General features: G+C 33.6%; 10 protein-coding genes across 14 annotated transcripts; 3 read left to right on the forward strand and 7 right to left on the reverse strand.

The window, feature by feature from the left end:
• Positions 1 to 1,252: 1,252 nt before the first annotated feature.
• Positions 1,253 to 16,122, reverse strand: LOC129227960 (glutamine-dependent NAD(+) synthetase-like). The gene is made up of 2 exons (XM_054862586.1): positions 15,985 to 16,122; positions 1,253 to 3,945 (listed from the first exon to the last, which is right to left on the reverse strand). The coding sequence occupies exon 2, from the start codon at positions 3,814 to 3,816 to the stop codon at positions 1,456 to 1,458; it is 2,361 nt and encodes a 786-aa protein (XP_054718561.1). The 5' UTR covers positions 3,817 to 3,945; positions 15,985 to 16,122; the 3' UTR covers positions 1,253 to 1,455.
• Positions 16,123 to 16,383: 261 nt separating this feature from the next.
• LOC129227975 (2-oxoglutarate and iron-dependent oxygenase domain-containing protein 2-like) lies at positions 16,384 to 38,122 on the forward strand. 4 transcript variants are annotated; one of them, XM_054862619.1, is made up of 9 exons: positions 16,384 to 16,573; positions 18,702 to 18,758; positions 20,060 to 20,170; positions 20,259 to 20,355; positions 28,215 to 28,339; positions 31,799 to 31,984; positions 32,815 to 32,980; positions 34,219 to 34,307; positions 37,897 to 38,122. In XM_054862619.1, the coding sequence occupies exons 1-9, from the start codon at positions 16,451 to 16,453 to the stop codon at positions 37,921 to 37,923; spliced, it is 981 nt and encodes a 326-aa protein (XP_054718594.1). In that variant the 5' UTR covers positions 16,384 to 16,450; the 3' UTR covers positions 37,924 to 38,122. The 4 variants fall into 4 exon arrangements, with proteins under 4 accessions (XP_054718594.1, XP_054718579.1, XP_054718602.1 ...); XM_054862604.1 differs by lacking the exon at positions 37,897 to 38,122 and having other exon boundaries at positions 34,219 to 35,072; XM_054862627.1 differs by lacking the exons at positions 31,799 to 31,984; positions 37,897 to 38,122 and having other exon boundaries at positions 34,219 to 35,072.
• On the reverse strand, positions 35,206 to 51,931 carry LOC129227969 (clathrin heavy chain 1-like). The gene is made up of 10 exons (XM_054862597.1): positions 51,837 to 51,931; positions 47,783 to 47,875; positions 46,433 to 46,524; positions 46,203 to 46,330; positions 44,745 to 44,897; positions 43,112 to 43,230; positions 42,099 to 42,263; positions 40,294 to 40,410; positions 37,990 to 38,163; positions 35,206 to 36,200 (listed from the first exon to the last, which is right to left on the reverse strand). The coding sequence occupies exons 2-10, from the start codon at positions 47,843 to 47,845 to the stop codon at positions 36,093 to 36,095; spliced, it is 1,119 nt and encodes a 372-aa protein (XP_054718572.1). The 5' UTR covers positions 47,846 to 47,875; positions 51,837 to 51,931; the 3' UTR covers positions 35,206 to 36,092.
• A 277-nt stretch (positions 51,932 to 52,208) lies between these two features.
• On the forward strand, positions 52,209 to 68,569 carry LOC129234425 (cell cycle checkpoint protein RAD1-like). The gene is made up of 8 exons (XM_054868424.1): positions 52,209 to 52,328; positions 56,343 to 56,498; positions 56,590 to 56,684; positions 60,244 to 60,355; positions 61,990 to 62,112; positions 64,999 to 65,063; positions 65,858 to 66,002; positions 68,435 to 68,569. Exons 1-8 carry the CDS (start codon positions 52,209 to 52,211, stop codon positions 68,465 to 68,467), a joined length of 849 nt encoding a protein of 282 aa, XP_054724399.1. The 3' UTR covers positions 68,468 to 68,569.
• Positions 68,570 to 93,870: 25,301 nt separating this feature from the next.
• Positions 93,871 to 114,506, reverse strand: LOC129234426 (solute carrier family 46 member 3-like). The gene is made up of 6 exons (XM_054868425.1): positions 114,395 to 114,506; positions 110,672 to 111,738; positions 100,921 to 101,157; positions 98,120 to 98,203; positions 96,340 to 96,496; positions 93,871 to 94,379 (listed from the first exon to the last, which is right to left on the reverse strand). The coding sequence occupies exons 2-6, from the start codon at positions 111,642 to 111,644 to the stop codon at positions 94,292 to 94,294; spliced, it is 1,539 nt and encodes a 512-aa protein (XP_054724400.1). The 5' UTR covers positions 111,645 to 111,738; positions 114,395 to 114,506; the 3' UTR covers positions 93,871 to 94,291.
• A 12,233-nt stretch (positions 114,507 to 126,739) lies between these two features.
• LOC129234296 (matrix metalloproteinase-25-like) lies at positions 126,740 to 165,203 on the reverse strand. Its single transcript, XM_054868291.1, has 9 exons — positions 164,933 to 165,203; positions 158,701 to 158,960; positions 156,130 to 156,419; positions 153,901 to 154,068; positions 143,470 to 143,790; positions 135,931 to 136,076; positions 133,901 to 134,048; positions 129,925 to 130,185; positions 126,740 to 127,252 (listed from the first exon to the last, which is right to left on the reverse strand). Exons 1-9 carry the CDS (start codon positions 165,017 to 165,019, stop codon positions 127,137 to 127,139), a joined length of 1,797 nt encoding a protein of 598 aa, XP_054724266.1. The 5' UTR covers positions 165,020 to 165,203; the 3' UTR covers positions 126,740 to 127,136.
• Positions 165,204 to 194,226: 29,023 nt separating this feature from the next.
• On the reverse strand, positions 194,227 to 197,027 carry LOC129234427 (cullin-1-like). Its single transcript, XM_054868426.1, has one exon. It carries the CDS (start codon positions 196,815 to 196,817, stop codon positions 194,598 to 194,600), a length of 2,220 nt encoding a protein of 739 aa, XP_054724401.1. The 5' UTR covers positions 196,818 to 197,027; the 3' UTR covers positions 194,227 to 194,597.
• Positions 197,028 to 197,367: 340 nt separating this feature from the next.
• LOC129228006 (bromodomain-containing protein 8-like) lies at positions 197,368 to 309,796 on the forward strand. The gene is made up of 26 exons (XM_054862636.1): positions 197,368 to 197,784; positions 207,088 to 207,169; positions 208,796 to 208,865; positions 214,856 to 214,905; positions 220,057 to 220,176; positions 220,738 to 220,818; positions 222,876 to 223,089; positions 227,183 to 227,413; positions 233,523 to 233,735; positions 242,936 to 243,119; positions 246,155 to 246,643; positions 259,825 to 260,120; positions 261,022 to 261,213; positions 266,028 to 266,172; positions 267,173 to 267,357; positions 268,284 to 268,392; positions 277,945 to 278,084; positions 285,292 to 285,397; positions 288,723 to 288,841; positions 289,214 to 289,461; positions 292,560 to 292,655; positions 298,325 to 298,402; positions 298,502 to 298,570; positions 301,745 to 301,922; positions 309,329 to 309,423; positions 309,499 to 309,796. The coding sequence occupies exons 1-26, from the start codon at positions 197,712 to 197,714 to the stop codon at positions 309,527 to 309,529; spliced, it is 3,894 nt and encodes a 1,297-aa protein (XP_054718611.1). The 5' UTR covers positions 197,368 to 197,711; the 3' UTR covers positions 309,530 to 309,796.
• A 41-nt stretch (positions 309,797 to 309,837) lies between these two features.
• On the reverse strand, positions 309,838 to 393,371 carry LOC129228017 (ubiquitin carboxyl-terminal hydrolase 32-like). Its single transcript, XM_054862647.1, has 34 exons — positions 392,976 to 393,371; positions 387,235 to 387,362; positions 386,868 to 386,973; positions 384,176 to 384,297; positions 382,435 to 382,594; positions 381,631 to 381,762; positions 381,169 to 381,276; positions 379,702 to 379,826; positions 377,789 to 377,857; positions 375,632 to 375,715; positions 371,299 to 371,360; positions 370,421 to 370,526; positions 366,838 to 367,122; positions 365,732 to 365,854; positions 363,171 to 363,311; positions 361,520 to 361,661; positions 357,320 to 357,489; positions 355,470 to 355,551; positions 355,312 to 355,386; positions 355,082 to 355,220; positions 354,777 to 354,882; positions 348,437 to 348,540; positions 347,510 to 347,754; positions 346,611 to 346,762; positions 342,948 to 343,104; positions 340,007 to 340,179; positions 338,274 to 338,438; positions 335,587 to 335,777; positions 333,873 to 333,959; positions 333,647 to 333,767; positions 325,377 to 325,568; positions 322,816 to 323,289; positions 314,313 to 314,405; positions 309,838 to 312,203 (listed from the first exon to the last, which is right to left on the reverse strand). Exons 1-34 carry the CDS (start codon positions 393,031 to 393,033, stop codon positions 312,033 to 312,035), a joined length of 4,848 nt encoding a protein of 1,615 aa, XP_054718622.1. The 5' UTR covers positions 393,034 to 393,371; the 3' UTR covers positions 309,838 to 312,032.
• Positions 393,372 to 411,925: 18,554 nt separating this feature from the next.
• LOC129234428 (chondroitin proteoglycan 2-like) lies at positions 411,926 to 465,421 on the reverse strand. 2 transcript variants are annotated; one of them, XM_054868427.1, is made up of 9 exons: positions 465,361 to 465,421; positions 451,067 to 451,151; positions 439,710 to 439,928; positions 435,711 to 435,920; positions 429,088 to 429,312; positions 421,678 to 421,899; positions 417,620 to 417,829; positions 415,550 to 415,756; positions 411,926 to 412,036 (listed from the first exon to the last, which is right to left on the reverse strand). In XM_054868427.1, the coding sequence occupies exons 1-9, from the start codon at positions 465,406 to 465,408 to the stop codon at positions 412,020 to 412,022; spliced, it is 1,443 nt and encodes a 480-aa protein (XP_054724402.1). In that variant the 5' UTR covers positions 465,409 to 465,421; the 3' UTR covers positions 411,926 to 412,019. The 2 variants fall into 2 exon arrangements, with proteins under 2 accessions (XP_054724402.1, XP_054724403.1); XM_054868428.1 differs by lacking the exon at positions 421,678 to 421,899.
• Between the last annotated feature and the right edge of the window lie 70,842 nt (positions 465,422 to 536,263).

Here is a 536,263-nt window from a genome sequence, read left to right on the forward strand (position 1 = left end):
GTAGATGTCTTTTCCCATTATTTTGCAACAAAATTCATGTTCCAGATGAATACAAATACAAAAGCGACGACCAGCAACAGGCTCTGGGCCCAGCTAGACTGGTCCTAGTCTATTTACAATCCCCAGTGAAGATCAATGGCCCTCTTAAAACTATCTACTTCCTTGCTCATTACCACCTCTCCCGGTAAACTGTTCCAAGGTTCCACTACCCTGCTATAATAATAATTTTTCCTAATATCCATGTTAGCCTGAGATTTAAATAGCTTAAAACAATGACCCCTTGTCCTGTTTTCGGTGCTTAACTTTAGCCCTGTAACATCTTTCATTTTAATAAATTTAAACAACTGAATCATGTCCCCTCGGTCTCTTCTTTGCTTAAGACTGTACATTTTTAACCTTCTAAGCCTGGAATCATAGTCTAAGTGAGAAAGTCCATTTATTAGCCTTGTAGCTCGCCTTTGAACCCTTTCCAATACATTAATGTCTTTCTTAAGATAAGGAGACCAAAACTGAACAGCATACTCCAAATGAGGTCTTATTTGAAGGTAATTCAAACTCGGTTCTTTTACAAGCAATAGTATTAAATTTTATAGATTGTTTGATCAGATATTTAAGAAAAAAAAATTAAACAACTTTTCTCTATAATTTTGCCGAGAGCTTTATGACACCAACTGTGATGATAATTCAAAGAATATTTTTCAACTTTTAATCCTAATTAAATTAAAAGGCATCTAGCACTCTTATACAGTTCTGGGGCAGGTACACAACAGTACTTACAAGTTTATCGTTTAGTACTTTTGCCTTCGATCTTACTTCATCTTCATAGTACACTTGTTTTTTTTTCGTTTTCGCTGTAAAGACAGCATGAAAAGAATGCCAGATTCCAGCATTTTACTAGTGTTTCTGGGGAATCAAAAACTCATTGTTGTATATAGTGTTGTCTACCTGCCCATGGCAGTCTATAATAATGTCATGTTTGAAAAAAGATGATTTTATCAGCTAAAGATTTTAAGCCAAAAACAAATTTAAACAACACATTCAACAAACAATTTTGTGGTGTAAATAGGGAGGAAATATTAGATTGCATTATTTTAAGTGCAATGTAATCAGTAAGTAGTTAAAAATATACCTATGTACAATGTACATATGATTTAATAAAAGTAAATGCAAATACAAATAAATTAAATACCAATATGATCACAAAATACATGTTTTAATAATAATGAATGATCTCACAATGATACATATAAACACAATATGTACAGGCAATATATTATCATATTATTTTATTCAGAAATATATAAGGACAACAAGAGTTAAACTGGAATAGTTATTAGAAAGTTAATTTAAAAAAACAATTACTTTGTTCATTGATGGAATTGAACATTAAAAGCATAGAATTAAGTGTAAATGACAAACACTACAAAAGATTTAAACTGACTGATAATATTCTCATTAGAATGATAAAACATCTGAACTAAGAGTAGAATTAAGAGTTCTTCGAAATGGTATAGTATTAGTTTTAGGAGCAAAGCTAAAATCATCTTTGGAAAATTTCGGTAAGGTATCCGAAACAACAATTCCTAATCTGCTTTTCCCAGATAAACTTTCATGTAAAGATGCTCCACTTATGTCTGAAAGATTTTTATCAGACAAACTGTCTTTTATTCGATGTTGGATTTTGCTAGTGTGACCTAATCTAGTAAAGTCATAGTTATGATCTTCTTTGATTCTTTTAATTTTTTTCAAAGCCACATCAATGGCTTGAAACTGCCATTCCCATTTGGCATTATAAAGAAATTGCCGCTGATCAAATCTATTGTCATCGGGACTATAGCACTCGGCATGATAAGAAGGAGTAAGCACTGTCATTTTGTGGCGATTTATAGAGTATCTTCTAAAAAAGTGTTTCACTTTGTCGGCGACATCTTCAGGACGAAGAACGTTTGACCATACATTAACTAGTTTGCAAAACATGGAGTATGGACCACATCCTCCCGGCTTCCTGAGATTTCCGTAGATACTCAGCTCATCGTATGTCATACCCATGTCTTCTTCATCCGTTTGAGCAATTTTTCCTTCCTTGAGAGGTTCCAACTCTGCTGTCGGTGGTGCATTCAGTATTTCTCCCAAAGCTGGTAAGTTAAACTGAAATAAAGCATATTTCAAAAAAGATTTCAAGTCTCTTTTACTAACAGAACCTATAGGGTTCACGTCAGCACTTGAGCAGTCATACTTGGTTAAATAACCAGCAAGTCCTTCATCAACATTCCCGGAACCCAGCACAAGCAGGCCACCAGATCGATTTCTAGTCCATAAAACGAGTTGAGCAAGGAGGTATGCCATGACCATCCTTATCCGAGCTTGAATATTTTGCAGCGCCACGTTCTCCCTGGTACTCCCTCCATGAATACGGAATTTCGGAGTGATGCCGGTGACGAGCGTGAAAACTGTCAGTATGGCATCAATTATGATGTCAATTTTGATTTTCATGTGATAACTTCCTATCTGAGAAGCCAAATCTTTAGCTTGAAAACAAGTTTCCTCAGATGAGTTTTTAGTACCCATGTAACAAGTAACTAGAATTTGATTACAGAGTTCTCTCGGGTTCTGAGGGTAGTATTTTTGATCTCCCATAATTTTCCTTAAATCATCTAAAACTCCACTCTCTCCATCACTGATTGCCTTGCAAACTAGATTACACATGGAGTATACGATCACGGCACAGCTACTGCTATCCACTCCGCCACTCAAAGGCAGGAAAAAGCCACCTTGTCCGCTACGTCTTAAATAATCCCACAGCCAGCAGGCTGGGCCTAGAGAAATTTCTTCTTCGGCAGTGTGATAGCTCCACTCTTTTGGCTGAAATGTGGGCAAAAATAAATCACTAGAAGATAAAGCAAAATCTACCTGTACACGAGGGTAGCTGGGTGAAGAGGATGCGACCAAATTCCTGCTTCTTATGCTGTTGCGGTAAACTCGAACGTCTTCGAGATCTAAAGTAGCAGTGATGACCTCAACATCTTGGAGAGAAAATTGCTTACCAATGCTCACCATGTGACCATTGATGGCAATATGAGAACAGCCTTGGAAATAAGTTCTTTCACCGTCGCAGCCACGTAAATTGGAAAAAAGATATATCCCTCCGCATTTGGCAGTAGCAGATTTTACCAAATCCACAACTACATATGCTTTTCGTAATTCGTGGTAACAGCCACTTCCATTAGCTATGATCTCGACTCCATCCAAGCTTTGGAAAATATGAGAGCTATGTGGATTCCAAAGTTCTTCGCAAATTTCAAAACCAATACAAGTGTCTAAAGTAGCAATGACTGCATCACCAAATAAGACTGTCTTTTGACCAGTTATATCTTGTATCATTCGGGGCAAGTAATAAGTTTCGGTTTCTCTTATCTTTGTCCAAGAAGTAAACCAACGAGTTTCTCTATAATTTCCATCATCACATAATATCAATTTTGGCCGAATCAGGAGTATTTTCTTATTCAAAAAAATCACTCTGCAATTATATGTCACATTTTTATGCATGACAGGCATCCCAATATCTATTAAGATATCCTTGCAAATGGGATCCTGCAAAATTTTAGACAACACTTCCCAAGAATGAAGCAACGTATCGCTCTCGTAAAAGTGATCTCCACAACTATACCCCGTAACTTCCAATTCTGGCCCACATCGGTATGTGGCACCTTTATCCTTTGCTTGTTTGATGCTTTCAATGATTCGTTCATAGTTGCCTTTGAAATCCATAGCCCATTGGTTTAAAGTACATGTTGCAAGAATAACTTTTCGACCCATAATTGCTTAGTATAATTTGTAAAGCAATAACAAAGAGAAAAATTTACTTTCTCGTAGAAAATGTTTAGACCAACATTAAAGGATTATATGCTAGCAATTTTATCCAGTTGAGCAAGGTACACCACCCACCTGGAAAAAAAAAATACATAATTTTACTTTAAATGTAGCTTTACTCTAAGCTTAATATACAGAAGATGCATTTTATATTATGTTTAGTATAAATTTATGTCTTATAAAAACCGAAGAAAAGCATCTTCAAAATCAATATGAACGTATCTTTCTAAAAATGAAAAAAATTATAAAGGAACATACCTTCAACTACATTTTAGTTGAACAGGATGTAGTTTAGAAATTTGAATAAAAAATTTTCAGCAATATCTGGAATAAAAGATTGGTTTAATTGGATTTTAAGCCTGATAATAGTTGCAGGATTCCTACAGAATCTGCAAAATGAATTTCTCTGGCCAACTTTTCTACCTCAGGGTACCTTTTAGTGTGAAGTTTTAGGTTGTACCACACGAGGCCCCCTGTATTGCTGGGTTCAGGGGAAGACTTCTCTGACCAACTGACCAAAATTTCACAGATTGTACCAATCTTTTCTTGAATAATACAATTCTTAAAATAGTCTCCACCATTTACACAGCCTTCCCTTCTCTCTTCCTTAATTTTAAGTAGGGAAATTGCACGGTGACGAACATAAGTCGGAACAAATTTTTTAGTATAATCTTCCTGCTGTTCAGCAATTTACTGCCATACATTATCAAGATTGAAATTTCTCATCTCAATTTTTTCTATTTTTCATAACTATATTAAGAAGATAGGCAGTACAAATGGAATAGCTTAGGATATTTTCAACTGCCACATTATTATCAATGAACAGAAAAATCTAAGAATTTCGAAAAAACAAAATTTAGATAGCCATAGTCTTTTCACACACTTTTAAAACATTGAGTATATCTTCTGCTCATTATCACACCAAAGAAAATGTATTTTTAAGCCTATTTTACAACAAAACCGCTGCTTTCAGCAAAATCGTTATTTTTGAACTTATTTTGTTTTAGGCATTGATAAACTTTTTCAGAACAACTGAGCGCACTAAAGACACAATATTTAGTTAATAATTTGTTTTAAAAAATTTTTGATCCACAAACCTATGTGATGCTAACCCAGTGCTTTAACTGATGACCCAAAAAACTTGATGTCTCAGGGACAAAGTTGGATAATGAGCTCTCTTAGCTTACGGTCACAGTAGGTAGTTAGTTACCTTATTCTTATGGGAAGAGTTGGGCCTTACACAAGATGATGTTGTGCTGTTAAGTAGAATTAGATCCCTTTTATGTACATACGCCAAATTAACTGCAAGCCTTTAGATAGTAATCATGAATGAATACTCCTTAAATCATGTCCAATTCAAAAATTTCTTAAGCTAAGGATATTTAAACGAATAAATTTAGAATATGTTTTCCATTTCATTTAGTCGGCTACAAAAATAAAGAATTCCTTGTTTTATATTAATTCTTTAAAGTTTCTTTTTATACTTTTTGACTGCAAGGCTGCCAACCTTTTTCAGATCGTATTGTGCCGTAAAAATGAAAAAAAAAAGTCTTCTAGCTAGCATGGTTTATTTACCCCAACTGTTGCCTTAACCCTCTACAACTATGAGGGAGGAGGAAGAATTACAGCTCTGATTTTATGCTTAAAACAACACACCTTGCCTATTTAGATGAAATGTAGTAAAAATACAACATGAAATATTTACAGAAAAATATGATTTTATTCATTTTAAAATTAGTAATGGAAAATTATAACATTCAGTATTCAATCCCTGCTATCCTCCCTAATATCAATAAAGGTAACTAAAAATTGCATTTTTAGAATTTTGATTTCGAAAATTTACGGGAGGACAGAGGTCTCTTACCCGTCCCTTATTCTTTCGTACCAAACATAATCAAAAATCATATTTCTTGAACTTTGATTGCAAACAATTTTCAATAGGGAATCTCTTTCCCATGTCTAACATTGCCAAAAGAGAAGGTAAAGAGGTACCTACTGAACTTTAGACTGTGTTTTGAGAAGAGAAAACTCCCAAATTTCCATCTCCATCCTGTAAACTTACCCAAAGAAAATGTGTAATGGGGCATTTTGATGAAGTAACTTTAAGTCTTGATAATTCAGTAAAATTACCGTTCAAAGGGGAAAAAAAAACAACCAATAATACTGCCTGCTCCTTTTCCCATCTTATTTCTTAAATTTTTTCATTTTTTTTCTGTTTTGCCACCCCCCCCCTGCCCTCCATTGCCATATGACTACCAATGTGCAATACGCTTCGAAAATCATAGCAACAGATGACTTTATCATCTTTTTGTCAAAAATTTATGACCTGCTCTGAAACAAAATCCTGGTTACAGCCAGGGGGTCAAAGGGTATATACTCAACACAAATTATACCGAAAAACAACCAAAACCACTTCCACTTTTATGTAAAATACACTAATTTCTTAATACTAGGGAGGGGAGTTGATTACCTTCTCCCGACCCCGTAAGTGAGGGACTTAAGGTCTAGTTGCATCAATGGATAACTTTTTCATTGTCTCCATGAACACAAAACTAACTAGTATATTGTGGCCATCACGAAACTTTCTTCTATATCTTTCAAAAATTATGATCCCTCCCCATGCTTGACGAGGTATCAATATTCCCAACAAAAACAAAATTACGCAGGCCAAAACTTAACAACCATTCCAATTCCCGATTTATCTCAAAAGCAAAGCAAAGAATGAATATTAAAAATTATTTTAAAAGCCTTGCTTAAAATAATTACAAACATTTATTTGTTAACAAACACAAGATGGCAACAGTTAAAAAGTTTATATCATCGCGATTTTCTTGTCATTTTCCAAAATTAAAATCACATAAATTACGCAGATGACAGTTTATAATGATTTATTTTCTTATTGTTGCAATTATAAAGCTAATTTTATACACCGGAAAAAAAAAATCAGCTTCCCATGGAGCGATTGGCGCCAAAATTGAACCAACACCTGTTTATGTGTGGTGTGACATTTATTACAAATATCGTCCAGAATGTAGCATTACTTCTTGAGATATGGCACTCACAATGGAAAAAAAAGAACGTTTGATTGCGCCACCCCCTTTTTAGCTACTGACGCTAAAATTGAATCGGCTCTTACACCCTCTAAGGGCTACTTGTTGATAAATTTTTGTTTGATTTCGTTCACTATTTCTTGAGATACAGCAGTCACAATTGATGACAAAAAACGTCCTACAGCTCAACTCCCGTTTGAGCTATTGACACCAAAATTGAATCAGCACCTGCTCCTGTTAGGGGCAACATATGGACCAAATTTGTTTGATCCTGTCAGTTATTTTCTGGGGAATAGCAGGCCCGCATAACTCAAGAAGTGTCCCATTGCTCCACCCCCCTTGGAGGAATTTGCGCCAAAAACCAATGGGCACAAGTTCACATAGGGGCACATATGTGTACCAAATTTCGTTCAATTTCATGCGGTAGTTTTTGCTGTAGAGGGGCCACAAAAAACTGGTCATACACATACCTGATACACACACACAGTGGCGGATTGGTTAAAGAAATTGGCCCTGGCATAAAGGGATGTCGCGGCCCCATAGTTTCTATAGATACTATTTTTTATAAATATGATTGGGAAATGATATCACTTAAATATGAGGAAACTATTCAAAAAAATTGAATACTTTCTTTTAAACAAAATTCAACAAGTAGGATTCTTTTCTGTGTTCTAATGGTGAACAATTGATACAAGATAAGCTAACCCTTTGTTTGTAAAAAAAAAAAAGGTGATTGTAATAATCTATTTAAGTATTTTTAAGTTGCCTGGTGCTGTATTGATTATTCCCGTAATGATATCTTCTAACATTACTTCAGTTAGAATATGGACGTTATTAGGGAGGCGAGGGGTGTCTGTGTGCAATCCCTTAATTTTTTCAAACACATGTATCAATGATAGTATCAGAGATAGGGAGTAGATTGATTTTCTTGCATCAGCAATTAAATATTAGCATTAGAAACCTAATTGTAAGTTTAACATTGAGTCAGAAATATAAGGTCCTGGGGTCTTTCCCCCGAAAAATTTTCAAATTGTAGTTCTAAAAATGCAATTTTAGATGATCTCTGGTGATGTTAGGGAGAGCAGAGGCTCGAAGGTCCTCTTCCGGCATTTTTTTGGAAGTGAAACTCCGAACTTCCATTTATATATTATCTTCAATTATGTTAGGAAGATGGGGTCCCAGAAAATTTCAAAATATTAGCTCTGAAAATGCAGTTTTAAAAGAGTTTGGGTGATGCTAGGGAAAGGAGAGATTCGAGCAACATCCACCAAGAATTTTTTTGAAATTGAAATCTTAGAAAGGTAATTATAAGCTTTTTTTTTTGATAAAAACTAGGACATAGACAGTTATTCAAAAGTTAAGTTCCAAAAATGAAACTTTTATCGACCTTCGATAATTTTAGGAGGAAGAGTTAATGGCGAGGCTCTCTTGGAATTTTTTTTGAAACTGAAGCATTAAAAACGAGATTTCCGACTTGCTTCACTGATGATGATGAAGAAGGGGGAGAGGGGGGGACTTTCTTTGAAATTTTTTTCGATGCTGTAGATACGAAAACAGAGTTATAAACGAAGAAAGGATCGAGGACTTTCACCAGGTAAATAATCGAAACTTTGGAAAGAGTAATTAGAGGGGTAATATTTAATGCGGAAAGATGAGGTTAATGGACAGTGGAAGATATAAAGGTCTGGCATACCTGTGAGTTCATGACACCATGACATGGACTTTTACATGATGCAGAATCTGAAAGTGAGAAACGAAGTAGATCGATAGGGAAAGGACAAAAATTTCTTGGTGTGTGGTGTTTAGATTTAAATTTGAGGTTTTCATTTAATTTTTGGGAATAGGTCAAAAAATCTTCTGTCATGATGTTATGGGAAAAGTGGGGATTTGTTTTTTTTTTTTTTTTTTTTGAAGACCAAAAAAGGTAATTTTAGACGATCTTCGATGATATTATGGGAAGGAGATGCTTAAGGGGCCTCCGAAATTTTTTCGACACTGATTTATGACGCTCTGTAGTGATGGGGTGGGGACGTTTCTAGGTCGATTGCGGTCGAAATACTCTCCTCGAAGTTTTTCGAAGCTGAAATCCCAAATATGCTGTTGTAGGCCATCTTTAGTAATGTTAAACTAAGGAATGAGGTTCGGGAGTTTTTCCCCAGGAATTTCTTGAAAAGCTAAGTTTCAAAAGTGCACTTTAGTTAAGCTTTGGTAACTAAAAAGGAAGATATAAGCTTTTTAATCCCTCTCTTCCCCTTTTTGGCTACGTACCAATCTTCTTTTATTAATTTTATTGATAAAAATATGAAACACCCTCCAACAGTGTTCTCCTTCAAAACCATTTACATTTAGATTTTCCATAATAAAATTTTCAATTTCCAGCCTAGTATTTTTATTTGCTTGAAAGGCAAGTCATCTGCGGCCCCAGTAAAAAACTTTTCTTGAACTGATCTGGTGCTTTGGTGACTTTAAATAACCTTAATGATCTTTGATCTTTTTTTTTCACTCTACTTAATTTTAAATATCATTCCTTCTTCACTTCTTGATAAACTGTTTTGTTTCAATTTTCAATTCATACACAATTTTTACATTCAAACACTTAGAACTACTTCTGTAACTATTAATTTTAATATTTTCAATCTCTCTCGCTATATTTTAATTTTTCTCCTATTTAAACCATATTTCTGGGGTCTGTGTATTTTTCTATGTACATAATAGTCGGGGGGCTACGGGGGAAGAAACTGCATTTTGTGATAAAATTTTGAAACTTGGCATGTTTGTAGACATTGTAGATAGAAATATTTTAGGAAGGGGAGGCATTTCAAAATCCCCCCTAAACCCCCCTAGCTGCCATTTTTGGTCCAAAACCAAAAATGACGATAAGAAAAGAAAAAAATATATTATAATTTTTTAAATCATTGGTTGTATCACTCCATAGATGTTAATTATATTTTTAACCGTTTACAGCTCCATTAAACGTCTAATTTGAGAAATAACTTCACAAAAAGTGTTTTTTTTTTAATCGATATTTTTAAATTATAAATTATCAGACCTGAATTTTTCACCCTCATAACATAATTACTGGTTTCTGAATTTAAAGATACATTTAATTAGGGTTGTGTTAAAGTAGGGTTCCTTTTATCCGAACTCTAATTTCCCGAACTGTCCAATTATCCGGCCATGATGCACCTCGTTTTTTATGACTGAGCACGCATAATCGAAACTATTTCCAAAGGATATAAGAGAATGAGGACTTGAAGAAAAATGCGTGAAATTAATGTCAATACAACATATTTCTAATAGAAAGAAATTTAAAGTTTGAATTTTATATTTCTTCTTCTTATTACTATCATTACTATTGTTGCTGTTGTTAATTCTCCGTTACCCGATTGATCTTTAGTAAGCTTTTACTCATTTTATGAGAGAAAAACATACTTGAAGTGTATAATAAAATGTATCTAACTACTTCTTACAAACAGATTCACATCGATGCAATGTTGACACTTTTGACAGAGAAGTTTTTATAATTTAAAATTCCTGAGAAAGAAAGTTACAACCCCAAAGTTTAAATTTTGGTGCACCGTATTAAAGCTGGGGTTTTTAGTGTTAATGTTGAATAGATTACAGCTTTCAACGAACTTTATTACTGATACATTGAAGGAGTTGATTCTGTGTTCTTTTCGCATTTTATCGCTATATTAAAAGATGTATGTATACTTTTTAGTAACTATGCTCAATGGTAACCAGTTTTTGTAATAGATCTTCTTTAGTACACTAACTTTCTAGGCGTACACAAAGGCATCGAAGAAGGAATGTTTGTTGTAAAAAAGACAATGAACGAGTTACAACAAATTCATAGAGGAAAGAATTGTGACTCAAAAGTTACTTCCTATTCACGGGTAGAAAAAAAAACCTTTTTACTCTTTCATTTTTACAGAAAAACCAGTAAGTCTGTTTAATGAAAAGATTAAAATTTGATGCAGATTCATTTTCAGAGCTTTTCATTATTTGTAATATTGTACATTTAAACCTGGATGAATTTCTCCTCTATGAAAATCAATCTCACCCTCCAGCGATTTCAATAAATTGAGCTCTTTGAACGGGAAATAAGTCTAGTCATTAACATTCCTGCTCAATGAATTAAGTAATAGTATTCCTACTGATGAAGACTACTCGAGAGAAGACGAAAATGAGTTGAGAAGGGTTGCTGAAGATGAAAATGATGAATGCCAATTTTTTTTAGAATAAGTTCAGAGATACATTGTGATGCTATTGTCTATGATGGTTCTTTATTGTTCACATGAAACGACCTAGGACCGAAATTTTTTTGTTGGAGTATCTGAAGTGTATTCAGGATACAGATGCAAGACATATAAGAGGAATAGGAGAAAGATATCATTTTGGAGAAAATGGTTTGCTTCCTGAGAACTGGATCAGTTTCCTCCGGAATGCAGATAAGAAGACAAAGTTGTTTTTCATGATTGTACTGCCTATACCATCTTGTTTTGCTCTTAATGATTTGACAGTGATTTTCATTGAATACAACAGCTCTAGCTCCATCAAATCACGAGGAAGCTGATTGTAGGATCTTTGTACATGTTGCAGAAAGATGATACAGAAGCATATTCGAGTAAGAACTGTTGGCCCCCCCGCTGTCATGTTAGGCATATCATAATTCCATGAGCGGTACAAAAAAGGGAGAAAGAAGATGGAGCTTAAATTTGTAGCTGGAAAACACTTTTGACGAATACTAGTCCAAGATTTTGCTTACAAATTCGGTCAGCAAAAAGCAGTTGCTCAAAGAGGGTTCCACTCATTCTCAGGATGTGACATGACCTCTTTTTTTGCAAGTCGGGGAAAAGTGACGATGTGGAAAAGATGGAAAGTCTATCTTGATTGGGTGCATTTTTATACCTATCCCAACCTAAAAAAAAAAAGCATTAAAAATTTCAAATATATGAGCGAATCTTTGCCACTCGTCTTCATGTAACTTCCGTCTGTAAATGAAGCTAGAAAATATTTTTCCACCAGCAAACAAAGATGAATGAATGAATGATGAAGTTATCACCCACAGCTGAAGCCCTTAGGCAACTTATATTTAGTGCTTATCAAGGTAGATATCAAGGAGGCAGTATGCTTAAAAATTAAGCCTGAACTTAAATTCATGATTGGATTTACAGTAATTGATGAGAAGCACGTTCTTGTTTGTTTGAGTTTCCCGCAGTTTCAAGTGCTTAAAGCGAATTTATGTCATGCAAGTGCAAAAAACAACTGCTCTCAAATAACTTGTGGGTGCTTCAAAAATAAACTTATCTGCACATCGATGTGTAAATACTGCAATGGAAAATGCTATGTATCTGTGTAAATTACTAGTAAATTCAATCGTTTTAAATTACCTTCTGTACGATCGTTGTACGTATCACTTAGTTAGATCTTTTGTAGTTTTAATTGTAGTTTTTGTAGTAAGTTATATTTCAATAAATAATAATTTTATTAATAATAACAATATTGTTAGCTTTATTAACATAGCACCCAACTTCTTATCGCAGTAATTAATGTTATCCTCTTACATCGTTTAACTTAAAATTTGTTTTAAAGCTTTTAATAATTAAGTTTTGGAGTTCTATAAACAAAATATCCGTGCCCCCCCCCCTCATTTTGCTAGTCCAAATGTGATTTATAAAACAGCAGAATGTGAGTGAAACTTCCAAAAAATTGCGAAAAAATTGTTTGAAGTTCTCTTTTTTTTTTTTTTTTTGCCGATAATGAAAATTGTTTTTGTTTTAACTAATCAAGGTATTTTATTCATTCTTAAATAACAATTCAAATGTTTGTTTAAAGTTTTGAAAAAATTACTAGCTTTGTTTATGATTTTTATTTCTAGTTTTATTTTTAGCTTTGTAATCAGTTTTTATCAGTAATTTTTAAAACGTATGTTCGGATTTTCTAATGTTTCGGATTTCGGGGGTTCGGATTATTGGATTCCACTATAAATGAATTGATTTTCTTTAACATAGTGCTTTAAAATGCATAAAAAACATTTCTCAAACAACCCCTCCAGAAATGTTAAAGACTTTAGTTAGTTAAAGTTTCGTTTAAAAAAAAATCAAAGTTTTGAAATTATTATAAAAATTAGGAGGGTAAGACATTTTGATGGCTTTTCTTTCTTTAGTAAGCATAATAGAACTCACAAAAGAAGATACAGTGGGTGTTTTTCTAAAAATAAAAAGTATAAATGTTGTTTTGTATTTTTGACCAAAAATGGCCGCCAGGGGGGGGGGGTTTGGGGTGGATTTTGAAATGCCTCCCCTTCTAAAAATGCTTGTAAGGACATTGTCTACATGCATGCCAAGTTTCATGCTTTTATCACAAAATGCAGTTTCTGGCTATATTTTCTACCATAGCCCCTCTCAGCGCCGTGTCCAAGGGGAGGGTTTTAGGGGTTAAACCCCTCCCTTGGGGAAAAAATAAGCAAAATGAAGAAAGACTTAAATTTACTTTAATGAGAAAGTTTGAGTTCAGCGTTTTTATTTTATTTTAATTTTCTCTCTGAAGTTTTTTGCGATTTACAACTGCTAAAGCCTTACAAACTGATGTAATATTTCGGAAAAAGTATGGCGGACGAACCGCTGAATGATCTACCAATGCAAAGAAAGAATATTGCTTATTGTAAGGAGCATATGGTGAATTTGGCATATGTTACATCTATGAAGATGCATTAGTGATTGTGCTTGGCTATGTAATTTGCATCTGCAAAGAGCTCTTTCTTGTTTAGTTTATTAAGCATTATTTCAGAACATAACAACCTGATATACATTTTACTTAATAAAAGAATTTGTGAAGAGTTTTTAATACTCATTGCAATATACTACATAGTAAACAGATTTAATTAAAAAGAAGCAAGCAAAGTTTGATTAAAGCGAATCTGTGAAACGAAGGAATACTTTGGTAACTTGTACAGCTAGAGGTATCTTTCAAGAATACAGCAGTCCTTACATGTGAATAAACGCCATACTGGGATCGGCAATTTGTCGTAAAACTAAAAGCTGTAAGGGGGTTGAATTCTCCCCCCCCCCACTGGTAAGATTAAAACCCCTCCCTTTATGAAAATCTGGACACGAGCCTGGCCCTTCTACTATAACTCTGATTTTCAAGACGATATTTTTCATTAAAAAAAAAAAAAAAATAGGAGAAGTAAATGGTAGAAAAGGTCAGTGTGTCGGCGGCCCCTGAGAACCAGTTTTTATATAATCAATTTTAAATTGAAGGGTTTGTTTGCAAGGCCCAATATAGGCTGATTTTGCTACCGTTTTTCGGTACCTTCACAAAAATCTTGTTTTGAAATCGGTACTTTCACAAAAATCAAGTAATAAAATCGGTAACTTCACAAAAATTAACATTTAAAAAAATATAAAATTTGTTTCTCTGTTTAAAACAAAATTTACTCATAAAATAAAATCTAAGCAGGTTTATATGAACAATCGCTTAAATAGAAACCTTTTTGTAGTATTTTAACTAATTTTTAGCTGTTTCTCGCCTAAGTGTATTTATGCAATATTATCGCAATCTTTCAACATCTGTTTTGGAAAACCATTTTTCTCATAATTTCCTATATTGTACACAGTACATAGCCCATTAAGCTGAAATTACAATGATATTTTTCATACTACTTAGGTTTTTAGCTCCCCTCCCCCTCCCTAAGAAACGAAATCTGTTAAAAGTAATACTAGATGACATTTACACTTTTCGAACTAAAATTTCACTTGTTCTACTTCTCTTTTACAAAAATTAGGATGCCTCTAAAATTTCACAAAAACAATGCTGATAAAAAAAAAACTTTCACAAAAATAGAATGATGCAATACTTTCACAAAAATAGGTAGCGAGAAAAAAATCCTGGATTGGCCCCTGGTTTGAGCCCTTCGAGGGACATTAATGGGAGAGAAACTGAATATTTTATTTTTCGCAAAAAAAAAAAAAAAGTTAGAAACGCACATTTAGGAGGTCTTTACTTAAATAATCTTCATAGTACAGGATTTTGGATGCTCCAAATTGTGTTTTAAGAATTAAGATTGCATTTTCTGTTAAAGCTTTATTGAAAAACAACTTTTCGTCATTTTCATTGCAATTGTTATGAACTACAGTTCATAAAAATTGTGAATTGCCATTCATAAGTAAAGTACATGTGAATTGCAATTCATACATGAAATTGAAAAATGGACAAAAGTATATTAACTTTTAAATACTGCCCTTGTTTTTCTGTTTTTAATTGCATTACTGAAATGAAATTGGTGGCCCCATCTCTGAAAAACTGAGCCATGTAGCACCTCCACGGCCCCCTTAGCGACGGCCTTACACTCTCCATCCGCGGGCTTGAGCCCATGCATTAAGAGGGACTGAAGCTAGAGAATTCACGTAGCGGTATTTACATTTTACTATTTGTAGACAGGGCAACTGATCGGCCCAAAACATGACTGGCCCACCAGGCAAATGCCCGGTTGCCCTCTGGGTGTATCCGCCACTGCACACACACAGACAGACATTTTCCAAAAAAGGTCAAAATGGACTTAGCACAGCTCAAAATGTTCAAATCCGTCAAAATTCGAAAATTTGCACCAATCCAATACTTTCTACCATATATTAGATACAGAAGAAAGTAACAACAGTGATCAAACTGCAGGTATACATTTTACCTGAAAGTTTTCCTTCATTTTTGATCCAATTTTTTTCATGCTAGCATTCAGTGTTATTTTTCCAGTCATTACTAGCTGTTGATAAAATTGCCGTTTCTGTTCTGGAAAAATATGAGAAATACAAGTGATTTCGGCTAAAAGGGGGAATTTATGACTAGATAAGTTATAATTTACGATGTGTTTTTCAAATTATCTGCACCTTTAATCAATAAAATGAACATGAAAAACTCTTTGCAGAAACGTATTTTAAACTAGAAGAATGCTTTAATTTACCTTGGAAGGAAATTCAATGAGAAAACTGTATAAGATCATCATTTCAAATGAATTTTTATTATTTAACTCAAAAACTGACAAGAATAAAATACTAAATATTACCTTTTAAATTCTTTCACGAAAAGAAGCGCTTCATTTATTAAAACGGTATCTTTTGCGAAATATTATCATGTTTTTTTTTAATCTTAGACTTTGGAATGACCTCCAACCCCTTTAATGAATGATGAACATGAACAAAATACTTTTTGTCGGTAACTATGCAACATAAATACAGTGAAAGTTACGAGTTTTCAATTAGCCAAAATAACTTGATGGATTTAAAAGAGATTTTTCCGATAGTTTACAATTCATTCTTACATTGATAAAGATCGAAGAATTCGCATATATTCAAATGATTTCTAGTCATAAAAAAAATAAATGATAGTGCAATCAAGAAGACTTTCTTTAACTGTTGCACGATTTAACCGTTTAGTTTGTTTGTTTACATTCATGTGTCTCGAGAGTTCTGTCAAAAGAGATACTGAAAAGAAATGTTTTGTTTATACTATTAAATTACTACCTGCTCTTAATGAATCTTCAAAAGCGATTTCATTATTGCCATTGCTATTTTTCAAAAAACATCTATATTAAAAAATATAATTCGCATTTTAATTTTGAAAGCGAAAGTCATTTTCTCAAAGCGTATGAAAATGTAAATGAATGAAACACTTGTCCTCAGAGTCTCCCAATTCAGTTCTCTTCTTGAATATTTATTTACCGTTAAGAATGGTCTTTAAATTATGCTATAAAATATTTCTTGCGAGTGAAAGTAATATTTCAAAAATATTGCTTCGTTTAGGTTAAGTTTCCTTCTTAATTGAAAAACGCGAAAAAATGATCTTTAAGATACCTCATATGATAGATACAACAAAACTGTGGAAGTTATTTATCAATCATTATCAAGGAGTTTTGCTAAAATTAACATTTTTTGATTTTAAAATTTTTTTAACTTTAATATTATAAAAACATTTTGCAGCATTAGCTATACTTAAACAATTTTAGATAACCTTTAACATATGAATTCACATATGTAGACTGGTAGATTCAATTTCTAAGACAAACTTTATTAAAACCTGCTGATAAAAATCAAAATGTCCTGCTGAACTAATCTGAGCTAGGAATCCAAAAAAAAAAAAAAAAAAAAAAAATGAAGTAAATTTTAATTGGTTGAAGAAAAAAGAAATGTAGGGAACATTGGAGTGGGTGTCCTTATCTCCCTCTAAAAAGAAGAATTAGTAGGGTAACCTAATTTTAGGCCCAAATTCCAGCAGTATGATTCCTTGATTATGTTTTGCTGGGATGCTCTTGGCTAATTTAATTTCTTATACAAATACAAATACAAAAGTGACGACCAGCAACAGGCTCTGGGCCCAGCTAGATTGGTCCTAGTCAATTTACAATCCCCAGTGAAGATCAATGGCCCTCTTAAAACTGTCTACTCCTTTGCTCATTACCACCTCTTCCGGTAAGCTGTTCCAAGGTTCCACTACCCTGCTAAAATAATAATTTTTCCTAATATCCATGTTAGCCTGACATTTAAATAGCTTAAAACAATGACCCCTTGTCCTGTTTTCAGTGCTAAACTTTAGCTCCGTAACATCTTTCGTTTTAATAAATTTAAACAGCTGAATCATGTCCCCTCGGTCTCTTCTTTGCTCAAGACTGTACATTTTTAGCCTTCTAAGCCTGGAATCATAATCTAAGTGGGAAAGTCCACTAATTAGCCTTGTAGCCCGCCTTTGAACCCTTTCCAATACATTAATGTCTATCTTAAGATAAGGAGACCAAAACTGAACAGCATACTCCAAATGGGGTCTTACCAAACTTCTATATAAGGGCAGAAGAACTTCTTTAGATTTGTTTGAAATAGATCTATTGATAAACCCAAGCATCTTATTGGCCTTATTACTAGCAATGCTGCACTGTTGGCTAAACTTTAAATCCTGACATGCGGTACCTTATCGAAAGCTTTTTGAAAATCAATGTAAACAACACCTACAGGCTTCTTATTGTCTAAAGCCATGGTAACTTTGTCATAGAAATGTAATAAATTAGTTGCACAAGATTTACCTTTCCTAAAACCGTACTGAAAACTAGTCAATAGATTATTAGTCTCTAGAAAATTTACTATCTTAATTTTCATCAATGTTTCAAAAATTTTGCAAACCACCGAAGTTAGACTCACAGGTCTATAATTTCCCGCACTCCCTTTAGACCCTTTCTTGAAGAGCGGTGTAATGTTAGCCAGTTTCCAGTCCTCTGGCACTGTCCCTGAATTATAAGAAGCATTGAAAATGTTTGCGATTACATCTGCTAATTCCTCTGCACATTCAACTAAAATTTTCGGATAAATATTATCTGGCCCCGGAGCCTTAGTCTCTTTAATTTTTTTCAAATGAAGTAAAATGTCATCCCTGGAAAATACAAAGTCCTCAAGCTGTACTATAGCTTGTGTCTTGTTGGTGCCAACTGTTGAGATACAGTTATCGTTAAAAACACTCGAAAAAAGTTATTAAGAACATTAGCAATATCACTATCGTCCTGAATTAAAATTCCGTGCTCATCAACCAGTGGCCCAATATGACTATTTCGAACTTTCCCCGAATTAGCGTATGCAAAAAACCTCTTGGGATTCCTGTTTATGTTATCTGCCAGTCTTTGCTCCAACTCTCTTTTCTGAATCCGTACAATTTTCTTGATAAAAGCTCGGGTACCTCACAGGTTTTGGTCTTTCACAGTAACATATGCAGGCCAGTAATGAGAATTTGATTTTTTCCTAGGTTCTTCCTGGTAAAGGTTGTGATACAGAAGCTAAAAAGAATATTTTAATTCAAGAGGTAAGAACATAAATTTGTGAAAAATGCCTTTAATTAAGACTTATTGCACATATAGGCTGAGACAACAAAAACTGAAGTCTTAGAAGCCAAAAAAATTTTTTTGATGTCGGACAAGTTATTTCTCAGAGCTTATAGAACTTCGAACAGGGCCGGATTTAGGGGAGGGCAAGCGGGGTTACTGCCCCTGGCCTCCACAACAAAAGGGCCCTTACAATAAATTTTTTACAAAATATCCTAACTTTCACAGGTCAAAAAAATCGAAAATATCAGATATATACATATATATATAAAACTATTTGGATGTATATCAAATTATGGGGTATTTTCGAAAATATGATGATCTTTTTGAGTCCTGATTAGGGGCCTCCACTCCTTCGTTGCCCTGGGGCTTTCGCAGTTCCAAATCCAGCCCTGACTTCGAAAATTAGATTATGATTCTGGGCTTCGAGAGCTTAATATGTGTAATCTCAAACAGAAGAGAATAAGTGGGGGTTGGATTTCATGGCCAATGAGATGCCATATCAGTCTAATCAGAAACTAGAGGCCAACCCCTTGAAGGGACCTGGCTCACAATCGTAGTATAGGTTTAATGGAAAAGGAAGCAATCAAACTGAAAAAGAACCTGCCTGCCTTGGCTCCTGGAAACCCTGCTTGATTCAGTTATTTAAATCTATTAAAATGGAGGATGTTGATGTTCTAAAGTACTGATGGCAAAAACCAGGGTCACTGTTTTAAGCTTTTCAAATCCCAAGCTAATCTTGAAACCAGAAAAAATGACTACTTGAACAGGCTGTTGGAATTTGGAATAGTTTACCAGAAGCAGCACTTAGTCCTTACTTATATTGGTGTGAATAGTTTTAAGAGGGCACTTGAATTTTACTGAGAATTGATAAATTGACTTAACAAGGATGCCCATATGGGAAGGGGGGGGGGCAAATGGGGGATCAAGCCCCCCCCCCCCTTTGAAATTAGAATTTCCTTGCTTTTATTACTTTTACCTTGCAAAAATGAAAAAACATTTCTACTCCAGCAATTAATGAAGAAGTTATTTAAAAAGTCAAATTTTAATACAGTTAATCTGTACTGAAATCGGTTTCTATGTGGGAAATATCCTGCTAAACCATGGGGGAAAATATCTGAGCACCCCCCCCCTCAAAATTTTGCGTATGGGTGCCCTTGTGACTAAGACTAGCCTAACTGAGCCCTGAACACGATGCTGCTTGTAACTTTTGTATTTGTACAATATGTTTCAAAAATCTTCACTAGGGTTGAAAATAATTTATTCACATTTTAAAATGCAGATCACTGAAGAAATAAATAGGAGACGTGAGCTGAATAAAAGGGCTTCTGAAAGGAAAAAAATAATTTCTGAAAATTACATTCCTTTGCATCATGAAGTGTATAAAATACAGGTACTTTTCAATTAGTTATACTTTTCCAAGTGATTGTTACAAATGTTAAGAGAACACTCGTATTTCATTTATTTATTTATTTTATTAGGAATCTTTTTTTGATGAATCTTTCCTAAATCTTGTTCTCACAGCAAAAACTGGTGATTATCAAGAAGTTTTAAAATTATTGGATGTTATTTCTAAAGGTAAATAAAATAATGTTTTGGGAATTTTTTGAACTAATTTATATTCAATCAAGACTTAATTTTCAAGAGTTAAAAGCAATGTATTGTGGTTATTAATAATACTTTAACCATATTGAACTAATCTTTTTAGTAGTTTCAATGTTCAAGATTCTTTTGAATCTTTCATTATTATTTCTTTTAAAATGGAAAACTGATTTTTAGTAATTATTGCAGTAACTAGGTTAACAAAGTGATTACCGTTCAAATCTGTTCTGATGTAAAAAAAAACATTAAAAGTATTTTAACTCTCATGTTGTGCAATACTAAACCATAAAAAGATATAATTTATTGTTACTTCCATTTCCAATTTTAAAACATCATTTGCTAGCTAATACTGAAAGCTCACTCTCAGTATTAGCTTGCCAATCCAGAGAATGCAGTTTATAATCTGTGAAAAAGAAAAAATATTTTGTTCAATTCAGAGTATTCACTCAAATGTTAATACAATAGACATGTTTGAATTAAAGGGTAAGCATGATAGCTAAAGTTGTTCTTAATTTTCTGTTTCATAAGGAAAGACTTTTATCCTCATGTGTGATTCTTATGATCTGATGAAAATAGGTAAAAATGAAACAATTTGCTATGTTCGAAAATTTTATGACTAAACAAACTTTTTTTTTTAAATTCATGGTACACATTTAAAATTTTTAATAAGAATTCATAATTGAGACTGTTAAATTTTTATACTTTCTTTTTCCATTTTATATATGGATACATACAATGTAATAACATGTTTCATATGACACTTCTCTCCACCCCATACCATTTGGTGTAGTGCTTTAAGATTGCCTTAGTGTTTTTATTGAAAAGGATGAGTGATGGATTAAGTGACTGTTACTAACTACAGTAAGGTGGTTGTTACTAATTAGAGTAAGGTGGTTTTAAAGTCAATTCGGCACTAGCTACCAACTAAAAGTTTGAATTTGTAAGTCTTCTGTCGTTCACCATTGCTATGACAAATCAACTGTTACAAGGGCATATATAAGGGAGGGGCTGAGGGGGGCCGGCCCCCCTCCAAAATCTGGATTTTTATTGCTAAAGGTAGTTATTTTTGGCTTTAGTTGCTCACAAATAATATCCAAACTTTTAGCTACAAATAAAAGAAGAAGAAAAAAAAATGAATAACTATGATAGTAATAAAAACATTATAAATAGTTAGATTAGAGATTTCCGATTTGGGTGCCGCAGGAAGAGGTGAGGGGTGCCACAAAGGGTCCATGGTATCAATAATATATATAAAACCAGACTAGGATGCTGTGAGAAAATTCTAATTCTTCAAAGGGTGCCGTGAATCATCAAAGTTTGGGAACCCTGCGTTAGCTGGGCTGGTACTAGACAGTGGTGTTCAGAAGGGGTCAGGGGATCCGTAACCCTTACTCATGAAAAGAACGTGTCTTGGGAAAACGAGGTTATTTCAACAAAAAGAAAAGCAAATTATTTCGGGGAAAAAATCTCAATTCTTATAAAAAGAAATCTTTAAATTTAATTTTTTTTTAAACAGATGCAGCTTATTGCTTAGCAAATTAAGTTCTGCCCCCCCCCCCCCGCCGCTTTTTTTCTTCTTCCTAGTCGGTCTGAAAAGAAGGGTCTTCAAAATGTTTCTCACTTTAACTCGCTTCCCCTGCAAGAAATTAAAAATAATTTTTAGTTGTTCGGTTGGATTAATGATGGAAATTGATGTCCTAAAGACGCATTTATTTAGGTGTTTTTCAGGCATCAATTTCAAAACATTTCCGGAGGAGGGTCCCTAAACCAACACCCCTTCTCTAAGGTTACTGCCAAAAATAGTCTGATATTGTGCCTTTAAGATTTCAATTTTGAAAATTTTTGTAAGAAAATCCCAGAAACCTCTCCTTTCCTCTAAGCGCCTGAAACTGTGTTTTACCTTTCAGAGAATTCTCGAATTATGCCTTTCCAAAGAGGCCTAATGTTGTGGGAAAAGTTTAAATTGCTTTTGAAAAGAACCGTAAAATAAAAATTTTAAAACGTTACTGACTATGTATCAGGTTATTTCTTCCACAGGGTGGCGACAGATCAGAGAGATCAGGGAAAAGTCAGGGAACTTTATTAATCAGGGAAAAATCAGAGAAATATCAGGGAATTTTGAAAAAAATTACAAAAAATCAGGGAAAATTGATTTTATGAAGAAAAAAAATTTTTTTTTGCTTTACAAAATTAAATATTCTAATTCCCTATGCATTTTCTGCCAATTAACTGTTCAAAAAAAAGTAAAATTAATGAGGTGCGATTATACACTGCCGCATATTTGTGCATCTTTTTTTCCTCAGCGTCAAAGTATTGAATCTTACTTATTAACCACAGGATGAACTTATTAAGATTGCTTCTGTGTCTGTTAGGTTGTTTATTTTACCTAGCTTGAAATTTCCTTTTACGCTTTCAATGCTACATAAAATAAACAACCATACAGGCAAAGAGGAAGCCTTCATTATTGCCTTAGCTCCGTTGCCTTTATTCCATTGTCTCGAAGTAATTAAGTACTGTAATCACGATTTCAAGAAATCTTTGGTTTTTGAATTAATACTATAAAAGCTTAAAAGTTATTACTTCCTTGGGCTTTTAATTTAATTGCTAAAATAGAACTTTCAATTAAAAAAAACTTTGTTTTTTGCCGTTATACTATTTGTTGTCACCGCAGATTATAAAGGTTTTCTTTTCTTCAGACTTAAGTAATTTTTTAATTTTATAACCAAGTTGTATTCTTTTATATATTTTGATATTAACTAATTGCTTTTTTTTTTTTGTCTTGCATTCAAAGTTGTTTGTTACAAAAGCAATCTAAGATTTTTTTTCGTTACATACTGAAATCATTTGAAATAGAGTTAACTTGTGAACTTAAGTAAATATTTTTATTTTTTTATTGTTAAAATGCTGTATTCATTCATTAAAACCTATATTCTAGATTAGAGAAAAGCTCCCTATGAATGGATGTCAAATGGTTTCATCTGTTTTGCATAAATATGTCAATTAGTTAGATAAGAACAACTACATTACTTCTATTCTTACACTATTACTTGTTATTCTTGCAACAATTATTACTGTTTGAAAACTTAGTTCAAAATAATTTCAATTACTTGTTAGTTCTATCATAAATACACATATGTTTTTAAGAGTAATTTTAATAGTTTCTTAAATTTCTTATGCTAAGTGGTTTCTGGAAGTTTTTTTTTTTTTTTTTTTTGAATTTTCTTTAATCTTTCCATGTATAAAAATTTAATATACTGTTTTGTTGGTTTTTCTTTCCTTCCAAAAAAATTGTCTTGTTTTTTTTTTTTTTTTTAACCATTTTATTAAAAAAGTTGCATCTTTTAAAAATATATCTTTAGTTCAACAACTTTACACAACTTAAAACGTTTAAAATACTGCATTTAATACAAACGTACAATGGATTTCATGTAGAGCAAAGAAAGAAAACCATTATCATTGGTAATGTATATCAGGGAAATTTGGTGAACTTAATCAGGGAAAAGTCAGGGAACTTTTTTTCACAGTTCCTGTCGCCACCCTGTTCCAATCCCTCATATTTCTTTTGTCTTCCCCCTCGCCCTATTTTTATTTATTTTTTATTTTTCCTAGTCGGTCTAAAAATACGAAAGTCTTCAAAATGCTACACTTTGCAAGCCCCCTTCACTCATTAAAACCATTAAAGTGCTTCTCAAACCTCGTTTTCTGGGCATCAGTGTCAAAAAATTTTCAGGGGAGAATACCAAACGCTTTGCCTTTTGAAAGCATCGAAAATCGTTTAAGATTGCTTTTATGGAGCTTCAATTTTGAAAAATAGCCGAACCTCCGTAATGTTACCAAATATGGTTCACAGTCGCGGTTTTAAGACTTCATTTACGAAACAATTTCGAACGGAGGGTCTGACTGTTCCCGTATGAAATCTGAAAGCGAAATATATTAGTTTCGAAAAATTTAAAATGGAGAGCGTTTAAATCCCTCCACCTAGTATCGCAGAATCTCTTTAAAACTTCGTTTTTTAGGACTTTAATTTCAAAATAGATTTTAGGAAGAGCCCCAGAACCGCACTGGCCGTAACATCAATGAAGTTATTCCAAAACGGCATTTTTAGAACTTCAATTTCGAAAAGTTGGGCAGAGGGGTGATGGGTTTCACTCTATTTTTTTAAAAAATCAATCGAGGACAACTTCAAAAAGCCCCATTCCATTCATTACACTAACATCAACAAATATAGCCCATAACGGTGTTTTAAAAATTTCAATTTCTAAAAATTTCCGCAGAAGGCCCCCGGAGTTTTTCCTCCCCGTAGCATTATCAAAAACCGTCTAAAACTGCGTTCTTAGAACTATAATTCCAAAATGATTTTCAGGTAAGAACTCCCGGACTACTCTCCACTCCTACCCACCGAAAGCGAGAATTTTTTAAGAGTACTCTCCTAACACTATTTTTTTGTTGCACTATTGGGTGGCAGTATGAAGTCCTTGCCTCGCCTCGAAAAAAATAAGGCCAGGTACTGTTCCTCCCCCCCCCCCTCCTCAAAAAATTAAAATTATAAAAAAAATTTGGGGAAGGGGGTTAATCTTGGTTATATGGGCCCCCTCCAAAATAAAAACATATATACACCACTGAACTGTTACATCATACCACATGCAGTTATTCACAGTCAAATGATTTTATCACAAACAAGCGTGCCTTTGCGTTTCAATAGGAATTGGGAGATGTACACAATAATTGCATGACTAGTACAAAAAAAGTGAATCAGAAGTTTGAAATAGTCTGCAGTACGACTTTCTCTTTTCCAGCAAAAACGAGCTGATGAAAACATCACAACTTCCTTTTACTCCAATTTAATGTCATTTCCCCATTACTGGTAATTTTAATATGATTCCATAGTTTACTCTAAATATCACCAATACTGCCGTGCTAAGCACAGATGTGGTATTTGCAATAATGAGCTTTATTGCAGAACCACATCTTAATGATTATGCAGAACCACAAATTAAATGAGAAATTGATGATTAAAGTTTTACAACTCGTTTCTTTGATTTACGACTTAATTAAATACTCAACGTGCGGTAGTTGTTTCATAAATAACTTATTCAAAAACCGTAAGAGAGTATTTTTGTAAAAATCTTAATTTAAAATTAATAAATGTAGTTATGACAAATTTTTTTTCAGAACCTTTTTATATACTAAGTTATTTTCACCATAAGTGACTTTTACTAGGCATTTTTAGGGGTATCAGCACAGATACGACAAAAATAGCTTAGTAAAACGTGCTCAATGCATCATTAAGTAATACTGAAAATATCTGCTTTCTTTGGACTTAGCTGTTTCGCTTTATTTTGTTGATACAAATCTAACAGAATCTATCTACCTTCTGAAAGATTCCATTTTCAAAACGCCGGACAGTTGAAACTGTAATCCATAACAATTTTATATTTTTTATAGTCAAAGAATGCGTTTTTTATAATGTTTTATTTTTTAATTCATTTTTACCGAGCATGAAGATAATTTTGACAGCAGACGATACTTAAATAAAAATATTACTGGCCGTAGAATGAAATGCGTTTTTTTTTTTTTTGCATGAAAGAATTAGATATGAATATTTTACATGCATTTCATTTTTAGAATTTGCATTTTAAACATACATTTAAATAGAAAAAGCTGAATATTTACTTTAACAGTTATGCAAAGTTGAATTAGTTTTTATTATCAACCTGTATCAACTTCTTTCAACAGTAAACTAATTTTAATATTCTGTGTTACAATAAACTGCTACATTATTAAATATGCTGCTTTACTAAGGTATAAAAATCGTATCTACAAATTACTAAGGAAAAAAGTGGTAACTGCGCAGATACCACTTTAAAGGCTTAGTATTTGTCACTTAAGTTCAAATTGCCTTAGCAAACTCCGCAAACTGTGCAGTTACGACTTTTTTCTTAAAACTTTTTTTAATATTTCGCGTTCACAAATCGCCAAAAAACTTGAGGTTTAGGTAAATTAAATTACTAATGACCACCTGGTGACAATACCTCAATTTTGATAAAATGTGCAGATACCACATCTGTGCTTAGCACGGCAGAATAGTGACCAAATTGAAACAGATTTTTAAAATTTTTTTTAAAAATCGCCAAATTTGTAGCCAAAATGGCGACAAAACTTGCCGACCAAAAGACTGGCAATATATCGCCAACTGTCTGCCACATTGTAACACCACTTGAGTTTACATCGAAATTAACAATGATTTCCTCCAAAAAGGGGCAAAAGACCCCTTTAGAAACACTCGAATGCAACCATACGGGGAGGTGCACAACTAGACCCCACTAAGAGTCTACGTACCAAATTTCAACTTTGTAGGACATACCGTTCTTGAGTTACGTGACATACATACGCACATCCGCACATGCATACATATGTACATACAGACACCACGAGAAAATTCATTGTAATTAACTCGGGAATCGTCATTACGAATATTTTGCGTGTCTATACATTCTTAGGCACTTATCCACGTCTAATGGAGTCGAAAAAAACTCAATATTCATTCGGGAGTGAGTAAGATGGAAATTAAGGTCAATTTTTGAGTGAAATTTTTTTCGCGAGTACAATGCTTCCTTTTACAAAAAAGAAGTATTGTTTTCCCCAAAAAAATTTCACTCAAAGATCAGCTTTAATTTCCATTTTTCTCACCCCCGAATGAATGTTGAGATTTTTTTCGACCTGACCACACATGGATATGTGCCTAGGAAACTACAGACACCCAAAATATCCATTTCGACGACCCCCCGAGTTAATTACAACGAATTTTCTCATGACGTCCGTATGTATGTGTGTATATATCTCTCATAACTCAAAAACGGTACGTCCTAGAAGGTTGAAATTTGGTACCTAGACTCCTAGTGGGGGCCTAATTGTGCACCTTCCCTTTTGGTTGCATTCGGATGTTCCTAAGAAGGTCTTTTGCCCCTTTTTTGGGGGAAACCATTGTTAATTTCTATGTAAACTCAAGTGGTGTTATAATTTGGCGGACACTTGGCGATATATCGCCAGTCTTTTGGTCGCCAAATTTTGTCTCCAACTTGGCAACAAATTTGGCGATCTTTTTTTAAAATTTTAAATTTGGTTTCAATTTGGCCACTGTTGGTGATATTTAGAGAGTAAACGATTGAATCACATTAAAATTGCCAATAATGGGGAAATGACATTAAATTGGAGTAAAAGGAAGTCATGTGATACACACATCAGCTCGTTGTAAGAGGAAGTAAAAAGGGGAAAATGATGAAAATTTTAGGATTTTTAGGACAGTGTAAAATATTAAGAATTTTAGAACAGTTTTCAAAATATTAGGATAACTCCTATTCCTGTAAGTGGGATGGAAAGCCAAGTGCTTAATTTCAGATATAGAAATATACTTGCAAGCTATATTTTACAGGATCCATCATTTGCAAAACAGACACAGATTTTAGATTTACGTCACAAATTCACACTTAAAAGACTTAATATTACATGGTAGTCTTAAGCAATGGAGAATCAGAGGGAATGTAAGTCAATTGAATTTATTGAAATGGAAGATGGGAGTGGACTACATTTATGCACAGGAGGAAAAACCAGAAGTCACCAGGAGAAATTATAACACTTTTGGAATAGTTTCTTGGGAAAATATAATACACAAATCGTTCCTTTAAACATTCAGATCATTATTTTTTCTGTTTAGAGAGGATGACTATGAACTAATAAGCATAAAATAAAAATAATAAGATGCTCAGTGCCATAGACTTTAGATTACGTATGTTTTATTCTCCATTTTCTTTTCTAACTTTTTTTTTCTATTTTAGAAAAAAGGCTTTATGGTTTTAAGGTGTTAAAAGAAGATTTTTGTTTAAAGCTTTTGGAAGAATTAAACAATTATGAAAATTCAGATTTACCAAAAGAAAGGCCAAATACTATGAATAAATATGGGGTAATATTTCTTCAATAATGAAACTACATGTTTTACTGTAAAAAAACTTAACACATATTTTTTTAAAAATGAAATCTGTATTTGTATTTTGATTACAACATATCTTTTTAATATTCAGTTATTAAGAAAACTATTGTTGATATTTTTACAGCCCTATATGAGAAAACAACTAAATACATATTTTGCTTAACTAAAAATATTAAGCTCCCAACCATAGTAGGTACAGGGTTCCTGTGCCATGCTACTATGTGCTTAAGTTCGTATTTTGAAAGCCCTGTGGCAGAAAGCTGCGGACACGATGACGGAGTTTGTGCAGAAAGAGATTTTGCACTAATGGGGGAAAAAAGTCAGCAATAAAACCATTCTGCAGAAAAATACCTAAGGATAGCTGTTTTGTGGTAAAAAATATAACTCGACTACAAATTAAGGAAAAGGACGGATTTTCTGTGAAAAATAAAATAATTGCAATATTATTTTACAACAAAAAAAAAAACTTTGACGAGCGCCAAATCGAGCGATCATAGATGACCATGGTAGTCTGCAACATCGAAGATCGGCGGAAACGGCTTGGATAAAAACAGGTTCTAACTAGAACTTCTCCTCACATGGAATGATTTTGAAGCAACCTTGTGCTGATCAAAGTACAGTGGTTTTGCAACGCACATGTTTGTGTGAAAGACATGTGCCAACTTATTTCAAGCTTTTTTTCACCTCTGTTGAAAAAATAATTTAAGCCCTTAAAAAATGGCTTTTTTGCGGTGTTGTAGGTTGCAGCAACAGATGGAACACTTGATAAATTGTGTGGTATTTTGGGCTGACCAATCGTTATTCAGATAGAGGTACTTATATGAATGAAAATCTTTTCTTTTCAGAAGAGCTATAGATTTTTTTTCTAAATGCATATTCCAATTATATTTTTTTCTTCGTTTGGAATGGGAACTCTTGTTTGCTTCAGTACGTGATTTAAATTCTTTTTCTCACATGATTGAGAGGGCAGGGTGGGATTTCTTTTCTGCTTCGAATGCATAATGAGTATTTATTTTAATAAATCCTATTTTCTTCTGGGAGGGGGTAATTTTTGATTTGTTTCAAGTAAAATGTATATTTTAATTAAATTTATTTTCCTTTTGGGAGGAAGGGGATACTTTGTTTATAATATTGTGCTTCGCATATATTAAATTTATTTTTTTTATGGGAGGGTGACCTTTAATCATTTTTTCCCCCAAGTCACATGCATGTTTTAGTTTGTTTTTTTTTCCCAAACTGTAATGCATATTTTAATGAAATTCATTCTACTTTTGGGGGGAGGGAGATACTTCGTCATATTTGTGTAATGCATATTTTAATTTAGTTTTTTATGGGAGGAGGAAGGGGGTGATCCTTAATTTATTTTTTCAAATCACATGCATGTTTTAGTTTTTTTTTAATGAAGGGCTTTTCCCCCCAAACAGTAATGCATATTTTTTAAAAAAATTTCCTCAGATCTTACTTAGAATATTAAATGGATGTTGCATCTATATTTTTCTGGTATTAAAAACTACTGATAAGTGCTAAGAGATTAAGACTGAAAACTTAAATATGAGAGTGGCATCTCTGTTTTAGCAATCACCCCCTACTATAATCTAATAATTTACATTAGCATTACATAAATTAGCATAATAATTTACATTGCTTTTGGTTAGATTTGGTTTTTTTCTCCACTTTCCAATTGCTGTTACCATAGTGTTAATATTTTTAACCATATCCATTTAGCTCAAGGTCCCTTTTTCTTTAGCTAAAACTGAAAACCCTTTGGAAGCCCTGATACTGAGCTTTAATGCTTTTTGCTCAATAAAGCTTCCTTGTTAAGTAAATTCATTGTTTTTGTCTTCATGAATTTACTTAAACAAGAAGTTGTGCAAAATTTATTAAATAAATTTTTCACTTTTGAAATGAATTGCACTTAAGTTTATTTAGTTCATTTTTCACTTCACAGAGCATTCTTGCAGAAAGAAATTAGGTCCAAAAAATTTGTCGCAGAAAGTAAAATAAAATACTGCCACAGGGCTCGAAAATATGGCTCAAAACTAAGTATTCTGGAAGCAGCCAAGTTATTGATTGAATGATTTGGGGGGGGGGGGGGTCTAGTCAAATGGTTAAAAATTCTTTTCAAAATGTAATTCTTAGGATGGTCTTTTTATGAGAAACACATTAAATATTAGTCTCTATATATTTACTGTAACCAATACCACTGAATTAAGTGTTGATGGATTCAACCCACCAATTTTTTTTTTTGTGATAAGTTCAGCTGTAAATAGAGGATCAAACATAATTTAAACAAAAAGTATTTCATTGTTTTCTCACTTTGGTATAATTGTATTTTACTAACTTATATGAAATTCAGTTTTTCCTGGTATTGCACAGTCTACCTCGAAAAAGTGATGCATGTTCAGCAGCCTTGAATAAAAGAAAAAAAAAAGCATAAAATTTTCTGTCAACTTGCAGAAAGAGCAATATTTTGACTCAAATTGTAAATTTAGACCTCTTTGGATTTTTCAAAATTCCAAAAACCTTCCTATGTGCATCAAAAGATCCCTATGCTAAATGTTCAAAGATTCAACTTAAACTAATTATTTTTTCCACAATATAAACTTTCAAAACTGGTTAATATAAGGCAGCTGGTGCAGTATGACTCAAAATTTAAATTTAGAACTTTTTGGATTTGTTTGAAAAATCCCCCCCCCCCCAAAAAAAAAAAAAAACATTTGTGAGCAGCAATGAGTCCCTGTGCCAAATTTCGCAACAATCATCCTGCGTAAACTGCTGGATTTGTATAGGCTGGGGTTCTCAAGGTTGGGGCTGCAAAATGTCCATGGTATCAATATATATAAATTAGAAAGTTGCCTGTCAAGGTATGATGGGTGAAAATTGCTTCTATATTTGAAAGAAGCCATTGCCTGTTTGGTGATATTTTGATAGTTGAAATTGTAACCCTAACTCCAGTACGTAGCGTTCATTGTTGACCATTTTTTCGTTTCTTCATTCCCCTGAAATGACAGTCTTACCAGTAAAACAGTTAAGTGACCGGATTGAGTTCAGCCTTGTCACAATAAAGCCTTTTGCTGCCCATTATTAAACATTACCAAAACATATTATCATGCCGTGGCACGAGTTTCATTGCTGAAACACGCAAGTTACTCGATCATCGGCTATTATATACAAGAGGATATAAAAAAGATAGGCTAGGATTCCATGAGAAAGTTCCAGTCCTTCAAAGGGTGCAGTGAATTGAAAAAGTTAGGGAACGCCTGGTGTAAGGAACATCAGAGCAACACTAAGACATCTAATCCCAGGAATAACACTAAGATATCCTACTGTTGCTCTGAGGCGATGATATACAAACATACAGCCATTTTTATATGTATAGACATTTCTGTGTACACAAAAAACAAAGCATATAAATGTCTTTTCTGAATTTAGATTCTCTTAGATGATCTTGGTTTCCACAATTTTTCAAAAGTTTTAAGAACAAATTACTTGGATCCTCTGGCTAAAAGTTTATTTCCTGAATGGAGAGGAGAAGAATTAGACTCCCATAAAATATTTACAGTCACTTATCAACTTGATCAAGATCTAGATCTGGGCGCACATTATGATAACAGTGAAGTAAGGATTAGTGATTTCAATTTTATTAACCTTAATGAGAATTTTTCATATCTATGTGATAACTGTTTGAAAAATAGATATGTCGTGTTCTCCCCCTAATTTTACAAGTCACTGTAGAACCACTACAATTGAATGTAATCAAGTATTTTTAAGAACACACTAATAATTATTTATTTATTTTTTGCTCTCATATTTTGGGATATCCTGAAACTATTTTATTTGCCAGCAAATGGCAACAAATCTTTTATCTTCAAAAATATTTACCGAAAAATTAGAATAGCATTAGACAATATAAAAAAAAAGTTATTTTTAGATATTACAGCTGTAAAAAAAATATTAGTTGGCTATAAGTCACAAAATATTTCCTGTTGCTACTATATTTATTAATTATTGTTGTGAAAAGCTCTGCTTCTATTCTGCCATGGGCAGAAAAAGGCAGTAACTGCAAATTTTTTTTTTTTTTTTCATATTTCTAATCTATTGTACGTTAACTTTATTGTATAAACTTGCTTATTTGGATTCAGTTTCAAAAAACATCTAATTCCAACAATTTCCTATTGTTGGTATGGAATTCAAAACATGTGTCTTCAAATATCTCAGTTTAAAAAAACATCTAATTCTAACAATTTCCTATTGTTGGTATGGAATTCAAAACATGTATCTTCAAATATCTCAAAAACTCATTTTTGCAGATACTGTGCTTTACATGTCCACAGCAGTATTTTACTTGCAAGGTTTTTGAAACCATTCCTTTCAATAATTCCTTGCTTAGTGCATAGTTTTTTCCTAAAAAATTTAAGACTATTAATCCTGATTTTTTATGCCTTTAGGTTACCTTAAATGTCTGTTTAGGCAAATGTTTTGAAGGTGGCGAGTTATATTTTGGTGATATGAGGCAAGAGGAGCTGTCCACTTACACTGAATATACTCACAAAATTGGATATGGCATTTTGCACCGTGGTCAACAAATACATGGGGCCTTGCCAATTACGTCAGGTGAGAGATGTAACCTAATTATTTGGATGAGAGCTTCAAGTGTACGGAATGCAAAATGCCCTATGTGTGATGCAAAACCCAATTTGTGTCCCGCAGACGATTATGGCGATGGTTTTACAGAAACAAAAGAGGCCCAAACATGTTGTCTAAATTGATATATTTTTAAATATTTAGACTAAATAAATTGGATATGTTATTTAGCAAGTATTAAATTATTCAAATTCTCAAAGTATGATGATTAGAATTGGGAAGATTTAAATTTATAAACACAGAAAAATCTTTATAAGGCTAAAAGCTTCTTGCTAAAATGTTTTTGTAGTACTATAAAATTTGCGGAAATGAAACCAAACGTCTCCGGAAAGGAACTTTGTGTAAGAGATTTTGCTTCATATATCTTAGGAGCATGATTTAAATTGTGAAGTCGAACTTGTTGAAGTTTATAAAAGAAATAAGTAAAGTACGATAAACAAACATTAAAAATAAAAAGCACCTGTAATGCTTGCAACTTAACTTAGCAGGGATATTTGGCATTCATCCATACTTTTTCCATGATAAAAGAAATATTAAAATTTATTTGTAGAATTGTATTAAGTAGTTGAAAGAGCATATTGTATAGTACAGTGAAATCCTGTCTTCAAGGGACCACAAAATTTTCACCACATTTATTGTTGTTTTGGTATTTGTTGTAACAGGATTTCACTATATTATTATTAAAAGAATGACACAAAGAATATTTTCTATTGTTACTTAAAATATTGAATGACTATACAACTGTTGCTTTTGCATAGATTTTATTATCACATCTAAATTCAAGAGTTTCATTAGTAATAGAAATCTGTCATGAATTCAGTTTTTGTTTTTAACATATTAGGCAGCTCTTTCCACCTCTTAACATAAAAAAGTGCCTTATTTTATTGCTCAGTTAAAATCTGACCTGTGTATTTTCTTCAATTTTAACCAGGGCTTTCACAAACATGTTAATACACATCAAATCCTTTGAAGTTGAAGAATAAAACATAAAAAACATTGAAGCTAACCTGCCTCACTAATTTGATCTCCAGAATAATCCTCATTGTACTTTTTTTAAAATTATAATCAGTCAGAGGAAGTGATTACTCAGTACTTTACTATTAAGTGTGTATTGAGGATCACAAAGTTACATTTAACGCTACATTTTCGTAATGTTCATAAGTGTTTATCATTTTTTATAATTTTTGGAACTCTTTTCCCCCCGAAAGCACCCAGACTTGCAAGGATATGCATGTCTTTGGAACCAGGGTTGAATGAGACTCAGTGGCAACTCTGGCCAGTAACATCTATTTATGTGGTAATTATTTTTACTTTTGAATCTCAATTTGTATTATTAATCAAGACAGCAAAATTGAGTCAGATAGAATTTCTTGTGCATACTTAAAATTTTTGTTTCTTTAAAACCAGTGACAAAATATTATCCCTTCTATTTTAAAGCAAGTTTAGAAGTAAACTTGACAAACTTGGTCCCCCTTGCCTATATCAGAGGTTTATTGGTTGGTAGGGGGTCTTGATGACAGCTCAGTCATTTTAATCCAGACCAGCATCCCCAGAGGTAATGACGTACAAAATATTTTATTTAGAAATATTAATTAAAAATTTGTAAACATTTATATACAATGAAGCATTTTAGTGACATTAACTCATTAAAAAGAAAACTGTAATGGTTGCAGCATTTAGATTGGTACCAGAAAGAAGAAAAAGGTTTCGCTGCTCACTCAAGGGGGTGACAAGTAAATTAGCAGCATTTTGTCAAATAAGAATAACAAAGCATCAAAACTTTTAACATAAAAGTACAGAACTGTGGAAAAGAAGGAGTTCGGGGACTAAATTCTAAAAGATGTAAGTGAAAAAAAAAAAAAAAAAAAAAAAAAAAGGAAATGAGTGCAAAAGATGGAAGGAAAAAAAACTGTTTTTAAAGAAAACATATTAGCTATTTAGCCTAATTTAAAAAGGGAATGAAAAGAAAGCTTCCATGAAGTAACTGTTATGGTATTTTTTTCAAAGAGCAAGGAAAAAACATATTTATTATGAAAGGTAAGTCATTTAAAAATAAAAGAAAGCTCACCTGGCAAAAAAAAAAAAAAAAAAAAAAACTTAACCAATTATCAAATTCATTTCTTTTTGTAATATTTGATTCTATGAAAAAGCTCTACAGCTACAGATATTAAGAACACATTTTTTAATATAATGAAGTTTAAACCAGTCTATCCACTTTGCTTTTAAATAAATAGTTTTTAGACTTCTTGTAAGTATGTGTATGTGCACTTTTGGCTTTTTGCTATTTTTTTCTACTTTTTTTTTATAACGACAGCAATTTTGATTGTGACCAAAAACCAGTTATTTTCGTTCACTAAAATTAGTAACTTACCTAACCATTAATAACATACACTACAAACGTTTTTGATACTAAATGTAATATGCCTACAAATAAATTTTGCTCAAAGTATATAATGTTTCAATGAACAATTCACTGGAAAAAAAAACATACACATGAAAACAATGTACATTACATATACATGTATATTGCACTTTTACAACTTGTAATCAATTCATAATTCAAACATTAATTTGTACTGCTCTTTCATTTATGTACAATTGTTGCAATTAGACGCTCTTTAAACACTAATAAATTTTAGTTTGGTACAAATTCAAACATAACTTGATTATAAAATTTTAGTAGTTTTAAATTAAAAAAATATTAATGTAAAAATCTTCATTGCAATAAAAATAGCTTGCATATCAAAAATTTCCAAATGCAATGGGAATTAAATATTAAAAAGTACTAGAGCAACATCTTTTTTGTGACACAATTATATAAACATTTATCTTGATGTTTTACAGGAAGCATGTATTTTTTCCAAAGTAATAAAAAATAAATAAAACAATATAATAAAATAAATATAATAAAAAATATAAAATAAATATAATAAAAAATATGATAAAATAAATAAATTAACATAATGTATAGTAAAATAAAATAATGTATAATAAATAATATGTTAAATTAATAAAATACATAAATAAGATTGAAAGTTTTCATTAGTTTGAAGTACAGAAGCTGGAACATGCAAATGGAAATTCAACCATCTTTAAGAACTGACGATAAGCGTTCAGCAATGTGCCATCTTTTAGACACTTCCCATACATATTTTACTAGTTGTTCTCTCTTTAGATCTACGGCAAGTACCTGTAATATAGAATGAATATTAAGTTTTACAAATAAGAAAAATATTTTAAGTATAAACTGATTATGAAGTAAATTTTGATTTTTATAATAAGCTGCACAAATCATATAAGAAAGTTGGAACTTTAATAATAGCAACTACACCCAAACCTGTTTTTATGAGGTAGATAGGGACCCTGTAAAAAATTGCATTAAAAAAAATTGTTTTAAACTTCTTCACGAGTAGCTTTAAAAAGTTGTTTTTGCAACACAGTTAAAAAATATGTTTTTAAGCGGTGGGTAGGGACCGCATAAAAAAGTCTCACATAGAAAATAATCCAAAAACTTACAAAATTGTAATCTTTAAAGAAATCAAAATAAACCAAGTAATGATAATTTTTGCTGAGTAGTCGGACAAAATATCCTGAATAAGTAAAATTTTGGGAGGTCACAGTGGGAGGCTCCCATCAGGGTGCTTATGTCGTCACTTGAAGATACTACCTCGTACTTGTTTTAAAAATAATTTCGTCAATTTAATCCCAATCTGATTGAAATTTTGATATACTGCACAAAAAATAAATAAATAAATAAATAAATAAAATTAAAAAAAAATAAATAAATAAATTAAAAAAAAACGCATATAAACAGGTTTGGGTGTATTTATTTACACCCAATAAAAAAGTGAAACATACCACCAAGGTCATCAGCATGACCTTGGTGCAGCAAAGTCTCCTTCAGTGTAGTCTAGCATTGCGTACAACCTGTTTCCAATGATGTGGAAGTCAGTCGTTGAAGACCTGGTAGCAGCGACTGTTCGGTTGATAGTTGGAATGGTGTGGTCTAAGAATCCTCGGCACAGTTCTAAAGAGAATGCCATGAGGTGGCTCCTTGAACTTAGGAATTAAGTCAAAGTCACAAGCACTTATGTCTTTGTGATAATGAAACCACTTTGTGGCATTCTCTTCAGAACAGTTATAGGGATTTTTAGACTGCACCATTCCAACTATCTACAGAATAGGGGCTGAAACATGTGTCATATGACTTCCACATAATTTCCCCAAATAATAGAATGTTTGTGCTTACAATTAAACTATTATTTTGACAGCAAGTTAAATTTAACGAGGGAAAAGTGTATTTCATAATTTTTTACATTTTTAATTGAAATTTTTTACTGATGGTGTATGTACCTGTTTCATTTAGATAAATCAGTTTTTCAAATCAGTCATTTACTTCTTCAAAATATCAGGAGTTAAAATTGTAATCTTATTTAAAAGAAAAAAAAACATGCACATTACTTTCTACCAAACCTAGCATGCTTTTGAAAACCAGAAGACCTTGGTCTGGTTTTTAGTTGGTGCCCAATTTACCAAACCTAGGACTATTTGCTGGACGGTCAACACAACTTGGTTGGTAGCTAAAAAATTGCAATTTTTTCCTCTTTTTTTTTGGGGGGGGGGGGGTATTTACAGATTGATTTGTCAGCCGGTCAAGTCGTTTCGACCATGCCAAAGCACAACCCCTAAATTTTTCGTATTTAAAAACAACAAAAACTTTTAATAATCTGATTCAGATCTCTTCATAAGCCCCTGTAATAAAAGTTCTGATATATAGCAATATTTATAAAGGAGAGTTTAGCATGTTTAATATATTTTTGCTTTCTTCTTTGATTTATATAAAATTAAAATTTTATTGCAAATTTTAATGAAAATGTATGTTTTAGAGATCATCCCAGTTCAGGCTTTACTGATTGGCAATGAACCATCTCTGCTTTTCTAAAGAGAGAGGTGATAGGAGAGAGAATAATAAGACTTACTTGGCCATTCCTAGCAATTGCAATTATTCCTTCCGTTTCGTTATTGAATGCAGTGCTGAAAATGACATCTGTGCATAGATTAACACTACATAATGTTGTACAAGTCTCCAGATCACATAAGTGCAAAGCACCATATTTGGTTACTATGTATACAAGGCCAAGTTTAGAGCTAACCTGTAAAATAAAATATTAAATTATTTTTATTCTCTGAAGATAAAAACTGACATGTATTTTGTGAATGTACAAGATTAGTTAATCAACAATTTTAATACTATAAAACAAATACTAGTTTTCCTACATTTATATCTGATGTAACTTTTTGCATGCTTTTTAAGAGGCGGTTCATAATATTAATAAGCAATTTGTTTGCAAGCAAATTAATATTTTTGCACAATAGTTCTTTTTTGATAGCTCAGAACTGCCCGACGTTTTTTGCCCAGAGGGCCAAACCCCAAACCTCATTGCAAGATGAATCATAAAGTTTTTCAACATAATATGTTAAACATGGAAAAATACAAAACAAGAATTGTTATCAATACTGCATGCTTATTTCATTAATGAAAAATTTCCATATGTTTTTTAGAATCCAATTTTTGGCTATTTAGCTCCAAGCTCGCAACAATTATTCTTCATACCAAATGAAAATGATCAGATATTTTGGAAAGTTCTAAAACCTAGTTTGTGATTATTAACACTGAACAAAACAAGGAGTCAAAGAAATAATTTTGCAAGCCCCATATGCCACTACTGCAATAGGTTAACTAAGTGGAATATTAGACCTTTTCTTTCTTTCTTTTTTTTTGCCTACTGTAGTGCTAACATGCCTAAAAGCATAACATCATACTTCAGAAAATACATTTTGATTCCTTTTGTATCCAAAGTGTATTAGAAACTACAAGATTATTAAACCTTTTAAATTTCAATGAATTTACATGCTTCCAGAGGTTTTCACCATGTCTGTTTGTATGTTGGTGAACACTTTTTTAGTGAACACTCCAACTCAAGTAATATATAAAGAATGGATCAAAATTCAGTAAATGAATAAGCTTAATGGGAACTTGTGCTAATTAGTTTTGGAGAAAATCGGTTCAAGGGTATGGCGTTTCTTTGACAGCATGAATGCTGTATTTCAAAAAGCAGGGCTCGATCAGGGACCACAAAAATATCCATTGGCCTATGAGACCAACAAAGATTAATTCCTTCTAAAAATTTTAAGCTTCAAATTTGTTTCGAATCGATCGAAAGTTAAGCGTCTTTATTTGCAATGTTTATTTTCTTTGTGAGAAATTCCTACACAATTATAACATAAATTTTTTATTTCTAGTTTTTGTCTGTTGAAAATTGCAAAACGTATCATGTTACTTTATCTTGTTTTCTTCAATTTTCATTAATGAAAACCAGGATGCGAGACTAGACCACTACAAGTTTGTCAGACCTGGCGACCAGAGCTACCGCCCAGTGCGTCAGATTTTAGGGGCTGTAAATTTCATGATGGCTAAATGTAAGGAGGCAAAAAAAAAGAGAAAAAACTCAAATTTGTTCCTTAGTTCTTTTTTTTTTTTGCAGCTAAAATTGCAGCAATACGTGAGAGTATGATTGTGGATTTAAAAAATGTGGAGACACTATTAAAATGAGGGGCGCCACTTGTAAACATCATCTGGGGCTGAAAATTACTAGAGTCGGCCCTGAGTTTGTACAGAACAGTGAATTTTTGTAGTTATTCGTAAATTGGACCAGTGTCATAGTTTTCTAAATTTCCACCCCTGAATAGTTATGTAAGGATTTACATAAATATTAATGTACAGGTGAATCCTAGTTTGAACTTATAGTTGTGCTTATTAAGTTTTGCATACATTTTCTTACCTAACTGTATAACTGTACATGCAGAAAAGGATTTGAACAAAAACATTTTTTTAAATAACATAAATGATCTTGAAAGTCACTGGCAAAACATCATTATCACTTTTGGCAAAATTAAAGTGCTTTTTGAGGTTAGTTTTATGTATTAAGACTGTATTCAAGACATAATTCAGAATTCTAGATATTTTAAAGTTCTAGATACAAACAATTTTATAAACTTAAAACTATCAACATAAATTAAGCTATAAAAAGGTTTTAAGAATTTTGGTTTGCAGTTTAAGAGACATTTTTAGACTGCAATTTCATAATGAAATGATAGTAAGCAAAAGTTTTGTCTTGTGATAAATGAGGGACTTTTTTTCAATTAAGGGAAAGATTTTGAGAGCCAATATTTCTCTGCTAAACATATAAAATAACAGCTTGAAGAAATATTTAAAAAGTTACCTGTATTGAAGAAGGAAAATCATAGCGATACCATTCATCAGAAAACTGAACTGTTCCTGTATGTGATGTATATGCTAAATTTCCCGTAATGTGAGGACCAAGTTCCACAACATGCAACTGATAAAAAAAAATTGAATACATCAAATAATATTAACGATCCCAGAAACAGAACATTTTTAGGTTTCGGAAGCATGTATGGATCGTTTGGGGTAGTGAGAAGCAAAGGGATGTTAGTAGCAAAATTACGAATTTGGAGATAACCAGTACAAATGGTAAGTGAACCTCTCCTCTGTCTTGGGGCAAGAGATTGTACTAGTAGCCTTGGTAGGTGCTGCTGTACAGCATAATTTAGAAAAAAAATTTCAATGAAAAACTACCTAGGATCTGATCTTTAAACGCGTTTTATTCGAAACTTAAAATAGTTCACTTGCATCCCTTTGCTTCTCACTGCCTCATTTAAAATAGTCACAAAGCGCAAAAAATCTTTCACAATTTCAGTGCTTTTTAAATCAAATTCAGGAATAAAATATTCAACTAAACAAGACTGTCACATGAATTTTGATTTTATGTTGAAACAAAAGTGAAAAAAAAAATTGAATTTTGAAATCTTGAATTCAAGCTATGTTTTTCGCAGTCACGAGTGTGTGTATGTAGGCGTGTAGGGGTATGTGTTTTTGTGTGTAGGGGTATGTGTATATGTGTGTAGGCATGTGTTCTTGTGTCTGTGTGCAGGCATAATTGTGTAGGTAGTTGTGTGTATGAATGTGTGTGTAGGCATATGTGTTTGTGTCTGTGTGCAGGCATGAATGTGTGGTTAGTTGTGTGTATGTGTAGGTGTCAGTATGCGTGTGTGTGTAAGACAAGGATGCAACCTGGAAATGGCTTTCGCTAGAGGAGCAGCATCGTGAGGAGCCGGTCGATGGTAATGCAGCAGAGGGTGGCGGTGGGAAAATAAAATCATAGGAACATCAAAACAGTCAAATATAAGCAATAAGCAATCGTGATTGCTCAAAAAAAGATGGCATTGTGTTGTGTATATTTGAATGGTTTATTTTAAAAGGGTAGCAACTGTTAAAAAGAAAAAAAAAATGATTAACGAAATCTTGGATAATTTAATTGGTTTGATCTTTTACTACAGGGGTGCCCCCTCCCCTAAGAGCAAGGGTGCACCCCTTGCTAAATATTGCAAAGCCCCCCCTCCCCTCCTAAAAATGAGAAAAATATCCTGCAAACCTCTCCTAAAAATTTCAATGCGCCTTCTATGTCATGACCCCTTTCAGGTGGACATCCCTGTTTACTATTTTACTTTGATTGATAGTAGCAATATAGAGTATTTTGTTTAATTCAAGCTATTTTTTATTGATTTAGCAATTGAAAAAAAAATAATTAGAACTGAAAGTTATCTTTTTTCAAAAATGAAAGATGAGAACAAAAATAAAGATAGTATCTTTTTGTAGCAAAGAATTCACTTGAGTGCATTTTAAATGCAAATATTTGTAACACTACAGTGAAATCCCATTATAACAAACTTCAAGGGGCCACAAATTTTGTTTAGTGCAACAGGAATTTTGTTGTAGTGGAACAAAGTTATGGAAATGGGACCGAAATGTATTTTGTTGAACAGATTTATTAGGTTGTACTAGTATTCCTTGTAATGGGATTTCCCTGCACTTTTCAACTGCAGAGAAATAGTTTCCCATTAAGAGATTTGCAAATATTATCTTTCAAAAATTTTTTGATATGAGCAAAAATTACAAAATTAGTTACACAAACAGTAGTTTATAGAACACAAGTAGAAAAAATACCTTGCCATGTGCTTCAACTCCTCTTGATGCTGCAATTAAAACACAAGACGCTTGTGCATTTCCTTTAAACTGATAGGATGTGAAACATACACAGTGAGCATCAATATTTTGACTTAGGTTTTGATCAACAGAAAATATTTGGGTGATGCCAAGGACATGATTTTCCTACATGAAGAAAATTTAATATTTAACTACGTAGTAACATTAATTCCTTTCTAAAAACATTGACACAAGTTATGAAAATTCTCAGGTACCCTGATTTAAAATGAAAAAATTTTAAGACTAAAGTAACTTTTTTTTAATAAGGCACATACTATTTCACAAAACAGAAAATTTCATATCTTTCTTAGAGTTAAAGGGCACTGAAGTATAAATATATCATTTCTAATATCAAATAAATTACTCGAACATAACTTAAACTCTGCCACGGAATTTATTCAGGGTAAAGCAGTTTAAGAATTAAAAATTATTGAACATGTCTTCTTTAAAGTTTCTTCTACTGAAAATAGTTTATAATATTACATTCATTTGAAACAATGAACTTTAAAAAATGCAATGCATGCCGAATTTGAATGAACAGAGCAAACATTCATTAAGTCTTTTAATTCATGAAAACCAACTACAATAAAAGTTACATTTTGTTTTTTTAGTTTTTGATTGTATAGAGTTCAGTGCAAAGTCAAGCATCTGCTTTAAAATGCTCGACAAATTCTTTATATAAGTTTATTTTGCAAACTTGTAGTACACATATTTCGGTAACTTAAAAATTATTTTACAAAATATGCATTAAAAAAAAAAAAAAAAAGAAAAGAAAAAAAAAGTGAGCTACTACAAATCATTCATATATATATATATATATATATATATATATATATATATATATATATATATATATATATATATATATATATATATATTCCAAGCTTATGAGAAAATACAGCATCTTTACAAGATTTACATTTAAGAAATAATTCAAAAAACTTATAACTCAAACAAAAGAGAAATCATCTTACTTCAGCTAGTAGGCCAGTTAAGGCAAGCCACTTCATATTTAAATCAGATGCATAATGAACTAATTGTGCATTTTTCAACTTGGCATCCCGACAAAATATTTTGATTGGTATAGGACTATCTAAAACACACATAAAGAGAGAGAGAGAGAGAAAAAAAAAAGACTGTTCAATAACTATAACTATATAAAGAACAACTAGAGTTAACTTCATCGTTAGTTGAAAACATATTTTTGTTAAATTTAATACCATGCAGAAAAAACAAGATACAATAAATGAATTTTTAATGTAGCAATCTGGTACAGTATATTGCTGTACAATATAAAAACTTTTTGAAAAACGATGCTGATAATAAGAATCTTTCTAGTAAGTTCATAAATAATGTAAGAAAAAAAAGCAAAGTAAATTAAAAACAATAAACAATGTGAGTGAAATATATAAGCTTTACTATACATTGAACCAATTTGTAAGTCATGAAATATTCTTCACATAATCAATGTCTAAATTTAAAGTTTAGGCTTTTTTAACAAAAAAAAAAAAAAAAAAAAAAAAAACATTTCATGAATGCTTAGTGAGTATATTCAAGACTTGGTTAAGAGAAAATATCTTTTTTACACTGGTTTTTAATTCCTGAATGCTCACACATTTTCATATAATTAATTTCTCGCAATGCTGACTTTAGCAAAGAGATTTAATTTAAAGGTATCAAAATATTTGTTTTATTTTTACTTATTTTCAAGTAGCTCAAGTAATAATATTCGCATATGGGTATAAATAGTGGGTATAAATAATGGATATAAATCACATCACTAATTAGAAAGATTATATTACTAATGAGCTCAAAAACTCAACCATAAAAGCAAGACTCTCATTAATCTGGACCCAATTAAACCAGACATGCATTAATCTAGACAGCCATTTTGATGTACACACTACTTTAATAAAAGATGAGTTACAGCAATAATGAACTTTTTGTTGGCCCTATGTGGCAGTGGCGTAGCGAGAAAAAATCCTTGGGGGGGGGGGGGGGTAATTTTTTCTGAAGTTTAAAGTAAAGCCATGCCTTCAAGTTTACACACACACACACACACACACACACATATATATATATATATACACTCTTTATCAATTAAACAATAAAGGACATTATAAATGAATTTCTTCTTTGAAAATACCTTGATCAATACTGCCGTCATAAGAAAGAAGGCCCTGTCTCCAAGAGAAAAAATGTTGTGCAAAACAGGAAGACATAAGCTTTTTACCGTCATAAAAACTATTATATTAAGTAAAAATCTTTTAGCTCATAAACAGAACCCTTCAGGTTCGACTGAAAAATGATTTTTTGGAGGCTCATGGGGGGGGGGGGGTCTGACACCCTATCCCACTTTCATGGCTACGCCACTGCTATGTGGTATTTATGTAATTTCTCTCATGCAGTTTTGTATTTCATTCTCTTGAATTCAAAATACATTTTTTTCTGGGTGCAGTTGTTTATGTACCTTGGTTCAATTAATAGGTTATTTTGTTTAATCTGTACTTTCATTAATTCGGACCACCCAAATCCCCTATTAGTGCAGATTACTGAGATTCTATAATACTTCAATAATAAAAATTCAAAATATTATAATGAACATACCTCCATTTATGTACCAATGATATACAGCAGTTTCAGAAACAATAACAATAGTAACTGCATCAATCCAAGTCCAAAAATGAATGCTGTATGTTAACGAACATCTATGTAAACATTTCCTAGTTCTTAGATCATATACTTGGAAGGTTGAGCCAGCTGCAAAAACGAAAGCATTCTTATTATGCTTTGAAAATAAAATAGACAACAACAACAACAACAAAAAATACTATAAAATATATTTGAAATAGTATAATTTTAATAATAGTAACTTTGTAATTCAAAAATTGTATTTGTAACCACAAATTTCTACGAGCTGAACTTTGCTTTATTCCACTTAATCGGCCAACCTGGATTAGCTTGCTCATTTTAGCTGGGTTTAAGGTCAAAAACATAAATATTTTCACATAGGAAACACTCAAATCGTATAATCTTCTGGGGAAAAAATTGCAGTGATTAATTTTAATTGACCAAGCAATGGTTTACTAAATTGAATAGATTGCTTGAGCTATGTGTGTGTAAAACGGTTGGTAGCGCATAATTGACAGCACAATTCTGTGGTTTAATTTACATCAACTAGATTTACAGTTGTAGAATAATTTTTCTAGCATTGTATCTTAGAAAAATTAGCATTATATTTTTCATATAGATAATATAACTGTATGTACAAAAAATATTGCATGAATCTCACTATATTACATCATACAATCCAGTGGTAAAGCTGTTAGAAACTTTTTGTAAAGAAACAATAGCAAAAAGGAATCATGAAAGTAGTTTAAATTAACCGTTTTTAAAAATATAAGAAAAAAAAGTGCACCTGGGCAAAATGTAAAATTAATATGAAACCTGAATAGACAAATACAAAGGAAACAATATAAACATTTGATTCCTTTCGCAATAATGAGTATTATGTGACATTTATTAGCAATGGGATTGCTTTAGGTCAAATATCCAGAAAAATGCAAAATTAAGCCTCAATATATTTAATATATATTTCACCAATCATGTCTTGAAACCAACTTTTTATCACAACCCAACAGCCAATAGTCCAATAATTTTTTTTAAAAAAGTCTCATTTGGGTGTCAGCAAGTATAGAAATAAAAAATTAAATCTAAATGTCACATTGACCAAGGTTATATTTAGTAAATCATTTTTACAATGACTTAAAAAAATATATATTTTGAATAGAAAATATACAGTGCACAATAATGTATACTTTAAAAAGATGAAACAGAAGGAACATTTTTCTATTCTTACATGTCTGTTGTTATACAATATATACATATATATATTGCAATCAAAAGTTTTAATTCTAACAAAAGCTTTAGGCATCAAATCTTCCACGTAAATTAAAAATCTGGACACAAAAATGAAATATTTACATTTGACCATTATTTTCTAACATTGGGGTTATTAATATTGATTCATTAGCATTTTTCAGTCATAAGTTCAATTTCATGCACCTTTTACAGCAATGATTGGGTTTATCGGATTCATCTGTGCACAGTCTGCAACAGCTCGCCAAGTCTGAGGCAAAGAATTGTGAAGATTGAGTACAGTGATAGCAGTGCTGTTTTCGGAATTGGAAGTTCTAAATTAAAAAATAGTTATTACTAATTAAAAACCAGCAAAATATTTTCAAAGAATTTACAAAGTATTAATGAAGCAGTCATGGAGCAAAACCGATACTTACATTAATGAATGTCTTAGACATATCCATTGATCGGAAGTCATGATCACACGGGGCCATGTTATATGTTCCAAGGGTATTCTCAGGTGTGTTAACTTCATTATACATGAAAAAGAAAAACATATTACGACAATGCTTAAAAAATAAGTAAAAGAAACATTTATCTAAAGATAATGCACTTCAAACAATATTTATTTCACAATATTAAGAGTTTCTGCAAAGAACAGCTTTTTGAGAACTATTTCATAAATTAGTCCTCAAACCATAATTTGACCGAAGGAATTTTATGTTTGACAAAAGAAGGCAAAGTTAACGTTAAAAGAAATGCTTTTTATTTTAACTTTATGCATTAACTTGATAGATTGTGAACATTTCCTCAATCATTTGAGTGAAATTTTAGTTTTCTCATAGTATTCCTAAAATACACAAATAGGTATCAGGTTTTTTTTTTTTTTTTTTAACCACAATTTTTTATCTTAATGCTTAAATTCCATTTTTTTAAAAATGATTATCTTTATTTATGGAAAAGTTAAGCCATTAATAGACAAGCACAAGAATATGTCAAAACAAAATTACAACTTTGCAAAATTATTCATCACAATTTTAAACGCGGTGCAACAAAAGAGAGAAAATCAAACTTAGTTTTTATTTCATAAAACATGAAAAATTGTTATCATTAAATTGTGAAATAATCAATAAAATGTCGAACAATTCACCACATAGCCACCTATTCCTGAATATCTGAAGCAAATATAAAGGCAAGTTTTGCTTTCTTTTTATGCAAAATACATAAAGCTTTTATCTATTTATCAGTTAACATTATTTACTTAATTTTTATATTTAAAAAAGGGATGACTTCAAAAAATACTTTAAATGCCAAACACAATTTGTTCCACTAGCTTACAGAAATGCATCTACACAAGAGAGAAGGAATAATATGTTTACTTTTTTAGTTTACTGACAAAATGTTCCTCTCTAGTACAATTAATTCTATTTTCTTATTTTTTTTTCACAATTTGAGTACAATGCTTTTACTTGCTTTTTATTTTTCTTTAAGACAATACATTTACATTACTTTGACCTCATTTGGAAAATCCATGTATTGCTTTCCCATTAAATTTCTGCAAAAATTTTAAATGAACAAATGATGCACAGTATATTTTTAAGGCCAAAAGGAATCTCTCTACCCCCAAACATAAAGTTATTGTGCATAGCATCATTATAAAAATATGAAATCATAAAATGCATATTGCACAATGAGATCAAAAACTAAATTCCTTAGTTTTCATCATTTGCATATTTTGTTTCATATTTCTGCAATAAAAATATAGAAAGAGGAAAACATCTCCTTACTTGAAGTAGTTCTGTGATGCGTAGGGGTGGTCTCAAAATCTGATCTTTTGATCTTAGCATCATAGATGCTAAAAAAGCATTTATATTGAGTATCTATAAAATAAGAAAATAAATACACATTACTAGAGATCACACTTAAAAGCATGATTATTAAAATTAATAAAAAATTGCAATTAGACTGAATGTGCAGAAAAGCATAGCAGGTCCATTATTTTTCCTAAACATATTCTTATTAAAAAAAGTGTAATTTCACACTATTTGTTACCCCCCTTCCTTCTCATCTCACTAATTCATGAACGCCCCTCTTCCTTCAAAATTGGCATCATTTGTGGGCAGCCCTAATGACTAACAAATTATTTTCGTTCAACAACAATCACTTTTTTTCTAACTTAATTTATTTGGCTAAATTAAGTTAAAAAAATTTATACAAGTAATAACCTACAAAGCAATTTAAAAACCAGATGCAAGATACACTTGGTGATTAAAAAAAATATAAAAACAAATTAAAATAAATTACTCAGACAAAATCAAATGCAATTTAATTGTAATTATTGCACACATGTGAAGAGAGTTAGGGGTACAATAGCACATGATTGGAAAAAATAGTTTTTTTGAAAAAAAAAACAAAAAAATTTTTTTTTGGTTTAAACACTATTTATAAGAAAAATGATTTTATATTTGAAAATTCATGAAAATTTAATGATTTAATTGTTAATGAATGTTTAATATTCACATTCGTACTTATACAAATACAAAAGTGACAACCAGCAACAGGCTCTGGGCCCAGCTAGACTGGTCCTAGTCAATTTACAATCTCCAGTGAAGATCAATTGCCCTCTTAAAACTATCTACTCCCTTGCTCATTACCACCTCTTCCGGTAAACTGTTCCAAGGTTCCACTACCTTGCTAAAATAATAATTTTTCCTAACATCCATGTTAGCCTGAGATTTAAATAGCTTAAAACAATGACCCCTTGTCCTGTTTTCAGTGCTAAACTTCAGCCCCGTAACATCTTTCATTTTAATAAATTTAAACAACTGAATCATGTCCCCTCGGTCTCTTCTTTGCTCAAGACTGTACATTTTTAGCCTTCTAAGCCTGGAATCATAGTCTAAGTGAGAAAGTCCATTTATTAGCCTTGTAGCCAGCCTTTGAACCCTTTCCAATACATTAATGTCTTTCTTAAGATAAGGAGACCAAAACTGAACAGCATACTCCAAATGAGGTCTTACCAAACTTCTATATGAGGGCAGAAGAACTTTTTTAGATTTGTTATTTGATGATTGATTAAATAATTAAGAGTAAAATTTCATAATTTCATTTCATCATAAGCAACGCTTTCTATAAGAGAAATGTTGTTGGAAAATCGTTAACTTCTAAAAAAGTACCATAAATTTAGTAAATAGACCTTGGCACAAATGAGTAATAAAAGAAATAATTTACTGTAAGAGTTAAGACGTAATTGGGTGATTTTCAAATGCACTGACACATTAGGTTCAACACAATTTGAAAATGTTTGTTGTTATAAAAATTAAACTGTCCTAGGTATAAATTCCTTCCAATTTACAGCTTTCTAACTAGGTGATTACACTATATGACCAAAAGTATTGGGACACTTCCCAAAATTCATTTTTAAGGATTTCTCGAGAAATAAGGGAGCAGCCGCTTTGTAACTTTTGTCACATAAAAGAAATGTTTCAGCTTTCATTTTTCATTGAAAGTTATATCCCCCATGCATTTAGGGGATCAGCAACAAATTGAGGAAAACATAAATGTTTTTTGATCATCGTTAATCGTAAATAGCTGAGAATAAGCTGTAAACTTCAGAAGTTAGTTCACTTACTATGTACAATTAGTTTACATACTTTCGAGAAAGTATCACTGTTATTCACAAAGATATAAGCATTTATTACAAAAGTATAAATTTTATTTAAAGGTTTTTGGCTAATAACACACTAAGTTTTCCATCAAAGCTTACCAAACTTTCAGAAACCTTGACAGCATACAAGAGAAGTATAATACTGAAATTTGAGGTTAAAATGTTGAAAATTTTATGAAATATGAACTTTTAAAACAATTTTCCTCTGCACATGTGCGAAAGATAGCAATTTATAACTTTCATGTTCTAAATCACAACTAGCTTTTTTACTAATCATTTTTTCATCTCATCAAAAAATTTAATGAACACTTCAATTTTTTACAATAAGTTTCACTAAACACTTCTCAACACCACAGATTTTTTTGGAAATGTTGAATTGATAAAATTTTTTTACATTGATTTTTTGACAGGACCTTGTAAAGTGGATCAACGTGCCTCACGGGTTAAGTACGTTGGTCCGCCTGGTGGGACATGTTGGTCCTCATAACTAAAGCAACATTTGCTATAATTTTAGTGATATATACAATCAAATATTACAACTAACTTATCCTCTTTAGTGTGTAGAATGAAAAATATACAGTTTAAAGATCAATATAACATTTTAAATTGATTTTAATTGATAAATCATCTTTAATTGAAAACAGTTATAAGCATTCTCCATTAGTACACACTTATATTTAAAAAAAAAATCAATTATTAAATATTCATGAGATAATATTGAAGTTATAACTAAAGATGTGTTAAATAATATGTGGGAATGTAAAAGTGCTGCTTTTAGAGCTTTGGAAGTAGCACTTTTATTGGACTGGGTTTTGGAAGGATAAGTCATATGTTACTTTTTGCATTAAACAACTCCAAAAAGAAAAGAATCCTGTTACACTAATACTATATATTTCAAAGAAAAAGTACAATAAAATTGACACCTTTAAGTTAGCATATCTTTATGTTTTAAAATCAAATATAAAAAATAAAATTAGATAATCTTTAGTAAAAGTATACTTTTTTATTCCTTTAATCAATTATTTGTTTAATTTTGTTTCCATGTAGAATGCTTGTTGAGCAAACAAATTTGTTTAACACAGGAACTTTATTATAGCATGTATTGCATATTTTACTCTTAGAAAACAATTGTTTGGAAAAATTTCGAAGTATATTTGAAAATATGAATAGTAAAAAAGTGCAGATATGAAATGAATCTTGGTAAAATTAATTTAGTATAACTTTTGTTAAATAATTATCTTTGTTTTTTTTTTGCCCTAAGTTATTTTTGTTATTATTTTGAAACATGTGTAACATGAATAAAAATGAATGTATAATATACAAACACTTAAATTATTGTTATGATTATTGAGATTTAAGAGAAAAAGAGGTTTTTAAATTATGTGGGGTAGTTTGGTCCGGTCCAACTTGCCTCATCTTCTTGTTCTGAAAAAGTGATGTCATATATTTTTTTTCTTTTTGATAAAAAAAGAAAAAATACATAAAGGAAGGAGTTCAATTCGTTTCGACAAAAATCACCAAAAAAAAAAAAAGTTTTTCGAAAATTACTCAGGACTATTGAAATAACACTTTCAGGAAAAAAAAATGTGTTTTAACTGTACCATGTGATTTCGTTCTAGGATTTGTAGGACTAAGTGCTATTTGTTGGTCATAAAATAATAATTAAAAAAAATTATTAATTAATAGTACTAAAATAATTGAGACCGGTCTAACGTATCCCACCTCCCCCAATGAGAGGATACTTTAAACTTCAGGAAAAATTGATTCTCAAGAAAATTATTCAAAAACTGTCTTATGTCTATTTTGTGAATTTATTTTTGTCTTTTCAGGGAAGAAAATGTTTAAATCTTCATCAGCTTTAAGTTTTCAAATTTCATGATTTCAAAATAACTTTTTATGAGAATGATGACCCATATTTGAGCTCAAGATGTTAAAAAATATGTTTTGAAACGAAAGCGTACATGCATGAAATATGCAGCTTAAAATACAAAGATGAAAAAAATAGTTGAAATCCTCATCTTTTCTATCTCTTATTTCTTCAAATTTTACATAAAATCTTGTGTAGTGGTAGTATTCAAAACAACTTATAGGTCTTCAATTTTAGACTTTTCCATTTTTGAAAAATAATACAAAGATAATAAAGTTAGAGGCATTATTTTGATGAAATTAATTACCTTCTAAAAGAGGAAATGTCATCATCATGAAAAACTAAAAGGAGAAAATACTGAAAATAAACAAGAAATTCTTGAAAAAAATTTCTCCATGTCCACTCAACCATTCGGAGCGGATCGATGACAGCCGGTTACGGCTGTAGTTAAATGTAAGAAAAAACTTTAGAAAATTTCGACAGATTTGTAGTGTCATAGTTATTGTCGAACTATCGGTATAAAAGGCTAAAACTTATTGATTAGTGTGTGAGGGGGATTTTAATTGATTCCTTAACATATATATGCTACCTCAAGTGGAGAGGAAGCATCGTCTGCTACGATGTTCATGCATATTCAAAACTTGTTTGGCGCGAGCTTTGTTTATGTTTCGATAGTATGATGACATATTTACATAGTCAGGCATCTGTTAATAACGACGAAAGTCAGTATGTATTAGAAGCTTCTGTTGATAATACACGAAACTTATCCTTGCTTTTAAAAGCAATTCATTTCAGAGACGTAAGTAATACTTCTTTAGTTTCATTCATCATAGGCTGGGTAGTATAATCATCCCAATGCAATTTTCTTTACATTATTCGTTATTTTACGGAACGATAGATCAGATAAAGAATGTATTGAATATACCTAAAGCCATCACCATACTTTTTTGTAGTTATAAACTCTATGGAAAATTAGTCTTGACTTATTTAAAATTTTTCATGTGGTTCAAAAACTTCTTATTCAAGAAAATCCATACAATTAGGAATGTTATGTGCTAAAAATTCTTCTAGGTGCAAATTTTCTTTTCTTTTTTGTCGATTGCTCAGTGGCACAAGTAATAGTCATGTATCTTTTGAGCAAGACCAACACTGTGCAGATAACTCTTGAATATTTTTTGTGAAATAGCGATGAAGTTTTAGTAAACTTCTTTATAGTGTCAGAAGAAAATACAGACGAAATGTTCGTTCAGTATGAAAGTATTATAAAGTAGTGTAATAATGAGATTTACAGACTTATGCAGATTGCTTTTATGCAAATGCAGTGGCAGGCCCGTGTCCAGATTTTCATAAAGGGAGGGGTTTTAATCTTACCTGGGGGGGGGGGGGGCGAATTCAATCCCTCACAACCTGTAGTTTTACTACAAATTATCGATCCCAGTATGTCGTTTATGCACCTGTAAATACTGCTGTACCCCCCTATTCTTCCCCTAGAAGAAGAATTCTGGCTGCTCAAGTGACCAAAGTATTCCTTCATTTTACAGGTTCACTTTTATCAAACCTTGTTTGTTTCTTTTTAATTAAATCTGTTAACTATGCGGTTTATTGCAACAAGTATTAAAAACTCTCCATAAATTCTTTTTACGTAAGAGAATGCATATCAGATTTTATGTTCTGAAATAATGCTTACAACGAGCGTATTGTAGATGCAAATGTCATTACTAAACACAATCACTAATACATCTTCATAGCTGCAACATATGCCAAATTCATCATTACCTCCTTACAATAAGCAATATTAATGCTTTGTATTGGTGGATAATTGAACGGTTCTACCACCACAGTTTTTCCAAACTATTACTTCAGTCGGCAAATCTTTAACAGTTGTAAATTATTGGACATTTGAATGTTATGCAAAATTTTTTAAGTTATAAGAGAAAGAAATGCAAGCGTTTAGGTCCAACTGAGTTGAATTAGATGGAAAAAAATACAGAATTACAGAGTTAAAATTACAGAAGAACTTCAGAGAGAAGGGGGGGGGGGGGGGAACGTTAAACGCAGGCTTTCACATTAAAGTTAATTTAAGTCGATCGTTTTCTTCATTTGACGTACTTTTTTTTTTCAATGAGAGGGGTTTAACCCCTAAAACCCTCCCCTTGGACACGGCTCTGTGCAGTGGTGACTCAAGTCCTTGCAGGGCCCTTGTATACAGCAGTGGCAATAGCCTTGTATTTTTAGAAGTTGCCAGGGGGTCCTGTGTTGTCCCTCAGTTTGTACATGGCTAGTGCTGTCACTGTGCATAAAGTAGGTATTAATAACTCTGTGAGTCTTTTTTTCTTGGCAATCACGACTTTTGTGAAGGAAGGGTCCTTTTTGTGAACCTAAGCAGAATTCTGCCTATGATTAGACCTCTCATTTAAAAAAATTCTAGGGCAGGGGGCAAAGAGTGTTCAATGTGTTTTATAGGGAAAACACAATTGAATAACGTACAAAGATGCCTAATTTCATAGTGTTCTTGGTTTTTCAATTTGGTTTCTCTTTAAACAAAAATTATCATGATTCTGTTCTTAGATCTAAATTTTTCACTATACTTAGCATGTTTGTCACAAAATTATGAGGCTTGCTTTTGCTTTTGTCTCAGCAAATAAACAACTTAGAGACTTCGGGATTTCACTAAAAAAATGATTTGTTTAATCGTAAGGTTCAACTTAACGTTAAAAAACTAAATTCTAAAATAAAATTATTATTTCCGTTAGGATGGAAAACAGTAAATTTCACTTTTTTCTCCATTAAATGATTAAACATAAAACCCATGCTCCAAAATTCATTGCTTTACAACAGTAATATTAATAATAATCATAATGAAAATTTTCATGAAGACTTCTCTAAATCAATTTATATATTATCATTGTTCTTGTATGGTTTTTATCCTCATCTATGCCAATAATAGATAACGCTGCTAAGTAAAGAGACATAGGATCTTTATCACGAGTAACTTGTATGTTGTGAAACATTAATTAGTTTGGGAAATCTTTAATACAGTATACTCTCGATATCTCAAAAACCTTAATGTGACAAAAAATTATTTTTCCCCTTGATTTTTGATGATCATATTTATCTAACATTATTTTACATTCTAATATTCAAAAATTTTAAATCAAAACCTTGTTATATCGAATATTTTTCAAAGTCAAACATATTTTTTTCAAAAAAAAAAACCGCAGTTTATTACTTGAAGCAACTCGAGGAGTGTTTCCAAAAATTATTCACACCCTTCATTATTTCTCTCAGGTGTTAGGAATTATTCAGAGAAGCTTATCTACCGGCATTTTCATTCTAAAGCCGGAGGGTGTCAGAATTCAACTCAAAAGAAGCCCAAAAAACCTACCTAAAACTTTCGCTCCCTTCTGGCGACATTTCGTTGGACCTTTTGACCCTATTTCCACCTCCGTAAAAAGGGGAAATGAACGGAAAATCTCTATAGAGACATGGAATGGTGCAATCCCTGTCCAACTTCTTTTGCTCCAGAGAGCTCAAAATTCGTCTGAAACCGTTCTGCAACTTTGGTAAACCAAATCTTTGATAAGTTTAGTCGTGGTAAATCACTACATTTTGCTGCTTCACTAGAACATTCTTTTTTCTCGATTACTTTTGGCTCATTTCAAAAATTAAAATTTCTGTTATTGTATTAAGACTTTTTTTCAACTTTCATTACATGTTTCCACTTATTTCTAACTGTTGTGATTAATTTTTAGAATGTTATTTTATTATGATTATGACCTTTTATCGCAAAAACTTGATATCTCGAATTTTTTTACCATCCCTTCGACTTCATGATATCGAGAGTATATTATATGTAAATGGTTTTAATTAAATTAGCACACAAATAAATTTCAGAATTACAAAGATTAATTTTAGCACCAATTGCTTAAAATTTTAGGCACATATATAAGTTTTTTTTCTTTTGAGCATTTATATGAAAAAATAAGGTCAAGTTTCATGATGGTAACATTATACTATTTCTAAAATACATTTACATTTCAAAGAATAAAATAACAGATTTTTTTAAAAAAAATACTACACACTTTTCATAATGCACTCAAAGGGACAGAATAACTTTACTGGGTTAGTAACGACAATTTAAGTATTCCTGTAGTTTTCAATTTACTCCAAGAAAATGACACTACAAACGAGGAAAAGTGAGGCTCAAGTCACATAAAGAATTTCTTATTATTATCCAGCTTTCAATCATAAATTTGAATGTTGAAATATGCATATATTTCTTAATGAGAAATTTTGGTTTAAAATGACTTAAGAAGCCGCACTTTTCTTCGTTGGTGTCATTTTCTTGGAAGAATTGAAAACTACTCTAATACTTAAACTGTTGTTTCTGACCCAGCAAAGTTATTTTGTCCTTTTGAGTGCATTATGAAAAGTGCCGAGTATATTTTTAAAAATCTGTTCTTTTTCTTTTTTAGAGGTTATTAGTTTCAATGTTTGGTGACTTGATGATGATTTACAGTGGCATATTCACATATTTGAGGTCATGTCACAATGCATTTTTGACTTTTGCAGTTGCTTTATTAACAGCAACATTTTTTCATGCGTCACTTTAGATCCTTAGGTTTTGGGGTCTTTAAACTCATGGTGTCCCTTTTAGTAGTGACATTTGTATCCTGGTAAATCCATCAATGATGATGTATATGTACCCTTTATATTGAAAAATATAGAATGGTTTTCAAGTGAGCTGATAGTTTTTCTCTTTAAACTTTTGAAGTAATGAAATAGATTACTCATTACCCATGTAATTTTTTAGGTTGCTACTGTATGTGCAACGTCAGATGGCCTTAAAGTGACTGTTGAAGATACAAAATCTGTGCAAGGCAATGTTTACATACAAGCATCATTGTTTCATGAATATGTGATAAAAGAGCAAACTGTGGTTTTTAAAGTTAATTTAAGTGTCTTATTAGTAAGTATTTGGTGCAAGTTTTTTTTACTTATTTTGTTGAAATTTTTTCTCCCTAGTGTATTTGTTAAACATTCATTTTCATTTTTTTTAGGAGTGTTTAAATGTGTTTGGAAATAAGAACAATCCAAATTTTATCACCACTGTAAAAATTTGTTATGGAGGTTATGGATCACCTTTAGTTTTACTGTAAGAATATTACAATCTATTATTTTATATGCTTTTATTTCTATTTTAAAATTATTTCTAAGGTAGTTTTAATCATTGACATTTTTGTTTTCAGATTGCTTTCATTGATATAGCCAGGGTAAAATTTCGGAGGGGGATGTGTTTTATTTTTTTGAGGGTGGGGGGATAAGGCTAATTCTAGCTGTTTTCTGTGGTCTAAAAAGCAGAACTGCGAAATTGGAAGGAAAAAATGGCCGACTCCGACTCCTGGATTTTGAAACTTCCGACTCCAACTCCTACTCCAGTTTATTTATTTATTCATTTATTTATTTTAATTTTCCTCCTCAAGTGAAGGGGGAAAAACACCTAAGCAGAAATTTAAATATTAATTCCTTATTGTGAAATTTTGGCGCTGTATTTTATTGTAAACCTAACATGCATACAAAGTTGGAAATTCCATTTGAAAAGCAAATTTTCCAATAGTTGCGATTTTTAAAGCATGAGATTACTTAAAAATAACTTTTTTTTAATTGAAAAGGATTAATTTGCTTCCCTTTTAATGTTTAACAAATAGATGTTGATCAAATTATTTGTTTTCAATTGAAAGCTGTATCTTGAGAGAGCTTTTTTGCTAGGTCAAAAAACTTTCTTGGGATGGGACGGTCCACCCTGGTGGACATCCCTTTGATGAGTGTCACCCCAAGTTAATTTCAGAGTTTATAAAGAATCTAAATACGTTAACTTAGAAAAATTTCCACAATAAATCTTAAATTATATTTCATCTATCAAATTTCAACTAAAACAGGGCAATAGATTGCAGGGAGAGGCCAGGTATATGCACATCTGGAGCAAATTTTACATGAAATGTGGCAGTATACAGCTTTGTACGATTAGCTTTTACTATACCTATATTTTTTTCTTTGCTCAATTTTTAATTTAAAATGTATTACTTGCTTTAGAATTAACCTTAATATGAAGGTTTTAAGATTAATTGCAATTATTGAGTGTTGTAACCAAAAAATTATATACTTGTTTTGTTTCATACTTTCTAGTGAGCACCAAGCTTATAGAAAATTTTTATCGGATCTTTTGGATTCCTACTTTCGCGCTAAAATTCCTTTGAATTTGCCAAACACCTTCAGAAGTTTTCACCCAAGCTATGGGCCCCAACTTGCTCAAGAGATACATTCTATTTACTATTTTATAACTGAGATCGAAGTAAACTAGTATGTTGTGGCCATCACGAAACTTTCTTCTATATTTTTCCTTTTTCTGATCCCTCCCCATGCTTGACGAGGAAGCAATATTCCTAACAAAAACAAAATTACATATGCAAAAACTTGACGACCATCCCAATGTCTGAATTATTGTAAAAACAAAAAAAAGAGCGAAAATTGAAAGTTACTTTAAAAGCCTTACTTGAATTAATTACAAATATTTTATTTATTAACAAACATAAGATGGCAACAGTTAAAAATTTTAAATCATTGAGATAATATTTCCGATCATTTTCATACAATTAAAATCACGAGAAATATGCAGACGACAATCTATTACGATTTATCTTTCTTATTGTTGCATTAATAAAACTATTTTTATTCGCAAAAAAAAAAAAAAAAAAATCAACCCCTCTTGGAACGATTGGAGTCAAAATTGAACCAAAGCCTGTTTACGTATGGATTCACATATATTCCAAATTTCAACCAGAACGTAGCATTACTTCTTGAGATAGGGCACTCACAATGGAAAAAAAGAACGGGCGATTGCACTACCCCCTTTTTAGCTGTTGACACCAAAATAAAATCAACTCTTATACCCACTAAGGGCTACTTGTCAAAAAATTTTTGTTTGATTCCGTTCGTTATTTCTTGAGATACAGCAGTCACAATTGACGACAAAAAACGTTCTATAACTCAACCCCCGTTTGAGCTATTGACACCAAAATTGAATCAGCACCTGCTCCTGTTAGGGGCAACATATGGACCAAATTTTGTTTGATTCCGCCAGTTACTTCCTGAGGAATAGCAAGCATGCGTAACTCAAAAAACGTCCCATTGCTCCACCCCCCTTGGAGGAATTCGCGCCAAAAACCAATGGGCACAAGTTCACATAGGGGCACATATGTGTACCAAATTTCGTTCAATTTCATGCGGTAGTTTTTGCTGTAGAGCGGCCACAAAAAACTGGCCACACACAGAAGTGACACACATACACACACACAGACAGACAGACATTGTCCAAAAATAGTCGAAATGGACTCAGCACATTTCAAAACCTTCGAATTCGTCAAAATTCGAAATTCGAAAATTTGCACTAATCCAATACTTTCTTCTATATATTAGATATAGAAGAAAGTAAAAATACATTACTATTTTTATTTGAAAGTGACTACTTGAAAATGTTAGACAACAAAACCATTTGAGGACAGTTGCTATTAGTTAAAGAAAGTTATAAAACAAGCAAACTAGAGGGCGGCTACAGAAAGTTTGATAAACAATCAAGCCAGCTTGTTGCCAATGGCAGTTATTTTCTTATTAGTAGACCTTTATACACGTGATCGAACGAACTGGTAGTCAGTTTCTTAAAAAATGCAAGGAGAGTTAGTGAAAATTGACGAAAAAAAGATCAGAGCCGGGAGTCGACATGTTTTCTAACAACTCCGACTCCTTTACCTCTAAATCAATCCGACTCCAACTCCTCAGTTCTGCTAAAAGAGAATTTCTTTGTTTCTGGTGGGGATATATTTCTAAATTCCCTTCTCCCTTGAATATCCCACAGGTTGCTTTGTCTATTCCTTTTTAGATTTCCAGAGTAGCCTGAGGTTTGAAAAGCTTAAAACAATAACCCCTCCTCCTCAGAGACAAATTAAGATATTTTTGGGCCCTAGCCAAAGGCTTTTTGGAGCCCTTTTGCAGTTAAACCTCACAATTTTAGCTATTAGCTAAAACAGTTTTAGCCATTTGGGGGCCCTTGGCCACAGCCTAGTTGGCCTATTCAGTAATCCAAGCCCTGCTCGTTCTGCTTTCTGTGCAAATATTTAACCCGTTAACTATTAACATCTTTCATTTTGATAAATTAAAACTACTGAATCATGTCCCCTCTGATTCTCTTTTGTTCCAAACTATACATATTAAAACTTTTAAGTCTGGTATCATAATCTAAATCTAAAAGTCCCCTTACTAGTCTAGTTACCCTTCTTTGAACCCTTTCAAATAAAGAAATATCAGGTAAGGAGACCAAAACTGAACAGCATGCACCAAATGAGGTCTTACCAAACTTCTATATAAAAAAGGCAGAGGAACCTTCTTAGATTTGTTTGAAATAGATTAGCTGATAAACCCAAGAATTTTGTGGGCTTTGTACCTACACTGCTGCACTGTTGACTAAACTTTGAAGTCCTAATTTATTGAGGCACCCAGATCAATAACATTTTCTGCCTGACTAATGACTGAACCCTGTAAATAATAACTTGTGCTCTTATTTCCATGACCTAAGTATAACCAAGATAGATTGTCAATTGCTTTTATTTCTACCAATATCACTTTACAATATTTGTATATGTTTTGCTCCTTAATGGTAGGTTAGAAGAAAATGGCGCTTTAACAGACTGCAAGTTACAAACAATGGAACCAGATGACATATTAGACTTTGAATTTACTCCTTCCAAAGTTGTAAACAAAGTAATTATGCAGGTATGCATGAAATTTTTAAAAAGGCTTCATATTATTTGTGCTTATGATACATGCTTCTTTATTGAGATTTCAAATAAATTTCAGTTTATGTGTTTTTCAGTCCCTCTTTCCTGTCTATTCATGTAATGGCTTTTTGAGAAACTAATTTTATAAATTAGGTCTCTAAACTGCATACAATCTCATCATGTTATTAGATTTTTAATAATTGCTCTGCTACTTTCTTAACACTAGACAGACTGAAAATTGCCTTACACCTAGAAGGGCTGAAGGGGCCCCTTCCTGATTTTTCAGAGAATTCTTTATATATTTCTACTTGAGTCGACATGCATTTTCTCCAATGATTAAATAAAAACTGAATGCATAATAATTTCAGTAATGTTATCTCTAAACATCAAAATGTAAAGTGGTAGTTTTTCTTTCGAAGAGCGATGCCCACATTTTGACCGGTGAGCAGTCTGCAGTATTTTGCTTTTGGAATTCCATCCAACTGCAAAAGTAAGAAGGTAAAGGTGAAACTATAATGAATAGCACCATTTTGACCTACAACAAGTAGAACAAATGAAAAATTTCCCTTTTTTATTGTATATTACCTAAGAGATCACGGTGGCTCGCCCCATATTTCTAGGTATAAGGTTCAATATTTCTTCCCTGCTATGAGGTTAATAATTACTAAATGATTAAATATGCACTCAAATTTGCTCATATTAGGAAAAGTCGGAAAGTTTCGTTATTTTCAGGTAATTATTTTTCATTTTATTGAACAGTAAACTTCCCCAAGGGGTCATGCAGGTCATCTCTGTCTTTGTAATGTTAAACTATGTTTTTTGAGTACAGAGTGTTCCAAAAGTAAGGATTCATTTCAAAGTAAATGCTAATATATTAATTTATTTTACAGGTATTTGAGGAAATACTGCTCTTAGAAGAAAGAATACACATCGTTTCCTGGAAGCTGGGTGGTAAAACAGGTGAATCTGTACAGATTCGGATCTGTACAGTGGAAATACGGAAAACAGCCGCCAACAAGAGCCAATATCTCGCTACTTGTGAACAAAGTCACACAAACCAGTATCGTCAAAGGTTGTTGGTGATCTAGAACATTTTTCATCTTCCACGCTACTGGTTTGTGTGAATTATGTTCACAGTTAGCTTGATATTGGCTCTTGTTGGTAGCTGTTTTCCAATTTTTATTGGTACAGCTGAAGCACCCCTTCATATGTTTTATACCCCGTTCCCAGGAAGCAATGGTGATTCTTTCTTCTAAGAACAGTATTTCTTCATATACCTACAAAAGAAATCCACACATTTGTGTTTTCTGTTGCGCTATCTGACAGTGGTGAACTCCCCACCACCCCTCCTCTTATATTTTTTCCATTACTATCTTATTGCTGTTGAATATATCCACTTGTTGCGATCGATGGTAAAATCTACCATACCTAACTAAATTTAGCCATTTAATGAACCTTTCCAAATTTAATTTGGACATGCTCCAATTTTTTCATATGAAAAAAAAATTTTGAGTCAGAAGAATACATAAAATATTTGCATACTGACTTATTTTGATGATATTGCTGATTATTCTTGCATGTATCTTTCAGAATATATCATTCAAATTCAGTTTTTTATTGTTTATCTAGTCAGAAATTTTGAAAGAAGCTTGGGCTGATTTAGACATGAATAGTGAATTTTTAGAAATTTTGTTGTCGCCTGAAGAACCTTACTTTCAACTCACTACTAAAGGAACCCTCGCCACCATACATGTAAGTCTTTAATTGAATTATTAATTTCAAAAACTAGTCAGGCGACAAAATTGCTAATTTTTGAAAAACATCAATCACCATATTAAATTATTCAATGATGATTGCAACATTGCTTATTGAAAGAAATATACCTAAATATGTATCCCTTTTAGTTTAAAACGTTTTAATCCCAATAGAAGAATTTGAATACGAAGGTAGAAGTTGCTTTTTCGAAATTTTATATCGTTTGACCAGTTTTTGAAATGAAAGATTCAATTATGATTCGATTCACTATTATTTACAATTGATGCATGCTATACCAAAAAAAGGGACCCATACAATGCTTCTACCCTTTGTCTAAGGTGAATTCCAGCGGTAAGGGAAGGACAGTTTTACAAAAAAATTGATGCATTTCTGTCTGTGAGCGTATCAAAGTACATATTTCTTCAAAAACTGATGCATATACTTTTATACACATCATAGTAAGTTGCTAAAAAACCCAAAGCTGAGAATTTTTTGTTGGTAACTTTTTTTTAAAATCAAATTTAAAAAATGATAACGGAAGGACATTTTTGCGACTTGATTTTCACGCTATCATGTTCTCCCTAAAAGTTCAGCTGAACTATAAAAGGGAAAATTCTATAAAAATTAGAGCACATACAGGAGTGTTCAGTCATTACAATTCCACCTCTAGTTTAAAAAAAAAGAATAATTATTTTAAGCATATAAATTATGTATTTGTTAAGGGTAACGTAAGGACAGTAACGGAAGGACAAGAAGTATAAAAATAAATAACTTGGAAAATTTCAACTTACAAACATTTATTCAGCTAATACAGCAGTCTGAAACAATGATATCTAACGCCTGAGCCATCTGTTACATTTCTGAATTCTTTAAATATTCAATAATTTTATCATAATTCATAGAACATTTTTTCTTTTTTTTCTCAGGGAATGCAAAGATCATTCCCACATTATTATGCATTCTCAAACAAGTTATTTCTATTCCTTCATCTTCTATATGAAGTACCTGTCCAACCTTGCTCTTTGTTAATTTCTTTTCCTTCCATCCAACTAACAAAACTTGTCCAAACGTTAATGAATCCTTTGGCATATTCATGTTTGGTGTTTTTGATTCAGCAGTATCTTTATTTTTAACCTTATTTATAACTGAGAGTCTGTTGACTTTGAAGTGAAATCTTGTTCGATTTGTTGAAGTATTTACTATATTTAATAACATAACTTGTTACAGGATTCAAATAGTGCATATTTTGTGTGTCAGGATGAGGAATGGATCTTTTTGGATCCTTTTTTCTAAATCTTTTTCAAAGTTGATCTGTGAATTTACTGATCTCTTGGCAGTGCGTTTAACGGTTAAATCATTGCTCTCAACAGTCCTTTCCTGTGACTTTTGGCAACAAATCTGAAAGCAGTTTCAATATTGTACTGTGCCAATATAAATTTCAAGTTTTTAAGCACATGTTTCTGCTTGAATTGGCTTGTCATATTACAAATGATGAAAAATGATTTTCACATGCTTAGGAGTTTTTAAGTGTAGTTTTCACAAGAGAGATTTTCATCACATACAATAGAAGAAATAAAATCACGAAACGTTTTTAAAAATAAATTTCATAAAAGTTTTTTTTTTAAACAAAAGCACATAATTTTTGTACAAATATTACTTATATATGTTTTAAATGTGACTACTAACTTTAAACAATAGTTGTTTTATACTAGCATTCTAAAATTTTACCCTGTATCAGCTAAGAGTTAAATGTCCTTCCGTTACTGTATTTCTTTGTCCTTCCGTTACCATTAAAAACTATATAGATTAATTATCCATTAAAATTATAACTATGCCTCCTTGACGAGGAGCATAATTCTGCTTTGCATAAAAAAACATTAGTTTCTATACCTAATAGGTTCTTCGTGAACTAACTGAGATGTAGTATTTTGGTAATGGAAAGACATCATATTGTCACCTTAGTAGTGAACCTATTTCATAGTTGAATAAAAAGAATTTTTAAATTATTTATCAAAAAGTTTAACTAGACATTCAAAAGATAAAAGTTAACCTAAATATTACATGCTGATAACAAGTTTATTGAAATTAGAGTATGTAACAAAAAAAAAAAGAGATTTTTTTTTTTTTGCTTTGTAAAAACACAAAGAGAAAACTTGATTTGCCCTTGATTTTCTGGAAGTCATCAAACTATTTGGGAAAAACAGGTTAAGATTCAAGAAGTTCGTTTATTTCTGAAGAGAATGGTATATTTCAAGTGACAGAATATTAAGTTTTAAAAGTGTCATGTCGCCTTTTTCCTGGAATTCACCCTAATCAATGTTCCAAAAAACTGAAACTGTGTGACAATTAAAGAGTGACCACTGAGTTCATAATTAGTTTGCAACTACAGGTACACCCTTTTGTAAATTAGTAATGGCGACATAGGTATAAATCAACTTTTTTATAATGTAACGTGTAATTGAAAAAAAATTTTTTTTCATTGTCTGCAAAAGATGTATAGAATCATTAAGCATCCAGATGCATTTTTAGTTGATCTAAAAATACAGCCGTGAAGGGAAACTTTTCCTCATTTTAACTAAAAATTACTTCATTCAAATTTTAGCATTGATTGTCCTAATTAAAATACTTGACTACAGCATAGTGTGAGTTTTAATACACGATATGAAAAAGAAAATGTTGCTATAACATTAAATATTTGTATAAAAAAGTCTGTGTATGTATGAATTTTATTTGAAGAGCGATAAAGTATGCAAGAAAAGATTTTTTGCAAGAGATTTCATCTGTTTTAAATGGCTAACTAAATTTAGTTTTCATGTGTTTAAAATTGTATAAGTTTTTCAAATATTGAAGTGGTATATAATGAACTAATGTTTTTAATTTCAGATCAATTTTACAAAAGATTCAGATATGATTGAATCATTCGAATGTACCACCACACTCCGAAACAGGTATGCTTTTCAAGTTTTTCTCCTCCCAACATTTGCTTGTGTACGTATATACTCGCGTTTAAGTCGACGCCCCCCCCCCCCCCGTACTTTTAGGAGGAAAATCGGGAAGAAATCGAAAACCAACGTATAAGTCGAGCCCATACTTTCAGAAAAAATTAGGAATGTTTTGCCGCTAATTTTAACAATAAACATTGTAAAACAGAGGAAAATGAAATGCAATAAACTATTTATGTTAAAAAAACATCCAATTATTATTCTTTTGCACAAAAATGGTTCACTTTTGTGATTGCGATTTTCGTAAAGAATTTGATTTTGTTGTTACAATTTTTGTTACTTGTTGCTTTTATTTTGAATAAAGATCAATAAAATTCTGTGCTGTAGCCATATTATACATTATATTTTAAAAAATGAGCAATGATTCGCGATTATCGGGGAAAATGGCAATGCCTGCAATTTTCGCGTTGTCGGAAATTTGCTGTAATCATTTAGTTTTTATTTCACAGTCAGACCAAATAAAATTATAGCAGAATGTGCAAATATTTACTCCTATAACTTCTACTCAAAAGGATTGGACTAAAATCGGGAAATTGTTCTTGTTTTTGGGTGTTTTTTCCAAGAACTGCTGGGGAAAAATGTTCGGAATTTCTGCCCCTCGTATAAGTCAACCCCCAAACTTTCAACCTCCTTTTTTATGCAAAATTTCTCAAGTATATATGGTATTTTGTTTTTTAATAATGCAAAGCTCTGAGCAAAAGTTTAACTATTAGTATATTGTTGATGCTTTTAAATAATAGGTACCAGATACTTCTCATAAAACGTTCTCTGCGAGCTCTCATACAATCTCAAAAAGTTTCAATACGTACTGATGACAGAGGGTTTTTGTGCATGCAATATATGATAAAAGTGGAAGGTTCTCAATGCTGTTTTGTAGAGTACCTGGTATGTATCAATTTCTTATGACTACTAAGATTAGCAAATAATGTCTAATAGATGCATAATATACCTGCTGTATAAGCTTTCACAATTGAAGTTTATATGTTTAAAATTTTTAGATTTCTAAACTAGCACTTTTAAAATTGCTCATAGTACCATTTTACTGCTAATTTAAGTAATATGGAGCTCTTTGCATGCTACCTTTATTTATGTTTTAAGTATTATACAGTAGTACCTCCTTTAAGGGACACCTCTATTTAAGGGACACTTTTTCTGGTCCCAGTCCCTTTGAATAGGCACCTCGATGTATTTACCTCTCATTAAGGACACTCTATTTAAGGGACAGTCACAGAGAAAAATAACAAAAAAGTAGTATGCATAAATGCATTACAAATATCAAAATTATTGGAATTCAAGTTTTACTTTTTGTCCAAAAACTAGCCGGTAAAAGTTTGTCTTTACATAAATATGCAAATAAGCAAATATGTATTCTAAAATTTTTACTGAGACTAACATTCATGCTTTTCTCTTTCATCAACTTCTTTATATGGGATCACCTCGATAGATAATGTGCCGCCTTGACAAGCTTGCTATAGAAAACTTGAAATGTGATTACATCGTCTTTTGCATTTCAAAATACATGATAAAAAAAAAAAACGTAATGGATTAATTAAAAATGGCAATTAATGAAAATCAGTTACAATACTTTGTTGCAACAAAATGTTTGATAGAATTTTAATTTTTTTTCCCAGTTTGAGTAATTCAGAATTTTATTCAACTTATATGATACATTTTCAGTATTTAATCTTAAATGCTATTAGTTTGCGTTCATAATGAAATTATTGTGAGTTAAGTACACAGCATGCATGAATTCATCTACCTCCGAAGAAGGGACACCTCTATTTAAGGGACAAGTTGTCTGGCCCCCTTAGTGTCCCTTATTGAGAGGTTCTACTGTAGTAAAGATTTCATAATGTTGTGCTTAAACTCAAAATTTTGCAAATTTTTCTGAGTCCTGTACTTTTGTGTAAAATCATGAATTGTCATCCACCGCAGGTGAAAATTGATGATTTTAATGCTTGATGACTTTTTGGCGAGCAAATGGCACAGGGGCAGGCCCCCCTAGTTTATTATAACTTTTTGATGCATAATCTAATTGTATGCTCTCAATTTTATCAATGTATTTTTGTGTAAAATGGAATGATTTTAAAACGGCCCAAAGCTTGATAGGTTAATTTATGTTTTACTTCATACGACTTTTGTTCTTGCAAAAGTTGAAACTTTCCACTGTAGTAAAAAAAAAAATAGTAGTGTCTTTCAGTCAAGCTTGGAAATGAATCATTGAAAATTTCTTAACATTTCCCATGCTTCAAGAGCAGATATTCAAAAATATAGAAATTATTTTAGAAACAAATGTCAGTTAAATTGATTGAATAAATATTAGCCCATCGACTGTTCGGAGGCGCCATTTGAAGCCTGTTGGCCGATTAAGAAACAGCTTCTGATGAAGAAAAAGCAATACTTTTGGGAGTCAAAATAGAAGAATTGGACTGCTGAATACTGGAGGAAATTACTATTTAGCAACAAAAGTAATTTCACTGTCCAAGACCAAAGAACTCAACAAGTGCAGAGATCTCCACGTGAAAGAACATGAACCAATTTGTAAAACGCTCTCAAAAGAATATGTTTTGGTTATGATGGGGTTGGTTCTTTGCAGCCTGTTTAGGGTATGATGCGTTCTGGGCAATATATTACCATTCTGAAAAAAAGGTTTTACCAGAGTTGAAAAAAAAAACCCAAATGGAACAGTTATTTTCCAGCAGGATTTAGATTGCTTCCAGTCTTCCAAAATGATCTAGAAATTCATGCCTGAGAACCATATTGAGACATTGGAATGGTCTAAGAACTTGCCTGATATCAAGCCAATTGAAAATCCTTGGGATATATGCAAGAATCGTCGATTGCATACAAACTGTTCAACTATGGAGAAGCCAAAAACTGCTCTAATTCATGTTTGGGACAAGGACCAAAAAATTTTAAATGATTGTAAAAAAGGGTGGATTCCATGTCAAATCATGTCCAAATGTTAGTAAGAATTCCTGGACATCATATTATGCACTAAAAACTTTTGATTTTATATAAATTTAAACAAAATACTATTTCTTCTTAGTTTTATCAATTTTTCGAGTTCGTTTCAATTAATTTGCACAAGGGTGTGTTTAGATGAGTGAAGTAAGTTTAGTAAGTCTGTTAAATTTTTTTAATTGATAGATTTACTCAAAATTCTGAACTTTACTTATGCTCTAAGCAGTTATGATTAAATTTTCTATTGATATTAACAAATATTATTTGACCTTTGAACTTTTTCTTATTTCATATACTTTTATATTTTAATCTAATCCTACTAAATATAGTTGTAATTTTCTTTTTATATGTAGTGTTCCCCAAGTATTTCAGAAGAGGACACTTAGTGTTATAGAGTATCTCTTTTGCAATTTTGTTGATGTATCGTGTTAATCAATCATGTAAATATGTATTTTTGAAGCAATGTGTATATAAAATTATTACTTCTGTCTTTTTTATACACCATTTCTTGGAATGTGATTTAACTATTCTATGAGATTAAAAAGGTGTGCTTTAATCTTTACTGTGGCTTATTATAATGGGAGAAAGCTGTGCCTATTGGATCATTAAATTAACGTAAAGCAAAGGTAAAACTTTTCTGAACTTAGCTTCAGAATTTCTGTATTTTTTATTTATTTATTTTTTTACTGATTAATTCCGGAATTCCATTAACAGAACATTGATTTACATTATGATATAGTTTAAAACTTTAAATCATGCACTATACGCCATGGTCCCTGGTGCCTACCACTACATGTAATTTTACCAATTATATACGGCATGCTCTGTTTTTTAACACGCTTTTATTAGCTTCACATGTATGTATGTATGTATTTATCTTGTAACGGAATCTTGCAGCTCAAATTTCCCCCACTTCCTGCTATCGAATTCTTTTGAAATTTGTCACGCGACCTCAGACCCAATGACAATGAAATATTCTATAATCAAATTAATGAATTAACTGTTTTATTTGTTAGTTTCCTCCAATTTCAATCAATATTTTGGCATAAGTCCAACAATGTGAAAAAGGAAAAATCGAAAAAGATACATTAAAAAATGCTCGCAAAAATTATTTAAAATAATCTACAAAAATCTTTAATTTTTCTGCATCAGACAAAATTTGCTCCAATGTTCCAAGGTAATTAGAACATGAAATATAATTGTTTTTAACTAATTTCATGCCAAAATTTCTGTGAGCCTTCAATTGGAGATTCATTGCTGATTAGACCATTGTTGAACAAAACTTTTATTCAAATGTATCTCAAATTTTCAAAGTAATGTAGATATGATTTCCGCACACATACATTGATGACTGAGATGGATTAGTGGATTAGACAGTTACTCCACAGGCAATTTATCAGTGAAGTTGAATGTTTTTAGAGCTCGGTTATTACACTTTGAAGAATACTGTTACTCTTTTTGGAGTTCGAGAGACCACGTTTCGAATGCCACCTGAGACCTTTAGTCGCTTTTTTTGGGCAAATTTCATGAGTATAAAAGATTTTGAACAATGTTGAAATGAATATTTTTTCGTAAAACAAGTTAAACTAAAAAGAAGAAAATAAAATAATAGTTTAACGCTTTCGTAGCAAAATGAACTAAAAAGTGAAAATTAATCTTTGGAGGATAGTAGTTGACCAATCACTTAATTTTAATGTAATACAAAAAAGCGTGGGGGGCTTCTTATCAGTTGTCTTGAATTTCTCTCATTTGTTGTCCATGCAAAAATGTAAATAGACAGCACCCCACAGTTTTCTGTATTACATTAAAATTAAGTGATTGGTCAACTATTATCATCCAAAGATTATTTTTCACTTTTTAGTTCATTTTGCTACGAAAGCGTGTTTTTTAGTTTTTCAAACTATTATTTTTTCTCTTTTATCCAGTCCAGAAGACAAGCGTCTGATCTAGCACCTTCAGAGGTAACTTTAAATCATGCAGCAGAGTAATACAAGAGTAAATAGTACTTACCCATTTTTCTTGCACAGGTAATAAACTCACCAAGCAGGATACAACTGACAACAAGCAGAATATTTTCACTGGTAACCTTACTTAGATTTTTTTTTTTTAATTAACATTTTTTTCGTGGGTGAACTGTATGTGATTGTTAATGAGGTTTTGCATGGCAAGATTTCCACAGACAAGATCAACAAGCACAGAGTAATCTATTCCTAATTCAACATAGTGCAAGCTGGCCTAATTTATGTGGTATGTAAACAAGCATAAATAAAGCACTCAGATCGCTAATATTGAGTATGTGTTTTTTTTTAATAGAAGAAAAGATGTATAATCTATATATATAAAAATGAATGTTTGTATGTATGTCATCCATGAACTCAAAAACTACCCGGCAGATTTGGCTGAAACTTTCACCGTTTGTTATTTTTGGTACTGGGAATGTTTTTAGACCAGTTCGAAAAAAATCCAATCGATAGTTCCTTTTTTATTCCAATTTAAGTCACAATCCATTGGATAAATACAAATAAAATTATCGGCTGCAGAAATTAATTCGCGTGAAAGATCTCATTGATAAGGAACGAAGTTAGCTGTTGCCATTTTTCTTGAGTTTGAACAAATAAATTCTTTCTTTATTGTTTTATGGCTTTTCATGCAACGGGGGATTTTCTATTTGATATTTTTAGCGATTGATTGATCTTGCAAACTGCGTAAGTACAAAATTTGAGTATAGTCACGGCTTCACTTGATACCTGGACCGATTATTATGAAAATGGCTATATATATGTATTTTTCCACGGAGAAGGTGCATAATATGCTCATTGAAGCCACTCGCCACCAGGTGGCACTGCAGAGTAGCAACTTCTGCCCTGTTCAACCGATTGTCATGAAAATCAGTATAATGATGTATTTTTTTGTTGGCGTAGCAATGGGCGTCGGGTACGGCTAGTACTGAATAAAACTTAAGAATAAAATAAGATGAATGGGAGAGAAGGGGCACCAAGAAACCAAGTTAAAACATGCTTCTTTACTGCAACATAAGACACTATATTTTAGTTTTACATATTGACTACTTCACAGTTCAAATGTTCTAACATTATATAAGTATTAAAATTTGATTTTTAAACCCACATTTATTGATTTTTTGCTTCTAAGTTAGCAAATTTGAAAAATATTCAATTGTTCTGATTTGGATATTTTCGTTTCATCACTGTGCATAGCGCATTAGAGCTATCGTGCTCAAATTTAAAGACAAAATATTTCAATTCTTTTAAAAAATAAATTTGCAGTAAAATGCATTTGAAATGCTTGAAGAATTGATTTTTTGAACTCAGAAACGTGGAATAAAATGGACCTGTAAGTAGGTAAATGGTTAGCTCTGTTTTACATATAAATAAGTAAAAAAAGTAAACTGCTTAAGTTTCAAGTATTTTTCTTTATTTAAATTTTGTATAAAGGTGATTGCTGACTTCATAGCTGAATTTTCTGAAAGAATACATTTCCGTTGTCTTTAATACTTCAGAAGAATTTTCCATAAGAATGCACTTTAACAATGCTTTAACAGTGAGGCAACAAAACTTCATTTCATACAAAAAGTACTTTGCGTTTCTTGTGAATTTTAGATACAGTCTCCTTTTCAATGTAATATTGCCTGTACAGGAGAACGCTGAAAACCGATATAACTGGAAAGAGCATCACTAAACAAATGTTCATCAGCATGACAGGCCAGTCGAATTGCCACAAATAGTAGAAGTTGTTGAGGCAAAGCGATGTTCCGTTGACAGTTGCTTGTGTCATATTTTTATGTTGATTAAGTTCTCCTGAAATATTGGGGGGGAAAAACTTATTGAGAAGCTAATGGCAAAATGGTATTAAATGTGCTGTAAGTAAATTTTAGAGAAAATTAATTAGATTAGTAATACTATGAGATCTAAGTGTTTTCAGAAAATTCTGGAGAAACTGAGAGTTTTACTAATCTATCTAACTGATTAATTAGCGGAGATTTAAAAAAAAAATCTTACTGTTATACCCAGAGGTACGATGAGATTTTTTCTTCCTAATGTTTAACCATCTCCTCCTAAACTCTTGGGTGTGAGGACGTGGGGAAAAAATCCGTAATCTTACTTGTATAATGCTCTGGTAGATAAACTTGAGACAAAAGAGAAATGGGTATGAAAATGAAAACTGCGTGGGGTCACAGACTAAGCAGCAAACGGTATTAGTAAAGCATTTTCAACATGATTTTATACAAAAAGATTCTTAGAACGTATACAGAAATCACTAAAACGGGTTCATTCCATACGAGGTGCATATTGCTCAAATGTTCGTCTTTACAAAGAAAACAAAACTCTTACAGCAAACAAACACAAAAAGCTAATGTGTAATGCAAAGCAAACCAGGGCACAGCCAGCTCTGAAACAGCTGATGCAGCAAGTTATCTGTCTAGTGGTGGCACTAGGAAATTCCCGACAGGGGGACACAGACAAATTATACTTTACAGGATTAATAATCTCCCTTTCCCAAATTTCTATAATAATAAAGCAATCTTGCGTAAATCTTGCGTCTAACACCATGAATATCAATTTTGTATTTGTAGCCTACTTCCCCATAAAAATTAAAAGTAAAAATAATAATTTAAACTAAATAAAATGATAAAAATGTACATATGGAAGCTCTATTTCCAGTAAGAATATCAGAGGTACACAAAGCTAAATCATGTTTAAAAAATCAAGTTAAAAATGAAAAACATGAAACTAGGCTTTTGCAAAGAAAAGATCGCGAGTTCAAAAGAATATGGGAATTATTGAGGATTTGATGAGAAATCTAAATATGACGGAGAACCTGGAGAAATGTGTGCTGTACAGAACCAATATTTAGGGACCAGCAAATAGCTGAAATTGCTTGTGTTTATTCTATGGCTAAGGTTGTTTCAGCCAAAGGCTGAAGTTATACAGTTTGAATTCAGAGGGCCCCCAAAAAAAGTATTTGGCCTATGGCCTTTCGATATCTTAATCGGCCTTTTGTAACATTTCCGTTTCCCCCCCCCCCTTTAAGCATTTAAAAGTACTGTTGTCACTTAACATCACAATCTCTTACTCTCTAAATACACTATATGACCGAAAGTATTGGGACACTTTCAAAAATTAGCGTTTTTACGGATTTCTCGAGAAATAAAAGACCAATTGCTCTGTAATTTTTTTCACATAAAAGGTATACATCAGCCTCCATTTTCCAACAAAAATTAAGTCTGCTTTTCATTTAGGGGACGAACAACAAATTGAGAAAACAAAAAAAGGTTTTTGATCATTTTTCATTGTAAACAGCTGGGAATAAGGTCTAAATTTCAGATATTAGTTTAAAACCTATCTAGAATTTATTTTTATATTTTCGTGAAACTATCTCTTGTACCCACGGAGATATAAGCATTTCTTTCAAACCTCACTGTCCCATTTGTTTTAAACTGACTCCACAAATTCGAAACCATGCTTCGAACTACACCCAATTCCCTAGCAACCTGAGCTTAGGACCGTCCTGCCTCAAGTCTACCCATAATTCTCCACCTCAAACCTTCGTCTAAACGATGGTGTTCACTCATTTCACCCCAAAACCAACAAAAAACAATAAGATTATTCAAGAAACACAATACAAATCGCTACTGTATGGTGTGGAGTGTTATGAGCTGAGCAGCTGGCCGCAGACTTATACCTGCTACTGCCTTAGCAACGCCGACAAGAATACATAAACTCATTTGAGCGACACCAGCACCATAGTGCCATAATATGGCAACCAGCTGTCCAGGTTTTATGGATATTTTTTGAGAAATGTGTGAAAATACTTTCCATCTCTTAATTTTGTCCACCAGTGTATGTATAGAAGTTCTACATCACAGGGAAGAATGTCATCATAAGCCATAAGGATAATTTTTTTTCAAAACTAAAATAGCAATTTAAATCTCTAGCAAAGTACATGAAGGTCGAAATCAAGATAACAGTAAGACTACTTTGTCCAATTGACATCCTCCCTAGGTTTCCCTAAAAAGGTTTTGTGCAGCGCTGGAAGGGCTGAATGACCATGATCTCCTTCTATTTTTTATTAAGACCATTTTAACCCTCTTATTATGCTACTCACTAGGAGTGTTCATAACAAATTATTACTTGTACGTTTAAGAGCTGGAAAGTAATTTGATCACAATACCTGATAAGTTAAAGTCTATTCCCTTTGGAAAAGTTTAAATATTGTGTTTTTTTTTTCATTTATTAGGTCAAATTTGTTTTAATGTGTCGAAGCTCTCGGAGGGGGTGTTTTGATAGACCGCCATGCTCCTCCACGTAACCTTCCATTAACTCGATTCCTTCAGTTACTTCTGCTTCAAATTCAGACGGAAGAAGAGAGGGTGAAAACATAAGCCGTACTAAAAAAGGACCTTATTTTGCAGAGGCGACAAAAACATAGCCTTGGAAAAAGAAGAACCGAGGGTAGGATTTAGCAAAGTGTCAACTTTTGTACTAACGTGTTTTCCTTCGGGCGGTCGAAACGTCCTTGATAATTTATGCTTTAATTATAATCTCCACTAATAATTATAGTGGTAGAAAAACGGAAACTGCTTAAACATGATGTCTGAAAAATTACGAATCTATCGATACTTGGTTCGATGCTCAGTTTTATGTTGTTCACCAGGAGTAATGATGATATAGATAGATAGATACATAGGTACCGCAACTTTTAATAATATTAGATAAAATGAAATAAAATAAAAGAACAATAAAATTAAAAAAAAAATCTAGAACAATGTAAGATCTCGCCTAAATATTTGTAACAAAATGACTCTACTTTTACATAAAAAATATTTTTATACCAATGAATTTCGATATTTACCCATCTTGATCTCTTTTGTGGTGTGCGAAGCAGTAGAATTCGCGACACCTCTCATAGCAGGATGAACGATGTTTGCATCAAACGGATTCCTCGTGCGTCTCTGCTTCTGCTTGCTCTTCTGATTATCTGTGGGCAATGTTTTTTGAAGTGGTGGCGGCGGTGCATCCGTTCCGGGAGGGTTAAACCTTCTTCCTCGCTCATTTCTGTCAAGTAATGAATCCCAGAAATCATCATGGAACATAAATTCAGGCGGTGGAGGCAGAGGAAAAAAATATCGCCTCAGCAAAGGTTTTTCCTTCTCATTCACGGACGCAGCTGGAAGGTGAGAAAATGATGCTTTTAAAACAGTTCTTGGTGTGTTGCTTATTTAATTTTGGACTTTTATTTTTTTTACCATTAGTAAGTCCCTTGCTTTTAAGTTGCAACCGACATTCATTTTTCATCCTTCGATTCCTTTTTACAAAAACTTGCAAAAAGGGTGATGTGCCAGTAATTGAGCACTCGAACAGAAAAATGTAGAAAACGAGAATAAATGTGTACATGGTCTTTATTTGATTGCTAGAACAAATTTTTAGCCTCACATAAAATGCTCTGTCATGATTTATCGACTTATCTAAAGTTTAGATTGGACGTTAGGGCGTAACACGAACCCTTTGTCCTGCATGTGACACTTCATGTATTTCATTAAAAAGTAATAATTTTAAAGCAGTGGTGGATCCAGCCGATTGTTTAGAGAGGGGCATCTGAAATTTTTGAATAAACGACGAACTCCCCAGAAATTTTATTAAAATGAAGTTTTAAAAACTCAATTTTCGGGGTATCGAGACATTAGGTGAAGGGGTGAATTTTGAAATCTCCCTCAAAATTGTTTCAAAATTTAAATTTCCGAGTAATTTTTGAAAATTAGGAAACTAAAAACGCATTTTGTCTATTTTTGATGATGTACGGAGAAAGGTCAGGGCGCTGGCCCAAAAATACTTTTTGAAAATAAAGCTTAGAAACCAAAATATTCTGTCATTATTCATTGAGAATTTACAAGAGGAGGGGTGGTCTTCTCTAGCTCTTCAGCTGTCCTGCCTATAAATGCACCTTTAGGTAATGTTTGCTTACATTAAAGAAAGTGTGAAGGTGCTTAGAATCCTTCCCTCCTGGAAATATTTTGCCTTTGGGGCTCTAAAAATTCGATTTTTAACTATATTTATACATATTTTAGAAAGAGATGGAAGATTCGTTAGCTCCTCCAAAAACCTCCTTTTAAAGCTATCATCACGATATAAACTAGGGAGGGAGGGGGTTCTATCAAAAATCGTTCGTAATTGAAGTCCCAAAAAATTTCATTTAAGTTGCTTTAAAGCAAGTTAAGTAATAAGGGCTGGATAAGCTAGTTTCCGTTAACATTTTTCTCCAAATAAAAGACTTAAAATGCAATTTTTTACTACATATCAAGTCATTTGTGAAAGGGCATGGGAAAAGTGGGTTCTCCCCCTAGTTTCGAAATTAAAGCCATAAAAACGAAAATTTAGGCTCTCTTTGGTCTTGTGAACAATAGGTATACTCCGAGAACAGCAGCATTTAGAGATCGTCTAAGTGTCTGTAGTTGGAATCAAGAAATGATGTAAAAGACGGAGGAAAATTTTGGACGGAGAAAAAGTTTTGTTTTGAGGAAAGGGATATAATTTATCTCCCAACTAAGGCCTATACTTCTTTGCAGTAAAACACATGTGTTAAATTCTGTTGTCTTCTCATAATATTTTTTTCTTTTTTTTCTTAAATTCCTACAATCACAAGACTTTGGGAGGGGCCATGGCCCCCATGCCCCCCCCCTCTGGATCTAGATTGGTAATTGCCAAAAAAGGGGGGGGGGGGGAGGGATTTAATTGAGAGTAAAGGACACAAAACTTATATAATTTTAAGAGTTTAGCCGAATTAAACTCATAAACGAAGTTTTAAATTTCGAAGTTTTAAATAGGGATATAATTTATCTCCCAACTAAGGCCTATACTTCTTTGCAGTAAAACACATGTGTTAAATTACAAATAGAAATACAAATGTGACGACCAGCAACAGGCTCTGGGCCCAGCTAGGCTGGTCCTAGTCAATTAATTAGTCTCCAATGAAGATCAATGGCCCTCTTAAAGCTATCCACTCCCTTGCTCATTACCGCCTCTTCCGGTAAGCTATTCCAAGTGCCCACAACCCTGCTAAAGTAGTAGTTTTTCCTGATTTCCAAGTTAGCCTGAGATTTAAATAGCTTAAAACAATGACCCCTTGTCCTGCTTTCCCCGCAAAAATTTAATCCATTTACATCTTTCATTTTGATAAATTTAAATAACTGAATCATGTCCCCTCTGACTCTCCTTTGCTCCAGGCTATACATGTTAAGCCTATTAAGTCTGGTATCATAATCTAAATCTGAGAGTCCCCTTACTAATTTAGTTACCCTTCTTTGAACCCTTTCCAATACGAAAATATCTTTCTTCAGATAAGGCGACCAAAACTGAACAGCATACTCCAAATGAGGTCTTACTAAACTCCTATATAAAGGCAGAAGAACTTTCTTAGATTTGTTTGAAATAGATCTCTTGATGACCCCAAGCATTTTGTTGGCTTTGTTACTAGCAATACTGCACTGTTGACTAAACTTGAAGTCCTGATTTATAAAGACACCCAGATCCATAACATTTTCTGCCTGATTTATGACTGAACCCTGTAAATGATATCTCATACGCTAATTTCCATGACCTAAGTGTAGCACTTGACATTTCCCTACATGCCATACCCCATTTATCTGCCCACTTAGTAATATGATCTAAATCCTCTTGCAGCTGTTTTACTTGTTCTTCATTTTCGACAATCCCCATAACTTTTACATCGTCAGCAAAACAATTCATGCTTCCAGAAATATTTTCATTGATGTCATTCATAAATATAATAAACAAAAGAGGCCCTAAAACTGATCCCTGAGGAACCCCACTTAAAACATCACTCCAATTAGAATGATTTCCTCTCACAACTACTCTTTGCTTCCTACCAGTAAGCCAATTTCTAACCCAAAGTAAAGTTTTTCCTCCTATTCCAATGTCAGCTAACTTGCTGAGAAGAGCAACATGCGGTACCTTGTCAAAAGCTTTTTGAAAGTCAATATAAACAACATCCACACATTTTTTGTTATCTAAAGCTGAGGTAACCTTGTCGTAGAAATGCAATAAATTAGTAGTACAGGATTTACCTTTCCTGAAACCATACTGCAAACTAGTCAACAGACTATTAGTCTCTAAGAACATCATGATCTTAATTTTGATCAAAGTTTCGAAAGTCTTACAAATCACCGAAGTCAAACTTACAGGTCTATAATTCCCAGCAAGACCTTTAGACCCCTTCTTGAAGAGTGGCGTTATGTTAGCCAGCTTCCAGTCCTCTGGCACCGTCCCCGAGTTATAAGAAGCATTGAAAATATTCAAAATAACATCCACTAATTCCTCTGCACATTCAACTAAAATTTTTGGATAAATATTATCTGGTCCCGGAGCTTTAGTTGCTTTAATCTTTTTCAAATGAAATAAAACCTCCTCCCTGGAAAATACAAAATCCTCAAGCTGTATAATAGCTTGTGTCTTGTTAGTGTCAACTGTTGAGATACAGTTATCGTTAAACACACTGGAAAAAAAGTTATTCAGAACATTTGCAATATCCCTATCGTTTTGGATTAAATTTCCATACTCATCAACCAAAGGCCCAACTTGACTGTTTCGAGCTTTCCCAGAATTAGCGTAAGCAAAAAACCTCTTAAGGTTCCCATCAATGTCATCTGCCAGCCTTTGCTCCAATTCCCTTTTCTGAATCCGTACCAAATACTTAAAATTTCGCCTTGCCTTACCATACTGGAGCCTCTCCGCACTCTGACCAGTTTCTTTAAACTTACGAAAAGTGGCTTGCTTATAATTAAGAGCTTCTTTAGTCTCCCTGGAGAACCACATGGGCCAAATTTTGGTATTAACACCTTTTCTCCTAAATGGAACATAGTCCCCAACGGTTTTAGCAAGTTTGTCCTTAAATTCCGTCCACTGCTGATCTACGTCGCTATTTTCCAACCCTGACGAAAAAACCTCTTTCAAGCTCTGCCTAAGTGCAACAAAATCAGTGAAAATCAGTGAAATTCTGTTGTCTTCTCATAATATTTTTTTCTTTTTTTTCTTAAATTCCTACAATCACAAGACTTTGGGAGGGGCCATGGCCCCCATGCCCCCCCCCTCTAGATCCGCCCCTGTTTTAAAGGGTAACGACGAAATCTTTTGCGTAAGAAATCAGATATAGGGGAAGGTGACCCAAAGCGGTTAGGCCTTCGTATGGCCCCCATGGTTGGTTGGTTGTATTGATTTTACTGCACAAGAACCTTAATAGGCTATTCTGCGTCAAACAATTGTCGATAAATAGAAAAATTGCCAAAAAAAGGGGGGGAGGGATTTAATTGAGAGTAAAGGACACAAAACTTATATAATTTTAAGAGTTTAGCCGAATTAAACTCATAAACGAAGTTTTAAATTTCGAATAACAAGCCGAACGGGAAAGCAGAAGAATAACTTTGAGCAACTGTAAAACATTTAAAACAGAACAAAGATCAGACGAAAACAAGGACAAAAGGACGAACACTAAATTACAGAATGAAATCCAATCTCCTGAAGAAAAGGGAACAATTTTGGAGGAGGGGAACCCCCATGGTATGTGAGCGGCGATGCATATGTATGTCGTGTTTACAATCAACACCCTTGAGTTTTAATCAGTCCCAGCGAAGCGGCATGGCGCAACTTGGCTTAAAATTAAAAAAAAAAAAAAAAGATACATTTCTAAAAAAAAAAGAAATTTTGTAACATGTGATTAGTTGAAGACCAGCTTATTTTTTTACTGTCAATAATATTACGTTATTCTGACACCATCCACCTTCAAACTACGAGAGTCATTTCCTTTTGTTTTTTTCAACACGTTTTTATTAGCTTCACCTGTATGAATGTGTGTATGTATGTATGTATGTATCTTGTAACGGAATCTTGCAGCTCAAATATCGCCCACTTCCTGCGATCGGATTCTTTTGAAATTTGGCACGCGACCGCAGACCCGACGACAATGCAATATTCTATAATCAAATTAATTAACTCTTTTAATTGTTAGTTTCCTCCAATTTTAATCCATATTTTGGCATAAATCCAACAATGTAAACTAGTATGTTGTGGCCATCACGAAACTTTCTTCTATATTTTTCTTTTTTTTTTTCTGATCCCTCCCCATGCTTGACGAGGAAGCAATATTCCCAACAAAAACAAAATGACACATGCAAAAACTTGACGACTATCCCAATGTCTGAATTATTGCGAAAGCAAAGCAAAGAGCGAAAATTGAAAGTTATTTTAAAAGCCTTGCTTGAATGAATTACAAATATTTTATTTGTTAACAAACATAAGATGACAACAGTTAAAAATTTTAAATCATTGCGATAATATTTCCTATCATTTCCATACAATTAAAATCACGAGAAATACGCAGACGACAATCTATTACGATTTATCTTTCTTATTGTTGCATTAATAAAAATATTTTTATTCGCCAAAAAAAAAAAAAAATCAACACCTCTTGGAGCGATCGGCGTCAAAATAGAACCAAAGCCTGTTTACATATGGATTCACATATATTCCAAATTTCAACCAGAACGTAGCATTACTTCTTGAGATAGGGCACTCAAAATGGAAAAAAAGAACGGGTGATTGCGCTACCCCCTTTTTAGCTGTTGACACAAAAATAAAATCAGTTCTTATACCCACTAAGGGCTACTTGCCGATAAATTTTTCTTTCATTCCGTTCATTATTTCTTGAGATACAGCAGTCACAATTGACGACAAAAAACGTTCTATAGCTCAACCCCCGTTTGAGTTATTGACACCAAAATTGAATCAGCACCTGTTCCTGTTAATACCAACATATGGATCAAATTTTGTTTGATTCCGCCAGTTACTTCCTGAGGAATAGCAAGCACGCGTAACTCGAAAAACGTCCCATTGCTCCACCCCCCTTGGAGGAATTCGCGCCAAAAACTAATGGGCACACGTTCACATAGGGGCACATATGTGTACCAAATTTCGTTCGATTTCATGCGGTAGTTTTTGTTGTAGAGCGGCCACAAAAAACTGGTCACACACAGACGTGACACACATACACACACACATACAGACAGACAGACATTTTCCAAAAATGATCGAAATGGACTCAGCACACCTCAAAACGTTCGAATCCGTCAAAATTCGAAATTCGAAAATTTGCACGAATCCAATACTTTCTTCTATATATTAGATATAGAAGAAAGTAAAAAGGAAAATTTTTTAAAAATACATTAAAAAATGCTCTCAAAAATTATTTAAAAATATCTACAAAAACCTTTAATTTTTCTGCATCAGACAAAATTTGTTCCAATGTTCCAAGGCAATTAGAACATGAAATATAATTGTTTTTAACTAATTTCATGCCAAAATTTAGGTGAGCCTTTTAGACCATTCTTGAACAAAACTTTTATTTAAATGCATCTCAAATTTTCAAAGTAATGTAGATATGATTTCCGCACACATACATCGATGACTGAGATGGATTAGCTTTTTTTGGGGAAATTTCATGAATATTAAAGATTTTGAACAATGTTGAAATGAATTTTTTTTCGTAAAACAAGTTAAGCTAAAAAGAAGAAAATAAAATAATAGTTTAAAAACTAAACTAGTATGTTGTGGCCATCACGAAACTTTCTTCTATATTTTTCTTTTTTTTTTTCTGATCCCTCCCCATGCTTGACGAGGAAGCAATATTCCCAACAAAAACAAAATGACACATGCAAAAACTTGACGACTATCCCAATGTCTGAATTATTGCAAAAGCAAAGCAAAGAGCGAAAATTGAAAGTTATTTTAAAAGCCTTGCTTGAATGAATTACAAATATTTTATTTGTTAACAAACATAAGATGGCAACAGTTCAAAATTTTAAATCATTGAGATAATATTTCCTATCATTTCCATACAATTAAAATCACGAGAAATACGCAGACGACAATCTATTACGATTTATCTTTCTTATTGTTGCATTAATAAAAATATTTTTATTCGCCAAAAAAAAAAAAAAAAAAAATCAACACCTCTTGGAGCGATCGGCGTCAAAATAGAACCAAAGCCTGTTTACATATGGATTCACATAGATTCCAAATTTCAACCAGAACGTAGCATTACTTCTTGAGATACGGCACTCAAAATGGAAAAAAAGAACGGGTGATTGCGCTACCCCCCTTTTAGCTGTTGACACAAAAATAAAATCAGTTCTTATACCCACTAAGGGCTACTTGCCGATAAATTTTTCTTTCATTCCGTTCATTATTTCTTGAGATACAGCAGTCACAATTGATGACAAAAAACGTTCTACAGCTCAACCCCCGTTTGAGTTATTGACACCAAAATTGAATCAGCACCTGTTCCTGTTAATACCAACATATGGACCAAATTTTGTTTGATTCCGCCAGTAACTTCCTGAGGAATAGCAAGCACGCGTAACTCGAAAAACGTCCCATTGCTCCACCCCCCTTGGAGGAATTCGCGCCAAAAACTAATGGGCACAAGTTCACATAGGGGCACATATGTGTACTAAATTTCGTTCGATTTCATGCGGTAGTTTTTGTTGTAGAGCGGCCACAAAAAACTGGTCACACACAGACGTGACACACATACATACACACACACACACACACACATACATACATACACACACACACAGACAGACAGACATTTTCCAAAAATGGTCGAAATGGACTCAGCACACCTCAAAACGTTCGAATCCGTCAAAATTCGAAATTCGAAAATTTGCACGAATCCAATACTTTCTTCTATATATTAGATATAGAAGAAAGTAAAAAACACGCTTTCGTTGCAAAATGAACTAAAAAGTGAAAAATAATCTTTGGATGATACTAGTTGACCAATCACTTAATTTTAATGTAATACAAAAAAGCGTGGGGGGCTTCTTATCAGATGTCTTGAATTTCTTCCATTTGTTGTCCATGCAAAAATGTTATTATGCAATGTAAATGTAGCATGGGGGTGTGCACCTCGAAGCGATTTTTTGAAAATTCGATGTGGTTCTTCTATTCCAATTTTAAGAACAAAATTATCGTAAGATAGACGAGTAAATTACAAAATTATCATAACGTGGAACTGTAACATGGGCACAAAAGCCAATTGGCGAGAAAATTCACCATTCATTATTTGTAAATATACAGGCGAACCAAAAGACCTTTTAATTTTCTATTACGGGCAAAGCCGTGCGGGTTCCACTAGTTTTTTTTTTTTATAAAACTCTTTTCTAACAGCGGTTGCTGCACTTTTGCCTGTTGAAAACATACTGCTTGATAACGCTTTAGGGGCGAGGGGGCTGTCTTGACCCTTCCCCCACCTAAAGCGACGAAATATTGCTAAAAGCTGCATTTTGGGAAACCTATATTTAAAAAAAATCTCCCCGGATCCCCTATTCGAGCATAAATTTGCATTTCCTAACCAATGATGCCCTCCTCCGAAACCAGAAGCTGTATTCGCCGCTATTTTGATGACGATAAAATTACGATCTAGGGAATTTTTGCATTCCTTCATTTAAAAATGGCTGGTTCTCCTTATTGGTCACATAACTTCATTTTGCACTCCCACCTTATTTAAAGATTAAGCTTATTTTTATTTCAAAGGTTTTGTAAAAATCATCAAATGCACGCGGGGTTGAGTGAAATAGTTCATTTCGTTAATTACTTAATTACGAGCACTTTAGTATTGGTTAATTAATTAGTTTGCATTTCTTCATTTAATAACTCACTTTGATTTAATCCTTCATTATTTCATTTTCTATACCTTTATTGATTAATTATTCTATTTACTCATTGATTCGATAGAAAATATATTTAATAATAATAAAAAATATTTCGTCATAAATATATTTTTATTCCTTCACTTTTCACCATGGAAAAAAGTGAAAATTTTCCACCCCCCCCCGTTTTTTGTTTGTTCAAATTAAAAAATATTGCTTCAATACACGTATTGTTACAAAATACATTGTTTTTTCTTTATGTATATGTACTAAAATTTTCAAAGCAAATTTTCAGTTTGTTCGTTTTGTAAAAGGTCGTTTCGTATCTTAACTATTTCACTTCCATTATTAAAATAATCTGTGGTCGTCAACATAAATTTAACGTATTCACTCCTGGAAAATCTGATACATTAAAAATAAAGCTTACTAGTTTTGTTCATCATCATGCAAAATGCAGTCATACACAACAGTATCCCGAGACTCAGCATCGTTCGACTTGCAGTAGTTTTCTTAGTTTCTGTTCAGTATCTGGAAAATGGGCCTTTCGACTTATTCGTTGAAATAAATTGGTTAGTTTTTTTTTTTAAAACTTCAACGATATGAGTAAAAGACCTTGATAGCTGAGAAACTTGAAAATCCCCCCCCCCCCGGCCGCTGGAAGCCATATCTTGTTCTTTTTTGTGACTTTTTGCTTGTTTTCGTCCAAAGCTTACCCTAAGCCAGGGCTGTCCAACTGGCGGCCCGCCAACACATATTGTGAGGCCCGCCAACTTCTTATTCAGCATATTTGCCCTAGTAAAGAAGGCGGATCGGCCTCAGTTTTCCCATTAAAATGTTAGCAAATTGTTTTATAATCCTTACGTTTTATAATCTTCTATAATTAATAATTCAACTATATTTTGTTATGGTATAAGAGGTAAGAGGTTATTGTTCAACTTTTTCAAAATGCGCCCCGCCAGGTGATCAGTGATCGAAATTCCGGCCCGTGGGCTCTTTGCAGTTGAACCAGCCCTGCCCTAAGCATAAGCCGATAATCCTCGAAACTCCGCAAAATATCCGAGACAACATGGCAAAGAAATCAGCTGTGTTCGATATGAATGGGTGTATAACGGACATTCACTCATTGCAGAGATAATGGTGAAAATAAAAAGGGGGTCGCCCACTTTCAGATCATTTAGTACATGTATGTTTCGTTGGTCAAAAGGTTTTTGTCGTACACTTGGAATGTTAAAATTTTATAGTCCGGAGTTGCTTATGCTTCAAGTATTTCCTTTCGATTGATTGTTTTAAAAGAACACTTTACTCGTTTTTTGTATGAAGTTCAAAATAGTCTCAAGTTGTTTCTTGTAAGCTGTTTTTTACCGAAGATATCTCTCTCCATCCATCTTCAGAAGTCAAAAGTATGCAGAATTAAATTTTTTTCAAACTTTCGTTGGCAGTGGCGGACACAGGAATTTCTCACGATTTTCGGCACAAAATATATATATAGTATATATTAAATAACTAATTAGCATTATAGTTAATGAGATAAATTTATTAATATCAAATACTTAATTAAAATACCAGATGGCTCAAGAATGAATCTATTTACATTTCTCATAGTTAAAAATAAAAACAGCGAAGGAAAATTATTATTCTAGAAAAATTTATGTTCACATACAGTTCGAATTTGTTGGAGAAGTAAAGATAGAAAAAAAATTTTTTTTTTCATTTATTAAATCTGTAATTATTGTTACCTTTGCTTGGAATTAGTTTACGTACTACATACACCGGATTATGCTCAATTAAAAAACTCAAGGGCCATGTGAGGGGTCCGGAACTCCCTGGACCCTCTCCTTGTGTGCGCCACTGTTTGATATCCTTGAACTGAGACTAAAGTACAAGGCTTGGAACTTGAATTGTGGCATTTTTATACCCAATAAAAAAGTGATACATGCCACCAAAATTTACTGTCCTTCGCTATAGTCATCCAACTATGGAAGTCGTTGGAGACCTGTAACAGCGCCTGTTCTGTCGCTAGTTCGTATGGAGTAGTATACAAATATACTACTTCAGAAATCTTAGGAAACTGTTCTGATGCGAATACCACGTCGCGGTTCCATCATCTAAGGAATTTACTCGAAGTCACAAAGACATATGCCCCAGTAACTTTGAACCAATTCTTAAGACAAAGGAATCACTCCTGGAATTCGCTTCAGAACTGTTCCAGAGATTTTTGCGGCAGTAGACCGCTTCATTTGAACCATCAACAGAACAAGTCGCTGCTGCAGATGTCTTAGAACTTCCACATCATTAAAAGCTAACTGTAAACACAATGCTAGTGACTATTGAAGGACAGTAACATGGGTCACTTGGTGACATGCAGGGCCGTCCCAAGGGGGAGGGGCGAGCGGGGCAATCGCCCAGGGCGCCACGAAATGAGGGGGCTCCACAAGACGCTTCTCACCGTTTAAAGTATCCCGATCGTGTAGAATTAAGGGCGCCTTGCAGCGCCCCCCTCATTTTGTGTATCATAGATACACAGTCATAGACACACAAAATAGAGAATCATTGCAATGATTTTCTATTTTTCCTGGGGCACGAAAATATTCCTCTGCCTTAGTCTTCGAAACATTCGTTTCCTTTGTATCATTGAAGCAGATACAATTTCTAAGAATATAACTGTTTAGAATCAAACAAAAGGCACGTCTCCTTTGTCTAGTTCTCACCAAAGCTTGAATTCTGCCCCTGCGTGCAGTGACGTAACCATAAAAAAGTTTAAAGGGGGCACATTGAAAAAACAAAAAAAAATATTTTTTTTTTGATCGGATATGAAAAAAGGTCAAAAGCTATCCGGTCAAAAGTTTCAAACTTTTAGTTTTAAAAATGCAATTTTAGCCTTAAAAACGCCATTATATACAGGCCATGTTTATTGACGTTAGGGTAAGGGAGGAAGCTCAGAGACTGTTTCCGATCGATTATTTTTTTAGACAAATTTAAATCAATTCTTCTCCCCCTGCAAGTTTTCGATATTGAAGTTTCAAAAATGCAACTTTAGACAAACTTTTATGGATTTTATGGATAGGAGGATCTGGAGCATTTCCCAAGAAAATTGTTCAAAATTATGGTTCTAAAAATTTAAGCAATGTTTTACATTCAGGGGCTATTCCACTTCAATTTTTTGTGTCGTTTAAAAAACCCATTGCTTGTGATACTAAAGAAAGGTGGCATGGGGACCCTTGCACGAATATTTTCTTAAACTCAAGTCTTGAAATGCAGTTTGTAAGGCCATATTTTGTAGTACAGTAGAGTCTCGAAAGTTCGAGGTTCCGTTTAGTTCGAGGTGCTTACTTTATTATTTTATGTGTTTAGTTACATTTTTTAGTTCAAAAAAAAATAAATAAATACATTTTCATTGAAATCTGAAACGAGAACTTTTCACTGCTGTCTAACTTATTTAATTACGCAGTAAATAATAAAAAGATGCATTGAGAGGTTCGTTGCAACAACACTCCTTAAGTGGCACGAAATGTTCATCGACTATTAAAAAATATGGATTAAGAGATGACTTGGAAATAATAATTTTGACATTGATTAACCACAAAGAACGTAACTTGTCTTTTGGAATACCCGATTGGACTAAAAATAGAGGATTCACAACTTCTATATTATACGAAATCTATATTATACGAATCATACATGCGAAATTTTAAAGCTTTTATAACTAACCTTTTTTGTGTTATGCGACATATATACAAGCATAATTATAGATGTAATGACAAAACTTATCGAAATGGATGCGGGTCAAAAACGACTGTCAAAATGCATCCTTGGTTGCATTCAAACCTGAACACATAAATACGTGCACAGACTTCGTGAAGAAAAAGTTAAAAAATCCTTTAGAGGTGATTAAAAGCGAAATTTATGCTGAAATTTCAGTGATAATATTTTTCTTGAAGACTAACAATGCTTCCTCTTCTTTGTACAGGTAAGTAAAAGGTGCGCCTCCTTACGTCATTGAAAGGTGTAAAATTTTAATCTAGGAGGATTTTCCGGATAATCCGAGTTTTCAGTAATCCGAAGTGGCGTGAGCTCCAATTGCATCGGATTTTCGAGACTCTACTGTATTAGGACCAGTGATTTTTCGAAGTTAGAGCTCTAAAAACTCAATTCTGAGCGATTTTCGATGTTGTTGAGTATTTGTGGGCTTCTCCCTAAAACTTACGAATATTTGATACAAAAGAATAACATCTTTGTTTATAACATATATGAAAGCTGGTATTGAGTTGGTACAAGTAAAACCAAAAAGCTCTTGAAAAGCGAATCATAGGACGAGAACAGATCGAAATTTAATTTTGATGTAATTTACTTCTCGATAAATACACTATTTATAATCAGCAAATTATTTCTCCGTATTCTTAGTTTGATCAATATGAATAATCAATTCAGTTTTAACTGTTTGTTTTTTTTATCTAGAGCGATAATATTTTACTAGATAAATATTTGGACTTAACATTTCCATTTTTCAAAAAGTTTTTGTTGCATTAATGTTTTACAAATATTAGAAACTGCGTGTGTTTTAATTTGTATTATGCATAGCCTCCTGGGTGTTCTGTTCATTCATGTGTAAAAAAATTAAGTACGAGGGGGGACGCAAAAATAACCGGATTTTTGTTCTAAAATATTATTAGATCAGTTTATTTATAAAATTTCTTTAGTCTCCTTCAAAGTATTCACCATTAGATGCAGTACACCTGTTAATTCTTTTTTCCACTATTAGAAGCTCCAATGAAACTCTTTAACTTTGACCATGTCCAGCGCTCGTTGCGAAGTAGTTTTTACAGCCTCTACATCATCAAAAATATTATATATATATATATATATATATATATATATATATATTCATCCTCGGGAACAGAAAAAAAATCACAGGGGGCTATGTTTGGCGAATACGAGGGGTGGAGAACGACTAGCTCCCCTGAGAGGCCAAGTAGAGCTTAATAGTGAAGGCTGAGGGTGCGAGAGCAGCATTATCATGGTGAAGGAACCATTTTTCCCATCCCCTGCGCGAGCTCCAACTTCCTCCTGTTTCTTCTGAAATTTCGTCAATCGTAAAACGATGACTCTCATTGATTTTTTGGTGGATTTTTTCAACGTTTTCATCATTTCGAGACGGTGAAGGGCGCTCAGAACGAGCATGACCTTCAGCACACATGCTACCACGTTTAAAGCGCCCAAACCACTCGAAAACTTGAGTACCGCTCATAGCATCGTTCTTGAAAGCTTGTTGAAGCATTTGGTAAGCTATTCCGTTGCTGACTTTTCAAGCAGGAAGCAAAATTTCAAGCTTATATACTTTGATCTTTTCAATGTGCTATAATGAGTTCGCAGACGGAAAGCAATAACACCTGAGAACACCAACACTATATACGATCAGACGTTATCAACTACACTGATGCCACTTTCACAGCTGATCTGTGAAGGTCTCTACTTGAGCCATCTAGTTGGAGGAGACGTTGCTACATCTAGGATTGGCAGCGCACCATTAGTCCGGTTTCTTTTGGGTCCCCCCTCGTATGTATTATGCACTGATGTTATAACTAACTTGATTTGGAACTACTTTGGTATACCCCCCCCCAAATCGGAAGTTTGGCTACTTTTTTTATCGCCAAGCAAAATACCTGTTTTTGGCGTTGACGCAAAATACTTGGTTTTCAACAACACTATATACAGTAGGCATATTAAAAGCTAAAAGATAAAAATAATTAGGGTGATTCCTGGAATCGCCCACTAATTCACCAAATGGCGATAGTGCGCCAAATCTAGTGAGGCGTGTGATTGGTTGAAATCGCGCCAACTCGTCACGCGCCAGCGTGAGGAGTTGGCGATTTTTGGAAATTGCGCCAAGCAGGGGGTGATTCCAGACTCGCACCAATAATTAATAGAAAAAAAATATAATTGGAAAATACAACCAGATTTGCATCAAAATACAGCAAGTCAGAAATCTGCTTAATCACTTCACAAAGAAATGGCGAATGAAAGAAATGACGCTAAAACAAATATGAAATCCAAAAATTGTTGCCAAACTTTCAAAAAAAAAAAAAAAACTCAAAAAATGGTACAAAATACAAGAAAATACTAAATTTGGCAACAGCAAAAACCTAATAGCTGAAAAAAACCTAAATTGGCAACACCAAAATAAGAAACAGCAACCCTAAAAAGTCCGTAGGGAGTGCCAGATTTGGCGCGTAATTTTTTTGGGGGGGGAGGGGGGCATATCAAAGTTATACCCTTGATTTTTCTGTGTATAAAAGGGGGGGGGCGCCGTCAACTCTTCGGACGCCCCTGGTGACATGTATCACTTTCGTACAGAGTGTAAATAAATAATTGCCACTATTAAAGCCTCCACCCTCGTAATTTTTCGTTTTTTTGCAGTCAGACCCATAACATTACTGTTGCCGGTACTCGTCCGTTATTGGTTAGGTACTGCATTTTTAATCTTAAAAATTATTTTTCATTTTATTTATTGTCGCCATGTTTGCTGGACAAAGTTTCATAGAAATTGATTGATTGGCGATGTGTTTGGTTGTATGGTTTAAGACAGAACTAAAAGCTCAATTAAAGTAAATATAATCAACCAATTAATTAAATTAAGCCATTAAGAAATAAAAAAACTAAATGATCAGCCAGATAAAAGAAACAAACCATCGAATAACATGAGAAGTTTCGGGGGAATTATCACAACGTGAAACAAGCGAAATTGGCGAAAAAGAAAATTTTATTACTGGAATAGCTATTGCCTTTTGCACTCCCCATACTTTAATTTTGCATTTTAATGGAACTTTTCATGTTAGTTTATGACTTGATTTTTAAAAATTTGTCAGACAGTTTTATGTTTTAATGGTTATTTATAAACATTTGCAGGATTTTGGTTCTTAAAAATATAACTTTTAGTCTTGTTCTTAATGGCTTGTTTTTTTTTTTTTTTTGAGCAATCACGATTGCTTATTGTTCTCATTTGACAGTCCTTGACGTTGGGATTATTTTTCAGCTTGGACCAGCAGCACCACCGCCCACCGGCGCGGCGGCGGCACGGCTGCTCTGTTCCTGAGCACTGTCCCCCGGAATCCACTTCTGCTGGGTGGTGGCGTCCATGTCCTTCACACACATGCTCATACACACTCGCCAACGCGTGAGCGCCTTTACACACATACAAAGGCCTACGTGCACACACTTAAGCCTGCACACACACAACTATACACACATAACCACCCAGGAGGAGGGACATGCTTGGGGGGGGGGAGCCATTTCTAGAAACAATAACTCTAATGAGTAGGGTCTTGTCGCAACTCGTGATTGCGAAAAACATAATTTGAATTCAAAGATTCAGAATTCAAATTAGATTTTTTTTTTTTTTTTTTTTGAGTAATCCGAATGGGGTTGTTTTCTTCAGTCAAAAGTACTACTTTTGATCACAGAAATTGATAGAATAAGCAAAAACACAGGGGATATTTCGATAACTGGGAATCTGGCTCGGTCGTCTTATTTTTGGCGTAGATAATTTTATTTTGGTAACCCTGATGATTTATAGTAACCCTATGTGAATAGATGTTTCCGATCTCTTTGTTTTGATTTGCAAAGAAAAATACCTCTGGTGCAGGCGTTGGAGCCAAAAATTGAAGCCAATGAAGAAAGATCGCCAGATTCCCAATTATCGAAATATCCCCCTCATTAATAATCTGAGAGGCCAATTCTTTTAATTTATCGAAAAATCACTATAACTTAGAAAAATAGAAAAGAATGTATATCTACTAGTAAATTTCAAACCTAATGTTAAAGTATTTTTCTCATAATTGCAAGCAATACTTACCACTGTAAAATCAAGTTCACAATTTAGAGTTAACAGCAGCTGGAACAGCTCATGTCGTATGAACGTGACATTGAAGATCATATCGTGTGTGACGCACGTTCTCTAGCAACATCTGCAAACGCGTCGAAACCTTGCTCATGTGATAAATTTCTGCTAAACTTTTTATAACATTCTTTAACGTGCTAGATACTTTAATTTTTTTTTAATCTAAAAGACAAGAAAATACTTCAGAATTCAAACGGTTAATTAAATGTACACAGTATATCTTTACCAAACAACTAGACTCGCAGCCCCTTTAAAGAATATATGAATTTAGAGAAATTTTTAATTTTATCAAGACAAGAAGGCAAAGACAAAAACATTCTTCAGAATTCAAACGGTTTATTAAATGTACACAGTATATCCTTACCAAACAACTAGATTCGACTCGACGTTAAATCCCGGTTATCACAAATTTGCCATTTCAACTGCGCTTGCGCACGGACTTAGCTGATTTCAAAAATCTTGCTAAAATTAATTAAACATTTTAAATTTGGTAATAAATATGAGATAGCAACAGATAAAAATTAGAAATCACAAAGTTTTCTCTGATTTAGTTTTTAGGCCTCGGTAAAGATTGAATTTTGCGTCTTAATTATTAATGGATTCGGTGTCTGATTTGTGTGTCCTCTTTCAGGACCAAATTTTTAACCTCAGAAGAGCGTACTAGAATCGCAGTATCACTTTTAATACAAAGCCGAGCCTTCAACACAAATAACTAGTATGTTGTGGCCATCACGAAACTTTCTTCTATTTTTTTCCTTTTTCTGATCCCTCCCCATGCTTGATGAGGAAGCAATATTTCCAACAAAAGCAAAATTTCACATGAAAAAACTTGACGACCATTCCAATGTCTGAATTATTGCAAAAGCAAAGCAAAAAGCGAAAAATGAAAGTTATTTTAAAAGCCTTGCTTAAATTAATTACAAATATTTTATTTATTAACAAACATAAGATGGCAACAGTTAAAAATTTTAAATCATTGAGATAATATTTCCGATCATTTCCATACAATTAAAATCACGAGAAATACGCAGACGACAATCTATTACGATTTATTTTTCTTATTGTTGCATTAATAAAGCTATTTTTATTCGCAAAAAATAAATAAATAAATAAATAAATAAATAAATCAACACCTCTTGGAGCGATTGGCGTCCAAATTGAACCAAAGCCTGTTTACATATGGATTCACATATATTCCAAATTTCAACCAGAACGCAGCATTACTTCTTGAGATAGGGCACTCACAATGGAAAAAAAGAATGGGTGATTGCGCTACCCCCTTTTTAGCTGTTGACACCAAAATAAAATCAACTCTTATACCCACTAAGGGCTACTTGTCGATAAATTTTTCATTCATTCCGTTCATTATTTCTTGAGATACAGCAGTCACAATTGACGCCAAAAAAACGTTCTATAGCTCAACCCCCCTTTGAGTTATTGACACCAAAATTGAATCAGCACCTGCTCCTGTTAATGGCAACATATGGACCAAATTTTGTTTGATTCCGCCAGTTACTTCCTGAGGAATAGCAAGCACGTGTAACTCAAAAAACGTCCCATTGCTCCACCCCCCTTGGAGGAATTCGCGCCAAAAACCAATGGGCACAAGTTCACATAGGGGCACATATGTGTACCAAATTTCGTTCGATTTCATGCGGTAGTTTTTGCTGTAGAGCGGCCACAAAAAACTGGTCACACACAGACGTGACACACACACATACACACACACATACACACACACATACATACACACACACACACACAGACAGACAGACATTTTCCAAAAATAGTCGAAATGGACTCAGCACACCTCAAAACGTTCGAATCCGTCAAAATTCGAAATTCGAAAATTTGCACGAATCCAATACTTTCTTCTATATATTAGATATAGAAGAAAGTAAAAATGTAATACTAAGTTGTTTACGCCTAAGGTAAAATATCCGCAAAAGACGGATTTCTGTGCTAATATTCCAATCATTTTTGAAGTACACAACGTGTTTTACATTTATGTGAAATAAATATTTCCAAACTAATAAATATTATTGAAGTGTCATTTTTCTTTTAAGATTATCAGTTATTCATATCCGTAGTTTCATATAATGTATCACGAAATCGCTGTGAAAATATTCTAATCGCATTCATTAATTTGGTGGGACTCCCGCTCATCCTAAATATAAACAAGCAACACGAAATCTTAAAACAGAAAGCCCAAAAGGCCAAGTCCGCGCGCAAGCGCAGTTCAAATGGCAAATTTGTGATAACCGGGATTTAACGTCTAGTCTAGATTCGCAGCTCCTTTCAAAAATATATGAATTTAGAGAATTTTTTAATTTTATCAAGACAATGAGACAAAGACAAGAAAATTCTTCAGAATTCAAACGGTTTATTAAATGTACTGTAAGAAACTTATCAGTGGCTGTCTTATATATCAGTTATTACTTTGGGTACAAGGGGTTCACCAACTTCGTACAGATTTTGGAAGGAGTTCACATGAGAAGAAATGATCGGAACCTTCAAATGAAGTCCTAAATACATTGCGAGAGTTCATGACTATCACTGGATACGAGTTTTGTAGAGTTATTTTCCTTCCGAGCTGGAGAAGTTTTCATCCGGACGGCTGGCTTTGATCTCAGCCCAAGTAAGTTTTTGCAGACGTGTCATCCATCTGAAATAACGAAGTTATAATAGAGTGTATTTAATATTTTAAGGCAGCATGAAACAATCTATTGTTTTTGGTTTTGTTTTGAATGTGGTATTAAAACCAACGTCTCCTTAATACCTGGTCACGATACCTGGCGGCAATACAAGGACGGCGTTGATGGATACAAACAATTTAAATCAAATTGTTAATTGGTAAATTTCAAGATTTGAATTTAGAAGTTAACGAATTGTATTCTGCGTTATTAATTTCTAATACCTTCGACCTTCACAGATGGCAACAGCAGTTGCACCGAAATTTACTTATTGTGATCACTTTCGCTCTATATTAAAGAGAGAAAGCAACTGGTTAAAACAGACAGTTTAGAAATTATTTCTTGCCCTTGAAAAATGTAAAACTATTTGGCAACTTAGTAATTTTACCTGAATGGACTAATAAATTAGTAAATTTTAAAAAGATCCATGACAGCGTTTCGTCAGGTGGTTCGAATGTCTGAAAAAAGGCGGTCAAAGAAAATACAATTGAATATTTTTAACGGATTTTCCTAGAACTTTGTCCACTAAAGATTAAACATGCATGTCTTTCAATTTTCCAAGTTTTTACACATTTTGATGCAATATGAAGTGAAAGAACAATGACTTTTTTTTCGGGTGATTAAAACCTTTTTTCAAAAATAAATTCTGTAGTGATGTCCAAAAAAAAAAAAAAAAATACTGTTAATAAATATAATAATGAAAGCGACAACAACAGTAATAATTAAAAAAAAAAAAAAAAAAAAAGCAACAGCTGCATTGCGGCATACATATTTTGTAATTTTTTTATGATACATCTTTGGAAAAGTATCCCATTGAAATGGAATGTACAAAGGTTTAAATTTAATTTTTCAAAAAAATAATAATAAAATAAAATAAAAAAATAAATAAATTTTTGTGCAAACAATACATAAAGTATTATTGAAAATAATGTTAAATAAATAACACAAAAAGGACTTAATCCTTTACAGGTTACACTTTAAAAAACGTTTCATTAAATGAAATTTTATAAAAATGTGTTTTAAAATAAAAAAATCTAACATTTTTTCCGGTAATTTTTCCCTTCTAAAACTATAATTTGTTTTAAGTTCTTTGTTTAATCTCTCGCTCGTAAAAGTGCTAACAAATTATAAAGGTTTTGTATCAGATTCGGTGTAAGTATCTTTGAACTAAAACGAATTTTGCAGTAATTTTGATTCGAGTTTTCTGAAAAGATTTTAATTTAGAAATCTCGTATAAAATTTGTAAAATATTTCAAAATTTAGTCATCAACAAAAAGATTTTCCATTATGTTTAGAATTCGCAACTCCAGAGCTAAGCTCGAATACGCTACTTTGCGGTGATTAACAATACTAAAGAAAAAGGTAAAACATTCCATTACACGTGTTTTCTTTCGAGTAAATTGCAGGCTTTAGACAGTTTTTGATGTAATGTAATTTCTGAAGAATAGAAAAGAAAGCTTCTCACAAACACGACGAAAAATTACTGTCACTCACAAAGCGTCAAAGCAAGTTATAAGTTACGGTATTTGTTTGTTTTACCTTTGTTTTGCCATTATTAGACAGTGGCTGCAGCGCCCCTATAGTTTATTGGAGTTGCCAATTAAATTTGCCCTAACAAATTCGTAATTTTGTCAAAAATAAAAAATAAAATAATAATAATAATATTTAATTTAAAAAAAAATTAAAAAAAAATACATAAAGCACGCTGATGCAACAAGTTTGGATTCTGTGGCTTAAAATTTATTAAAAATACATCGCATGAAAAACTTTTTAAAAAGATCAATTTATTGAAAATCTGGCCCGAGGTGCACAACGTCAAAACTGCAACTGTATCCCATCTTACTAGCTCCTTATCGTTTTTCCTGTTCAAGCGCCACAAAAAACATCATAAGAAACATTTCATCGCTTATGACATGTACAAATAATACTTACATGAATACTGCCATTGGCAGTACGAGGAATAAAGCTACAACTGCATAAGACATTCCAGGGAAAAAGTCGAGAGAGCTACGGAATATTTGGGCTAACATCACTGAGGCGAGTATTGGACTCAGAGATTCAGCGGTAGAGACGAAAGAGAATATTTTACCTAGAATGGAAATATTTCATAACAGTAGAGCTTTAGAATGTATATATTATTAAAACAGCAATTTCCAAAATGACGTAAAAGTGCTCAAATTTGAACAAATCGCAGAGTCAAAATGGCTCCGACTATGTGATATTTAAATTTGAAACATGCAAATGCTCATTAAATACTCAAATAAACATGTACCCATTTTTGAGGTACAGTAGCGTCCCGAAAATCCGAGGTAATTGGGGCTCGTCCCACCTCGGATTACTGAAAACTCGGATTATCCGAAAAATTCTTTGATACATAAGGACGTGCCAAAGGACACGCGCTGTTTACTTCCTTACGCTATGAAAAGGAAATATTGTCTACTCTAAAAATTTATCACTGAAATATCAACATAAATTTTAGTTTTAATTAACCCTAAACAAGTTTTGATTAATTTTTTTTCTTGATGTCTCCACGTGCTTGTGTGTAAACTTGCAGGCAACCAAAAACTGCACTTTTATCGTCCTCGAATAAGTTTTGATGAGTTTTGTCATGACATTTGCTGCTATGTGTGAGCGTACGTATGTACCTCACATAATAAAAAACGTTAGTCATAAAAGGATAAAATTTCATCTATAGTACAGCGTCAAGTTTTGCACTTTCCTTATAAATTGCAATCCGATATTCCAAAAGAGCTGCTTGTTCGTCTTTTGGGGCAAAACAATGTTTTAATTTAAAGTTTTGTATCAATCTACTTTCTACTTTCTCCTAGGCATTTCTTAATCCATCTCTAACAGTCAAAGAATATTTCATGTCACTTTGCAAGTATTATTGACATAAACCTTTCAATTTCTTTTTATTACCTTATCGTATATTGTTAGGGAAGTTCGGGAAGTTTTACATAGAGCAAAATATTTTAATTTTCAGATTAAAACATTTTTTGTCTATAAAATGTATACCTTAAAAATATTAACAAAGCACCTCGGATTAAGCAGAACCTCGGACTTTTGAGACTCGGATTTTCGAGACTCTACTGTATTTATACTTATTTTCGAATACATAATAGTTTCAAAATTGAGTATTGACCGAGTTATATACTCATTTTTGAGTATGGAATAATTCAGCACGCTATTTGAAAACATGGGCACTCATGTTTGAAACAAAAGGTTTCAAGAAAATTTGAAAGTATGAATGTACTCATTTTTGAAAACTTCATTTTTCTCAGTGTACAAGTGCGATGTAATGACATTCAAAGACGATAAACAAATGATCAACATGCAATATGCTGACAGCGCGGTTGTGACATCCGGAGACTGCAGTTTTTTCCTTGTTATGGACTCATCAGTCTGGAATGGTTATTACCCGAGCTGAAGGTAGATGCCATCTCATTGAAGCTGAGAGTGCCAAAAAACTGGTAGCCAAAATTAATTCAGCACACCAGTGAGAGTCCGCAAGCAATGGCGCGGTTCAACTCGTAAAATAAAGGTAAAAGTTTAAGTATAAATGAACAAATTGTATGAAAATTTCACAAAGCATATTTCAAAATAAAATTCAAATTTCCTAGAATACTTAACATTTTTTTCGCTAAAACATAATGATATTCCATCACATGAGATAATAATGCTAAACACAGAGAATTGAATTTTTTGTTCATACCTAAATCTTCATTGCAAACAAGCTTCGATATTCTTGACTGACAAGCTAATAAGGCACAATAGTTCAGAAGTCCAGCAATGTTTGCTGCAGATAAAGCAAAAAATATTTTTAAAGATTTATAATATTCTTAAAACATCCATAGTGAATTGACACCAGATTTCAACTTAAATCCGAATAGGGCTTCGTTTTGATATTCTCCGTTATTAATGCTTCTCATCACTTGCAGGAAAATTTTAAAGGCATTTTAAGACTTTTATGGGGTTTATATAATACATTAATGTCCGATGTACTGTACTGTGTGTTTACAAAGTCTTGCACATATAAAGAATATTTATTTAAAAAAAAAAACACTATTAGAATGTTTTACGCATTTCCATTTCTATTTCAATCCTTACCGCATCAAGTCCTCCATCGGTACAGCATTAGTTAATGCGTTGTTTGTGGCGTGAACATCGAAACTTAAAATGGTGTTTATCAAAAAAAAAAAAAAAAAACCTCAGTGCATACTTTTCCCTCTGGGGTTTCGTCTTGTCTGTGACAAAGTGCTTGCGCACTAATCCTCAATATTGATGCATTAAAGGAAATGCTAATGGATGCGGTATCATGGGTTACAATAAATATGCTATCGTGCGTAATACCTGGCACCAGGTGCGAGTGGAGGTTAAGGGTCAACCCACCAGAACCCTTGGTTTTAACACATTTTGCTAATCCTAATATGACAGTTCATATCCATGTGAGGGCTGTGATGATCAAATCCTCATCCCCCAGAGGGTAAATTCAGGTTGCTCTCAGTGGTGGACTTGCAGGTTTGGAGGCCCGTCGCAATACATTTTTGGCGGCCCTTTTGAGATGAACTTACATTGTAAAAAAATTCAGACACGTTATTGAGTATTTCCGTGTAGCGTTTCGGGATTTTAATGGTTTTCATCCACTTCCTGGAAATATCAACTATCATTGTCAAGAAGTTTCCTGAATGCCTGCAAGTTGCAGGAATGCAGACTTTTCTCTGTTGTAAAAAATATTTATAGCTCCCAGTTTAAAGATTAACTGAGAGTACTTATAAGGTTGTATCCACTATGATTCAGTTACGCCTCGTCCTGACTGATTAAGCTCCTAAAAGGAGCGAATTAGTCTTTGAACTACTGAGCTTTGCAAGAATTGCAATCATGACTTGCAATTCTGGCTTAGTTTTAGCCTTGATTGCAATACTGCTTCTGGAGCTGTTATGTTATTTCTGTCTCAGATTCCTTTGAAGTTCTAGAGACACATCTGGCTTTAAACGTAAAGGTTTCCGGATTTTTCAGGATAATTTCAAGAAAGTTACTGAGTTTAAGGCGAAAACTTTCCTGCTTCTTGCGAGATATGTTACTGGCTGAAAATTGGCACACCAGCTGCCCTTTATTTTCCAAGTACTTTTCTGAATCGTTTTTACAGTGTAGCGACATAAAGTATTTTTCATGTGCCTTTTCGTATCCCTTGCAATTGCGGCAGTTGCGATCTGATAAATCCGCCACTGGCTGCGCTATTACTAAGCACGAAGTTGAAAATCATCTAAATCTTCTTAGATCTGCGGAAAGTGCAATCATAAAAGGGTATCAGCTTTGTGAAAAAAAACTGTTTTAGGTAAGTGTCGAAATAAATAAAGAATTATGTTTGCATCTGAAGTACTTTTCTTTTTCTTTAATCAATTTTCTTTATTAGTGCAAGACATGAGCGATATTGTTGAGGTATGTCCCACGAAGCCTTAAAACTGCACCTGGAGCGGGATAAGAAACATTACTTCTGGATCTCAATTTCGGAAAAACCTTAATTATTTGCCTTTTGATCGGACAAACTTGATATTTTACCTTACAAGCGTATGATGCTAGTCAGAAATTTTGTGCATTATTATAAGGAGAATGGTCATAATTTAAGTCATTCTGTAAAATTTCAGTTTTTAAAATATCAAGCATTGCTTAACACTTCTCAGTTGTGGATTCTGAGGGAAAATGACCCACTCCGACTCTCGGAGTCGACTCTCTTCGACTCCGGGCTCAGACTCCTTTACCTAAAAATTAGTTCGACTCCGAAGCTCTGGTAGTGCTCTAAATGTGACTCATATGGGGCCCGCGGAGCTTACCCGCGTGGCCGGTTAGATTTAGTGTTAAAAATCGAACATCATGTTCAGTAACCTTTTAAAAAACAGTCCACCCTTCCGAGACACTACGGCAGCAGCTTCCGCTGATCAAATCCTTTCTCCAAGGCGGCTGAATTTCCTTTTTCTAATATTCTTTTTTAGTTTTCTAGATGTAGGCAAATAATTACAAATTTAAAGCACAATATTCAGAAATTTGTGCCTGGAAAGGACAAATTTTGCATTTATAAAATAAGTAACAAGCAATTCTTGGTTTGTATATTTTTCGTGTTATTTCGGAAAAAATTAAATATTTACATTTTTATATAAGTTCTGGCCCGTGAAATCTGTCTTGAAGTGTGATGCGAACCTTGGGTGTAAAACGTTTGGCCCCACTGATAATATTATCATTGTACCATTGTCTTAGCATAATACTGTCGTGGGAAGGTAAAGCGCAGAATCTGCAAATTTTTCTTTTTTCTTTTTTTGCATTTTTTCGAGAAAAAAAACGTCAAATTTCCAACATTTTTCAATTGTTAATAAGGAATCCAAAACACTTTTCGTCAAATATCTCAAAACCTCATTTCTGTAAGTACTGTGTTTTTCCTTCCCACTGCAGAATATATCCAATATTGAGAGTTAGAAGTTCTTTTTAAGGATGAATTAACATTTTTGAAATATTCCTCACCTAAGTGATATATTCCGGATTTATACGCAATTGCAATGCCAACATTTAGCGCCAAAGTGGAAGTTGTTCCTATCAGGCCCAAGACTGGATCACCAGCTTTAAAATACTTCAAAGTAGGTAAGACGATAATATACATGAGGATTCCAATAGCAGTATAAACAGATTTTACTGTGGAAAATTTTGTATTGCTCCAACCAAACTGATGATGGACGAATAAGTAATCGATATCGTCAGTACCTGAAAGATATTAAATGATTTATTACATTTCACATACCATAACAAAAACGTACCACAAAGTATGACGTTGTAATAGGGGAGAGTACTTTACCTTGGGAAACTGCTAATTTCTAAGAACCTATTTTTAGCAGTCAAGTTTTTGTAATCAATAATAGTAACCTTTACCATTAAATGGTGCCGTAGTAAAAATCAGCATCAAATGCGTAAAATTGACGATTTTCTGAGAGAAAGAAAATTTTATAACTCCAATGTTAATATTTTCTTCATTTTTATTTTATTTTCTGTCTTTGAATTTGTAAATTTAATCAACTGAATTTTATTTTGTTATAAAAGAGAAGTACTTTAAATAATTTGCTTATGAGAAAATAATGATAAGGCATCTAGATTGACCATCATTTTGGTTTTTCTTAAACCACGTGGTGATTGTACCTTGGGACAGTCAAACACTTTGTACCGTAGGATACGTTCCAAGGTACAACATATAATTGGTTCTTAATAATTAAGATATGTTTATTATCAAGGAACAGTGTTCTAATCTTATGTAGTCTTTTAAACACATTTAATGTTAGATAGTAATTCATAGTTAATGTATTCATTATTCATGATTTAATTCATTACCATGATTTTTTTGAGCAATCTATTGCTTATTGCTCTCACTTGACCGTCCTTGGCGTTGTGGTTCTTTTTTCAGCTTGGACCAGAGGCCTCTGCAGCACCACCACCCACCGGCCTCTGCAGGCGCGTCGGAATCCGCTTTTCCTGGTGGGAGGCGTCCATGTCCTGCATACACACATGCTCACACACAGGCACACTCACAAATACACACAGGTCTACGCACACACATGCATGCACGCGCGCCTGCACACACACACACACAAAACTATACACACGTAGCCGCCCAGGAGGAGGGGCAAGCTTGGGGGGACAGGAGCCGTTTCTAGAAACAATAACACCAATGAGCAGTGTCCTGTCGCAACTCGTGATTGTGAAATACATAATATGAATTCAAAATGTCACAATTCAAATTAATTATTATTTTTTTTTGGTTTGTTTTGTTTTTTTGGTGCAAAATTGTCTCAAGTATATGGTTATTTCCTGAAACATGAAGACTTTCCCATATTACAGCAGGAGCTGTCCCAAGGTACAATAGGATGTTGTACCTTGGGACAGCTTGGAAAACTTACTTTAAATGGCTGGCAATGTTTTATTTTCAAACTGCCTGATTTGTAAAAAAAATATATTGCATAGAAATATGTTGGGGTATTTTAATGTGACTTTTAGATTTTTAATTTGATTCAAATAATTGGTGTCAAAAATTAAAACATGAAAAATGTCCCAAGGTAGAACACTCTTTCTTACAACTAAGTGATGTAAAACAGTGGTTCCTAACCGATGCGCAGGGGTGGTCTGCGGGAGGGTCTAGTGACCACTTATGAAAAAGATATATTTTCCGCGTGATTAACAAAATTACGACTTTCGTTTAACAAGATTATGTTGAATTTGTCCTGATGAATATCAAATATGTATTGCATTATCTTTAACATATTAATTACTAGCAGTACCCTCACGGCGATGCTCGTGCTAAGAATTTAAAAGAAGTCCGTTGAATAAAAAAATGCACGATCCCTTCCATCCCTTCTGATGTGAAATGATCATTTTTTTTTTCCAACTAAAATGCGTACATACGTTTTCAAAAACCTATTAGACTATCTTTGGAATTTAAAACTATTCGCCAAAACACATAAAAAAATTAACAGTAGCCTTCAACAAAATCCTTTCAAAATCCTTCAACTGTATAGTTCATCGCTTAACGCGCTAAGCAACCGCACTACCGTAACCCTGCCCTTTAGCGAGTAAAGTGGGGTTTATTCTGCAATTTAAAATGTTTCGCCAAATAAATACTACTATAATAAAAACGTTAGAAAGAACAATCACAATTGAATAATACGACAAATGCAATTATTTACTTAGATAAATAACTATCTTCAATGATAAGAACAAAAACAAACGTTGTAGAAATAAGGAAAACAAAACCCAATAGAAAAATCCTACAAAACCAAATTATGTACCTGAATATCGAGGAAAAAGAAAACGAATTCAAAAATCAGTTCGCTGACCACAACAGTCCCACAAAAGTGTAGCTATCGACACTGTCGGCCAGCACCCTCTCTAGTTAACTTACCCCGCCATTTCTTAGGAATTCATAGAACTAAACAATTAATTAAACATTTAATTTTCAATTACAAATATTTCGGGAACGCGGTCGAGCGGGATAAAAAGTATCCTATGTTTGTCTCAGCTACCTCCCCAATCATTTTTCAGCCAAATCGGTTCAGCAGTTCTTGAGTTATAAATTGTGTAACTAACACGACTTACTTTTATGTATACAGATTATATGTTTTCTTTTCGAGTATAAAAAAATATTTTTGATCAGATGAATCAGTAAATAAAAGGTTGAAGGAATAAATGAAAATATAATGAAACACTAAAGGAACAATTAAGTAAAATAATTAATTAAGATATGAAGAAAAATAAATGAGTAAATAAAAGAGTGAGTGAATAAGAAAATAAGTGAATGAATGAATAAACTAATACTAAATGAAGGAATTAATCAATGAATCCTACGTAAGGAATTTCGTACATGATTGAGTAAGTATAAACGAGATAAACTTTTTCACTTTGCCCGTATGAACTTCACTAATTGTACAAAATATTTAAAATACAAATAAGCTAAATATTAACTTAACTGCACCGATTATTAAGAGCCATTATTTTGAAATTCAGACAAAAAACGGAAATTTTGGCAGTGACCATTTTTGATTTTCCTAATTTTTTTATATGTCAAAGTAGGCCATAAAAAGTAAACATTCTGAAATTTTTAGCGTTCCAAAAATTTTTTTCGCTCGTTAAAAATTCCCAAAGTTTGACGTTTTGTAGCGCTTTTTTAGAAAAATTCTAAAAGTCGCATTTCAGTGCGCTTTAGCTCTTTACAGAAACACCACCTCACCGTTATGTTTATATTAGTTGGTTGTACTGTATCTAGTGATGATGACTCCATAGTTATTTTGGTTGGGGATTGTTGCTTTCTTCGGATAAGGGGTCACAAAGTATGGATTTTATCAGTTTTCGCGCAAGTTGAACCTGCGTTATTTCCCCCAAAAAGCCACCCCCCGAAAAAAATGTAACATATACTGAAAGTTTATACCATGAAGAGAGTAAATGGCTCAAAATTTATTTGAGGTTTAATCTTTTTTTAGGAGAAAAATACCCTGATATTTTTCAAATTTTCAAAAATTGTGCTTTTTTGATCGCAATTAACTCAAAACAGCATCACTAGGGAAAAAAACTTTTTATATATTATGGTACCTGGGTATGTGTAAAATATCATGAAAAACAAAACAGCATGGGATCTCTTCTTGTTTTCCAGAAAATAATTCTTTTGTAGCTCATTTTATGCGTTTTCTCGTACGTAAAACGTGTGTCCAGTATGCATATTAGATCTGCTAAAACTAAAGGATATAGTAAGAATGTATATATGTGTGTATAGAGAAAGAGAAAAAGACTAGCAATACTTTATTTTTCTGATTTTTACAAATTGATGGTATTTTAATTGCAGGTAAATCGATATCATATATATATATATATATATATATATATATATATATATATATATATATATATATATATATATATATATATATATATATATATATATATATATATATATATATATATATATATATATATATATATATATATATATATATATATATATATATAGATGGATAGATTTATCGTATCAATCCCAAAATAATTCTTTCTTATTTATGTCTATAGCAATGAAAGACATTCCATGAACAACATCTGCTTCACTTTCCTCTAAATGTCTATTTTCTATGTCATCTTCAAATACCTCTAAAAGGCTGTCGGTTCTTGATAAATCAGTATTATTCGCTTTTTCTTGCTTGGGATATCAGCTAAAAACAGCTTGAATTTGACTTTTTGTCAGATATTCGTTCGGTTGGGATATTTTTATGTCTTCAATCATCTTTGTTCTCATTGCGTGTTCTACTTGGTCGGACGTCTGTTTTCTGCCGGTTTTTTTACCATAAAGGAACTTTTCACAAAGAAATTCTATTTGTTTCAATGAAAATCGTGTACTTTTACGAGTTGGGAGAGCCCACCCCTCACATGAGATTTCCAAAATGTTTTCTTCTTTGTTTTCTCTTTTGTTGCAGAACATGCAATGAGAACAGAGATGATTGAAGACATAGAAATATTCCAACCGAACGAATATCTGACAAAAAGTCAAATTCAAGCTGCTTTTAGCCGATATACAAAGGAAAAAAAAAAACGGATAATACTGATTTATCAAGAGCCGACAGTCTTTTAGAGGTATTTGAAGATGACATAGAAAATAGACATTTAGAGGAAAGTGAAGCAGATATTGGTCAAGATATTTCTTCCATTGCTACGGACATAAATAAGAAAGAATTATTTTGGGATTGATACGATAAATCAATATATATATATATATATATATATGATACCGATTTATCGTTTTCTGAATTACCTGCAATTAAAATACCATCAATTTGTAAAAATCAGAAAAATAAAGTACTACTAGCCTTTTTCTTTCTCAATACACACATATATACATTCTTACTACACTGTAAAAAAAATCCGGAAACGTTTCTGAGTATATCGTGCAGCTGTGGTTCATGAAAGTTTCAAAAACGTTTCCGAGTATTTCGGAATCCTCTTTCTGTAATGTCCAGAAACGTGTCTGAGTATTTCGGAATCCTCTTTCTGTAATTTTCAGAAACGTTTCTGAGTATTTCGGAATCCTCTTTCTGTAATGTCCAGAAACGTGTCTGAGTATTTCGGAATCCTCTTTCTGTAATTTTCAGAAACGATTCTGAGCATTTCGGAATCCTCTTTCCGTAATTTCCAGAAATGTTTCTGAGTATTCTGTGCAGTTGTGGTTCATGAAAGTTTCGAAAACGTTTCCGAGTATTTCGGAATTCTCCAAACAATTTTCAAAAACGTTTCCGAGAATTTCGGAATCCTTTTTCCGTGATTTTTTCTAAAATATAATTCTTTATTATAGTATTGCATACCATATCATTTTCAATTCTTTCATATCTAAGAGCAATAATACAAGCAATTTTAGAATCATTCGTGGATTTTTTTTTTGGAATTTCTAATGACAAATAGCATGGTTAACAGCATAACATATGCACAGTTATAAATTTTTGAAAAATTATGAAACAATCTAGTAGTTTCATTCCTAATCACAAAATCGTCGGGGAATTGGAGGGGGGGGGGGGAGGTACCTTCTGAAAAGTGGGGATTGTTTGTTAAACAATCTTAAACTTCAGTTTTTCTCTCAATATTTTCAAGACAAAACTATCAACATATTGTATTTTTAATGCAGAACTTAAAAACATATCTTGTATCAAACTTGATAGCTTTTATCTTCGGATAAAATTTGACAGGACTTACCTACCCTTCGCGTTCCGGAATTCGTTCACCTCAAGTCAATTTCTCTGACGAACAAAGTGTACCGAAAAGTACCAACAGAGAAATTGATGAGTTTAAATATGACACCAAGTCCCCCTGCTGGAACCATTCGGGTTGATTCTTCTGTTCTTGCCCTTTTCCAGCTCATCACAAATATAAATACTTATTCAAAATAGGTTACTGATTTTATTTTTAGAGTGTGCGCAAAATGCATTATATATTTTATTTATTAAAACATTGAACTCTATTACATGATTATTCAATTTCATATATACGAGAATACCCCCCCCCCCCCCCACCATAAGAGTGATGGTGCACCCATAAAATGCTATGAAGCGCCCACCTCCCCTTGAAAAAGCAACATCATATACATTATAAATCAAAGTACCATATACATTATAAATCAAAGTATCATATAAATTATAAGTCAAATACTTTAATATGGTGTAAAAATACAAAATTATTTTATTAAGTCTTTTTTTTTTTTGCTTTTGGTAAAATTGAGGCTCGTAAAACGAAAAAAATGAAGACACTCTTAAATACATATATGTATCTATTTGTTAAATAAATTAATACACATTTAACTAATTTAAAGCGTTTCGCTAATGCAAATATTTAAAGAGATGTCGTCATTTAGATAATACTGAAGCACTATGTTCCTAATTACAAGAGATAGTTTTTTTTTTACTTCATACAATCTAGCTACACTGTTTACAAGAGAATAAAAACATGCAACCTTAAAGACGAACTATCAAACCTGACAACTTGCATATTATAACATTTAATTCATAATGCTTGATAAATAAATGTTCAGCCAAATATTAACTGAGATTGACACATAAAAACAAAGTGCACAATAACACTTATTTAAATTTTTTTATAATCTTCAATTCATAAATTTTACAGAATAAAACTAGACACACTTGCACTTGAAATGTGTGTTCTATGTAATGTAAAATATTTTCAAGTTGCAATAGTTCACAACGAAAAAATGATACTGAAGAAAATAGTTTTTTTTTTTTTTTTAACGAGATTTATATGAACTAAATCTCTTTAAAGTAATAGAGTTGCAAAGCGACTTACCTATTCGTCGGTGGTGGTCTTTTGCAGGCTTTGGTCACCAAAAAGGTGATTTTTATGACAGAATAAAATTCTGCCAACAAAAATTACCCATTTGGTAGAAAGAAGAAAAGTATCCAAGAAAAAAAGTAAATTACCTACACAAGTTATGCGACGCAATGAATTTACATGGCGTCCTCTCGGCAGTTACATTTGATTTTTAATTTCAGTTTGTATTCCTTCCGCGAGCATGCGTCGAGAATTTGCACTTCGTACTTAAAAATAAGTGACATAGCTTCAAATTCAATCTCATGACGATACATATGCAAGAAAATATAAGACTTTAAAATTATCTTCAGTGAATTCATGCGAGGAACAAAACTTCTGCTAATCCCCTTGATGAGTGTTACTTCGCATACATGAGTCAGCACTTGTTTTCATTGCGTGCTTTCGAAAGTTTCAGTTTAGATTTGCTGCTGGACTATAAAATTGCCGTGTGAGCTGCGCATGCGTCGACTCTTACTTTCTTGCTAAACGGGAAACGTTTTTGATTATAGCAGAAAACTGCGGAGGGCGTACGAATCTGTGTATTACGGAAAACTTTTTTGTATATTCAGAGAGTTTTCCGAGATTTTTTACAGTGTACATCCTGAAAGTTTTAGAAGATCTAATCTGTATACTGGACACACGTTTTACTTACGAGAAAACGCATAAAATGAGCTACAAAAAAATTTTTTTTTCTGGAAAACAAGAAGAGATCCCATGCTGCTTTCTTTTTCATAATGTTTTACACATAGCCAGGTACCATAATATATAAAAGGTTTTTTTTTCCTAGTGATGCTGTTTTGAATTAATTGCGATCAAAAAAGCACAATTTTTGATAATTTGAAAAATATCTGGGTATTTTTCTCCCAAAAAAAATTAAACCTCAAACAAATTTTGTGCCATTTACTCTCTTAATAGTATAAACTTTCAGTATATGTTGCATTTTTTTCGGGGGGTGGCTTTTTGGGGGAAATAACGCAGGTTCAACTTGCGCGAAAACTGATAAAATCCATACTTTGTGACCCCTTATCCGAAGAAAGCAACAATCCCCAACCAAAATAACTATGGAGTCATCATCACTAGATACAGTACAACCAATAAATATAAACATAACCGTGGGGTGGAGTTTCTGTAAAAAGCTAAAGCGCACTGAAATGCGACTTTTAGAATTTTTCTAAAAAGCGCTGCAAAACGTCAAACTTTGGGAATTTTTAACGAGCGGAAAAAAATTTTTGGAAGGCTAAAAATTTCAGAATGTTTACTTCTCATGACCTACTTTGACATATAAAAAATTATAAAAATCAAAAATGGTCACTGCCACACCTTGTCTGAACTTCAAAATAATGGCTCTTAAGTCTCAATTAATATTCAAAATATTTATAACAAAATCTTTATCATTTCATAATATCAAAATAATTTTTGACTTACAACAAAATATTACAATATGAGTATCAATTTTTGTGTTGCCAGTATTACCATAAGCTTTAATCTTTGGCGGTATTTTTTTCCTGACTGGAACAGACTACATGTGCTGTAGGTGGCACTAAAAGCAGAGTAAATATTTCGCCATTTCACTTGGCCATTAATTCCCCGTTATTTCATTTTTTATAATAAAAATAAGTATCAACCAAGTGTTGATCGTGTAGAGGATTGCAAAGACATCATTTCAACAGGTTGCCGTTGCTAACCCTATATGAAAATGATCCTGCTGTTCTTCATTCGCCTGATCTATCACCGTGTGACTATTTTCTGTTCTCGAAATTGAAAACTGCAATGAAAGAAGGTTTTTACGATGATGTTCCAGCCATGACACAGGTGAATTTAAAAAGTCTATGGTTAATTATTCAAAACGTTGTACTGAATTGAATGTATCTTAGTTTGAATAAATATTAGCTTTAAAACATATTACCACGTTTATTTTATTCTATCACTAAAAAGTTGGGTTATATTTAGATCACACTGTACATTCGTAGAAACGTTCTTAATATTTATGCTTGCTATTAGATCAGCGGTTCCCAACCTTTTTAGTTGCGCTGCTCATCAGTTTTGTAGAAAACACCATTGAGGTCCACTAACTGCTATATATAACTTACACAGCCAAAATTTACTTTCTGGGATGGGGGGAGGGGTGTAGCCTCCGCTCATAACTGTCCTCCCCTTCTCCTCTCATGCTGCCCTACTGATACAGATATATTGCACAAGAGCAATTTTCAAAATAATTTTTAAGATAGAAAATAACTTTATTGCAACTTCATTGTTATCAAAGTTAAAGCTCCATGGGATTTTTGATGCTTTTTTTCCTCCACGAGGAAGTTGATATCTAGATAAGTTTAGTCTCAAATAACTCGCAACATTCATTCAATGCATTTCTGTGTTTTTTTTTTGAAAATTGTTATGAAAAGAATCATTCAAATTGTAAAGTTATCTGAAAGTTCCTCAAGTGTCTAAATTCACTGGTTAGTCATGCCAGTTCAACAAAGGAGGAGTATTTTTAACTTCAAGCTTGAATTTAAAGAAAATTGCAATTTTCTTTAAAAGCGTTTCTGATTCATTAGATTTCATCTTTAACTATAGGTGAAAGTTCCTAAAAAATATAATCTTAAAATTCCTTATTGTTATGAGCCAGGGAGAGCTGTTGAGTGACGGTACATCTACTCGTAAAGTGAATTTTCGCAAAAAAAGAAAAAAAAAAAAACGGAATTTGAAACCCCAAGATTTATCTTGGTTCAGATTCTCGACCAGTGTCCACGGCCCAGTAACACACTGTTCGCGGCCCATGGGTTGGGAACCTCTGTATTAGACTGTTGGGTAATAGCATCATAAGACACTTAAAATAAAAAACATGAAAAGAGGATTGGTGTTAGCACCTGGAATGGAAGTAACTCACCGTAATTTGCAATGACAATAGTTATAACAGATACGATCAACAGTAATACTTGTATCTTCCCACGATGCGGTCTCTCCTTCGTGAGTGCGATCCAGCTCTCTTTCAGAGTGTCACATGAGCAGAGATTTTTGAGTTTTTCTGACCACTTGTCTTCGCTGTCCATTTCTCGGGTTTCGGGAAGCTTAAAAATCACCCACAGAATGGCGAGGCCGAATACAACAGCAGAACAAATGTAAACAGCTGGATAGGACAAGAAGTTGTATATCCATCCTCCTGATGTGGAACCTGCTGCCGTTGCTAACCCTATGTACATACCCAAGAAAGCATATTTCACGGTCCTCCCTTCGATTGGTGTTATGTCAGATGCATAACTCATCACTACGGCCATGATAGTCACTTTCCCGCCACACACTCCAGAAAATATGGCTGGTATGAAAAAGTATTCAATTCTGGAGTACAAGAAATATGCACAGATGGCAGACCCTGCTGAATCCAAAAGCATCCCCAATGCGGCCAAAAGAATAGGGAATCTTCTTCCGTAGTGGTCGCTCCAAGGGCCAATGAAATTGGCCAAAATTGCAGCAGGCACTGCCTGTATGAGGGAATGACACAGTTGGTAATTAGTTGCCAGTTTTTCTACACTTGTTTTGATGTCGGTATAGTTGTCACTGTCCAAGTTCGAACAGATGTTCCGTGGGTATTCGAAATGCACTAAGCAAGCCTTATCGATGATGAGGGTGGTGGATGTAATTCCAGTCATGTTGTATGAAAAAATGACGAAAAAAGCTAACACTTCAATCTTGAGAGATTTATAATAAGTCCCACACCTAAATAACACATTTTTTACCTTTGTACAACAAGAAATGTCCTCTACTGGAGTATTATCTTGGCTTTGGGTTGCGTCTGAGTCATCCTGCAATGTTTGATATGATTGCTGTGATGATATAACACCTTTTAGCTCCTCTACATCCATTGATTATGATCTTCCTTCCTAGACAAGGAAGGGAACACTTTTCAAAAAATTGAAGATCTAAGTAAGTAATCCCCTTCTGTGTTTCGTAGTTCTCCTAAAACGAAATAATGTGTAGTAAATAAATATTTCACAACAGAAATTGTGTAAATTTTATTTAATAAAATAAACAACTTTGTATTTTTAACTTCTTTCTTTTTTTTTTTTTTTTTTGTGGACTGCGTTCTGCTTGCATAAAATCACTTAGTGTTTGTTCAACCTAAACAAAAAACGGATATATCTCTTGCTATAAATCAACTATTTAAAAACAGAATACTTGTCGGATATTGATCACACAGACATATCTAAGCAAAATTTAACCGTATGATTGGCAAGGCCTAGCCAGGGGGGGTCAGGGGGTCAGACTCCCCTCCCCCCCGAAATTTTCAAAGCCTTACATGATATAAGAAATACGTAAAAAAAAAAAAAAAATTGGACATCACCTCAGAAAAAACCAAGATGTCCCCGAATCCCCCTCCTTGTTTCCGAAGATCCTCTCCACTTTCATTTTCAGGGCTTCAATTCAGAAAAATTCCGGGGGAGCGTCCCCGAAAATTATCTAAGAAAGTCCCCAAACCTCTCCTCCCACCAACATTACCGAAGATCTTCTAAAACCAGCGTTTTTAAAGCTACCTTCATTTGTTTTTCGGGGTATTGTTTGTTTTTTATCTCGTGAGATAACATTTTACTACATAAAAATTGGGATTTTCAATATTTCCATTTTTCAAAAAGTTTTTGGAGCATTAATTTTTCACAAATATTCGAAACAGATTAATTGCATGTGTTTTAATTTGTATTATGCATAGCCCTCTGATTGTTCTGTTTATTATTAGGTAAAAAAATAAGTATGTATTATGCATTGATGTTATAACTAACTTGATTTTTCTGTGTGTATACGGGGGTGGAGCGCCAGGAAACTTTCACCCCGGGCGTCGGACCGTCCTGGGCATGATCATGTTGTGATGTAAAACGACCGACCAGCTACACTGTGCTCCAATCTTCTCACATCATTAGGATGAGCATGCCTAGTCAAATCATGATAAGAAGTTTGCATGCCATAATTGTTGGTCACCCCACATTATCGTGTTTGCGACCCACATTTAAAATTTTTTTTTTTGCAGGCATTGTATTTCAATGAAAAACATTTTAATATGAAACACATACGTATATACCTTAGAGCAGGAGTTAAAATGGAGGGAGCAAGTCCAATCATTGGCTTAGCAAAAGCTGCACAAAGACCCCAAGTCACGTGACTCAACAACGACGAATGGTTGGCGCGTTTTGCGTGAAACAAGCAAAAGAAACCTGATTTCTTCCAATGATTTGCATTAAAATCGATCACGTGACTTAGGGTCGCGGTTTCATGAATAAAAGCCTTCACTCCCTCCAATACTAATTACATTGAATTATTTGTAATCCATAGGTACTGAGTCAGTTTGAATTGTACAGCAAACTGTGTCATTAAGAAAATATTTTTCTCAAATATATTATTCTGCTCACTGTCCAATTTTAAAGTTTCCTATCACGTTCTGATCATTGGATTAACAGGTAATAAACATAGAATATTTTATCTTGTAAAGGTTATTCTTATTATATATTGCTTTTAAATTTTAAACTGAGTATCATAATGTGTTTTAAAATTGTTTTAAGCTTCATTTTTTAACTAAATGAAAAATTTTTTTTCTTCTTTTTATTTCCTGTAAGTTTTATACTGTAACACTAAATTCTTGACCAACCATTTAGTAACAAATTTATTTTTGAAATAAAAATAAATATTTAATAATAATAATAATAATTGAGATTAAATTTACAAATTGATTGTATAAAAATAATAATTATACATATTCAAACATTTATAATAATATATTAATACTGCGGGGAGGCTATGGGAACTGTTCAGTTTACATATTCTATTATCTGCTTTGTTTACAAATGCCCCATCATCTATCTCGGAACAATCTTGAAAAAATGGAAAAAAAAAATTAATAATTTAATTAAAAAAATAATAGTAAGCCCTTAAAATTTTACTTGAATGTTCATACAATGATTTTGCAATAATAAAGTTTAGTCTATTAATTAGTTTAATATGCATTTTCACTTGGCAAACCACGTTCACATGTGCCCCCTTTATTCTACTGGTTGAAATGTAAGATAAATAGGTATATATATAGATATTGCTGAGATATCAGTAGTTTGTTGTCGCACAATCAAATGAACAAACCTTTGAGAGCAAGTAGGTGGGTTAAGAGGCAGAATGTGGAAAGTAAAAAAAAAAAGAGCACAAATTTTTTGCAAAGAGTTCAGTAAATAAATATGACTGAAAGTTATCAATTTGAAAAGAAAAAAAAAGATTAGCGGTATAAAATTTGATGTATAAACGAGAATATGAGTGCGCGAAGATAAATCGATGGAAAAAGACGAGATAAATAAACAGAAAGGTAAATATCTTGCCAATTATTGACCTAGTATACATACATATACGTTAAACACTACAGACTTCTTTTCTAATTTCATAACTTCTAATTTCATAACAGAATGCTTTTGAGAGATAAAATTCTTATTTGCCATTCCAAAAGTAAATACAGATTCAAAAATTATGTGAATTACCACAACGGAGCTATTTTAGTCACGTAAAAGTTACAATAGTTTCTTTTTTAAATTAAAATTACATAGTGAATTACATATATTTTCAAGTAATTTCTTCTTGCACTTACTTCAAATGAAATTCTTGATTGGTATCTCTCGATTGAACTCAAAACTTCATAATGCATCACGTTCATGAATAGATAATCACATTTTATCGGTAACACTTATTTCATATGCAACCTACATTATCCTCCCCATTGTCCTTTGCATGCCCGTCCGCTTATCACTCCCCGAAGGCGATTGAAAGTCTTATCTCAATGATGTCACAGAAAACGCTGTCATAGTTACAGAAAGTAACAATCAAACTCTTTTTTTTATTTCCATACATTTATGCTTTAAATTTATTTTACAAATCAGTTTTTTGGTGTTGAGCATAATGTCTTGTAAGACGTTATGCTCAACCCGCGGGGGCCTGGCCCATCCGGGTTGGAGGGGGGGGGGGATTTTCGGGATGCAAAAAATCGTCAGCGCTCATCTCGTATGATTATGCAGATTGCAATACCGGTATACCAAATACCGGTATTTCGAGCAATTTTGCAGTTTCGAAATATCGGTATTTACTTAGGCAAAATACCGGTATTTTCGGTATTAGCTGAAAATAAATAATAGTTTTAATTTAAGAATTTTCAATTTCACTTATTAAATAGCTACTCGTATTTTAAATGTATACATATTTCTTTTTCCGTGATACAGAACCGAAATCAATCTATTGATGTAAAAAGTTGACTTTAAAATCACGGAAAGATTGCAAAATGATATTTTCACTACGGTGAGATGAATCTCCGTTTTGTCCGTTTTTGTGCATCATGTTTTTATTTTTTCTCTTTCCCTGATCTTTTGTAAAAGTGAATTTCGAGTGTAATTTCGAATGTATTTGTTCCATTAATAACTTAATCCTACCATCTACTGCAGTAATACTTTATGATATTTTCTTTAAATATTTGTCTCAACTGTACTGAATTTTGGTAAAAAACCTTTTCTTGTTAGTAAAACAAATTGTAGTTTGTTGCCACCGGTATTGGTTTGTTGTCATGTTTCGCTTGATACTTGGCAAGATAATATTTAGAAATTATATAGTGCCTTAAAAATTTGCATAGGGGTTAAGCATATTCATTTGAAACATATTTTCAGATATTTACGTAATTGTAATTGTAAAGAATTTTGAAAAGAACGCGAAAACGAATAAGAGAAGCTAACAATATTAAATTTAGTCAAGTTTATCTTAAATTTCAAAAAAAAAAAAAAAAAAAGAGCTAACTAGTATGTTGTGGCCATCATGAAACTTTCTTCTATATCTTTCTTATGATTCTGATCCCTCCCTATGCTTAACGAGGAAGCAATATTCCCAACAAAAACAAAATTACATATGCCAAAACTTGACGACTATCATAATTCCTGATAAATCTCAAAAGCAAAGCAAAGAATGAAAATTGAAAATTATTTTAAACATAGACTAATAATAAGAGTAGACCGAGCTATGGCAACCCTTTTGCTGCTCATAAACCAAACCATGTGACTGGTGGATATCCTAGCAACAGCGGGCGTTAATCGTAGCAGCCGATCAACGCCAGCGAGAAATAAAATAAATAGAATTGATGGAACACGGAAGAATGATCTTTTATGGAGTCCGATTTGTAAATTTGTTATTCTAAGTTGTAAATATTTTGTTAATATAGTGAGTTTTTCGTTTAGATAGTATTGTGCATTTTCTTTAGTCAATTTCAATAACTCTCTAAGCAATAAAAGATGCAAGTGACCAAGAAGAATCAGCAAACGGTAAGATTTTTACCTACAGTTTCAATTTAAGATACCGATTAGTTCATTTTTGCGTTAACGCAAAACGTTTACGCCATTTCGTTCACACCAACGCTGACAGCTCCAAATGAAATAAAAGTTACCGAAAACTAATCAAAAACTGTTACTAATGTCAAAATAATGCATAACTAAAAGAAAAACAGTTCAATCTCTGCACCTGGAAGTTTTTTTTAATGAAAACACATTGTCTTAAAATACATGTCGAGTGCCAAACTATAGATAATGCTGCCATCTAGCAACCATGCTGCCAAAGTCTTCGCCAAGCCCTTCCACTAGTCACATGATACATCTATGAACCAATTTTCTTTATCAGCAAAAATGAGAAAGCTCGGTCTACTCTTATTATTAGTCTATGGATTATCTCAATGGTTTAAAATTTTTAACTGTTGCCATTCTGTGTTTGATAACAAAAACAAGTTTGTAATTATTTTAAGCAAGGCTTTTAAAATCATAGACTAATAATAAGAGTAGACCGAGCTTATTCATTCTTGCTGATGAAGAAAATTGGTTCATAGATGTTGTTGTTGTTGTGTCCAATCCTTCAGGATCTAGCGACAGCTAGATCAAATCCATAATTCCATGCACCCTCGCAAAGTCGAGCACCAGGAGTGGGTTGTCGCGGACATCCTCAAGAGTGAGCCCCAAGCAATCCAGTAGGTGTTGCGGGGAGGCCGGCAGCAGATGGCACTTGGGACACGTTGGGAAGACTTTACGGCCGGATTCAAATGACATGCATTTCAGGTGCCCACTGAAGAGTCTTGAGATGGCCGTTTGGTCCTGTCTGTCGGCCTTGAAACGTAATGCACCTCCTGGTTTTGGTCTACTGTACCAAGAATGAGCTGGAGGAGCTAGCCAGACATGCCGGTCTCTATTTTTCGCCGCAGAGAAAATTTCTTCAAAGGTTAGGTCGTAATCAGTCGTGGCCATCTCAGAGCAGCCTCTTTTTGCCAAAGCATCCGCGGTTTCATTTCCCGGAATGTTGACGTGGGAGGGGATCCACTGAAGGTGGACGTCTCTTCGCTTTGAAATAGTTTTAAGCATATTGATGATTTGAATGCTTACTAGGTCATTTACTTGGTTCCAGTCCTGTAGATGTTGAATTGAGCTACGGCTGTCTGTAAGAATCCAGATGTCACTACAGTCTGTGGAGTGGAGAATTTGATTTAAACCCTCCTTAATAGCTATTAATTCGCTCTTAAAGACCGAGCAGTGGTCTGGGTTGCGTCGAGAGAGACGTACAGAAGGATTCTCAATATATATACCACTCCCAGTATGATTTGACTCGTCTTTACTCCCATCTGTATAAATAAGAGTAGCGTAACTCGGGATACTATTTATGACCTCCAGAGCCAGTTGTCGTAGATATTCAGGGACATCAGAGTTTTTGTTGGTTTGAGACGGTAGTTCAGAGTGGAAGTGAACTCCAAGGAGTCCCTCAGTCGGACTAACACAGGGTGTTAGAGATGAGTACTCCACTGAATGGGATATAATATCCAGTTTGTCGGCCAGACCAAGTGGGCTATTCCTTTTGAGTCTCTGGTTGCTACTCCAGCTGGACAGATATTCAGATGTACGGTTCTGATTTTCATAGCTTTTTAGTTTGTTGAAGTATTTCACCAGTTTCGAGTTTCTAACGAGGCCAAGGGGAGGGAGATCAGCCTCATAAAGCACTATATCATTTGGGCAACTGTTTCTTAGGCCTGTTATGATGCGAGCCGCACTCAATTGCACTCTCTCCAACTGGAGAAGGTTAGATGTCGAGGCGCAGAAGTATACCGGGAATCCATACTCAAGGATAGGCCTGATTAGTGCAATGTATGTTGATCTGAGTGTTTTTGCGTCAGCACCCCAGTCTCTGCCAGAGATGTACTTAAGGATATTCAGTCTCTTACGGCTCTTGATCACCAGATTTGAGATGTGTCCGTTGCTCGTAATCTCCTGATCTAAAACAAAGCCAAAGTACTTTGGATGTTTAACATATGAAAGAGGCTGATCTTGAAAGAGGACTTGGGGGTGGTACGAGTATTTCATACTCGTACTTTCAAAAATCGCCCTTAATTTACATTTTGCTCACCCCCAAATGAATGTTGAGTTTTTTTTTCGATTCGACCACATGCGGAAAAGTGCCTAAGAATGTATAGACACGGGAAATATCCATTTTGACCATCACCGAGGTAATTACAACGACTTTTCTCGTGACGTCTGTATGTATGTGCGTATGTGCGTATGTGCGTATGTGCGTATGTATCTCGCATAACTCAAAAATGGTATGTCCTAGAAAGTTGAAATTTGGTACATAGACTCGTAGTGGAGTCTAGTTGTGCACCTCCCCTTTTGGTTGCTTTCGGATGTTCCTAAGGGGGTCTTTTGCACCTTTTTGGGGGGAAATCATTGTTAATTTCGATGTAAACTCAAGTGGCGTTATAATTTGTCGGACACTTGGCGATATATCGCCAGTCTTTTGGTCGCCAAGTTTTGTCGCCAACTTGGCGACAAATTTGGCGGAGTTTTTTTTTTTTTTTGGTTTCAATTTGGCCATTGTTGGTGATATTTAGAGAATAAATATTGAATCACATTAAAATAGCGAATAATGGGGAAATGACATTAAATTGGAGTAAAAGGAAGTCATGTGATGCACACATCATACTCGGAGGTTCATAGATGTATCACGTGACTAGTGGAAGGGCTTGGCGAAGACTTTGGTAGCATGGTTGCTAGATGCCAGCATTATCTATAGTTTGACACTCGACATGTATTTTAAGACAATGTGTTTTCATTAAAAAAAAATTCCAAGTGCAGAGATTGAACTGTTTTTTTTTAGTTACGCATTATTTTGACATTAGTAATAGTTTTTGGTCACAGTTTTCAGTAACTTTTATTTCATTCGGAACTACTACGTCAGCGTTGGCGTAAACGTAATGGCGTAAACGTTTTGCGCGTTTACGCAAAAATGTACTAATCGGTATCTTAAATTGAAATTGTAGGTAAAAATCTTACCGTTTGCCGATTCTTTTTGGACGCTTGAATATTTAATTGCTTAGAGAGTTATTGAAATTGACTAAAGAAAATGCTCAATACTATCTAAACGAAAAATTCACTATATTAACAAAATATTCACAACTTAGAATAACAAATTTACAAATCGGACTCCATAAAAGATCATTCTTCCGTGTTCCATCAATTTTATTTATTTTATTTCGATCGTCTGCTACGATCAACGCCCGCTGTTGCTAGGATATCCACCAGTCACATGTTTTCGTTTATGAGCAGCAAAAGGGTTGCCATAGCTCGGTCTATTCTTATTATTAGTCTATGAATATTTCCGATCATTTCCATACAATTAAAATCACGAGAAATACGCAGACGACAATCTATTACGATTTATCTTTCTTATTGTTGCATTAATAAAAATATTTTTATTCGCAAAAAAAAAAAAAAAAAATCAACACCTCTTGGAGCGATCGGCGTCAAAATAGAACCAAAGCCTGTTTACATATGGATTCACATATATTCCAAATTTCAACCAGAACGTAGCATTACTTCTTGAGATAGGGCACTCAAAATGGAAAAAAAGAACGGGTGATTGCGCTACCCCCTTTTTAGCTGTTGACACAAAAATAAAATCAGTTCTTATACCCACTAAGGGCTACTTGCCGATAAATTTTTCTTTCATTCCGTTCATTATTTCTTGAGATACAGCAGTCACAATTGACGACAAAAAACGTTCTATAGCTCAACCCCCGTTTGAGTTATTGACACCAAAATTGAATCAGCACCTGTTCCTGTTAATACCAACATATGGACCAAATTTTGTTTGATTCCGCCAGTAACTTCCTGAGGAATAGCAAGCACGCGTAACTCGAAAAACGTCCCATTGCTCCACCCCCCTTGGAGGAATTCGCGCCAAGAACTAATGGGCTCAAGTTCACGTAGGGGCACATATGTGTACTAAATTTCGTTCGATTTCATGCGGTAGTTTTTGTTGTAGAGCGGCCACAAAAAACTGGTCACACACAGACGTGACACACATACATACACACACACACACACAGGCAGACAGACATTTTCCAAAAATGGTCGAAATGGACTGAGCACACCTCAAAACGTTCGAATCCGTCAAAATTCGAAATTCGAAAATTTGCACGAATCCAATACTTTCTTCTATATATTAGATATAGAAGAAAGTAAAAATAGTCGAAATGGACTCAGCACACCTTAAAACGTTGGAATCCGTCAAAATTCGAAATTCGAAAATTTGCACGAATCCAATACGTTCTTCTATATATTAGATATAGAAGAAAGTAATAATAAAAATCAAACACAAACCTCTCCTGCTCCAGAGATAATGATGTTGATAATGGAAAAGTATCGTCTCTCGGGGAAAAATACAACTAGCTAAAAATCTAAAAAAATTACAATAATAATAATGCACACAATACAAAACACGCCTGTTGTGTAGCACGCCTGTAAACTCTTGACTAAATGCGGCGGGGAAGTTTTTTCCTGGATTTTAGGATGTCGCAAATTTTTATTGAAAATTATTCAAAAGCTAGTACTTCGTCATTCTAGAGCCCAAACACTTGTTTTTAATGTGTTACAGTTGTACAGCGTAAATATTGATTGTGTAAAAGATATTGTATATATTAAAATTCTTCACATGAAAAATGGTCTGTTTTCAATGCGCTGTAGTTCAATTTTGTCACCTTCAACCTTCTTTTCGTTAGTATCATTAGAAAAACAAATTTTTTCCTATCAAAATATTTTTTTAACCCTTTTTTACACTGTTCTTTCAGATAAGGATTAAAAATGACCATCTCGTTCTCTAACGTATAACGGATGATGATTGCTGTGGAAACGGGTTTATAGTGGTTTTGCAACTGTTTATCGGTCAGAAATAGTTTTTTCACCCTTCTTTTAAAAAGTTAGTTTGCATATTAAATATGATATGAATAGAAAAATATCTTGTTCTTGAAACAGACAGAAGAAGATACTTTTCTTTACAGCAATGTATTAGTTTCTATAATTCACTATAATTTGGTTTTTAAAAAGACAACTGGAGGAAAAATAATTTTGTCCTTCAGAAAGGTTGCCGACCCCCATCTCAGTTCTATAAATACTGCTCCATGAAACTTAGAACTCCGTAAAAGTAGTTTTTTTGCCAGTGCTGTGTTCTTGCAAGGAAAACAACTTCTCCTCGATACACTGCCCTTCTCTTAGAATTTCTCTGGAATCTCCTGCTATTTAAGCAATAAATAAGTACCTTTGTGCCGAGGAATAACAGGAAATATCCAACGTTGTTTAGCACAAATAAACAGATTTCAGAATGCACGTGTTTCGGGGTTTCAAGGAACCCCTTTTTCAATTCAAAGGTGTGAGCTTCTAGATGTAAGGACACCCAGTAAAAGCAATGAAAATGGACAGCAGACAGTTTAAATATCAAAATAAGCAATAACAAAAGCAAAACAAGACAAAACGGAACTCAAAGTCAAGATTTATTGCTGATTCCCTCCCAGAGAAAACCGTTAATGGAGTCTGCTGTCCATTTTCATTGCTTTAGCTGGGTGTCTTTACATGTAGAAGCTCACCTTTGGATTGAAAAAGGGGTTCCTTGAAACCTCGAAACACGTGTATTCTGAAATCTGTTTATTTGTGCTAAACAACGTTAGATATTTCCTGTTATCTCCTACTATTTATTTTCCACAAATCTGTCCAAGTGCACTGTTTTTACATATTAACTGCTTAATACATATTTGTGTTTGTACTCCATACTAAACTTAATGTGTTACTACTTAACTTGTTACTTAAATAACACTGCAGACAGTGCCTTTGGCGCTCTTTAGTGTTGAATTTACTACTAACTCATGTTGAACTATAGTCAATATTTTCTTAATGTTTTGTTATGACGTTTGTAATTTATGTTTCATAATTTGTAAGTTTTAACTTTATTTTATTTTGCTTACTGTTATGTATGTGTATTTTGTTAATAAATCTTATATTATCTATCCATCTATCCTAAAGGCAGGAATTAAATGATTGTGTTTTTACCTATAGTTCTCTTTTATATACATAGTAGCTGCGTTCACAACTTACTTTTCGACCCGGTAAATCCCCGCTCTGACTCCGCAAAAAACCCGATTGAAAAATTCCCCGTTTCCATGTAAAAAGAGGTCCTCCCATTGTACCAGAGAAAGCGGTTTTTACCCAGCATCCATAGCGGCTAGTAGACGAACTTGTTTCGCGTTCAGGGGTGATTGTGTTTCGGTATTTTACCGAATTTCCGGTATTTTCGGACGTATTTCCGGTATTTTTATGTCCGAAAATACCGGAATTATGTTGTTTTTTTTTTTTGTTATGCTTTTATCTCCAAACCTCCACAATTTTTTTTACTTTATAATACTCATCAAACATACCTGCAAAGGCCTTAAGATGGACACCTATATCCCTTAAGATGGACACATGTCAAGCTAATTTGTATAACACCAGCTCAAAAGTAACTTTGTAACCCATTAAAAATTTAATCAAATGTACACACAATATTTTGACTCAGAACTATTTAATACTATGGCAAAGGTGCACTTAAGTAGTAGGGGCTAAAGATTACCCCCCCCCCCGTTCTCGCTTTGAAACTTTCAGGTATTTTTTGATGAACTCACAATCACCCGTGGTAATGCATTCCGGGTAAAAACACTGCTTTCACTCCAGAAGCAAGCAGGAGTTGAAAGATTCCACATAAAACGCACTAATAACCGGAATGCGGTGAAGCATTCCGGTTTTCCGGTGTCAAAAGTGTCCATGGAAACGGCCCTAGTGAATGAAAAGGAATCAAAGATCTCCGGTGGAGCTTGAATGAAAGAGCGAGCTGTAAGATTCAATAAACTACCGCTAGTCAGTTGGTGGCGTGATGGTAAAGGGCAGTTCACACTGCGGCCGTCCGTCCCGATTTTTTCCACCCGTAAAAGGTTTTCTTTGCTGGTTGCCATGACAGCAAGCCATCTTGGACGGGACTGGTTTCCATCAGAAGAACCTTGATATCTGAAGTCCGTCAAAAGTAGGACAGCATTACATTGGTCTCCGCCAAGCAGCTCTCTTCGCTCTGGTGGATGAATTCAGTCACGTGATTGATGTACGGCAACCGTATGTGAATGCTACTCTGTTTTCGTCGGCAGTGCGTCACATTGAAAAACGGGATGGACGGGACGGACGGCCGATAAATGAACAGCCCTTAAGGCGCTGGCCTTCTACGCCTTGGATCCGGGTTCTGGCCTGCCTGAGATGGCCAGTTGGTGGATTTTCGAGATGCAGAAAATTATCAGTGCCCATGTTAAAGATCCCTTGCGTATTAGTTTGGCTTGGAATTCCCTCGGCAAAATTAAATTCCTTGTGCAATTTCGCATTAAAGAGAGTCCAGGTGTCTCCACCTGGTGGAAACTGGGCATCAAAAAATACTTGTGTCATGCATTAGCGCCTTAATGGTGTCACATGAAAGAATTTTACTGCTGAAAAAGTCACACTGCTTTGCCTTCTCTACAAACAATCGGAATTTTTCTTGAACAAGCCGCTTCAATTGAGCAAGCGTTGCGACTTGTTCAAGTAAATGTCATTGGTCACCTTGAAATGTCTTACTTGAATCGAATGTAGAAGAGTGTGTGTAAAATTGTTTTATACATTAGAATAACAGTGCATAAAACTTGAAAAAAAGAATGAAAAGAAAATTACTATTAGTCTGAGACGAGACTCGTATTACCATACAGTAAAATGTACAAAAAATATTAACGGAAATTTTTTTATCTTAATATATTTAACTCTTAAGACTTCTAGTAATTTCCAGTTTTTGAGAACTCTTTCAGATCATGTCTTCTCATGTTCACTAAATCTTAATTCGGCATCTAGAGTTATTCCTAAATATTTAGGATTAGATGTTTTCGTGATAGGTTAGGTTGTTTATATAGAATTTTTGCTTTCTATCAGTTGAGAAGACACAAAAGGTGGGTTTTTTCAGAATGAATATTTTAGGCCTTTGGTCCATTTGGTGATACCATTGAGGGACTATTGTTTTACCAAATATAAGTGCCCTAAATTGCAATATCAGTTCATTTGGGTCATATCACGTCAAAGGGTTTGACGTTTTCGAACATGTGTACTATGACCGTTAGCAGAGAGGAAAACTTCGCTGCTTAAAGTATGCAATATTACTTTAACTTAAGTGTTTTTTTCCATAATGTAAATTGCTAAAAAATAGTCACCTAATTGATGTTCATTATAGCATTAATATATTTATTAGCTCATGAGAAGCTGGCTTCGTTCAATATTTTAATAGGACATTTACAAGTGAAAAGTTTTGTATTTTATTTAGTGCTGGCTGTGAAATTATTATCCTGTTGTAATGAGACCCTTTCATCCCTATGTTTTGGGACAAGGGTGCCCAAAAATTAACGCTAGATTTGGATCCAGTAAAAAAGTTTTTTGAATGCAACTCCTATTTATTTATTTATTATTTTAATTGAAACCAAGTATATATGATAGGGTTATAGTTCGATATAGTTTATTCGATGAAATAGTTCATCGAATAAATGACTTGCACTGTTTTTTTAATACATAAGCACTGTTTGTTGACACATGATAGCTCTTTTGTTGAAATTTATTACCATTGTTCATAAATATGGCGGAATTTCATTGATGCAGTGGAATATCTTCATAAGGCTTGCTGACACAGGGTATGTTCGTATAGAGGCTCTATCGGGGCTCTGACCGGTTGCTCTATGATAGAGCAACCGGTTGGAGGATTTGATGACGTAACGACGTTAGCGGTTGATTTGACTAGAGCCGCAATTATAGGGGCTTTATACGTACCGGCTCTAGATTCGATGACGTCGCGTCGCGATGAGTGTCCATCATTGATGAAAGAAAAATGGAGGGAGTGAAGACTTTCATTCGTGAAGTCAAGACCCCAAGTCATGTGATATATTTTAAGGCAAAGCATTGGAAGAAATTAGGTTTATTTCGCCTGTTTCACGCAAAAAGTACCAATCATTCGTCGTTCTTGAGTCACGTGACTTGGGGTCTTTGGGTCAGCTTTTGCTAAGCCAATGATTGGACCCGCTTCCCCCATTTACTAATTCCTGCTGTAAGGTGTCCATGGGATGTATTCGTTAATTTTCATTCATTGGTAGCTCTCTCAAAACGCGCCTGGTTAGCCACCTGCTAACCGTGGTCGACCGGTTACTCTATGCGAACATACCCATAGTCTTTTGACTTCACATAACCTTATAGGTGGGAATTTGAGCAGTTTTTTAGTCTTCGGGTCTTCTTTGGTCTTAGAGATGAATCCAAGGAAAAGCAAGAAGATAAGCAGCCGTCCTTACCTCAACTATTCGCCTGAAATGATGGAAAAGGTGATCACAGAAATCAAGAGCAACGAAATTTCAACAAGGAAGGCAAAAAAGGGTAAATTTCGGTGTTGGCCTCATTCAACCACTGTCATTTGGTTCAAAAAAAAAAAAAACATTGCTAAAACGAAAAAAATCTACCCAATTGGGGTAAAATTTGTATCAAGCCCCAGCAAAAAAATCATAAACGAAAATGACCGTGTAAAAAATAAATAAATAAATAAAATCCAGGAGTTGGTACCTACTAATTGCTTTTTATACTATCTAACGTTCATATTTATATATCTGAATAAAATATTGTATTTTTCACAATTGATTTTATTTAAGAAAACCTGAAATTGACTTAAAAAGTATTAAAAAAATTATAAATCGGAAAAAGTAAGTACAATTTTTTCATTTAATTTTTGCAGTGTACGGGATTGGAACAGAACGATCTATGCATTGTAACTTTAGACCTGAGCGGTTTAGCAATGAATATCAAAGAAAATATGAGGTGGTCTAAAGTTGTCACCACCATGTGCAAATGTTAAAGCACTATATAAAAAATTCCCCCTTCCTTTGTGTGTAATTTAGATTTTTTTTTCGAAGCTGAGATATATGGTAGTGTATGGATAAATTCTCAACCTTTTTTGGCAAAAAAAAAAAAAATAATAATAATAATAATAATAAGTAAGTAAGTAAAATATGAAGAAAAATACACATAAAGTGGTCTAAAGTAGTACGGTTTTACGATAGTGTTAAAACATATGATTTAGGGAGCCAATTACACGACCAGGAAATGCCTCCTTCAGTGATTGGGTTGTTCAACAGCGAAAAAGGAATTGTTTTTTATGGCCTGGAATTGCTAAATTTTCACTAACCTGCAACTGTCAGCTATCAAATTCTTTCCTCTTTTCGTTATTCTGAACTAATTTAATTAATATTCTATTTCATTCAAATCTTCCTAAAATTTTGGGGCAACTTTTATAATTAAAATCGATGATAAAAATATATTAATTATTTATTAAACATTAAATGTTTATTTTTGTTGTTTCAATTTTTTTGTCAATCAATTATTTTGTTGTTCAAAAGAATTGTGTTTAAAGACATCATATTAATGTCTATCCGTGTGAATTTCTGCTTTTCATGAATTCTTATCATTTTAATAAATATTCAAAATGAAGGACTGAAGTCTCGCTGATATTGAATTAAAAGACTCAGTAACAGGTTGCTGATTCTTGTTTCGTTTCCTTTCCGTAGAATGTAACATGGTTGTCGATGACAAGTAGTTGGTTCTCAAAGAAGTTAGCTATAGTGTCTGTGAATTCCTGAAGGTTTTGCTGAAAGGTTACTTGTAGTCAAACGCGCTTACGCGTAGATTCTGGAAATATTCTTTATGGAATCTATTAACAATATCCACGAAGATTTATGAACTTTAGTTCATAGAAAGTTTATGAAGAAGGATATGGTGTGATTGCTTCTTGACGCTCACGGCTGAAACTCAGCATTGTCCAATCCCTATTCCGTTCTTTGAATCGATAGTACTCATGCATGTGGTTGCATTTCACCACATTATGGAAACTTCTGTATGAATTTCACGATGCAGATTCCTCACGACATTCATTCTGTTTTAGCTCTCACATCCGAACCAGTATGGTGCTGTGGGGAGTGGAAAATTCGGATCAACGCTCACATTTTTGTTGTTGAATCTCCAGAACTGCTTGTCTTTAAAAAAATACGTCTTTCCTGAAACAAACATTAAAAATATATAAAAATCACAACGATACAAAAGAATCAATAATCTTATTTATTACATCAACATTTGTATAGATATTTGAAATGTACGTAATTTTACTTGCACAATGCACACACACACACACACACACACACACACACACACACACACACACACATATATATATATATATATATATATATATATATATATATAGTTTTAATGTCAAAAATGTTCAAAATGAGATGCGGACTTAAGATGTTGAACGTTTGAAGCAGAAATAACAAGAAGTTCTGTCCAGAACTAAACGAGTCTACTTTCCCATATACCCATACTACTTTCTACTACCTGATCAATATTCTCAAAAATAGCTAAAATCGCAAATTGTTTCAAACATATTTTTTTAATATCATAAGCTGATTTCTAGGAATAAAATATTCCTCACTCATCTTAAAAAAAAAAAAAAAAAAAAAAAAAAAGCACCTTTCAAACAAAGCAGCTAATACACTTTTTTCCATTAAAAAAATTCTGTAACAGTTTTCAAAACGAAAAAATAATTAAAATTAATAAGCTTATTGAAATAAATACATCATATTAAAAAATCGTTTCTTTTTCCCCTGTTGCCAAAAATAATTTTTTAAATGAATTAATGCAATTACCAAAATAAATAAAAACAGTAACATGTCAACTTAAAGAAATAATTTTCATTGTCAAAAAAAAAAAAAAAAAAAAAAATCGTCTGCGTATATCTTTATGTAGAAACATGAATGACTTCGAGTTTATTCGCCGAAAACTGAATGCCTAAATTAAAACTTAAGCGTGAAAATAAAAACAAGTCATATCAACAATAATTAGTTCACAGTTAAAACCATAGCTGAGGACTCAATCTCATTTTGGGATAAAGGAGTCGGAGTCGAATATCCAAAAATCGGAGTCAGTCATCTGTCCTCCGTGTATAAATTTTTGCCAAAGCTACGAAGTCAGAGTCGAAGTCGGGGAGTCGGAGTCCGATTAATTATCGGGCACAGGAGTCGAGTCGGAGTCAGGTGCCCCTAAATTCTCGGAGTCTGGAGTTTGGCGTCAAGAGCTGTTTCCAACAAAATTTGTTTGAAGTAAATCCGCCTTCAAGTACGGAATCTACATTAAATTTCAGTTTCCCCGTAGGCGCTAATGTTAATGGGTTTGAACTGTTCAAAATTGAACGGAAAATTGTTCAAATCAAAAAGATATTTTATATACAAGTTTTTCATCAAAAGCTTTTTCCTACAAAGTTTGTTTGAAGCAAATTCGCGTCACAGTTCGGAATTGCCTTGAATTTCCCCGTAGGCGCTAATGTTAAATTTTTTTGAACTGTTAAAAATTGAACAAAAAATAGTTCAAATCAAAAAGTGAAATATGGGAATGAGGTGTACTCGCCGAGATCTTTCGAACAAAAAAAAGTTTGTTCGAATCGGACTACTCATTCAAAAGTTATTAGGGGGGGGGACAGACAGACAGACCGACAGACATTATCCCCCATCTCAATACCCTACTTTCCAATTTTTAATTTTTCAATATTTATTTAATTATTTTACTTATTTTTGATTTTTTTTTTTTTTTTTTTTTGTTTTTCGCGATATTTTTAAGATGCATTAAGCCTTCTTTCATGCTTTTTTCTTCTTTTTCTGACTTTTACTGGGAAAGTAGGCTAAAAAGGAGTGAAAAAACACAAAATTTAACTTTTTATACAAGACCTAGGTCCCCTAACTTATATTTAGAGAAATAATCTCCATTGAAAACTATTACTGACACAAAACACTTGACATTTGTGCGACCAAAACTCGAGGAAATATTCCTGTTCAAAGTTTTAAGGGACCATACAGAAGTTGAGATTGGGACTTATCGCCCGTTCAGAAGAATGACAGGTCGTCAAAGTAAGAAAAACAAAGCATTTATATTTTTCATGGCTATTCAAAAATAAATGCAAATGTTATGCCGTGCTATGCAAAAACACACTACAAAACCTCGAACAATTTGAAAAACCACACTGTGTATGCACGCATATAACTTAAACACTTGTTAACCGCTATATTTCCCCCCAAAATGTGCTATTGACGGCAAGTGAAATGTATGTAAATCACAAAACGCTGCGTTTCATATCTCGGTGAATATTGGTCGTACTAATATCAAACTTTTTGTGTTGGAATTGGTTTTCAATGGAGATCATTTCCCTAAATATTAGTTAGAGGATCTAGTATAAAAAGTTAATTTTTATATTTTTTGACTCGTTTTCATTTTTGCTTCAAACTTTCAACATCTTAACTCTGCATCTGATTTTAAACATTTTTGCAATTGGAAGTACACATCTAGGACTAACGGTTGCAAAAATAAAGGTCTTGCAGGTTAAAATGGAACATCCTGTATATGTTTTACAATGATGTGTACCGCCATTTTGTGGTACACATCATTGTACATTTTACATTGTAATTGTACTTTTTATAAAGTACAATTAATTCTGCTTTTTGGGCATGGTCTACCTTAGAAACATTAACTGCACAGACTAATATCAGTCAGACAAAACATAAATATGCAAATGCGTGATTCGGAATAGTACTTTTCCAATGTTTTCTCAAACGTAGAAACTTCCAAATTAATAAGAGGTAAGTTGAGTCGCTAGTGGTATTTTTAGGAGACCGTTTCTTACCATCTGTCCAGGTAAAAGCAGCATCCACACTTGGAATGCCTCTCCATCTGCTGATTCTTTTTGGGTATCCGTCTTCCATCTTTCCCTCCGTTTCATTATACCGCCAGTACTGTTCCCCACTGAAGAAATAAGTTTTGCCATTTTTGGCCCACACCAGAGCAGCATCCAGTCTCTTTAAATCGTGGGGTAATCCGAAATCCGTCAAAGGCCTTGGACTGTCCGGAGTAAACTGATTACCGTCAAAGATCCAATAGAAACGACCTATAAAGGAAAAATGAATCAACCAAAAGCATGAATTGTTCTTAAAGTTGCAATTAATCAAGTTCCTTGCTGGTTCGTTGGATTGATTATTAGTCCAAGACTTGGCTTTAAACTGACTAAGCTGACAACAAAATCGTCGCTGTTATATCTGCTTCATAACACATGCAATAGCGGATCCCGCTTTTGGTTTTGGAAGGTATAATTATCGTAAGAAGAGGGGGACATAAGTGTAATAACAAATAAGGGATGTGAGACGAATTCTTCGAAATGCAAGATCCAAAACGCAACTTTAGGCTATCTTTGGTCACTTACAGGGGGAGGGACATAATTCCCTATTCCCATAACCCTCTAACTCTAAATCCGCGCTTGAATACCTTGATGATGTGACTTTGACAGCAAAAGCGATATTCCATCTCATGTCATGGTGCAATTAACAAATCAAGGTTCTGTGGCATTCAGTTACACGATTTTTAATAACAGAATAAACGAATAATTAAATGAAGCCAAAAATCCAGTTGCAAAAAAGGTGTGTCCTTTATTTATTTAAGTAGAACTGTTTCTGAAAAGTTTCGGAAATTCTTATTAGCTAATACGTTCAACGACATGATAAAATGTGGGTTTGTTTTAAATCTCAAAACCATCAACGACGACATTGGAGCCGAGGACAGAAGATCTGCTTGTACAGAAGGGCAGCAACGAACATTTCGTCTTTGTCGTGGTTTGGAAACAACATTATTGGGAGGCGAAATCTTCTTGAAAGCCTGAAGGAAATGACATCACATATGAGAGGGGGGCTTAAGAAAGTAAAAGAAGGATTTAAATTGTACAATTGTTGCATTAGTTAAAACATACAATACTAAACGACATAGATTTTTAAAAAGTTGCTTCAAATCAAACATTCTTAATGAAGAGTCAGGAGATTGTTGATGACAATTTTAACTGTGAAAAATCATATTTTCAAGAACGGTTAAATTGAGTAAAGACTGATACATATTGTTTGTGAAATTACATGTATTATGTTCGGATAGGTAAAAGAAAGATGTTTTTTCTTTCATATGCTTTCTTCTTCTGTATTTAAAATTATTTCTGATTCTTGTAATACCAAAATATGTGTTTCATATCATTTCGAAATTTGTGCTTCATCAAAGTTGTTGTTATCATCTTTTTTATCATCTATAATGGCATTTGTTTTCAATTCTTGAATACATTACGAGTTGATTATTTATTTCAGCTACATTTGTCCGGGATTTAATTTCTCTCTTTGTGCTGTAATTCCTTCTTGTGCACCTGTCACATGCTGTTTTCGATTTCTATCAATAAATTTATGTTATCATCTGTAAGATTTGTAGTCCTTATCAAACCCGAGCAATAGCTTCAAAAGGAAGCTACTACTGGCAAATTCCGAACAGCTGAACTATGTTTTAGTGGATTGTGTTGTCATTTTTTTTCTCTGAAGTATAAAGTGGCGGAAAACTATTGACAAAAAAATCCACTGGAAGCTGGCATCGGACACCTAAATAGTAAATTGCTGTAACGTATTTTTTCAGACAATCCTTCTAAGCTCTTGTCGCATCAAGATGGGGCTAAAGGATAACTACAAACATATGCCAAACAGACTGATTATAACATCCTGATACTTTAGTTTCAAGCTTATTGGCGTTCATCAGTCCGGAATAGCCGTTTAAAAGTTGGATGTAGCAGAACTCCCGGCAGCAAGCTGGTTGGTACTTGCTTGTGATTGGGTTTTATTTTCCTCTCCTCTACCTAACTTTGCAGTTGGTATAACTTTACTATATATTATTCAGAAAATTAAGAAGTCAAAAGAAATGACAGTGTTAGAACTTAACCAACCCAAAAATACCCAATTAATACTCTGGGTATTTCAGTTGTAAGAGAAATAAAATTTTAGCATGTTTGCAAATAGAACAAGCAATGCCATTTTTTTATTGCATTACATTTGAGTTTTTTTGTTTTGTTTTTGTTTTTTTTTTTTTTTTTTTTTTTTTTTTTTTTGTTATAGATACAAAGTGTTGAACATTCTAATTCTTAAAAACCATAACACAGCGAGATCTCGTTACAATGTATGACGACACCACGAAATATCCGTTTCAACGAAATAAATGTTCAGTCCCAATCTAATTGCAATTACATTGCTTGAATTCCATTACAACAAAATTCCTGATGCAACGAACAAAATTTTCGTTCAAGTTCGTTGTAACGGGATTCTGCTGTAGTACGAACGCCTTCTTTCTCTAACATCTCCCAATTCATCCTTAGAAGTATGGAATTAATTAGTACTATGGTCTTCACTGTTTTCGCAAATTTTTTTCCTCCAAAATGAATTTCACGGCTCTAAAAAAATATCAAAGTGCCTTTTAACGCTTTGGAAAACCCTCCAGCAATACCCCTGACAGCCATGATCGTAGTCGTGGTGCAATCACAGTAAAATTTGACAGAATTTCCTACAAGGTGAGAAATTCAAAAAGTTGATGTTTTCCGACTTTTGTAAATTTTTTGCGCCCTGCTTCGTTTATCTTTAACCCTTAAACGCGTGATTTTTTAAAAAATACTTTGAAATGTGTTTTCGGTTTTAAACTTCTGTTCAAATCACGAGAAAAGTACTTTAAAAAATCACACTTTAATATAGGTATGGTTTATGGCTAAGCAACCGCTTGCCAACATCGGATTTTAACTGAAAAAAAAAACAAAAAATAATTTACCATGAAATGTCCCAAAACATTGATAAAAATTATAAAATGCCTTACTATTTGAGTGATAGTAAAGCTTTGTTTGTCAAAAAATTAAAAGAAGATAGGCACTTGTAAACGTACTAAACTATGAGGGGAGGGGGGAGTCTTGCATTTGTAATTGACGAGAAATAAATAAGTTTTTGTTTTCCATCAGATTGGTGCATTTACAGGTGTGAAATTGCTTTAATAACATCTTCAGTGAGTATTTTTTTTGGATATTTGCAACTACAGACTTTCAATTTGTTCTTATTGTATTTTAGAAGAGTAAATTGGGTATGTTGCAAAGCGCAACACGATGCATTTAAAGGATAAGTGTTACATATAAATGACTCACAATGCTTAGTTGCGATTGAATCAAATAAATTGCTGATTAAATGCGCAGAGAAAGTTTGGGGCCATTCATTAATTACGTAAGGATGATTTTGGCAATTTTAACCTTTCCCTCCACCCATGTAAGGGTACGTTAGATTTTAAAAACCCCTCCCCCTATTCTTACGTAAGATTCCATTTCGTTTTTCAAAATAATAAAATAACGGATTTTAAGTCACTGGAACCGTTATTAAATTAAATCTTTTTGTGTAAAGAAATATTTACTAAAAAGTTAGAATCTAGACTGAATGTTTTTTCGCCATTTTTTTTGCATATGATGCGATACTAATTAAAAATAAAACATACCATACATAGTGCGATTTTTTAAATTATATTTTACACTATTCATTCATTGTAAAACAAATAAAAAACAGCTCATCCTTAAACGTTTTACCTTCCAGACGGAAATGAAGCATCATCCCCGCCAAACCACTTGATTTTTAATGTAAAATATTGACTTGGAAAATATTACATAAGAGTGGGTTTGATCCCCCCCCCCCCAAGGTTAGGGTACGTAGAAATTTTTTCAACCCCTCCCCTTCGGGACCCTTACGTAATTAATGAATTTCCCCTTTGGTTCTCCAGAAGCAGCTTACCTGTGAAGAAGATGATGTTGTAATCATTAGGTCTTTGGTAGACGGCATCGATGCTTCGAACCGACCATGGCAATCCTCTGAAGAAGGAGTGAAAGTAGACAGGATAGCCTGGCATGATTTCTCCTCGGTCACGAAGACGCCATGTATACTGCAGATGGAAAAAAGATCGAATTACACGGTATTTGTGATCCGAAAATCCGAAAACAAACGGGCTAACAACACATTCTAAAACTGAAAATTATTTGAAAAAAAAAAAAAAAAAAAACGAGCTGATGTGTGTATCACATGACTTCCTTTTACTCCAATTTAATGTCTTTTTCTTATTATTGGCAGTTTTAATATGATATGGCCAAATTGAAACCAGATTTTAAAAAAAAAAAATTAAAAATCGCCAAATTTGTCGCCAAGTTGGTGACAAAACTTGGCGTCCAAAAGACTGGCGATATATCGCCAAGTGTCCGCTAAATTATAACACCACTTGAGTTTACATCGAAAATAACAATGATTCCCCCCCCCCAAAAAGGGGCAAAAACCCTCTTTGGAGCATAGGAATGCAACTAAAAAAGAAGGTGCACAACTAGGAGTCTACGTACAAAATTTCAACTTTCTAGGACATACCCTTTTCGAGTTATGCGAGATACATATGCACATACGCACATACATACGTACATACAGACGTCACGAGAAAAATCGTTGTAATTAACTCGGGGGTCGTCAAAATGGATATTTCGGGTGTCTGTACGTTCCTAGGCACATGTCCACGTGTGGTCGGGTTGAAAAAAAAAACTCAACATTCATTTGGGGGTGAGCAAAATGGAAATTAAGGCCGATTTTTAGGTGAAATTTTTTTCGCGAATACAATACTTCCTTTTTTGTAAAAGGAAGTAAAAAAGAAAAACACTTTTAAAATGTTTTTTTATTTCAATGATTTTTTGTATGCATATTTGAAGAGTTTTTACGGGGGGGGGAAGGGGGGGGGGGGGGGGGTCAAGCTTCCTCATAGTTTCCAAAAATTTCACTGTCCTCAAAAAATTTACTTGAGTCGTTGCTACACTGTAAAAACGATTCAGAAACGTTGCTGGAAAATAATGGGCAGCTAATGGGCCCATTTGCTGCCAGTAACATATCTTGCAAAAGCCAGGAACGTTTTCAGCTGAAAGACAGTAACCTTCCTGAAATTACCCTTGAATATTTCTGAAGAATTTGGAAATCTTCCGGGTTATAAAGACAGTCTGAAACCTTCAAAGGAAGTTAGGTGCGTTGAACGTAATTGATTTGAACCATCCTGATTTACTAAGAGCGCTCATTGGGAGCTAAGTCAACCTGAACGGGCCGTATAACTAAAGCCGATAGACCTATTAAACACGTTCTGTCAATCTTTAAACTGGTGGCTAAAAATATTTTTCACAACACTGAAACGTCGGCATTCGTGCAACTTGTTGCAATTCAGGAAACATTTTGCAAAGATGCTTGAATTTACGGGGAAAAAGGTGAAAACCACTATAATCCCGAAACGTTACACCGAAATGATCAGTGAGGTTTCGGAAATTTTTTAGTGTAATGAATCTAGTTTCTAGCGAGTTCGAATTTTATTCTGCAAGAGAACGTACATAAAAGAAGCAGCAGTTCGAATTGCAGCATAATCTTTAAGAAAGAAGGGAGGAAATCCAGTAGAGTCCCGAAAACTTGGCCTAATTTGGGCTGAAAAATGGTGGAGTTTGAAAATCCCAGTTCACCGAGAATTTGCGCAATAGGTTTTTCATGTGGGTTTTTTTCGTACTGCCAGAGTGTGACTGAGTATTTGGGACTCTACTGATTCGACGTTACGAATTGTTTTCGATTGTTCCCCAAAGCTTTTCGTAGAATGGGCTCTTTCCAAACGCTTAACATGCAGCTCCATTCTGCTAAGCGAAAAAAGTCGATATATTTTTTAAAGACAATTTTCTTAAAACATACTAGGAGGAGGGTTTTTAATCGTAAACATGTTACACAATTGTGGTATTTAGCATAAACTTTCGGAAACAACTTACCATTCCTTTGAATACAAAAAGTTCTCCTCGAACTAAAGAAGCAGCATCAATGCGACCATCACATAAATGAGGTGGGCTTGGAGAAGGAGTTGGATTTTCTGTGGTGGTTAGGGGTGTCACATCGTCGGATTTAGTTGTTTCTTGACCTGCCGGTAAAAGCACAAGAAGATTTGAGCAAATAGTTTAAAAAAAAAGAGTTGAGATGGGCTAGGGTACAATCACAGGTGTCCAATTATTTATGGGTGCAAAAAACTGTTCAAACTCGTTGAGGCTTTTACTATAGTATGACTCCGATAGCAAGATGTTTTACCTTAGAAGACTTTATTTATGCTGTAATGTAGCGTTTCTTAAATTGTGCTCCGTAGAACCGCAGGGTTCCATGACGGTCACTCCCGAGTTCCACGAAACTTGAAACATTTCTTTTAATTCGAACTACTCACTTAAAAATCGGTAAAATACTATTTAACGACATATTCGACAGTCCACTGCTAGTGTCAGATTTCATAAGGGTCAACGGCTTCATGGATTTGGTCTGACTCCATTAGACCAAAGGGAGATCAAAAACAACAACAAACACATGACCAGTATAAGTATCAAATAGGAATTTTCAGCCCATTTGATGCCAGTGTATGGACCATTAACTGTGTCCTCACGAGAACAAGTAACTTCATCAGAACGACGTCTGTGTCACCGTTGTTACAGAAGTTTTATTTAATGTCATTTTTAGAATCCTGATGCAATTTAAACAGAGAACACTCACTTTGGGGTTTCCAATATCGCGCCGATTTCAGTCCCGTGCGGTTTCGGGATTGTAAGAAGCTAGTCCCGCGGAATTGACTTTTTCTTCGAAAAATTGAAAAAAAAATTTAATTTCGTACACCAATTGAAGAGCACTACTACAAAGTCAAATTCCAACTAGTAATTATTGTTTGATACGCAAAAGTGTGCCCTAAAAAGGTCCGCAATGCATCTTAACAAAGTATCGCTAGTACAGGATGAGAAAGAATTTTGACTCAAAAAATAATGAGCTTGACGAAAACATGTTCTGTGGCTCCACTTTTGCAAAAGATCTCCATTATCTTCATCTTCTGAAATAGATTTTTCTACTCTTATGCTTGGGGTTTTTTCCCAGGAACTGCGAATTTCTGATAAAAACGATGACTTTGTATGTTTTGCTGTATTCAGTTTAACTTGCATTAAGAATACCATTGTTGTTTTATAAACGTTGGTCATTGAATCAGTGAATTTAGTTCATTACCGCAAGGGGTGAGTGCTACTTAGTTTCACTAAATCGTAGGCTCAGCAAAAGTTTTTGGATAATTTCACTAGTTTTACCTCTCACTTTAAAGAGACATTCAAAAACTTGAGCAGTTTAACTTAAAGCACTGTCATGCGAGTCATCCTATGTTCCATCCAAGTTTCTGTCGCCTATTTCGAAGTCGGGCCGAATATATAAATAATGGCAGGTTTTACATTGCTTTCTTCTTTGTAGGAAAATATTATGCACTTTAAGTTAAAGCTTTTGAGTGCATTCCTTAATCTTACAGAAGTTCTCCAATATTGCATTGAGACTACCCCAGGGAGGTTTTGCAATCTCTCTATTTTTTCTAAAGCGGTATTTTCTGAAATTTAAATTTCAGTGAAGGTTTTCGAAAATGTTTTTAAATTATACGCATTTTCTCAATTGTTGAACGTATGAAAACTAAACCCTCCGAATGAGAATACCAATTCAATCTCAGAAAAATAAATTCATCTTATTGTGTTCTTAAATCGTAAATCCACCGTTCATCATATAAGATACAAAGTTTTTCTTGCTCTTCTTGCAGATATAAGAGGAAAAGTTCTTCAAACTTCAGATGATGCTTGTGAAAATAGTCATTTTATGAGCGGCTAAAGATGGAAAACGTTTACATGGGAAAAAATTGCGGGATTTGACCCTCAATCACGCGCAATTAGTCCCGCTAAATATCATGCAGGATTCGGGATCGGGATTTCGCAACTGGAAACCCTAATTCACTTATGCGTTTTTAAAATAGTACAGCAGACTTGATGCTAAATCGGGCATGAGAATTCAACTTTTATCCACAAAGACTAATATTAAGAATGTCTGCAAAACTAAAGTAACTTCTCATCTCACTGAAGTTTAAACTTTTGAATTTTGTTTCAATTGCTTAAAGTTATTTTAAGAAATATTGCGTTAATTTTTCAAGTTATTCTTCAAAACAATAAATATAATTTTAAATGATTTTCGCTTTTACTGCAAGTAATTCATGTTCAAAATGTTACATTCAAGATGAACATCCCCATAACCTGAACACTTTTGTTCGGTCCCATGAGTGCTCAGAATAGAGAGAATATACTGTATTGGCAGAATGCCAATAACTTTACCCAACCCCAAAAATGCATCCTACTCAAAACTAGATTATTTCCGAAGTATTTTGCATCACGCCGGCAGATAGAAGCACCTGCCATGGGAGTGAGATTTTCTAAACTTTGACCTCTGATTTAAATAGAAAATATCACTACATAAAACTAGAGACGTACCGAGTAGCACTTTGGCCGAGTAGCCGAGTACCGAGTACTCTGCCTTTCACTACTCGGCTGAGTACCGAGTTACCGAGTACTCGGCCTTTCACTACTCGGCCGAATTACCAAGTACCAATTATGTTTTAAGAAGAAACGCCGACAACCATGTGATGAATTTTGAACTTATTGGAATAATAGTATAGACCTCCTTGTCAGTATAATAGTTTTTAAAACTAAATTCCTGCTGAAATTTAATTACGCATTATATTTACATCTTTGTTTGTGTCAAAAATTTTACAAAAAAATTATTTTTAAAATTAAAAATAAATAAATAAAAGGTATCATTAATCAAGTTGGAATTAAAACAAATATACCAATCAATTATAGTTCTAGTCCGCCAAACATAAATAATTTTTAAAAGCAGATAAAACAAATGTGCAGGAACACTGCAGACACGTGTTTCTGCCTCCCCCCCCCCCACTCCGTTGTAAGGAACGTCTTTTTCAGTGCATAATATGTGAGCTAAAGAACGTAAAGACATTCGACAAAAAAATCCGACTTTTGTCGGATGCCTTTAAATCTACGAGCTCCCATTTTGTGCATTGAAAAAGGAATTCTTTGTAACGCCAAACACGTATCTGTAGTGTTCCTGCACTGTGCTTTTAACGTTGTTTTATTTCCTTTTATTTTTTAAGCAAAGGTATTTTTACATTTTTTATAACTAATTTTGGTTTGTAGCAAAAATCCATTTTTAATATAAAAATTCCATATTTTCTATACTTACCTTTTTTGCGTAATTTTTAATAAATAAGTTTTATTAACTTTGGGGACATTAAAATAAAGATTTATTCCACTAAAGCATTACAAACTTCATTATTCTCAAAATTTAAATTTGACTTTTAAATTTTAATTGTAAATGTTTGCAGAATATAATGCTTGCTCTTTTTATATAAATTTTAGTATTTGTCTTGGAAAATATTCAATTTTTTGCAACTACTCGGTATTGGCCGAGTAGGCCGAGTACCGAGTAGTTACCGAGTACTCGGTACGTCTCTACATAAAACCCAAACTCTCTAGACTTCGAATAGAAATGCTTCAAATGAGCCTCTAGTAGAGCCGCCCGTTTCTACTTCCACCCATGCTCATAGTGCAGGGAATAATGAAGAACTTTGTGAAAGTCATGAACAAAGCTGCTTTTCCAATACCTTAATGGGTAATTTCGAAGATATATTGCAGCTAAGGTTCAGGAGGGAATTTTTAAAGGCCCTTTAAGTACTCACAATTTTCAAGATCATTATTTTTGACTAAAATTTTGAAAGGGAAGTGAAAAACACCTTGAAAGTCTTTAAGGGCATGTTAAAGTATATCAAAGCAGTAGAAAAGAGTAGAGCTAAAAACACTTGGAAAAATAAACCTTACAGAATTTCTGTGACGATTGATACAATATACGTCTCTGAAACCCGAAAATCTCCAGTTCCTCTAAGATATTTTTCCTAAAAACTATGTAGATGCGAGCGATGAGCAAGGGGAAAAGTTTCACCAAGATATTTCTGCAATGCATCACATATTCCAGGGTCATTGAGCTGAAATAATGCTCGCCAAATACTGCTGGAATATTACAAGATATGATTTTTTTTTTTTTTTTTTTGACGTACAAGGAGCAATCGAAAATAAAGCGTTCACAGCAATAGGTTAAAAGAAATAGCTGCTTTCTGAAAAATAAATATTGATACCTTCAAATCAATGGGTGGTGGCTGTGCATCTTTCTCCCGTGGGCTTTTGTGCATTTAGAAAACAAGAGCTAATTGTTTTTAAAAAATCATTTACATATTCTTTTTTTTTTTCTTTTTCACTCAAAACTAGTAAGAATTCACTCATTAAAACCAGGATGCGGACAAAAAGTTCGTTTTTGTTGCGTAGTGTAATTATCACACTCCGTTATATTGCCAAAGCAAACTGCCAAACTGCCCTTTCTCTTCCCGGTTTCAACAAAGGAAATTGTCTACTCTTTCGTTCATTGAAGTTCAAGGCATCAGAGCCATACTATGGACCCGTTTTCTTCGGAAGCACACTAAAATATTCTAGCATGCTGAACCATTAGACGAAAGATAAGGAAACAAGCATATTCATGTGAGGCGCAAGGTTTTTAGTCTCGCAATAGGAACTCAGTATTTAATTTTAAGTAGCTTTGGTGTTATAGCGCGTGTGAAAAGTGTGCGATACACTTTCTTTATTAAACACTAATATTTCACGGTCTACCTCGAAAGTACTGTTTGACCACGGATTGTATGGAATTGGCAAACATCCAGTTAAGGCGACTCCATCTGAATGAGGGGAAAAATAAAAATTTTATGCGCGTATTCCGCTCATTTGAATGAGACTCTGCTTAATTTAGAGGCTAACATACATCTGCAAAAGCTGACATCCCTGAAAATTAATAGATGCTTCCATTTCCGCGTGTAAATCGGATGTTTGCCTTTCCATACAATCCGTGGTTAGACAGTAAAAGTTATGTCATGTTCAACATTCTGGCTTAAATGAAAAGAAAACAAACAGTGTAAAATTAAAAAAGACAACAGTCCCCAAGAACTCTTTTTCAAATTTGGACATTAAACCCTAAAATATCCCATTAGAATAAGGTAACTTCGTAAATACAACCCCCCCCCCCCCCCCCTCCTCCAAAAAAAAAATCACAATTCTCGTCAGATTATACCATGGCTCTGCGTAAGACATTTGATTGTAACATGGATCTTTGAAGATAAAATAACTGAAGGTACGTGAGGGGTAAGGCATGACTTTTTCTCCAGAATGAATATTGAAAAGGCTAGAAAGATAATTAAAATAAAGGCAACAGTCACAAAATAACGTAAACAGACCCAGACCATATAAATCCTCATTAGAATTAAGACAACAGCAACAGCCCCAAAAAGTCCCCAGTACAATCTCGACATTAGTCCCTAAAAAATCCTTACTTAATTGAGGACTACAGTCCATAATATTATCATTAGAATAAGAACAACAGTTCCCAAAATGTCTCATCAAGAAGAGGATATTAGTTTCCAAAAGAAAAGGCAAAACATTCCCTAAAATTCCCTAGAAAGACATCAGTTTCAAAAAATCCCTGTTGGAGTAAGGGTTACAGTTTTCAAATAACATCAACGATCCCTCTAAAATTATTTATCGGGATAAGGAGAGTAGTTCCACAATCTCCTTTCGGGATGGGAAAAAAAATTCAAAATACACCAGTAGTCTCTCTTCAAATCCCATCAGAATAGAAAGAATAGCTTCAAAAAATCCTTTTTGAATACGTTCTTCATAAGTCCCTATTACAGTTACGACATTAGTCCCTCAAAATCCATGTCAGCATCAACCATTCTTAAGCAACGCAAACGACAAAACTTAAAATCCCGATTAGACGAAAATCAATATAGTTCAAGTATTTATTAATACTACCAAAATCCTTGATTACCTTTCTTCCGGCAGCGCGCAGACGATAAATATCTATTTTAAAATAGGTTTTTACGAACTTAAAAATACTCATAACTTTAACCCCTGGCTATCCATAGAGGTTCGACGGATGGGTGCGCTCACCATTTTTAATTTTTTTGAAACTCATATTCCTAAAAGCTGCATGTGAAAGATGTTTCAAACCGCTTTCATTTTTTCTATAAACTGGAACTTTGATTTTTTAGAGGTCATCAAAAGTGGTTTTCGTAGTCAAAAATGGGACTTTTAGACCTTTGCATTTTGGCCAAAATATGTTTTAATTACATTTATAGTAGTTAATTTTACGCTTTGATGTTAAAGTACATAAGATGATAGTATTACATGCTGAGTTACTTGACTGTAACTTAATAATTAAAATAATGCAAAATTCTAAAAGTCCCATTTTTGACTACAAAAACCACTTTTTATGACCTTTAAAAAATAAAAGGTACCGTTTAGAGAAAAAATAAAAGTAGTTTTAAACATCTTTCATATGCAGCTTTAAGAGATATGAATTTCAAAAAAATTAAAAATGGTCGAGCGTACCCATCCGTCGAACCTGGATTGACCCCTCTGCTAGTTTAGACCGTTGGAGTTTTTAAATCCGAGGGAAGAAAATCTTCCAAGGTTTTTTTTTTTTTTACGATATTTTCAATGAAACTAAACTCGAGAAGTTCAGATTAATAGTTCAAGTACAAAGAGCCATTTTATACCATTATCAGGTCCTAAAATTGAAATTCGAACAGTTCAGTACTTTTTTAGGCTTAGTAAAACAATACTACGACCCTTCCCGGGTGCAGAAGTACCTCTCTGCCAAATTTTGTTGAAAACTGACGCAAACTGTTGTTTTCTATGGGAAACATACATACATACCTGTCTTATTTATGGGGATTATATTGCACGTTGAACGTCAGTATGGAATTTTAAGGCATTTCTCAGAAGAGGAAGGTGTATAGGGGAGATTAGGGCATTAAACATTTGCCCCGAAAATCTGTCATGGGTTTTATTTCCCAGTGCTATTCGGACATTAAATTATTTGAGAAGCATTCGTTAATTATTGTCTTTTTTTTTGCTTAGGAAATACTTTTACATTCAAAAAATAAAATTACTAGTTTTTATAAAATTGCCTTTATAATCATTAATTTTCTTTTCAATGCTTCCCTTTCTGTTCGCAAATAATGCTTTTGTAGTTAGAATGTAACTAAAATGCTGATAAAAACTTGGGATTCAGAGCAAGATGAAAGCTAATATGTGCTCTTATATTATTTTGCCATTTGGAAAAACAAAAGACGAAAGACTTCGTGTAACATTCCCGTAATCTTAGCTGTAACTTTAATAACTTCAACATTAAGAAAGTCGGGTAACCTATTTCTACGATTAAATTCATAGCAAGGATGACTTTATCACATTCTGAGCATATTCAAAAAAGTTATGTATACTTCATAAATATTCACAAGAAAAGTCTGAGTACTAAACGAGAAAAGTTTTTGAATGAAAATCTGTTAATAATTATTCATTTTCAATTACCTTCATCAGTATTCGTTTCATCGTCGTAAGAATCCGTTTCCTCTTCATCATCCGAAGTTTCGTCCAATCCAGTTCCAGAATCGACTTCCATACTTTCCTCGTCGTTATCCCCGTCAGTGAAGTTGTCTTCCTCTATGGCGTCATCCTCGGAAGGATTGTAGGAGTCTTCATCATCATTTGGATTGCTGACTTCATCAGTATGTGAACTTCCAGTTTCATGGTCCTCATTTTTTGGAAGCTCAGGTTCCTCGGTATTGGGAGTTTCTGGCTCTGTACCACCAACGCTATCGAATGCTTCTTCTTCAAATTCAGGGTTTAGCACTAGATTAAAAAAAATATATAACAGAATGCTTCTTCTTCAAATTCAGGGTTTAGCACTAGATTAAAAAAAATATATAACATTAAATTGAATTTTGACATCTTGAATTCAAATTATGTTTTTCGCAAATCACGAGTGTGTGTATGTAGGCATGTGTTCATTGGCAATGTGTGTGTGGGGGGGTGTTTGTGTGTACGGGGTATGTGTGTTTGTGTCTGTGTGCTGGCATAAGTGTGGGGGTATGTGTGTGGGGGGTATGTGTATGTGTGTGTAGGCATATGTGTTTGTGTCTGTGTGCAGGCAGGAATGTGTGAGTAGTTGTGTGTATGTGTGTGTATGTATGCGTTTGTGTATGTCGGCATATGTGTTTGTGTCTGTGTGCAGGCATGAATGTGTGGGTAGTTGTGTGTATGTGTGTGTATGTATGCGTGTGTGTTTGTGTATGGATTTGTGTGTGTATGTGTTTGTGTGTAGGTGTATGTGTGTGTAGGTGTATGTGTGTAGGTGTATGTGTGCGTATGTGTTTGTGTATGTGTATGTGTGTGTGTAGTTGTGTATGTATGCGCGTGTGTGTAGGACATGGATGCAACCTGGAGACGGCTCTCGCTATAGGTGCAGCATCGTGAGGAGCCCGCCTGTAGCCAGCCTGTCCACGGTGATGGTGCAGAGGGTGGCGGTGGGAAAATAAAATGATAGGACATCAAAAACAGTCAAATGAAAGCAATAAGCAATCGTGATTGCTCAAAAAAAAAAAAAAAATGCGAAGAATTTTTTTTTGGAAGTAAGAATTTCTTAAATAAATTTCAAGAATTTTTTTCATATAATCTTTAACAATCTAAATGTATGTTCATTGGCAATGGGCCTTTCGGGCTCTTTTCATTTAAATGCTAGCAAGTTGCATTCAGATGTTTTTGCAATCCAAATTGCGATAGCATCTTAGCACGTTAGAAGTGCGATAGCATCTTAGCACGTTAGAAGTGCGATAGCACGTTCTTCATCGGTTCGTTTTTGTCGAAGCATGACAAAACTATAAAGTATAAACCAATCTAAGGTAAGGAGGAAGTCGGGGAGGTATAAACCTACTCCCTCATTTCGTATGTAAATTTGACTCCATTATATTATAAAAATCATCAAACTTTATTAGCATCACACATAAGGTTGTTACACCTCAAGAAGTCGTCGCTCAATTAAATTAAAAATCTATCGAACACGATCTCGTGCGTCTTTTACTTTTCAACAATGAGGTGTTGCCATTAGGCAGTTTGTGTAAAATGAAATAAATAAATATATTTAACAATATTGAAATACATTACAAATATGCATGAGGTGTTGCCTTATATATTGCTAGAGATGATTATTACGTGGGAACATTGAAAAAGGAACGTCAAAAACGGTCAAGTGAGAATAATAAGCAATTTGGATTGCTCAAAAAGAAGAAGAAGAAACACATAGGATAACGGCACCAGTAACAGACAAGGGTCCAGTAACAAACAGTCGTAAATTAGGACTTAAATAATAAGAATTTTAGACGGGTAAAACCATCTAGTGTTATTACAGTGAATTTTATGAATCAGTTGGTTTACAAGGCAGTGGGGGAAGGTTATGAACAGCCACCACGAGGTCTGCTGCTGTTTCGTGTTCATTTGAATTTATTAAGGTTTTAGATTTAAAAACAAAGAAATTTTGCACATTTTACAGAGAAAAAGAGAATTCTGTCCATTACTTATCCTTTCCTCATCCAATCTGTTAGCAGTGTTGCCAGATGGTCAAATCCAGACTTCCCCAATTCCCTTCCAACTTTTCCCCAAAAAACGATGTTTTCTATCAAAATTAACCAAATTCAAAAATTATTTTTCCACTAATATTTTCATGAAATGAATCGACTTCCTCTGATATTTTTGTCTCTTAAAAAATTTTTTTTTCCCCAAATAGCCAAATTTTCTTTTAAAATTCCCTTGCTTTTTTTTTTTACCTTTACTAATAATAAAGCTGAAAGTCTCTCTGTCCGGATCTCTCTCTCTGTCAGGATCTCTGTGACGCGCATAGCACTTAGACCGTTCGACCGATTTTCATGAAATTTGGCAAAGAATTAGTTTGTAGCATGGGGGTGTGCACCTTTAAGCGATTTTTTGAAAATTCGATTTTGTTCTTTTGCTATTCCAATTTTAAGAACATTTTCCCGAGCAAAATTTTCATAAGATGGAAAACTAAATTACCAAGTTATCATAATGTAGAACCATAACGTGGGCAAGCCAATTGGCGAGAAATTCATCATGCATTATTTGTAAATATACAGGTGAACCAAAATACCTTTTAATTTTCAACTACGGGCAAAGCCGTACGGGTGCCACTAGTCATAAATACAAGCGCCTGACCGAGAGATAAGAAATAACCAAATTTTTTTTTCTATTTGCATTTGCTACTCTGCTTCTGTATGTGCATTTAAACTATGATTTTTGCATGTATTTATCCAAGAACATTCTTTATCACACTTATTTTTACCCGTTTCAAGGAATCAACAAGTTACTCACGCAGAACATTAATGAGAATTTCGTAGAGTAATATTCCACATAATGCGAAATGCGAATTCCATAATTGATCAAAGCTAAACCAACGCTGTTTGATACAAACAATGTAACTACTGGATGTCAAGACGCGAATTTAAATACGAAAACAAAAATTCCCGAGGTTCCCCCCCCCCCCCAAGTTTTCCCCAAGAAAAAAAATTTTCCCCAAAGAATTCCCCTCAAAACCCATTTCCCCAAAATTTCCCCAGAGAGCACCAGATGTCCACAAAATGGGGAAATTTCCCACAATCTGGCAACACTGTCTGTTAGTGGGTATCATCAGAATGTCGGTGTCTGTTACTGGGCCTGATTTTTTTCGAAATTGAGCAAATGAAAATATAATTATTTAATTCAGAGATCCAGAAGCATCCAAACGTTAGATAAGATACAGTTGCATGAAAGAAAAAAAGTTTTAAAAGTCTAAATACATTAAAATGCTCCGAAAATTGAATTAACCTGAGAGCGATGTCTTAAGCATGTTTGTTACTGGTGCCGTTACCCTGTACGCACATTAAAATATTTCGGTGACACATTTATTAATTCCAGCGTTAGTAAGCTAATTTCTGTTTCCGAACAATATGATTGTGCGTCTTTTCTTCATCCAAAACTATTTTATTAATTAACTAGTGGTACCCGCACGATTTTGCCCGTAATAGAAAAATTAAAAGGTCTTCTGGTTCACCTGTATATTTACAAATAATGTATTGTGAATTTTCTCGCCAATTGGCTTGTACCCATGTTACAGTTCCATGTTATAATAATTTCGTACCTCGCCAATTGGCTTGTACCCATGTTACGGTTCCACGTTATGATAATTTCGTAATTTACTCGTCCATCTTATGATAATTTTGTTCTTAAAATTGGAATAGAAAAAGAACCACATCGAATTTTAGAAAAATCGCTTCGAAGTGCACACCTTCATGCTACAAACTGATTTTGTGCCAAATTTCATGAAAATCGGTCGAACAGTCTAGGTGCTACGCGTGTCACAGAGATCCAGACATCCTACAGACATCCAGACATCCTCCAGACATCCTCCGGACATTCAGACAGAGAGACTTTCAGCTTTATTATTAGTAAAGAAAGATGAACAATGAATAAATACCTTTGTGCTGAAAATAAAAATAATCAGTCAATTCGAGAAAAGCTCTCGGATGACTTTTCATCCAGAAGCTCACACTTCTTTGCACTGAAAAAAGTGTTCCTTGTAACACGAAAACACGTGTCTGAAATAATTTTCATTTTTTGAACTTCAAAACGTTGGATAACTGATTATTTTCATTTTATTAATTATTTTATTTATATAACTGCACAGATTTAAACTTTCATGCAGTGTAGTTGTGACACATTGTTTTTTTTTCCTGCATTGACAGTGTTCTGGGAAAGAAACTAGTTTTACAGAATTATTTTATTTTCCGAAAATGTTTTTTTCCTGCATTGACAGTGTTCTGGGAAAGAAACCAGTTTTACAGAATTATTTCATTTTCCGAAAACTGGCAAAATTATTTGGCATAGCTCAAAACCACTGCTCCGAAGTCGGAGTCAAAATGACTCCAGGATTTTGAAAAGTCCGATTCCGGCTTTTTTTTTTCAATCCCTCCCCTCCCCCATGAGAAGGAGAAAAACACCTAAACAGTGATTGAAATATGAGTTCTTTTTTATAAAATTTTCGCTTCGTGCTTTATTGTGAACCTTAGATGCATACAACGTTAGAAATTCAACTTGAAAATCAAATTTTTCAATAGTTGCAATTTTTAAAGTGAGACTACTCAAAAACCCCATTTGTTGAAAAAATGAGAAGTTTTAATTTTCTCTCCTTTTAGCAAATCTTAAATTATATTTCGTCTATAAAATTTCAATGAAAATAATGTACTATGTTGCTGGGAGAGGATGGGTAAAGGGATGGAGCAAATTTTACACGAAATGCGGCGATATACTGCTTTGTACGAATAACTTTGAAACTATACCTATGCTTGAAATACACCACCAGCTCAGTCATTTCCAGCCGAGGGCTGCAGTTTCGTGCTTATTAGCACTCATCAGCCCGGCATAGGAAAGTGACTGAGCTGGAGATGGAAAACCTCATAAGGAATCCAAGAGTGCCAAACAAACTGGTAGCTAATATAGAATTAGCAGACCAGACGAGTGACCGAAGCAATGGTTCGGTTTAACTCGAAGATTGAAGGCAAGGCAGGAATATTCAGTAAATTACCGCCCAATTAGCCAGGGCTAAAGCAGAAATACATGAAATACACCGCCAGCTCAGTCATTTCCAGCCGAGGACTAACCGAACCATTGCTTCGGTCACTCGTCTGGTCTGCTAATTCTATATTAGCTACCAGTTTGTTTGGCACTCTTGGCTTCCTTACGAGGTTTTCCATCTCCAGCTCAGTCACTTTCCTATGCCGAGCTGTTGAGTGCTAATAAGCATGAAACTGCAGTCCTCGGCTGGATATGACTGAGCTGGCGGTGTATTTCATGTATTTCTGCTTTAGTCCTGGCTAATTGGGCAATAATTTACTGAATATATACCTATGCTCCTTCTTCTCTCAATTTTGAGTTCTGCAATTTGAGTTTTCACCCAGGCTACGGGCCCCGACTTGCCCAAAGATACATTTCTTTTACTATTTTATAACTGAAATCAAAGTAAAATAAACTTCTGATTCAAAAACTGCTTCTAGTTACAAAACATTAAGGAACAAAACCTTTGCTGACAGTTGCTGTTAGTTATAGAAAGTTATAAAAACAAGCACATATGTTTAACAAGCAAATTAGCGTGTCGCCGGAGCTAGCTATTACAGAAAATGAAAGTTCGATAAATAAAGCCAGCTAGTTGCCATTGGCAGTTATTTTCTAATTAGTAGGTCTGCATACATAAATCAAGCCAATTAGTAGTCAGTTTTTTTTAATTAAGGAGAGTAAGTAAAAATTAAAGAAACGAGCTTATGTGTGCATCACATGACTTCCTTTTACTCCAATTTAATGTCATTTCCCCATTAATGGCAATTTTAATGCGATTCAATTGTTTACTCTCTAAATATCACCAACAGTGGCCAAATTGAAACAAAATTTAAAATTTAAAAACAAAGCGCCAAATTTGTCGCCAACTTGGCGACAAAACTTGGCGACCAAAATATTGGCGATATATCGTCAAGTGTCCGACAAATTATAATACCACTTGAGTTTACAACGAAATTTACAATGATTTGTCCCAAAAACGGGCAAAAGGCCCCCTTAGGAACATCCAAATGCAACCAAAAGGGAAGGTGCACAACTAGGCCCCACTAGGAGTCTACGTACCAAATTTCAGCTTTCTAGGACATACCGTTTTTGAGTTATGCGAGATACATACACACATACGCACATACATATATACGGACGTCACGAGAAAATTCGTTGTAATTAACTCGGGGGTTGTCAAAATGGATATTTCGGGTGTCTGTAGGTTTCTAGGCATATATCCACGAGTGGTCGGGTCGAAAAAAAAAAACTCAACATTCATTCGGGGGTGAGAAAAATGGAAATTAAGGCCGATTTTTGAGTGAAAATTTTTTCGCGAATACAATACTTTCTTTTTTGTAAAAGGAAGTAATAAAGATGGTCGGAGTCGGCATGTTTTCTAACCACTCCGACTCCCAACTCCTTTACCCCAAAATCAATCCAACTCCGACTCAACAGCCCTGATTAAAACAATAAGAAAAATAATTTTTCAAATAAGTTCAAGAAATCGCCAAAGGAGAAAAAAATTTAAAAATGCATTAAAGAGAAGCAATTTGGCATAAGTTAAAACCTCTCCTTTTTATTGAGCTGTAAATCAAATCTATTATATCTTACACAGCAAATTTAAATGCCAAATAAACACTCACGCAGACGAAGTGTTTTTCTATTCATTTCTCCAATATTAAAAAAAATTTAAATTCTAACATGAACAGGTACGAAAACGTAATGAGTCAAAACCCACTTTGGCTTAACTAGAGCTTTTTTTTATTATTAAATTTATTTTATTGCTAAAATAGCGTGCAAAACAACTCCAAGCCTGATCTGAATAATTGACAAAGGAAGTTTTGTCATTAGATTTAGATTTAAAACTGTATTATTATTGAATACTATTACCTTGATTTAAAACAAAAATACCAATAATTTTTTATGTCTTTTAAAGGCTTCATGTCTGTTAATTTTAATGCTTTATATGTTTTACTGAATTCAAACACTTTTCTTTATACGAAAGTTAGCATTGTCCTGGCAGAACCATTCTGAACAACGTAAAACTTTAAATTAAAAAATAAATAAAGCAGCAAAAGACAGGTTTTTTACTGCTGGTCAAACTTTATGCAATTAATGCTGAAGTAGTCAACGGGATAAGTCGTTTTTGAAAAATTTAGCCTATAGTTGGGGCAAACCTATAACCTGACTGCTGGATTTGAGATCTGCGTAGCCTTTACAATGCTGCCAGGTTAGGTTTACCCTAAGTACTCATGAATTGTTTTCGTACAGTAAATTTTATTCTCTATTTGGTAATGATAGGCACGCTAAAAGCCTACTTCATGAAAAATGTCGGGGTTTTTTTGAGACGAATAAATTTTAAACAGTTTTTATTTTTAATAAGTGGTGTAGTTACCTGCGTCAATAACAATCTTCTACCATTAAGTGCGCAAATTTTCCACCTCAGATTGATTTAAAAAAAAAAAATGGTTTTTGAGAAAAATAACTGATGAAGGTGATTATCTGCCAAGTTTTTAAGTTTTTTGTTTTCGCGAAGAATGTATTGTAGCGATCTGAATAGAGGGAAATCAGATGGAGCAATATCGGGTGAATCTATTAGAGAGATTTGTCAGCAGGAGAGGGCACAATTTCGGAAACAAGACTATGCAAGACCACATTGTTCACGAACCAGAGAGAAAAAGGATGAACTGTCGTGGGTTGACTCACCCACCACACTCGTCTGACATTGTATCCTCTGATTTCTATTTATTTTGATCACTAGGTGACAAAAAAGCTCAAACAATGACTGACCAAAATGCCATCTTTAGATATTTTTGATCACCGTTTTGCGAAAGTGTCTACTAGATAGCAAAAGTTTGTTGATAACAAAAATAATTACATCAATAATTCAAAATAAAATTTTAAAAAGTTAATATTTTAAAGTAAAAAATTAATTTGCCTGAAAAAAGAAAGAAAAAAACTTGACATTACTTTCCGGTAACCCCCTAATATTTTCGATATGTTGTACGAAGAATAAGGGCATATTTTTACCGGTTACATGTAACGTATTTAATTCCAAGTACGACGTTGAAGCAAAACAGGTGAATTTACTGTCCAACCACGGATTGTGTGGAATTGGCAAACGTCCAGTTAAGACGAGTCTATCTAAATGAGGGGAAAAGTAAAAATTTAATGCTCGTGTTCTGCTTATTTGAATGCGACTCTGCTTAATTTGGAGGCTAACGTACATCTGCAAAAGTTGACATCCCTAAAAACTAATAGATGCGTTTATTTCTCCCTTTAAACCGGATGTTTGCCTTTCCACACACTCCGTGGTCAGTCAGTACTTCATTAGGCCAGTAGGGTGAGTTGGCGAATGGGAAACTGAATTTTAATGTTTCAATTTTAGATCCCTCTCCCCCCCCCCTTTTTTTGGATGAAATCAGACATAAAATTGTGTTTAATACTATACTCTCTGAGAGTAACAGAGCATGAAAAATTTGATTTCATGAGTCATGACTCTTTTTACTTCCTTTTTCAAAAAAGGAAGTATTGTATTCGCGAAAAAATTTTCGCTCAAAAATCGGCGTTAATTTCCATTTTTTTCACCCCCGAATGAATGTTGAGTTTTTTTTCGACCGCACCATACGTGGATATATGCCTAGGAACCTACAGACACCCGAAATATCCATTTTGACGACCCCCGAGTTGATTACAACGAATTTTCTCGTGACGTCTGTATGTACGTATGTATGTGCGTATGTGCGTATGTGTATATGTGTGTATGTATCTCGCATACCTCAAAAACGGTATGCCCTAGAAAGTTAAAATTTGGTACGAAGATTCCTAGTTGGGTCTAGTTGTGCACCTTCAATTTTGGTTGCATTCGGATGTTCCTAAGGGGGTCTTTTGCCCCTTTTGGGGGGGTTTTGTTTGGGGGTTGGTCATTATTAATTTCGATGTAAACTCAAGTGGAGTTATAATTTGTCGGCGATGCATCGCCAGTTTTTGGTCGCCAAGTTTTGTCGCCAACTTGGCGACAAATTTTGCGATTTTTTTTTTTTTAAATTTGGTTTCAATATGGCCACTGTTGGTGATATTTAGAAAGTAAACAATTGAATCACATTAAAAATGCCAATAATGAGGAAATGACATTAAATTGGAGTAAAAGGAATTCATATGATGCACACATCAGCTCGTTTAGATAATGAAATCACGTTTCTTTTTACTTCAACATGCTTTTTTCTTAACTCCAGATACCAGAGCGTGAATAGAAACACCCCAATTATTTCCCCATGAGGTAGATATAGGTTAATAATCGTTCGATTCACAATCAGTTTAGAAGCATGAATCTATGTAAAGTACACAACTATACTATGTGTACTAACAAAAGTGTGATTTACTCGTATGCAACATTTATCCAAAGAAAATAGGAAGAATAACAATTTTAATTGTTTCCATTTACCCCAGAGAACTGCTTTTATGAGGAAAAAGGAAACACCTAAATTGTTCATCTTTACTAATAATAAAGCTGAAAGTCTCTCTGTCCGGAGAATGTCTGGCTGTCTGTAGGATATCTGTAGGATGTCTGTAGGATGTCTGTGACGCGCATAGCGCATAGACCGTTCGGCCGATTTTCATGAAATTTGGCACAAAGTTAGTATGTAGCATGGGGGTGTGCACCTCGAAGCGATTTTTCGAAAATTCGATTTTGTTCTTTTTCTATTCCAATTTTAAGAAGAAAACTATCATAAGATGGACGAATAAATTACGAAATTATCATAACGTGGAACCGTAACATGGGCACAAGCCAATTGGCGAGATACGAAATTATCATAACGTGGAACCGTAACGTGGGCACAAGCCAATTGGCGAGAAAATTCACTACACATCATTTGTAAATATACAGGCGAACCAAAAGACCTTTTAATTTGCTATTACGGGCGAAGCCGTGCGGGTACCACTAGTCAATAATAAATGGGAAGGTGAAATCCATAAATAAAAGTTTTTAGTAACCTTCGACCTGACAAGTAAAACGAGTTGAAAGTAATTACTGCGTATTTGTGTACTTGTTGGAGTGGGAAATGTGAAATCACTAAACTCTTTTAAGAGACAACTTTTTTCATAAAGTCATCTTCAAAGAATGATGATGATGAATGATTCACACAATTGCTTAGAAACACGCAAAACTCTCAGAATCTCTTACATGTGTCGCCTAATCTTCACTCGCCTAAACTTAAAAAGAAATTCCTCAAGTGTGGTAACAGAATTTGCTTTCATTTATTCCTTATGCACCAACTGACCCTACGTATAGAATAGGTTTGATTAGACGATATTACGTACCGTACATGGAATACATGGCGACAATATCATCATAATCCAGTCTCATGTAAGCATCGTAACCTTTATAATACGGAAACATAATCGATCCAGGCACTGTCGAATGGGCCAGACCCAGACTATGTCCTATTTCATGAGCTGCTACGGTGAAGAAGTCGACGCCATCAATAACTAAAATAGATAACATATGATCAAAATCAAAGCTATGGTAGCACCTGCAGGGAGGGGTGAGAAAAGGGTTCGAAGGCCCTCGACACATTGGTACTGTCAATTTTTATTTAGTAAACTTTGAGAATAAATATCATTCTAAACATTTCAACATAAGACATTATACTAAATTTCATTGTTCTTTATTTTAAAATTTTAATCTGCATTTATTTTGCTATTAGAATTATAACAAAGTATTTTAGATAAGAAATTCCCACCTGTCTTCTGAAGAAAACATAAGCATTTAATCCCTTTAAAATGGTTTAAAAACATGGTTTTAACTGCAAAATTTTTCATGAATCTAACGTTCTTTTATTACTTTGTAAACAGAAGAAAGTAAAACCTTGAAACATACAACTTTTCTTAGTTCGCCTCTAAAATTACCTATGATCAAAGAAAGCTGCATGAGATTGCAGATTTGCAGATATTTAAACTTTTTTTCTTAATTTTTAAATTCATTCGGTAGTATTATCTTGTTTTACTCTGAAGTGTTCTCTTTCACTCATTCAACTGAATATCAAGACATTTCAATGACTTCCACAAATGACCACTTTAGTGCAATTAAACTTTGAAAATTTCCAGAAACAGTGACGCATCCAGGGGGGGGGGATAATCCCCGCCCCCATGAGGCTCAAAATTATATGTATGAAAATACATGCAAGGGCCTAAAATTGCAGTTTTCGGCCTTCGAAAAATTTCTTATATCCCCCAATTAACGCTTTACGCCACTTCTCGCTATACTCCATTGTCCAGAAACCATGTTTAATTAATACTTTTCCGATGCGTAATTAACGCATCTTATGGTGTGGGCCCGTTATTGAGCAAGAAAAAAAGATATTGTTTCTGGCAAAATTCAGAATTTTGTTGCATTATACGAATGCCCAGAAATAATCGGAATCTCATTGGCGTGGGTGGAGCTTTTGTGGCACGTATTTCTGCTGCTAGATATGCATAGCGCAACCATTGCAAATTCAATGTCACCTGGCTTGTTTTGTTCATCTGCAGTGATTGTTTTTGCTAGGTCTGATTTGTTCTTTCGCTTTTATGATGGCAAGTTTAAATGAACAATTTTCAGCTCTGAAACTTCGCTTTCTGCTTGGTAAAACTGCTTATCTTGGAGCTCGGTTCAATGAATTTTAATCTAAGATTTGGGAATGGATAGGGTTGCTGCCAAGTTTGTTTCTCGGGCTCTGACCGAAAATCAAAAGAACGTCAAGTTGAAACATGTCGTTCATGGCAAGGTGCTGCATCCACACTCCATACTCGCCTGACCGGGCTCCTGCGACTTTTTCTTATTTCCATGAATGAAAAGGGGCATGAATGGATACCAATTTGTCATCATTAGCCGCGTTTATAACGCACTTTTCGACCCAGTAAATCTCCGCTCTGGCTCCACAAAAAACCGATTGAAAAATTCCCCGTTTCCATGTAAAAAGAGGTTCTCCCATTGTACCAGAGAAAGCGGTTTTTACCCGGCATCCTTAGCGGCTAGTAGATGAACTTGTTTCGCGTAATGCATTCTGGGTAAAAACACCGCTTTCACTCCAGAAGCTACCAGGCGTAGAAATATTCCACATAAACCCCGCAAATAACTGGAATGCTGTGAAAAGCAGGTTTTTTCCGGGGTCGAAAGTGTCCATGGAAACGGTCCTATTGGAAGAGGTTAAGGGGAGAAAAACAAGGGAGAAGCTGTCAGCCATTTCTAAGGATGACTTCAAAAAGTGTTTCAGAGGGAAGTATTGCTGGGACAAAGGTATTAGTTGTAATGGGGAGCATTTTAATGGGGATAAGATTGTTTTGTAAAAAATTTGAAAATACGTAACTTTAAAAAAAAAAGTCTTTTTTTTTGGAGAAGGGAATTCTGTTCTCGTAATGAAGTAGAGTTCATCTTCTTCGTAAGGTTCATGCAATGCAACACAGATATAGAACATATTTCGAAACTTTGTTGGGTGCAGCAATCAGTAGCTTGTTACCGTAGAATTGAACATTATTATGCGTTGCAATATGTCAAATGGACTGCCATACCTTCCTTGTCCTTCGTTCCATCAATCCAGTTCTCGTCGTCGTCGAAGTGTATGTCTCCTCCAAAGGGGCCGTGTTCGTAAGGGAAGAACGCGTGAGCCAAGATACCCCCTTGCCCGTCGAAGGGGTAGCCGTCCCCGTGGGGTCCTCTGCCGAAAGCTATGATCAGATCTGCTTCCATACTCTCACGTGGCACAAATCTCAGAGGAGTGATTTCAGACCAGAGGTTCAGAGCTTTGGCGAGTTTGACACGAGTCTGCTCTGGATCTAGTTCCATAGGCCAGTTGGCGAGGCTGCAAGAGATGTCGAATGAAAATGTCGGTTTCAATTCACCGTCAACGGATATTTTAATAGGTTTTGAAAATATATACACATCAAGAAGGCTAGCCTAGTCCCGCTAATCCGTCTACCAGGAATCCGAAATCTTCTAAAATCCATCTCGAGTATGCAAATTTAAATTCATCCTCAGAATAATTTATAAGTTCATAGGGATAATGAAGTCACTAATGATTGAAATAGTTTTTGTTGAAAGGGCGTATGTCAAATTACGAACAATGTAGTGTTGATTTATGACCTTTTAACAAAAAGGTGATTCCTTTTAACAAAAATTGACTCAAATGTGAGCAATAATAGAAAAAGGGATTTTTCTTACAGGATGTGCTTTTTATTTCAATTAGTTTTTCTTCAAAGGTAATTAACTTGATGGTAAATACTAAGCGCCAGCACATGTTTTATTTATTTTTTACTGTAAAACCTTAGTGGATTTGCAGCTTGAATCCTAAAATCTTTACATAGTTTTCTATATTTTATACGGATTTTTAAAGATGCACTGTATTTGCAAACGCACTCAGAATTTTTACCATGTTCATTTATGCATGCTGCAAAGATTCTTTTATACACTTTTCCTCACATAGTATCATAATATGCCTCAATTTTCAGAGAAATATCGTAGTACTTCATCTTGAACTAGAGTGCATCGTCCGACCGCTTAAAGAAGATAATCTTCATAGTCTTTTTTTTTCCAACGTCTTAAATTATTATCTGAAAGCCATAAACATTTTCCAACGTTAAAAAGTGGCTTCTGACATTTATAAATACCTTCCGCTGTCTGAAAATACTCTCTGAATTTTGAGAACATAGATCGTTAACTGAAAATATTTTCTGAAATGCAAGAACATGAAACTTCACACCCCATTATTGATTTGAAATAGCAATTAGAAAAATCAAAACGAAAATCTTCTTTTGAATGAGTATAACAACTGATCTGTCGATATTTTGTATTTTATTTCCATAGTCAATTGAGTCTTTATTTTTTTTTTGCAAGACGAACTTAATTATTCGAAGCACAAAGTTAATCGCCTAGTTCACTGCAACAGACTTGAGTGTTGTTCAGCCAGCAGGGGAGCCGGGGTCATGACGTAAAGTGTTCCATTGAAACTGTTAGGAGTTGTATTAGGAATAGAGTTTGTCTTAAGGGGTTATCGTTTTGGGATAATATTCTAGTTTTTAAGGGTGTTGTGCGACATCGCTCTTGGAGGAATAAGTGCCTCTTGTGTTGGGTTGCGATTAACAGGGTTACCCACCTAGAGCGGTGCTCTAGGTGCTCTAGGTGGGCACCAGGGAGGCTAGGGGTGCCCACCATGGCGAAATTGAAATTTTATGGAGAAGGGAGTGCTTTGAAGGGTATTTTCCTCATTTTTAGGGGGGATCTTCGCGATGTTTAGGGGGGTGCGCCCTTGCTCTTAGGGGGTCGGGCACCCTTGCGATTAAATTAATGATTTAGGCTTTGATTTACTGGTAAAGTACATAATCTTACGCGGGGTACGGTATATCAACCTCCCATATTTAGAGAGGTTTTTGTGTGAGTTGTGGTGGGTATACGGTGGTGTATGTTATTGCTCACCGGGCCCACCATGCCATTACCACTACTGAAAATGGCGCCTATTCATCTTCTATTCCATCTGCTATTCATCTTTACCAATTCCACCACCCTTTCCTTACCACAACTCACACAGCACCCTCTCCAAATACCGGAGGTTGATTTGCTGCATCTTGTCTAATATATGCCAAAAAAAAAAAAAAAAAAAAAAACTAAAGAAAACTTTCGAATTTTCAAAATTAATTTGAATTCTGAAATTTTGAATTCAAATTATGTTTTTCGCAATCACGAGTTGCGACAGGACCCTACTCATTGGTTACTACCCCATTCGCTTGTTTCTAGAAACGGTTCCTGTCCCTGCTCTTGGACGGTTACGTGTGTATAGTTGTGTATGCGTAGGCTTGTGTGTATGTGTAGGCTTGTGTGTGTGCGTAGACCTGTGTGTATGCACATTGGCTTGTGTGTATGTGTGTAAAAGCACGTGTGCATATGGGTGCGTGTGTGTGTATGAGTGTGGGTGTGTCTAGGACATGGACGCCACCGATCAGGAGCAGCGGCTACCGGGAGGAGTCGGGCCTGTAGAGGACGGTGGGGTTGAAAAAGGAACTGGACATCAAGGACGGTCAAATGAAAACAATTAGTAATCGTGATTGCTCCAAAAAAAAAAAAAAATGACTTCAAAACTTTTCACTCACAAGTACGTCAATTTCTTTTTCCGCCATCCTTGAGATCCAATGATATATCTCTTCGACCTTTGTGTTTTCAGTACATCGGGAACTCCGCACCTTGGCGCTTTGGTCAAATTCAGCGTCGCCTCATCCAGTTCGCCGGTTTGAGGTAGGCCACCGAATAACTGCATCTTCTGGACAGCTGCCTTGAAGCCTTCGACGGTATGCAGTGCATCTGCTAGTCCTTCCCCCGAGACGATATACCCGTACCGTTTCATGAATGTTTCCTGGTGCGGGAAGAAGTACGTTTACAATGAGAATTAAATCAGTACCCCTAGTAGTACATGACGTACGACGATATCGTAAAAGTTACCAATGCTATATCGATGCGTCATCGGGTCTCGATATAAAACGATGTCTAATCCGACAGAGCGTGCGCTGTTGTGATAATATCGTTGTGCGCCATTGTAACGGAGAACGCAACCGTCATTGTGCAGTCATCGTTTTGCGCATAATTACGATGTCTTCCTACATGGTTTACAAGTCATTGTTACGATAACGTAAGCGTCATGCGATGAGAGAGGTGGGTGAAATTTCAAAAATTTGAATTTTTTTTTTTGTTAAAACTGGATTTTTTTTTTTTTTTTTTTTTGTTATTTATTTCATTTTATCCATATAATAACGGTACAGCATTGAAATATGACTATTATAAGCAATTATGGAAAATGTCGTTTTTCGTGATATCTTGACGATGACGCGCTATACAGCAGAAACAATGAACGATATCGGGTAGATGAAACGATATACGGCAATGACGTGTAGATGACGACACGATATTGTGTGCTACTAGGGACCTTTGTGCTGAAAGTAAGAGGGAATAATTCGACGTTAGTATACACAAATTTACCCGCACGTGTTTCGGGGTTAGAGTGAATCCTTCAAAGAAAACGAGCTTATGGATAAAAAGAGCTTTTGTGGGATGTCTTTTCATCCATAAGCTCACTTCTTTTACATTGAAAAAGGGGATCCTTGTTGCCTCTCAACATGTGTCTAAAACTTGCATAGTAACGTTGCATTACTATCATTTACATTCAAAATGATTACTGCAGAAAAAGTCATTAAAATATGCATTCTTACAGCGAGCCTAAACAGATCAGATACCCGTAGTTTTTCCCTTGGTTTTCGGTTCATCAGTTTAGCCTAAAGAATATATAGAACTAAGCTGTACAAGCAAAACACCAGACTAGAAACGGCAACGCCTCCTATAGTTAACTTGGATAAAAATTGACGAGGAAGAGCTGCAAAAAAGAACGCAAAGGTTTTCATTTTTACTTCTTCGCTTACTAAATGCAGGTACCTTAAACGTACACAACATGAGGCGAAAACGAATGGGTCATTTTCAAAGTATTCATCACGGGACGCAGGAGCGTCCCGCCCCGCCAAGGAAACCAAACGTCAGCAGCCAACAGAAGCAAATCCACCGCCAAAGACGAAAGAAAGTAAAGCGACCAAGAACAAGATTACACGACAGAACTAGTTGGGGTTTTTCACCCCTCTGTATCTCAACCCCATGAAGACCTCCGGAGTTGATTTTTGATACACTCAATCTCTAGTGGCCCCTGACGCCGTAAACCAAAATACAATCCCCTGGACCATCAGGGGGAGGAGGTATTAAAGTTATAAAATCGCTGTTCAAAAAAGTTTTCGCTTTCTTTGACAGGGCTACAGTCCAGACGAAAAAAGGAATCAAGCTGAAATTTCGCACACGCATTCCTTGTGCCCTACTGATGTGCCTTTTGCGCCATTTAACCCCCCTCCCCTTCCCCCCTCGTTTTTACCCCCCAAATTGTACCTTCCCGGGGGTCTATCACAGCCCCCCCCCGGGGGCTACGGTAATGATTTTTTGTATACATATTCTTGGGGGGCCATTGAGTACATATACAAAAATTCAACCCCCAGTGACATCATGGGCCGGAGTAATTAAAGTTTGAAAATCACTAATTTTCTCTAAATTCTTATGTACTTACTCTCAGCTCATAGGGTTTGTTTATCTCGGACTGCAATTGCAAGGTTAAAACAGATCTAACAGATTCCAAAGTTGTCTTAGGAAATGAAATTCAATCAAAACTAAAACATATCCAACAGTTGCAACTAGACGTTAAATCGCGGATATCACAAATTTGCCACAGCGACTGCGCATGCGCGCAGGTTTAGCTCATTGAGCTTTCTGTTTTCAGATTCTATGTTGTTTCTTTATACTTAAGCAGCGAAACAAATTAATGAATGAGATTAGAATGCTTCCCCCCCCCTGCCCAGTTTCGTCGATACAAAATTTCTTTTCTTCCTGTTTTTCAGTTTTGATATATTTATGGAGGGAAGAAATTTTAAATGTCGGCGCGAAACTGGGGTTAAACCATTACAATATTTTACGTGACAAATTATAGGAAACTGTACGCATATGAATACGGCACATATAACTTTTTAATTGAAAGTGAAAAATAGCACTTTTTTTATTGGTTTGCTTATTTTCTAAATTAATGGATTTTTCACAAACAACACATAATGAATTAAAAATATATGAAATACGTGTGTGGATATCCGTGCTTTGCAGTAATTTGTTAGCTGAAAAATTTTTTGCAATTAATTTAAGCAAGACTTTTAATGAGCTTAGTCCGCGCGCAACTTGCGCATTCGCTTATGGCAAATTTGAGCTATCCGCGATTTGACATCGAGTAAAGTTGTATAGATCTTCTGACACATTCAAATTTAAAATATTTAATGGCTTGTTTTTTTTTTTTTTTTTTTTTGCTTGGTGATAACATGCGTTATTTAGTTTTTTAAATGAACTTTTAAACAAAACTAGGTATTAAACAAGACAAAGACTTCTATCAAGAAAAAGATAAATCACCAAACAATTAAAATTATCCCATAAAACGTAAAATAATCCACGATTTAAGAAAAAATTTAATTAAACAAAAAGTGAAAAGCTAGATTAAAATAGCCCTCAAGCTGTAAAACATTTAAAGAAACCTTCATGAAAATGTTGGATAATATGTCAAATAAAGAAACTAAAAGAATTTATTGCGAAGTTGTAAAATATTCGAAAGCAATATAACTTAAAATATAGTATTTTATTATCCAAGAATTTTTCTTTGCAACAGAGAGGATACAAGGATTGCAATAAAATTTAAACCGCCCAACTTGACGTTAAATTAGGATAGCCATTATTATTCCTTAAAAACACAAAACAACGTTGTTTCAATTGAAAATTTTCTGACTTGAAGTTCTCAATTCTAAAAATACAGACAAAGTAATAATATCAATACAAAAAGATGTGATATCTCACCAAAAACAACCCTGTTGTAAAAATTTCCCCGCCAAGAAAACCTTTAACTTTTCTGCACAAAAAAGAAAACCTGCATCCTAAACCCAAAATCCCTCAGCCATAAAAAGTTATGATATCTAGTTTTCCCGCCAAGTATCTGCCAAACTATTATCCTCCTTCTTCTCCTTTTTCATCACAGCCACTTCCATTAGAACCTCCTCCCACCTTCAACTCCTCAGAAGTATGGATAGATCTTTTAAATTGTTTATCTTGTTTGGCGGGAAGCTTTTCAAAGTGAAGTGGTTGCTTGGTGAGCAAAAAGCTTCCCGCCAAACAAGATAAACTATTTAAAAGATCTATCCATATTTCTGAGGAGTTGAAGGTGGAAGGAGGTTCTAATGGAAGTGACTGTGATGAAAAAGGAGAAAAAGGAGAATGATAGTTTGGCAGATACTTGGCGGGAAAACTAGATATCATAACATTTTATGGCTGAGGGATTTCGGGTTTAAGATGCAGGTTTTCTTTTTTGTGCGGAAAAGTTAAAGGTTTTCTTGGCGGGGAAATTTTTACAACAGGGTTGTTTTTGATGAGATACATATATTGTCACACAGTGGAAAACAAAAGGGTTGTAGCGTCTATAGATGTCGGTACGAAAACGGAAGTTATTTTTGACAGCCTACATTTTCTATCGCATGGAATTTTCCATGTACTACATTCAAATATTTGAAAAATCTGATATTTGCTGATTAGTTGGAGATGGTATGGGTTAAAGATTCTTCATCGTTGTTTTCATTAGAGGCTGTATAAGTAGACTTTACTTGAACAGCTTGCACACCCGTAGTTAAATTTTTCTCAATATTCAAGTAATCTTTCCTTTCCGCCTAGTCCACATAAACAAAGACTTCAAAATAATCCCATTCGCCGGTCATTTTAGTTCCGTTAAAGCGTTATCATTGCTGCTTATGAAACCACAGCTCTTAAAGCAGTTTTTTTTACTGTTTCTGCACTAGGCCTATTTTTTTTTCTCTAACTTTTCAGTTCGCATTGCTTTTAAACGTCTTTTTGTCTTAAAAGCAAGAATGTTTGAATCACTCAGAAAATAAAGATGGTTGTTTTCAATGTTTGCTAAAATTTTAATTATCTCCAAGATTAACCAGCAATGATACTTTATCTCGTCAGCCACGTCAAAATGAAACTCAATCGGCTATTTTTCACGCAATCTTGCAATACTGCTCATTACGGAACACTATAGTAAAAAAAAAATATATATCCCTCATACCAGCTGATAAGCAAAGCAACGTGTTAAAGGAAAGGAAAATATATAGTTCTATACATATCTTATTGGAAAAAAAAATTTATAAACAGTTTAACTTCGTAAAAATAGTATTCATTAATGAATAATTTTATAAAAATTATTATTAAATAAATAATTATTATAATTTATATATTTATATTATTTATATTTTTTTATTATTTATAAATTATTATTTATAAAAATTATTATTAAAACGAAGCAGACATTTAAACAGTAAGTTGCCGCCCGTAGGCCAGTGCTAAAGAATTTACCATAGCTATTCAATAAATAAAAATTAAACTTACCTCTCTAAAAGGAACCTAAAATAATTTATTAAAAAATTAAGAAGGAATCGTAGTAACAACGCTTGCTTCTGAATGGGGTCGTTTCCAAAATTTAAAAAAGTATTTTTTTCTGAAAGAGCATGCTTAAAAACATAGGATCTGAAATTTTTTTTAAATAATTTGTTTAGTTTAATATTTCAAAAAAAAAAAACTTAAATCGGTGCGCTTCCATTGTTTACGTTTCTGCCGAATGACATCACAAATGATGAAATGCCATTCAGGGTTGCCATTCCCGCAGCAAAATATTTAATTCCCATCTTTACTCACGTGTATTGGCAACGAAATTGTTGATAGCAAGCGTAGAGCGCAATTTTAATTCGCTTCTTGATTACCATAACGTGGAAATACGGTAGAAAGTTGCGCCAAAGAGCATCATTTGTGACATAATCAAGACCACGCCTTGTTTGAAAAATCGGACTTTAAATAAAATTAATTAAAAAATAACTGTTAAGAAACTTAAAGTATTTTCTGGGTCCATGTTATTATTTTTGTTTATTTATCAATTTCAGTGACTAAAAGTACCACTTTTGACTGAAGGAAACAACCCCACTGATTACTTTATTGGCATATAATTAAATCCGTTAATAATGACCTATCATAAATAACAAGCACATACGTACTATGTGCAATACACAATTTTATCTTGCTTTTTGGTTGGTACAGTGGGTTGCTTTCTGACTGGAACTGAATGGAGAAATTTACTTTTGTTTTGTTGCAAAATAAACCTCAAATTTTCCGGCATGCCGGAATGTTCGAATTTTCCGTCATATTGGTCAACCCCGCTTTCTTTCGGAATGCCGACTAATGCGGGGTAATACGAAAATTATTTTGAGACCGAATGAAGACTTCGAGATAAAGGAAGATACAAGTTATCGAGAGTCGACTGCATATATGAAAGGCCTTTAAACGGATTTTCAATTTTCCTTCCTGATTCTGCTTTTGCGGCAAGCAAATATTTTCTTTTCCGTGTATCACATGTCATCTAAAAATAATTTTACTGTATTAAATTCTATATGTGATGTGACTCACGAAGTTCATCCTAATATGAGGTCGACAATCAGGGTCGCTTCTTTTCAAAATCTAATATTAGTTCTTGTTAAACGCTGAAGCTGATAAGCAAACTTACCATACGTGAAATACACCGCCAGCTCAGTCATTTCCAGCCGAGGACTGCAGTTTCGTGCTTATTAGCACTCATCAGCCCGGTATAGGAAAGTGACTGAGCTGGAGATGGAAAACCTCTTAAGGAAGCCAGAGTGCGAAACAAACTGGTAGCAAATATAGAATTAAACTTACCATGTCTTTTGATGGCTCTTGAGCCAGTGGAGCACAATTCCCCACAAAAATATGAGCAAGGAGAAAGCATGGCGTTATCCAAACCATTCCCAATCCTGTTATACTACTGATCGCACAGGGTCCAAAACTAGAATCGACGAACCGACTTCTGTTTATAACGAATACCAACCTCCCCTTTGAGATGAAAATAACACAAAACAAGAAGCGTTACATAAATTTGTTTTTGGAATTTTACATCGAGGAGCAATCACCTTCGAAATCTTACTGAAAAGCATGGTTTCTGCGGTTTCGCTCTTCTTCCGGCCTGAGCAACAAGTTGTCGTCACGTGACGCATCTTTAATTCGAAGAAGAGACCATTCGGTGCCCGTCATTTGGCCCGCTCGCAATGAAAACAAAATCAATCTTAATTATTTATTTTTCTCCTGCGACTTGCTTTAATATTTTTTTTTCTTCCGTTCTTTTGGTAATGATTCCACTATTCTGATCTCCTCCAAAAGTTAGACTTTTTATTCAGTGGCATGATATCTGGGGAGGGGGGGGGGGTGCAGAGGTGCCATGTACTGTGTTAAGCACTATCTGCAGCTAAGCTCAAAATGAGAATCTGCTTTTTAAAGTTTCACGTCTCCGTATATTTGATTCAGATTTCACTTTTTCAGATATTTTAAAAAACATATTTCTCATTCTTAAATAACCATAAAACATTGTTTTCAGTTTGAATACGTTGTAAAAAACCAGCTAGTGACTTTAACTCAATTTTGATAACATGTGCAGATACGACATTTGTGCTTATCATGGCAGCATCATTTATGTTTATGATGCAAGGAAACTAGACACACACACACAAACACATACAGAAATACATTATACACTGCTCGACATTGAAAATGCAACACCAAGAAGGAAAGTTCAGAAATTTATGCAAATTTTAGAGTAGACGTACATCACCGAGTTATTCAAATGATGTGAAATGCGCAGCTCTCCGACGCACGTGAAGTAAGATATAAGGGAAGGAACTTGTAGAATGGGCAATATTCGTGTCGTTATTTCTGACTGGAGAATTATCGAAGAAATTTTGTTTTCGTCTTGGAGGATACGTGTAACACGAGAGAATGCCAGGCCAACATCAGCGAAGGCACTTCCTGCAGATAGACGATTTTACGAGGGGTATGGTGATCGGACTGAGAGGGGAGGTTGGTCCGTACAGAGCCGTGTCCAAGGGGAGGGTTTTAGGGGTTAAACCCCTCCCATTGGGGAAAAAATAATAAGAAAACCAAGTGAAGAAAAGTGCACAACTGGCTTAACACTAACTTTAATGTTAAATTTTGTGTACAGCATTTTTTAAATCATATTTTGAAAATCAGTGATGGCGGAACCGTTAAATGGGCTGTCAAACAAAGCATTCACTGTGTTTAATATTGCTTTTCATAAGGAGGTTATGATGATTTGGTCGTTTCACAAAAAGAGATGAATGTTGCCGCTATGAAGATGCATTGTAATCTCGTTTTGGTAATGTAATTTGCATATGCAATGAACCCTTTCTTATTTAGTTTGCTTGTCCTAGAATATAAATCCTGAATACATAGTATGTTACAAAAGAAATTGTGAATTTGTTTATAGTACTTGTTGCAATGTACCGCGCAGTAAGCAGATAATAAAGTTTGAATCTAAACCAGAAATAAAATGAATAAATACTGAAGCTACTTGCACAGCCAGAATTTGCCTTCTGGAAGGTGGGTTTCATAACTGCCCTTGCATGTACAGTACAGCCTCGTTTATCCAGACTAACTGGGCCCAAAAGCAATCCGAATAAACGAAAATCCACATAGTTCGAGTAATAAGCAAAAAACAATCTCAAATAAGCAGACGTATCTTTTACTATAGCAAAAAAACAATGTTTTCTACCAAAAACCTTCATAGTAACATTTCTCACAAATGCTACATCATTCATGGTTCAGCTGCGGTGGCTTCGGATTCGGACTAACACTTCAAGTACGCCATATTGTTTTTTAAATGAGTACTATACTTTATTGTATGTTGTATGCAAGAGTTCTACATTTAATCGAGACAAAACCGGAATTTTTGGCGTATTTATATGTAGTTTCGTTCTTGCAATCATAGTTTAAAATAATTGTTAAAGTAAATATATTTTTGTTTAAGTTAACAAATTTGATCCGAATAAACCGGAGATCCGGATAAACAAGGTTCTACTGCATATAAAATGCAATAATTGATTTTTTCGTATTAGTCCCCCCCCCTCCTCCCCACTAGGTCCCTCAATGTGACCATTTAACAGAAATGAAATATTTGACACTCTGACACACTTGACAATGAGTTAGAGGTATTTGTTGTGTTTTCCTGACAATGCAGGTAAGAATTATTAAACATTGAACCCAAAACCCCTCCCTTTATGAGATCCTGAACACGGGCCTGGGTCCTTACGTCAAATCGCAGCTGATACCCCACATGGATGCGAGCACGGTGCATCGGCTGTGCCGAAGATGGTTGGAACAACGAAATGTGGCAAGATTGAGGGGTGCAGGGGCAACCAGAGTGACATCAGAACGCGTGAATCGACGCATCGACAAGCAAGCTGTAGGGCAATTCCACGGTGTCGGACGTAGAATTTGCACGAAATTTACCAATAAAGGTTCATATTTTTCAGGGTTAAAATGGATGAACTGAGCCAATTTTTTTTCTCAATACTTATATATGTAGGAGCAATATAAAAATTTATAGAATTTCTAAAAAAAAATTCAAACTATAAATATTAAAAATAAAAAACCTCTTGGTGTCGGACGTACATGAAAGAGGAACTGAAAATTGACTTACGTTGAAAAAACCCAAGTTTCAGCTCAATGAACTGTTTTCAGATTTTTTGACTACTTGAATGTTTAAAAGCAAAGCTGAAATATGAATAATTTTTCCTTTTTCACCAAATTATTTCACGGATAAATAGCAGAATTTTTTTTTCCCTTGGTGTCGGACGTAGAATAGTTGGTGTCGGACGTAGAATGTGCAAAGCAGACAACGTTCGACATGAAATAAACATCTTAAAAAGCTGTTTAACTCTTAATTTGTTTACAGAATTATATATTGTGGTATTTTAAAGCATAAAAAAGGGGGAAAATATGCATAACAGAGGTCTGTGCAAAATTTTTCCCAGAGCTCCATTTTTGTGTGAAAAATCAAATAATTTAGTTAAAATTAAAATAATTTGAAACTCCAAATTTTAGCAAAAAGAATGTTGGGAGGGGGGGGGGAGTGGTCATGGCGCTAGTTATGTCATAGAACTTGTTTACAGGGAATGTTTTTTAAGACATTTCTTTGTTTTTCTGACAAAATATTTTTTTTCTGGTTGTCCTCGAGGAATTTGTTGGGGGGGGGGGGGGGCAAGGGGGATCCCATTGCTTTTGGGGAGATGGACACCCCTAATGTATCAATATCTGCATACCATTCCAGGAAACTTATATTTTAAGTCTTCATTCATAAAATAAGGAAAATACTATAACGAGAACAAGAGAGATTAGACGCATTTTGTCAAGGTTTTTTTTTTTTTTTTTTTTTTTTTTTTTTTTTTTTTTTTTTTTTTGCAATCTCTATGTGAACAACAAAAAACTCAATCTCTAGGGTGAAAAGAAATGAAGAATAATTTATAGAATTTTAATGAAGAAAAATCTAACTTATTAACAAATAATAAGAAATTTGGATGTTGGTTACAAATTGTTAAAAACGAAACTGAGCATTTTGAGGCACAAACAGGGGTTTCTGTGAGTTCACCAAAAATATCTGAGAGTTTTTAAGTAAAAACTGGGAAAGGGAGGAGTGTTATTTTTAAACTAGGACCCCTAATGCTTCTTAAATATTCATAATTTTATACATCACTACGTTAATCGCTATTGATAAACATATGAGACTCATTTCCTATCTTCAGATATTTTCCCCAGTCAAAATATTGTGTATATGTTCTTTATATTTATGTTATGTAAAATATAAATGTAAATACATAATTAGGCATGCATAGCATGTGTGAATTATTTACATAACCAGGAATTTTTGTATACTTATAAACCTAGTTTCATTTAGGAAAATATTGGTGTCGGACGTAGAAATTTTTCTGACCATTAATTTAAGCATAACTAGTTTTTTGAAATTTAATTTAAAAGATTATTTTTAATTGCATATAAAATCTTTATTTGAAGACAAAACATTTTGTAAAAATCTCCACTCAGTTTTACATAACATAAACATTCAGCCAATTTGGTGTCGCACGTAGAAGTACAAAAATGCCTTATATGAAAAAATCCCTAAAAATTAAGTTTTGCAGTTAAAGTGCAACTTTTTTGTATATAACTCTTCTAGAGAGTTCTAAGAAGCATATTTTAGAGAGAATATTTGAACAATAAAATAATGTAAATATCTAACAGCCATTCTTAAGTGTATAAAAAAAAGTTACTCGTAAGAACATGGTCATAAAAACCTGATTTGAAGCCTCAGAACGCTAATAAATTTTGCTTTTGCTGCATATTTTCGTTGTTTCCATACACTTCAGATAATCATCTTTCCATTGATACCAAATTTGTGAGAAAAAAAATATTTTAAAATTCTGCCAATTTTTCCCCTTTCCTGTGGAATTGCCCTGTAGCAGACCCACAAGTCACTTGTTCCTCGATTCTGCAGCAGGTGCAAGATACTATGAATGTTCCCGTGCCAACCAGAACCATTTCCCGTCGTTTGGTCGCACGTGGTCTGCAATCACGGCGTCCGCTAAGAAGAGTGCCATTGACCCCACAACAAGACAGCAACGTTTAGTATGGTGCCGGACTGGAACGACGTGGATAACAGGATGGCGAAATGTCGTGCGCTCAGATGAATCCCGCTTCTGTTTATCCAGTGAAAGTCGAAACATACGTGTGCGGCGTCGACGTGGAGACAGATCTAATCCGGCAGTAACTGTGGAACGTCCCACCGCACGACAACGTGGCATAATGGTTTAGGGCGCAATTGCGTACAATTATATATCACCTCTAGTTCGTATTCAGGGCGCTATGAAGGCCCAACGATACTTGGATAATGTGCTACGGCCGGTGGCAATCCCTTACCTTCAAGGGCCACTTAATGCAATTTTTCAACAGGATAACGCCCGACCACACAGTGCTCGTATCTGCCAACATGCTCTCCAAGGCACACAGATGCTTCCCTGGCCACCACACTCTCCTGACCCTGTGTGGGATGTAATTGGACGCCGTTTGCAGTCTCTGTCCCTGCCTCGTTCAGAAGACGAACTTTGGCAAATGGTTGAAAGGGAATGAAGAGCCATCCCTCTGGACACCATCCGCACTCTTACTGACTCTATGCCTAGACGTGTTTCTTCGTGTATCGCTGTCCGCGGTGGTCCTACATCCTACTGAGCCAACGTCGTTCTCCCTCTGTATTCTGCCTATGATTTTGGAATTAAGATCATTTATTATTCCTTGCTGTCTCTGTCTTTTTTCAAATTTCATCAGTTTCTGACCACTACTCCTTCTTGGTGTTGCATTTTCTATGTAGAGCAGTGTATTTCCAACCATTTCCAGGAAACAGTTACTCTCTCCTGGCCAGGGCCCGATTACTGAAAAGGCCAACTAGGCCATAGCCTAGTACCTCTGCTTTTAAGGGGCTCCCCTAATGGTTGAGATTGTTTTAGCCGATGGCTAAAATTGCAATATTTGACAGCAGAGGGGCCTGAAATACGGTTTGACCTAGGGTTCCCTTATACCTTAATCGGGCCCTGCTCTTGCCTCCAGACCTCTGCAAGTGCACTCGCGACAGCGACTCTGGACTATGGGGCTTCCCAATGGGAGGTCACTAATCTCCAAAATAAAAGTTCTGTATGCGGAAAATTTTGATGACAATGCAGCAAATTTGAACAGTTTTTTTCTTTCGTTGCAGTTTTTCCTATTTATTTAAAACTTCTTATTATTATTATTTAAATTATGACTTATGTATCTTCCCATTAGAGGTAAGTATGTGTGATTATCTGTATTATATCCTCGAATAAAATTCAGAATCTGCTTCGGTAAATTGGGAATTTCCTGCCTCCCAAAAGTTAAAGTGAAGGGTACCCCTGCCCGAACTGTGTGAGAAAAGCAAACCAAAAAAAATAATAATAATAATAATTTGAATTTTGACATCTTGAATTCAAATTATGTTTTTCGCAATCACGACTGTGTGTATGTAGGCGTGTGTGTTTGTGTGTGGGGGTATGTGTGTTTGTGTGTAGGGAGTATGTGTATGTGTGTGTAGGCATGTCTGTTTGTGTATGTGTGCTGGCATAAGTGTGTGGGTAGTTGTGTGTATGAATGTGCGGGGGGAGGGTATGTGTATGTGTGTGTAGGCATATGTGTTTGTGTCTGTGTGCAGGCATGAATATGTGGATAGTTGTGTGTATGTGTGTGTATGTTTTTGTGTGTGTATGTGTAGGTATCTGTATGTATGCGTGTGTGTGTGTATGGTGGTGTGTGTGTATGTGTTTGTGTGTGTGCGTGTTTGTGTGTGTAGTTGTGTATGTATGCGCGTGTGTGTAGGACATGGATGCAACCTGGAGACGGCTTTCGCTATAGGAGCAGCATCGTGAGGAGCCGGTCGACGGTGACGATGCGGAGGGTGGCGGTGGGAAAATAAAATGATAGGACGCCATAAACAGTCAAATGAAAGCAATAAGCAATCGTGATTGCTCAAAAAAAAAAAAAAAAAAAAAAAAAAAAAAAAAAAAACAGCACTCGTATTTTCGAATACAAGATTTAAAAAAAAAAAAAATACATCTTATTACACTGTATAACAAAAGTAATTTATTGATTTCGAAGTGAGGATTTTTTTTTTATAGAAATCTTTTTTGCAAGTGTTTAATTTTTAAACGAGTAAACTTATGATAGTGATTTTTAGGTTTGCATATATGGCCCTCACGTATGCTTAGGAGTACTGAAGCATTGGGGCCCGCGCACAGAAGCTGTCTTCAATAATAGAAGGGAGATTAAAACTATTTCTAAACTTGACAAAAATGGAAGGGGGATCCGTGGCATTATCAGGCAAGTGACCCCAAAACAATCTCGGTTGAGGCCGTGGGCTTGATTGACATAAAAATGTTTATTAAAAAGTTTAACAAAGTTACGTGCAATGTACGGGACAACCCAGTTATCACATCCTGAGACTGCAGTTTCGTTCTTATTAGAACTCCTGAGTCAGGAATAGTAAATAACTGAGATAAAGGCAGATGTCATTTCATTGAAGCTGGGAGTGCCAACAAACTGGTAGATAAAGTGAGTTTGTCTCAACAACGAGTGTCCACAGCTTGGTTTAGCAAGCGACGTTTAAACTAAGTTACTTAGGTAAGAAAAAACAAGCTTGGGGATTAGCCTTTCTAGCCCACAATTTCTTTAATAGCATATTCGCTAAGGTGAAGTGTAATTGTTTATGTCATACACAAATGCTTGAGTTGATCGGTATTGTATTCGCAATGTAGATATTTTACTGCAGATAATCTTATTTTTAACTGCATTAAAACCGGTTCTAGTATAATAGGGAAGTTGCAACCTATTAAATGTTCATATTTTGGCTATTGCATATTGTTAATTGACCCTCAAAACTAAAAAATTCACCATCGCCGAATTTTAAAACACCGTGATTGATTTTTAATGAATTTTTAAAAATCCACGCGCAAAAGTGCGCTCTTCTGAAACGTCACGAGCCTACGTCACAGGGCGCGAACGGGCAGCCTTCCGCCGAAGATCCCTTGTTTTCGCTAGGGACATTTTGAGCGCGCTGATATTTTTATTTTTTAGAAATTCAATAATCCTTTTGAACACACTATGGAAGCCGGATTCGTTAAAGCACAATCTAAATAATCTTCCTCAAATAATATCAATGGTGAAATTCGAATATTTCCGAGAGGATGAGAGGTTAAATGTTATAGAAACGCGAGGAGATAAGCCTTTTACGTTTCATCTTCAAAGTCGAATGCACATTCTTCGAGTTCTCCCCACCCATGACATAGGAACCGGTTCGCTAGCGTTTCTCTCCTATCGGACGTCACTTCCTATGCCATCTGACGTCACAGGCGCTTGAACTTTAAAAATCAATTTAAAAAAAAACTACTTATCATATCGCAAAAATTTTTTCACCTATGATGTTCATACACGTTACTCTATCATATAAAAATAAAATTGAAAAATCGAAAACTTCCCTATTATATAAGATTGCAGAGATGACAAAAACATGAAGACGAAAATAATAATAATCCTCATATATACAACAGCCAAAATCACTGATAGAGTAACGCTCTGACGTCACCAGCAATGAAGTTATTTTTAAAATGAGTTACTTTAACAGTTGAGAATGTTTATTGAATTTTGTATGCATTTTTACGAGAAAATTGCTGAGATTCTCGGTATTTATTTTTCAACTGTTGCCAATTTGTTGGCACCATAAGGAGTTAATGTACTTCGACTTCGCTGCTTTTGCCAGAAAGGAACAATTGCCCAAAGTTACGCGTCCCGAAATTTCATCGATCAAAATATCCCCAAACACGTAGTTTCTTCACTCAAATGAAATCGCAATTTTCACCCATCATATACGTTAACGGGCGATTTTCTGGTATTCTCATATAAATAATAACCAATGATCGAGCAACCTGCGAGTTTCAACAATGAAACTCGTGCCACGGCATGATAATTTGATAATATGTTTTGGTAATGTTTAACATGCAGAGAAAGGCTTTATTGTGACAAGGCTGAACTCGATTCGGACTAAGAGAATAAAAGCAGACAAAAGGATTTGAATGGCAAAAATAAGTACGTTTTTTAAAAATGGTAAAAAAAACAATTAAACGTAGAAAGAGATGTAACCATGGAAACATGCAGAAGGTAATTTCCCTTTCGAAAGTAATTCCATTTATCTGTGATTTTTGCGTTTATTCTCGAGTTTAATCATTTAGAATCGTTTGGGTTGTTTAAGCTCAGCCTTGGATTTTGGTTTTCTTTGAACAATTCCTACAGCTCTTCGAATGCTCGTAGAAACTTCGAACAAACTTCATCGTATGCAGAAAATTCGAAAATTTCGAATGACATAAAACTTAAAAAGGTGAATGAAATATTTCTCCCCCACATAATCAAATTTCTGTGAAAAATGAGCCTAGAATTTGAATAAAAAAATACCAAAATCGAATTTTCGAAAAATTGTTTCGAGCTATAAACTTAATTTTATGCCGAATTTCATGAAAATCGGCCGAACGGTCTAGGTACTATTCGCAACGCGGGACATCCAGACAGAAATCCAAGCATCTAGACAGAAATCCAGACAGATATCCAGACTGTCAGCTTTATTACAAGTAAAGATGTAAAGTAAATTATTGCAAATTTCCCCTTATATATAATAGCGAATGATCGAGTAAACGCTCCTGACGTCATCAACAGTGAAATTTGTTCCACAACATGATAATTTGATAATTTTTAAAAATGTTTGATATGCAGGGAAATGCTCTATTTTGATGAGGCTGAACTGGATCCGGTAACTTAACTGTTTTACTAGTAAGAGAGTCATTTTAGGTAAATGAAGAATCAAAAAAGTGGTTGAAAATTAACGCTATCCACTGGAGTTTAGGGTTAATCCACCGGAGTTAGAGTTAAACTTTCAAATATAAAAGTATCACCAAACAGGCAAATGCTTCGTTCAAATGTAGAAGAGTAGAAGTAATTTTCACTCGTCATACCTTGACGGGCGACCTTCTAGTTAATAATAATAATAATAATAATTCTGTATTAGTAAAAATATTTACGCATTGTTCCAGTATGTTTTTTCTTCCTTCTTGTACTCACTTATGTCGAAGTAAGATATTTTCTAGGTACATCTGGAGTCAGGACGTAAGCCGGTAAAATGAGAAAGAGAGAGAAAAGGCAGCTTTTGTTGTATTCGCAAAAGCGGAAAGACGTGTTTCCGCAAAAGGTACATACGCCACAGTAGTGAAAACAAAATCTACACGAAGAATGAAAACATAAGAAAAATAAAATTGACTACGTGTCTTTTGTTCCTAAGAACTGTGTCGTTGTTTTATTTGATGCAAATTTGCACGCTGCCACATTGATTAAATTAGCGGTTCTAACTGAATTACAACATTGTTACGAATCAACAGTTATTAGAGCCCAGATTCTATCTGCATATGCAGTCAGGGGAGGATCGTGAGGGGTCATGACTCCCTCCTCCAAGGCTTCGGCAGTATTATCCATCCAGATTGTGTTCTAATGCTTTGTGAATAAAATGTGAAGGATTCATGGTTCGTTCACTAAATGGAATTTCTTTTTTCAAAGAGTAGTCAAGAAACTTTTCAAGGATAAAATATTTTTTCTTTCATTTTCTTAATCTCTACACAATTTCTTTTAAAGCATTTTATGCCTTCTTTATTATTGATCATTTTACATTTCATTCAGTGTTGTGTTTGTTGGTAATATGAGGGGACTGATCAATAACTAACTACACTGGTTATCATAAATTAAGGAAAAATCATAAAAATAGTGATAACTCTCTCAAAAATAGGCGAAAGCGTGTAAAACTTGAATATGTTGCCAAGTAAGAATTGCTCAATAAAAGTGCAATATACAAATTAGTAGCGCTGAAATCGGAGTGCGTCATCTGTGGGGTGCATAAAATGTCCATGTTTGAGAGCAAGCCTATTAATTTCGCTGTGATACTGCCATAAGGAATCCGAGGTAGCCATTTGGTAACAATGACTTTCAGGCATTACTTGCCTGCAGAACTTCGATGGAGAGCCATTGGGAGATTAGAGGCAGTGCAAAGTCAAACAGAAGTAACCAGATGGCTAAATGTGAGTCCTTTTGTGGTTCATAGACTTTGGAGTCAGTTTCAAACCAGGGTCATTCCATGCGAAATGAGCAAAATTCGCAAAAAAGTGGTGGCCGCATGGTAACAGATTTCTATGAAATTTGGTATACAGGTTCCTTTTATGCCTACATAAAAATATCTAAAATATTTTTGCTTAAAATTTTTTATTTGATTAGTTACATGCGATTGAAAATTGGTCAAATTGAACAGCATTCTCATAAATGCTAAATGTTGCACTTTTGAAGGCTTGTATCTTATTAACTATTTAATGAAAACATAAAAGTTATATGTTGTTGCATTCTATGGTGTAGGGTAAATAATCTGATATAAGTAAAATTTTCAAAGTTATTATAGTTAACTTTTAACAGAGTTTCAAAAACTGAAAATATTTCAATTTTCTCATAATTAAGTATTTTATTTTTTAATCTCAATCTTTAAGGAATGCATTAGCTTTAATGAAATTAATACCCAATAATGTGCTAAGTATCATAAAAGAAATACCATACTTTCGAAGTTGTATTTTAACTCCTTTGTCTTCAAAATCAGTTTTAAACTTAGTGACATTTTGCAAAATGATGATTTTCCCCTTCACATACCCACGAAAATTCAAATGAGGGAAAATTCAGACAACTTTCAAATTTTACAAGAATACAGAGCTGTGTTTCTACTATTTGCTTGAAGAAACTCGAGATTGGTTTTTGATTCCCAAACGTAAAATAAAATTCAGAAAAATAGCCTTTTTTTTTGTTTTATGGGTCAATTCATACAGGTTCGACGGATGGGTGCACTCGACCATTTTTAATTTTTTTTTGAAATTCATATTCCTAAAAGCTGCATACGAAAGATGTTTAGAACCACTTTTATTTTTTCTCTCAACTAGACCTTTGATTTTTTAGAATTCATCAAAAGTGATTTTCGTAGTCAAAAATGGGACTTTTAGACCTTTGCATTTTGGCCGAAATCTATTTGAATTACATTTATGACAGTTAATTTAACGCTTTGATGTTAAAGTGCATAAGTTGATAGTCTTACATGCTGAGTTACGTAGCTGTAAGTTAATAATTAAAATAATGGTAACAGGTTAAAGTTCAAGGCCAAATGAAAAATTTTACTCATTTCAAAGGGGGATAACTCACGTAGGGGACGGACACACAAAATGAAATACGACAAAAACTAATCACTGGAACCATGCTAAAAAGAATATGTAACTGTTGCTGCGTGTTTGTGCACCCTTTATAGATTACAGCCCCTCAAAAATCGGAAAAATAACGAAAATGACATTTTTAGACCGTTATAAACCAAAAGGGGATGGAATTAAAAATAAAATTTCCTGGCCAATTGAATATTCCGTTCAAGTACTATACATGTTATACATATTGTTTTTTCTATTTGGTTTGTAAAAAAGATACAGGTCTTTGAAATTAAGCAATTTTGCTAGTCAATTCACACACTAAAACAAATAAAAAGTGTGAAAACGTCATGGCACCTTCTTTAATTGCGTATATTGTACCCAATATAATACATTATACTGAAAAAACATATTGTAATTTTCAAAATAATTATTTTAATTTGATAACTTAGAAATATTTGAACATGAACGAGTGGAATTGACTGAGCTGCCGGTGTATTTCATGTATTTCTGCCTTAGCCCTGGCTATAGGGCGGTAACTTACTGAATGAACGAGTAGTTTATGCTGTATGGAACCTGTATGGATCGACCCTTATGTGAAATTACGAGAATTCAAAGAATTAGATAAACGACTAAATGATGCAAAAGCAAGTAAAACTAACATTTTTTTCAATTTAAAAAAATGTACATTTCAGACTGTACTTCATAAACATGCTTTTGAGAAAATGAAACACGATAGAAATGGTTAGTTTTGCTAAACTTACAAAATAAAAGGAAGTAACTAATGAAATTTTACCTTAGTTCAAGTTACTCTAGTAACAAAAATATGCTGATACCAATGATTAAAATTAAGTAGCATCTAAAAGACACTTCAATACATTATGTAAAACAAATTGAGTAAATTTAGAGCATTCCCTCATCTTCAAAAAAATATCTGAAATAGAGGAAAAAATGAAATTTTTGGAAATTTTCTATTTTTTTAAGTACAATTTCGTCATCAAGAAATTCATAAACAGTTACTAAATTAGAGCAGATAGTTACTTACACATAGTTTTTCAATCTGAATTATTTTTACTGTTATATTTTCATTAAAAGAGCTAGAAGAGTGATTTAAAATCTGAAGTAAATTGGCAAAATTTCAATCTTTGTTAACATCTCCGATTCAAAAAAAGATCCGAGTAAATTTTACTTTGCTCTTTCTCAATAGAGATTTGTTTGTAGAATGCGGAAATATTTATTTTTTAAGTGTACGTTTATAACTTATGGAGTTATTGAGTCACAAACTGGCAGCAATGAACTCTGAAAATTTAGGCTTAGCGTAAGCATCAACTTCTAACTTTAATAACAAAGCAACAAGCAGTTTTTAAACTTTCATACTTTGCATTTCCTCATAGATATGCATGGTTTACCTAAATAAAATTTTTCATTGAAATCTGTGACATGTCAGCCACAGCTGATTTGCTCATTTCGCATGGAATCACCCACCACAGATTCGGCATCCAGGAGGCTCAGCCAAGGACGACCAACGGCTACGACGAGCACCGATGACTAATTTTTGAGGTTATGTACACGCAGGAATAGAGTCACTACTCCGACTCAACTCAGATCCTCCCTTGCTGCAGTTACCGGAAGGTTGGCGTCTACGCTTACTGTACGTAGAAAGCTTCACGAAGGTGGACTGTTTGTGAGGTGACCAGTCATTTATGCAGGACCCGACTAACTAAAAGTGAGGCCCAAGGCCCACAATAGTTTGGAGGCCCCCTGAAGGCTATTATTTAAAAAATGTGTGTATTTTTTGTATAGTTGTAATGCTATGCATAATTTTTAAAAGTAATTTGGGGCCCCTTAGTGCGGTAATCAGGCCCTGCATTTATGTGCCATTCACACCTCGCCATAGAAGCATTGGCGTAAACTAGGGGGAGCATAGGGGGGCAAGTGCCCCCCTACTTTTTTTGAGCTATGGGCAAAGTATTATTTTGCCCCCCTAGTTCTTAAGCAAAGGATTTTTTAAAATTGTTTGTCAAATGATCTATATATTATTTTCAAATGATAATAAAATGTAATTCGCATATTATCAATGCAATTGTCATGAATTATATGCAAAAGATGTATCCTTGTCTTCAACCACCCATTAGTAATTTCAACCAATAATTAATCTGTTTTTAAACTGCATCAAGGCGGCGCAACTGAAGCCCAGAAGAGGCCAGTGTACCTGATCGCCTAATCCCGAAGTGATGATGAACATCTCCCCCCCTCACAATACATATAGGCATTGATGCAGCCTATATGATATGTAGCATTGATTACATGACCAAAAAAATGAGTGTTTTCGGGAAAGAGCGGAAATGTTGCTGCAAAGTTTTTCTTAAAGCGAAATTTTCTTTCAATCCCTTAATTGGAGCTCACATGAATGAACAACCAACCATATAATGGACGGATCAAAATAAAACAGTGGTACAACCAGAAAGGAAGCTTAAAGCCCGAGCCCCATAGAATGTTTGAGTTGAATGTTTTTTAAAACTATTCTTTATTATTGATGAGAAGACGTCTTTCGAAAACAAAGTAATTTTTAGAAATTAATAGTTATGTTACGGGAAAATCTTAAAATTTCTTTAAAAAATAAATCTTTGAATAAAAAATATTCAAAAGTAACAGCTTATTGATCAGCAATCAACCCCGCCCCCACCACTCCGTCCTATTTTTTCTCTTTTTTTTTTACCTAGTTCGTCTAAAAATAAGAAAGTTATCAAAATGCTGCTCTTCCGAAGAGCACCCCCCCCCCCCCTCCACACACACACCGGAAGCATTATGGAGCATTTGACATTTCATTTTCAGGTTTCAATTTCGCGAATTTTCCAGGGGAAAGCCCCCAATTACCGAACAACATCGAAAATTGCTTAAAATTACGTTTTTGGAGTTTTAATTTCGAAAAATTACTGGCCCTAATATTACAAAATATGGGCTTACAACCGCGTTTTAAGACTTGAATTTCAGAAAATATTCGGGCAAAGGTCCCTATGCCGCCATCCTCCAATACCATAAGCAGTTTGGTTTTTTAAACTATACTTAAAATTTTTTTTTAAGTGGAGTAGTCCCTGATTATAAAACATTGCTTTAGTTTTTAGCACTATAATTTTAAAAATTTTACCAGGAAGAGCTTCAGAACCTCCTTCCCGTAAAATCTTCAACGTTTGTCTAAAATTGCGTTTTTAAACTTCAATGTGGAAAGCAGGGGGAGGAGGAATTGTTTTCAACCTATTAAAAAAAATCGATCGGGGACAGTCCTTGGAGCTCCATTCGTTACCCTAACGTCGATAAAATATGGCCTATAATCGCGTTTTTAAAGCTTCAAGTTCGAGACATTCCGCTGAGACCCCTGTACCTTTTGTCACCCTAACATCAACGAAGAAAGTCTAAAATTGCGTTTTTGAAGCTAAAAGTTTCAAAAATTTTCCGGGGGAGAACCCCCGGACCCCCTTTCCTAATAGTTCTAAATTTTTCTTTTCTTTTTCGATGTGCCTCCTCCTCCCCCCCTATTTTTTTTTCTCGTTGCGTCACTGACGTAGAATATTACTTTGGTTCAGGGCATAGGTCACTAATAGCAAGATTCTTCATTCCTGGGATCCTGGAAAACAACTTAAGAAAGAAAGAAAAATCATTTCCAAAGTACAGAATTCCTTGCACTTTCTAATTAGTCCATGGAATTATTCGAGAATTAAAACCAACGCAACTTAGAAAACGATACCCGTACTTTAGGATTACAAAACGTAAGCAAAACTGTTTGGCGCCAGTGATCATGTAAACTATAAATACAACAACAAAAGAGTATCAGCATATTTTGGGAAAGAGTGATACTTCTCCGGAAGTATGTGCGCATTACTCTCTGTAGCTCTATTCTGTTTGAACTAAATAACGTACATTGCGTTAAAAGTTATTATAATTTCTTAAATTCATTTGTTTTTTGAAAAGTAAATTTTTTTTTAGAATTTTAGTTGGATGGCAAAATATAAATCTAATAAATTTTCGTTGAAAAAAATTTGCCCCCCTACTTTACATGGCCAAGTTACGCCTCTGCATAGAAGGGACCGTTTACAGGGGGCACGACAACATATTCAATGGACGCCTGATACATGGAGGGATTTTCTCTTTACGGATGAGTCTAGATTTAGTCTAAGAAGCGATGGTAGGCGTTTTTGATATCGAGATAACCTGGAATCCGTTATCATCCGTTAAACATCCGCAAAAGAGATGGATGCGAAAGAGGCAATGTCTGTGTTTGGGGTGGCATCTTTTTAGGTGGACGCACAGATCTCTATGTCTTGCCAAGGGAACCGTGAATGCTCAGACTTATAGAGATGACATTCTTGATGCTTGTGCGCCCATATGCCGGGGCAATAGGTGATGCTTTCCAGTTATAGGACGATATCGCAAGACCACATAGACCTCGCATCGTACATGATTATCATCAACAGGCTACAATTATCGACATGGAGTACCCAGCTTCATCCCCAGACTTAAATCCTATCGAGCACATTTGGGATGCTTTAGGGAGACATCTAGCTGCGCTTAACCCGCCCCCTCAGACCCTTGCCACGTTTGATACTGCTTTAAGAGCAATGACTCCCGCTTCCTGTGGAACTGATAGACTGAATGATTGACAGTATCACACGTCGCTGTATGTTCTGTATTGCTTCTAGAGGGGAACATATTCCATATTTAAGGTACTTTTCCTATAGCAAACTGACACTTTTGATTTGTTCATTTTAGGGATGTGTTAATTTCTATCCTGCCATAATTGTCTGTTAATTTCATTTTATGCTATTTTATATCTTACTATGTGTTGCATATTGTGTGTAAGTTTCATAAAATTCAACATATAACTTTTTGAGTAATCGTCATTTTTGTGATTTTTCCTTAATTTATGATAAGCAGTGTACTATACCGAAAGCCGATGTACAGCAAATGACGATGTGTTATTATTTACTCCTCCCTCCTTCTTTTTCTCGGTCGATTGATGTCAACGATTTGTTGAACCAAATACAATTTTTATTCTGCTTCATCTTAATTTGTAAAGGAAGGTATAACTTTGAAAAAGCTTTTGTTTGTCTATTTTTTCCTCATATTTTTGTAAAAGTTCAGGAAGCTTTCCCTCAGAATTTTTAGAGGCGCAGATATCACTGTAAAACAGTTACTTAATAGGAAAATGAAAAGGTCTTTTGGTTCGCCTGTATATTTACAAATAATGTATGGTGAATTTTCTCGCCAATTGGCTTGTGCCCATGTTACGGTTCCACGTTATGATAATTTCGTAATTTACTCGTCCATCTTATGATATTTTTGTTCTTAAAACTGGAATAGAAAAAGAACCACATCGAATTTTCGAAAAATCGCTTCGAGATGCACACCCTCATGCTACAAACTAACTTTGTGCCAAATTTCATGAAAATCGGTCGAACGGTCTAGGCGCTATGCGCGTCACAGAGATCCAGACATCCACACATCCTCCGGATATCCAGACATCCAGACAGAGAGACTTTCAGCTTTATTATTAGTAAAGATAAAGATAAAGAAGACATGGCAAACATTTCAACTTGCTAAATAAAAATGTTTGAAAGAATTAAATTATTGAAAGTGAGAACACGTTTGATAAAATATAGCTTAGAAGCTAGGCCGTATCCAGAATTCTTTTTCGGCAGGAGCACGATTTCGCACATTGCCCAAGCACACACATATGCACAGATGGACAATAGGGAAGTCGCAACCTATTAAATGTTCATATTTTGGCTATTTGATATTTTTATTTTTTAGAAATTCAATAATCCTTTTGAACACACTATGGAGGCCGGATTCGTTAAAGCACAATCTAAATAATCTTCCTCATGTAACATCAATGATGTTATTCGAATATTTTCGAGAGGATGAGAGGTTTAATGTTCCAGAAACGCGAGGAGTTAAATGCGAGGAGATAAGCCTTTTACGTTTCGTCTTCGAAGTCGAATGTGTGACCTTCGGCTTCTCCCCTATCGGAAGAGGGGATGACGTCACTTCCTATGCCATTTGACGTCACAAGTGGTTGAACTTTAAAAATTAATTTAAAAAAAACTACTTATCGTATCGCAAAATTTTTTTCACCTATGATGTTCATACATGTTACTCTATCATATAAAAATGAAATTGAAAAATCGGAAACTTCCCTATTGCTAAGGACGGATGGCAATAGCAGTGTTAGCAACCACAAAATGGAAGGAAAAGAAATATGGAAATCAGCATAAGTTCAGGACACAGTAAGACGTGTTGTGAGCAGGCAAGGATTTACGTACAAGCTAAGCAAGATATGCTTGGGGCCCCTGCTTTGTTAAGGGCCCCCAACCCACAGAAATTAGCAAAATTTGTTCCAAAAAAAAAGAAAGAAAGAAAAAGAAAAGAAAAAGAAAAGCACTTGAAAAAATAAATTTTATTTTCTAGTGCTTGAAAATTTGGAAAAGTGTGGCTACAAACCACAAATGGGAGGAGGCAGGGAGAAGGAATGCCAATATATATGCCAAATTCAGCTCCTTGCTACATCCTGCACCAAAAATGAAAAAAACCATGGTTCTCACGTTTCTGAAACATATTACAAGTTTTTGTGACTCACAATATTTCATATCTTGCTATTTATACACAGGGTGTTCCGTTTTAACCTGCAAGACCTTTATTTTCGCAACGGTTAGTCCTAGAAATGTACTTCCAATTGCAAAAATGTTTAAAATCAGATGCAGAGTTAAGATATTGAAAGTTTGAAGCAAAAATAATAAAAAAAATAGTTTAAAAAACTAAAAAAACATGCTTTTGTATCAAAATGAACTAAAAAGTGAAAAAAATATTTTTGGATGATAGTAGTTGACCAATCACTTAATTTTAATGTAATACAAAAAAGCGTGGGGTGTTGTCTATTTACATTTTTGCATGGACAACAAATGGAAGAAATTCAAGACAACTGATAAGAATCCCCCCACGCATTTTTATATTACATTAAAATTAAGTGAATGGTCAACTACTATCATCCAAAATTTTTTTTTTCACTTTTTAGTTCATTTTGCTACGAAAGCGTGTTTTTTTAGTTTTTTAAACTATTATTTTATTTCTTCTTTTTAGTTTAACTTGTTTTACGAAAAAATATCGATGTATGTGTGCGGAAATGATATCTACATTACTTTGAAAATTTGAGATGCATTTGAATAAAAGCTTTGTTCAACAATGGTCTGACCAGCAATGAATTTCCAATTGAAGGCTTACCTAAATTTTGGCATGAAATTAGTTAAAAACAATTATATTTCATGTTCTAATTAACTTGGAACATTGGAACAAATTTTGTCTGATGCAGAAAAAAGGTTTTTGTAAATATTTTTAAATAATTTTTTCGAACATTTTTTAATCTATTTTTTAAAATTTTTCCTTTTTCACATTGTTGGATTTATTCCAAAATATTGTTTAAAATTGGAGGAAACTAACAATTAAAAGAGTTAATTAATTAATTTTATTATAGAATATTGCATTGTCATCGGGTCTGAGGTCGCGTGCCAAATTTCAAAAGAATCCGATTGCAGGAAGTGGGCGAAATTTGAGCTGCAAGATTCCATTACAAGATACATACATACATACATACATACATACAGGTGAAGCTAATATAAAAGCGTGTTAAAAATGAGTCAAAAAATAGAAAATTTAACTTTTTATACGGGCTTTAGGAGTACCCTAACATACACTGCTCAAAATTGAAAATGCAACACCAAGAAGGAGTGGTCAGAAAGTGATGAAATTTGGTAAAAAGACAGAGACAGCAAGGAATAATAAATGATCTTAATTTCAAAATGATACGCAGAATACAGAGCGAGAACGGCGTCGGCTCAGTAAGGATATAGGACCACCGCGGACAACGATACACGAAGAAATACGTCTAGGCATAGAGTCAGTAAGGGTGCGGATGATGTCCAGAGGGATGGGCCAGGGGTGATTGTGAGTTCATCAAAAAATACCTGAAAGTTTCAAAGCGAGACCGGGGGGGGGGGGAGGAATCTTTGACCCTTATTACTTAAGTGCACCTTTGCCATAGTATTAAATAGTTCTGAGTCAAAATATTGTGTGTACATGTGATTAAATTTTTAATGGGTTACAAAGTTACTTTTGAGCTGGTGTTGTACAAATTATCTTGACATTTATTTGTCCATCTTAAGGGATAGGTGTCCATCTTAAGGCTCTTGCAGGTATATTTGATGAGTATTATGTAATTTAAAAAAATTGCGGAGGTAGGGAGATAAAAACATAAAAAAAAAAAAAAAAAACATAATTCCGGTATTTTCGGACATAAAAATACCGTAAATACATCCGGAAATTCGGTAAAATACCGGAACACAATCACCCCTGGGGATGGCTCTCCATTCCCTTACAACTATTTGCCACAGTTCGCCTTTTGAACGAGGCAAAAGGACAGAGTTTGCAAACAGCGTCCAATCACATCCCACACATATTCGATTTGTGACAGGTCAGGAGAGTATGGTGGCCAGGGAAGCATCTGTGTGCCTTGGAGAGCATGTTGGCAGATGCGAGTACTGTGTGTAGTCGGGCGTTATCCTGCTGAAAAATTGCATTAGGTAGCCCTTGAAAGGGATTGCCACCGGCCGCAGCACCATTATCCAAGTATCGTTGGGGCCGTCATAGTGCCCTAAATACGAACTAGAGGTGATATGGAATTTTACGCAATTGCGCCCCAAACCATTATGCCACGTTGTCGCGCGGTGGGACGTTCCCACAGTTACTGCTCGATTAGATCTGTTTCCACGTCGACGCCAAACACGTATGCGGCGACTATCACTGGATAAACAGAAGCGGGATTCATCTGAGAACATGACATTTCGCCATTCTGTCATCCACGTCGCTCTAGTTCGGCACTTTACTAAACGTTGCTGTCTATGTTGTGGGGTCAATGGCAGTTGGCAGTCTTCTTTGTGAACGCCGTGATTGCAGACCACGTGCGAAATGGTTCTGGTTGACACAGAAACATTCGGGGTATCTTTGCACCTGCTGCAGAATCGAGGAACAAGTGTCTTGTGGGTCTGCTACAGCTTGTCGGTGGATGCGTCGATCCACGCGTTCTGACGTCACTCTGGCTGCCCCTGCACCCCTCAATCTTGCCATATTTTGTTGTTCCAACCATCTTCGGCACAGCCGATGCACCGTGCTCGTATCCATGTGGGAATCAGCTGCGATTTGACGTACGAACCAACCTCCCCTTCTCAGTCCGATCACCATACCCCTCGTAAAATCGTCTATCTGCTGGAAGTGCCTTCGTTGACGGCGGCCTGGCATTCTCTCGTGTTACACGTATCCTCCAAGACAAAAACAACATTTCTTCGATAATTTTCCAGTCAGAAATTACGTCACGAATATTGCCCATTCTGCAAGTTCCTTCCCTTATACCTTATTTCACGTGCGTCAGAGAGCTGCACATTTCACATCATTTACATAACTTCATAATGTACGTCTACTCTAAAAGTTGCATAAATTTTTGAACACTCCTTCTTGGTGTTGCATTTTCAATGTCGAGCAGTGTATTTTGGGAAATGACATTAGCGCGACCAAAACTCCAGGAGATATTCGAGTTTAAAGTTTTAAGGGACCATATAGAAGATAAGATTGAAACTTATCGCCCTTTCAGAAGAATGACAGGTTGTTGAAGTAAAAAAACAAAGTATTTAAAATTTTCATTGCTATTTAAAAATAAATGCTAATATTATGCCATAATAAGCAAAAACACATTACAAAACTTCAATCAATTTAAAAAAACCACTCTATGCTCACATATAATTTTAAACCCATGTTAACTGCTATATTCTCCCCCCCCCCCCCCGAAGGTGTTATTGACGGCGAGTGTAAAGTATTGTAAGTCACAAAACCGCTGCGTTTCATATCTCAGTGAATATTGGTCGCACTAATGTCAAACTATTTTGTGTTGGAATTTGGAATTAGTTTTCAATGGAGATCATTTCCCTGAATAGAAGTTAGGGGACCTAAGGCTCGTATAAAAAGTTAAATTTTTTATTTTTTGTCTCATTTTTATTTTTGCTTCAAACTTTCAATACCTTAACCCTGCATCTGATTTTGAACATTGATGTAATTTGAAGTATGCATCTAGGACTAGGTTAAAATGGAACACCTTGCATAATTCCGAATGCAGTATTTTGGAAATTCTTCTGCTATTGTTTGCATTTAGCTTCCTTCTTTGGTATATTGTCAATCCATTTAGCTCGGGTAAAAAAACATTAGCTCTATTCCTTTTCATTTTCTGCCCCACTTGCAACTGAAGCAAAGTTGCTTGTTGTCATGAGAAATCTATAGTTTCTTTTTCTTTTAAATTTAAAATAGCTCTTTCTTACAAAGTTAGAACAGGACTGAAAACATTCATAATCAAATGCTAAAATATCAGAGTGGAAAGTACAAATGAAGTGTGTTAAATAGTTTTAATTGTTCTAGGGTCCCTGAAAATAGATAAGTCTTTAAAAATCCCAAGCAAGGTCTGCTCCAATGTTATTTCTTATCAATTGTATAAATTATGAATTGTTCAAACGGGCAGTATGTTACACTCTTGATGAGTTGGAGGGGTGATTAAAACCTAATCGAACCAGGGGCGGATCTAAACAGAATTCTGGGAGGGGGCCATTTGGAAAAATACGATACTTTGGAAAATTTTTGAATTTTACATATGTCAATATAGCACGCATTAAACTAGAGCATTTTTTAAGAAATTTTCACTAGGCGAAGCAAGTTTAAACATATAGGCTGTAACCTTCCTTCTAAGTTTTGGAGGAATTTTGAAGGAGTAAAATGAGATTTTGGAAGAGTACTAACGGGCTGTCATCAAATGATGTCGCACTTTTTTCCAACAAATTTGATCCCTTCCCCTTTATCACAAAGTGCCAAACTTCAGCTAACTCCTCTAGTCACATGTCAAATTTTTTATAAACATATTGTTACAATAACTGTGTGACGTGATCTTTTGTCACCCTCTCTCCTCCCTTTGTTAGAATTTCATGAGCCCCTCTCCTCCTCAAGGCATGACATCACTTGTATATGACCCTTTTTATTTTACAATATCATAACTTTGTGTTAAAAAAACAATTGTTTAGTAAATCAATCACTTAATATAGTGCATCTACTTATATTTAAATAATTAGACAACCTGACTTTTGCTGCTGAGAGTGTGGAGGAGGGAAAAACAGTAATCATAAAACTTGAAAAAAAAAAAAAAAAAGCCAATCACCAACATGTTTTACTTCACTTATGAAATGTCTTAGTCTTCTAATAAAATTTTCACCTTCAAATTTTATGACATAACAATGATCAATTTGTCTTTCACACATTTCACATCTTTCTGAAAAAAATAAACGCACGAAATTACTACATTAAAATTGCCCTTCTCATGACGTTAGTTGTCGATCAAATTATTTTAAGTTACTGTCATAGAGGAAGATTATGTGGTCTTGAACTAAAAACGAAAGAGTTTTGAAGGAGTTAAAACCAAAATGAAGGAGTTTGAAGGACCCTTCAAAAAAATTTCCTAAATGAAGGAGCATTGGAGGAGTGTTGAAGGAGCGTACGAACCCTGATATATCATTCCCTCAAAGTGGTATCCCTGTAATCAGTGTTGTTTGTTCTGAGGCATCTGTATAGGACTTCTGATTTAAGATGAAGTCGATATGAACCAAATGTCAGTATTCTGGTCAATGTTACAAAGCAGGGAGCACCAGTAACTAAATTAATATTAAAAAGTAAATTAATTACTAAAATAATGAATAAAATGAGCCGAGTTACAGAAGCATATGGTAAAGCACTTCAAAACTTTCAAAATAATTGAAATATTTTTAGGATGCAAAGGAAGGGATTGAAATCTCTTAGAACATGCCAGTGGATGATGAGCAAAGGGAACCAATAATTAAGGAAGAGGGAACAAAAAATGCAAGGACAATCAGAATTTTTTCAGATTTATAAGATGTAGGATCACTCTGAGCCTGAAAAAGTGAAACAAGGACGAAAATGTTGCAAACGAAAAAAACTGGAATTCCGGAAAAATCTTTCTCCTGCGGGGCACTTAAGGGGCATAAAGCAGGTGCTGGCAATCAAAGATGATTTTCCGAGGAATACTGTAGAATTTCTGCAAATACCTTAATTTTGCAAATTTCTTTGAGTTGGAAAAAAATCTAAAGTTCCTGCAAATGAGGCATAAAATTTGACATTTTGCACAAATTTTCCATCGATTTGAGGGAATGTTATATTTTTTTTAATCAGAACTTCTGCAAAATTATCTCAAGTTATAAAGTATTTGCAAAAAATCTGCACTTTCTGCAGAAATCTGTAAAATTAATTCATAGAGTTTTACCTTTACATCCAAACATAATCATTCTGCAGCGTACGTCGCAAATTTAGAACTAGGGATTCTGCTTTTGGGATTAAGATCAGTGTAGCCTTCACAATGCTACCAGGTTAGGTTTGCCCCAACAATAATAATAAATCTTGAAAGTGCAGCAGTGAACAGAAAATTTAATTTTCAGAAGACTAAAGTACTCTCTTACTTATAGACATCCATACAAAGATGGTATACAAAACTTTGATTTCATTACAAAGTCAGTGCCGCTTAATGTGATCACTTTGTGACAAATATAATTTGATAACAACAACTGAAAAGAATCCAGGCTACAACAAAATGATGATTTTTTCAATTAAAAAGCATTTATATTTACTACTGCAAATTGAAATTGCAATGACTTAACTAAAGGCAGTTTCAAATTTCAAAAGTTTAAAAAGTTTCAAAAATCAGAAGTTTAGCACTGAAAACAGGACAAGGGGTCATTGTTTTAAGCTATTTAAATCTCAGGCTAACATGGATATTAGGAAAAATTATTATTATAGCAGGGTAGTGGAACCTTGGAACAGTTTACCGGAAGAGGTGGCATGGGTGCAAGTTTGGTGATGTGTTCAAGACGGAAAATATTTTCAGCCCCCCGCCTCAAGCGTGCGTGCTTAAGGAAAAATTTATGTGTGTAAATGTTGTAGATTTTAATATTGCCAGTTTTGGAATCTGATTTCAGTTTTAAGCTTTTGACTTTTCTAACAACACGAACTTAGTTTAGATTGTAATATTTAAGCGTTTTGATATTGTAATTCCAAAAACCTAAAAGTCGCCAATAAGCCCGCTCTTGGGGGTTTCTCTCCAGAATTTTTTTCAAATTGAAGTCCAAAAAACGCAATAGTAGGCCATTTTGATAAAGTTCAGGGAAAGGAGGGGTTCAGGGACTCTCTAACATCATTTTTTTCAAACTGATTGCCTCAAAATCACAATATTAGGCGACTTTCAAAAATATTAGGGGGGGGGGGGCGCTCTGGACTCTCCTCGAAATTGAAGCTTTAAAAACGAAATTGTACTCCATCTTTCATAACGTTTATACGCTTTTTGAATGCATTATCGAAGGGATGGAGTTCAGGAACTCTCCTTCGGCAATATTTCGAAATTGAAGTTCCAAAAGCGCAATTTTAGACGATGTTGGATAGGGCTAAAAGCGTTCGGGGCTCCCCGCCGTTAGTGTTTTGAAAATCGCAAACATTTTTATTGCAGCAATAAAATCGCTTAGGACATAAGATTTTTCACTTTTGCAACATAAATCAATTCTGATCGGAAAGTCTACCCAAGTTAGTGCCAATTTAACCAGAAGAGAAGGAAAGGTGGGGAAGGGTATGGGCGACTAATGATAATAAACTGGCACCATTCCCCCATAGTCTTCATTTGGAAATAAATTATTTCGTAAGATAGCAGGTGGTGAAATTAGCCATAAAAAAAACCACTTCAGTGAAGTAGATACATTTTTTAAACGAGGTATACTTTCCAATATTCATTAATTTTAAAAAAATCAATAGGGGAACTGAATCCTCACCCCAGGGAGGGCCGCCGACTCACATCCCTCTTAAATCACTCAAATATAGCCTAAAGTGGCATTTAAAATATTTCAGCTTCGAAAAATTTTCGGAAGAGAACTCCCAAACCCCTTCTTCTGAATTTACCACAAATATCCTAAATTGGAGTTTTAAGAGGCTTCAGTTTCTAATACTTCTTTTTTCTAGGAACAGTACCCCCCTTACTTATATACATGACTTATGACCGCCTAAAAGTTTTAATATTTTAATTTCGGAAACTTTTTGAAAGATGCTTCCAACTCCCTTCCTCCTTAAGTTATCTAAAGATATCCCAAAACAGAGTTCTTAAAATTTCAGAAACAGAAATATTTCGGGCTGGGCAGCGGAATACCCTCCCCCCTTCTCTTTGTGTTTATTAAAACAGTATAAGTTTGTGTTTAAGATTTATTTTTCTATTGAAAGAGCAACTCCCCTCCCTACATCACCAAAGACAACCCGAAGTTTTAATACTTCGATTTCGAAAATGTTCCGAGAAAGACCCCCGAATTCCCTAACTCTTAACTCACTCAAAAATAGCCAAATTAACAGTTTAATACTTCAGCATGGAGAAATTTTCGGGGAAGAACCCTCCCCCCCCCCGAACTTCTTCCCCTAAGTTCACTAAATTTGACTTAAATTTGCGATTTCCCCCTATTCATCACCGAAGTTTAAAAAATTTAAGTTCTAAAAATTATTGAGAGAAGGCCTTCGAATTCCTTCCTTAGTCCCCAAAGATAACCTAAAGCTGAGTTCTGAATACTTCAGCTTCGAATTTTTTTCGGGGAAGGGGTACCCCGAATCCCAAGACGGTCTAAAGTTGCGCTTTTAAGACTCCAGTTTCGGAATTTCGCCTAAACAGAGTCCCCTCCCCCTTGACATTGCCAAAGACAGCCTAACAGTTCTAAGACTTCAATTACAAACACTTTTTCGGGAGAGGGTCCCAAATTCCCTTTCTCCTATGAAACTTAAGTATAGCCTCAAACAGTTTTTAATGCATCAGCTACAAAACATTTTCCGTTTAGAACACCAAAACCATCTCAGCAATTCACCAAAGATTGCCTAAATTAGTGTTTTTAAGACTCCAATTTCCGATTTTTTTTAAAAACCTCCCCACACCATTAAAGACAGCCTCAACATTTTTGACTTTTAAATTTTTAAGAGTTTGCAGTGCGAAAATCCCGAACCACTCCTAGCTTCAAAAACGACTTTCAATTCAGTTTTTCGATATTTTATTCTGGATCCCTTGAGTAGCCACCCCCTCCTTCGTTTTAGATTGTCCAAAAATACAAACGTTTTAAGACCTCAGTATCGTGGGCTGATTTGCGGACTCACTCTTTGCAAGAGCAGAGTATTTTCGCAAATTCGTGTTGCCGCCATTTTTCTCGTGTCCTTTTCTTTCTCTCGCCCCCCCCCCCTCATATTTCCATTCTAGCGAGTGTTAGATTGGAAGACATTAGAATTTAGTGATTCCTCAAGTCCAAGAATATTTTACCAGAAACATGTTGAAAATGCAGGAACAGTTGCCCATCGATGTTTCAAAACAAGCTCGAAAATTTCTCCCGAGTCTTTCCAAAATTCCCATTTTCACTAAAATCTTTAAAGTCCCTGATAGTTCCCGTTTTGCCTGGTGTGTGGACGCGCTATGTTGTGGCGTAAACATTTCACCCGTCAACAATCACTCTCAATCGGGGGTTTAGATTCAACTCTAAGACATTTTTTGGAAAAAAAAAAAACACGAAAGGATTGATCGAAAATGAAAAGAGAAAAGGCTGAATTTTCAAATAGAGACGATTAATTAGATAAATCAGGGAGAATAATAAGCAACTTCGCGGTCTGCAATGCAGTGAGTTGGAAATAATGTAGCGAGTCTAAAAGCCACGCCTTCCAAAAGCACGTTGCAAACAAAACAAGCCCATGGTTGAAAATCGAGAGCATGTCGATGTAAATTCGTAGTTATGGAACGGTTCAGTATTTAAAGCATATTTTTTAAACACTCAATTTCTCTTTAAGTAAAAACTGAAGGAAAGTCATCGAATTTCTTTCCGTCCTGACCTCCGTCTCGGAAATTTTTTCCAGGACGGAAATCCATCCTGAGACGGAAGGTCTTGCACCCATGAGAGGTGGTAATGAACAAGGGAGTAGATAGTTTAAGAGGGCCATTGATCTTCACTGGGGATTGTAAATTGACTAGGACCAGTCTAGCTGGGCCCAGAGCCTGTTGCTGGTCTTCACTTTTGTATTTGTATTTGTAAATTATAAATTACTAAATTAGCAGACAGGAAAAGCTCTTTATTTTTTCCATTGATTAAATCATCCATCCAATGCTACTGTCTTTTTTGCCCATTTTTAAGCAAGATCTGATTTTTGCCGTATTAATAGGCCATTTACTCTCTCTTTCTTTTTCCCCGACATCCGTAAACCAGTCACAAAGCACATTCATCTCCACCATCTTTTTCAGCACGGTTTTGCATGTTGTCTAAACTCTTATTCAGCTTCACTTTATTTTCTACCTTGTTACGGTTTTTTAGTAACTTACAAAATAATGGCTGAGAAATTTTTAGCAGTGTTGCAGCATTTCTTTTATTTATCATGGTTAAAAAAGCTTTTTAAAATGTCAATTGTTTCCTTGATGGTTAAATCAGTATGTTTTTTCTCCACAATTAAAATGTTTGACTATTTAAAAAAAGGTTTTTAGTGTAGCTTTTCCCAGTGGGAAGAGATCACCACCAGCAATATATCCAATGATTGAATCTTTGCATGGTCAAACAAAAGGCAACTTAGGGGAGGTCTAAGGTCACTGATATTGAATTTCCTCTTTTACTTTTCTAGAAAAAGATTTCCTTGCTATTGAAAACCACAAAATGCCGCACAGAAAGTGAGTTATCAGGGTTTGCCTTTGAATTTTTGTTGATTGAAGAACAAAAAAAAGGGGAAAAAAAAAGAAAGTTTATGAAAAAATGACAACGATAAACAAAGACTGATTACAATATTCGACTATTTTTAACACATGTTTTGTTAACATAAAAGTGCTTCAGGATTTTGTGATTCTGATAACATTAAGCGAATGATAACATTAATCGTTATCACGTAAAGCGATGTCTACTGTATATACACAAACAAAAAATAACTAGATATCCATTCAAATTAAGAGTTGAATAACAGTGAAAAATGATCACACTTCAGAGAGCTATCACCAGTGTTCTTATATTATTATTATAATATGTATGAAAAAGAGAAAGAAAAATGCACCATTTTCATCTTGCAAAAGAAACAACAATATATAAACTAAATCTTTAATTCTCATAATGTCTTTTTCTCACAAGCAGTACAAAATTGAAATGTCATGAAAATAAGACACAATTACATGAACATAAATTTTTTATATTTTAGGTAAAATGGACTTTGAACATAATTTAAAAATATTGTAGATAAAATCTTAAGTTTTGATCAACTTAAAATGTGAATGCCTTAAAACTCGTTCAAATAAATAATTTACGTTCAACGCTGCATAGTAACCACGAACCTCAATGGATAAACTACATGACATGTAGACAGTGAGAACTGAAAGATGACAGGAATGGTAAAGATATTTTATAGTATGTTCATTTTTTACAATAACCTTCAAAATTTAAATACACTGTGACCTCTCATAATACACTTCAATCTTTGTTACAAAACATGATGAATCAAGCAACATAACAATAAGAATCTTTATCTTCCCTTTTCAAATACTCCTTTTCAATCAAAATATCAATGCACTGTTTGATTATGGATACTTTTGGCTTGAAACGATGAGAGAGTTGGCTGAGAACTTCCGTCAACAAAAGATGATGTTTCACGACTTTTCTAGTCTTGGCAATCCTCACGATAGCGGCTTGTATCAGCAACTTCCTATCTTCCTCCACGTGCCGTTGAACGGTTTCCTGCTCCGATTTTATTTCCGACTTAATTGGTACATTTATGCTAACTTTTAACTTTTTATTTCGATACCCAAGACACAGAGACACCTGAGAGAACTGATTAACACTTTTAATGTCAGGAACTTTTAAAAGTTTTAACTTGACCAGAGCCTGAAGAATTTGCATTAAAATTTCAGTTTTTATTCCTGTGCTCTCCTCCAACTGAGACACTGACAACCTGTCGCAGGTGTTGAACTGCAAGAGGACAGCCATCTGAAATGTGGACGCTTGGAACGTATAAGGTTTGTCGAAGCACCTGGCACTTAATTCGCCCCGGGACATTCCATGCAGCCAATGGAGTTTTCGTCCACTGTAATGTGCACAGTAGAAATTAGTGAACTGCTGAACACTTTGCTCCAACTCCTGCGGAAGTGAAAATGTTATGGACTGTTGAAAGGGCCAAGATGACGAGCTGATGACGCTGATGCTAAAATCCAGATCAAGGGTGCTGGAACCTTTGCGGAATTGTTCATTCAGATCCCGACTGACACACACGTCCTGAAACATCCGCTGCAATTTCGCAGTGTATTCAAAACCGCAGGCTTCCCGCAGCTTGGAAATCATGATGATCTCTGCATCGTCGTTCCCGGAGGAATTCATTTGCTGCACGAGTCTTTTTGCAAGCATTTTACTGTAAAAACTTTGAAAAATATCTTTCTCTTCGACATACTTAAATATTATCATCACCTGATTCAAATTATCGACCAATTCCATTTCCTCTGCATCACTTGGCTTCTTTTTCAACAATAAATCACAATATTTTGCTAGGAGCTCGGCAGATTTGCTAGTAGAACCACTGGATTCTGTGACTGAATTTTTGTTGATGAATTTCCCACACGCTTTATCCAGGGCGGTGGCGAAACCGGCATCACTGTCGAACGCTGCAATCACGACCGCATTGTACCTCTGATGAATGTCTAATATTGAATGAACGTAAAGTTTAGGATCACTTACGTCAGATTCATTGTATTTCTCCACAGCCAATAGTCCTTGTTGCATGACATATGCTTCAAACTGCAGTTTCAAATCGTCCAGGCCTGCAGGAAGACGGGAAAGCAAACTGAACATGCGTTTCAGATCATCAATTTTATTGTAATCTAAAAGGTTCTTGAATTCGGCATGGAACATCTCCAAGTATTTGCAAAGAACCACATTTTCTAATATTTTTACAAGTGCGTCTAAAGTGGATTCGTGTAAATAGAGCTGGGCTCTCTTTTTTTCTTCTTGGAACCAGATTTCAGTTTTTTTCATGAATTCTGACACCGGGTTTTTCCGAATTATGGAAGCACTTTCTGTCGCATAAAACACTTCAGTTTCGGATAAAAAGGCAGTTTCGAATGCATCTTTATACAAATATAAGTTATACTGAGCAGGATCAGGGTCTACACGGTTGATACCCATCTCAATGTAGGAATTCAAGGCGACACTTATCAACCTAGTATTGACAGTTTCTCCATTCCTTTCTCGTTCTATTAGTTTAAGCACAGCAGCAGACATCCTGGATTTCATGGGGGTTAATAAATATTCTTTCCAAGAAATAAGAGAAAGGTGATACACTTCTAGAACGTCTATTCTACTCTTTTCGCGCTCGCGACGAACCCAATGACGATTGAGGTATGCACAAACATTACCCAAAACTTTACTCGAAAAACGATAATCTTCCCATAACTGCATATAGTGCATTAACAAGGGTTCTTCGATTAAATCCGCACATCTTTCATGCACACTTTTTAGATATTTTCTAAGAAAACTACACAATTTCTGGTGGAGATAATCATTGCTAGACATAGTAGTTCCGTCGGAACGACTTGTGCAGAAATTGTACACTAAAGTATACAAGCGTACATATTCAGGTTTGGAAATGTTTTTAGCATAAATTTGCTTTATACCTGTTTCTAAATCATGCCACATTTCATCGAAATCCAGGCCACCTATTGAGTATGGCATTAAAAAATAAATAATGACGCTCTGCTAATCCACAAATCAAGATTCGGGTCAACGATTAAAATCGCTGAGAACAGCAAAATTATTTGCCCAAGAAGAACATTTCCACAGTTCAAAATATTTTTTTTGATTTATTATTGAAAGTGTTTGACAAAAATATTTTTTTTTGTTTCAAAAGTATACTATTGAATATTTCTGAGATGGATAACAACAATCGAAATGAGTGAAAAGAGAGTACGGTTACAGAAGAAACACAGTGCGAAGACAATTTTTAGGGTACATTCGGAAACTGGCACCGGTCGCACGCTAGCAGTGGCACCGGTGCGACTAGGGACTCTAGGTGCGACCGGTGCCTGTTTCCGAATGAAGCCTTATTATTTTATCTCTACTTAAAAGTACAGCATACTTACATAAGTATGTTCAGTTTTAAAAGTAATGGTGGATATTACTACCCTGTAAATAATTGTTACAAGAATAAATAATATGTTTTCATGTTCTGTCTCACAAAACTGTTTCGCTGAAAAAAGAACAAAAAAAGAAAACTACGAAAACTACGGAACTGGCATGGCCAGTGAAATGTTTACAAATCTTGTGTTTGGTTGTTGCGCTGAAAACTGAAAAGATTAAAATTGTGCATTTTCCAGGGAACATTGAAACCAAACGTTTATTGTTATCTCTATCGGCAATCCACTAAAGAGCTCACAGGCCGAAAATCAATTGTAAAATTCATGCATGGATGAAACTTTATGTGTTTGCATTCCATAGTCAAAGATCACCCAGGACTAAGAACAAAAACTTAACCACTGTTACAGTTCACTTGTTTGAAACTATTCCATTTTTTAAGGATTATTCTAGTAGAGGAATTTAAAGGAATTCAGTTCTTTAATATTTCACAAAATGTCTTTCGCTGAAAATGTTTCAATTAAAGAAAACGAATACCTATCGAGATTGGAAGTTGATGATGAAGATGGTGAGTGCTATAGTCGTTGTATTAAAAATGTGTTCAGAATCTGTCATGACGTCTCAATATTTTATAAATTGTTTTCTTTTATTTAAAAAAGGAGCATTGCCTTCGTCCTGTGCTTTTGATGTCGTACGTCATCCAGCAGCAGTATGTTTTACTTGAGAGAATTATCATAACATAGAACACTTAGTGCGTTTTCAAAATTTTTTGTTAAACTGATCAAAACAAACAACTGGAATTGATCTTCAATGGTTATTATTTTTTCATTAAAATCTTATAATGTATACCATTAATTCTTTTCCGCAAGATTATTAATAACTGGCTTACTCCAATAAATTTTAGTGCTTTGTAAAGATAATTCTCCCAAAACTCGCAGATTTGTTTGATCTGCCAAGTTTTGCATGATAAAATGCATCAGGTAAATTCTTTTTTTCAGTTATGAAGCTGATCATTAGAGCGAAGCGAAAGAAACAAATTTTTTTTTTTGCGAGTTGCTATAGCGCGGAAAAGTTGCAATTGGTGAAGTCTCAAAAAACAAAAAATATTTTTTTTTTTGAAATCGCATTTTATCTTCCAATTGCGCAACTTGCCTGAAAATTCGGAAAACTGGAAAATTTTATATTTTTCCTTGAATTTTTTAAAAATTTTGTGTCAATGATTTTTTTAACACTCTGAGACGGAAATGTTGCAATTGGTGAAGCCTTCAGAAATTAAAATGAAACATTGAAATTAAATAATACCTTCTAATTCAGGAACAAATCTAAAAAATTGAGAACTGCAGCTTTTCTTCAAGATTTTAAAGAATGGTCTATCCCCCCCCCCAGTAATATATAGAAAACTCTTTTATAAAGCACTATATTACACTAAAACAATAATTTTTTTATTGATTATGAAGGTATCTTCTAACTATGTAGAGGTCCCACTCTTTGCAGTAATGAGCCATTTTCAATTGACTTACGATTAGAAAATTTTCTACCATCCAGTACACAAGTCTAATTGTTTTAAGTGTGACTTGCTGATTATAATTAATCAGATTTCTTTCGAAGACTCGGACATAATTTATTTGGATTTCAATGTTGCTCTTATATGTAACCATCTCTTGATTTAAATCCACAAACTTTAAGCGAAGCCATGTGTTTTTTCCAAACTCTGGATCAGCTAAAGACATATGCAGTCAATAGCATTGTTTCATATCTAAATGAACAACAAATTTCACTAGATGATTTATTAGACATCTTAGGTTGTGATAGTACTAAAATTTATACGTGGTCGAAAAATAACACGATTCGTCCATTCGAAAATTGATGTCGGACGATTATTGCAATTGGCTCTTTGTTTATTCCATTTCCTCAAATGGTCTTTTTTGTCACTTTTTGAAATTCGAATGGTCAAACAACAGGCTCAAGTTTATTTTTTGGACCAATAAGAGAACGTCTCAGAGGTTGTAAGAAACTGCCGGTAATGGATTTTCAAGTAATTAACTGTACAACTATAGAAGAGAACAGCAAATGCTTGAGTAAAGATCCAACATATTTTTTAGATATATCTCAAGCAATAAAGAGTTGCAATTGTCCAAATGATTGGTCAAATTTTACACCCCGGCACACTCTCACATTCCAGCTGGCCCACTTGTACAAATAGCATTCTCAGACTTAATATAACAATCCAATCCGAAACATTGTTAATTTTATCTTAAAATGTTACATGCCAGTCTAGTGTAAAATAAAGAACTGCAAAAACTTCACGAACGGTTCCATTCATGTTTGCAAAATAATTTAAACCTGTGGATACTTGCCTTAGAAGCTGAAACAAGTTGTTTTATTACCCTGTCATTGAAAGAAACTCTTTCTTTACGTATCCCGAAAACTTATTGGTGGGCATGGTTTTTGATGAAAAGAGGCAAATATGACAACTAGAGTTTTTAGAAGGTTTTAAAAAAGCCTGTTTCTAAAGGCATATCAGAAACTTTTTTATTCCATCCCTAAATTTTGAAGCCACTGATTACACAGAGACAGAGATTCTTACTTGAAGCACGATGTTATCTCTGCCAGTTTTTTCTTCAAAAAGTTACTAACGAAGACAGTAAATATTTTGTCAAAACCAGGGTTGGTATTTTGTCCACTTTTTTGTAAAAAGTCCGGGATGCAGGAAGAAACTGGACGAAATAAACAAAATGAAAAATCAACTGATTATCCATGCATAAATTTATTGTTATGGTGTAATAAAATTAGTATATAATTCTAATACATTATATATTATGAATTTGATTGTTAACTTTAGAATTTAGTAAATCCAAAAAAAAAAAAAAATAAATAAATAAATAAATAAAAAATAAATAAATAAAATAAATAATTACGCATTGGTGCAACTAATTTACTTAAAAGTATTAAAATTTAACAATGTGAATAAGATATTGGGCCTCTTTAAACTATTATGTATTACAAAAAATAAATAAATAAACTCAATGGAAAAGTCAAATAAAATGCTTGGAGACATACATACAAAAGACTAAAAACATTTAACTGTTTTTTGTTTTTTGAGGTTTATTAATGTTCACCCCATAGTAAAATATTTATGTACTCTGCATGTTTTTATGGATATATTAAAGTCATACAAATTACTACCTTAGTAAGATTGTGGGTACTCAGAAAAGTGTACTAGACATAATGAGCAAAGTGGTAGATAGCTTTAAAATGGCCATTATCCTTCATGAGGGACTAATAAATTGACTAGGAACACCATAGCTGGATTCAGAATCTGTTACTGATCATCACATTTGTATTCAGAGCTGGATTTGGAAGTGTGGAAGCCCCGGGGCAACGAAGGAGTGGAGGCCCCTAATCGGGGTTTGAAAAGATCATCATAGTTTCAAAAATATCCAATACTTTCATGTATATATCCGAATATTTTGATACGTATATATATATCTCCGATATTTTCGACCCGTGAAAATTAGGATATTTTGTAAAAAATTTATTGTATGGGCTCCTTTGTTGGGGAGGCCCCAGGGCAGTAGCCCTGCCTGCCCTCCCCTAAATCTGGCCCTGTTTGTATTACCAGAACAGATTTCACTTCATGTCAACATTTCCTTTATTAATATCTAGTAGTCCCCCCCCCCTTTTAAAATGTGATTTTTAATGTTTTGAGACTCCAACCTTTAAATTTTATAAATGCATTTACAATGGGCAATAAACCTCCACATCACAGACAAACATCTTACAATGTACAGCTGATGTATTTGTATTTATAAATGCCATTACATGCATTATAACTTATTAACACTCATTTGATTTACATACACACTTACAAAAACTTCAAGAGATCTTAATTTTTTCATTATCACTTTAAAATATTTTACAATCAATTGTTTATATGCATAATAATGTATGCTATTTTTATATTAAAATATTACTTAAATAGGAAGAGTCTATATAATTAGGTACTTAATATTTTCAATACTATATTTATATACTATATTTATCGTTTTCAAACTTTTAACTAAAAACTTTCAGTTCACTGAAAAAATAGACGAAATGACATTTTTTCCGGGACAGTTTTTTTTCAGGTTTTTTCTGGGGTGGACAAAATAGGACAACCCTGGTCAAAACAGGTACTACAAAAGACTTGAATGTAAAATTATTTTCCTGACATTACACAAGCCGTCAAAAGATGCGTGAAGCTAGTGACGGAGGCTTCGCTTCAAGTTTGCGAATTAAAATCAAGAGATGGCTACGTAAGGCAGGACGCACACCTAGAGGATATTTGTCTGAAACATGCCCGCGACGTTTGTCTTACCTGCTTCACGTCGGCGACAAAACATTTTTCAGAGCACATTTGACAGACAACCAGCGGGGAACACGGTATCGAGCGCGCATGCGCAGTGCTACATTTATCAGTTGTCAACAAACATGGCGACGTTTCGCGGGTGAGATAACGATTCATCTGATGATTAAGCTTTGTTTTTATTGTTACTTGCAGCCAAAGAAGAAATTAATGTAAATTTCAGACTGAGTTTTTGTTTATTGATGTTTTCATTTTAAGTTTTTTAGTGTTAAGTACCTAAATTAAACTTAATCAAAACCTCTTGTAATATCCTATGAATTTTCAAGAACTAATCAATTGTGTATGGAATGTCGGTCAAAGTGAAATAGTTGAGAAAACTTTCAAGATGAACAAATTGGAAATTTGTCCTGAAAATGGCGATACATAAAGAACGAACAATAAATTTTACAATAAAACTTGCACGGAAACATATTTTTTTTATTATTTTTGGCAGTAAATTTGTACCTCCAAAAAAAAAAAAAAAAAAAAAGGTGGAAAATATAATTTTTTTTTTTTTCTGATGGGCAAATAGAAAAATTTAATTTTTCTCAGGAAACGTTTTTTATTTGATTATTAAAGTTATTAAAGATATCTTTTGTTAAACATATGGACATAAAAGAATGCACCAATAAATGAAAAGAAAATGAAACAGAAGAATAAATAAATGAGTGAATAAAATAGTGAATGAATGAATAAATAAATAAGGGAATTATTAAATAAAGGAATGTAAATGAAATAATAAATAAATACGCAAGTCGCATGCACTTGACTAACTGTACGACGTCGTATTTAAAGTACAAATTAACTTAATATTAAATAAATAAATTCGGCACCGAATATTAAATATTTGAAACGTATTTGATAACAAGAACTTTATCATTTGATAATAATAATAAAAATGTTTGACTTACAAACAGCGCAATACATTACAATTTGAGTATCAAATTTCGAAAATTGCTTTTATTTTGATGAATTTTCAACACTAATCACGCAATTCATTAAAAGATATTTAGGTGCTAAAACGTTTAATATTAAAAACATTTAGGACACTGTTATTAACATTGAATAGTTATCTATGTTAAACCATATCAGTTATCTATTTAAAAAATATTATTATTCAATAATACAATGATTTTAGTGGAAAAAAATTACATAACACTTCTATTATATCATCACAATTTTTTTTTTCTAAAAAATTGAACTCGGTGCATTCTCATTTAGCACGTTTTGACCAATTTCTTCCAGCGCCTCAGACTTTTTTCAACAACTGAACTAAGTTTCAACTTTGAATGTTCATAGTTTAGTAGTTAAATTGAATACCTCTTAAAATAATTCATTTCATTACAGAAATCATTGAACTTACTCATTTATAATTAGTGAACTACAACGTGCAAAATGGTTCCAAAAGACGTCAAATGCATACATTTCTGTATAAATTTTACATTATCACATGCCTCATGTAAAGCTTAGAATAAATATATCATAAATCCAAAAGTAATGCAAAAACATTAACAATATTATCATAGTTCTTAGTTTTTGAAATGTAATTTTCCAGTAGAATTTCGCTTTCTTCCGACATTATTCCACGCTATCTCCATTTATATTTTGTTCGAACAATCCAACGATAGGTAATCAAATAATTTTTCTTTTGGTTTTCAACATTTTTGATAAAACAGATACTAAATTAAGCGCTTTCTAGCAACACAACACTCATCTTGCTGTTTTGTCATTTACGACGCGGAAGCGACAGAAACAAATATCCCTCCTGCTACACTTCGAGAGAAGAGGGTAAGACGGAGACAAATGTCATACCCCCGCCCTGTCGCTTAGGTGTGCGCGCTCACTGCAGAATGAACTGGTTTTTCGGACCGATTGTCTGAAACCTGTCTGCGAGATGTTCGTGTCTGCTAGATGTGCGCTGCGCCTAAGAGCAACATTGAAATACAGATCAATTTATGCCCAAGTTTCCAAAAACTCTCTTTACAAATTAGGTTCAGCAAAAAACACTGAAAAAAAAAGGACGTATGTACTGGATGACAGAAATTTTGCTAAACAGTTAATAACCTTCTATTATTTGAAAATGGCTTATTACTAAAAAGAATGGGACTTCTGCATGGTTAGAAGATACCTTCAAAATCAATAAATAAATTATTGTTTTTGTGTAATATAGTGCTTTATAAAAGAGTTTTCCGTATATTACTGGAAAAAAAAATTAGACCATTTTTTTTTTAAATTTTGAAGAGAAGCTGAAATTCTCAATTTTTTTAGGCTTGTTCCTGAATCAGAAGGTATTATTCTATTTCAACATTTCTTTTTAATTTCTGGAGGCTCAACAATTGCAACATTTCCGTCTCAGAGCATTAAAAAAATCATTAACTCAAAATTTTTAAAAAAATTGTGGAAAAATCATAAAATTTTCCATTTTTCCGAATTTTTAGACTTGTTGCGCAGTTAGAAGATATTATCCGATTTCAAAATTTTTTGTTTTTGTTTTTTAAGTTTTCACCAATTGCAACTTTTCCTCGCTATAGCAACTCGGCAAAAAAAAATTCGTTTTTTAGCTCGACCCTACTGATCATAAGTTAGGAAGTCCTCAAATTTCATGAGATTTTTGGTCATAACCTCAGGTACTTTGCAGCAATATTTTTTCACTGACTTCTTGAACAACTTTACCAATTGTCTTATATTCAAGTATCACTTGATTGTCAAAAAGAGCCATGCAATTTTATTTGCTTCTTCATTAATATTTTTATATTGCAATTATGAAATTTATATTTCATTAAATTAAAATCATTACAAGGTGCCTTCTGAAGTATAGAAACTGTCATCCTAGGTTTTGAATAAACATATTCCGTAAATATACCGAATTTTTTGAAATCTAATATCTACTACTGAATTGATAACGAACTAGTGGCTAAAACACTTGTATTTCAAAACAGTACAGGATTTTTAACATTCATAAGTATAGTGCTTAGTTCTAGGTGCAATAATTCTGATTCTAGGATAGGGGTTTTATGCTGAATCAGTTCAAGAAATTCTCGATAATCATCTCCTGATGATAACAGAGATGAAAACAATTGGAAAAAACCCCAGAAAATTTCGGAAAAAAACTTTTTTTCCGAAGGAGTTTGTTTCCACTCCGGTCCGGAAAAATTAAAAACTTGATTTTTGTTCAATTTTTCAGGAAGTTTTAATTAAAATTTTCAGCAAAAGTGATAAAATTAGAAATTTCTCATTCTTAAATTCTTATGCTATTTCCTTCTCCCCCACCCCTTTCTTGTGTGTTAAAATACTGTCTAACTTTGACAATGCAAGTTCTTATATGATAATATAATTTACATGTAGATAAAAAAACACATTTAATACTTTTTGCACAAAAATATAAATTTTTTTCACAAAATTATCTCAATAGTATCAATAAAGGGAACCGTTAGATGTGAGCGTATATTTATATCTATTAGGGCTGTGCGATGAAGGAATTTCTTCATTGTGATGCATTGCTAACCATGCATCACAATGTAAGTTTTATTTATTTTTATTTCTTTTAATAGCTTTATACTTATGACTGCTTGTTTAAATTTTACACAATATATTCAAGATGAAAAAATATAAATTATGCTCGATACTACAAACAGATTCAATCAGCGAGAAATTGTCAAAAAAAAAAAAAAAATTAGCATTGAAAGTCTGAGATAACAGAAAATATTATACAGACATGTGTTTTGAGATTGCAATGAACCTATTTTTTTAATACAAGAAGATGTGAGCCTATGGAAAGTCCCATCTGCTTGCATTTAAGAAGGAATCCTCGAAGCACCAAAATACTTGTATTTTGGTGAATGATTATAAGATAAGCTTTGTTTATATCAATGAATTTTCCATCAAGACTTCAAAAAATTGCATTTCCTGCAAGTTTTGAAAAAAATTGAGGTCTTGGTTTGCTAATGGTACTGCCACACAGAGAACTTACACACTGAACCTTCTTTAAAACTAATATGATTAGTGAAGATTTTATTTTCCTTTGTCATGAAACAAACAAGCATAACTTTAGTCACAGAACTATGTTTCTGCTGACTGTGCGAACCAAATGTATTGACTGTCGTGCTAAGCACAGAAGTGGAATCTACAGTTGAGCTCAAACTGAGATATTGCGTCCTAAAGTTTGGCTCATCCATACATTTGATTCAGATGCCTTTTTTTTTTCTTCCAGAATGTTTTAAGAAATAGTTCCTGATCAATTGAACCTAAAACATTTTATTTATTAAGTAAAATTTGAAACAGAAAACAACTTGGTTACAATAGCTCATTTATGTTCAAAAGTGTAAGTATGACTACTTTTAGTACACTGTGCTTAGCACGGCCGTATAGTCAACTGAAATTCCTGTTTAAGTTTTGGTTTAGCTTTATTTGGGGTTTCTGTTGGAGAGATAAAGAAAAACCAATTTAGTTTTGATTTGGACTTAGACTGGACTTGAAGAAATCTGTTTGACGCCATTAGTTTGTTTAGCGTCGAAATTTTCACAGTTCCCCAATATTCACCTTGAGTAGAGAATGGCTTAGAAAGAAAAGAATAAGCGATAACTGCCAAATAGTACCAAGTTAGTGTTTTCTGTCAGCAGAGAATCTGGTTGAACTACAAATAGTGGTAAATACGGGGTGACCCTGAAGTGTCAGCAGAGAATGTCGAGTTGAGGAACATTTTTGATGTCAATGAGATTATTGTGCCAATATCCTCCTAATATGTAAGCTACCAGCGGAAACATTTCCGTTTCATGCAAACTGTGCCATTTAAGCAACAAGGAAAAGGATCCTATGTGGATCTTTTTTTTTTGTTTCAAACATGCTTTTTTCGATAATTTCTTACTAAAAATGGATTCTTATTTCATCCAAATAGTTCCTTCATAATGAAAGAAAACCTTTTGAAGCATGTAATACAGTAAAAATCCCTAAAATGCACATCTTCCAAGCATTTTTTAAAAATAATGCAAAAGCGCCAAAAAAGACCAATTGGAGGGAGATATGAGGGCGAAATAGCTCAGACCTGAAAGTGTTAAGAATCGAAGCAGATTGTTTAAAATTTGACTCTTATCTAGACCTACCAACTCTAAAATCTCCCGTTTTTTGCTTATTTCTCCCGGTGTTACATTTAAGTATCAATAATCCTAGTCTGAATAACTTGAGGTATCACACTTTAAATATATGGGAAAATATTAATTAGAATTACCTTACCTGTAAATCCTCTTCATTTGAAGAGAGACTCCAACAGTTCAGTATCAATGAAGCACGCTATTTTCTAAATTAGTTGAAGTGTCTAGAAGCACTTGCCGGGCTATGCAACTAAAATAACGCAATTGGACTATATAGTATGCTTATGACATGTATAAATACTGGATTAGGTTTGGCAATATGTGTTAAAACTAAGAGTTCTTTCTATCCTACTTATCTAGAAAATGAATTGACTGATGAAATTTTTTTTTTCTTTTTTAGGAAATGAATACACAGATAAATGGAGTACCAATGAACTTCTGTATTTAGCGTCTGCTGTTGGAAGAAGCGGAGATAAAAATTGGTATGATCATCTGCATTCTTACAATATTAAATAAATTTAAATTATTGTTATTAATATTTACATGGCTCAATTTCTTCTAAATTGAGTGAAGGTTTATTCCTCTCATACCCATAAAAAAACTTCAATAAAATTTTTATGAATGCTAGATAGGTTGAAGGAATAATGTCTTTAAAATGTGCTCAGTGATCGAAGTTATCCCAAATTTCCTATAGGATTTTTTTTTTTTTTTTGAAAAGTCTTTAAATTTAGCATTTTGTTTTGAAATTTGAGAATAAACGCAAATAAAAAAGCTACATACTGTAGTCATATCCATAGGCGTGGGAAGGGGGAGAGCTGGGGGAGCCTGAGCTCCCTCCATAATATTTTAGACCGGCTCAGCTCCCCTGGGAAAAAACTCACACTATAGCTTTTTGCAGAACATTGTCTACCTCAAACCTGATTTCAAAAATGAGATCTACCTTTTCTAGGAATTTTCACATAATAACCAACAAAGAAACGAAAGAGATAGAGTGGTCAGTACGGTCAATACATTTGGGTAGGTACTATTTCTTACAAACCTCTAGGTTCCCGGAAGAAAAAGAAAAGTACTAAAAACAAGTTATTAGGGGTGCTTATCTGCATAGTGTATTACACTGCAGCTCAGTTAATGTACTTAGTTTTGCTTGCCATTTGTATTTCACACTTTCACTAAAAAGAGATAATCATGAGTCAGTTTGGCATTTAAATATGAAGTTGCTCAGACATGTATCAAAACAAAGGTTTCAAAAATAAACAACTTAATCAATTTTAACTTTCCAGAAACTTATCTCATTTTAATGTTATCTGATCTCCCGGACCCTATCTAAAGAATCTCCAGTGAGTCCTTTTAAATTCATTGATTAAAATAAACTTGCCAAAATATGACACGAAAGTTAAACCAAAATACTGAGTGATCAAATAATATTTTTGTTCATTGCAATTATCAAAAAAAAAAAAAAAAGATAGATAGAAAAAAGAAATAGAAAAAAAAAACATTGCAGAGAGAAAGAGGAAGAAAAGAAAAAAAGCCCAATTTACAAACAATTTTTTTTTTAATCCCTCGTCTCTTTCTCTTTTTTATTTTTTTCATTTCATGTAGTTACAGAAAAAATAATTCTAAACTAATTTTCGAGGGATTATGAAAGCAGGTTTCGGGATTCCATGTTGCGATCGAAAGATACGATCAGATATTGAAAATATCATTGTTCGATGGTCTATCGAAACCAAAAGTGCTCTGCTGTCAGAGGACAAAGACTTAAAGCCTGAGATACATATTCCTCGAGCAAATTTTTAAAATTGGTTAAAAGTTAAATTTATTATTTTTGATTGGAAATATTGTCAAAAAAAAAAAAACCCTAAATCAGTGACATACCCAGAAATTACTTATGCAGATACATATCATTGCTGTCATAAAAACGCAATTTCCAGAACTATCCCTCGGTAAAAACTAAAAAAAAAAAACCTTTTATATCCATTATTTTCTAAAGTTTAAAACAGAGAGGAATTGATTTTTTCTTTCAAGTTATAAAATTGCAAAGACAAATATAATTTAAAGACAAAAAATCAGACAACCCCGCTTATTGTATTCAAAAAGTTATTTTTTTTTAGGGTATCTGTATCCAGATCTATAAAACTGTTTTCTGATCTTAAACGCCCTTCTGATTGGTATATACCAAAAGTAAGTACTTTTGTTGATCATTTTTATGGTGCCTTTTGTTTTGAATAATTTGAATTTACAATGTTTATTACTTTTAAAAAGAAAAAAGTACTGTCATTTAGGATATATTTTGAACCACGTTGGCTAACATGCAATATGCTAGACAGCCCAGTTATCACTTCCTGAGATTGTAGTTTCATTCTTATTAGAACTCATCAGTCTAGAATAGTGACTAACCGAGCTGAAGGCTGATGTCATCTCATTGAAGCTGAGAGTGCCAGCAAACTGGTGGATAGCGTAAATTTATCTCTCAGATTAAAGTAAATTTATCTCATTTAGTTTCCTATTTAGTTTTAGTGTACTGGCTTAGGGACAGCAATTTATTGCTAAATACCTAAGCTTTGCCTTCAATTCACAAGTCAAACCGCACCATGCTGCAGACACTTGCTGCTGAGATAAATTCCCTTTATCTACCAATCTGCCTACAGCTCGGTTATTCACTAATCCAGATTGATGAGTTTTAATACGAATGAAACTGCAGTCTCTAGATATGATCACCGAGAAGGGATACAATGGAGGGAGTGAATACTTGCATTTGTAAAGCAAAAACACCAAGTCACGTGATATTTTAAAGAGAAGCATTAGAAGAAAACGGGCTTTTTTTTGCCAGTTTCACTCAAAACCTGTTAATCATTCGAAGTTGTTAAGTCACGTGACTTTAGCTCTTTGCCTAAACTTTTGCTAAGCCAATGATTGAACTTGCTCCCTCCATTTACTAATTCCTGCTCTAAGGATGTGATAACCAGACTGTCTGGTATATTGCATGTACTGCTATGGCACTCTGGCTTAGGGATGGTAACTTACTGCACTACTTAATTTTGCACTACTTCATATTTTTAAAAGCATATTTGACGTCAAAGAATTTGTAGATGGTCCATTGCAATTCTGCATTCTTCTGGCATGTTTGTAATCAATTTTCAACCCCATCGCAACTCGTGATTGCGAAATACAGAATTTAAATTCAAAATGTCACAGTTCAATTTAATTTAATTTCTGTTTTATTTTTTCTTAATCAAAGTAGTACCAGGTACCTTCATTAAAGGTATTTGCGTTACATTCTATTAATTTCTCATGTGACTCAAAGTGACCCCAAGTGGCAGAATGAATTAGAACTAGATCAATCATTCATTTTCAATATTTTTTATAATTTTTATTGTTATTTTTGTATAATTATAATTTTCAGACAACTATACCATATAAAAGTTTTACTTCGGTTTTATGTCAATAAGAATTACAGTCGTCCTGCTACAACGCGATTCGACTTACGCGAAATGGCTATAATGTTACGTACAGAATATCAAATGCCATTAGCGAAGATATCTGACATATTCTAATACTGTCTAACACTAAGCAGAGTGAATACTACACATTACTAGGAAAGATACTTCTGCTATAAAAAGCTTTTATTTAAAAGTCTAAAATAGTTGGTAAGTTAAAGAAATTACAATGTACGTTGCAAAACAGGATGGATGAACATTTAACTTCATACCTGTAAGGTGAATATTCTAAATAACACACACTATTCGGACATGAGGAAAAAAGGGCACCATGTTAAAAGACAGCCACGCACCAAATACCACACAAACCCTCTGTGATCTCACTTCTTATATCCCACAGAAAAACAGAGTTGATACCCACTCATGGCGCCATCTACCGGACAGTGAGACAAACAATGAGAAAATTGATACGTATATATTTATGATGACAATAGAGGGTTGTTTAAATGGCAAGACCAATTATGTCTGAATATATTATATAACATATAACGCGAATTTTTCAAATTTATAGCTAACTCGAATTTTTCGTCTGCAACACGAATTGTTTTTGTAGAAAGTATCGATTTCGTTATTGGCTACTAAATACTGATTTTGTGAGCATTATTACATCCGTTTAGCATCACAGACAGCGAAAGTTCCCACACCAAACTAGTCTACAAATCACGCTGCTAGTGCATCAAATAACCACTCAGTCTTTCATTTAGCTTTTTTTTTCATTCTAAATATTAAAGTTGATGAAATATAATGGCATCTTACTTGCCTGTTTCATGTAAATTTTGTGAAGATGGCAGGAAAAAAAAAGTTTCTGACAGGAAAAAAGGTTAAGATTATTGATATGCTTGAACAACTACCAATCGTCAACAGTATCACGACACAAATATGACAGAATGTATCATACATATAAAATTAAAAAGTCGAAACAAAAAGATGTCCGTGAAAGTTCGGAACTTAGTTTCAATATTGAAACTTGCATAGTAATGTCTAAGCAAAGTAAATATTATGAAAATGGAAGCTGCTCTTGTACTGTATATTGAAGAAATTGGGAAGATGGGCTGTTGCCATGAATGGGAACATTTTAAGGAAAAGGCAAAGCAAACCGAATATAAAAAAGTATTAGATAAGAATCTGATCATGGATCATAAATTATCATCATCTTTTTTTTTACTCAAATGTTACTTTACTAAATATTATTACTAATCCACCAGTACTATTGTAGCGCAGCATTTTATTATTAATACACACTGTGCGTACCATGTTGTTTTGTTTAAATCTTTGATCATTCATTTTGTGCACATTAAAGTATTTCATGTTGAATTAAACAGCTTTTTTTTTAAATTTTTCAAATAGAGTAAGAGTTTAGTTCTTTAAGTAAGAAACTGTAATGTACAGTTGAGAAGAAAGCTTTAAAGCTGTTTGAGGGACGGTCTAAAAGAATCTGGTATGTTTCTAACAAAATTAAACCTAAATTTTTCCACAACGCAAAATTTCAGCTTACGCGAGGAGTCTTGGAACGCACCCCTCGCGTAAGTCAGGACTCGACTGTGTGCATCCCTATTAAATTATGAGTGACTGTTAAAAATAGAGAAATTGTGTATCAAAGTAACCCTAAATGACCTTACTTAGCATTTTTAAAATGCTAAAATCTATATTTGTATACACTACAGTCAACTCTTTCAAATTCACACTTTGGGACCAAGCAATTTGCTGTTTTTAGAGTTATGATGATTCCTGGTCATTGATTTGTTTATCCCTTTTGCAATGTTGCATTGCAAAAATATCATCATTACTCACAAAGAAACTGTTACAAGATTAGAAAAATATTATAATATCTAATGAAAGCTCTTATAAAAAGTTACTTTCATTTTTTCTATGTTTTAATTGATTCTATTTGTTCATTTTAGCAGTGTTTAGGCAATTCTTTTTACTTTCTTCTATATCTAATATATAGAAGAAAGTATTGGATTCGTGCAAATTTTCGAATTTCGAATTTTGACGGATTCGAACGTTTTGAGGTGTGCTGAGTCCATTTCGACCATTTTTGGAAAATGTCTGTCTGTCTGTATGTGTGTGTGTATGTGTGTGTGTATGTGTGTCACGTCTGTGTGTGACCAGTTTTTTGTGGCCGCTCTACAACAAAACTACCGCATGAAATCGAACGAAATTTGGTACACATATGTGCCCCTATGTGAACTTGTGCCCATTAGTTTTTGGCGCGAATTCCTCCAAGGGGGGTGGAGCAATGGGACGTTTTTCGAGTTACGCGTGCTTGCTATTACTCAGGAAGTAACTGGCGGAATCAAACAAAATTTGGTCCATATGTTGGTATTAACAGGAACAGGTGCTGATTCAATTTTGGTGTCAATAACGCAAACGGGGGTTGAGCTATGGAACGTTTTTTGTCGTCAATTGTGACTGCTGTATCTCAAGAAATAATGAACGGAATGAAAGAAAAATTTATCGGCAAGTAGCCCTTAGTGGGTATAAGAACTGATTTTATTTTTGTGTCAACAGCTAAAAAGGGGGTAGCGCAATCACCCGTTCTTTTTTTCCATTTTGAGTGTCCTATCTCAAGAAGTAATGCTACGTTCTGGTTGAAATTTGGAATATATGTGAATCCATGTGTAAACAGGCTTTGGTTCAATTTTGACGCCGATCGCTCCAAGAGGTGTTGATTTTTTTTTTTTTTTTGCGAATAAAAATATTTTTATTAATGCAACAATAAGAAAGATAAATCGTAATAGATTGTCGTCTGCGTATTTCTCGTGATTTTAATTGTATGGAAATGATAGGAAATATTATCTCAATGATTTAAAATTTTTAACTGTTGCCATCTTATGTTTGTTAACAAATAAAATATTTGTAATTAATTCAAGCAAGGCTTTTAAAAAAACTTTCAATTTTCGCTCTTTGCTTTGCTTTTGCAATAATTCAGACATTGGGATAGTCGTCAAGTTTTTGCATGTGTAATTTTGTTTTTGTTGGGAATATTGCTTCCTCGTCAAGCATGGGGAGGGATCAGAAAAAAAAAGAAAAATATAGAAGAAAGTTTCGTGATGGCCACAACATACTAGTTTTTTTTTGGTTTATGCTAATAATCCATGTTTTTTTTTTGTTTTGTTTTTGAGCTTCATTATCTTATTGTTTTATAGCCCATAAGCTATTGATGCACATATGCTCAGATAAAGTGTAAGTAGTGAAATCAGTTTTTAAATAATAGATTAATAATTAAAAAAAAAAAAAAAAACTTTTCTTCTAATATTCATACATTTGGATTGTCTTTTTACAATGATTATTATAGCATGAGTTGAATAAAGTTCATGAAAATATTTTTGACTATTACTTTAACCCCTTGAGGACCAGCGCATGGAAAACGAAGCGCAGCTACGGGACCGAACGTTCCGAAATGGAATGCCGCCATCGGCCCGAGCATTTACAGCCTAACTGAACAAAAATATTCATATAAAATCAGCATTTCAAAATAATGACTTGAAAATTTAAATTTGCTGTAACAATGTACTACTGATTACTAATTATTAATATAAAGACTATTACATTATCAAAAGGGAGTGAAATAAGTAGAATACTAAAACTTTAACTATGTGCACAAAGTTAAATAATATGTGCACAAAAACAAAGTTAGAGTTAGACATCGTGAGTGTGCAATCAAAGAAAAAGAAATGTAGCAAAAAAATATGTTCCTTATGTAATTTTAATTAATACAACTTAGGTCAACGAATTTAAACTAGTTAAATTCCCACGCAACAAATCTCAAAATTGCTTCATAATTCTCTCGAAAACATTCCCTTTCATTCACTTCGCTAACCATTTTTATTGCAATGTTCCAGTCTCCAAATAAAAAAGAATAAATAAAGAAGAACAATATCAGAAAGGATTCAAAAATAATCATAAACTTCAGTGCCGCTTGAAATTCTTCCCGTACTCTCATCGAACGGGGAATCCCAAAAGTCTGGAACACATACGCAAAAATATTTTAACCTTCCTCCCCTCCCCCATAATTTATTCAGCTAGATGTATATCTCTTTCAATTACTCGTAACAAAAAAAGAGAAGCAAAGATATAAACAAGAGCAATTGAGACCTCATAAATCGTATGCGCAGAGCAGTGATTCACTGATGTTTACATAAAAAAAAATCTATCCCATTGAGAGGTCCAAATAAGAAACTAAAGCGTGTACATGAAGGTCAAATACCATGTGACTCGAATATCATCGAAGTTATAGCCATTTAGCGCCATCTATTATCGTTTAAATATTCAATTCAATCGTTCCATTTCGAGAAAGCGTATACGTGACACTGGGACGTCAGCGTCGATCAGAGCGCATAGCGGATACGTGCCGCTGGGCTGATAAGAGAGGAATTGTTGTGTAGCGTCCGCGTGACGCTGGGAGCGAACGAATTAACAAATGAAATAAAGCCTTTTCCTCCTTAGCTTGATTTTCTATATCTGATATAATTCCTTCCTCTATAGATAAAGAGACATATAAAATAAATGATGTTTTACTGTACATACACACATATTAGTTCATTCTCAAATGTCGTAGTTTTTGTTTTTGTTTATTTCATATAATCGACTTTTATCTCTTTCTGGTCCAAGACATTCATGAAAATATTCTTTGTTTTATAAAAGTGTTTGTAATATTTTCTTTCTTTCTAGAACTGTGCCCTTCAGTACACAAAGTTGTTAAAAGGAGTTGAAGATTATAAGTAATTGTCTTTAAACTTTTATAAAATGTTCACACTTATGTTTTGTGCAAATATTATACAGGGTTAGCATAAAAGAATATCCTGGTTTTAAAAATATACATTTCATAAACTATTACACTCAGCACTATAAATGATACATAAAATGAAAGATAAAATGTCAGAGTTTCTTTTCACTCACAAATGTTCAATGTGTGCGCCTTTGATAATGTGACATACATCATAGCATACATTTTGGAGTGTTTTACTGTCAATTTTTGGTAATGCTACACATATGCAATCTTTCAGTTCTTGCTATGTTGTAGGCAATGGTGGTGTATAAACACTGTCTTTGACGAAACCTTGTAAAAAAATTATACTTGGACTTCGCAGAAAAAAGCTTCTCGGGTTTGAAATTTCAATCCTTTTGCATCTTGTAAATATTTTGATGTTTTCCATAATTGGAAGTTATTTTGACATATGCTACCTTAGTTTAGCTTATTTTTCGTTTAATTTCAATAATTAACGAAGGAATTATTTTGGAAACCATGGCAACATTGAACTTATTCGGACTTTGCGGAAAATTGCTTTTAGTGTTTGAAATTTCAGTCTTTTTGAATCATGTAAATATTAAAATATTTTGTCCAATCGAATGGTATTATCCCATATGCCACCTTAGATTAGCATGTTTTATGTTTAATTTAGTAGAAAACAAATAAGTTTATTTTGTGGGAAACATGCCAACATTGAACTTGGTTCATGAAAATTTGCTTCTCTGAGCTTCCAATCATTTTGCATCTTGTAAATATTTTTATATTTATGGCAATTAGAAGTTATTTTGACATGCTACGTTAGATTAACTGGATCTAATTTTTATTTAAATAACTAAAAAATTAATAATTTTTGTATTGTTCAATTCAAGTTTATTTAGTTTTACAAACTTAATTTTGGTTATTATTAGCTTATTTTTGGTTATTACTGTTTTTTCTTTTTTGCGGGAGTGGGGGGGGGGATATTAAATTTAAACAACTGAGCACTTAACATTTTAAAGTAGCATTTGTGTTTGAAACAAAGTTGAATTATATAATTTTATGAAGTTGAATTTGTGAATATCATTTCACTGTCATGATGCCTGCTAAAGGCAGGGGGGGGGGGGTAATTAGTTTTTTTCCCCCATAAAAATTCAAAGCATTCACGGCCCTGCAATCATGGAGTTTTTTTTTTTAATATAAGCTATAAGATTCTCGAAAATATACTTTGAATATGAAAATTGCAAAACTAAGCCTCATGTAATTTGCATCTCTTTGTGATTGAGCATTTGAGACATTTTTAGGAATACTTTCAATACAGTAGATCTGTTTGGTGTGATAGATGCATATTGGTTGAGAAGGGATATAACGCTATTAAGAAGCATTACGAGACTGAAAAAAACAAAAATAACTTTAAACTGAAGAAAGATGAAGAATTGTTTTCAATGATGCCCATTCTTCTCAGTAGATTATATATACACCCCCTCTAGCTCTTTTTCTTGCTAGTTTTTTTAAAATATTTTTTTAAAGTATTTTTTAATTTCTATAATTCAAAAAAGAAAAAAAACTCTTAAAAAATATTTTTCTTAATCAGTCAAAATGCCGCTCCCCTGGCTGCTGCGCCCCTGGCGAGAGTCACTACTGCCACTAACTAGTTACGCTACTGTGTGTAAATAATATTATTATTCAATAAATAAAAATATCAGTTGTGCAGAAGGTGATAAAGGAATTGTATCATTAAAAATCAGTATTATGGTTAATTAATCAATTATCTTCATAGATTTAGCAGCAGGCAGCTAATTTGCTTTTTGGTGCTTCCTTGGGTTTAAATGAATGGTTCTCCAAAGGTCCTTTTTTTAATCCTAACTGGGCCTCTTCAGTCCTCTTTTTGATTGAAAATGGTCCTCTTTTACACTTTTCTAAAGCTAAAATGTGTTGGGAGTCCTGCTGCTCCAAATTTGCAATTTTACTGCTCCAAGCTGCTCAACTCACCATTTTCCTGCTCCCAAGTTTGCTCCAAAAGCGAGTTTTGGTTGGTGCACCCCTGATTGTTGCCAATCCTAATTCAGTAATTATTACATGTGTAAGGACTGTTGTGACCAAAAAACTCCTTCTGCAAGGAAATTCTGGCTGTGCTAGTGAGGAATATGCAGGTTTAAGTAGTTTCTTATGTTAAATAAAGCTTGGACAGTGTATCTTTATTTTTAACCCCTGACAAACAATGGAAGGGGGTTATAAGTTTGACGTGTCTGTGTATCTGCGTATCTGTGTGTCTGTCTGTGGCACTCTAGGGCCTAAACGGATGGACTGATTTGGAAAAAAAAAATTGTTCAAAAGGAGACTTGATCAAGCATGTTCTTAGCTAGGTTGCATCTTTGGATGACATTAATTAACGAAGATATTAATTAAAAACCTGTAAAAAGGTTAACGATTTTTGCATTGAAAACACAGTTGAAATTAAAAAAAATTTAATGCCAAAATAAAAAGATTTTTTTCCTGCGTCTGATTGAATGTGTATTATAAGGCTTTTAAAAGGCTTTTCAACTTTCCCTCTTGATCCTACAGTTGCGACTCAGTCTGGATTTTTTAAAATTTTAAAGATGCAAAATAACAAACTTATATGCTATAGTCTGACAGCAAACTGCTCTTCAATCATTTTCCAAACTAGTCCATTCTATAAAATGGTCAGAGAAGGAAGAAGGACGTATCATATTTACATGTTTAGAGACATTTTGGCGATATGAATATGTGTGTGTGTGTGTTTTAACAAGTTTTGTAAAAGAGGAAAATAATTATTTGACTGTATGAGGCCTAAAAAGAGACAGATTTACTGCAACCGGACTCTTGCCAATTTTCAATCCAGATTAACTACAGGAGGCTTTGTTGTCTCTGTCCAATGGTTGCTGAAGAATGTGAAACCAAAACCTATCCACTTACTTAGAATATGACCGGTCCAATGAGACATGTGCCTTGACCGTGCAAAATTGAAATGTTTTAGCTCTTTGACTAATTTTTTAAATTCTAAGTTGATGCTTTAAGTTCTAGAACCAGTCCGACATTGTATATTCCATTCTTCAATTTTTCTCTGTGTATCTTCTTTTTATTAAAATAAATGCCTCTGAAATAAGGCATGGATAAGAGCCATCTCCTGACAGTTAATATTATAAGTACATCCTGTTCAGTCAAATCTTAATAAATGACAAAATAACAATCAATTTTCAAAAATGTTCAAAACTGAATTAAAAATTTTATTTTGCAATATTTATTTCAAGTAATCAAATGTTTGAATTTTGTGAAAGCAAATATATTTCTTAAGAGACAAATTTGTCATTTGCTTTGATATTTAAAATTCTTATTATTAATTTGCTCGCACAAATATGCTATCTTTACAATGTTTACAACTCAACATCGGCAATATTATGGTTATGGCAGAAACAGATGTTTACTATAGTCATATTTTGATGAAAGTAGTTGCATGTTGAGAATTTACCAAAAAAAGAGAAAAAAAAACCCTTTATTCAATTTAAAAATAATAAATGAAATCAGGTTTTATGTTCACCCGAAATAATGTCATATGAGTTCATATTTGCCTGTTTCTATTGTAATTACAAATATCCTATGCTTTAAAATGCATGAACTGCATACTAGAATATAATAAATCATGTACATGATGATTTAAGAAGGTAACACATTTTTTAGAAGTACATGAAAGAAAGCTTGAAATATTTGTAAATATTGTTTGTCAAGAATTTCGTGATTGGTATGTATTTATGAGAAATACATGTTCTTACCTTTAAATGACTTTTCATTTGATTGAGGGATAAAAATGTCAAACGCACAATTTACTATTGTGTGTTTGACATCCTATTGTGCATTTCCCTAATCCTTATTCCTCCTTAAGTGTGTCCCTCATAATAGTGAGGATTTAAAAATCAAAAGCAACTCTGATGAAATACTTGTATTAGTGAAATACAAGACTACTATGATGACTTAATAGGAATTGATAGTTCAGCTTCTAAGACTGCTAAAGCTGGTGATAATGTATTTATGAAAGAAAACCATTAAGATTTATGTAGGTCTAATGTTGTAAGTTGATGATATAAATTAAAAAACTTAAATTTGCAAGAACAAATAAAAATAGTGTCACTTTTTATTGGCATGGTGCAGATGATGTTGGAATAATTACTGAGGATGAAGAAATAATGGTTCTTCTTTTTGCTACTTTACATAGACGCAGCCGTTTAGTGTTTTCAATTTCTTTTTCAACTTATAGTTTTGGCTAATTTACCAAAACTGATCTTAATCAACTGTCGTATTACATTCATTAAACACACCTTTATATGTAAAAGTAAAATATATACCTGTAGGCTTTCAATAAATTTCACAAATGAAATTGCTTTGTTTTTGTTTTAAAAAATTTTGTAATACAGATTTAAAAGATGGTAAATATCCCGTATGTGGATGCATTTACAGAAAAATAATTCACACTAAAAATTTACATACTTAATCATGTAAGACCCCCTTATCCTTTTTTATCATTTAAATTTAAATAAAAAGGGGAGGGGGTGACCCACTTACCCCTTACTGTGGTGTAAGTGGGACACCAATCCGATTTTTTTAAAAATAAAATCATTCAAAATATTTATAGCATTACTTTAGAAAATAATGATGAATTTCTGTTTATTAATAATGTCTAAGATAAAATAAGACAATAAGTTTAAATTTTTTTGATCTCAAAACTTTTGTAAAAGGTTTCAAAAACGAACTATTCTCAAAATGGGGTCTCACTTACCCCAACCAATCCTAATGCAGAATTCATCCACCACACATACCAGCAGTTGCTTAACATTGAATTCTTCTTTGCCAAATTTGTTTTATGCATTGTAAAAGGTGAATCTAATTTAGGTGAATCTTTGTATTTGTTTTATAATTTTTAAGGTTTAATAAAGTTGATTTTATCATTGATTTGTGTGAGTATGCATTAAGACAAACATTGTTATTTCTCATTATGTCTGCATGCACCCTTTGTATCTCTCAGCATAAATGCTTAAAAACCTTTTTTAATTTGCATTTGCAAAAGAGTAAGAGTCAACTTATTTAATAGTGCAATTTGAACTGTGGTTTTCAATATTTTGTAATCAAATAGGAAAAAGTCTTTGCCGAGAACAGAGAGAGAGACATCTGAAGAATTACTTCTTAAGAATTTGACAGATAAACGATTGCTTGAACTGTCATGGCTCAATCAACAAATGAAATCAACTGCAAGGTACGTTTTGAAACATGTATAATACCCTAAGTTAAAAAAGTTTCTGTATAAAGGTCTTCAAAAATGTTTCATTTCACTTCAAGGTGCTTAAAAGTCTTTAGTTTCTGTTTTGTTTGTACAAAAACACAAGTTTCTCTGGGTTTTCAGGTCAGAAAAGCTATATCGGCAGTGTGAATAAAAACTTCAATGAACTAGGAATAAGAGTTTAAGTGACTAATGAATTTTATTGAGTTAAAAGAAGGAAGAATCTGCATAATTATGCACATTTTAGTGTTTTTGTCGAACCTGTCTTCATTGTAAATCAAGGGATAGGTATGTAACACCAAATTATATTTGGGTCTAAAAGTGGCCTTGTGTTGAAGTTTTACTACACATGAATAGGTAAATTTGTATTTATATTCACCTATGTACAGAGAAAAATGTTAATTTCAGGTGTTCAGTTGCATTATTTTTTTATTAGTTTTTTATGAGGTGAATTAGTGCTAGAAATGTGATATTTATTTAAATCTTCATGCGTTTCAAATGCTGAATGTGTTAATATTCATCATATTTCATTTAAAGTTCTTTGAAAACTTACATGGATATGCTGGAGAATGGGGAGTTGGATGACAATTTGGATGACATGATGAAACAAATTGAAGAGTAAGTGTTTTTGGATTATATGATAAGGATCGCAAATGTTTTTGAAAAATAAATAAACATTTTGCTTCAATATTTCTTTTGTATGTTATTGTAATCAAAATTTAAAATAATAATTGTGTTCGTTTCAGAATTACCAACTCTCCATTTTACAATCAATCTTCTGCTTTCTTATTTTACATTTTATTTTTTCTGAATTTTTTTCTTAATATCTCTTTTGTATTTTGTTTTGTTTAGCTCAATATTCTGATATTTAAGTAAAATTTTGAGGATTCACTCATTTCGCTCCCAACTTCTCATAGCTTATTTCAGTATTTTACAAGCAAGAGTTAAAACGAATTCATATCCTAGAAGCATCCAAATTCTAAGGCTAAGTCTTCATGCGTAAAACAACTACAAAGAGCAAGAACTGTTGACCACCTCGCTCGGCTTTAAAATAAATCTTTTTTGTAAAGTCGTGTTTTTCTAAGGTTCAAGTATTTTTTGAAATATACTTAAAAAGCAAAACGTTAATGAACTATTAATACTCTCACTAATCTTTGGATCTGTTTCCAAGAAACGAGAGATATGAGATACATATAAACACTTCATCAGCATCATATCATTTCATCTTTAAGGAATAAAGGCCTCCCCTCCCCCACAGAAATCCATCTAGAAAAACTCTTAGCTGGTTGCATATAAATATTTAATGGTATGCTATTGCCAAAAAAATGAAGTTTCTTAGACAATAAATGTGAAAAAATTGCTAGGATTGAAAATGCATCGCGACCTACTTGTAATACTACACTACCAAATAAAGAAGATCCTGAATACAATTAAATCAGCAATTAATTTTTAACTATCTGTTACATTTTTGTTTCTATTGTACAATTTTCCTTTCATTAGTTATAAGATTTTGAAATTTGAGCAAATTTTAGCTTGGTAAAATTGGGTCTTAACCTAATACTTCCTTCCTAACTATGTTGCATTTCATGTTTCCACCTCGATCTATATTTTCATTTGGAATTTGCAAACCATTCCAACAAATTCTAAACAGTCTCGAGCCATATGTTTTTCTCAAAATAAAATTTACGTGCATGATTTAAAAAACGTATAAAACTATTTAAAGCGTAAAAAAGAAAATAAATAAATTAAAATAAGATAGTTAAATAATAGTTTTGCTAAAAAAAACCTAACATTGGCTTACATAATGCTATTGAATTTGTTTTTAGCCAAGTGTAATTGAAATTAGCTAAAGTGGCTAATATTAGCCAAGTCTTGCAGCCCTAAGCAAGTTTGAAATTTCAAACCAAGCACAGGCAAATTTTCATTGCTTAACTTAATGAAACTTTACATTAAAAAACTTTTTTGTAAAAGATCGCTTTTTTACAGAAAAAACACTGATGTAGATGAACTTTAAATGCAAAACTACAATTTAATCCAAAATTTCATCCAAATCGTTAAAGCCATTTCAAAGATACGAAATATATATACGTACATACCCACATACCCACAAGAATTGCTCTTTTAAAGATATAAGAATGTACCAAAAAAAAAAAAAAATCTATGATTTGACATTATTAACACGAACACAATTAATATGAACTTTTTACAAAATGAAGTCTTTTTTTCAAAAATAGGTTCCAGTGGATTGTCACTTTTTTAATGCTATCACTTTTAACTGGAAGTTGTTCTTTATGCAAATGGTGGAACATATGGGGAACTCTACTCTATCATCTAACGTTGAACAGTTAACATGTACATTTGAAATCCTCTTTAGTTTGTGTTGTTAATCCTTTCAGTTGAAAAACCTGTAACTACAAGTAAGATTGATGTGATCTTTAATGCTTTTCCATTACAGTTATGTCACTTGACTTGGTAACTTGGCAAGGAAAAAAAAAGATAATGGAGTTTAAAAAAAATAATAAACTAACTCTGTGATGCATTATTTTATTGTAATATTTTTTTAATGTAAAAAATTACTCCTCATTTTTTCAGTAGTTTTGATGGTGTTTATGTTTCCTGTAGTTGCACAGGAAACTTTGCTTTATGTATGTACTGATATGTGCATAAATTTTTAGTTTGGAAAAGCGAGAGGATGAAGGAATGAAAGAGTGGCTGTCAAAGCGAGAAAGTCTGAATGCTGCTAAGCGCCTAAACAAACGTCGAGTTCCACTCAATATGAGCAGAACACCCACCAAATTATTCGATTCTAAACGAAAAAATTCTCCTGGTCGAGATATGTCTGATGATGCAGCATTGCATAAAGCTACAATTGATGCCATCAAAACAGAGGTTTGTGTTCAATAATGTACTTAAGTTTTATTTAGAAACTATTTTTGACAAAGCACTGATGAGTGCGTACCAGGGTTTGATTTTTTCCTGAAGAAACCAGTTTCTTCCAGGACAGCGGAAGAAACTAAAAGAAATTGAAGGAATAAACCAACGTAAAACAAAACAGTAGTAAAGAAAGTAAATATATTCATAGAATATTTACAGCAAATGTCAGGATGGGTGTCATTACATACCTACATCAATTGTTGTAATATGCATTATAATTGCATTAGTTAAAAGTCGTAATTACAAAACGTTATCCTTAGTTAAAAAAACTAAATTCTTGTTATCATATTTTATGTCTAGCTTAATGGACACTAAACGCAAAATAGTACAAGTGTAGTTGCATATTTTATAACTAATGGCATCATTAACATTAGAAGTATAGTTTTTGGAAAAACAAACTGCTACTTTTCATTGCAAACTTCACTGACATTTTCTGGAAAAGTTGTTCAGCCTCCCCTAAGAAAAATATCAAAGAAAAGAAAAAAAATTGATAGTTTACACTAAGAATTTTATTCTTAAACTAAAATATATAGGGTAGACCGGGGCACGTTTGCGCGGATTTTTTTCCATGGATTTTCTAATTTTTATTTTTTAACTTGGGAAATTTTAAACATTACGGTTTTATAAAGCAGTTAATGGAATCAAAATTGGTATATTCAGTTGTTGCTCAGCTTGTGTTTTTAACCGTCAAAAAAAATGTTTTCGAATCCAAGTCGATTGCATAAACGTGCCCTGGACACATTTACGCATATTTATTTTGACACCTAACTTGGTGTTGATAGTGTTTTGAACATAATGTCTTACCATCACTAAAATTAAGCAAATTTATTACAGACTGAATAGTGTATAAATTTCAAGTTGAAGGGGCATGAAGACAGTACTATATGAATGTAAGCTATAAGATACAAATGTGTTACTTAATTAAAAACTAAATGGTAATTTTCAAAAGTAAATAGCCAGAAAATACTAAAAATGTTTGAGACAGTTTGGAGCGAAAAAAGTGTCAAGAGCACATTTAAGTGAGATACAGTAAGAACGTACGTAAAGGTGCTCCGATGTTCAACACGTAAACTTGCCCCTTTGCCAAGTTTGTTTTTATTTTTAATGTGCAAAAAAAATTAATAGCATTTCAGACCATACAAATACAATTCTCAAATAAGGATAAAATTTTGTTAATTTTTATATATTTGATCTTTTTTAACTAAGTAGTAATTTTTCACAATCAGCTTTAAAACGTTCAACTCAAAATTTACTCAACTTGGTAGAAAACAGATTATTCTTTCTGCATGCTAGACTGAAGCTTGACTAATGTTCAAAAACATGTGAGAATATTTGCTGAGGAGCAGCATCTGATTCTAGGTAGGCTTTTATTAAAATTTTTTTTCTATGCAGCAGCACGTACCAGAGCTATTAGTACTATCTCTCGCTCTAAGAGAGAGGAGATTTTCACATGCCATTTGTACAGATTTTCTCAATTTTTAATTTTGTCACTTACATCCCTTTGCTTCTCACTGCCTCATATGCTAATTCATAAGATAAAGTTTCTTCCATATCTTCCGCTTGGAAGAAACTTATTTCTTCTTTCCAATTTTTCCCACTCTGGAAGAAAATTGTCTACCATGGTGCATAGCATACAACACACTTACAGTGCATCAGAATTTGGTTTTGGTTTGATAAATATTTAAGAAAAAAAAAAAAAAAACCATCAATGGCCAGATCAATTCAGAGATTTTTGCTGCTGGAGAAGAAATAGTAATAGTTTGAAATCTGTTAAACTATGTGAGCAGAAAAAATCCTGCACTTTCAACCCTTTCATATTACCTGTAACACGAGAGGTGAAATACACTGAAGAGCCAAAAAAACTGGTATAGGCATGCGTATGCAAATAAATTGATATGGAACCAATCAGAATACGGCGCTGCGGTCGGCAACGACTATATAAGACAACAAGAGTCTGACACAGTTGTTAGATCGGTTACTGCTGATACAATGGCAGGTTATCACGATTTAAGTGAGTTTGAACGTGGTGTTATAGTCGGCGCACGAGAAATGGGACATAGCATCTCCGAGGTAGAGGAGAAATTTGGATTTTCCCGTACGACAATTTCACGAGTGTACCGTGAATATAAAGATTCCGGTAAAACATCCAGTCTTCGACATCGCTGAGGCCGAAAAATGATCGTGAATGAACGGGACCAACGAAGATTGCGAAACATCATTAAACGTGACAGAAAAGCAACCCTTCCGCAAATTGCTGCAGATTTCAACGCTGGGCCATCAACAAGTGTCAGCGTGCGAACAATTCAACGAAACATCATTAATATGGTATTTCGGAGCCGAAGACCCACTCGTGTACCCTCGATGACTGCTCGACACAAAGCTTTGCGCCTCGCCTGGGCCCGTGAACACCAGCACTGGACTGTTGAAGACTGGAAACACGTTGCCTGGTCTGATGAGTCTCGTTTTCAACTGTATCGAGCGGATGGACGCATACGGGTTTGGAGAAAACCCCATGAATCCATGGACCCTGCATGTCAACAGGGGACTGTTCAAGCTGGTGAAGGCTCTGTGATGGTATGGGGTGTGTGCAGTGGGGCTGATATGGGACCACTGATACGTCTTGATGTGTCTGTGACAGGTGCCACGTACGTAAGCATCCTGTCTAATCATTTGCACCCATTCATGACCATTGTGCATTCCGACGGACTTGGGCTATTCCAGCAGGACAATGCGACAGCCCACACGTCCAAAATTGCTGCAGAGTGGCTCCAGGAACATTCTTCTGACTTTAAACAGCTCCGCTGGCCACCAAAATCTCCAGACATGAACATTATTGAGCATATTTGGGATGCTTTGCAACGTGATGTTCAGAAGAGATCTCCCCCTCCTCGTACTCTTAGCGAATTATGGACAGCCTTGCAGGATTCATGGTGTCAATTGGATCCAGCACTACTACAGACATTAATCGAGTCCATGCCACGTCATGTTGCGACACTTCTGCATGCTCGCGGAGGCCCTACACGATATTAAACAGGTGTATCAGTTTTTTTGCCTCTTCAGTGTAGTAGGACATAACAGGGGATGTGAGGCCTCAGAGACCGCTCTACTTACAAATTTTTTAAAAATCGTATAATTAAGATACATTTCTATAATTCCCCTTAAATATTCTTTGCACTTTTATTAGCACATGTTTTTTTTTTTTTTATTTTAATTTTGAATTGAAATATACCTTTTCCAAGGAAATTTAACTATAGCCTTAAGATTTTTCGAGAGAAATCATATGCTGCAGTAAATAATTTACTACACGTAATATAAATGAATATATTATATGAACATATTATCAAGTAAAAAAATTATTTTATTTTTTTAATTGTTCAGAATACTTTAGTACAAGAAAATTGATTATATCACATTACAGGAAACTTTTGATAGCCCTTGAACTATTAGAATTTCACGTCATATTTCCAGTAATAATTCGGCCTATCATTGTCCCTAGAGCATCATTGCTCAGGTTTTGTGAACATTTCAAACAACTCTCAACTTCATCTAGAATATTTTTCATCTCTTCCGCATAGCCGGATAAGATTAATGAACCTATTTCCTCGGTTCTAACGATAAGAGCGATGGCTACTACTGCCGAAAATCAACACTGAAGAAAAGGTGCAATCTCACAGACCGCTTCTGATGAATGCAATGAAAATTAAACCAGATGCACTTGCCTAAAGATACTGTTCAGCAAGGGAGGGATTCAACTCCACAAAACAAAAAGCTATTGGGAAAAACCATTCTACCAGATTGAAAATGAAATAGGGGTAGTGGGATGAACTTTTGAGCGGTCTATGAGACAGCACGTCCCATGTTACGGGTTAAGTTCATTTCAACATGATCAAATTATCTGGACAAAATGCTTTTGTTGTTTCTTATAATGGAAGTTTTTCATAAAACTTTCAAATAAAACTTCTATTTGAAAACTTAGTACATGTATATATTTTTTATAAAAATATATATTTTTTATATTTCAAGGTTTAAATAAAAATTGCTGTTTCAGATTATTGATCCGGAATATGAGATTCCCAGCATCACAAAAAACGTTCCTATCAAGCAGGAAATAATTGACTCATCTCCAAGTTTAAATGCTCTTCTTGACAAGCCAACTACCATCTCTCCAAAGGCTCAGACTACCCCCACGTCACCGTTACTGACATCGCTTCTTCGGAATGTAGCTTCATCCAGTCCTGGATCTCTTATTACGGCAACTATTACTTCACCCTTGAAAGAGGTTTTCTTTCCTTTGACATTTTACTTTCTTAAATATAAAATCATACCATTTTTTTAAACAGATTTTTGTCCAAAAGAAATTTTTCACGCAAGCCTTGCTTTTGTAAACTAAAAATGCAATTTAATGTTATTGAGCTTGGGTCACTTAACATTTCAATTTGTGAGGAAGCTGATTTATGAATTAACATGAAACTAGAAGATAAAATAAAATTGTCAGCTCATTTTGAAGATAAGTCAAGGTGTCTGGACACTTCATGGACTGTCATGGATTTGTACCAGTCAAAATTTCTCATGGAAAGTCATGATTTTAAGCAAAAAAATGCTAAAAAGTTTTAGAAACTGAAAATTAATCATGGATTAGGAGTTCTATAACATACATAAGTAGAAAATTTCACTGATTAGATGCAAAGTTTATGCATTTTAACTGCTTTTTATGCTTTTACATGAAAGTTCTGTTTTATTAGGCACTTTGAAATCCGATTGCAGCGACTTTTGGCAAAGCTCACTTGTTTTTGTTTTCTACTACTTATACATCAAGAATTTAGTTTTTACCAATAATTTTAATCATTCTCGTAGCCTACATTGTATAATTGAAGAGCTGCACACTTGTCATTTTGCCATGGCCACTCGAAAATTTTAACCTCTTTGCATCAGTGTCAAATCAAGCTAATACCACTCATAAAAATTTATTTTTACCTTATGTTATAATTAATATTATTGTTATAATGAAACTTTTAAAAATAAAATAAATTTAAAATTTTAGTAATTGTAATTAAAAAGTGCTTAAATGTACTTATTTGTGCTTATATATCCTTACTCCTAATGATGTTTAATGTTTTGACTAATTTCTTGACAAATGTTGCTGAAATATAATGTCATTGAGGTATAACAGCTCTCCATAATGCATACAATTTTATCTAAGGCAAAATGTTTGATATCAAGCATTAGTTGTTAAAAGGACTGCATGTAACAAGGAACTGATAAATAAAGGAACTGAAGAATTTTAGTTGATTGTTTTCTGCAAATAAGTTCTTAGAAACGTTTTGCAATTCAAAACTTTGTGAGGGACTCTTTTCTAGCTATAGTAAATTTTTTCTTTGGAACATTTTGTGGAAACCTAGATGATTCAAGAATGGCCGGGAAGTTTAAAAAATTTCTCTAAGTTTTAAAAGTATACTTTGTTTTATTTTGCGTTTAAAGCTTTGCGGATTATTTATGAATAGTAAGATATTTATTGTAAATAATGCATTAAAAAAGAAAGAAAAAGTGAAGTATTTAAACTGCCTAACTGGTGTAGCTGACTATTCGTCAGCTGACTATTCGTCAGCTACACCATAGTTCATTGGTCACATAAGAGTTCCACGTCTAGAAGCTGACAGCATAGCATTATTAATTTCTTCACATATAAAGAGCGGACACTTGACAATTTAAATATTATTGGTTGCGACGGAACTAACATCAATACTGGTGTGACAAATGGCGTTGTTTGTGGAATAGATTTAAAACTAAATAAACCCTTGCAGTGGTTGATTTGTCGGCTGCACGCAAATGAATTTCCATTGAGGCATACAATGAAATAGGTGGGGTGAGACAACTCATGGACCAGCAAATTCTTCAGGAATTATCGGAAAAGCTATCAAAATCTGCGAAAATCTATCACTTGTGAACTTAAAAAAAATATCCTTAGAGCATTTTCCTTCACTTTTGACAGGAACAGATATTAGCTCATATCAACAATATATGTATGAAATTTGCCAAGTCGTTTCATCTGGATATTGTCCAACCAATCTTGCCAATAAAAAACCTGGTCCTGTAGTGCATTCTAGGCTGGTAACGACTGCCGCTGGACTTGAAGATTATATGTTCCGACTGAGAATCCAACTGAAAATATGGTTGCGTTGTGATCATACATAATGAAAGTTTACGTTCCTATCTGGTTCTTTATAAAGACATACTCTTCTTGTTTAGAAGGTGCACATCATACCTATACAGGGATCAAAGTCGTCCTATATTTCCTATAAATCCTATATTTTTCAAAAAAGGTCAAAAACCATCCTATATTTCCTATAAATCCTATATTTCCAATAAAAATCCTATTTTTTTGGTACCCCAGAGGAATTTTACACCTTATGCATAACGAGTTATGTCACTTTTCATTGAAAGTTATGCCCTGCGTCATCAAAAAAGAAGCTCTTAAAGGGAAAACTGGTGAAAATTTACTTGAGTTAGATCTAATAAAAGATTTGAAATTTCATGTTGATAAAACGTTGCCCTGATTGCCCCAAATGTACCACGAAAACATTTTTTCAAGTTAAAAAATATTGAAGTGTCCTGCACCAAGGTCGCCCATATGGGAGGGGGGGGGAGGGCAAGAGGGGTCTCAAGCCTCCCCGCCTTTGAAATTAGAGCTTCCTTGCTTTTAGTACTTTTTTCTTTGCAAAAATGTAAAAACATTTCTTCTCCAGCAATTAATGACTAATTTATTAAAAATGTCAAACTTTAAATAACTCTAAATCTGTACTGAAATTGATTTCTATGGAGAAAATATCTGAGCCCCCCCCCCCCCCCCCCCACTTAAAATTTTGCATATGGGCGCCCTTGTCCTGCACTTAGCCTAAAACTTATAACTTTCTTCAAGAAATTGTTTTTTCTATATATTTTTTAAAAAACATAAAGTAAGATTTTAGAAATTGTAAAGCTGAAAAATATAAATAATAAAGTAGGTAATTAGCATTATAAGTAGGAGTTTTTGCTCTCATGCAATATTTAATTCTCTCACATAGTACACTAAAATACGTTTTTTTTTTTTTTTTTCATGTTTCAGTTAAATTTTTCATTTTAAATACATTATTTTTTTTATTATTCATTTGCAAATGTTGATTTAAACAAGTGTTCGCTAATAATTTTTGTAATTGATTTTTTATATAAATTTATAACTTTTTTAAAAAGATGGAAAAATTGAATTTTTTGAAAAAAAGGGCTTTTGCTGTATACTTTAATATTTTAAAATTTGGATAAATGTTTTTGTTACACATAGGGCTGTAGGGGCAACATTTTACCAGCATAAAATTTCGAATTTCAAAAAAAAAAAAAAAAAAAATCTGGATTCAGCTTAGTACATAAGTGATGGTTCACAATTTCAGATGCAAGTCGGCACGGTTGGCGTTGTTGAAATTATGTGATTTTTTTTTAGTTTTGACATAAAAGGAAAAATATGAGAATGTGCCACTTAACAAAACAATTTTCCTTTTTTTTTTTTTTGATACACCCTAATGTACATCAATGACAAAGGTCTTCCTAAGAATATAGCAGATAACCTCGTCAATAAGTATTGGAATGACATCTTTAACCTGAAGGATGAAAATCTGCACTACCCTTATTTGACCAAATTTGTTAAGGCTGTCCTGACTTTCTCTTATGGCCAAACTTCCAAGGAGAGAGGCTTAAACAAAGAATTTTGACTAGTCACTAGTAGTGACAAACCAAACATGAATTTAGACGCAATTGTTGCTCTCCGAGTGATAAGACGTAAAACTCCCTGTGGAAAATATTAATGTGAATTTAAAAAATGATCCAGCTGTGCAAAGCAGCACACTTGAAATATAAGGAACAGAAAGAAAAAAAAACTGAAAGAAGTAAGAAGGAAAATTATAAAACCTAAATTGAGTGATGTAACAAAAAAAATCTTCTTGAGATAAACTGAGAGGTTTATCTCAAGGTTGAGATAGAACTAGAGGTTGTAACGAAAGCATTAATTCAGCTCAGGCAATGATAGATGAGGGGAATTGGAAATTAAAAATTAAGACTTGACATTGAGGCGGGGCAAGCTGTAACAGACACTGGTAATAAAAAATTTAAAAGCTTCTCATAATCAGCAGTTCTATATAATTTGTTGCTAAACTATTTTGATTTTTAATTGAAATAAATTGTTATTTCCCATAATATTATCATCGTTTTTACTTATTTATTTTTTGCGTATGAGAAATTTAAATTTTTATAGTACAGGAAAGAATCAATAAGGTATGTCTAACAATTTTTGTATACATTTTTTCATCAATGGCACTGAAAGGTAACTTCTTTATGATGTGTATGCAAAATTTAATCTTTTTTTGGTGTCCTATAAATCCTATATTTTTTCAAAATGTGTCCTATATTTTTTTCAAAAAATGTCCTATATGTTGTCAGTTGGTCACTTTGATCCCTGCTATAGAATGATCGCATTTTTCAAATACTTGCCAAACAGCTTAAGAACAGACAATGTAATTCCACGTAATTCATTTTTTGCTCACTCAGAGAACATATTATTATCAATGCTGAATGATGAAAGAAGTCATATTCAAGTTCTGGCCTACCGCAAGATTTTGTCGATAAAAGACCGGTTAAGTTAACAGTCAGCTACACCAGTTAGACAGTTTAAAGTGCCCAAGTTAAACTTCAACTGTCGAGATTGCACTGAACTCATAAACTGGCAAATTGAAACATATGAGCCTCCACTAACGAAAGAAGTACCCTCATCTGCCATTAAATCTTTCTTAAAACAACTACTTTACAGTGAAATTAATTTGGAGGAACCAATTTCTCCTTCGGACCTTCATAAATACCCATGTCACAGCCAAGTGACGGAATGCTGTGTCAGATTGATAACAGAGGCTTCAGAAGCTGTTTGTGGAGAAGAAAGGAAAGATGGTTTCATCTTGAGCAAACAAGAGTCTAGATCAAAAATGCCAAAGTTTGACAGTAAATCAAAATTTCATGCCTAAACTATTGTTATTGATGTGGGGTGTTTGTTAAGTAGTTATGAGGTTTTTTACGAATGAAGTACCCAATTTCTTGGCAAGTGAGATAATGCAATATTATGTTTTTATTTAGAAAATATTATTTTTTTTTCCATTCATAATGTTACAATAAGTTATCTAAATAAGAAATTAAATATATAACTTGTAAAAAAGTTTAGATTTGGTATTTAAATATTTATATTTTGTGCATTTAACCTTTTTTTGCTTTAGAAGATCGTGTAAATTGGGAAGAAAAACAGGTCAATTTTTGGTTTATTTTACTGCTTTTTGGAAATTTCAAGAAATTACTCTATTGCAGTAAAACTTGTCTGAGATATTAATGTTACCAAGAGTTATCAGTTACTCTCTCCCCTAAACATTTTTAAAATCATATATTTTTAATTTTGTAAAAAAAAAAAATTAAAAAATTGATTTTTTTTTTTTTGCATTTTTGATTTATTTTGTTGCTTTTTAGAAATTAAAAGAAATGACTCTATTGAAGTAAAACTTTTATGGGATATTAATGCTACCAAGAGTTAACATTTACCCCCTCAAAAATTTTTAAAATCATATATTTTCAATTTTGTAAAAATATTTTTTAAAAATCATTTTTTTGGGGGGTATTTTTGGGGCGATTTGGAATCTAAAGATATTATCCTAGGAGACTAAAATTTTACGGGTGATCTATTGATGTTAAAAGAAACCTTTTGAGACCCCAGGCATTTCGAAATTTGAATTTTTTTTTCACTCCACCCAACTGATCAACCTCACTTTTTTCAAGCACGCTGGCTAATGCAGGGTAATACGGTACATTTAAAATTTATAAAATCAATTTTCCTAAGAAAACTTTTCCCCCCCCCCCCCACTGTTTTACGTCTTTAATCGTATGCTAATTTATGCTCGGAGAATAGGCATTGCTGCAATAGCCAAAGTTTTGTACTGGGTGGGGAAAGCGGAGAGGGTTGGTTCATAAAAATAGTTATAAATAGCTATATTAACATAATTTTCTCCAATAACTTCTTTTTGCTTGAGACAAATAGAATATGAGTAATAATAAGTTTTCCCCATGAATTGATGACATGGCTTAAAAGCAAGCTTTCTGCACTGCATCTCCTCATTCATGAGTATTACTTAAATTCCTTGAATTTGTGTATGCGAATTATTATTATTATTATTAAGAATTTTCTTTTGAAAACAAACCTGTCTTGCCTATAGATAAAATTACTTGCTTGCTATGGAAAATTTTGTCCTGCTTGTCTTCTCTGTGAAGGTTTTCTACAAATTCTATCTTTTACAAATATTGCATGTACTTGTTTCTAACTCAGTGTTTTTCAGTTTGACGCATCTGAACTTCTTGAACGCTCAAAGCTTTCTGTATCAATGTCTGAAAAGGAAGCAGGAATTGTAAAAACTAAAGAGTCGCCCAGGAGCACTATGCAGCAAAACAATCGGCCCACTCCTGCTTCATCTCCTCTTTTAAACTCTTTGTTGAAGAATACGCCGTCTACTACAACTACCTTGCCTGTTCAGCTTCTCAATCCTAAAGATGTAAGTAGGTTATGACATGTACATTATTAAAAATTTTTCTGGCTACCATGTTTATTATTTAGTCGCTGATTGGGCATCTTGTGAAATATTCTATGCTTTAGTACTATAGTAATTTTTTTCATTTTGAAGTATTCAGTAAAAGTTCTGGGTTGGCATTATTATGCAGGATTGTGGGATTCTCGCAATTTTTTCTAAAATCCAACTCACTGGCCTGACAGCGCTCCTATATTTCTATATTTTCCCATACATCCGAAAAATTCCTATTTTTCCTATATTTTTTAGTTCTTACTTCCTTGTATCTCTTAATTTTCCCATTCTATCTTCAGCTACCACAATTTCCAAAAAAAAAAAAAATGTATAGTTTGGAAACATGCCAGTGCCAAACTCTTGCTTTACCGAAAATTACGTGCAATGTTTGAGATTTCAGTCCTTTTGCATCCTGTAAAGGTTTCAATTATTTCAAAATCAGTTGGTATTGCATCATATACACTTTAGTTTGTCTAATTTTGTTCTTTATTTCAATAATTTATTTATTTATTAACTTGATTTTAGTTGATGTTCCAAATCAACCGAGAAAATATGATTTTAAACCATAAAGTATAGGATCCTAATGAAACTTATCATGTTTTCTGCTCTTCTTTATTTACGAAAGCATGCACACGATTTTTTATGAACTGAAAGCCGATGTGGTTTTACAACCGGTTATTTTTGGGATGTTAAGGTTATTCATGATCAGATGAAAAAACTGCAATTTGTTTAAAATTGGAAAGCAAATTCTAGAAGATTCATTGTTTACAAACCAGTATTGATATTAAATTTTACGAATATAATTGAATGTGCAGGGAATCAAAAATAATTATGATCATAAAACCATTAAGTACCTTTGCTTGGATTGAAAAATATCTTGAAATAATGAAAAGGACATTTAGCCAAATTTAGAAAATCTTTTGGAAAATGCATTTAAAAGAACCTCGGTGCTGTAAAAAAGGAAATGTTCTAGAGAAAATAAGATGAAAGATTGAGAAATTTCGAATTAATCATATCTTTGTATGTAAGAAGTACAATTACCTGTCTATCGATAATAAAAATTTCAAAATTATTCTTTTTTAAGGTATCTTGACCTAGGGCAGTGATCAGTCTGCATACGAATATTGAAATTAATTTGTATTTTGGAAAAATAAATGCAATCAAAAATTGTAAATTCAGACTATTTTTTAATTGTTGATATTTTATTTTTGAATATTTGTTCTGAAAAAACTATAACTAAAATTCATAATCAGCAGAATATGTAATGGAATCAATAGTTCTACCACAAAAGTTCCTGAGATCTTCTCTTCGAGGTCAAAAATTATCATGTGTTTAGGGAGAGCAAAACAAATTTACACTTGTCTTTCATTGATGCTTGAGTCGTACGGGTAAAAGGAGGTAAGATAACCTATTAGGCTTGAAAAATCACCAGCTTAAGAAAAGCTTGCTCTTGCACGTTTCCTTTTCTTCCTATAATTTTAGTGGGATATATTTTTATTTTCTTTGTTTTATTTTTTCTTCATTTTATACATGATGTTGCATTTATCTTTGAGTGAGTTGGGAGATCAATTTGATCGATGGCTTACACCCATGTGTCATGATAGTTTTCTTTTACCTAGAACAAATTGAAAACAAAGTGTAATATAAAATAGTATTGTTCCAAAATTTGTAAAAAAAATCCATAATTTGGACATGCTAAAGTCCTGAGGACTCCAAATTTTGAGATTTGTACTGCACTTCCTGTAATAATTTGTTTGAAAAGTTCCTATGTTTTGTCTGAATTCCTATATTTCTTCCTAAATATTTCTGTAATTGCGTGTAATTTTTTGGCAAATGTCACTTCTAGGCCTGCACTCAACAAAAATCCATTTGCAGGCACTTCCCACAAGAGCCCCACTTCACATTTTGGTCATGGTGAGAAATCCCACTTTGCATATTTCCCTTGTGTGTACCCTGAATGTTTGTTAGAAATTAGTTTTGAGATGCTTTTGTTCATCATTGGACATATGCAAAGTTAATGCATGCATGTGTGTGTGTATTTGTACATAGCCATTGTGAGTGTATGTGGTTAGTTCTTACATGTACTGTTAAATGTTTCTATGATCAGGGCTACTGGTCGTTACAGGCATACCCATAGGTAGAGGTGAGAATAGCTAGCTTTACTCATCATGGATGAATGGTTTTTCTGATGGGGCTAGTGTATTTTAAGGCAATCAATTTAGTTTTTTTTTTTTTTTCAATATTTCAATCGCTATATTTGTCTGCATAATGAAAATAAATTACACACAACATAAGTAAAACTAAAATTAAGTTTTTTTACTAAAAAGCCTGAAAAATTGACTTATTTGAATTAAGTCTTGATTTGTGGTATTTTAAGGTGGCCCCAAAGGTGTGAAAATTCTCTGCATTATGATTTTGATGACATTAGCATTTTTTAATTCTAGCACTCTTTTAGACTATACGTTGAGGGTTTCCCCTCTCCCTCTCATTTCAGGGTTGCTTTTCCCCTCACATTTTAGGGTGTTTTTAAATATTTTATTTCTTTTAATCTTCATGATTTTTTGGACCATTTTTTTGAGGGAATTTCTCGTACCATTGTGCCTTTTATAATGTAACTCAAATATTTTAATCTAATCAAAATTGCATTTTAATTTATCGTAATATACACATTTAATAGAGATAGTTATATGTAATTTTAAGAGTAATAATTTTTAAATCAAAATTTTTGTTAATAGATTTTTTTTTTAAAGAATATCCTAAGAGCATTATTTGCATTTGAAACTTGGGCCAGCCAAATCTAAGTCCTAACACTATATTGAAAATAGAAATGTATATATTTTAACCTCAGTGCAACAATTATACATCAAAGCCTCAAAACAACAATAAGATATCCTACTGTTACCATGTGACGAAAATATGTTAAATTGTATCTAAATGATCTGGCCGTAACAAGTTTCAATTTAATCAGGGGGGGGGGGAACCTTTTCAATCCTTTGACTAATTTCCGTGTTTTTTTTTTTTTTTTTTTTTTTTTTTTTTTTTTTTTTATTGAGGCTGAGTGAGACAGGACAGGATACAATTTAAAAAGTGACAAATAAGAGTGCATGAGTGAAGTCTGAGAAAAGCTTAGATAAATTAGTATTATTATGTAATTTTTTTTGTTATTATGTTAAAAAGAAAACGACTATTCATTAATTATGATGAAAAATGAATTATTCTTGAATAAAAATAAAGTAAAATATTTTGTAATAAGTTTATTTAATAAGTAATCATTATTTTCAATTTTTTTAAATATTTTTTTAGTTTTGAACACTTTTCTTATGAATTTATTTTTTATGTATTAAATTCTGTATTAATTCCTCTTATTTACTTAAAGTGTAAATCCTTCACCTCCACCCTCTTTTCTATTTTAAAAAAGTGCCATGTTGGTATTTTTGCAACTTCCACTCTTGAATTTATTTTACCATAATGTTTTTTGTTATTCAGATTACCATTTATGTTTTGTATGTTCTTGGTTGGTTAAAAATATCTTTTGCTGTTAAAATTTCCCACTGATGCCCATAAGTCATTGGAATAATCAAGTTAAATCTGTAAAAAAAAAAAAAAAAAATTGTAAATGAACCATAAAAAGTAAACTAAAAATGGCGCATAAAAATTGATTATTTAAAATAATAATAGAAAAAAATAATAAAATAGTTCAAACTAAATAAAGAAATAGTATAAACAAGTGTTATTTCCTGGATAGTGAGTGATTTTTCTTTTTCTTAATGTATGTAAAAACTAAAACTTTAGATTTTCTGTTGTAAAAGGGGGGCGGGTGCTAGTTTTGAGCTATCAAGTTGATTGCTTATTGATCTCATTTTAACCTCAGCCTGGTATAAATGATTTCTATTGTCTCTTTGAGTAGTCTGACCAGTCACTTTTTTTTACTGAAGTAGGGGGCTCTGCCCCCTGCTTGCTAATGCTCGCCAACCCCCGAAGATTTCTTCGCAAGCTTATTTAATTTGCAAAGATTTAAATTGTCAGTTAGAAAGCATTAAGAGCTCCCTTTGGATCAAAAAGCACCCCTTCCCCGGGTTTCAAAATAACTTGCACCAACTTGCAAAGCCGTAAGAGCTAAGGGTCTCCTGAGCATTGCAAAACTGCAGTTTTGTAAATTCATGGTCTCAGTAGTAATATATTATGCACTTTAGCTCAGGTCTTGGATTGAGTCGAGCCTAAGATTTTCCGTTAAAACTGAAACCCTTAAAGTTTGTGAATAAGGGAAAGAAGAAACATGCAAATCGAAAAGACGTAACTATGGCAACGCCAAATAAAACATCAATAATTTTAATGGAGATGAGGATTATTCGAACTTGAATTTTAATGGCTTGTAACTTTTTTCCTTTGGAGCTCAGTTTTTCGACCATCGCTTGAGTTAGATCTGGAGTAAAAAAAGCCCCTCTTTTCAGTGGTGTCAAAAAGAAACTGTAAGACAATTCCTTCGCTTTTTACTGCTAGATTTAATGAAAAAAATAGTGCCTAAGTTTTAGCTAAGCCTAAAAAAGTTTGTGCTAAAAACACAAATAACTCCTACCTTATTTAAGTTAGAGCATTGAAACAAATTGTGTAGAATGTAGAAAATTCTAAACTTTTCAACAATATATAATATTAATATGTGCAAGTAATTTTTCACCCCTTTAATAGGCAATAATATGCAATTTACGCGAAATTTGAGCTTATAAAATTAATTTAAAAAAAACTAATTTGAATTTAAAAAAATAAAACCCCAGGTGTAACCCCCCGGGCTCGAAGTAATTTTGTACAAAATTTCAAGGCTGTAGATGTTATTTACTATAAAGAGATATACCTACCCCCAAAAGAATCACAATCTTGATTTTCATGTCAAAATGTGTAGGAAATTCCTGTTTTTTGACATTAAAAATCTAAATCTTGTCCAAAGTTTCAATTATTTTGAGACATAATCAATTGACTTTGACCGAAGAAAAATGCTGTATCAATTTGCCATTAAAGCAAAAATGTAAGCTTTTTTCTTCAATTTTTTTTTTTCACCATTAACCATCCAAGGCTACATAACGCAAGAAAATTGTATAATTTTATTTTATCAATGCATCCAAACTTCATTTGAATGCCTCCATTTGACATGCATTTTTTCAATAAATAAATAAATAAATAAATCCTGCATTAAAACAAAAGCACCATTTTAATAAGAAGTAATGTATTTTTCTTTTTCCAAAAATGCAAATAGTCCAGTCAATAGATACATTTTACCTTGCAAAAAATGGGGTCAAAGATTTTATTTTTTTAATTTGTACATATTGGTGCCGACATGGAAAAACCAAGTTATCCAACACGAAAGACCCCGGGAGAACTTTTGGGGGCCGAAAAACCACAAAAATTTATGACATTTTTTGTTTTTTCCAAAATATCTCCGAAATGGTTCAACTTAGAAAAAAGTTTTAAAGGTAAAGTTTAAAGAACATAAAATTTCCTACAACTTTTGTATTTACAACTTTTTTGTAGCACAAATAACAAGCTTGCTATAGCTCTTTGAAAATAAGCAGTTTTCCTCCACTCCGAAAAAAAAAAAAAAAAAAAAAAAAAAAGCTTTCACACTGAAAGCAAGGAGTCATAATTATTAGAACTTCAATAGAAACTTTAGTTTCAGAGAGTTTATCGACAGTTAGAGTAGTTTGAGTTTCTTGCTCACATCCCCCCCCCCCCCCCGCTGGACACAGTAGCAATTCAGATTAGTTCCCACTAGACTCCAAAAACAAACGATGTATTATGAAACTGAAATACATATATACGCATTCATTTAAAGCACATACGACGATGCAATAATAATTTTAAAAAAAACCTTCCCCACTGCTCACGAACTAACTTTTCTGATCTGACAGAGGTAGTCTTCATCAGACTCCAATAATAGATGATATATTGTTGTTTGTAACTGGATTACACAATATATACATTCATTTGAGGGATATAATTCGTACATTCTAGTCTAATTATTGCAAACAAAGATGCGATTTTTAAATATTAATGTGAAGGAATGAATATTAGGCAGCTAATAAGCAAACAATCAACACAGTCATGCATCCTATGCTCTGATACAATAATAATAATAATAAACCCTCCTCCACCGCTCACGAACTAATATTTCTAGTCTGACAGAGGTAGTCTTCAGTCAGACTCAAATAACATATGATTTATATTGCAGTTTGTAACTGAATTACAAAATCTTCTCATTCATTTAAAGCACATAATTCGTACCATCTATTCTATTACAAGCGAAAATGCAATATTTGAATATAAATGTGAATGAATAAATATTAGGGTGATAATAAGCAAACAATAGACATAAAAATGAATAAATAAAGGTACAATAGTAATACGTCATGAACACTTTGAAAAAATTCTGCAGAAACTGACTTTTTGAGGCATGAAAAACCCAAAAGAATTACCTTACAAAATGAAAATCCAACTGTAGAAGATTAATACATACATCTAAATTACAGAGAGATTCATTCGACCTTAAAGCAAATAGAGAAATAACAACAAAATACGCTGTTTATCTTCTTCGAAGCCGTTTTGAAGGTCCAGGTTCTCCCAGTTCAGAATCTGTAGGGGGTAGAAAGAAGTTGTGGTCCTTTAATTGTTCATCTCCATGTTGCGGTAATTCCAAAAGCTCCTGGAACAAATTATCTTCTTCAGCAGTCTCATCCAAAGATGAAATTTCTGCAACATTTTCACAATTTGTGCCACTGCAGTGTTTGCACGTGCTGGAGCATTTTAAACCTGCCTTGTGACAAGAACAGGCTCCAGTACAATTTTTCTTGCAGGTACAGGGTACAATCTTCAAAAGATTCTGAATAACTGAATCTCTTTCGTGTCAACATGCATTAAACCTTGCGTCCTGCGTTCCCAACCCCATTTCTCTGGATCAATTATGTTGCCCAACCAACTTTGAATTTGGTGGTAGAACCGATATGAGTGATAACGTCCAGCATGTCCCCCCTCCCCGCACGTTAGAGGTAGCCCTGCAAGATTTATCTTAGCCCTTTATACTAGTTTTATAAAAAGATTAAATTGCAAAGTATCCAAAGATAGGTTCAAATACTTTACGTCACCTGTGTATAATATTTTCAAAATGTTTTCTGCAGCTAAGGAAGGCATCATGATGACAGATTGGGTCCATAAATACTTCAATAGCTTCCTTAATTTCAGTAGGTTTTTTTTTTTGACTATTTTGTACAACTTAATTTTGCCTTGGCCAAAGATTGCCGAAGTCGTATCACACCCACTAGACGCATGGATGAAAAGAATATTGCTGGGGTCAACTTAAAAGATATAGTGGGGAAAAAACAAATCACAAGCATTCCCTCTTCCAAGTTTTAAAAAGAACAAGTTGCTGAAAGGCTGTCCTAAAGCTGTCATCAGTCCTCTCGCTCACTATAACAATCTTTTCAATTTCTTTTGCTTTTGAAAGAGCAGTAAGTGAGTGAGTCGGCATCATCTTGAGTCTGCCTGACTTCAATGCCAAACTCTTCGAAATATGTCTCAAGAATTAGAATAAGACAATTCTTTTTGTTATAATTTGCGAGAAATCTTTCTTAAGGAATTTAGTTAACATGTTAGATTCAACCATTACTTCAAGGGAAGAGATTGATTGCTCATTGATATAGCATTTGTAACAGGCAGTGTGAATTGTCACTTCTTTTAAGAACTTCAAAAAACGCTGATGTTCTTCATTTTGCCGTTTTGCGCTGCATCTTTGAAAATTTTCTGTTCCCTTCTCCTTCACAATCTTTATTTCGCATTCATGCAAACTGATTTCGCAAATAATAATGATAATAATAATAAAAAAAAACACCTTGGTCAGGCGTAATCATTTCTAGGAAAAAAATTTTAATTCAGAACACACAAATTGATAAAACATACTCTCGCTCAAACCCTGAAGTGACCAACATGAGTAGCTATTGAGTCGATTCATCTCATTTGGAGAAAAAAAGAGGGGGGATGGAATGGGGGTGTTTTGTTTAAATTAAAGGGAACGGAGGCATTTACCCTCAGCTGTGAAAGACAAATGATTTCCAAGGTCAGACTGCCGGCGTTTCTCCTTTTTTCCTCCGTTATCCGATGCGCTTTCACGCACTTCGCTGAAGGGGTTCAGAAAAAGTGTGACTTTCAAGAAGCTGTAACTCGCTTGCTTTTCGTGCTACAAAAATGTTGTAGTGACAAAAGTTGAAGGAAATTTAATCTTCTTTAACATTTGCATTGGAAGTTTTTTTGTAATTTTAACCATTCTTGAGATATTTTGAAAATACTACAAAAAGTCACAAATTTTGGGGGGTTTTCGGCCCCCAAAAGTTCTCCCGAGGTCTTTCGTGTTGGATAACTTGGTTTTTTTCATATTGGCACTAGTATACACAAATTTAAAAAATAAAATCTTTGACCCAATTTTTTGTAATGCAAGCCCGTTTTTTTCTACCTATTGACTGGACTAAAATGGATGTGAAAAATTTCTGAAACTGCTATAAAAAGCACCGAAATTGGAGTGGAATAAAACACCTAATAGAGCATAAAAGTTTCTTATATTTTTCATAAGCCATGAAAGGAAGTAGTACTTCAAATAGTTACTTAAAAAAAAATTAATGAATTGGAAATATTGCTCCAATCATTAACACTTTATTCATGAAACAGTTGAACACATTGTGTAAGAATAAACTTGTTCATGCCATGGTCATGAGGTCATGACCTCCATCACTCTCCTCTTGTATCCACCCCTGTATAGTTCACATGAAAGGAAAAAAGCACCCTTTCTGCTACAAAATTTCTGTTCAAAAGCGCCTTTTTTATTAAATTAAACAATCCTTTCATCTGGAAGCACCCTGCCCCTCTTTTGGTCTGGGAGAAGTACTAAAACATGTATGTTCGAGTCAAAAAATCCAAAAAATTAGCAATATTTAAAAAACTTTGCTTAAATTTTAAGTAGTCCAAAAAGTAGCTTGGTGCCAAATTCAGAATTATGTCTACTTTTATGTGGTAACACTGATATGAAGTGAAAATTTGGCATTAATTCTTGACTGACGAACAAGTTAAAGAAATCTTCAATTGAAAAAAAATAGAAAAAATGATTTGTTGAGACCTATTTAATTTTCATTGGTTTTCAGGCAAATGTGGCAAAAGTTGTTTCATCACCGCAATCATTTTTTAACCCTTCAAGTGCTTTAGCCACTGCAGCAGCTCAGCAGCTGGCTGTTGCAACATCCACACTACCTCAAGGTCACCAGTTTTTTCAAAATGATTTAGGTGATAAATTGCTATCACCTCCAGTCAGTTCTGCATGTACTTCAGGTAATAACTTTGGGATTTCTAACTCATCCATTTTCTGATATTTATAATTATTTCCCAAAATTATTTTTTAAAATTTCAATTCATAATTGCTTTATAACTTTGAACTGTTTACATTTGGCTTCATTGTGTATCAATTTTTGTCTTCAAAGAAAACTTAACAAATACTGCACTGCAGGTAGCCATGGCATCAAGATTTTCAGAACTAGTAACTGAACATTTTTATAAAACGTTCTGCAATTCTAGTACTTTTTTTATTTTTTGGCAGGAAGTTTATCTTGAATGATGATCAATCTTTTGCCTATTAACTGATTTTCAGTGTTAATTTTAAACAAAATGATGTACATTTCAAGCAGCATCTAAGGATCTAAAGGATCTCATTGTACTATGTTTGAAGAAGATAATAAGTTAATTATTGCATGTTTTAATGCATGTTGTTTTAAAATTTATTTTAAAATTGGTAATGGAATTTAAGAAAGGTAGTACAGTGATGTGTTGTTTAGAAATTATATGTAATGCCAACATTAAAAAAAATTTTTGGTGCTTCTTTTTTTTTACTTAGTTGCTGGTTTTTTCAAAAAATTCTTAACTAGTTCATAAAATACGTGATGTATTTCTGCCTTAGCCCTGGATTAGGGTACTAACTTACTGCAAAATTCTTAACTAGTGTTCATAAATATTTTTTCAACCATTGCATTAAACTTAATAAAAACAATTTTCACGTGCTATATCAAAATAGGATGCAAAGAAAAGCAAGAGACTGGATACTTTGCTTTGTTAGTTACTCTGTATGGAATTTATCTGATTTGAAGTTAACCTTATTACTTGCCAAAAGAATATCAATTTTCAATAGTAAAAAAAAATTAGGGGGAAAAAAAGATGTAGAAAAGGAAAGAAAAAAACAATTGGCCTTCAGTACAAAAATCCTACACGCCTAATCCGACACAAAAGCAAAAGTTTTTAAGCATCTGTTTCGCATCACCAGGCAGATGCACCAAGTGTTCTTTGAATTAGGTATATCTATTTTTCAATACAATTTGAATAGTTGTCATACCCATACCTATTGTGTGTTCCAGTTATAAAAAAGCTTTTTGACTGTTGTGGGATACCACAAGCGTTTTATATTATTGTAATCCCCACCTCATAGTGCTCTTTGCTCTCTGGCGAAGAGATTAATTTCATTTCAAGTCAGGATTAAGGATAAGAACACTACTTTTTGCATCTTACAATTGTAATTAATGATTTGCTCTCTGTGACTACATGAATTTAAGGTCTGCTTTTACGGACCTGAGTTATAAAAGATAGAAAGATGCATCTTTATAAAAACAAATAATGTTACTAGTAGTTACATATTGTTGTGATTGTGATACTTTTGAATCTTTTTTTGAAAAAGATTCGAATGGTAAAAGTAGAATAACAATTGCAAGCATATACTTCACAGCTCAGTTACAGCATCCAGAGACTGATTTTACATCTGTTTTGTGATTGTCAGTGTGAATTAGCCATAATTGAGCAGAAGGCAAGAAACCTCATGTAGATGCTGAGTCTTTTCTTCAGCTCAGTTAAGCCTATTTTGCAGTCTGTCAAGCACAGAACAAGGAGGAAAGTGCATTCTTTGGATGCTGTGACTGAGCTAGCTGTTCAGTGTATGTCTTGTGATTCTGCCTTAGCTCTGGTTGCAACGTGGTAATGTCTGTATCTCAGAGCCAGACTAAAGTAGGTTCAATACCAATAATTGCAATTTTCATTTTTAGTGCATTGTATATAAAAGCAGGGTCAGCTCTAGTAGTTTTGCCGCCCTACGCGATATTGACTAGTGCTGCCCCTCCCTCCCCATTGAAAAAACAATATATTAATAAAACAAAAATAATAGTAAGATGCCTAATATTAAAGTGATTTTCTAGTTAAATTCCATATTGGGTTTTGCATATCCAAACGCTGGTACACACTCTACATTATTATTTTTATTTATTTTCTTTAGCATTGAAGCAGTAAATCTTTTGGCGCTGAAACAGACATTCATATTTAAAAAAAAAAGTTTCAATTTCAAAATTTGCCGCCCCTAAAATCTATCTGCCTAGGTGGCTGCCTAGGTCGCCTACCCCAGGAACCGGGCCTGTGTAGAAGCCTGTTCCGCATCAAGCCATGTGAAAGCAAGTCTGAAGAATTTTTATTTAAACCAGTTTTAAATGGCGTGCATCCCATCTTTTGCATGCTCCGGACAAAAGATCTTCCTCTCCTCTGAAGTTGCAATTATGTGACTTATGTTGTTCTGGTTCTGAGGTACAAATTTTCAACTTTATATATTAGCAATTTCTTTCAATTTATACTTTCACTCATGTATAAAATTATGAAAGTTAAAATTAAGGCGATCGTACTACACTAAACATCTCCTTCAAGGGTTTAATACTTAATTGTAGTGATGCACATTTCATTCATAATCATATCTTTACGTTGTGGACAAAGGTAAGATTCATTGCTGTGATCTTTTTTTATGTCTGGTAATAAGTGCTTCTCTAAATTAGTGCACAACATAATAATGAACCATTTTAAAACTGTACTATCATGTTTCAATTCTGATTGCTGATGAAATTTTGACATTTGATGATAAATTGTTGAACATTTGACTGTGTAAGTGAGATCAAACAGTTTTGTGACTCATAAATTGCAAAATATGTTGCATACATATATTTTGTGATTACTACAGTTGAGCCAAACCCAACCTGACAGCATTGTGTAGGCTACGCTTATCCTCATCACAGCATTATGACACTGCTAGGTTAGGTTTACCCCAACTATAGTTACCCTACTCTCCAATTGAAAGAAGTTTTAAACATAGGAGTATTTCTCAATTTGTGCATGTACTCTCATTTAGTTTTCTCCCAAAGGAGAACGTTTACTTGCTTGACTGCATTTTCTCTCAATAATCATTTTTATTTTTTGCCCATAAATTAAAAATATGTCTCGTCTTATTATGTGTTAAAACAAAGGGGCATATGAAGAAGCTTGCATTGATTATTTATTTATTTTTTTCCCAGCTCCTACATTATCCAAACTGTTAGAAATGCCACCGAGTACTCCCGGAAGATTACCGCCACTTCCGATCATAGATGCTCCATCCTGTACTTCTACCCCAATTTTAACTCCTACCGAAGCCAATACGTCTAAACTGTTGCCAAAAGGCAACGAGATCAAGTTGGAAAGTATTCTCGATTTACCGCTCAGCTCGTCCCCTCAAAAAAACATTATTTTAGACAATGTACTGGAACACATCTCCTTCCCCGAAGTCTCTCCTAGTTCAAGCACCGGCGCCTTTCAGCCTTTCGATGTCAAGAATGAGATCGTCATTGACGGCAGTAAAAACACGACCGTGGAATCAAAAGCATGCAGGCTGGGGCTTCCCGAGCTGGATGTTACTTCGCAAGAGAATATTGATATCATCCAGGCTGTCTGTGAAAATTACAATGTGATAGATGTGAAAGATATGAAGCAAGAACCAATGGATGTAGATTTGCTTCAGAGCATCAGTAAGTAGATTTTTTTAATGATTCAAAATTTAACCTTCTGGTTGTGAAATTTTAATACATGTTTTTTTCTTATTACTAAATTAGATTTGGAATTGATTCAGTGCTTATTTTTTGTTAGTTTATGTATATATATTTATATAAAAACAGGGACCCATAAATCTCAGGCAACTAAAAAAGTACTTTGACAGCTAGTTCTTTCAGAACTGGAAGCTTTCAGCAACCATGTTACATTTACATTGAATTTTCAAATAAACTCTGAGAAGTAATTTGTCTGAACACTAAAATTTTACAATTTTTGAGGGTCTCCAGGGCTGGATTTAGGGGAGGGCAGGCGGAGCTACTGTCCCGGGGCCTCCACAACAAAGGGGCCCCCCCACAATAAAACTTTTACAAAATATCAATATCCTAACTTTCACGGGTCAGCAAAGCATGTATAAAAATAATATTCAACATCCAACCTAATAACCGATCAATATGATTACATATATATGTTTTATTTTTGTAACATTAAGTTATCAGATTTCACAAATGATTGTAAATATCATGAAAATAACCTTAAAAGTACATAACTTTTAAAATGAAATGTATGTTTAGATATAAATAAGAAACAGTAATTTTAAGTCTATAAATTATAATAATAATAATATAAAAAAATAAATAGCAGTAACTTCAGGATGTATTTACTATTAAAGTGCTGATCCAAAATATTGGATATATACATATATATCAAAATATTCGGATATATATCAAAGTATCGGATATTTTCGAAAATATGATGATCTTTTCGAACCCTGATTAGGGGCTTCCACTCCTTTCTTTGCCCCGGGGCCTCCACAAGTCCAAATCCGGCCCTGGGGGTCTCTCTATACATGTTAATGTTAAAGTTCAAAATCTGGTGTCAACATTAACCAGTGAATGACCAGTATGTGAACCATTCACACAACAACAACATTGATGAAAGACTGAATACGTTTGATGAACTGCTGCGAAAGCCGAATTCTCCAATTTCGGTCTTTCACGGTATCATACCAAGGATCTGTCCAAAGTAAATTTTTGTCTGTTTAAGAATTCTTCGCAAAATTCCTACAGGTTAAAAGGGACCCTTCACAAATTTCTGATTTATCAAAACAGACCCTTCACGAAATTCCAATTGACCAAATTGGAGCTTGCACAAATTGATTTATTAGTAAAGCAGTACTCAAAATTAGAAGTCTAATATGTACTGATACTTAACTTTTTGTTCACAGTTTGAAATTCCACAAAAAGGGTTTAATTTGCAAAAAACTTTTTTTTTTAAATTCATATCAAAAGAACCCTGTGAAAAATCCTAGAAATATTGATGCATATTCATTATTATTATTTTTTCGATGTGATGAACTTCTTGCATTGCTGTTTGAAGTAATACATTATAGTCTGTTCCAATCTAATTTGGCAGCACTGGGAAAGGTACGAGATGTGCTACTCCATGTTGAGAAATAATTCTCATAAATTTGGAGGTTTAAAAAAGGTGTAAATTGACAAATGGTGTGAAAAAATAGAGAATGTGTGTGGTTGACACATATAGTTGAAGCTATTATGTGTTAAATATATTTAATTTGTAAGTATTTGATTACAAAAGAAAAATCAAAACGCCGTAGCTCGACTTTTGTCTTGCTAAAGACGAGTTTTCAAGGTTAACCTTGGCGTGCTCTCTGTAGACCGGCAGACCCCAGAATTTGCTTCCCCCCACTTCGTATCGGCCGGGGGAAAACATCTGATTGTCATTGAATGAGCATCTCCTCACAGTGGTCATCGCATTTCCGTCTGGACTGTTGTCATTTATGAGGGGGGACCCAAAAGTAACAGATTTTTGTTCTAAAATATTTATATATTAGTTGATTCACAAAATTTCTTTTGTCTCTTTCAAATTGTTCATCCTTAGGTGAAATACGTTTGTTAATTCTTTTTTTCCACTGTTAGAAGCTCCCCTGGAACTCTTTAGCTTTGACTATGTTCAGTGCCCGTTGCGAAGCAGATTTTACAGATCCTACATCATCAAAACGCTTCAATTTCAGAATTTTTTCCATCCTCGGGAACAGAAAAAGATCACAGGGGGCTAGGTCTGGCAAATGCGGGGGTCGAGGAACGACTGGCCATCTCTGAGAGGCCAAGTAGTGGTTAATAGTGAAGGCTAAATGTATGGCAGCGTTATCATGGTGAAGGAACCATTCTTCCGATCACCCGCGCGAGCTCCAACTCGCTCTTGTTTCTTCTAAAGTTTCGTCAATCGTAAAACAATAATTCTCGTTGCTTTTTGGCGGATTTTTTCAACGTTTCCATCATTTCGAGACATTGAAGAGCGCTCAGAACGAGCACGATCTTCAACACTCATTCTACCACATTAAAAGCGCCCAAACCACTCGAAAACTTGTGTACGGCTCATAGCATTGTCCTTCAAAGCTTGTTGAAGCATTTGGTAAGCTATTCCATTGCCAACATTTCAAGCACAAAGCAAAATTTCAAGCTTACAGTTTCTTCTTTCAAATTTGCCATAATGAGTTTGCAGGCAGAAAGCAACAACACCCGAGAAAACCAACATTACGATCAGAAGTTATCAACTACACTGACGCCACTTGCACAACTGGTTTGTGAAGGTCTGAATTTGAGCCATCTAGCTGGAGAACACTCTACTACATCTAGGATTGGCATGGCACCATTAGTCCGGTTTCTTTTGGGTCCCCCCTCATATGCTGTCCATCGTTTTTTCCATGCAATTGAATATATTTTTAAAAAGATTCCTTGCTAGGAAATAAGAAATGAAATGAAACCATTAGTTTCTAATTATTTACTTGCCGCAATTAGGAATACATCAGTTTTTTTTTTCTTTGAATATGAGATTTATTACATGGTAGTTTTAACATGCAACTTCTCCAGAACTTCATTCAAAATCACTATAATTTATTCCAGTCTAACTTGGCACTGGAGCCAGGGCCGGGTTTAGGGGAGGGTAGGCGGGGCTACAGCCCCGGGGCTAACACAACAAAGGGGCCCCCACAATAAAAAAATTTTACAAAATATCCGAACTTTCACAGGTCGAAAATATCGGATATATACATATATATCAAAATATTCGGATATATATCAAAGTATAGGGTATTTTCGAAAATATGATGATCTTTTCGAACCCTGATTAGGGGCCTCCACTCCTTCATTACCCCAGGGCCTCCACTCTTCCAAATCCAGCCCTGACTGGAGCAAAAGCTAAGTGAACCGAATTGCAGCCGTTGTCAAGGTAACAAGGTTGTCTACATAGGGTGCATACTAGGGTGGAACGAAAAAAACAAAGTTTTTATTTTCGAATTGTAATAGTGCAGAAAAGTTGCGATTGGTGAAGACTTACAAAACAAAACAAAAATTTTTAAAATCGGATAATATCTTCCAATCCCGCAACGAGCCTAAAAATTTGAAAAAATGGAAAATTTCATGTGTTCTTAGAGATTTTTTAAAAAATTTTCTCCAACGTTTCTTTTTAATACTCTAAGACGGAAAAGTTACGATTGGTGAAGCCTTCAGAAATTTAGAAAAACATATTGAAATCAAATAATACCTTCTGATCCAGGAACAAGCATGAAAAGTAAAAAAAGGGAGAATTTCATCTTTTCTTAGTGATTAAAAATAAAATTCTTCTTGTTGTTTTTTTCCCCCGGTGTTACAGGGAAAAGCCTTTTTAAAAACCCTTTATTACACATAAACATTAATTTATTTCTTGACTATGCAAAACTACCATTCTTTACAACAATGAAACATTTTCAAATAATAAAACGTTATAAAATATTTACCAAATTTACAATACAGTATACAAGTCTTATTGTTTTAAGTGTTAGTTGTTGAAGCTAATTTATAATCAGATTTTTAGGAAAATTCGGGCATAATTGATCTGGATTTCAATGTTGCTCTTAAGTAGCCATCTCTTGATTTAAATCCACACACTTTAAGCCTCCGTCACTAGCTTCACACATCTTTCGACAGCTTGCGTATGGCAGGGGAATAGTTTTATATCACAGTCGGGTATAGGGCCTGTTGCAATAAGATTTTCAATGTCTTTGTTAGGAACTTTTCGAAGAAAAGCTGGAGAAGATAGGTTTGTCGTGTTCCAATTAATAATCTCTGTGTAACCTTCTGCTTCGAAATTTAGAGATGGAATGACAAAGTTTCTAATGCTTTTGCCTTTAGAAACAGATTCTCTGGCTTTTAAGACGTTTTTAAAGTTCTCTTATGTGCCTCCTTTCATCAAACACCATTGCCATTAATAAGTTTTCGGGATGTGCAAAGAAAGAGTTTCTTTCAATGACAGGGTAAATTACTTGTTTTAGATTGTCAGGTAAGTATCGACAGGTTTGAGTTGTTCTGTAAACATGAATGGCACCGTCTGTGAAATTTTTGCGGTTCTTTATTTCGCTAATGGGGCGTATTAGATGCATACACTGTACTAAGCGGCATAAACAAATATGAGTATCGCGGGATTAAAGGGCCATGTGGACAATTTACAGGCAGGCTCTAGTACTAAAATACCATATTTGTTTTATAAACAAACGTTCTTCCATTAGTATTTCATACCGAACTTATGAGGATCGTTAAACTAAAAGAAAAAAAAAGCTGAAAAAGGGCTTAAAGTTTACATTTTTTCAAACATGTAGGTTCGTTGCGCGATCGGAAGATATTGTTTTATTTCAAAAAGATATTTTTTTTTCGCTTTGAAGTCTTTACTAAACGTAACTTCTCCGTTCTGTAGCCTGAAAAAGTACATTGATCAAAAAATGTTAAAAATTCGGAAAAATCCTGAAATTCTCAACTTTTTCGATCTTTTAGGCTTGGTTCTGGATCAGAAGGTATTATTCGATTTCAATTTTTTTTTTTTCTGAAGGTTTCACCAATCGTAACTTTTCCGTCTTACAGCCTTAAAAAGAAACATAAAACAAAATTTTTTAAAAATCACTAAGAAAACACGAAATTTTCCATTTTTACAAATATTCAGGCTCGTTGCGGGATTTTTAAAATCTTTGTTTTGTTTTGTAAGTCTTCACCAATCGCAACTTTTCCGCATTATTACGATTCGAAAATAAAAACTTTGTTTTTTTCGTTCCACCCTAGTGCATACCAGTCAGCGACGAAACTTGCCGATTTGGTGAGAGAAAAAAGTAATTTAAAATATCAAGAACAAAACAACTAAAAAATCAAGAGAACCCAAATTTTGTTTGAATGTAACGAATACTTGTTATGTGAAAGGGTATATTACAAATCCTTGTTACCATAAAAATTGTTTTTTTTCTTTGAGTCGTTTGAAAAGTTTATGGGGGAAAAATAATGCTCTTATTCACATCTGTACAGATGTATAGCCAACTGTCACCATTGAACTGCTGAATGAAGACATTTTGTAACATTTCCCATTCTACATGCTACTAGAGCGAAACTCATTTATTTCAATTCAAACTCAACTGGTGTTATAATTTGGCAAACACTTGCCGATATATCGCCAAGTTTTTAATTGGCAAGTATTTTCGCCAACTTGGCAACAAATTTGGCATTTTTTTTTTTAAATCTGGTTTTAGTTTGGCCACAATTGACGATATTTAGAGAATTAACCCTTGAATCACATTAAAATGTCCAATATTGGTAAAATTAATCTGTATAAAACGCTTTTTTGCTTCAGTTCGCAACAAACTTGGGGTAAAAATATTTAAAGTGTTTCTTTGCTTACTCCAAGGCACTATTGTCATTAAATTGGCGTAAAACAGGCCCGGCTCCAAGGACAGGCAACCTAGACGGCCGACTGGGACGGCAGATTTTAAAGGCGGCAAATTTTGAAATTGAATTTTTTTTCAAATTTTTTTAAAAAGCTTTTAATATCTGTTTCAGTGCCATACGATATGTAGCTTTAATGTTAAAATAATAATTTAGAGTTTGTTCCAGTGTTTGAATATGCAAAACAGAGTTCAGAATTCAACTAGAAATATAGAGCTCAGGGGCAGCAAATTAGGTAATTTAAAAGTCTGAAAAATATTAGTACATGTTTCAATGCCACGAGATGTGCTACTTTAATGTTAAAAATGATAGTTTAAAGTGTGTATCAGTGTTTGGATGTGCAAAAACCAGTTTGAAATTTAATTACAAACTCACTTTAATTTTAAGGGCGGCAAATTACTTGATTTATTTATCTATTAGCGGCTTTGCACGGTCTGCCTCGAAAATAAAAGTTATGTCAAGTGACGCGTGTTCAAATAACTGGGCTCAAATAATAGAAGAAAAAATATACTGTGAAATTTCCCTTCCAAAAAAAAAAAAAAAATAATGATTCTTAAATTTTGTGAATGGTTAATCTTTAAGTCTTGTATGAATTAAACGCAACACTCCATTAATGCAACTAAAATCCTTGATTATCTTACACTGGCAGTACAAAAAAAAAAAAAAAAAGCCCAAAAATATGCAAAAGGGAAATTTTTACCTCAAAGCAAAAGCAAGAATTTTGTTTGTTCACAGTTGAGGAAAAAATTGCAACAGATTTAAAATGATTTCATTGACGTTAATTTAAACTGAGCTCATTGGTAAACGATAAATTTCTGACTTGATATTGATGTTCCATTAGGTTTGAAAATGCTTATAACCCTTTTCCTGGTGATTTATAGCTGCCTTGGGTTTTTTTAAATATATATATATATATATATATATATATATATATATATATATATATATATATGTATATTCGAAGGAAGTAAATCAACTTGAGGGATATTTTTCGCGGGATTTCGAAACCTAAGTCAAGAAAATCACTCATTATTTCAGGTAGAAAGAGCCATTTAATGCCATTTTCCCCACAAAATGTTTGTGGGATTCTGGGACACATGTTTTAATATACTTTTTACGATTAAAAGTGTTACTTTTTACTTATGATTGTAGAAAAAAGTATCAAGAATGTTTTATGGTTTCCATCAAGCACTTTTACTAAAATGTATCTGAAAAATGTAACATCAAACATTTATTTAAACACATTTCAGGCGTGTTGGTTCTCCGCCCTCTTCTTTCATTTATTCCCCTTTCTCTAGTTCTCAGAAAATAAGAAAGTATTCTAACAACCTCTAAAACTCATCTCGCTGATATCACCAAAAGGACAATGAAAATTGAATTTTTAGTACTACAATTTCGAAAAATTTATGGGGAAGGAATCTCTGAACCTCTTTCGATACCATAATTGAAGAATGCTATCTAGGACTTCAATTTTGAAAAGTTTCCAGTGGAGAGCCCTAGTATCTCCTTTTTCTCTGACATCACTGAAGAATGTCTACATTTGCATTTTTAGAACTTCAATTTCAATATGATGTATAGGAGATATAAATCAAATCCAAAAATCGATCAAGTACAATCTCTGAGTCATATCATTTTCCATAACAGCCACAACTATGGTAAGTAATCGCATTTCACAGGGTTCGTACGGGCCATGGAAATCCTGGAAAGTCATGAAAAAAAATAACAGAATTTCAGACCTGGAAAAGTCATGGAAAATTGAAATTTTCATTGAAAGTCATGGAAATTTATTTCAAGTCATGGAAAAATGTCCTGGACAAAGAAAAAGGAACAGTAGCTAAAGGAGCATTAGAAATCTTGAGTGATTTAACAATATAGCACATAAAAGCTATTAAAAGTGGAAAATTGAACGATCAAAAAATCAAATCTGAATTTTGAAATCTCATTGCATCCACTTCTGTCGCAGCCGCTTGCCATTTTTTGAGATGTGATTTTACTGCCTGGACATCACTTATTTTGAATTTTCCATTATTTTCAACACTTCTTATGTTTCATATTCTGTAGTAGCAAATTTTCACATTCTTAGTTTTGCCACGCCCACTCAAAAAAAAAAAAAGCAATTCAGTTGCATGCGAGTTTGATTCCATCACTCGTAAGGACTTTATTATTCAATTTATCAGAGTTTATCTTAATTTGTTGAATGTTTTAGAAAATCAAGATCTTAAGTCAGGCGATAGAATACGGAAAAAGAGGAATTCTAATGCTCTAAAACAGTAGTGCCCATCATAAGGTACGCAAAACTAAACCATGCGACCCACTGCTACGTTTAATGTTGGGAATTAAAGGTGTTCTGAAATTTCTGAAGCTATTAATCTATATGCATTTGAAAATATGCAAATTTGTAAACAAAACAAATATACTTTTGAATCAGAAGATTGATTCATTACTGAATGATTTTTTCAAAAAAGATCTGGTTTAGAAACATGGAGAGAGAGAACTAAACTATGTGGCTTTACTTTAAAGAACCAAAATACTGTCAAGTTACGTGGATAATTAAAGGCACTGTTGACACTAAAAGGTAACTTTTGAAGCAAATTTATTGAAACTCAGTGATGACTCATTCAACCTTTGTCCCATTCAATATCATTTTGCCTGTTTTTTTAAAAAAAATCAGACATTTAAGCATCATCATATTCGCTTCATTGCATTTTTACTTTACTTAAATTTATATAATGAAGACAAATAAGAATAGTTTAGTTTTTTAATAGTGTACTTATATTTTTTCCATTACGAGTAAGTTCCTCAATGAGGCTGTGGCATTCATATAGACGTTTTGCTAATGTTCAGTTCCAAATATTACCAAGTTTGAGATTAAGAAATGCTATTTTCTTCGTATAATGAGGTCATGAAAATTTTCATTGAAGTCATGAAAAAGTCTTGGAAAAGTCATGGAATTTTTTCATCCAAATAGAGTATAAACCCTGATTTCAATGACATCAATTCCAAAAAATTTCCAGGGAGGGTATTCAAACCGTTTCTCCCTTTTAACATTATCATAGATTGTCAAAAACTTCGTTTTTAGGACTTGAATTTCAAAAATGTTTCCCGGGGAGAGCCACGGTGCCCCTCTTTTTCTATGCGCTCCATCATCGAGTACTGACCGACCCCTTTCCAAAACCAAAAATTTTAATATGCCCCATTCTCTCCATATACAATGTATACATTAGATATGATTGAAAAAATTGCTGGGAAAGAGAGAGAGATGGAATGATTGACGTCCATTTCAAATGAGAAAATCTTGTTAAGTGCCCCTCCCCACTAAAATTATTCTCTGGTTGCGGCATTGCTACTGCCTCTTGGATCCCAGACACTTCCCACTATGAGCCCCTGCTCCCCTTGTTTTAAAGTTCCAATGTCACTGATTGCTACTTGTTTAGAGATTCGAAACCTGTCCCACCGTTGATTTAAAAAATGATAGGTTTTTATTTATTTAGTTTTAAATGACAAATGGGAGAAAAGTAACAGTTTGAAGTTACAGGATTACTTTTAATGTAACACCAGTCTATCTGAAAGTATTTGATCCCAGAAAATAGTGTTAAGGATGGGATATAAGTTAGGATTTTATTTCTTTGTTTATTACCGATTTGTATTTGAATAACTTACCTTAGAAAGAGCGATGGAGGGGGGACGGCACTTGTCAACCTCGTCTAGGGTGGCAAAACTACTAGAGCCGGCCCTGGCGTAAAAGGAAGTCATGTGACACCAACTTCGTGTGATATGTTGGTAACAGCTTTATGCCCTTTACCCTCCTATATACCTTTTTATATATATACATTCGAACCTCCATATATCAAACTTCCACATATCGAAATTTTCTATATATCGAAATCCTAGCAAATTTCTATATTCATTACATAGAAAAATTGTTTCTATATATCGAAAAAATCTCTATACATCGAATTTTATTTCGAGACATTCGTAGATTTTTTTTCCACTTTAGACTGTTTGTCTCATGAAAAATTAAAGTTAGGGGAGAAAATTATGTTCACTAAAGGTTGCTACAAAACTCATAAGGAACCTGGGATTGAGGGGTGTGTAAATAGGTCGTTGTTTCGTTCTGGAGTTCTTAAATTTCCTGAAGTTTATTTCAAATCTTAGTTGTAACCAGTAACATTATAAAATCAGTTTCAAGTCCTCCCTTTTATCTCTTTATTATCATTCCTCGTCATTTTAGCTGCAGTAAAAATCATTTAAGTTAAGTAGATTGATTTTTTACTTTTCTTTCAATTACATTGTCAAAACGAAAATCCCCTAATGTTGCGGATCAAGCTGAATTGAAGAAGAATGAAGATGTATGAAGGCCCAAAAATGTTATTTGTTATTTTTTTAATTACTAACTTTTATTTTATCCGATGCTTGTATCAATTAGAAATTGGCTTTCATACACGTAAATTAGTTTTAATTTTAATGTTTTAGGAGACTTTTAGGATAAAATAAGATAGTTTCTATACATCGAAATTTCTATATGTCGAATTTTTTCCCGACAATTAGCTACTTCGATGTATGGAGGTCCGACTGTATTTAAAAGAGGTGTCCCCCTTAGATTGGAAACCACTGCTTTAATTGTTTCAAAGATCAAGTTTTTTTTCTGCTTTTTAATTCTAAAGAAGATTTAGGTTCTTCATTTCTTTTTAACTTGATAAAAAAGATCTAATGCACATTGCCTAAGTATACAGTTAAATCCCAGCTTAGCAAGGGATGCCTTCCAAGACCATCCCCCTAAATCGAAAATTCGTGTTGTGGAAAAGGGTTTGAGTAAAAACTTTTAAGAAACATACCCAATTACTTTAGACATTTGCAAACACCACCTCAAACTGTTAAAAACCATTTATTAACTATGCATTAATGTTTCTTACATAAAAAACTGATTTTTTATTTGTATTTAAATTTTAAAAACCTGTTTTATTCAACATAAAATACTGCTATGAATCAAGTTTTTTTTCTGCTTTTTAATTCTAAAGAAGATTTAGGTTCTTCATTTCTTTTTAACTTGATAAAAAAGATCTAATGCACATTGCCTAAGTATACAGTTAAATCCCAGCTTAGCAAGGGATGCCTTCCAAGACCATCCCCCTAAATCGAAAATTCGTGTTGTGGAAAAGGGTTTGAGTAAAAACTTTTAAGAAACATACCCAATTACTTTAGACATTTGCAAACACCACCTCAAACTGTTGAAAACCATTTATTAACTATGCATTAATGTTTCTTACATAAAAAACTGATTTTTTATTTGTATTTAAATTTTAAAAACCTGTTTTATTCAACATAAAATACTGCTATGATGCACAAAATCAATTTTCAATGAGAAAGAAAGACATAAAATAAACTAGTATGATTTGTACAGTATGTAGTAAGAAAAACAAATGTTCTATAGTTTTACTGTACAGTAGATCCAGTGATGATATTTGTAACTTCAAAAAGTGAAGATGATGATGATTTATGCTGTGTGACCAAAGCCTTATTCTTATATATTTTTGAATACACAATACAGTTGCTTCACTAGTTTTTTTATAACATTTCCATCTATGGCAACACCCATCTTCATAATACAAGAAAAACTTCCATTTTCATAATTTTTTCATTTTGCTTAGATATTACTCGGTGAACTTTTACGGATTTCGTTTTCTTGACTTTTAATTGTACATATGGAAGATTCACTCATACCGAAGTGTCTTGCTACCTTCGACGCATTTTATAGTTGTTCAAGCACATAATCTTAAGCTTTTCTTTAATTGTCAGAAACTTTCTCTTTTTCTTTCTATCTTTACAAGATGAAACAGCGCTCTTCGATGTCATTATATTTCAACCACAACTTCCGCTCTCAGTGATGGGCAGACTTAGATAAAATGAAAAGCTTTCTGCGAGCACAAATCCTAACTGGAAAATTTTCTGCAAATAATTATTTTGTTCAACTCACCCTTGAATAGAAAATTAAATTTATTTTATATTCAAATATGAAAGAGACAAAAAAAAAAAAGGCTTTAAATCATTCATTTATTTATTTATTTATTTTTGCAATAGCATATACAGTCGGACCTCCATATATCGAAGTAGCAAATTTCCGGGAAAAAAATTCGATATATAGAAATTTCGATATATAGAAACAATCTTATATTATCATAAAAATCTCTTAAAACATTAAAATTAATGCTAATTTTCGTGCATGAAACCCAGTTTCTAATTTATACGAGCATCGGATTAAACGAAAGTTAATAATTGGAAAATTAACAGAAATTACATTTTTGCGCCTTCATACACCTTCATTCTTCGGCAGTTCAACTTGATTCGCAACAAGAGGGGATTTTCGTTTTGACAATGTAAGCGAGAGAAAAGTAAAAAATCAATCTACTTAACTTGAATGATTTTACTGAAGCTAAAAAGACTAAGAAAGATAATCAACAGACAAAAAGGATAACTTGAAACTGATTTTACAGTGTTACTGGTTACAACTAAGGTTTGAAATAAACTTGAGGGAATTTAAGAACTCCAGAACGGAACAACGATCTATATCTACACACCCCTCAAACCATGATTTCTTATGAGTTTCTTAGCAACCTTTAGTAAACATAATTTTCTCCCGTAACCTTCATTTTTCAATGAGACAAACAATCTAAAGTGGAAAAACAAATCTACGAATGTCTCGAAATTTTTTTTCGATATATAGAGATTTTTTCGATATATAGAAACAATTTTTCTATGTAATGAACATAGAAATTTGCTGGGATTTCGATATATAGAAAATTTCGATATGTGGAAGTTCGATATATGGAGGCTCGACTGCAGTTTGCTTATTTCTCACCAACTGAAGAAAACTACCAAAACCATTTTTTTTTACACATGTGCTTTAAAAGGCTCTTTTGGAGAAAGGCTTTAACAGAAAGAAACTCTAGGATTTTCTTAAAAAATCCCTTTAAAATTTTTTTTTTTTTATATCAACGTTAGCAGTTTGAAAAAAAATTTATGCAGAGCCAAAAATTTTCTGCGAACACCGTTCGCGCGTTCGTCTATATTATGCAAGACTGGTGATGGGATGAAGGTCCATTCTCGAAAAAATAATTTTTAGTAGCCAATAACAAAGCCAATATTTACACACCACAATTCCTTTCCGAAAATTTCCGTGTTGTGGGCGACTAATTCCCATTATGTTTAAAATTCTTCACTGGTGAAAAAAATCTCGTTATGACCACTTCGGGTAAGTGGGATCGCTCTCAAAATATGATAATAGCTGAAGCATCAAGTTTTGGTCTAGTTATAGTCTATTATATTTGATTTTTAAAATGCTTGTGTTTGAAAAATTCTTATATCAAAAACAGAGACTTATTTAAATTTTTCATGTATTTCAGGCTTTCAAAGCAATGAGTCCTTGCAAAGTACATCCCCTACATTAAAAAACAGCATAAGAATTGAAAAGTGTATGTCAGAAGATTCTGACATATCAGTTGAAAAACTGGTGTCATCCATCGAAGTCAGAGAAGAGGATAATATTTTTGCATCTGTTGATCTCAAGGAAACTTCAGAATTGCTCCTCTGTGATGATGATCTTCCCAAAAAGATAGATATAGATACTTGTGATAACTCCATTTCGAATATTTGTGCCGATCTTGCTGAAAAAAGTGTAGAATTGGAAGAAGATCGCGGGGTATGATTTCAGCTATCTTCATATAAATATTTGTTAAGACTTACTGTTAATCAAATAATTGCCATAGTGAACTCTCTATTATCCGTGTAATAGGATGGCACGGGAACCGTGGATAAGCAGATTTTGTAGGTAACCTGTAAAATAGATAAAAAACAACACTAGTATATGCAATTGCTTAAAAAAATCAATAGCACTCACATGCATTTAAATTATAGCTAAAAACAACAATATTATATGTAAGAAATATACGCAAAACTAAAAAAAAGGATTACTAATTATTGCAAACTGATTACTCATGCAAGAGCAAATCTTGCCAACAGATTAACTGAAACAGATCAAACTAGGGTTGCACCGAAATTGTATATGGAAGGAGAATTATTTCAAACAAAACTGGTCTGGTCACTTGTTTATGTGCTTAAGTTATGAAGATCTAAAAATCAGGTTTTAACCAGTCAGGTATATATTCAATCAAACCTTAGAAAGTATAATGGAATATCTACAATTGGAAAGCAGTGGGCAAAAGAAAGAAGGATGTCTACAAATAGATTTTGCATTTGTTCAGTTAAAATGGGACATTTATCTACATTCAGGTAATCATCCCCTGAATTATTTTTTTTTAAGTGTGAAAGACCGTGGATAAGCCCTCCACAGATAATTCGGAGTTTACTGTAATTATTTGCATTAACCTTTTACTGTTGCATATAAAACTTATTTTATTTTTGTTTTTTTAGTAGAGTAATGTAGGGAAATGTAATTAGTTTATTTATTTTTCGCCCTTTTTGCACCCAACTGGTGCATCAAAAAACTTTCATTCTATAACATGTGCATCCAGATAAAGTTTGAATTTTCAATTGAAAAAGTAAGAATTGAAACTAATGATTTTCAACATCTTGTATTTCAGCAAACCAGCAGAAAGTTTTACAAAAGTCGAATGCCATCTCGGAAAAGCATTTCGGCCGATGAAGATCCACTGGAAAGTATAAGTGAAACTATTGCCCTTATTTCTCCTGCACAAACAGCCAAGAAGGTGTCTAATGAGCCTTTGGTTGAAACCTCAGCATGTATGGACACATCTCCCCCCCAATCAATCCCAGTAATGTTTAATGTTTTTAATATGTCATTAGTTTTATGTGTTTGTATGATATAAAATTAGACCAGAGTTTGTACTTCCTTTAAAAAACCCTTAAGAAATCCTTAATTTCATCAAGCAAAATTAAGGTCCCTAAAAAAACCCTTAAAAAGTCCTTAGTTTTCTGGAATTTTCCTTATTTTTTTAAAAACTAGATTAAGTTTGATACACGTTTTCTTGATTTTTCTATTTCTCCCTCTCAAAACTTCATCTTCTGCGATATCTGCCGAAAAAATATGTTTGGGAAACATGCCAGCGATGTTAAAAACGTTTTCCGCCGAAAATTGCATGTCTTGTTTGAAATTTCAATCTTTTTGTTTCTTGCAAATGTTTCAATAATTTTTAATGTTGAAAGGTTTTTTTACCATGTACTACTTTGTATCTGCTTATTTTATTCATTATTTGAATAATATTTTTATTTCTTAAATTTATTTTAGAAAAAATGCAAAAGTCAATAAAAGTCATATGGTCTAGCTGCCGCAAGCTCGGATTTTATTGAAACTTTTCATGGATACTTTTTTTATGTATTTAAGAAAGTGTTCAAAATATTTATGGTGAATCATTAGAATGATTTAGGCTTTACAGCCTGTAGAATTTTTTGGAATTTCATGATTAAATGAAGTATTTTCAAGTTCTTTTGATCCTGAAATAGTATTATGAAGTTTTTTTAAAGTGGTTATTATGATGTGTATATTAATATATATTAGGGTGGTCCTGATTTATATGTGAAAATTTTTTTTTTTTTGGAATTCAACAAGTGACGCCCCCTAGTTTTGTGACACTATAATAAAAAGTAATCGGTACAAAATTTGAACTCGATCGGTCAATAATAACACGTGTCTCTAGGAGGTTGAACTTTAACACTTTTGATAATTTTCCCACAAATCTTCGTTTTTACTTCAGACCCCGCACATTGTTTCTCCTATGTTTGCAAAATATTTTTACAGCGAGCTAGCACTAAAATTAATCTTTTTAATTACTTTATATCGTCTAAAGATTTTACACTGAATAAGAATGAAATATTGCTTTAGAAACTTTACATTAATCGTACGCTTTTCTCAGTGTATCTCAATCGTGTGCATTTTTTTTCTAATAGTCTTGGAGTGTCTGTAAAATACTAAATTGCTTTTGTGACTCATATTTGGTAAATTGATTATGAAATTCTTCGATTAATTGTGCTTCTCTTTCAGTTGTATCATTCACAACTTTCAGCATTTTAACGATATTTCTTCCCTTTAAATAGCTTCCTTCATTTTGCCATAAATCAGGATCAAATAGGAAAACATCTTTTGGTGTTTGTAACATATCAAACACTTTTATTGACTTGTAATTGATTCTATAAAGAAGAAGATCTTCACTAAGAAAGTATTCCAAATCATCTGCTGTTATTTAAAAAATTTTATACAGTCATCAGACACGTCTTCCTATTCATCAAGCATTTTTTTGAAGTTGTCTTTTCCTATCTTCAAAGAGTAAATTCCTTCATTCAATACGGACAAAGTTACTAGTTCATCCCCTAAGTACCATAAGTGATTTATGAATTTTTCAATTACTGCTTCTGCTGCATGTTTGTCATCATTTTGTACGCTGCAGGTTTTTTAGACACTAGACTTTATTACTATTTAAAAGGCCTCAAAAGGGTTGCTGCGAAAAACTATATCTTCATACAACATTTAACTGTAAAACAGCATTTACGGGCATTCTCTTCATGTAAGGTCAATTCAAATTGTTTCCTAAATATATAAATATTCAAACAATAAATTCCTTTTGCCACCCATCTGGCTCACAGATAAGCTCCAGGTTGCCGAAAACATATCCCTGTAGGAGCGAGGACTTCACCAAGAAATATTATTACACGTTATGAGAATTCTCTGTAATATTTCTTAATTCCGCTTTCTATGGACAATAATATGTCATCAAATTCTTCTTTTAGAATTCGAGTGGTATGTGTAATTTTTGAATTTTTAAGCGCTTAAATAATGGAATATCGAGTTTAGAACTAAGAAAGGCAAAAACTTCTTTAAAGAAAATCTGAAATCAAGTGCATGATGATAGCAATACAAATGCAATATATTACCGTTCAGCTTTTGCTCTAAAAAATTACATGCACAATTTATACGGCCGGTATTGTAAGCCGCTGTATAAAACACTACAGTTTGAACAGTTAGCAATAAAGAGCAATCATCTAAGATATCATATACAACTGAAGAAATATCTCAGAAATTCTGAGTAGCTGTTCAACATTGGAACCTTAAGCTATCATAGTAAGTCTATCGGGCGTTTTTTTTCCAGTTACATCTGGATGTAGCTTTGTATCCCAGGGAATAAAAAAAAACCTAAATTTAAATTCATGAAATCTGATTTTACCTCTTGAAGATTTTCTATTGCTCTCTTAAGGGATGTACGATTGATCATAAGGTTATTTGGATTTAAATTTACTGCATCTACATAGGCTGTTAATAAATGAGCAGCATCTTAGTCCCTAATATGGCATTTGTTTAACATTGATGAAATGCGAGCAGATCTCAATCATTGTCAAGCTTTTTTACGTTGTGGTAGACCAGATATAGAAAAAACGATTCAACATATTAGGATAGATACCCATTTCGGTTTCTAAATCTTGTGAAATGCAGGAGGAATTTGATGATAATAAAGGACTATGTACTGAAATAGAAGACATATACTTTACTTTAAACAGTATAAGTATACTTTACTTTAAACAGTTAAAGACTATACTTTAAACAGTATAGATTTTCACATTATTCCGATCTGGAATTTTTTTTACTTATATTTTAGATATGGAAAATAGAATTTATTTTTACGGCAGGATAATCGAGGATTTTTCAAAATTTAAATTATAAGAATGTGTAAGCATTTAAGTATATAACTAAAGAACAGCGAGTTTAAATATAATTGTCATTACTTATATTTATAGCATGGAAACCTAGTGACCCTATTTGCCACACCTATTACATACACAGAAAATTTTCTAAATCAACACACCCAAAGCCTGGAGGAGGCAATTTGTTGTTGTCAAAAATCATTCATAAATGGCCTAGGCCATTCATTGATGGCCTTTAGAATTCCTTGTGTCCATCTTGGTGGAAAGAAATGTTCCCCTGCCGCTTGGTTTGAAACGAGCGCGAATAGCAGTATGCCTGTTCCAAGGCCATTGGTGTACTTGTACCCTATGTAATATGTAAAATTTTACAGAATGAAAGTGAGAGAATGGTTAGTCTCTAGAAGTAGCAACATCTATTGATGTTCAAAATTACTTTAAATATGAAACCTAGGAATATTTTTACATAAAAAATGAGAAAATCCGCAATTTTTTCTTCAAACCTCAAAAAAGGGGACCCTAGGGGCACGTGTTAATATTCATGGATTGACTTAAAATTTTGCATGGATCATCTATTTGTATAATGAAACAAATTGAGGGGGCGTCATGTAAAATATCTACAACTTCAAAAAAAAAGGACCACCCTAATATATATATATATATATATAGATATATATATATATATATATATATATATATATATATATATATATATATATATATATATATATATATATATATATATAATAATAGTAAAAGTGAAAAAATATTGAAAAGACCACACCAAGAGCCCACAGATGTGCAACGCAGCAAAACTAAAAAGCCAAGTAAATATTTTATTATATAGTTTTTAAGGCGGTCTTAAATTGCCTTTTATAAGCTTTTATGAACTTCAATTTGGAAAACTTGTCAGGTACAGGGCCCCTCAAGGTAAGGGTGATCTCCCCCATTGCCTCTCACTTGTATCCGTCCTTGTGTACATATGTATTTATTACTACCTAATTATTGCAAACATAATTAATAGGGAAAAAATTTCGTTTTTTTTTTTTAAACTGGTAAATTTGCCATTTTTTTGTTGAATTTTGAAATTTTACTGACTCTAGAAGCTATTTTGATCTAATCCCTTTTCTGAATGGTTTTAAGATTTTTTTTTTTTTTTTTTTTTGCTCTCTGACCACTCTGATCCCTGTGGTGCATGAAATTTTAAAACATAATTCACTAATAATGTGGCATCGCAGTCAATTACACCTCTCCCTGCAATTTGGAAACAATGTTATGCATTTGTGTTTGGGTATATATAAAATGTATCATGTACTTTGACACCTCCCCCCCTCCCACTAACTGAAAACTTTGAAATGGTGTACCTACAGTTATCTAATCATTTCCATTGAGTCCTAACAGCTATTCTCTGAGTCCTTAAAAGTCCTTAATTTTTACTTTTAAAAAAGTATGAACCCTGTAGACTCATGCATGTGATTTTTCATTAACTGGTAGAAATCTGTAAATTTCAATCTTCAAATTCACAAATGTTGTTTTTTTTCTTTTAAGTTATAAGGAAGACTTCAGAGAAAAACAGAACATGCTTGTAAAAAAATAACTGTATTTTTGCTGGTCATGCTTTATATTGTTGACTGTTTAGGAAGTAATTAGTAGTCTAAAAAAAAAAACAATAGCAGATGTTAAGGGACAACTGTTATATTCTAGTGGTTTAATTATGTTTCAAAACCAAAATACATTGCGTGATATCTGGAATTTCAACAGTTTTCCCCTGGAAATATCGAAAATCTCAAGGAATTTGAGTTTGTGTTGACTGTTGAGTTTGTTTGTCACCCTGTTTCCTTTTTTTTTTTTTTTTTTGACCAATCACATGTATGACTATGAAAGCAATTATTACAAAATATCACTTTTCAAATATTCAAATTTTACTGTTTTAATTCAGGAAACAAAAGTCACTGTTAAGGTAGAAGCTAAATCTCCTGCTGCCAAAAAACCAAGACTCTTTGAAAAGACAACTCCAACTAAAGATAAAAAGGAGCTGAGTGAAGATGAAACAACCCCTTCTGCTAGACGATCAGGAAGAAGAGGTTTATCAACTGTTTTGTTATATCTTAGAAAAACATATTTTTATGTATTTTATTTGGTATTCAATGTCATGTATTCCAACTATTTGTTTCCAACTATCTACCAAAAGTCATCCAACTTTCAAGCTTTAAAGTTTTATTGTTTTTTTCATACAAAAAAAAAAATTAATTTGAATTTTGACATCTGGAATTCAAATTATGTTTTTCACAATCACGAGTGTGTGTGTGTATGTAGGCGTGTGTGTTTATATGTGTGTGAAGGGTATGTGTGTGTAGGCATGTGTGTTAGTGTCTGTGTGCAGGCATGAGTGTGTGGGTAGTTGTGTGTATGAGTGTTTGTGTGTGGGGGGGGATGTGTATGTGTGTGTAGGCATATGTGTTTGTGTCTGTGTGCAGGCATGACTGTGTGGGCAGTTCTGTGTAGGTGTTTGTGTATGTGAAGGTGTCTGTATGTATGCATATGTGTTTGTGTGTGTAGATGTGTGTTTGTGTGTGTGTATGTCCGTGTATGTATGCGTGTAAGTGTAGGATATTGACGCAACCTGGAGACGGCTTTCGCTATAGGAGCAGCATCATTAGGAGCCGCTCGACGATGATGCTGCTGGCGGGAAAATAAAATGATGGCACGCCAAAACAGTCAAATGGAAGCAATAAGCAATCGTGATTGCTCAAAAAAATGGATGAACTGAACATAATTCAATGTTAAGTTCTATTAGAATCTTCCCAATGAAGGAATTAAAACTCAAATCTTCCCGATTTCAAAGCCATCCCCTATTTAAAATGAACAATAATTAACAATTATAAATCCTCTCTTTTTTGGAAAAGGCCAAAGATAATCTCAAAGAAGTTTAAGCTAAAAGGAAAACTATTTCTTCTGTAAATTCATTCTAATCTTAACTTATCCAAATTTAAAATACAGAACCTAAAATAGTACATGTCCATTTGCAGTATTCTTTAGATAGTTTGAGTGCTTAAGTAACTGAAGAATGGATCAATATTTCAGCCAAAAAAGGGAGAGGTAAAAGTAACCTGAAAGCACTTCCCGTGAAGCCAGATCCGAAAGATCAGTATGAGTTTTCTGAAAGTACAGAAGAAAATTCAGTTGGTTACCAAGCTGCTAATACGCTATGCTATATGCCTCGAATAAAGGACGATGGTAAAATAGAAGATGTAAAAAAACTGAATGAGGTAAATGTTTACTTTTTTAGCATTTGTAGACTTCAGCCTTTTGTTTAAATTAATTAGTGTAATTACTTAACAAATAGTGTTGCATGTTCTTTGAAATAACTGAACCAATACTAAGTATTTTTGTTAATGTATGCATTACTATAGTTCATAGTGTTTCTGTGTGAAATTTTTTCAGAAAGTTATTCTCCTATGTTTTCCTTTAAATGTTGCTTTATTGTGCTTCTAAAAGGAAACTGATTTTGTATCTTTTTTAGTCGCCAGGCAAAATCATTTTAAAAATATTTCTTTGCCTTGAAATGGGCAATTTCTTTTCCGCGTAAAGTGGAGGGCAGTGATATCAGTGAAATGAAGTTTCACAGATATCACTGTGTGTTGCGGGGGTACTATGTACGCCTGAGTGTACCTAATCCAAGTCCTTGATTCATCCTGATACCACAGTAAAATGGTTCCTATTTGTCCTACAAGTTATACCAAAAGATGATGTTTCCAGCAATAAAGTTTTCTCCTTCCCTTAACATTTGTACATGCTGTAATATGCTACATACGATTTAATAAATATTTTGCAAACAAACATTAATGAAAATAGAAGATAGATGATTAAAGAAAGAAATGCCTTTTTTTACTCCCACTTTTTCTTCCACTCTCTTTCTATGGATTTTGTTACCTGTAAGAATATCAAAGAGATTTAAAACTCAAGTCTTTAGTCGTTTTGGAGGCACATTGTTTTTAATATTTTCAGTTTTCTGTTTTGCATGAATTTTCTTTTTCTTCCCTTTCTGGCAATGTCATGCCTGCTTCACTCATGCACGTTTAAAAAATGTAAATTGTATTTTAAGAATATATTTATAATCTAGCAACCTCTCACAATGTTCTTCTATAAATTAACTTTCATGATTGTAAAAGGTTTTTTCAAATTGACATTTCAGGATTCTGAAGATAGTCGTGCTACAACGCTGGAGTCCCCAGTGGAAAAAAACTTTTTTAGTACTCCTTTAAGGAAGCAAGCGAAGCCTAGTACTACTTCTCCATCTTCAGGTTTCTGCTTAATTATTCTTTTGAATATGATTTATGTGTTAACTTGAAAGTTCTAAACCTGGTAAATGTCCACTTTCACCAATGATTCACTGAAAATATTAGGTCTTTTCAGTGGCAGATTTTAAAATTTTTAGGTTCGTCTCAATGAATTTTCGAAAGCCCTTTAATAATAAATAGAACTACAGTAAACCCCCCGATTATTCCTGAAATAGGATAGCATGATAACAACTGCAGATAACCGAATTTGCGGATGATCGGCAAAGTAAATAAAAATCTATATTAGGTGTGCAATAGCTTTAGGAAGATCAATAACACTCATATGCATTCAAACTATAGCTAAAGTGATAATAAAGTGTACAAAATGTATTTATAAGCTAAAAAAAGATCGTTCGTTATTGCAAATGGATTGTACACATACGCAACCAAATGGTGCTAGTATATTATCTAAAACAAATCAAACTAGATTGCACCAAAAATGCTAGGAGACAGAGGGTTTTTTTTTTTTTTTTTTGAAAAGGACAGGCTCGTACACTCGATTTTGCTCATAAATCGTGTAGATCTAAAATTTGTTAGTAGTGTAGATTTAAAGTAGTAAGTAGTGTAGATTTTAAAATCAGTTTTCAAAGAAGTCAGATTTTGGTGACTGTGGAAGGTTTGATGTAATTGAAAGGGAAGGAAAGAAAAGAATAGGAATGTATTGAAACAGATTTTTCACTTGTTAATTTAAAATGTGTGCTTTTATCTACATTCAGTTAATCATTGCTAAAAAAAGTAAACTTTTTGTTTTTTTAAACGTGAGAAAGGTCGCAGATATTCCACCTCACGGATAAACCACCTGCAAATAATCGGGAGTTTACTGTACATAAAATTAGGACCTGATAAAGATATCAGGGGGGCCTCCATGTAGTGGACCTTTACAGGGCTGCCACTGCAGACTAAAAAAGCGACTATTGTGACTATTTTGAAGAGTTTTCAGGGGTCTGGCCAGAGGATATTTGGGTCCGTTAACGAACCCTTCACAAAAATCCGATCAACCAAAACGGACCTTTCACAAAATCCCGATCAAAAAAACGGACCTTTCGCAAAATCCCGATCAAACAAAACGGATCTTTCACAAAATCCAGATCAAACAAAACGGACCCTTCACAAATTTCTGATAAACAAGATCAGATCTGTCACAAATTGTTTATTGAAAGAGCAAATCTGAAAGCAAAATAACGCATATTTCTGTGTATAAACCGATAATTTTTGGAACCTTTTTTAAAGTCAAATTAGAGGGATCAGCTTATACAAAATCGGCTAATTTTGAAAAAAAAAAAAAAATCAGCACTCTTGCGATGCTCCTGCAAGCGATAAATACGAGGGCTATCCAGAAAGTAGATTACGTTTTGGAATAAAAAATAAACAAAGTATAGGAAAATTTTTTTATTATATACAGATGAAAGCCACACTCAAATACTACTTTTCGACATAGTCACCATACAAATTAAGGCATTTATCGTAGCGATGTACGAGCTTGGAAATTCCTTCGTCGAAAAATTCGGCCGCCTGCGCCTTCAACCACTCCGTTACCTCTTCTTGCAGCTGTGCGTCGTCATCAAAACGCTGCATAGCCAGCCACTTCTTCATTGCTGGGAATAGGTGGAAGTCGCTCGGTGCCAGGTCGGGACTGTACGGTGGATGAGGAAACAACTCCCACTTAAAAGATTCAAGAACTTTACGAGTGACATTTGCCGTGTGGGGCCGGGCGTTGTCGTGAAACAACAAGATCTTAGAGCTCAACATTCCTCTGCGCTTGTTTTGAATTGCTCTTCTGAGTTTTTGGAGAGTTTGGCAATACCTTTGAGAGTTTATTGTAGTGCCTCTTTCCAGGAAGTCCACCAAAATCACACCTTTTCTGTCCCAAAAAACAGTCGCCATGATCTTCCTTGCCGACATTGTTTGCATGCATTTCTTGGGTTTTTGGGGAGAACTTGTGTGCCCCCACTGCATTGATTGCAATTTCGTTTCACAGTTCACGTGTTTCACCCATGTTTCGTCACCAGTAACGATGCGATCGAGTAAAAAGTCACCATCCTTATGGTAAGCGTCCAAAAAGTTCAACGCTGCAGCCATTCGCTGATTTTTGTGGTCCTCTGTCAAGATTTTTGGAATCCATCTTGCACAAAACTTGTGGTAACCAAGCTTTTCGCTGATGATTTCGTGCACCAAACTTCGCGAAATTTGTGGAAAACTTAAAGAAAGTTCCGTTATTGTGAAATTTCGATTTTCCCGGACTTTAGCATCGACTTTTTCGAGAAGTTCGGCGTTCACTATGCTGGGTCTCCCACTTCGATCTTCGTCGTGAACATTGGTTCGGCCATTTTTAAATCTTATGACCCACTGACGCACTCCACCTTCAGTGATAATGTTGTCCCCATACACTTCACAAAGCTGCCGATAGATTTCTATCGGTTTACAGTTTTTTGCAGTCAGAAACCTTATTACTGCGCGCACCTCACAGCTCGCGGGATTTTCAATTAACGCAGACATTTCAAACCGTCACAGTATCTGAACGAACACAGCACGAACCTCTCACTAGCACGGCTAGATGCAGACTGAGCTGCGCAACGCTTTGACCCCAAGATGGCCGCGCTAGCCCCGCCCCTAGCGGACACAGACGAAAACGTAATCTACTTTCTGGATAGCCCTCGTAATTGCTACTGCCAAATAAATATAATGGTTGTTTGTTTTATCACAGCTAATTAGCAGCGGTGTTGTTGTAAACTTTTCTGAAAAGGCATTGGTAAGCACTTTTCTCCGCTCATGATTTAATAAACAATAATAATATATATCTGCGAAATGAACTTAGAACTGCAAAGGGATACTTAAGGGTGAGGAAAAAATATGATCGCTTCAGATAGGGTTACCAACTTCAAAACTTTCACCACTTAGTGTCTGGCGTTGAACCTTTATAATGACTTGATTAGAAAATATTCTCATCATTTTGTCGGCTTGTCAATATTTGCGTTTTTACGGTGCAGTGCGATGTTTAATTGTTATTTTGGGAGAAAATAATATGGGTTTTGATTTTTCGATGCTAACAAGGATGATTAACTTTAAATAAACTCTTTTAATTACCGTTTTTTTTTCTTTAGCTGTCTACATTTTGAAAAATGCAATCTTTTAACATCCGATATGAGAATCATATTTTGTTCTTTTTTCAAGCTAACTTTGCTTTATTAGGATTCAAATAAATGAAAAGTCTCTTTATTTCTGTTAGAACTCTCATTTCAAGTTTTTAAAGCAAAATTCCATTTTCTGTAATGAGTCAGAAATTAAAATGCTGAATAGATGGTTTATTTTATTTTATTATTATTATTTTTTTTTTTGGGGGGGGGGGTCAACTGTGTTCCCAAATATTAATGATATGTTATCATAGGACTCTAAAATGCAATTTTAAAATAATTTTATCAAAAATATTTCTTTTACAAGCCGTTTTTATACTTTTGATGAACACTTTGAGAATTGCGATCCGCTATGGGAATCCGATTTTTCGAATTTTTGATGATTATTACGCTTTGTTAAGAGGTAAACAATTGAAGTATCTTTTTATTTTTGTTAAAATCACAGAATTTATAAGTTTTAAACGAAATTCTGTGCTTTTTAAGAGTGTCTTGGGTCAAAAAGTTGAATGCTGAACCCTATTCTGAATTTTGTTTTATTTATTTATATTTTTGTTACAATTATTTTAAATACTGTACAGAAATATATCTAGTATAATTTAACATAATTCAGAATGGTAGATAAATATTGATACTTGAAAGAACGATGCCCCCTCCCCCCGCCAAATATCAGAAAATAAATCCAGAATGATTTTCTCGTCATAGAAGAGGAAAACACTCAACTTAAAGTGTAATTGATGCAGTTTGTGCCATCTCTAAATTCTAAAATTTCGTTTTAACAACAAAAAAAAATTTTTTTTTGCAAAATTTTTTGATTTTTCACAAAATTAATTCATTTTTCACAAAATTATTTGATTTTTCACAAAAAACAGACCCTGTGAAAAATCCTGGACAGACCCCTGGTTTTAAACTATGATGACTATTTCAACCTAAATTAAGCCAAAAACGACTATTTTGTAAAAAACTGCTACTATTTTGGCCTAAAAGCGACTAAAATGTAAAAAATACAAAGGGTGTAAAAAAAATGGAAATGTGAAAAAAAAAAAAAAGCTTCAACTTCAAGTATCATCGGCCAAACCTTTCTAATTTTGAACTCACTCTGGGTCTGCTAAATTGTGCTAACAGCCGCCAAATGGGCTAGCTCGACCTTATTTATTGCCAAGAATAAGTAAAACAGCCCTTTTTTAATTTTTTCTCCTGGCACCGTCAGGCACTCAATTTCTTGCCAGTAAGAAGAGCAATAATAACCTCAGAATAACAATAATAACGTTGTGATGGGGAATATAAGTTTCGTTTTTGGGGATTGACAATCACAACCTTTTACCCTGAACTCCTCGGTTGGGAAGGAAATATGTAGTAGTTTAACTGATTCAATGGCAAAACAAAGTTTAAAGGGGCAAAAACTGTGTTTTAGGTTACTCTGAATCGTTATTTTCTGGCAACTCTGCCATTTTTCTCTGCTTGTTGTTCTCTGCAGCTACAATATTCAGACAATGTTATTTAACAAACATAGAATACATAGTTTTATCATTATTATTATTATAATTTTAAAAAAACTAACGATTGTTTTATCTGCAAAAGTGTAATAGTAAATTTAATAGAGTAAAGCGTTTTTTTTTTTCATGTATTTTAAAAGCCTTATTTGCCATATAAAATACTACAATGTGTTATCGTTATCAACACTTATTTATGCAATATCTTATTTGCTTCACATTTGTAAATACATATTAACTTTATTAACTATGAAAGGTTTTGGGGATGACTTGTTAAATTTTTTCAACCATATGCTGTACTAATAACCATTACAATTATGTAGGTGCTAATCTTAGCCTTGTATTATTTAATAAACATATCGTCGCCTCAGAGCAACAGTAGGATAACTCAGTGTTATTCATGGGATTAGATGTCTTAATGTTGCTCTGAGGCGACAATATGCTGATGTTGAGTGTTTTATTTTTTTCATTATTTTTTTTTATTGTAAATGTAAATAAACTTTAATGTGTTCATGTAAATAAGAGCTTTTGAGTGCTTTATATGCGTAAGTGATTGTGAATTTAATAACAGTGTTTAGAGATTTTTTTTATTTAGAAGACTGTTGTACCTCATAAAATAAAAATAACTAGGGTGTGTTAGCAGACTTTGAAACAGAAAAGTGCTTAACTGCAATTGACATATCACACCCTGGCAAGGAATGTGACATAACTCAAAATTTGCAAAAAGTGTAATAGCTACTGAGTTAAAATTCAAATTAAACGCTCTTTCCTTGCCACAAAACTGACTCAAAGTTAGCTTAAGTAACTGGTGTGTGGTTGCTTATGAATGATATAATCAATAGGGGGATACATCATTAAATTTTTATAAACTAGAACAGATAGTTTTGAATTCTAAGCAGGGGGGGCAAATAGGGGGGTAAAGAGGGGGCGGTCGCACCCCCAAATTTTTTGGGAGGAATGATTAAAAAAACGAGCAAATTCAATTTTCGTAAATCGCAAACCAATGTTCATGGAAAAGGAATCTTGCTGGTTCTCCGTAATGGTTGAAGAAACTCGACTTATTTTTAGATTTGAGCAACTGTTTTCCATGTTTTTAAATAATTAGAAATTCATCAAGACTTTACCGGCCTTTTCAGAACAGAAAAAAAATGATAAAGAATTAAGGTGAATTTTAACTAAAGACGTAAACTTCATATAGGCTAAATATTTCATTTCTGTGTGCTCTGTGTAAGGACGGTTATGAGAGGCTCGTGTAGTGGTGTGGCTGCATGATTTTCACTAAATGCCTTGGTATTTTACATCCATTGTTATGCTCATATTTTGAGTGTGTACATTTAATGAGTGTTCATCACTTTCTTCTGAAAACACATTTCAACTGCTCAACGAATAGTATACTTTCATAGCTACGTCTTAAAAATACATACTATTTTTGAAAAAAAATATCACTTTTCTGTGGCCTCTTTAATAATGCAATATCAAGGTGACACAAGAGGGTCTTTAAGACACAACACAAGATGGCCTTTTAAACCGTAAAAACTCTTCTCGATAACTTCAAAGCAGTGATTTTGGAAAACAACTCTTTGAATAATGAAGAAGCTAATTTCCTTTAACATGTCTTCATATGAATTTTTATTCATTTTGTTTGTATTGCGGAGAGTCTTTGAACAGTGCTTTACTATATCAAAACATCTTCAATCAGCTAACATGAACTTTTGGACTGTTCAAGCTACAGTTTAAGCTACAATGGTGTGGCTTCCTTCAGTCAAAAGTACTACTTTTAGTCATTGAAATAGATAGAATGAGCAAAAAAAAAAAAAAAAAAATACATGGACCCAGAAAATACTTTCATTTTTCAAACAGTTTTTTTTTAAATTAATTTTTTAAAGTGTCCGATTTTTCAAACAAGGCGTGGTCTTGATGACGTCACAAATGATGCACTTTGTGGCGCATCAACCCTATCGTTGCCAATACACGTGAGTAAAGATGCGAATTAAAAATATTTTGTTCTGTGAATGGCAACATTGAATGACATTCCATCATTTGTGATGTCACACGACAGAAGTGTAAACAACGAAAACACACCGATTTAAGTAATTTTTTAAAAATATTAAACTAAAATAAATTATTCCAACCAAGCGTGGATCTTTTCAAAAAAATTCCTTCTCCAGAGAATTTTTAAAAAGTGCAAAGAATATTCAAATGAATTTAGAAGAGGTAACCAAAATGCATGTGATGATGTAAAGTCAAATCTTGATTTAACATATTGTATAAAATAATAGATTCAGCTTCTAATGAAATTAACACAAGATTTGATGATAAATATTTTTCTGCATTGTTGGCTCTTTATTTTCTGGATTGGATGTTGAAAGCAAAAAATGAATTGTTTCAATTATGAGTAAAATTTATCGCATGAGGCAAGAAAAATCGTTCAGAGACTAGCCTAGAATAGACTATTTAATAATGAAAAATGAAGATCATCACAATTTTTAAAGTTACTTGGGTGATTTTGAAGAGCAAGATGTGAAAGGTGTGTTTTCGTACGTAACTTTGTTACTTCAATTATTTTTCAACTTTCCAATCAGTTCAGTTCGTAGAGAAAAATCATTTTCGTGTTTTAGGAGGTTAGAGAATTATTTTCGAAGCACAATGGGGAAAAAAATTTAGCTGAAAAAAAGAGCATGACGCTGGGCATTGCTGGATTAGTAACAAGATTTCATGTTCTTTTGTATTTTAAAAATCAAGCATAAAAACTTTATTAAAAAGTGAAAACTGTAGTACTAAAACACTTGGTATGATAACATATTCTAAAACGAACTACAAATTTTGTCATAAAAATTTAAATTGCTTTTGAACACTTATTTTTATTAATTCTAAACCCATATCATGACTACTTGCTGTTACCCAATATGTGTTTTGGTTCCATACTGTGGTAATTCATATTTAAGAAACTCGACCCCCAAATGAAATGCTGAAATGCCGCCCCTGATTCTAAGTATGCATTTCTAATTTATACCACACAAACTAACCAGTAAATATCAAATTATAATTCTTTTGGGTGTATTGTAATATTGGAGACTCAATCATTTAAAACTACTAATGCATAAAACTTTGATTTTCTCTAATGCAAGTTTTTTTGAGCTGTGTCTCTTTCCTTTCCATGGTGCCATATGGTAAACAGCAGATGGTTCTTTAACAGCCTAATGGGTTACCAATCATATCATATAGTGAAAATTTGCATAAATTTTGCAATGCTTTATGAGTATACAGAGTAGTAGGGATGAAAATTGCTTCATTTGAGACAGAAAAGTGGCTAATTAGTACTTGAAAGAATAAAAAAAATTTTCTTTCCAAACTATTATGTTTTGAGACATTTCAAAAAAGTAATTGCCGCGTGTAATGTTCTCATTATTTTATAAATATCTTTAATGCACAACTTCCACAATCTTGTCACTGAAATGAGATTGGTAGGAAACCATGTAGGGAACAACACCATTTGTGTGCAACTGGAGAGACAGCTCCTCTTGTCTAGGGGATACCGCTCATGTATCATGCAGCTGAGGTATTAATACTGCTTGAAAAATAATGGGAGACTATTTTAGATACTATTTTCCTTGTTTGATGACTATTTGCAGACTATTTTTCGTTTAAAAAGCTACTAAAACGACTATTTTTAGGAGCATAACTCAGTGGCAGCCCTTCCCTCACAATTTTAGCCATTGGCAAAAACAGTTTTAGCTATAGGTTTAAGGAGTCTAAGGACCTTTAACCTTCAAATTTTTTAACTTTCATTAAAAAATATGTGTTGTGCATAGCTTAATTCCGAACAATCTGATACCTTATTTATTACCATACGCAAAAAGTTATCCTAAAAATGCGTAATCTTTCTGCATAGAGATTTGTGTTAACAGCAGCTGTTTAAGCCTCTTTTTCTCAGATTCTGGTTTCTTGTTTTGTGTGCATGATATCTCAGAAAATTCTTTATATATTTCCGTAAAACTTTTCATGCATGTTTGTCTGGTTTATTTATATGATCTAAGCCTAAATTTTAGCTAAAAATGAAAGTTAATATTAAAAAATATTTTTTTAAAAAAAAGTTATTTTCGTCCAAAATTTTGGAAAAATTTGATATTAACTTATCAACATTAAAAAAAATAATAATTTTAAATAAATAAATAGATTTAGAGGTTCAGATTATTAGAATAAACCAGAAAAACATGCACTAAAAGTTTTATGGAAATATATTCAAAACTTTCTGAGATATCACGGACGCAAAATGAGAAACTGGCAAAACCGGCACCTGAGAAAAAGACGCTTAAACAGCTACTGTTAACATAAATCTCTATGGGGAAGGTTTACGCATTTTTATGATAACTTGAAAAGTTTTTTGCTTATGGTAATAAATAAGGTATCAAATTTTTCAGAATTAAATTATGCATAACATATATTTTTTCCAGAAAGTTGTAAATTTTTAAGGTTAAAGGTCCTTACAGCCCTTTAAAAGTAGCGATTTGGGGCTCCTAAACAGTGGGGGTCCTAGGCCACGGCCTAGCTGGCCTATTCAGTAATCAGACCCTGCATAAAATATATTTCATGCGAAATTTTGGATTCCCTTCGGTGCCCCTTGAAATTTGCTATGTGGTGCATCTGCCCCGGGTCTTTTTTCCGATTTCTTTGGCTATGTGGGTGCTGATGTTCACCAACATTTTCCAGATTTCAGACTTTCACAGTAACATATTCATTGACTTCAAATTGATTTCATGGTATGCTCACCACCGTATACGCCACAGTTGTTATTCATGCGTTTTATGCACTGCTATGCCTCTATGCTTTTTGTATATTTTTCTTTTTTATGAATATTCTTATTGTTGCTAATAAAGATTCCAAAACACATTTAGGAAGAAGGAATCTTTTCCCCTCTGATGAAGAAAGGATGTCTGATTCTTTAACATCTGATGAAGCCTCTAATCCAACCCTTGGTGAGGAAGGACTGAAAAAATGGAGGGAAAGCAGCGAGAAAAGGGATGACACAACAAAGGTCTGCTTTGAAATATTCTGCTACTACCTACTATTATTTTTGTTGTGCATGTGGAGAATAATTCGATGCTTTTTTCTTAAACAGAAACATTTTGGCACTAAAAAAATTTTTAATTTCGATATTTTGTGGACATTGTTAGAAACTTCTTGAAATTCATGGTTTAAATTTAGGTAGATTTTTCAGATTATTCTGAATTCGCTCTTGTCCATACAACAGCAATATTAATAGTACAGTAGACCCTCGTTTTACGTGGGAGTTACGTTCTACGGAAATGCTGCATAAATCAAAGCCACGTAAATTGAGACCTAATACTAGTGTTAAAATAGAGGTTTGGTTCCGTAGATAACAAAATACTTCATTCTAGTGATGACTAATTGTATAATAAGTTTAGTGTGTACTTATATCGACTTCTGCATAAAGAAAACATAAGTTAATTTTGTGCTCTGTTTGTAAAGGGGAACTGGCTATTACAGTCTTTTGGCAGTCCGTAAGAATTTTTCTCTGTAATTCTTTGCAGAGCATTAACGCATCCATGATCACTTACGTCATTTTTATGATAGAATCTTCCTTCATTAAAAAATCAGAAAGATCATTGCTACTGTCTAGGAAAGACTCAAAATTTTCAATGTGAACATTTTTAATGGTGTGTCACTGATGTCGGTATCCTCGTTGGTTTTGGCTTCCTTTGTCACTCCTAAAAGCTCTTCTTCCAGTGAGTTCTGAACTGTGTGAGTTTAATAACTTTATTTGCACCCGCGTAAAGCCGAAACTCATCCACGTAAAATAAAATAAAGTGTTAAATCTTAAACCCCATATAACCGAAACAGCATAAAATAAACCCTCGTAAAACAAAGGTCTACTATAATCACAATGAGAATTTTGAATGAAAGCTTCTCTGGAGCAAGCATGAAATTTATTCACTAACCTCATCTATATGCCACGGGGCTAAATAAGGAGACATAAGATTTTTGCAGACCCTCCCCCAGGATTGGGTGGGAGGGCGCCGTGCCCAACTTGCCCTTTGATTCTTAGAACGCGCCCAACTTGCCGTTTTATCGGTAAAACGGCGCCCTAATTGCCTTTTTGTTCATGAACTGGCATCCTTTGGATTTAAGATTTTTACTAGAAAAAGGAAGGAGCCAGTGTCTCTTTCTATTGTTTTCCCACAATGACTTTCTTCTAAGTGAAAACAGCGGGCATCCGCCCCTCCCCCTCGCCTCTCAACTAGGATTGCCATTGAGCTGACTATTAGAAAAGCATGCCTTCCATTATCAGTTACCACAAGGGATAAAAAGTGGCCTATTGGGCATTCTAGAGACTTAACAATGTCCTTCCAAGGACCTTTCATTTTTGGGAACACTACTGATAAGCCACTGCTGAATTCCCAGAATCACTTCCTTGCTCCTTGCCTCAGGCTTCCCATCGCCCTTTATTTAATAATGGAGGGCTGTAGCGAAGAATACTGGCTGTCATCCTTTCTCCTTATCGCTTCATGACAAGGGAAGTGTTTCTTTGTCCAATTGACATGTATGTTAAGAAAACTCTACTTCTCTTCCAGCCAGATAAACGTTAAGTTAGCCCTGCATTTTATAATCTTTCAATCAAATTCATATTTTTAATAGTGCTTTTCCATTTTGAATTAGAATTAAGTAGATGTAATGGAGCGCCACAAATCCACCAACCTAAAATCCGCCAACGTCCAAAATCCGCGCCATTTTTTTTCCGTTTTTTTTTCCTGCGCTGCGAATTTAATCTTTTTTTTTCCTTAAATTTTATTTCAGTTTAAATTAATCAAAATCACGATTACTTGCTGAAACAGCTGTTTTAGCGGATAATATGCTCTGTTTTATTATTATGCTTTATACGCACTCCGATAATTTTTTTATCTGAAAAATACGTTTGTATTTTTGCTCAGTTTTCTTCACATTGTGTACTATTCAAAAAATAATAAGAAATATCGAAAACTGAAAGCAGATGCTAAAAGATTGCTGCAGATTGACAGCAAAACGCTAATATTTTGCGTGACACGTGGCATCAAAGAAACGCAAAAATATTACAAAAATAAAGAGAATTCAGCATGTAAAAGTCAAATGTGGATGATTTTTGACATTTCAAATGAAAACAAATGACCTTTAATTATTGAAAATAAATACTAAGTGCTTTGAAACTAGTGCTGTTTATTGGTTTTTGTTTCCTTATGGTGGTGGTTTCTCCAAGAGCAATTATTACTTTTGGATTTAAAAGTCTTAAGTTACAGCTAGTAACAGCTGAAAGAATTAGTTTTCCTCCCCCTCCCCCTTTTATAGTTCATTCTTTGTTTTCCAATTTAGAAATCAAAACTAGAGATTATTAAAAAAAAAAAAGCAGAATGTCCAAATTTTCAGATCATATTAATTTGTTGTACTTATGTATATCTGCTTACAAAACATTATTTAGCCACAAGCAGAAACTTTTACTTAAATATATATTCATTGTTAGATATTAGTAAATCAATTGTTTTACATAAACAAGCCATTCTTGCTTAATGCAATTGTTACCAAATGTTTGTGACATCTCAAAGTACTTTGTGGTAACTAATGTAAGTCTAATTCATGTTAAAGTGTGTCGTTGGGGAAAGTTATTATGTACATAATTCATCAAAATCTTAAGAGAAACGTGAGTTAAGCTGTTAGATTTGCCTCAATTACCACTCACATGCTCTCAAAACCAGCCTTAGCAAAATTTTGTACTGTTTTCTCTTCTTTTTTTCTTTCCTTTTTCTTGCAGATGCTAAAAATCCTATGGCTTTTAGTTGCTTTCTTTTTTTAACCCCCCTTCCTCCCCCCCCCTCTTCCCCAATTTTTAGTCCCAATCGCCTCCTTTGAAAATGATTATAAACTATTCAAATGTCCTACGAAGTAATTCATAAATGTTTCAAAGTTTTTTTTGTTGCGACAGTAAGACATTTGAATCCAGGAATAACAGTAATATCCTACGACTATATCCACTGATGCTTTGAAGCTATAATTAACCATAGATCTTAAAATAGAATAGATGTGCCTTCTCCCCACTTTTCTCCTCAGAGCTCGCGTCAACATCCCCCGTTGGACATCACGTGATCAAGGGACACCTCTCACAAGAAACTGTTTCCCCTATCGAAGAGAATCACTTTGCGCCGTGATCATTTGCACAATTAAGGGAAATTAAAGCATTTAACCCATGGATTAAATGCTTTAAGCATGGGTTAAACTCCCCTTTAAGCATGGGTTAAATTAAAGCATTTAACCCATTATTAAAGAAAAAGGGAACTCTCTGTCTTTCACGTAACACCTCATATTTTTCACTAAAAGTAATAATTAAAAAAGTAACAATTTTGTTTTCATTAAGAAATCGCAAATGTATTTGTTGTACTTTTGCAAAAAATGTCCTTTGTTACTTTTTAAGTTATTACATTTTAATGAAATGTGGGACAAAATGACAGCTTTTTCATGGAATGGTCCATTAGATATTTTCCCAATCATAACTTTTGAAGCAGGCGCACAAGCTATTTAAACTTTTTTTCAAGTGCTTTAAATACTGAGTAGAAATAGACGTCTTCAAAAATGTTAAACAAAAATTGACCTTATAAATTTCCTTTTATTTCAATAAAATTTTTCAAATACAGATAAATGGTTTCAATGCGTGCTTTTTCCCACAACTTTTGAAGCCAATGCAACAATTTAACATAAAACCCTATCTAAAACCATAAACCAATTAGAAATACAAATGTAAATAGTATCGAATGTCAATTAACTCAATTAAATAATATTCTAAGATTCGCATGCGTTTCGCACCAACACTCTATTAGCCAAACAAATAACTTTGGTTTGATCCTGATTTTTAAGCAACTTCAGTGTTTTTTTTTTTTTTTTTTTTTTTTTTTTTTTAAGTACTCAGAAAATAAATTCATTTGCAATTATAAACTACATGAATGGTCATTTGACTTCCGCCCCCTCCCCAATTTTTCTTTTCTTTTTTTTTCGTCCTACAGGATATGACAATTTTGACACTTTAAACTCGAGGGTGAAGAAAACTAGTGATTATTGTCCCTCAGCAATATTAATTTTGTCACTTTCCTACTTGTTGGTCTTTGTGAATTATTTTCATTGTTTGAATTGACTGCGCGATACATTCCAACGCTTCAATATTTAGTAACGACTAATTTTATAAACTTGTTAACGAGAAAATCTGCTGCTTCTGTTTCCAACATATGCTTATTTAAACTTAGAAAAACGGAATTGGAAATTTTTCTCATAACTCGTGTGGCTTCATGAGTAACATTATATTTTTGTGTTTTACTTGTTGGATATAATTTTAGATGTTATAGAGCTAATAGCCTACAGCTAAGCTGAAAATTAGGCAACTCATTTCCAACTGAAAATTTGAGGGAGTGGTCTGCCCGAAGAAAATAAAACATGAATCATTCTTTACACTGGAAAACATTTATTTAACATGTATTATAAAATGGTTACATTACAATAGTTTGGTCCTCCGAAGAAAATTTAATTATGTTAAATCAAAAAGATCTTACAATAAGTCCATGCAGGTGTCAAAAAGTCCTGTCGATGTTCCACAGTGAATTCCCCACAGGTAGAAGGACGGCATCGCAATCTCCCCAGAATTGCAAGCTGGTCAATTCACACCTTAGGAGCCAAATTCACCATATCCGGGAAAAATATCGAAGATGGACACGATCCTTTTTCTTTGCTTTGGAGACCAAACGACCCACTTAAATTGGACTATAACTTTTCACTTTTATGGACGTCATGACAGCACGCGCTTCCAAAACTGAAGACATCAATAACGAATCATTCAGAAAAGATCAGACCTCACCTGAGAGGCCAGTAGCAAAAACTTATGAGGACATGGACGAACACATTCACAAACACAAACAAAACGAGAAGACAAGTGAGAGAGAGTGAGCTATGGCCGGTCTGCGTATTTATGGCCAGATCCGACCGTGCTCGTAACAATGTGACGTTACCTTATTTGCATATTGCAAGAACAACTCAACCCAAAAAAAACGCAGCTTGCAGGTTGCACAGTTCTTATTTAATTTGACATTCAGCACCCAACACCTCAACATGATTATCTCATGTGATCGACATGTGCTTTGTCGGAAGTTTACCGACATCTGCCGAATGACGGCAACCAATCATAGCGTGCCACATATTTTTCCGAACACTTCCAATTCAAACTCGGACATTTGAGTGTCGGTGGCAGGTGGATGGGATTTCCTGTGCAAGATTTTTCCCGGAATGGCAAAAGGTAAGTTACAATTTTTTTTTTTTTTTTTTTTTTTTAAACAATATTGGTGAAATCCTTCACGAAACAAAAATAAAGGCATTTAGCCCAACATTACTCCCAAAACTTTTTCACATTCTCGCTCAGTTGTTCTTTACAAATGTACATATTTCAATGGTTGCAATCTTGCAATAAGTTATCATACTTGAATGTGTCTCAAAATTCTTAAATTTTATTATGCCTATTTTTTAGTTTATTGTAGTTAAGACTGCGTTGCAGTTGTCGCAGTTCACAACAGAGTGCACTTGCCGGACAAAAAATCCAGCGTAGCCAGAAACATCACTAATATACTCCGTCATGTTAACTGAGATGATTTCTGAATTTTCCAAATCGTCGTCAAAGGAATCGGAAAAAAAAGGCTTTCTTTCAAATCATTTTTGCTACGCTTCAAATTTAATCTTAGCATTTGAAGGTTGTTAAAATCAGCGCAATTTAAAGAACTGAACTCCTTAAATTTCCGTATGAATGAATGATCTTTTTTTCGCACTTTGAAATTGTCCGACGATTATTGTTGAATCCCCCCTCACAACCTGATCGCACTAAAAAAAGTTTCAAGGTGATCCTGAGTAAGCTTATAAGTCATTATGCAGTTTAGAACTGGAATTCGGGCACCTACATACTTTTCATATGTTCCCAGCACACTTTTCATAGAAATTAGGAAACTTAAAAATCCAGTTTTTCGAGGACATACTATAACTAATTTTCCATCACTTGTTTTTAGTGATTTAATATAATGTTCGGCATCTACAATAAATTGCTTAAAATATTCTTAATTTCGACTCTGCAGGGGACTTTTTTTGCCTTTAGCAGAAAGAAAGATTTCTGTTACTCAGAAAGTCCACTATGTCTTTATTTTTTAATAAAATTGGCACCAGCATCGCATTCATCAAACCTTCTTTCGCTAGAAAATCTCAGATTCACACATATAGAGATTTCTCCTATAAGTATAATGAAAATCTTCAGATAATCCTAGATTTTTAATGATGCTTCGCATTGTTAGATCACTGCTGCCCGAGAAGAGGGAGACACGATGTCCCTTGATCATGTGATTCTCGGCAGAATCATGATGACCCCACTTTCTACGGGCGAAATACGCTGCGTTGTAGGAGAAAGGCCTATCTATCCCTTTTAAAGATCTATGTAATTAACATGCCTTTTAGTTTCGAAAAAGTGCCCTTTTTTTGAAAAACAGCACCCTGCCCTTTTTTAATCCTGGGGGAAGAAGCTCTGATTTTTGTCACAAGTAACTTGTACGTTGTGAAATATAAATTACTTTGGGAAACCATAATATTTAAATGGTTCTAATTAAACTAGCAACAAATAAGTCTCAAAGAGGAATAAGGATTAATTTTTAGTGTCAATCGTTTCAAGTTTTAAGCGGATATATATATATATATATATATATATATATATATATATATTCTTTTTTGGTATGGAGCATTTATATGTGAAAATAAGGAAGTTTCGTGATTGTAGTGATTGTAACACCGTACTATTTCTGAAATACATTTACACTAAAAAGAATGAAATAAAAATATTTTTGACAAAAAAAAAGGAACCAACTTCAAAACTGCATATAAAATTGCTCTGAAAGGTGTAAAATAATTTTATTCTTTGAACACCATCCATAATACTTTTGCCCATGATTTTTTAAGTTGACGCAAAACCAATAGATAAAATCATTCATAGTTATTATTCAACTACAATGAAGTTTTTATATTGTGAGTAAAGAATGCTTTTCTGATTAGTATTGTCTAACAATATTTTCTCAACGAAAGTTAACGATTAATATTGTGTTTAACAATAACTGCGTTCAATCACCTAGGAAGCTTTATTATACCTTTAATGGTTTTTCATCATAAAATGTGTTTTGTCCTATTTGTAGGAGTTAGATGACAGTCAGCAGCCTTCTAAACATACTGAATCTCCCAAGAGAAAAACACAAAATAAAAGAAGTTCACCAGTTAAAGCTGATTCACCACCAAAAAAAGGTAAGGTTCTCAGATATTTAAATTATTGGTAAGACTTTTAAACACAGCAATAATAATTGATCCAGCGCTTTGCTATTTTTGAGAGTCATGTATTTATATGTGATTATTGTTTATTGTGGAAAATTAAGATTAACAATGACAATTGCTCAAAGTCATGGAAACTCGGTTTATCTTGCATTTCGGGCTCGAAAACTTCCAATATAAATTTGTCAAAGCGATGTTTGAAAAACTTCAAAAGTAGAGAAGGCAACTGTTCTCGCTCCCCTCTTTCCCCAGTAGTATTCTGTTATGTATTAAAAAAAATAATAAATGGAAATCATTTCAGTGTTTGGAATAAGTTGAACGAATTTCATTTCCTCAAAGTATTCTCTCTAATTATTATTAACTTAGGAATTCATTAAAGTAAATGCATTTGAATTCAATGAGACACAAAGATTGTTTAGTTTTGTAATTGCATGTTCTTAAATGGAAATGTTAACTAATCCTCTAGTATTATTACATGTGTGTCAATCAGTATTATCTATTTCATCAACTGTTTTTAGTTAGAATAGTGTTCTATTGAGTCATTCCGTAGTGCACCATCTAGTGGCCCGAAAAGATAGTCTACGTGATCAGAATGTGTATTTAGATCTCGTAGTGGTTTCATTTTTATCAACAGTAGAACCTCCAAATGCCACTCCATTTGCCATTCTCCCCACCTCTGTATTTTGACCACCTCCCAAAATTCCATGAACTGAATGCACGTAATAAGTTTCCTGTGGAAATCAAAGCTCTCTATATTGACCACCTCTTTATGTTGACCCCTGAAAAATAAGAGTGCTGCTTGCAATGTTAATTTTCTCTCCTAAGTTGACAACTTTTTCTGTTTTCTGGTATAATCCCTCTTTGTGTGTCAGTTTCCCAGAACTTTTATGTTTGTTGTCTATCTCCTCACCCAGTATCACATTGCTTATTTGTGGTGTGTTATTAGAGAATTAACAGAAAACACTACATGTCACCTGATCGGCAGTTATTTATTTGCTACTCACTTTCTCAAGAAAGATGTCCATTTCGGTTCTACTCACACCTTGTATGAACTTAGCTATTTGTTTTACTCTAATTTTGTTTGTAAGTTTTCAATCTATATGGCCCAAAGAGCAATACTGTGAGAACTCACATTGAAGGAGGAAGTTCTACGAAACAAAAACTCAAAAAAGGAATTTCTCTTTCTTTCAAAAATTGTGAGTAACAACTACAAAACTGTTCGATTTCAACTTGAATTTAAAACAAAAAATTAGGCATACATATTGTGACCTCAGAGCAACAGTAAGTTATCTAGGCCCAGGAATAACAGTAAGGTATCCATCCTACTGTTACTTTAAAGCGACAATGTATTATGTTGTAGTAAAAGTAGCACAAAATTTTTTGTAGCATTAATCAGTTCCGTATGGTGAACCTCAGCCTGAAGCTGGATCTGCCCTTGGTTGATATTAAGTGGACACTGTTGTCGGAAGAGTTGGAAAGTTAATGAAAGAATAATATGAAGTACTAATTCAAATCAACTCAAAAGTAAAAAAATGCAGCTTATGTTATGCACTTTGGGGGTGGGAATTCCTATGCTTTTAAAATCAATTCTTAAAAGGCAGTGAGAAGCAATTGGGTTGCAAGTGACAAAATAAAAAAATTGGAGATTACCAGTACAAATGGTATGTGGACCCATCGTCTGTCTTGGGGCAAGATATAGTACTAGAGCCCTGTTTGGTGCTGCTGTTCTACATGATTTAGAAACATTTTTTAATGAAATCCTACCTAGGATCTGAACTTGAAACATGGTTTACTCTTAACTTTAAATATAGTTACTTGCATCTCTTTGGTTCTCACTGCTTCAATTAATGTTTTTATCATTTATTGTAAAATGTCATGTAGTATTGCTAGGAAAAAACTTAGTTTTCTGATGTGAAAATTATTTTATTTTAAACAGTAATATAAATGAAAGCAACTAATGTTGAAACATTAAATTTTACTGGTGTTAGTCCTTTTCCTAATGCTTTTAAAGCAGGGTTGTCCCGATTGGACAGAATGGATTTTTTTTAAAAAACCCATTTAAAAAAACCCATTATTTAGCCCACTTTTGGGTTTTTTAAATTTTCTGAGAAGTTGTTTAAAAAAATTAATTAATTTAAATACTTTTACAATTTAAACTTTTTTTATTTGTTCTTCACCACAGACAATGGACATAAAAAATGAATTTTGAAATTTAATAGTATTTCTTAACTCTCTTAACAGCATTAAAAAGATACTTCAAAGATTAAAAAAATATATATTTAACTTTTTTCTTTTACTAGTCAATAAATAACTCAAATTATCTTGACTAAGTCCTGTCACATCTGATTTTCTCAATATTTGTAGATTGTGCAGAGGAAACTACTCTAGCTAAAAGGCTTTTATTTGAATTATTTTCTGCAAATCAACACGTCACAAATCTCGAATAAACAAGGTATATTTTTTAGAAATTAACAGGTGTTACAAACGGTCGGACAGAAAACAGAATAGGATGTACAGTATTTTCATTATCTTACAAAAAAGTTTAATATTTCTTACTCTGTACACAGAAATAGAAAAACAGGCAACATAAAATTCAAAGAAATGTCTTGATTAAACTGGAATTCAGTAAATAGGGATTTAAACTACTTGAGGTTCTACAGTAGTTTTGCAAAACAAAATCATATGCAATAAAGTAAAATGCAGAAAAAAAAAAATGTAGTAATTAAAAATGAACAATAGATTTTATCACTCAAGAAGTAACTTTGCCTTAACTGTTGGTAATCATGGAAACTAAAAAATCTGAAACTTAATCATTCTTGGGCTTTGTCGTTTTTTATGCATTTCATTAGAAAATGCTGAATTTTAACTAGTTTTCCAGCTTTTTTTTACCCTAAGACAATTTCTGCACTTTGTTCATATACTTACGCTACAATATGCTACAAGTGCCCCCCATTTTCCCTAAAAAAAGACAAAAAAAAAAAAAAAATTCTTTTAAAAAACCCAGCTTTAGTTGGGTTTTTTTTTTTGGGTTTTATTTAAAAAAAACCCTGGGTCCATGGGCTTTTTAAAAAAAAAACCTGGGTTTTTGCCAACCCTGTTTTAAAGAAGTTGTGACTCGTTTTTTTTAAAGATTTTATCTCTTATAGATCTTAAATGAGTTTGTGTATCATAGAATTTTTGAATAAAGTTTTCCCATGAAATATTTTTTGTTAGTTAACTACTAACTTCAGTGTAATGAAGAATTAAGAATTTCATTTTTACAATATTTCAATGGCTATTAAAACCAATCATTTTTATTTAGTGGAAAAAAAAGTTCCAAGCTCTGATGTAGAAGAATCATCAGTGTGTTCCAGAGACTCTGAAGACATTAGTAATAATGCTACTTGGTGCAGAGAAGATGCAGAATCGTCTGACGTCAAGGTAAAATGGCTACTTGTGAAACTAGCTTTAGCATACATTCTCGTAACAATAAATTAAAAAACAATTTTAATATTGATTGATTTAAACATAGTAGAAATATCAACAAAATAAAAAATGAAAGTGTGGCATAAAGTAATAAGATATGAAAACTAATCATAAAAATATAACTTAATTAAAGTTTAAAAAGAACTTTCTAAAATTAGGGATTAAAGTAATTTAACAAGTCTCTGTCAGTAGTCATCATTTAATGTGAGCTGCGGGTATATTTTGAAAGATCATTGGAAAAAAAAACTGCACAGCCAAAATTTAGAACATTTTCATGAATTTTGTCTGTAATTTTATTTACATGCTCTAAAAAATAATTCCTCCTAGGATTCAAATATTGCATCAGTTGATATGGAAGCAGAAGCTGACAGTCGTATGTCGCTTTCGGTCACCACCGAATCTGAAAAACAAATGGATGACGTCGAAGGCTGCGAGTCTTTGCCTGGCTCTGTCATGACTGAGTTTTCACCTCTTCCTTCCAATGACGCAAAAGAAGATAAAGATGTGTCGCAGTCGGGAAAGCGAGACTGGTATCCTGGATCTAGCCCTAAAAGTTCAGAACCTGTGTCACAGAGGTAATTTCTTGTTTAATTGGCATGACTTATTAAAGTTGATCCTTAATTTAAAAACTATTGTAGCAGTTGATGTATTTAGACATTGATTACAGGTGAAAATACGCAGCTAGTACCTCAGGGCATATTTTAAGGAAATTTGACTGTGTGGACAACTCCAACTTCCTCGGAAGGGGGGGGGGATAGTAAATGTGCAGTTTATGTTCGTTGAATAATCTTCAAAAAAGAGTTGGGGTGTGAAAATTGGAATTAGAGAAATTATTGCTAATGGTCGTTTTGTTCGATAGGAAATGAGTGTAAAGAACATAAACACTTTGACTCAGCATTTAAAATAGTTCAAACAGTCACTGAGTTTTTGAATATTTTTAATTTCATTCATTATAATACAACCAATAGATCCATTTGAATGTAGTTTCTTTTTCTTAGGTTCACCAAAAAATGCATCTTTAATAGAAATTTGCTGCTGTGATTTTCTTTTAGCTCTCATACTTGCATACTCGATCGAATGCAAATGCAACAGAATATAATAGTGTAAAAACAAATGCTTCAAATGGCCACGCACTACAAGCTTTGTACAGGACACATGGGTCCGGTTTCACCTAAAAAATGGCTAACAAACCACAAAACTCTGTTTACTTGTTACGTGCTGCCATCTATGAGTTTTGGAGTGCGAGACATCGTTGTTTAATAGTTTTATTTATTTAAAAAACATTTGCTTGTGGGTACAGTTAGGGGTCACGCTTTCATTTTTTTTACAGAAAAATAAGTATATAGAAACACATAACCGATGGAAAAATTTAGGAAAATGTAGGTGGGCAATTTTATTTGACTGTGGGGCCAATTTTATTTGTGTGGCAATTGCCCAAAAAACCCCATTAAAATATGCCCTGTAGTAAATGGTTTATCAACTTGTATTTTTTAAGCCTTTGCCCATAAAAAGTACCTATTTAGCTATAGTATAATGCTTTTATTTCAATTTGTACTCACTGCTTTGGGGAAATACCCTGTTTTATTCATTTCACATATTTTGTGGCACTGTTTGCCCCAAAGTGCTTGTACGGCTATCCTGTCCTTTAATTTTAATATTACACACATTACCACTTCATCACTTTGCATTATGTAGAGCAAGGGGGGCTTCTGTTCAACTCAAATATTGAAGAATATATATCTTCAATATTTGAGTTGAACTGAATCATTGCTTCGGTCTCACGTCTGGTTAGTGCTAATTCTGTATTAGCTACCAGTTTGTTTGGCACTCTTAGCTTCCTTAAGAGATTTTCCACCTCCAGCTCAGTCTCTCCTATGCCGGGCTGACGAGTGCCAATAAGCACGAAACTGCAGTCCTCTGCTGGAATTGACTGAGCTGGCAGTGTAGTTCATGTATTTCTGCCTTAGGCCCTGGCTATAGGGTGGTAACTTACTGAATATCTTAAGGGATGTCCTGCATCATCAGCATCTATGGAACATATTTTTTCTAATTTTTTATTCATCTAAATCAAGATTAGAAATAGACTGGGTTTGCAAAAAGCCTCTAAATTGAGTGTGTATATTATATGATGCTAAAACCCAATCAGGGTTGACACGCACCCGGAAAACATGAAGAACCTGAAATTGTCAGGGAAAATGAAAATCTCCTAAAATGGTCTGGGAAATGTCATGAAAAATCATAAATTATTGAAATTTCTGGAAATGTCGGGGAATTCATTCCCTATTTTTTGATCAAAAATGCTGACATACGGTAAATGTTGCATTCCAGATATGCGAATTTTCCTGATAGTATAGGCGAGAGAAAAGAAATGCAAGTTCATTTTAGAGGACTGAATATAAAAAGGTTACAAAAAAAGAAAGAAAGAAAAGAAATATCTATATGAAAATCATAAATTTCTGATTTTTGTCATTAGATTTTACTTTGCTTTTGAAAAAAAAAAAGCCATGCTTGTCTAGAAATTACTAGTATTTTCCGCAATGCATCTGTGGCCTTATTAGTATTTTAAGGGCCTTCATTCTGCTTTTTTTTCCCTTGCATGCTGTGAATAATGTTCATAAAAATTTTTTAAGCATTATTTGGTTCATAAAGTAGATTTATTTACATCAAGAAATATGTTGTATTAGTATTTCATAATGCAAGTCGGCATTCATTAACCTGGAATTTTTTTCTAAAAGTGCCTGGAAAACCTGGAAATGTCAGGGAATTTAATTCTTGAACTTTGATGGCAACCCTGCCAATGTGGAAGTAGAAGACGGGGAATATGAATAGGATTATGATTTGTATTCTGTGTATTGTGTAAACATTTATAAATAAATCCACTTCATATAGCTTCCCAAGCTATTATTTACTTATAACTCAATTTTGATATTTTTAAAGATTGTTTTGAATTTATATTTATGTTTTTAACTATCAGTTTTCACCATGTGGGAAAAACATAGTATTTCCCATTACGGTAAATACCAGTTTTTATCATGGTATTTACCAGGGGTGAGAAAAGCCTTGCCAACCCTACTATTCACTAGAGGGGGAAGGAGACAGACAGACTGACAGAAATTTTTCCCCATCTCAATACCTTACTTTCCAATTTTTAATTTTTCAGTACTTATTTAATTATTTTATTTATTTTTGACTTTTTTTTTTGTTTTTCGCGTTATTTTTAAGATTAAGGCTTCTTTCGTGCCTTTTTCTTCTTTCTCTGACCTTTACTGAGAAAGTAGGTTAAAAATGGGTGAATGTTGTTGAAGCAAATGTAATTGAATTTCTAAATGCATAAAAAATTGTGACTGATGCATGAAAGTAAAAACAGCTAAAGAGCATAAGTTTTACACATCAATAGTTGGCTAGTGTGAAAATGAAGGTGAATTTCTAATAGTAATTAAATAAATACATTTTTTGAAAAAATTAAAAATTGAGCTTTTGAAGAGTTGAAGGTTCTGAAAATTTAATGATAAATAATGAAAATTGGATTAACTTACAGCTATGTATCAAAACTAATCATTACATCATACACTGCTCACTGATTACTCTGCTGTTACTCTTACTGACCTCTTTGCTGATAATTGTTCTATTCGAAACAACTATTTACAATTATATTTTATTTTATAAACAATAGTTCTGAAGAATCGGAAGATTCTGAATCGGATACCTGGGAGAACCAACAAAATAAAGGCTCGTCACGTTCTACAGGACAGCGATCACGAGTCAAAAGGTTATTATCTCTTTATCATCTTTAAAAAAATTTTTTTTTGATATTTTGAGAAGATATAGATTGTTTATTGTTTCAAATATTTTTAAATTCAGAACCTAAAAATACTTTTAAATTTTTCTGCTTGTATAATTTTATAAGCGTTATTATTCTATTTTTTTAATCTCATTAAAGCACTAATGCTTACATAAATTATACAACTGTTTTTAACATAAGTGTTCGATTAAGGTTTTTTTTCTGCATTTGAAGTTACTGTTTACAGGGCCATTATCTATTTTACATAGCTTGAATTTTCCTAAATTCATGGTGATTAACAGTCACCTTCACGATTGTTGGCACTTTGCAAGTCGCAAAAATCAAATATTTTATATACATGCTGCTTGCAAAATTGTAAACAAACAGCACTTCATGAAGAAAATTTGTTTCAACTGCTTGGTTTTAGCAACCTTGGTGTTTGTTTTGAAGTAAATCCTTTGAAAACCTAATGCCAACAGTTGTGAGATGAACTATGCCCAGGCCCGTGCTAAGCACCCAAAGAGAGGCGGTGTACAGACCAGTTAGAGGATGCCAAGTTTAACAAGTCAGAGGTGTATTCATACAATAACTGTGTGGGAGTGTGACTATTGCCTTATGTAAGGGGGGGGGGTACTGGAAATGAAATTTTAAAAAACAAAGTTAAGAAATGAAGCATGTCGTTTTTCTTTCATAAAATCATGAATAATTTAAAGAGTTGAAATGAAATTAAATGTTTCAAGTGACAAAAATGAAAAAAAAAAGATTTTTACCTTTAATCTGAACTTTGCTTAAACCGTTCAACTATTTTTTTTCTGAGGACTCAGAAGCTATTTTTGGTAATCAATTAAATCCTTAATGTTAGTGTTTATTTATATGTATGTATGTGTGAATGTATATATACGAGGGCGAGTCAAATGAAAGTGAGCCAACCTACCCTGCGCAATAATGGCTCAGTCCATCAACCGCGACGCATGCGCGCAGCACACAGGCAACCCTCATTTACAAAAGTGATACGTAAGTGTGAGGATAATAGTTCTTTAATGTTCCCATAATCCGGGTTGAAATCGGTTCGTGACATAATGGACGCTCCAAGAGATGAACAGCGTGGTGTGGTCAGGTTTTTGACTGCTGAAGGTGTTTCCCAACACGAAATTAGTCGCCGTATGGCTGCCGTGTACGGTGAACATTGCATTTCATTGGCCACTGTGAAGCGTTGGTGCAAACGGTTCAAAGAAGGACGTGAAAGTTGCAAAGACGATCCAAGACCGGGCCAAAGCCACCGTGCAATCACCCCCAACACAATTGCACAGGTTGATGAGCTGATTAGACAAGAACGGAGGATAAGCATTGATGAACTGGCAGAGCATGTGAACATCAGTCACGGTTCGGTTCACACCATAATTCATGACCATCTTGGTTATCGGCTCTTGTGTGCTGAATGGATGCCCAAGATTTTGAACGACCGCCAGAAGACAGAGAGGTTCGGCGCTGCCTTGACTCATCTGATCCGGTATCACAATGAGGGTAACGACTTCTTGACTGCAATTGTGACAGGGGACGAATCATGGTGCCACCACTACGAGCCTGAAACACGCCGGCAGAGCTTACAGTGGAAACATTTGAATTCGCCACCCCCAAAGAAAGCAAAGGCCGTCATCTCCGCAGGTAAGGTGCTGTTGACTTTTTTTTCGATCGTCAGGGGCCATTACTGATCGAATTTGCTAAACCTAGAGAGACTATCAATAGTGCCCGATATTGCGAAACGCTGGATCGCCTGCGTGTCTCTATCAAGAACAAACGACCCGGAAGATTGACGAATGGGGTCATCTTGCTGCATGACAATGCCCGTCCCCACGTCGCTGATGTGGTTAAGACAAAACTGGCGAAGTTCAAGTGGGAAACGCTGCATTATCCGCTCTACAGCCCCGACCTGTCGCCTTGCGACTTTCACATTTTCGGGCAATTGAAAAAACACCTAAAGGGAACCAGATTCGTGTCGGACGATGCCGTGAAGGAGTCAGTTTCAGAATTTTTGAAGCAGCAACCCAAGGAGTTTTATGAGAATGGAATCACGCGACTCGTTAGTCAATGGGACAAATGTTTAAATGCCCATGGTGATTACTTTTAAATAAAGTACTCCTTTTGTCATATATTCGCATTGGCTCACTTTCATTTGACTCGCCCTCGTATATATATATATATATATATACACACAATGTAAAATCAAGCCTATTTTTTATTGTTAAATTTCTTTTTCGTAAACTAAAACAAGAAGTAAATAAGTATTTTAGACTTGCTTACTGCTGCTTGGGTCGTAATGAGACGTCTCACTGTGGCCCAAAAAATTTGTCTCATTGTGCCCCAAACAACAAAATAAAGATTTTTGCTTCATATTATTAAAATAAACCATGTGTTAAAAATAATATAGCTGAATAATAGAAGATTAAAGTGTCATTAACAACATAAATTACAACACTTAGGTTAATTGTTGAAGTTATTCAAGATTATATGATAGATGCAAAAAATTATCTAAATAACTTTCAGTGTGTCCTAACAGTAACTAATTTTTTTCTACAAAACAAAGCATGGAACTAGGAATTCTGGGAAGCATTTTGGCTAGGTTTACTCCTCCTAGGTGGTGGTAGCTGTCAGAATTGTATTGTTTATTTTTGAATTTACAATGTATCATTGAGGCCCACCCTCCCCTATATTTTTATTTGAGATGTTTTCCCCCCAGTAATGAAACTGTCAGGATATTAATGTTCTTTTTTAAATATCAGTGAATGCTTGTTTGTAATGTTGCATACAGGGAAAATACAGGGAATTTTTCCCCCAATATTGAGTGGCAACCCTGGGCAAATAAAATTAATTAAATTTTTAAATATTCAAAACATATGGCAATGATTCTAACATGTAAAGCAGTTGTCGGCAGCCCGTCGATCGCGATTGGCCCGTTAATATAGAGCCCGTTTTCAGTTGATTGCGGCAATATTTTGTATTTTGCTTCCAGTCGGAAAACATAATTTTCCGGATCATTAAATCGGAGTGTCAGTCATTTTTTTTCCGGCTCTGCAGCCCAGTGGGTTTAACATCAAAATTGATAGTTATTTGAAAAAATTACAAACTTTTAATGCTCACTGGCATTTTTACTGTCATCATTTTATCAACTGTAAAGCAAGCAGTAATAGTTTAAAAATATTTTGATATAATTTAATGGTGTTCACATAACATTATTTTAGAAATTTAAAACAACTTTTTAATAAATTTCAAAGTATGTTTTTATCAGAGTTAACCTACAATTTTTAGTCAGCAGAGTTTCAACTTAACCATCTATAGTGTATACATCACCTCCCACCCACAGCTTTCCCGTTGATCTTTGTGTTCATTAAACTTAAAAAGTCGATCTTCAGTCAGTTTAAGTTGCCGAACTCTGATGTAAAGATTCGTTTTGTTTTGGATACTGGAAAGTGTTTTACGAGATCATTAAAAATTGCTTGACTGATATTTCAGGGTTCTTAGGGGTCATGGAAATCCTGGAATGTCATGGAAAGAAAATAAACAAATTTCAGACCTGAAAAAGTCATAGAAAATTAATATTTTCATTTAAAAGTCATGGAAATTTATTTGAATTGAAGTCATGGAAAAATATCTTGGGCAGTAGCAAAGTAACAGTAGCTAAAAGAGAATTAGAAATCTTGAGTGATTTAACCGCATTGTATGTAAAAGCTATTAATACTCGAAAATTGAACACTCTCAAAAACAAATCTGAGTTTAGGAATCCTATTGCACCTGCTTCTGTAACTGCTGCCCGCCTTTTTATGTAATGTGATTTTACTGCTGAGACATCCCTAATTTTGAATTCACCATTATTTTCAGAACTTCTTACATGTTACACTTTGTGTATTAGTGGACTTAGCATGTTCTGCGTTTTGCCATGCCCACTTAAAAATTGTAATTTAATTGCATTTGAGTTTTTTTCAACCACTCGTAATTATCAGAGTTTATCTTTATTAGTTTAAAGCTTCAGAAAATAAAGACTTTAGTCAGGCGATAGAACATAAAAATAAGGAAATTCTAATTGTCAAACAGTGCTGCCCAACGTGGCAGCTCGCAAAATGAATCCATGTGGCCAGATGAAATATCTGGTTTAGAAAAATTAATTTACAGTCAAATCCCGATTTACGGGAGGGATGCGTTCCAAGACTCCTCGTGTTAGTCGAAATTTCGCATTGTGGAAAAATGTAGGCATATAACTTTTTTAGGAACAAGCCGAATTCTTTTAGACACTTATAAACACCCCTGAAACTGCTTTAAAGCATTCCTAAACTGTACATTACAGTTTCTTACTTAAAGACCTAAAATTTTACAGTATTTGAAAAGTAAAAAAAAAGCTGTTTTATTCAACATGAAATATTTTAAGATGCACAAAATAAATGATCAAAGAATTAAATAAAACTACACAATATGCACAGTGTGTAGTAATAATAAAATGCTGCACTATAACAGTACTGTACAGTGGAAAAAGTAATAATATTTATGAGTGATATATTATGAGTATATATTATGAAGATGATGATGATTTATGCTCCATGATCAAATCTTTACCTAATATATTTTTAAATAAGGTTGCTTTGCTTTTTCTTTTATAACGTTTGTAATTACGGTAACAGCCTCTCTTCCTTATCTCTTTAACTGACAATACAAGAGCAACTTCTATTTTCATAGTACACTTTGCTTAGACATTACTCTGCAAGCTTCAATATTGAAACTAAGTTCTGAACTTTTTCGGCGATCTTTTGATTCTGATTTTTTAATTGTAGGTATGGTAGATTCATTCATTCTTGTGACATGCTACCGTTGACGTTTGATAGTTGTTCAAGCATGTAAAGAATCTTAACCCTTTTTTTTTTGTTCGAAACTTTCCTTTTCCTGTTCAAGCATGTCGAGAATCTTAACCCTTTTTTTGTTTGAAACTTTCCTTTTCCTCCCATCTTCACAAAATTTAGATGAAATTGTGTGCTAAGATGCCACTACTTTTTCTCAACTGTAACACATAGAATTAAAAAAAAAAAAGATAAATGAAAGATACAGAGTGGTTATTTGATGCACTAACACTGCGATGTGTACACTAGTTTGGTGTGGGAACTTGCACTGTCAATTATGCTAAAGTGATATAATAACATTCACGAAATCAGTATTTAGTAGCCAATAACGAAGCTGATACTTACTTTAAAAGACAATTCGCGTTATAGCCATTTTGGGTAAGTTGAATCGTGTTGTAGCGGGAGTCAACTGTACTCACAAACATGACTTTACTTAATGAATAAAAATACTGTCAAGTTGCATGTTTTTTCTCTTCGTGCAACAAGGTCATGAAAATGTTTATGAAGTCATGAAAAAGTCATAGAATTTTTTATCTGAATTGAGTATGAACCCTGTTCGACAAAAAAGCAAAAATCATACTCACAACAGACGATGTGGTCTGGTGAGCTAGCATCTTATCAATGGATGATTGTATTTGTACATTTTATCAGCTTTGTGTACTAAATCATGGCTGAAAAATTTAAAAAGAAAAGACTGATTTGAAGTCAGTGTTATAGGTTTTGTGAAATCCTATGTATATTGATGCATAAAAGTTTTTTTTTTCCCAAAAATAGGAAGGAAAAGGAATCTCCACAATATAAAGCCTGGAAGAAAGCCATTCATATAGTTTTAAGTGAAGCTTCAGCTCATAAGTAAGTTTCAAAGAGAAATATGTCTCTTCACTCTAGGTCATGTGAGCAGCATTTAATGTTTTATAAAACTTAACTACATATACGTTTAATATTTTCCAGGTACGCAAATATATTTTTGCATAAAGTGACGAATGATGTTGCTCCAGGATACCACAGTGTTGTCAACAGGTAATTTGTTTGTTAAAACCAAAGTGGCTTCAAAACATTTCCCCCCTCGGGTGTGTATGCACATGGATGTTGTTTTGCAAACTTTTTAATTTTTTCCCCAAAAGAAAATTTATTTGTATTACAATTTAATATATAAAAATCTCCAGTCACGGTGTTAGTTATTGATCTCTTTCGAAATGGCTCGAGCGATGTTTATGAAATTTTTTATGTGTATTTGTTAGGTATGATAATAGGACATAAAGTATATTTCATATCGCTAGGTAATTAGGAAGTTTCTTTTTAGAATTTTTTTCACAACAGTCTGGCAAAATATCAAAACATGGCCCCACTAGATGGCGCTTCGGAAACTCTCAATGATTTATAATTTTATTTATTGCCATTTTCTATTTGTAACAAATAAAATGCTTGAAAGTAACTTAAGCAAGGCTTTTGCAATGGTTTTCAGTTTTGCTCTTTGATTCTTTACTGTCATGTCAAGGTGTTTGAACCCCTCCGAAATGGCTTGACCGATTATTATGAAATTTTTTATGTGTATTTGGCAGATATGAGAATAGGTCATAATGATATATCATACCAATAGGTAATAAGTGTGTCTCTATCTAGAATTTTTTCGGCTGCCAAGTGTCGAAATGACGTGACGCTTTGGCAACACATCGAAAAACTCTCGAAGATTTAAAATTTTTATTTGTTGCCATCTGCTATTTGTTAACAAATAAAATGTTTGAATAATTTAAGCAAGGCTTTTGCAATGATTTTCAATTTCGCTCTGATCCTTTTGCAAGAGAATTTTGATAATTGGGAAATTCGCAAATAAAGAATGGAAGGGTAAAACTTGGGGTTATAGGTATTTTTTGATTCCCAATTTGAAAAAAAAAAAAAAAAAAAAAATCAGAAGAAAAAAAATTATGGATAATGACATTTCGATTATACCTCTGGCAGTTTCAGCGGGTCAAGGTGCATTTTTTTTTTGATGGAGAGAGAGATGCACCATGTGAAACTAGCAAAACATTTCTCATTTTGCCAATTCTTGCCGAAATATGATCTAATGATGACTTCGCATTATCTCTTGCATCATTTGGCATTGCAGCAACTTTACTGGATGGATGCAGAACAGTTCATTCAGCATTTAAGCTGCCACTGAATATTCAAAAAAACCCAGATGCAGCGTACATCAAAAGGTAACGAGGCTTTCTGTTACTCTCTTCAAGTGATTTCAGACAAACATTTCCGTCATTCTATATTCATAAGTCGCTGATGAGATTAAAGTTTTTTTGAAATCCTCGCCACTGTATCCTAATGTTGAAAAGGTCCATCTAAAACTTGTACGTCCAAATGCTACAAGATCCATTTGCTGAGAAATTCTCGCACCCATTGTCAGATATCGACAAATGAAAATTTGCTGTCTATGAAAATTTTGAATGCGTAAAATTGTTCACTAATTTCAGCACCATCGTTGATTCGAGAAAATGTTCTCATTGACTGCGATGTACGCACACAATACATGCATCATGTGTGGTTGGCAGAAAGAGCTATATTTTGGTAGCAAAAAATGTGGAGGTTGACGATTTATAAACATCGAGATACGACATGGCGACTTCGTATATAATACAAATCGATTGATACAGTTTGCGATTCTGACGAAGCTTAAATTATCCAACAGAGTTTTTGAATCCTAGACATAATTTATGTGGCATAACAAGGTCTGCCAGGTCAGCTAGTATACAATAAAATATCAGTTCAGTATTAAGTTAATGTTGAGAAACTGGTATCATAAAATAAATTTGTCCAATTGAATTCTTTCTTTCTGCGTTTTCCGTACCTAAGAGAAAGCTCTTGGCTTTTGCTTGCATTCGTATTGGTTCCTGATCGGTTTATAATTTTCTGATTGGTGTTTGGCTAATCCGCTATTTTTATCTTTTAAGCTGCATGCTTATCTGCTCTTGGCTTTTGTCGGATGTCTTTTCATCCATAAGCTCATTACTTTTTGCATTGAAAAAGGCGTTCCCTGTAACGCCGAAACACGTGTCTGCTGTAATTGGCAAATTTGTGCTTTTTTTAACGTTGTTTTTCTTACTTTACTGTTCAGCACAAAGGTATTTATTTATCTTATTTACCCTTAAAAGTGTTGATTGCACAACACATAATTTTAGCTAATCACAGCTCTTTCAGATATAGTTAAGTTAAACCTAAACTGGTGTGATTAGGATGTGCATAGCCTTCACAATGCAGCCAAGTTAGGTTTGCCTCAACTATAGATTATTTTTAATGAATATGTCTGTCTATAGAGAAACCACTTTTTCAACAGATGCTTTCTGTTTGAAAGAAATTAGTGCATTTACTTATTTTTGTGTTCATCTCTCTCTCTTTAATCTACTTTTCTGGTATTAAAATTTTGAAATTCAGCCGAGATTTATTTTTCCCTTATCCTGTGCTGTATTCCAAAGTGAGCTACATTGTTGTATTGCATTACCAGCTGCAAGAGATATTACTTTTTTTTCCATACCATATCTGCAACAGTTTATCCATTTGCTTTTCTGAACAAATTAAGTTTGAATGTTTAAGATTTAACATTTAACTAAGTTTTATTATTGTTATTATTAACCACTTTGCAATTGGGCAGTTCCAGAGATTCATTTTAAATAGACGAAATATCTCTTCAAAAACCAATGGGTGGTTTAATGTTTTCAAATTAACTTGACTATCCTTATCTTTACTAACAATAAAGCCGAAAGTCTGTATTTCCAGATTTCTGTCACACGCTTAGCGCCTAGACCGTTTTGCCGATTTTCATAAAATTTGGCACAAAGTTAGTTTGTAGCATAGGGGGGAGCACCTCGAAGCTATTTTTCGAAAATTCGCTTTTATTCTTTATGTATTCCAATTTTAAGAATCGAGGACCGACTTTTTACCGAGCAAATTATCATAACATGGAACCATAACCTGGGCGAGCAAAGTGGCGAGTAATTCAGCATCCATTATTTATAATTATACAAGCGAACCAAATGACCTTTTAATTTTCTACTACGGGCAAAGCCATGCGGGTACCGCTAGTATATACATAAAAAAGAATATGAAGTAACAGAGTTTTCTTTCATCTGTCATTCATTCTTTGTGCATTAGAGATGTTTATTTTAAAAGAAAAACTGAAGTGTGTTGTTTCTTTTCTTTCTTCAGGCCCATGGATCTCTCCTTAATAAAGAAAAATGTTGATAATGGTGTCATTACGACGACTGAAGAATTCCATAGAGATATGATGCTAATGTTTCAAAATGCCATCATGTACAATAATCGTAACCACGCCGTGTATCGTGTTGCTGTTGAAATGCAAAGAGATGTTATTCATCAAATACAGGTATGTTATTTCCAGAAAAATTTTTCTAATAAATAGATGTTGCTTTTCTAGAACATGTGTCATTCCATACGAAATGAGCAAAATTCACAAAATTAAAGTGGTGGCCACATGGTAAGATTTTTATGAAATTTGGTATACAGCCTATATAAAATTATATATTTTTATGCCTATATAAAAATATCTAAAATATTTTTGTTTAATATTTTTTATTTGGATAGTTACATGTGATTGAAAATTGGTCAAATTGAACAGCATTCTCATGAATGCTAAATGTTGCATTTTTGAAGGCTTGTATCTTATTAACTATTTAATGAAAACATAAAAGCTATATGTTGTTGCAATCTATGGAATAAGGTAATTAATCTTATATCAGTAAAATTTTCAAAGTTATTACAGTTAACTTTTAACGTAGTTTCAAAAAATGCAAATATTTCAGTTTTCTCATAATTAAGCATTTTATTTTTTAATCTCAATCTTTAAGGAATGCTTAGCTTTGCTGAAATTAATACCAATAATGTGCTAAGTATCATAAAAGAAATATCTTACTTTTGAAGTTGTATTTTAAATCCTTGGTCTTCAAAATCAGTTGTAAATTTTGTGACATTTTGTAAAATGATGATTTTCCCCTTCACATACACAAAAAAAATTCAAATGAGAGAAAAATCATGCAACTTTAAAATTTTGCAAGAATATAGAGCTGTGTTTCTAATATTTGTTTGAAGAAACTCGAAGTTGGTTTTCGATTTCCAAATGTAAAATAAAATTCAGAAAAATAGCATTTTTTTTTGTTTTACGGGTCAATCCGTACAGGTTCGACGGATGGGTGCGCTCGACCACTTTTATTTTTTCTCTCAATTGCACCTTTGATTTTTTAGAGGTCATCAAAAGTGATTTTCGTAGTCAAAAATGGGACTTTTAGACCTTTGCATTTTGGCCAAAATCTATTTGAAGCGATTGTTGACTTTTTTCGTTGAAATTTAGTGCACCGCCAGTTTCTTGAAATTCAAGCTCCGAAAACGTAATTTAATCCAACCTTCGATGAAAAGGGGAAGAGGAGTTTTGAAGGGACTCGCGACCAGAAATATTCTGTAATTGAAGGTACACTCATGGCAGTTAATTTGACGCTTTGATGTTAAAGTGCATAAGTTGATAGTCTTACATGCTGAGTTACGTAGCTGTAAGTTAATGCAAGGTAGCACAAAATTGTTATTTTGGTGTTAAAAATCAATATATGCGTTTTGTATGGCCCTTGTCATAATTAGCATATTTTGTTGTAATTTTCTACAGGAGTGCCCATCTTACCCCAAGCTCAATGGCGCAAATCCCCCCCCCCCAATTTTCTCGTTTTCAAATCGGGTTAAACATAACAGTTTTTAGAGTGTTTAATTTCAGTCAAATTCATGGAGGGGGAGGGGGTAGCGCTAACAAATGCCATTTGAACTGAAATATTGTTGGATTGTTGACCAGTCTTGCCTTCCCAAATATTACAATGTGGACCTTGAGTAAACAAGTTTAGGGTACCCCTGAATTTTGCTACACCTTACTTTTTTTTTTCAAGCGTATGAATACAATATGAATCTTGAAATGGAAATTTATTGTCACTAAGATTGGGGGTTCAAAATTGTAGTTTTAAAACCAGTTTTAGACAATCTCTGGTGACGTTAGGGAGATAAAAGGTTTGGTGGCCCCTTCCAGCCAGATAATTTTTCAATATTGAAACTGTAAAAGTGCAATTGTAGATAGTCTAACGCTATGATAAGGAGGGCTCTCTTTAGTTTTCAAAATTGCAGTTCTAAACTCGCAGTTTTAGACTATCTGTGGTAATGTTAGAGAAAGAAGAGATCCTAGGGCTCGCACCAAGAATTTTTTCAAAGTCTTTAAAACGCTATCTATGGTTGAGGGAAAAGCGACGAGAGTGAGGGGGAGGGGCGCTCCACTTAAATTTTCGAACTTGTAGCTTTAAAAACGCAGTTTTGATAGATTTTGATAATGTTAGTGGAAAGTGAATTTCGGTGCCTTTATCCCGGCAATTTTTTGAAATTGATACTCCAAATGCGCAATTCTATGCTTGTCTTTGATCGTGTTAAGGAAAGAGGGAGGAATCAGGGGCTCTTTCCTATATTTTTTTCAAAATTGCAGTACTAGAAAAGCAGTTTTAGATGACTCTAATCACTGTCACACGTATTTATCATTCAGAATTGTGCTACTTCCAGAAAATTTATAAAAAATTGCAAAGAAGTCAAATCGTCTGATCCAGCTTTGAAACGGACACCAACTCCATGCCGTCCGTGTTGTACCCTTCATTGAAAAAACAACAATGTCATTAAATTTTGGAAAGAGTACTAGGGTCATCGCTAGGTCAAAAAACTGAGGGAGGAGGGGGTACGCTTTAGCGGCCCCTTAATTGCTTCAAATGCTTGTTCTAATATGCAGAGAGAGAGAGAAGATTTGGCTTCTGGTGTAGCAGGGATAGTCATATTGCTAGACCTTAGTACTAGCAATATAAATTTAATCGTGAGAAGGATAATATTCAAACAGAATTAGGGGGTGTTGGAGGGCTACCTTCTTGCATTATTTCGAAATTGAAAACATACAAACACAGTTTTAGACTATATTTTAAGTTTGGGAGGAAGGGGAGATGAGGTCCAGGATAGCATCTCCCGATATTTCTTCCAAATTTAAGTTTCCAACACAATCGTACGTTATATTTAATTTTGTTCAGAAGAGGAGGTTCGGGGGCTCTCCCCAATTTTCAAAATTGTTATTTGAAAAACACAGATTTAGACGATCGGTGGGGATGAATTTTGAAGGTTAAAGGTCCTTAGATCCCCTTAAGGGAGGAAAAGATTCGGGGTCATCGGTCTTTATTTTTTCAAAATGCAAACTTCAAGCACGCATTCCCAATTGTAAATGATTTCTTACTGTGATGCGTAAAGGGGGATCCGGGGGGTTTTCCCCTTCAAAATTTTGAAAATTGTAGTTCGAAAAATGCAGTTTTAGACGATCTATGGTGATATTAAGGAGAAGAGAGATGTGTCCCTCCACCCCGAAATTTTTTGAAATTTTGAAGCCTTAAAAACGCGATTGTTGACTTTTTTCGTTGAAATTTAGTGCACCGCCAGTTTCTTGAAATTCAAGCTCCGAAAACGTAATTTAATCCAACCTTCGATGAAAAGGGGAAGAGGAGTTTTGAAGGGACTCGCGACCAGAAATATTCTGTAATTGAAGCACTAAAAGCGAGATTTAAGACATTTTTCGATGATGTTGGCGAAAGAGAGAGGGGGGGGGGTGCATTCTCTCGAAAAAATTTTGATCTGTTGAAACCGCAGTTTTAGAAGATTTTTGGTAATGTTAGTGGGTGAAGAGATTCGAACTCCTCCCATGGCAAATTTTCAAAATTGAAATTCAGGTAACGCAATCGTAGACGATTTTAAATACTCTTAGAGGGGAGAAGGTTTTGGAGATCTCCCCGAAACATTTTCTGAATTGAAGCCTTAACAATGAAATTTTTGAGGATCTTCAGTAATATTTGGAGAACGACAGTTTCGGGACACCTCAGAGAATTTTTTTTTTTTTTTTAATTAAAATGGAAAAGACAAAATTTATTCGGCCTTGAATGATGATGAATGATTAATTGAGAGGGCGTTTCTCTCGGAGGTTACGTTGAGACCATTCTCACGGTTTTTTGAAATTGCAGTCCTAAATATTCACGTGTAGGTCATCTTTGATGACCTTAGGATAAGGGATGGGGTTTCAGAACGTTTTCCCGGGATTTTTTCAGAACTTAAGTTTTAAAAACTCACATGTCAGCTTTGGGGGCGTAAAAAGAAGAGTTTGGAGTTCCCCACTCTTCCTTTCATTTTTGCTACGTCCCGCCTATCTTCATTGTAAATTTTAATTATTGATAAACATATTGTGGCAATATTTTCTTTCAATTTTCCTTTGCCAAACACGGTTATTTGCTTGAATTTTCCAAAGTAAAGTTTTCAATTTCCAGCCTAATATTTTTGTTTTCTTGCAATACAAGCGTTTGCGGCCTTAGAATAAAAAATTATTAAATAAAAACAAAAAACCCGACTGCGTAAAAAGCAAAAAAAAAATTAAAAAGAAAAATGTATAAGCCCAGTAGTTTAGAATGTAATAAGTACTACTGAATAACTACACCGTTGAAATAGTTTTATAACCGTACACAGATAAGACAAATCATAAATTCAAAAACAGAATAGAAGGATCAGCAGTCGGGGCCCATTCAAATTTTCCAGGGTTCCTTGATTCAGAAAGGATCCCAAACTGACAAAATGGCAGCTGGTTTTTCAAATGGTACTTTTGATTACTGTCATGTGTTTAGTGACACTCCCAAGGTTAAGACAAATCGATTGACATAAGAATTACCAAAATTGGCCAAGGTGTTTAGCCTGTAGAACGCCACATAGAAACGGACATACATACATAGACTGATAAACACATTACCCTCCTTTGCATCGAGCACGTGCAGTCGGGTAAAAAGGACTTATAACATTTTGAACGGATGTGGTAATTTTCTGCGATACCTTAGGTCTCTATTCCAATTCATTTTATTTTAAACATGCCACTTCCCACTTGCATCTATTGATCAAGCTTTGATTTACTTACGATTTTTACATTCAAACATTTAGAACTTTTGTTGCGAGTATTCATTACAATATTTTGAATTTTTCTTTGCATTTAACTGTGTGTTTTTTTTCCTCTTTCTCTCTATTTCAAATTTATTTCGGCGACACATCATTTTTCTCCACTTAGCAATGATTTTCAGGACAACAACATTTTCGATCAAAAAAAAAAAGAGGAATGTTTCGCCGACCCCTGTCCTTTGGGCTGCCCTAATGAAGCTGTCCTATTTATTTATGTTTTTTTTTTAACTGAAGAACCATGAAGTATGGTTTTGTATAACCAGAGCCGCTGAGAGACAAGGCGTGCACCATGTCAGTTTGATCGCCGGTCCTCCCTCCCATTATGCTAATTTTACTCTAGGCACAATACTTTAATTTGAGCCTAGCCTATAGTTTCCGACTAGGCACACATGCCCACTATGCGGCCTAGTAAAGAATGCATTGTTCTGAATACTGTTTTTTTTTTTTTTTTTTTTTTTTGCGTTAATAAAAATGTTTGAAGTGTACATTTCTGCGGCACATAAGTAGATACTCTTAATAAAAGAGAATAATGGATGTTCCTAAATTGTATTTTAAGATTACATTTTCTACTCAAATTTCACAGAAAAAATACTTTTTGTCACTTATTTCAATTGTTCATTTATAATTACTATTTCAATTTTTTAAAACAACGAAGAGTTTCCCTTTTCTTCATTAGTTGCATCGCTAAAATGATATTGGCAGCCCCACTTCTGAAAAACTGAATTGGGGGGGGGGGACGGCCCTCAAGAGTACGTGAAAAAAGTATTGGTAATGCATCTATTTCTTATTGAATGAGTTTAAATATTTTTTCTTTCCAAAATTCAAAAATTTCATGTTCTAAAGAAAAAAAGTCTTCTGGAAAAAAAATCCCCCCCAAAAATTTTGATGGCGCAACTTTTACCATAATCCCCCCCCCCCCCCTGTTGGCACCCCTGATTTTCTATATAGTCTACTAGCTGTACCCGACGCGCGTTGCTACACCAACAAAAAATACATCATTATACTGATTTTCATGACAATCGGTTGAACGGGGCAGAAGATGCTACTCTGCAGTGCCACCTGGTGGCGAGTGGCTTCAATGAGCATATTATGCACCTTCTCCGTGGAAAAACATATATATATATATATATATATATATATATAGCAATTTTCATAATAATCGGTCCAGGTATCAAGTGAAGCCGTGACTATACTCAAATTTTGTACTCACGCAGTTTGCAAGATCAATCAATCGCTAAAAATATCAAATAGAAAAAGTTTTAAATCCCCCCCTTGCATGAAACGCCATAAAACAATAAAGAAAGAATTTATTTGTTCAAACTCAAGAAAAATGGCAACAGCTAACTTCTAATCAATGAGATCTTTCACACGAATTAATTTCTGCAGCCGATAATTTTATTCGTATTTATCCAGTGGATTGTGACTTAAATTGGAATAAAAAAGGAACTATTGATCGGATTTTTTTCGAATTGGTCTATAAACATTCTCAGCACCAAAAATAACAAACGGTGAAAGTTTCAACCAAATCTGCCGGGTAGTTTTTGAGTTCATGGATGACATACAGACAAACATTCATTTTTATATATGTAGATTATTTTGAGGGTTCACGTAGGCTGAGGGACCCCTGGTCTAGTCCTAAAGGCAAAGAAAGCTCTGCTTTTGTGTACATTTATTTGTATGTTTTGCTGCATAATTGTGAATTTTTTATGTTAGGATACATAGGAAATTAACAAATGTCAGTCGGTTAGCTCACGAAGCTATTCTAATTACTCCAATTCGGTTATTTTAGTAATATTTTTGAAATCAAATGCCGTGTGCCGGAAGATTATTCATTTTTCTTTGGTCCCATACCACTAAATTCAGCTTGAAGAAATCAATAAACTAGGAGAAATTTTTTTTTTTTTTTTTAAATAGATATTTTGTGTTGCATGTTTGTAATATCAGTCAATTGCCAATCTGTCAGTGAATTACCAACTTGTCATAAATACTGCAAATCTTTATTTTAGCGATACACTGGTCGCCGAGTATATGAATCCCATTTGTTCTAAACAGGTTTGATTCCATAAAGCGGCTGATTCAATAAAGCTGGATTTTGTTCAGTTTCTGTCAATTTGATTCATTAAAGAGGTTGATTCAATTTTTCACTGATTCAATTAACCGGAGTCCACTGTATTAAATCTAACAAATGTATTTTCATTGCTTGCCTTTTATGTAAACTTATTTATTTGTTTTGCTGCTTAATTGTAAACATTTGCATTAGTATATTTATAAAATTTCAGAAATGTTCAGTTGGTTACCGAGATGTCAGTCAGTTACCAAGCAGTTCTAATTACTATAATTCTTTATTGTAGCAATATTTTCCAACTCAAATGCCATAGGCCGAAAGTTTATTCATTGTTCTTAGATCCTGATTTGAATTTAATAAAAATTCCTTTTACTTTTAGAAAAATCTCTTATTCAATCAGTATTACTTTTCACATAAGTTGCGTTCATGTCAGTCAGATACCAAGCATTTAACAATTTTTCTAGATATTCAAAACCCCAAAAGTCTACGATTTTGGAATTAACTTTATTTGTGCATAAATTTATGTGCATTGTATTATGAAATAGTGTGTCTTTTTGAACAACATTCTTTTGCAACATTGAACTTTAAATATTAGAACCCCATTGAAAGAATATTAAAATCGGCTAAATGGTTATCTCTCTTACTGACCTTCCTCTTGAAATTTTGTTTAGGCCTTTTTAACAACACAAGCAAATGATAAAGAGGAAAGTGTTGAGACATCTCTGAGAGGAGCCAGAACAGCAAAAGCACAGAAAGGATATTCTAGGTAAAAAATCAAAATTATACGGAGCTTTTTGTTTTTACTTATATTTGCTTATGTTGCAATTATTTCTCTTCTTAGTGCCTTGAAACCAAAAGATGAAGCTGAATGAAAACGGACATATTTGCTGCAGTACAGAAAAAGCAAGATTCATAACAGATTTCATAAGAGGGGATCTGCTAGCTTGTAGTTTGCACTATTATGTAGTCGATTTTTTAAAGAATGTTGGTATAAAATTTAAAAGGCTATGAATCTTATTTTCCTGCCTAGTAACAGGAAGCTTTGTCAGCATATATAAACAAGTTTAAAATTACATTTAGTATTCTACCTTTATCATTCAGCTTACAAATCTGTTGTAAATATATTTGAATAAATTGTTTCAAAGAGGATGGTATATTTGTGAAGTTCAAACACAGAGCTGAACATACTAGTAAATTTTATTGCAAAACCAATTGTATATGCCAAACACTACATGCACATCACATTATGGCAACACAGCTTCCTGATAATTATGTACAAACCAGGAATGATCAACATTCTCTTAAAGCAAATAATTTACAATAATTTCATAAGCTATAAGACATTTTTAGACTTTAAAGGTTGATGCCAGCAATCAACTTAATAAAATGTGCATATTTTAAGAAGTACAATTTAAAAATATATATTAGTACAAAAAAAGTTATGTGTTATATAAAACTTGCACACAGAGCTAATTTAAACAAAAAATAAATCTTATATACAATATACACACATTGATTGCAGTGATAACATATAACACTTAAGAGAAATGCTCAACGTGTGTTGTTTATAGGGATGCACCGTTTAATCGGCAGTAGCCACTTTGCCAATTATACATAATCGGCAAACTTTCACTGATTAATTGGGCAAAAAAAATTTTTTAATTAAAATTACTTTAAGGTTGCCCAGGACTAGAAACTGTGCTGAATGGGTACATGCTAACATGTCATTATAAATTAATAAAATGATTCAGAGCTAATAAGGTTAAACCTTTCATTTTTTTAAAAAATACTTATCGAATTAATGCATATTTTTAAAAAAGGAAGTCATAAGATGGGTGCATCTGTCAGTTCCACCCCTTCCCTCAAAAAAAATCGTGCGAGGAAATACTCTTAATTTAAAAAAAAAAATATTTTTTTTGTTATTCAGTTACTGTATTTAGTGTTTATACAAACAATTACAAAAAACTTTAACTTTCTTTTAAATTCATTAGTCACAGAAACAAAAAACCTATTTTCTAATTCTGAAAAACCGAAATTGATGGAAAAAATGTAGCATTAAAAATCATTAATGTAATTAATCAGCACTTTCTCATTATTTCCTGCTGATTAATCGGCGATTGGCTCATCGATGCATCCCTAGTCAACTAAAGAAAGATTTCAATGTTTTGCGAAATAAACAATAAAATATATATAAAAATTAACAATTTTAGTTCTTTTTGAACATAACTGAATATGGCACTAAGTAAACTACAGGCAGCCAAAAAATATTCATAACACAAATTAGTTTTTGGCAATCTGAAACAATGCGAAAGTGCTCAGTATGGAACCATGCTCCATAAAAATAAAGCGATCTGGTATTTTCTCTCTTCAAGAACAATGATTAGCCTGACACATGCAAACAGCAATCTCATAAATACATACACTTATAAAATTTTCAGCAGGTGAAATACCTTTATGGTTATTTTATTCTTCGTTCGCCTATTATGAGAAGCATTTCTGCTCATTTGAATTTAAACAGGGAACTATTTAAAACAATGTTTAAATTTTTAATACAAAAAGGAAACTGAAGAATAGAGCGCTGATGAAAGATACATTTTTACACGAAACCATGCATAACAAATACCTTTGGAAAAGCCAATGTTCAAGTTGCAGAATTTTCAAAATCTAAAGAAAACAGTGAGCTCCAATATAATCACAGTGTTGACACTCTACATAGAAGAGAGATACAATTCTGACAAAATTTATATAAATTACTTTATTCCTGAGAAATAGCACAATAATAAGGTCACTTATACAAAAAACAAAATCAACATGTTTGGAACTCTTTTTCCTACACATATTCCAATTTTCTTATGAATAACTTTGCATAAAAGTTTTTTAAATGTTTGAGGGGAAAAATGAACAAAGCACAGGTGAGAAATTTTTACATTAGGAAATCTTCTACATTTCATATGCCTGACTTTAAAGAATAAATACATTTATAACAACAAAAAAATTGGAGTAATATTAAAAGTCAAAATATGATCCCGCCATAGGAAATGTCGTTTTAAATATTTGAAGGACTAACTTGGAATCCACATTCCAGTGGGCCATAACTACTATTGCACAATGATTACAAATTAAGGTACTCAACAATTACAGCAATAACAATAGAAAACAAATATGCTTTTCAGTTATAGACAAAAACAAACATTAAAACATTTTGTAAGAACATCACGTTAAGTGACGCAGTTAAGACTAGGCATTATTTTGTAAATTTTTTACACATGATTCTTGCCTCCAATCAGGAAGTTAACAGTGTTTTATCAACTTCAATGCTTTACAAATTTACAAAAGCAGATCACACGTATATAATGTATATTAAAAAGGGCTCACTTAAGAAAGACTACACATTTTCCGAAAATCAGTCTCGAATTCTGCATCGATATCACTTGTATCTGGTATTTTTCCAACAACATCCGGCATGTACTTCAAATGATCAATTCCTTCCCTTTCGTAAAATAACATGTAAGCTGAATCTGTATCGATTTGATCTTGTTGCACTTCCTGGAATTAAAATCATTCTCATACATTCACATAATGACATACAAAAATAACAATAATATATATATATATATATATATACAGTCGGGGACTCCGGTTTAACGAACCTTTATCCAATTTCGCAATTTAGCGATTTTTTTTTTCTTCCCTCAACTAAAATGAAGGCAAAGATCCCTCTTGTAATAGGTCATTATTAACAAACGAGGGGGCAATATATAAGGAGGAGCAATTGTTATCAAAATGTGTTTTTCCCCTCCACTTACAAGGGGGGGTATATGATCTGGTAAATAAAGACTCTATCTAAGCCTTACAGAACACTATGTATTTTTACCTTAAAAAATTAGCTAAAAATCAATAACATGCTCAACAAATTGAATTTTAAACTGATACATTTAATTGCAAACTTGTTCATCTATTCTATTTTGAAACAAATGTGCTAAAACTTTACTGGTCCAATAGACCACTAAAATTTTTACTCTGTTGGTCAGATTTATCTCCAGATCACCAATAATTTTAAGCCTTGATGCGCTCATGATTACTGATGGGCCGACCACAGGACTATCAAGCTTAGATTTAATGAGCTACTCAGTGGGTATTCTGAGAAGAAAAACTTGAACCTAGGATCCTTTCATTCAGTCCATTACGCAGACCTTTAGGCTACCCCTCGCCAAACTGGAAACCTTAACATACAACTTTTATCATTACTTTTAACTAGGATTCGTTATGGTCAGGATTTTAAGTGGGTCACTTCCCCAAAACTGAAATATGTACACTGCATTCATATGTTTTTTACATTGATCATGTCACATTTCATCACAGTGATTGATTTTGCATGTATTTGTGCTTCATGTGACTTTTTTCCCGGTCATAAAATTTATGTCAAAAAAATGTTTCAAATTTTTTTTTAAAGGAGTTCAAGCAATGGTTTTGAAAAGTAGGTTTCCAGATTAGTTTTTACAGTAATCTCTAGTTACATCGCGTTCTTCGGGGGACATGTTCGTTAAACTTTCATGTATAGTTTAAGCTAAAGTGCATAATGCATAGGAATTTTTTCATTAAGTATTATTGATAAGTGTCCAAGAGGAGTGGTGGTTCATTATCCCGTAAACTTTTCCTACTAGCGGCAAGTGGCTCACCTCATAATGGTGACAATTTTAAAATGAAAAGCAAATCTGATGAAGAAATTGCTGTGGATGAAATACAAGATAAATATGAAGACCTAGAAGGAATTGATAGTCCCAGCTACAATAACTGCATTTGTGAAACTTGCATCAAATAAACCCATAATGCAAATGAAAAAAAAGTTAAATTTAAAAGAAAAGAAAGAAATAGCGACATTTTTAATTTGCCTGGTGCAGATAATGTTGGGACTATTACTGAGGATGAAGTAATAATGTGGATCTTCCTTAATCAACTTTAAATAGATGCTGCCATTTAGTGTTTCCTATTTCTTTCTCAAACTACTATGTTTGCTAATTTACCAAAATTGATCTTAATTGTATAAATTTTATTCAACGCTACTTTATAAGTAAAATCTAAATATAAGCCTTTCAATTTCACTTCAGATATAATTGTGTTGCTTTTTGATTTATAGTTTTCTATCATACATATTTAAATGTCAGTAGATAGCTGATTAATGGACACATTTACAAAAAAAAATATTTCATATTAAAATTTACATACATCAAGTGAGTCTCACTCAATCCTGTTTTTTAGATATGCTTACTTTAAATTGGAGTAAAAGGTGAGTGCCCCCTTCTTATGGGGTAAATGGAACACCCAACTAGCTTTTTTTTAAAAGTTAATATTTAAAGTATTATTTTAGGAAACAATAGTAAACTTTTGTTTATTATTCAAAACTTTTGTTCAAGGCTTCAAAAACAAACTGTTCTTTAAAAAAAAAGGAGGGGCGGGGGTCCATACACTAACCCCACCTAACCCTATCACTAATTATTTTTCTCTTAAAATATATTGCAGATGCTTTCATAGCATGAAAACCACTGTAAAACTTTACATCCCATTAGTCCTACTAAAAATGTGCATGCATCATTGCAGGGTTGAATCAAAAACCTTTTGAATTGAAGTCATACTAATGCAATAAAATATGCATACCTTACAGCTGCTGTCATTGTAGCAATACCATTTACCATTGGGGTTGCATGCATAGCACACGTAATGTCCTCCTCCTAGAATGCCAGAATGACACTAAAAAATAAAAAATATATATTTTATGAAGAAAAAATCAATAAATAAGAAACTAAACACTTCCACATACGGACAGGGCCACTAAAATTATAATTTTTAATTTTATAAATTAACAGGGTTCGTACGGGTCATGGAAATCCTGGAAAGTCATGGGAAAAAAAATAACAGAATTTCAGACCTGGAAAAGTCATGGAAAATTGAAATTTTCATTGAAAGTCATGGAAATTTATTTCAAGTCATGGAAAAATTTCCTGGACAAAGAGAAAGGAACAGTTGCTAAAGGAGCATTAGAAATCTAGAGTGATTTAACAGTATAGCACATAAAAGCTATTAAAAGTGGAAAATTGAACGATCCAAAAATCAAATCTGAATTTTGAAATCTCATTGCATCCACTTCTGTCGCGGCCGCTTGCCATTTTTTGGGATGTGATTTTACTGCCTGGACATCACTTATTTTGAATTTTCTGTTATTTTCAACACTTCTTATGTTTCATATTCTGTAGTAGCAAAATTTCACGTTCTTAGTTTTGCCACGCCCACTCAAAAAAAAAGCAATTCAATTGCATGCGAGTTCGATTCCATCACTCGTAAGGACTTTATTATTAAATTTATCAGAGTTTATCTTAATTTGTTGAATGTTTTAGAAAATCAAGATCTTAAGTCAGAAGATAGAATACAGAAAAAGAGGAATTCTAATCAGGGTTTGTACGGGTCATGGAAATCCTGGAAAGTCATGGAAAAAAAATAACAGAATTTCAGACCTGGAAAAGTCATGGAAAATTGAAATTTTCATTGAAAGTCATGGAAATTTATTTCAAGTCATGGAAAAATTTCCTGGACAAAGAGAAAAGAACAGCAGCTAAAGGAGCATTAGAAATCTTGAGTGATTTAACAGTATAGCACATAAAAGCTATTAAAAGTCAAAAATTGAATGATCCAAAAATCAAATCTGAATTTAGAAATCTCATTGCATCCACTTCTGTCGCAGCTGCTTGCCATTTTTTGCGATGTGATTTTACTGCCTGGACATCACTTATTTTGAATTTACTGTTATTTTTAACACTTCTTATGTTTCATATTCTGTAGTAGCAAAATTTCACGTTCTTAGTTTTGCCACGCCCACTCAAAAAAAAAAAGCAATTCAATTGCATGCGAGTTCGATTCCATCACTCGTAAGGACTTTATTATTAAATTTATCAGAGTTTATCTTAATTTGTTGAATGTTTTAGAAAATAAAGATCTTAAATCAGGCGATAGAATACAGAAAAAAAGGAATTCTAATGCTCTAAAACAGTAGTGCCCAACATACGACACACAAAACTAATTCATACGACCCACTGCTACGTTCAATGTCGGGAATTAAACGTGTTCTGGAACTTCTGAACCTATTAATTTATATACATTTGGAAATATGCAAATTTGTAATTAAAACAAATATACTTTTGAATCAGAAGATTGATTCATTAATGAATGGTTTTTTTCAAAAAAGTTCTAGTTTAGAAACATAAAGGACCAAACTATGTGGCTTTATTCAAAGAACCAAAATACTGTCAAGTTACGTGGATGATTAAAGGCACTATTGACACTAAAAGGTAACTTTTGAAGCAAATTTATTGAAACTTAGTGATGACTCATTCAACCTTTGTCCCATTCAATATCATTCTGCCTGTTTTTTAAAAAAAATATCAGACATTTAAGCATCGTCATATTCGCCTCGCTGCATTTTTACTTTACTTAAATTTATATGATGAAGACAAATAAGAATAGTTTAGTTTTTTAAGTGTGCACTTATATTTTTTCCATTACGAGTAAGTGCTTCAATGAGGCTGTGGCATTCATATAGACGTTTTGTAATGCTCATTTCAAAATATTACGAAGTTTGAGATTAAATAGTGCTATTCTCTTCGTATAACGAGGTCATGAAAATTTTCATTGAAGTCATGAAAAAGTCTTGGAAAAGTCATGGAATTTTTTCATCCAAATAGAGTATGAACCCTGTCTAATGCTCTAAAACAGTAGTGCCCAACATACGGCACGCAAAACTAATCCATGCGACCCACTGCTACGTCCAATGTTGGGAATTAAACGTGTTCTGGAATTTCTGAACATATTAATTGATATGCATTTGAAAATATGCAAATTTGTAAACAAAACAAATATACTTTTGAATCAGAAGATTGATTCATTACTGAATAGAAACATAAAGAACTAAACTATGTGGCTTTACTTCAAAGAACTAAAATACTGTCAAGTTACATGGATGATTAAAGGCACTGTTGACACTAAAAGGTAACTTTTGAAGCAAATTTATTGAAACTTAGTGATGACTCATTCAACCTTTGTCCCATTCAATATCGTTCTGCCTGTTTTTAAAAACAAATATCAGACATTTAAGCATCATCATATTCGATTCACTGCATTTTTAGTTTACTTAAATTTATATGATAAAGACAAATAAGAATAGTTTAGTTTTTTAAGTGTGCACTTATATTTTTTCCATTACGAGTAAGTGCTTCAATGAGGCTGTGGCATTCATATAGACGTTTTTCTAATGCTCATTTCCAAATATTACCGAGTTTGAAATTAAATGGTGCTATTCTCTTCGTGTAACGAAGTCATGGAATTTTTTCATCCAAATAGAGTATGAACCCTGAATTAAGTACTTATTTACACTAGTATGGTATATACAACACAACTGTATGTAGTAGTACCTCCCTTAAGGGACTTTTTCTGGTCGTCCCTTTGATCGGGACCTCCATGTATTTACCTCTGATTAAGGGACACTCTAAGAGACAGTCACAGAGAAAAACTGCTATAATTCATGAATATAAATTCATTTATAAAAAAATGCATAGGAATTGAATTTATTGAAATAAAGGTTCTTTGTTAGCCTAAAAATTAACTGCGAAAAGTTTGCCTAGTCATTAACATGCACAGAAGAAAATATGCATTTTCATATTTTGTTCTTATTTTCATATTTGCTTCTCAACAGTTGATTCATATGGGTTCACATAGAAAACTTGTGTGTGATGGCACTGATATTTACATTTCATTGAACTGAATTATATGACATGAAGCAAATTCATAAAACAAATAACTTCAAAATTATTTCTATAAATTGCACAACTTTGACTCTATTAAAATTTTGATTAAACTTTAATTTTTTAAATATATTTTTTTTCTTCAATTTGAATAGCTCTGAATTTTATTCAGCATGTATTAAAAAGTTTTCAATATTTAATCTTATCTATGTTCATTATAATATTATACTATAAATATACAGCATGCATATATTCAAATACCTCCAAATAAGGGACACCTCTATTTAAGGGACATAACGTTCAGCCCCCTTAGTGACCCTTATTGAAAGGTTCTACTGTATATTGTCCACTGTAAAACTTTGGTTGGGGCAAAGGTAACTTGGCAGCATTGGAAAGGCAACAGAAATCCTGATTACATCATTAGTATGCTGCCAGGCTTGCCTTGTTCCAACTATAGTCTCAGATTATTTGAGTCATTAAAATAGAATAAGAGTTTTTATTTATTTCTAACAGGGCTACTTTTTCATAACCCTGCATGAGTGTATATACATACATGCTGTCTCTAATACAGCTGCATAAATACCTATATTTTTTTGGTCAAATGCACAACCAGACTTTAAGAATAATTATTAACTTTGTAGTCTACTTACAAAAGTCTCAATATTGATATATTCAGGGGTGAATATTCAATAAAAATTAAAAAAAATTAATATTTTCCAATAAGTTGATTATAAAATGGGGAAATGTGTCAGCTGCCCCCCCCCCCCCAATAGCTTTTAAAGTACAACACTGAATAGATCAAAACCTTTTTTTTTTTTTTTTTTTTTGACTGTCTCCACGGATTATACCTACGATTTCAGTTTAAAATCACATACACTCCCCAACTTTACTTTTTCTCTAGTTAAAGATTTTTAAAAACATTAAAAAATGTGTGTGCTGTTTTAATATTTTTTACAAGCACTGATAGTTATTAATAATTAGCATTAACTTTTTAATTTTCATTCCATTAAGTTTTGTTACTTAGTAATTCACATTTGCAGCCATTTGGTGGTAAAACATTACTTTTAGCTGCATTTTGAATAGGTGTTATTGACTGTGAGCATAAAGTGATGTAAGTCACAAAAAACTGCATTTCATTTGTAGGTGAATATTGGTCATACTGTCTTTTTTTTTTTGTGTGTGTGTGTGTTGGAATTATTTGTCAACAAAGATTATTTCCCTAAATTAATCCATTCGAGACGCAGCCCTTAGAAGAAAACGCTCCTTCAGGACGGTAGCTGTTACACGTGAGCTGTGCGTACAGGCCAGGACAATTTCTCCCGCTAAGCCTAATATGCAATGTCAGAAAATAAGCATTACATAATCATGGATAAAATGTACACTTAACTTAGAAATGAAACCATTTTTTAATATATGATAAATATATCAATTTTCATCATAACAAAAAATGTTGATGAAAATACAGTCAATTCGCAATAACTAGAATATTACCATAACTTGAAGTTTTTATCAAATCCTGATCCCTTTTTCTTTAATTCTATGGTAATTATTCTCGATATCTCAAAGTTAACTTCCTTTAACTCAAAGTTTTTTCAAAGATGACTCAAAATTTATTTCGAAAGAGCGTAAAAGAATAGAAAGAAACAAGTGACTATAAGAGAAAAATTAAAATTCACCTTCACTTGCAAATCCTGTACAATAGACTTCTAACCAAAGAACACCTGTTGAGCCAATGTGCGATAACGGAGTTACAGGTGAAGAAATGAGTTAGCTTGTTTTCTTTTGTTGTACAGTACTGCTTTTAAGCTGTCAAGTCAACTGATTGTACCTTTATTCAAACGCTGGCCTAAGTTAAGATGCATTTCCCTTCATTCTTTAGTTTGATCATTTGCTGATAAGTTAATGAGAGATAGAGTGTATTTTCTTTACTATTAAAGATGTCTAAGCAAGTACTCTGTCAATGGTAGTAAAAGAAAAAGAGAAACTTCTGAAGTGGTAGAATCCATGAATCCAAATTTGAAACAAATGAAGATAAGCACCTTTCCTGAAGTAGAATCAGCTCTATTCAAGTGGTTCCAACAGTATAGAAATCAAGATCATGCTTTTGATTTTTTTCTCTCAAATTTTTTGTTTAAACTGAGCATATTGCACTTAAAAATGTTTAAGTTCTGTAATTTTGTCTGTTATATGCAGATATCAAATAAAACATTCGATGGTTTTTAATACTAAAATGTTGAAAACCGCAACTAGTGGTAAGTCGAACTTTCGATAAGTTGAAGTTTTTCGTCGGTCTTTTTAGATTCGAGTTATCAAGAATTGACTGTAATTGTTATTTAAAAATAAAAATGCAAAATATAGTGTTTTTTACTATAACTAAAAGTACAAAAATTAATCAATATATTTTATACAAAAAAGGAAAAATATTTGAGCCTAATATAAAGCAAATACTTGAAGAATATTGTAACAATTAATATTTCAAAACCGGATGAAAAATTTCAAAGCACGGAGCAATGCGCATTGAGCATTTTACACTCATAGGTAGTGTTACGTCTTTTATTGTGCTTTAAGCAAACAACACATCTGCGTCTAAGTTCCTTACCTTCTTTATCAAATAAATCACAAACACTTGACGGACCCCATTCTAATTATAAAGTTTTATTTAAAAAAAAAACCTATTTACAAAAATTGATACTTAAGAGTCTTTTTTTTTTAAGCTGGACAAAGTGAATGGGGGCCTGATAGTTGACACCTTCAATTTTATTGAAACTTTCAGATTATTTTACTAGTATGGTGGTAAGAAAAAGTAAAGCTCCTTTCCTCTCTAATTTGACTTCCTGGCCCTCGAGTGGAGGTCAAAGTTTAGGGTCGTGAGAAAAAAGAGCTAAATGTATGACTGCTTTGTTTCAAAAGCAATGAGTGAACCAAGCCAATTCTTTTATATAAAGACACTACTTGATACTAGGTACATACTAGGGTAAATATATTGGTGGCTCACTCATGGCTTTGAGGCAAAGGTCAATTGAAACTGCTCCTTTTTTTACTTTTTTTTTTTTTTTTGCCTTGTTTAGGCCTGGATATCTGCTAAAGCCATGAGTAACCCTCGAAAATAAGTATAATATTAACTACTCACCACAGTATAGTACCAAGAAAAATATAAAATAGCTTTCTTTTCTCTTGACTTTAGTAGTTAAATGGTCTCAAAGTCAATCATTTTTTTTAAATGCCCAAGTTTAGAAGTCAATAACTTTGTTTGCGACGGGTCAACAACTTTGGGACACAGCTGTAGCTATAGTCCGAGTGGTGTAGTTTAAGGTCCTGGTTAGAAACCCATGGCAACTAATCAAATTTTTTAATTATGCGGTCTCAAAGTTGATCATTTGAAACAAAAAGAATCAGTGTTAGGTTAGGTGAAATCTGCATAATGATTATATCAGAGAAATTCCATGTCAACTGACATGATTTTTCAAATTGTCCCCGATGGATCATCCCCGAATGGGATGAAATTTTATAGAAGAGTAGAGATGTCTTTGAAACTAACCTGATGCTAATTTTCAGTTTCCGAGAACCGAATCCTGAGGATCTGTGATCTCCAAAGTATAGTGCTCCAAAATGGCGGATCAGATTTGTGAGAAGAATTGCCATGTTGTGGTCAAGGTTACAGAAAATTTTATTACAATGGAAGAATGACACTGGAAGAATTTGGGAGCTTCAAGTACATTAGACTGTTGATTTGTTCTACTATTTATGCAAATTTCAGCTCATAGGACTTTGAGTAGCACACATATAAACTCGTGAAAAATGATCTTTTACACTGAAATCATCATTTTTGAAACCATTTAATTAAGTAAGATGATTAGATCTCATGGTTTTCTGACATCAGTCTAAAACTACACCACATAGAGTATAATTACAGTTCTTGCTCAATGTTATTGACTCGGGCATTTTAGAGTAATTGACCTAAAAGTTATTCTCTTTGTTTCAAATTATCTACTTTGAGACCGTGTAATTAAACGAGCTGATGTGTGCATCACATGACTTCCTTTTACACCAATTTAATGCTATTTCCCTATTATTGCAATTTTAATGGGATTCTCTCTCTAACTCTTTAAATATCACTAGCAATGGCCACATTGAAAGCAGATTAAAAAAAAAAAAAAAAAAAAAATCGCCAAATTTTTCGCCAAGTTGGCGACAAAACTTGGCAACCAAAAGACTGGCGATATATCGCCAAGTGACCGCCAAATTATAACACCACTTGAGTTTGCATCGAAATTAACAATGATTTCCCCCCAAAAAGGTGCAAAAGACCCCTTTAGAAACACCCGAATGCAACCAAAATAGGAGGTGCACAACTAGACCCCACTACGAGTCTATGTACCAAATTTCAACTTTCTAGGACATACCATTTTTGAGTTATGCGAGATACATACGCACATACGCACATACGCACATACACACATACGCACATACATACAGACGTCACGAGAAAAGTCGTTGTAATTACCTCGGTGATGGTCAAAATGGATATTTCGCGTGTCTATACATTCTTAGGCACTTTTCCGCATGTGGTCGAATCGAAAAAAAAACTCAACATTCATTTGGGGGTGAGCAAAATGGAAATTAAGGGCGATTTTTGAGTGAAAATTTTTTCGCGAATACAATACTTCCTTTTTTGTAAAAGGAAGTAAAAAGTTGATTATTTGCCATGCGTTTCTAACCTGGACCTTAAACTACACCACTCGGACTATAGCTACAGTTGTGTCCAAAGTTGTTGACCTGTCCCAAACAAAGTTATTAACCTCTAAACTTGGGCATTTTTAAAAAATAATCGACTTTGAGACTGTTTAACTACTAAAGTAAAGAGAAACAAAAGCAATTTTATATTTTTCTTAGTACTATACTGTGGTGATTAGTTACTCATATAATTATTTATGAGGGTTACTCACAACTTTGCAGATATCTGGCTTAAACAAGGCAAAAAAAAAGTAAAAAAAGGAGCAGTTTTAATTGACCTTTGCCCTCAAAGCCATGAGTGTGCCCCCAAAATATTTCTACTAGCATGTACCTAGTATCAAGAAGTATCCACATTTAAAAGAATTGGCTTGGTTCACTCATTGCTTTTGAAGCAAAGCAATCATATATTTAGCACCTTTTTTTTTCACGACCTTAAACTTTGACACCTACTCAAGGACAAACAAATCAGTTTTTTAGAAAAAGATACCTCACTTTTTCTTATCATAGTGCCGCTAACACATCCTGAAATTTTTACGAAAGTTGAAGACAGCAACTATCAAAAGTGTCCAGCTTTAAAAAAAATGACTCTTAAAGAGAAAACAAAACAGATAAACATTAAAACACAGCATACTTACTGCCAGTGCATATAGTTTATATTTTAATTCAAACGGATCAGAGCCACTCAGTCTGTGCTGATGAAAGTCTTGTAACTTAGTAAGTAATGCACTATGTGTTATGGAAGAATTGACTACTCCATTACATTTTAGCATCAATTCACATTTGCAGTCATTTGGTGTTAAGATATCACTTTTAGCTGTATTTTGACTAGGAACACTTTGGTCATTTTGATTAGAATGTTCAGATTCTTCCACAGAACAAGAGTTTTTATTATGGTCCACACTACCACAGTCACTTTTTAAAACTTTCTCAGTTATTAACCTAGAATATTCTTTGCAGGAGCTCTTTATCCTTTGGGCTTCAATGATGCTTTCACTCGGAACTTTAGCTAAATACCTAGTTGGGTCAAAGTTTTCGAAAGGAAATTTAACAATCTTGTGCGATTTTACCCATCTTCCATGCAGAAGTTGAAACCTTTTCAGATGCACAATCTTAAAAATAAATAAATAAATAAATAAAACTTCAGAGCAAAAGTTCAATATCATGGTGTTCAATGCTAACTTAAAATTTAAGAGTATTTAAATTACAGAAAAATAGTTTTCTGATAAGATATAGAAACATTCATTGTACAAGGTGATTAGAGTTACAATAATGATTTTATAACGTCTACATATAAAAACTACTGGTCAGAATGACTTGACAGCACCAGAATAGTCCTGAAGTCTTGGGAATTTGTTTGGTCAAGGAAAGAAGTTCCAAAATGTTACGGGGGATAATGTACTACAGTAATCCAGGGGGGAACACAGAAATGTCGTTAGTAGAAAGGAAACAGTAGATTTTTAGGGTCTAAAAATTAATAATTCAATGGACAAAATTAAGTGTGATAGAGAAAACGACGATTGTAGAAAGAAAAAAAGAGAAGCAGATTGAAACAAACACTTGCCTTATGATTACTGCATTAATTGTTCAATATGTCTTCTGCCTTGTTTTGCTACTAGTTAGAATCATAAACAGCATGTTTTAAGAGCAGAAGATAATTTTCACATTGCCCTTTTATCACATGTTCGTATAATTTATTTTCGACATCAAAAAACCTAACTAAATTTTCAAAAACGATGTCTAGATGTAAAATGGGTCCTTATTTATTTTTAGAAAAAAGAATTATTCGAATAGGTTAAATGCTTTTGAAATAGTGTCCATTTCAAATCGAGTGTTTTGCTGTTTTTTTTCAAAATGGCCGATTTTGTTCAGAATTTTAGTGGGCTGTAACTGAAGAAAATTTTGCTTTTTTGCAAAATCCTTTTGGGATATTTCATATATCTCTTAGTTGTAACTACTGTAATTTTTTTCAAAAAAAAAAATCCGTGATGATCATGTGACAGGCCCTGCCTGATCTGAAATGGAATGGCTCTATGTTTATGCATGTGTGCAAATGAAAGCAGGGTTGCCAAGGTTTTTACAGTCCTGTTCATAACTGTTGTCCAAAATTGTCGAAAACTTTTTTTGAGAAACTATATTTTGTGCGAAAATATCAAAAACAGAACAAAATGTGTCAAAATTATGTTGTTGTTTTTTTTTACTATTTAATGTATTTATTCAACATTCAAGTGTAACTATACATGTAACTTAGTTATACAGCTGATTTTAATCTACATAGAAATTAAATTTTTCATTAAAAATTTCAATTTGTATGCATGAGGTTTTTTTTTCCATAAACCAAATTTTTCAACATTTATGTATGTGTGCAAAAGAAAGTGTTCAAAATTTAGTGCAGTAATTAACTTAAATGCAATAAATTACAATTTTTTGTTGTTACAGAATGTATTATATTAAAAATATGAAATATGAATTTAAAAAAATAACACAAGTTTTAAAATTTAAGTGTTTAATCATCAAATTCTTGTCCTTTAATCTATGATTTAAAGAATAATTTTCGTTAAAGAGCATCATGTAAAACTTATTTGCAAAAACCATTAAAAAAAGTAAGCTTTTTTTTTTCTTTTTGCACCTAAATGTTGCACATTTAATAATATTTCTTTGAGTTATAAATGGAACTGAAAATAGTTGTCCTGGTAGTGTTGTGAATTTCCTTTCAGAACTCTACCAACAGTTACACGAGAAAGTTTTTATGTGATAGAGTTATTGGCAATTTTTTAAAGGTAAAATATTTTTAAATGAATATTTGAGAAATTTTTTTTGAAATACTCATTAATTAAACCGCATTAATATCTATATTTATGCATTATGAATATTGCAGTAAATACGAATTGATTATATTGCACCCCTTTAGCTTTAGCATACTTTTGGACAGTTTAAGACAGTTTTGGACGGTAAAAACCACCTGTCCTGCCCTAAACCAGTTTTGGACAGTCCAAAACAACCCAACCCTGATCAGAATATTACAATTTTTTTTCCTTCGTCAAACAAAAAAAAAATTTTCCATGTCCTCACGACTGTTCTCAGGAAAATATCGTTATTCTTACCAGTAATTTTAAAATTAGAGTTTTTTTGAAATTTGAATTTAATTATAATATATGCTCAGTTTTGAAAGATCTTAGTTAAATTGACGAATTCATACCAAAACCGGGGGCAGCCTCCAGATATTTAATTTCTTTGATGCAAGCTGATGTTCTTTACACTTAGAACAATAATATTTCTCGGCTTCTCCTAGTTGCTCTTCTTTAGTGAAAGCTTCTAGGCAGTCATGCAAGTTGATTGGTTCAGTTTGGAGCCTTCTTGTTGCTTCTACACTTTCATGGTCATCAAAATCCTAAAAACGAAAAATTAAAAAAAAAAAAAAAACAATTACAAAGGTTTTAGCAAAGTCTGTGCAAAAACACATCTTTTAAAACTCCAACACGTGGGTGTAAAATATTTTAGAAAAGCAGACACATTTTAGGCATGAATTTAAAGATAGCATTTTTTTTAGTAAAACAAGTTTTCCATCCACTCAAAACAAAAATTGCACTCATTGAGGGTAACTCTGAGCCAAGTTTTCTAATTTAAATTACCCACTCGTATTTTAAAAATTTTATTGTCTTTATTAGTATAAAACAGAAGAAACACTCCAAAATGTATGATTATCCAAAATTTAGAAATAGTGCAATACAACCTCCTTTATCCAGACTAACTGAGAACAAAGGCAATTCAGATAAACGATAATGTGGGTAATAAGCTAAACAAATCCTTCAATACGCAGACTTATCTTCTATTACAGCAAAGGACGATTCTGTACAATAAAATCACAAAGGAACGTTACTAGCAAACTTTTATTTTATTAATAGTTCAGCTGGGGTGGTGTTGGACAGATGCTTCAAATATGCCTTGTTGTTTGTTAGATAACAATTATTTACTGCACGATTTACGCGGGAATTTTACATTTACTGTAAAATCCCGAAAGTAACCTGCCCCCTATTTTCAAAACAAAACTTGTTAATTTCAGAAGGGGAGGAGCGTAATAATAGAGATTTTTCCAAAAAATTCGCCAAAATAATTGTTTTTAGTAGTACTAATTTTGGAGTACAGAAAAGAAATAAGAGTTAATATTAATGACGAGTGAGAAATCAATAAAAACCTGTCATAATTTTCTGGTAGTAATAAATTGCATGTGTGTGCCTTTTTTCGAAAGAAAGGATTTTGTACCTTAAGTTGGCAAAACCCCCTATAATTTATTGCTTGAAAATTCATCATGTACTGGATGTAATAAGGTTGCAGTAAAAGAAACAAAACCTTAATGTTCTTGTTGCAGAATAGAAACAAAAATCGCAATCACGGTCGCAAATTCATTACGAAGATCCAAGGGAGGCCAGGGGGGCTCAAGCCCCCCTTAGAAATGAGAACTTCCTTGCTTTTAGTGCTTTTTTCTTTGCAAAAATGTATAAAAATGACTTTTCCAGCAATTAATGAATAAGTTATTAAAAATGTCAAATTTTAATATCACTAATCTGTACTAGTGATGTTCTAGAAATCCGTATCCGTACCCGCTTTTATCCGAGGGAAAATAAAGATCTGTATCCGTATCCATTACTTTTTTGACGGATCATAAACGGATCATTTCTATTCTAAAAAATTTTAAATATTTAAATTAATGACTCTTAAATTCCGTTTAAATTAGGTTTTATTCCCTATTTAAATTATAAGGTCTCATTTCAGAAGCCAATTTGTACCCCCCCCCCCCCTCCTCTTTGCAAAAGGGAAGGGGAAATAAGTTTTAAAAGTGTGTATCAGTGTGTCTTTTTGTGGCATCGTAGCTCCTAAATGATCACCGGAGATATTAATTAAAAACTGACTTAATGTTTTTCACAATTATGGTAGTAAAAATTTACCCGTACGTTAAAAATGTTGGCCCTAATTGAAATAATGAATTTTTTCTGTGTTTGATATTTATTTGAAACTTTCAACTTATATACAGTAGGAGCTATAATCTTGTTAAATTTTAAATGCAATCCTTAGCCTTTATATGTGTTATTAGTAGCGATTTCATAGTCGGAAGATAAGGAGAAAAAGCTCATTGATTTAAAATTTTTACCTGCTGTCAGTTCATATTTGTTAATAAATGTGTGTTCTGACCCGCGTAATTCATCTTAATATGAGGTCGGCTTTCTGATACATGTTTTGTTTTTTTAATTTTTAATTTAATATTAGTTTTCGTTATTCATTTGGGGTTTGTGTTATTCTTCACTTTTGTTTCTCTCAGCATCCTTCAAAAAAAAGTGAGACTAAATTCTCTATTTACTGTTTGTAAAGGTCGGTCGGAGTAAGTTTGGTGGAATGGGTCAGCGCTGCATTTATGCTAAAATAAAATGCGAAAAATGATTTCTAGCCTGTCCAGTAGCAGCTTTACGCTCTTGCTCCTGTATCCTACATCTACCGAGTAAGCTAGAAATAATTTTTCACATTCCATCTAAGCATCAATGCAGCGCTGGCCCATTCCTTCCAACTCTCATTCAATTTTAATGGAGATTTCTTTAAAGAGTAAATGATAGTTTTGATTATATTTTTGTCACAGTTGACATTTTTTGAAGAAACTGCCATTATTCTGACGGGAATACCTTCCATAACAAATTTTACACTTGGATAGTTGAATTGGGGGGGAAAAAATAAAATTTTGAGAACCGTATCCATTATCCGTGGATCTTGACACTAATGATCAGGATTCGCGGATCTACTTTTTTAACAATCCGGCACACCACTAATCTGTACTGAAATCTGTTTAAATGGGGAAAATATTCCGCTAAACCACGGGGGAAATTTTTGAGCCCCCCCCCCCTAAAATTTTGCATATGGGCGCTCTTGCGAAGATCGTAATTTCGAAAACTAAGCTTTACAAAGTTCGAGAACGTAAACACAAATATCTTGTTTGATTTAGTAGAACATACATTTCTGATGATCTTACACTCGTTCAATTACATTATTTCGCCCTTAAAAAAGGTTATCTTTAAGTTTCGCACTACTTTTTAAGCAACGCATTTTCAAAATGGTACCTTGTTGAAGATTGTTCATTTTCACAAGACAGAACAAAAATGCTTCTTCCAAAATGAATAAAAAGCAGTACAATCAAATAAATTTTAGTTTGTAATACATATGAACAAAAAAAAAAGGCATGCCGTTGCATCAAAAGGAGTTTAGACATTTTGGAAGGAATAAGCTGTGGAGATTTTTTTTTTTTGTTCAAATCATTGTGCTTTCTTTTCTTTCTTAAAAAAAAATCTGCACATCTGCAGTTAAACCTCTGTAAATGCTTTCCAAGTAAAGCAGAAAATGTTCTTTGTTTTTTTTTTTTTTTGGAGGAAGTGGCAAATGAAAATTAGAAATTTTTTCCTTTTCAGTTGAAAAAGGAGGGGGGGGGGTATATTCAGGATTTTAAAATGATTTCCTTTCCTACAAAAAGGGGGGGGGCTGTAATCGATAGGGGGGTTACTTTGGGGATTTTACGGTAATCAAAATAAAGAATGGCATTTAAGTTCTGTTCTTGCTAGCATAATTTATAATCATTATTTAAGCAAGTATAATACAAATACAAAAGTGACGACCAGCAACAGGCTCTGGGCCCAGCTAGACTTGTCCTAGTCAATTTACAATCCCCAATGAAGATCAATGGCCCTCTTAAAACTGTCTACTCCTTTGCTCATTACCACCTCTTCCGGTAAGCTGTTCCAAGGTTCCACTACCCTGCTAAAATAATAATTTTTCCTAATATCCATGTTAGCCTGAGATTTAAATAGCTTAAAACAATGATCCCTTGTCCTGTTTTCAGTGCTAAACTTTAGCCCCGTGACATCTTTCGTTTTAATAAATTTAAACAGCTGAATCATGTCCCCTCGGTCTCTTCTTTGCTCAAGACTGTACATTTTTAGCCTTCTAAGCCTGGAATCATAATCTAAGTGAGAAAGTCCACTTATTAGCCTTGTAGCCCGCCTTTGAACCCTTTCCAATACATTAATGTCTTTCTTAAGATAAGGAGACCAAAACTGAAGAGCATACTCCAAATGGGGCCTTACCAAACTTCTATATAAGGGCAGAAGAACTTCTTTAGATTTATTTGAAATAGATCTATTGATAAACCCAAGCATCTTATTGACTTTGTTGCTAGCAATGCTGCACTGTTGGCTAAACTTTAAATCCTGACTTATTAAGACCCCCAGATCAGTAACTTTGTTTGCCTGACTAATGACTGAACCTTGCAAATTATAACTTGTACACTTATTTCCATGCCCTAAATGTAGCACTTGACATTTCCCAACATTAACAGCCATACCCCATTTATCAGCATACTCCGTAATATGATCTAGATCCTCTTGCAGCTGATTTGCTTGCTCTTCATTTCCTACAGTCCCCATAACTTTGACATCATCAGCAAAACAATTCATGTTCCCAGAAATATTTTTGTGAATATCGTTCATAAAGACAATGAACAAAACAGGCCCTAACACTGATCCTTGAGGAACCCCGCTTAAGACCTCACTCCAATTAGAATAATTTCCCCTTACAACTACTCTTTGTTTCCTTCCGGTCAGCCAGTTTTTTACCCAACTGAAAGTTTTCCCTCCTATTCCTATATCAGCTAATTTGCTAAGTAGAGCAACATACGGTACCTTATCGAAAGTAACAAGTAGTAATAATATTTTTAACTCTACAAATTTGATCTGGATAAACCAGAGTTCTGGATAAACGAAATTATACCTTATTTATTAAATCCATTCAAAATGAATTATTAGCCTGGTTCAAAACCATACTGCCATTTATGGTCACTTTGAGGTACGTCAGAAATGGAAAAGAAAATAAATTTTTTCAATAAAAGTAGCACAACTTTAATGCTGCAATGTAACATTTGCAAACCTATGAAAACTTTCTTTCTACTTCACAATATTTTTATTATTTATAATATTGCATTGAATAGAGTAAATGACTTGTCAGGGGCACCCCAACCTCTAATGGGTACATTTGTCTTCTATCGTCAATATCGCATGGTTCATACTCACTTCGGATAAAACATTTCCTTGACGACTTCATAAAAAACTTCATGACCTTGTTATACGAAGGGAATAATACTATTTAATGTCAATATCTCCAATTTTCGGAAATAGGCATTTGGCAAAACTTTAACGTGAATGCCATTACCTCATCAAAGCACTAACTTGTGCTTGTGATTGAAAAAACATCAGTGCACACTATAGAAACTTATTATAGACTTTTTATTTGTTTTTAACATATAAATTTAAGTGAAGTAAAAACATAGATAATGCAATATACTGATGATTAAATGCCTAATAAATAGGGCAGAATAGTAATGAATGGGACAAATAATGCTGTAAGATTATGAGCTGTTGTGCCGTGGTCTGAGTGTTGTTACTCCAAACGTTTCGGCTGCATCTGCAGCGGCCATCTTCAGTGTAAGTGTGGTCGAAGCTTCCAGGAAAGCGACTTCCTTGTAACTGATGCAGCTATTGAAGTGTTGTCACTGATATCTGCTAGTGACAAAAATAAAAATTGCTTGTTTGACAAATCGTCGAAATTAATCGACAGAGAGAAAAAACGAGGGAGGAGAAAAGGGAAGCATATCGTCACTTGCTCCATATCGGCTTTTAGTGTAGTTTGTTGTTGTTCATTTCTTCCAACACCCCCTCCCCCATTTCATAAAATGCCCTATAGCAAAAATTGTACAAAATGCTTTAAAATAAATGGTGTAGAGATTCAGAAAATAAGTAACGAAAGAGGAATATATTCTGGCCATTCAGACAATTCATAATTTATTTTCTTGGTGAGAGACAAAATTAAAATACTTTTCAAGGAATTTCAAAAACATAAACAATTTTAAAAGACTCTAGAACAGTTGAAATTATTTAAAGCACTTTATTTGCACTTTCTAGAAGTTTATTGTACAGGCTTACAAAATGATTATAACTTCATCAGACACACCTGTTTTAAGTTAAAAATAAATAAAACGAAATATTTCTCAAAGCAAACAATTTTTTCTTCAATCAACAGTAATGAAGAAAATGAAATAGAGTAGAATAAGTGTTATAGTTCTTTCTCATGCTTAAGATATTAACAGTATGCAGTAAAAGTAAGATATTAACAGTATGCAGTAAAAGTAAGATAAAAACAAGCACTAACAAAAGAACTTCCAAATTACTGAATTCGGTATTAAATAACTGGCAAGACATGAAACATATGAGTCACAAAAATTTATTGAGAAATATGCTACGAAACCGCGAAAATCATGATTTTTGCATTTTTTTACGCAGGATGTGTCAAGGAGCTGAATCTGGTACATCTTTGTAACCAGATACCTGCCTAGTCGGAAACTAGGGGTCTGGTCCTCGGGGAGTTCCTCGGGTCGACTTCGGCATAGTGTACTTTTCATATGAGTTTTGGGGGGAGGAGGGCAAGGCTACTAAGCTGACAAGGGGCATACCTTGGCCCTGAAAGGTCCTGAATTGAATTGGGAAAGAGAGCAGGAAGTCCTAATAAGTGTCTGAATTACAAGTATGCTTTGCAGCTTATGAGAACTAGAATTGCTTTTTTCTGTATTTCTTCAAATTTTCACTCATTTACTAGTTAAAAAAATTAAGAATAAAAAAAAATGTGCGATTGAGCACTTTCTTTGGTTCTGCAAACCAAGGGGGACCTTACAGGTTTGTTGTGCTTACAGTCCTAAAATTTCTAAATCGGGCCCTGAGTACTATCAGTCTTTTAATTTGTTACATTTTCATAGGAACGATAAAACTTGACACTTGACACTCTCAGAGACCATCCGCACCTACCAATTGCTTGGTTTATCGGTTTTAAATGCTCAGATAAATCTGAGCAAGTGAGTCTCTGAGGAACTTTATTTAAATATATAAAAAATTACATTATTATCAGTTACAATTTTGATTTGCTCGACAAAATTTTCGAAATTAAACATCAAAATATGTAATAAAGTAGACAAAACCAAAGCATAAAAGCATTACAATGATACAATAAAACTTAAACGACACTAGAGATTTGTTGCTTTACAGAAGATAACATGTTAAAGTGTAGAAAACAAAACCCAAATTTAAACAGTATTAACTATTGAAAATAGGAAAAAAAATGCGTATCAGTCAACGCCTTAAAACATAAAGCCTTCATTAGCCAATAGAATGAAAATTGAGTAAATTCTGATGTGGGCATGATGTTGTGAAAAGGTGATTATGTTTTTATTGAGTGAAAGACTATGATTACATTTGATATGCAAAGGAACGATAAAATGAACCAGGAGTGTTTTTTCAAACTCATATCGTAACGCCCGTGGACGAATACAGGGATTTTTTTGAGGAGGGATGGGCAAGCCAAACATTTAGATAACTTCACAAATTGAAGTTATAAAATTATTCAGAGTAGGTAATTTTGAACTGGGGGGGGGGAGTCTCACTCCTACAAACCCCTTGACCCCAACAACTTATAAAGTGCCCCGCCTTCTTAAATACACCCTTGTCCCCCCCCCAAACTTTCAAACTGCCCCCCCCCAAGTAAAAGGTCTGAAAGAAACATTGTGTCCAAAGTTCATGAACCCCTTTGGAGGCTTAAAGTAAGGTGTTGTTTTACAGTGAGAAAAAAAATCAACAGACAAATAACTTATAGAAAGGTAAAAATGCAACCAAAAATCTATATAAACAAAACAAATATATATATGAGTATATATGTATGTTCCTTACACAAATCCACAGTTTACGTCGGATCTAAACCAAATTTGGCAGGGAGGTACTTGTGCACCCAAGTAGAAACGTAGGTGGGTTTTTAAACGCCAAAAAAGAACCAAACCCTTCAAATTTTAGTTATAGGGTCCTAAAATGCCATTAAATGGCTCTTTCTACCCGAATTACCTGATAATTATCCGATTATCTTAATTCAGGTCTCATTTGAAAGCCCGCAAAAAATACCAACAGCATTTTCATATTAGAAAATTATTGTTAGCGCAATCTCATTTTAAATTAGCGTGAATAAAACTATTCAGAAGGTTGTCACTTTTTTTTTCTCGATTGTAACTAAATAAAATTTGTTTTTGATTTGAGGTAAAAATTTCCACTTTTGATTATTATTTGGCAATTAATCTCCTTCCTTTGTTTTGTACTGCCAGCAGAAGATAATCAATGATTTTAGTTGCATTTATTGAGGGTTGCATTTAATTCATTCGGGAATTTTTGATTTTCTGTTATCCTTTTCTAAGAATGATTTTTTTGAGGGTAGATTTTACAGTATTTGAAGCCTGATTGTGTTGAACATGTGTCAATTGACATAACTTTTATTTTATATGTAGACAGTGCAAAGCTGGACAATGTAGCTAGTAAATAAATAAAATTTATATAGTCTCACAAAACTCACTCGTTCAAGAGACGTTTGATAACGTAGATGTAATGCAGTGGGATCCCAATCAATTGCAATGACACCACATCCAAAATTAAAATCAGCATCACAGCATTCTATTTTACAACCTCTACAAAAGCTGAAATCAGATAAGTATTTCCAATTATTAAAACTGAAATAAAAAAATAAAAATTTAGAAAAGGGGAAAAAAAAGTGAGCAAACACTAATATAAGAACTTCTTACCGATACCAAGGGCAAAGTGAACATAAATATCCATTTTGTTGGACTGCTTTCAAAGTAAAAGGATATTCATAGCCTAAACTGTCATCGCTGAAAAAAAATTCATTTATTACCATATCTATTTAAATTCTTAACATATACAGTTGAACCTGTACATCTCGAAAAGGGATAGAAGAAAGTCAGAGATAAGGAGGTTTCAAGATACAGAAGTTTTCAAAAAATTATACAAATAAGCAATTGGAACAAAGTCAAATAGTGTACAATTTTGCTTTCATTGATAGTGTTGAAAAGTTTACAGTATGATTTATTCTAATTACACATTTTACTGATTATATTGATAAGTTTATGCATACCTTGAAAAACGAAAACTATCTTTCTATGATTGTTGTTCAAAAAGGTTGAGATTTTTACTTTATCGCGATTTGAGACAATTTAAACATTAGAAAAATATAAATTCAGAGAACACAACAAAAAGAGCTGTTCTTAATGACTCTAAAGTAAAACTTGCTAAGTTTTTCAATGTTCAACAGTACACCTTCCCCAATTTCTGAGTGAATGGAATTCCTTGAAAACTTGCTCCTCATACACATAGTTTTCCCTGGGCTGCACCTCCAATACGACTTGGAGAACAATATGACTGCTGATATAATAAAGAATGCTTTTTGGCTACGGGTTCTGCCATTAAAATAAAGCCACTAGCACAGTTTGAATTTTTGTCTGGAGCAAATGTTTTTCCTAACGGGGCAAAATTTTCACTAAGGGAGGGGTGGGGGCCAAGCTGGTCATAACAGACCTTACATGGATATATATTACCCCATTAGGATTGGCAACATAGAAAAATAGGGAGATTGTTGATTCAGGGTGGTGACCAGAACTGCGAAAAAATGTTCCCTGACTTTTCCCTGCTTTAGTTCACTGAATTTCCCTGATTTATGTTACCAATAATAATGGTTTCCTTCCTTTACATTACCTGAAAACCATTGCATATAAAATAAAATGCAGTATTTAAAATGTTTTAAGCTGTTAATTAAAAATATTTTTTGAAAAGAATCTCCTTATTTAGTAAAAATAGTGTACTAAATTATCTACAGAGAAATGTTATAGGAAATCTGAAACAAATACTTTACGACCAGTTAACATAAGAATTCTAAGAAATTATTAAAACCACTCTTAAAGACATATCTAATTATGATAAAACTAAAAAATTTATTTGGAAATAATTTTGAACTGAATTTTCAAGCAGTATAATTGTTGCTGCAAGAATAACAAGTAATAGTGAAAGTATAGAAATAATGTAGTTTTACTTACATAAATAATAGAAATATTTATGTAAAACAAATTGAAACCTTTTAAGAACCAGTCATATTGAGCTATTCTCTAATCAAGAACTTAGGTTTTAATGAAGGAATACAGCATTTAAACTATTAAAAAATAGTAAAAATATTTACTTATGTATGGGAACTCAATTTAGAATGATTTCATTATTAGTCGAAGAAACAATCTTTTGTAACGAACAACATTGAAATGCAAAAAAACAATTATTAATTTTAAACTATCATCACCTCAGAAAAAAAATTCTACTACTGAGGCAACACCACTGAGAAAAATATTTGATTAAGCAGATCAAAAACTAGACAAAATTGAAATGATTAGCTCTATTCCATGACATCTCAGTCATTTAAAGCAATTTACCGATTTATAGAAAGGATCAACTAACCAATCAAGGGCGTGATTTGACACAGCTGCTTCAGATGGTGGTAAAGGTGAGACTAGTCGAGCCACTTGTGTCCAAACAGCTTGATATAAATCTTGATTTGTTGTCATTTCATGGCAAGGTAAAATCAATGGCAGCCCAAATAAAGTTGGACGACACTTTTGGCTAGACAGAAAATATGCGTCTTGACGAATCTGAAAAGAAGTTCAGCATTTAGGTTTGTGAAATACATACACAGAAATGTAAAAGTCTAAGGGGTTTTTTTTATTATTTATTTTTTATTTTTTAGCATAAGTTATGAAAATAAACAAAAATATCAAGAACAAATTCCTTGAATTTCCAAAAAAAAAGTAGGTCTTTTATAGAAAAAAAGCTATGCACATTTCCATGCCCCACATAGGTGCTCGGAGCAACTGCATGTTTAGTACTCATTAAATTATTAATACATTAACTTCATAGGACCATAAATATTGAACCTTATACATGAATCGTACTTTGTTGGGGGAAACACAAAATAAGGACTTCTTAAGGACTTAGAAAAAAATTAAATACTTTAAAAAGTTTTCAAAATAGTGCAATACATATTTTTTTTATTGTTGAATCCAGTTTCTCTATTCATGAAACACTTAAGAAATACCAGCAAGTATGAGAGGAATTAAAAATATAATTAAATTAATAGTACATAACACAAAAACTTAAGATAATATTTGGACCTGAAAATATTTGCTGAAAGGGAAATGACGTTTTCGAACTAAATATGTAACTTCCACTGATAGTGGTGCAAAACTTTTTAAAATTATATCTTACTTTTAAAGCTCAATGAAGTATTAAGGAAGTTGTGGTGTAACCTGCAAAGACACCTTTTAGAAATAATATAATTTACCATGCTTAAATAAACTTTCATTTTCTGATTTCAATGCAACAACGCAACTGTGGTTTTGAATCCTGCCTCCAATGAGTTAAGATCATATCGTCGGTTTAGAAAAAAAACTCACCAAGTGCATTTTAAGCCGATTTTGAGGCGTTAGCACATTTGGTTACTAAAAGTTGAGATGATTAATCCAAAATTACAATAATGCAAGCTTAAAACAAAGCTTGAATATCAAGAAAAAAAAATATTGCAACAAAAAATGGCCCGTAGCTTTTTAATAATTATTTTTCGCATTTTTTTCTACATTTCTAGAAATTAATCAGAGTGCACTTAGTGAGTTTTTCCTCTAAACCGACGATATATTCATGGAAATTCAGACCAAATTTCAGCTGATGAAGATTAGTTTTACAAAAACTACATTTTTTGGCCTTGGGAGGATCGATCCTTTACCCCTTGCTGGCCTGGAAAAATCTGCTTGAGGGCCCGATCTGGCTCTCCAATCACCGGCGGTAGGTTGGAGACCCCTGCACTAGACTGAAAAGAAACTATTGCCTCTTTGCACAGAAGTATAGATAATTCCTCATAGGGTATTCAAATTATTTTGGATTATATTTCATTCTATTTGCTTTGGTTTGATTGAGTTTTTTAGCGCAAGAGCCTTAGTAGGCTAACTGCGCCAAACGATTGTTGAGTAGTGGAAAAAAGAGCCAAAAGCAGTATATTGTTGCCTTAGAGCAACACTAAGACATCTAATCCCAGGAATAACACTAAGATATCCTACTGTTGCTCTGAAGTGATGACATCTAGTTGAATCTACTTCAAAAGTTTTCCAGAGGACCAAAATAAAAACTTCTGAGGCAGGATACACAAAATGGGAAGAAAATAATAAAAATAAATCTAGCAACATAATTTTAAAAAAAAATTGTTTTTCATTCATAATATTTAACAGATAAAAACATACTAGTAAACATAAATAATGAGCATAGTAGCACATTATTATTAAAATAGCAGAAAGAACTACCATGTCTTCATATTTTCGTTTTTTCCTTTCTGTGGTCTGCAACATAGAAGAAACATACAAAATCATTTTAAGTGTAGAAATTATGCCATATGTGACATTAAGGGGGAATTTTTATCAGCTTGTTTTTAAATTACATAGTTTCTTTCATAGTAATATTTTTGTTAGGAACTATTTTTCTATTTTTGAACTGCTGACAAGAAAAAAGAAAAAGAAAAGAAAACAAAAAGAGCATTCGAGGAAAAAGAGAAATTAAATTTGAATTGGAGGAAGCAAACATGTGTATTTATTAACTTGCCAAAGCTAAAGTTAGCATAAATTTACAAAGAACATTGTATGTACTTTTGTTGCATGTATGTTTGAAATAGTGAAGTTTTGGGAGAAAAACTAGATTATTATAAACGGTTATTATAATTACTGTTTTTATAATTTCATATTGATATGTTTATTCAGCAAGTTACCGCCCTATAGCCAGGGCTAAGGCAGAAATACATGAAATACACCGCCAGCTCAGTCAATTCCAGCCGAGGACTGCAGTTTTGTGCTTATTAGCCTCATTAGCACTATGTTAGCTACCAGTTTGTTTGGCACTCTTGGCTTCCTTAAGAGGTTTTCCGCCTCCAGCTCAGTTAGTCCTATGCCGGGCTGATGAGTGCTAATAAGCACAAAACTGCAGTCCTCGGCTGGAATTGACTGAGCTGGCGGTGTATTTCATGTATTGATATGTTTGTCATACATAATGCTACCTAGAACATTGACAAGACTTTTTTTAAAAAAGTTAAGTATGTGAAGCATTCTTACCATTTTCCTGTGATATGCCTTGACAAAATATTTTTGGCAGAAGTCTGAAGACATATCCCCAGTGGAAGAATTGCTCACTATGCTAGATGACATGCTCAAAGTGTGATTTGGACCACTTCCAAACAACCACGGTCCAGCCGGCTGAGGTGTGGGAGGGCTATTAAGCTGGAATTTCAAAACAGAAAGCACAGAATGAGACATTGGGAGAAAAAAAAAGAAACAACTGTCATCAAAACATTAATTCAATAATTATTCCAGGTTACCAACAATTAAGCACAAAAATATTGCATACCATGGTTATTATAAAAAGATGAAAAAAACTTATGTAAGTAACTCTTATCTGCTTCAGGCAAATAACAGTTTGATTATTTAATCATAAGATAGTGGCACTCATATTGATATATTTATTTGACACAGAAAATAATACTGTGCTTTGCTTCACAACAAAAAATGCATTTCAAAATTCCTCAGTCTGATATCTGATCAGCAAGCAAAATGTTTGAGCATGATACCTTTCATCTAAATAAAGGGACTTCTTTAAAATCATAGTCCATATATTTGCTATTTTGCCTTATATTCATACTAAAACCAAACATGCAGCCTAATTATAATGCATTTTAAAAATGATTTTCAATTCCTTTAAATTGCACACATGTGGATTTTAAAAACTGATAAATGAAGACTACTGTACATCCATTACATGCACTGGTAAAAATAAAATAAATACATTTACAGTCGGACCTCAATATAAAGTCACCCCTCAGGACTACGAGAATGTGACCTCATAAATGGAGTGACCTTATAACCGGTTCATAAACTTTTATCAAAATCGCAAATTCTAAAACATAATGTTTTCAAAACTATATCACTTGATGAAGTTATGTTTTCGTTAAGGTGAGTTAATTAAAATTAATGCAAATAGTTAGAAATTAAGAAATTATTTGTTAAAACCTTACCTCAAAAATTAATACAAGCAAAAAACCGTCTGGAAGTGATAATTTCCAGTGATTTGCTGGTCAAAAGTGGACATGTGCTTACGATGGACACGTGACATCATGGGGGACTGGCCTTTGAAATTTGTATGCATTGCTAAAAGCTATCTCTATTGATCTTGACCCTTATCTAAAAGCTATCACCTTCAATCCACAAATCATGAATATGGACCAACAGTAAGTAAGGCCCTTATAGGGGTAACAGTAAGCAGCCAGGGGAAACAAAACTCTTGTTTTACCTGCAGCATTTAGGGGGGGGGGGGTGAATGATCCCTTCTAATCACTTCAGTCGTCTTCTCTCTACAGCATTCCAGTGTCTCTTTTATCTAGAATTTGAGGGGATAAAGGGTTTCGTAGAAAAGTTTTCCTTACATTCATTGGGCCCATGGCATTTTGTCGATCATGTACTCGGGAAAATTCGTGGAACTAAATAAGTAAAACATTGAATCACTCAAAGAAAGTCAGACAAAATGACCCCAGGTCAGGTCCCAAATACCGCCATCTCTTGATGGCGGTATTTGGGACCTGACGATATATCCGATAATCTATAAAACAGAATCCCTATTCAATGAGTCAGAACTTTAGGAAAGTGATCTTATATGTGGGGTGACCTTATATGCAGGTGACCTTATAACGAGGTCTGACTGTACTACTATTTTATGATAAGAGGTTCATTTGCTAACTGCCAAAATTGCACAAAATAACTATTTAATTAATGGTAGAAAGTATGCAAAAATTTACCATTCCTTGGGAACTTGTGCTATCACTATCCGAATCACCGAGCGAGAAAACAGTCTTAGAAGGACCATCTCCAGATTCAGGGCCATCAGATAGTTTTGGAACGTCCCCATTCACAGCTAACGTAGGAGCTTTTTTAGGATTAGGCGAACTAAAAACTTTTGGGGGAGAGGAATCTGAAAATGAAAAAAAAAGGCCAATAAGTCGACTGCCACAAGAAAAAAAATATACGAATTTTTTCCTGATAAAGACTTTATACAAGTGGTATTCCCATAGGGTATACTCCATATATGCCGTATAACTCTCAACCATTTTTTAGACACATAGAGTATACCCTCAAGCTTCAAAAAATTTATATTATGACATATTATGTATATCATCGCATACACATATTGTGCGTTATGAATTACTGGGAGTATACCCTCAGAAAAATTGATGGGAACATCACTGCTTCATATAGAACTTATTTTAACTTACGCACGCTAAGCTTCATTTGCAATATAATATATATCACAGAGAAAATTAAAATTCAATTTATACAAATACTAAAATGGGAAGGTAGATTTTGCATTTAAAATTTTGCATAAGTTTTTTCTTTGCTGGAGATGTATCATGCAATGTATTACTTTACTTACATCATAGCTAAAACAGATAGCAAATTATGGAACAAATGTTTTTGACAGTTAGAAGGACAAGGTCAGACTTGCACGCAAGAAATATTGAGCAAAATAAAAGAACTGGAGTGATATCTGCAGTAGAATTTTCGCTAAGAGTTAAGTGTGTGTGGTTTAGTAGACAGACAATGCCCACAAGAAGTTACATGTCTGGTAGGCAGAAAACTGTTGCTTTGCTTATACTGCTCAAGAGTAAATTGAAAAAATAATATTTTTTGAAAAACCGAACATGATCAGTTCATTCTTTATACTAGGTTGATTAACTGCTGGATAACAAGAACCAAATTAGTATTTCACAGGTTATTTTACAGCATTCATTTTAACATTTTTTGTACTGCAACACATTTCAAATTCATGATTGGACAAGTTAGAACTTGATGACACAGCACTGACGTGGAATGTGTCAATTTTCCAAACTGTTTCCACTTGTTTTCTTTTCATGAATCCCTATTCTGCCAACCCTCTTTCTAAGTGCCAGCATGCTTATCAGCCTGGTAAGTCCACTGAGACTGCACTCTATGAGCTGACAACAGCTCTGGATAGTGCAGTAAAGGGACAGGAAATGGCTCTCGCTGCTTTCCTCACATTGAAGGAGCCTTTGATAAGGTCCCCACTAAGACGATAAATAATTAACTAGCATGCAAGGTAATTGATCCCATGGTATGTACCTGGGTTAATAGTCTGCTAACTACCCATATGACAAAAGTTTACATGCTGGGCAAAACTATAATGGTGGGCAACTGCCGTGGCTGCCCACAAGGGGGTGTTCTTTCTCCTCTCCTTTGGAGCCTGGAGGTAGATGAACTTCTGGAAAGAATTTTCGCTAAGGTCTGCACTGCACTGGTTATGAGGACAACATAGCTCTGGTTATAAGGGGCAAGTTCCATGATACTGTTACATCTCATGAGGTCTGCCCTTAAAGAAATTGAAAAATGGTGTACGGAGGCAGGTCTTATGGTCAATTCGAATAAGACCCATTTGGTTCCCTTCACTCGGAAACGTCTCAAAGATTTGCAGATAATTGCGTTCTTCGACTCTCCTCTTGCCTACTCTAGTAAAGTCAAGTACCTGGGTGTGATCTTTGACAAAACTTTGACATGGAATCTTCACCTTAAGCTCATTACCGATAAGGCCAAGAGGATCTTTTGGTCTTGCAGGCGAGGTATTGGTAATAATTGGGGTTTCACCAAAAATCGCTCACTGAGTTTATACTAGGGTATTTGTACCTACGGTTACATATGGGGCAATTGCCTCGTGAGGTAAAACCTGTACTGAAACTGCTGAGGGTTGCCTCACCAAAGTACAAAGGATGTCCACTATTGCAATGGCTAGTGCCATGAGAACAGCTCCTTCCCAGAGCCTTGAACTCCTTCTAGGCCTACTTCCGCTACATAAGCAAGTGGAAATGAAAGCGATCCTGTGTGCATACCGCCTCAAGCTCATGGGTCTCTAGAAGTCCCCTCATTACCTGTCTCTGTATGATCAACTTTGTGCAAAGACTAGTAAGCATCCTTATGATGCCATTGGACTGAATGTTAAAACAATTCAGTTTTAATGTCAATTATAACATTGTGTTTCCGTCCAGAGAGCAATGGATGGATGTACAGGAAATCATTGGCAAAGCACATGAAATCTGGTTTACAGATGGTTCCAAGACAGCATTTGGAACTGGTTCTGGTGCATACTCAGCTCCTCCGAACACCAAATCCTGCATTTGTCACTGCTAGGATGCAAGACTTTTTAAAGTGTTGAAATGCATGTTTAACATTGAAGTGACTATCTTTTTTTTTTTAATTTTTACATTTATTGTGTTTTACCCATTTAGAAGAAAATAACTCAAGCTCCTTGAGTTATACAAAATATACACTGTATCTACTCATATGCGCACACACAAATGTATATATATAGTATATGGAGGGGGACACATAGGGGGTCGCGGGTAGTTCAATTGCCAAAAAAGGGGTCGCGACGTGAAAAGGTTGGGAACCACTGGTCTAAGCACTAATTGGCTTTCTTAAGACATGACACCTTGGCCTTCATCAGACATTAAAAAATTTCTGGGGCAAAAAAAAAAAAAAGATTTTGTGGGAAGTTAACAGCTTAAATGGAATTACAAAAGTTTTCAAGCACAAAAAGAAAAAAAAAGGCTATAGTCTTGGAAAGCAACTCTTCTTTCTACATTGATTGCACTGCATGAATTTTTTAGATTACAACCATTATAACCTATAAAGAAACGTGTTTCAAGGAATATGAAGTATTGTTTTCTTTACCAGAACGTATCATTCGCTGTATTTGCGTCAAAGTATGTACTTCTCGATGTTGCTTCGCTTCCTCTTCAGATGCAGTCTCTTGAAGGTTATACAATTCATATGCAAAGAAGCTACTACCCGGAATAATCTTTATTCTCTGTTCATCCGCTGGGATGCTCTGCAAAACATTTTGACAATCCATAACATAATGCAAATAAATTGGAAAATAAAAGTTTGGATTAGCCCTTTTAATGAAATTACTAGCTGCGTCGCCCCGCTTTGCATGGTCTACCTCAAAAATAAAAGTTGTCAAGTGACGCATGTTCAACAATCAGGCATAAACAAAAAAAAAATTTTAAAATCAGTAAAATTTTGCGGCAGATTCTGGAAAAATTGTTGGCAAAAGCCATTTTTTTGGTTCTTGGAGAGATTCGTAAAAAGCTTAAATGTATTTTAAATTGTTTAAAACTTACCTGCAAAATCAAACCTATCCGAGAAAAATAGATTCCCGGTTTTAAAAGACGTAAATTATCCGGCAGGCGTATAAAATCCCCAAGTGTCTAAACACCCAACAAGTCGATCACGTGTTTCGCCCATCGGCGGACGTGACGTCAGAACTCAGAGTTGAGGATCTTTCTGCTGAAAGCAGTAAAGAAGATAATTTAAAATAGCAACAGTTAAAATAGTAACTGTGTTAAGTTGCTTTGAGAGGTAATAGATGCAAATTTTGATGACGTCACGTCATTGCGTCGGGGAAACGGTGATAGTTTAAATAGAAAGTCAATCGATCAATCGCTCTCTTATGATTTCCTTCCGTTCTGCAGACGGTTTGTTTTGATGTGAGCTTGTGAGCTCTGGTTGATTTGTCCACGCAGGGGACGTGGAAGTTTGTTCAAGAAATGGGAAATTAAAGTTCGTTTTGCCTGCCTGAGATGCAGGATAAGTTCTGAAACAGTACCCTATGTTTGGAAGGCGGTTTTATAGAATTAAAATTTAAAAAGAAAGCGTTGATGTATTGAAATAGGCTTAACAGGACCGGAGGACCGAAGCTGCTCATCCTAGGTTCCGAGCTGGTCGGACCGTACGGGTTCAGTGTAGGGTGAGGCATTTCTTCGAATGGTGAGGTGACCTCTAAGAGACTCTACTACTGAATGTTCTCCTGTTTGGCAAAGAAACCAGGTAAATAATTTCCTGTACTGCATATGGTGAGGAATCCTCTACTGTGGTATGGGTGTGCCTGGAATGCTGTGACCATTGACAGAGGATGGTCTGTCGTCTACGAGTGGACGTGTGGTTTTTTCAAATCAAAAGTTCATCCTTTTGATGGATGTGGCCTTCATGTTTTGTGTGCCAAGTGCTTGTGAGTGGACTTACAAGGGTATGAAATTTTTCCAATAGTTTTTCTTGGAAATGTGGCATGCTGTTTAGGGTTGTTGATTGAGGACGTTTTAGAACTGAAATTTAGAGAAAACGAATAATGTGATATTTCTTGTTGATATATGTTGGGGGGAAATATATTTAATTTGTTTATGGGGATTTGATTTTATAAATGTTGAATGTTTGTTTTTCCTGTTTACACATATACATATGTTTTAAATAAAATGTTGTTTAAATTGAAATTCAGTTTCCATTGCTTCATTTCTCCCAAACTTACCATTCCACATCCGTTGGCCCTTTTCCCGAGGGCCAACAAAAATAACCAAAAAGGAAACATTTTAAATCTCCCAATTACAGGAAAAGCCTCAAAACAAAAGCCAAATTTTATTTTTTCATATTCGAGAAAAAAATTGCAATAGATCTTTCTTTTCAATGATTTTCTTTACGCTACAAAGTTTAATAAAAGCATTGTAACAGAAAGTTGAGTTGAAGCACTGAATAATAATTTGAATGGAGGAAAGCCTTCGAAAATTAGGGATTTTATGTGGAAATCCAGGTATCATATAATTAATAGTTTTTAATTGATATCTCTGATAAATATTATCACAGGATTATGTTAAATAGCCAAACATAAAGACGGGAAAATTACTAATCCACCGACACCTGGTTCAATAGTCAGTTAACTGCCGTTCGGAAGAAGTAACTCGTACATGTATACATACATAGATACATACGCTCAGTTTTTAATTATATAAGATGTATCACTATTAAATGAGATCTGTTATGGGGAAACTATAATAGGATTGGGCAATGTAGAAGACAGTTTACTACGGAAACAGTGATCAGTTAATTCAACAATAAACATTTAGAATTTCGATTTTTTTTCTATTGTAAGTGAAAAAATAATAACCCTATCCAGCCTTCTTCCTAATAAATCAGTGCATTAACGATCTTATAAAGCATCGGCAATACTAATATTCAATTGTAGTTTGATTTAAGCTATGGAGTAGATAAGATTATTTGAGGTGTTAATGATTTTTTATATGATTAATTTTACATTGAGCTATAATATGTTCGCTAAATTTGTGATTTGGGGGAAAATGGAGTCAACAAAAGGTATGCCACTTTTGGGAAAAATTAAATCTGTTTAGAAACTTTCAGTGTTGTCGTTAAGATGAGCTTTGATACTTTGGCAACAGGATGCAGATGAGAATTGAATTTTGCACATTCTGATTTTCCTTTCTATCTCTACACAACCAATCATGCCTGAGATGACAAACTACTATGAGCTGAATAGCACATCAGTTTTTTTTGGTACAGCTGGAAAAAGCGTATGCTTTCTTAACTCATAAAGGAAATGCTCCTAGGAAAGATCCTTCATTTCAGATATTATTACAAACCTAAGGTGAATTTTCCAAGAACAACATCTAGTACAAAAAAACTGTTTCAAGAACATAGAGTGCCTGACGGGTGAAAGAGACATGGAAACAACACAAAAAGTATAAAAAGTGGAATGTTGCAAATCTCTGATCGATTTTCACGGGTATAATCTGGTAAACTGCATTTGGGGCTGGAAATATAAAGGTGGCCTCCCCTCTGGTAGTTTGTAGTTTAATAAATTGAATAATAACTTAATGAACATAAACTAGCTTTCTGAATTTTCATAATATAACCCTATTTGAGGGCTTAGCTAATCATTTAGTCTTGAAAGTAAATACTGATACCTAGAAAGGCAGGAGGAGAGATGAGGTATTTTATAATAAAAAGAGAGTTTTTCTCTTGCAATCACAGACTAATATGAAATCACTCGTTTCACCATTACTCATCTTTTTCTGGCAGCCGGTTGGAATTCTAAATGCTAAACCTTATTGACTGCCTACCAGCCAAACAATAGCAATTCTTTGGAAGAAAATTAACATTTCGGGGCTGTAGAAATAATATCGCTGAGCTTTATTATGCACTCAGTCTGTAATTAATCATATGAGAAGATGTATAAGGCATATGAAGTCACTCAGGAAGAAACTTTAAAATAATTCACTCAAAAAACTGCAAGTGATCCCATTGGTCTTTTCCGTCTTTCTAGGTATATGGGTATTTTCTGTTTTTCTAGTGTTAAACCAGCATTTTACATTACATAGATACAATGTTCTGTCCATTTATAGTAACTAATTTATTTTCTTTCAAATTATCAAGCTATTCAGTTTTGTAATTAATTACTAGGTCTGAGACAAATATGTACTTACTGGAAAAATATTGATTTGCTATTTGAAAATTAAATTTCATTGAATAAATATACATAACACTAACCTTGAATGTTGCATCAGATACTTCTGCTATGAGTAACTGCTGAGGAGTCAATCCACAAAGTTTTCCAAGTTGCTCTTTCAGATTTATATACTTGTCATCATGGTTTAACTGTAAACCATACTTGATGGGTTTGCTGCCATCTAATCGAATAACTGAAACACAAAAATTAAAAAAAAAACCATTAGGTTTTTCCTTTCTATCTAGTTTAAATTCGCTTCAAAGAAATATAAGTATCACGTTTAAAATTAATTTGACATTTAAAAAAATAAAAAAGAAAAATTAATTTGAATTTAGACATCTTGAATTCAAATTATGTCTTTCACAATCACGAGTGTGTGTATGTAGGCGTGTGTGTTTGTATGTGGGGGGTATTTGTGTTTGTGTGTAAAGGGTATGCGTATGTGTTTGTGTGTAGTTGTGTATGTATGTGCGTGTGTAGGACATGGATGCAACCAGGAGACAGCTTTCGCTATAGGAGCAGCATCGTGAGGAGCCAGTCGACGGTGATGGTGTGAAGGGTGGCGGTGGGAAAATAAAATGATAGGACGACAAAAAAAGTCAAATGAAAGCAATAAGCAATCGTGATTGCTCAAAAAACAAAGAATCCTGTGTGAGCCAAAAGCATAACATAAAAGTCTGTCAATAGAAAAAAAATCCTGATGTTAATAATGGATAGCACAGAAATTTTGTAGCTTTACATTTTGCATATACAAACTAAAAACCAAAGTTCAGTTATGGTTATTCAATTGCACTTAAAATTTAATTGCACAAAATCAATAAACATTAATTTTACAAGTATATCTGTTTTCTTACAAAAAATCACCTAACTTCAAAAACAAATTAGCTATTCAAAAGATTGAAAATTCATAACAAAATGAAAAAAAAATCAATAAGCATACCAACAATTTCGAGATGAATGCAACTTTCCATCGGCAAAGGTAAGGAAAGGTAATTGAAAGGATCATAACGAACACTTGTATGACCACAAACTTTGCATTTAACTGTAGATTGTAACTGACCATGAAATAAATCAACAATGATAGATTGTTCTCTTCGCACATGATTTTCCCAAGCTTCATGAGCCACTTCCTCATCTGGTCGGCCATCGCTGTCTTTTAAACCTGAGTATGGCTTTTCATGAACCCTATAATAAACAAATGGCTGCAATTACAATGATGAACTCTAAGAGGAAACTTGATTAATAAAAAAAATCAATTCGTTTCTGAGTTTCTGACAAAGTCCAGTTTTACACTCAATAAGTGCAGTGTAAAAGCAATTACTTTTTTTGTGATTCATATCACAAAGTCAATTACATTTTTAAAAGTAATTACATTTACTTGTGAATAAATCAAAAAGTTAAGTTTATTTCTATGTCATTATAATGCTAGGAAGTTAACCAGGAAAATATTCTTAAAGTGATTTTAAAAAATTATTTTTTAATTTATCCTCCAAAAATGATATTGGTTAAGATACAAGTTTTACAAATACAAATAAATGTATTTGTATTTGTAAATAAAAAATAAAAAATTAAAAAAAAAACAAGGAGATGTTAACTACAGAAAAACTTATTGATTTTAGATGGCAGTGAATAAAATGTATATTGTATTCTCCTTTTGCCTACAGCTTATAAAAATCCAGGTGATATACATTTTTAATCTTTCTTTAAAACTACATGTAGTTATTTAAAACTAGTTTTTCAGTTGAAGTTTTTTTTCTTTGGAATTTTCAAAAATGACAATATTCTTTTACAACTACATAAATTCCAAAAAATGCAGCAATAAATGTTTAATAAATTATTAAAAACACACTTAAAGAACAAAAAGTACCTGTTTAGATCTTCATGTAGTCCATCAAGGAGAAATGCTAATAATTCTTGAGAATCATGTTGCTGAAATCCATTGAAGCGTGGAGCATATTTTCCAATTGTCAACTAAAACATATAATTAAAACCAAAACTGTGGATTACCAGTATAATAATATGACAGAAGTATTCATTTTAATGAAATATAAAATTCAAATGTTCTAAGCTGTTGAAAATCCAAAGACTTACTAAAAACATAGTTTTTAACTGATCATTTTTATCTGATTTTAAATTAATTTAATCCAACGCAGTGGAATCTCTCAAGAAAAGACATGAGCGGATTGAACATTTCCTGCCTAAAATAGCTATGTCACTTTTTCGAAAAAATTTGAGAATATATGCATTGTATTAAATGAGTATAACCTTACTATAACTACAACTTATGTACCAACTATTATGATTAAATACTGAAAATGTTATTAATACTAAAGAGAATTCAATATTATTCAAATTTCTAAATTTATTCCAGTAATAATTAAAAATTCATCAAAAACTGTGCCAAGGTAAAAGTTTTATAACACATGGGAATGTTTTTGAAGAACCAATTTGTTACACGAAATTTGCTTGATGTCATGTAATTTTTGAGGCAATACAATGTCAATCACAAATAATGTCTTCAAGTTTTTTAGTCATGGGCCGTGCACTACCTGTCAGAATTAACTCAACCGAAATAAATTGCTGAGAGGGAAAAGCAAGAATATAAATTTCAGTGATAATTTTACAATATATACTTGCTTCACTGGACAACATGATTGTAAAACTTTCATTAGTTAATTTTTAGATGAAAAGTAAACTGTAAATTGCAGTATTTTCAATATTTCTTATTCATTTGTTCATTAATTTTTGTCTGCCCTTTTCTCTGTAATTCTCCCTTAAGCCCAGTCACTTAAAAAGAGGGTAGAACATAAAGATCCCCATTCAAAGGGGCTGAGATGAGAGAAAACAGCTCTTAAATAAATGTGTCCTTTATTCAGAGGTAAGGTCATTTCAAGGTTCAAGGAGGTAACTATGGTATTATGGTTTTCTTAAAAATCAATTTTGTGAAGATGTGTTAAACATTTGAACTATTGCAATTCTTCTCAGTAAATGAATAAATGAAATTGAAAACAATTTTGAACAAAAATTTTGTTTGAAGAGAAGAAATATAGCAAAATCAGCCAACATCCTCAAAACACAAAATATTGAAAAGTGGAGGGTGTCTTACAGAGCAACCAGTTTTGCTGCAGAACAATTGCATATAAATTACAACATGATCAGGATAAAACAAAAAAAATTTTACGAGCAAAAAAAAAACATTTTCCTTTGTCAAAGTATATTGATTAAGAGCCATTCTCTGTAAGAATCAGGCAGTTTAAAGCATTTGTGATTGTTGACATTTTTAATTTTTTTTTTATATTCACATATGTTGTTCCTTATCATAAATGTAATGTAAATCCGAAATTTGAGCTTTGTCTGACTCACCATTTTTGAGAAAACAATTTTTTTTGTTTAGGGGGCGTGGCACATTTTTGCCGGTTTTTCAAATTTGCAGATTTTAATGTGCTTGTTGCTTGAAGCGCCCTTATAATGACATGGATTTTTTAATTCCCTATTACTATATTGTCTTGTTAGATACTGTTACAGCTTTCAATTCGGCGACACTACGAGGGCGACGCCCACAAACTCCGTTTAAAAATGACCGAAAATGAATTTTTTTATATATTCAAGGCCAATTTTCTCAAAGCACCTTCATGATGACACCAACATTTTTAGATCATTTTCTAGCCACACTTACATACAACAAAAATATGTATCAAAATCGGTGTCACTATAAGGGCGCCAGCAGATATTGGAACTTTTATTCAATAAATTTCACAAAAACACAAATATTTAGAATCTAATTACAACTGTCGCCCTCATAGCAGATATCTGATACTACATTAGGTTGATAACCAACATGTTTGTCTAACATTTGCACAAAAAAAATCGGTGTCACTCCTATTATTTTTGGAAATATAATCGTTCCAAGTTAGTACATTATGGCGTTTTTTTATATTTATTTATTTAATATTTTCACACCCAGATTTTTTTTTTGTACATACTTATTTTTAATTTAATACAAAGAAGTGTACCTTATAACATAAACAGCTTTGGGCAGCAAGAGAGTCTTTTTCTTGAATAGAAAATGCCCGTTTTGATATAGGTACCAGGTGGATCTATTGTGCATAACATGTATAGACTATTATACCAATACTCGTCTTGTTTTTTTCGGCCAAGCAAATTTATTTATTCCAATTGTTCTTACATGCATTTGACATAAACTTGCAAATGGTCAACTTCTACTCTTTTTCTGGGATACCATGTTTTCCCATGCTTTAGTGCTACAAAATTAGCAGTTTTCAATAAGAGATGACCGTCTTTCTGAAATTGATTTGACTTGATTCTTAATGTTTTCTTCGTTTTGGTCTACGTTATCCTCAAATTCAGTTTCAGATTCTGAATGTTCGCTTTCTTCAATATTCTCATTTGATGCATTGAGAATGCATTCGTTTTTTTGTTTCTTCCATCGAAAAAAAGGGATAGGATTTGTTTCATAGTACAATACTCTGAAGCAACGAACAGTTTTTTCCCCGTTACGAACTGCATTTCTCATCTAGTGTGCAACTTGACAGGGATGTTGTTTTTTCCCAGTATTTTCACCAATCGCAAATTGTTCTTATAAATACTCCTTCTGCTTTGAAGTGAACTTGAACTGAGCTCGTAAAGATAGGGACCATCCAATTTCATTAAATTGAACTTTTGGCAATGCAAGGGTATTTATTAGTTGAAAATTTGAAGCATTTATATAAGATGTTTGTAAGAGCTTCTCTCTATACATCTTTCGTATAAAATTCATTTGCAAGTTGAGGTCAAATGTATGTCAAGAACAATTGGAATAAATAGATTTGTTTGACCGAAAAAACAAGATGAGTATTGGTATGATAATCTAGACATATTATGCACAATACATCTTCCTGTACCTATATCAAAACGGGCATTTTTTATTCAAGAAAAAGACGCTCTCACTGCCCAAAACTGTTTATGTTAAAAGATACGCATTTTTGTATTAAATTAAAAATAAATATGTTCAAAAAAACTATCTGGGAGTGAAAACATTAAATAAATAAATATAAAAAAACGCTATAACGTACTAACTTCGAACGATTATATTTCCAAAAATTATAGGAGTGACACCGATTTTTTTTGTGCAAATGTTAGACAAAAATGTTGGTTATCAACCTAATTTAGTATCAGATCTCTGCTATGAGGGCAACAGTTGTGGTTAGATTTTAAATTTTTGTGTTTTTGTGAAATTTAACAAATAAAAGTTCCAATATCTTCTGGTGCCCTTATAGTGACACCGATTTTGATACATATTTTTGATTTATGTAAGTGTGGCTAGAAAATGATCTAAAAATGTTGGTGTCATCATGAAGGCGCTTTGAGAAAATTGGCCTTGAATATAGAAAAAAATTCATTTTCGGTCATTTTTAAACGGAGTTCGTGGCTATCGCCCTCGTAGTGACACCGATTTGACAGCTGTAATAGTATCTAAGACCATATAATAGTATAGAATTTAAAAATCCATGTCATTATAGGGGCGCTTAAAGCAACAAGAACTTTAAAATCTGCAAATTTAAAAAACACGCAAAAATGTGCCACGCCCCCTAAATTAAAAAAATTAATTTCCCAAAAACGGTAAGGCTGACAAAGCTCATATTTTGCACAAACATTACATTCATGATAAGGAACAACATTTGCAAAAATAAAGAAAATTAAAAATGTCAACAATCACAACCTGCCTGATCCTTACAGACAATGGCTCTTAAGGAGATTACACAATAAATAACTTCCTATTTTATTATCTTTTCATCACAAACTTGTAATAAGAGTATATTTTTCAATCTGCTGAAAGTTTGTTGCAGCACATTGCAAAACATTTTGCTATTGGGTTTAATGATGAAATAAAGAAAAATGTATTTGCATTTTTTGTAACAAGCATTTTGAAAACCCTAAAAGCTTGTTAGTAAAATCAATTAGTTTGAAGGTATAAACCTACACCTGAAATTACCTCTCACTATGTTTTTTTTTTTTCAAAATCGGGATCTTAACACAACATTACTATACTTTATGTATTCTATTCGGAGACATAAAGCACCAACTCCAATTCCTAATACAATCGAACCTGTTAATCTCAAACCTACTTATCTCAAAAATCTTTCTACGTCGAAAGTTTTCAATTTCCCTGCATTTATAGTATAAATGCAACATTTATTTCCATGTTCATTTCAAATAAAATTTTCCTTAAACCTTAACGTCTGGAATTTTGGCTACACTGCCGTTTCTAAATTTGATCCCCAGGGGAACAAGAACAGAAATTGGAAACAAAGAGCATTCTTTTGAATATCAATATTCACCAGAGGCAGTGAGAAGCAAAAGGATGTAATTAAAATTTTTAAAGTGTCAAGTGAAGCGCATTTAAAGTTCGGATCCTAAGTAGGCTTTTATTGATTTTTTTTCTAAATAATGCTGTATAACAGCACACAACCCCTAGAGATACTAGTATTATCTCTTGCCCTAAAAAAGAGGAGAGGCTCTCCTACCATTTGTACCGATTGCCTCCAAATTTTTAATTTTGGCACTTGGGTCATTTTTAATAAACGGAACAATTGGAACAGGGCAGGGAATGGCACATACTACAACAGGGGAATAGCACTCATAGAAAATAATGCATTTTACTAAAGGTACTGCAATCTGTATGGGAAAAAAAAAACACTAATTTTAAGGAAATTTAAAATGATTCAATGTGGTGGTTAGCAAAAAGTAGTTATCTCTGTCAATTTTTCCCCTCATGGGACAGGGGAATGACAAAAGTTAAGTTTAACTTACATACACTCATAACTACATGCAACAAAAATCAATATCACTTAATGTTTGGTGGAAAAACTACATACAAACAAGAATATATCACGATAAGAATACTCATTGGGGAGCTTATTACCAAATTAAATTAATTATCAGAGACAGGGTAATAATAGTCATTAAAAATACATAACAAGGAACACCCAATTTTACTTGACTCTCTTCATTTTAGCCAGGAGAATCAACTAATTAAGATAAATTCTATAATGAGGTCACAATTCAAAGACTAAATAATGGGGTTAATATAGCTATTACCACATGTGATAATCATTCATTCCATTCTTCGACAGGGGAATCACAACAGAATCAAGGATATTTTTTGTTATATATTTTAGAAAAGTGCAAACTTTGAAAAGTCTTTATTTTTATATTTTACAACATTGCACAATGGTTGCTTATTGTTTGAACAATAATTTCTTTACAATTATATGAATTCCTGACAAGTTAGAACTAATTTTGCTTTAAGGTGGGAGTAGGGACACGCAGAGGAATGACATTTATTACGTAAAACAATTATTTAAATGAATAATAATAACAGAGAGTTTGTTTTAGTCAATTTTACAATCATTAAAACATGTTATTAAAGCATTATACCATCAGTTTAATTTTTATACAAGTTAATTTGTCATTTTTGGAACAAGAATGTTTCAGTTAAGAGAAAATGACCCACTTACATCCCTTGCTTTTCACTGCCTCATATAACCTTTCAAGTTTTGTGCGCTGTGCAGCCCAGGGAAAACTAAGGACAAAGAGCATTTTTAGGAATTGCATCCACTCCACAACTGGTGCAAAGGTATTGTTAAACTGAAAAAGCTTCATGTGTTTGATTTTCGATACATTGAGAACATTTAGTTTGATGTTCTCTAGGCTTGAGCTTTCCACAATGTTTAGATTGAGGATAAAGTAAAAATTTCAACATTTTTTAATGACATTGGATGGTAATTTTTGGCCTCAATAGACGAATAAACTTATTATTGCTATAATAATTAAAATTATTAAAACATGTAACCACAATAAGTCATACAGTAAAATGTTCAATAACATAAATGCAAAAAAACATGCTGACTCTTTGCCTTTGTTCCAATTGCTTATTTTTAAAATTTTATCAAAACATCTGCATCTCAAAACCTCCATATTTCGAATTTTTCTTCTGTACCGTGAAATCTGAATTACACAGGATAGAATAATACAAAAACAAGGCATACTATGGAAAACAGCATTCGCTGGAGCATTCCACAAGCTAGTTTTGAGGTAACACATCTCGAAACTTTTGTTTTTGAGTCATAGTGCACTTTACCTCCCAAATACAGAAATATTACAGGTCTTTTGACAGATTTTAATAGTTTGTGAAGAAGAATAATTACCCGTAATTTCAAAGGTGCAATAGTTCTAGATGTTCCACTCCATAGGTCTTGAACTAAATCTCCATAACGTTTGGCAATATGGCCCTTCATGCCATGCTGATTTGTTCTATTAAAACAAAACAACAGTGACTAATCAAAAAAGATTATACTAGCTGTACCAGGCTAGTTTTGAAATGTTTTGTCATATTTTTTTTATAAAAAACTGAGCAACTAGAAAAAGTAATAAATTAGAATGAATAACTTCTGTTAAAAAAAATGAATAGCTAAATTTTGAAAAGTTAATTTAAAACTCCAGCTTTTTGTACCTATTAAGCTCATAAAGATGACGATTAGAGTTGAAATACAAAGTAAGGGGTCGTGTGTTGCTGACACATTGAAGAGCTGCATTCATGAAACAAGTATTCCCTAAATTATTAAGACCAGTGGCACCTTTCTCGGTTGGCCCTAAAATATTCAAAAAGCAGTATGAATCATAAAGTCAAATACAATTTTTCGATAGATATATAATAACTACTAAAAGATAAAATAAGAATACCTTGACTTTTTTGATCCCATTTCGCATTCATAACATTAGACATTTCTTCTGGCCAAGTCTGATCTTTATTGCGAACTTAAGAAGAAAATAACACATTAAAAAAAAACATTTGGACAATTAAACATCTAAATATTTACTGAAAACTAAAATAGGCATACCTTCAATAAGTATTTGTTCATTGTCTTCAACACCTAACTCTTCTAAAGAACTACTTTCATCTTCCAAAAGAGTAAGGTTACTCTGAAAAATGTATTGGAACCACATTTTCATTTAGCATAAATTATGAAAATAACATAAAGGTATGTTTAATTAATAAAGCTCTATTTGTTAAGCACTAGCCACCTGAATCATAGAGCATCAATAAGAAAAACAAAAAAAAAAGTTTAATTTGAATAGGAAAAGAGCAAGATAACATTCTGTAATGGCATGAACAAAATAAATACAGCACTGCTATAAAATATTTTTCGAATTTAGAATTTTGAAAAAGTAGAAGGGCGTGGGGGAAACCAGTTACTTAATTTTTTTTTAGCAATTGCCCCCCCCCCTTTTTTGTGCACACAGACTTATCAGTTTCTCACATTAAAAACAAATATTAGGTTCATTCATCAAACAGGACAACAGTCTTTTTTTGACAGGTATTTTTAACTGATTATGCATGAATTTGGTAGGCTGAATTCATATATAACATTAGTTTTTGCCCATGAGATCCAATTTCTAAAATATAAAATTTTAGTGAAATATGTGTGACACATTAAATTCATAGATAATGAAATTAAATCCAACATCAAACAAACATGGAATTTTTATTACTATAATAGTTTTAAAATATTCCAAGCTAGTAGACCCAACAGGCCAACCAGGTTATGGACAATGAGTTCAAATTTTTAAAGGCTGAATGAACTGTTCTAGTTTAATATTTAAGAACAGGACAGAAAATTAAAAGTTTTCTGCTTAATTTATTTCCCTTTTCTTATAAGTATTTAATGTGTGGGATGCTCAGCACCTCAACAAATAATTTAAATGAGTGGTTGAGCACCTCATCACTCCTGAATCAATACTGGTTCGCAGTAAATGTTTGAGTTTATGAGGTTTGACTACAGAGGGCCCCAAAAATATTTTGGCCCCGGCCTTCAATAAATTTATTGGGAGCAGCAACTAATATATGCTCTCAACCCAAAATAAAATAATATGCTAGTCAAACAGTAAATTAAATAGTTATGTCAAAAAAAAAGTCATGTTGCGGACTTTACATTTGGAGAAAATACTGTGAAATGGCCCATATACAAAAACCCAACTTGTCACTTGTCGCAAGAAGCAGACATATGCAACGCAAAAACTCTGAAATTGACCTTAGCTTGTTGGAGCTTTGTTACTAAATTTGCAAGAAGTTTACTCTAGCCAAGTAAATTTTCTTGGAGGTAACTGGACTGCACACTGACAATAGGAGTTGATAGAGCGAAACTAATTTCATATTTCAATTTAGAGGTCATGATGCAGCTAAGTTCTATTCTAAAATTTTGGTCACCAAATAAAAAAGTTATCTTTCTGTTGCCCTGTGTTATTATGACATAACTAGCATAATATTAAAATGACAATATCGTGAGGTTACAAGTGAGACAAACTGTGTCAAAAAACATATTTTATTAGTGTGCTTCACTATAAAACTTACACTAGGCTACAATACTTAATGTGATTACCAGACCTTGGAGAAAATAATTGAAATAGAGATATGACTAAGTGGTTTTTATCAATAGGAGCATCTCAGTTTTATATGGCCAAAAAATGCTGAAAACCCAGAAATGACTGGGTGTTTCATTTGTAACCCAATGATATACAAAAGTGAAACTTCACATAGAAAAGTATGGAAAAAGGGTTCATATATATATATTTTTTTTTTCATTAAATAAAATATGTCATAAAAAAGCAAAGTGAAACAATGTTTAAAGAAAAACTATAACATACAAATTATCAACAAAGTAGAATTAAAAAGAAATTCAAAGTAACTTACATCATCTTTATACAACCATAACCGTGTTTCCTCTACTCGAAGACGTAACCGGATACATATGAATTCAAATACTTGATGCAGTGTAGCGTAATGACTAAATGATGCTAAATATGCAAGATACCTTTTAGGAACAACAGGCATGTTATTCATGTACATAGAAGGATTTCCACCTAAAATTACAAAATATAAACTTTTAGAAAATGTTTGTTCTAAAACCCAGATTAGGGGCTGTCCACAAATAATGCCTTGCTTTTAAGAGGGAGAATGGGGGGGGGGACAGACTGAAATAATCTAGACAAACCACAAGTGCCCTGCACAGAAAATTGTTTTAAAATTTCAGTTCTTTATGTACCCCAGTTTTTCCCAGTAGCATTTCTTGATTCTGCTCATTGTGTGGCAATAAATACTATAACATATGAAATTGACATTCTTTATCAATCAAGATGTTTTAGCTCACATACTAATCTTATAGCGGCACTTTATTTGCATTGAACTTAACATTTCTGATGCTGGGCGATATAAAACGGCAGGTCTGCAGTTTTTTTTTTTTTTTTTGCAAATTTTTAAAGTAATTATTTGTGTTTGCAATAGCTTAACATTTTATTAGGGGCTGGAGGGGGGATGAAGTTGTGAGTTTGTGATAAGAGGGAGGGAGGGTCTAACAAGAAACACGACATCAAGCATTTTTTAATAAGAATGTTTTTGAGTGTGACATGTGGCAAGGGGAGGGGAGGGAGGTGAAGCCTGACACTTAGTAACAGAAGAGGGGAGGGATCAAATACTGTATTTTGAAAAAAAAAAGGGGCAACATCATTTATAGACGGTCTCTAATAATAGCACATTAGAATCTTAATATATTAATAGGCATGTTTTCTTGCAGTACAGATTTCTTCTCTGTTTGTGAACTGTTTTCCTTCATTCTTTTTTTGTTCAGTAGCTATTGCCGAGTTTTAGTGTCATCAATAAAAAATTGTGAAATCAAAAGCTAATTCACGCAGATATTAATTACAAACGCATTTTTGCCCTGAATGGCTCTTTCTATGCGAGCGGATGGCCCAATTTTTTTTGAATTTGATATGTTTGGAAAGGCTTTTAAAAATACTCCTAACTAAGAAATTGTCAGGACGCCCAAGGTCCAATAACCTAAATCCACTAGAAAAAAAGTTATAGGTGTTTTTTAGTTTGTGAAACTCAAAAACTTTTATTTCAACTCTTTTCCATTGTTGAAATTCATTGTTGGGCACATGAACCATTAATTTTTAATTCATTTTTTAAACCACTTTTTCTACATGAAAAATTCATTTTAGTGCTTCGAGTTTGGTATGGTTGGAAAGATCGTGAAAAATACTTATAAAAACGTTTGCTCCCCGTTTTACGTCTCAAAAACAGAAACCCGCTAAGATGACTAGAAAAGGAGCTAGAAATAGTTATAAGTCAGCGAAAATTCATTTTTATTTGATTTTTCACGCAACATAGTTATCATGAAGAAATTTCTGGATAATATTATGCATTGCCATTACTTGCTTGATTGTAAAGAAATGAAATTTGTTCATACAGAGGTTTTACGTATTAACTGAGTTTTGTGGTTTCGTCTCATTTGGTAAGATGTTGATTTTTCTGGGAAAAAAGCGATCTTAATCCATTGGCGTCAAAGTTTTCGCTTGAGAGTAAAGAAATGAAATTCTTTCATTTGTTTTTACTATTGAGACTTTTTGGGTAACTACGGGCATTTAAAATCTTTTCATTTTGCTTATGTTTTTGCAATTTTAACATTTAAATAAATCATTTTCCGGAGTAAGGAAGGACTTCGATACCTTCTTAAGAAAAAAAAACACAGCTCCCAACTTTTGGTAGGATTGGCATATTATTATGACATCCAGTGCTTTCATATAGACAATTATACATTGCCGCGAGTCGAGTTCATTCATTTCACTGTTGGAAATTTTATATTTAACGGCAAAGGTCATGCCTACTTTTACAAAGAATATTGTTTGTACAGAAATTTTACTTATTAAAGGAGTTTTGCGGCATCATTTTATTCAGAAAGACTTCCATAATTGTGAAATTGGCCAACCTCATCCATTGGGGTCAAATTTTTGGCACCACTGCCAGCGGGAGAAATATTTTTTGTTTTGCATTCGTAAAAAAGAAAGATAAATGTCTATTTGCAAGGAGCTGACTACAAATGAATACCCTCTTTAAGGTGGGGTTCACGAAATAGTAACTATTTGTGACAAGGGGGAGAAAACAAATGACAAGAGAGACTTACAATGGAGGAAATGTCACATCAAGCTTTTTTTATAAGAACATTTATGGAAAACAGTGTGACAAATGGCAAAATTAAGAGGGGTATGATGCAGAGTGAAACATTGTGACAAAAGGGAGAGGGATCAAAAATTTTAAAAAGTTCAGTAATCAGTAATCCCCTAAACTGTGAATAAATCACAAATACGATTTTTTTTAATATTAAAAACAAATTGCACAATTATTGCAACGTCGAGTGTTTTTGAATAGACAATTTTTAATGTAGCAAGTAGGATTCGTTTATTTTACTGTTTGAAATTTTATTTCTAATGGCAGAGGTGAAGGCAACTTACTCAATAATATTAAACTTTTTAAAAGAAATACTGTTCATGCAGAAGTTTTACGTATAATCTGAGTTTTGCAGCATCATTTCATTCGAGAAGATTTCGATAGTTGGGAAATTGGTGCTCTTCATCTATTGGGGTCAAATTTATGGCCCCATTTGCTGCACGAGAAATGATTTTTCTTTGCATATGTAAACAAAGAGTAGGGAAATATATATTTGCATACGGTTACCACAAAACAGGGGCTGTCCATGAATGCAGTTTCGCTTTAAGGTGGGGTGCACGAAATAGTAACAGTCTGTGACAAGGGAGAAGAAAGAAATGACAAGAGGGGCATACAATGGGGAGAATGTGACAACTAGCCTTTTTGTAATAGGAATGTTTATGAAAAACAGTGTGACAAGTGACAAAGGAAAGAGGGGGTATGGTGAAGTGCGAAACTTTATGATAAAGGGGGAGAGGGTGAAAATGTTGAAGAGTGTGACATCAGTAATGCACCGCCTTTAACCATAAACAAATCACAAAGACGACCTTTTTAAAAAATTGTACTATTGTTGCGACGTCCAGTGTTTTTGAATGGACAGTTATATGTTGCCAACGAGTAGAGTTCTTTAATTTGATACATGGAAACTTATATTTCTAATGACGAAGAAGCAACTTACTCAATACTAGTAGACGTTTCATGCGTAACATTGTTATTCACACAGATGTTTTACGTATAAACTGAGTATTAATGCATCATTTCATACGGGAAGATTTCGAAAATTGGATAATTGGCGATTTTCATCCATTAGCATTAAATTTTTTGTTTCCAATGTCAGAGCGAAAAATGTTTTTCCTTTGCATACATAAACAAGGGGTAGGGAAATATCTATTTGCATAGGGTTACCACAAAGCAACATGGTATCCAAAATAAATTATTCAAGCCAAGAATTTAACGATCACACCTATATCTCAATGTGGTTGTTTCCTTCAGTCAAAAGTGCTACTTTTGTCAGTCACTAAAATTGACAGAACAAAAAAAAAAGACGTGGAGCCAGAAAAAAACTTTTATTTTCCCAACAGTTATTTTTTACTAATTTTTTTAATGTCCTACTTTACAAATAAGGCGTGGTCTTTATGACGTTACAAGTGATGCACTTAGGCGCGCTACTCCATCACGAACAAGGTATGCATTTGTTCTTTCTTAGATGGCCCAATTAATAACAGAAGTTACTGCCACTGAAATTACATGACTCTTTAAAGACATTTGATTTCAGTGGTGTTATTAGTGCAATTAACATTCAGATAAAATTACAAGAGTTCTTGGAGGTGATTGTGACAGCAGTTCAAAAATCTGGAAAATTTCTGTATTGAAATATTAGGATTTGTACAGAAGGGAAGGGGCCCAGAGAATCAAAACTTGAGGGAGCTCCTCGATACCTGACATTTATTTATGCTTTTACACACTTCTCTGACCTTGTATGTAATTTTTCTTTCTTTTTTTCTTCCCGCGGCAGTAGAGAGTTAAGCAGCATATAATTACTACAAAATTAATTTTTGATGAAATGATTGCTTCTGACAATATTATAACTAGTAATGATAGGTTTTAAGGAGTATATATGAAACTTACCGTATGAAGCAATGCTTCCAACTGATCCACCACTCCATGCATTATTGGCCACCTGTCTGTTAGTATTTACTTGATGTCTGTACAATTTCAATGTGACAAGATATAACTCCAGTTCTGGAGCACTGTTTCGGGATAACACTACCTAAAATAAAATTAAACACATGATCTTAGCTTTAAGTGTTGTATATATGATAATGTGGTACAAGAAGTGTCTTGCAAAAAGAAACAGAAGTTCTCAGGGCATTAAGTTGTACAAATCAACTATAAATAACATTCGGTATCAAAGGGTAATTGTGAAATCATCAAGTAGAAAAAAGAAAAGTCACTGAGAGGACATAGAAAAAAAAAAAAGATATTATCTTTACTAATAATAAAGTGGAAAGTCATTGTCTGGTACGAGCATAGCGCCTAGATCGCTTGGTTGATTTTCGTGAAATTTGGCACAAAATTAGTTCTTAAGCATAGGGGTGAGCACCTCGAAGCGATTTTTCGAAAATTCGATTTTGTTCTTCTTCGGTTTCAATTTTAAGCCACCATTGGTGGATTTAATTCTTCTGCAGCAGTACCAAGCGAATTACCGTAACATGGACGAGCAAATTAACATAGCAAATTGGAGAGAAATTCATCATCCATTATTTGTAAATATACAGACGAACCAAATGACCTTTCAATTTTCTACTACAGGCAAAGCCGTGCGGGTACTGCTAGTATGCATATATATATATACACAAACTTGCAAATACCATCTCCATTTTCTTTTGTAGGTCAACCATATCTTTAGTATCATACTGAAATAAGATTTTGATAAATCTTTCTCTTTAAAAAAAAATTAAAAAAAAAAATTGTTATTTGATGCATTCTAAGAAAATAAAACTTTTTGGCAGAAAAACACATTGAACAAAACTTAATAAATAAAAATAAATAAATATACATGATTTTGATAAATGCTCCTTTCAGAAAAAACACTTAGCATAAAGAACTTCAAATACGTTTTATGGACACATGAGCCATACTTTCTCAGAAAATTATGCATCAAACCTTCAAAAATCTTTTTGAGAAAAACACTTTTTTGTAGCTCAAAAACTACACCTGAAAGCATGTTGATGATTCGTTTTGATCAAAACTTTAACATAAGGAATTTTTAAAAGATAATGGGTTAAAGAATATAAAAGCTTAACAATCAGAAATTAACATATTTTGAAGACTTTTGCATTCCCAACAGTCCTTCAGAACCTTACTTGAAAGTCCATCCCCAACCCCCTTTTAAATAAAGATGCTAAACATTAAATGAAGGCTTAAACTAGCACTTGGTAATGAAAAAATTTTTAACTTTATGATGTACACTCTGTAGACTTTTTATGATGTAATTTCTTTTATATGAATTGAAAACATTTCATGTAGCAAAAATAATACTTCTTGTGTACAAATTGCACAGTTCATTTTCTTTTAAAAATTGAACATTCTTCAAAAAGCATATTATGCATGCAGGTAATTTCATTCTTACATTTTTTTTTTGGTAAGAATTAAAAAAGAACAAATGAGCAAATTCAAAAAATATTTCTGAATACTTCAACTGCTCTAACAAAAATATACCATAAATATATACAACTTTTCTGACATTAGATAACATAAAAATTTTACATCAACGAACCTGGCGAGGAAGAGGTGGCGATCCGACATACCACTGTGAAAGAGCTCTCCACACAGCATCTGGCACAAGTTCAAAATCCCTACCTCTAACAACAGGTGGGTTTTTCCTAAGCCTTCCTCCTTCACCAGTCAGGAATATAACCTAAAAAAATTGGTCAAACCTCTTTTTAAACAAATAACTTCTGAGGCTTATTATTTTTGTCGAAATTGTGAGACAGAGGTTTACTATGATTACTTTTTTAAACATGTTTAATAAACAGGGTTGCCAACCTTAGAGAAACAATTTAAGTAGCATCTGTGGTGATTTTGAGGAGCATTTTAAAATTTTTGTGGAGCAATTCGGTATTTTGCAGGGTTGGCAAAAACCCGGGTTTTTTTAAAAAAGCCCATGGACCCAGGGTTTTTTGGGTTTTTTTAAATAAAACCCAAAAAAAAAACCAACTAAAGCTGGGTTTTTTAAAAGAAATGTGGGTTTTTTTTGTCTTTTTTTAGGGGAAAGGTGGGGTACTCGTAGCATATTGTAGCATAAGTATATGGACAAAGTACAAAAATTGTCTTGATAAAAAAAGCTGGAAAATTCAGCGTTTTCAGAAGAAGGGTATAAAAGACGACAAAATTCAAGAATGGTGAAGTTTCAGATATTTTTAGTTTCCATGATTACCAACAGTTAAGGCAAAGTTACTTCTTGAGTGATAAAATCTATTGTTTATTTGTTCATTTTTTATTGCGACATTTTTTTTTGTATTTTACTTGATTGTATTTCATTTTGTTATGCAAAACTACTGTAGAACCTCAAGTAGTTTAAATCCCTTTTTACTGAATTCCAGCCTAATCAAGACATTTCTTTGAATTTTATGTTGCCTGTTTTTCTATTTCTGTGTACAGAGTAAGAAATATTAAACTTTTTCGTAAGATAATGAAAATACTGTACATCCTATTCCGTTTTCTGTCCGACCATTTGTAAAACCTGTTAATTTCTAAAAAAATACCTTGTTTATTCGAGATTTGTGACGCGTTGGTTTGCAGAAAATAATTCACATGAGAGCCTTTTAGCTAAAGTAGTATCCTTTGTACAATCTGCAAATACCGAGAAAATCTGACGTGACAGGACTTAGTCAAGATAATTTGAGTTCCTTATTGACCTGTTGAAGGAAAAAAGTTAAATATATTTATTTAAAATCTTTGAAGCATTTTTTAATGCCCTTAAGAGTTAAGAAATACTATTAAAGTTCAAAATTCATTTTCTATGTCCATTGCCTATTGTGAAGAAGAAATAAAAAAGAAGTTTAAATTGTAAAAGTATTTAAATTATTTTAAAAAAAAAAGTTCTCAGAAAATTTTAAAAAACCCAAAAGTGGGCTAAATAATGGGTTTTTTTAAATGGGTTTTTTCAAAAAAACCCATTGGGTCCAACCCAATTGGGTCCAATCTGGCCAACCCTGGTATTTTGTCTAAAAATCAGTAAAAAAAAAAAAAAACATTAAACCTCATATCTAAAATTGTTTTTGAGCTTTGATAATTATTTTAAGCAATAGCATAAGAATAATTATCTTTACATTAATAACACTTTAACCCTATAACATTAAACACTATGTCATGTACTTTAAACACTATATGTCATGCTTTCAGTACAAGGGTTTAATTTTCATATTTGCATGCCTAATAAACTAACAAAATATAAAAAAGTAAAGTTCATTTTATTAAAATCTTTGGTAAGCCTGGACAGAATAAAGACTAAACAGGAAGGAGCAAAATAACTTCTTTGAGGAGCTGCAAAGTTTTGCTAATTTTGCGGAGCAGTTGACAACCCTGTTGATAAGTAAAAAATTTCATCCAAATAAAATTAATGGATTTCTTGAATTAATTGTGATCAATTCATTAATTAATGAACATAAAAGAACACACTAAATGTTGATTTATACTACTATATACAATCAGAACAAATTTTTCAACACAGGGGCATTCATATTTCCTTCCCCCCCCCCTCCCCCCAGCAAGTTATTCATTTCCAAAAAGGTGCAAAATCTTATATTAGAAACATACTGCTTACACGATATATTAATTTCACTTAAGGGGGTAGAGCAGGCATGGAATGGTAAGTTATACTAAGACATTAAAAATACTAGCCACTTGAAATAACCAAGTTCAATAGGATAAGTTGCAATGATTTTTAAATAAACAATTCGACTATTAATTCAAAAACCTTTTTTTTGAACTCATTAAATATGCAGATGTACAGAATAACAAAGTTAGTTAAACTATGAAGCTTTTACTTTTTTTTTAATCAAACCACTAACTCGAGAGTCATACAACATCAATTAAATTTGAAATATTGCATTTAAATTATCTCTTTAAATTGCAAAATTCCCATATGAAAACTATTTTGCAACGCTTTGAAACTAATGTTGTATCCTAAAAATTTGAATATTGAGTTTGTAAAATAATACCATAAAGCAGATACCCCCCCCCCCCAAATATACTTAAAGCAGATACCCCCCCCCCCCCAAAAAATATACTTTTATTCAAATAAAAGAGAGAGAAAAAATAGAACAGAGAGCATACCTTCAATGTATTAGGAACAATTAATGAAGAGTTGTCAATGGATGTTGGGCGTTGTGGCACATGTGAAAAGGTGCGCCGATGAACATTTGGTGAATGATTAGGTGTTCTGACTATCTCAGGAGGCTAGGGAATAAATATTAAAATATTTACAAGAGAACTTCAAACAAAAGTTTTGTTAGCATTGATATATGAATGTTTACATATAAAATATTTTTAAAGGACTGTAAAAACACTTATTTTCGCAAAGGTTTTAACTTTTGCAAGCCTGCCATAATCTCAAAAATTTAAGCCTTGTTAATTTTTTTTCTTTAGACTATCTGTTAACTTCTTTTAAAATTCACGAAACTTTCAGCTCGCAAAATCCATGATATAATTTTCGCCAAACATTGCAGCTTGCGAAAATAAGTGCTTTTCAGTATTTTGGATCATTCTTATCATATAGCGTAAAATAAGTAGTTGAAAGTTTTCATAACATAACCTTCAAATTACATATTTTCAGAGGTAATTTGAAGGTTAAAGGAATTCATAGGCAGTGAGAAACAAAGGGATGTAAGTGCCAAAATTAAATTTCGAAACCACCAGTTCAAATGATAGGAGAACCTCTCTTCTGTGTTGGTGCAAGGGATAATAGTAGCAGCCCTGGGTAGGTTCTGCAATATATCATGGGGGGGGGGGAATCAACACGAAACTTAAAAAACTCCACTTGCATCCCTTGCCACACTTAAAAGGAAATAAGCTGCATAATAATAGATTTATTTACATTAAATGCTTCAACAACTGCAAAACGTTTTGCAGAAAAAAAATTTCAAAAATGGCATAAAATCAAAATTTAAAATTAAAAATTTGGAGATAACCAATACAAATGGTAGGTGGACCTCTCCTCTGTCCTGGGGCAGGAGATAACACTGGTAACCCTAGTAATGCTGCTGTACAGCATGATTTTGATTTTTTTTTTTTTTTTTTTCAATGAAAGCCTACCTAGGATCAGAACTTTAAATGTGATTTACTGGAAACTTCAAATGATCCACTTTCATCCCTTTGCTTCTCACTGCCTCAATTCAAATTTGAATATTACATCAATATTTACACAATAAAACCTCATTCACCTGCAAAGTTGTATTTTTCTTAGACGAAAACAAGCCATTCCCATATTGTTCAGCATTGGGTTTGAGATTTCCGTCACAATTCAATGAGTTGAAAATGCTGTTAATGCTTTCACTTAATGTCGAGGCAACATCTTCTCCAACAGTTGTCACGCTCGATAAAACAACATTTGAGCTCCCATCGTCACTCTGAGCGACACTGCCTTCGACGCGTCGCTGCATCTTGCTGTTACGCTTGAGACTGCCCGATGGAAAAGTGGGCGTACATGAGCCACTTGGTATTGTTCCCTAATGTGGCATTTTCCAAATCAAAACATTAAAAACACAGAAATTCGTAAATTAGTACTACTGAAAATACAAAAGACATGTCTAATGATACTTTAGTAAAAAATAGTTGTAGGTATTTTGAAAAATGTGGTACATTTTAGTTTAAAGGATTTAAATGACATTGTAATGGAAAAATAACGTCAAAGTAAGTTTGAAAGTGTTTCAAAACTCAATTCATTGAATAAGATGAGATTAAAATAAACATGCACATTAACTAAGGCAAGGTTTCCATAAAATTTTCCAATTTACAAGAAATAAACTTAAATTACACAAATCATCAACTTGAGAAAATGAGAAAGAGAAAGAAAAAACATTACTTTTAAAAAAAGTTGCATTTACTAAGGAAGACAAAGAGAAAGATTATTTATACTATGTTCATATAAAAGATTGAATGAAAGCAAACAAACAGGTTGCCAGAAGGTGTGCCACTTTTCAGGAATTTATTTGAATTTAAAACAAAAAAGTAAACCAATACAATTTGCATTTGCCATCTGCTAGGCATAAATTTGTTCTTGGTCAAGCCAAGCACATGATTGAAATCACTAAATTTAGCTATTCTTTATTAATATCTAGTCGATATTGCCTGTGAAACCAGTATAGTACTTATAAGTATGCAACCTTACAACCCAAATCTCTTTAGTAACCTTTAATTTTAACTTTTGCTTGGTGTACTACGCAATGCTCCCTTTCATTGGTGATGTATTTCTCATTTGTCTCCTGCAGCTTCAAAACCTCAAGATAACGGCTCTCATATCTTTTTTGAACTAGCCAAATTAATATATTATAAATTTTTTAAATCATGGCGAACAAATAACCAAAAATCTTTTAATTGTGTCTTCTCGGCTTTTTGGTTAACTTTCTACATCATTTATTATAGATTCAAATGTAATTATCAATGTCAAAAACAAAATACAGTGAAACCTGTGTAAGTTGACCACTTGTGGTGCACTACTTTAGTGGTCAACTTAAACAGGTGGTCAACTTATAGAGGTTGAATTATATGATATAGATACCTGAAAATAGCGGTGAACTTAGACAGGTGGTCAACTTACAAGGGTGATCAACTTCACAGGTTTTACTGTACTAACAATTTTACATTGAATTCCTGAGTTTTGAAATTAACTCTATTTAATTACTTAATTTTGAATAAGCTGCCTTCATCTGCAGATACACTTATATAACAAAAAGTATTGGGGCACTTTTAAAAATTTTTGTTTTTAGAATTTCATGAGAAATAAGACAAATTGTTCCGTAACATTTGTCATGCAAAAAGTTCTTCAGTGATTATTTTTCAGTAAAAATTAAATCACCCATGCCTTTTGGAGACCAGCAGAAGAGTAAAGAAACCCAAACAGATTCTTGAACATACTTCATCACATTGTAAATAGCTAGGAATAAGCTGCAAATTTCAGAAGTTACTATGTACAGTAATTTTACAGACTTTTGTGAAAGTGTCACTTATACTCAAGAGGTTTAAGTGTTTCTTTCAAAAATATCAATTTTGTTCACAAAACAGAGCTTTCCATCAAACTTTCAGCAAACTTAACAACATACAAAAGAATAATCATAACTAAAATTTGAAATAAAATTGTTGAAAATTTGATGAAATATGAACATTTGAAGCAATTAATTTCAAACTGTGCATGGGCAAAAGATACCAATTTATAGCTTTCAAAATTTCTTAGTAATTTGGCAACGTATAAAAAAAAAATTAATTTGAATTTTGCCATCTTGAATTCAAATTATGTTTTTCACAATCAGGAGTGTGTGTATGTATGTATGTATGTAAGCGTGTGTGTTTGTGTGTGGGGGTATGTGTGTTTGTGTGTAGGGGGTATGTGTATATGTGTGTAGGCATGTGTGTTTGTGTCTGTGTGCAGGCATGAGTGTGTGGGTAGTTGTGTGTATGAGTGTTTGTGTGCGTGGGGACGGGGTATGTGTAGTAGGCATATGTGTTTGTCTGTGTGCAGGCATGAATGTGTGGGTAGTTGTGTGTATGTATGTGTTTATGTGTGTGTATGTAGGTGTCTGTATGTATGCAAGTGTGTTTGTGTTGTTGTGTGTGTGTGTGTGTGTAGGATATGGATGCAACCCGGACACAGTTTACGCTAGAGGAGCAGCATCGTGAGGCCGGTCGAAAGTGGTGCTGCAGTGGGAGGCGGGGCGAAAATAAAATGATAGCATATCAAAACAGTCAAATGAAAGCAATAAGCTATCATGATTGCTCAAAAACAGTTGAATATCTTCAAAATTTAGATAAATATCAGCGATCTATTGAGCTCAATTTTAATGATGTAGGAAATGCAGTAAATTATAAAGGCTTGCCCACAATTTATACACTTTTATCATGATTTATACTAAAAGATTGCAGGTAAGTGTTACAAATATGTGATACATCCCTCAAAATTCATCGCATATCCAAGAATAATTGAACTGTAACCAGCCGGTGTTTTCATTCTGAGATTTTTTTTTTTTTTTTTGTTCCCAAATCTACTTAGATGGGGAATTTTGCAACTTATAAATAGCTATATCTTTTATGGATGAGTAGTAAGAAATTAATTGCTTTCAATGATCATATTTCATCAAAATTTCAATATTTTCATTTCAAATTTCAGAATAATTATTCTCCATCAAGTTTTCTGAGAGTGTGGTAAGGTTTGACGGAAACTCTGCATGTTATGAGCCAAGAGCATATGAACAAAATTGATATTTTTGAAAGAAATGCTCATTACCTTGGTGAATATAACTCATACTTTCACGAACATCTATAAAATCATTGTGTATAGTGTGCAAACTAATAGCTAAAATTTACAGCTTATTCCCAGCTATTTATGATGAAGAATTTTTCCCAAGTCATATTGAAAATACTTCGCTGAAGCATACTTTTTATGCAACAAATGTTACAGAACAATTGGTCTGGTATTTCTCGAGAAATTCTTAAAAATAAATTTTTGAAAGTGTTCTAATACTTTTCATTAAGTGCATTATACGTACAGTTCAGTTAGTTCAGTCAGTAAAATTCCAAAAGAATAGTTTTCAATTAAGCCACACTTAGCTAGTATTTTCTTAGATTAACATGGTTTGTATGCACATGCAAAGGGTCAATATCATTGATCATAATACAGATTTGCATTACTTTCAATTAATGGCTCAATTTTTGATTTCAAACGAACCAAAGTCATTGAGGTTTTTGCCTTAAATAACAAGAAATTATCTTCAATGCAATAGAACAGTTTTTGAAACATGAAAGAAATATCACCTGGTAGTCAATGTATTCATTCCAAGAAAGCCACCAATCCATTGATATGAGATACCAGTATTGACCAACTTGCATCCCTCTTCGCTCTTCTCTGTCAATCCAAGATCTAAATTTAAAAACAATTTCCTCAATTTACTTTCATTCTCCTTTTAACATGCATCTAAATAACGCAGTAAAGCAAAAACACTATTAAAATAATCACTAATAATTTTATGAAAAATCAGTATTTTCTGAGTGATCTAAACAATCCACAGGATGGCTACTAAATACTATTACAAATATTGCGACATTACATTTAACAAAACATAAAATAGCAAGACATACCACACCCTGTCCACAAAAGTGACACTACTCAAAATGACTAAATCAAACGTACAAGCTATTGATTTAATCTCTAAATTTAATGCTCTTTCTTGCCAAAGAACTAACCGAAACAATAAGGGAATAAAACTCTTATTTCCTTTTTGATAACTTGCACCGTTCTATTACCCATATTCTCTTCCACAGAAATTTTATTTGCAAAATCTTGTAAGTTTTTCCTGTTTTTTCAATAATTATTTTGAAGTACTTCCCTTTACTAACTTAGCAAAGATGACCAGAGGAAAATTATCTGCATTATTAGAAAGTTAGCAATCACAGAAATAGAGAGATTAAAATATTTTACCAAATGATAGAATATAACTTAATTTTTTAGAGTGTGATAATATTTAGTAGCTATCCTGCATTTAAGACATGATGACAGGATTTTTTTGTTCATTTAAACAAAAAATAATGAATAAAACTCAATACATATATATAGAACATTTATTGATCTCAATTTAGCACACAAACATACAAATATCACGCAGAAAGAAGTAAATCTAGCAAATTGAAATCACCTAATGATATCACCTTCTTCCTCTTTATTATATGGACGAAGACCAAAAATAACGTGGCATACCTGATTTTGAAGAAAAAATAAAAATCAAACGAAGTTATTCCTTTAAGTAAAAACATTTTAAATGACATTATAAATTGCATATGAGGCAGTGAAAAGCAAAGGGATGTAAGTGGACTATTAAAAGTTTTGAGTAAATCGCATTTTAAATTCAGATCCTAGGTAGCCTTTCATTTTAAAAAAATTTCAAATCATGCTGCACAGCAGCATCAACAAGGGCTACTAGTACTATGTCTTGCACCAAAGTTCTTGCGCCCTTGTTCTCCTATCATTTGTACTGGTTATCTCCAAATTTTTAATTTTGCAACTTACATCCCTTTGCTTCTCACTACCTCAAAAAAATACATCACAACAAATTTCAACATTCATTGTAAACAAATTTCAAGATAACACACATAATAAATAAATTTCACAAATACATACAGCCAAACTTTCTTATAATGAGCCCTAATTTATAGAGAATTCAGATTAAGCAAGGAAGTAAGAAAGATTTGACTAGTACAATATTAAGTCTATGAGAGCAAAACTCGCTTTTAACTAGCAAATCCCGTTTAAAGCAAAGCAAGAAATACAGGGTTCATACTCTATTTGGATAAAAAAATTCCATGACTTTTCCAAGACTTTTTCATGACTTCAATGAAAATTTTCATGACCTCGTTACACAAAGAGAAAAGCACTATTTAATCTCAAACTTGGTAATATTTGGAAATGAGCATTAGCAAAACGGGTTTGTTACGATTTCGCGCGACCGTTTCGGCGCCAGCCGTTTCAGCGCCAGATTTTTGCATTTTGAACTTTGTGAATTTTAGAAATTTTAGTTCAATGAAGAGAAAAGATTTCTGGAAGAAGTATGTGAATTTGGCGCTCTAGAAGCTAGTTAAAATTAATTTTAAAAATTACAGTGTAGGGGGGGAGGGAGCATATGTGATCCACGTATGTTTTACAGCGATAACATAAGGATAATATCTTGAAAAATTAGCAAATAATGCCAGTACAGGTCCTACCTCTTTGTCAATTTTTTATTTATTTATTTATTTATTTATTTATTTATCAATGCTGAACTGTTTTGTGTTTAATCTTTATAGAGAGCAGGGTTACGGGTGATTTTTTCAACATGTTAACTTTTTCCAATGACAAATATAAAAATTCATCTTATTATTAGTTGACAGTTTTTATTTTTTTTTACATAAAAGGTATTTAAGCAAGTGCACAAATTAATGATCAGCAACGAAAAAAAAATCCATTTAAATTTAAGGAGTTTTATATTTAAATTTCATAGAAAAATGTCAATGTTGTCTCCTAACTTATCTACTTCGAAAAACTATGGAGATGTTTCTAAACTTATATTTTATCAACTAATAATAAAAAATAAAACAAAATGCATCTTTAAAAATATTACTTCATAAAACTTTTTACAAAACTTAAAAACAAAAGATACCTTGAATTTTGAAGCAATCTTTGGCATGTTTGTAAGCAGACAATTTCGATTTTTGAACAGTTCGTATTGAAATGGGTCGCGCCGAAATGGGCTTCGCGCCGAATAGTCACATTTCGAGCAAAACGTCTATATGAATGCCACAGCCTCATTGAAGCACTTACTCGTTATGGAAAAAATATAAGTGCACTCTTAAAAAACTAAACTATTCTTATTTGTCTTCATCATATAAATTTAAGTAAAGTAAAAATGCAGTGAAGCAAATATGATGATGCTTAAATGTCTGATATTTCTTTAAAAACAAACAGAATGATATTGGATGGGACAAAGGTTGAATGAGTCATCACTAAGTTTCAATAAATTTGCTTCAAAAGTTACCTTTTAGTGTCAACAGTGCCTTTAAACATCCACGTAACTTGACAGTATTTTGGTTCTTTAAAGTAAAGCCACATAGTTTAGTTCTTTACGTTTCCAAACCAGATCTCTTTTGAAAAAACCATTCAGTAATGAATCAATCTTCTGATTCAAAATTATATTTGTTTTGTTTACAAATTTGCATATTTTCAAATGCATATAAATTAATAGGTACAGAAATTCCAAAACACGATTAATTCCCGACATTGAACGTAGCAGTAGGTCGCATGGATTAGTTTTGCGTGGCGTATGTTGGGCTCTATTGTTTTAGAGCATTAGAATTCCTCTTTTTCTGTAATCTATCGCCTGACTTAAGATCTTTATTTTCTAAAACATTCAACAAATTAAGATAAACTCTGATAAATTTAATAATAAAGTTCTTACGAGTGATGGAGTCGAACTCGCATGCAATTGAATTGCTTTTTTTGAGTGGGCGTGGCAAAACTAAGAACGTGAAACTTTGCTACTACAGAATATGAAACATAAGAAGTGTCGAAAATAACAGAAAATTCAAAATATAAGTGATGTCCAGGCAGTAAAATCACATCGTAAAAAATGGCAAGCGGCTGCAATAGAAGTGGATGCAATGAGATTCCAAAATTCAGATTTGATTTTTGGATCGTTCAATTTTCCACTTTTAATAGCTTTTATGTGCTATACTGTTAAATCACTCAAGATTTCTAATGTTCCTTTAGTTACTGTTCCTTTCTCTTTGTCCAGGACATTTTTTCATGACTTGAAATAAATTTCCATGACTTTCAATGAAAATTTCAATTTTCCATGACTTTTCCAGGTCTGAAATTCTGTTATTTTTTTTCCATGACTTTCCAGGATTTCCATGACCCGTACGAACCCTGGAAATAGTTTTATGGTTCATAAAATATCTACTAAATGCCAGCTGAGCTTATCCTTTGTTGGAAAATTCCCTTTAACACTCTGAAGTCAACCAAAAGTTAGTGATGAGTTTAAATACTGAGAACAAGTGATGTTAGTCTTTTATTTATTTATTTCTTAACTTGTAGACTAAAGTAGTATTTGAAAATTATATCTGTGCCAGTGTTATACTTTCCGTGATATACTTCCAAGAATATTGTAGCTCAAATCCAAGATAATGCAGATAAAAGAAATAATGCAAGTGGCAGTGATAACAAGTCTGAAGAATTTGAAGCTGAACAAACCTCAACAAATTCAAAGGCTTTTGATATGCAGGAAAACTTCATCCAAATGATTGGAAATTGAAAAAAAAAAAAAAATCCCATACAAGATTAGTTTCAAAGAAGGGCAATACTACGGGGGGGGGGGGGGGGAAACCTTCCAGTTTGTTTAATCTGAAACAAGTTGCATTTTCACAGCTTCACATAATTTGTTTATTGGTTACAACTTTTACTTCATTTCCTCGGTAAGTGTTTATTCCTTGTCATTCGTGTGGCTTATGGAAAATTCCTTAAAATGTAAATATAATTAATATACAGTGATAAATCTTGCAATTTTCAGTTTTTGATAGCAGTTAAGCCTGAAAAGCTTCTAAAATAAATTTGTGACAGATATTTTTATACTTTTTTGCCGTTGGTATGCCCTTTATCTTATGTTATTGGTTTGGCTTTTATTGAAGCATGTGAATGACTCAAAAACCTTGGTTGATAGAAGCGTAGCATTGTTAAGTTATTTATATTTGTAAAAATCAAGATTTTGAAGGATTTTAATTTGATGATTAATAAAGAGATTATAATCTGACCTTTACATATTTACAAAAAACACAAATAATGAAGCTATGCTGATGTCATATTTTAAGTCCTACAACCTTAAAAAGCCTTACTTTGTTTTTAACTGGAAAAAAAAAATAATAATAAAGTTTTTTTTTTTTGTAAACAAATGCACTGAAAATGCTTCTGTTTTTGTAGAACAGCAATATGAAATTTGATCAATAGCATTTTTTTTTTCTTTGAACATAATATACACACCAACACTTTTCTGTATTAGTGACATGTACTATGTTCATTTTAGTAAACTCTGGGTTTAAAATAGTTAATAACATAGTTGCTTGAATGCAGTTTTGAAAACTTGACAACAATAGGTACTAGTTTTTCTTTTCAATTATGACCTTCAATAGTTATAAAAGATAATGACATTAATACAAGTAAACGACAACATAAATGCTAACTTTTGAAAACTATGAACATTTATTCGTTTATCACTTAATATGCAAAAATAACGTTTAAAAAATCCAGTATTTGTTTTCCCAACAACTGCAAAAGGCTTTTACTCGAAAGACTGTTACACATAACTGCTAAATAAAGTCAATTTTGAGCACAGAACAAACAAAGAAAAAGTAGAAAAATAAGAGGGAGGGAAAAAAAAGGAAGAAAACAGAAAAGTGGGAAACAATACATAAAACTAAGAGCATAAACTGAGCTAAAATCCATACCTGAAACAATACATTCAAAAACTCAAGAGGCAAAGTATTACCAATAGTCCAAAAGAGATACTCATCTAGGGTCAATGCTCCTGGCTAGAAATAAAGGAGCAAGATAATTATAATAAAGGAGCAAGACATTAGTATATGAACAAGACAATAAATGTATATCGTACAGCATTTCAATCATTAGCGAAGAAGAAACAGTCATGGATCTGGGTGTCTTCATTAATCAAGACTTTAGTTTAGTCTGTAGAGTAGTACAGCAAATAACAAAGACAACAGAATGCTCAGATTTATCAATAGGACTATTTCACATCACTCCTTTACCTCGTTGACAATATGGTGTTGAGTTCTGATAAGGTAAAAGCATTACGAATGATATTAATTTCTTTGAAAGGGTTCAAAGGAGGAACTTTGCTAAAAATGTATACTCTTGAATAAAAAGAAAGTAATAGGGGATATAGTCTAGTCAAGGGCGCCCATAGACAAAATTTTATGTGGGGGGGAGGGCTCAAAAATTTTCCATATGGTTAAGCAGAATATTTTCCCCACGGAAACCGATTTCAGTACTGATTAGAGATATTAAAATTTGACATTTTTAATAACTTATTCATTAATAGCAGGAAAATAATTTTTATACATTTTTGCAAAGAAAAAAGAACTAAAAGCAAGGAAGTTCTCATTTCTAGGAGGGGGGCTTGAGCCGCTACTTGCCCCCCTATATGAGTTCCCTTGAGTCCAGTTATTTGAGTTTATAAAAATTGAAGATATTCATGGGTTCAATCTCAGCATAGATGGTAAAACTATTCAAATCCCATGTTAATTCTTCTCTAGGAAAAATTACTACCTCAACAGGCTGTAGGCAATGAATAGTTTTTAGCAAACTTTTGATGTACCTTGAGAATTGATAAACTGACTAATGTGGGCTCAGAGACTGTTGCTGCTCGTCACTTTTGCATTTGTATACTTATGTTATTTAAAATATGCGTAGACGTTTCAAAAAGTAATAAAAATCATGCTGAAGATAACGAAGATGATCAGAGCTTTCAAACCTGGTGCTGGTGGATAGAGCTTGATATCCACTAACAGGACAAAATGTTGGTTAGAAGATGTCAGCGTTGATTGATTAGCAAGGGATCAGCTACAGCCTTTAAGTTATTAGAAGTTTGAGTTTTGGAAAATTCTCACAGCCTTTTCGAGAGAAAATTTTGATATAAAGTAACATTCGAGCTATAAGACTGAGTTATCGTGAGTTGACTGAATTACCAGTATGGTTTAGAAAACCTTTTAGATGAAAACTCTCATGATTTAAATTTGAACTTTCAGACCTATTTAACTGTTTTTAACATCCCCCCCCCCCATTTATTCTTTTGTTCTTTGTTGCATCCCATAACAACACAAAGGTAACATTTAAATTTAAAAAAAAACATTCAGCGGAATTACCAGAAAATTTCAAACAAAAATAAAACTTTTTCATAACATTTAATTAATTTTACTATGCTAGCAAATTGCTCCAAAGCTAGCATCATTAGGCTTTGTCCCCCCCCCCCTCTTTTTTTTGGAATCAAAACACCATACTTTCTGAAGCAACAGATAAATATCACATTGGGAAATTGGACACAGAACCTTCTGACTGTATGACAAAAAAATTGAAACATGAATCAGACAAATATTTATAATAACGAATCAATTTGGCTCATTTCTGCCCTGCATAATATCACTACTAAAAATTAATTGAAAGAAAGACTTAACTTAATTTTTAAAATGAAGAAACGCAAAAGATCTAGTGCTCATGCAACTTATTTCTGAGCTTGTGTTTTCATAACTGCCAGAATTTAGTTCCAAATACTGTTTGAATTAGCAAAGAAATAATTCAAAGGTGTTCAAACAAATACAGATTGGTAAATTTATCACATACAGTTTGCATATTTACTATCTTCCCATTACTACTTCCCATTACTGTGTTACTAATTACATGTCAACCAATTTAATAAAGCTATCAATATCACAGGATTGTTGAAAAATATGAATAATGCCGTAGCTATAAAGATGCTCAAGTTAAACTGCAGAAAAAAAACCTCAAGTTATGAGGCATCTTAGGTCTGTGAAAAATCAAACTATTAAAATTACTAAATTCCAATTTTTAAAAACGAATCTCAAAAATACCTGGGTGGGATCATGATTGGACATCAATTCCTTTGCCACTTCGGTCACTTCCGACATTGAAAGTAAAGTCTAAAACAAAGCATTATCAAAATGTCAGTTGAATCGTTTTAAATAGCAGATTGATTATTTGAAAAAGTCACCAATGTAGTAGCTGAATAAAGGAAATTAAAATGAAAGTAAAATGTTCAAATACAAATTTGCAATTTAATTACTAAAAACTTATGCCATTTTTTTTTCAACAATTAAGAATTGTTGTTCTTTAAATTAATATAACAGCACAACCCATATTTATATTTTGTTGCAACATTAAAAGGGCATCAGAGGTAAACTGCTAACACTGAGCAAAAAATTTTCGCATTACCCAAACTTAGCATTATTTGTTTAAAATACGGATTGATATCCCTAACCAAGGGTTTTAGTGTGTTGTAGAACTCAAATAAAGTCTTTTAAAAATATTATCAGTTTCACATTGCATTGAATAAAAATGAATCAAAACCATCTCAAGGGAAAACAATAGCATAAAAATACATTTTGCAATGCTAAAGCTCTTTAATTATATTTTCCCCCATTCTTAAAAAATATATTTTTTAATTATTTATTTATTATTATTATTATTATTTACTGAGAAAAATGAAAGTCATTAAAAAATGAGTTATGAATGAAAGAGGGGAAAATCTAATCTAAGAATATGATTAAAATTTAGTGTAGTAAATTTAACAAATGGAATTATGGAATGAACTTTCATTGAAATATTTGTATTTATTATGGAAATGTTACATTAAATGATGCATTAAAAGCATGAGGTTACAGAACTCAGTTAGAAAAAAAAAAATTTTACAATAAAAAATCATAAGTATAATAAATATACTTATGATGCAATCCAATACAAGTTTCACTGAATTACACAAACATTATTTACTTATTTATTACTCACTTTTCAAATGTAAAACAAAATATATATATTTCAATAAGTCTCCTACATAGTATAAAACGAAGTCTTCAAAAAATGTCTGTTTGTGTGAACGCGCAAAACTTGAGAACTACCTGGCCGATTTCGCTGAAATTTTCACAATTTGTTCCTTTAAGTCCTGAGAAGGTTTGCAGACCAGTTCGAAAAAAATTCGATGAATAGTTCTTTTTTTATTCCGATTTAGGCCCAATTTTTGCATAAATTCCAGAATATGGGGATGAAAAATTACTTGCACATATTAATACTACATATCGTTGGGAAGGGTAGAATTTTCCGCATTCTAAGCAATTTGTTTCAATGTTCTACCTTATTTACGGCGGGAGTTTTTTGCGTTTTTAGCTCAATTTTTTTTTAGGTTAGCTGAAGTTTAGGCATTACTTTCTTCATTAAATCTATCAATAAAAGGTGAAGGAATTGTCCCATAGTTTTCTTTTTGACACCATTGAAAAAAGGGACATTTTTCACTTCAGATCTATCTCGACCTGTGGTCGAAAAACTAGGCCTTTATCTCCAAAAGAAAAAAGTTATGAGCCTTTTTAAATCAAGTTCGAAAATTCTTATCTGCTTCACAAGTTGTTAACCATTTTATTTTTGCGTTTCCACGGTTACCCTTTTTGAATCCATTGTTTCTTTCCATCTTTCTCTTAAAACTTATTTTGTTTTGTGTTCCTATGGTTATGCTTTGTAAATCCATTTTTCTCATTTTATTTTTTTAAAAGTATTTAAATATTTGTCCTCACTGTTTGGAAGGGAAATTTTGCATGATGTTTTTTTTTTCTTTTATTTAAGCCTGATTGTTGAATATACATCACTTTCCAGCGTTTTTATCTTCAAAGTAGGCCGGGCAAAGCCGGGCAACACAGCTAGTACTATTTAAAATAATTCTACTAATAATTTAATGTTTGTACAACTGATACACAATAATCATAATTATTAAACGTACCACTGTTTCCTTTTGTGCATCATTTTTATTTTCATTTTGCACAAAGAGCAGAGCACTGACCATATGTTTCACTTCAATTTCAGATAATATTCCATCCCGGTCTTGATCAAATATTTTAAAGCAAACTGTAAAAAGTAAAGAAAATACAATTTTCAGCACATAATCTAGTTTCAAAGTCCAAAAAGTCAGTCCAAAGGAAAACAATTCTCAGTATACTCTGCAGTTAATAGCACATAGCATACCTAGGGCCATAAAAAAAGCAAAGCTCTCACTGAATAATGTAAAAACACACAGGCGCACAAAATAAAATAACTAAACAGCAATGTAATGAAAAACATTAAGGTAGTGAGAAGTAAAGGGATATAAGTGGACACTTTCAAGTTTTGAGTAAAACACATTTAAAGATAACATTCAAGGTGGACTTTCATTGAATTTTTTTTCTAAATCTTGCTGTACAGCAGCACCTACCATGGCTGCTAATACTATCTCTGGCCCCAACACAGAGGAGAGGTTCACATTTGTACAGGTTATCTCCAAACTTTTAATTTTGCAACTTACATCCCTTTACTTCTCACTGCCTCAATTGTTTTGTAATTTTTTTTTTTTAGCTATCAGTTGACAAAAAACTTTCAATTTCACACTTGATTCATTATGTCCACACAATGAAAGTTCTGAGTCTGATCTTTTATGATGATGATTTTTTTTTTTTTTTTTTTTTCAGAATTGAATTTTTACGGAAGCTATATTATTCTATTCTCTTTTTTACGCTCATTTGACGAGATGCACAAAATATTTAAAATAAAAATAAGCTGAATATTAAATGAATAAATACTGCATCAAATATTGTAGCTCTCATTCAATATTGTAAATGTTAAAACAAGAACTTTATCATTTTATAATCTCAACAATAATCATTTAATTGCAATAAAATTACAACATGAGTACCAACGTTTGAAAATTGCTCGTATTGCTTTGATCTTCAAGGGTATTTTTTTCCCGACTGGAGTGAACAACATATGTTTCTACACTATTAAAATATTTCCAGATAGGAAGATCTAAAAACAGAGCAAATATTTCACCATTTCACTTTGCCCCGCTATTTCAGCTCCACATTCCCCTATTTTGTTTACAAAGCTAAAACATTTCCACAACTGAAGATCAAAATTGCTGTTTCATAAAAAATGTCTTGGGTCTTCCTCAAAAAATAAATACATGCATAAATAAAAATAAATAAATAATATAGAAATATTAGCAAGAACTTTTCATTGAGAGTATGGCGTGGAAACAAAATAAATAACAAAACATATAAGAATATTAATAAAAGTTTCCAGCCATTCTAGTCGTGATTTAATTTTTTGCTAAAATATTTGTAAACACAGAATTTAAAAAATAGTCTTCCTCTCGGTAGCTAAGGGGTCCCTCACATAGTAAATGGAACAAGGAAAACCTTAAAAAACAAAAGCTTACACTTCTGTCTTTCAGTAACAGGACCCCGACAACAGGCAGATATTCCACATGCCATTTCCTTGAAGTCGATGTGACCATCTTGATTTTCATCAAATGCATTGAAAATACCTGGTAGTGCCAAGAAAAAATAATGCTAATCAATCACTAAACTTATGTTTGGATTTTGTAATAATGTAAATGCATAACAAAACACACATGATGCAAGATAGAATTATCAGAGGAATGTACAAATATGCAATTAATACTGAAGTTGCATCAAATTACAGGCTGGATGTTTATATGTAATAACACAGTAACTTATACTTCAGTTTCAAACACAAAAATAGAAAGAAAGGTTCAAGCAGATAAGAATCAACTCAACTTACTATGTACTTGTTTAAAGGCATTTAAAAGTTGGGATTTTTAGAAATGCCTGAATGTTTAAATAATTTTATTTCTCAATAAAATTTCATAAATACTAACCTTCACACAAAACAACTGGTATTGGAGGACAAATGAGGGGCCTTAATGTTTCTAAATCCAAACGACCACTCCTTGACTGGGTCTTCAGAATCCAGTACCTTTTTTCTAAATCATTGATATCACTCTCTTGTACTAATAACAAAATTTAAAATATGATATAGGTGTGACAAATAGTATGGTACAAAAGAAAAATAACTGTTTAAAAAAAATAACTTCTATATTTTTTTCTTGAATAAAAAGCTAATATTTTGATCAGACACACTTATGGGTACATAAGAATATTTCTGGAAATGTTTCTTGGAACATTTCTACCAAAACTTCTTGTTTGTCAGTTTAAATGCATCAGTTTCCATCATAAATATAACAGTAAGGAAGCAAAATGAAAATGATTCAAAAAAATACTCAACCACTATGGGCACAACTTGGAGATTTTTAACTTTACATTTTCAAAAAACAAAAAAAAAAAGAAGTAACACCATATCTATGTGGCGTACATCAGAAAGCACATAACCCAACTTTTATCACTGAGCCAAAAGGACTTTAAGACTTGGAGAGCGGGGGGCAGGAGGGGGGCAAAGTTGCTTGCTTTAGCGTTATGTGCTTCCATGGCAGGGTTTGATCCACGCCCCTTCGGGTGCTTTCTGACGTACACCATATTTTGTTACTAAAAATAAATCTTTCAAAACTCAAGCAAACATATCAAATAGTAACTGGCTCTGTGTCCAGCATAAATACTCGACATGAAGAAAAGAGAGTCTTAATTAAATTCTATCAAAATAATTCAACTTTCCAGCCAATACTTACAATGTGTGACTCCAGCAAGGGTCTGATAAAATGTAGGTGTCTCCAACTCATTTGATAGTGTGACTGTGCTTTCCTCCAGCAACAACCATCTTGTCAGCGAAATGGCATCCCGTTTCTGAAGCAACCATTCCCGAAATTCATCAAAACTCACACGTTCACTCTATATTAAATGAAAATAAAAATTTAAAAAAGAAAATTAGTCTCCTTATAGTGAAACCACTTCAGAGTTCCAAGTCATTATTTGCCCATTGTAATAATGTGCGCTTTAAAATGCATTTGCATAGAAAAATAAGATTTTTTAAGCCTATTATCCCCTATAAGTTTGCATAGCAAAGACAAGAAAAAGCTAATTTCAAATGCCACAGATGTCTTTACTTGGAAAAAAAATATATTGGAAAAGATAAGAGGCAAATCGCTCGTCCTCACAAAAAAATAAAAACACTTAACATCAATAACACTAATTACACAAGACATATTAATATAAGCACTTATCCTAACTTTTGATACTTTCATGCAGATACTCATGACTCAAAAGTTTAGCCATCAGTTTTGAAAAATTATGGCTAAACTTTTGAGTCATGAGTATCTGCGTGAGTGAACTTATTTCTTCAAAGAGAAGAGGAGGATATATTTAAAAAATAATAAAATTACAATCTAACTGGTAATTTTTTGTTGTCTAATTTGCAATCTGGTATTTTTGTTTTCTGGTAAAATTACAATCTGGTAATCTGGTTGAGTTAATCACTTTACTCTTCATTGCAACTTCCCTAGTGATTTCTTTAGTCCCTGAATACTGTCTTTCCATCACTATGCATAAAGTGAGGGAAGGATTCTTAATAACTATCTGTTCACAGAAGGCTTTTTTTTTATTTTAAATATATTTATTTCTAATTTTTCCAATTCAAAACTTTGTTTATTTATGTATTCTGATTTTGATAATTATTCTAAGCTTAAATTATTGAATATTTTACTGAAAGTACACTCTTTTTAATTTTTGAAACTAATTTATTCATTTATATACAGTGAAATCCCGTTACAACGAACTTCAAGGGGCACACATTTTGTTCATTCTAACGGGAATTTCGTAATAATGGAATTCAAAAAATGTAGCTTAAATTAAACCGGGGCTGAAAATGTATTTCGTTGAAAGGGATATTTTTTTGTATTGGTATTCATTGTTAATGGGATGACCTTGTATTGTGAACATTTCACCTATATTGCATGCATCTATGTTATATGTTTTGAATGTGTTCAACTTTTTTTTATTTTGTGTGTTCAAAATGACCATTTTAATGAGAATGACTCATAAATAATAGAATTTCTATTTAAATTAAGACAATTTGATTAAATACTTTAACTGTTTGACAGAAATCATAAACATGACTTTTTAATTAAACTTAAGGAAATTTGACTTGTCTAATAGAAGCTGGAATTGATACAAAAATCATTCTTTGTCAACAAGACTTTGGAATATTAAAACAAGTCAGTGATGTCCTAAATATATTTTCTGTAAACAAATAGTTAAAGTTAAAACAAATAAAACTATGTTTGAAAACCACTGTTACCTTAAAAAAGTAATTGATAAACTAAACAAATCAAAACATCAGTATGAAAAAAATTTCATTTTAAAACAAATTCTTTTATTATATTCAGACCGTATTGCTAGTAGACATCACTAAATTCCATTATTGTAACATTTTCACCATGACAATCAACTGCAGAACTAGATATCTTAACTCACGTCAGAAAATAGATCTGCAACAGCTTCAGGAACATAGCCATTATCACAAGCTTGAACCAAACGAATGAAGTCCTCCTTTGAAACATGAGTGCCACTTTCATTGCAGCATAAACAAAATATAACTACAGAAAGAAAAGATCAGTCAATGAAAAGAGAAATTTTACAGAAGAATTTCAACCTGCAATAAATAGTCTTTGAACTTATTACACTACAGCCATATAAAAAAACAATATCTAAACAATAACAAAAATTTGCTATACACATAAGCATATAGATATGCATAAATTAAACAAAAAAAGGGCAATTCATTGCACTATTTTCCTAGGTACTGAGACAGGAGTGTCTCATCCCCCTCCCACCCAAAAGCAAGGGCACCGCCCTCGAACACCATAACCGCCGCCCTGAAATAAAAGAAAAATCAATTGAAACATACCACTTCCTAGAAATTTCAATGGTGCTGTCATGACCCCCCCCCCCCCAGTAGAGCACCCCTGTACTGAGAAAAAGGATGCGAAAAAGCATCCTGACAGGCACATTAAAAAAATAATTAGAGCACTCTTCAAATCCTTAATTCAACTACTGGACAAAAAGTACATAATTGCTTGACATCTAGTGTGTAAAAAAAATGTGGTCTCAAAATTTTAGAAACTAACTAAATTGTTTGAATGCTATAATGCTATAAAAATGTAATTAGATATAAGAATATATGCCCTACTTTTTCAAATGAATTAAATAAACATGAACTTTGCAAATTATTAAGTAACTTCACTTAGATCATTTTACTCTATACCTTACTAAGAGTTGAGTAAATAGGTGTAATTATTATGAAGTTAGTGCACCCAGGCTGTAAAAGCAGTTTTCATCTTTTCTTAACAGAAAATCTTACAAAACATTTCTTCACTTTTATACTTTAGCCACATACATACATTTGAACTTGTTCAACCATATTTCACTAAGTAATTGTTTTTTTTTTTTTTTTTTTTTTTTTTTTGTATCACATTAAATACCTGTTTTTTCGGAAAAAATATAAACGGTAGATTTTACGTTAAAAAACTTACTTTAAAACTTTTTTCAACTAAGCATTCATTCAAAATTTGACAGAATTTTACTTGAAACATTTTGAATTAAGGTTTTAACAAAAAGAAGAAAATATTCACTATCTTTTAAACAATACTTAATAATAATCGAAAGTGACAGAAACATCAATTACCAATAAAGATGCAAAAAAGATAGCATTGTTTATAGAAAGATTGAAAAAAGGAAAAAAGCATATGTTTAATGTATAAAACAATTTTAGAATCGTAATTTTACTATGGCCATGTTAATATTCATCGACTTGACTGCTGGAACTTTTGGTTAAAATAAGAAATAATAAAAAGAAAAACTCGGATTTGAGATTTTTTTTTTTTTTTTTTTTTTTTGCAAATTTTTAATTATTTGCAGTCGGTCCTACTGAAAACATTTGCTATTTCACATCTCATCCTCAATATAAACTTGGTACTGAGCCAATTTTTTTCTTCCTTCTCACTATTCTTCAACTTGGGCATTTGGTTTAATTAAGAGGAGCTAAGCAGCCAAGGATGAAAGGAATTGACAAGAAAAAAACTTTTTCAAAGATGGTGTGAAATTCATGCATCCCATGTATGAACTTTGATTTTTTGTTTCCTCTTTTACGATTTCATAACATTAAGTGTGCTATATAGCAGTGGCATACCTAGCATGGCTGACACCCAGGGCGGTAATTTGTGGTATCACCTCTCTCGTCTCCCCCCCCCCCTCTAGAAATGATTTTAAAAAAAAGGTTTTAATTTTCTATGTAAACACAAAATTCAATTTTCAGAAACAACTATGCTTGTGTTATAACGAAATTTTAAGTGGGCTGATGTACAAAAGATAAATAAAAACTATGAACACTTTTTATATAATGTGCCCGAGATAGAAATGTGCAGGCCATCAAAAGGTGAAAAAAGTAAGCGGGTGTATGAAATGGGTGGCCACTCAATTATTTGAAATGTATCTCAAACACAGGGAAAGATAGATAATGGGTTTCAGTTTTCTTGGTATACGAGAAAGTCACTACTAGGTCTAAGTATTGACAATATAAACTCTAACACTGAGTATAATATCCACTCCATGATGTGGGGCAAAAAGGGGCTCAGGGAGTTTTCTCCCAGGAAAACATTCTATTTGTAGTCCTAAAAATGCATTTTAGTTTCATATTTTTCAAAAACTTGCAATTTCATTTTGGGTATGGCAACCGGATAAATTGGTACGGGTAATTGAATTCAACTAGTAGGACTATGACTAGATTTTAGTTCATCCATAATTACGTGAGTTCGACCATAACTGGTCAAACCACTATTAAAATTTATGTCAAAAAATACACATAGTTCATTGTTAAAAATTAATGAAAACTTCACAGCTATAGAAGTGCAATTTCTATGTTCTAACACAGTGAGAATTAGCTTTCCATGAATGAGAACTGCAACATCACAGTTCAAGAATAATTTAAATTTTTAAAAATCTCTCTAACCATGCTCGTAACTAATAATTTACAACAATTGATTTGTTTATGAAGTTTTAAATGAATTCAAATTAAAAATAGTTTACAGCTACAAATCACATTATTAAATGATATTGAAAACTTATTAATAATCAAGAAATGAAATTTGCTTAGTAAAAGGTCACTTGCATTTTATTTTTTCTGATTCTTCACCTCTTGTTAATAGCACCAAACCACAAAGTAAATCCTTGAAAGTTATGCCTTTGTTTGTTCCACCACATGCTTGAAAAATGTACTAAGAATGGCAAAAACATATTTTTTAATAAAATGAAACAGAAAATAATAATTTTAACATTTTAGTTCAGCAATGTTTAAAAAATATGAAACTCTTCAGCCTTTTTTTTTTTGAATACCTACATTAAAACACAGAAACTTTAATATGTATAAGAAACATTTGTACATGGAACAAAGTTACATATTTTAAAACTGAGATAATATTAGAATTCTAATAATGTAATTAACTTATACTACTAAGTTACTTAAGTGAGCATCATACCTCAGCAAGTTTTAATGGAACAAATTCTCCCAAAACATCCTTAATGAATCCCGGTTTAGTTATGACACAGTTCAAGTTTGCAGATTGCTTAAAAGCATCTCTTAATCTTCGTAACTCTCCGTCAGATACTAAAATTTTTTTAAAAACGTTTTATAAGAATATTTATTACAGAAGTCTAAAAAGCATGTTTATAGTTAAACATTGTAAAAACAAAAATAAAATGAAACTAGAGTATCATTGTAAAAAAGCAGTCAAAACTTTGTACTGTAAAATAAATAAAATGACACAACGTGTATAAAGCACAAATAAAAGCATTTAAAAGAAGTTAAAAACTCAGCTAACAGTTGTTTCTGAGCTATCAAATACAAGCCCCTTCATCAGTGCATAAAAAGAAGAATGAATGGTTCACCAATGCAAACTAAACGACAAATGAACCAAAAATGAAATGAAGCAAAGTAAATAGACAAAGAAACCAGAAACTATTACGTCACAGAACAGCAGATGTCCTGCTTGTCTCTAACAAAACAATCAAATTGTTACCAATCAAATAAATAAAGGCTTGGAATTGCATTCAAAATCACTGAAAATGATTACAGTTCTAGCACTACATGACTTGGAAACTCCAAACAAATTCTATCAGAATTAGAAAAGTGTCATTCAATGCTAAATGAAACCACAACATGGTTTTTTGAACATAAAGCAATACCCTTGGGTTTGATATTATTTTGAAGGAAATTTATTGAAGTTTCTGGATTGAATGGCTGTTTTTCACTGACATGCATAGTTGTGTTTGAAATTTGAGATGAGTAAGAGACATTTCTGATTTTTGATTTTCACTTTCATGCATTTAGGAGCTATGATGTCACAGACCACACAAACACATCAAACTTATAACCCCACTCCTTTTTGCCATCAGAAGTTAAAAGTAATGAAATTCAGAAACATTTGAAATTAAAATTGCCCTTAGGATCCAGCTGTGTACCTGCCATTTTGGTTGCATTTGGATGCTTAAAATGGCATCTTTTACACATTTCTTGGGACAAATTGCTAATACCTATAATGCAGATTAAAGTAATGTTATCATTTGGTGACCACTAGCCAATATAAGCCAAGTTTGTTGCGAATGGTCATATATTGCCAAGTATCACCATAGTATTGCCATGATGAGTTTAGACATAGTCAACTATTATAAAACTGATATATCATCGCCTCAAGGCATGAGCATACCTAGATAATATAGATGTATGCGTGCATGCCGTGTGAGTGGATACATTTAATGTTGTGCAGATACTTTTGCTGTAGATATGGGCATTGACTAAACACTGTTAATAATATCCATATGAAACACAGATTATCTTCAAAATTTGAAGATAAATTAATGAAAAATATTCATTATTGCTTTCCCGAACGCAAGATTAAAAGCAAAAAGCTTTTTCTTACTAAAATTTTTACCTACCCACTGCATGTTGATTTTTATTCCTGCAGATAGTTTTGAGCTATGTACACAGGTACTTTATATTTTTATCTTACTATGGGCAAAAGTAGGATATGTTAATGTTATCCCCAGGATAAGATATCTCACTGTTGCTCTCAGGCAACGATATGTTAAATTAACAGGCCAATGTTAAATACTATCGCTTTAGGGATAACTAAAACTCTAGGGAAAGCTTAGTTAACTCTGAAAGCTCAATTGAATTGTTTAAAATTTAGCACGGTTTTTTAATTTTTTTTACAGAACAAAATTTTCGCTAACACCTCAAACAATATTACACAGTGAAATCCTGTTACAATCAACTTGAAGGGAAGGCAAGTTTTATTCAGTGAAACAGAATTCAAACAACTTTAAAAAAAATAATAAATTTGGGACTGATAACTTATTTCTCTGAAACTGATATTTCGTTGTGTTGTTATTAGTTGTAACGGGATTTCACTGTACATTCAGCAAAGATACAGAAAATTGCATCTCCGCTCATGTATCTCAAGATTCCAAGTTGTTAAAAGCAAATTTAATTGTTAAATGTATCAGTCATAAAACGTTAAGTTGGATATTTAATTTTGTGCTGGAAAAAACTGATATAGAAATCATACTGCTAAATAACACTGTCTACCAGTCACGAGTAATATATTCAAGCAATAAGATACAAATAATGCAGTTTTCAAATCCTTTGAACAGGGCCGATCCTAGGGTGTCGGCCGCCTGTGTGCAAAGGCCTCATGTGCCGCCCCTGAAGAGTAATTTGCATATTTTGACTAATCTTTGACGACCATATAAATATTCCTTCAAATTTCTATATCAAGTTCTAATTTGGAAAAGAAAAAAAAAAGAGAGAATGACGAACTTATAAAAAGGAAGAAAAGTTTTATGGTAAGAAACTCCTTAGGTACAATTTATATCTTTGAAGAAAATAATAGATACCAAAATTTACTAGTCGTAAAAACGCAATTCATAGTCTGTCTTCGGTAACACCAGAGAAAGGACGGAGGAGAGGGAATCAGAGGAGGGGGGGTTGTTCCCAGAAAATTATCAAAATTGGCGTATGAAAAATAGTTTTAGTAATCTTTGGTTGTGTTTGGTTGCAAGGAGAAAAGAATCGGGTTTATTCAAGATGAATGGAGAAATTTTCGAAATTGACGTGAAATATTGCTATTTTAGAAACTTTTTCGAAACTTCAGGGGGAAAGTAATGTTGGAGTTCTCTCCTAAAAGTTCTTTCAAAATTGAAATCAAATTCGAAGCTATTTTTTGTGACCGTAACTAAGGAAAGATCGGCGCTCTTCCCGAAAATTTCCCGAAACTGAAGTTTTAAACAAGGAGTTTTGGGTTATCTTTGTTGCCGTTGCTGGAGGGAGGGAGATTCAATCATCTCCCATTGAAAGTTTTCGAAATTGAAGTTTAAAACGCAAATTTAGGCTGTCTTTGGTGACGGTAGGGGATCTGGCGACTTTCCTCCGGTAATTTCTCAGCACTATTGTTTCAAAAATCCATTTTTTGGCTATATTTGAAAACGATAGGGGAAACGTGAGAATATTCCGAACCGAAATATTTTTCGGAACTAAAATCCATTTTAGGCTATTTTTGGGAATTAAGGGTTCTGGAGCTCCCAAGCGGATATTTCTAAAAGCACAATTTTATGCTATCTTTGGTGATGTTAACAAAACGGGGAATCTTCGGCGGATCTTTCGGATATTTTTCGACATTAATATCTGAAAAACACAACTATAGACTTTTGTCCATCTCACTTCGACGATTGATGGGTATATGTCCTAGCGTCGTAAAAAGTTACATAAGCCAGGCGGTTTTCCTCGAGAAATTTTTAGAAATTGAAGTCCCAAAATCGTATTTTAGGCATTGTTTGATAACGATGGGACAAAGAGCGGCGGGGGTTCAGTGTGCCCTCACGAACTGTTTTGAAACTGAAGTCAATTTCAGACTGAATGGTTGGAATTAGGGGCCTCTCAAAAGATGCTAATTGAGATTATCTTTGGTAGTAATGTTTGAGAATCGATTTCGGGGCCCTCTATCGCAAAAATTTCGAAAAAAAAATACGACAAATGTCATTAAGCAATTTTTGATGACATTAAGAAGGGCTGTCCTCTGAAAACACATTTTGGATTTTAAAGCCAACATTTTCAAGCTATGTTTGATTAAGTTAAGTTGGAAGGGAAGAGTCAGAGATTTAATTGGGTCCTTAAGATCGATGCTTCAAACAGCAAAATTTTCCGAAATTAAAGTCCTAAAAACGCCATTTTAAACCTTCTGTAGTCTCGTCAAGGATGTCATGGCATCCTTTTGGATCTTCGTTTTGGAGCTACGTTTAAATTTACTAGCCGAGGTAAGAGCCCTGATCTGAAACCGGACAGTTCATTCGTGATTTTAATTCGAAAACAATGCTGTAAAGGAGGAAAATTACAAAATTTTAGTATTTCATTCATATATGTTTGACTCTCAGGGGAGTCGCAATTTTCCACTGTCTCTCCACGCACCCGCGATTGTTGAAAACAGAATTTGTTGCATGAAATGCTTGCGAGAGTATCTAATCAGTATAGCTTTTTTTAAATATAATATATAAAATATGTCTTCATTGTTTAGGTCTATAAAAGCTTGAGGGGTAAACATTAGGTGGCCGCCATGGGCCCTGAGTGCTCCTTTTAGAAGGCCTCCTTTCATGCTTCAGGAGGGGGCCATTTCCTATGTAAGAAATTATATGCTCCACGCGGTTACATTGCGTAACACTTGACAGGGATCCCAAGATTAATAACTGGGATCTCCATAATTGCGCAATGGGACTTTACACGAATGCCTTCTGCGCAGATGCATGAGAGCGCCTGAGTTCATATGGCTATAGGCAGTTATGAAGGCATGACTGCAAAAAAATCTCCTGACCGAATAGTCGGATAAATTTATGGCATATCTCTGACCGCTATTCGGGAAAAAGGGCAAATTGGCTGCCCATCATGTATACTGTTTCCGTGTGTAGAAAATAAATTAGTTTGTGTGTGTTGTGAATGAACATAGTCTCTTCAATTCTCTCCCTCTCCAAAAGTTGATACATGGAAAATATGACAAAGAAGAAGGGGCGAAAATCCTCTTCATTTTCTTCCTATACATCTCCCCTCCCCTGTATCCATGCCTGATTACCGGTTCTGTCATAAATTTTGCAACCAAATGATGCAAGATGCAACCAAATGAAGAGTAGATGATAATGGACAATAAACTAACACAATGTTCCCTAACAATCTATTTTTCTTAAACTTTTCTATGCTGTCGGGAAATCGGCACTTACTTTGATAATTGAACATTTAAAATTCAGCACATTTATTTGACATATTATATGTTATCTTTTGAGAAATTCTTGAGGAATTTTGCTTGATTAAAAGAACTATATGTGCGGTCTGCGGCCGCCCCTTGCTTTGGCCGCCCTTGTGCGGTGCACACTCTGCACACCTGCTAGGATCGGCCCTGCCTTTGGATTCAAAAAAACATGCTGTCAAACAAAGTTGGGCTTCAAACAAGAAGAGGATGAAAATAAAATATGACAACATAAGTAAAACTGATTTAGTCGTGAGATACAGGAAATTCAAATGCTGCTTCCTTAAACTCTTTCTGAAAAAATGTTTTTGAATTTTTTTTTTTTTTTTTTTTTTTGAGCGATAACTTTAAAGAAGATATTGTAAAACATCACAATACCGAAATATAATAAATCGGCAAGTTGTGAGCATTACAGGAAGTTTAAACTTCAATATTTAAAATTCAGTTCTGATATACCAATGTTTCAAAATACCAATGAAAAAACAATAAAACGGCATAAGCACAGAGAAAAGATATAAAACATACAATTAAAAATGAACTTCTGAGCGGCAGTAGTACACGCTACATAATGAAAGAATACAAAATCTTCGGAAAAGATCCATGACATTTAAACAATTATAGTTTTCATTAATCAAAATAAAGAGATTCAAAACCTTTTGAAAATACTTTATATATATATTCTTACTCACTTATTACATGTTGAAAATATAGCAAGCTTTTTGAATTTCGTTTTAAATGTAAAAAACAAAACCGTACAATTCCGTACGTGAAATTATGTCAATGTGATTTAACAATGTTACACATTTGGTTAAAATTTACATAAATTTTAATTAATCATTAATGTAATCGGCATTAAGCCTAGTAGGCCAGTAGGTTACGCGAGATAAGAAATTAATAAATCGAATACCAAAACAATTAAAAATGTGTCCCACCTCTTTTTACAGCATCTTCATATGTTATGCAACACGGTTTAGAGTCCTTAGCTCCCATCTTAAATAACGAAAATTCGTCATTTAAATCTCATTTAAATTTTTCAACCGCATTCATAAACAAACATCGTCTGCACGGGACATTTCCGTACTCCAATCACCAAATAAACAATATTTAGCAGGCATGCCACTTCGATAGTGCATCACATGACAGTCGACGCAAAAATTGGCAAGTTCGTGTTCTATCAATCTCCAACAAAGCATCTGACGCAAAATTACAAATGAATTTGTTTAAACGTCCATCTGCTAACACAAGGAGTAAAATTTTGATCCTTAATCAATCAATTTCATACATTCCGAAAATTTTTACATCAAAACAAATCCATGATGACTGATTCGACACAAATCGCCAACATGTTTTTGCTTTTTTTTTTTTTTTTAACGAAATTTGATCGTAGAAAGATAAATGATTTTGAGCGATCAAAAATATGTAAAATTGTGCAATTTTAATTTTTATACTGAAAGTATATTTCTTTTTTATTAATATTTTGCTCGATGGTTAAGAGAGCTTTAAATTTGGAATAACAGAACTTCAGAATTCAGCGAAAGAGGGCGCAAGAGCTCTTCTAAATCTTTCCAGTGTGTCCGGAGGCAAAGCGCTTGGCACGCAGTTCTCTATGAATGTGTAACTTCCATATAAAACAAATAAATAAATAGAGCAGTCAAATTTTTTAACGTAAAGAATCGAGATGCTTCAGATTTCCTAATAAATGTGTTTACAGTTAGTTAAAATAATACCTTTTTTTAAGACACATGAAGCTAGCATCCACTTGGGATATTCCATTATCGTGGATAAAAATAACAAGTATCAATACGGTGTTGTACAATGCATAGGCGGGACATTCTTTTATCCAATATTTCAAAAAGTGGGCTTAATCCAATAAGATAATTTTAAGTTGAAAATAAGTTATATAGGAGCTGAGCTTCCTTGAACTGCCATGCACATTAGGCCGAGATGGGAAGATTGGGCACCGTCAATCGGGCGCTGGGAACATTGGGCACCGAGCACTTTGAGCGCAGGGAACTTCGGGAGCCGGGAACATTGGGTCCAATGTGCTCGGCACCCAATTGACGGCGCTCAATCGACGGCGCTCAATCTTTCGAGACCGAATTAGGCCCTGTCGTTGCCGTTGTGTACGAAAACTCAAAAACAACACGATCAAAAACGATAGAAGGGTCCCGCAGGGATCTGTGCTGAGCCCCTTCCTGTTTCAGGTTTATGTTAAAGATCTGTGTGACTTTAGCTCTAAAATAGTCAACTTGTTAATGTGATGATACATTTTTAATAAGCTCTGGGGACAACTTACTAAATGTGTTGGAAGAAACCCAAAAAGCACTTAAGCGCTTATCACACGATGCAACTTTTCACCCGATTCCCTCCAATACCGGACTAGTCCAATATACCTCAGATGCTTCGGCCAAGTGAGACGTCATCATTTCTATTGTCCGCCTTTAGTCCAAGATTATAGCTTCCGAGCAATAAAGTTGGGTAGAGTTGGTCTTTCGACCAATAGGAAAGCATCTGAGTGCACGGGCAAATCCAACATGGCTGACTGCTTGAATCCGAAGTAGAAGACTAAGAAATTTATTAAATAATGGACTTTATTAGCGAGAAAAAATGTCTATGGGATGTTAAAAGTCCCTTGTACTGCATGAAGATTTATAGGATATGGTTAATGAGGGAGTATTTTAAAGGAATTGATTAATCAGCGATTGCCGAAAGCATGCATACTCCTTACATACGGTAAAGATATCCTTTTCGATGTTTATTTATATGCTTGATATAGTGCGTGAAAGAAAAATCTTAAATGCTGTGATACCTTTAGTTTTATTGTTGTTCATGCTGAAATTTCGCCTGTAAATTTGGCTAATTCTTACATTAATTCGTAGTTTTGGTTAAAGGTACATTGGCGACAGTACCGGTACATATCGACGCCAAATGATTGTTTACATTTTACTGAATCCTTGTCAAATTACTGGAAAAAATAACAATAATCTTAATTTGATTATTTGCCGTATTATTTCTCATAGTGCGTATGTGCGAAATGTAAAACTGTTTACATAAATCAGTATCATATAAAAAGTAGGCTGATGCTTGATACATAATTTTTATATTAAATGTTTGTAAAATAGTTTTTGAGGTGTTCTAGAATAGTGAGAAATTCTTAATTTCATAAGATTCAAAAACAACTTTTCATTTTGCAGTGCTAATAAATCAGTATTAATCCTGCTTGCAAATAATTATCATTTTGTCTTGCTTTTAGTGTTAAAAAAAATTAAAATTAATCTATGTTATTGCTTTATCATGATTTAAAAGTGAGTTTCTGAATCATTTTGTAAGAGAGCTGTACATAATTTTTGCTTCTCAGTTACAAGGATCCCTTTCAGCCATTCATCTGTGCAAATGAATGAAGAAGGATATGAGAAAGACCTTTTAGTGAAATCTTACCATTAAACGCTAGCTGGTTTGTCGATATTGACAGGTTAAATAAATTAAATTATCTGTCATATTGGTTAACTTGCTGGTTAATCTTTTCATCCTTTGAGTTCCGGTGCCAAAGTAATTGAAGAAAACCACAAGTCACTGAGGCATTTACAATTGTAATAGTTCAGTTGGTGATGGCTATGTTTTAATTCAAGGAAGAAAAAAAAAACAAGTTTTTCCCATTTGAAGAGAATTCATTGCATTTAGCCAAGAAGAAATGAAGATTTGAACCCAAGCATCATTACTTTGAAAAACCTAGAAATGTATTCCCTCTACCAATTTTTATTACGATTTCATAGTATTTTTTTATTCTGTTCTTTTATTATAGTTTATGCTATTTTTTTAACGAATAGTTCTTTCCCTGAGTAAAGCATGATTGGAACATTTGCTATAGTTTTTATATTTAAAATAAACATTGGTATTCAATTTGGTGTACTTGCTGTTCATGTCATTACTTTGCAAATATGTTAACAATGTTGCACCAATTATTTGGGAACTATTCGGTTTCCGGCTATTTTTTTTAACAATCCGGTATCTGATCCAGCCAGCCCACACCGTATGGGATATCTGACAGATTTTTGCAGGATATCCAGTAGTTAATCTGATATTGATATGGGGGTTATCCGGTATATATGTGGGGATTATCCGGTATGAAGTGGGGTTTGATGGAAAATTTTCAATTAAATGGGATGATGTAATAACTTTTCATGTTTCCTTCATCAAGTTTTGCCTTTAGTAGTTAAGATAATAATTTGCATTTTTTAAGACTCTACCTGAATTTTTTGAACACAGTAAGATTTCTTAAAGTTGATTTTTTAATTATGAGTTTATTAATTTCTTTTTTAAAAAATAAACATTTTTAGCACAACTCTTAATGATGTATTTTAGATGTTAATTTGCATTTTTTATGACTATGTAGGGGAAAAAGGGGCACATTTGAACACGGGTCACATGTGTACATGGCATGTTTTACTAAGATAACCTCAAGCAAAAAATATTTAAAATTCTCAAAATATGACAGTACCAGTCCTACCTCTTGGTGACATAATCTTTGTTTTAGCGGGTGTTGTATATAATTTTACCAATATGTCCTTTCCTTGTAAAAACATATTTTAAACCAATTATGGAGCTAAACTTAGCTGTTGCAAACCATTATATGAACATGCAAGTGAATTTATGACATAACTTTTCAAATTGAATCAACTTCTTTTGAAAGTCAGCTGTAAGGTAGATAAGATGGGGTACTTGTGAATATAACATCTTCCTGAATATGTGAACACTTTCCATACCTCTTCCATAATACCTGTACCTCAGAGCCAGACAGATGTAAGTCCAAAAATTGTGATTTTCAATTTGTTCATTATTATATTGTACGTAGAATCCTATTCATTCCGCATCGAGCCATGTGAATGCAATTCTAAAAAAAAATTATATTAATTTGAATTTTTGGCATCTTGAATTCAAATTATGTTTTTCGCAATCACGAGCGTGTGTGTGTATGAATGCGCGTGTGTGTTTGTGTAGGCGCATGTATGTGGGTGCGTGTATATGTGTATGTATGTGTGTGCGTGTTGTGTATGCAGTGCTGTGTGTGTAGGAGTTCGTGTGTGTGTATGTAGGCATTTGTGTCTGTGTTGAGCGCATGTTCAATCTTTTGCATGCGGCAGACAAAAGTTTTTCCTCCCGCCTCTAAAGTTACAATTATATGACTTACATTGTTCTGACCTGAGATACAGATATTAATATTAGGGTAGTATTAGGGTTGAAAACACTACGTACTGGTGTCGGAGTACAATTAGTTTTGGGATACAGGAGTCAGAGGACCTAAAATGTTTTCAAACAATTCTGTGTACAAGCATGGAGAAAGAAAATCATTGAATTAGTAATTTAAACTTTTTCATTTTGTAAAATTTTTGACCTGAATAGGGAAAAAATAATCTTTTACTAATAATAAAGATGAAAGTCTGTGTCTGTCTCTGGATCTCTGTACGTCTCTTACGCGCACAGCGCCTAGACCGCTCGACTGATTTTTATGAAATTTGGCGCAGAATTAGTTTGTAGCATAGGGGTGAGCACCTCGAAGAAATTTTTCAAAAATTCTATTTTGTTCTTTTACTATTCCAATGTTAAGAATATTTTATCAAGGAAATTATCATAACCTGGACAAATAAATTTCCAATTTATCATAACATGGAACCGTAACATTTGAGAGCAAATGAACACAGCAAATTGGCGAGAAATTCATCATCCATTATTTGTAAATATACAGGCAAACCAAACCACCTTTTATTTTTCTACTACTGGCAAAGCCGTGCCAGTACCGGTACTCAATAAAGTGAGACAAAAGGGATGAAAATAAGGAATTTCTGCCGAAGCTGCAGAGTGGGAGTACGACTAATTTTGGGGGTGCAGGAGTCGGAGTTGGAGGCCCTAAAATTTTCTCTAGCATTTCTTTGTACATGCATAGAGAAAGAAAATCATAGAACTAAATTATTCAAACAATTTTTCATAATGTACATTTTTAATCTGAATAGGGAAAATATAATAAATTAACTTATGAAGTAAAACAAAAAGAAAAAAAAAAAAGGAAGAAATGAATTTCTGCCACAGCTGGGGAGTCGGATTACGACTATTTGTATGGTACAGGAGTCAGAATTGGTAGCTAGGCATTTCCCTTCAATTCCGCAGAATTAGTAAAACCATTTGCGTTTCATATTCCTTTCATTTTGGTTCAGTCATGTTTATCTCTTGTGTCAATATTCAGGTCTATGAGATATGGCATTTCAATTTTAATGATAGCTTTTTTATCTATTCCTTGATACCAAAAATTGAGAATGTATTCAAAATCTGCACAAATCCCCTCCCCCCTTAATTTTTTTAGGTGATAAAAAATAATGTTTTCTGTCATTCTGAATGTTAAAAAATTTTCAGTTGTTCAAAAAATACTTTTAAAATAGTTAAATTGGCAAATACCTTTTCTATATACATGTTCATCACCAAGAACTTTTTCCAACTGTTTGTTTGAAGCAAATTCACCTTTAAGTTAGGGATTTATCTTTGCCTTAAATTTTCCCTTAGAGGCTAATGTTACATTCCTTTGATGCGTAAAAAATGGAACAAAATATATTTCAAATCAAAAAGTAAAATCTAGAAATGAGGTGTGCTCGCTGAAATTTTTCAAACAGAAAGTTTGTTCAAATCTGACTATTCACTCAAAAGTTATGTGTGTTTGTGGGGGGGGGGAGGGCGGCAGATTTCTAAATGTATTCTGTGGGAAAAAAAGCCTTTTTGTTATTATGAAATTGATATAAAATTAATTTACTTCAGCTGTTAGTCTTTAGTTAATTAAACCTACATTAATAGCACTTTTTTAGGAAAATTTTAAATTCAATAAATTTCTTCCGCATTTCTGCGCACAAACGAGATGAAAAAAAAATCATGGAACTAAATTATAAAAGCCATTTTTCATAAGGCATTATTTTGAATCTGCATAGGGAAAAATTAATAACCAAACAAATGAAGACAAAAAAGACAATTTTTATTCAGTTAAAATTTAGCACCTTTTTTTACTTGAAAGTGAACAATGACAAGATTTTTATTGAAAAAAGGAAGGAAGTAAAAAAATAGCATACGGAACAAAAAAAATGTATCAAAATAAAGTCCTTTTTTTCAAACATTATTTACTAAAACTATCGGCGATGAAACAAGTAAAAAAAAAGCCCGCATGAAGAGATAAAAACTTATTTTAGCAAACCAAGTATTTGTTTTGAGAGCAGACGATCCGAACTTTTACGGCAACCCACAATAGTAACGATGACGTCATGGTTTAGAAACAAGTCTGAGCTCTGCCAGTGTTGGCTGGTATAGAGGATAGCTCGAACTTCAGCGTTGCTTGGACTTGTCTCATGTTGGATCGTGTGATAAGCGCTTTAGGAATATACTAAAGTGGTGTAAAACCGGGCACACGGATATTGTTCCAAAAAAAAAAAAAAAAAAGTGTCGCAGTAAATTTTTCTAACAAAAACGTCTTAGGCCCGATAGAAACTTAGAAATCTCTGGTTTTCCAATCCACTGGAGGGACAAGATAAGGATTCTGGGAATTTATTTTTACAAAAACCTCACGTTCAAGTATCACTTTGATTACTTATCAAAAAAGATCTTCAAAGTCACTAACTACTAGTCGACGCTACTACTTTTTAAAAGTAGTAGCGTCTAAGAAGTGGGGTGCAAGAACTCAACATCTGTTAAATATCGTGAAGTGCTGTGTTATAAAGCAAAATATGGATTATGGATGTCTTGTATTTATACGAAATGGGAAGATTGGGCACCGGGAACTTTGGATGCCGAGCATTTTGGGCGCCGGGAACTTTGGGCGCCGAGCACTTTGGGCGTCGAGCATTTTGGGCTACGGGAACATTTGGCACAATGTGCTCGGCGCCCAATGTTCCCGGCGCTCAATCTTCCTAGACCGAGAATAGGGGATTCGGGGTTTCTCCATCGTAAAATTTGCGAAATTGAAGATGCCTTACAAAACCAGTTTTAATTTATTTCTGGTGTTTTAACAAAAGGGTGTTTGGTACGGGGATCTTTTGGGATTTTTCAAAATTGAAGCCTTAGAGGCTCAATTTCAAGCTTTATTTGGTAAGACTGGGAAGGGGGTAGATAGGGGACAGGAATGAAGATATTCCTTGAAATTTTTGCGATCTTTTTAGAAACATCCTAAAAGGGGGGATGTAAAAGTTCTTTAGGTGGCGCTTAGCCCCTTATTTTCCACGCCAATTGACAGTAACAACAGTGAAGTAATTTATTTCAGTAAATGAATGGTTAAATGTGTTTTAAAAAGTAATTGTTTTTTTTTTTTGCACTTTTAGGAAAGTATTAAGCATATTTTTTCTAAAAATATTATTATCAGAGACGATTAGAGGTAAACCAGACCCATGTGCGCCGACAGAACCAAATATATGGGGGGAGGGGTGGGGTTCACTTGCATGCAAATTGCGAAAAAAAAAAGTTTTTTTCCATCAACATTTTTTTTTTATCGTTTATTTGTAACCAGCTGCATTGCCCGGCTTTTTGCACGGTCTACCTCAAAAAAAAAAAGTTTTGTCAAGTGACGCATGTTTAACACAATCATGCTTCAATTCGGAACTCCAGCGCTCGAATACGCTACCTTGCGGTGATTTACAAAACTGCCGATGGAACTAAAACATTGCCACGTTGCGTTCCACGTGTGTCCTCTGACGTAAACACAGGCAGCTTGTTCTGAGTATTTATTAACGCAATCGATGTGTCTTAGTTTGCTTTCAGCTACAGAAATTAATTCGTCCCTTTGTAGTATTCTCGAGCTTCTCAAAATAATGTTAGTTTTCCTTATTTCTTTCAAAAAAGTATTAAATGGTGGAAGCGTAAACAAGAAAACTCTGGATTAACAAAATTGGATAACGTTATTATTATTTTTTATTGTTTTGTATGAATTTGTAAGAATATGAGTTTTTTTTAATCTTAAATTAATTTAACTAACCATATTTTACAGCAGCATTTAGTTGGAATGGACAGTAAGCAAAATATTTTCTTGAATTTATTATCGTAGAACAAAATGAAAAATGTTTAACCGAGAAAGAATTTACTTTATTCCTTTTATTCTCAGCTGAAAGGTTTCGCCAAATTTGTTTAGGGTTATAGTTCTAGTATTGTGCGAGCAAAGTAGCCTTGGCGAGATTTCGCGTGTTTAGTTAAACCATTTTTAATTTTTATCATGAGTGGAATAAAATGAGAGTAAGATTACAGAATTCGATAAGTAAAAAGAAATAATGGTCAATCAACTGAAAAGAAAACTACCACCATATATAAACTGTGAGTACACATTTTATTTATTTTGTTCTGAGTGAATTTGAATAAATATCAGTTTTTCAATTCGATGAAAAAAAACGAACTTAACAACATTGACTGGACACTTTTCCTTAACCTAATTCCACATAAATGATTTAAATAACCTTTGTTACTACAGTATCCTACTGAAATAGACAGTATACAAATAAATTTTCTTGAAAATATTTATCGCAGAACAGATTGAGAAATCCAGGAAGAACGTTAAGAATTTGAACAATAAAAAATAAAAGTTCGCCAAAAATCTATTTATAGGGTTATGGTTTTAAAATTGTGTGAAAGAATAATGTATCTTGACAAGATTTCGCATATCAGGTAAATCATTACCATGACGAATGAATTAAATGCATGATTTCTTTGGATATCCAATCATATAGTCATAGAAATAAATTATCTAGTGTTAAAAGTTACTCTTGACAGTCTGCCACGTATGTGCACTATGTGACAAAAATGTCAACAAATGCCGGAAATGTCACGAAACTGAACTTAATATGTACTAATGTATAGAAAAAACGGTACAAAATGAAAATGCCGTTCGAAGCGAACCAAAAATTTATGAATTCCGAATTCAACATCGTGAAAATGGCTGCTTCAAAACAACTTACTGTGTGTTCTGCATTAATTGTTTACTTTCGTAATACTTTTTGGGTTCTAATCTCTTTCTGTATGGGTCAGAATAACCAAAAGACTTTGAAAAATCTTTTCAAATGAATAAAGCGAAAAAATCATACATAACAACAAAAATCACAACACTTTTAGCATTTTCTTCGTTACCACATGCGTTTGTTTTAGTTTTTAAGTCGGCCATTAGACAGTGACTGCAGTGCCCCCTATAGTTCGTTGGAGTTGCGAATTAGTAAAAATCAAAAGGAGAAACTTTTACCCCAAAACAAAAACAAAATGTTATTAAGCCACGCCCACAACCATGGAAAAAAAAGTGGCTACCTTCTGAACGCTAATTTAAAATGAGATCATGCAAACTAGGCCAATGCCAATAATGTTTGAGACCAAAAAAATTTAGAACAGGATAAAACCAGTTCGAAAGGTAAGAAAATCTAATAACATTAATAGGAAAAATAAATTACGGGCGAGCTGAGTTCGGGAAGGGGGGTGTAGGGGGTTTAAGGGGGGGGGGGGGGAAACGGTTTATCACGATTTCCGGAAAAACTAAGAGTCCTATCGAAAAAAACTAAATTGCAAAGTTGTTGGTAATAAAAAGATCTACAACTTTTGCATTTGCACTTTTTTCTATAACCTCAAAATATATGCGAAAAATTCAAAAAACCGACTTTTTGGTTTTTTATTTTTATCTCCCACAAAAAAAAAATTTTTTTTCACTAAATTTAATCAAAAGTTACCTTATTATGTCCCAAATACACTGTAATTTTTTGGATTTAAAATATTTATTTTTTCTCCTTATTTTGGTTCAGTAGTAAAAAAGCATCAGAATTTTCAATCAAAAATTCTCACGTCAAAATATCTGATTTTTTTAAAAAATCGGAGCAAGTTTTTTTCGTTGGAATCTCTACTTTTTGATGGTATAAAAAACAATATACAATACTATGGAAACTTTTTGCAAAAAATGAAGAAAATCAAAAAAACTCGAATTTGAAAAAAAAAATCATCACTATGTAAAATTTTAAGCTATTTATTAAATTAACAGCAAACACAATTGGAAAACTGATTATTTTTCATAATATTCAAGGTTACACAGTTCGAAATTGCAGGAATTACTCCTTTATCCCATCCTACAGTGTAGCTTGCTATTCGTAACTCCAAAAAACTATAGGGGGCACTGCAGTCACCGTCTAATGGTGGATGAGAAGGGTATAAAACAAATGCATGCTGTAGCTTGATTTTTAATTATTTTAATATATTTTTATTTTCAGTTTGTGACAATGTAATATGGAAAATTTCATTTTTAGAGTAATTAAAGTGTACATTTTAATAAGGAGCTTAAAATTTTTACATAATTATGACTTTTTTTTTTTTTTTTTTTCAAATTTGAGTTTTTTGATTTTCTTCATTTTTTGCGAAAAATTTCTATAGTATCGTATTTTGTATTTTATACCATCAAAAAGTAGAGATTCCAACGAAAAAAACTTGCTCCGATTTTTTAAAAAAATCAGATATTTTGACGTGAGATTTTTTGATTGAAAATTCTGATGATTTTTTACTACTGAATCAAAATAAGGAGAAAAAATAAATATTTTAAATCCAAAAAATTACAGTGTATTTCGGACAAAATAAGGTAACTTTTCATTAAATTTAGTGAAAAAAAATTTTTTTTTTGTGGGAGATAAAAATAAAAAACCAAAAAGTCGGTTTTTTGAATTTTTCGCATATATTTTGAGGTTATAGAAAAAAAGTGCAAATGCAAAAGTTGTAGATCTTTTTAATACCAACAACTTTACAATTTTGTTTTTTTCGATAGGACTCTTAGTTTTTCCGGAAATCGTGATAAACCGTTTTCCCCCCCTTAAACCCCCCTACACCCCCCTTCCCGAACTCAGCTCGCCCGTAATTTATTTTTCCTATTAATGTTATTAGATTTTCTTACTTTTCTAACTGGTTTTATCCTGTTCTAAATTTTTTCGACTTTTTACCATTTTCAAAGCTATTGGCACTGGTCTAAACGATAATTTTCCGCTTTAAAATTTCTGTTCCATTACGCTTTGCAGTTCTTTTTAATTTTTTTCTAATGATTTTATAGCTTTTTTTTTTGAAATTCGAAGGAAATGAAGGAACTGTATTTGTGTTTTTCGCAGTCTTTCGAATGGGACCTGAATCAAAGAAATCGGATAATTATTTTGGGTGGAAAGAACCATTTAATGCCATTTTCGGGCTTCAAAATTAAAATTCGAACGGTTCAGTCCTTTTTTGGCGTTCAAAACCCCCCTTCTTTCTCGGGTGCCCAACTACCTTTCTGCCAAATTTGGTCGAGATCCGACGTAAACTGCGGATTTGTACAGAGAACATTCACATATAGTATACAAAAACACACATATTCTTTGTTTTATTTCTATAGATTAATTTATTTACTTTAAAGCGAATAAATCAAAACCAGTGGAACGACAGCCCATGAGGGCCCAGGACTAATGTGCCCATCGCAGTTTTCCTGACTAAGGGCTGTGGTGTGCAAGAGTACAGGGACAGATTTACAGTCTATTCAAGGGGGTGGCGGTTGAAAACCGTGAAAGCCATCCCCCCTCTGATCCGTCATGTAGAGGGGCAAGGAGTCAATCGCCCTCCCCCCGGTCCTTATCCTGTCTTTTAAATATTAATCGCCTCTGACGAATTTTCACCCCCTTGTAGTGTCAAATCGCCCCTTTGGGGGCGAACCACACCAGGGTTGGAAACAACTGTTCTAAATCAGAGCAATGTCTTATCATACCAGTATAGTGTAGTCATGGAAGAAAAAGGTTGAAAAACACATATAGAAATATAAAAATTATCAAAATTCGAAAAAGGGGGAAGAGGCGAGCTTAGGTTCAAATTAAAAAGTGGGTAACGCTGTCCATCCTCGACTACACTAACTTTCTAAAATTAATTTAAAGCAAATTTGTGGAATGTGCTTGATTAAAAGTAGTAGCGATTGCTAGTAATTCTTTCAATTCTATATCATTGGTTTCAGAAAATGACGGTCACGGAGGGGACGGTCGCCCCCACCGCCCCCTAGTAAATCCGCCACTGCAAGATCAGATGCTCCAGTTTGGTGGTCAGCCTATAACGTGGAACCCCCAGGGTTTAGTTCCCAAGCACGCTTGGTACTCATTTTATCAACCAACTGAAGGGATGAACGGCTGAATCGACCAAGCCCAACCCGGAATCGAACCCGAACCTATGGCGTGAAAGCGCTAAGCGTTAGAGCCACTGTGCTTCTTTAAAGCGAATAGTGAGCTGTATTTTTATCTTTGTTGAAACTATTCAGCGAAGAAAGTTAAGTAAAGGAAAAGTTTGCAATAAGTAAAAAATAAATAAAAGAAATTTAATATTTAAAAAGTCTAAAAGAGATTACTTTTTTAAATCAACTAATTTTATTTTTAAAAGCCAAGGGTTGAACGTGCACTCTCTTGAAGCAGCGCACTACCGGTGCTCATGGACATGAAATTGAACCATATTTCCCTTGATGTATTCTATAGTTTTTCCTAAATATTTGTAGACCTTGTTTAATTAATATTATTATATTGTTAAACTAGTGGTACCTGCACGGCTTTGCCCGTAATAGAAAAATTAAAAGGTCTTTTGGTTCGCCCGTGTGACCCGTTGACTGCTAAAAGTAAAAAATCAGAAAACGCAATTAGTTTCAATGGCATAAAGTTGGAGCCGAATATTCAGAAATTGGTTTCTGAAACACTTTAATAAAATAGGTTTCCAGTAGTTGATAACAATTTTTAGAAAACTTTTTTTTTTCCATATTTTTCAATGTTATTTTAAAAAGAAGAAAATTTTGAAATCTTATCTTTATCTTGCGAGAAATGCAGACAATGACAGAGAAAGTTAATAAAAGATAGTATTTAAATTATATAATTAAAAATAGACAAGAACTCAACTTAATCTTACATCTAAAATAATGTTTTGTTAAAACTTTGAAGACGTCAAAAAAAAAAAAAAAAAAAAAAAGTTTACAATTATCCAAAACTTTGCGTGCATAATTTGGTCTCAAAGCTTACTGACATTTTAAACACTTTACAAAATAATAATAATAATAATAATTCGTAAAAATTAGTAAACTGATCTAAGAGCAAATATTTTCTATTGACCCATTTGGATACTGTTAAAAGAGAAATTTCACACTGTCGGCTATTTTTCCAGTGTTTTCTCCTGATTTAGATAGGGCAATAGTTTTTCCTTCAAGCAAATTATCATTGAGACGAGCCATTCTACACTGCCTATTGCAACATGACTAGCAAGAGAATGAGGTTTTATTGTATGTTTCTGTGAAAAAGTTGAGTATGTTACATTTTTTTCAAAAATTTTGTTTTACAAAAGGATTATACTGCAATGGCAAAACGCAGAAAAAAAAATAAATAAAAAATAAACAGAAGAATTTTAAGTGTAGAGTTTAATTTAAAATGTTCTATAAAATATTCTTTTATTAGACAATGAAATAGTATTTCGCATTATTTACATATTGACGGTCAAACGTAATCCACATAAAACTGACTCTTCTGCAAAGACAGCGAATAAATTTATGCATTAAAAAAATCACAGAGGTAACTCTAATGTAGAAAAACCACATTATAATTGATTTGCTAATTTTGTTAAACAATTTTGTTCTTTTTTTACGAAGAAACCAACTTTCATAATTTCTGTTTTAAAAAGGTATACGGTCCCCTAAAGTGGGAAAAAAAATGAATTTTTAAGCATAGCGCAAAAACTACTGAATATGTTGAGCTCAAATTTTGGATTCCCGCATAAAAGCTCTTCTAAATTGTTTTTCTGTTAAAATTTAATACGGTTTCAGATCATATTTTTTTTCAAAAAATATTATTATAATTCATAAATAATCAAAATTTACATTTTAGCTTTTGTAAATGATGTTTTTATCATTGGGTTGATACATATTTTGATATTAAAAAACAATCTTTGCCGTACCTAACCTAGTTTTTGTGTTATATGTAAAAATATCAAAATACGTTTTAACATTACGAGGGGGATTTTTCAAAACTCAATTCTGAAGTAACGGCTGGATCGAATTAAACAAAATTTCATAAACAAAGTTAAAAAAAAGATGCTGATCACAAATATGTGATAAAAAAGGGGGGTTCTCTTTGAAAAGTTTGATGTTGATGCTCGTTTTAATATGAAGACGACCCCTCAACAACAGTTTATTAACATAATTATGTAGAACACATTATTCCTGAAAAAATAACTCCTTACACGTGTCTCTAGTGTCAATAGTCTTCGAATACGAACGAGTGTTTCGTTTTTTTTCCCCCACTATGACTGTAAATGTTAATATGATTATGTTCAAAATTGCAATGAATAATCATCCTGATATCTGTTATTTCTTCCTACATTATGAAAATTGTCCTTTTGCACTCAATATTGGAAAAGGTGGTTCAGCAGACAAGCGTTACTTTTTAGTATGCTTTTGAAAACCGTCTATAAATTAGCTAGCCTGAAACCGCTCCTTTGGCGTTCTATAGAATATTTAAGCATAATGAAAGTTGAGAATTAAAAACATTTGTCGCCTAGTAAAATATTTTTCCAAAATCTCAATTTGGGAGATAAGTCCTCTTTAAAAACGAAGGGCACTTAATCTCGCAGTTTCAGATTTCATTGTTATCAATAGATTTGACGGTAAGTCTTCGTGTATTTTCAGAAATTCACTTATGAGAATATTATTAAGGAATGAAAATGAATGTGAAAAGATGTGAAATGAGGAACACGGAGAGCTGAAAATCAGCTGCATTAAAAGTCATTTGGGTTCACCAATTACTTTTATGCTTCCAAATATAGACGGGAAAGCGGAAATTTTATATTTAAAAAGAATTAAGAAGGCTGGGGAGACATTCAATATTTTCACAGGGGCCTGTATACATTCTGAAATCTTTGAATGTTTACAAAATTACACTATTTCTATCAAATGATATTATTTTCTTCATTGAGTAGTAAAATAAAGTTCTTTGAAATGATGATTGGTGTCCCAAACTACTATCTATTGCAGTAAAAATGAAAGAAAGATCAAAATGTTAAGTGTCCCAAGTTAGGGAGAGGGTTCCCTAACTTGGGACAGTAAAAATGTTTTGCTTTATTTTTGAAGGGACATACCTACACATCTATGCCATGTCCTGTGGTCTTTTTTATGTTTCATGGTTCCTTCTTGAATTTAAAATTTAATAACTATCCTAATAAATGATTCAGTTAAGTTTGAATTAAAATGTGCAGTTACGGTAACTTTGAATGAATCTTTTGATGTGGTTTCATTTAGTTACGGTAACTTTGAATGAATCTTTTGATGTGGTTTCATTTATCTCGCAAATCTTTTTCAGTTTTACTTGAACTTTTAATGCACTTACTGGCTTTTGTTATGTACTTGACCCACTATTTCAAACTTGAATGTAATTTTAAATCCCACTTTTAATGTTTAATTTTGTTAGAAATTCATGTTGGCTCGCAAAACATGTAAACCACGTCAAAATAACGGAAATCAGTGAAGAAGAGCGCAGTTAACGTGCAGTGCAAATTAACGTGTACGTGGTTTCGTCTAAATTTACATTGGATTAAAAAAAAAAAAAAAACGAGCGATCGATTCATTAATCTCACACCTCAGGACGGAGAAGTCACATGGGGACGCCACCCAAGACAGTGAGTGGTAACTGTCCTGCGGAGAAGTTCCTTCTTTGACCGTGTCATGCCCACTTGGAGGTCACCACATTAACCGATAATGGAAATCAGTGAAGAAGGACGCGGCTAATCCCCAGCGAGATCCCCTGCTGATCAGGGCGGATCCAAGTGAAGGGTGGTCAAGTATTGGGTCTGTCCGCCGCATTCTCCTTTGCGGCGAGGCCCTTTACTAGCGCACACTACCCGATCAGTCCATCATTGAGATGAGATTTCATCGAACCACTCGGTATCCCCCCGGGATTCGAACCCGGGACCAGCTGTGCGAGAGCCATCGGCTTAAACCACCATACACTGGCTGGATACAACTATATTGGGTTTTAACTCGTATATAAACTTAACAATTGGGAAAAAAATGCAATGAACTGAGTGACAACAATAGTAAAATATGTTCATTGTTGCATTTCAGATAATATACGTTGTCTTTAAAATTATTCTTTCTTTGATAGACAACAGGATAGATGGCGCCACTGGCAAAGGTAGTTCCCATTATTTGATACTTTTTTTTCCCGCAGGGTTGCCAACTTAGGGGCTTTCCCCCTAGATTTTTGGGGAAAATTTTAGAATGGGTTTTTTTTAGGGGGATAAAATTTTTAGAGTTAAATTTAGGGGTTTAAATTTTAGGGTTTTATCAGGTAAAAGTGTTTTTTTTTAACCTTTGGGAATGCAATGTTCGACTGTTTTTTTTTTTTTTTTTTTTCAAATTTTACTTACACACATTTTTTGAGGCTTTTTGAACCATTTGTTTTGATCAGAAATGACATAAAAATGAAAAAAAAAAAAAAAAAGCCTTAACTCACTCAGCATTGAAAATAGCAATGGCCACTTGATCTTTTAATATGCCATATGTGGCGTCACAGTAAAAGATTACGTGATTTCATGACGTCACATGAATCAATCCAATCGCATTTAGGGGCTTTTAGTGGTTTTATGAGTTGAGTTTAGGGGGGAAACATTTTTAGGAGTTGTCAACCCTGGTTTTCCGTGTTAGATATTCGAGTTATACTTTTGCGAATATTAATTGTTTATGTGCAAATATAGATGTAACAGCAATAGAGGTTTAGCAATGATCTGTTCAAACAATATATTCCTCTTTAAAAAAAATAATTAAAAAAAAATCCAAGAAGTAATTCCAGGTTTAAAAATCTATTTGCCAGAATTTGTTTATAAATATCCAACAAAAATTACTTTCACCCCTGCCCCCCCCCCCCCTCTTTACTTTTTTTTTAAAGCAAAGTCTCTTCATTGTCTCGTTTTTTAGAGGTACCAGGTATTTTGCGTTGAGATATGCATTGCAGTCTATATATAACTGCTATATGCTGCTTCAAACTGCTTAAAGCCAGAGCTCTCAGCACGAAAATCTTTCTAATTTAATTACAAAAACGCTTCCCCCACCCCCTATTTTTGCGCTTGGATATAATTTAAATTTGCACACAAATTGGGTGATCCTAAATTTCTCCTTCGAAAAAAATCTGTAACTGGAAGATTAAAAAGGATCTGGTGGGTAATGTTTGGTTTGGTTAAGGGGGGTGGGGTCATGACCCTCATGATCCCCCCCCCCTCTTGGACCCACACTTTTCCCCTCCGTAAATTTTGCGCTTGGATATAATTAAATTTTTTATACAAACTGGGTGATCCTCAATTTCTTTTTCGAAAAAATATGTAACTGGAAGAATAAAAAGGATCTGATGGGTAATGTTTGGTCTGGTTAAGGGGATTAGGCACATGATCCCCATGCCCCCCCCCTTGGATCCACACTTGCCCCTCCCCCCCTTAATTTTGCACTTGGATATAATTTAAATTTGTTCATAAAGTGGGTGATCCTCAATTTCTCTTTCAAAAAAATCTATAACTGGAAGATTAAAAAGGCTCTGTTGGGTTATGTTTGGTCTAGCTAGGGGGGGGGGGGGGGTCATGACCTCATGACGTCCTCCTTGACCCACACTTGCCCCCCCCCCCATAATTTTGTGCTTGGATATAATTTAAATTTATTCACAAACTGGGTGGTCCTCAATTTCTCCTTCGAAAAATTCAGTAACAGGAAGATTAAAAAGACCCTGTTGTGTAATGTTTGGTCTGGCTAAGAGGGGGTATCATGACCCTCATGATCCCCCCCCCTCTTGGACCCACGCTTTTCCCCTCCGTAAATTTTGCGCTTGGATATAATTAAATTTTTTATACAAACTGGGTGATCCTCAATTTCTCCTTCCCCCATTGGATCCGCGCTTGCTGTGGTGAAGTACAAACGCACATCCTAAAAATAGAATACTTCGTTCGAAAGGAAACCATCTGACTAATACGCTACGAAAGGTATTAGTTCAAGTGCCCATACTTGGGACACTTGACTGTATGTTAAACACAGCCTTAGAGGTATTCTCATATGCCAGCAGGCAGGATAAACACACACAATCACAATTATTGTTTCCTGCGTATTCGAAAACAACCTCTAAGAGCGACTAACCTGCATCAATGACCAATTTTTTTAGGAACGGAAAATAGTCTCTTCAGAGAAGTTTCACTGTAGTATGTTGATTTCGCCTTTGTGCAATGAAAAACCTGCTCAGCAGAAAAAGGTTTTATGAAAAAAGTTTTCAATTTTAATTCCTTGTTCAAAGCTTCTGAAAATCTGTGAGGAATTTAAGAACACGGATCATAAAAGAAGTAAGAAAGTGCAAATTAAGACTATTAAGAACATTTTGTTTTAACTAATTTTTATAAGCACAAAAATGCCTACGATACGAGTGGGATCGTGTTGCAGAGGCTGCGCAGTTGAAATTTTTAGGAAGAAGTGTTTTAGAGGGTCTGTTTCTTTTTTGAAGGATTTCCTTTTTTTTTTTTTTTTGTGAGTGTGGGAGAAAGGTGGGTCGTCATGCAGCATTTAAGACGGTGCGCCATCGCTCTTATGGGGGGGGGGGGGGTGCTACGAACTCTTTTTAAATGCATAATTACGATTTTTTTTTTTTTTTTGGTGTACTAGCGAGGAAATATGCATTGAATTATTTGTCGAAAATAATAAATTTTTTTTTCGATTACATAATACTATTGGAATATTTAAATGTTCGAATTTCTGTTTTAAGAATTGATAAACAAAACATACAACGTTTATTTCAGTATTTTTTTATTTAAATTAAGAGAATGCATTACAAAAGTCACACAACAATCATTTTTAACTGGCTGCTCAAAGCAAATATATATATATATACAGTTTTTTTTTTTTTTTTTTAATTTTCTATCCTTTCCGTATTTCATTCACAGTTCAGCATGAGTTAGTCAACAACTTCTCCTAAATAAAAGAAAACAGTTCATGTAATATCCAAGCTGAAAACACATTTCATTAACAAATTTAAGTTTTCCCTTAAAAATAGTCCAGAAATCTATGTTACTCGGTATGGCTTAAAACAGATGCGAAAATGACTCATAAACGGTTGAGAAGGAACTATCTGGGTGAGACATACGTCAAACACCTACGACCTCTGACCTGAAGTCTCCTCTCAAGGAAGGATATTCGATGAAACAAATGAACCCACAAGTCATAGTTAATCAGCAGACAAGATATTATTATTATTATTATTATTATTATTATTATTATTATTATTTTTTGAAGAGTAGAAAACGCTCTTCAACACATTAAAATTTCCAATTAGTCGTACGTATCTTTTAAAAATCAATTAAACCACTGACATGCACTAGGGCAACGGCACCAGTAACAAACATGCTTAAGACATCGCTCTCAGGTTAATTCAATTTTCGGAGCATTTTAATGTATTTAGACTTTTAAAACGATTTTTTTCTCATGCAACTACATCTCATCTAACGTTTGGTTGCTTCTGGATCCTCTGAATTAGTTAATTCTATTTTCATTTGCTCAATTTCGAAAAAAAAATCAGGCCCAGTAACAGACACCGACATTCTGATGATACCCACACACAGATTGGATGAGGAAAGGATGAGTAATAGACAGAATTCCCCTTTTCTCCTCTAAATGTGTGAAAACTCTTTTTAAATCTAAAACCTTATTAAATTCAAATGAACATGAAACACCGGCAGACCTCGTGGTGGCTTTTCATAACTGGCTCATAAAATTCACTTTGACAAACACTAGATGGCTGCACCGTATTCATGGGTCACAGCAACACCAGTTTTACCCGCCAAAAATTCTAATTATTTAAAACGAAACTTACGACTGTCTGTGTTGCTGGACCCTTGTCTGTTTCTGGTGCCGTGAACCTATTTCCTTACTTATTGCAGCATTATAAACAGTGAATGGATCACATCCATTTAAGGGTGCAGAACCACAGTATAGTTTGACACAAACTTTTTTTACTTTATACAATATCCAATGTATAGAAGTATTGGATTCGTGAAAACTTTCGAATTTTGACGGATTTGCACGTTTGGAGTCCATTTTGACCATTTGTGGAAAATGAGTGTTTCTGTATGTGTGTGATCGATTTTTTTTTCCTTTCTTTCTCTTTTTTTTTTTTATTTTCGCCGCTCTAGTGCAAAAACTACACGAAATCAAACAGAATTGGGTTCACAAATTTTGTTTTCGTGAATAAACCTTCCTCCTTTTCACATCACTGAGAGCGGAAGTTCCCACACCGTACTAATCTAAACATCGCTTATGGGGCGCGCATATTATTTTATTTTGATCTTTTCCTACCAACACACCAGCTCAAATTAAAATAATTTGCAAATCAAACGGTAAATTAAAAAGTTATAGCAAAAAAGGTCACGTTACGGACTCTACATAAATGTCAAAAATACCTTGGAATGCCCCTTATACAAATAACCACTCTTATTTTCCATTTATTTTGTTTCATTCTAAAAGAGAAAGTTGATGAAATATAATGACACCTAATAGCGCTGTTTCATCTAAGGTTTGTAAAGATAGAAAGAAAAAGAGAAAGTTTTTGACAATTAAAGGAAAGCTAAAGCTTTTCGATGCTAAAGCTTCTTGAAAAGCTGAATTTCAACTAAAAAGTGCGTCGAAGGTAGAACGAGAATTAGATCTGAATGAGTGAATCTTCCATACATACAATTAAAAACCAAGAAAAGGAAATCCATAAAAGTTCACCGAGTAATATCTTAGTAAAATGCAAAAATGTATGAAAATGGAAGCTGCTCTTGTATTGTGAATTAAAGAAATCAGGAAGAAGGGTGTTGCCGTAGATGGAAACGTTATAAAAGAACTAGTGAAACAACTGTATTTAAAAATATATTAGAATAACGGTTTGATTACGCAGCATAAATCATTATCATCTTCACTTTTCCCGTGAAAGGGTTAAGTTACAAATATCATTACTATATCTACTGTACAGTGCAAATATAGTGCATTTGCTTTTCTTACTATATACTGCACGTACCGTATATTGGTTTATTAACACGCTTTTATTAGCTTCACATGTATGTATGTATGTATGTAGTATGTATGTATGTATCTTGTAACGGAATCTTGCAGCTCAAATTTCGCCCACTTCCTGCTATCGGATTCTTTTGAAATTTGGCACGCGACCTCAGACCCGATGACAATGCAATATTCTATAATCAAATTAATTAATTAACTCTTTTAATTGTTAGTTTCCTCCAATTTTAATCAATATTTTGGCATAAATCCAACAATGTGAAAAGGGAAAATTTTAAAAACATACATTGAAAAATTCTCGCGAAAATTATTTTAAAATATCTACACAAACCTTTAATTTTTCTGCATCAGACAAAATTTGTTCCAATGTTCCAAGGTAATTAGAACATGAAATATACTTGCTTTTAACTAATTTCATGCCAAAATTTAGGTGAGCCTTCAATTGGAAATTCATTGCTGATCAGATCATTGTTGAACAAAACTTTTATTCAAATGCATCTCAAATTTTCAAACTAATATAAATATGATTTCCGCAATCATACATCGATCACTCACAGTAGCTTCCCATCGGTGTGCCCTTGTCTTAACTTTAAGATATTACCTCGCACTCGTTTTATAAATAATGTCGTCGCCTGATAATTCTCCAACATAAGACTAAAAACCAGAAAAATAAAATAATAGTTTAGAAAACTAAAAAAAAACATGCTTTCGTAGCAAAATGAACTAAAAAGTGAAAAATAATCTTTAGATGATAGTAGTTGACCAATCACTTAATTTTAATGTAATACAAAAAAGCGTGGGGCTTCTTATCAGTTGTCTTGAATTTCTTCCATTTGTTGTCCAAGCAAAAATGTAAATAGACAGCACCCCCACGCTTTTTTGTGTTACATTAAAATTAAGTGATTGATCAACTACTATCATCCAAAGATTATTTTTCACTTTTTAGTTCATTTTGCTACGAAAGCGTGTTTTTTTTTAGTTTTTTAAACTATTATTTTATTTTTTTATATATTTCTTTCCCATTGATCATTGATTTTGTGCATCGTAGCAGTATTTTATGTTGAATGAAAAGGTTTTAAATATATATATATATATATATATATATATATATATATATATATATATATATATATATATATATATATATATATATATATATATATATATATAAACATTCAGTTCTTTATGTAAGAAACAGTAAGGTATAGTTAAGAAATGGTTTTTAACAGTTGAGAGGGTGTTTACAAGTGTCTAAAATAATTGTATCCGTTTATAAAAGTTTTTACACATACCCTTTTCTACAACGACTTTACTACTACAACATTTCGACTTACGCGAGGGGTCTTGGAACGCATCCCTCGCGTAAGTCGGGACTCAACTGTATATATATAAGGATGAGGATTTGCAACAATATCAACAATAAAAACGTACCAGGCTGACAATTAGCATCCGATTCATAATCACAAGACCTTTTTCTTAGGTTGAAGTGCAACCTAGCTGGACATGTGAATTCATACGCAAGTCCGTTGCTGCACATGTAGTAAACAGAGCAGTTGGTCTGGTGCCGGAAGAAGATCGGGATTTTTCCGTTAAAGGAAGGACAGAACGGAGTGGGAAATCCAGGCGCTCGTTGAATACCTACAAAGCAAGAATATAAGGTTCGTGAACAACTAAAACAAATTCATGTCATGACTAACGACTGGATAATTGATGCAGTTAGAGAAAGACTTCAACTATAACATGATATTCAGTAAGTTACCGCCCATTAGTCAGGCTAAGGCAGAAATACATGAAATACACCGCCAGCTCAGTCAATTCCAGCCGAGGACTGCAGTTTGTGCTTATTAGCACTCAACAGCCCGGCATAGGAAAGTGACTGAGCTGAAGGTGGAAAACCTCTTAAGGAAGTCTAGAGTGCCAAACAAACTGGTAGCTAGTACAGAATTAGCACTGACCAGACGAGTGACCGAAACAATGGTTCGGTTCAACTCGAATATTGAAGGTAAGGCAGGTATATTCAGTAAGTTACTAGTTTGTTTGGCACTCTAGGCTTCCTTAAGAGGTTTTCCACCTTCAGCTAAGTCACTCCTATGCCGGGCTGATGAGTGCTAATAAGCACGAAACTGCAGTCCTCGACTGGAATTGACTGAGCTGGCGGTGTATTTCATGTATAACATGATAATTGCAACGGATTCGATCCTCCGTCAGAGACCCGAACTACCATTTGAAGATTTCGTATTGGCGGAAAATGCTTCGAACTACTGCTCAGATGTCTTCTGAATGTGGCTCGAATCCGTGGGTAAATTATTATACATTGCAGGAAAACTGATTTACATGGCAGCTGAATTATGTTCGATTCAGCTACACTTGAGCACCACATTGAAGTTCTCTAATTCAGCTTAAAGAAACTGTAAAATGCAGGTCGGCTGGTTGCGAACATTTTAATGCCGTAAAGCATGAGCGGGCAGTTACACATAACTGTGTGGGTCAAGGTGACACATTTTCCCATACTCTGTTTTCTTAGCCAAACGCTATTCCAACCAGATATAGGCGCAATATGAAAACTCAACTGACAATTATTGTTACTAATTGAGAACAGAGAGCATCGAAATGCTGTTAGATCATGTTGTATTTGTAAGACCATTTGCACTAAGGCCCCTATATATACGAGCCGGCGCATCAGCTTAAGTTCAGCCTTTTTGGATCGGAGCGCGTGTTTGAGTGGTTGTCTTTTCTGGCGAGTAATCGCGTTTGGTGATTGTTCACTGTGAGCGATTATTAGCGGCACGTGAATTGTTTATTAAATAAAGTATCATTTTTGATAAATTTGGCGAAACCTGAAACTTTACTGTGGTAACCCTAACAGCGCAACAATGAAAAATCCGATCCAAAATGGCTAAACTTAAGCTGATGCGACTAAAACGTTATACAACACTAATCACGAGAAGAACTAAACAATTTTTGATGGCATTTTGTTGATATATTTCTTAAATGAGTGAATTAGTCAGTGCCTGGTTTTATAGTATAATTTAAAGTTAGGGTTTTTTTTTTTTTTTTCAAAGTTTCGACTTCTTTACATTTTTTAGAGGCGGGAAATTCAGTTTGAAGGATTTGAAAACAATAAAAGTCAAAATAGCTTTGTAAAATTCTGTAAAAAACTTATTTTTATAAAGACGGGGGGAAAATATTGGCAGAGAGAGAAGAGATGCGAGACATTTTGAATTTTTACATTCATTCTGTTTTGAAAATAATTCAAGCGTAATAATGAAAAAATTTAATTAATCTAAAAACCTATGTTCTTGCAGATAGCGTTGCTGGATAGTTAAGCGACCATATTATCTCTCAAAGTAACTAAACTCACTGATAATTTAATTGGAAGGATTTTTCAGACAATTGTGTAAGTCAAGAACGACTTTTTTTCCTGTTTTGAAAATTTATTGAAAAATCAAGAAAAAAAAAAGAAATGTCTACTTGAGATTGAGTGGGCAAACATAAACTTACTATTGAGGCACCCAGCCTCGTTGGGGTAATCACAAATCTGCTTTTTCGGGTTGAAATGGAGTCCTTTGGGGCAGCTTTGGAGATGCGCTACTCCTTTCTCACACGTGATGAACTTCTCGCATTCTTGGTGGTGAGGCAAGAGAACAGATTTCCCACTCGGACAGACACTCCCCTCCTCCTTAATTTTGCCTAAAGGTGATCTGGTGAATCCTGGAAGTAAATTAAGTTGTAAATATAGGGGGAGTGACGAAGATCTTCCTCCTCGCGGTACGCCTTGGAAACACTTTGCAGCAAAGAGATCTGCAACTTTTGACATAACTTGTAAACATTGTTCTCCAGTGAGTGCTTGGTCATTGCGGCCTTTATGACAATGATCAAACGGACGTCTTAGTAACAAGATGAACCAGGGTACGAAAACATCCTAATATAGCTATTTCTTACTGCAAAGGATTAAGCTGTTTTCTTTTCTATATATTTTTTAATTATTGACATCTAATATCGTACGAGATCTTGAGAACCGTCTAGCTCTAAAAAGCTGCTAAGTCCTTTATTCTTGATTAACCAAGACAAAAAGTTTTTGCGATTTTCTTCCTAGCTGTAGCTAGGGGGAAAATCGTATACAGGGCTCGACTGCCTTTGCCGTTCATTGAAACTCCACCCTTCTATGTTCTTTAAAAGAGACGAGATATTGGGAGGCAAGATCACTCCTTAGGCAATGACTTTGGACATGTTTAGTGGTCAATCATTTGGTTTCACAGTTCCCTGTAATTTTTGCCTATCCATTGGACGTTTTTGAGAAATTCTGAAAGTTTGTTTTTCTATTGAATATAAAACTATGCACTAGTTTACTAGTTTACCTAAGATTAATGATAAGAGAACTGGAAACATCATATAAACATAGGGTAGGTTAGGGGAGAAAGCCCAGTAGCTTCGCGCTCCTACGCTGCAGACCCGGGTTGGGTACGATCGCCTATGCTGTTCATACCTTTGGTGGGTCGGTAAAATGAGTACCAAGCGTGCTTGGGAACCAAACCCTGGGGGTCCCGCGTTTGGCTGAACACCTAACCGGAACATCTAGCTCGCATCCCAGAGTCCTCGATCAGGAAAACTGAGGTGGGCACTGTAAGCCTCGGCCCCTATGGGCTATTGCGTCACTGGGTTTGGTTTTTGCTTTGAATTGGCGTGAGACGCCGCGCCGTATTGTACAAGATGCCGTATCACGTGATCCACGCACAACTATACGAGGGAAAAAAAACAGCTTACTGATGGTCAGTTAGAGTGAAGGCGCGTGCATATTGTGGATAGATAAATAGTTTTTGATGATTAATCACAGTTAAGTTGTGTTTTTAAATGATCATTCCCTTCCGATTGCTCTTTTAGGTATCCGAAATCATACTGCCATGGGAAGGTAAAGCGCAGTGTCTGCAGAAATGAGATTTTGAGATATTTGAAGAACTGCCTTGTGGATTCCATACAAACATCTCTATTGGTGGTCCAAACAGCTTGCCTCTCATCTCTTTCCTTATGGGATTACCAAAAAGCCAACTTGATAGAAAAATTCCCCTATCTTGAAAACGGAAAAAACTGCCGTATGTGTTATTTTGTTAGTACAGAGTTCCTCCTTTTAATATCATGAGCGATTTAATAAGCGGTATCGTTACAAACAGCAGTGAAAGATAATTGAATTTCTCACTAAGCCATCGAAACACCTGCGTGTATTTAGCAATATGTTACCGCCCCTAAGCCAGGACTAAGGCCCAGAACTGCATGCAATATACCAGACCTCCCAGTTATCACATCCTGAGATTGCAGTTTTATTCTTATTAGAAGTCCTCAACCAGGAATAGTGAATAACCAATTTGGAGGCAGATGTCATTTCATTGAAGCTGAGAGTGCCAACAAACTGGTAGATAAAGTGAATTTATCTCAGCAGCGAGTGTCCGCAGCGTGGTGCGGTTCGACTCGTGGATTGAAGGCAAAACTTGGTGTCTGTCTGTGGTGGCTGTCTGGTATGCACACTTACGGGAGCTTTATAAATATTAGTAAGTCTTTTGTTTCAATGAATATTGGGCTGAAATGTCGAGACTTCCCAAAATTATGAATCAAAATACTTGGATAAAGCAGAGCATACATTTTCACATAAAATTCTTAACTGTTTAGAGCTGTTTATAGTATAGCCTTACATCTGGAGTATAGTTCAAGGTACGTCAGAGGATCCCCACTATTCTGAGTCATAGTAGAGCCCTCTTTCGCCAGTCCACCCGCAATATCGTGATATCTCAAATCCACATGAGATGGAATCGATTTTAAATGGAGGTCACAAGAACCGGACAGACTCTTGAGTTTTTTAACAATTCTTATTCCCTTTTGATCTGCAATGATTCTCCAATTTTGCAAGTATTGGATTGAACTGCAGCTGTCTGATAGGATCCATGTCTCTCTAAAGAAACGTTGCTTAGCAATATAATCCAGAGCCATGTCAATGGCAATCAATTCAGAGCAAAACACGGAGCAATAATCAGTGTTTCTACCTTTATATATATATATATATATATATATATATATATATATATATATATATATATATATATATAAGAGATATTTCTTCATCTTCAGACATAACAACAACTCCACTTTCAGTGTTCCCTTCAATTCTGCTGCCGTCTGTGTAAATCAGAACAGACTCAGTAGGAAGAGTCCAATGTGCAATACTTTAATGTTTGTACCACTTCTCGCTTTGTTATAGTAGAAAACAGTTATTGTAAGCTGAAAGCTGCAAACTATTTATAAGTAGCTAAAGAAAATCTGGGGCCGAATAAGATAAACGTTCCGATTGAGAGAAATAAATTCACTCTCGCATAGAACAATCCTTTGACATCTGCTTCAAAAGCAAGAACAACACTTCGTTTTAAGTACAATGAAATCCTGCAACTGTATTTTGTGCAGTATAAATACTTTTTCTTGACACTGAGTCTTAAAACAAAGGGTCATCTTCTATTCTCAATCGGAAAATATTTCACGTGCTATTAATTCGAATACAATTGTTAAGTTTGTTGTATAGAGTAAATTAAGAACAGAAAAATAAGACAGTTACCGTGACAGTTATAAGTTCATTTTCAGCTGTAGTTGCATCCCCGAAAGCTCACTAAAGGTTACATAATTTGAAATAAATAAATAAAGAAATAAAATAAAAAATTTGTTTCCTTACAATGTTGCTACAGAGACTACAATGGACTGTATTTCCAGTCGAACCTCGTTAATACGAACTCGATTAATACGAATTACTGTTAAAAGGAACTGAACCTGCGATCCCTGTCCTATTCTATTTACAAATACTGTTTTTCGGATGAGATGAATTAATTTTTAAGGTCTCTTTTTGTTTATTTTAACGAGTTTCGATTGTATTTTATTAAGGTAGGTTAGTTATAGTTAGGTTAGTTAGTTAACTGAGTTTTACACGCAAAACCATCGGAAAAACTTTAATCTGACTGTGAGATTAAGAGAAGTTCATTAGATACACAAAACAAAGATGCTTATTTTTTTCAAAATTTCATGCAATGTTTTATCGCATTATTGCTGATAAATACAGTGCACTTCAGGATTGTTGGCAACCGTCCAAGGGACGAGTCTATTTTAAGAGGGGTTGAAAACAAGATAAGAGCATGGGTTTGTGAAACAACTTTTTTTTTTTTTTTTTGCGTGAAGCGTTGCTGCTTGTTTACAATAATAAATAAATTTCAACTGAGAATCGTGCCAAGCTCCCCGTTAGTGAGCACAATGGTGGGGTCTTGATTTCCTAACAGCGTTTACTGCCCTCTGCATTCCTACGAATTTGATGTTTTGAACTCTTTTGAAGAGTGCTAACAATGCTGAGGCACACTATATCACAAATAGGAGATGAAATGATTCCAAATCAATATTTAAGTCTGCGTTTCAAAGTATCAAGACATTTTGCAATCAGAAACATTAGGATTTAAAAAAAAAAAATCTAAATGAAATGAATAAAAAGATTAAGGTAATTCTTCATCTGTTATAGTTAAGGAAAGTTTGGAACTAACCAGTATCGCACTGCACAATTTCTGGGAAATCGCAGGCTCCTAATTTTAGATTGAAATGAAGTCCAGTGGGACAGTTCTGGAGAAATGCATTCCCACTATCGCATACGTAGAATTTCTCACATTCCGTCGGATGAGACAATAAAAATGGACGGCCTGTAGTATCAGAGGAACATATTTCAAGAACAGGATCGTTTATTCTCCCTTTAGGTTCTTCATTTTCAGCTGAAAGAGAAATAGAGAAAAACATACTGAGAGGGGCTGATACAAGGGAAGGGTCATGGTGGTCTAGACCTTCCCCCCCCCCCTCAAACAGAAACCGTCGACAATATCACACATCCATTCATCTTGTATGTGACCAAAATTTAATAATTGCGCACAAAATGAATGGACGTCAAATATCATATAAATTCAGGATTAGCATATAAGAAAATCCCAGTTTTGAAAAATCATATTTTATAAACTACTAGTGGTACTCGCACGGCTTTGCCCGTAGTAGAAAAATTAAAAGGTCTTCTGGTTCCCTTGAATATTTACAAATAATATATGGTGAATTTCTCGCCAATTGGCTTGTGACCATGTTACGGTTCCACGTTATGATAATTTCGTAATTTACTTGTCCATCATTTTGTTCTTAAAATTGGAATAGAAAAAGAACCACATCGAATTTTCGAAAAATCGCTTCGAGGTGCACACCCCCCTGCTACAAACTAACTTTGTGCCAAATTTCATGAAAATCGGCCGAACGATCTAGGCGTTATGAGCGTCACAGAGATCCGGACAGAGAGAGAGATCCTGACAGACAGAGATCCGGACAGAGAGACTTTCAGCTTTATTATTATAGTAAAGATTACACTTAACATTATAAATGATACATACGAATAAGGATAAACTGTGAAAGTTTTTTTTTTCACTCACAAATGTTCGATGTGTGCACCTTTCGTAACGCGGGGCACATCTATATAACATACATTTTGGAGTGTTTCACTGTCAATTTTTCATAATGCTACACATGTGCGATTTTTTAGTTCTTGCAATGTTGTAGGCAATGGTGGTGTATAAATACTGTATTTGACAAAACCCCATAAAAAAATCAAAACACACACACACACACACACATGGGATTAGGTTTTGGGATCTGGCCGGCCAACGCATAAAGGGTAAATCGTCATCACCTACAGGGCCCATCCAGCGTTGTGGAAGGTTTGTCGGTGGTGCAGCAAAGTAGGGGGGGGGGGGGTGAAGCCTCCCCCCAGAAGTCTTTGTTTTAACATTGTTGCCAAACCTAATACAGTAGTTAATATACGTGTAAGGACTGTTGTGATCAAAAAAAAAACCTTTCCGGAAGGAATTTCTGGCTGCGCTAGTGCGGAACATGCACGTTTAAGCAGTGTTAATTTTATTAATAATAAAATTTTATAATAACATTATTTAAAGTGGTAAGTGTAATAGTTCATGAAATATAAATTTTTAAAACCGGGATTTTAGACCTGTATTTATTTGCATTGTGTTCAAATATGTAAGAAACAAAATATAAGTAATTTCAGTAATCTTTTCAATTTAGAAACTATTTTAAAGTAAATATTTTCAATATTCCTTTTATTTTTAATGAATAAACTTTACCCGACCTCCTACTCGTGCCCTATCTGGTTCCGACCCCCTTGCTGATAATGACCCCCTCTAAAACCAGAAACTGGATTCGCCCTTGCATACCTATCTAATTTATCAGCTATTGCACATTTTTGTGGTACTGGGACAGGCATAATTATTTTTGAAATAACTTTTTTTTTACAAGTATCGCTTTTTGTGCTGGAGAATTTTCTGATTATAGCTTTGATGCATATTCTTTGCACGCTTAATTGTAGCTTTTAAAACTGGATAACGCGTATAAAGAATAAAAATACGATCTAATAGTGCCTTAGGGTGAGTAAAAGAAGAAAAAAAACCCACTTTCAATAGTTTCCCCTCTAGTTTGCCGTGAACCGATACAAAAAAGGGTTTTACAGAGATTCACTTTTTAACATCGACAATTAAATATCAACATGATTCAATAAATTGCTAGCTAGATATCGCTAACAAAACCAAATTGAAACCAAAAAAATCATTTTTTGTTCTCAAAGTTTGCTGTCAACTGGGTAATATATCGCCAAGTTGGCGACGAAAAGCATGGTGATTGGTGATACATTGCCAAGTGGTCGCTGAATTACAACATCCCTTAAGTCTGCATTGAAATTGACGCCGATTGGCCCCCCAGAAAAGGTGAAAGACGATTTCTGGAGCGTCCGAATGCAACTAAAAGGGGAGGTGTGAAACTAAACCACACTCAGAGTCTACGTACAAGATTTCAATCTCCTACGGCGTAGATTTTTTGAATTATGTGAGACGCGCACATATACGCACATACAGACATCACGAGAAAACTGGTGATAATTAACTCGGGAACCATCCAAAAAGGATGCTTTAGATGTCCGAACGCTCTCGGGTACATATGCCCGTGGGAGCAGACCAAAAAACGAACTCATGAAATTTGAGGGAATTTGTTTTCTGCGGTTACATTACTAGATTAATACATTCAATATGTAAAAGGAAGTAAAAAAGAGGGAAAAGAAAGTTTTTTTTGCTATGGATGGAATCAGTCCGCGCTGCCACGCCAAGCAACATAATTACTTGTAAAGCTTATATTTTTAATTTTATCTATTAGCAATCCTGTAGTATTTATTCAACGCAGCAATCGGTTTTATTTTGAAAGATTATTCTCATGATTTTTTAACAATAAATTGCATTGTTTTTTGAGAGCAACCAAAATAAATATTCTACATCTTATAGGGGGAGATGGGACTCATTGATCCACTTTTCTACTCTTCATTTTTTATCTCATTGAAAAATTAAATAAGCAGTTTGATTTTCAACCATGAGCTTCATTAAATATTTTTCTTCATTCCAGCTTCTTTTTTTTTTTTTTTTTTTTTTCGTAAATGTTTAATGCATTAACGTTTTGGACCAATGTGTCCCGAGGGTGAAGTACATTGGCCCGCACTGTGAAAACAACTTCTATAACAATTTGATGTGATGATAAATGTTATCCAATACTGTAACTAGCTTACGGTTTTGTGTGTGTGTGTGTGTGTGTGTTTTTAGCATTAAAAAAAGTTTAAAGATCAATACATTATATTAAGACATCAAATTCATCAACTTCTACTTTTGCACTATTTATGCCAGAACCGTATACATTTTCTCAAGAATCAACACAAATCGGGCCTTCATCAACTTCGCTGTTGCTGATACTAAAATTCAGCTTTTCTAATTCTTCTAAAAGGTTTCGTTTTGAGTGAGTTTTCTAAAAATGGGCCATCGTACCCCTCATTCTTGGTCTGAAGAAATGCTGGCATAATTTTTTTATGACGAAAAATAAAGAAACTACATATAATTAGGAACTTTACTTTCGGAGTGTGTTCAATTTATTACTCCATTCTTCATGAAAAACATTCAAAAAAATTACTTTTAACTAAAAAAAAAACCGCCTTCAAAAAATACCCAGGAACTAAAAAGGAAAAAATAACTGATTTCACTTACATTCTATTTCCTACCCAAACATATAAATGAAATGTATTTTACAATTCCAGTACAAAAATCAACTAAACTAAACACCGAATTATAAAATAAACACTGATTTAAATTATTATACGATGAATTATTTTAAATACCTAACTAATTATATACGATCTCTTAATTTTTAATAACCTTTTGAAGTCGGGGGTCTCCAATACACAACTACATAACGTAACTGATAACCCTCCGAATCCTGTATTAAACACTAATTTAACTATACGCGAAATTAGTCTTTAAAACTAAACCTACTGAGTTACGTTAGGTAGTAGTTTATAGGAGGCCCCAACTTCAAAAGGTTATTAAAAATTAAGAGATTGTATATAATTAGTTAGGTATTTAAAATAATTCATCGTATAGTAATTTAAATCAGTGTTTATGTTATAATTTGGTGTTTAGTTTACTTGATTTTTGTACTGGAATTGTAAAATACATTTCATTTCTATGTTTGGGTAGGAAATAGAATGTAAGTTAAATCAGTTATTTTTTCCTTTTTAGTTCCTGGCTATTTTTTGAAGGCGGTTTTTTTTTTTAATTAAAAGTAATTTATTTTTTGCTTTTTAGTGGTGTAAATAACACGACCAGTGTTTCGGAGACTTCCGACGATTGTGAAGAACTATAACACTATGCACAAAAAAAATTGTCTTCATCATTAGTTCAACTTTATCAAAGTTTGCTTTCCGAAAGCAAATGCACGAGTCACTAAAAAAGACTCGAAATCGCTTTAAGTTTAAATTTGCAAAATTGTAAATTTTAGAATTGTAATATTGTAAATTGTAATTTATGTTTCGCAATACGTGTCATGTAACTCGTGATAAAAGTTGCATGTTTCTTCACATGGCCCCGCTATAGATGAAGATTAAAAATTCCACTAGAATGAATTTTATGTTTGCTTCGGAGAATCCTTGATTCAAAATTTTCATTATCTCTTAATAATAACTTTTTTAGTACTTTCTTTAACTATAAGTTAAGAAAGCATATACCTTTGTTTTATGGCCTTTGTTTATCAATGGGCTTTATATTTAATCGTTTGTGAGGGAAATTGCATGAAATTTATTATTTTACCCTTAATTTTTCCCTAAAGAACAGATAGGGTAAATCAAAGATTTGGAACCTAAGTTAGACCACCCTTAAACAAAACCACCACTAAACAAAAAAAAAAAAAAGCATGAAAACCGGTTCACTAAGTGAGACGATATACAAAGTTAATAAAGTACAAATCGATTTTAATGTGAGTATGATACTTGAAGAGTTTCCTCAATTTCATCAAACCTGAACTTGATTACCATTAGACGGCCGAGGAAGTATACCGTTTCAAACAAAAAAAAGAATTTTCCTTATCACTCCAGGCAGGGGCGTGCACAGAAATTTGGGAGCCCATCACAAATGACTTTTCCGAGCCCCTCTCCATATTGTTTACCCCTATATTTCACCCCTAGTTATAAAAATATTGGGCCCCCTTCAGGCTCGGGCCTGGGTCAACAGGTGTCCCTCCCCCCTCCCTGTGCACGCCCCAGGGTACAGGTATCTTCGAGCATTTATGGAACATTGTACAAAGCAAAAACAAATCCGACGAGTTCAGAACCTCCTCCTTTTTTAAGCCTGCTAATTAATGTAACCCTAATTTCAAACTGAACTGGCGGCATCTTGAAATAGTAAATCTAGAATATTGGTCAAACTTCAGAAATCATACACAGTTATAATGTATATTACTAAAGAATATAAATTAAATCGTGGGGGAGGGGTGCTCTGTATTCAATTCCCCCTCAATTGAACACTAAATGCATTTAAAAACTGGAATATTAAATAAAGAACTTTATATTTTAGTACCTAAATAAAATTATTTATTAGTAAATAAAATATTAAGGTAAATTGATCCAACTATTAAAGTAGCAAAATATATTTAGTTTAATGCTTTGCTACTCAGTAATAGATACATTAGTAACACCTATAATAAACAATTAACAGGCGGCGCAGTGTTGCGAAAATTAATCATCCATGTGCCGCGAGAATTAAATATCGTTCAAGAGAAAGCCAAAACCTTAGGCGTGAAAATACACCGATCACAGCAAAACCACGTGATCGTGACGTATGTAATTTAAAGTTTCTTGGATTTCTCCGGGACCCCTTATTAGATCTAGACCAAATTACAATGGGACCATCTGGAAAGTATACCCTTCCAAACAAAAAAATTTTTTCAAATCGGTCCACTAGGCTTGGAATGATTCGAAAACACACATAAAAAGCCGCAATACGAAATCATAACCTCCTTTTTTGAAGTCGGTTAAAAAAAAAAAAAAAAAAAAAAAAAAAAAACAGACTTATGAAAATTACGCAGCGCTCAAAAAATAGCAATCAAATTTGTTTCTGAAATAAAATTTGTTCAGTACAACTGAACCATGTGGTTTTTTTATAGGATTTATATATGTTGGTTATAAATTAAAATGGAAAATATTGATAGTATTAAAAGTATTAAGATCGCTCCAACTTGCGCAGCGGTCCAAAGAGCCCCAACTCCCCCCAAGCATAAGCTCAGGGGTCTAGTCATTTGTGAGTATTTTAGGGGTAGCCTCAAATTAAGGCATGAGTACATGTGTAAGTTATTAAACTAAAAAGTCTAAATCGTAACAGAATCCCTATTCTTAAAGCAACAAAACTACTTCGTGCTAGTATACTTCTGTAAATGGGTTTTTCTTACGAAGACAATCCTTTTGCAGTGAAACCTTTTCGCAACGAATCTACTGGTTCTCTTGTTTTTTGGTTGTTTGGGTTATAAGAAAGCAATTTCATTTTATTTTTCAGAATATATCAGAAACTATCTCTTCTTTTTTAATCAGGCTTAAATACTAATTTTATTGGCTATTTTTTTTTTTTTTTTTGATATTTTAACAAAAACTGTTTTTGGCACGTTTTGAACAAAATATTGTGGTTAATGAAATTTTGCTCCCCAAGTTTTCTTTAACTATAAAATATGCATCTAGAAAAATAAAGAAAGTCAAGTAGAAAAAAAATGGTGCAATTGCAATGATTTTTTTGGTTCGAATATTTACGATTTAAAAATACAATATCCTCTGTATTAAAAAAAAAACTCTCTCCATTCAGAATTTTTCAACAAAACTTTACATATTACTTCCTCTCATAAAGGTCTATAACTCATAAAAATTTCAGAACTACATCCTCAAAATTTGAAAAAAAAAATGATTTTCTTACTCCACTGTACCTTTAATCATACGTTTGACTAATTAAATGATAAACAACAAGTGAGACTGGGCCGTGGTAGCCCGATCGGTAGAGTGTCGGATTCGGGGCCGGAGGGTCCTGAGTTCGAACCTCGATGGTCGAAGATCCACCGTCGTCATTAAAGGGGACTGGGCGACGTTAAATATGCTCGTGGTCTCAAAGTCCCCCAAGTGAAACGATACCTCTGGGGGTGCTAGCACCAGGTAGCTATTAGCTCCTGGTCTAGTTCTAAATTCTCATTAACTGTTCGATCCGGTGATGGTGCTGTCATCTATCGGTATAAAAAATAATAGAGGCAAGGCACTTAGTATGCAGTCCTCGACATAAATACAGTTGTAGTCAGTTGTGACTCGGAATCGAAATCGAAACAAGTGAGACACACGCAAAGACATCTAGTGGTACCCGATTGAAACTTTGCAACTCGCTCTTTCATTCGCTTCACCAGAGAGCTGTAGATCCAAAATTTCCAAATCGACAGCCTCATGAAACCCCACCATTCTTTTTGAATCACCCTGTCTTTAAAAATTATTTCTTGAAAAAATTCTAATGAGAAACCTGAAGCAATACCTCTGTCGCATTTGGCATTTTTTGGATAGTCACAAGCATTAATTTTCGGATTGAAATGCAGACCAGCTTGACAGCTCCTGGTGTGTTTTCTCCCACCGTCGCAGGTGTAGAATTTTCCGCAGTCTGTTTCGTGAGGTAAAAGTATCGGATGCTCAGAGTTTCCGGAAGGACAGTCAGAATGGGTTTCATCTTCACCAAGTTTTCCAACTGGTTTATCTGTAACACCTAAAACAGAGACAATGGTTTGATCGTTTTCCGTCTGGTTGTCGGTTTTCCAACAAGACATATAAGCAAGAGTGTACAGCTGTGGTTTCCATACTGCACCCCTCTTTTTCGAAAAAAAAATATAATATATATATATATAAAATATATATATATATATATATATATATATATATATATATATATATATATATATATATATATATATATATATATATATATATATATATATATAGATAGATAGATAGATAGATAGATAGATAGATGGATAGCTAGATAGATAGAGATAGAGATATAATCTGATTTCATAATCCAACCTACGGTCCATGGGAAGCTTACAAACTGATTTTTTTTTTTTTAATTTTCATCTGACAATATCTATAATTTTAAGCATTTTTAGAGAAAATAAAGCCCAGAAAATGTCAAGAACCATCACTGATCGCTAAATTAAAAATGAAAAAAGAAAAAAAAAAAGTAGATGTGTGTGTATGGGCTAGCGCAAAACTAGACCATTTGAACTGAAATATTGTTGAATTGTTGGCCCGCCTGACTTCCAAACATTTTCGATGTGGCCCTCGAATAAAAAAGGTTGGAGATTTCTGATTTTTAAAAAACAACACCAGATTTTGAACAAAATAGTTTTTATGCACCACAACATATTTAAGTATTTTTATATTATAATACGAGTATTGACAGTTTTACTCTGCTTACCACGCTCACAATAATTTTATGTCGTCCTAGGGAGGTGCCTCACGCTTTGGTCATATATGTAGAAAAATCTCATGGTGCACGCAGTAGCGTAACCAGGGGTTGACAGGAGCGGCTCTCGCCAGGGGCGCAGCAGCCAGGGGGGCGGCATTTCGACTGATTGGAAAAAAAAATTAAGGTTTTTTTTTATTATAGAATTTGAAAAATGCTTTAAAAGAATTAAACAAAAAAAAAAAAAAAAGAACTCGCAAGAAAAAGAGCTAGAGGGGGAACATACAATCTACTGAGAAGGGGGGGGGGGGGCATCATTGAAAACAATTCCAAAGAAGAAAATAAGAAAAAAATTTACAATGCTGCCTCCTATTTGCCGAATCCAGTGGTTGGAAAAACTACATTTTTTTTGTAGCGAACTACAACTACAACTACTTTATTACAAATGTAGTTAACTACAACTACAACTACTTTTTTTTAAATGTAGCAACTACAAACTACTTTTATAAAGTAGTCGCTACTTCGCTACTTTTTAAAAAATAAATAAATGAAAAGCATTGGATTTAAAATGTGAAAGAATTCAACCTTCAAATTTTTAATTCTTTCCTGACAGTGAATTTTTAATTCAAGAAGTACAACTCGGCTACTTGAAAATGTAAATAGATGCAGGTGTAATTTGATTTAAATTTTACATAGGCATACATATACATAAAATTGATTTAGGTGAAGAAAAACATATTTTAAACAAAAGAGAAAAAATTTAATTTCCATTATAGGAGTTGATTTCAGTGGTTGGAAAAACTACATTTTACCTGTAGCGAACTACAACTACAACTACTTTGTTACAAATGTAGTTAACTACAACTACAGCTACTTTTTTGAAAATGTAGCAACTACAAACTACTTTTGAAATGTAGTCGCTACTTCGCTACTTTTCAAAAAAAAAAGTAAATAAAGAGCATACACACTAGGGTGTCCCACAAAAAATGAAAGTCGATTCTTCAAGTCGCATACAGTAAAACCTGTGAAGTTGACCACCCTTGTAAGTTGACCACCTGTCTAAGTTGACCGCTCTTATCAGACGCGGAATTAGCCATTACCAGATAAATCAACCTCTGTAAGTTGACCACTAAAGTAGTGAACCGCAAGTGGTCAACTTACACAGGTTTTCACTGTACCTTCTTATATTTCTCCTATTATGTCAAAACAATTGTGAAAAAAAGTTTCATATAATTTGAACAACGGCAACCCGTACCGACTTGCTTCTGAAAGTGTAAACGAGCACTTGTATGCTAGGCCAAATCAAAAAGAAAAGTTTTTAGGAACTCGAAATTTCTGTTGATAAAACGTTGCCCCTACACCCCATACCCCACATGTTCCATAAATACATTTATTCAAATTAAAAAAATTTTAGATATCCCACACTTGGCCTAAAACTTAAAACTGTCTTCGAAAAATTGAATTTTTTCTGTTTGTCTTTTTAAAAATTAAATTCAAACAAAATATAAAAATCAAAAATTATTAGCGAACACATTTTCAAATCAACATTTGCAAACGAATAATAAAAAATAATGTATTTAAAATGAAAAATTAACTTAACCTTGAAAAAAATCCATATCTTTGAGTACTATGTTGGAAGAAATATTGCAGTAGAGCAAAAATTTCTATTTAACGTGAATTACCTACTTAACTGTTTTTATTTTTCAGCTTGATAATTTCGTAAAATTTACCTTGCATTTTTTAAATATGTATTGAAAAAAAAAATCTTTTTTTTTCTTTTTTTTTGAAGAAAATTACAAGTTTTAGGTCAAGTGTGGGGCACCTAAATGTTGAATAAATTTTTTCGTGGGATCTATGGATGACGTTTTATCAACAGAAATTTCTAGTTTCTAAAAAAAAAGTTTTCTTTTTTTTGGCCTAGCATTACAAGTGCTGGGTCACACTTTCAGACGGAAGTCGGCACTGGTTGCCGTTGTTCAAATTATATGAAACTTTTTTTACAATTGTTTTGATGTAAAGGAAAAATATTAGATTGTTTGCGACTTAAAAATTCAACTTTCGATTTTTTGAGACACTCTAATACACACACACACACCGTGACGTCCTCCAGACGCAAATAAAATATGATCCCTGCCAAACCACTTGACCGCGCGATTTCTGATATAAAATGTCGACTTGGAAATTATTACTTAAGAATAATATTGACCTCCCCCCCCCACCCAAAGTAAGGGTATGTAAAAAGTTTTCTAACCCACCCTTCCCTTAGGGATCCATTCATAATTAATGAATGGCCCCTTATCACACTCTTATATAACACTGTAATACTCGTATTTATTGTAAGTCGGCCATGGCCTACGGCCAGCTTACAATAAACATGGCAGTTCATATCATCATGTTCTATAACAGTAGCTTCTTTATGAGGTGAATACTGTAAAAGCAATTATTTTCGCGAGACATTAAGTTTCGAAGGGTTTGCAGACCAGTTCGAAAAAATTCGATGAATAGTTCTTTTTTTTATTATTCCAATTTAGGTCCAATTTTCGCATAAATTATGGAATATGGGGGTGAAAAATTACATGCACATATTACTATTATATATCGTTGGAAAGGGAAGAATTTTCCGCGTTCTACGCAATTTGTTCCAATGCTCTAACTTAATTGCGGCGGGAGTTTTTTACGTTTTTAGCTCGAATTGTTTTAGGCTTAGCTGAAATTTAGGAACTACTTTCTTCATTAAATCCATCAATAAAAAGTGAAGGAATTGTCCTACCGTTTTCTTTTTGACAGCATTCGATAGAGCTGCTTTTTTTTACTCCAGATCTAGCTCGACCTATGGTCGGAAGTTTAACCCTTTATCTATAATATTGGGGAAATTTGAACATCTCGCCAAACAAATTAATGGCGTCAAACAAAGAACGTACGGTACCATATGTCAGAGGTTCAGGGTTGTCCTATTTTGTCCACCCCGGAAAAAACCGCCGGAAAAAAATTGGAAAAAACCGTCCCGGACAAAATGTATTTTATTCGTTTCGTCCATTTTGTCCACTTCATGCGTAAACTGAAAGTTTTGAGTTAAAAATTTGAAGTTTGAAAGTAATAAAAAATTATATAGCTTTTTCCTATTTAAGTAATATTTTAATACAAAAATAGCATACATAAATATGTATATAAACAATCGATAGTAAAATATTTTAAAGTGAAAATAAAAATAAAAAACCAGTTGAAGTTTATGTAAATGTGTTAAGAAATCAAATGAGTGTTAAAATATATTATAATGCATGTAATAGCATTTAGAAAACAAGCACATCAGCTGTAAATTTTAAGATGTTTATCTGTGATATAGAGGTTTATTACCCATAATAAGTGCATTTATAAAATTAAAAAGTAGAAATAAAAAGTTTTTAAAGGTTGGAGTTCCAAAACATTAAAAATTATATTTCAAAAAAAGAAAAGAAAACCTACTTGATATTAATAAAAGAAATGTTGGCATGAAGTAAAATCTGTCCTTGCAATACAAATACAAATGTGATGATCAGCAACAGGCTCTGACTTGGCTGTTCCCTAATCAATTTATTAGCCCCAATGAAGATTTTTGGTCCTTTTAAAGCTATCTACCATCTTGCCTATTATTGCCTCTTCTGGTACACTGTTCTAAGTACCCATAACCCTACTAAAGTAGTAATTTTTCTTAATTTATATGACATTAACATATTCGTAAAATATGCTGAGTACATAAATATTTTACTATGGGGCGACATCAATAAAAACTTGAAAAATATAACAGTTATAAAATATTTTTAATTTGTAAATCTTTGTTTTGTATGTATATCTCCAAGCATTTCATTTGATTTTCTCATTGAGTTTATTTTCTACTATTGCATATACTCGTCTAATCACGCCCAATAGCTTATTAACATTGTTAAATTTTATTACTTTTAAGTAAATTATGATCTAAAACTAGCTGCACCGGTGTGTAATTAATTTTTTTTAGATTTATGAAATTCTAAAGCTAATGATTCTATTTTAATTAAATGATTAATTCATAATAGAAAATATATTAGAATAATATACTAATACAAACTATAACAATAAATTTATGTATGCATAATCAGTTTATTTTTCATTTCGTCCATTTTGTCCATTTCGTCCAGTTTTGTCCATTTTGTTCAGTTTCTCCCGGCGTCCCAGACAACAACAAAATAGCAACCCAAATTTTTTTACAAAAAAGTGGACAAAATAGCAACCCTGCTGAGGTCAGCTCGTATTTTTCTAAGTCTTACGCGTATCTGATGGTGTAACTTTCAGTCGTTTAAGACTTCCACCTGTCAGATTCGTTTCTTTTTTTTTTTTGAAACTTTATTTAAAAGTACAGTCGGACCTCCATATATCGAAGTAGCAAATTGCCGGAAAAAAATTCGATACATAGAAATTTCGATATATGGAAACGATCTTATTTTATCATACAAGTATCCTAAAACATTAAAATAAAAGCTAATTTTCGTGTATGAAACCCAATTTATTATTTATATACGAGTATCGGATTAAATGAAAGTTAATGATTAAAAAATTAACAGAAATTACATTTTTACGCCAACCATACATCTTCATATTCTTCGGCAATTCAACTTGATCGCAACATTAGGGGATTTTCGTTTTAACAATGTGACCAAGAGAAAAGTAAAAAATCAATCAACTTAACTTGAATGATTTTTACTGAAGCTAAGAAGATTAGAAATGATAATCAACAAACAAAAGGGATAATTTGAAACTGATTTTACAGTGTTACTGGTTACAGCTAAGATTTGAAATAAACTTGAGGGAATTTAAGAAATTCAGAACGGAACAACGACTAACTACACACCCTTCAACCCCAGCTTTCTTATGAGTTCCGTAGCAACCTTCAGTGAACGTAATTTTCTCCTCTAACTTTCATTTTTCATGAGACAAATAGTTTATAGTGGAAAAAAAAATCTACGAATGTCTCGAAAAAAACTTCGATATATAGAGATTTTTTCGATATATAGAAACAATTTTTCTATATAATGAACATAGAAATTTGCTGGGATTTCGATATATAGAAAATTTCGATATGTGGAAGTTCGATCAAGGGAGGTTCGACTGGTTTTTCGAAATCGCTACAAACTACTTTGTTTTGTATCGAACTACTCGCTACTCTACTTTTTTTCAAAAGTAGTACGCTACACTACAAACTACTAAAAAATGTAGCTACTACAGTAGCGTCGCTACTTGTAGCACGCTACTTCCAACCACTGGCCGAATCAATTAATCAAAATGTTCAAAAAAAAGGGGGGGGGGGGTGTCTCAAGGTTTTCCGATAACTTCCCACGTGGAACTTCCCACGACCTTGGAAGGAGGGGCGCAATTTCTTCAGTTCGTCAGGGGCGCTAGACCCCATATTTACGCTACTGGGTGCACGTAAAACAAAGTAATTTATGCAGTGCTATTTCATGATGAATATGCAACAAGTTTAATTCGACAAATTAAAAAAAAAAACTAATATTTTTTATCAATTGCTTTCTAAATCATTCATTACACAGTGGTTGATCCCCGTATGTTTAGTGTAGGACGTGGCACTTGCCTGGGAGTCATGCCGCATTCCTATTTTGCAAAATTTTTCAAAAAGTCACGAACACAAAAATAAAAGTCTCTATTTGAAATTGAGTGGGCAAACATAAACTTACTATTGAGGCACCCAGCCTCTTCGGGGTAATCACAAATCTGTTTTTTTGGGTTGAAATGGAGACCTTTGGGGCAGCTTTGGAGATGCGCGACTCCTTTCTCACACGTGATGAACTTCTCGCATTCTTGGTGGTGAGGCAAGAGAACAGATTTCCCACTCGGACAGACACTCTCCTCCTCCTTAATTTTACCTAAAGGTGATCTGGTGAATCCTGGAAGTAAATGAATACGCATTAAATTTGTGAACTTGCGTATTATTCTGTTGGTCATTGCGGGAGGATTTCGATAACTGAGATATCTTTTTTTTTTTTTTCCAAATGCTGCTAAATTTTTGGAGCCGAAGTCTGGGCGCTAAAATATTTCGATCTTCAAGACATTGCCAAAGCAAAATGATTATTGCTTTTCAATTTGCAAATTGAGGCAAAATTTCAATTATAGAAACATACCCGCTATGAGTATTACCAAACTAATAAAAGGTACTTTGATTTTATTTTATTCATTTATTTATTTATTTGACATGATTTTACGGTCACCAACAGCAAAACAGCGTTTGGTTTCTCCTTTCCTAACCTCATACAAGCAAAAAAATTTCGATTTTTTGAAAGAAATTTAAAGCTTATATCAACGAAGTCCTTATGGCAATATTTTTAATAGTTCACAGTTAAAGGCAATACATTTATTTGTGTCGCTCATTGCAAAAGTGGAGTATCTCCCATAGATGTATTACTAACTAGTACTACCCGCACAGCGATGCCCGTGCTAAAAATTTAATAGAATGATCTTCTTTTTTTTTTTTTTGTATAAAATGCGTACACACCTTTTCAAAAAAAAAAACTATTTAAGTTTCTTTGGAATTTAAAACTTTTCGTCAAATCATTAAATTAGATTTACAGTTGCTTTAAAAGTCTATTTAGCGAGTGAAGCGGTTTTTACTGCAATTTAAAATATTTCGCCAAATAAACAAAAAAAGACATCAAATAATATCTTTCAAACGTAAAAATAATTCCGCAGCTCTTTTGTTTATCGCCAAACTTGCCCAGCAACCACGATATCATAATCTATCCGTCTAACGAAAGAAAAAAAACCGTGGTACATTCAAAAATCATCGTCAGAAAAAAAGAAGAAAATGTCGTACATTTCACTCGGATAAAAACAAATCAAAAGTTTCTTTTCTTTCAAAACAAATCGCCAAAACAATGAATTACATTAACGGTTGCCTTAAAACAATAATCTTAGACTGAACTGCTCAGCGCCTAACGTGCCAAGCGAACACGCTACCGGAACCCAGCCCTTTTGCGAGTGAAGCGGATGTTTTTTCTTTGGCAATAATAAATGTTTCGCCAAACAAACAAAAAGGTATAAAATCACCTTAACAGTAGCTTTCAAATCTTTACATATTAAGAGTTGCGTTACCCGGCTTTGCCCGGTCTACCTTGAGAACAAAAATTGTGTCAAGTGACATACATTCAACAATTAATTAAAAGAATAACTTAATAACTTTAAGAATAACTTAAATAAAAGAAAGAAAACACCATGTAAAATTACCCTCCCAAATAATGACGACAGATATTGAAATTCGCAACTCCAGCGCTCGAATACGCTACCTTGCGGTGATTTATAAAACTGCCGGGAAAACTAAAACATTGCCACGTTGCGTTCCATGTGTATCTGTTGACGTAAACGCAGTTAGTTTGTTCTGAGTATTTATCAACGCAATCGATGTGTCTTAGTTCGATTTCTGTAGCTTTCAGCTACAGAAATTGTTTCGTCCCTTAGTAGTATTCTCGAGCTTCTCAGATAATGTTAGCTTTCCTTACTTCCTTCTAAAATGTGAGTTGATTGAGAAATGGTTAAAGCGAAAACTCTGGATTAACAAACTTGGATAACGTTATACAAGGTAAAACATTTTATTGTTTTGTATGAATTTGTAAGAATATGGGTTTTTTTTTTAAATCTTAAAAAATTTAACTAACCATATTTTACAGCAGCATTCAGTTGGAATGAACGGTATGCAAAATGTTTTCTTGAATATATTATCGTAGAACAAAATGTAAAATGTTTAACCGAGAAAGAATTTACTTTATTCCTTTTATTTTCAGCTGAAAGGTTTCGCCAAATTTGTTTAGGGTTGTAGTTTTAGTATTGTGCGAGCAAAGTAGCCTTGGCGAGATTTCGCGTTTTTAGTTAAACCATTTTTAATTTTTATCATGAGTGGAATAAAATGGTAGTAAGATTACACAATTCGATAAGTAAAAAGAAATAATGGTCAATCAACTGAAAAGAAAACTACTACCATATATCCGTGAGAATTTTGTTGATGATTTGCATAACATGACATAATTAAATTGTAACTCAGAAATTAGAAACATCGAAACAAAAAATTTTTAAATTAACCGATTCGAGAATTTGAGAGAAATGACTCAGCTACAAATGCAAAACAATAAGCGGTAGCCAAGCAAGGCAAAGAAGTATCATCTTCTTTTGATAATAATTTGTAATGTCATATTAAATTTTCTAGCATTAATTGTTATTCTTGTCAGGCCACAATTATTATTTAGTTTTATCAAGAATTGATAAATATCGAATTCAATATCGTGAAACTGGCTGCTTAGAACTACGAACTACGTAGTTTACATTAATGTTTGACGTTTAGTAATGCTTCTTGAACTTTCATTTTTTTCTACGTGGGCCAGAATATCAACAAGACTTTGAAAATTAATTTAAAAAGAATAAAGCGAAAAAATCATGCATACGAACCAAATTTACTAGGCTTATTGGCATTTTCTTCGTTACCACGTGCGCTTGTTTTAGTTTTTTCGTCCGCCATTAGACAGTGACTGCAGTGCCCCCTATAGTTCGTTGGAGTTGCGAATACTTTTAAGAAATTAAAATGCGAAAGATGAAATTTAAAAGCGTAACCATGGAAACATGAAATAAAATAGTTTGAAAATCAGATGCAAAATAATTAAATACACAATGGATTCAAAAAGCGTAACCATGGAAACACGAAAATAAAATGGTTGACAACCTGAAGCAAAATGACATATTTCGAAATTGATTTAAAAACGCTTGTAACTTTTTTTCCTTTGAAGATAGAAGCTAATTTTTTCGACCAAAGGTCGAGAGAGATCTGGAGTAAAAAATCTCGCTTTTTCCAATGCTGTCAAAAAAAAAAAAAAACTGTGGGACAATTCCTTCCCTTTTTATTAACAGATTTAATGAAGAAAGTATCGCCTAAATTTCAGCTAAGCCTAAAAAAGTTCGAGCTAAAAACGCAAATTACTCCCGCCGTAATTAAGTTAGAGCATTGAAATAAATTGTTTAGAACGCAGAAAATTCTACCCTTTTTAACGATATATAATATTAATATGTGCATCTAATTTTTCACCCCTTTAATAGCCAATAATAGGCAATTTACGTGAAATTTGGGTCTAAATTTGAATAAAAAAAGAACTATTTATCGGATTTTTTTCGAATTATAGCCTATGTTACTCAGTAAGAAAGCACCTTTCATATAGTGAAAGAATTTTTCAAATAGGTGCAGTGGTTCCGGAGATTACCTCGAACATATAAACACACAGAAATCCGCCCTCTCTCTTTATAATATTAGTCAAGATAATACATCTATAGTATCTCCTTGTAAATGATTTTACTATGCCTTATTTTAAAGTCCTTTGTAAATGTTTTCTTGAGGGGGGGACACAAGTGTTCAGCTTTTATTAGTCGTTAGAGATTTATGTTTGAAAAGTGTTTTACTTCGCTTTTATACTAAATCAAAATTATGTAACTAAAGGTGATACCAAAAAAATACTCATTTTAAAAATATGAAGATAAACCACTTTTACGATGAACGACATATTTCTCAGCCGGAAATGCAAATTTTTAGCGGAATGGTTTTAACTTAATTTGGTCACTCCAATTTCATTAATCTTTTACATGCATTATAGTTACTTTAATATGAACAATCTACAAGATGTATCAATTTATCCATACAATCTTACCTACTGATTCACAGTTAACATTCTCTGGATAATCACAAGCTTGAATCTTGCTGTTAAAATGTAGTCCCGACTGGCAAGATCTCAAATATGGTGTCCCGTTGTCACATAAGTAGAACTTTTGACAGTTATCCGGGTGAGGAATAAGAACCGGTGTTCCGGAAGTTCTACTCGGACATGACACGGATGAGTACTGGTTCCAATTGTTCCTCTCGCTGAATACTAAAAAAATAAGAGAACAGGAATAATAACAGAATTATTCTAAATCATATACAATACTAAGATTGAAATGGAATCTTTACTAATAATAAAGCTGAAAGTCTCTCTGTCCGGAGGATGTCTGGATGTCTGTAGAATGTCTGTGACGCGCATAGCGCCTAGACCGTTCGGCCGATTTTCATGAAATTTGGCACCAAGTTAGTTTGTAGCATGGGGGTGTGCCCCTCGAAGCGATTTTTCGAAAATTCGATGTGGTTCTTTTTCTATTCCAATTTTAAGAACAAAAATATCATAAGATGGACAAGTAAATTACGAAATTATCATAACGTGGAACCGTAACATGGGTACAAGCCAATTGGCGAGAAGATTCACCATACATTATTTGCAAATATACACATACAGGCGAACCAAAAGACCTTTTAATTCTTCTATTACGGGCAAAGCCGTGCGGGTACCAGTAGTTGGTAATAAAAAGTAAGTTGAGCCCTTTACAAGAAAAGCTTAGGCAAAATGACAAGCAAAATATCAAACATCATCCAAATAATCTGGTCACCGTTACGAACTAATTGGTATTTGTTTGGTACAATGGATAATTTTGGTGATAAATCTAATTTCCTTGATGTTTGAATGGTAAAAGATTTTGTTTTTTACAAAGTCTGGTGATTTGTTAAATACATTGGAGGCAGTGAGAAGTAAAGGGATGTAAGTGGCAAAATTAAAAATTTGAAGATAACCAGTACAAATAGTAGGGGAACCTCTCCTCTGTCTTGGGGCAAGAAATAGTACTGGTAGGTGCTGCTGTACAGCATGGTTTAGAAAATAAAACTCTATGAAAGTCTACCTAAGACGCTATCTTTCAACGCGTTTTATTCAAAACTTGAAAATGTTCACTTGCATCCCTTTGCTTCTCACTGCCTCATTTAACGATTTCATGCAAGTGTATATGTAAATTGAGTTGACACATCTCCTCGTAGCTTACGAACCACGGAGAGATCTTCCGCGACGGCACATCTCACCAGTGAGTTATCCCGGATATTAGACTCCAAGGGACTTAAGGGGTCACAGTACATTTCCAACATTTATTTTTCATTTAAGTAAATTGTATATTTCTTTGACACCGTAACGTGCATACTTATTGCTTAATCAATAATTTATTTTCAAAATTTAAAAATATTGCCTACACATTTTTAAAAAATTCAAAAAATTGAAGAAAATTTCAATTTTTTGAAATTTTTAAGACTTTTTTATTTTTGCACTAATTAAATTTTTTTTTTGCTAAACGATTACTAAAATCATCTCTAAAAATCTGTACCTTCATTTGCTCATGAGTTTCTGAAATTTTCTGTGATTAATTATGTAAAAAATCAAAATTAAAAAAAAATGGTTTTTAAAGGTGCTCTAAACATATGAGTAATTTATAAAATGCTTATCCAATGCACAGTTTTGTCAAATATGTTATCTCAATTGCAAAAAGTATTACTTTAAAGCTGTATCTTCAATAGAAAAAATCCTTAGGGATTCTAATGACATGAAAACACAAAAATACCATCATCGAGAAAAAGCAGTTTAAAGTTTTTCTTTTGCATAAGAACACATAGTGAGCATGGCCTAAAACCACTCATACGTTTTTAAATATTTGAACTAAAGCAACGAAACTTTTTCCCTGTGTTCAGAATAGTTTTTAGTTTTGAAATAAGCAATAAAAAATTTTTTGATCGTTTCATCATTTTTGAGGTACTGTAACCCCTTAAACTCACGACTAGGGTCCACGGCCCAGTGCGACGATACTTCCCGAGGCCCACTTGTGGACAGGGCCGGACTGGGTGGTCAACAGGGCGTGGGAAAGCTGAGTTGAAGGGCGTCGATTTAGCCTGCATAATATCAAAGAAATTAAAATTTAGTGCAGACTTTTTAAGGGGATAAAAAAGCATTGAGAAGTAAATAAAGCCCTTTTTATTTTTTACAGAAAATGTCCAAACGAGAAGTCATTTTTTTCGCGAGTACAAAAATAGTAGGAGAGACCTTCCCCCTCCCAAGAGTGTAGGCACATCCTCTTTTCTGATTACCCCCTAGAAAGATACCTTCCATAAAAAAAAAAGATATAGAGAGGAAGAGGGAAAATTTGTGTTTGCCTCGTAATTACTTTAAACGTATCTCTCGCACAGGGAAAGATAATGGGTTTAAGTTTTTTTCTTGCATAAGAGGTCACTACTAGGTCTAACGACCAAACGGCACGACCTTGATTTGGACAAAATTCTAGCTATAGGTCCATTCCCACAAGATATGAGCGCAAATAAAGCTGTTTGACTGCATAGGCCGTAGTTTCTCGGCAACGAGGGTCCAAAGTTGCTAGTTTGGCCCCAGAAATGCAATGGCGTTTCCATTGGAATTTCAGACTTTGACACTGTGTTCGATCTCTCAACACCTTTTTTATCCTTTGTTAGTAAATTAAGTATAAGGGAGGGCAGTATTTATTTATAGGCATTATCTATGTTATTTGAAAAGTGGAAACGATCTTGTATTTTGGTTCTTTTGTGTGCCATGTGCAACAAATCATAGTTTTTTTTTCTCTTCTCCCATTTTTTGCTTATCAGTGTGGGATATCTTTGATAGCAGACAATAAATATATAGTTAAAATAAATATTTTTATTAGCAAACGATAAATATTTGTTACTAGCAGACGATTAATATAAAACGAAAATATTTAGTTTCATTTGCAAACGATAAATATCTTGTTACTATGCTATTTTGACATTCAAGTTATTGAAATTAAAAGTAGTAGCCAATTTGAATTTGAGAATCGCTTATTTTAAAAATTAGTATTCAACTTAGTTAATTCAAAGATAAGCATGCAAACGGCTCATTCTTCAGGACAATAGCAGAAAAAGTGATAAAAGTGGTAATTTTAAAGGAAATTCCGTTGCATTTCTGGGTCCAAATTATCAACTTTGGACCCCCGTTGCAGCCGAACTAAGACCTATGCAATCAAACCGCTATACCTGGGCTCATATCTAGTTGGAATTGACCTATGTCTCGAATTTTGTCCAAATCCGTGACCCTCAAGGTCGTGCCGTTTGGTAGCAAGTATTGACAATATGAACCGAATTCTGAGTATAGTAGTATGAATTAATTCCATGATGTGGGGTGGGAAATATTGGGGTCCAAGCGGTCCCACCTCTGGAAATTTTCAAATTAGAAGTCTTAAAAATGCATTTCAGTTTCATATTTTTCAAAAACTTGCAATTCCACTTTGGGTGTGACCCCTCAGACAGGTCAAACCCGGAGCGGACATCCGCCCCCCTTCGGCCCCCTTAGCAACGTCACTAGCGTTTTACTTATTAATGACATCGCTTTTTCAAACTCAAACTTCCTTTCGCTCGTAATGAATTGTATTGTTTCAGTGAGGAAAAATTTATTAATAATAACCTTCACAAGTCAGCAGGATAGCGAGGGGGGCGGGGATTTTCGAGCTTCATCTGAAGGAAAACACGTATTAAAAAACTTCCCAAAATGGTATAAAGGCAGCATAAAATGTAATAATGTAATGATTTTATGCAGAAATTCAAATATAAATATTTTTAAGATAGTATTGTAGCTTACACAAGGACGACAACTCCTCACCGCCAGGGCAATGAAGAACTCCCTCATCAAGTGCTACGCAGCTCACCCCCCTCCCCCGAGAACGTGACCCCCAAGATGAGATTTAAAAAATCTCTTAAGTTACCCCCCCCCCCAAAAAAAAAATTCAATGCCGCAGGTTATGCTATGACCCCCCTTCCTTTGTGCACACCTCTGGCTAAAAAGGAAGTGAAGGAATTAAATCCAGTTACAAAAACTGGAGTATGTTTTGAACGCAAAGCTTGCCAACGAAAGGATCTTGAACTTTTGTTACGATTTTAATTGACAAAGCTTAGTTTAAAATCGGAAAACGTTTTATCTTTAAAACTGCTCGGTATCTTTATTGTTTAGTCCAGCAATTCCTCAAATGTGTCCCGAGGAGCCTTGCAGTCCTCATAGGACTACTTCGAAAATTCACTATTTTTTCTCAACTAATTTAACTTATTATTTATGAAACTTTTTTCCATTTTTTTTACAGAGCTTCTGCAGTATTCAATGCAGATACACGACTAGTATTTATTTTTGACCGTTAGTTACAAGTCATACTTTTATTTTGGGGTGGGCGCCTTGCGAAAATCTTAGTTCCAAAAAGGGCGAATTGACTCAAAGTCTAGGAATCACCGTGCAGTCCTGTCCTCGGTTTTTTTTTTTTTTTTTTTTTTTTTTTGTGAAGCTACAAAAAATGCGGCATCTGACTTGACCATAGATATGTGCTGTCAATTTCAACCTCACATCCCTTTTTTATTGGGGAAGCACCATGGGTCCGCTTTTGTCCTCAGAACTAAACCTTGAAGCAAAAGATAAGCCACAAACGATGCCCTGGGAGCCGTTTACGAAACGAGAGGGGACTAATTGCCTTTATTAGGGGTAATAAAAGAACGTTTATATAAATAAGAAGAACATTGCTTTTGCATGTGAAAATATTCACATGCAAAATTACTTCTTGGTTCCACATAATTTATTTCCATATTGCTAAAACATTGTTTTAGAAAATAAGAAAACAACAGAAGGGCGCCTTTCGAGAGGGCGCACCGGGAAAAGTCCCGATCAAGTCTATGGCCAGTCCGGGCCTGCTTGTGGACCATTCGTTCGGAACCGCGGATTTAGATAGTTTAGATCTTATCAACGTGCTTGATAAAGAAGACACGAAAAACATCTGCGTCGAAATAATAATGATACTAAAATAATAACATAGCGAATATTAGTAACAAGCAATATGATTACTCCCCCCCCCCCCCCCCCCGTAAGGAGCGGACACGTGCTTTTGCACCTTTTGGATAAGATGAAAAGTGTCTTCAGCTGTAGTTTCGTTCTATGATGAAATTTTACCTTCGTCACGAACAAATAGCGAAGTCGATTGATCGAAAAAGAAAAATCACTAGTTTCACAAGCTTGGCAATGATTTGAAAATGATCGAATTAATGTCCACTGAGCGTTACGGTAGATGGGGTGGAATAAAATCAAGAATGACTATCCTACGCTGCAAAAAAAAATTAAATAAATAAATAAATAAATAAAATAACATAAAATAAAATAAAATAAAAATAAATAAATAAAATAAAATAAACTCTCAGAATGCTTCTGACACCATTCTTGCTGATTCTCGTTTGAAATGATGCCCTGAATCCAATTATGAAAATCGTTTCCCTCATCACCCACTAAATTTTAAAAATAGCCCCCTCTCCTCTTTTTTCAGTTTCAGACTGTTTCATAGTCATTTTTTTTTATTTGGAAGGGAAAGGAGCATTATATTTACCGATAACATTCATCAGAAAGACAATAGAGAAGGCAAAATTTCAAAGTTGGTACATTTGTAGCAAGAAAAGGGGCTCATGGGGGTATCCCCCCTTCCCCCAAACATTAACAAAATCATCAAAAATGGTATTTGTTTTCTCTCACGATTTTATCACTTATTTTTTGGTGTAAAACCTGAAAATTGATCTCACTTCTATGAGCCTCATACCGAAAAACTTTTCACGTTGTAAAAATTAAAAAATATACATAGGGGAATGTGGGGCAAAGTGAAATGGTTAAGATGACTGATCTTTTTCAAAATGAACAAATCGGAAATTGGTTTTGAAAATTACAGCACATAAAGAAAAAACATTCAATTTATAATAAAACTTGCGTTGAAACAGTATTTTTATTTTTAGCAGTAAATTTGAGTCTTAAAAACGAGCTGATGTGTGCATCACATGACTTCTTTTCACTCCAATTTAATTTTATTTCCCTATTATTGCAATTTTAATGTGATTCTCTCTCTAACTCTCTAAATATCACCAACAATGGCCACATTGAAACCAGATTTTAAAAAAAACCGCCAAATTTGTCGCCTAGTTGGCGACAAAACTTGACGACCAGAAGCCTGGTGATATATCGCCAGGTTTCTGACAAATTATTACACCACTTGTGTTTACATTGAAATTAACAATGATATCCCCCCCCCCCCAAAAGGAGCAAAAGACCCCGATTTTTGAGTGAAAATTTTTTCACAAAGGCAATACAATACTTCCTTTTTTGTAAAAGGAAGTAAAAAGTGGAAAATTTTCACATCTTTTTTTTTTATGGGGGCAAAGTGATATAAATTAAATATTTTTCTAATGAAATATTTTCTATTCGATTATAAAACATATTTTTGATCAAAAGAGCTAGTAAATAAAAGGTTGAATGAATAAATGAATAATAAAATGAATAAATCAATTAATATATGAAGAAAAATAAATGAGCCAGTGAATAAGAAAATAAGTGAATGAGAGAGAATGAATAAATATATAAATGTATTACTAAATGAAAGAATGTAAATGAATTAATTAATAAACGAAAAAGTAAGTGATTTATATTAAATGATTGAGTGAGTAAATGAAACAAACTACTTCGCTTTGCCCCCATCCACTTTGCCCCGTATGTACTTGACTAATTTATTGTACAATTGTACAATTTATTTAAAATACAAATTAGCTTAATATTAATTAAACAAATAATGCATTGAATATTAGGAAGTCTCAATTAATATTTGAAAGGTTAATAACAATTAGTTTATCATTTTATAGTAAAAAAACAATTTGTGACTTGCAACAAAATATTACAATATGAGTATCATTTTTTTTAAATTGCCTGTACAGTAAAACCTGTAAAGTTGATCACCTGTCTATCTTGACCGCCAAAATGCACCAAATTTGGCTGAGAATCATAAAACAAACCCTTTGTAAGTTGACCACCTGTCTAAGTTGACCACCAAAGTACTGCACCGCAAGTGGTCAACTTACACAGGTTTCACTGTATCACCAAATGCTTTAATCTTCGGCGGTATTTTGTTTCTGACTGGAATCGACAACACATGATTCTATATAGTTAAAATAATACCAGGTAGATCGGCTCAAAGCAGAGGAAATATTTCACCATTTCACTTTGCCCCTCTATTTCCCCTAGCCCTATGTTCCTCTACATGCATTCGTATTGGAAGCATTGCATGTTGCTTTCTCGAAGTCGCATCGCAGATCTTTAGAAAAGAACCTTCTTGTATTATTTATATTTGTTCAAGTTACTTCACAGGCGTAATTAAGATTAAAACTGAAATTAAGTATTTTTATAATATAGCATTAATGTATATTTATATTTCTGGGGATTGAGTCTCTACAAGTGATCATGCTTTTGAACTTTTTACCTCTCTAGTTTCTCAGAAGAATGTTAATAATAAAGATAACAGGCCATTCCACCGTCACGTGCGGGACAATCAGACGCTTAAATTTCACCAACATTTTGTGATATCTCTTAATACTTTAATTAAACAGAGGTAAATACACTTTTACTTCCTTTTACAAAAAAGGAAGTATTGTATTCGCGAAAATTTTTCACTCAAAAATCGACCTTAATTTCCATTTCTCTCACCTCCGAATGAATGTTGAGTTCTTTTTCTTTTTTTTTTTTTTTTCGACCCGACCAAACGTGGATATATGCCTAGGAACCTACAGACACCCGAAATATCCATTTTGACGACCCCGAGTTAATTACAACGAATTTCCTCGTGACGTCCGTATGTACGTATGTATGTGTGTATGTATCTCGCATAACTCAAACATAGTATGTCCCAGAAAGTTGAAATTTGGTACGTAGACTCCTAGTGGTGTCTAGTTGTGCACCTCCCCTTTTGGTTGCATTCGGGTGTTTCTAAAGGGGTCTTCTGCCCCTTTTTGGGGGGGGAAATTATTGTTAATTTCGATGTAAACTCAAGTGGTGTTATAATTTGTCGGACACTTGGCGATATATCGCCATTCTTTTGGTTGCCAAGTTTTGTCGTCAACTTGGCGACAAATTTAGCGGTTTTTTTTCTTTAATTTTAACTTTGGTTTCAATTCGGCCACTGTTGGTGATATTTAGAGAGTAAACAATTGAATAACATTAAAATTGCCAATAATGGGGAAATGATTAAATTGGAGTAAAAGGAAGTCATGTGATTCACGCATCAGCTCGTTTAATCTTTACATTTGATACAAAGATGCTCCTGTCCCAGCTACTATCTGACCACGGAGTGTATAGAAAGACAAACATCCGTTTTACAACCGGAAATGGACGAATCTATTATTTTTTGCAGAAGCAGAGTCTGATTCAAATGAGCGGAATACGCGCATCAAATTTTTACTTTCCCCCCTTATTCACATAGATTCGTCTTATCTAGACGTTTGAAAATTCCATGCAATCCGTGGTTGGACAGTATAATAATTTTGTTATTTAAAATATTTAATTTATTTTCATGCGTCACGTGCGAGACATCCAAAGCCTCTCTTGTCACTTGCTGTATGAATGAGTTAAAAATTTGCTTTTATTAGCCTACTTTCCCAGTAAAAGTCAGAAAAAGAAGAAAAAAGCATGAAAGAAGGCTTAATGCATCTTAAAAATATCGTGAAAAACAAAAAAAAGTCAAAAATAAATAAAATAATTAAATAAATATTGAAAAATTAAAAATTGTTAGCCTACTTTCCCAGTAAAAGTCAGAAAAAGAAGAAAAAAGCATGAAAGAAGGCTTAATGCATCTTAAAAATATCGTGAAAAACAAAAAAAAGTCAAAAATAAATAAAATAATTAAATAAATATTGAAAAATTAAAAATTGGAAAGTAGGGTATTGAGATGGGGAAAAATGTCTGTCGGTCTGTCTGTCGGTCTGTCTGTCTGTCGGTCTGTCTGTCTGTCCCCCCCCCTAATAACTTTTGAATGAATAGTCCGATTCGAACAAACTTTTTTTGAACTATTTTTTGTTCAATTTTGAACAGTTCAAAAAAACTTAACATTAGCGCCTACGGGGAAATTCAAGGCAATTCCGAACTGTGGGGCGAATTTGCTTCAAAGAAACTTTGTAGGAAAAAGCTTTTGATGAAAAACTTGTATATAAAATATCTTTTTGATTTGAACAATTTTCCGTTCAATTTTGAACAGTTCAAATCCCTTAACATTAGCGCCTACGGGGAAACTGAAAGTCAATGTAGATTCCGTACTTGAAGGCGGATTTACTTCAAACAAACTTTGTTGGAAATAGCTCTTGACGACCTACTCCCGACTCCGACTCCGAGAATTTAGGGGGACCTGACACCGACTCTGACTCCTGTTCCCGACAATTAATCGGGACTCCGACTCCCCGACTTCGACTCTGACTTCGTAGCTTTGGCAAACATTTATACACGGAGGACAAATGACTGACTCCGATTCTTGGATATTCGACTCCGACTCTTTTATCCCAAAATGAGATTGACTCCGACTCCGACTCCGCTGCTGTGGTTTTAACTGTGAAATAATTATTGTTGATATGATTTGTTTTTATTTTCACGCTAAAGTTTTAATTTAGGTATTTAGTTTTCGGTGAATAAACTCGAAAAATATGCGCAGACGATTTTTTTTTTTTTTTTTTTTGACAATGAAAATTATTTCTTTAAGTTGACATTTTATTGTTTTTTTTTTATTTTGGTAAGTGCATTAATTCGTTTAAAAAATTATTTTCGGCAACAGGGGAAAAAGAAACGATTTTTTTTTTATATGATGTATTTATTTTAATGAACTTATTATTATTTTTTCGTTTTGAAAGCTGTTAAAAAAATTTTTTAATGGAAAGAAGTGTATTAGCTGCTTTGTTTAAAAGGTGCTGCTATTTTATTTGTTCGTTTTTTTTGAAGAAAAGTAAGGAATATTTTATTCCTAGAAATCAGCTTAAAATATTAAAAAAAATATGTTTGAAAAAATTTGCAATTTTAGCTATTTTTGAGAATATTGATCAGGTACTAGAAAGTAGTATGGGTATACGGGAAAGTAGGCTCGTCTAGTTCTAGACGGAACTTCTTGTTAATATAGCAATAACAAAATAAATTGATGGTTTTGAAAGCTAAAAGGCTCCAATGTAAAGGAAACGTACCTCATTTATTGAGAAACAATAGTCTAAACCGTTGAAAAAAAAATGTATTAGACCATTCCATGAAAAAGTTGTCACTTTGTCCCGTACATGACAGTTCATATATTTCATTAAAACGTAATGATTTTAAGAGGTAATGCAGAAATCGTTTGCTTATGGAATTAAACATACGTTAATAATTTGTTTAGCAACAAAATTTTATTCATCACCTTTTAAATTATTCTTTTTAATGAACTATATAAGACGTCACGCGAGTGAGAAGATTACCGTTTTCCGTGGAATGGCCATAATACGCCCTTTTATCCCCAAACAAAAATAATGGCCATAAAACTATCCGACACTGAAAAAAAAACGAGCTGATGTGTGCATCACATGACTTCCTTTTACTCCAATTTAATGTCATTTCCCCATTATTGGCAATTTCAATGTGGTTCAATTGTTTAGTCTCTAAATATCACCAACAATGGCCAAACTAAAACCAAATTTTAAAAAAAAAATTAAAAAAAGAAAATGCCCAAATTTAACGCCAAGTTGGCGACAAAACTTGGCGACCAAAAGACTGGTGATATATCGCCAAGTGTACAACAAATTATAATACAACTTGAGTTTACATCGAAATTAACAATGATTTCCCCCCAAAAAGGGGCAAAAGACCCCCTTAGGAACATCCGAATACAACCAAAATTGAAGGTGCACAACAAGACCCCACTAGGAGTCCACGTACCAAATTTCAACTTTCTAGGACTTCCCGTTTTTGAGTTATGCGAGATACATACAAACATACACACATACGCACATACGCACATACATACGTACATACGGACGTCACGAGAAAATTAGTTGTAATTATCTCGAGGGTCGTCAAAATGGATATTTCTGGTGTCTGTACATTCCTAGGCATATATCCACATGTGGTCGGGTCGAAAAAGAAACTCAACATTCATTCGGGGGTGAGAAAAATGGAAATGAAGGCCGATTTTTGAGCGAAAATTTTTTCGCGAATACAATACTTCCTTTTTTTGTAAAAGGAAGTAAAAAAGCGGGGACGCTATCTCCAGAAAGTGGTGGGTGATGGAGAAAAACGCTGGTCATATTTTGGTTCGAGCAATGTTATCAGCATTTTCTTACCTCTTTCTTCTGACCTCAGGATGCTACAAGAGACGTAGTCTACTGAACATACTGCAAGAAGTTCCAGGAATATCAAAATAATCATCTGTAGTACAAAATAAAATAGCATATTAATTTTTTTGCTTTTTCTTTTCGCTTTGAAATTGAAAAAAGAAAAACAAAATTTTTACAGATAATAAATCTTTTCGCATCTTATTCTTTTTTTTTTTTTTTTTTCAAACGCTATTTACGGCAGCTTTGCAAAAGTAAGAATTTTAGAAAGTTTATATGAAACCTCGTGTGCGTACTTTTACAGAAAAGAAATGCCTGGATTCAGGGGTGGCATTTCAGCATTTCATTTGGGGTGCGAGTTTCTTAAATATGAGTTATCTCAGTATGGTACAAAACACACACTGGCTAACAAGAGGTGTGTCATAAAACGGGTCTAATATTAACAAAAATTAATGTTTGAAAACATGATAACTTATTATAAAATGAATTAAAATTTATGACAAAATTTTAACTCATTTTATATTAAACACTTTGATACTAGCTTTAACATTTTAGTGAATTTTTATTGCATGCTTTTCGGAATTCAGAAGAACAGGAAATCATGCACTAATACATGAATGCCCAGGGCCTTGCTCTATTGCCAGTACAGCTAAAGTTAAAAAAAAAAAAAAAATGACCCATTGTGCCTCGAAAATGATTCTCTAACCTCCTAAGACGTAAAAATGATCTTTCTTAACTAACTGAACCGGTTGGTATAGTTAAAAAATAATTGAGGTAAAAAAGTTACGCACGAAAAAACACTTTTCAGATCTTGCTCTTTAAAATCACACAGGCAACTTTAAAAATTGTGAGTAGCTTCATTTTTTCTCATTGAATAATCTAGTCTCTATCAACAAAACAATGCTTCCTGCCTCATTAAAATAATTAATTTTTCGTTTTCAACATTCATCTCTAATAATATAAAGCCAGCAACACAGAAAAATATTCATCATCAAATCTTAGGTTAATTTCATCAAAAACTAAATCTATCATTTCATACAAAATATTGAATCAGTGTTTGACTTTTCATCACATGATGTGGATTTCTGTCACATATTCTAAATTGTTTTTTTTTTCTTTTAGAAAGTTGTATGCTTGTTTGAAATAGACATCCAAGTTAAAACCATTAACAGTTTCAATTGTAAACTGAACTGAGGCTTGAATAGTCTAAAAATAAAGGTAACAGATTGAAGATGTTTTGATAGAGTAAAACACAGTTCAAAAACTTTCCACAATATAAACAAATTAAACGAAGCCATTCATGCTAAAGGACATCAGCTTTCTCACCATTTAAAGAATCGTTTTGCAATAGTTCTGCCAGGCGTCAAATCACTGCTTTGAAATCATTGAGAAATGCTTTATGGTTTTAACTATTGAAACTATTGAAGACCATATAAGCGTAACAACCAATGCAAAGTACCAAGCAACTTTCTTTTGAAAATCATGCATACCACTTGATTGCACTGGCCTCTGATACTGTAGAAAGCATCCTTCCAGTTTCAGACCCGGATCTGCGTTCTTAAAAATCCCCCAGTGACGGGCGGGGGGGGGGGGGGGGGGCTCGTCCTTAAAGGGTCCAACGGCCCAAGAAATTGGAAAAAAAGGGGGGGGGGGAACTAGCACTCAGGCTTATTAACGTTGCAAATACACACCGCTGGCCTCTGGGAGAAGCCCTACGGATTTTGTTGCAGGGGGCCCAAAATTTAAAGATCCTGGCCAGATCGTTACACTGGACACACAAAATGAAATAGTTAGCCTATATAGGAAAATTACTTTTTTAGTTAAAGCTCACCGTCGTCCTTCGTCAGTTTTTTTCTGTACTGAAAAGGCCAGAAAATGTTTCATCTCTACATAGTATAAAATGAAGTCCCCAAAAAGCGTCTGTGTGTTTGAACTCGCAAAACTCGAGAACTACCAGGCCGATTGTGCTGAAATTTTCACAGTTTGTTCCTTTAAGTCCTAAAAAGGTTTGAAGACCAGTTCGAATAAAATTCGATGAATAGTTCTTTTTTTTATTCCAATTTACTTCTAATTTTTACATAAATTGTCAAATATGGGGGTAAAAAATTACTTGCACATATTAATATTACATATCGTTAGAAAGGGTAGAATTTTCCGCGTTCTACGCAGTTTGTTTCAATGCTCTAACTTTATTACGACGGGAGTTATTAGCGTTTTTAGCTCGAATTTTTTTAGGCTTAGCTGAAATTTAGGCACTACTTTCTTCATTAAATAAATCAATAAAAAGTGAAGGAATTGTCCCACAGCTTTGTTTTTGACGCTTATTGGACAAATCAACCTTTTTTACTCCAGATCTAGCACGACCTATGGTCGAAAAAATAAGCTTTTATCTCAAAAGGAAAAAAAGTTACAAGCCTTTTTAAATCAAGTTTAAAAAATCGCGATTCCATTCAAATTGTGAACCATTTTCCTTCGCACTTTAATTCCTTAATCTTATTTTATTTTGTGTTTCCATGGTTACGCATTTTAGATCATCTTTCTGGATTTCATTTCTTAAAAAGTATTTTAATATCTGTCGTCATTGTTTGGAAGGGAAATCATAATGGTTTTTTTTAGTTATTTTTTACGCCTGATTGTTGAATATACGTCACTTGACACAATTTTTATTTTCAAGGTAGACCGGGCAAAGCCGGGCAAATCAGCTAGTGAATTCCTAAATCATCTTTTAAGTAACGGAAAACACTTGCATGTGCCAGGAAATGTGTCGAGTTTCATCAAATATTACTGAGAACGAGAGAGATTGTTTTAAAATGAACATTGATGTGCGATTTACAAAAACTGAATTTAACCATTTTTTATCATTCTGCTCAAAAAATTTGGGGGTGCGACCACCCCCTCTTGCCCTCCCTATTTGCCGCCCCTGCCTGGATTGTTTTTGTCTTTTGAAAACATTATTTTCTAATGAAGTTTTCAAAGATTATTGCTCTTATTCTCTTAGTATTTTATTTTATTTATGTTTGAACCGTTATTTACGCCCTTTTGCTTTATTCAAATGCCATACAGATGGAATAGAGGAACAGAGGTTAAATCATTTACGCGCAGGGCCTGATTACTGAATAGGCCAAATAGGCCCTGGCCTAGGGCCCCGTATATTTAGGGGCCCATAAATGGCTGAAATTTCTTTAATCTATGGCTAAAATTGTTTCAGCCAACGGCTGAAGTTATAAAGTTTGAATACAGGGGGCCCCAAAAAATATTTGGCCTGGGGCCCCTTGATATCTTAATCGGGCCCTGTATGCGTATATTTTTTTATGCCTCGGAAAGTTCCTTTTTTCCCTTTCTCTGAAAGGCTTCCAGTCTCAAAATCTTATTGAATTCGTCAGAAGCAAATTCAAATTGATTTTTCTCTTTGTTAAAAATAAATATTTGAGTTTTGAAACATCTTTTTCAGTTTCAATATCTTTCTACTCCTATAAAACTTATGCAACTAGTGAGACTATTCCCAAGCTCTTTAAGATGCAAGCTGTTTTCTCGTTTTGGAAACACATTTGTTGCCAACCACAATGGAGCAGTTTCCGAAGTTTGAAAAGTTTTTTTTTCTGGAAGAACATGCTTAAAAATATAGGATTTAACCATTTTTTAAGTAATTTGACAAAATTTAATATTTTTAAGTTATTTTAAACGGTGCAATTTCATTGTTTACGCTTCTGCATATGACAGCACAAATGATGAAATGCCATTCACTGAAGCCATTAGCACAGAGCGCAATACTTAATTCGCATATTTACTCACGTGTACTGGCTACGATATGGTTGATAGCAAGCGTAGAGCACAATATTTAACTCGCTATTGAATTATCATAACCTGGAAACACGATAGACAGTAAGCATAAACATCCAGCGCGCCAGTGGAGATGCGCCAAAATACATCATTTGTATTGTGATAAAGACCACGCCTTATTTTCAAAATAAGACATTTTAAAAAATTAATTAAAAGTTAAGCGTTGGGAAAATGAAAGTTTTTTCTCGCTCCATGTTTTTTTTTTTTTTTTTTTTTTTGGCTTATTCTATCAATTTCAGTGATTAAAAGTAGTATTTATGACTGAAGGAAACAACCTCATTGCTATTTTTGTTTAATTATTTGGAATACTCGATTAATAAATATCGCTTGGCGATTAGTTACTACATTTACTATGTCTAAAATACGAAAAGGAAAAGAAAACATCCGGAAATAAGGGCAAAAATTAAAGGATTCAACTTGTCTGACATTGTCTTCGCATTTGTTTTCTAATATTTTATCAGTTTTACAGTGTAAAAATTTCGGTACAATTCTATGTAACATTTTCGTCTTTGAAAAATGCTATACGTCAGTAAATTTTCGTAAATCTCGTTAATCAATCTGAAAATCCCATAAAAGAACTTGATTATTATTACTATCATCATTACCCCTTAAATTCTGCGATTTTAAAACATTGGAGGGTGTTTTTTTTTTCTATTCTGTTTACAATTGTAAAATGCCTTCCAAAAAAAAAGAGGGGGAGGGGTGAGATACAAATATTCCAGGCTTTTTTTCTTCCAAACCTTTTGTTTTCATGTGTTATCTTTTTTCTAGATGTTATCAGTTCGGTAGATTTCTTTAATCAGTTTATTCGTTCAAAACATGTAAAAATCAAAAAATGCATCTTCTTTTGAAATGTTTATCGGCACTAAATGTGAGATTAATAAAAACACAATACAGTAGATCTTCGTTTATCCAGATCACCGGTATATCCGGATCAAATTTGTAGAGTTACAAAAAAAAAAAAAAAATAAATAAATTAATTTGAATTATGACATTTTGAATTCAAATTATATGTTTTTCGCAATCACTAGTGTGTGTGTGTGTCGAGGCATGAGTGTGTGGGTATATGTGTGTATAAGTATGTGTGTGTATGCGTGTGTGTTTGTGTCTATATGTAGGCATGAGTGTGTTTGTATGTGTGTGTGCGTGTGTATTTGTGTCTGTGTGCAGGCATGAGCGTGTGTGTGTGCAGGTGTGTGTATGTATGCTTGTGTATGTTGGATATGGACGTAACCTGGAGACGGTGTTCACTAGAGGAGCAGCATCGTGAGGCCGGTCGACGGTGGTGCTGCAGAGGGAGGCGGTGGGAAAATAAAATCATGGGAGCATCAAAACAATCAAATGAGAACAATAAGCAATCGTGATTGCTCTCAATAATAATTCACTTTAATAATTATTCTAAATTACGATAGCAGGAACCGAACTACAAATGCGCTGAATATTCCCTCTTTATTTTGTTTAAAATTACAGTTCCTGAATAGCTCGTACAATAAATTCTAGTCACCTAATAAACATGACGACATGACGTATTTGGAGCAGAGCCTGATTACCCAAAAGACTGGGGAAGCTTGAACTTCTTTTCCGAATTTTTAGATGGTCCAAATATGACGGTAAAACTGTGCGTAACAATTCCAGTTTCTATTTATAGCTGTGTTTTTTAAAGATATTGCAAAAATTAGTACTTGCTAATTACAAATGTTTGAAAGAATTAAATAATAGGGAAGTTTTCGATTTCTCAATTTTATTTTTATGTGATAGAGTAACATGTATGAACATCATAGGTGAAAAAAATTTTGCGATACGATAAGTAGTTTTTTTTTTAATTAATTTTTAAAGTTCAAGCGCTTGTGACGTCAAATGGCACAGGAAGTGACGTCATGCGTTCTTCCGCGGCGGGAGAAACCGAAGGACGTACAGTTGGCTTCGAAGACGAAACGTAAGGCTTACCTCCTCGCATTTAACTCCTCGCGTTTCTGGAACATTAAACGTCTCATCCTCTCGGAAATATTCGAATACCATCATTGATGTTACTAGAGGAAGATTATTAGATTGTGCTTTAACGAATCCGGCCTCCATAGTGTGTTCAAAAGGATTATTGAATTTCTAAAAAATAAAAATATCAGCGCGCTCAAAATGTCCATAGCGAAAACAAGGGATCTTCGGCTGCCCATTAGTGCCCTGTGACGTAAGCTCGTGACGTTTCAGAAGAGCGCACTTTTGTGCGTGGATTTTTAAAAATTCATTAAAAATCAATCACGGTGTTTTAAAATTTATGATGGTGAATTTTTTAGTTTTGAGGGTCAGTTAACAATATCTAATAGTCAAAATATGAACATTTAATAGGTTGCAATTTCCCTATTATAGAAAATGAGGACACATTTGATAAATTGTGGCCACAAGCTACACTTTCAAAAGTGAAATTTGATTCAATTCTGTTACAATGTACTTTTATGATATTTAATTTCTTTTGTAAAGTATTACATATACCCATATTAGTTGGGAATTCAAGAGCAACATTCTCATATATAATAGCCAACGATCGAGTAACGCGCGAGTTTCATCAATGAAACTCGCGCTATGGCATGATAATTTGATAATATGATTTGGTAGAGTTTAACATGCAGGGAAAGGGTTTATTGTGCCAAGGCTGAACTCGATCCGGGAGCTTAACTGTTTTATTGGTAAGACTGTGTCATTTTCGGGGAATAAAGAAAGGAAAAAGGGGTCAACCATGATCTATCTATCGACTGCAGTTGAAGGTTAATACACTGGAGTTAGATTACAGTTTCAACTTTCAAAATATCACCAAACAGGCAATGGCTTCGTTCAAATGTAGAAGCAATTTTCACCCGTCACACCTCTACGGGCGATTTTTTAGTACGCCAGTCGGTAAGGTGGAATGAACTTAACTCTGAATTCTGCATTTTCTAAACTTAAATCTGAATCCGCAGTAGTCAGTGTTGTATCAATGTGCATAGAATGTTTAGAAACATTTAAACAATCAAAAAGTGGGAGCCCTAAAATGAGACCGAGCTTCCCCTTATTTCTGAGGTTAATCGGGCTCTGATTTGGAGGGTCAGTTTGACACCACTACAGCAGAACTATCTCTACATAGTATAAAATGAAGTCTCCAAAAAACGTCTGTGTGTTTGAACTCGCAAAACTCGAGAACTACCCGGCCGATTACGCTGAAATTTTCACAATTTGTTCCTTTAAGTCCTGAGAAGGTTTGCAGACCAGTTCGAAAACAATTCGATGAAGAGTTCTTTTTTTATTCCAATTTAGGCCCAATTTTCGCATAAATTCCCGAATATTGGGGTGAAAAATTACTCGCAATTAGTAATATTATATATCGTTGGAAAGGGAAGAATTTTCCGCTTTCTACGCAATTTGTTCCAACGCTCTAACTTAATTGCATCGGGAGTTATTTACGTTTTTAGCTCGAATTTGTTTAGACTTAGCTGAAATTTAGGTACTACTTTCTTCATTAAATTTATCAATAAAAAGTGAAGGAATTGCTCTACAGTTTTCTTTTTGACACCATTGAAAAGAGCTACCTTTTTTACCTCCTTCTAATTCGACCTATGGTCGGAAGTTTAACCCTCTATCTCCATTAGAAAAAAAGTTACAAGCGAATTAAATAAAGTTCAAAAATCTGTTCTCTATTCAAGTTTTTAACCATTTTATTTTGCGTTTCCACGGTAACGCTTTTTGAATCCATTATTTCCATCTTTCTCATTTTCAATTCTGAAACTTATTTTATTTTGTGTTTCCATGGTTACGCTTTTTAAATCCATCTTTCTCATTTTATTTTAATTTCTTAAAAGTATTTTAATATCTGTCGTCATTGCTTGGAGGGGAAATTTTGCATGATGATTTTCTTTTATTTATGCCTGATTGTTGAATATAAGTCACTTGACGCAATTTTTGTTTTCAAAATAGACCGGGCAAAGCCGGGCCACGCAGCTAGTAAATGATAAAATGTTTGCGAGCAACAATCCTATGTAATTTTGTTAGAAAGCATCATTATTTGCTGCAATAAAAGAAAAGTCTGCTTATTTACGAGTGTATTTTATTTATTATCCACATCCAAATGAACCAGATCAACCGGGTGTTCATTTATCCGGATTGTCTACGATCCCAGTTAGTCCGGATTAACGAGGTCGTACTGTACTTTTAAAGTTCTTGACTTGGAATAAAACTTATGCAAATAAGAAAACTACTTACATGTTCATCATTCCGACTGCTAAAGGGTCAGATTGCTGCCTGGCAGATTGTCTAGTGGTCAGAGAAGTCTGATTGCGACAGGTGGGTACCGGGTTCGAATCCCGGCTTGGACGTACTTTCTCTCTCTTGTCTTTTCTATGTGTGAATGTGTTGTTATGCTGTGAATGGTTGTCTACCCTATAAAGGGGTCCTTATAGCATGCGTGTACTGTAGGAGTCGGACTATACACCAAATTACGGTACAGTTGGAAAAATGAAGCAGCGCACTACGAATTGCCAGCCTTGTTGGCACACAACAACAAAGGGTCAGAATAGATAGGAGAAATTCAGTTTAGTTGCCAGTGGCCGTTAATAACAATTTCATTAGTAGACTTTTTTTTTTCTTTTTTTGAGCAATCACGATTGCTTATTGTTCTCACTTGACTGTTTTTTGATGTCCTTTGATTTTCTTTTTCCACCGCCACCCTCTGCACCACCACCGTCGACCGGCTCCTCACGATGCTACTCCTGTAGCGAAAGCCGTCTCCAGGTTGCATCCATGTCCTACAATCACGCGCATACATACACAACTACACACACATACGCACACACACTTACACACACACACCTACACACATACACTTACATACACATACACAAAAACACACACACATACATACACACAACTACTCACACAGTCATACATACATACAGACACCTACACATACACACAACTACCCACAGATTCATGCCTGCACACAGACACAAACACATATGCCTACACACACATGCACATATCCCTACACACAAACACACATACCCCCCCCCCCACACACACACAAACACACACGCCTGCATACACACACTCGTGATTGCGAAACATAATTTGAATTCAAGATGTCAAAATTCAAATTAATTTTACTTTGTTTTTTTTTTTCGTATGGTGATCCCTTTATTTTATACCAGATTCTTAGTGACGCTTTCTTAAAAATTTCTTGAGACTGACAGTCAAATTCATTAGTTAATGTAACAAACGTTCAATCTCCTTCAATGACTTTGAGGGAATATAACGAATCGAACAAACTTTTGTTTTTGGTTCAAAAGATCTCTGCGAGGACACCTCACTGCCATATTTAATTTTTTGATTTGAATAATTTTTAGCAGTTCAAAAAATAGCACCTACGGGGAAATTTCAGATAAAGCAGATCCCAGACTTAAAGCCTGATTTGCTTGTTACAAACTCTGTTGGAAAAGGCTCTTCACTAAGAACGTGCTCATAAACGAACAGCTAAAAAAAAAAGGTAAGAGTAACGCTTATGCTCAAATTTAAGGAAATTAATGACTCGGAATTCAATTGCGGATTTACTTGAAACAAACTTCGTTGGAAAAAGCTCTTGATGAAGAAAATATTCAAAAACAAATGTTCAAAATGAATTTTTTTTTTTTTTTTTTTGAGCAATCACGATAGCTTATTGTTCTCATTTGACTGTTTTTGGCGTTACGCTGATTTTATTTTCCCGCCAGCACCCTCTGCAGCATCACCGTCGACTGGCCGCCTCACGATGCTGCTCCTTTGGCGAAAACCGTGTCCAGGTTGCGTCCATATCCTACACACACACGCATACATACACACACCTACATACACACACCTACACACACACATACACACACACCTACATACACACACGCACACCTACACATACACACACACATACACACACTCATGCCTGCACACAGACACAAACACACATGCCTACACACACACGCGAACGTCTACACGCACAGCACTGCATGCACAACACTCACACACATGCATACATACACTCACATACACGCACCCACACACATGCGCTTACACAAACACACACGCGCATGCATACACACACACGCTCGTGATTGCGAAAAACATAATTTGAATTCAAGATGCCAAAAATTCAAATTAATATAATTTTTTTTTTTTGTATGAAGTGAAAACTACTTTAGGCGTGGCGTTGAGCATTTTTGAGGTGGGGGAAACCATTTATTTCACAACACCGTCACCTCACCGACATTTGGAATACAGCGCATGCGCGGCTTCTCTCAGTTCCTTTACTACGTTGCTTTCCTTGGGAACAGCGAACCTCAGTCAGTAGTGTTGTCGGCAGCACGTGAGACTCATTCTCGGGAATAAGCCTATTCCCGAGTAAGTAATCTCAAGGAGCGTGACAGAACATTTCTTCTCCAGAAGAAAACATTTTTAAGCTTATATAATGTTTTTGAAGTGAACACTTCTGGGCATTTTTTGTGATGGGAAAAACAATAATGTTTCTGATATCGGTGATATATGCGTTTGCCGTTTCTTCTTTTCAAATGGACAGTAAACTGCTGATTATATTTCACCGGCTAAGTCTATAATACAAGAATTTTTGAATGAAAATTCATTTATTTATTCTAAAGACGCTTCTGCAATCTGCAATACCTCAACATAAATTGTTGCTTTGATGAAACTAAACCAATTAAAAAACACTGCGGACAGTGCCTTTGGTGCTCTTTAATGTTGAATTTACTACTAACTCATGTTGAACTATAGTCAAGATTGTCTTAATGTTTTGTTATGACGTTTGTAATTTATGTTTTATAATTTGTAAGTTTTTTAACTTTACTTTATTTTATTTGGCTTACTGTTCTGTATGTGTATTTTGTTTTGTTAATGAATCTTATCTTATGATTTGTCAATGATTTTGCATGGGGATTTCAACATCAACTTGGCAAATGATAAAAATCTACCATTAATTTTTTAAACAGAAAATTTAATTTAACGATGTCCAATGATCGCAATCTTAGCACAACGAGATATAAAACTACAATAGGGAAGTATCAACCAATCAAATATTCCAATTTTAACTATTGCACAATGTTGACAGGCTTACAAAACACAAAAATTCACCATGGCCGGATTTTTAAAACCAACGATTGATTTTTTATGATTTTTTTAAAGAGCGATGCGCAAAAAAGAGGTGTGGCCTAAAACGTCAGCAGCTGACGTCATTTCCCTGTTCCGATCAGAGCTCCATTTCCATGCCGTGTTGCGCCTACCAGGAGGTGAATAGCACTGTCTTTTTCAGCCTTTTTAAAGCCTTTAACCAGCATTTTTTCCATCATGGAGCTAGGATTCACGAAAGGTGAATCCAATAACCTTCCTCAAGTAAAGTCATTCATGGTGTTTGACTTTTTTCGAAAGGACGAGAGATTTAATGTCCTAGAAGTACGGGGAGTGAAACAACAAAGTTTCACCATGTTATTCTTTAAAATTGTACGTACATATCCGTCTATGTTTGCAGTTCATATTATTCGCATTAGTTTCCCTTATCAAGATTGATCATTTCCATTTGTGTGTCGATGGTTTTTTTTATCTGAATATATAAATTACAATGTAAGAGCGCTATTCCAGTTCTTACTTGGCGGCTTTTAATGAGGCGCGCATTTTGTAACAACCCTACTGCAAGTGATTCCAGTACTAAGTTTTAGAGCAGTTTTTGCATGAAAATTTTTCGCTTTGTTGGCAATAAAAGTTGATCTGCTTTTTTTTTGTGGAAAATTGTTTTAAATCCACTAATACATGTTAATTATCCTTGAGTTTTTGTGCAACTTAGCAAAAAAAGGAAAAATATATTTTTTTGCTCTTTTGATAAAAATAATAAATTTGAAAATGGTGTTCATTTCATAAAATAAGTACCTTTTTGCAGGTGAGAAAGGTCTTGTATATATAGAAACGCTTCTGGTGATAAATTGAAAATGTATTTTTAAATTATCAATTTGTAATAGTTAACATTTGAAGATAGTTTGAATGTTAAAAAGAAAGTATTAATAGTTTTTGCATTGTTATTAAAATGGAAATAGTAATGCATCTATTACTTTCTATTTAAGTTTATTGTGCAGGGTTTAAATTCCTTTGTTTACTTGCATTTTTTTAAAAATATCTCATATGCTTATTAAACATTTATTTATGAACAGTTGTGAACATATATTTCAAACTGTATTTCTCACTTGACATAGTTTTTAATTAAAATGAAGTGCAAATTTTCATTTTCAAATTTTAATTAATAAACACACTTGAAAACACTTCTTTCGAAGATCCTGCTGGGACGGAACAATAACAAATCGCTTGTGAGGAGTTTTTTTAGATGTAGATACGCATCCAGGAACGAAGCAATACTTGTAATTGATTCTAATAGCCATGACAAAGAAAATCAAATTAAAAACAATAGCAGAATGCATTAAACCCTACAGACAGCAAAGGATTTTCACTAGCCTTTTATGCGCGCTGCTGTTAGAAGGCTCTTGTTTTCCCGCGCCTTCCCCCAAAGATCGCCAAGCACTTCTTTGTCCTAGCCAACCCCGCCGCCTCGCAGCGCGGCAGTGACGTCAGTCAAAGGACTTACAAGCAAATGACGTCACTCGCGCGTGAACTTAAAAAAATTATTTAAAAAAAAAAGTATTATTCGTATCGTAAAAATTTTTTCGCAAATGATGTTCATGTATGTTACTCTATCATATAAAAATAAAATTAGAAAATCGAATACTTCCCTATTGATGCAGCTTTTATAATATATTTAAATAGATTCGAATCAAAATCGTTTATTTCCTATTTTAGTTAACATAAAATTATAGTATCAGTTTTGGAACATAATAATAATGATCAGGGTGTAAAAAAAAAATCATGAATTTTTTGAAAACAGAAAATAAAAGTTTCAATTTTTCGATTTGAATCAGCTTTTTTTTTAATTTAAATCGGATTGTTTTGATTTTTCAAAAAGGCTTTAGTAACCATCGTAATTGATTAAATTATACTTAATATAATGAAAATTAAAATCGATGTTTTAAAAATTTGAAAACAATCAAATTTCAAATAACACGTCACCAAAATGTTTTCATATCAGCATGCAAAACCAGTTTAATACAGCTGTATATGGCTTAAATCAAACTTAAAACAGATTGTATAGCTGTTGATAAAGATGTATAAAAACAGGGCAAACAAGTCAGCATTTGGCTTTTGCCAAATAATGTCTTTTCATCCATAAGCTCAGTTTTTATTTATTTATTTTTTTTTTCGAAATGAACCCCGAATTATCTGGGCATGCCACAAAATTTGGATTCCCCAGCATGCTGGTCGATCTCACGGCATGTCGGCTAAAGAGGGGTAATACAGCAAATTGATTACGTAAAAAGTTCAGCATGTTTATGGTTTATTATTTTTATGTATGAAAAACTGAATAACACAAACTAAGAATTTATTTTTAAATATTTCCTATGTTTGCATCATTTTTCTATACTTACTTTATAAACGAACTAAAATAGAATATAGCAAAATGTATATAATTGATGCTCGGATTGCTGATAGACGTAAAAACTTGACTAGCTGATCTTTTGAATTTACAAATTGTAAAATTTTAATGCTTGAAACCACCATTAAATGAAAATTAAACACACACCACACACATACTCACGCGCGCGTGTACAAATACACTAAATTTATTTTGTAGTTTTAAGTTTTTACTTCTATCGTTAGTCCCATGACTGCCTATTTATTTTTTGAATATTAACGTCTATGGGAAAATTTTATAAATATTTCTTTTTAGCAACGGAAAACAAAAGGAAAATAAACGTTCTTCATGTATTTTTACCTGAAAGAAAGAGTTGTAAACGATTTCATTTTTGATTTAAAAAAAATAATTTATTTTGGTGTACTTTATATTTTTAAAATTTTATTTATGAAGTTTAACTTTTTTTTTCTTAAGTTTTGGCAACGGAAAAAAACGAGTTGATGATTTTTTTTTTTTTTTAATCCGAAAGTCCGAAAGAAAGATGTTCCAAATGATTTCGCTTTTGTTGAAAAACTATTTATTTTGGAACATTTTTAATAATTCTTCCCCCCCCCCCCCCCCAATAGCTAAGAAACTTTTTTTTTTTTAAGTTAACATATTAGTTGCTTTTGTGTTGCTGCTGTTACCTTATTTCAATATTTATAATTTTTTTAACATATTCAGATTCGAAATTATATTTTCAAAGTGAAGAACCAACGTAAGTAAAGGGTTAAAAATTTAAAGGTTCCAGTTAAAAAATAAAAACAATGTTTCAGAACCTGACTGAAACTCTTCACTGCGAAAACTCAGGTTTTATATTCGGTTTTTTCAGTTCAGTTTTTATATTATTATTCATCACGACATATTCCAAGCTGTCAAACTTTTCATTTAAATGAAAATTGAAATAAATCAGTACCTTAAAAATTCCAGAGGGAAGACGTTGCGAGTTAGAGTTACACATCATTACTTCGCGGAGATCCCACCCTTTTCATATTTATACATTAAGTAATAGAGGTGTGCGACCTCTGATAATGACGATAAGGGAAGAAAGGGTTGCAATGTGTCAATCTTTTTTCTTAAATCTTAAAGCAAACAAGGCAAAATTCTAAGAGGTACGTTTATAAAGAGTATGCAAATTTTGCCGAATCACGGTTATTTACATTCGATGTATGCAAATGTGATTTCTCAATGACTTAAGAAACTAAAATCGAAAGTTCTCTGCGCAAAAACACGAGATAGGTGAAGAGAAAATATCAACATATGTAGGTGAATGTGGGCAAAGTGAAATGCTTAAGATAACTTATCTTTTTCAAAATGAACAAATTTAAAATTCGCTCTAAAAGTTATAGTACATAAAACAAAAACTTTCTTTTCTTTTTTTTTTCTTTTTTGGAAACTTGCATTTACTTCTTCTACATTCTTGCATTAATATGGATTTTCATTTTTGGCAGTTAATTTGTATTCATAAAAACATTAGACTTACTTAAATCTCATGATTTTCTTTCATGCTAGTTTCACAAATACATCTACGCTATAGTGTTAACATATAAAACAGCCCATAAAAAAACACATTTAATTTCTATAACACACTTATAAAAGTTAGATGAATGTAAATAATGTGTGATTTTATAGCTAAAAATCTATAAGCATTTTTTGAATGAACCGATTAAAATAATGAAAGGGTAACAAAAATACAACTCAACCCTTCACTACATATTTCTTAGCGTTAATAAAACATTACTTCAAATCAGGGCGGGAGCTTCAATTTTTCCGACGCGAGGAAAAGACTTGATACTGTCGCTTTAACTCTCAAGTTAAAATTCTTATAATTCAAGAGAGAGAGAGAAGGAGAACAGAAATAAGGTGAGTGCATTAAGCATTTAAATGAATACTCAGAAAAAATGTTTGTACAATTAGTTGCTTTGAAGGAAAAAATAGACATCAAACGTTATACGTTATGAGCCTTCAAACTGTAATTTCTATGATGACGCCAGAGGGGGGGGGGAGGCGAAGGGATCTCTCCCGAAAATTGCTCGAAATTCAAGTCAAGCCCGGCATCATTCTCTTGTGGTGCTAAATTGAAGAAAGCTATTGGGGGGGAAAGGGGACACAGGGTGAGGAGAAATTTGCAAGGTTGCAATTTTAGGTAGTTTTCGGCAACGTTTCGGGAAGGGGGGAAGCTTGAGTTTCCTCCCGAATATTCTCCAAAATTGAAGTCAAAATTAAGTTATCTCTAGGGATATTATGGGCCTAATAGGCTCTTTACGGAGATTTTTCCAGAATTCAACTTTAAAAAGTTGAGCCCATATTTTCTTTTGGTGACTTTAAGGTAAAAGGGAAGTTTTTGGAGTTTTCTCAGGAAAATTTCCGACACTGAAGACTAAAAAACGCAACTTTAGGCTGTGTTTGAAGGCGTTGAGGAAACGGGGAATATTCAACTGCTTTCTCTGGTGGAAATTCTTCGCCATTGAATTCTGAAAAACTGTACGTTGCCCATGAACCTAGCTATAAAAGAGCTTTTTTTTTCTTCTTAGCAGCAGTGCAGGAATTGCAATGATTTGCCACTTTTAAATAAAATGTGCTATGTTTTAAATAAACTTTATTCATGATACATATTTAGAAAAAAGAAATTCAAGTACAAATGTAATTGTTGGAAAAAGCAGCACATCAACTCTAATTAGCGCTTATGAAACGTTCGATTTTGACAAGAAACTTGAGAAATCACAATCCAAGAACTTGGTACTGGAGTTTCTTAGTCACACTGTTGGGATTTTTAGTGAAACTATAACGTAAGAACCGAACCCCTAATCCAGACATTTTCAAGAAGAGCACTTAGCAGCCTGGGACTCTTAGGTATCGTTCATCTCCGTGTCTTTTTGCAACAATCGAAGGAGCATTCCTCTAATTCTAAACTTCGAATATTTTTTTCCTTAGTTTTTTCCGTAGACATGGCCCGATTGAGATATTGGAGGAACCTTGGCCTGACTACTTTTCGGGGCCCTCTGTAGTCAAAGATTAAAAACACATTGCTGAAGTCCTAAAAGCGCAATTTTTAGACTTCCTTTAGGGACGTCAGGCAAGGCCGTGTCCAGAGGGGGCCGTATCCCGACGCACCCCCTCCCCGACACCCGAAATGTTTTGTGTTTTGTACCGTAAAACAGAAGGTTTTTTTTTTTTTTTTAAATTTCTAATGTCAGAAAAGGAAAATAACAGAAATTTGAAGAAATACAGAAAAAGCAATTCTAGTTACTCATTAGCTGCAAAGCATACTTTAAATTTAGACCCTTAACTAGGACTTCTTGCTCTCTTTCCCAATTCAATTCAGGGCCAAGGCAGGCCCCTTGTTATTTTGGTTGACTTGCCCTCCTCCAGGGACGTGCACAGAAATTTTGGTGCCCGTCACAAATGACTTTTTTGGCCACTCACCATATTGTTTCCCCTATTTTCAACACTAGTTTTAAAAATATTGGGCCCCCTTCAGGCTCGGGCCAAAATTGTCCCTTTTCCCCCTGTGCACGCCCCTACCATCACCCTCCTGAAACTGTTATAAAACTTACACTGCACTGATTTCGATCCGGGGACTACCCAAGCGCCGGGCTCCTAGTTTCCGATTAGGCTAGTACCTGATTACCAAGATGTGCCAAATTCATCTCCTTGATACATCCTGAGTAAAAAAAATACAAAATTATGATTCTCGCGTTTTTGTAGCATACTTTTCAAGATCAATTTTTGTGACTGATATGTTCCATGTCTTGCCAGTTATTTAATACCAAATTCAGTATTAAAAAAAAATTGTTTGTTTTGAGAAACGTTTCGTTGCATTTATTTTTAACTTAAAACGGGTGTGTCTAACAAAGTTATAATCAATTTGTAAGTCTGTGCAATCAACTTCTGAAAAGTGCTTTAAATAATTTCAACTGTTCTAGAGTCTTTGAAAATTATTTAAGTTTTTGAAATTCCTTGAAAAGTTCTTCAGTTTTGTCTCTTATCAAGAAAATAAAGTATGAATTGTCCAAATGGTTAGAATATTGCTCTTTCGTTCTTATTTTATGAATCTCTACACCATTTCTTTTAAACCATTTTGTACAATTTTTATACTGTAGGGCATTTGATAAAAGGGGGGTGGGAGAGATAAAAAACAAACTACACCAAAAGTCGATATGAGCAAATGACGATGTGCTTCTCTTTTCTCCTCTCTCGTTTTTCCTCTCTGTGGATTAATAACAACGATTTGTCGAACAAGCAATTCATATTTTGATTGTTCTTGATTTGCAAAAGGATGCATAACTTTTAAAAGACTTTGTTTTCCTATTTTTCTTCATATTTTTGTAGTCTCAATCACCCTATATAAGGCCTCAAAATACAGATTTTTACATCTATTTTTCAAACCTTTCCTGGGGGAGAAACCTCTGGACCCCTGAAATTATGCATGTTCCACATCCGACTTAAAGGGACACTCTTCTTTTATCCTTACCACTACAAGTTTAATAAGAATTTAAAATAAAAATAACAATAGCCCAAAAGTGGAATCATTAAAAATCGAGACAAAAAACATCTTCTATATATCTATATTGCATATTTTTATGCGTGTATGTATGTCCACTGTCCATATGTATATATGCGTGTGTGTCAGGGCAATGCGAAATTCGGGTCCCTCCCGAAAAAAATTTCTGGATACGTCCTTGACTTCAGGGGAAGATTCGAAAGACTACGCCTACTGGGGCTTTTTCCTAAATTTGAGTCTTAAAAACGCAATTTTAAATATCTTTTCTGACGTTAGGGTGAGGGGGGTTTCTTACTAGAAATTATTTAGGCCACCTTTGAAGTTATAAGAAGGAGGGAGAGTGTTAGGGGTTTTCCCCCCGGAATATTTTTGAAAATGAAACCTAAAAATAGCGTTTCAAAGCTATCTTCGATACGCTACGGTTCGGGTTATATCCCCAGAAATTTGGAGAACACAAAATCCTAAAAATAATTACGTGATCTTTGATGAGGAAAAAAGTGTGGGGATGGTCGCCGCCACTGCCTTTAAAATATTCTAGAGTCCCTACATATACCAGGGATAACTGTCCGCCATTTTGGATCAAAAGTCGGAGAAATATTCCCATACTAGATGTGTTTTCGCTTCCTTTCAGATTCATTTTATGTTAGCGTAATGCATTCGTTTTTGTCCCGAATCGTTATTAGAACTACCGAGTGTCATATTTTGAACAAATAAACAAACCAACAAAACATCAAGAAATCGAAAACATTTCAATTGGCGAAATATTACATATATTATTCGGTTATTTGTATGTTTAATTAACTTGCTAATTATGAAACTTAATTACTTTACATTATTAATGCTCTTAGTACTGTTAGTGTAACTATGTATATATTTTTATGCGCTGATACTGTATACTTGAATTTCTAATAAAGTGAATTAGTCCTAATTTTTGGCAGCATTCCGTTTCTGGATCTTAGCAATTAATTTATCAACTGATTTAAAAATGTAACAGTTGTATAACAAAAAAAAAAAAAAAAAAGCACATTTCTTCAGACTAAATTACTCCATAGCAATAAAAGTATTACCGAGAATTTACATAACAATGTTTACTGCTTTCGCACTGCAGAGTTTTAGCTTCGAATTTCCAGCAAATCGTCAATAAAATTGATTTTTTTTTATCTTGGGTTATTAATTTCGAAATTTAAAGAAACAAAATCCTTTCTGTGAACTATTAGCACAATACACTGCGGCACAGTCACTTATTTTTATGATCTTAACATTCTTTCTTGCGTCTTTTAATAATTCACATTATGGCCACGCATAGCTTAAAAACAGGCGGTCACTTTGATCCAAAATGGCTGATGCGTCGGCTCCCTAGTTATAGGGGCCTTAAAATATTCCGGTGGGAAACATATGCCCCTGTTGAGTCTGCACCAAAACATTTAAATTTATCTGACTGGGTACGCAAAGAAAACGCAACATTTTCTCGTGAATCTAAGCAAATGGAAAAAGAAAAAAAAAAGGATAAAATAAAATAAAAAGACTAATCAACACATTCTAACCTTGCTGAAGTTGTCAGAAGAGTAAAGTATGGACGTTGTTTGACAGGTATTTCCTGTATCTTGACATCTGTAGTCTCTAAGTGTCAAGTGTATCCGCCCCGCAAACTGACAACCGAGAAATGCTGCTACAGTATACTGTAAATGAGAACTAAAAGATTTCTGATAAAGGGTTTTATACAATCAGCGATAAATGCGCTTGTAAATATATAGGGGAGCCAACATCTTGTGAAAACGAATATAGATTCAAACAAACTTTTTTTTTTTGAAAGATCTCCCCGACGACACCTCATTCCGGTATTTCATTTTTTCATCTGTAATTTTTTTGTTCAACTTTGAACAGTTCAAAAAACTTGATATTAGCGCTTACGGATAAATTTAAGGCAAATATAAATTGCGAACTTAAAGGCGGATTTGTTTAAGAAAAAATTTGTTGGAAAAAACTCTTGTGATGAAGTGTAGTGTGATGCATTGTGTAGATTCTGAATACATTCTCAGTTTTTGGCGACAAGAAATAGAAAAAAAAAAGTTATTACTATACATAGAAATACCATATCTCGTTGACTTAACATTGACGAAAGTCAGAGGTAAATATGACTAAATCAAAATGAAGTGAATTTGAAGCTCAAATGTTTTTACCAGGGTTGCGGAGTCGGAAGGAAAAAGGACTAATTCCTAACTTTGACTCTTACCCTATTTCCTAGTTTGTGCACTAACTATCAATCACATATTTATTACCGATGCTTGAATAATTTAATCCCAGGGGTGAATGACCTTTTTTTTTTACCTACAGGCCACAACTCACATTAATGGGAATCTCGCGGGACACAACAAATATAAAATGTATTATCAGGGGTGATTGTGAGTTGATCAAAAAATACCTGAAAGTTTCAAAGTGAGAACGGAGGGGGGGGGGGGGGGTATAGCTCCCTATTACTTAAATGCACCTTTACCATAGTATTAAAGAGTTCTGAGTCAAAATATTGTGTGTACATTTGATTAAATATTTAATGGGTTACAAAGTTACTTTTGAGCTGGTGTTATAAAAATTATCTTGACATTTGTCCATCTTAAGGGATAGGTGTCCATCTTAAGGCTCTTGCAGGTATATTTGATGATTATTATATAATTTTAAAAAATTGCGAAGGTAGGGAGATAAAAGCATAACAAAAAACCATAATTCCGGTATTTTCGGACATAAAAATACCGGAAATACGTCCGAAAATACCAGAAATTCGGTAAAATACCGAAACACAATCACCCCTGGTATTTGTATGAAGTGATTAAAATTTTTCTAGATAGCATGGAAAAAACAAGGGAAAGGAAAGACAATTACGAACCAAAATTGCTGTCATCATTATTACATGCTTATTTTATTGCATCTGTATTTCAGAATCAATTTATGATTACTTGGCTTCAAAATTCATAACACCGAAAGATTAATAGTAGTTTTAGAAAGGTTTTAGAACATATTTTTCGTTTTGTAACACTAAATACATCGACGGGTCAGCTTCAAGGGTCACATTTGGTCCGCGGGCTGTTGGTTGAGTACCACTGATTTCATCAATGCTTCCAGTTCATTGGATCGATTATAAATGCAAGCAGGATTGAAATAAGATGGAGCACTATTCCCATTGCATCAGGATAACGTACAAAATCTAGTCTCCGGTGCATGCCTTAAAACTCGGTGTTCCTCGAAGAGATGTATACATGCAAGATGTAAAATTGTTCATACACATAATTTTGCTGTAGTGACAGTACCCGTATAAACTCTCAGGTAGAAAATAACTCGATGAAAACCGAAAAGATGAATTCCGTGATTCTGACGATGATACTTCAGAATGAAATGTTTGCTTAATTAAAAAAAGAAAAATTAATTTGAATTTTGTCATTTTGAATTCAAATTATGTTTTTCGCAATCACGAGTGTGTGTTTGTATGTGTGTGTGTGGGGGGGGGGTATGTGTATGTGTGTAGGCTTGTGTGTTTGTGTCTGTGTGCAGTCATGAGTGTGTGGGTAGTTCTGTGTATGAGTGTTTTTGTGCGTGGGGGCGGGGTATGTGTATGTGTGTGTGTAAGCATATGTGTTTGTTTCTGTGTGCAGGCATGAATGTGTGTATTTGTGTGTATGTGTAGGTGTCTGTATGCATGCGTGTGTGTATGTGTTTGTGTATGTTTGTAGGGGTATGTGTTTGTGTGTTGGTGCGTGTATGTATGCGTGTGTGTGTAGGATATGTACACAACATGGAGACGGTTTTCGCTAGAGGAGCAGCATCGTGAGGCCGGCCGACGCGACGGGTGGTGCTTGCAGAGGGTGGCGCCGGTGGGAAAAATGATAGCACGCCAAAAACAGTCAAATGAAAGCAATAAGCAATCGTGATTGCTCAAAAAAAATGCACATGCATAATGTTACCAACGTACATGCATAATATTTTAAATGTACAGGAATGATATTTTTGATGCATTTAAAATTTGCCCGCCCCTTGCTTGTTATTTTCACCCCTTTTCGTGTATCTCTAATGATCAGTAAAAAAATTATGAGACAATATTTTTATTTGGAACATTTTGTTTTTTTCATCTGTAGACATCATTGTCATGGTTAGGACTCAGATAAATATAAAGAGTCATTCCATTTCAAATCAGGCAGGCAGGTATGAAAAGTGTCATATGACCATCACCGATTTTTTTGAAAAAAATACAGTAGTTACAACTAAGGGACATATGAAATATCCCAAAAGGATTTTGCAAGAAAAATTTTTTTTCTTCAGTTACAGCCTATTAAAATTCTGCACAAAATCCGCCATTTTGGAAAAAACCGGCAAAACACTTCATTTGAAATGGACACTATTTCAAAAGTATTAAACCTATTTTAATAATTCTTTTTTCTAAAAATGAATAAGGAACCATATATCCTCTAGACATCGTTTTTGAAAGTTTAGTTAGGTTTTTTGATAAAGAAAAAAATTCATTTTTGCCGCGAAAAAACTGCATTTTTACCGATTTTATGATTTTTTTTCTCCATGAAAAAAAAGTTTTTTTACTAAACGGAGATGGCAGTCTAAAGCCCTTATATGATAGTTTCATAACATATTTTATTATAATCCTTGGATGCATACAGTCTCGGAAATAAAATTTGAAAATTTGAAAATTTTCAAAAATTAGCGATTTTTGAAGTGATTTTACTCAAAAAACCCATTTTTTTAAAATCTAAAAATTGGCTCATTTGAACCCCATATAATGTTTAACAAGTGGATAGACACCGCATCCCGTATTTTTTCCCATAAAATGTTTTATGATTTTTTGAAAGTGACCTTATCGCCCATGGCATGCATGTAAAATAAAAATTTCTAATAATTTCAGTAACTGAAATCCTGATTATATTAATGCCTAATAGCTACAATAACAGTGCACTTTATCAGGAACAACTAAAATCTTACTGACTTTTAATAATATATCACTAACAAACCGCTTTTGATGACCCAGTCAATTCGTCTTTTTGTAAGACTCTGTGTGTAGCCTTTAGATAGAAGAGCCTTTGGTGATTATATTAATGACTAATAGCTACGATAATGATGTACTTTATCACTAACAGTTAAAATAGTTCCTTTTTTTTTATAATATTAGTTTATTTTGTCTCCAAAGCTATGCATTCACCGTTACTTTCATATGCAGCAACGAATCATATTTTTTCTCTTTCAATTCTCTTTCTCTTCAACTCATTTACGCGACAGGGGAAACCATCAAAGGGAAGAACAATACAATGCATTTAAAACGATTAATTTTAATTTCGTGCTTTGGTTGTCATTGGCGAATATTGTCATATAATTTTTGGATTCTACCTCGTATGATTACTTTTATACGTAAGAATATGTATACTAAATTCAAACCGCAAAACTCACTTGTAGTTTAAGAATTGAAAAAACTCACCTGTTTTATGAGAGAAGTAATCAATTGAACATGGTTGTAAGTTGAGGTAACCAAACATATCACCAAAGGTAGCCAGGGATCCAATTTCTAACAAAAGAAGTGCAGGATCCCTATAGTCTTCAGAACTTATTTTAATGCTTAAGTGGCCTGACAAAAATTTGAGTGAAACAAATAACGAAGTATGGGAGCTCAGCTCCCATAACAATTAGGCGCTGATCAGCAGAAAAATATATTTATATAACGAAGTACAAAAAGACGAATTGACTGGGTCATCAGAAGCGGTTTAATACTGCTATATTATTAAAAGTCAGTAAAGTTTTACTTGTTGCTGATAAAGTGAACCATTATTGTAGCTATTAGGCATTAATATAATCAGATTTTCAGTGACTGAAATTATTAGAAATTTTTATTTTACATGCATTCCATGGGCGATAAGGTCACTTTCAAAAAATCATAAAACATTTTATGGGAAAAAATACGGGATGCGGTGTCTATCCACTAGTTAAGCATTATATGGGGTTCAAATGAGCCAATTTTTAGAATTTTAAAAAATGGGTTTTTTGAGTAAAATCACTTCAAAAATCGCTAATTTTTGAAAATTATCAAAATTTCAAATTTTATTTCCGAGGCTGTATCATCCAAGGATTATAATAAAATATTTTATGAAACTATCATATAAGGGCTTTAGACTGCCATCTCCGTTTAGTAAAAAAAAACTTTTTTTCATGGAGAAAAAAAATCATAAAATCGGTAAAAATGCAGTTTTTTCGCGCCAAAAATGAATTTTTTTCTTTATCAAAAAACTTAACTAAACTTTCAAAAATGATATCTAGAGGATATATGGGTCCTTATTTATTTTTAGAAGAAAAATTATTCAAATAGGCTAAATACTTTTGAACTAGTGTCCATTTCAAATGGAGTGTTTTGCCGGTTTTTTCCAAAATGGCGGATTTTGTGCAGAATTTTAACAGGCTGTAACTGAAGAAAAAATTTTTTTCTTGCAAAATCCTTTTGGGATATTTCATATGTCCCTTAGTTGTAACTACTGTAATTTTTTCAAAAAAATCGGAGATGGTCATTAAACAGACCCTGCCTGATCTGAAATGGAATGGCTCTAAACCACTTTTTGTAGTCCCCGAAATTGACAAACGAAACCTTGTTTTTAAGCATCTTTTATGTCTTCGTCTCATGGCCTACATAAGTCACCTAGCTCGCCGGAAATGTTTATAAAAATATGGTTTGGCATGCTGCGACGAACCTCTCAACTCGAATTCAGAATGGATAAGTTGCACTGCAGCCAATTGGAGGCAATCTTTAAAAAAAATCGGCCTGCTTTCAAAACGATCGCTTGTCCATTTTCTCTTTGGGGACAATTTCTAGACCTTAGCGGGATTATTTTTTATCCTTTCAATACTTTCTAAAGGGAGAACGAGAATGTGATCTGTAGTCATTATTGATACAACTTGGTTCTTGTTCGGATCCAGCGTTTATTTTCTTTTTTCTATATGCAGAACTTTGAGAAAAACATAGAATTTGAATTAAAAAAAAATCCACTTTTTCACGGGAATTATTTACGTTATTAGTTTTAACAGTGTAGTAAAAAATGAAGTCTCCAAAAAGCGTCTGTAACGCGCAAAACTCGAGAACTATCCGGTCGATTTCGCTGTTATTTTCACAGTTCATCTTTCTTTTAGCCCCGGAAAGGTTTGCAGACAAGTTCGAAAAACATTTGACGAGTAGTTCTTTTTTATTCCAATTTAGTCCCAATTTTTACATAAATTCCTGAATAGGGGGCTGAAAAATGTCTTGCATATATTAATATTGCATTTCGTTGGAAAGGGTAAATTTTCCGCGTTCTACGCAATTCGTTTTGGTGCTCTAACTTAATTACGTCTGAAGTTAATTGCGTTTTTAGCTCGAATTGTTTTAGGTTTAGCTGAAATTTAGGCATTACTTTCTTTATTAAATCTATCAATAAAAAGTGAAATGAATTGTCCAACAGTTTTCTTCTTGACACCATTGGAAAAAGCAACAACTTTTACTCCACATCTATCTCGAAAGTAAGCTTCTATCTCGAAAAGAAAAGAAGTTATAAGCCTTTTTAAATCAAGTTCGAAAAACCTCATCTACATTCAAGATATTAACCATTTTATTTTCGCGTTTCCACGGTTACGCTTCTTGAATCCATCGTTTCTTTCCATTTTTCTCATTTTCATTTCCTAAATTTATTTTATTTTGTGTTTCATGTTTACGTTTTTTAAATCCATCTTTCTCATTTTAATTTCTTGAAAGTATTTTGATTTCTGTCGTCATGGTTTGAAAGGGAAGTTTTGTATGATGTTTTTTTTTCTTTTATTTAAGCTTGATTGTTGAAAAAACGTCACTTGACAATTTTTATTTTCAAGATACAATGGGCAAAACCGGGCAACGCAGATAGATAGAATTTAAAATCGGGATATTTTAAACCAGCGGTTCCCAACCTTTTTCCCTTTGCGAACCCCTTTCAAACTCTGAAAGACGTTGGCGAACTCTTGGGCACTAGGTAATAAGTAGCAAGCAAAAAAAAAAAAAAAGTGCACACACACACACACACACACCTAGACAATAAAATCTGGAAGATTGTTTTCAGTTTGCAGCTCCATAGTGAAAAACAAGAACGAAAACACAATTGCATAATATAGAATTACAAATATTGCTACGAAATAAAATGATCGCTAAAAAATGAATGCAAAACAAATTCACCAAAAAGTAAACACTGATTATTCTGCGTTGAGCTTCTATCAAATTTGAAAAAAAAAAAAAAAAAAATTAAAATGGAATTTTTGTGGAACAAAGAGGATCAAAGTTTGGCTGAAATTTTTCTGACAAAAAGTTATATTTATCTCTATCACTAGATCAGAAGTCAATTAAAGAATTGTCTTTAAAATACCTTTCAGGGAACTCTCAGATTAATAACTAAATGAACGTTTTTCTTCCAGTAAAATGAGAAAGATCTCTAGGTTTAAGTCTTCTTGAAAAGGACTACGAGCCTAGCTGTTTGATAAGGATATACAGCGCACATCAATCGTTTGGTCCCTGAAGAATTTTCTTGCAATTATGCTATAAGTGCGGAGTAAAATGCGTTTATTGAAAAATAATAGAAGCATCTATTTTTCAATAAACGCATTTACTCTAATTTTTACACAAAAGGTGATTTTTAAAAAAACAAATGTTTTTAAGCTCACTTACTACAAGAGAAATTTTTTACACAAATTTTATAAATTCCTTATTTACACATAGCACCAATAGAGAAGTTGCAACCTATTAAATGTTTATATTTTGGCTATTGGATATTGTTAATTGAACCTCAAAACTAAAAAATTCACCATCGCCGAATTTTAAAACACCGTGGTTGATTTTAAATGAATTTTTAAAAATCCACGCGCAAAATGCGCTCTTCTGAAACGTCACGAGCATACGTCACAGGGCGCGAATGGGCAGCCTTCCGCCGAAGATCCCTTGTTTTCGCTACGGACATTTTGAGTGCGCTAATATTTATATTTTTTAGAAATTCAATAATCCTTTTGAACACACTATGGAGACCGGATTCGTTAAAGCACAATCTAAATAATCTTCCTCATGTAACATCAATGATGATATTCGAATATTTCCGAGAGGATGAGAGGTTTAATGTTCCAGAAACGCGAGGAGATAAGCCTTTTACGTTTTGTCTTCGAAGTCGAATGCGTGACCTTCGGCTTCTCCCCTATCGGAAGAGTGCATGACGTCACTTCCTATGCCATTGGACGTCACAAGCGCTTGAACTTTAAAAATTAATTTAAAAAAAATACTTATCGTATCGCAAAAATTTTTTCACCTATGATGTTCAAACATGTTACTCTATCATATAAAAATAAAATTGAAAAATCGATCCGTTGATTTTTTTTTTTGCTGCGTAGACCTCACTCTGCCAGACTAACTCCCGAAAATTTACTAAAATAATTAATTTTCCATACTTCCTGTGGCATTTTTGTTTTGCTAGCCATTCTTTCTCTTCTTCGACAATAAAGCTCGAAACAGCGCGATCTCATTTCTATGCATTTTTGACTCAACACACGAGTAGAAGAGCGATAGCTCTTCGTCGGACTCAAATGGTAAAAGAAACTAAATATCAAAATATTTGAGACGCTCGCATATACTTCATGAAGTTTAAAACAACCTTTCCGATCAAAAGCTTCTGAGGAAACGAATGCTTTCAAATTCTTTCGTCTCAGAACATTGTCATAGTAATAAGAGCTTTTTCAGCATGGCTTCAGGGCTATCATTCACAATGGGAGCGCTAAAAACAGTACTTTGCAATGACTGACTAAATTATTTAAATGTAAAATGTGTCAGGAAGTATACGCAAATATTTTAATGATAAGAGTATCGGATGTACGACAGACAAATAAATAAAAAAAGGAGCAAAATTTGCTTGAAACCGCTTGAACATGAGACTAATTAATCAGAAACAAGGCATGTTAAAACTCTGCCATTACAATATTTTTTTCGCGAACCACCACCGGTTGGGAACCGCATTACACATTGCTTCATTGAGTAAAACCTCGTTAAGTCGTCACTCAAGGGACCAAAAATTTTTGACTACTTATGTGGAGTGGGAAATTAAGGATGAAAAAAAAAGCCTTACAAATATTCATGAATAGCAGTAGAATTCTGTGAGAAAAACAATAGCTTCTTTCTATAAATTGGTGGAAATATTAAAAAGGGGGGAAAATACTAATGATAGTTACTTTGTTTCATTTTCTCTTACTTATACATTACTAAATAACTTATTTTAATTTAGTTACAGTACATTAATACAATCCTTCAGTGTTGACTCATGAAGTTGTTGCTTACGGAAAAGAATGATCTCTTCTAACATGCATCAAGCTTTAAATTCTGTGTTTGTAGTTCCTTGAACGGATGTTAAATACTGACTAACTTTCCCCAGGTATTAGATTTTGTTCTGCTGAAAGGAGTTTGATTCATACTCTTGGCACTCGGCAGAGTCATAGCAAGAAGTATGCTTTGAACGACCAGAACAGAGGATCGAGATTTCAAGGAAAAATGACTATCAAACAGCCTTTCAACTAAGTCCGACACTATTTTCTAAGATCCTATATGGAAAAGGAATTTTATAAAACAATTTTTGAGTGACTAGTTAACCGGGTAAAATTAAATTTGGTGACCAGTAAAAGAGGATCATTTTACATTACTGTGACTCCGTTTAATTGGTCGTTTTTCTTTGGAAAAACGACCACTTAAACGGAGTGATCACTTAACCGGTCGACTACTTATTGAGATTTTACTGTATATGAAGCAGTGCTGCTATCTATGAACATAAAGAAGAGCTAGAAACCTATTCTACACAAGTTTAGATTTCAAAGGGAAAAATGTTTCGTTGGTCACTAAATTTGAACTTTCGCCGGAGGAGCGCTCCGATGACGTAATGCACCTCCGTTAGGGGCGATGCGCGCGTCGCTCTCCCCTCGGCAATCGGCGGAAACTGCGCATTCTGTGACTGCGGGAGAACTTGCCGATCTTTGCATAACAAAGATGATACACGAAATACTGAAATTGAGTTAATGAAAGTCTTCGAACTTGGAACTAAAAGGCTTACAACTCGTTTTTTATTCCACTTAGAAATTTCGAACAGGTGCCATCTAAAGCAGAAAAATCAGAGCTTTCGATGGCCACATAATGTTAATGTGTGCAAGTATTTTTTCACCCTCATATTAGGGAATTTATATGAAAATTGTGTTTTGTCCCTTATAATGGAATGAAAACTACCTCATGTGTTATTTTAATGATAAAGCTATATTATTGTGAAGTTTCATCAAAATCCATTCAGAAATTTTCCGCGAAAGAGTAACAAACATCCATACAGACCAACTTTCGCATATATAATAGTAGTAAGATTGAAAAGAATAGGGTTTAGTATCGCTCCTTTCGGTAACCCCGTTTGGTTTGACAGTAACTATTTTTTGACTTTTAAACTGCGCTGCACACTACTGAAAATGATTGCAAAATAACATGTTTAGACTTGAGTTACGAGTAAGAATTTTAATATGAAATTCCAGAGTAATGTTTTTTGCATCGTTGCTGCTCTTCTGTGTAGTATCCAAAACGAAGAGAATTTAGAAACATATTTTTTTCTGCTCCATAAAAGGATTTATTTGATGCAGTTGCGCTGCCTGGTCTATCTGAAAAATTAAAGTTGGGTCTGTAGAAAAGTACCATTTTAATACTCAAAATCTAAATTTAGCAGTTTTTTTTTTTTTTTTTTTTTTTTTTTTTTTAAGCATAGCTCTGACAATATCCTTATTATACTATCATCTTAAAAATGATACCAAACGCAGTTTCAAGAAAATTTATTAAATAAAATATAAATGAATAACAAGAAAAATATTTAATTTGTTACTAAAAACGCTTTTTTTTTACTGCTTTGTGTTCTGTACTGTCCCTTGCAAGAACTAAGTTGGGTTTTCTGTTTTGTAAAAAGTTCTCACTGAAAGTTCATCCCACTGCAGCTTCAAAACAGATAATCACTTGCAACGTAAATCAAGTACCTGTCCTGCTGCACTTTTTTTTCTTTCTAAATAAAGGGTGTTTTTTTAGAGGTATAGAACTTTAAGTCGGGAACACTGTTTGATCTGTGGGCCATTTTGATAGTTGTCACTTGTTTTGTGTTTAGTTTGGTTTGCCATTTCATCATGAATAGACAACAGGACGGTGCAACATGCCACAAAAGGCGTGTCGCAATTGATTTATTGAAAAAAACTTTCGGTGAAGGAATAATTTCGCTTAATGGACCCGTGAATTGCCTGCAAGATCATGCGATTTGACTACGCTGGACAATCTTTTATGGGGCTGTGTGAAGTCTCGGGTCTACACCGATAAGCCACAGACGACTGACGCCTTGGACGAGAACATTCACCACATACCACTTACATACGGCTCCCATTGCTGCAAACAGTGATAAAAATTTGGACTTCCCGATTAGACTTTCTCCCAGGGGCCAATCCAGGATTTTTTTTTCTCGCTACCTATTTTTGTGAAAGTATTGCATCATTCTATTTTTGTGAAAGTTTTTTTTTTTAATCAGCATTGTTTTTGAATTTTTAGAGACATCCTAAGTTTTGTAAAAAAGAAGTAGAATAAGTGAAATTTTAGTTCTAGAAGTGTATATGTCATTTAGTATTATTTTTAAGTTTCGTTTTTTGGGGAGGGGGGGGAGCTAAAAACCTAAGAAGTACGAAAAATACTATCGTAATTTTCGCTTAATGGACTATGTACTGTACAATATAGGAAATGAGAAAAATGGTTCCCCAAAACAGATGTTAAAAGATTGCGACAATATTGCATAAATACACTTTGGCAAGAAACAGTTAAAAATTATTTAAAATACTACAAAAAGGTTGCTATTTAAGCGATTGTTCATATAAACCTGCTTATAATTTTATTTTATGAGTAAATTTTGTTTTAAACGGGAGAAACATATTTTATATTTTAAAATGTGAATTTTTGTGAAATTTTCAATGTTTTTGTGAAGCTACTGATTTTATTACTTGATTTTTGTGAAAGTACCGATTTTAAAACAAGATTTTTGTGAAGGTACCCAAAAACGGTAGCAAAATCAGCCTGTATTGGGCCCTGTCTCCAAGCCAGTCGAAGTGGCCATATACCAGAAATCACATTTAAATGAAACTGGAAAGAATCATCTTTCAAATAAAGCCAAATTCGTGGCAATTTACATCATTTAACGGTGTTTTATTTAAACCAAAAGTTCTATACCTCTAAAAAAAAAAACTCTTTACAAAAGTCATTTTGAGATTTTCAGGGCAAAACTCCCAAGGCAGCGACGAGATTCCGCACGTTTCGGATACTCAGACAGGAGAAAATGATGTCCGTGCACGTCGGTGGCAGAGGAGGCCGCAGGAAAGTGAACAACTCCTGGCAGCGGTCGGTGAGGACCCTCCTCTGCTTCACATTCTTTAGCTTGCGGACGAGAAGGTCGGCATAGTCGGGGAACTGCATCGAGCCATCTCCGTTCAGAGCGCGACGGATGACATCCGTTCGGAGAAGCGGGGCGATGCTATAGGCGGGTCGCATCGCGACCTCGTAATAGGACACCCACGATCCTTCTACTCGGGTCTCCCGCATCCTCCGGATCTCTTCCTCGCACTCGGAAGTTAAACGGTGGAGGCGATCTCGTCGGTCTGCCGGCAGATTCGCCTCTCTCCAGTTTATGGGGGAGTTCTTCCAGGAAGAGCGAGCGAGGATTGCCCTCGCCACCCCGTCATGCCCTGCCCCCAGAGCTGCACCGAGGGGGCGCCAGACATCGTCCTTGGTGCGGAGAGGCACGCCACCCCACAGAAGCTTCCTCGCCGTTCCGACGTATCCCCTCTCGGCGGCAAGATGCAGGGGTTTTTTATTCCCGTTAAATATTCCCGCACTGACGTCATTAGATCCATCCGCCTCTGCCAGCAGCTCCGCCGCGGCCTCATTGAAGTGAATCAGGGCGACGTGTAAGGGAGTGCACCCCTCTGTCTCTAACAGGCGCATGTTGACTCCAGCGGCGAGCAGCTTTTGGATTACCCGCACGCGTCCTCTTTTAGCAGCAAGGTGCAGAGGCGAGCACCCGTACACATCCTGCACTTCGTTTGATGCGTCGGCATCTGCCAGCAGCTCCGCCGCAGCCTCCTCCGAAAAGATCAGAGCGTTGTGAAGGGGGGTGCGGCCGTATTTATCTTGCACTCGCGTGTTCGCTCCGGCGGCGAGCAACTTCCACAACACCGATAGGCATCCAGTCCTTTGTGCAGCCCGTGACAGAGGAGTATGCCCCTCCTCGTCCCTCACTTCATTCGACGCGTCGACATCCGCCAACATCTCTGCTGCTTCCATTGAACAAAGACTGCGCAGAGCAACGTGCAGGGGCGTCCTTCCGTGTCGATCCGTGGCACGGGTGTCGAAGCCTCGGTCCAGTAGCTTCCTCAGCCGATCCGGGTTCCTCACGGCCCGGTGTAACTTCGTGCCCCTGTCTCTGTAAGTGTCCAGAGAGGGTAACAACCGACGTTTCCTGTGAAAGAGAAGAAATTTCCAACTTGTAACTTTTTTTCCTCCTAGTCATTTTACAGCATTGTTTTTTTTTTTTTGAAATTGCAAGAAAGTAAATCTACATCCAAGGGGTTTTTTTCGCAGGCTTTTGAATGAGACAATCAGACAATTTTTTTGGATAGAAAGTTTTTAGTTACCATTTTAAGTCATCTAACTACCGAACGGCACGAACTTGAGGGTCACGGATTTGGACAAAGTTCTAGATATAGGTCAATTCCTACTATTTTATTTTTTTATTTTAAACCAATAATACCTTTGTACCTGCCATTTCTAGCTTAACCGGTGAAGGGTACCATGGTGGTTGAGGGGGAGGGAATGAAACTGACGGGAAAACTCTTGAAATACATATACATATCGTACATACGCACATACCTATGCACACATACATACATATATATATATACATATACGAGGTGTGGCTAGAAAAAAACTGAACTGATGCTATAAAAAAAATTTATTTTCCATTATTTACAATTTGATGTTATCTCCTTCAATGTACTCTCCTCCTCGGTCTATACACCACTCCATACGAATTTTCCACTGATCATAGCAATGCTGCAGATCATTTTCGGTAAGTCCATACATTACTTCCGTCGCTTTTTCTTTTACTGCTTCAACACTCTCAAATCTAGTTCCTTTCAAAGCTGACTTGACTTTAGGGAAAAGAAAAAAATCACAGGGGGCCAAATCAGGTGAGTAGGGTGGATGGTCTAAGATGGGAATGTTGTGATTGGCTAAAAACGTCTTCACTGACAACGCATTGTGAGCTGGGGCATTGTCTTGGTGCAGGATCCATGTCTTTTTTTCCACAAATCATTCTGTTTTCTCCATACTCGCTCACGTAGGGCAGTCAGGACGCTAATGTAGTAATGCTGATTCACTGTTTGTCCCTCTGGTACCCAATCAATGTGTACAATCCCTTTGACATCAAAAAAAACTATCATCATTGCCTTGAATTTCGATTTTGACATTCGTGCTTTTTTTTGTCATGGAGAATCAGGAGATTTCCAATGCATCGACTGGCATTTGGTTTCGGGATCGTAAGTAAAAAACCACGATTCATCACAAGTAATAACATTTTGTAAAAAGGTGGGATCTCTTTCAATGTTTTCTAGGATGTCAGAACAAATCATTCTTCGGCGTTCCTTCTGTTCAATTGTGAGATACTTTGGAACCATTTTTGCACACACTTTGTTCATGTTGAAACTTTCATGAAGAATCTGCCTAACACTTTCCTTGTCAATTCCTGTCAACTCAGACATTGCTCTGATTGTTAAACGGCGATCTTCTCGAACAAGTTTACCGATTTTTTCAATGTTTGCATCAGTTTTTGCTGACAATGGTCTGCCAGTGTGAACGTCATCACTTGTGTCTTCGTGGCCATCTTTAAATCGTTTAAACCACTCAAACACTTGTGTTCACGATAAACAATCATCGCCGTAAACTTGTTGCAACATTACAAACATTTTACTTGCAGATTTTCCAAGTTTGAAAAGAAATTTGATGTTAACACGCTGTTCTTTCTGTACACTCAACATTTTTCCGACGCACAGACAAAACGTCAACTACTTAGAACAGACGCCACGGGCAGACTGAGTGCAGGAAGCAGATGAAACTCAAGCAGTAGGCGGAGCAAGAGTCACGTGACAGGCCAGGCGACTTTCAGCCTTATTGCATTCGTTTTATTGTTTCACCTGTGTTAGTTCGGGTTTTTTCTAGCCGCACCTCGTATATACATACACATACATATATATATACATATACATACACACTTACACACACACATACATATACATACATATACATAAAAAAAAACCCATATATATATATATATATATATATATATATATATATATATATATATATATATATATATATATATATATATAAGGGGGAAAAGGCTTGAAAAAGTTAGTAGGCTCGAGGTGCTATATTGGAACCGAGTTACTAGGAATTAATGAGAGAATGCTGTTACATATATATCCTCGTATAAAATAAAAATATTAATTAAAAAGTAAATATACAAAAATACTTATAGTGAGTAGCACAGGTAAAGCGGTTTGACTGCAAAGGCCCTAGTTTGGCCGTAATGGGGGTCAGAAGACCCAGGATGCAACAGAGTTTCCTTTAAAATTACCATTTTTATCCTTTTTTCTGCTACTGTACTGCAGTATGAGCCATTTGCATGCTTACCTTCAAATTAATTATGTTGGATCCTAATTTTTAATAAGCGGTTCTCAAATTTAAATTGGTTACTACTTTTAATTTCAATCCCTTGAATGTCAATATAACATAGTTACAGGATACTTATCGTTTGCAAATGAAACTAATTATTTTCGTTTTATATTAATCGTGTGCTAGTAAAAAGTATTTATCGTTTGCTAATAAAAACATTTACTTTAACTGGATATTTATCGTCTGCTGTCAAAGATACCACACATTGATAAGCAAAAATGGAGAGGAGAAAAAGCTCTGATTTATTGCACATGGCACACACACAAAAAAAAAAAAAAAGCAAGATTGTTTCGACTTTTCAAATAACTTAGATAGTGCCCATAAAAAAAAACATGTTCTCCCTTATACTCAATTTACTAACAAAAGATGCCAAAGCTGATGGGAGATCGAACACAGTGTCGAAGTCTGAAATTCCAATGGAAACGCCATTGCATTGCTAGGGCCAAAATAGCAACTTTGGGCCCTCGTTGCAGTCAAACCGCTTTACCTGCACTCTTACCTAGTGAAAATGGACCTATAGCTAGAATTGTGTCAAAATCCGTGACCCTCAAGGTCGTGCCGTTTGGTCGTAAGATATTACTAGACAATGTAAAATTTAAAATAGTACAAAAAATAAATAAATAAAATAAAATGAGCTATTTTGTGTTGCAATCATATTGTTAGCTGCTGTTTATAAACTTTTGAAATTTTTTTTTTTTTTTTTAATTTAGTTTTGAGAAATCATGAATAATTTGGATTGCAATTGAAAATTTGGTTTTAATTCCTAAGACAAGACTTACACCTTTCAGGTAATGTAATTATTAAACTGTAGTAGTAAAAATTACTTAAAGCTCCAAAAAATAAGCAAATTTAAGAACTGTAATTATGATGGAAAATGAATCCATACTCTTACTGCAAAAGAGAAATTTAATCAATTACCAAGTTGCTGGGAATGTAATTTCTTAATTTTGGACAGTTTCTAAGATTATATACCTTTAACAGATTAAGCTTAAGCTGCAGCTGTATTTGCAGCCACTAACACAACTACAGCAATATCAGCATGACAGTATTTGTAAAATGTGCTTTGATTATTCCAGTCCTAATACTGGTCCAATAAGCTACATAAAAGAACTTCTACCATGTGTGTGCAAATATCAAATTATGGAGTAGATAATTAGTTTAGTCTGAAGCATGTGTGAGAATAACATCTTCTCCTGAAGGCTATGTTGTTAAATCACTTTCAAGAATATTTAGCGAAATATGGACCAGGAACTCTTTATTGAAGGTTATTGCAAAATCAGTAGAAAGTATAAGGACAAAGACAATCGACTATGCAAACAAATACAACGAACAAAATAAACCAAAAATAAGAGGGAATTGTACTGTATTACCCCGCATTATCCAGCATGCCTCAAAATTCGGGGGTCACCAGATTTTCAATAACACTTGTCCGGTCCTTTCCGGCATGCCGGAAAAATCGAGGTTAGGAAAAAAATAGGTACTATAAAAAATTCAGCTTAAAAATGAATATAAGTTCTACACATATCTTATTAGTAGTAATAAACAGTTTTATTTTGTAAAAATATTTACTAGCAATGTCAGTTGTTATTTTAACAAGAAAAATATTGTTTAATAACGAATAATTTTATAAAAATTAAATTAAAACCAAGCAAACATTTAAGCAGTAAGTTACCGCCTCTAAACCAGTGCTAAAGAATTCACCATAGATATTCAATAAATAAAAATTAACCGTATCTCTCTAAAAGGAACCTAAAATAATTTATTAAAAAAAATTATGAACAAATCGCAGTAACAATGATTGCTTCTGAATTGATTACTTTATTAGCATATAATTAAATCTGTTAATAATGACCTAATATAAATAACAAACCCCTATTATATGCAATACACCATTTTCTTGAAAGAAGTTCACTTTCCAGATCTTTTTTTTTTTTTTCATTACAGTGGTTTGCTTTCTGATGTTAACTCAATGGGGAAATTTGTTTTGTTGCAAAATAACCCTCGAATTATTTGGCATGCCGGAAAATTTGAATTTCCCGGCAAGCTAATCAACTTCGCTTTTTTCCGGCATGCCGGATAATGCGGGATAAAACGGTAATGAATTTCTGGATTTTTTTTTGCTGGTCTAGCAAGGAGAGTTAGATTTATGTGACAGGGAGTAATCCACAATGTCTGTTCGATGTCTTAAACCGTGTATTTTATCAAGATATGGAGATCCAAAACTCATTTTAAATCGATATCAAAGAAGGACTATGCAATATGCACATTTTCACAGTTCGTATAGATTTGAAAGAATAGATGACTGCACTGCAAGTTTCCAAGTATGTCTAGTAGAGAAGTATAGAGAGAGTGTAATATTTCTCAAGACTTTTACAACTTAATTGCATATCTTCAAACATGCCCCTCAAGTAGTGCAGCAGTAGAGCGAATATTCTCTATTTTTTCATTTGTTCATTCAAAATCGCGAAAGAAATAGATTGGGATTATAAGAGCTTCAAAACTTTCTTTTTGTTGCGCTATGTTGAAAATGCAAAATATGTGTTTGGAAATATAAAATGTAATTGAATGTGAAGAAATTAAATTATTTTAAGTCATTATATTAATGACCATTATCCAACTATCTATTACTAATATTACTTATGTGTGATAAATATTCATCTCTTTTATGTGTTTTATCAAACAATTTATAGTTTATTGTCTCTTTTTTAAAAATGTATTTATACTATACTAATTGTACAGCTCTTGAATTTTCTATTGTTCTGTAAGCATGGCAAAGTTGTTATTAATTCTGATAAAAATAAAAGTTTAATTATTTAACAGTTACAGCTGTTCTTCAGTATATTCAACTTCATAACTGTAGCTAATGAGTTAATCTCCCTATTTCTCACGATCTATATTTAATAGTATTGATTAATAAAGCATTTTATTAAATTAATAAAACTGAATAGCACTTGCATTTAGATTACTATTTCAATGATGCATTGACTATTCTAATTAATAACCAAAAAAAAAAAAAACATTAAAGCAATGTATTATTATTGCCAAATTTAAACTTTGTAAAAGTAAAAATAATTACATTCCTCCGAAAATAAATAATTTCCATTTTTACCACTTTGGCAAAAAGTAGCAATAAGGTATTTTTCCTGGGACGGTTTTTATTGTTTTTTCCACCTATGGCAAAAACGTGCCAACCCTATGACCCACCAACAGATAACTCACCTCGCAGGTTCATGCTTGGAATCTTCGGCCTGCCGCTTTGAGGCTGAAGGCAACTTTTGATTCGCTCCACTGCCACTTGCCTGGAAGAAGGGAAGCACAAGGTTCTTAGGGTGGATGATTTAATCATAACTCAACAGTAAGACAAACCTTAGTAAAAAAGAAAATCGTAAAAAAAGACTACTTTTTTTGGCAATCGTTTCGCGAATGAATAGATGACGGCGATGGAGCAAAACTATTTTTTAATTCATGAACTGAAATTTGCTTTTAAAAAAAATAGGGTAACGGTACCAGTAACAGACAATTGTAGGTTAGGATTTAAATGATAAGAATTTTAGGTGGGTGAAACTGATGTTGCTGCAGTCCATGAATAAGGTGAAACCATCTAGTGTTATCAGAGTGAACTTTATGAGCCAGTTGGTACTTACAAGGCAGAGGTGGAAGGTTATGAACAGCCACCACGAGGTCTGCCAGTGTCTCATGTTCTTTTGAATTTAATAAGGTTTTAGATCTAAAAACAAAGAATTTTTGTACATTTTGAACAGAAGAGGGGAATTTTTCCATTACTCATCCTTTCCTCATCCAATCTATTTTTGGGTAACATCAGAATTGTCAGTGTCTGTTAATAGGAGGTCGGACCTTTTTTCGAAATTGAGCAAATAAAAATAGAATGAACTAATTCAGAGGAAACAGATGCAGCCAAACGTTAGATGAGATGTAGTTGTACGAGAAAAAAAGTTTTAAAAGTTTAAAAACATTAAGTCTCAGAAAATTGAGTTAACCTGAGAAAGATGTCTGAAGTATGTCTGTCACTGGTGCCGTTACCTTATATTCATGCGAACTTTTGTGCAAATTAAACTAGTATGTTGTGGCCATCACGAAACTTTCTTCTATATTTTTCCTTTTTCTGATCCCTCCCCATGCTTGACGCAGAAGCAATATTCCTAACAAAAACAAAATTACACATGCAAAAACTTGACGACCATCTCAATGTCTGAATTATTGTAAAAGCAAAGCAAAGAGCGAAAATTGAAAGTTATTTTAAAAGCCTTGCCTGAATTAATTACAAATATTTTATTTATTAACAAACATAAGATGGCAACAGTTAAAAATTTTAAATCACTGAGATAATATTTCCGATCATTTCCATACAATTAAAATCACGAGAAATACGCAGACGACAATCTATTACGATTTATCTTTCTTATTGTTGCATTAATAAAGCTATTTTTATTCGCAAAAAAAAAAAAAAAAATCAACACCTCTTGGAGCGATTGGAGTCAAAATTGAACCAAAGCCTGTTTACGTATGGATTCTCATATATTCCAAATTTCAACCAGAACGTAGCATTACTTCTTGAGATAGAGCACTCACAATGGAAAAAAAGAACGGGCGATTGCGCTACCCCCCTTTTTAGCTGTTGACACCAAAATAAAATCGGCTCTTATACCCACTAAGGGCTACTTGTCAAAAATTTTTGTTTGATTCCGTTCATTATTTCTTGAGATACAGTAGTCACAATTGACGACAAAAAACGTTCTATAACTCAACCCCCGTTTGAGCTATTGACACCAAAATTGAATCAACACCTACTCCTGTTAGGGGCAACATGTGGACCAAATTTTGTTTGATTCCGCCAGTTACTTCCTGAGGAATAGCAAGCACGCGTAACTCAAAAAACGTCCCATTGCCCCCCTTGGAGGAATTCGCGCCAAAAACCAATGGGCACAAGTTCACATAGGGGCACATATGTGTACCAAATTTCATTCAATTTCATGCAGTAGTTTTTGCTGTAGAGCGGCCACAAAAAACAGGTCACACACAGACGTGACACACATACACACACACACAGACAGACATTTTCCAAAAATAGTCGAAATGGACTCAGCACACCTCAAAACGTTCGAATCCGTCAAAATTCGAAAATTTGCACGAATCCAATACTTTCTTCTATATATTAGATATAGAAGAAAGTAAAAAGTGATAAGAAAAACCTCATACTTATAATAATTTTTGCAAATATTATAATATTTTGAAATTGCTTTTATAATCTCTTATGACTGTGTACCGATTAATTCATATTACTTATTTCTGAATTATATAACTAAAAGTAGGTAACAGAAGAAAAAAGAGTATAACAGCTTAATGCTAAATTAACTCCATTAAAATTGATAGAAATGTAAAATGAAATACTAGAGATATAAATAATGAAAGAAACCTTAATTTTAAGTTTACAACATTGTAATTATAATATAAGAAAACAAAGAGTGATGTGAGGACGCATTTACTATTTGAAGACCTTAGTTTGTGCCGATTGAAAATATCTGATACTTTCGATATTTTCAAAAATATCATGATGAAGAAATGAGATGCTGAATTTGGCATTGAGCCTCAATCACAAAAAGGGGAAAAAAAAACAAATTAGTATTATTACCCGGACATCGACTTCTTCCCCGTTCTCCACTTTTTGGAGGAATGCAAGTATCGCATCCACTTTCCTTTTGACGCACCTGCCTTTTATGGCTCGGTCCTCGGAAATCTTCCCAAGCTCATAACTGGCCTGAAAGAAATATGCTTACAATCATCCTCATATGTATAACTAGAAAGTTGCCGTCAAGGTATGACGGGTGAAAATTGCTTCTATTTGAAAATGATTTGAATGCACTCATTGCCTGTTTGGTGATGTTTAGATAGTTGAAATGGTAACCCTAACTCCAGTGAATGAACCCTAAATTCCAGTAGGTAGCATTCATTTTTGACCATTCTTTCGTTTCTTCATTCCCCTGAAATGAAAGTCTTACCATTGAAACAGCAGGATCAAGTTCAGCCTTGTCACAATATAGCCTTTCCCTGCATATTAAAAATTACCAAAACATATAAATCAAATTATAATGCCGTGGCGCAAGTTTCATTGTTGAAACACGCGGGTTACTCAATCATTGAGTATTATATCCTCACATAAATAATAGTAAATGATCGAGTAACCCATGTGTTTGATAACTTACGATGTTTAAACGAAAAGCCGAAGGGCTAAATTTCGTAAGTCAGTCAACAATGTTACATGCTTATACAAGCAGAGATAATATCACACAGTGGAAGGTGCAGAATCAAATGTTAATGTGAAGAAATGAACATTGGAAACTTGTTAAAATCTTACCAAAAATTTAATGGTCCATAGTAACTAAAATAAATAAACTGACAAAAATAAGTTCTTAAGAATAAAACCCGGCCATAAGTGGAGGCGGAGTTCGCAACTCCCCAACACCTATCGGACCTAACTCACAAGAGGCTGACGAACACAAAAGAAGAGAGAGAGAACGATTGGAATCGTTCACTATTTATACTTGCCTCATTTACATATGATTGGGCATCAAAGGATGCCAACCTAAAACTGAAACTTTACACGTGCCGAAAGAGTTGAGAAGTTATTCTAATTTGAATAAAGTTAATTTTATATTACATTACATTAGGAATGAGAACGCGGATAAATATCGTTTACCGATGTCTATCAGTGTTTCAACAATGAAACTCGCGCCACGGCATTATAATGTTTAATATGCAGGGAAAGGCTTTATTGTGACAAGGCTGAACTCGATCCTGCAACTTAAATGTTTCACTGGTAAGACTCATTTCAGGGGAATGAAGAAACGAAAGAATGGTCAACAATGAATGCTACCTACTGGAGTTAATGGTTCATCCACTAGAGTTGGGGTTACAATTTTAACGATGAAAATATCGCCAAACATTCAAATGTAGAAGAGTAGAAGCAATTTTCACCCGTCATACCTTGACGGGCGACTTTCTAGTATAAGATAGCGCCACTACTAGTGTTGGCCTAAATTTAGGTTAAGGTTAAAATCCAAAAGTTAAGATATTTAAACTAAGCCAACATTAACTGGCCGTGTAATGTCAAGTTGGAGACAAGCAAAAAACATGTTTCAGAAAAATACATTTATTAAATATGACTAGAATAACATCCCCATAAAATACACCCCCAAAATATCATAACAAAAGTGGTTCCAGAAAATAAAGAAAAATGTCACCAAAATGTCGATGCAATCGCTTGCCACTCCGAAGGATCAGCTTGAAGACTCACAAAAGGTCCGCCGAATCACACTTCAGGAATGTCCACACTGAACAGGCAACATTACACAATTCGTAGATCGGTGAGCATCACAGGTAGACACGTGGAACACACTTCCCCGACATTTTAATTGGCCGGACACAACACAACTGGTTCTTCACCTGGACCCACTAATTCCAGGACTTGGAAGATTAAATATCACATACCAAAAAAACCTCCGCTAGCATCGCGGGGAAAAAAAACCCCCACACGTGAGCCGGACTAGGCTTCACGATCAAACACAACAACTGGGGATCGTTGAGAGAAGAGAAGACGAGAGACTGATCGCTGCCACTCGCCACAATATATATGTTTTATCAACCAATGAGATTCCATGCCTCGATGACGTCACCACACTAACTTCTACTTCGACCATCACTCATTTGCATATTCCACTGCCGCGAATATTCGTACTCCTCTCCATAGCACGTGCGGTCAACGAGTGGAATTAATTCGAGTCGATCAGGTGACAACTCAACTTTTCTGAATCGACACATCGAGACATGCAACCTCCGATGGTTTCAGTAAACAGTCGCCATTAATTATGGCGTGGGGGAATCGTCGATTGAAGTGTTAGCACCAACTAGTTGACAAGGTCTTACTTTTACCAGACTGGGCTTAAAGTAGGTACACTTAACTTTAAATTATTTTCTTTAAATTATCGGCTGTGGACCGAGAATAAAAATAAAATAAAATAATATTTTATGCTAACAACTAGATAAGCCGGCGCATCAGTTTAAGTTTAGCCATTTTGGATCGGATTTTTCATTGTTGCGGGGCTAAAGTTACCAAAAAAATGTTTCAGGTTTTGCCAAATTAGCCATACATAATATTTTATTTAATAGATCATTCACGAGTGCCGCTAACAATTATTTCTTGTGAAAACTTATCAAACGAGATAACTTGCCAGAAAAGAGAACCACTCAAACATGCGCTCCAATCCAAAATGGCTGATCTTAAGCTGATGCGCTGGCTCTAATATATAGGGGCCTTAGTATAAGAGGATAGCGAATGATTGAGTAATGCTGACGTCATCGACAATAAAACTCATGCCACTGCATGATAATTTGATAATATTCGACATGTAGGGAAATGCTTATTATAATGCTTTGCTTATTTTGACAGGGTTGAACTGAATCTGGTAACTTAATTGTTTTACTGGTAAGACTAATTTTAGGAGAATGAAGGAACGTAAAAATGGTCAGTAATGAATGCTATCTACTGGAGTTTAGGATTAATTTACTGGAGTTAGGGTTAAAATTTCAACTACCGAAATATTACCATACAGGCAATGGCTGTGTTCAACTGTAGAAGTAAATTTTCACCAATCATACCTTGACGGGCGATTTTTTAGTAAGCAAATAACAAGATAAAGAAATAATTTGGAAATTTTTAGACTGAACGCCCGTACTGCCAACTTCAAACAGACGATTAATATTTCTCCTATTGGGCAGCAGAGAATTAAAGATGAATCTTAAAAAAACAAATAGCTTTTTTTAAGCTTTAACACAAGTTGAAAACATTAAAAAGGAAAATTAAGATTTGAAACAAATGAATTCTTTTTTTCTTCAAAAATACGTCTTTTGTTAAGAGCTAGCTTGATCACACATCCTAGATGTCACTTATTGGTGGAGACAGATTGCAGAAAGTCCAGAGAGTAACTTGATGATGAAGTTAGATTGTATATGCATAATGCTTTTTGCATTAATATATATTTATTAAATTTAAGTTTAGAAAATCAATGCAGAGAATATATTGCTTTTTTTCATTATGCTTAAACCATAGACTAATAACAAGAGTAGAACGAGCTGTGGCAACCCTTTTGCTGCTCACAAACTAAACCATGTGACTGGTATGTATGCTAGCAACGGTGCGCGTTGATCGTAGCAAACGACGTCTTCCATATCTAAAGAAATCATGTTTGCCAAGCACTGAGTTTATTTTCTTATTCATAACACCCAATTTCAAGAAAGATGGCTCACTATTGCTGCACATTTCCTTGCAAAGAAAAATAGGTAAAAGTAACATTTCACAAGTATGCAGTATTATTAACATTACATTTTACTTAATTTCTTGCAATTTTTCTTTTTTGAGCCGGTTTTGCTATGAAGTTTATAACTAGTTCTACTAAATACAAAGTTATATCAGTAAAACATATAGGAACACATTTTATACTATATTTTGCTTAGCTTCTGGAAGTATTTTTATCTTCAAAGAAGTGAAATGCATTTTGAAAAGGTTTTTAAGCGTTAGCAAGTTAGTCTTAATATTGGTGACAATTTTTTCCCGACAATGTGAAAGATCCACTTTTTAAACTGAAAGCAATCTTGATTTTTAGTTTTCTCTTTTATGTACACATGATGTCTTTAAATAATTCGTATTTCTATGTTGAAATTTTAAAATTTCCGAGATAGTCAAATTTAATCTTTTTGGATACTATCTAGTATAGCTTACAGCGAACAACATCCGTAGACAGAATATTTTTGAAATTCTAAATTCCTTCGGCATTGTTGAGTGCCAAACTATAGATAATGCTGCAATCTAGCAACCATGCTGCCAAAGTTTTCCCCAAGCCTCCATACCAGTCTCATGATATATGCGTGAACCAATTTTCTACATCAGCAAGACTGGGAAAGCTCAGTCTACTCTTATTATTCTTCTTTGGCTTAAACTGCTAAACAAAAATACAAAACCATACAACAAGATACTAATGCTAAATAAAAAAAATTAAAAATCCCCGACGCCTCACCTCCTGTTAAAATGATGCTCAAAGGCTACAAGACATATAAAATTTAAAAATTTTCTAGGTAACATGAAAAAGAGAAGATAATCACAAATATAACTTTTTTTTTGTCACAAAAGCAGTTGTAAGTTTTCTATAATAAAGCCAATGTTAAGTATTTTATTTTTTAACAAATACAAATGTCTACAGACAAACATTTTAAACCACTCAAGTTCAACAATGACATTGTTACCAGTTACATGAAATACACCGCCAGCTCAGTCTATTCCAGTCAAGGACTGCAGTTTTGAAAAGGGGAGTTACCAGTTGTTTGAATAAATCTCAGAATTATACTTAAAATTTAGTAAGAAAGGTTCTATAACTCCAGTTCTATATACCTTAGAATTTCCAAACAAATTCCATCAGACTCAGAAAAAGCATGAGATTTTTTTTTTTCTTTTTTTTTAAATATTTGTGTAGGTTCTCACTCCGAATACAGTGCCGAAATTGCCAAAAAGGGCTACCTTTGGGATTTTGAGTTAATATCTTCAATAGCTAAAGCAATACAATAACGAGTCCTAGCTAAAAACATTTTCAATCACGCCGGCTCTCAAAAAAAAAAGCTCCCGTTTAGGGGTTACGGCGCCACAGACTGACACACATATGCATCAAACTTATGCTTTATTTAAGACCTCCCTGGTTGCATCAGAGGTTACAAACTAAAAACAATGGAAGAAGTTGAGCTTACTTTGTGCAGAGCTGCTTTCAGTTCCTCATTCTGGAGAGTTGTCTTCCGTAACTGCTCTTGCAGCTTGGCCTAAACGAACAAAGGAGGTGTTCAAGGCTGCCCATATGCAAAATTGCTAGGGGGGGGGGGCTCAGATATTTTCCCCATGGTTTAGCAGGGTATTTTCTCCATGGAAACCCATTTCAGGACAGATTAGAGTCATTAAAATTTCTCATTTTTAATAACTTATTCATTAATGGCAGGAGAATAAATGTTTTTACATTTTTGCAAAGAAAAAAGTACCAAAAGCAAGGAAGTTCTAATTTCAAAGAAGGGGCTCGAGCCTCCCCCCCTTGCCCCCCTATATGGGGGCCCTTGAAGGTGCTAATAGTAGTTTGAGAAAGAAAATATTAATGCAGAATAGTCACAGAACAAAGTTATAAACAATTGTTATGATATAGGACAGGTTAAAAAGCTACCAATAACATACAAGGTGGCTTAAACGCCTATTGCATACATTGTACGTGCATAAATGCGTACAAAGTACATTTTTGGCACAGATTATGCTGAGTAAATGCAATAACATATATTAAAACTACTGAACAATCCAAGTGGATATACGGAAGTTAGAGCACAAACAGACGAATAAAAGACATGAATACTTCTAAATTGTGTTGGAAAATCGGGAATGTGATCAAATGCCCTTGATAATCAAATTATCAAAATGATGATCAAATGATAAATAATGATCAAAAATTTAAAAGTTTTAATCATTTTCAGAACTGAATTCAATGTGAAAAATGAACCAAGACTTGGCATCATAAATCAAAACAATAAATAAAACACAATTATATTCAAAAACGCACACAACATGGGGATAGAGGGCAGGATACACAATAGGAAGCAGTAAAAGTACCATTTTTCACACCCAGGGTTCCATCTTTCACCCCTGGCGCATATTGCGCTACGGGTGCTGGTTTTTCACCCTAGCTAAGGTTGAAATTTTGGCTGTGTATTGGGTTCTGCAAGTGATTCACCCTAGAAAAGTGCCAAATGCAACCTGCAGTTTTAGCAGTGTATAATAGATTTGATAAATATTATAAAACCTCAACAGAACTTAAGTGACGAGTCATTCTTTGTGTCACTTAACGTCAGTTTAGCTTATATCAAGTAGTTATAAGACATATTATTGTTTGAACTTCTTTGAAGTTATACTACCACAGTAATTTGTATAACATTAAGCTGATTAATCTTAATAAAGCTATGAAAAAATATACTTTTCGTAGCATTACTTTTTAATGCAATTAATGAAATACAATAGTATATGAATTTAACTAATATATGTATATGTGTGTTTAAAATTTATTTTTTGCATAAAATTTGTTCACAGATTTCTCAAATTAAAAAAATATATGTTCATATATACAGGGTGGTTATAATTAAAGTTACCCTGTTTAGACCCCTCTAGTGACTGTTCTGCGCATCGGATTTCGATGAAACTTGGAATATAGATTATATAGACCATGGGGAGTAGGATTATGTAATAAAAAAAATTAGTTCAAAAATCTACCACCAGGGTAGAAAAGGGCACATGAATCAAATAAGACTGTGACACAAAATCGATTTTATTTACAGAATTTGTTCAATGTGCATCCCATCTGCGTTAATCACACGTTCAAAACGTGCTATAGCGTGAGCCACAGTTGCATGAAGGGTTACCCTTTCAATATCATGAACATGGTGCATTATGCTGTCCTTTAATTCAGGCACCTTCCGTATGCTTCCACCATAGACCCAATCTTTCAGGAAGCCCCACAACCAGAAGTCACACGAGTTTAGGTTCGGCGATCGCGGGGGCCAAGCTGTAGGAAAATGCCTAGAAATTGTCCTGTCATCACCGAAATGCATACGAAGCAGTGCCTTTACTGGACGAGCAGTGTGAGGGGGTGCACCATCTTGCATAAAGTCAGTTGAGTCCAAACACGCTGGTTGTTGGAAAGCAGGAATGACTTGCTGCTCAAGAAATGCGCAATATCGGGGACTTGTGACGGAACACCTTTTAGGACCTAGGGGCGGGGTCTCCTCAAAGAAATAGGGACCGAGGATGAAATCACCGGTGAAACCACACCATATGGTAATGTAATCGGGATGCAGTGACTGTTCATACACAACATTGTTGTTGCCGGATGTTTTATGTGTGTGGAGCGCCCCCTATCGTCGATTTTTGAACTTTTTTTTTATTGGATAATCCTACTCCCCATGGTCTATATAATATATATTCCAAGTTTCATCGGAATCCCATGTGTAGAACGGTCACTAGATGGGTCTAGACAGAGTAACTTTAATTATAACCACCCTGTAAATTTAATTAATGTTGTAGGCGGCAGCCTCACAGCCTAGGGTGGTACAGTTTGGAGACTACGTCCTTTCCTCATTGCCTGCCGCCGCTGGGCACATACCCAGAGCCCCCATACGTCTCCTCCCACTAACATTACCGACGATGTTCTAAAACCTGTGTTTTAAAGCTAATTTTAAAGTTTTTTGGAGGAATGTCCAAAAGAGGATTTTAACCCTTTTGACAAGACCAAAGACAGTCCAAAATTAGGTTTTTAGGCTCTTAATTTTGGAAATGTTTTGGATCAGAGTCCAATCCCTGCTATCTTCCTTAATATCACTAAAGGTAACTTAAAATTGCATGTTCAGAATTTTGATTTTGAAAATTTATGGGAGGACAGCAGCTATACCTATCCGCCCCTTATGCAGTCGTACAAAACATAATCGAAAATCATATTTCTTGGACTTCAATTGCAAACAATTTTCCCTGGGGAACCTCTCTTCCTTGTCTAAATTTACCAAAGAGAACTTTAAAATGTGTTTTAAGAAAGGGAAGCTCCTAAATTTTCATCTCCTTCCCATAAACTCACCCAAAGAGAATTTGAAATGGCATTTTTAAAGTCTGATTGTCAAAATCTTGAAAGCCTCCCGAACCTCTTCTTTTGTCCCCCAATGTCAGCAATCGTAGACCTTATAACTTCGAAAAAATTTCCGAGTTAGAGCAACCAGCTCCTCCCCTAACATATCAACATACAGTCGACTCTCGATATCTCGACTTCGCTGAACTCGAATTTCCGCTTATGTCGAAGTTTTTGGATGGTCCCAAACTTCTGCTAATGTTCTTAATGGGGTTTTTTTTCGTTAACTCGAAGTTCACTCCGCTTATCTCGAAGTTTGAGACAGACATCTCTTAACATTTATTGTCCTGATTATCAGTAGCGAAACCAACTTGACCGTAAAATGACGGAGAAAATTCTGCTATTTTCACCACCTGCTCCCTTTTGTTAGGGCTTTGAAGACGGGGGCGTAATAGACAGGTCGCCACCTCTTTTGACGAGAGAAAGAGCTAAAATGCACTCGTTCACGCGTTGCTTGTTCACGCTTCGATAAGTTCTTTTCAGTGGCTCTGTTAGAACGAGTACAAAAGGGAGATAGACCAGACGTTGATAAGGGATTAGCAAGAAAGAGAGCACGTGTAATACCCCCTGGGTGAGGGCTAAACCAGTTAGTGACCCACCAATTGAACTTGGAACTGCTCACTTGAAGCTTCGCTGATCTCAGCTTTTTAGCACTCATAGCATTTAGTAAATGATTGCATGCTCAGCGTTTTGAAAAATGAGTAAGAGAAAGCTAAAAATTTTAACTATTGAAGAAAAGGTCGATTTAATTAAAGATGTAGAGAATAATCCTACCGTTAAGAAAAAGGACTTGGCCCTGAAATATGGCATACCGCCGAATACATTATCGACAATAATGTCGAACAAAGAAAAAATATTAGAACATTACGAAACAAAGGGCGGTTCTGCAAATCTTAATCGTAAAAAAATCAAGGAGTGCACATACACCGACATTGAAACGGCACTCTTGAAATGGTTTAAGAATTATGAGCATAAGCGGACTGAAATCCCTGTGAGTGGAATTCTCCTTCGTGAAAAAGCACTTGATTTTGGCAAACTCCTTGGACACATGGACTTTGTAGCAAGCAGTGGATGGCTCGAGAGGTTTAAAGCTCGTCATAACATAGTTTTTCGGAATTTACATGGAGAAGCTAAAGACGTCCCGGAAAGTCTTTGTGAAGAATGGAGAATAAGACTTCCCACCCTACTGTTTGGTTACAAAGCATCAGACATCTTTAATATTGATGAAACCGGATTATTCTACAAATGTGTTCCCCAAAAAACTTTAATGTTCAAAGGAGAGTCCTGCGCTGGAGGAAAAATGAGCAAAGATCGCTTAACTGTTCTTGTTGGTGCCAATGCTGATGGATCAGAAAAATTACCCCTCTTAGTTATTGGTAAATCGAAAAACCCACGTTGCTTTAAAAACGTCAAATCTTTGCCGGTAAATTACAAAAGCAATAAGAAATCCTGGATGACCAGTGAGCTGTTTGAAGAATACGTGAGAAAACTTGATTTGAGTTTTCATAAAAAATCTCGAGAAGTTTTGCTGTTTGTGGACAATTGTCCAGCACATCCAAAGTTAAAAAATTTAAAGTCAATTAAGCTTGAATTCTTCCCACCAAATACAACGGCAAAACTTCAGCCAGCTGATCAAGGAGTAATTCGTAATTTAAAAGTGCATTATAGGAAACGAGTAATTAGAAAGCTCATCAACGATATTGAAAATAATAAAGAGCATACAAGTTCCATATCGGTATTAGATGCTCTTCGAATGGTTTTTAGTGCCTGGCAAAATGATGTTTCCCAAGACACAATTGCTCATTGTTTTCAGAAATGCGGATTCTTTCCTTCAAGTGCTCCCAATATTGTTGATGAGGTTAACGAATGTTTGGACAACGAGTTCAGAGATGTGTTTCAAGAACAATCATTGGAACTTTCTGACTTCGTAAACGTTGACTCCGAGCTCATTACCTGCGATGAACTTTGCGATGAAGATATTATTGCAGAAGTAACAGCTAAAGAAGATGATACGGACAATGAAGAGAAAATTGAAATTTCTGAACATAATGATTTGCCAACAAATGCAGATGTTAGTAATGCACTATCGATTATTCATCGTTCTATTGAAAGTCGGGAAAATGTTCCACAGGATATATTCAATGCCATGAGTAAAATTAATGATTTCATACATAGCAGAAATATTAATTCAAAAAAACAAGCAAGTATAAAGCAATATTTATTAAATGTGAAGTAAGAAATACATTTTTTTATTAGTAATATTATTTTTGCTTATGTTCTTCAAGTTTTACACACTTTTGTATTTTTTTTGGGGGGGGGGAACTAATACAAGTTTTCTCTCCTATCTGAGCATTTATGTGTGGTTGCAATTGTTTCAAAAGGGAAATAATAGTTAGTTTTCGGTATCTCGAACTTCGGCTATGTCGAATCTTTTTCTTGGTCCCTCGTACTTCGAGATATCGAGAGTCGACTGTATGTCCCAAAATTGTGTTTTTAAAACTTAAAAAACAAACTTTTCCGGGGTCAGCCCCAAATGTGCTTTTAAGGCTTCAAAAATTTCCAGGGAAGCATCCACAAACCAAACCCTTTTCCTTGTGTTACTACCAATATAGCCCGAAATTGTGTTTAAAAAAAATGTCTTTTGAAATTGTGTCTAAAATGAAATACCGAACCCAGTGTCAGTTTGGCATGTATTTCAAAACATTAAAAATACTCCTAGGTCTGCTCCTCCCTTACAAACAATAATTTGTGGGCTCCTGACCTTCAAAGCTCATGAAAAGTGAAGGTACACTGATACATAATACTATTCCATGTTCCAACTTGAGGGCCAATTAAAGGTCCTCATGTTATTGGTATCTTTCACAATTGTGACATTTACAACACTATGCATCATTTTCTGTATCAACAAAACTTGTACATAATTGAATGTTGATTAAATGATATTGTAATAATAAATTTAAATTTTTGAGGAACCATTTGCTCACATTTAAACATTTTGAGGAAGAAACTTTAATTTTGGTAATTCAGTACAGTTACTGTTCAAAAGAAAAGATTAAAACAACCAATAATTCCGCCTGCCCCCCCCCCCCCCCGATTACCACATGTCTACCAATGTGCAATAATGCTTCAAAAATCATGGCAACATGTGACTTACTCATCTTTCTGTCAAAAGTTATGAAACAAAATGTCTCTTTTTCTTTAATCAGTGAACCATTTTTCTTTACTTTATAGGTATTACAGGAATTTTTGGCACTCAGAAAAGTTCAAACACAATATTGCTTAGTTACTTATTAATTGAAAATAATCATTGCAACACTAAGCAATTTTTAAAATTTCAATATATTTGATACCTTCTCTGCAGCTTCTTCCAAATTCGAATCATCCCTGATTGATGTCTTATCCAGTAAAATTTGTTGCTTGCAGATTTTATGTGTAACACGACGAGATCTGAAAAACAATTTTCTCATTTTCATACACTGTTTTAAAAAACTATTCTCAAAAATATCTTCTGAATGTGATCTACTTACATAGAACTATACTTCAAATGCAATGCTGATTTTTTTATTTTGCTTTTCCAAGATGCTCCAGCATATTTTATCGGATTTCTCAGCTTTTTAAAACAATAAATGATGTCTTCGTGTACAGCTTGTGTTCCTTCACTTGTAACTGAGATCTCAATTTCTTGTCGCCTATTTGCTGTTACAGAATTGCCGGACAGATTTTCAGTTTCCATCACTTTAGGTAAGTTGTTTCACTTCCGCTTTTCCGTTGAATTTCACCTGTAATTAAAAGAAATGGATGTGCACTTTTGAAAATCTTATGACTTTTGAAAATATTAAAACTAATACTTTAAAAATATTAAAACTAATGCATTCATATTAAGTAAGAGAGCGGAGAAGAACTAAGAGATTTATGTATTTTGGCTTCTCTTCTCCAATACGTGTGAATCAAAAGCAACTAGGACAGAACTATATAACTCAGAAATTGAAATAATTAGAGACGTACCGAGTAGCACTTTGGCCGAGTAGCCGAGTACCGAGTACTCGGCCTTTCACTACTCGGTCGAGTACCGAGTTACCGAGTACCATTTATGTTTTAAGAAGAACCACCAGCACACATGTGATGAATTTTGAACTTATTAGAATAATAGTATAGACCTCCTTGTCCATATAATAGTTTTTAAAACTACATTCCAGCTGAAATTTAACTACGCATTATTTAAAAAACTTTGTTTATGTCAAAAATTTTGCAAAAAAAAATTATTTTTAATATTAAAAATAAAAAAATAAAAGGTATGATTAATCAAGTTGAATTAAAACAAATTATACCAATCTATTATAGTTCTTGTCCGCCAAACATAAATAATTTTTAAAAGTAAATAAAACAAATGTGATGGAACACTGCAGACACGTGTATATGCGTTAGAAGGAACATCTTTTTCAGGGCATAAAATGTGAGCTAATGAATGTAAAAAAAATCAGACTTTTGTCAGATGCCTTTAAATCCACGAGCTCACATATTGTGCATTACAAAAAGAATTCCTTGTAACGCCAAAACATGTGTCTGCAGTGTTCCTGTACCGTGCTTTTAAAGTTGTTTTATTTCCTTTTATTTTTAAGAGCAACCGTATTTTTATATTTCTTATAACTAATTTATATCTAATTTTTTTTTTAGCAAAAATCCATTTTTAATATAAAAATTGCATATTTTCTATACTTACCTTTTTTTAACACAATTTTTAATAAATAACTTTGGGGACATTAAAACAAGGATTTATTCCATTAAAACATTACAAACTTCATTATTCTCAAAATTTAAATTTGACTTATAAATTTGAATTGTATATATATATATAAATGATTACAGAATATTATATATTCTTGAGCTTTTTTATAAATTTTTATATCTGACTTGGACAATTTTCAATTTTTTGCAACTACTCGGTATTGGCCGAGTATCTGATCAAAATTTGGCCGAGTACCAAGTACTCGGCAAATTGGCCGAGTACCGAGTAGTTACCGAGTACTCGGTACGTCTCTAGAAATAATGCATTAAGCAAAGCACAGACATAAGACATTTTGCATTTTCCAAGAGTAATTTTCAACTTTGGGTACGTTATTTATTTTTTTTAAATGTTACATTAAGAACGAATAATATTGCTGACACAAAACAGATCATTTAATAAAACATATTTTAATGAATTATAGTACATTTTTAGTTAGTTTTAATAAAAAAAAAGGAATAATAATAATAAGATGGATAACTATAAGATTAATGTTTAAGTATTGTGTTTTTAAATTAAGTATTGGATATATATTATGACAGATATCATGATATATAATACTGTAAATCCAGGAAATAAGCATCTTTTTTTTTTTTTTTTTGAGGCTTTTTATAAAATCCCATGGTGCACAAAAAATCAACTAAACATGCTGTGCTATCTAATGGTTATCTCAAAATAATAATAATTAACCAGTGGCCGCTGTTTATATGAATCACGTTTTTTCCAAACAGTTTTGATTCCATAAAGCGGCTGATTCATTAAAGCGGCTAATTCAATATAGCTGGATTTTGCTCTGTTTCTGACCATTTGTTCCATTAAAGTGGCTGACTCAAATAACCACTGATTCAATTTACCGGCATCCACTGTTATAATAATATAACAAGAACCAATATTTGTTAAGATTTTTTTTTTCTAAACTTTTACACTGTGACCACTGGCATACTGAGTCAAAAATGTGTACCTGGAAAAGAAAATTTACTGGCTCCAGGCTATAAGGAACAAAAATTTTTGCAAGCTGTCCCCCCCCCCCCTCCGCAGCTTTGCGTACCTAAAAAAAAGAACATTCATATGTTAATGACTTCAACTAGTGGGGTTTGTGCTAAATTTAATTTTTTAGCAATATGAACAAAGTTTGAATTATAGTGTTAACCCTTTCGCGCCTAACGGGACACATACGTCCCAAGCAAATTTCAAAAAAATCTTTTGGAAAGGCAACTCTTCTTTGTCTTATGGGAGACATTCCCACCAGTCCTGGCAATACTTTTGACGTTATTTTCATTCACTGAGGGTAGATGGCGCTACCGTAGATAATGCTATTCCCGCCTGTTGCAAGTGCATTTCGTTCGCTACAAACGTAGATGCTACATTTTGGGGAAATACCGCATTTTTTAGATTACATTTTGATTGAAATATAAATCTAAGGTTAGATACGTTACTTACGTAGTGGATTATCTCTAACAAATCGGTAAGTTGCAAATTTTTACTTCCGTTTTTATTATCGGGGCATATGTGTCCCTCTCGTCTTGGACAATGGGAAAACATTGTCCCAGCAGTCCTATGTATAATGTAGCTTGATGCTCTGTTTTTCGGTTTCTTTTGAAATTGGTACGTAGTATTTTTTATTTTAGAAATTAATTTAAACTAAAGATGAGTCGACGCCGGGGACTGACTGATGAAGAAATCAAAAAACTTTTAGGAGAGTTAGATGACGAAGATACTGACTTGGATGATGACATAGACGATCCTGATTATCAAGATTCAGCACACAATTCGCAGCACTCATCCGATTCTGACGAGTGTGAGATGGATATCGATCCCCATAATACAAAGAACAACGATGTTTCGAGTGACACCGATACGGCATCACTTTCTCCAGTTGACAAGATACCATTAGCTAATACTTCAGACTCAGACTGCAGATCAATCTTATGGTTTCATGCAGATTCAGCTTTTCAACCCAGAATGACAATTCCTGTGGAGTCATCCCCTAGTTTGTTATTCAATTTGAATCGTTCAGCTACCGAATTGGACGTGTTTCTCAAAATGTTTCCAAAAAGCCTCTTCATTTGGATATCTCAATGCACAAATCAGCGACTTCCAGAGTTGGCCGAATTGAACCCAATGGGTTTTTTTGAAAAAACCCATTTAAAAAAAACCCATTATTTAGCCCACTTTTGGGTTTTTTAAAATTTTGTGAGAAGTTTTTTAAAAAATTCATTAATTTAAATACTTTCACAATTTAAACTTCTTTTTTATTTGTTCTTCACCACAGACAATGAACACAAAAAATGATTCGAGCTTTAATAGTATTTCTTAACTCTTAACGGCATTAAAAATATACTTCAAAGATTTTAAATAAATGTATTTAACTTTTTTCTTTAACTGGTCCATAAATAACTCAAATTATCTTGACCAAGCCCTGTCACGTCTGATTTTCTCAATATTTGTAGATTGTACAGAGGAAACTAATCTAGTTAAAAGGCTTTCATGTAAATTATTTTCTGCTAACCAACACGTCACAAATCTCGAATAAACACAAGGTAATTTTTTTTAGAAATAAACAGATTTTTCAAACGGTCTACAGAAAACAGAACAGGTACAGTATTTTCATTATTTTACAAAAAAAGTTTAATATTTCTTACCCTGTACACAGAAATAGAAAAATAGGCAACATAAAATTCAAAGAAATGTCTTGATTAAGCTGGAATTCAGTAAAAAGGTATTTAAACTAATTGAGGTTCTACAGTAGTTTTGCATAACAAAATAAAATACTATAAAGTAAAATGCAAAAAAAAAAAATGTAGTAATTAAAAACGAACAATAGATTTTATCACTCGAGAAGTAACTTTGCCTTAACTGTTGGTAATAATGAAAATTTAAAAAATCTGAAACTTTAACATTCTTGGGTTTTTTTGTCTTTTATACTTTACTTCAGAAAACTCTGAATTTTAACTTAATTTTCCAGCTTTTTACCCGAAGATAATTTTTGCACTTTGTCCATATACTTATGCTACAATATGCCACAGGTACCCCACATTTTCCCTAAAAAAAAGACAAAAAACCCACATTTCTTTTAAAAAACCCAACTTTAGTTGGGTTTTTTTGGGGTTTTATTTAAAAAACCCAAAAAACCCTGGGTCCATGGGCTTTTTTTAAAAAACCCGGGTTTTTGCCAACCCTGGCGACTTCAAAAGTTAGGACAAAAAATTCCCCCTACAGACCCCTCAGAAATTATGCTTGTTCTTGGATGCATGCTTGTCATGTCTTACAATAAGGTGCCGAAATTCTCTCATTATTGGTCATCTAATCCTTCTTTGGGAAACGTGGCAATAAAAAATGCTATTTCAAGAGACAGGTGTAAAACGTTATTGTCAAAACTTTATTTTGCTGAACCAGAAAAGCCGGGAAACGACAGTAAAACATATTACATCGACGAGGTTGTATCGTGCCTCAAACAAACCTTCAAACAGTGCCGAAGCGAAAGCTCATATCAGTCTATTGACGAATCAATGACGAAGTTCAAGGGACGTTCGACTCTGAAACAATACATGCCGTTGAAACCTATCAAAAGAGGGATAAAAATTTGGCAGCGGTATGACTCGAAAACAGGGTATGTATATGACATGAACATTTATTCCGGAAAAGAAACGGGTGAAGTTCAAGGCACACTCGGAGAACGGGTAGTTTTGAAGCTTACGGAGACAATCCAAGGAGATAACGTGATTCTTGCTTTTGATCGATTTTTTACAAGCGTACACCTGATGGAAACCTTGAAGTATCCTGCTGTTGGAACGTGCATCAAGACACGCAAAGATGTTCCTAAATGTGCAACAAATCTAAGCAAAAGGGGCGAGTCTGAGTTTCTCGTAACTCAAAATGGAACAATGTTTGCGAGGTGACTTGATTCAAAGGAAGTGATGATTCTAAGTAATTGCCACAAAGCAAAATATGCAACAGTAAATTGCACGATGAAAGATGGAAACAAAGAAGAATTTGAATGTCCTGAGGCAATTGAATTCTACAACAAAATTATGGGAGGCGTAGACTTGGCCGACCAAATGGCACAACTCTATGAATTAGATCGAAAATCTTGCAAGTGGTGGAAAAAGGTATTTTTTCGCCTATTGACGACAGCAGTGGTTAATTCATGGATTACGTACCGCGAACTCAAATATCAAAAAACCCCACTACTAGATTTCATTGTACTTCTTGCAGAAGCCTTGATGGCATCCGGAAAACTCAACGCACAGTATCAATGTCGCAGAGGAACTGGACGCCCATCCAAAACATCACGAAGCTTACTCAATGTGGGGTGATCATCTACCAATAACAACACAAACACGACGACGGTGCCGTAAATGTGCACAAAGTAAGAAGGAATCGCGCACTAAAATAATGTGCACAATGTGTAATGTTCCACTATGCATTGATTGTTTCAGACCATACCATTCATAATAAAAAAAATTTGACGAGAAAACTATTGCTTTCTTTTACACAATTATTAGTTGAAGACTACTGGGAAACATATGTCCCAGTGAAGAAGACTGATGGGACATATGTGTCCCGGTCCTAAATCAGTGTTTAAAATTTTCAGAAGAATATATCATCTTAGTTTTAGCATTCTTATGTACCCTACTGATAGTTCATGCTACCAAAACTGTTCTCGTGTTAAAAAAAAAAAAAAAACTCGTCGCGAAAGGGTTAATGTAGAAATCTAGTTAGATTGATGAGTTCTACCAGGAAAGTTTTTGAAATCTTTGTTACCTCGGATGACATTAGAAATTGATGGTTTAGGACTCTCCACAGAAATTGCTTGAAATTGAAGTTCCGAAAACGAAACTATAGGCCATCTCTGATGATGTTACAGCAAAAGGTGGGGTTCAGAGGCAATTTTTGAAATTTGAAATTCAAATTTTGAAGCTGTTTGGTGTTGTTAGGAAAGGAGGTTTTGAGGTTATATTCCTGTTAAATTTTTAAAATTGAAATCTTAAAAACGTGGGTGCAGGCCATTTTTGAGAACGTTAGGGGGAAAAGACTCCTTTTTTTTAATTTAAGTTCCAAAACGCATTTTTAGACTAACGACCACTCGTTTTGAACCATACAACTACTTTGAGTTTTTTCACTCTCTTTTTGACTGAAAAAGAAGAATGAATTAAAACGAGATGAAAGAAAATGAAAAAAAAAAGTTTAACATATATTTTTATGATAAAATATTTGTTATATTTTAGTGTTATTATTAATAACACTATCATTAGTGAAGTCAAGACCCAAGTAGGGACTGGAGTATTCGAGTCCCCTCCAAACTGTTTGCAAGAGTGCCAAATATTGTTTTGTGTTTTTTGAATGAAAAGAATAGAAAATGATATTTTTTCTCTTCCAGTTTCAAAATTATTGTCACATCAAAACAAAACTTAATATAGCATTTTTTTAGTTTCTATGAAATGTTTTTCATTAAAATGTATTTGAAGCTCTAGTAGTTTCATAAAGGTCACACTTTGAAATTCACTCCATTTTCGAGCCCACTTCACAGTTAAGCATTCCCACTGATTTTCAAGACCCAGTGCCACTGTCTATCCCAGGGTTCATACACTTGTGATGAAAAAATATTCCCTGACTTTTCCAGGTTTTCCAGGTTGTTTTTTTTACAAAATTCCAGGTTACTCACTTCATTCAAAATTAAGTTTAAATAACGGTATTTTTAAAGTAATTAAAATTGTTTGAAGTAGCAATGCGTAAGAACTGAAACTTTGCTTGTTAGATTTAAAAAAAAAAAATTTGAAATTTTTTTCTTTTTTCTCTCAAAATGTTTTTTTTTTAAACGTTTTGTTCAAAATAGTTTTCAACCATTTACTACTTGTTGAAAACAAAGTACATTCAACTTATTTTAGCGTTTTTTCAATGTAATGTGTCATCCGTAATATTAGAGTATTGCTCTAATTATTGCTTTACAATACTTCTTTCTATTTTCTAATTATTATATAACACAAAACATGTTGAGCAAAATGCAAAGCTATTTTTCAATATAAGATTAACTTGTTGTATCGATCAGCATACTATATAATGCATAATAACGAAAACCAACATCCGCCGATCATAGATGAATGCCAATAATCATCAGTTTTTTACTTCCTTTGACAAAAAAAAGGTAGTATTGTATTCGCAAAAAAATTTTCACTCAAAAATTGGCCTTGATTTCCATTTTTCCCACCCCTGAATGTATGTTGAGTTTTTTCAACCTGTTGACACATCGATATATGCCAAGAAATGTACAGACACCCAAAATATCAATTTTTACGACCCCCGAGTTAATTACAACGAATTTTCTCGTGACCTCTGTATGTACGTATGTATGTATCTCGCATAACTTAAACACGGTATGTCCTAGAAAGTTGAAATTTGGTATATAGACTCCTAGTGGGGTCTAGTTGTGCACCTTCCCTTTTGGTTGTATTCGGATGTTCCTAAGGGGGTCTTTTGCTTCTTTTTGGGGGGAAATCATTGTTAATGTCGATGTAAACTCAAGTTGTATTATAATTTGTCGGATACTTGGCAATACATCGCCAGTATTTTGGTCGCCAGCTTGGCGACAAATTTGGCGATATTTTTTCCCTTTTTTTAAAAAAAAAAATTTGGTTTCAATTTGGCCACTGTTGGTGTTATTTAGAGAGTAAACAATTGAAACACATTAAAATTGCCAATAATGGGGAAATTACATTAAATAGGAGTAAAAGGAAGTCATGTGATGCACACATCAGCTCGATTTTCTTTCATATTGTATTAAAAGAAGCTGACATTAAAGCTAAAATTTCCCTTTTCTAGAAAATAATTAATTTTTAAAAAATTATAATTTATTGCACCATTTTATGTTACTTTCGATAATTTACATTGAGATAAACATCCATTTCTGTTTTTAGAAATTTACATCTATTTCCATCTTGCAAAAGACCAAATATGGCGATTAAGTAAAAAATTTAAGATAATAAGTAGATCTTTGAAATTGCAGCATAAAAGTAGTCATAAATAATTAATGCAAAACAAAACAGTTAGTCTTTAATACATTAGCGTCTAAATCGATTAGAATTAAAAAACGTTCTAAAAAAATTTTGCATTTTTCTAAAAAATAATAATGAATTATCCACACAAAAAACGGCATAGTCTGAGTTATTTTCAATAGTTTGCATTTCAATAAACATACAATGCCGTTTTCGGAAATCTAGGCACTTAAAAAGTTTTGTGTACAGTGGACTCTCTCTATTCTGAACATTCATGGGACCAAACAAAAGTGTTCAGATTATGGGGGTGTTTATTATAGAGGGAGACTGGATAATGCATGTATATATATTCTATTGCGTTAGTGGATTATGTTCAGTACTTTACTTGGTGAACTATACCAGTAACTGAGGTAGAGGGGTTGAATTTTGGATTGATGGCTAGTGCAATGTCTAATTCAACTCGGTAGGATCTAAACTCTTGCATTTGTTTGTTTCATTTTTAGTTTTAAAAGTTTAATGTAACATTCAACAATAAAATTTGCAATACAGCTATCGGTACAATACCTGAAAAAAAGTTATTTTTAATATGTTTTTGCACTGTGCATTCTGATGCAAGGTATGTGCTATCAACCAAGGGAAAATGTTTCTGGGCGATTCTCAGCCACATTTTGCGTAAAGGTAATCATGCTTTAAAGGTCTTGAAAACAACTTGATACAATAGTTAGATTCTTGAAATATAATTCAGTGGCAGAAACTTCTGGCTCATAGTCATTATTACTCAGCTGAATGATTTCATGTGATGCAGTAATATCCAGGAAAATATTTTTTCTTCTTCCTCTCTCCATTTTCTCTTTAGTGCCATTCAATTAGGGATAAAATGGTGAATGTATTTTAGACTTTCCAATTAGATTTATAGGAATTCCCGAGTACCGATTGTGAACATGTTCAGTATATAGAGAGGTAATAATTGAAGGGGATTGAAAATAATGTTCATAATACTGGGGTGTTCATATTATAGGGTGTTTAGAGTACAGGGATGTCAGCCTATGTTAAGTCTATGGAGTTTTACCGGGATCATAAAAATGTGTTCAGAATATCGGGGTGCTCACATTAGAGAGTGTTCAAGTAGAGGGAGTCTACTGTACTTTTATCTTGGGAATGACCAAATATGGCGGCTACGACACCAAAAGTCAAGAAACATTATTTTGAATTTGTAGCTTGAAAACAATTTAAAAATTATAAGTCTTCATGAAAGTACAATTCAGTTGAAAAGTTATTTAGCACATCTGCTTAAAAAGCAATGAGGATAAGATTAATTTTCAAGAACAAAATTTTTCATTTCTCAAAGAAATTAGATATTTAAAAATTTAAACAGCTCTAACGTCTCTTTTTTTCTCACACTCAATACATATGCTTGAAGTACAATAAAAAGAGAAAGTCAATATATTGAAATGAAATAAGCGAACTAAGATTATCCATCCACTTAGTTAGCAAGGTCCATTCTTCAGAACATCTTTGGTTTGTTTTTTTTTTCTGTTTTTGAATTTTTAATGTGTCTGTGTATTATGTGTATGTATATATATATATATATATATATATATATATATATATATATATATATATATATATATATATATATATTAGGGTGGTCCTTATTTATATGGGAAATTTTTTTTTCGGAATTCAACAAGTGACGCCCCCTAGTTTTATGACACTATAATAACAAGTAACGTGTGCAAAATTGGAACTTGATTGGTCAATAATAACACGTGCCCCTAGACCGTTGAACTTTGACACTTTTGATAATTTTCTCACAAATCTTCGAGTTTTTACTTCAGACTCAGTACATCGTTTCTCCTAGGTTTGCAAAATATTTTTACAGTGAGGTAGCACTAAAATTAATCTTTTTAATTACTTTATATCATCTAAAGATTTTACGTTGAATAAGAATGAAATAATGCTTTAGGAACGTTCCTTAATCGTACACTTTTCTCAATGTATCTCGATAGTGTGTTTTTTTTCCCGATAGTTTGGACGATCTGTAAAATCAATTGTTTTTGTGACTCATATTTGGTAAATTAGTTGTGAAATTCTTCGATTAATATTGTGCACCTCTTTCAGTTGTATCATTCACAATTTTCAGTATTTTAACAATCTCTCTTCCCTTTAAATAGCTTCCTTCATTTTGCCGTGAATCAGGATCAAATAGGAAAAAATCTTTTAGTATTTGTAACTTATCAAACAGTTTTATTGACTCGTAATTGATTCTATAAAGAGGAAGATCTTTACTAAGAAAGTATTCCAAATCATCTCCTGTTATCTGAAATTTGTTAAACAGTCATCAGACACGTCTTCCGTATCACAAGAATTTTTTGGACTAATCATTTCCTATCTTCAAAGTTAATTCCTTCATCTATTACCGACAAAGCTACTAGTTTATCCCCTAAATACCTAAGTGATTTATGAATTTTCCAATCACTGCTTCTGCTGCATGTTTGTCATCATTTTGTACGCTGCTAGTTTTTCAGACATATTATATTATTCAAAGGAGCCTCGATTGGGTTGCTGCGAAAAACCGTATCTTCATACAGCATTTAATTGTAAAACAGCTTTGTAAAACAGCATTGAAGGGCTTTCTTTTCATGTAAGATCAATTTAAATTGTTTCCTAAATATAAAAATTTTCAAACAAAAATTCCTTTTGCCACCCATGTGGCTCAGGGATAAGCTCCAGGTTGCCGAAAACATATCCATGTAGGAGGAAATTCACTTGGAAATATTATTACAAGTTACGAGAATTCTCTGTAATCTTTCTCAATTCCGCTTTTTACGAACAATAATATAACTTAGTTTTTTAGAATTTAAGTGGTATGTGTACTTGATTGAAATGTTATAAGTTCTGAATGATGGAGATCTTTCCACAAAGTTTTGAAGCGCTTAAATAATTGAATATCTGATCTAGAACTAAGAAAAGCAAGAACTTCTTTAAGGACACACTCTGCAGAACGATTTCAAGTGCATGATGATGGCAATCCAAATGTAATATATCACTGTTTAGTTTTTACTGTAAAAAATTGCATGCACAATTTATACGATTGGTATTGCAAGTAGTTGTATCAAACACTACATCTAGAGCAGTTAGCAATAAAGAGCTATCATCTAAGATATCATATACAACTGAAGAAATATCTAAGGAATTCCGAGTAGCTGTTCAATATTAGGACCTGAAGCTATCATGGTAATCCTGTCGGCGTTCTTTTTCCAGTTACTTCTGGATGTAGCTGTGTATACCAGTGAATAACTACAAAATCTAAATTTAAACTCATGAAATTTAATTTTACCTCTCGAAGATATTCTTATGCTCTCTTAAGGAATGTACGATTGATCACTAGGTCATTTGGATTTAAATTTACGGAACAAATCTGATATACCCCCTCTTGGCGACTTTTTCCTGTTGGCGCCAAAAAAGCGTCGCCAAGAAAACTATGTAGGACGTCATATGTCATACATCGTTCTTAGCGATGCTTTTTTAGCGCCAACAGGAAAAATTCAAATTATGTCATTAATTATTTAATGAAATTAATGCATTAATTTTTTTCCGTTGTTTCTCCGGGATACGAGCCCTCGGTCTCATAGTACTTTCGTAATGAGACCTCGGCTCGCCGGCCCTGCCTCGGTCTCATTACGAAAGTACTATGAGACCTCGGGCTCACCAGGACCTCGCTGCCGCTCGGTCCGTTATCCCTCCGACTTTTAATATACATCACAGTCGGATATAAGTCACAGATCTCCTCCGTTCAGTATACAATAAAGTCACAGATTTTATGTGAAATTAACACCATTTTTGTGCTACAAAAATGCCAACCAGACCAAAATACAAACTACCAGAAACACACTAAAAACACAATAATTCAAAATATGTTCACTTACCTTTTTTACTTTTCTTTTACTTCCTCACGTGAGGCAGTGCACATATGTTCCGCTCTTAGGAATATTTGTTCGGATTTTAATTCAATGTAATTTAATATTTCTTCATTAATATAATTTCGCCAATCGGCTAAAGTTTGTGATGAAAAAAAATATTGACTTTCAATATCAGCAGTTTTGGTCCCAATTAAAATCTCATATGTTATCAAAAAAATCTCCTCTATTTTCAACTTGCTAGAACTAAACCATGACCCACTCCTGATCGTTGCTTCTTTTCCACAAACAACACCCCCAATAACCTTTCTACAAAAAAAATTAACCCATCTGAACATTTTTTAGTTTTTTTAATTTTCATAACAGAATTACATCTAGAACATAACATTTCATTCTTCAGTAAACCAATTTCCCTTAAAAATTCTAAAAAAACCTCTTTATTTTCAATTAGTTTAAATATAAAAAATCTATTTAGGACTCCGGTACGTCCAAATGTTGGACGACCTGACGAAAAAGAAAAAGAAGATTCATTCAAAAATTTCAATTGATACTTTTGGACAACATCACAAACCGAACTCATAATTAAAATAGAAAATTCAACCAAATTAACATTAAAAAACAACAAGAAAAAGAATACTCTAAAAGCGGAACATATGAGCACCTACCTCCTACCACACAGACACGTGCAAAAAGACAGACTTCGAGAAACTACTTTCCAGCGTTCAAGTTGCAAAACCAGGGTTGCCAAGTTATCGCCTTATTGGCGATTTTCGTATCGAGCGAAAAATTAAAATCTCGCCAAGAGGGGGGCATATCAGAGGAGAGCCAAATTTACTGCATCTATCCCTAATATGGCATGTGTCTAACAGTGATGAAAGGCGAGCAGACATCAATAGTTGTCAAGCTTTTTTGCATTGTGGTAGACCAGCTGTAGAAAACAGAAGTTCAACAGGTTAGGATAGATACCCATTTCGATTTCTAAATCTTGTGAATCGCAAGAATTTGATGATAATAAAGGATTATGTACTGAAATAAAAGAAAATTAATTTATAGATTTCTACATTGTTCCGATCAGGATATTATTTTTTAATTTGTATTTTAGCTATGTAAAATACAGTATATTTTTATGTTAAGAGTAATCGAGGATTTTTTGAAATTTATATTTTAAAAATTAAAAATTTCATAAGCATTTTGGTATGTTTATAACTTAAGAACAGCGTATTAAAATATAATTGCAATTACTTATATTTATAGCATTGAAACCTTGCGACTCTATTTGCCACACCTATTACATAACAGGGAATTTTGTAAATCAACACCCCCAAAGCCTGGAGGAAGCAATTTGTTGTTGTCAAAGATCATTCATTAATGACCTAGGCCATTCATTAATGTCCTATAGAATCCCTTGTGTTCATCTTGGTGGGAGGAAACGTTCCCTTTCCGCTTGGTTGGAACACTAGAACAAACGCAGAAAAGCGGTACGCTTGACCCAAGGCCATTGGTGTACATGTACCCTCTGTAGCATGTTAAATTTTACAGAAGGAAAGTGAGAGAATGGTCAGTCTGGAAGTAGCAGCACCTATTGAGGTCGAAAATTACTTTAAATATAAAACGTTAGAATATTTTTACATAAAAATGAGAAAATCTGCATTTTTTTCTTCGAAACTCAAAGAAGGGGGCCCTAGGGACACGTGTTAATATTCATGGATTGACTTAAAATTTTGCAAGGATCATTTATTTGTATAATGGAACAAATTGAGGGGGCGTCGCGTAAAATTTCTGCAACTTCAAAAATAAGGACCACCCTAATAAATATATATATATGCAATGCAGAATATGCCTGAACACTTGAACTAGGTTTGGAGGAAATTTCTGCAAAAGATATAGGTAAATAAATAGTTATAATAAATTGAGCAATATTTCCTTACATTTTGATGTCATGTAGGGACATATTACTGGGTTATAAAATAATAGGACCTTAAAAAATTGATGTTTGCTTTTTTTTATAACCAGTTAAGCTTTTTACTTTTTGTAGAATGGCTTTTTATATCTGAAATTTGGCTATCAACATTGATTAGGCATATAAAACACATTTAATGTGAATATCATATTAGATTGCTAAGTTGTTTCACACAATAAATCTTTAAATATGTGATCAAAAAGAATTTTTGGGCAAAAATTTATTGTTTTATATGTGGTTGGTTATATATATACATAGTGGAATACATACAGAAAAGTTTTTAAGTTGAATATAAATTTTTGAAATAAATACCCGGGTATATACCCTGGGTATAATATGAAAATAAATACCCGGACATTTTACATCACTAGTCTTGGGACAAGAGATAGTACTAGTAGCCGTGGTAGTTGCTGCTATACAGCATGATTTAGAAAAAAAAATTCAATGAAAGCCTACCAAGGATGTCACCTTTAAACGAGTTTTACTCAAAACTTGAAAATGTTCACTTACATCCCTTTGTTTCTCACTGCCTCATATGTTAAAAACAATTTAAATATCCAATTACCCATCGATATATCTAGACAAATAAGAAAAAAAAGACAAACACTAAATAATAAGCTTTTGTTTATAATTATCACCTAAGCAAGAGTAGTATATGTAATAATTTAATGTTGTTTTGCAATTGAAAAAGGAAAAGTAAGTAAAATTATTACAAACATGATACACTTATCATATATTAAAAAAAAGATTATAATTGTTTTAGATGACATGTCAATGTTACATTTCAAAGCACAGAATCACAATATTCACTATTCACATAATAACTTTTGCTGCGGCATTTTAAACAAACACTGAAATTTACGATTTTTTCCAGCTTCACCCTGAAGGAAATATTTTAAAAAGTAATCGGTCATGAATTGTTTCAACTGAAACACGTCTTTCTATAGATTGATATAATATTTTTGGGCTTTTAAAATAAGGATATTTTTAAACAAAATTATTGTTCAATAACATATATATTCATAGATTAAACATTGAAAAAACCATAGTAGAAACTACATACCAAATAATCTGCAGTGCAAAAGATCTTTCGCGCAACAAAAGTTTCATCACAGGGTAATAATACCACTGACCTGGACTAGTTCAGTGGGTAATACAAAACTGGCGGGGTTTTTTTTTTCAGAATTTCAGACAAATACATTCGTTACGCTCATTTCATTTGACCCAATCGCGCAGAAAAGAAAAATGAGAGACATTAGCTTGGAAGTTACTCCTCTCCAATACTTGTGAATAAAGTGCCCAAATCCTAGTTTTGTCAGGATTGCCCTGACTGCGAAATTTGAAACCATCTCAAATACAGTGCATTGTAGTGATGAACATAATAGAGTTCTCATAATTAAATTACTCGATTGTCAAAGAACGCTTGAGAACTCGATTATCACCAGTTCTCGATTATCACAACTCGTATTCTCGATTATCACATCTCGAGTTCTCCATTATTACATCTCGAGTTCTCGTTTATCACATCTCGAGTTCTCGAGCAATAAACTGCTCGAGTTCCTGATTATCATTTTCCAAGTACTCGAGCGATGGACTGCTCGAGTTCTCGCTTTGTGAACTTCTCGAGATGTTGATTTCTCGAGATGTCAATCCTCGAGCCCCAAGTAACATTGAAACGTTACCTCATCGTTTCATCACGTTGCAATTGGTTGCAACATCGTTACCGTTATCCACGTAACGTGACATCACGTTGCTTTACCGATTCGCTACAAAAAGCATAATTTTGAAACGTGACATCACGTTGCAAATTTCTTAAATTTGTAACGTTGACCAATAGTTGCAAAAGTAACGTCACTTATCATTACTTACCGTTGCATCCTGCCTCGTCTTCGGCAACCTCCGAATTCTAGTAGCCATTTTCAGTAAACATCTTTCTGGCTTGCTATGCGGCCATTGTATTGCAGCTTGACAATCGCGATCTCTCATCACTTTTAGCAGTAACTTTGTGTTCCTGACCGCATCATATTTTGTGGATTTTCAAATTGCTTTGTGCTCCCAGTGTCGGTTCCGAAATGGGAAGATTGGGCGCCGACTATTGAGCGCCGCATATTGGGCGCCGGGAACTTTGGGCGCCGAGCATATTGTGCACAGTATTCCCGGGGCCTAAAATGCTCGGCGCCCAATGTTTCCGGCGTCCAAAATGCTCGGCGCCCAATGTTCCCGGCGGCGAATTTTGAAACGCTCGCAATGCTTACGTTACGGTAGCTACCGGTTAGTTAACCACTTGACAGCTAATGATCACGTGCTCCAATCAACTGTTTAGAATGGCAACCGGTTGATCATAGAACGCTGCGGTTAGTAACCGGTCAACCGATGAGGTTCGTCGAACGCAAGGAATGCTTGCGTTCGCCGAGCTCAACTGGTAGCTACCGGTTATTCGGTCACGTGACATCTAATGATCACGCAGCAGTTAGCAACTGGTTACTCAGTGGTCGACCGGTTAGGATCGCCGAACAAAACCAATTACAGTACATTGGCGAAGTGAAAAATAAAAACGAGCGCGTTCTATTAAACAGCATGGTGACCTGGATACATTAAAGCAACCCCGAGTAAAATGTAAACAGAGCCGCCCCTTTAAATTGTGAGGTAGAAATTGCAATGCGAAATATTGCTGTTTAAAGTTTTAGTTTGTTTTAATTTCACGATTTACTGTTTTTTGTGTTGTGAAATATTTCCGTTTTCGTAGGGTTTCTTCTGAATCTTAATTTACGTCTGTATTGTTGTTATGTTTGGAACCATTTCCCCAACTACCAATCACTTCTGAAGTGCTCCAAATTCAGAGTTAATTACAATACAATATACCCTTCTGCAAGTTTTCCGGATTTTTCGCATGCCATGAATGTAAGGGAAAAAAACGGAAACGAACAAGTTCTCCAGTAAGCAAAATATCTTGCCTCAGTATTGCATAAAGGTTGACATGCAAGAAAAATCATCTTGCATTAATGCTGCCTCAATGTTGTTATGTTACTCCATTTATGCTGTCAGCAGGCTGCCGCAATATTGACTGACAAGGTGTATGCAGCATAATATCAGGAAAATATCAAGGTAGGCTGCTTTTGTAATATTGCATACGCATTGATGTGACAGGATAATATCAAGATGTTGTCATGACAGCATGAAATCAAGGTCTAGGCAAGATGATCTTGCTTTTGTAATCTTGCATACGTATTGATATGACAAGATAATATCAGGATACATTGACATGACAGTATGAAATCAGCACGTTTGCAAGGTGTTTTATCTATTTATTTATTTGTATTATTTTCACTTTAAACTCGAGAATTAAATTTCATTCTGTAATTATTTCTGTTATTCTTCAAGATAGTTTTCTAGCCTAAGAATATTTTCTTAAAGCTGACATCTGATCGGAAATTCATATTAGGGTATTCGGAACTCCAGCGCTCGAATACGCTACCTTGTGGTGATTTACAAAACTGCAAATGAAACTAAAACATTGCCACGGTGCGTTCCACGTGTGTCTGTTGACGTAAACACAGTCAGTTCGTTCTGAGTATTTATTAACGCAATCGATGTGTCTTAGTTTGATTTCAGCTACAGAAATTAATTCGTCCCTTAGTAGTATTCTCGAGCTTCTCAAAATAATGTTAATTTTCATTATTTCCTTAATAATTGGTGAAAGCGAAAATTCTGGATTAACAAACTTGGATAACGTTATACAAGGTAAAAAAATTTATTGTTTTGTATGATTTTGTAAGAATATGGGGTTTTTTTTAATCTTAAATTAATTAAACTTACCATATTTTACAGCAGCATTTAGTTGGAATGGACAGTATGCAAAATATTTTCTTGAATATATTATCGTAGAACAAAATGAATAACCGAGAAAGAATTTACTTTATTCCTTTTATTCTCAGCTGAAAGGTTTCGCCAAATTTGTTTAGGGTTATAGTTTTAGTATAGTGCGAGCAAAGTAGCCTTGGCGAGATTTCGCGTTTTTAGTTAAACCATTTTTAATTTTTATCATGAGTGGAATAAAATGGTAGTAAGATTTCAGAATTCGATAAGTGAAAATAAATAATGGTCAATCAACTGAAAAGAAAACTACCACCATATATCCGTGAGAATTTCGTTGATGATTTGCATAACATGACACAATTAAATCGTAACTCAGAAATTAGAAAAATCGAAATAGAAAATTTTTAAATTAACCGATTCGGGAATTCGAGAGAAATAACTCAGCTACAAATGGAAAACAATAAGCGCTAGCCAAGCAAGGCAAAAAAGTATAATCTTCTTTCGATAACAATTTGTAATGTCATACTGAATTTACTAGCATTAATTGTTATTCTTGTCAGGCCACAATTATTAATTAGTTTTATCAAGAATTGATAAATATCGAATTCAACATCGTGGAAATAGCTGCTCAGAACTACGAACTACGTAGTTTGCATTAATCTTTGACGTTTAGTAATGCTTCTTGAATTCTCATTTCTTTCTACGTGGGCCAGAATATCCACAAGACTTTGAAAATTAATTTAAAAAGAATAAAGCGAAAAAATCATTCGTACAAACAAAAATCACAACACTTTTAGCATTTTCTTCGTTACCATGTGCGTTTGTTTTAGTTTTCAAGTCCGCCATTAGACAGTGACTTCAGTGCCCCCTATAGTTCGTTGGAGTTGCGAATTAATAGTACTCGCAATTCAATTTAAACTAGTATGTTGTGGCCATCACGAAACTTTCTTCTATATTTTTCATTTTTCTGATCCCTCCCCATGCTTGACGAGGAAGCAATATTCCTAACAAAAACAAAATTACACATGCAAAATCTTGACGACCATCCCAATGTCTGAATTATTGTAAAAGCAAAGCAAAGAGCGAAAATTGAAAGTTATTTTAAAAGCCTTGCTTGAATTAATAACAAATATTTTATTTATTAACAAACATAAGACGGCAACAGTTAAAAATTTTAAGTCATTGAGATAATATTTCCGATCATTTCCGTACAATTAAAATCACGAGAAATACGCAGACGACAATCTATTGCGATTTATCTTTCTTATTGTTGAATTAATAAAGCTATTTTTATTCGCAAAAAAAAAAAAAAAAAAAAAAAATCAACACCTTTTGGAGCGATTGGAGTCAAAATTGAACCAAAGCCTGTTTACGTATGGATTCACATATATTCCAAATTTCAACCAGAACGTGGCATTACTTCTTGAGATAGGGCACTCACAATGGAAAAAAAGAACGGGCGATTGCGCTACCCCCTTTTTAGCCGTTGACACCAAAATAATATCAGCTCTTATACCCACTAAGGGCTACTTGTCAAAAAATTTTTGTTTGATTCCGTTCGTTATTTCTTGAGAAACAGCAGTCACAATTGACGACAAAAAACGTTCTATAGCTCAACCCCCGTTTGAGTTATTGACACCAAAATTGAATCAGCACCTGTTCCTGTTAATGGCAACGTATGGACCAAATTTTGTTTGATTCCGCCAGTTACTTCCTGAGGAATAGCAAGCACGCTTAACTCAAAAAACGTCCCATTGCTCCACCCCCCTTAGAGGAATTCGCGCCAAAAACCAATGGGCACAAGTTCACATAGGGGCACATATGTGTACCAAATTTCGTTCGATTTCATGCGGTAGTTTTTGATGTAGAGCGGCCACAAAAAACTGGTCACACACAGACGTGACACACATACACACAGACAGACAGACATTTTCCAAAAATAGTCGAAATGGACTCAGCACACCTCAAAACGTTCGAATCCGTCAAAATTCGAAATTCGAAAATTTGCACGAATCCAATACGTTCTTTTATATATTAGATATAGAAGAAAGTAATAAATCAGCACCTCTTGGCGCGATTGGCGCCAAAATTTAACCAAAGCCTGTTTACATATGGATTCACATATATTCCAAATTTCAACCAGAACGTAGCATTACTTCTTGAGCTAGGGCTTTCACAATGGAAAAAAAGAACGGGCGATTGCGCTACCCCCTTTTTACTTTCTTCTATATCTAATATATAGAAGAAAGTATTGGATTCGTGCAAATTTTCGAATTTCGAATTTTGACGGATTCGAACGTTTTAAGGTGTGCTGAGTCCATTTCGACTATTTTTGGAAAATGTCTGTCTGTCTGTGTGTATGTGTGTCACGTCTGTGTGTGACCAGATTTTTGTGGCCGCTCTACAGCAAAAACTACCGCATGAAATCGAACGAAACTATCTCACAACTACTCTTTGCTTCCTTACTGGTAGGAAGCAAAGAGTAGTTGTGAGAGGAAATCATTCTAATTGGAGTGATGTTTTAAGTGGGGTTCCTCAGGGATCAGTTTTAGGGCCTCTTTTGTTTATTATATTTATGAATGACATCAATGATAATATTTCTGGAAGCATGAATTGTTTTGCTGACGATGTAAAAGTTATGGGGATTGTCGAAAATGAAGAACAAGTAAAACAGCTGCAAGAGGATTTAGATCATATTACTAAGTGGGCAGATAAATGGGGTATGGCAGTTAATGTAGGGAAATGTCAAGTGCTACACTTAGGTCATGGAAATAAGCGTATGAGATATCGTTTACAGGGTTCAGTCATAAATCAGGCAGAAAATGTTATGGATCTGGGTGTCTTTATAAATCAGGACTTCAAGTTTAGTCAACAGTGCAGTATTGCTAGTAACAAAGCCAACAAAATGCTTGGGTTCATCAATAGATCTATTTCAAACAAATCTAAGAAAGTTCTTCTGCCTTTATATAGGAGTTTAGTAAGACCTCATTTGGAGTATGCTGTTCAGTTTTGGTCGCCTTATCTGAAGAAAGATATTTTTGTATTGGAAAGGGTTCAAAGAAGGGTAACTAAATTAGTAAGGGGACTCTCAGATTTAGATTATGATACCAGACTTAATAGGCTTAACATGTATAGCCTGGAGCAAAGGAGAGTCAGAGGGGACATGATTCAGTTATTTAAATTTATCAAAATGAAAGATGTAAATGGATTAAATTTTTGCGGGGAAAGCAGGACAAGGGGTCATTGTTTTAAGCTATTTAAATCTCAGGCTAACTTGGAAATCAGGAAAAACTACTACTTTAGCAGGGTCGTGGGCACTTGGAATAGCTTACCGGAAGAGGTGGTAATGAGCAAGGGAGTGGATACCTTTAAGAGGGCCATTGATCTTCATTGGGGACTAATTAATTGACTAGGACCAGCCTAGCTGGGCCCAGTGCCTGTTGCTGGTCGTCACATTTGTATTTGTATTTGTATTTGTATTTGAAATTTGGTACACATATTTGCCCCTATGTGAACTTGTGCCCATTGGTTTTTGGCGCGAATTCCTCCAAGGGGGGTGGAGCAATGGGACGTTTTTTGAGTTTTGTGTGACTGCTATTCCCCAGGAAGTAACCGGCGGAATCAGACAAAATTTGGTCCATATGTTGTGCCTAACAGGTACAGATCTTGATTCCATTTTGGTGTCAATAGCTCAAATGGGGGTTGAGCTATAGAGCGTTTTTTGCCGTCAGTTGTGACTGCTGTATCTCAATAAATAATGAATGTAATCAAACAAAAATTTATTGACAAGTAGCCCTTTGAGGGTATAAGAAATGATTCTATTTTGGTGTCAACAGCTAAAAAGGGGGTGGCGCAATCGAACGTTCTTTTTTTTCCATTGTGAGTGCCATATCTCAAGAAGTAATGCTACGTTCTGGATGAAATTTGGAATAAATATGAATCCATATGTAAACAGGCGTTGGTTTAATTTTGGCGCCAATCGCTCCATGGGGGGGGGGCTAATTTTTTTTTATTTGTGTGAATAAAAATAGCTTTTTAATTGCAACAATAAGAAAGATAAATCGTAACAGACTGTCGTCTGCGTTCAGCTCGTGCTTTTAATTGCATGGAAATGATCCGAAATATTATCTCAATGATTTAAAATTTTTAACTGTTGCCATCTTGTGTCTGTTAACAGATAAATGTTTGTAATTATTTTAAGCAAGGCTTTTAAAATAATTTTCAATTTTCATTATTTGCTTTGCTTTTTAGATAAATCAGAAATTGGGATGGTCATCAAGTTTTGGCATGTGTAATTTTGTTTTCGTTGGGAATATTGCTTCCTCGTTAAGCATGGACAGGGATCAGAATTATAAGAAAGATATAGAAGAAAGTTTCGTGATGGCCACAACATACTAGTTACTTTCTTCTATATGTAATATATAGAAGAAAGTATTGGATTCGTGCAAATTTTCGAATTTCGAATTTTGACGGATTCGAACGTTTTGAGGTGTGCTGAGTCCATTTCGACTATTTTTGGAAAATGTCTGTCTGTCTGTGTGTGTGTGTGTGTGTGTGTGACACGTCTGTGTGTGACCAGTTTTTTGTGGCCGCTCTGCAGCAAAAACTACCGCATGAAATTGAACGAAACTTGGTACACATATGTGCCCCTATGTGAACTTGTGCCCTTTGGTTTTTGGCGCAAATTCTTCAAAGGGGGTGGAGCAATGGGACGTTTTTTGAGTTCTCACGAGCCCCACAGAGCATAGGAGCAGTGACTCAACATCTTCCCACCCATCCTTTCCCCTTTTTATTTCCTTTTTATAAAACTAAAAACTGAGACAGATGAAGGTGAAATTAAATTAAATGAAAAGGATTATATTCTTTCCTGAGATAAAATGTATTTCTTAGATCATTAAATGGTAGTATTTTTTACAGATTTTCTCACGACATTTTTATCGTTAAAAAACTTTATGAAATAACCAAAATCTTCAACATATTGTGCAGAGAAAACCAATAAATTAAAACATCAACACCATAAGAGAAGCGCACTCAGATTGTATTTCAGTTACTATTCTCAAGAATATTTAAAAAAATAAACAGTCAAAGAAACTCATTTTGAAACAGCATGTATTATCTACCATGTTAAAATCTGTTCTGCGTCTCTTTCAATGTGAGTTTATTGCGAATGTTTACAGCAAGCAGAATTTTCCAAACATAACAGCAATACAGACGTAAATTAAGATTCAGAAGAAACCCTACGAAAACGGAAATATTTCACAACACAAAAAACAGTAACGTGAAATTAAAACGAACTAAAACTTTAAACAGCAATATTTCGCATTGCAATTTCTACCTCACAATTTAAAGGGGCGGCTCTGTTTACATTTTACTCGGGGTTGCTTTAATGTATCCAGGTCACCATGCTGTTTAATAGAACGCGCTCGTTTTTATTTCTCATTTCGCCAATGTACTGCAATTGGTTTTGTTCGGCGATCCTAACCGGTCGACCACTGAGTAACCGGTTACTAACCGCTACGTTCTATCATCAACCGATTACCGTATTAATATGAAGCACGTGATCATTAGATGTCACGTGATCGATTAACCGGTAGCTACCAGTTGAGCTCGGCGAACGCAAGCATTCCTTGCGTTCAACGAACCTCACCGGTCGACCGGTTACTAACCCCAGCGTTCTATGATCAACCGGTTACCATTCTAAGCAGTTGATTGGAGCACGTGATCATTAGCTCTCACGTGGTTAACTAACCGGTAGCTACCATAGAGGAGGTAGGGGTGGTTTAACCATGAACTGATTTCCTCAAAAAAGCACGGGGGAGCCCGACCCCCCTCCCCACAGGTTCAATGGCCGAAATCCCCCCCTTTTCAACTTTCTTTCCCATTTTTATTTTTTAGATCTCTTTTTTTAATTTTATTATTTTTTAAAATACAGTCAATTCGCGATAACTCGAATATTACCATAACTTGAAGTTTTTATCAAGTCCCGACCCCTTTGTCTTTAGCACCATGCTAATTAATCTCAATATCTCAAAGATAACTTTTTTTAACTCGAAGTTTTTTCAAAGATGACTCGAAATTTATTTTGAAAGAACGGAAAAAAAAAAAGAAAGAAACAAGTGACTATGAGAGAAAAATTAATTCACCTTCACTTGAAATTCCTGCACAAAAAAAATTTTTGCACCCCTTCTGAAGCAAGAAGAGCACCTGCTGAGTCAATGTGCGATAAAGGAGTTACACGAGCGGAAATGAGTTAGCTTTTTTTCCTTTTGTTGTACAGTACTGTTTACACCAGAGGGCCTTTACATGTTTACTGGACTAGGAATTAGCTTTTAAGCTGTCATGTCAATTGATTGTAACTTTGCTCAAAGGTTGACCGAAGTTAAGATGTATTCCTCTTCATTCTTTAGTTCGATCATTTGCTACATTCCTGAGAGACAGAGTGAGTTTTCTTTACAATTAAAGATGTCTAAGCAAGTACTCTGTCAATAGTTTTAAAAGAAAAAGAGAAACTTCTAAAGCGGTAGAAACCATGAATCCAAATTTGAAACGAATGAAGATGTGCAGCTTTCCTGAAGTAAAATCAGTATTCAAGTGGTTCTAACAGTAAACCATCCTTTTGATTTTTTCTCTCAATATTTTTGATTAAACTGCGCATATTGTGCTTAAAACTTTTTAAATCTGTAATTTTGTCTGTTGTATGTATTTATTTAAAATATTCGATGGTTTTTAATATTAAAATGTCAAAAACCGAAACTTGCGGAAAGTCAAACTTCCGATAAATCGAAGTTTTTCGTCGATCCCGTTAGATTAAAGTTATTGCAAATTTACCGTATTTTTATTTATTTATTTATTTTTAATTAGTATTGGTATTATTATTTTATTTGAAAAGTTCTGTGCTACGCCAATGACACACTCACACACCAACTAAATAAATAAATGAAATAAAATATAAACAGAATAAAATAAAACAAATAATTCAAATTAAAAATAAATCAATAAATAGAAATAAGTAAATAAATGTAAAAAATCCCCCCAAAAAGTTGGATGGCGCAACTTGCACCCGCCCCCCCCCCCCCCTCCGGGACAAAATGAGAATCGGAAAATCGAAAATCCAGATAAAAATGATCTGATAAATATGGAAAATTTTCAAAACGAATCCTTAAATAGGTAAGTACCATTTATTCTGGAAAAAAAAAATCATATTTTAGATCAAAATTGTACATAGAATTGTTTACTTGACTTTAAAAAATACAAACATAACCTTTCACATCTTCTAAACTGCGAATCGGTTCAGTCTTCTGTTTCAAACACTACTGGCGTTTGAATGAAGTATGATAACGCAGGGGCCGGGATCAGGTCCCGATTAGAAATAAAGTACAAAAAAATTCAATTGCCCCACCTTATACAAAAAACCCACCCGGTTTGATAGTTTATTATTATTTTTTTTTTAAGTTTATTTTCGACCTTGATATTTGTGTATATTTTAAAAATTAAAGTTTTAAATTTTCAGGTTTTCCCCCCTCCCCCCAATTTTATAAAAATATAGCTAAAAATAATAAACACAAACTTAAATTACAGCTAAATAACTTTAATGTGCTGAGATGGGAGCTATATTTGCAAAGGACGAAAAAACGATAAAATAATAAAAATATACAGTAGAATACCTTTACAACGCCGACTTATATAACGCAATTCTCTATAAACCGCACAACTTTTCAGAAGTTAATAGGTTTTTAAGTTTAAAAAAATCTCTCTGTTTTGCTTTGAAAACATGAAAATCATTAGGCAAATTAAATTTCGGAACAGTTTTCCATCTTTCCATCATAATTTAAAGCTTTTAAATGAAAATTAGTATTCATAGTAAGCAGAAAATACCAGATGACTCTTGAAGATGCAGCTGTTATGCAAACCATGAAGCTAGCAGAAGTGCAGGATGTTTCACTTTCTTTTAATTGTGAAACATTTATTTGTGAATGACTAATTGTAATGTTAGTGCTTTAATACTCATTGCAGATATAACTCACTCTAAAGTGCTATTTTATAGATATATTCTGAATATTAGTTTTAAAATTTATGAAACGATATCTATATAACACAAAAACCTGTATAACGCAAAAGCTCTGGTCCCAAGGTGTGCATTATAACGGTCTTTTACTGTATTGAAATTTCAGCTTTTTGTTTGTGATTAAATTTTGCTATAACTTTTCAATACCTTGGAACAAAATTGGAGTGTGAGATCCTGAGATTTCATAACTTCGATTGTTTTGTACCTCCTTATTGCACATTTGGTTTTTCTGATCTGAAAAGCAAGAGTATTTTGCGTTTCTGTACAAACAAATGTAAGAAAATTAAACACTTTTAAGCACCATTAAGTAAAATCAAACCTTTAAAGAGGCTTAAAAAAAAAAAAAAATAATAATAATAATTCTTAAGGACTGTAAGGAATATGCCCATACATTTTGCAGAAAATTATTTTCCATTATTTTCTGACAATTCCAAGAAATTGCAGTTCATTTATCACCCTGTCTCTACTGTCAAGATAACAGAGTCTTAGGTAGGCTGAATACTGTTTATTTGCAATGGAGTAGATCAGTCAATAATAGAAGAGGAGGAAAGGTTTTCATAAATGAAAAAAAAATGGTGAAATGAAAATGAATAATAATAATAAAAAGCTTCAAAATAGAGTTAAAAACTTGGGAGTATTTTCAAATGATATCCTGCTTATTGGTTAAAAAAAGTCTCTAAGCAGTAGCCTAAGAGAATATAGGTCACTTACTAGCCCACTTTTGCTTAAAAGTCTCCAAAATCACCTAATACAAAAAAAAAAAAAAAAACATTTAGATAACTTGTGGCAACCCAGTAGCCATTTTTACCACGATATTTCTGTACCTCAAAGTTAGACTTAAGTCACATAATCGCTACTTTTACATGGGCGCCCATACAGGGGGGCAAGTTGGGACTCAACCCCCCCTAGAAATTAGAACTTGCTTTGCTTTCAGTACTTTTTTCTTTGCAAAAATGTAAAAACATTTCTTCTCCAGCTATTAATGAATAAGTTATTAAAAATGTCAAATTTTAATAACTCTAATCAGTACTGAAATCTGTTTCAATGGGTAAAATATCCGGCTTATCCGTGGGGAAAATATCTGAGCCCCCCCCTCCACTTACAGTTTGCATATGGGCACCCATGCTACTTTACAAGAGAGGGAAAGTATTGCCTGATTGCAAAGGATGGGACTTGTGCTCTTTTAACACTGGTAAATTATTGCAAAGGATTTTTTCTTTTGAATTACATTCATATGGCCCAATGCAGAATAGGATTTAACATTCACTGGCTTCAAAAAAAGTAAAGTACAACATGTTTTTCAAAGCTTCTGTACTGTTCACAGACGAGTCCAGTTTAACATTGGAAGGTGATTTAAGGCGTCTACTGATCTGGAGGGAACAGTAAACTAGATATCAGCAATAAAAGACAGTTGAAAGACCACAGGTGGTGGAATCATGGTTTGGGGGGGGGGGGGATCTCGCTCGGTGTTCACACAGACCTGCATGTGTTCCATGGAGGAACTCTGACTGGTCTGAGATATCGGGATGAGACCCTTAATCCATATGTCCACTCATAGGCTGGTGTGATTGGTAACAACTTCATTCTGATGGATGATAATGCATCTCACCAAGCTAGGATTGTTGAGTATCTTGAGGATCACAGTTTGGAACAAATGGAGTGACCAGCTCGATGTCTAGACCTGCATCTGATAGAACATCTTCGGGACTATCTTGGAAGACAGGTTGCTGCTTTAAATCCTCCTCCAAGGTCTTACATGAGCTGGAACAAGGTTTACTGTGTGTCTGGTCTTTGCTTCCTATTCCAGTGTCAGACAAGTTAATAAACAGCAAGGAAAATCAATGCCGCCAATGCATTCAAGTTATGGGGGGACACATTCCTTATTAGAACCCATTTTTGTATTGTTTCTATGACTTTTTACTACATAACACTCTGAGATGTGCTGTTTTCTCCAAGTATGAACTTTTCAACAAAGATTCCTTTTTTTTTTGTTACAAATCATTTTCGCAATACAATTATACAAATTTCAATGATGCATTCAATAAAAAACTACTTAATGCACATATCCTCTAATTTTTTTGTTTCTACATTCCTTCATTTGCAAATTGGACGCAAAAACTGGTTGTACCTTAACTTTTAAGGCCAGTGCACAATGCACTAATTAACTGAAAATCTAAATTTTTGGGCTTACACTAGTCTGGCTCTGAAATACAGAATTATCAACGCTATACATTTTATTTCTGTGATTTTTTTTCTCTTTTAAAACTATAGGCCAGAAAGCATTTTTTGCTTGCATATGCAATCAACATTTCATGACATTTTAAGGTAATCCCCATTTTTTTTATTAAATACTTTTCAATTGGTCTTAGTTTCTACCAAACCACTTAAGGAAAAAAAAATGTGATAGGGAAAAAAAATTGATTTCCAGGCAGACAAATATTAGAAATTAATGCAGCAATTATTTCAAAGTAGAAAAAAATGATCAATTAAAACACGAGATTTATAATACAAAGATAATTTTATTTACATTTCATAAAAATAAATATACAGATAATTTAAGATGTAACATCTTCAACAAAAACCTAAACTATACAAAGAGCGCAATGTAAATACATAATTTCTCTCCCTCTCAAAGTTGGCTTTATAAGTTACATAATAATTCTGATTATATATAAAGCAGGGGTAGAAGTGATCAACTTGTCACATATAGGACATTTTCCACAAAAAATATAGTACAAATATAGGACACATTATATGAATAGTTTCGCTATGAAAAAAGAAATAATATATTATTTAGTTATCTTTTCCTTTGGAGCACCAAGCACCAATATTTGTACCATTAACACCCTCCTGGTTCAACCACTCCTCACGAAATTTTGTTAAGCAATGCGATTTCGCCGTTATAATTTCACATATTACAACAAAATACGATTTAACATCTTAAGAGACTTACATTCCATTCAAAGATCCCAAAATTCCACAAAAAGAAAAGATTGTATAAAAAATATTAGAACATTCCGATCAGAAAATGCACTGAACACAAAAATATACTCGCGAAAGCGAAAACAAAAACCGCGCTGGAAAACAAAATAAACGGATGTTGCCAAACGCAAAATTCTAAAACCGACTTCAGACTTCGTTCTCGAAACTCCACCCACTACAGTGATGTCACATTGCTGTAGCCAACAAGAGAAGATGCCTGTTGCAGGATTTAGTCAGTTGCTTTTTTTAATTTGAAATTCGTCTGCAGACGTACTTTCCACGAAAAATCCGTAGTCAGATACTTTATTTACTGTTGTTTTAAAGAAATAAATTAGATGAAAAGCAGGAATATAGGACATTTCCCAAAAATATAGGAAATATAGGACGATTTTGATGCTTTTTTCGAAAATATAGGATATATAGGACCACTTCGACCCCTGTATAAAGTAATAAGTAGATGAAATTTAAAACAATGCAACAAGTATTACAGATATCAATCTTGATTTAAAAATATATTTTTATACTTACACCCTTTTTAGCTCTTATATTCTGACATGATTTTATCTCACAAAAACATTTTGAAGTCATGAATAAAAATGTTCATTAAAAAACCTTTTTTGATATTTGGGTCATTCCATCGAGACGAACGTAATATTCATTGCCTGTTTTATTGCACAACAAGAGTTTAATAATCAATTACTTGTGGTTTTTAGAAATGTTATAAAATAATAAAACGTCTGTGTAATACTTAATACAAGAAAACACAGTATAAATCACATAAATTGGGTTTTAAAACTAAATTACTAAACTGAGACAAGTGTAACATTTTTGCAATTTTGAATATTTACATGAAATTCAGCTCTCAATTTCTCTAAAGTTTAAGTAGATATTATTGTACTGCATTATTTTCATAACTCAACTTCAATTTTCATGCAGAGTAATTCTCATTTTTGCTTATAAAGTAATAGAAACAAATATTTTTTCAAAATTACCGTGACGAACGCAATTCTGAAGATGAAACATTTTAGAAATAGACTCATTTAGCTTTTTGGACAAGAACATGTTTAAATCGTATCAACAAATTGTCAACTTGGATTAAATAAATGCTTTTTTATTTGTTTGGTCAAACATTTTTTTCTCTGTTTTGAAGTGAAACTTTTTGCAAGGGCTTTGAAATTTTGATACCCAACCTTCTTGTGTGATGGAAGTGACACATTTGTTTTTTAATTTTTGTCAAAAGCAGTGAAAAATGATAGTAATTATAAAGTTAGTTTAGTAAATAAATGCAACAAATTAATTTCAAGGCATTTTCTTAAGCAAGCATGTATTCTTGGATTTTGGGCATTTTAAACTATTTAAATAATGTAGGATTTCGAAAATTTCTTTCATTCAAGTCAGAGTTATCAGTTTAAAAGTGCAATTCATATTGCTAAGGTTCAGCCTTAAATTTAGTTGGATAACTTTTATAACAAAAATTAACTTTATAATTACTATAATTTTTCAGTTTTTGGCAACAATTAAAAAGCTAACTTTGAGTTATGTTTGGTTTTCTCGTAGTTTACAATCGGTTTTCTTCATCAAAATATACAATTATATTGTGAATATGCGTAATTCAGGCACAGAACAAGAGCTTGGCCTGCCAGAAAACGTGAGGGTGAGGTGACACAGGGTAGCGACAGGAACTGTGAAAAAATGTTCCCCGACTTTTCCCTGATTAAGTTCACCAAATGTCCCCGATTTACGTTACCAATGATAATGGTTCCCTTTCTTTGCCCTACCAGAAACCATTTCATATTAAATAAAATGTAGCGTTTAAAACGTTTTAAGCTGTTAATTTAAAACTTATTTTGTAAAGATGCTCCTTTTTTTTTAGTAAAAATAGTATATTCAATTATCTACACGGAAATATAGTAAATCTAAAACAAATACTTTACCTCAAGTAACCAATTAACATAAGAGTTCTAAGAAATTATTAACATCACTCTTAAAGACATATCTAATCATGATAAAACTGAAAAGTTTATATGGAAATATTTTAAACTGAATTTGCAAGCAGTATAATTGTTGCTGCAAGAATAGCGAATGTACTAAGTAATGTAGTTTAACTTACATAAATGATAGACATATTTATGTAATTGAGCTAGTTTCTAATCAGGAACTTAGGTTTTGATAAATTGATTAACAACTATTAAAAAACTATTAAAAAATATTAAAAATGTTTACTTATGTACACAAATCAATTTCAAATATTTCATTCTTTGTCAAAAAAAAAAAAAAAAAAAAAATCTCAGCTTACTTTTGTAACAAACATTGAAATAATAATAAAAAAAAAAAGAAATAAAAAAAAAAAATTTCCAAATATATATGTTAAAAAATAAAAGAATTTTACAGTCTGGGGGAAAAAAACACTTTGTATAAGCTGAGGCAACAGCAAATAATACGATGGCAAAAAAGTGGATTTTCATTTAACATTCAATTTAAGCAATTAAATCAAAGCCACCAAGCAATAACTTTTAAGCTTTTATCAGTATTAATTTAAAAAACAGATTTTTTTCTTGAAATCATGATTACGCTATGCTAATTACTTCAATACAATGAGTAAAGGCAAGGGAGCTAAGTCATTAAGGACGGATTAAACTTTGCCTGTAGGGTTGTTTACTTTATGTAGCACGGAACCCCTGGAAGGATAATTCAAGCTATGTAAAATAAACAACTTTACCAAAACAGAAGCAATCATCCTGCGAAGTTCATCTTATGGTTGATAAGTTAAGATTCAATACTTTGACCTTAACCAAAAAAGATACACAAATATGCGGCAGTGTATTATTGCGCCTCATTAGTTTAACTTTTTTAAAACAAATAATTGGCAGAAAATGCGTAGGATATTAGTGGACTCAATTTTGCAAGGAAAAAAAAAATTTTTTTTCATTAAATCAATTTTTCCTGAATTTTTGTTATTTTTTCAAATTTCCCTGATATTTCCCTGATTAATAAAGTTCCCTGACTTTTTCCTGATCTCCCTGATCCGTCGCCACCCTGTGAAAGTTCAGAATGTAAAAAAAAGACAAGATAAAAGTTTCGCTACTATCATGTACCTTTATGATGCATATTTGCTTTTTATCATTCGCAAGCAGAACATCTTCTCTTTTCGGTTAACTACCAAGAACTGTAATCTTTTTTTCAAAAACAATCAATTGTAAAGATTATTTCACCCAGCAGGCTTCTTCCATTAATTTTTTTTATTTTCTTTTCTGCCACACGGATTCCATTATTATTATTATTATTATTTAGCAAGATAACATATAAGAGCCTATTTTTCCTGATCTGTTTTAATTCTTACTTTGAGGCTGCCGTATTTCCATAACATACTATCCAAGAAAATTTCATAAAATCGAGTTAATTCTTGTAAAAATTACAAAATATTAAACAGTGACATTAAAAAACCAATATTATGTTAAAGTATACAATTCATTTATTTCTTATTGAACTAAACGTTTGAAAGATGCAGTGTTTGTTTCAGGCAATTACGTTCATCACACACAGTTTGTTACTTTGGTTACGCTGATAACTAATTAAATAATTTAATGAGAACTCAATATTTTAAATGCATTCTAGGTAGCTCTTAGGAAGATAATAAAGCACAATTTTTGTTTTTATACTGCTATAAAAAGTGTATAAGGCAAAATATAGTGTTTTGTGACACAGAATTCAAATTAGGTTCAGCAAAATTAATTAAAAATTTAATGAAAGAAAGTAAAGAAACTATAAGTGCAAAATATAAGCAATAATTGGGAAAAAATATTTGCATCAAATTAATGCTTAAAAATTGTAGGGAGCCTTTCTTAAATGGTTTATAGGCAATATTTACACATTGTTCTTGAAGATCTTCAAGCGTAATTATTCTACGCAAGGTATGCATTTTGAGACCACTGTTACAAGATGCAAAAATTCAGAATGCTTTCTTTAAAATGATGTATATAACACATTAATATAGGTTGAGTTTGAAATTTTAGCCTACAGGTTGACATTTTTAAGGAATGACTCACAACATTTTTAGCTCAAGTCTTATGTTCTGAAATGATCTAATAAGAAAATAAACATTGTTTAAGCAATAAGTCATGAAAGTATTTTGTTAAGTTTCCCAATACTAAACACATACAACAATACCAATTAATTTTATGCCTATTTTTATTTACATTT

The sequence above is a fragment of the Uloborus diversus genome, chromosome 1, assembly GCF_026930045.1.
Source record: "Uloborus diversus isolate 005 chromosome 1, Udiv.v.3.1, whole genome shotgun sequence".
In the NCBI taxonomy this organism is placed as follows: domain Eukaryota; kingdom Metazoa; phylum Arthropoda; class Arachnida; order Araneae; family Uloboridae; genus Uloborus; species Uloborus diversus.

Coding starts and splice junctions, on each gene's coding strand:
- LOC129234425 (XM_054868424.1), top strand. CDS start 52,209: ATGACATATTTACATAGTCAGGCATCTGTTAATAACGACGAAAGTCAG. Junction 60,356..61,989: donor TAAACAAAGTAATTATGCAG/GTATGCATGAAA, acceptor TTGTTTATCTAG/TCAGAAATTTTGAAAGAAGC. Junction 66,003..68,434: donor GCTGTTTTGTAGAGTACCTG/GTATGTATCAAT, acceptor TTTTATATGTAG/TGTTCCCCAAGTATTTCAGA.
- LOC129227975 (XM_054862604.1), top strand. CDS start 16,451: ATGAATCTTCAAAAGCGATTTCATTATTGCCATTGCTATTTTTCAAAA. Junction 16,574..18,701: donor TTCTCAAAGCGTATGAAAAT/GTAAATGAATGA, acceptor ATTTTTTCCTAG/GTTCTTCCTGGTAAAGGTTG. Junction 28,340..31,798: donor ATACTATGAATAAATATGGG/GTAATATTTCTT, acceptor TTCTGAATTTAG/ATTCTCTTAGATGATCTTGG.
- LOC129234296 (XM_054868291.1), bottom strand. CDS start 165,019: ATGGTTTGGATAACGCCATGCTTTCTCCTTGCTCATATTTTTGTGGGG. Junction 154,069..156,129: donor TGGAACGAAGGACAAGGAAG/GTATGGCAGTCC, acceptor TATCTATTTTAG/TTATTGATGGCGTCGACTTC. Junction 130,186..133,900: donor CAACATCATCTTCTTCACAG/GTAAGCTGCTTC, acceptor TTTCCTTTATAG/GTCGTTTCTATTGGATCTTT.
- LOC129227969 (XM_054862597.1), bottom strand. CDS start 47,845: ATGATGCTAAGATCAAAAGATCAGATTTTGAGACCACCCCTACGCATC. Junction 46,525..47,782: donor GCATCACAGAACTACTTCAA/GTAAGGAGATGT, acceptor TGTATAATGAAG/TTAACACACCTGAGAATACC. Junction 38,164..40,293: donor ATTTTCCTTCTTCAATACAG/GTAACTTTTTAA, acceptor TTTATTTTACAG/GTTAGCTCTAAACTTGGCCT.
- LOC129234427 (XM_054868426.1), bottom strand. CDS start 196,817: ATGCCATACTCAATAGGTGGCCTGGATTTCGATGAAATGTGGCATGAT.
- LOC129228006 (XM_054862636.1), top strand. CDS start 197,712: ATGTCTTTCGCTGAAAATGTTTCAATTAAAGAAAACGAATACCTATCG. Junction 246,644..259,824: donor AGATTTGCTTCAGAGCATCA/GTAAGTAGATTT, acceptor CATGTATTTCAG/GCTTTCAAAGCAATGAGTCC. Junction 298,571..301,744: donor TACCACAGTGTTGTCAACAG/GTAATTTGTTTG, acceptor TTCTTTCTTCAG/GCCCATGGATCTCTCCTTAA.
- LOC129227960 (XM_054862586.1), bottom strand. CDS start 3,816: ATGGGTCGAAAAGTTATTCTTGCAACATGTACTTTAAACCAATGGGCT.
- LOC129234426 (XM_054868425.1), bottom strand. CDS start 111,644: ATGGATGTAGAGGAGCTAAAAGGTGTTATATCATCACAGCAATCATAT. Junction 101,158..110,671: donor TATTGTCATTGCAAATTACG/GTGAGTTACTTC, acceptor AATATCTTTCAG/GTACTGACGATATCGATTAC. Junction 98,204..100,920: donor ATCCGGAATATATCACTTAG/GTGAGGAATATT, acceptor CTTTATCTGCAG/CAAACATTGCTGGACTTCTG.
- LOC129228017 (XM_054862647.1), bottom strand. CDS start 393,033: ATGGGAGCTAAGGACTCTAAACCGTGTTGCATAACATATGAAGATGCT. Junction 370,527..371,298: donor GAAGAAGGTGATATCATTAG/GTGATTTCAATT, acceptor TTTTAAATTTAG/ATCTTGGATTGACAGAGAAG. Junction 338,439..340,006: donor GCACAAGTTCCCAAGGAATG/GTAAATTTTTGC, acceptor TTGAAATTCCAG/CTTAATAGCCCTCCCACACC.
- LOC129234428 (XM_054868427.1), bottom strand. CDS start 465,408: ATGATGTGTAACTCTAACTCGCAACGTCTTCCCTCTGGAATTTTTAAG. Junction 435,921..439,709: donor TGTTAACTGTGAATCAGTAG/GTAAGATTGTAT, acceptor ATTTACTTCCAG/GATTCACCAGATCACCTTTA. Junction 429,313..435,710: donor AGAGGCTGGGTGCCTCAATA/GTAAGTTTATGT, acceptor TCTCTGTTTTAG/GTGTTACAGATAAACCAGTT.